Below are 505,336 nucleotides of genomic sequence, written 5' to 3'. Positions count from 1 at the left end.
CCTCCTGCAGTCACTGCCCACGAGCCACTTGAATGGCTGATCCCCCAGATGGATCATCTGCTGCTGCGGTCCAGCCCTCGCGGTCTAGTCGTTGCCCCTCGGAGCGGCCCTGATCTTTTCAGGGGACGCCCCATATCCAGACCCTGACCTTGGCTCGTCCTCTCACTTGGAGTCTGTAAGCTAGCTCTCTTCGGGCGCACCAGTCTGACTGACTGAAACCCCAGACATCTCTGTCGCTCACAGCTCTGCGGGGTCCTCAGAACCAGAGCCTCTGGCGCCTGCAGCCTTTGCCCCAGACCTGGGGGCTCGTGGGCCTGCCCTCACTCTGCGGCCCTCAGGCTCCCGAGCAGGGCTGCTCCCAGGGGCGGCCCTCTGCCCCGCTACCCTCCACAGGCTGACTCTCCACTTCCCTCGGTGCGGGGCCACCCCGCCCCAGGGCCTGCCGACAGCTTTGCACCCTGTGCTGATCTCGCAGCAAAGCCATGCGGCTCCAACACAGTCGCCTCCTCCACAGCAGGTGACAGGCGCTAGGAAGCGCAGGCCCCAGGGCCTGCCTGTCACTCAGGTCTTCAGGAGCCAGAGTGACCCTGGAGGTGTGGTGCGATGTCTGAAGCAACAGAAGGCCCCACCCGGGCCCTCCTCAACTTGGTGAAAATGTCACAAAGCCGTCACTGTGACATTCCTCTCTCGGTCGGCTGGGCCCTCTGACTCCCGTGTAAGTAAAGAAATCTGCAAACGCATGCAGCGCTATTGTCCCCGAGTTACTCTGTTGGCTCTGGAAGCAGCTGCACCTAAGTTAGCCATTGGCCTCAGGCAGGGAGGGACACGGGTTGGTCCCCAAGCGCAGAATCCCACAGAGCCCAGACGGAGCCTTAGGAATGGGTCAGACAGGCCTCCAGCTTCTCAGTGCTGAGGTGAGGGGCAGAACCAGACCAAAGTCCCAGGGCTTCCGGAACGACACTTTTGCCCTCTGGAATTTACACATGGGCACTGACAGTTGGGCAGCCCAGCAAGCTGCCCCGGGGTTGTCGTCAAATGGTCCAGCTTTCTACCCAAGGCCGCCTCCCATCATGGCTGGACCATCTGCCTGGTAAGGAGACTGGGTGGGAAATGCCAGAACTTGTTTGCTCTGCAGAGTGTCCTGTGAGGTGGGACAGAGTCTGCAAAGTGCTCGAGGCGTCAGTCCTGCTCCTTAGGCAGGAGTCCTCACCCTCACAGCAGAGTCCAGCGCTGTCTCTCAGACAGGTGACACAACGCCCTGACTCAGCCTGAGCCATGGAAGAATCCTGTTAAATGGTCTCCTTGTGAGCAACACTGACTTTAAAAGTTGAAGTCTTAGTATATGGAAATGTCTTTCAAATGTTCACATCAAAAGATGATTTCATCTTTATAATCAATAATTTAAGAAATTGCCAGTGAAATCTCTCTCTCTCTCTCTCTCTCTCTCTCTCACACACACACACACACACACACACACACACACACACACACACACACACATTGTCTTTTAGCTCATTGCCCTGGGGGCTGTTTGAAGACCCCATCTGAGGACCAGTGATGGGCCGTGCTGAGTCTGGCCTTGCAGGACAGAGGACTTCAGTTAAACTCAACCTGGCCACTGACCAGCTCTGAACACTCAGGTGGGCTGCTAAACCTCTCTGAGCCCCAGGCTGCTTTTCAGCAGAGAGGGGTCCCTCCTCCTTTGGGTGGAGGTGAGGTCACAGGAAGCATGGGTGGGTGCGGGGCCCACGACAGACACCCACTGAGAGCACTGCTGGCTGAGCGCTGGTGGAGCAGGATTCGGAGCCTCAGTTCTGAGAGGAGCTCGGTGATCTCTAGGACTGACTGTGGCTTGGGCAATAGCTGCTTCTGGGCTGTCAGCGTGGAGTCCTTGGGCTTAGGGAGAGCCCCCAGAGGCCGTGCCGCTCTCTCTGACCTGCAGGGGTGCCCCTCAAGCTCACCCAGGCTCTGCCATGCCCGAGGTCCTCCACCGAGGCTGGTCTGGCGATGCCCGTAACCCAGATGAGGCTCTGGTGGCATCCCCAGGTGCGTTTGTGCCCTAGCAGGCAGGAGCATCGACCGCCTTTCACTGCTGGTGAAAAGCTGAGTGTAGAAGAGGCAGGGCCATGTGGTCTTGCCCGTGAGTCGCCGATGGTGCCCAGAGCTTCCGGAGGCCGCTTTCCCTTCCTCCCAGCCTGTTCCTCCCCCGGCCCAGCCCAGGTCCACAGACATCTGGCAGCAGAGCTTCCCTGTGGTGTGGGTCAAAGGCAGCAGCTGACATCCAGCTCCCAGTGGCCCCTTTGCCCCATCCCTGCCCCCCCTGACCACTGAAGTCGAATAGTGCCTGGAGGAGCACGGGGGAGGATTTGCTCCTGCTGGACGGCCCTGGCCTCTGCACACTCCCTGTGAAAGCCGCTGAAGACAAGGGCCAGCAGCGGGAAGAGTTAGGGTGAGCTGCTCAGACTCGCAGGACATTCCAGAGAGCTCCCTGAGTCCCGCCCGGCAGCGTGGCTTCTGGTTCCACTGCTCTGGTGAGAACAGGAACGAGGTGCTGTCTTTTCTCCGGCAGTGGAACCTCAATACCAGCGTCCTGCCACACATACACCTGCCTTCTTAATTGTCACTCCTGGTGTCCCTGCTTCTGAGGACACACCCTGCCTGTGGTGAGGGCAGCCAGCTCTCCAGGGGCAGTGGTGAGCCCACCGTGGCTTCGAGCATAATTTTACCCTCCAGAGAATTCTTTTTAAAGCCTTAAGTCCATCAAACAAGGCACAAACTGGAAAAAGCTGTGGAAAATATGTTAATTGCTCTGTGGAGAAGCCCCTTCAGGTGAGAATCAAGGACAGGGACTGGTTCCGGCATGCCAGGTAACCTCCCGCTCTCGCTGCCTGAATGGCCACCACTGGAGGATAAGAAGTGCCGTACGGAGTAGGGCCTGCTGGCTACCACTCCCACGTGTCCTGCAGAGGGAATCCTAAGGATCTCAGGCTCTGGCTCATGCGGCTGGGCTGACTACCTACACTTGCACAAGTCGGGGTGGCTGAAGCCCTGCGGTTGGTGAGCCAGGATACTCCAGGTGCCACCAGGGAGTGGTGCCCTCCCGTGTGGCTGGGCTCAGGACACACACCAGCTTGGGGACCACGGCTCTGACTTCTTTGCATTAGTCCTCCTCTAAGGAGGACGCACTTGATGACGCCAGCGGGACTCCCGGGGACGGCCACCAAGTGCTGGCACCCACTGAGTCTCCTTGTCCCCTCACCCTGAGTGTCCTGGACAGCATCATGACAGGGCCTGTCTTCAGCCTGTCGGGAGCCTCCAGCACCCCACACTCTGAGGGGATGTGCTGCGCCTGAGCTCCCCTGAGCAAAGCAGGTGGATCATGAACCGATGTGCCCAAGGCTCAGGCACCCTGAGGGCTGGGAGCCGCTGGACGTGGTACAGCACCAAGGAGGGCGAGAGCAGGTTGCCATTGAAAACACCCCAGTCAGTCACCCAAAGAGGCCTCAGAAGAGGGGACAGAATCTTCTTTTCAGCAATTTGTGTGATTAATTTTAGCATCCTAAAATACCAGGGCCTGGTTTCTGTACCTGACTTGGGCTCCTACTTGTGCCTGAGCTTTTGGGGTTGGATTCCTAGTTGCATGAGCTGTAGACAGGGGCTATCTGGCTCACCTGGGCCAGGGACTCAGGTGAAGAGGGGGCTCTTCCAGGGTGGTCTCCAGCAGTGGCATGTCAGTGGCTCAGTCAGTAAGTGGACGCCAGATCGGGCAGGCCTGTTTTTTCCTGGCAGAGGGAGGGGTGGGTGGCCCTGTGCTGCTCCCTCTCCCCAGGCTCTGCTCTTGGCGGGAGTTTCAGTGACAGAGGCTCTTGCTGTGCCAGCTGGAAGCATGCTGCTCCGCTGGTTGTCTGCCATGCCTGCTGCAAGGCCACCAGCTTGGCAAACCTTGGTCAGAGGCAGATTGTGGATGCGAGGGGCCATGACTGGTGGTCCCTGTGAGGACTGAAGTGCGTTTGGAAAGCCCAGTTCATTAAGGTACCAGGACACTTTCCATCATTTCCCTTGTGTTCATGTGGGATGCGTCACCTCCAAGGTTATCTGATGGATTGCTTCCTGCCGCCCCTTCGAGGAGGGCTGGCCTTGATGGCATCTCAGTCCATGCACTGACCTCACCCTTGGTCTGCCGCCTCCCTGGGTGGGGAGCACATTTCTCCACCACCACGCCATTTTTGGAAGGAAAAACTTAAAGAATGGTTCTCATTATTTAAAGGTCTCAAATTGCACAATTGAAGAAGCTAAGAGTCACACTCTCAGGGCCTGGCCTGGTTGGAAGAGAGTCTGCATTTTATGTCCCTTGTTCATTGGAATGTTCTGGATGTGCCGTGGTCTGTTCCAGAAAGCAAAAACCTAAGTACTGGGGAATGTTTGGGGAAATTATTGGAGCTTAGCTCAGTATTATTTAGTGAGCTGGGGGTGTGATGGTGTGGTCAGATGTTTCCTTGAAACTCAGCTGAGGGCAGTCTGTACCTCCAGAGGGTTTAGGAAGGACTGGCATTTCCTGCCTCTGGTGTGTTGCTAGGCCCTTGGCTCTGGCCTTCCTGGCCCAGAGCGGGCAGGCCGTGGGGAGGGTCATGCTGCCCAGGCTCCCCTGGTAGGACACCTCGGGGTTCCACGTCCCTCCATTACCAGGCCAGTGCCTCCTGAGCCCAGAGCACTCCTCTGTGTCTCTCTCGAGACATTTACTTTCATCTGTCAAAAAGTTGCCAAGAGTGACGGTCAGGTTAGGGTGGGTGACTTTCAAACTGCCGCAAGGAAGTGGCGACGCTGAGGAGCAACATCTGACCTCTGACCTCTCACCTTAACTCTGACCCTGGGTTTGCCCCGTGGTCTGCGGCAGGCCCAGGCAGTCAGGTCTCAGCACCACTCTGTTTCACACCTGGGCTTGCAGAGGCCAACAGGACCACACGGAAGCACAGGCCTTGCCAGAGAGGGATGTCCCTGGCACAACCCCCTAGGAACACCTTCGTCATGTGCCTGTGTCAACAGGATGGTGTGAGGGGCCCAGAGGGACCAGCATGGACGTGGAAAGACCTGGTTGTTTTCCTACAGCCTTCATTAACGTTTAAAGTCATGGAAACTTCACACAGGCAAACCACCAGGTCTTTTCAGCAGGATTTTTCTGCAAGGAGGAGCCCTAGGGCAGGAGGGTTTGGTGAGCCCTGCCTGTGCTGTCAAGGGCGGGAGAGGACCCCACAAACCTCACAAGTGGGGACCGCCAGGCCATGCGGTCGTTCTCAAAGGAGGGTGTGAAGAGCGTAGCTGCCAGTGCTGTGATCAGCCCCCCAGGAGCAACTCGGACATGCTGCAGTGTCCGGAGCGTCCAGCGCCTGGCGCCCCCCCTGCCAGGCACCTGGCTCCTGGCTGTCTTTCAGCACCCACTATAATTCTGCCTTATTATGCAACCGTTGCTTCTTCATCTGGGACTTGGCTTGGAAGTGCAGCAATGTCAGCTTTCTGTTTTCTTTTCTCTGGTGGAGCCAGAGGCTGTCGGCAGAGGCTGGGCTGGGCGTGGCACGACTGAGGTCAGTCTCTTTCAGAAAGTCCCAGCGCGAATGCCTATCTGGGTCCCCAGAGCAGGAGCATTTGGTCTCACGAGGCATATTTGGGGCAAGAGGACTCATTCTGCCCAGACAGCCCCAGGCCTTGGGGTGCTGGGGTTCCTAATGGTGTGAGGGCCAGTGTCAAAGGGTGAGTGACCCCAGTGTCCTTCCAGGTGTGCAAGGACAGTTGTGCCTGCATACGGGAGCCGGGTGAGCAGTTAGGAGGAGACGCAGCCTGGTTCAGTTTAACGTTGAAAGTCCGTTCAGTCCCCACTCAGAGCTGCCCGCGTGTTTATTTCTGCCTCTCTGTGTTTACACAGGAATGTTGCCAACCCTCGGGTGGCACAGTGACCTGCTTGTGCACAGCTGGCCTGTGGGTGGGCACGAAATGCACCTGAGCAAGAGCAGACGAGCCCCACACGCCTGCTGCTTGAGGTTTGGAGGACCCCAGGATGAGAGGGACACTTTCTCAAGAGTCAGAGTGACCAGAGTGCCCTGGCGCTGGCAGGGAGTGGGGTGGGAAGAGGCCTCATGTGGAGTCTGGAGACGTGTGTAAGAAGTGGCAGGGCCTGGGGGCTGTCCCCTGCCGGCCTCTGCCTCTGCAGCACAGGGGTGAAGTACCGCGGCCTCTGCACGGAGCACCTGGGGGCCCAGCACTCAGTCATGGAGAAAAGCCGCCTCCAGGGTTTTCTTGGTTCCAATGTTCTTTCCTTCTTTCCTTCTTTCCTTATTGGGCTGGAAGGAGGTCAGCATGGTGTCCCCGGAGAGGCCTGGACCCAGTGATCTTGGGCTGTTTGAATGGGTCCTGGGTCTCCCTGGGAAGGTCACAATGGTGCAGAGGTTTTCACTGAGGGGACAGTCACAGAGACAGTACTGACACTAGAACTTCCTGAGCCAAGGGAGTGCCCCAGGACCTGCACCATCCCTGGTCTTCTTGGAAGAGAAGGCCTGGGCTCACTGAGCCTGGGGAAGTCCTTCAAGGGGTCATCCTTCTCAGAGGCCTGCTGAGTGGTGAGGGGGGATGGCCATCCTCAACCAGGCCCACCTGGGACTCCTGGACACATGGGGTGTCTATCAGAAGGGGAGGATGTCGGTAGCCCGTCCTCCCTGCTGGCACCACATGGCTGCAGGCCCACATCAGTCCTGCAGGTCCACACGGGCAGCTCAGGTGCTGGGCAGAGGAGGGAACCTGGGTGGGATGGCTGCTCACGTTTTCATGAAGATTGAACCAGACTTTGAAACCTGCATGGGTCACCTAAAGGTGACAGGAAGCACAAAGAATCTGCCAGGTGGTGTCCGGAGGCAGGAGGGGACAGTGCTTTGGGACAGCTGGGTGGAAGCAGGGCCGAGCCAGCCCTGCCAGGCCAAGGTGGAGCTGCAAGGCCCACAGTAAGTGTGTGTTTGTTCCCTGCTTGCCGCGGGGTGGGAAGGGAAGGGACCCAGGGCCAGCACCGGGGCACAGTGAGGTCAGTGGTGGAGATGGTAGGTTCAGGGTCTGCCACTGGTGGGTTCTGTGGCTGGGGACAGCCCTCAGCACTCCCAGCCCTCTTCTGGAAATGGCACCAACCCTCCTTGTGGGGACCCGAGGGTCAGCCCAGTCCATTGAGAAGATGCAGCGTGCTTCAGAGCCTGTGAGAGGGCCCACGAGCCGTTTAAAAAGCCAGACTATTGAGGTCCAACCACGTCCCCTCCAATCCACCATCCCCCTGCCCTTGGCAGCTCCGAGCCTCCTGCCCGTCTGCAGGTCTGCCTGTCGGGATCTCATGGAAACGAGTCATATAAAGTGTGGTCTTGGTAACTGCTGGTTTTGGAGCTCTTTTGGAGCCAGTTGAGTCTTGGAACGTCCGGCAGCCCACGTGCTCTCTCAGGTGTGGAGCTGAAACATGGGTCTGAGCAGAGATGGGGAAGGCGGCTGGGTTCCATCAGCGCAGGCTGTGGGCTTGTATGGAAGTTTCATGTCGAATCATAAAAACAAAAACAAACAAACAAAAACCCACAACACTTTAAAAAGAAATGTGAATCAATAAAAATTTTTGTTTTGAGTAAAAAATATATATGAAATCTTTTGAACTTATTTATACTATATTTCACCTATGAATACGACCTATATTAGATAAAGCTAGATCTGTGCGATTATCACTGTAGGCTAAGGAGAACTGAAGGGGATACCCAGCCACTCAGGCGCGGGGCTTTCCTGCCTTTGCAGGGATTTCTGTGCTGATCAGAATGGCTGCTGAGAAGAAGGAATGCATACACACTGGGCTGCCCCCTGCACCCCGGGAAGAGCAGGGATGGTGGGCCTGGGTCCCCATCAAGGACCGGCGCCTGAGTCAGTGTGGAAGTGCATTGCTTCTGTGCAGCAGGCCAGCTCTTGCTAAGGTCGGTCAGGCAGTCAGGGAGGAGGCCCTGGTGGACAAAATCAGGACTCACCCAGCAAGGGGTGCCCGTCCTGTCCTGGCTCCAGCAGGCTCAGCAGAAAGGGCCTCCCTGGCAAGTCTGAGCCACAAGCTCCAAGTCTGGAGAGCAGAGGCTGGCTCTTCAGGCACGTGGCCTGCGGGCATGCTCCTCATGGTGGCACCAGGTGGTGCTCACACCCTGATGACAGTGGGTTTGCCCGACACTTCACCCCTTTAAATTCTAGCTAAGAGGCCCAGATGCTATTATCAGACTGATTTCATAGGCAAGGGGCTGAGGTTCCTGGAGGTTGATGAGCTTGCCTTTGACACACAGATGGTGAGCACTGAGCCAGGGACATCCAGGCCTCACAGCCAGGTTTCCCTTGTCCCTTCACATCCTGAGGCTAGGGTCCCGCTGGGCCGTCAGCAGGTTTGTCAGTGAGATGCCCTCCCTCTTTGCCTCCTCCTTCATCACCAGGCCCCTGGCCCCAGGGCAGCTGCAGTCTCTGCCCTCTGAGCCTCTGGGCCTGTGCTAATGACCTGGCTGAGCTCATTCTCTGCTCACCTGTCTCCACCTTCCTCCTTGAACAGTGGACCAAGGGCACAGGCCGCTCCCTGCTGGCTTCACTGTGTGGCGTTTTCCTGTGGATTCCCTGACTGTGCCCCAGGCTTCCTCTCCTAATCATCCCCACAGCCCGAGAGCTGGCTGGCGGCTGTGAGCCAGGGGCCTCTGTGACAGCTTTGCTCGTGCAGAGGAGGGGTGAGCCCACCAAGAGCTGCCCCTCGCTTTGGGGCTGACTCCTTCAGGCAGGAGCACGTTTTTGTCACCAAAGAACACACAAGATGGCTTCGATGGTCTCGTCCACCTGCTCTGGGCAGAACAAGGGCCTGCCGCAGGGCTGGTGGGCCTCCTAGAAGGTGGGCCTCCAGTTTTCCTGGTAATGAATTATCAGTTAGTGATCTTTCCCAGCAGGACTGTTTCCTTTAAGATGTCTCAGTACTGGCCCAGATGTCCCAAGACATGGCCAGTGGGAGGACAGACGCCTCCCCTGCTCCAGCTTCTCTGGGTGTCCAGGTTCTCTCCTGGCCAGGGCGTGGACGGGGGCTGTGGAGGCTGGATCTGAACTCAAGTCTCCTATTGCCACTAGCACGCAGTTGTCCCTCTCAGGAGCAGGAGGCCTTGGTGACTTGCCCGCTCCACCTGCAGCTCATCTGCAGAGCTTCTTGGAGCTGCCGCCCACCTGCCTCCCACTCACGTTCATGAGGACAGGTGAAGCTGTCCCACCACGCAGCCAGGTGGCCTGCGTTAGCTCCAGCTCCTCAGGGCCCCAGTCTGTGGAGGAGAAAGTGTCACCACCCTTGGTGCCTGAAAACGTCCCTGTGGGGGCTGACAGAACCCACAAGCTGGCCGCCACCCAGTGCCCCAAGTCCAGTCTAGATCTCGTGCATTTTCCCCTCTTCTGTGAGAAAAGCCACATTGTCATGGGATCCAAGGGTCAGGATAGGACAGAGGAGCCCCTGATGCCACCGAGAAGAGCACCTGTGTCTTGAAGGGTGTCGTCATGGTCCTAGCGAGACCCCCTTCACTAGCTGCTGCCTGCTGAGAGCCAGCTGCCTCGGGCAGACCCCTGGATGAACTCCAAGGACCACGTGGTGCCGGCCTGGGACCAGCTGCTGCGTGGAGAGTTCCTCCAGATCAGCAGACCAGGCCTGAGCGTCCTCCCTGACGAGCACTCACGCCCGTGGGAGCTCACGCCCTGTGGTTCTCTGTCACCTCTGTCAAGATCTGTGACTCCATCCTGTTGAGGCAGCACAGGGTGGCTCTTGGGGTCATCTCCTAGCCTGCCTAGACAGTGGGGGCATGGGGACAGTGTCTGTGGATCCACACAGGCTCCCAGGGGCCCATGCTCGTCCTCTGCCTTTGCTGTGGAGAATTCTGGTCTGCAGCGAGGCCAGGTGGAGTCTAGTCTGCTGCCTGAGCCGCTCCTGAGGATGAGGTGGGAAGGAGTGAGGCTCCCCCTGGCAGGGGGCACTCCCTGTGGGATGGGTGCAGGCCCTCCTTTAGTGGCTCCCTGAGGAGTCAGAGGCTGAAGGCCTCGTGCTGAGGAGCAGCTACATCTTACCAGAGTGGACTCAGCTCTGCCGTGCTGACCATCTCCTCCCTCCCGTCCCAGTCTCTCTTGCCGTCCCTGTGATGGAAGGGAAGGTCAGGAGCTCGATCCTGTGGGCCTGCATGTAGCCCTGGGGCCTGGAGAGCGGGCCAGGGCCGTCGGCTGGTTGTCTTTGAGGGATTCCACCTGGCACCTGCCCTAGGCCCTCTCTAGGTGCACGCTGTGCCCAGCGGGTTCTTAGGACCCCCTTGGAGGCAGTTGAGGTGACAGCTGCATGCTCCGGCACGCTGCATTTGCTTGGCTCTCCAGTAGCGACAGAGAATCCACCTCAACCACCCGATCTCTTCTCCCTGGGCTAAAAGTGCCCAAATATTCAAAGCCCAAATATCCATACCAATGCTGAGCACGGCTTGGAGGCGCAAGGGGATCGGGTGACCTGAGTGAGACTCTGTGCTGAGAGCTGGGCCGTCCTGAGCAGGCAGGGAAATGCTCCCTGGGGCTCGGTGCAGGCCTGGGTGGCACCTGGCAGTGGTGGGAGCAGCCTGCCAGGCTCAGTCACCAGCAGGCTTCCTTGCAGGCCCTGTGTGCCACGTGCCTGTGGCCCATGGACACCCATAGCAAGTCCTGGGCATCCGTGGGGACCCTGGAGCCCTGCTCTGGTCATCCTTCATTCTCAGATCTCCCACCCACAGTAGCTCATGTAAAACACCTAAACCTTCAGCCCCCATGCAAACTTCCCTCCCTCCACAGAGGGATTTCAAATCCCTTGTTGATTATTCCCAAAGGGAAGGGGTGCTGACAGACGGGAGGTCACCTTCTTGCCAACATTCTGCACGGCTCCCTGCACCTACACTGAGGGTGTTGGCCTTGGACCTGTGACAACAGAAGAGGCAGGTCCCACCCTGTTTCAGGTGGTTCCTAGGCCCCAATTATATCCCTGGCTGCCTCTCCAGAACCTGCCCGTTTGCCCACCCTCCGTAGCTTCCTGACTACTGGAGTTCTAAAAAGGGAATTAAAAATAGAGATGAATGAGAAGAAGTAGTGGCGAATGGCAACCTACCAGGGGAGAGCTGGTGGCGACGGGCACACCCACCCAGGGGAGAGCTGGCATAGTAGCGCATCCCCAAGGCTGAGTGGCAGCAATAGCGTCCCATGCAGGAAGAGACAGAGGAACAAGCATCCCCTTTTGCCTCAAATGAGGGAGCATTTGCCTGTGTTTCCAAGGACAGAGCAGGCAGCATAACGGTGACTGTGCCCTTCCTGGACGCTGGAGGGGCTCACAGGCACTTAGGACACACAGCCAAGTGCAGCCCTCAGGGGTGGCAGCTCGCTCTACTGATTAAGCCTGAATTGGCACCAAGTGAGGTGCAGGTTTGAATGTTTTCCCCAAAGCAGCAGTAAAATTGCACTTTTTACACCCTGGGGCCTGAAAGCGCGTGTTAAAGATGCACACTGTCCATGGAGACGGGAGCTCAGACAGGCTGCAGGGAGGAAACCTGGGGAGTCGGGGGGAACCCAGGAAGTGGGGAGCCTTGCACAGGAGCCCTGAGGAAGGGGCTCCACGTGGTTCTGGGTCCCCTGTACCTCCCAGAGGTCTCACTGGGGACAGTGGCCAATGTTTGCTGAGTGTCTGCCCATGTGACTGGTGCTATGCTTTGTGATCACATGCAACCTTCCTGCTCAAAATGCAGAACTGTGGAAGGACAGGATCTTGTCGATTCCCAAGCTGTGTTGAGGTTCAGGTATGGAGAAGCCACAGATCTTACCTTATGTCCTCTAGCAAGATGTGGAGCTGGATTTGCATGTTCCAGGCCACAGGTGCTTCTCTTTGCTACCTCACTACCATGTCCTGAGGAGCAGGAGAGAAGGAAGAAGAACAGAAAAGCACTTCTGACTTTGGGTAGAATGCTTGGATCTTAACGTGGCAATAGGCCAGAGAAACATCTCCCACATCTGCTGAGATCCCATCTGGGTAACTGTCATCATCAGCTCATAAGAAGTGGGAGCTCAGGGGACACCTCCCATGTGCCCCAGGAGGCCCTCCAGAAAGTCCTGAAATGAATGGACTGACAGTCTTGGAGGGTCACTCTCCTGGTGGACGTAGCCTGGACTGAGCCAAGCTGCACGTTGACTTCAGGCGGCAGAATGGCTCCCGGACACCCGGCTGAGCACAGGGAAGAGTGAGGAAGAAGGCGTGCCCAGATGGGAGAGCAGGTCCTGCAGGGTCAGGGGTGCGTTGCCAGCTCCCTGTCGCACCCCTCACTCTGCAGGGTGTACACCTGTTGGGGCTGAATGCAAGGGCCAACCTGCTGCCCTTGTGGCGAGCTTCTCAGGCTAACTAAATGCAGACATGTGCCAAAGTTTGTTTTGAGAAGCTCATAAAATCACTGAAAACTGGTAGAAGAGTTTTGGTTTTGCTCTGAGGCTGACAGTGTCACACTGAGTATGAGAAGAGGACTTCCTGAGCAAGGTCAAGGTGGTCAGGCCACCGAGGGTCGACTCAAGCACATGCCAACGTTCTCTCCACACCCCCGTTGGCTCAGCCTCAGGGACTCTGGCTCTCACCGGCGCCTGTGCAAGCCGCGCAGCTTTCCACAGAGGCCTGGTTCTTGTTGACTGGCCTTCACGTGGCCCCCCATAGCCCTTCCGAGCTCTTTCACTCCTCCAGGTGGGAAGGAATCGTTTGGAATCCCTTTTCTACACCCGTCTTAAGTGGCAGCTAGGCCCATCTGAGAGGCTATCCATTCTGGGGCTTACTCACCAGGCTCTGGGCCAGAAGGAAGAAGGTGGACTCAGGATGCAGGGGGCTCACCAGCCAGGGGACCTCAGCCGCTGGGTGACACCTACAAAACGGTACAGGATTTTCTGGCCTCAGCCCTCTTCCTTGAAGTGGTCCACAGCATCCACCCTGGGAATATGGCTGCGGAAGTTTCCTAAGTCAGAGGTCTGAGGAGATCAGGCCCAGGATGGGATGGGGGGCTTCTCCATCCTGCTCTCACCGTGTCACGGAGGAATCCAATTCCCCGGGGAATGTTTGGTGTCTTGTATTAATACTGATGCCCCATGAAACTGGACATCTCCGCGGTCAGCTGTGCTGCAGTGCATCTGGCCCTAGGTGGCTGCTCATGCAGAACCAGCTCCGGCATGTCCCAGGGGCAGTGGGGCCAGGATGTGGCCGCTGGGCTGACTCCGGGAGCCTTTCAGACAGGTGAATTCTTGTTTCTGGACCAAGTTGCCTTGCCATTCCCACTGAGCACAAGTCAGGATTTCCAAGTGGGACTGTAAAAGGGACAAGAGGCTTTTATTTTCACTTTGCAAAACAATGGATTAGGTGGTAAATCATTTCTTGTAATATCTTTCCTTTTTTGACAAAAAATTAGCTATTTTGCTGTCTGTAAGAGCCTTACAATTTCATGCCTCATTTTTCTTTTTTGAATTGAAATCTTTGAAAGAACTGTCTTTTCAAATTTCTGTAAAAATCTATGCCTCGCTGTATTACATTTGTATGTACAAAGGACAGTTACTGTGTAAACCCCTCTGGACCTGCCTGCCCTCCACGTCCCTCGGAACTTCCCACTGCCTCCCACTTCCTGTGCTGCTGCAGATCCGCTCACATGCTCTGTCTTCCTGTTTGAACTTGGGACTGGGCTCCACCTGGTTTTATGTGGTCAGTGGCTGGTGTGGCAGGAGGCCTTTGGTGGGTGCTCAGGAGTAGGGCAAGTGCAGATGAGGTTCTGAGGCCCACTCATTGCAGCACAGGGCTGAGGGCAGGTGGGGAGACAGGGACACCTGGCAGTCCCCAAGTTCGGGACCTGCAGGGTGTCTAGAGGAGGCGATGTGCAGGTGCCCTTCAAGGCAGCTGGCATTTTCTTAGTAGTAGGCACTCCATAAGTGCTGACGATATTTGTGACGTTAGCAATGTGGTTGGCACTTGCCTGGCATGGCCTGACGTGTCTTGGATACATCCCCGCTGCCAGGCTCCTGTGGGCTGTGGGCCAGGGCCTCCCGAGTCCTTGCAGGAGGCGTGGATCTGAAGGGGGCTAGCACGAACCCTCAGGACAAGAGAAGGCTCAGTGACTGCAAGTTGCCTCTGTTTACGGAGCTGGAGAGACACGGTTGGCATCACGTTTTTCAGGTGAACATATTCAGATGGAGGGGGGCAGTGCCAGAGCAGCCGGGGGCCCTTCAGCCCTGGGGACCCGCTGTGCTGCAGGAAGACGGTGGCCGTCAGGGGTCTTCCTGTCTGGCCTGTGCTCTGCGGGCTCCTCGTTGGCAGGACACAGACCGTTCTGAGTGCTCCATGGGAGTGTCCTCAGATGCCACATTTGCATGGTGAGAATGTCCCCGGAGCAGCCCAGGGACAGCCCGTTAACTTCTCACGAGTGTTGCCCCTTCATTAAAAAAATCCTAGCTTTTCCTTTCCCATACTCCACCCCTCCCACCCCAAACCGAAGCCCAGATTTTGAGCAGCACGAGGTGGGAATTGAAGAACTCCACCAGGGTCAAGCTGTGGCCCTGGGGGGTGCCCTGGGTGGACAGGAGGGCCACATGTGTCTGCCTCTGAGGGGCAAGCCTGCATGCTGAGACCTAGGGGGGTCCCTGGCCACTCTCTTTAAACATCTGGACATGTGTTTGACCCCACACTGCCCACACTGAGCTGAGAGTGAGGACGTGCAGTCCCTGTGACTCGGCCACGGGAATGCTGCACAGAAAGGGTGGTTTGCTCTTCCTGCTGGACTCCATTAGCCATGGCCTCTGAGAGCTGTGCTCAGATGACCATCCGCCCGGAAATTTGTTTTTAAGCGCCTAAGTCTGTAAGCACGGCTTTCCCTCTAGCTGGGAGTTCTGCCTTATCCTGAGACATTTTTAATTATAGGTGGCATGAAAAGCCCGCAGCCTAACACCATTTTCTCCTCTTAACAAGATCCAGGTGAAATTCCCCAAGCTAAGCCACAGCCAGGGACACTGAGAGGTCTGCGGGCAGAGGAGCCTGCGTAGCCCGGGCCACACCAGGCGCACAGCCCAGCCCCTGTCCTGCGCCTCTGCTCTGTTCTTTATTTGTGGGGGATTAGGAGGACCTCAGACAGCCCAGGTAGGGCCGAATCATTATTTCTAAAAGTTAAGTACCTCACAGTATTGCTTATTTAAGTCCCAATGTCATGGGAAAATGTTCCTAAATAAAAACCCACAGAAGGTGTATCAGGTGGAAACTCTCCAAGCACTGACCACGGGACAGGTGGATGCTGGGAGATGAGGTGCAGCTGGGGAGACAGGGTGCCCGGGGGGCGAGTCGTAAACAGGAGCAGAAGCCTCTCCAGGACTGTGTGGGAGGGAGTAGGGAGGCAGCTGTGGACGCCATTGCAGGCATCTTTAAGTGCCCACTGAGGACGCAGGCTGCTGTCGGCTGGAAGGGAGCTGCTGACTGTTTTCAGGGGGAGGCCACTGCTGCTGCCGCAGGAGGTGCACTGGAAGGAGGGGGGGGGCGGTGAGAGGCACTGAGGAGCGCTCCAGGGAGGCCCTGTGGGCCTGAGGACGCTGCCAGGAGGCAGGCAGGAGGAGGTCCCTGCTTTCAGCAGAGTCAGAAGCCGAAGCCACCGCTAGGACAAGAGCCTCGGGGAGCCGGAGGAGCGTGGAGGGACTGGGGTCAAGGTGAGGCCAGGGAAGGAGGGAGGGACAACATGGTGTGGCAAGGGGTCAGACGTCAGCTGCATGCGAGGTGTGGTCCAGGAAGCGTGTTGGAGAGGAAGCGGGCCCAGTGTGGGCAGCGTGTCCCCTCTGGTCCTCGCATGGACACTGTTGGCTCACAGGTGGGAGAGTGAGGCCTTGGGGAGGAGGCGACTTACCCACAGTCCCAGGTGCAAGTGTGAGCCGAGTCCCAAGGACTGAAGCCCCAGACCGTCCCATCACGATGCTCCCGTCACGATGCTCCAGGGCAGCACAGGGTGGTGAGGGCCACACGGACATCCTCAATCACCTCTGTGAGTTGGACAGTGAGGCTGATGCTTAGGGGGAGGGGAAGCCCTAGGGACTTGGGACAGAGGTGACCTGGGAACAGCCACAGCAGGGAGGTGGCAGGCCGCTGTGGGGTGAGGGGAGACCCCAGAGGCCGCACATCTCCTCTGTAAGTACCATGGGTGCGGGTCACAGGGCCATCTGCACAGCTCTGGGCATCCTGGTGCAGGAGGCCTGAGTGGCTTGCTCTGGGGTTGGGGACACGTGAGACCAGGTCATTCACAAGTGCAGAATTTTAGTTCTCATGTTCGGGGGGCCAGGATGCTCAGGATCGAGGTGTCATTCTCCAGAGAGTGCTTCTGACTTCCTCCCCTGGCGGAGGCAGAAGATCCAGCCGGCACACCTGATGCTCCATCACACCTGATGCTGGCCCACCCCCTCCTCCCCTCAGGTCAGGGGCAGCCTCGAGCTCTGGAGGGACTCGTGAAGCCTCCGCGGCTGGGCACCTCTCGTGAGGACTGCAGAGCTCCCCGGGACTTCCTCACAGCTTCGCGTCCCCTCCTCCTCCCCACTGTGGGATGGGAGCAGCCCCAGACAGTCCCGAGCCACTCCCACACCGACAGGTCCTGAGGCTCCTCTCTCGTTTCCCTCCCAGAAGACTTTGGCAAAGCCATCGTCCCCCCAACCCCATTCCCTTTGTCCTCTCTTGGTGCCCCAGTGCCAGCCTCCCGCCTCCTGCTCCTGCTCACTGATGAGCCTGTCTGCGGCAGCCACTGCTGTGCATGGAGCCCTGGCCATGGTTCATGGGTCTCTGAGATTGGGTGATGGTCACTCCCCTTCCTAACCCTCCTCCCATTTCTGAGGCCCTGGTGGGGTCTCCCCTCAGGTCCCCAGGCATTGCCTTGGGGATCGGCAAGTTCTGGGCCACACTGCTGTCTTAAATCCCCCTGACACGGGACTCTCTGTGGACCCTCCATTCCACAGCCATCTGAGTCCCAGAGCCGTGACTTGATGAGCCTTGAGGGACCATCGCTAGGGACCACTGCTCTTCCCTGGTGCAGTGCCTTCCCCAGGGGGCAAAATACCTAAGGACAGTGGGAATCAGAGCCGTCCACCTGTGTCTGCCTGGCGCCCAGCGAGGGGCTCAGAAAGCGGGGGTGGAGTGGGGTGGGGTGGGGGATGGCCCCCCCGGCTCATTCACACTTTGCCTCAGCGGCTCAGGAGCCCTGGCCCCTGACTGAGGATCCACAGCAGAGAAGCAGGACTAGTGGGCGGCCACCAAGGTGGATGGACTCTGGCCCACAGGATTGGTGGGAGGTAGGGGGCAGAGGAGCAGCCTGTCCACGTGCTCAGGATGGTCTCACGTAGCGCCTGTCACCTGGAAGGCAAGGCCTGTGATGTCGGTGTTCTTTGCTCTCAGAGACGGGACAGGGGACAGCTGGGGTGGAAGAAGGCATCGCGAGGAGTCGGAGCCCTCCCCTGTTGGTCACTGGGCAGCACGCCTTCACCTGGATCCAACCCACGAGCCTCAGGCGAGCACACCATCCCCGGTGCGTGCAGCCCCCACACTCTGCAGCTGCGGGACCACCTCGTCCACGTCCACATTTTGGGTTCTGGGTTGCATGTTCTGCACCTTGGATTGCAGGGTCAGCCACCACCCTTTCCAACCCCACAAGCTCAAGGTGCACAGTGGGCTTCTGGCTGGCCCAAACCCCTGCTTCTCCTCCCCTGAGCTTCCAGAGCTGGTACGCCCCTCACAGACAACAGGGCTCTCCCCCTGACTCTGGGCACCAATGTCATTTGTGCTGACCTTGCCTCCCCAGGCTTGGCACCCCTGCAGGTGGATAGGCCCTCCGGGGACCCTTACTTCTTCCCCTTTGCTTTTCCTTCCTGACCATCCACATGACTGGCCATTTCTTCCCCTACCTAGACACGTTTAGACCAGCTGCCAGCCAGCTGAGGGTCCGTGTTTCAGACACTCCATCCTGGGGCCGATCGCTCCCCAGCATCGTCACCACAGGAGAGAGGTGCCGGGTGCTTGAAAGCCAGTCTGCCACGCAAGGGTGACACCAGTGGGCACGTGCTCCGGCTGCCTCCTCCTGACATAGGGATGCTTTGGTCAATGTCCAGCTGAGGGATTCTGTGGGACTGAAATGGCTGTTTTTTAATGTGTTGGTCTGCCTGAGGAGCTGTCCCAATGTAACTGTTATCCCAAAAAGTCCACCCTAAAAGTTCTTTCACAGAGAAACATATGGGGGCTGGGACATAGCTCAGTTGGTAGAGTGCCTGCCTCACATGCACAAGGCCCTGGGTTCCATCCTCAGCACCACCAAAAAAGTGAAATATACTTAGCCCATGACCACACATGGTGCCTGTAGCCAGGCAGGGCCTGAAAGTGCTCCAAGGACACTCCACCCTGCCCCTCTTAGCCTGTGAGCTTCCCATCTCTCAAAGTTCTCAGAAAGGTAACACACTGGGTAGAATATTCAAGAACAAAATCTTTAAAACTCAGCTTTATTTGTGCTACCTTATAAGCTTCGTAATACATTCTATCTGTATTTTTTAAATTAAATTTATTTTTAACTGATACATAAAAACAAAATCATGTACACATGCCTGAGAAAACCCAGACACAACGTGACACTTGTGAGATTGTGTGCCCCTGTGGCCTGAGCTACCTTCCTGGGTGCCAACATCAGTGTTCTCTCTCCTTGGTGGATGAGAAAACAGGCGCAGAGTTTACAGCTGCCCAGCTGCGCGTGCCCACCTGGTGGAGCTTCTACCCAAACAAGGTGGTTCACATTGGGTCTGGATTTTCTCAGACAGTGAAAGCCTGCAAGGCCACAGTCCTGCTGACCGGGCACCCAGGGAGTCCCAGACTGCACCTGCCCCATCCAGTGGTCAGCGCTGCAGCAGGACCTGGTCTCCACCCCCCGGAACTGGAAACTGTGAGGACAACAGGCTTTTGCCAAGGACAGTGCTCACGGAAGCCTTCTCGCTTCTGCGGCCTCCGTCTGCTCCTGCTCGCCTCAGCCCATGGCCGGAGCAGCTGGAGCAGGGCTCTTGTGGGTGACACGGCTCCAGGCCTTATTTTCACCATCTCCTTCTTCACCGATGACCATTAAAATAAAATCCTGTGCCAATCTGGAAAGTCCTCCTCCAGCTCCTCGTTCCTAAGTTAGGGCCTACTCCGTGTCTTCAGGGAATATTTCCCTGCTAGCCAAGCAGGGCATTGCCCACAAGAGGAGGTGGGGGGTCAGCTCCTAATCAAAGTCCATATATTGAAAAGGCACTCGTCTCTAACCCAGTACATGGTCACTGTCTGTGTCCAGTTCAGCAATTAAATATGGCAATTTATTGTGGTTTTTTTTTTTTTTTTTGGTGCTTAATCAGTTTATTCATCTTTATCAGTTCTTTTTAGTCATGTATAACATTTGGACTCACTGGGACATAATGATAAAATCATGGAATGGATTTTACTTTGATTCAGTCCACAGTACTTTCCCTCCCCATCTCTTCCTCCCACCTCTGTCCCCTTACTGGACTCTGCTCATCTTCTGCCGTGTGTTTACAGTTTTAAAGTCAGTGTCCAGTGCCGCAGTCTGCCTGGGCACGAATATCCGAGCCGCCACAAAGCCTTGTAGGTTCAAACAGCAACTACTTTATTTCAACTCTTACCAGCACTGCACGCGTGCTTTTCCACCAACGCCACCCACATGGCCTTCTCCGGGGACACACCACACACCAACCGGAAATCCCTCCTCCAGAAATCCCTCCCTCAAAAAGGCTCTGATTCTGGAAAACAGACACACCTAGGTGGTGCCCTTGGGGTGTAGAGAATATCTGAGAACAAAGGTGGAACAGGGTGTGTGGAAAGCAGCTCAGCACAAGGTGATGTCTCTGGCTCGATGTGGCTCTCTTCTCCCCAGGAACTTGCCGAGGTCTGGGCAGGATACTGCATCGGTCAGGAACAATGGTCTGATTCAACTGGCTTGGAGTGCCCAGTGGACAGCAAGGTCACTCAGCACAGGGCAGGCATGGCCTCCACCTCACCTGTCGCTCCACATCCCCGGCCGTCCCTCTCACGTGCACCACACCAACCTCCTGCCCAGCCTCACGGTCCTGGGTCCTAGCAAGGGACATTTGGAGTTACATTTCCAGCATCCTGTTCTTGTTTGAAAATAGATCCATCCCCTTCAGCTGGTTCACGAGAACACCTTCGTAGATGCTGTCTTCATCAAGAATATGATTTAAAGAGGGTGAAACGGTCATGTTTGAATTGGCCTAAGCTGGACAGTGAGCATGGCCGTCCAGCCCTGCAGCTCCTGAGTGTGGAAGACCAGGCTGGCTCCGGGGTGACCGTAGGACCACTTCCCCTGCACGGGGCCCCTGGGATTTTGAGCTGATCACTGAGAGGGACCAACACTCCTCTGGTCTGCCTTCCCAGGCCCACTTCCCGGGAGGGACAGGGTGTGCGGTGTGAACCCCGATGCTGCTGTGTGTGGCCACGCACCTGTGTGTGCCTTGGTGCTTGTGAGTGCTTGAACTCAGCGTCCAGGAGCAGCCGGAGGGCAACGTGAAGAAGAGGTACAGATCTACTCCTTATATACTTTATGAATAAAAAGACACATGCCCAAAATTTTATTTTATAAAACAATTCCTTACATCAGTGTTACTAATCATTAGTAAATCACTCAAAATCTACAGGTGCACAGCCTTTAAAAGGGAAGTTTATGGCTTGGGAAATATTTGCCTGTAAAGGAAAGAAAAAGACATAACGTTTGCATCAGCTCCTAAGCCTCGCAGTGACGGCTGTGACCCCCAGAGGGTGTGGATCATGACGGAAGAGTCACTGCTTCTCACAATTTGCAAAAGAGAAATCTTTCTGTGCCCTCCTTTTTGAAACGAGGGATGTGTTCATCATTACCATAGCAACGCACAACCCTGCAGTAAACATCCCACGGAGCTTCTCCTGCAGAGGGTGCCGGTCACTCACGCTGGCTGGAGAGCCAGGCCTGCCAGGCCTGCCCTCCCGCTGCCGCATTGTCTGCCGGCGGGTGGCTCTGCCCGAGACCCCTGGGCACCTCCTGCAAAGTGGCCAGGAACAGTGGCACGCTGTCCGTGCTGCTGCCCAGCCGCCCCCTTCAGCCCTCCCGGCAGCCCTGCACAACCTGTCCCCTCCACCTCCTCCCTCTGTTCTCACTCCGCCTCTCCTTTTTCTTCTTCTCCTCCTTCTTTTTCAAAATAGTTTTGGCCCAATGTGTTTTTTCCATCATGTTTTGACATATATTTGAATTACAAATTCAAAAGTTTTCAACTCCTTCAGATACAGCGATAAAACAAAGTGCTCTTCTGTTACTCTCAAGTCCATCACATAGGACCCCCCACACACCCACACACACTCAGACACACACACACTCACACTCACACACACTCACACTCTCACACACTCACACTCACACTCACACACACTCTCACAAACTCACACTCACACACTCAGTCACACTCTCACACACTCACACTCACACCCACACACTCAGACACACATTCACACTCACACACTCACACACACACACTCACACACTCACACACTCACACACTCACACACACTCTCACACACACAGGCAACAGGGCCTCAGGTCGCCTGAGCCCACGCTGACCTGGGCAGGAACTAGCCAATGCCCCAGGGTTCCCATCCCCTGGCTCTTGCTGTGGTGGGACAGGGATTTCAATCTCGCAGGACAATGACCTCAAAGCCTTTCTTCCTCCTCCACACCCCAGTGGTGAAAGCTAGTCACAGACAGCAACACAAGAAATGGGGGGCGTCTGGAGGAGAAGGGAGATGGAGGGGTGCAGGATGCACCTCGGGGAAGTCCCTCCCGCCTACACAGCTGGGTCCAGCCCTGGTGAGGTGCAGGCCACAGTCACGTCCTGCTTGGCTGTGCTGTGTCCCAGCCGGACCCTGGCCAGAGGAGAGTGACACGTGGCCCCATGCACTGTGGTGGGAGGGAAGAGCACCGGGGAGACCTGAGCCAAGACGGCTCCTCCAGGTTTAGACCAAACCCAGCTCAGGACGTCCTGACACCCTGCTTCCAGAAGATGAGTTCCTGGTTACCTGACCCACTTGCTGCGCGTCTGCCTGCCAAACCCTCTGCTATGCACGGGGTCCTATCTCCTGGGTTCAGACAGACAATTTAACAGATTTTAGTAGACAAGATACCAGACAGATAATTTAATAGGCTTTAGTAGACCAGATACCATAAGCAACTCAGGGTTCACCCAGCATCTTTGAAAGAAATGCAAGACAGAGCCTCAGGATTCCACACCTCAGTACACATCCTCTGGGAAGAGATTGAGAGAGTCAGCCTCCCTCCCAGCAGGACACTACCCCCTGCCCCCTGCAGTGTGTCTCCTGCTGGGCTTTTGTCCCAAAGACACTGACTGCAAACACTTAGTTTTTAAAGAGCTCCATATGACCCCCCAGTTCCCAAAGCCCTTCTGTTTTTCTGCATTTATTTCTATATTTGCATTTTTATTAATTTACTCTTGGGAAAACTTCAAGCCTACAGATGTTTAAACTGCAGCTGAAGCCTCGCAGGCTTGCACCGAAACACCAAGAGCCAGAGAGCACACTTCTGGGTACCATGCCAAGTCAGTTCAGCCAGGTGCCAGGAGTCACAGGGAGTCAGAAGTGACCAAGGGAAGTAGATCCAGGAGGGACACCAAGGCTGCTCACCAGGCTCCACTGCTTCCATGGTGCTCTTGACCTGTTGATCGATGCCTAGAAAAGTACGGAGAGCCATGTTCCCTGTGAGAGCTGCACTGTTCACTGTCTCTGCAGACCTCACTGTGCCTCCAGGGCAGCAGCCTTGCATCCCAGCTCAAGCCGGTGCCACAGCCCTGAGCTGGGCAGGCCCCTCAGGGCTCACCTGGTACCCCCCATGTGTGCAGAAGGCATCTGGCCCCCAGGGTGGGAAGCCCTGCCCCAGGTGAAACAAGATGACTGGCTAAGACAGAGCACAGAATTGCACTAGCAGCGACCTCAAAGTAGGTCTCAGTGCCCCTTGATAGGCCGAGACATTACTGCAGACACCAAAGAACATTTGCTCATGTGAATCATATCAGTAATAATTGCTCTATTAGAAACTGGAGCAGAGAGGATCTAAAAACATTTTTTAAATCCATTTAAAGATAGCAATAATAAATCCACCATTTGTTAAACCAAATGACATATTTTTATTGCAAGGAAGAGTATTTTCCAAAAACATAAGGAAATTGGTATAGAGTGTTATCAACATTTTCCTAAATTCCTTAACATTTGACTCAGTGGCAGACAGCCGATTCTCCTCTGGCTCCTGTCAGTGAGCAGCCACGCTCTTTCATGTGGAAGACAGGAGGAAAATCCAGTCATTCTCACACATGCATTCAGGCACACACATTAGAACACACTTTTATACACACCCACAACATGCATATGCATGCACATAAATGCACACACATATGCAGTCACATGCAGACATAACATTCACAAACATGTACACACGCACGCACATATTTATATGCAAGTGCATATGAATGCACATGCACTCACATAAACACACATGTACACATGTACATATTCACACAAGCATGTGTACACATGTGCATAAAAGCATGAACACACAAGCACACACACATGCTCCCATGCACACAAATATACATACACCTATAGTGACAAGCATACACATGTACACACATGTAAACACACTCAAATATTCACACATACATCAGACAGACCAGCACACACACGCACAAAGGCACATAATCACACACATACACAAGTGCTCCTTTGCGCTTATGTACATACATGCACAACAGTGCACACTCTGGCACACACATATGCACACAGATACCTACATGCACACACAAATACAAGCATACACACAAACTTATGCACACAAGGGCACACACACATATATCCAGACACATACTCAAGCACACATGGGCACATGCCTGCACTTGTGTGCACACACCACACATACACAGACATGTGCCCCCACCTACATACACTCACAATTACACACATGCTAACATATACAATGCACACACACATGCATACGCTAACATAATGCACACACATACACACATGCACACACATGCACACAGACACACGCTTGTGTTGTCGAAAGGTGAAATGCTTTAAGAACCTCCTGTCTTTATCATGGACATTCTTTCTTGATCTATTCAAAAGCTTGACGGGGCTCCTTTCATGAAAATCAATGTGCCCTGTGCCCTGAGACCCCGTCCCTGCTCGTCCTCTTACTGAAGTTCCTTGCCTGCCTTGTGAATCTGATTTGAACCTGTGTACTGGCCACTGGGGACCGCTCCAGGGTCCCCCGTCAGATGGAGGGGGCTGGACTCTGACCCTGCCAAGCCCCGGCAGCCAGCCTGCCACCCGCTAGTCAGCGTGGTAGGAGCTCCACTGCTGGACCGTCACCCCGGGACTACTGCAGGCAGTCAAGTGACAATGGCAATCCCTGGATCAACCAACTCCAAATGGCCCAGGCTAACTGATGCTTCTTCAGTGTTGTTCCTGTTTCCTCTTCAGGACCAACAAGAGAAAGCCGAACACGCCCCCACCCACCCCCAGGAGGCCCTGCACCTCTCTGCCTCCAGCCGCCCCACCGAAGCTCCCATCGGGCTCACCCAGAGCTTCCCTTCTTCTTGTCAGGCTCCTCTGTCTCCGAGCGTGTCAGCCAGGCAAAGTGGCAGCGTCTGAGCCCTTCACAGGAGCTCTGCTGGTCCTCATGGTGTTGGCCTCCATTTACTCCCACATCTCATCGGACCCCTAAACCCACGACTGTTAATACTGCATGCATCTCCCCAGAAAAGTCTGTAGATCATGTAAAACATGAAGCTGGAAGTGGGTGAAAGTGTCTCCAAGTCCATCAGTTCTTTCCATCCAGGTAGGAGGCTGCCTGCTACCCAAGTTTGAAGACCATAGTTTCTTACCAATTTTCCTTACAAGTTATCATTGTATCTGCCTGATGAAAGCCAAAAGAAAGGGCTAGCCAGGGCAGAGCCTGTGGACACGTGCTTCTCCGACAGGACCCTGCCCCAGACCAGCACTGCTCACAGACCACCCACCTCATCCCCTGGAAGATGGGCCGCCAGGCTCCCTGGAGTGGAGGTGGAGTAAGGACATATGGGCGGCTCGGCGCTGGGTGTCCTCAAGTGGACGGTTTCCACTTCCCTGCGAGTGGGAGCTGGGGGACCCGGTGCCGGTGTGGTGCACTTCCTGGGCTTGGGCCGAGGGGCCCAGAGGCCGAGTTTTCTCCCTGCATTGCACTCACTGTCCACACCACGGAAAGCGCTTCCGCGTCAGAACAAAGACATTGTGGCCCTTGTGGACCCCTTGAGGGCGTCTCGGGACCCTGGCAGCCTGCAGAACAGACTGGAGGGTTGGCAGGCACGTGTGTGTCTGGACCCTCCGTTGTCACGTGTGTTCCATGACCATGTCCCAAAGGCCCTAGTGCAGCCTCAGGCTTTAAAGACTTCAATTTTTAGTTTGCCTTCAATTTTCGGTTTCTGGTATGTAAGAAAAAATGACTGAAATGCATAAGAGACACCTGCGCACTGTGACAAGCGCAGAGAAGGGGAGAGAGGGGCGTCAGTTGAGGATAGCAGGTGACTATGGCCCCGGCACAAGCCTCCAGGAACAGCCCCTGGCCACACAGCAGGTCCTGGGGCTGCCCCGCCCTGCCCACCGTCACCGCCCCAGGCCCCTCCACCTGCTCAGGAGGAGTTCCTATGTCTGAGAAGCCACACCCGAGCTGACTCCTCACCTGGGGTCCTCACAGGTACCCCAGATTTCGCAGAGGGCAGGAGTTGTCTCTTAGCTGACTGAGTTAGAAGAGGGACTCTGAGCACTCTGGTGGACGAGACCTCGGGATAGTAGATCAGGCATTGCTACTGAATCAGGTTTTAGCCTGGAGCTCAAAACCCTGCCCCAAAAGCACCCAGGGAGCTCCCTGAGCAGGTGCAGTGAGGAGACCGTCTCCACCCCTGGGGACATCAGATCTGGCTCTGGCTCGCTCTTCTGTGGACAGCCCCCCCCCAGCCCAGAACCAGCCCATCAAAGGCAAGCCAGGGTCTCCTGCCCACCCGCCCTCCTTTAGTTGTTCAATTTTAAAAGGGGGTGGGCAGTGAAGGCTTGCCCAGGTGGCCTGCCAGCCAGAGACGGGGCAGGAACCCGCAGGTCGGACTGCTGCACCTGAGCCGGTCTCTCTCCATCCTGCCCACTCTCAGAACACCTCAGTGTGGTGGTCTTCAGCTGGACTTTGAGATGGCCACTGCACACTTCAGAAGGCGATCGCGGCCACCCACACACAAATGCGATCTCCACTACCCCTCTGAATTCCTCACAGCGTAATTGCCTGCAGCAAGCGTGACCTCTTCACTGGAAATGCACATTTTTAAAGGCGCTGTTCTGTGAGACACTGAGGTAAGCTGATAAGCAACTGCTCTTCCAGATGTGGAGTCCAGCCGGAAGCCCTTTGAAAAACACACCCTACTCCTGGTACCCATGGGTGTGAGCTCCCAGGCCCTCGACCAACAACACCTGCTACTCAGAGGAAAGCAACTGCCCATGGGCACAGGCGCAGCCCAAGCCAGGGGAGCGACCAACTCACTCGGTTCCCACTGGAGGACCTTTCTCAGCCAGCCGTCTCCCGCGGAGGCAGCCACCTCAGAGCAATTGCTTTCTGGATGGGGCCAGACCTAGGGCCCAGGGGGCTGCCTGGTGGGACAGAGAGCAGGACGTCTCAGGTCAGCTGGCTTCGGCCTCCTGGAAGGAAGGGAGCCCCTGCTGTGAACCACAGGGCTGGCCCCTGCAGGGCCTAGGCCCAGCACGACCTTCCAGGGTGGTGACCAGGGGGGAGAGGGCAACGACCCAGAAACCAGAGACTTTACAAACAGCATCTGGCGAATCCCTTGATCTTTCCAAATTCCCACTTCCTTGCTCTCAGATCCACATGGTTTTCTAGTATCAGGAGAGTCAAGAACTAAGTGAGTTTAAATAGCAAATTATCGGCCTAGGAGAAGCTAAATCTCATTTTCTGTTTTAGTTTTCCTCTTCTCTTGACCTGAGGGTCAGACCTATGTTGTCATCTCTGCAAGAACCATCAATTCTATAGGAACGTAATTTAACTAAAATCCATCAAAGTTGAATCTTTGAAATGCTGAGCATATTAACCAGAGCAAATCAAAACCCCACCTCCCGGGACTCAGATAGACACATCTGACCTGCTCAGATTGGCCACCTCCACGCAGCAGCTCCGCCTGCCGCTGGGTGGGCCTTTCCCGGGTGCAGGGAATTCTTCCAATGCAGAGCTAGGGTGTGCTTGAGAAGAGGAGTCACACGGACAGCACTGTCTTCATGAAGTCCTTAGGCTGAGTTAGACGTTAAAACCTCCACAGGGAAGACGGACTCTGCACTGCCAGTATGCGAATGGTGTTTAGAGAAAATTGCGTCTTATTTCAAAGCTAATAACGGATTTCAATTTGCTAGTTTGCCTTCCTGCCCGCACCATTTTTTTTTTTTTTGGTCAGCAAGTGAGAGCTGTCTGTACACAACTTCCCTCCCCCGCCCATTGGCCTATAAGTCACTAAATTTGCAACCTGGGTTTTAAACCTCATCTCTTCGTGTTTTAAAATTCGGCATAGGCCTTAAATGTACATACTATTAGTTGAATTTCTCATATGTGCAAAGCACAGGAGAATGTAACAATAGTAACAGAAAACCTTCTTGAAGTTTTGATACGGAGCCCTCAGATGTCAGATTCATGGAGATAAACAGCTTGATATGTCTGTCACCGTAAGAGATGACATCCTGCTGAAGCAGGTGTTCTTAATCTGCTCCAAGGTCCAGGTGCATCCAGATGTGTCGGGGCCAGGCCTCTCAAAGCCGTAGAGGCTGCTGCTCTATGCGTCCTATGGTGGAATTGTTCTTCAGGAAAACAGGGATCATAAACCACTCCCCAGTTTACTGACTTGGCACCTGGGGTCTGGAGAATTCCTAACCTACGCACCCCACTTAAAATGCACAGGAGGAAACTGGGAGCATTCTCATGGGATTTGGAGACTAGGGCTTAGAATTTTAACACCTTTTCCACGGAGACTCCTTTTCTTAGTTCAATGCTGAAAGGCCTTCTGAAGACACAGCGTACTCCTGGGCCACCTACCTGGAAAGGGTGCCAGGTCAGGAGAGAAGCCCTTGAGAAGTGACTTGTCACCACCCTGCACAGATTGCATGGAGGGAGTGTCCATCAGAGGGTGTGAGAAGACGGTCAAGGGAAGCAGCTGGCAATGGCCCCACGGCCATCCTGTGATTTCCCGCGGGCTCTTCTCTCTGCCCACCTTTTCCCCTCACATTCCAACTCTGTTCCCCTGCAGCCCAGTGCAGGACGCGTTGGGTGCCCCTCCCCACTCCCCTGACCTCCCAGCACACACTGAAAGTCTCACTGACCTCAGTAGCATAAGCAGAGGGAAGAAAGAACCCTCCAGTCTCAGGAGAGTGGGAAATAAGGAGCCAGGAAAGACCACCTGCAATACAACCTGAAGGAACCTTCTCCAAGTTCTGTTCCTGATTCTTTTGCAGGACATTTAATAAGATTTGGAGAAAATTAGAATCCCGGAGCATGATGTCCAGTGTGCTCTTGCATTGTTCCCAAGCTCTGCTACATAGACTGTTGTCCCCAAAGCTACGACCGGCAGCCCCTGCCGTCCCCACAGCCCAGTGGCCCCAGCAGATGCTTGTGACCCTCCGCAGGTTGTGCCTGCGGTCTCCGGTCCTGACTTCTCCGTTCCTTTCCTCTCCTGGTTCATCTCTCTGTGTACCCCTCTCTCTCTGCACTCTGGTTTCCCCCAAGGATGTTACCCACTTTCCAGAAACTCTGAAATGTCAGCGTAGTTCCTAGAGCAGAACAGCACTCTACAGCTTGCAGTTAACTCAAGCAGGCCTTTGGGTACATTTGGGTTGTGCTTTTCTCTGGGGCATTGATGTTGTGTCTAATTGTGATAAAACTCTCTTCCATATAAAGAAAGTTTGGCTGCTGTGTCAAAATAAGAGGGAGACAAGTCAGGGTGAGGGTCCCTTCTGAGGCTCAGTGACCACCTTCTCTGCCTATTTCAAGAGTGGGCTTCTGGGTCCCCAGTGGGTAATGCACAGATGCCTTCCTTTGTCCTGGTCACAGGGTCCTCTTTGTCTCCACCTTGTGTGAGGAGGCTAATAATTTTTGAGAAATATTAATAAGCATTTTGTATTCTGACCTTCTACTTCATAACAAGAGCCTGAGGGGATAAAGACCATCATCAATGAGCACAAAGGGAAAGAATGAGGCTGTGACATGGAGACGACCCTGAGCCAGGAGTCCCGAGCAGGAGGCTCAGAACTTCCTGACTCTGGTAGCCGTGCTGGGCTGGATTGGCAAGCTGGAGTCCATGTTACTTAGGGTGCTGCAGCAAGATGGGCCTGGCCAAGCAGCCACCTCCTGGGCTCAGGGGCAGAGACGGCAGAGGGAGCGGGTGACACCATGGGTGGGTTGGGGCAGCCCTTCTCAGCTTGGGGAGGAGCTGAGGTCAGGACCTCTGGTGCATACGGATGGGGAGAGCAAGATGTTCTACCCTGGCCTCGTGGCAGGTAGCAGAAGGCCCTGGCTGGGGTGCCTGAGGCAGGTGCTGACGAGCTGGGGGCAGGGCTTCAGAGGGTCGGTGGTTAACAGAGGGACCTGTGACCACAGGTGCCAAGAGAGCAGCCTAGAACCCAGACTACAGGTGACACCAGGGAAATGAAACTTGGCACAGGCCAAGCTGGCCATGTGGTGAGACAGGCCGCGCCATCTCGCGGGTGGGCCCAGCAGGATTTAGAGGGCAGGGCAGGGCCTGGCAGCTTCCAACTCCCTGAGGTCCCAGGAAGCCCTGTTCCTCTGCCCCGACCAAGTCAGGGGAACGATGCACAAGGAGGCCACACCAGGGAGGTGGATCCCCACAGACCCACACTTGGCTCCACTCAGAGCTCAGAAAGCCAGCTCTTCCGGAGCTGGTGAGTAAGAGTGTCACTTCTAAGTTTCCCAAGTCCAGAGGGAGCGCAGAGCTGGGTGCTGGTGTACTGGGTGTGCTGGTGTACTGGGGGTGCTGGTGTACTGGGTGTGCTGGTGTACTGGGTGTGCTGGTGTACTGGGGGTGCTGGTGTACTGGGGGTGCTGGTGTACTGGGGGTGCTGGTGTACTGGGTGCTGGTGTACTGGGGGTGCTGGTGTACTGGGCAGAGGGCGGCAGCTGTCTGGCTGTCCTCCTACCAGGAGGTGGTCTCTCCAGGAGCCTCACACCCCCCTGGGACCTTTTGAGCATGTCCCCCAATCCATTGCCACTAGTGGAAAAGAAAGAACACTGTTGACCCCTAACCAGGCCTGTGGGGTGCGTGTGTGGAAATACACAATGTGATTGCTTTAATTCAAAATGTGGATAACATGGCAGCCACCCGTGTGTCGGGCTGGTGACCCAGGGCAAGCTCAGCCTCAGGTGTGTATCGAGTGGCCGCCAGCTGGGGGCTGCCTCCACAGGCACCTGTGGACAAGGCCTTTCCTTCCATCCAGAGGACATGGGCATCTCCGCTCCACCTGTTTGGAAGCTTTCTAAGCTCTGTCAGCTGCTCAGCCAGAGGGTAACCCGGCAGTGGTCCTAAGGAAGCTCAGCAAGCCACAGAGGAATGGGACAGGAGCCACGGAGTCAGGAGGAGCGCGCTGTCTGGGGGACAGCAAGGACAGAGGTGCTTAAAGACACCGCGGCAGCAAAGCCCCAGAACCCGGGGCCTCGAGCTGCTGTAAGGAAAGGAGGCATGGACCACAGACCAGATCCAGGAGAAGCCCTTCCTCAGCCGGAAGATGGGTCTTTGGAGGTAACTCAGGGGGAAAGGGAAAAGACTGAAAAAGAGTGAAGAAATCCTCGGGATCTACGCAACACCCTTCGGCGAGCATTCGCCCAGGGGAAGTTCCAGGTGCAGATGGGGACGGGCAGAGCAAGGCCTCCCCTCCCGGCTCCTGGCCTCCCGGCCTGAGCAGCTTTCCTCTGCCACGCCCTTCTGCCACCATGTTGGCCCCGTGCAATGGAGTCGGCCAGCCGGGCACTGAGCCTCAGAAGCTGTGAGCCTCCAAGTTGTTCCTGTCAGGTATCTTGGTCACAGCTATGAAAAGCTGAGCTACGCAGACTGGGTCCCCACGGGGCGTGTCATATGAGCAGATCTGAGGATGAGACTTGTTCCAGCAGGGGACAGCGGGGGTGGGTGCGTCGTGGAGCTTCGTGCCCCCCACAGTGCTACACCCTTTCCAGCGCCCCCTGCCTAAGGAGGCTTCATGGTGCCTCAGTCCAGGATCTACACTGAGAGAAGCGGTTGGCTCTGAAGGCCCAACCAGGCTGCGGGTCAGTGGCTGTTGTCACGCTCCTCAGAGCAGAGGATCCTGTCACGAAAGAACTGATCTCAGAGCAGAGGCTTCCTCTCTCCTTCATAAACGAACTGAGGACGTGTCCACCAAAGGGTCATCTGCTGTGTGAAAGGTAGCCCCAGGCCCAGCGTGACATCCAGCAGGGCTTCCCTATGTCCCACAGGGACATATCCAAGCGTAGCTCAAGTGCAAACACAGGGATGCCTGCCACCACGTCATCGCCTGCCTGTCCGCAAGGCTCACCCGCGGGCACTTGGGGGTCCTGTGCCAAGCACTGAGCGGGACTGGGGATGAGCACGTCTGGGACCCCCAGGGCACAGGCAGAGGACCGACCTCTCCAGGGGCCTGCTTGTTGGGGAGGCACAGGCAGAGGACCCGCCTCTCCAGCTGGGCTGAGGGGGGGGGCGGAGTGCAGACCCCACAGGCGTGCCTCTGGCCAGTCGGGGGGCCTGGGGAGGAAATTGCATTTTGGCTGAAGGCCCAGGGGAGGAGCCGGCTGAGTAAAGAGGGCAACACAGGAGAACTGGGAGGTGTGAGTGGGTGAGGCCAGCCCAGGTCACAGTGGTCACCGGAGCTGATGGTGAACTTGGCCAGTCGGAGCACCAGATCAAGGACACCTGTGAGACCAGGATCTGGACCTTATCGCGGACCGTGAGAAGGGTAGATGAGTTTCAAGTAGGGGTGGCCGTCACTTCCACACAGGCTGGCTCAGAACCTGCAGGGCTGATGGTCTGCGGTAAGTGGGAAGAGGGAGGAGAGGGGGAGGGGGCAGGGAGCGGAAGGTGAGGTCAGCAGGCATGGAGGGGTCGGCCTCTGATTCAGAGAGTGCGGCAGGCATGCTTGTCTTAAGCTGGAAGTGGGGACAGAACTTGGGGCAACGCCAGTCAATGATCAAGTCCTCCTTGGGGCCCGTTGCCATGGGCCGCTGCTGTGGGTGGCCTAGGTGTCTGTTTCCAAATATGGTGTAGCCATGCCCATCTGTGTCTCCCTCTCAGGACGCGGTGTGGTGGTGGAGAGTCTTGAAGGCGTGCATGCTGACACCCCTGCTCTCACTTCTAAGAACTTCCAAGGACCCCCCGCCAAATGTCCACCCTCAGGCCCCTGCTAGGAGCGGGTGCACACCAGCAGGCCTGTGGGCCTGGACTGCCTCACCAGGGGGAGGCTGGCATGGAGCTGGCAGGAATGCCCAGACCTGGGAGCTGCAGCTTGGTCTGGAGGAGGGTAGGACCTGGGTGGTCAGTCCGCAGGCCTCAGATGCCCAGGCCCGGGAGGGAGAGTAGCGCAAGTGAGGACGCGGCCCATCCCCAGTCCTCCAGGTGATGGAGTGACCCCAGTAGTCATGGAGGTTCCTGGTCCCTAACTTGTCACCCACTCAGTCTGTAGCTCACCTGAGCACGGGTGGTGTCTTCACTCTGCCAGGGTCACCACGGAGCCTCCTTGAGCGTGGGCCTCCTGTTCAAAGCCTGACTCCCGTGACGATCGGTGCTTGCTTTTGAGGCAGCTCTGAAGGCCTCTCAGGCTGTGTGGAGACAGAGATCATCAAACACCTGCGGCTGTGGTCGTCTGTGGGGCAGTCCTCAATCTCTGATTGCATGCTATTAAATAAGCAGGTCCCCAAGTTGTCCCCCTGCCTGGCGGAGCTCCGCAGACCCCTCTGGGTTCTCAGGTGGGGTCGGGTTCTGCGTGGATCTCCGTCTCCACTCCCCCTTTCTCTCCCAGACCAGTCTTTCCCCTTTGGCTGTCATTTCATGTAGCTCATGCAAGGGCCTCTCTGTGCCCTGAGACCCCTGTGGACCCTGGAGCAACTGTGGGGCAGGACCCATGCCTGGGGCAGCTGCTGGCTGTGTGAGGAAGAGGGAGGACTCGAGCTTGTCCTACTCAGTGCTCACTCAGCCAGCAGGGCAGGACACCCAGGGAGCTGGGGACTCCGGTGACATCCCCTGATGAGACCTGTAAGAGCACATCCCCAGCTTCCCTGAGTGGCCTTCCTGGGCTGCCTCCACTGGGTGGAGAGATAGAGGCACAGCATTGAGCCCACTGACCTATGGCCTGCAGTGCAGAGGCAGGTGACCTGAAGCCCAGAGAGGCTGGGGTTCTGGACTGAGCAGAGGGAGAAGCTGGCCTTGGGGCCTGACCTGGGATCCCCAGCCCTGCACTTGGGGTCCGGCACACAGGTGCCTCGGAGTGCTTGCAGCAGGAATCTGTCTTCCCCTTCTCCTCTGCAGACTCTCTCCCTCTGCAACCCACCTTACCCTCCCTCCAAACTGAACAATGAAGCCAAACAGAAAACCCAGCTACACTAACACAAAGAGTGAAAGTTGACAATTTCCAGATAGAACGCAGACTCTCTCCCTGCCAGCCCGGCACAGGGTGGACTCCAGGTGAGACATGCTTCAGCTGCAGAGCTCAGCTGTCCATGGCTGAGCTGCAAGTCCAACTGCCTTGTCTCCAAGACAGAGCCACTTTCTGCAGCAGCCCCCGCTGACCAGGGACATCTCCTCTCTCACCCTGTGAGTGTGTCCCATGGCCAGGCTCATGCCTTCTCAAGCAGGTCCTCCATCCAGGCTGTTTCCGCCTACACTGACCTTCACTGGGCCAGAAACTCACCTCTTTGGCTCCTGAGGCCGAGGACTCTGTTGACCCCCAGGTTGGGAGACTCTGGTGGGAAAGGAGGTGGGTGGTGGTCTCCCAGGCTCCCTGAGCTTTGGCACTGTCGAAGGTGGCCTGGTGGTTTTCTGCTTTTGCAGAGAGGATCCATTCTCAAAGAAAGAGCCTGCGTCTGTGCCCTGGGCCAGGACCCGGATGCCGTTGCCACACACACCACCCTCAGTGAGGTGACAGGCTGTTCCGCGCCTCCAGTGCCGGCCTCCACGCTGGCTGCTCACAGGCCTGGGAAGCCTGCCTTGGAGGCCCAGCACAGGCCTGGAGACCTGCAGTGCCAGCCTTGCCCTCGTCCAGGAAGGAGGGTAGTGCTAAGCGCCAGGGCCAGGCGGCCCTCGAGGATGGTCATCATTTCCATAGTCCCAATTGGAAGAACCAAGGGTGCAGTTTCGTCCCCATTGTGCCGTTGTTCCTCGGGCCTCCTCCTGGACAGTTCACAGTTTGCTGAATTCTCGTGTGCTTGGGCCCAAGGACACAGGACCTTCCTCTGGGCCTCTGTGGTGTGCTTCAGAGGAACGGAAATGACAGCTCGCGGACTAAGCTGGTTACACTACTTAAAACATGCAGTCAAGCTTGAAAACAAGAGGCCCATTAGCCCAGGCACGCATGCTCCGGCGGAGGGGCCTCGTGTAGGCCAAACACTGCACCCTCAGAGCCACAGGCTTTGAGCAAAGTGCAGGGCTCAGAAGAGGAAAGAGAGATCTGGTTCACACAGAAGAGCTAAAACCAAAAAGCACCTGGCCTCAGCCCGGCCTGCATCAGAAATTTCTTGACAGAGCAGCTTTCTGTGGATGTTCAACTATACTTTCAGGAACTGTCAATCATCAGAAATAACCCCCAGAGCAGCAGGTGTATCACAATTCAAGAAAAACCCACAGCTGGGAGTAAACTGAGTTTTTACTAGGGCTGAATCTAATCGACACATTGTTCTTCTATTTAAAGCACAAGTGGTATATTTGAGAGGTGGGAGAAGCAGTCAGATGTCATCCAATCATTTGGGCAGCTCGGCATAATTTGCTGCCTTGACCGACTGCTGAGGACTTGCCTGCCACTAGGGCAGGGCAGGACCATTGGGCAGGAAGGTGGGTTTGTTTTGAATTCAAGAAGCTGTGAGCATTGAGGATGTGACCTACAGCCCCCAGATGCACAGGTCCATGGAAACACACCAGGGTATTCATCTTGCACCATGATTGCTTAAAAGCAAACCCACACCAGCCCCGCAGCAGGTCAATGGTTCAGTTATTACCCAAGAGCCCTGCACACCACAGGACCAGTGTGCTGTCTCCCCTGGGCCAGCTTCTACCTAACTCTCCCCCGAAAGCCTAGAGGGGCAGAGAAGGGGCCTACGTCACAGAGAAGACAGAGGCTCCCAGGGTGACAGGAAACCAATTCCACAACTGATGTCTCCAAGTTTTTAATAGACCAAGTCGTTTCTCTGATGCAATGACCTCGGGAGGTGCCAGTGCTCATGTGTGAACACCATCACTCTCCCTGCCACAGCCACCGTATTCATACACGTGTGGGATGCTGAGTGCTGCTCATGTGTGAGCAGGTGGGAGCCCGCGCGCACCAGGTAAGTGGAAAGGCAGTCAGCTCGGATGCCTGCAGTGGTCCCAGGAGCCTGAGCAGAACGCACCTGGTCTTATAAAGATATTTTTGAGTGTCGGTTTCTAGAGAAACATGCCATGCAAAAAGGCCTGTTGGTATATATTAAGCATGTGCTATTCATTGGCATGAAAGAAATGCCACCCGAGAGCCAAGCACTCCATTGATTTTGAAGATCTAGAAATATCACGAGGTTGTAGAACACGGTAGGGGTCGGAGGAGCAAAGCCTGCACTGTATCCCAAATCACATCTATGCTTTTGCTTGTTGAGCAGGTGAAGATAACTGAAACAAGAATGGTCTTTATCACAGTGGTCTGTGTTCTCACTGATTAGAAGCAAAGCCCCCAGGGCCAGAAGCTCTGGGCTGTGTTCTCCCTAGCACCAGGTCATGAGCTGCGGCTCGGTTTCCTCTGCTCAGGAGGACTCCCTGCACTGCCTATCGGGTGAGTCCTGGGCTCCAGGGCAGGTGTGGGGTGGGGGCAAGGGAGACTAAGTGGTCTGGCATGTCATTTCTTGGCAAGCTCAGGAAATTAATGCTGAGCCTGCAGATGTTCATAGTTAGGAGAATAAGTGTAACAAAGTTCTTGAGTATCTTTTGCATTAAAAATGTAAAGTTTGGAAAATGTTACTTGAGAAACAAATCAATAAATTAGCAAATAGAAGTAAAAATAACAATGTATAAACTAGGAATTTCTAATAGTTGTTTGCTAATTAGAACAAGCAAACTCACATACATTGTGGTTTTAGGATGGAAATGACCATTTTATTTTACAAAACAGTCACAAACACAATTAGAAGTACAGCCAGCCCAGTGCTCAAAATGTCCTGAGCCGGAAGTGGGCTGACTGGCTGGAGGACATGGGCGTGGGGCCAGGCCCTTGCTACACTGACACTGCCTGTGGGCACCTGTGTTCTTAACAATGTGTGATAATCGGAAGCCCAGGACCCACACTGCAGCACAATGGACTTGACCTGGAAACGGCATCTCTTGTAACGGGCAACTCTGCCTGTGGCAACTTTGACAAGGATAGTTATTGACTGTCCGGAGGGTTTCAAGATAATTTTTTTTTTCTTTAGACCAAAGTTTCATGCAGAAGAGAACACACAAATACTCGCTAAAGAAAATGAAGCTGATTCATTACCTGTAGGATCTGAACTGCTGGCCGAACTCGTTGCTGAGCTAGTATAAGTGTTTCCACGTTATTTCATCACTGTACCAGCTCTCCTGTCCTGGGGCAGTGGCCACACCTGCTCCACACTGTCCTTTCTAAGAAAGCCCCCGGTGCACAAGTCATAGCCCCCGCCCCACCCTGAGGGCTCCTGGGCGGAAGGTCTCCAGGTTGGAGGGACAGGCCCTGCAGTGAATTACTGAAGGACGGCGTGGGGCGTGGGTGAAGGAGTGTCTGCTGTCCAGGCATACTTGCTGTGGACGGAAGAAACACCCACAAGTAACGAGTCTTGTGCCCCCAGTTGGGGGTCAGGAAGTTGCTCCTGTGAAGGTCCAGGGGAGCTGCTGCTGGGTTGGTGATGGGGACAGTCAGCATGTCTGTGGTGTGGCTTCCTAAAGGTTCACCCCACCTGCCACGTCAGGCAGAGAGGGACAGCTACCGTCTGTCCTCATCTCTCTGTCTCCTGCCCAGGGAGGCCATGGGAAAGTGGGAGTGGACTGCAGGAGCAGGGCCAGTGGGAAGTAAGGGCTGGGGCCACGGCTCCCTGCGTTATCCGCAGGTCATCTGAACCTCCAGGTCATCTGAACCTCCCAGGTCCGTTTCCTCCAGAACCTGCTCCCCAGAAAAGGAGACTGACTGGGCTCCACAGCCCAGGGCTTCCCAGGCAAGCACAAGGCTCCTGGGAGACAGAAAGGGGTAGACAGCAGGGAGGACTGGGGGCTCGGGGTCTGTGGCTGAGGGAGGGAACTAAAAGCAGCACCAGAGCTGACCGCCCTCGAAGCCTTTCCTAGACTTCAGCTGCATCCTGCAGACCCTTGGTGGCCATGGGCTAGTGCCCAGCAGTGTGCAGGGCCAAGAAGCTGCCCACCAGGCCTGCCCCCAGACTCACCATGGAGGGACGGTCTGTGCAGGACTTGGGGTCTCTGTTGGCGAAGGAATGTAGGAAGGCACAGACCCCTAATCAGAGGGAGTCACACGAGGCTGGAGCCAAGCACCTGGAGCTTCAGGGCCAGAACAGAGGACAGGCCTCTGGGGTCTATGAAGTTACGACAGAAGACAGAGAACAGTCGGTGCTCTCACTGGGCAGCAGGGATGCCTGCAGCCTGGTCGCAGACAGAGCTGACACAGTGGACGACCCCACAGCCTGCTCCCCTGACCCCTGCTGCAGAGTCCAGTCAGTCCTCCCGCCTCTCCATCCTGGCGGCCAGCTCCGGCAGGGACACAGGGTCCAGCCTCACCTAGAGAGGAGGCTGCAGGGCTGCACGAGTCTTCTTAGAAAGGCGTTTTAGGTTTCTTTTAGATTCTCTGGACACCGATTGCTCTCAATCACCATGAAAAAGTTTAATGGCCACCAATGAATACTTTTGCACGTGGCTTCCCAGGACGCCGTCCGCTTTTCTGACCTGAAGCCTCCCTCCGCTCTCCCGGCCTCTCTAATTATTACAGCAACATTACTGGGGCATTGGCCATTCTGTGTAAGTCGTCAGATCAAAAGTGAATGCTCTTTGGGAAGAAGTTCTTAATTCCTTTATTAAGTGGAAAACGCACTTCCCAGCCCTTCCTGACGTCCTCTCCTGGGATGTGCAAGCTTCAGGCCCTGAGCCCCTGAGGCCGTACCCCCTGGTTACAGCTTTCTCTCTTGTCTTCCTCCTTTGCTGACCGGTCCCTTCTACACGTTCTTCAATGATCACACGTTATTTTGTAATGATAAAAAAGTGAAGCAGAGAATGCTCACTGCAGTCCAGGGGTAAAAGTGGGTCAAATACCCGGGCCTCTGGGCATGCATACTTGCTGTCATGGCCCCTGTTGACCATCTTGACGGGGGGTGGTCATAACTGCGTGTTCTTCCATCTCTCCCAGCTTACGAAGCTGGGTCTTACTCCTGGCCTGGAGCATGAGCTGGCCCTCGAGTCCTCTCCTGGTTTCAAGAACAGAACTGAGAGCGTGGGGCTGTGGAGTGTAGGTCAGTGGACGGCCACTCGCTGGCTCTGCCTTCCAATAAGCCCTCACCACCTGCAGTCTGCAGCGCTCCGCGTCACCTCCGCCTGTGCTCTGTGACCCCAGGGCACAGTACTTCCAGAGCAGTGAGGTGCGCCTGACTCACAGGGGCTGGTCAGACTGCAGGCTGACCGCAGGCCTGGGTGGGTGGGCACTCTGCCTTGGCTCATGATCCCAGGTCCACCACCCCAGGAGTAGGAGGTGTCCCTTTCTCACTGGGCAGGACCACTGCCCACCTGTGGGTGCCTTTGGCATGGGTGTGGGGGCCAGTTCTGGGACGGGCCATGCCTGGGTCACGGGCCCATTGCTTGCCCACTGCATTTCAGTGGGCTTCCGTGGGACCCAGGGCCTGACTTCACCACCCCCCACACACATGGCATTTGATGGCCAGGCCTCTATTTCTAACAAGTTGGAGAACTGCTCACAAAAGGGACGCCAGATCCTGCCTCAGCCCACCTCTTGGGGCCAGCGTGGCGCCTGTCCACTACCAGGTAGACTGCGGCGTCTCTGGACCACCAGCACTAACCTCCTCCATCTGGAGATGCCACCAGTGGAGTGGGGTGACGGTCCTGCCTGCCTCGTGGTGTGCAGGGCATGACGGCAGGCAGGGGCTCCGGCAGTGGCCAGAAGCTCTCCCGGTGCCCTCTCATGGTCCTCCCCGCCTCCTGCTGTCGTGAGGAGGGGTGTGGTGTGTGGATGGGCTGCTGGTCCCTCTCGCTGGGAGCACGGAAGTGGACTGCTTGCTGTGTGTCCATCTGCTCCCTTCTTCCTGGATTTAGCCACACTCAGCTTTTGTTCCAGTGCCCATGGCCAACGTCGGTGGCTTCTGCAGGCAGGGTGGCACTGCATCTCCCGGGACCCTTGTGTGCTGTGTGACGTGAGCCATGTCCTTCATCAGGAGCCATCTTGTTGCTTCTACCGAGTAGAACCACCCGCCCTCCCGCCCCAGATCACTCTGTCAGAAGACTGTTTTATTCCAGTGGGTTTTGAGCCGCACTGGAAAGGAAGGGCCCGTGGTTCTCACCACCAACTCCCCGAGGCTCTGGGGGACAGCAGTTACCAGGGGCTCCTTCTGTCCTGCAGGTCTGGTGTGCCCAGTGGGGAGCATGGACATCTTTTTCCACCCGGTTCTCCTGACGCTTCCCTTGTGGGGACAAGTTCCTGCATGTGGGGACGGCCACCGTTGCCAGTTCAGCAGCTGAGAGCTCACTGGCACAGGTGACAGACGTGGGGATCACGTCCTTATGGGAGGACACCAGGGCACTTGAAGGCCACTGGGGAGGCGGGGTGCCAGGAAGGCCACCATGCTCAAGTTGCTCTGGGTCTGCAGAGGGCATGGGAGCAGATTCACCTGGCACTGGGCATCAAGAATGAGAGGCAGGACAAGTTCATGGAGCCAAGAGCCAGAGTGTCCCTGGGAAGGAGGAGCAGACAGGACGGGTGAGGCAAGGCAGTGAGCTCTGAAAACCTCCCGAGACGCTGGTGGCTCTGAAACACAAAGTGCATCAGACAGAAGCTGATTTATTTAATTTAAAAAGGTCAGGCAGACGTTAAGTGAATTTCCCTACGACGAGGGACAGGTCTTGGTCTCAAAGACATGTCAACTTCAAAGAAATCCAGGCCTTCCTTTTAGAACTCTTTCCTGCATTCCTCTGGAAGTGGCTCTCGGGAACGCACTCCACTCGGCCCCTGGACTTCGAGCTTCGGATTGCGAGCCTGCACTCACCGCTGCTCTCCAACTGGGGACGTCTGAAAAGGCCCAGGCCCTGGTGAATAAACTGCAGATGAAAAGAACTAATTGGCCCCAAATGGAGGCATGTGGCTTCTTTCAGGATCTTGACTTTTAAAATATTTATTTAAAGCAAACATTAGCTGTGCCCCATGAAAAGCCTCCCGTCCCTTTTGACCTCCAGTGACCTCCTCCTGGGGACGGTTAAAGCTGGAAAGCCTTTTGTTTATCCTCCAGGAATCCCAGAGTTCACAGAAGTTTTAAAAATTAACCCGGACTCCAGCAGCCGTGGGGCCCTGCTGGGTCCCAGCGTCCCCACTCACCCCGTTAGAGCCCTGCTCCCGGCTCCCACCTCAGGAAGTGGCTGACCCCATGGCTGACCCCGCGTCTCCACGCCCTGAGCTCTGGAAGCACAAGCTCTCTTCCTGTGAGGAGCTCAGCAAACAGGGTGCCAGGCCTGAGTCTCCTGCCGGACTCGGACTGGTCCTGTTCCACTGAGTGGCGGTTGTCACGTGGGCCGGGGTGTGGGGTGTGCCTGGCCAGGTGTGCCACGGCATGTGCTGGCTTCCTCCCTCTGGAGGCTTCCAGTCAGCTCCTGCCTCACGGGAGGAGCATCCGGCACAGGCCCCAGCCCTACAGCCGCCACCAGGGTGGGACTTAGATCCACCCTGGGCTGAGCAGGTGGGGCCTGGCCTCTAGTCCCTGCCTGGTGCTCACTGCCTCGCTGTCTTCCGAAGCCTCCGTGGTGCAGGAGCTACCAGGGAAGTGAGGCCTCAGCAGGCCCACGTGGGGCAGCCTCCTGGATGAGCCGGGGGCGTCATCAGAGCAGAGACAGTGCTGGCGGGGCCATGGCGACTGCCAGAGCTGCCTGGGGTGCAGGTGCCCTGGGGTACAGCTGGTCCACAGGTAGAGTGAGCCCCGGGAACCTACAGATGAGGCTCCGAGTCAGTCAAGCTTTGCGCCATCCTGAGGGATTCGAGGCCCTGGACCCCAGTGAGCAGCGGCCACAGCACCAAGTAAGCCTAATAGAGACTCCTCTGTCTGCCTCTCTCCTTCCAAACCCGAGCTCCTGCTCCCCTGCTCCTCTCCTGGTAGGAGCAGCGTTTCCCAGGGACAGTCTCAGAGAGGAGATTCTCAGCCCTGAGGCAGCAGGCGGCTGCCGGCAGGAGGAGAGCAGTGGTGTGAATGCATGAGCACCTAGATGGCCTCAGGGACTGACCCGGGTTTCCCCTGCTGCTCCTCACTAAACACACGTGCAGGACCTGTCTCCTCTAGTGCACCTCTGCAGCAGGGACCCCAGCCAACACCCAGGCTCTGCCCCTCCTCCCTGGGCTCTGCCCCTCCTCCCTGAGCCCTGCCCCATCCTCCTCCTCCTCCTCCTCCTCCTCCCTGGGCCCTGCTCCTCCTCCCCAGGAGCTGCTTTGTGCGTGACTCTGCACTCTGATTCATTCTCATAGACTGTGAAGTGCTCCACTGTGTCATAAACTACACCTCTTGTCTGTTTATCTGATACTGCACATTGAGTATTAGAATAGAAAAGCTGATCTTTCTTGAGAGAAGGGGCAGGTTCCCTCACAAGGCCAACCACAGACAATGAGAAAATCTTAGTAAACATGTGTCCCCAGAAGATCTTAACTTTGATTGGTCACTGAACCCTGGAGGTGTTGTAGGGACAGAGGAGGCAAGGCCCCGAAGACAGCAGGAAACAGTTTTATTTGGCTGCAGCCAGGTTCAGAGGGCACAGCTTTTGCTGTAATCAGTCAATCCCCTGAACCCCGAGTTCAGGGAGTTTCAGAGTTTTATACCCAGCATGTAAGCGGAGGGGCTCAGAAGTTCAGTCTGCAGAAGTTCACATAAATGCAGCTTTTTCTCTCACTGTTCTGGGCAAGTTAACCCTCCAAGGACAACACCTGAGAAGGGGGAGCTTCTTCTCCCCTCTCTTTCCTCCCCTGCCAGCTGTTACCATGGAGCCCAGTTGTAACTTAAAAATGTAGACATCTCTTTGAAGCCCAGCTCAAGGCAGAGGCCTTGTTTGCACATTTCTTCAAACTACTATACTGGATATGTTTGTGATAACTAGTAAGGGGGTGTCCAGCCAACATTGGTTGGAGTGCTGGTATCTTCTTGGCCAAGGGCCAAGTAAACAGGGTGACATGAAAATAGGAAGTTTATCTACATTATTTGGACTCTTTTGCAGAGACTCTTTTGCTGACAGTCCTAAAATCAGTCTGGGTGAGGATTTCTGGAGAAGCCCAGTTAAGTCTTTCTGTGGAGAAAGGGGGTGCCACTTCAGAGGCTGCAGCTGTTTGGGATTCCCTAAAGCCCTGGCCACCGGTGGGTCCCCAGCTCCTCTTCCTCTCCAGCCTCCAATCTTCTAAGTGAAGATCTTCTATTGCAAGTGACTTGTGCACTCAGAGCTGGGAGAGAAGCAAAGGTCCTTGGGGACCACAGTGAAGGAGGGAGAGGGTCTGTGGACACTGGGTGGGCCTGGTAAGTCCGGAAGCCACACTGGCATCAGCACACACAGGGGCAGGGGCTGCATGAGGCCTGTCCAGCAGGTGCTATGAGTGGGGCACACCCAGGGAGGCCAGGAGAGGAGCCGACCTGCTGGGACTTCTAGGAAGTCCCACTCAAGCAAGTTGGAAGCCACCCTTGAAGAAGTAAGGAGTCAGGTCTGTCTCCGTCCTCCAGCGGCTAGTCCTGGATGCCGGGTCTGCTCGTCTGCTCTCAGACGACCCGGCTGGCGTCCAGTGCACTGGAGGCCTTGTCCCTCCGCAGAGCCGGGCATGAGAAGCAGGGTCTTGAGGAGAGTGAATACCAGGACTCACTCTTCCTCTGGACCCGTCTGTGGACACCCAAACCCTTCCTGCAGCTGTGCACCTGGGGTTGTCTGCAGCCTTCCATCTCCTCCTGGGGCGGAGCACCCTGTTCATGGAGACACTGAAGACCCTCCTTCCCCGGGTGCTGCACCCCACCCGCTGCAACAGACACGGGATGAAAACCTCAAGTGGGCCTCACAGGAGGTGACGCTTCTGTGGCTGTCACCCACGACCAGGGTGGGTGCTGACCACACGCACTGATCACAGGAGAGATGCCAGGCAATGGCCAGGCCCAGTGCTCTTGGCCTTCCTGGGGCCTTCCCACCTCGCATCGCCCCGGGACCCCTGCATGTGAGGATGGTGCCGAGTGCCTGCTAACCTGCCTGCTGTGTAGCATGGAAGGAGACAAACAGAAGAGCAAGTTGTCTCCAACCCCAAACCCCAAGGACAGAGCCCACAAGGCTGGTGTCCCTGGGTGAGAGTGCTGAGAGCCATTGCCAAGCAGGAATGACGCATGGCAATTTCTTTGTCAGCTGTCCCAATGTTGCTTAGAGGGAGGACTCTCCATTGTGGAAATGGGCTTGCCTTGGACCCAGGTCATTTGCAGTGACATTGCATGAATGTTTGAGAAAGGTGACCCTGCTCAAGGACCAGGGTGGATCCGGGTTTAGGGAGGATCCTGCTGGATTAGGGTGGGTCCAGGTTTAGGGTGTATCCTGCTGCTTCAGCTCCTTGAGTTCCCGTTGAGTTCTCGCGGGATTCAGAGAGATTTTTTGGGGGGATGCAGAGCCTGGTGGAGGTGTGGATTTTCCCCAGAACGTGCATGTAGAGTGCTGGTGAGAGGTCGGGAATTAAGACTTGCTGCTTGGATCTACAAGGCTGTGAGTGGCTCGTGATTTTGTGCCCAGCCAGACTGCGGCATGAGAGAGTCCACCACAGAGATGGCCTCCACGCTCTTCCCCTCCTCCATGCCACCTCACCTCCTGGAACAGACTGGTCCTGAGCCTGTCCCCACCCAGGGCTGCCTGTCCCCAGCTGTGGGGAGCAGAAGTCACGTGGTTTTCCTCCTCGGAGGTGGGACTTCTCCCTCCCAGGCCATCTTGCCTTCCAGGTCTCTGCAGACAGAGTAGCCGATTTCAGGAGGAAACAACGGGCTCAAGAGCCGATTCTTGGAGGAGGGTTTTGCTTGTCTGTTTATCAAGGGAATGATGAGCTCGGGGCAGGAACGTAGACGTCTGGGAGAGTAGGGAAGGACAGGGACCAGAGGGACTGGGACCCGACTATGGCCCAGAGGAAGGCCCCTGGAGAAGGGTGTGGGTCCACACCTGCTGTCCGCCTCACCCACAGAGGCAATGGGTGGCAGGTGGGGGTTCTGCAGCATGCCCCTCCCCGTGGGGGGCTAGGCAGCTTGGAGAATCTGGGGTGGTGAGGGATGGTCACCTTGCCCTTTAGTCCTTCCCTAGGAACAAGAGCAAGTGAAAACTGGCCCCAGTGGCCCTGCCAGGCTGACCAGGTCTCCTCGTTTTCTAAGAGCTCAGGGGTGCACTCCTCGCCATCTGTTCTGTGTTTTGGGGGTGAGGGTGGCATATTCGGGGCACAGCAGAGCCGTCCAGACCCTCCTTGGTGGACACTGGCCTGTGGGCCAACAGGAAGGCTGCAGGCGCCCCACGGGGCCAACGCTGGGGAGGCTGGGTGGAGGGGGCAACAGGACTTGGGGGCGGTGGTCACGCTGACTAGGACATGCAGGCTGGCAGGCTCCAAGGGGCCCTGGGGCCCCGGGGCCCCCGCACTCTGGCCAAGCGTCGTGGCCGGAAGGTTGCAGGACCCGCTCTGGATCCAGCTCCTCAGCACCTCTTCAGGAGCCCAACAATGCCACCGCTCCTCACCAACCTCTCCCGGGCCACACGGGCACTGGGAAGCCCTGCTCTGAAAGGCCCCCTCAGTCCCCGGGACGCGCCCATTTCCAGTGGGCAGTGCCCTGCCCCGGACTCCCACTTGAGTCCTTGGAATCAAAGATGCAGAACATGGCGGTTTTCATTTCTGAAAGAAGCATGTGGCCATGTGGAACACGGGACCTGGCTCGGGGTCACGCAGGTCACACAGGTCACACAGGTCACGCAGGTCACGCAGGTCACACAGGTGCAATTTTGGCAAAGGACACCACAGGTAGGACCCACGATCCCCACTGTGGCCCGTGTTCTGGGGTCTACTGCTGTGCCCGGCCAATCATAGGAACACGTCCACACTGTGGACACACACACCACATGCACACACACCTGCACACTTACCACTCACCCACACACACTCACGCCTGCACACTTACCACTCACACACCCACACACACTCACGCCTGCACACTTACCACTCACACACCCACACACACTCACGCCTGCACACTTACCACTCACACACCCACAAACACGCCTGCACACTTACCACTCCACACACCCACACTCACGCCTGCACACTTACCACTCCACACACCCACACACACTCACACCTGCACACTTAGCACTCACACACCCCCACACACTCACACCTGCACACTTACCACTCACACACCCCCACACACTCACACCTGCACACTTACCACTCACACACCCACACACACTCACACCTGCACACTAACCACTCACACACCCGCACACACTCACGCCTGCACACTTACCACTCCACACACCCACACTCACACCTGCACACTTACCACTCACACACACTCATGACACACAGGCAGTCCCACAGCCCTGCTGCCGGGGTGACAAGGGGCCTCCTGAGGGTGCTGGACGGGGAGGTGCCTCCCCGAGGCGCTGGCAGTGCCCTGTTGGCTGAATAGAGCCCAGGAGGCTGGTGTCCCTGGGTGAGAGAGTCCACCATGGAGACGGCGCTGCCTGCTCCTCGCTGCCCAGCAGGCCGCCCCCGAGACCAGGCCCTTTGTGGAGCATCACAGGGACACACAGCTCCTGCAGATGGTGGTGACAGTGACCACCCAGGGGTGGGTGCTAGCGGGGGCCTTCTCATCTCAGGGCCCTTGGAACAACTCATGTGTGCCGCTGGTCCAACTGCCAGGGTGCCGAGCCCTGGACCTGCCCGCCCGGGGACGGGGTCTCCTGTTCCCCTGTTCCCCACGCGGGGCATCCCTCACACAGAGAGGCCTCTCTTCTCCCCGGGAGGTGGGCCCGCCTGCTTCTTGGCACAGCCCACCTGGCCCTTGGGCTTCTCCCCAGCAGGCTGAGTGGACCTGGGTCTGGTCCTTTCTGCCAATCAGCTGGACAGGTGTGTGTGATTGTGTCAAGGAGGCAGGCTATGAAAACAGCACTGGGTACAGGCTGCTGGCCCTTGCTGCCCCAGCCACCCGGGCAGCAGCACCCTGTGCAGGCAACTGAGGGGCCAGAGGGGCCCTGGGGACGGGGTTTGCTTACCCAGGGTCTTGGCCCCAACACCAACCCCAGGACTCGAGAGTTCAAGGCAGTCACCCCAAGACGTGGTGGACCACAGTCCAGGTTCACAGTCACGCCACCCACCCACAGGGCCAGTGCAAACCAGAACCTCAGGCCCCACTGCATCTGGACAGGGACAGCACCTCAGCCCCTGTGGGCAGGCACCCTGGTCCACGGCTGGAGACGAAGCCTGGGGAAGACAGTCTTGCCTTTGGGTGGGCGGGGCACAGAGGCTGTGCAGGCCTGGACGGAGGCTCTGGAGGCAAGCAGGCCCCACCTCTCCCCAGGCCCAGGAGGGGAACACTGGCCCCCGCAGTGTGGATTTCCTGGTTTTTAACACACCCTTCTGGGCACTCCTCTCCCCAAGGACCTCAAAACATGCACAGGCAGGCCTGTTGCCAAGACGAAGCCTGGCCACAGGTAAAGCCCAGGGGAGCTCAGTGTGCGACAGAGCCGGGTGCCCGCCACCTGGCTCTTGCTCAGCGGGACCCAACACCTTGCTCTCGATGTTGATTGATATGATTGAGGGACTCTGTGGGGAGCATCTGGGATTTGTGCCCTGAGCAGCCTACAAAGGCACATTCTGAAAGCCGAGACCGATCCCCTGCCCTCTTTCAGAGGCGGCAAACCCTGTTTCCCCGAAGGCATGGCCAGCTGTCGCAGCAGAGGTTCCTCGGCACCCTGGGGAATGTTCAGGTCGTCTCAGTTTAAAAGCCACTGAAACCAGAGTGTCCATCTCCACCTCTCCATTCCCCCTGGCCAGAGCTGATAAGGCCCCACTACAAAGAGCCGCTGGGGGAGTACCAGTCTCTTTCTCATGGAGCAGGTTTCTGAGCGGAGCCACTCCGCGGTCTGGGAGTGGACGGAGCACGGTGAATCCCACTCCCACGTCTCACACTGAAGGTACATGCGTTTTCAAAACGGACAAGGATGTGTGCAGCCCTCCTTTTGCACAAAGCCTGAGGGAAGTTTATCTTAAAATAGGACCATGTGGGAGATTCCAGTGTGGTGAGGAGAAGTCACACGTTGAATCTCCGTCAAGGCTGGGATCCACCGAAGCTCCCGTCAGCCTCTGCGCCCTTCTGTGACCAGCAAGTCTGTGCAGAGCGGGAGAGGGAGGGTGTGTCTGCTGAATCCCTTATTTATATAGCAACAGCCCAGGCATTCCGGAGCCAGCCCTCTCCTCCTGGGACGGACTGCTGCAGGGCTGGCCGGGGCAGTCTGCCACTGTGCTCCCCAGCTCTGTTTCCACCCCACGTCCAGCCGGCACCCTCTCTTCTGGGTCAGCGGATTCCATTAGGAACAGCTCCTCCGAGGTCCCTGTGGCCTACCCAGGCCTGGTCTGGGCTGCTGTGGCTGCCTCCAGAGCTCTGGGGCGAACCTGGGCTTCTGGAAGTCCCCACTGGCCCCTCCTGGGCTGTGGTCACAGGCCTGCTCAGCCCTCAGGGTGGGATGGAGATGGCTTTGGCTCCTCCCATTCAAGGAGCTCAAAGGAGAGTTTTCTCCTCTGATGTGCCTGAGCTCGTGTGCCGGGTCCCGCTGGGGCTGGTGACCCTGACCGTGGCCTGGCCTCTGCAGGCCACAGCACTGGGGTCTGACCGGCACTGCTGGGAAGGCCCTGGAGGTCTGGCCTAGCTGCCCTGTCCTGGCCGGCCAAGGCCTCAAGGACAGGAGGCTGCCCTGGGAGCTGTGCCACACTGACGGCCTGGGCTCCACCCTGGGTTCTCTGGTCTCCGTCTGTGCTCTTGGGAGATGGTGGCTGCTGGGTTCCCCTTCGCCCCACAGAGAACTTCAACCCCACTCCTGAGCTGCCCTGTCTTCTACAGCTGGGGCCTGGATCTCCTCCAGGACACTCCTGACCGCAGCTTCCCACACCATCGACCGGTCCCACTGCGCGCCAGGAGCCTCCCCTCACCGCTGGTCCAGTGTCACCAGGCCAAGGGAACAATGAAAGCCTTGGGCCACGCTTGCTGGCCCTGGCTCTCCCCAGAGCACCTGGTCGCCCTCCCTAAGCCAGTGTGAGGCACAGCCATCCCTGTCCCTCCTGGAAGGGGCAGCCACCAGGGGCTGGCGTCTCACTGGAAACCCACACCTAGCGGAGCTGCTGGGACAGGTCGCAGCTGGGATCGCGCCTCCACTGCAGGCTGCCCCCCCCCTCCCCCGTGAGGTTTAACATTTAGCTTATGTGGAGGGCTAGGCCCTGTCTGGGTAACTGATGTGTAACTTGAGAAGTCTCAATCTCCAGGGGTCTAAACTGCACAGGGCTGCAGGCCGGCAGGCGGGGGCAGGAAGCTGCCTTGGGCTCTACCCTGATGTCCTTTGCCCATGTCACCTGTGTGGTAAGCAGGTTCTGCCTGTGCTCTGTGACGGTCTCTGAAAGACCACTCAAGCCTGGACCTGGGGTGGGCAGGAGAAACAGGTAAAATGCAAGCACATGCCACTTGTCAAAGCCCCAGCTTCCCAGGCCAGGCAGGGGCAAGGGGGTGGGAGCATTGGAGGGGCTGGGGTCCGGAGGACGGGCTCGTGTCCCCCCTGAGGCACACAGGTCAGGGTGCTGCAGGGGACTGGTTCCTCTGTGCATGCAGCCACTCAGACTAAGAGAGTGGCCAAGACCAGGCACAGAGCCAGGTGCTGGTGCTGGGTCCCCAGGCTGCGGCAGCACAAGCTCCTGGATGTCTTTTATTCTCACAGGACCCTGGAGGGGGCCAGAATCCTGAGGAGAGAGAGAGGCGCTGTCTGCCTGAGACCAGCGGGTGCTGGGCTTAAGCTTGACTCAGACTCCAGCTCAGAGCAGGAGCCTGACCCCATCTTCCTGTCCCTGGTCTGACCCCCTTGGGAGGCACCTCCCGGTCTCCCACAGGGGAGGACACGTGTTCACGAGGCTATCACCTTCTCCAGGGAACAGGGTGAGGGCAGGAGTGCTTCAGGCTGGCCGGCAGTCTCCATCCTGCACCCTGCAAGTCCTGACAGGGACCTGAAAACATGCCTCTGGCCCAATGCACCATCATCCCCACTGTCCTGGGGTCCCCTTCCCAGGTCTCCTAAGGTCCCAATGCACCATCATCCCCACTGTCCTGGGGTCCCCTTCCCAGGTCTCCTAAGGTCCCAATGCACCATCATCCCCACTGTCCTGGGGTCCCCTTCCCAGGTCTCCTAAGGTCCCAATGCACCATCATCCCCACTGTCCTGGGGTCCCCTTCCCAGGTCTCCTAAGGTCCCAATGCACCATCATCCCCACTGTCCTGGGGTCCCCTTCCCAGGTCTCCTAAGGTCCCAATGCACCATCATCCCCACTGTCCTGGGGTCCCCTTCCCAGGTCTCCTAAGGTCCCTGATCCCCCTCCAGCCTGGTCTTTAGAGCCTTGGGGTCCTGTGCACATCGGGGTCCCTCAGGTCCCCCTGTTCTTCCCATTCTGGGCTCTGTCTTGCTCACCGGGAGCTGGCCTGAGAGACACGCTGGGAGGGACACTTGACTGGAGAGGCTCCAGGCAGGGGCTAGGCGAGGCCTGAGCACTGGGCCCTGGACAAGGTAGGAGGGCCCAGGCCGCACTGGCTCCCGTGTCCCGCATGCCCGGAGGTGTTTCAAAGCCTTCTTTGCTCACGGAGAGAAGTCCGGACCAGGCTTGTCCACACCTGAGCGACAGCAGTCAGTGGGCAGGTCACTGAGCTGCGTGTGGGACCTGCAGCGGGCTTCCCGCCCGTCCTGCCGTTCCACACAAGAGGCGAACCTCTCCGCTTGTCTCCTTGCTCGGGAGACCCTTTGCCTTCCCCCGAGTTGGCTCCGTCATTTCTAACTGAGTCTGACACCCGAGGCTTGCAGGCTGGGCCTTCCTGGCCCCACTCCCTGTCCCAGTGCTGGAGGGCAAGAGGCTCTAAAGCAAGATCCCCTGTGGGTGCAACTGAAGGCCAGGGACCCCACGTTCCGCTCGGCAGGGTCCCTCAGGAGGCGGGGCCGGGCTGGCCTCTCACAGGCCTGTGGAGGGCAGCTGCTGGAGGGAGGCAGCCCTCCCTGTGCTGGATGATTGCCCAGGCGCCCGCCAGGGCGGAGCCATGGTGAAGATGGGTGTGCCACTGGGACCCTCCCCACTCAAAAAAAGATATCACTGATGCACAAATAACTAATAAAACTATTTAGAAAAATCCCTAAATTACTCAATGCATTATTTTCTGAATATGTATTTAATGGCTTTTATCATTCCCCCCATATTTCCCTACTAGAAGGGATAATTAGTGGTAAGATGATTTCATAGATGAAATTCCTCAGAATTGTCATTGGATGCAACTTTGAGTTGATTTCCAATAATAGATATTAGTTCCAACCTTCAATTTTGAATAAGTATGTAAGGAATAGCTAACCAGAGATTTGAAGGAAGCCTGTGCCAAGGAACAGTGTGTGCTTCTGTGTGACACTAACTGGCACCTACAGAGAACTAATCATGTTGACCTCATAGAAATCAATCTATCATCAACGAAAGTGTCTGGCTCAGATAATCTATGAGCTCCTGACACCCCTCCAAAACCCCACATGTTAGCTATATGTATTAGTTCCCAACGGTCATATATTCAGTTACCAAAAACCTCAGTTGACAAACATGAAAATGTTGAGAAAAATCTTCAAAATTCACTTTCAATTCAGAACCTCCTTCTGCTTTGTAAGAAAATGAAAATATTGTTTGCTCTTTTATAATACTGAAAAAGCAGACATTCACATAATATTCAATGATCAGAAACCTCTCAAAGTGAGAAACCACTCCTTTAAAACCTGAACTTTGCTTTACTTGAGAAAAGAGTGTTTGGCATTAAGTTCATCTTCCTCAAAGCCACATTACTGCTGAGTGAAATAACAAAACTAGATTATTTAGCATGACAACCTGCTGGGCACACTTTTCTGAGTGGTTATCACAAACCCTACCTCAGGTGACTATTGCAAGGCCCCCGGCCAAAAGCAAAGTGATTTCCAAGTACTGTATAAATCAACCAGAAATCATTTTGCTTGGCTCTCATATTGCTATTATGAAATAGAATGAATAAAAACTAAAAAAGAAAAATCTGCTGCAGGCTGAACACTCCCTTTGCCTTTTCTTCATGTTCATGATAGACTTTGGTTTGTAAAGTACCATGGGATTAAAGACATGTATAAAGTTCTCCAGCTTTATAAGGACATTCTGCAGCTTATATCTGGTTTCTGGTTACTGGCATATACCTGCTTTGGTAGCTCAAAGGACAGACTAATGGGTAGCATACAACTGTATCAAATGTGGAAGTAACTTTTGCTCAACTGGAGTATAGTATATTTCCAAAACATATTGAAAATTAGTTATGTACCAAAAATAATTTGTTGGTAACTTCATGAGCATATATTATGTTCTAGAAACTTGGCAATCATTACTTCATTTTCAGTAGGCCTATTTTAACACAGCTCCATTTTTGAGTTGAGGAAACAGGAGAGATCAATTAATATAATCTTTCACTTAAATATTATCAATATGAACATAGTTTAATTTATTTATGAGTTGCTAAAAAAATCAAGCATACAGTAGATGTTTAAAATATAATTGTTGTTGAATTTATCAATTCCAAAATTGAAGGTACTTTTCTTTGTACTATGCTAATTCTCTAAATAAGAAGGAAAAAAAATGAGAGAAAGCGGGAGGGAAGGAGAGAGAGAGAAAGTATCATCTCTTTAGTAAAAAAAAAAAAAAGAGAGAGAGAGAGGAAAAAAAGAAACTTCCATACTTTTAATTGTTCAGAACATTCAGGCAATTATTTTTCTATCCTTTCCCTGTCCAGCTAATGTAGTTGTAATTACAATGTAGTTACTGAGTACTGTCAAAATCCTTTTTATATATTTTTGGAACTTAAAAAAAAAGTGCTTCAAATTTGTTAATGAAGTACTAGTTGAGGCAAAGTTACATGACTTGCTCAAGATCATCATATAAATAGCAAAGCTGGTGTCATCTAATCGTTCATTTTTTATATGACTATGTACTACACAATGTTCTAAGTGTTGGAGATTTATATGTAAGTGCAGTACAATGCCTGCCTCAAGAAGTTTACAGGTCTGTGAGTAATACTCTAAAGTAACTAAGCAATGAATGTAAAATAATTAAAACTCCAAAGAATCAAAAACATAAAAGAATATCTTCATGACCTTGAGATGGGCAAGAAAACTTTAATCCAGACACAAAATCTACTAGTGATGAAGAAATAATCATAAATTAGACTATAACACAGTTAAGAATTTCTGTTCATTAAAGAATAATTAAAAGAGTGATGGTTATTTTTATGTGTCAACTTGACTGAGTTAGCAAAGCATTATTTATGGATGTGTCTGTGAAGGTTTTTCCAAAGGAGATTAGCATTTAGAATCAAAACACTGAATAAAAAAGGAGATTCTTACAAATGTGGGCAGTTATCATTCAATCCACTGAGGCTCTGTACAGGAAAAAAAGGCAGCCAAGGGAAAGAGAAGAGTAAATTCACTTTCTCTGTTTGAACTGAAGCATTTGTCTTCTCCTACCTCTGACATTGGTGCTCCTGTTCTCTGACCTTCAGGCTTGGACCAGAACCTAACACCATTAACTCTCCTGGTTCTTAGTCCTTCACACAGGCTTTGGAATTTTGATTGAATTATGGTATCACTTTCCTGGTTCTCCAGCTTACAGCCTACAGCTAGGATTTTGCAGCCTCTATAATGGAAATAACCAGAGTTACAGGAGATATTCACAAGACATTACAAAATGATAGTATTTGGAACATACAAAGAACATAGAAATTAATGTAAAAATTAAGATATTTCAATAGAAAACACTTCACAAAAGAGGATAGCCAAATGCCCAATACACATATGAAAGATGAGACATTACATTGTGTACGACCAGAGAAATGAAAAATTGTGCTACAACTGTGTACAATGAGTCAAAATGCTTCTACTGTCATATATACCTAATTAGAATAAATAAATAAATTAATTTTTGAAAAAATACAAATTGCTGAATCACTTCTTTAAAAACCCCCTGTTCCTGATAATGGGGAGAATCCTATCCTTTAGGACAGGAGTCCTCTGTGTTTCTCCTTTTCTAGCAAAACAATAAACCTCTTTTTTCCTTTTTCTCAAAAAGAAAGAAAGAAAATTGTCTGGGTGATGGTACATGCCATAATCCTAGCAACTTAGGAGCCTGAGACAAGAGGATCACTAGTACAAGGTCAGCCTCAGCAACTACGCAAGGCCCTAAGCAACTTAGTGAGACCCTGTCTCAAAATAAAAGGGCTGGGGATGTGACTCAGTGATAAAGTGCCCTTGGGCTTAATTCCTAGTACCAAAAAAAAAAAAAAAGGAAGAAAAAATGAAAACTACAATAAAATATGACTGCATATACACTAGCCTTGATAAAATTAAATAGATAAAATTTAATATGTATAAAATGTATGACAATGATGTAAAACAAAAAATTCATACATTGCTGGTAAGAGTCAAAATTGGTATAAAACCTTATGAAAACCAAACAGCACTGTTTATTAAAGATATATATATATATATATATATATATATATATATATATATATATAGCTTTATATACTCTGTTATCCAATAATCCAATTACTATTTATATTCCCAAGAGAAATACATTTAAGGAGTGCATGGTGGTATACACCTGTAATCCCAGTGGTTCAGGAGGCTGAGGAAGGGGGATCGCTCAAAACCAGCCTCAACAACTTAGAGAGGCCCTAAGCAACTCAGGGAGATCCCATCTCTTAATAACATCTATAGAAAAAGCTAGGGATGTGGTTCAGTGGTTAAGCATCCCATGTGTTCAAAATCCATGGTACCAAAAAGAGAGAGAGAGAGAGAGAAATGAAGAAAGAGAAAAGAAAAGAAAATGTTCACCAGTACACATGTACCTCCTCAGTATTTATCCAAAAAAGTTTAAAAAGTCAGTATACTATAGCAATACATAAATATCCATATTTATAGCGACACAAAAAAGTACTTGCCACATAATTGCAAAATTAAAAAGGAGAAGAACCATAGAAAGAAATGAATCTATGCTAAGACTTCCACATTCAACCAAGATATAGTAACAAGGAATTGATTTAAAGTTCTACCTGAAACAACTAAATCATCAGATAAAATATAGGATATAATGATGGATTTTGTAACACTAAGCATGAAGCAATGAAGGAAAGTGATCCTGAGAGATGAAAAACAAATGAGATCAGCTGTACCATTGCCCAACTCTAGCCTGGAGAGAGATTTCTGGCCATGGCCCATGGAAGAAAAATAGAGCCATATTGCAGAAAGACAGATGAATTTCCCAGGAGCCAATGGTGGCTGGAGTTTGCAAAGCAGAGTAGGAGAGAGAATGGAACTTCACACAGAGAGTTCTCCAGAGCTCTGCAGAGTTTTCCTCCACTCTCCAAACAAGTATTCATTATCATATGATATCTAAAGTGCTACCTATGGCTAGAGAAAGAACCATCAGAAAGAAACAGAGGGAATATTATTGGAGTTTACAAAGAAACTGAGACCCTTACCGTTCCCCTACCCAGAGTGCGAAACCTCATGGTTCATGGGTTACTGAGGAGACTACTCAGAAGAGTTCTGCCCAAGTAGTGGGGCAAAATAAGACCTAGGAAAGGCTGTTCTGGTTCTATCTAACAAATTTTACATAGAAGATATAAAGGTATTAATATGTTTCCAAGTAACTTAACAGTTGTCCAGAAGAAAAGTTCAAGAATATTTATAAGAAAAAAAAATGTTCAAAAACCTACAAGGGGGCTGGGGATGTGGCTCAAGCAGTAGTGCACTCGCCTGGCATGCATGCGGCCCGGGTTCGATCCTCAGCACCACATACAAACAAAGATGTTGTGTCCGCCGATAACTAAAAAATAAATATTAAAAAATTCTTTAAAAAAAAAACCTACAAGGTTAAATTCCTGATGTCTGACAATCAACAACAACAACAAAAAAAATCACAAAGCATGCAAAGGAACAATACAAATCAATAGTAAAGAAAATATCAATTTAAGCTGTTAGACAGTCATTAGACATGAGCAGTGGATCAGGAGTTTATGAAAATTATACAGAGCAAATCAATTGATCAACAGCTCTGCTTCAATGGCATTGCAAGGTCTAAAAAGTATAGCTATTTGGGACCTTTGCCTGACCTCAGCCATATAAACTATTCTTCTTACGTCAGGAGGAAAATAGATGAATTCAGGGGAAGACAAAGATGTTTGCTCAGGAGAACCTAATTATTAAGACATCTTAAGAAAAGCCCTACACAAACAACACAGACTAGAGATTCTCAGACGTATTAATAAGGGTTCTCTAGAGGAACAGAACCAACGGGGGGATATTTGTGTATATATATATACATATATACGTATATAAAAAAATATATATATATATATGTAACATAAGGGGGTTTATTTATTAGATTGGCTTACACAACCAGAAGCTACATAGTTCCATAATGGCCATCTGCAGGCTGGACAGCAGGAAGAACCAGTAGCTGCTCAGGATAAGAAACTGAGCCTCAGAACAAGAGGCATCAATGATGCAGCCCCAGTCCAGAACTGAAGGCCTGGAAACTCCCTGGAGAGTCACTGGTCAAGAGTCTACTTTGGAAGCAAGAAGGATCTGGAGATTGATGATCTCAGGTGATCACAACAGCAATCAAAGAACTCACTCAAGAATTGAATTTTTACTTGCTGCTGCTTCCTTGTTCTTCCAGCTTTTGTTCCATATATGCCCCCAACTTATTGGACTATGCAGCCCACACTCAGTGTGGTCTCTGTGTCAGTTTGCTGCCCCATACGACAATCTTTCTAGAAACACCCACATTAACACACCCAGAAGCCTCTAAATCTTAGACATCTCTTAATCCAATGAAGTTGACAAATCAGATTGACCATCATGCCTAAGAAAGCATGATGATTAAGACTGGAGATCACTGACCATAAATTCTGAAAAACCAGTTTCAATTAGGACCTGTCAGCAATGAGCCAGAATGCAGCACCATCCACTGCCTTCACTAGAGGCCAAACCAATGGAGGCTAGAAAATCTTGGATTCTAAACATCTAAAATTCTAAGATAACCTTTTTCTCTTTATAAATTAGCAGCTTCTAGCATTTCATTATAGTGATAAAACACTAAATAACACAGTAGATTGCTAAGCAAAGAATATTACCAACAATTCAAAGATTCATTTCACAATGATAAAGGGATAAATTCATTAAGATAATATAATTGTAAGTTTTTTATGTATCTCATACATGAGTATATGAATTACATAGAGCAAAAACTGAAAGAACTATAAAAGAAATAGAAAAATTCAAAATTATGTTTAGAGATTTCAGCATTGAAATATGTCTTGATAGAATGAGCATACAGAAAATCAGTAAAGAGTCAAGAATGTAATCACCTGTCAATCAGTAGAGTGCCTATAATCCCAGCTCCTCAGAAAACTGCTCCAAGAGAATCACAATTTCAAGGACAGCCTGATAACTTAGTAACACCCTCTATCAAAACAAAAACTTTAAAAAGGGATGAGGATGTAGCAAGGTAGTAGAGTGGCAGGGGGCTTGCCTAGCATTTGTGAGGCCCTGAGTTCAATCCTTAGCACCATATAAAATAAACAAAATAAAGTCATTCTGTCCATCTACAACTATAAAAAAAACTTTAAAAAAAGGAATCAACAAACAGGATGGAATAAAACTAAAAACCTTCTTCACAGCAAAAGAAACAAGCAAGAATGTGAAGAGAGAGTCTACAGAATTGGGAGAAAATCTTTGTCACCTGCACCTCAGATACAGCTTCAATATAAAGAATTCACAAAAACTTAACACCAAAAAAAAAAAAATCAATAAATGGGCTAAGATACTTCATAGAAGAAGAAATATGATTGGTCAACAAATATATGAAAAAATGTTCAACATCTCTAGTAATAAGAAAAATGCAAATTAAAACTACACTAAGATTTCATCTCACTCCAGTCAAAATAGCAATTATCAAGAATACAAGCAACAATAAATGTTAGCCAGGATGCTGGGGGAAAGAGGTGGCTTTTTAATGAAGAGTTTTTGCAAATATAGAACTTATTGCAAAACAATAAGTTGGGGAACAACTCCTTAGGGTTATTATAGATACATTAAGTTGCTAAAGAAAATAAAAATCTGCATAGCTTGAAGGGCATATAGTGTGCATCATCAAAAGGAATAATTCCAAGAATTATTAGGTGAGTTTCAGAGTGCCCTGGAAGCACACACCAAAGGTGGGACATATGAAAACAGAACCAGGAAAAAGCACAAATCTGTGTTAGATGTTGGTCTGATGGAGAATATCTCCTGGGTGGGATTATCAACGAGTTTAACTTGAACAATATTTATATAAGAAGTAGCTATTTTGATGAGTCTAGATGATATCATTATCAGCATCTACAAAAATCTGAAGGAAAAATCTGGATTATTCAACAAAAATAATCTTGAGGGAAAATGCGATTACATGAAACAGTGTCAGAGAATGAAATCAAACAATTTATGATGGAGTTTTAAATTCCACAGGGCCTCTCTGAAGGTGGAATACAAGAAAGGGAAATGAAATTAGAGACAAACACCCTACAGGTGCAGAACAAGATGTGGGAGAAAATATTGTTACTCAAGACCTGGAACATTTGAAAACTGAGCATAGAAATAATTAAAAAAAAAAAAAGTATAACGTTTCAATGTGCAGGCCCCTAAGGGGCAGAACTTTCAGAATAATCAAAAGTAATTTCAGTTTTGAAATCTATTAAGAGTCATTCTTAAATAGGTACCAGTAGAACACTTCCCTCTCAGCAGGTGTCTGGACTCATGCAATTTATATCACATAGAAATGAAAAGATACAAAATGAGAAAATGACTGTTCACAAGATATTGGAACTCTGTATCTGTAGGTACAGTCATCCTCACTAAGGCCTAGGATGCTGGACACACAAGACTCAAAGGGGAAAACAGAAATTTAAAAGGTTTAAATATGCAAAAGGAGAATAAAGCACCTGAAATGAGATCCATGGGCCAAAGTTACCACCATTATAATTTCTGAGCTTGGAAAAATGTACAAAGGACCTGGATCCCTAAATCTGATCTTGAGATAATGCCAAAATGAATTCCTTCTAGAAGATATTGCAGCCTTTCAAGTTCATTGTTTAAATTAGTCAGCTTTCTGTTACCATAACAAAATACCTAATATAATGAACTTAGGAAAGGTTTATTTTGGCTCACAGTTTTGGAGTTTTCAGTTCATACTTAGTTGGCCTTTGTTTTGGGGCCTGGGGTGAGGTAGCACATCATGGTAGAAGCATGTGGTAAAAGAAACTGCCTACCTCACAGCAGTCAGAAAGCAGAGAGAAGGGCAGAGGCTGGAATTTCAGTATGAGTACACATATCTAGTGATCTAAGTTCCTCCCACTAGGCCTATTTCTTAAAGATCCTACCATCTCCCACAGGCTGGAAACCAAATCTTTAATACATGGACCTTCAAGAGACATCTCAGATCCAAAGTATAACACTAGTCATGGATTTGAAAGAACTAAAATTATGTATGGGAATCATTTGAGGTGTGAACCTCCCCCCAAAAAAGCTACATCTAACTTTCTTCTCTAAAATTACTATTAAGACCTTAGGAAAGTTAAATTTAAGGATCTGGGAATGCACTTCTTAAGACAACTACTCTAGGAGATAGGAACCGACCCGTTTTTCAAATTGCATGAATGTAGGATTGACGCTCAGATAATATTTTGTTCTACTAACTCTTTCATAAGTGTTTTCATTTAAAGCAAGATTTAAGACTTAACTAAAACAACTGAAAGAATCATACATACTATAGTGAAAAACTCTGATCACAGATGCTAGCAGAAAAAAATCGACGATAGACTGGGGTTTTGGCTCCGTGGTACAGCACTTGCCTAGCACATGCGAGGCACTGGATTCAATCCTCAGCACTACATAAAAACAAATAAATAAAAGTATTGTGTCTCTTTACAATTAAGTAAATAATCTGACTCTACCTGAATACCAGAGAGACAATAAAAAATTGGGGAATAATTGAAAATTTTTATCTTCATTTTACTTAAGTGGTATAATTTGACTTGGGACTTAAAATCTGAGGCATCTCCCCCAAATTCAATAATTAGAAAGCACTTATATTCAAATTTGGGACATCTCTGTGTGATAGTTTTCTACCAAAAAGTCTTAATGTATCATTGAATCTCATTGCAAAACTTGGACAAGGAATTTTGGACTATCATCATCCTTAGATGCAAAATGTTAATTTAGACAGTAAACTGATCTGACTTATTTCAGGGCCTTCTGAATACATCTGCATTGTCAACTTATAGTTCCAAAATGTTTAAAAGTTGGTAAGAGGAGACTGGCCTCACAAAGAGAGAAACTGTCTCAAAAAGCTGATTTTTCTCCCAGAAGGAAAAGCCACACTTCCCAGTGAGCATAAGCCAAATGATTAAACCCAAAGGGTTAAAAACAATCAAACCACTCTATATACTAAGACTATGGTAGAGTGTTTTGGCCCCTTCAGTCTGCCATAGTACAATGTCATAAACTGGGGAACCAGTAAGCAACAGAAACGTGTTTCTTACATTTCTGGAGCCCAGGAAGTCCAAGATCGAGGCACCAGGAGGCTCAGAGTAAGATGGGGGCTTCTTCCTTAACCTTAACCTTAACCCTTAACCTCACATGGCAGAAAGGCAAGAGGCCCTCTGAGGCCTGTTTTAAAAGGACACTGAGCTCACTCATGAGTTTGCTGCTTGTGAGGCAGTCCGCTCCCAAGACCCTACCTCCTAACACCGTCACCTGGGAGCTGAGGATTTCACATGAATTTGGGGGGAATATAAATATTCAGGCCATGAGACAGAAGTAGAGGGAAACTCAGCACATTATTATATTGATAAATTTGGGAGCAAGCACTGGACAAGCTGAGTTGAGATTCCTCCTGTTCCCTTCTTCCTTTCTTGGGAACAATCCACCTAAGGAGCACACATTATTCTCTATTCTTAACACAACTAAAATTTTACAACTCTGCCTTTTGGGAAGTGGCCTGCTATAGTACAGGCATGTGGGTGGGAAAACTGGCCTGTTTATGGGTTCAAAATTTATAGGGTTTGATATCTTTACCACGCACCCATACAAGTGTCCCAATAGCTCCAGCAGTTAAAAAAAAAAAAAAAAAAAAAAAAAAACACCTAACATTCAGATCCTCCCCAGCTGGACTTCCTTGTCCATTTCAATTTAATCAGAATTAAGACAAGGAATTCTGAGAGATGTTATGTACTGCTCCTCTTTAAACCCCAGCTCTTAAAGGTTCTTAAAGGTCGACCACATGCTGTTGCCCCACAGCAGATAGCCCTGCTAACCTGCCTAATGGAAGATAACTTCTGAAAGTTGCCCTTGTACCGGAGTAATCACAGTGGGAGTGAAGAAAGGTTTACTAAATAAGCATGGATAAGATTTGGTGATAGATTATGACAGTATTACTGGGTAGTAGATGATGTCAAATGTTTCATTTGGGAGCACAGCAGAGGAATCAGAAAAATGATGGTGCTTCCAATAAGAGAACTAAAAAGAAGAGAAAACAGAGCTCTCAGCCTGGTATCACTCTTCTTTCAAAAAATTGAATATCTACTTGGTACATGCTGTGTGCTGGCACTGGGTTGTTAGTTAATCGTATACAGACAAAAGGGGATCCAGGGGTGCCTTGCCAATTACCCATTGCTCCTGCTGGGCTGCACCAGCAGCAAGAACAGTGGCAAACAACATACAGTAAAATATAAGCTCTATACAAATTCTTTACTTAACATTCATTCAGTATCATGAAATACCAGGCACAGTGGCACATGCCTGTAATCCCAGCATCTTGGGAGGCTGAGGCAAGAGGATTGCTGGTTCAAAGCCATCCTCTACAACTTAGCAAGGCCCTAAGCAACTCAGCAAGATTCTGTTTCCAAATAAAATATAAAAAAGAACTGTGGATGTTAAGTTCTTTTTTACATTTTATGGTTAAGCTCCCCCTGTGTTCAATTCCCAGTACAAAAAAAAAAAAAAAAAACATACAAAGGAGAACCAAATGCATAGCCCACAACATAGCAGAATTTCTTTATATATGATTCTCTTCCTCCCTTCATGTCTCTAAAAACTCTTATTCCCTAAGATCCAATTTCTCAACCCAGAGTTTGTTGTAATTTATTTTAAACACTTCCTCTTCCTCCTGGTTCTTCCTTACTCTTCATTTCTGTCTGTATATGATGCTTCGGAGCCTTCCCATAAATCATAGCTTCCCGAGAGATGCCCCCTTAGCATGCATAGATTTCCCCCTGAGAACCAGCCCACTGGCCTGGCTCTTTCCATATCTGCACTTGTTCTCCTGACTTAAAATGCTTAAAATGCTCTCTGGAAATGTCAGAACCCTTTGTAAGGTGGTAGAGGAATGAAGCCAAGTGAGCAGACCCAGAATCCTTTTCAGGGGAAACTAGAGGGGAGAACTGAAAATGTTTAATCAGTTTTTCCCAATCACAAGTCACTAATAAAAACAATAATTAAGCTGGACCGGTGGCGCATGCCTGTAATCCCAGCAGCTGGGGAGGCTGAGGTGGGACAGGATCGCAAGTTCAAAACCAGTCTCAGCAAAAGTGAGAGGCTAAGCAACTCAATGAGACCCTGTCTCTAAATAAAATGCAAAATAGGGCTGGGGATGTGCCTCAGTGGTCAAATGCCCCTGAATTAAATCCCCTGTACCAAATCATTATCATCATCATTATCATCATCATCATCATCATCATCATCTTGAATGCAAGGACTTATGCTGAACATTCTTCCATGGAATTTTCCATTTATTGCCACAATTCTTTGGGATAATTAGTGCTATTTTCACATTGTAGATAGAAAGGAACTGAGATTTATGGGTCAAACATTACCCAAGTCCACAAAACTAAGTGGAAATGAAATTAGAACTAGAACTTGGGTGTACCTGACATAAGAATCCTTAAAATCTTAATGTTGTACATGACAACATATTTACTAAGCACTGTGCTATTACAAATACTATCCAGTTCAGTTCTATGGCAAGAAGGATGACTATAAATAACAATAATGTACTGTGTATTTCTAAAAAGTTAAAAGAAATCATTTCAGTGTTTTCACTAGAAATGATAAATGAAGGAATCTATGTGTCTACTGCACATATATCAAAACATTTTATTTTAACCAATAAATATTAATGATTCCTATGTGTCAATTAAACAACTACTACCTAGGAAATAATAATATGCCAAGTAAAAAATAAGAAAGGTTGGGAATGTAGCTCAGTGGTAAAGTGCTTGCCTATCATGCACAACATAGCTCCAGATCCCAGATTCAATACTGGCTGCACCAGTGCAAGGGTGGCGAGGCCCTGAACTCTGCAGGTGGAGTGACTTGCTGGTCTCACTGGCTCTCACTGCTCTCTGTCACCTCCCCCCATCAAAGGCTGCTTCTGCTGCTGCTCTGGGGACAGCCCCTTCCCAAGGGGTCTTCTCCCCACAGGGCTGGGGCTCGGCGCCCTTACAGGCATCTGCACATGTGCATTTCTAAGGGCTCTCTTGCTTTCCAATTTCCATGATTCAAAGGGGCTGGGAGAAGACGATGCTGCCTTCGAGTCAGGTTGGGAATTCTTTGGGTACAAGACACCTGATTACCAACACTGGTGGCCTGACTGATAGTCCTCGCTTGCTGTCAGTGCCAGGATCAGAGCTGCCAAGCCAGCGAGAGCATCGCTGGGCTGCACCAACAGAAAACATGTGGGTCAGGGTGGTCCCCAGTCCTGCTCTGCTCTGCCAGTGACTCACCACACCTGACCCGTGCCTCTCGTTCTGGACACCTCACCCAGGGAAAGAGGAAACCCGACTGGGTAGATTTTAGCCATTCAGGATGGTGCTGGGGCTCAGCCATGAGCGGGGAGGACTGATGGAGGCGGGTGGAGAAGGCGGAGCCTGGAGGCTGCCGGAGCCGGGTGCCAGGCTGACAGGTGTGCAAGGGGCCCACAGCCACACAGGCAGTGGGGAGAGGCGTCAGGCAGAGGGGCAGACAGTCTCCCAGCTCCACCTGCACTCAGCTCTGCTCACTCGCTCCCCATGGGCGGCTGCGGGCTGCCCCTGCCCCTTGCCTGCACAGGGGCCCGCATTCCTCGTCCACCCTGACCAACCTCGCCATGACGTTATCCAGGCGAAGCCTCTGGAGGGCCAGGATGATGAGCAGAAGAGCCAAATGTCTCAGTTTCCCCTAAAATGCCCAATGCACTTCACCTGGGATGCACTGAAAGGCCTCTTGTGGGTTCTTCTGCCAAGGGGGGGTGGTCTGCCAAGGGAATGGACGTGTTAGGTTTGAGTCAGAAAAGCCTGGGCTAACCCTGACCACGCGCTGCCCTGCAGGCCTTCTCCAGAAGTCAGGACTAGTGCAGTGACTCCGTGGATCACCTGGGAAATGTCCCCAGTGAACGCCTCGAGGGGGTGGCTCTTGTCCCCCTGTGGCTCACAGCCGTGTCCACAGTGGACGTCATTGTTGCAGGAGCTGAAAGGAAGCATCCGCGTTCACTGTCAGATCCGTCCCTTGCTGCCCTTCGATAGTGAGTGGAACAGCTCGGCTTCACATAGCAGGTGACCCTACACTCGGGCATCGTCTTCGGCCGTGTGTGGCCGTGTGTGGCCACTTGGGGGTGTTGAGGGAAAAGGTGTAGAACTGGCAGGAGTCTCCACAGCCTGGCTCCCCAGCCCTGGCCCCACAGTGCTGCTGGTGTCCGCGTGGAGGTGTCCCTCAGAGTGGTGCTCCTCGCCAGGCAACTAGACCTGGGGACAGAGCTTCAGAGTGGCTGAAACCCCCGGACCCCCCTCCCCAGCCTCCCCTGCCTCTCCACCTCCTCTGCACTTGTCATCTGCTTCCTGCCCCCTAGTCTGGCTGGTGTGGCCTTCCTGGTCTCAGGTCCCCGCTCTTCTGTCCACATTCTACTCCCCTCTAAGGACCTGCCAGGTCTCCCGTGTTCACCTTGGATGACTTAGCGCTGAACTTCAGGAAGGCCTCAGGAAGCATGAGTGCACCTTGTGGACTGGGAGCATTTGTAGTTTGTCAAAGGACTGGAAATAGGGAAAACAGTGTAGTGGTAACCCTAACATGTGACAGCTTCTTGGACCTGGCTTCCAGATGGTTCTTACCTCAAGGTACCAAATGCAACTTTGTGCTGCTTTGTCATCTGCTCTGGGCGGCCCATCACCAGTCACCCGTGAGACTTCACAAATGCAGATTGAGCAGATCAGAAACTGAGTTCCTTGGTCGTACTTGCTACCCTGAAAGTGTAATGTGGCAGCTCAGACGCAGGGTGCCGCAGCAGAGCAGGCCCGTGGTGGCCCCTGTTCTGAATCATGTAGGAACAGAAGAAATGAAAAGCGAAGCGTACAGGGTAGAAGAAGAGGCCCAGAGAGGACAAGAGACGTGTGTGGGGGAAGAGGGACATGGACACAGGGGAGGTCAGGGCACACCCGAGAGAGCAAGAATGAAGCCAGAGTCCAGGGAGTCGGGGGTGGGGAAGAGCCGTGGAGAGAGCAGGGGACACTGCGAATTCAGAAAGAAATCAGGCTGCAGTGTGCCTTTTAAGTGTCATTTGTCCCTACAGCTCCATCTCGCGAGAAGTGGCCCATGCACTGGATGATGTGAGTATCCCCAGTGTGTCCCCACGTCCTCAGGGACTCTGGTGTCCTACTGGGAGGGCAGCTTCCTGCAGACTCTGCTGTTGGGAGTGAGCCAGTGGCTTCCCTGGTGAGGCTGGCTTTCTTGGTCAGCCAGGGTGGCTTTGCCTACTTTCTGGGGGAGCAGGTGCTCTTGCTCCTGTGCGGGTGGCTCCTGGCTTAGGTCCCCCAGTGCTTTGCGTTTGCAGCCTCAAAGCCCAGTCTCTTGCAAACTGAGCATGTGGCAGGTGGGTAGGTTCAAAAAAGTAGAGCATTCAGAAAAGAGACACATGTACAGAACTAAAAGCAGTGAAGTCAAACATGAACTTTGTAGTGTTAATTGGAAACAGTCCTGATTCTGTCTCTTCTTGAAACCCTCATGCTTCTCAGTTCTACCCCAGAAACTCCTGGTAGTAACTCTGAGAAGATGCACGCTCTGCTCTCCAAGCACTGTGCTCCTCAGACGACCTCATGGGGCTGGGAGGGGACAGGGTGAGCCGGGGCCACCTTTGCTGGCCACAGGGGAAGTACCCGAGGCTGTGGCCATGTCCCCAGAACACAGAACCATTTGGCACGGGGGGAAACGAGGAGCTCAAGAACTGGCTGAGCAGATGGAAATACATAATCATAGTTAAAAATTCTGAGTTCATAAATATTTTCTAAAAAAACTTCATTAATTACTTCTGTAGGGTGGTAGATGATCAATTCATTATTCTAAAAAGTGTGAAAAAAAAAAAGAGCCGGACATTTACCCGCCCTTGGTGTGAGAGAGGTGGTTCAGGGCAGTGAGTGGTGGTAAGAAACGTTCTTCACAGACGTTGGCTAACCAGTTCAGAGCCGATGCTGAGAGGTGGCTCCGAAGCCCCCTGGAGTGGTGCCTGGGTCACAGGCTTCAGTGGCTGCGGTGGCCCCGGGGGCAGCAGGGTCTGCACAGTTGGAGGGATGCCCTGCACCTCTGAGCTCTCAGAGCTCACTGCAGACATGGTGACCTCGTGATGGGGGTGAAGTCGACAGGGCTGCCACCCTGGGCTTTCGCTGTAGCCAAAGCTGCCTCTGGACAGGTCCCCCTCCGTCATGGTAAAGGAAACACTCCAGAACGTGGGCACTTCACTGGATGAGAGTCGGGCGTCCCCAACGAGTCAACAACAAGACACTGAAGCTGCACGGTGCACCCCCTGGGCCGAGTGGCGCCCTCTTGGCAGGCTCACTGGAGGACATGGGGACCTGGGAGATGCGCCTGTGCCAGTGCATCCCAGGCAGGACGCCTGTCCCTGCAGTCTGGGCTGCCTGAGTGTTCGCTCTGCAGGAGACAGCTGTGCGGAGAGAAGCATTCGGGGACACTGCAAGAGGTCCATGTGACATGGGGGCCTTGTCGGGAAGTGGAGACCAGGCATGGCGAAGCCTGGTGCTTTCGTACCGGGTGAGCAAAGAGGAAGGGCGGGAAGACACACGGGGCGCAGGGACCAGGCCCGTTCTCAGCCTGCTGGTGGTCTCTCCCGCCTGGGCGCCCTCTCTGGAGAGCGCTTCTCTCCTCCCAGCAGGGGCTGCTGGTGGGGATTTCATCTCCTGCCCTGGAGGAGAGTGGCTCAGATGCTCTCCTCTGCCTGCCTTCAAGTGCCTTCAAAGGAAAAGAGCCCTGGTGCCAGGGCCAGGGTGTGGCTCCGCGGTAGAGCGCCTGCCTACCTTGTGTGAGGCACTGGGTTCAATCCCCAGCACCACATAAAAATAAAACAAATAAGAGAAAGGTATTGTGTCCATCTACAACTAAAAAAATATTAAAAATAAAAAGAGCCCTGGTGCCAAAGTGAAGCATTTGGGGGCAGCCCGTCCGCCCTGCTGTGGTTTGCATACGGCTTAGGATGTTCCCAGAGTTCACATGCTGGACACTTGGTCCCACTGTGGCCTACTGGGAGGAGGAAGGGCTTGCTCAAAGTCATAGACCCCATTGGAGGGACCCTGGTTAGGGCCTGTGAAACAAGAGTGGGTTTTCACAAAGAGCCAGCCTGGGCCCTGGACCCCTCTCACTTCCCATCTTGCTGCTCCTCTCTTCCCCTGCCACCTGCACCCCCACTGTGATGCCATGTGCCATGTTGTGAGTAGCCAGAAGTCCTCACAGAGGTCAAACTGAGGGGCCAGCTGATCTCGGACTCCTAGCCCCCAAAACTGTGAGCCAAATTAAGCTCTTTTCTTTATACATTGCTCAACCTCAGTTATGTTTTCATAGCAACATAAAAGAGACTAATGCAGCCACCTCTCAGGTGACATTAGTCTTACAAGGTCTGACTACTAGCATGCTAGTTATGCTTTAAAAAGCTCTTATTGGTTAAGAGATAGACTGTGGTCTTTACAGATGAAACGATATGTTGTCTGGTTTTGAATTTAAAACATGTTGAGAAAAGGGAGGTAGATTGTGCCAGAATGTCCTCGTGCTAAGTGTTTTTGAGGCAGGACAATTGCATTTTCGTGTTGAGCTTATGCGTCGCTCCAGCTTATTATGACTACCAGAGAATGCATTCAGGAAACAAGTGAGATGCTGAACATGTAATTAATGTGGGTAACGCTGACTGTCACCTGAGAATCTCAGTCATGTGGGTTAGAATGGCCATGTTGGACAATTTCTAAAGCCTCATCACTTCTTGGAAAGGCTGCTTCGTCTGAGTGTCTCACGGTGTTAGCATCCTGAGCTTTAGCAGTCCTCTGTGGTAGTCAATGGTTGATGGAATTGTTTTTCACAAAGAGGCCAAGATCATTGTCACAGCTGCATCAAAAAGTTCACTTGTCTCTGGAGTGAACACTTCCAAAGCCCTTGAAGGTGGCTTCCCTTGTCCCTGGAGGTCCCTGGTTGCCTCCGAGCAGTCATGCCTTCACTCCTGGACTTGGGTGAGGGGGACCCTGGCCCTGGCCTTCCCTCCCCTGCCCCCCAGCCAACCCTGTCCCTGCGGCCCAGCCTGAGGGGCCTTCTGCCTGTGGACATTCTGGCCAGCCTTCAATTTCTGGTGAGAAGACCCTCCTGAGCCAGAGGCCCGGCAGGCAGTGGCCCACCTCTCCAGGCCCCGCCAAGTCCCACCGAACCTTCTCCCTGGGACGCCTGTCTTTTCACGTCTTACCCCATCAGACAAGATAGCGTTTCTTTTGTCGGGGGCGTGTGGGTCAAGTTTAAGAATCACTAGCAGGACCCTGGCCTGCCCGCTGAAGGACTGCATGTCACTGGGTTTGCTGCAAGAGCCAGGACTGTGTGACCTGCAGGCTCCCAGGTTGTGTGGCTCTCTGGGATCTGGAGGTCCGGGCTGGGTGGATGTGCAGCCAGCACTCAGCCTGCGGTAGGTCTGGATTCGCCCTAAAAACACCATCAGTGTCAGCTGGAAAATCTGGGCCCTGCCTCCTGCTTGGCGACCGCCTTGCTGGTTATTTACTTGCAGTTTTTATTTAATGTTCATCTCCTTGTTGATGATCAGACATGGGAGAGCAGAGTTCGGGCTTTGTGTCAAGCTCCTGCAGACTGCTGCCTGGGATCCCTGTTACTGCCTGACACCGACGCCAATTTCCAAATGTAGCTGGTGGGGCCTGTGGGTCACATGACCTGACCACATCTGCCATGGTGTGAATCGCATTCTGCAGAGGGGCTCGACTGGTCAGCGGAGCGACGCACCTGAGGACCGTCTCTCATGCCCGAGACCCTGGGTCCTCCATGGACCACTCCATCTTCTCTAACTCTGCTCCTGGCCTCAGACTCCCCTAGTCAGTCCCTGGGCTTGTGCAGAAGCAGGGGCACAGCCGCCTGCCTCCTCCGTCCTCCTTCTCCAGACCCCTCTGAGCTTCAGACCACGCATCCCGCAGCCACTGGCCTCCCGTCTTAGCATGTGCGCTTCCCAACCTGAAGACGTCCAAAGCGGAACTCCTCATCTTCTCTGTGGATGCACTGTCCTTGTTTTCCCAGCTCATCACATGGAGACTCCAGGCGCCCTGACGGCCACATCTGATCTCCAAGTCCTGTGAATTCTGCGGTGAGCGCTCCCACGGTTTCTTTCCTGCCAGGCCACCTCTCCCCTGCCCGAATGCTCCTGGCTTCCTGGCTGGCCTGCTCACCTGCCCAGCAGCAGTGTCCTTTCAAATGCAACCTGGTCACATCATGGTCACACCCACTCCTGGCCAGAGCCTCTTCAGTGTGTGCTTGTGGAATTCCGCGGTGCCGCGGGCAGGACCTGCAGGGCTCTCACTCCATCCTGAAGGCTCTGCTCTGCCTGCAAGCCTATGGCCACCTTCCAGGGCCCTCTCCCCTTCCACAGGGGCTTCTCTGAACCCCCTGCCATGGTGCCTTTCCTTGGCAACCTCGATGCCCGCACCCCCAGCGTCTGCACACCAGGTCACAGGACTGTCCACCACGCCGACTGGCAGGGTCTGTCTCCGGAGAGGGAGGCCACGTCCCCTCGCTCACGGCAGGTACTTCACATCACCCGTGCCAGGCAGGACCAGGGAGTCACAGCCCCGACTGTCACTGGATGTGGCTCCTGAGGGGGTCTTCTTTCCAACCACGAAGTGGGTCTAAAAGGGACTTCTTTAAGATCAAGATTTAGTTTTCAAATATGAATCACTTGTGAGGAACTGAAAATTGTTTTAAGAACAAACGTGACTTTTACAGACTGTGGTCAGAGAGAGGCTTGGGTTTCTGTTTCAGGAGACGCAGAACGGAAGGGCCAACTGCACCCAGCTGGTCCCTGTGCTCAGCCTCCTCTCCTGTCAGCCAGTCTCGGTGTGCTGGCCCCCGATGCACGGATGAGACCCTGCTCACCACCTCTGTCTCAGAAGTGCTCTTCCCACAAGGGCGTGCGGCTCCTCCCGAGGCTCCTCATCGGGGCCAGCATGTGGCTGCCTGTGCACAGGCCGTCTTAGGAAGCCACCCACTCCTGCAGAGTGCCTCTGGAGTGTGTTCCTTTTCCAGTGGTAGTTCTTCATGTTCTCTTGTTTCATGCTTACTTAAGTCATAGACCTATAGGCCTAATGGATCCTACGATTGCAAGGCTACCGGACCACCTCGAGACATGTGGGCAACGCGGTGTGGGTAGGCTCAGGTAACTGGGAGAGGGGCATCGTGTATCATATGCACCTCAAACCACATTGTGGGGGGTTGGTAGGCACCTTCCACATGACCCTAAACCATCTCTGTTCCTAAGTGCCCATGAAAAATGTAGGAAGTATTGGTGTCAGGTGCTAGGCAGGTGCTCCTTGCCCCACCGTCCAAGCCACATGACAGAGCAGATGGCAGATTTGGGAAGAGGTGTCGTGTTCCTGGCCTGGGGCAGGGAGGCTTGGGATTCAACCCGGGGTGCAGGGGGATGGTGGCCATGGGAAGGACTCAGATGAGGTTGAATAAATCAGACATGTGGAACTGGACAACCGGAAGTGTTCCCAGTCACCCAGCGTCCGTGCCGTAGAGAAGCTTGTCCCCTGCTGCAGACTCATGGAGGGCTGAGCTCACGGGAGCACAGAGCGGTCCAGTGCCTGGGGATCCCAGGAGGTTCTGCATCCATCACGGGATAGAAAACTCCCACAGATCATGTAGTGCGGCCTGGTACCCGTGTGGCCTTGGCTGTGCGGGGCTCTGAGGCCAGCTGGCCCTTCCTTACGGTCCATGTGTTTCCGTCTCCCTGCCTATAGCCCTCAGCTCTGCAGGACTGCGCCCCTGGCCACAGCCACCTCTGCAAGCCCCTCACACCCACAGAGGGGACCCCCACTCCTGCCCTGTCCCCAGCTCCAGAGCACGTGGAACACCAGCCCCGTGGCCGACCAGCCATCAAACCTGCTCGAGTCAGGGGCATGGAGCGGGAACAGGCCAGCTGTCCTCATCTGTCGCTGGGCGGGCAAGCTGGCCGGCAGACAGCTACTGACAGGCCTGAGCCCTGTCCCGCCTCCTCCCTGAAGGAAGGCGATCACTGCCAAGGGGCCGGGGCACAGAGGTGCCTGAGCTGTGCCTGGTGCTCCTGTCCACCGTGTTTCATGCTCTCTCCTCGATGGGCCTCGGGCACAAGGGATCTTAACCCTGGTTTGGGATGGCCATCTGTGTGTAACGAGGCAACCTGACAGCTGCCACCTTTGCCACCCGGGCGCGCTTCTGAGGCGTCGGGTGCGCATGGCTGTCACCTCATCTCCAGGGTGTCCTGCTCGCTGAATGGGGCTTTGCCACCCGTGCCCTCTGCCGTCCTCCCTCCGGGTCCCTGGTGCCACCATCCCGCCCTCTGCTGCACGTGTCTGAAGACCTGGAGCCTCAGCCAGGGACCTCAGATGCGCCACGTCCCTGGCGCCTGCCCAGGTGTCCCTCAGGCCACGCCATCGTGCCTGTGGGCTTGTCCATGAGCGCTGCGGCCTTTCTTCTCACTCTTTCTTCCTTAAGTTCTGTGACCTTGTCTTCAAACCTTCTGTGAAATAAAGACTCAACACAGAGACACGAGAACAGAGGCCTAAGGCAGAGGTGGTATGAGCCGTCAAGCAGAGGCCACGGCCCCACCAGCTGACCGCGACCTGGCCTCAGCTTCTTCCCCTCAGCTCCATTGCCCAGTGCGCCTCCCTGAGCCTGGTACGGTCCTGCCAACTGGTGCTCTGGTGTCCTCTGTGGCTTTCCTATCCCCAGTCCCCTCCAGCCCCCGTGAGCCCTGGGTGCAGCCCACAGTCTGAGTTTGCTGACACTTGAGGTGCGGCTCGTCTTGCTCCTGTCTTTGGCACAATCTGCCAGCTGGCACGTGCCCAGGCCACCCCAGCTGAGTGGTGGTGGTGCATCACGGGAGGCGTGTGGGGCCAGGTGCTCGATGCCAGCGGAGGCAGTGAGCTCTCCAACACCAGGTGGGGAGAATCTAGCTCCTTTGATTTTCTTCTTTCCTGGAAACTTGGAAGGGTGCTGGGGCATCCCTGTGCTATCCAGCGACAGCCCAAGAGGGAGGTGGGATATTGGGCACCCCATTCTTTCCTTTTACTTCCAGAAGTAGCAAGCGGTGGCTCTCACCCCCGTGCAGGGACGGGTGTCAGCTTTCCTGGGGACCTGAGCACCAGCATGCCTGGGGCTTCCTCTGCATGGAGGGCCTCTGCCTTCGGGGTGCAGCCGTCTCCTGGCCGTGTTGGCCAGGGCTCCCTGTGGCCCACATCTCCACCAGCTCGCAGGAATGCCCAGCCATGGGATCACATAGTCCACATGGTGGGTCGGGGCTGGGCTATCGATGGCTCTACTCCTCTCTTAACCTGGAGATGTGGGTGATTCAGAACCACGCATGCATCATTACTTTGCAGTATTAACAAACGCATCACCCAACGTGGAAACCAGACGTGGGCAATGCCTGGTCTCCCTGGGTGGTCCACCTGGTGCCTGATGTCCCCCTTGCAAGCTGAATCCTGTGTCACCTGGTAGTGCTGGCACCTTCGTTGAACATAGACACAGGAATTAATAATGCTTATAAACTGTAGGCGCTGCCCTATCCACAGAGGTCCTAGGAAGTCACACTCAGGGCTCTGCTCGGTCACACTCAGGGCTCTGCTCGGTCCCCAGGCGGCAGTCCTCACAGGTGTCCTCCCAAGAGAGGATCACAGCTGTGTCACCCTGTGGCTTGTCAGAGTTGGAAGGCCCCGACCACCCGTGGCATCAAGGTAACATCTCCGAAGGATGCAGAGGGTGCTTCACCTGGGTGTCCCGCCTGGGCCCCCAGGAGGGTGGGGCTCCCCTCTGCTACCGAAGAGGCCGGCAGCCTTGGCTGTGAGTGCGCCTCCCGGGGGGGGCGGGGGCACGGCGGAGCAGCTGGCTGTCCAGTCTGCATGGGGTCTGCCTTTTTCCTCCTGGCCTCAGACTTATTTCTATAAAATGTGAGATCTGGAATTTGGGAGCACTTTTAAGCCCTACAGGTTTGAAAGCTAGCTAGGAAGTTAGGTAGGAATAAGAAACAGACCATGCAGGGCTGGTGCGGTTTGGCCTGGAGCCCTGTCCTCGCTGCAGGATGCTAGATTCCATCCTCCGCCTCTAGAAGCCTCAGGAATGGCGAGAATCCGGAGGCAGAGCCCTCGAGTGACGGGGCTGCAGGAGAGCAGCTGCAGATCCACAGCCTCTGGGGACTGCGCCACCACAGGCAGCCCCCACCCGGGGCTGGAGGCTGTTTTTAAACCGAGTCCTATTCGTGAGACCAAGAGGCATGCAGTGTTGTGAACAGGGAGCTTCTGTGAGGACAGGCAGAAAAGAGCCCTGAGCTGGGCTGGGGCAGCCACTCCCTGCTCCTGGGGATGGTCTAGGTGTTCTCCTCCGCTGATGGCACTGCAGTCGGAGGTCCCGGAGCCCGAGGGCGCCTTGGTCTGCAGCTTGTGCTTGGGCCCTCTGTGTTCCTTAGAGAACCCGTCGAGCTTCAGGGTTTCCACTGATTTCTCCTTGCAGCGGAAGCTGGGACGTTGCTTCCTGTTGATGCCTGCATGGCATGGGGGTCACTCCCGGTGCAGGAGTCAAGTGAGAGGGGTGCCGGCCAGGGGAGCGGGGCCAAGGCTGGCCATGTTGGAGTGTGGCCGCCAGGCTATGGGTCCACGTGGGCTGTGGGTGCCCTGGTCCTCGTTGATATCTGAGCTTTGCTCCTGCCTTTTATTAGGGAGTTTAGGGGGTGAGAAGAGCAGAAAGCTCTGTCTTGGGGTCATGACAGGGGGGTGTAGGAACCTTTAGTTCTCGAAGCAATGGCGGCACACCGAGTGCTCCCTAGGGCCTCGCAGAGCTGCCCTCCCGTGGACAGGCTCCCCGACCTGTGCTCCTGATCTTCTCATCCTGGCCCAGACGACCTCCTGGTCTACCACAGCTTACAGGGACTTGAAGTAAGGGCTGGGGGACCCTCTGCCAGACCTGGCTCTGTCCCTCCCGTGACCTGCTTCTTGGGCTTCAGGGACCTCACTGCCCCCTCTTCAATTGGCATCTTGGAAACATTCCTATGCAGTGGTGTGAAGGACAGGCTGGGCATGGGCAGGGCCTTCGTGCTTGGACATGGCAGGCGCTGCAGGTGGGAGGGGTCAGGCCAGGCTGTTTGTCAGGCAAAGCCAAGCCTCGTCCCTGCAGGATGTGTGCAGAGGCCAACATTTAGTCATGTCTCCCTAGCCTGCAGTACCCAGATGCATGCAGGGACTCACATGGCATTCCCCTGTGACTGCAGACGGTGAAGGGTCGCCTGTGCGGCAGCCTCAGAGCTGCATCAGGAGCCCCACCTGGCCAGGTGTGCAGCGTTGTGCTCTAGCCGCTGCCATTAGGGGCTTTCAGCAGTGGACAGTGAAGAGGAGCAGTGCTCACACTGACAGCTGTCGGGCCCACAGCCTGTGGCTCTATCCCGGAACAGGGCACGCGCTGGCGTGTATTTATCATCTCACAGAAATTCCTATGTGCTTCCTGTGCATGCAACATGTGCTGTCCAGGGGGTGGGGAGCGCCCATCCTGCTTCCTCCAAATACAAGGACTTGTGGACAGCAAACGCCTGGCCGTTCAGAACTGTGCTGTTGCTGTTTCGCCTTCCCAAGCCGCTGTCTCTCCATGAAGTTTCAGTTTGTTTTGGAACTGGAGCCCATCCACGTTCTTCTGTTCAGCAGCAGCCGAAGCTGGTGCCCCACTTCTTGAAGGGCGGCCTCGGCTCCCCTCCCCCGGGAGGTACCTGAAGGAGAAGGCTCAGAAGGCCCAGGGGAAGTGGCTGGAAAGCGGCTCTCCAGCCTCGGGGGCTTCATCCCCCATGGGAAACTGCAAGTGCCCAGGATGCTCAGGCCACTGGCCCCAGGCCATCACGTACTCCCCACGGGGTGAAGGCCTTCTCTGGGTTGGGGCAGGCTGCCATCTTCGAGGCCATGCGTCCTCTGTCTTGACCACTGGAGCTATCCTGCACCTCGCAGCCTGCAGCATTTGTCAGCAAAGGGCTCCGGGTGGTCCAGGAAACTGTGTTGACCAAACAGGCCACAGCTGGCCCTGGCCCAGGGCCTGTCCTCCACCCTGGCTCCCGTTTGATTAGTGAAGCCCTGGCTGGGTCTGATGGCTCTATTTTGTTTCTATTAGGAAACGATTCTGGTGAAATGCCATCGTCCTGGCCACCCTAAGATCAATAAGACGTATAATTTTGAAAGGTAAGTGCTGTTTAGAAGGAAGCAGCTGGCCGAGTACACATAAACCACGCACATCATGCATGGGGTTGACTGACACGTGCCCCCTGTCCCGCCTCTGGGGGATGGCGGTGAGAGATAACCCCTGTGCCCACCCCCAGGTAAATCCAGGGCTTTCTCTCTTTCTCTCTTTCTTTCTCAAACAACAGGGCCTGAGTCAGAGGCCTTCCTGGTCAGCTGGGTGTGAGTGATCCTGGCTCCTGAGTGGCAGGGGTGACCCGGGAGGCACAGAAGGGCTGCAAGTAGGGTTGGGAAGTTCCTCCCCCCACCACCACCAAAGGATGGTGAGGGGCCCCGGGCACAGGCTTAGTCCTCTGCTCCTAACTGCAATGTCTGAGGACTCTCTTCCTGACCTTGCAGTGGCCTCTGGCTTTGTGGGGGCAGTTGGAGATTCACCGACTCCTCCAAGTCCCCAGCTAGGTGCTCACCAAAACACAGGTGAGTAGGGGCAGGGTGTCCTGAAAGAGCCTCCAGGGAGAAGCAGTGGACCTCAGAGCACACACAGTCCACCAGGCGCCGTCCAGCCGGGGTCTCGGGGACTGGGCTGCCCAGCAGCACTGAGGTGTCTGCCTACGCACACCCCCATGCTTCTGAGCTCCCAGGCAGGGCGCCACCTGTCCACCTCCCGTATCCTCTCAGCTTGTGGACAGGCAGGGGTCTCGAGTGTGTCGGGGTGCGCGTGTAGGCCTGCACGCAGGCCCCGCTCCTGCAGGATGCCGGAGCAGCCTTCCTCCCCGACGCACCCTCTGTTCGTCGCAGAGTCTACGGTCCAGCAGAGTCTCAGGAGGCTGTGTTTGCAGATGTGTGTCCCCTACTGACGTCCTTCCTGGACGGGTGAGTGAAAATGTTTTTAAGGCCAGTGATCACAGTTGCATTTAAACCTAAGCAAACCTCTTTCCCATACAGAAATCAGAGGCCTGGCCGGGGGCAGCCTGTGGCCAGTGCTGGCTCTGTGTCTTGCACTGCACCATGCCTCCACCCCTGGAGATGGAGGGCACTGCTGTGCAGAGCGGACGGGCCTGAGCAGGGCTTGGGTGGCTGTGGGTGGACCCGGGCCTCCTAGCGGCTGCCTTTACCCTCTGGGATTCTTTACATTTCACACATTTTAGAAGTCTGCTGTGAACGTTCCATCATGTCGGGGGCTCTGTCTATTCTTAGAAAGCACAACTACCGATTTTAAAGGCAGGGGTCTTAGGAGTAAAGAGCACTTCTTCAGCCATCAGTTAAACCAGGTTGGAATATTGAACTGAGGATCCTCAGGCCACAACTTACCCAGAGGTCCACCTCCAACTCCCTGGAGAAGACGCCCCTGTGTCTGCCCAGAGAGGAGGCTGCGTGACCGACCTCCACAAATAGAAGCTAATTGCAGTGTTGCTGTCTCGCCATTGGTGCCCTGGCTGCCCCGAGGCCTGTGATCTGTGGAGTGGGGCTGGCCCATGCCCACCTCACCACCCGGCACCCAGAGATCCCCGCTCATTGCTGGGCAGTTTCTGCCTCAGCTGGCTTGTGTCCATCTCCCTGGAGATGGCCAGGCTGCTGTGGTCAGCAGGCATCTTTTCAGAAGTGAAGAGTCCGTGGCTGCAGTCTCGGCTGCACTTGGCTTCCCCTGGTAACCAGAGCGCTGTGCTGTCCCAGCCTCTGTGCCGCCTGCCTGACTCCCCCTCCCGCGAGGGAGCTCTGCTGGGCCAAGGGCAAGGGAAGTGGGCCCGGCAGATGAGAGTGGGGAGTGGTGGCTCCCGTCACCGCGCCTCGAGCCTCAATCCCGAAGTGCAGGGCGACAGTTTACAGGTCCTGAGCTGGTCCCTGTGGCCCCAAGGTCTCTGGGGATGCGTCAGCTCCCTCAGTCTGGGCCTCTGGGCTCCTCACTGCTCTGGGCACTGAGTGTTCAGATGACCACCAACCAGTTGCCCAAACCTTTGTCCAGGGAAAGCACTCACTTGACTCAGAGATGAGGTGGACAGTGCCCATCCAAAAGGAGAAGCCAGATCAGGACCTCTGGGGTGAGGGGAGTATGGGCCTGGGAATGCTGGGTGACCCTGCCGGGCAGTCAGGGTGGAGGACCCTGCAGCGTGCATCTGGCCAGCACCTTTCAGGCAAGACCACCTATGGCTGAGGATATGATTTCACGTAATAAACTAATTTAAAACGTTATGTAGATGTCTCCAACCTTCTCGTGGATGTTTTGGCCTACAGGACTGGAGGGAAATTCAGGGTCCATCAGGAATCCTTGCCTTCTGTTGAACAAACTGTCGTCCAGTAACCCCAGGGCAGGTGGTGGGGAGGGCCTGGGCACTGGTGGGTTCACTGGCAAGAAGGAAAGCCCACGGTTCCTTGTGTTGTCCTTTTGTGTCCTAAAGCCATCGGTGTACAACGGTGGCCACTGTGCTGCTGACTAACTAAAACCAACAAAATGTTCTCAGAACCTGGTAAGAAAACACGCATCCTTCTATGGCATTTCATGGAACATGAAGATGCACTTGCCTCGAGCCACTCTAATACTGTGGTGAAAGCCAATGAGACATTGTGGGAATTCGGAAGGGACCCACTGTGGGTCGGCCCTGGTGATCTGCGAGCTGACGGAGGACGTGACCCATGAGAGACGTCGGATGTGAAGCAGGCAGGGCGAGATGCGGGCTGTGTGCAGAATAGCCACACGGTGGCCGTAGTGGCACTAGTCATGGCTGAATGACAACCTGACTTACAAGAAGTGGAGTCACGGGGGACATGAAATGAAGTGTGTTGAAATTTCACCTTCAGTGAGGGCGCCTCCATGCTGGACAATGGCCGGTCGCTGGGCAGTGGCCGGCCGGGCGTGTGCTGCTGCCTGAGCAGGCTTTGCCTTTCAGGTTCAACGTGTGCATCATGGCCTACGGGCAGACTGGGAGCGGGAAGAGCTACACCATGCTGGGGCCGCATGCTGAGGACCAGCCTAGGCTGCCGTCGGGGGCTCACGCTGACTTGGGAATTATTCCCAGAGTCGCGGAGGAGCTCTTCAGGTACTTGGATGGTGGTGACTCTGAGCACAGAGCCTCGGTGCTGTGTGGGATGAGACGGGGCGGGAGGGATGGAGAGCAGGCCCAGGGTCAGCTCACTCTGGACAGCCGTTCACTCAGCTCACGAAAGTCTCCTGAGGACAGAGCTCTTGACCAAGATCCCTGGGCTCCTTTCCCCCGCAGGGAGCAAATGCCTCCTGATGGAGGGTCTCCTGTTCCATTAACGGGTCCCCACAGGAGACCTGTGGCCATGGTCAGGATGTCCCCACCTAAATTAGTCCTAGGAGAAAACCATAAGGTCCTCAGCCGCCCAGGTCGGCAGGGCCCATGGCGACGGTGAGGCTCTCCAGCCCACGCTGGGCTTGGCCTCTGCACTCCCCTCTGGTTCTCACGCTGCTCTGCACGCACCATGGCTGCCCACCCAGCCAGCCCGGGCCCTGCCCCGTGGGGACAGACAGCACAGCCAGCGGCCTCTGTGCTCCCCACCCTGAGACTCGACTTTTGTCTCTATTTCCTTGTGTTGTCCTTTTGTGTCCTAAAACCAGGGATGAACCATGATGTAGCAACCCCACCAAGCCGGGTGCTTTAGTGTCTTCAAACTGGTATTCCTTAAATCTTTGTCAAACTCACGTGTCTACCAATTTACTTGGACTAAGTACTTCTGGGTACATGCTGCAAAGTCCTTCCGTATTTTCTGTCATTGGCCACCTGTCCTGGGACACATGCCCTTTGCATAATGTTGTGCTGCAGTGACAGGTCCTGGAGATCAGACTTCCCAGCCTGTGCCTGTGTGTGAGGGGAGGGAAGCTATGCACGTGCCCTCAGGGATCCCCCAGGGCACAGGCGTCCATCCTTCCCCATCTCCTCGGCTGAGCAGAACAGGGCCCTGGGAATAGCATCAGGCCCCACCACAGACACACACCAAGAGCTGCCTCACCAATGCTGAGCTCAGTTCTTGGGGTCCAGCTTTGGGGGAGTCTCGGTGTCCGTAGACACTGCTCAGCTGTAGGTTGCAGAAGAGCTCAGAGATGAGGTGGACAGTGCCCATCCAGGAGGAGAAGCAGATCAGAACCTCCAGGGTGAGGGGAGTGCGGGTCTGAGCCCCCAGGCACGGCCAGCTGCAGCTGGGAGCCACAGGACTGCTGGCTGGAGCGTGAGGCTCCTCACTTCCTTTGGAGGCTGAGGGCTGAGAAGGCCTGCAGGAGGGGATTTCCGGGGGAGCGTCTGCCCTCTGCCTGCTCAGTCCTCCTGCTCCTCCTTCACTGTGAAGGACCTGTGCAGGCAGCCTCTTGGCATCTGTACCCAGAGCACCAAGCCATCTGGACCACCGGAGCAGACGGTGTGGAGGGCTCAAATCCTTAGAGAATTGACTAGAGATGGGCAACAGGCCTGACCGGTCAGTTCATGCAAATGGCCAACAGGCATACGAATGCTTCACACCACCAGTCGGGGAAACGCGAGTCAGAACCACCGTGAGCCCTCACCAGGCTCCAGTGAGAATGGCCATTGCCAAAAAGACTGAAGGTGACCGCTGGCGAGGAGGTGGAGGAAAGGGGCCCTTGCACTGTTGTGGGAGTGTAAATCAGCACAGCCAGCGTGGAAAACCACACGGAGATTCCCTGAAACACCAGCAGTAGAACCAGCACGTGACCCAGCAATCCCACTGCCAGGCACACGTCCAGAGGAGAGGATCAGTGTGCTGAGGGACACCGGCTCTCCCTGGGTCACCGCAGCTCTAGTCACAGGAGCCAAGACAGGAGGTCTGAGTGTCCGTCAGCTGAGGGTGGACAGAGAAGGGGTGGGGCCTGTGCCCCATGGAGCACGAGTTGGCCACAGAAGGACGATCCTGTCGTGTACAAGAAGATGGACCTGGAGACACTGTGCCAGGAGAACTAAGCCCGGCTCAGAAGGACAGCCACCGCGAGATCTCAGTCCAAGTGTAAGCTGATGAGGTTGATCTCTCGGAGCTAAGACCCCAGCTGGTCACCTCAGACGAGCTCTAGACATTGTTCAGCCAGACGTGGGGGTGAGTCTGGGGGGGGCGGTCTTGCTGAATGACTGGCACTCCCCTTCCCGTGATCCGAGAGGCTCTGTGGGTCCCTTTTGTAGTTACCTGGATATTGCCCGGATCCTGGAAGTAGCAGAATGTGTCCTCAGACATAGGCGCGCCGTCCTGCAGCCCCAGGGTCGAATCACTGTCGCCTGTCCTTGTAACCCTGCCCCTCCTGGTCTTTTTTGATGGAACTTTCTAAGAACGAGGGTCCCCCCAATAAAAGCCCACTTCCAAAAGAGGTCATTCACTCTTGCCAGCCTCTCGTGACTTTCCTCGCTCCCATTTGGGGAGCTTGAGGTCGAGAGCGGAGGAGCCGTCCTGGAGCTTGATTTAAAGGTAAAGTGTGTGTCTGTGTTTTATTTGGGGTCCCAGGAAATTCACACGAGTGACCTTAAGTTCAGCTGCCCGCACTGGTCGGGGGCAGCATGGGTGTGCCGGAGTTAACATGTGCTCTGTCCTCCCGCCAAAAGACAAACTTACAACACGGGGCCGCGTATCAGGGAGTGTCTGAGGACCCTTCACCCTAAAACAGGGTCCTGCCAGACTGCACTTACCAGAGAAGCCATTGCTGCCGTTTGAAGTGAGATTCGGGGACTCTGTTCTGCATCTCCCCGCTCCTTCTAAGCTTCTGTTGACACCGCCTCCCGGGCCGGGTCTCTGCTCACCCTCATGCTTTCCCCAACACCGTCAGAGGCACGGAGAACGTGAGGTGAGTGTGATGACTTCAGCCCTCAAGAAGCCTAGAGTGGAAAGAGACCGTGGGTGGCAGCAGGAGGACGTGGGCAGGACCACTGGACAGGACACAGAGCAGCCGAGGGCACGCAGGAGGGAAAGGGGTCTCTGTGGGGCCTGCCCATGTAACCCAGGAGCCTGGGCTGGGGTCGCCTGGGCTGACCACAGGACACTGCTCTCCGTGACGACCGCATATCTTGCCCGAGAAACTTAGCTGCTTAAAGGCTGAAAGAGAAGATGCAGTTTCCGACCACTTCTGGAATCCAGAGGACGAGTCGATGAGCATTTTAAATGAACTCTGGGGAATTCTGTGGATGAGAAGCACCTGCTTCGGGGCCCATGACCCTGAAACACTTGGCCCCTGCCAGGAAAGGCCACGTCTGCATCGGCCATGTCCACCCAGCTGCCGGCTTAGTGAGCTCCTCTGGCATCTTGCAGACCCTGTTCCTGGCACGGTCCCCACAGACTCCAGTGTGCGCACGGTCGGTGTCTGGACCCTTGCCTCCTCTTCACCTTTGCTCTGTTGCCTAGGTCTGTTGTTTGCCATGAGAAGACATCGATTGCTTGTTTTACCCACAACTGTCTCTAGATCTGGACTAACGACTCCTTCTGGCAAAGCTCGGACGGGAAAATCTCACAGGACTTGCCTCAAGCCCACCGTCAATGCCCTCCCTGGGCCTGTCCTCCTGGGCGAGAGCAATGCAGGATGGGGATCAGCTGACCCAACTGTGCTGTGTCAGGGAGGCGGGAATCTGGACCATGAAGCAGCTTCATTTGTCCTTTGGCCTGGGACAGGTCAGGGGGCAGAGCAGGATCAGGAGGGATGTGGAAGGGCGGGCAGTGGTGGGGTGGGCTCCCCGCTAGGTGAGCAGCCCCCTTAGTTCCAGTTCTCCAGTGGTCAGCACACCACACTTTAAAAGCGGAAGCATTGTGAGACTCGTGGTGGTGTTTGAGAGCTGAGTGGGCGTGCAGGAGGCCAGGGGACATTGGCTGGACCTCATGAGTGGATTGGCCTCCATGCCGCTGACCAAGCCTCCCTGAAGCAGGGGGTTCAGACAAAGGAGCCCTGGGGTCTACAGCTTGCCCCAGGCTCGTGCCCCAGGGTGAGCTGGCTGCAGGTCTCTGCTCCTGGTTGTGAATCCTTCCTTCTTCTCCACCTGGGCCGCCTGGCCTGAGGGTAGGGCTGTGCAGCAGCTGATTTAAGCAAGACTCCCATGAAGCCACTTTGTCCCCAGGCACGGTTCTCCCTCCAGGTTAGATGGGACTCCCTTCGCAGTGACCTGGGTGCTGTGAGACCTGCCCTGCACCCTGCTGCAGGATTCCTGCTGAGTATCTGTGGCTGCGGCCATCTGCCATGGGGCCGGGCTGTCCTCTGTTGGTTAATCCCGTGTGTGCTTCCCCAGGCTCATTTCAGAAAGTCCACCGAGAAGCCCCACGGCTGAGGTGTCCATAGTGGAGATTTACAATAACGACATTTTTGATCTCCTGACCAAAGAGGGTTCTGGAGCAGTGGTTGGGGTCAAGCGTGACGTCGTGACAACCCAGGAAGGATGCACAGAGGTCCCGGGTCTGATCTGCACGTGAGTTCAGGACAGAGGTCCCCTGGCCCCCGAGGGACAGTTGCCGCCCAGGTGCTGACCGGCCATGGCCCAAGCAGAGCCAGCTGTGCAGAAGGATCAGGCTGGTGGTCAGCGGGACGGCCACATAGGGTTCAGGGTTCAGTGCATGTCGCCCAATTTTTAGTTTAAGAATGTTTCTTCCTTCCCTCCCTCCCTCCTCCTTTCCTCCCTCTCTCCCCCTTCCCTCCCTTCCCTCCTTCCTTTATCCCTCCCTCCCTCCCTCCCTCCTTCCTTCCTTCCTCCCTCCCTCTCTCCCTTCCTTCCTTCCCTCCTTCCTTCCTCCTTCCCTCCTTCCTCCCTCCCTCTCTTCCTTCCTCCCTCCCTCCCTCCTTCCTTCCTCCCTCCCTCCCTTCCCTCCTTCCTACCTCCCTCCCTCCCTCCCTCCTCCCTTCCTCCCTCCCTCCCTCCCTCCCTCCTTCCTTCCTTCCTTCTTTCTCTCTCATGGTGCTGGGGATCAAGCAGGCCCAGGGCCTTATGTGTGCCAGGCAAGCGCTCCACCACTGAGGTACACCCCCAGCCCAAAGTGGCCTTTTTTACTGGGAACTCTGCAGTGGTGACAGATACGTTAATCAGCTGGAATGCTGTGACTGTGTCACAGTGTGTGAGTCTGTCAAAACATCAAGGTGTTCAATAATTTTATATGTTGATAATATGTTAATAAAGCTGTTGAAAATAAAAAAGGGGTAGAGCCGGGTGGTGGAATGCCAGCCTGTGCATGTAGGGCCCTGGGTTCAGTCCTCAGCCCAAGAGAAAGAAATAGAAAAGGCTTTTTAAAAGGTATATAATAAATGTCTCTTTAAAAGTCTTCATCAGAGTCCATGGGAGGGTGTCATCCTGTCACCAAAGGGGTCAGGAGGGGACAGGGACCTAACTCAGCTTTTGTTGGCTCTTGACATTTGTTGCAGAAAAATAATTTGGGGACCTGTCGGGAAGAGGCATAGCAGAGATTCATTTAGGAAGGCAAGGGGCACTCAGCGGAGGGACAGAGCGCAGGCCATCTCAAGAATGAAACGGGCCTAGGGCTCTTCTCTTAAAGGAGACTGTAAACAGGGAGCCCAGGCTCCTTTAATCTCGGAGCTCAGGGCGGGGGCCTGGTTCTCTTCGGGATCTCCAGGCTGACATTGTTGGGCGTTTATGGATGACTTTTGCAACATTCCCCCCTCATAAGTCACTAGCAACATTTTTTCCCTTGGCTTTACTTAGTCTAAAGAAAATAGGTTGTGCAAGGTAGCAATGTGTGGGGGCGCCGGCTCACTGGGCCCGACACTCTGAGGCCCTGGGCTGCTTAAGACTCAGACCTGGGGGCACAGGCTGGGGAGTGCAGGGCTGCTCGTGGGGCATCTTGGGGTGAAGTCACAGCCCGATCCTGCTGTACTCCCCTGTCCACTGTGCTTGTGTCTTCCATCCTCCTCAACCCCACCTTGAAGGAGAGGAAAAGCAGATGAAGGGACCTCACTGCCCACGGTCAGTCGAGGACAGTGAACTTCCTCACACTTGAACATCAGCATGTTGTAGAGCGCAGGGACGCAGCGTCTTGTGAATGTGCACTCCTCACATGGCCTGGGTTCTCCAGTTATTGTGAAAGCCCTGTGTGGGTCAGCACCTGCCCCACCACCAGGGAGTGACAGGAGGAATTCCCACCTGAGGCCACGGCGGGGCTGCCCAGCCGGGGAGGACTCAGACTCAGCAAGAGAAGGCTGTGCCGGCGGCTGGTCCTGTTTCCAGAAGCCTGAGGTGCCAGGCATTTGGTGGTGACATGTTTGCAGAAGTAACCCAGACTCTCAGCTGTTGGCTGACGGACTGTGATCCAAATGCAGCCCTTCCCTGCGGAGCCTGAGCAACAGCCCCATCCATGGACATGGGCTCTTATCTCCTGAATTTAATTTGATAGAATATTCTAAAAACGTGGGTCCGTGAGGGTGAAATGGATGGAGGAAGATGGGAACTGGGGGTTACTGACCTTGGATTTGGTGAAACCCCTGGTTATTTATAATTGCTTATGTTCTGTTTTGCCTAAATCAGCTTCAGTCTCCTCTGGAATTGCCGTACCCATGTCTGGGAGCGGTGTCTGTTAGCGGTGGCCCGCTGTGTTGGCCTGGGGACAGCTGGTGGTGTTTGCTACCTGCCATTGGGTGCCCTCTAACACCTCTCCCCTGCCAGGGCCGTCGCCAGCGCCGCAGAGCTGGTGGCACTTGTCCACGGAGGTCTGCAGCTCAGAGCGAGGCACCCCACCTTGGTGCACATGGCTTCTTCCAGATCTCACCTGGTGGTGACGGTGACTCTGACCGTGGTGTCCCCCTCAGACAGCACTGGTGAGCTGCTATTGGCGCCGGGTCAGTTCAAGTAACAGAAATCCACCAAGAGGAAAAATCCCGGGGTCACCCGGGGTCTGGAGCAGGAATTGCAGCCACACCCTCCAAGGACCTGGGATCTGGGACCTGAACACAGGAGGCCCTAGGGCACAGGCTGGGGAGAGAGAGGGAGGTGGGCAGGAGGAAGCATCTGCTAGGGACATGGGCAACAGGGCATGCGGCACCTGGGGGCGCGGGACAGTGTCCTGAGGGGACTGCACAGTGGGAGAGAGATCAACTCCCGGCTTGTCAGAAAGACCATGTCATGCCACAGAGGCCCACGGCGTCCAGAGCAGCAGCTCCTGGACTCCAGTCACAGAGGCCCACACGTGCATGTGCACGGGTGCACGGCAGGGCGCCAGGGGGCAAGGAAAGGCTAGGCCCCGCATGGCGTGTGGAAGTCCATGGTGCAGAGGGTGTGTCCTGCAGAGCCCGCTCTGGCCCCGCCCCCCATGCAGCCCCAGGGAAGCCCTGCATCCTGCTCCAGCTCATTTCCTTCTTGCCTGGAAGGCCAGTGTAGACAGATGTGGTGCGTCTTGCCACAAGGACACTCCACACTGTGGTCCCCGGACAAGGGAGGGCGGGGGGCAGCATACTCACTCCTCGAGCCACTCCACCAGCCAGCACACTACTGCCCGGCACAGGACTGGGCACAGGTAGGGCCCAGGTAGCGCCAGGCACTCTGCTGATCCTGTGAGTGCTGCCACAAGACACAGACACAGAGGTGGCCTCTGTGCAGGGGTTCTGGGCTCTCCTACGAAAATCTCTGTGTTTTCTGTTTTGGGGGATGAGCATAAGCTCTCGAGGTCTCGTGGAGTCTGTTCAGGAACTTCGCAGGGCGAGACTTCAGACCCATGGACACAGCACTTCTTCGGGCTTCTGTGAAGCTGATGGATGGATTTCCAGGAGGGCATGGGTTTTCCCAGGGTTCCAGTCACCGTCGTCACCCGGACTACTAGGAAGCATTATTTAGTTTTCTTGGGATGAACTGGGCGTTCGTTAGACTTCCCAATGTGAAGCATGCTACCCGCCTCCTTTTCTTGTTATAGTCCCCTACAGAACCCACCGACTGTCCCTCTGCCCAGTTTGTTTCTAAGAGGAAGAGAGAGGCAGAACCAGCTTCTCGCTGGTGGGTGAGGCCTGGAGGGTGGAGCTGCAAGAGGCCTCCACACTGACTCCCTGCCCCTCTGACCTCTGTCCTCCCCTCCCACCAGGCCAGCAGCACCATCCTGCCCCCCTGCAGGGTCACGCTGGGGCAGGGAAGGGGTGGAGCACCTCTCCCCAGGCTCCGCCTCTCCAGCCCCTTCCTGTGGACCACACGGGTTCTGCGAGGCAAGCGCGGGCCAAGCTGCAGCTGGTGGACCTGGCCGGCAGTGAGTGTGCAGGTGAGCAGGAGCTGGCGGCTAGCTGGGTAGACAGGCAGCGGGAAGAAGCCCTCACCTGGGGGTGCCCACAGCCAGGCTTGACCGGCCACCAGGAAGCTCTGAGCCTGGCACCTCTGCTCAGGTGACTCGAAGCCCTGTCACATCGGGCCATCAGAGGTCTCCCCAGGGCCATCAGAGGTCACATTCTTCCTCCTCAGTTTCCAGGAGCAGCTCTGGCCCCTGGAGGAGCCATGCTGGCGCGATGGCGGAGTCCACTGTAAGGACTCCCAGGAGGTGCCTCCCCACCAGCTGCCGAGAGGCCCTCCGCCCAGAGCCTCCTTACTCCTGGGCGCTTGGAAGTGCAGGGTGGCTGAGGGGGCTTCTGTGCCTTGCAGGTGCATCTGGGGTGACTGGCCTGGCACTAAGGGAGACCTCGTTCATCAACCGGAGCCTCGCAGCCCTGGCAGATGTCCTGGGTGCCCTGTCGGAGCGCCGTGGCCACGTGCCTTATCGGAACAGCAAGCTTACCCACCTGCTCCAGGACACCATCGGTTCGTCCCCCTCAGATGAACCCAGAATAGAGAACACTGTGAGCTCCGCCTGGGGGAGCTGTCCCTGGTCCAGATTGTCCTTGGGGCCTACCCAAGTCTGCTGGGCTTCTGGGAGGTCCCCTCTCCAACGTCCCTGGCACTTGGTGGCAACTGCACTTGTGCCCTTCACAGTCTTGGGTAGGGCTGGCTGGTGTGTGCCTTCAGGGGTGCACCCCTGGCCATCCAGCTAGGCTCAGGGCTCCCTCCACCACGCTGGACTCAGCAGCAGCCAGGGCCACCTGCTCCATGGGTCCCCAAGCTGTGGGAGCTGCAGCTCTGCTGAGAGGGGTGAGGGCACTTGGTGCAGCCTCAGGGCCTGTATCAGCCACCTTTTTGGGGACCGCACTCTGCTCCAAGTGCCAGTGGACTTTGTGTAGGCAGCTGGACCCCGTCCAGTGCTTTGGGAATGTAGATGCCATTTGTCATGACTCCTACTCAGCTCACATCTTGTTCCTTTTATTTAAGGGGGTGATGCGAAGCTCCTGGTGATCCTCTGTGTGTCCCCGGGGCAGAAGCACGTGGCAGAGACACTGCAGGGCCTGGGGTTTGGGGCCCGAGCTCGGCAGGCTGAGCGGGGACAGGCTGGGAAGAGGCCTTCCTGCGCCCAGGTGAGGAAGTCGTGCGTGGGCTCAGCATCTCCATGAGTCCTCTTCCCCGGAAGTGTGCGCTCTGTCCCTGTTTTCTAGGGTGGGCGCCTGAGGAGTAAATGTGTTTGGATTTGATGAGCCTGTGGTGCCCCAGGGACCTGTGGCTGGCTGGCCGGGAGATCCCCGCAGAGCTCAGGCCAAATCACCCGGCACAGGAGGCCCAGAGAGAGGACGGCTCGTCCAAGGAGCCTCCTCCCGGAGCAGATGGGCAGCAGGTGCTCAGGTGGGTGAGGAGCTGTGCTGTCTGTGCGGCAGGCCCGTGGCCCCCCAGGAGGCCCAGCTCTGCGTGCTGTGCCTCCTTAGACACAAACGAGGCCACAGACCCAGGAGCTCTGCGCACAGGCTTTGGAACTAGACAGACTTGGGCTCTGCCTCCTGCCGGCTTTGTGTCCCGGAGAGGGAAGGCCCCATTTCCTTGTCTGTGAGCTGGTGAAGATCAGGGTGGACAGTAGAGGCAGTGAGGCTTGGTGGAGCAGAACAGGTGCATTACTCACAGCACACTGCCCCGAGGTATCTGTACGTTACTTCTCTGGCCAAGTGAGGGCCCAGGCTGGGCACAGTGGCAGGGGAGGTGACGAGACCTCCAGCTCTTGGCCAGGGGTCTATGAGTAGTCAGGGCTCTGGGCACCGAGGAGGAAACAGCCCATTTCATGTCCACCAGCCTCTGAACTCACGCAGCTCCATGTGTGGGAAACCAACAAGAGCATCTGGGGACTTGATGCCAGGGCAGTAGAAGGGCCTGGGGGGGCCGGGGATCTGCCCGCTGTGGTGTCCACGTGTGCTGGGAGCCACGTCGCAGGACCCAGTTGCAACCTGAGAGCTGCATTCCTTGTTTCTGACCTCTGGGCAGAGCCCCGCTGTACCAGGCCGACAGAGAAGCGCAGGAGACCCTGCCCGCAGGCCTGTGGGGAATGGCTAGACCCGAAGGCCCACAGAGCAGTGGTCGGAAGAGCAGTTTGAAGTCACCTTGTGTTTTCCCCAACCCCTGGTGCTGGGGCTTAGGGCTCTGTGGGACAGGAGGGGGCAAGGGGGGCCCACGTGGTTCCTGATTGAACTTTCCACCCAGGTATGTGGAGAGTAGAGGCTAGCTGGGGCAGGAGGGTGGGCCACCATCTGGCCATCCATCGGGGGAGGCCCCAGCCCAGGAGGGACTCCTGCCGGGGAAGGCTGTGAGAAGGAACTGTATGCTCCACGGGGAGGCTGCGGGGAGATTGGTAAAGGGGAGTGAGTCTCATAGTTCCCAGGACCCTCAAGTTCCCCCCACACATGAAAGAACCAGGTCTGGTGGTGTCGGGAGTAGGCTGGCCCTCACTCAGCCAGGGTGGGAGGAGGTGTGACCTGAGACAGTGACAGCCCCCTGTGCCTCCCTTGACCCTGGACAGGCCTGACCTCAGGTGAGAAGCTCTTGGGACTGGTGCAAGGCTGAACTGGATCTGGGTCAGTGCAGACCCTGCTTAACACTGAATATGGAGTGTGGACAGGATGTGGGTGTCAGTCCTCGGACAGGGAGGCTCAGGCCTCTCTGGATCTGCTGCCCATAGGTGACTCAGTGCCCAGCAGTGACTCGGGCAGCCCAGGAAAGCTGGGGTACAGTGTGTATCCCCAGCTTCAGCCCCTGACGCCCAGCAGCGGGCAGCTGCAGTGTGTCCCCAAACATCTCCGGGAGGGCAAGGAGCCCCTGTTCTGGGTGGCGACAGAGTGGCACACATCCCAAAGATAGCCTGCCCAGGGGAACGTAACATGGCCAGAGGCTGACCCTCAGCTCTGACCCCCTGTGGGCCCTCCGGGAGCTCCTTCATGCAAGGCCGGAGTTGCACCCCCCTCTCTTCAAACCTGTAGGAGGTCTGAGGTCCCTGGTTTTAAAGATGCTTTGTGCTGATTTGTTGGAAGAAAAGGATTCAGCAGCAGCTTAAGAAGCACGTAATGGCTGCGTTGAGGGATGGACCATGAGGGGAGGCAGAGACTTCCTGACCACTGAGTGACAGCGAGGACAGGACGTGGGTGTCAGGGCGTAGAGGGGTCCAGTGCCTCTGCTGGGGAGGTTCCCTGAGGACCTGGCTCCGAGCAGAGCGTGGAGGAGGTCAGCGACACTGGGGAGGACACGGGGGCTGAGTGGTGGGTGCTGTGCTGTCCCCTGGTGGTCACCCCATCCTACCTCATGCCCAAGCCTGTGAGGGATGATTTCCCATACACAGAGTGTGTGGGCCACAGGCCTCAGAGCCAGAGGGAAACTGCTAACCTGGAGGGTGGACAGGGCTTTGTCAGCACAGGGTTGAAGCCAGGGGCCAGTGACCCTCAAAGGGGCCGTGTGCCTGTGTGTTCTGCGACTGGCAGGGTAAGACAGAGCCAGGCTCCAGCCCTGGTTTGTCAGCAGAAAGGGACGCGCTGCCTTGGGGAGAAAGAGGAAATGGATTCTGGCCCCCCCATGTCACTGGGGGTGCCAGCAAGCTGTCTGCTCAGGACGAGGCCCAGCTGACCACTGCCTCATTATGTCCCCTTGCTCCAGGACACGTGGCGTCTGCTGCAGTATCCAGTGAGCTGGGTGAGACGGCCTTAGTGAGCGCGGCCCTGGGGGGAGCGAGAGTGGGCATGTGGTCTGGCGAGTTGGCGTTGGACTGCAGCTGTGCCTTGGCAGGGCTTTGTCCCACTGCCAGCCTCCAGCCTCGGCCCCAGCTCTGGTGTGTAAAGAGCCTCATGGTCAGCACACATCCATTCCCTGGATGCCTACTTCATGTCCAGCTGTGTTCTGGGCACTGGAGATGCCACAGAGGACACACGAAGCTCCTGCCCTGGGAGATTGCAGAGCTGGGGCGGGAGAGCCACGTTCCCCCAGGCGTGTCCTGCCCCCAAGTGCAAAAATAGTCGATTATTCCACAAGCTGCAGATAAAATGTGTCCCCAAAGCTCTTCTTGCCAAGGTGACGAGGGCTGGGAGGCTGGGGTTTGGCAGGTGACTTGGTTAGGAGGTGGAGGGTCAGACAGGATTAATGATGTTATTAGAGATCCCAGGGGTCCTACCCCTTCTACTGTGTGAGGACCTTGACCAGAGTCCAGTTGGCCTGGGCCTTGGGCCTGGGTGTCCAGTCCCCAGACGTGTCTCTGCCTGAACAATTTCTGTGCCCATGATTTGCTGCAGGAGCCAAGCGAAAACTGCATGACAGCTGCCTCCCCAGAGACCAGGTGCCTGCAGGCCACCTCTCATGAGAAGCCATGTGCAAGGCAAGGCTGCAGCCGGGTGGCCACCGACCTCCAGGGCCCTGTCTCTGGGCCAGGGGCATCGCTTCCTGGACCTGTCACCCCATCACACCTCCCAGAGTGGTGCCCATCCTGAGTCCCTTGTGGGTGGCCGAGGTCAGCCTGGGAGTCAGCTGGCCCTGCATGCTGGGTGATGCCCCCGCCCTGCTCCAGATGGCCTCTTCCTCCTGCTCCAGCACCACTCAGGCCTCGCGGCCTCTGGCACCCAGAAGACCAGGCCCCAGCACCAGGGAAATCATACCGTTCAGGACACTGCCCATGGTCCCAAATGCTCTGTGATGGTGACTCCAGTTTCTACGGAGCCTGAACCCTTGGCTGCCTACTTCAGGTGCACATGGTGACAGCAGCAAAGGGCAGATGGGAGAAGCCACATGCTGCCAGCAGCCCCAGCAGGTCCACAGGAGTCGGGCACGGGCAGTGTTAGGTGCAGGCCAGCACCCAGGCCAAGGGCTGCTGGGGACGCTGGGGACACTGGGGAAGTGGCAAGCCATGGGGGCCATGGAGGCTTAGGCAGGTGAGGAGCCCAAAGGAGCTCCAGTCTGAGGCCTGTCCTGCAGCCAGGGGCCTCCATTCTCCAGCAGGAGGGCTGTGAGCTGAGAGCTGGGCATGACACATGTCCCTGGGAGTCAGCCCTGTGACCAGAGGGCCTGACATCAGCATCCCCAGCTTGAGCCTGACTCTGAGGCCGGAAACCTCCAGGTGGTCATGGGCACCCTCTGCCAGGAGGGTGGGATTAAGGCTGGGAAATCTGAAGTAGGTCTGAAGGAAGTTCAGAGAAAAATTAAAAACCATCAAATCCCAACTTTCAAAAGCTAGAAAATAACACTAATAATCCCAAGATTTCGAGTCAGCACTTTTATGAACTGGTTGCCTGAGTAACGAGCCACACACAACCTGGGGCCTTTGCAGACGGTCCTGTGAACCACTCTCTGAACCCCGTGGCTCTCCTGGCTTGGCAGGCCAGCTCCCAGCAGTGAGCCTGAGGCATGTCCCCTGCGCCGGGTAACTGGTGACATGATGAGGACCCAGGGCTGAGAAAGGGGCTGCGGGATTGGGAGGTGTTTCTGCTGCCCACTGGTACTCTGCTTTGGGGAGGACATGCCCACCCTGTGACATGGCCTCTGCCCTGTGCTGTCCAGTCCCAGAAGTTTACCACCCCTGCAACCTGGCCTGAGCCCTGGATGCCTCCCGCCAGGCCAGAGTTAGATGGTCTGCAGCTGTGGCCCCAGGGCTGCACGAGTCCCCTGTATGCCTCAGGCCCCATGTGGTCAGCCATGATGAGGAGGGCGGTGGTGCCCAGTGGAAAAGGATGGGGTCCCAGACCCCCACAGCTGCAAAGTCGGTTGCACATTTATGAAGCTGTAACTGCATGCGCACATTGCTGAGCCCACGGCTTAACCTGCTTCTGGGGCCGCTGCACGTGCTGCTGCCTGAGCCCTGCTGCTTGGCGTGGAGGACCCTCTCTGGACCCTGGAAGGCACTGGAGGCCCGACTCCTCCTGTCTCCAGCCACAGAGCAGCCGTCCAGGCCGCATTGTCATGGAGCTGTGCAGGCTGTCCCAGAAGGCTGGACTCCAGCTGGCAGTCTCCATCCTCCAATGGGGGTGCTGACCAGGGCACAGAGGACGGGAACACAAGAGCAGGCTCTGCTCCCCAAGAAGCAGCATTTACAAAGTGAGTGTGCCAGCTAGGAGTCAGAGTGTGGAGCGTCCATGCTGCATCTGGGTGAGGCAGGAAGTGAGACCCTGGCCTGGGGCTGACCCGTCGACCTCTAAGTGTCCTCTCCACCCACCTCGCAGACCAGAGATTGCAGCCGCAGCAGGGCTGCCTGGTGGTTGAGGTCACTTGGCTCAACTCTCCATGGGCCCCAGGCCCAGAGGAAGGACAGAAATAGAAGGCCCACAGGTCCCAAGTGGGTTCTTGGGTCAGCCAGCAGCCCCCTCTGCCTCCCATCGGGAAGGACCTAGGGTGCAGGTCCCAGCCTCCCTGTGACCTTCTGCTGCTGCCCACAGCTGTGCTGAGAAGTCAGGACACACAGGGCAGGGCCAAGGGGACTGGCAGGGGACGTCTTGAAGAGAGGCTGTGACCGGCTCTGGGAGGGCTGGCAGAGACCAGCTGGGGCTCCCGGCCCATCCCAGACATGAGAAGTAGCCAGAACAAAAAGGTAACCCCACCGTGGGTGGGCGCTGGACAGGTCACCCTGGCTACTCAGGGAGGACTCACTGTGTGAGGCCCTGGTCCTGGCCACTGTCCTCACAGCAGGCACTGGGTCCCCACCCTCAGCCATGGCCTCATGGCCCATGGTGCCTGCTCACCCTCAGCAGAGGACTCAGGGACCCATGGGAGCCCTGGTGGTGACGATGACACTGATGATGCTGGGAGACCCCGGCCTGACAGGTCAACCCTCGACCCCCAGCAGCCAGGGAAGAAGAGGAGACGCAGTGGCCGTGCCGTCCCTGTCGGTGAACGGGAACCCAAGCCCCGGCTGCCTCCACCTCGGCTGTGGGTGCTGTGCCGGGAGGGACGGCCCTGGGCCCTTTCTCCAGGAACACTTGCAGTGCCGGGAAGTCGAGGCCTGTGGCTGGGAGCTCGCCTGACCCCATGAGAGCCTCGCTGGCCTCGTCCTCCGCATTCCTGCGCCTGCCGTGGGGTGTGACTGCATGTGGGGTGCGCAGGCACATGTGAGGACATCTCTGTGTGGGCAGGATCCTGTCCAGGCCCTCACCACGCCTGCTCCCTCAGTGGGCACGTTCCTGCCCTACGTGGGCTGGGCTTTTGCTCCTCGAGCTGAAGGGAGCTGGTCTGACCCTCCCCAGGCCAGGTGAACCCCTTCTCTACCCCTTCTTTCCCCGTCTTGGGGAAGGCAGCCTGTGCCAGCTGTGTGAGGCCTGGGGCGGGAGGGGCCTCAGCCTCAGGGCAGGGGTCTGTGCAGGGAGCCACCCTCTACCTGGTGGTGTGTCTGTGCAGGAGGTGACAGGGTCTCTGGTTGGGCCTTGGAGACAGCTGGGCCCAGAGTGCAGGAGAGGCCTGCATCTGCAGGACCCTGAACTTCTGAGCAGAATCATAAAAAGCAAGGTCCAGGAGAGGTCATGGCACAGTGGTGCAGCGGTGAGCTGCAGCCTTGGGTTTAGGGCCCATGCAGGAGTGAAGTGCAGGAGGCCAGGCTCCCCCAGGGCCTGAGGCTGGCCAGACACCCTTCACATAGGCTGCTGCGCTGCCCCAGGGTCAACACCACTGACTCCTGGCTCTCCTGGACGCTGGATGTCCAGGCCCTGACTTATCATTCGGGGAAGGAGCTTATGGGCCACAGACAGGCACGAGGAGGACCCCCGTCACCCTGGGCTGACGTCGGAGCTGGCTGCACACCTCCCACAGGGGGAGACCGTTGGAAGCTGGCCAGGAAGTGGGGGTTGGAAGATAGAAGAGGCAAGGGCCAAGACCGCCCTGCCCCGGGCTGGCCACGGGGCAGTGGTGTGGGGTGAGCCACCCTCAGGCTGGCAGGCGCAGACGGAGGCACCTGTGGACAGTGTCTACACCACAAACTCCTGCAAGGATGCGCCCTCCCTGAGCAGGTCCAGGGAGAGACAGTTCATGGACCTCTTGCCACAGAGGGCAGCCCTGGCCTCCTGGGGCACCAGCAGCCCTGCCAGGGAGCAGCTGAAGGCACAGGTGTGAGAGGCAGGTGCAGGGCGAGGGGCTGGCTGGAGCTGATGCGTGTGGTCCAGGCTGCGGCTGTGCAGGGCCTCCCTGCCGCTGGGCTCCGCCTCCCGGACCTGCAGGGAGAAGCCACCCATGGCTCTTTACTCAGCAGCGGGCACCAGGCCAGCTACTGTCACAAGCCTGTGCTCCCTGCTGGGTGTGCTCTGCCTCTGGCAGGAGGACTGGACCCCTGCAGGGCTCCCACTGCCTGGCTTGGCCTGAGGCCCACCTGCCCCCGCCCAGGGTGCTCTGCTCCAGGCGCTCCAGGCCCCTGACTCCAGCAGCAGCAGTTCTGCTTCAACCCTGCTGCGCCTCCCCACCCCACCACCCTCCGCCACCAGGTCCTCTGCTACCATCACACAGCCCCTGGCTGGCCTCTGCTGGGGCAATCAGGGGTGTGGGCCCAACCGAGGGCTGTCCCACAGAGATCCCACTCGTGGCAGAGGGGGATGGAGGGAAGAATGAGGACAGTCACATTGATGCCCACCTGTGGGCCACACGTGGGTCACATGCAGGCCACACTGCCCAACCTGGACCTAGGGGGCCCTACCTTGTGTAGGACCTCGGTGCTCTGGCCTCTGGTCCTGGCCAGCGGGACCTGCACCACTGTGAAGGGCCTCGAGCAGGAGGCTGAGGAAGAGGAAAGGGCCTGAGCGGGGGCTGCAGCTGCCCGCCCCAGTGCTGTGTCCTGGAGCCCCGACTCCTCGTGGCCCGCAGGCGAGGTGGTCTGTGACCTCACAGTGTCCACTGCGAGGTGGTCCTGTGTGCCCCAGAGAGCCCAGGGCATCGGGTTCCACCTGACACAGGACCCCTCTCCTTGCCCACCTGGCTCCATCAGGGGAGGAAGGTGAGCTGCCCCAGGAGGCCCAGGACCTCCCCACAGAGCTGGGGCCACAGCCTGCCCAGCACACGTCTGTGTTGAGGCTGGGAGAAGCCAGGCCTGGGCCGTGGTGGCCACTTTTCCCCAGCAGCCCTCCCTATCCTGTGGCCGAAACACCTTGTCTGCTCCAATGTCAGACAGAACAGACTTCTCCAGGCCAGCGGGGTGCTGTGGTCATTTCTACTGGGTCTAGACCAAAACTTGGTCCAGACATCAGAGGTGAAGGCCAGCAGTGGACACTGGTTAGTGACAGATCTGCCAACCCTGGGCAACCCCAGATGACTCTGGCTGGCCTTAGGTGACACCAGGTGGACCTGGGTGGTACATTCGGGCATGTTCCCAGAGAGGCACTGTGACACGCAGCCTGGCCTCTCCCAGCAGTCTGGCACTTGGGGCAGGCCAGGCTCTTTGCTACCTCATTCTTCTCCGCCCACCTTTGCTGCCCCCGCTGTCCCTGAAGCTGATGGACGGCATCTTCCTGCAGAGGCCCTCAGCCTCTACGGGCTCATCCACAGACACCTCCCCAGATTCTGCATGCTGAGAGTCGGCCTCTGTGCCCAGTGTGTGGGCACTGCCGTGGCTGTCAGCAGAGCTGAGCGAGAGGCGGTGGTGGTGGTGCGGGCCAGTGTCTCTCTTGTGCCTGCTGGCCAGCTCTGGGTCCAGCTCCAGCGGGTCGCTGATGTGGGCCTCCTGGTAGTGCTTCTTCTCTGCAGGGCGTGGGGGACAGATGCAGAGCTGGGTTTGGAGGAAGGCCTGGCCCCGGGGACATGGCCCCAGGGACATGGCCCATAAGTCTATTCCTGGGGCTTTCTCGCTGTCTCAGGCTACAGGCTCATCCTGAGCATCCCTGATGTCACGGCCACCCAGGACAGGGCTGGGTGGGAGTGAACAGACTGTCAGCCTGTTCTGAGGGCAGGTGTCCCCTAGGGCTGCCTCGTTACACAGGGACAAACACATCTGTGCAAGCTCACCCCCCTATGCAGACACACATGTGCTCACACACGTGCTCACACACACGCCCACCCGTGCTCTGTGACTGCAGTGTGCACACGTGGCTGTCTCCCGGTGCTCTCTAAGGACACAGTGAGAACAGCCCCCAGGTGAAGACTGGGAGAGTGAGACCAGGCCTGGCACAGCACTGCAGCCAGGTCTTCACGTGGCCTTGATTCTGCACAAGGGACGGTGTGAGGAGTCGGAAAGGGGGCTTCCGGAGCCCGGACAGAGCTGAGCAGCCCTCACCTTGACTGCACCCCGCCCCCATCTCTAGGCTTCTGCTCAGGTCACCACCACACTTCACCCGGAGCGCCTGGGGGACAGGAGCTGAAAGGCCACTGTCCATTACGGGAGAACCCTTTTGCTGAGCCCAGAGTGGGTGGCCCAGGTCCTGGGCAAGTTCTAGGGGCAATCTGCTTCATCTCCACCCCTCAGAGGGGGTGAGCAGCTATCTGCTAGGTGCCCAGACCCCGGCGGGGAGGTGCCTACCTTCAGCCTCATCCAGCAGCTGTAGCCGCTGCAGCAGGGGCTTCACACTGAGGTAGAACTGGTGGCTGGAGCGGAGCAGCCGGAGCAGGTGCCGGGAGCACCAGGGGAAAACCCGTGTAGAAAACCAGCTTCCGGGATGGGGGCAGCCCAGCGGGCTGGATCTCCAGCTTCTTTCCCTGAGTAGACAGAAGGGACAATAGATGTGGCTTCATACGTTGAAAAACCCTTCCAGCAATAGGAAAGACATCACATGGCCCTCTAACTGGGCGATGGCCAAGGTCCCCTTTAAAGATATGACTTCCGTGAGCAAACGGATCTCTTGGTCACTGTGATCAGGAGGCTGTCTGACCTTAGCCATGAGAAGGCAGCCCTCTATGCAGACCCCTGCCTTGGCTGGGTGAGGGTGTAAGTGTCCAGGGTGGGACCTAAAGGGCTGAGTCTCCCTGTCATTCTACCCAGTGGCCCTCACTCTCAGTCACAGGGGGCCCAGGGTGACAGCTCTGGAGCCCGATGAGAGGGGCACAGATGTGCCTCTAGGACCCACTCGGGAGCCAGGAGTCACATGGAATGAGAAGGGCATCAGGACCTCCCTTCACATCTCGGCTACTCACCCCGTCCCGGCAGGGCCATGCCAGCACAGCTGCGAGGGTGAGCATGTCCAGAGCCTCCGGGGCTGTCGGGAGCCAGGAGGAAGGGAGCCTGCACGTGCCCCGAAGGACGGAGATGCATCTGCCCCGGGGCTCTAGAGTGTTGAGGGCCCTTGCAGACACCCACCAGAAAGGCCAGCTTCCTGATGCAGGGCCAGGGCAAGTCATGCAGCAGCTGCGGAGCGTGGCTTACCTCCTGCAAGACAGAGGCACTTTGTCCAGGAGGGCGGCCAGGGCGAGTCTTGGGGAGGGGCGAGTCCCTCTCTCACCTGATAGATATGCATTCCCTTGAGGGTGAGTCCCAGGAGGAAAGTGGGGTGCTCACGCTTCTTATCCTGAAAGGTGCAAGAGGTGGAGGCCCTGGGCCTGGGGTGGCCAGAGACCACCATGCCCCACCCAGCTCTGTCCTGGACCCTCCCCTGGCCCTCTGTGTGCTGGAGTTGTTCCTGCCAATTGCCCAGGCACTCCCTCAGTCTCCATTCCCCAAACGTGTCTGAACCCCTTAACCTGCCCCAAGAAACCTCCACCCAGTCCTCTCCGCAAAGACTGAGCGCTGTGTCACCTGTGTGCCTGGCCGGGTGGACACAGAGTCCAGGCCCGAGGCCCCAGCACTAGACCCAAGTCAGAACAACCGTGGCTGAGCCAGCAGGCTCGGGTCCCCAGTCCCTCGGGGTTCGCTGGAGCCCTGCGGAAGCGCTGCACACCACCTCTGGACAGCCACCAGGGAACACATTCCCTCCCTCACCACACCAGCCTGTCCTGAGGACCTCCGTCCCCAGGATGGTTGGTCACACCATCACCTGTGGGGACTTGGTCCAGCTCTGCTCTGGGATCCAGGTTACAGTGTCCTCTGCAGGGGACTCTGCCTGCCCTGTCCTAGGGTCCCAGCACGCTGTCAGCACGGGGGCTCTGTCCCTCCCCTGTCCTGGGCCCCAGTGCTCTGGGCTCAACCTTGTACAGCCTGAAGAAGTGGACAGGCACGTCCTCGAGCTGACAGGCATCCCTGAGGAACCTCAGCACAGCTGCCTGGGGGCTCAGCTCCTGCTGCTCGCGGTGCATGGTGGGCACGTGCCGGAGGATATAGTCGACACCCCTCTTGGCAATGACCTGAGGACGGGCCCAGGTCAGCTCCACCCCTCCTTCCCTCCCCTCCCCTGAGTTGGCCTCCTTCTTGGGAAGCCTCCCAGCCTCCTGCCATTGCAGGGGACCTCCCCAGCTGCAGCTGTCCAGCGGGAGGACTGGGCCTGCTGTCCAAGCTGGGGACACAGAGATGAGTGTGTGGAGTTCCCCAAAGCACCCAAGGAAAGCCCCTCTCTTTCTGGGCCCCCCAGTGCCCACCACAGAGACCCAGAAACAAGCTGATTCCAGGTGGCAGTGTGCGCCCAACAAGCCACGACTCCCCGTACGGCTCCCAGCAGCCCAGGAGGAGGCTACGTCTGTGCACGGGGTGAAACCTGAGGGACGTGCATCTGAGGAGGGCCAGCCATGTCCAGAGGGACGGGGTACCTGGAGGACTGGACCCAGCCCTGGGCACAGTGACCAATGTGCAGAGCGGACAGTTTCCAGCTGCTTGGGGTGGACAAGGAACAAGGAGACGCCCACAGGGAGGGAAACTAGGACTCTGCCCAGGGCAGGGGCCACTGTCCCTGGAGGGACAACCCAGTGCTCAGTGCCCCCACGAAGCCAGGCACAGTGCCCGGGGCTGGGAACACAAGGTGGACTCCTCTGCTCCCTGACCCCCCCCCGCTCCAGGGCACTGAAGGGCTGAAGCACGGATGTGAGTGGCCCCTAAAGGGCCCTGGGATACCTGGAGAGAAGGGGCAGGTGGGTTGTTCTTCACAGCTGGGCAGGTCCAGAGGCTCAGAGGAGGAGAGCCCCTGGCTCCAGGTCGCACAGCTGGCCAAGTGTGCGCAGGAGCACCGGAGTCGGCCCTGGGCACTGGTCCACGCCGCCACATGCCTGCCTTGGGCTCCCCCAGGTTCCCCCCCTGCCCCTCCTAGCTCTGCAGCCTCCCCTCTGCATGGACCCCGTAGAGTCCTGTTGGGGACAGTGTCAGTGACCCCCCAGGAGGGTGCCAAGGGGTCCTTACCCACTGTGGGAAATAGGCCTGCGGCTCGAAGTACCGCCCGACGTGCGGCGGCTTGCGGTGGCTGCCCAGGTCGGCCTGCAGCGCAAGGGCGGCCAGCAGGAAGTAGGCCTCCTCCCTGTGTGCACATTGGGACCGCAGCACCCGCTCCTTCAGGCTGCAGTAGTACAGGTGCCGGGCCACCTGGTTGCTGGAAGGCAGCAGAGCTGGGTGGGGTCCAGTGGCTGGACCCAGGTGGGGTCTGCACAGCCACCCGCCCCAGCCTGGTCCAGGGCACCCAGCCTCCCTTGTTCACAGCCTGGTCTGACCCAGGGCAGTGCCGGGCACACCCTTCTCCGTGAGCAGAGAGCTGCTGCCCCCAGCGGGGCCCAGCCAGGCCTGGCTGCCACCTTCAGCAGCCTGGACTCCGGAGGGAAGGGCCTGCCCAAGGGCTCAGGCACAGCGACACTGAACCCGGTTCCCTGAGCCCACTGCCCAATGCCATCAGCCACACACAGCTCCAGGACAAGGCGGGCTGCCCAGGGGGCCTCCCCTAGGTCTTCTAATACAGTTGGGCACTGCCCTCAGCCCACCTCCCGGTTCCCCAGAACCTGCACCCTCCCCTCCCCCTCTGGGATCAGCGACCACCTGCCTTCTCAGGGTCCCCAGCCCTCTCTCTGTCTTGCTGAACATCAGGGTTCCTGGTTGTCCTGCCAGCTCCGAGGTGGCCATCTGAGGGAGGCCACCGCCCCTGTCCCGGGAACCCCTCCTGCCACGTCTGCACAGATGCTTCAGGTAAAGGCCCAGTCAGGCCCCACACTGCGCCAACATGGCTGTTCTGAGGCACAGGCAGATGGCTTGGCTCCTGGACTTGGGTGTCCTTCCAGGCAAGGTCCTGGACACCAGGAGCAGTTACCTCATGACCCTCCCGTGCTCCACATAGTACTGCACTCTGAGGGAGGTGACGAAGGGCGCCCAGGGCCTCCAGCCTCCCTGTTGGGAGAGGGTGAGGAAGAGCGGGCCTGGGGCACCTCCCGGCGCCCGGCCTTCGCCAGGATCTTAGGAGCCGCGACACTCAGTATTTCATCCTACTTTTACGGGGAGAAGGGCCGAGTGGGGTGTGGCACCGAGGACGTGGGGACAACAGTGTGCCTGCCAGACAAGCCCAGATGAGGCGGGGGCCCCAGCAGGGAGCCGCAGGCCCACACGGGCTCAGCCTGGCCTGCAGCCCACTTACTTGAGTTCCTCTCTTCCAGTCCTCTGAGAAGTACTTGCTGAGCCTGAGCTCCAAGTCCATGAACACGTGCTCATTGTCTAGAAAGGACGGGCTTCGTCAGCACCTTCACTCCCAAGGGCCTCGAGCCGGGCAGCTTCTTCTCTAGCTGACCTGGTGCGGGCTGCTCCCTTGGGCTGGCTGCGGGGACAGCCCTGTCAACCACTGCTGGTTACCTGCATGGCCTTCCCAGGGAGGGCTGGCGCACTCTCAGCCTTCCGGGAGGCATGAGGATGATCAGCGGGGCCCGCAGACCTTCCCTGCACCCCAGGCTCCCTGGCCCAGCCACAGAACAAGAGGGACCCTATAGCCTGCCCACGCCAACAGACGCCGACCACCAAGTGCACCGTGGGCCCAGTGGCTGGGAGGGTGCTGGGGACGCTTTTGCTGAGGGAAGCCTTGCTGTGACACTGGGGCAGGACATTGGTTTCCTGTGGAAGCTGGAGGGGAGAGGCTGGGGGCTCCCTCCACTGTCACAGGCTCCGTGCCAAGGCCTGAGGTGCATAGCTCCAAGTGAACTGGGGAGGAAACGTCCCTCAGGAGCCACCGAGGAGCTGCTGGGCCACGGTGAGGACAGTGTGCTGCAGGCCAGTGTCACCGGCTGTCCCTGGCAGTTTTAACCTGTTCTGCCCACTGAGCACATCCCAGTCCAGCTGCCACCTTCAGACACCCGGCTGGACATGGCACTGGGACCAGCAGTCCTGCCCAGGTAGAGAGAGGCCTGGAAATGCCCGGAGGCTCCACGGGCCTCCCGACTCTTCCTGGCCTGCCTCTGTCTCCCCCAGAGCCCCACGGACCTGACAGACAGCGGGCTGGGGTCCAGCTGAGTTCCCAGGCTCACCAGGGCCAGGAGTTAGGGGCTGAGCTGTGTCCCCAATGTCAGAGCCCTGACCCCCGAGCCTCAGGGACTGCTCAACTTAAGTGAGTCTCCAGGGTGTCCTGATCCACCAGGAACGGGACTGGACATGCAGCCCAGAGGGACAGCAATGCGAAGACACCGGGAAGGAGGCAGAGAGGACACAGGCGGGAGAGGACCCCAGAACCTCCAGGGTCACGTGTATCTCTCCCAATTCTGTCCCTAACACAACAGACTTTGAACCCTGTGGCCCGGCTGGCGGCCGAGAGCCCATCTGCTCTGAACGACCTCGGCCTTCCGCTCCTCCCCCACAGCCTAAGTCTGGCCAGCCCTGACCCTGGTCCCTGGCTCTCTGGGGAGATGGTCTCTGCCTTGGGGTCAGACAGCCCTGCCTCCCTGACCAGGTCATCTCCTGAGTCAGGCCATAATTTCTTGCTTGAAGGAATCAAACTGTCCTTTGTACGAGATGTCCTTTGGCAGGTGACTAGGAAAGCCTGTGGCACATCCAGAGAGTGGAGGGTCAGTCACTGATGACAAGGACTCAGCCCCAGCTGTGGAGGGCGTGGCGCCGACGTGACTGCTTGTCACCAAGGGAGAGCCGTCTGGAGGGGCAGCACTGTGGACAGGGCAGGGACTCAGCAGAGGACCCGCGGTGGTGGGGGTGGGTAGGGAGGGCTTCAGGGCCATGGCACTGCTGGGTGACACCGAGGGCACTGCACAGTGTCTGACACCAGGGGTGAGCCTCATGTCACCATGGACTCTGGTGACACGGATGTGTCCCTGTAGGTTCCTGCTGGGATGTGGACACTGTGGGTGGGACGTACATGAGAAATACTTTTTCCTTCTGCTCAGTTTTGCTGTCACCTCAACCTGCTCCAAAAAATGACATGTTAAAGTCTTGAAGCCCCTTCCAAGTGTGACTCCAGCCTCCTGAGGCAGGAGAGCCCTCAACAAGCCTGCAGCTCACTCGGGCCCAAAGGTCTCCTCTTGCCCCTGGTGACTGGACAGACACCCGCACCCGAGGTCTTGCAGATGACCCTAGGAGCAAGGGCCTGGTGACTTCCTGTTCACTCCCCACCATCTGGGCAGCAGGGAGGGCTGGAAAAGCCCCAGGATCCTCTGGGAGCTCCTGCTCCTGTGGCCCAGGGTCCCATGGAGCCCTGTGGAGGGGTACTGCACACGCACCCTCTGAAGCCCAGTCCCACTGATGATCCCGCACACTGGGACACTTAGGAAGTGCAGCCAAGAGCGTGGTGTGTCCCAGTGACTGGGAAGGGCAGTGAGGACCTGCCCACCTCGGAGGCCTCCCCACCTCTCTGCCCAGGGAGTTGTCCTCTCTGGCCACAGATGCACCAGGGCGCCCTGGAGCCCAACCAAGGCCTCTGAAGGAGTGGAAGACCTAGGCCTCCCCCGCGGAGCCCTTGCCTTCTACCTAGTGCAGTCGGCAGGACACCCAAAGCCACCAGGGCGGACTGAGGAGCTGACACTCGCGTTCCCGCTGGCCAGGGAGGGGGGGCCTGCCCTGTCTCTGTCTGTGTCCCACCTTCCCTACTGCCAAGCCCCGGCTGCCAGTGGAGGTCCCGTCCCTTGCTGTGTTACCAAAAGTGTGCACAAGTCACCACGCCTGAGGCGCTGAAGCAAGGAATCCAAGGTCCTGTTCAAAAGTCCAGGTCTCCAAAGTAAGGACTCTGGCCATGAAGGGTGCCAGTGGCCCTGGGCTGAGCTCCAAGATGGACAAGCTCAGCGGGCTGGAGCCTCAGCCTCGGCAGGTCCCATGTGCAGGAGGGAGACCTGTCTTCACCTGGGAGCAGGGAACCCCAATTTCTTCCTTAACCTGCCCTGCCCACTTGCTCCTGGGGCCGGCAAGATTGGCGGCAGGCCATCTCAGATGGCCAACAGAAGAGGAGATGGAAGACAGGTCTGGTGGAGGTGGCTGCCTTCCAGCTGGTTACCTGCCCTGCGACACTCCCAGCAATCCCTGTGTGTGCACCTGGACTCCTCGCAGTGGGCACTGTGCCCGCCCACAAGAGCCGAGCCTCGGCAGTTCTGCTGCAAGGCCTCGACTTGGGCTGAGCCTGGCTGAGGGCCTCCCGTGACTCATCCCCGCTCACCCCACTCGTCCACCTCACAGGTGTGTGCTCCATGGTACACACACATGGTGAAGACCTGTGAGCTGGTCCCTAAGGTGTGGGCAGCTCACGGTATGGACCTTGAGCCTCAATCAGAAGGACAAAGATCCTGAGCTGCTGGCTGTGTTCACACTGCGGGCTCTGGCCCCCTGCAGGGGCGGCCTCCGGGGCCTGGCGCGGTATCACCAGGGCTTTGATTCACTCTTCGCTTTGAGGCCTGGGGAGTCCCTAACCAGCAGGAAGCCGAGCACCTCTGGGCCACCAGGGAGAAGCACCCCGTCCTACAGCATGTGCGGGTTCCCCTGCCCACTGTGACTGGCCACCTCCTTCCTGGGGAGCCGCCCCGGCACTCCAGGCCCTACCCTCAGGTCCTTGAAATCAGGCTGCATCTGCACAGGCACCCGCCTTGGCCCCGTAACTGTCACACTCCCCACATGACAGAGCCCAGCAGGCTGAGCGGGCAGCTGTGTGTGTCATCTGAATGTGCGGGTGCACAGAAATGTACACCTCACACGCAAGTGAGCACCACCCACCTTAGACCACAGGCTCACACGTCACACATGCACATACCTCAGGCCACACACGACCACACCACACGAGCACACATCACAGGCCACGCATGGACACACCACACGTCCACATGCCACACGCCACAGGCATCGCACAGGCACACCTCACACGGCACACTCAGCACACTGCACACTACTGACCACCCACTTTGCAGCACACGTGCACACAGCACACACACTGACACACCCAACACCCTGTCTGTGGTTGTCTGCCCAGAGCCTGACCCCAGAAGCCCAGCAACAACGGGGTGGGGTGGAAGGAGCAGGGGGGCCTGAAGGTGGGACGGCAGCACTGCTCACCTCTGACCACGCTGAGGCCGAAGAAGCGGGCCTCCCAGAGGCCCAGCACGCTGCACACCTGCTGGAACAGCTCCCGCGCCGTGGCCCTCACCTGCAACAGGGGCGGTGCTCAGGGCGTCCAGGACTGCCCTGGACAGGCTCAGGGGACCCCGCTTCAGGACGTGAGCAGTGGCTTGTGCTCAGGGCCAGGGTCACTCACAACCCCACAGAGCTGCTTGGGAGAGGGAGGTGGAGGGGTGCGCCTGGATTGGACAGAGCACCCTCCACCCTCCCCATAATGTGTACCCCCTGGGGGCCCGCCTGCTAGATCCTCCTTACCCCACGAAAGCATGGCCCTGACCACCCGGGAATGGGCATCTGTGGGTGGGGAAGACACCTGATTTTCAAGGGAGGGGGCCGAGGAGGGGCTGACAACACTCAGGAACACACTGCCTGCCCAGCGCTCTGCAGATCTAACTAGCAGTCCCCATGCACAGTCTGAGCCGGGCCCTGGGCCCCTGAGGACATGTTTCACTGTGCAGTCTGTGCCTCGGCCAGCTTAGCCATTGGGCACACGACTCCTACAGCTGGCCCTGGGGGATCCTACACTGCACCCCCAGACACCACTGGGCAGGCCTCACGCCCAGGGCCAGTGTCCATGCTGCTGCCCAGGAGGGTGCTTTCCTCTGCGCGCAGGTGAGGCCTCTCTTTATGGCACGTCCTGCGGTCTGCTTCATGTGGTCCCAGCATGGCTCCCTGACGGACACTTCACAGCAATCTCCTCAAACCCCTGGTCCCGTGCCAACCCCTTATGCCTATTTATTGACTCCAAGCCTATAGAAGCTCCCGTGCTGGCCTGGGTGACGTCCGTGCTCCAATCCGACCTTGAGCTTCCTGCGTGGAATCCCCTCAGATGCCACCGTGTACGCGGGCAGACAACACCGTGGCACCTCAGCCACTGCTTCTGCTCAACTTCCTGACAGACTCGACTCCAGGCTGGCAGTGCTGTCCTCACCCCTGTGCCTCTCGGCCGGGGGACAGCCACACATCTCCTGCTGGTGACTCAGAGACACCGTGTGTGCCAGCTGGCTATGGTAGAGGTGTGTGGCGGTGGCCCCGGGCTCCTGTGAGGCCCCTGACCTGGTCTCCACTAGAAACCCAGAGCCCCGTGGCCTGGCCGTCTGCTACCTGTGCCTCTGTGTCACCGGAGCGGCACGGCCTGTTCCTGCTTTTCGATGACAAGTTACCGAAAGGTTGGCTCATTAGCATCAGTTAACGTGGTGAGGGCCACCGGGACTGGGACGTGCACTGGGAAGGTCTTCTCAGCCCACGCTCTTCTAATGACTGCAGTGGAGCCACACACAGGGGGACATGGACGCCCACGATGGCTCCCATGGTCCACAGTGCCTGGCTCGCACCTGAGGGCTGGCCAGCTGTGTCCTTACCAAGCAGAGGGCCCGACTGGGGAGGTAGGAGCAGGAGACACCCCTCCGGGGCCAGAGGGTGGTAGGGAGGGGAGGTAGGAGCAGGAGACACCTCTCCGGGGCCAGAGGGTGGTAGGGAGGGGAGGTAGGAGCAGGAGACACCTCTCCGGGGCTCCATGAAGCCCCGAGCGTGACCTCACACTGTGTTCTGGGTGCAGCCTCCGGCTGAATCTCACAGTACAGCTCAGGGAGGGAAACAGGTAGAAGACGCCCTGGTCACACAGGTGGAGGCCCCAGCACGTCCACTGCATGCCTCAGAGGGCCCCAGGACCCTGACATCCCCTCCTCAGGTGGGACCCCAGTGCTTGGGGCACTGCCACAAACCTAAGTGCCAGCACTTCCTATGGACACGCAGCCCCAGGCAGACACCAGGTTCCCAGGGGACCCGAACCGTGATGTCACAGCCCGTCACTGCCTCAGAGAGCACCAAGCTGTCCACAAGGAGCCTCAACAAATTCCCCCTGGAGGGACCTGTCACTCTGTCAGAAACCTGCATTTCAATCCCCATTTTCACCATTCACACTTACAAAGGTGGAAGGACTGCTCCTGGTCCAGCTAAAAGCTGGGAACTGACAGCTTCTTCCTGCTCAGACGGACTGAGGAAGAGCCTCCCCTAGGCCGCCGCGGCTCGCCCAGAGGGCCCCAGAAGGAAGCCAACCGCAGGGACTCTGGACCTGGACCAGTGAGTGTCTGGATTAGTTCAGGGCCCGAGCCCGGACACTTCCCTTCCTCCCCACGGCAGGGAATGGGGAAGGGCCGGGTCTGCAGCAAACTGCATGACCCTGCTGTCCCTCAGGTCACAGTGACCTGAGGACCATGACCTGGCCACACTGCCCCGTGATGGACGGCAGGGGGGAGCTGCAGGCGTCGAGACTGCATCCACCCAGGATGCCAAAGTCCTCACAGAAGGGTCACGCGCTGGCTGGAGGTCATCTGTGCCAAGGAGACGGCCTGCTCCTTAGTGTCCCTCTCAGACCCTAAATGCCGGGACGTGACCAGGTTGTGCAGAGCTACAGGGTCCCCAGTGACTTCTGGCAGCCTTCCGCTCCTCTGTGTGGTTTCACAACCTGAAGTTTGATCCAAAGCCGTCTGTGGAGGCTGTGGCCGGGGTCCCTGGACCACGCCAGCTCTGTCCTGCGGGCCAGGCCTCCTCTGGGGCCGGCAAGCGCTGCTCCTAGCTCTTAGTTCTCTCACCAGACGCTCTCTTGAGGGGAATCTGGTAACTCTGGTGACTTTGGGCACAGCCCTCGGCGCTGTCCTCAGATGGAAGGGGAGGGGCTTTCTATCAGCCAGTGAGGGCGTCCCCACTTCTGAGGGTGACAACGTGATCCATCATCCCCAGGGGGATGGTCCAGCCATGAGCATTTCACTAAAGCCCAGTGTTGAGGACAGGGCAGGACCGGAGGGCGGCAGGGCGAGGGGGCACGCAGAGCCACCCAGGGCCTCCAGAGGGAGGCCGCTGTCCCGGGTGAACTGTGCCACCAGTTTCCTGCTCCCGAGGCACCGTTTCTTCATCGGCCTTTCCAGTCCAGCTTCTCCCACAGGAGGGACACCCAGGGATCAGACAGGTACCCTGGGACAAAGTCAACCCAGGGAGGCATGGACGCTGTGGGAGGGCCAGGCAGCCCAGGACTCTGGACGCTAAAGGGGACTGGGCAGCTCTCAGCTCCAGCATGCTACAGTGGCCCGCATCATAGTGAAGTGGTCATTTGATGTCTCCTCTAGTCCAGGTGCCCCCAGTGCATAGCTCCTTCTGTCCCCATATCACTCTCTGGACATGTGGTCCCCACTGTCCCCCAGTCACCCTCTGGACACACAACCCAACTGTTCTCCTGGCCACCCCCTGGGCGTATGCCCTGCTCACCCCTACTGCCAGCCGCAGCTGCTTCTGGGCGGGCAGCAGCACGAGGACATCCCTGTGCTCTGAGGTCATCTTGCTGTCCCCAGGGTTGGCTCCACTGGGCTGCGTACAAGCCTCTCTCAGGACCAGCCTCTGCTGGCCAAGCTCCTGTAGGGGAGAGGAGTCAGGGTTGCCCAGGGGGAGTGAGCGGCTGGAGCCCCGCCTCCTCTGGGTGGCATCTCCGCACCACCGTCTCTGGTCTCCCCTGGTCATCAGCTCAGGTGGACACTGGCCCTCCCACTCCCAGCTGTGCCTTCTGTGCTGGTGTCTCTGGCACTCGCCATAAAGGGCCAGGAACTTGGTGGCTGTGCAGGACAAGGGTCAGGCTGTGAGCTGGGCGTGTGGAGGATGACTAGATGCACAGTCCTGTGGCCACCTCACTGTACCTGGGCAGGGGCAGCTCCACTCCAGGCCATAGACAGGGACCACTGTGTGGCCCCTATAGGAAGGGCCAGGACCCCTGCACCACAAGATGTCCCCTGCAGCTCTCAGAGGACAGAGGGGCCACACAGACCCCTGGACATAGACTCCAGAACCAGGGTGGCCCCTGGTCACTGGAGCAGCAGGAGGGCCAGGAGGACAAGAGGCAATGGGAGAGGAACGTGCCCCAGTCCCAGGACAACACCTCCTGCTTGTACTGGCCCCAGAGCCAGGAACGTGCTGGAGTCACAGCTCCTGGAGGGACCTTGCCGCGGGGCCCTTTCTGTTCCGCTAGCTGGGAGCTGAGGACTCCTCTGGCCAGAGCCAGCTCATCGGCCCCCTGCAGCAGGCCGGGACAGCTGGAAGTGGGCCATGGCAGGCACATTGAGGGTGTGGACTCTCAGAAGCCAGCAGTGGGACCTCTGCCATCTGTCTGAGGCACCGTGGACTCTCCAGGCACTAGCAGGGGCCCCCGGAGGCCACTGGCCGGGGCAGCCAACACTGGGGGCATTTCAGGTCCAGGAGATTTTGGACCCATGGGCCTGGCTTGTGGACCTCTGTCCTCAGCCAGGGTTGGGGAGCCTCTTTCCCGTCCCTGAGTCTCAGGACCTCCTTGGAGAAGTCCCTCTTACTGATCCCGAGAGGCTGCTGGTGGAGGAACCCAGGAGGGTCCTAAGGGGCAGCTGGCTGGTCTCAGGAGGTCCACACTCCAGCACCCTCAGGGCTATCCAGGGCTTTGGAAGATTAGCAGCCCCAGGGACAGGGGGCTCCACCTCATGTCTGCCCACCGCCCCCTGCACTCAGGCTGAGCCCTCCCGCCCGGGCCTGCTTTCTCTGCAGGGTAATGCGAGGCTCCTTGTCACAGGAGAGCATGCGTCCCTTCAGCCAAGGCCAACTGCTCCGGAAGGTGGACACTGGGTTCTGATCCTCACTTCAGGCTAACTGCTGGCTGGATGCTGGTCAGGAGGTGGACGGACGCCTGCCGCAGCATCACGGAGGACAGCAGCTACTGTCTTCCTGCAGTGTCTGAGCACAGGAGGCCCCCGAGGTTGTGGGAACACAGGAGGTAGTGATGGGGAGAGAGCCAGGACAGCTGGGCGGGCGTGGTCGACGGCCACGGAGCCTTGTGGTGGGTGTGGGTGCCCATGTGTCATAGGTGGTGTCTTCTCCGAGCCAAAAGGAAGAGAAACGTGTGTCGTCACTGATAAACTATCCATGGACCCCAGCACAGTGGCATGTCTCAGGCCCAGAACCCAGAGCTGCACGGGCTACCCAGAATGCCCTGCAGCCCAGCAACACCTCTGAGGGACAGTCAGGGGACACTTCATCAAGAAGACAACAGCTTTCTGTCCTTTGAGAAAACAGAAACATGGCAAGATACCCCAAATCCACAGCACTTGTAGGTACAGTTAGTTGGCCTTGCTATCTGCAGGAACGGGTTCCACACACTGCCCAGAGCCCCAAGTTGGTGACATTCAAGCTCCTTGCTTAAAATGGCACTCATTTTGTGAATAACTAATCACTTTGAGGTGACTTATAAAGCCTGATGCAGAGTGACTGTGCCGATAGCTGGGACCGCAGGGCTAGGAAGAGAGGCCAGGAAGCCTCCACCTCCCGGCCAAACACAGTGCTTCCCAAATATCCTTGATCCAAACTTGGCTGGTGCACAGATGTGGGGCCACAGGAGCCCCGTGCTGACGGGGTGCACTGTCCCCTGGACTCTTGTTCAGTTACTGGCCACGGCTGGGATTTCAGGTGTGAGGGGCTCCACATGGAGATGCCAAGGCAAATGCCAGGCCTCTTTCCAGACGGGCACTCAGTCCTCCTCCACCCAGTTCTCCCTTCTTCTGGACAGTGGTGTCATCTGGTAGATGGGCTTGCTGAGAATGTTCTAGAACTCAAGCTTCTCAGTTTTTTACGCCCATGAGGGATAGGCTTTGAAAAAGCAACACGGGAATACCTTTCAGAAAGACAAAGGAAGGGGGTGCTCTGAACTCCCTTGGTGAACTGAGACTGCCACGCCAAGAGGGCAGCAGCCAACAGGACAGGTCACATGTGGGGACTGCACTAACCAGGTGCCCTAACCTGAGCCGGACAACCTCGCAGGTCCACAAGGCTCCATGGGGGCATCTGCGGGTGGGCTCCGACTCCCACGCGCCTCCCTTGGACCCTCTGGGCTGGGCAGGACCTTCCAGAAGGGTGCAGGAGCCCTGGGCTGGGGAGTCCTCAATCTTCAGTCCTGAGTCGCAGCTCACGTTTGGGGCTGGGGACGAGGTTGCCGCAGGAAAGAGCCACCCAGGGACTGTGCCGGCGCCATGGGCAGGGCCCGGTGTTTGTCTCCTGCCTACACAGACCTGATCAGGCCCCTCGGCCCCAGTGACAACCCAAGGTCCCACGAGCAGGACGGGCCCCCCACAGCCCTGGCTGTCCTGCCCCTGGAGCTGCCTCTGCCTTTCTAACTGACCGCGGTGGCAGGGCTGGGAGAGGTCCCACAGGGGTCAGCCCTGCTGTGGACAGAGGTCAGCAGGTGTGACATTCACATCCCTGTTCACCTGGCTGGCCACCCTCCTTCCCTGCAGGTGGGAGTGCCGAGGGCAGGACCTGTCCCCACAGGACAGGGACTGCAGAGCCACTGAGGGGCCAGCTCCTCTCTTGGACCTACAGAAGACAGGGTCTGCCTCCAGGAATCATGCCAAGTGACAGAGAGCCCAGGTCACCTGCCCCTCGGGTGGCACTTAAGTGTCCAGGCATCTGGACCCATCACTAGGGGTGGAATGGGTACCTGGTCAGAGGGCAGCATTTTCTAAGGGGAGGAGGAAGGCAGCAGCTGCCTGCTACAGGCACCAGGGCAGCCATGTCTGAGAGAGGCGGGCGGCTGTGAGGCTGAGCACATCGGAGTGTCCGAGAGGCCAAGGGAGGAGGACGAGAACCCCCGCTTGCTGCCATGTCCTTGCTTACAGAGACAGGGCACGGGGACTCTGGGACTGACAGAGCTCCTCGGAATGTAGCCTTGCAAGGCAAATTAGGCAAAAAGGGTCATTAGGTGAAATAAGGTCACTTGAGTGGCCTTGAACCAGCGGCTGGTGTCCTCATGGAAGGGTGACTTACGGTCGTCCACGGCCCAGAGGCCCTCAGAAGGAACCAGCCCTGTTGGCACCTTGGTCTCCACTTCCAGCCTCCGGGACCTTGAGGAATGGTTTGTATGACTGGAAACACTGTCTGTTGGTGTTCTGTTAGGGACACCTAGTGGACCAGCACAGTCCTATTTGGGGACAAGCTGGCAATTGCAAAGAGCCACTAAAATGTCTACACTCTGACACACCAATCCACTTCTGGATATTTATCCTCAGCAAATAACATAACAAAACCTTTAAAAAATTACATACACAAAGATGCTCATGAAATTGAAGTTTCTAAGGCAGTAATAAACTTGCTAACAGTGGGAACATTATGTAGTTACAATATAAAATAGCAATGGAACATCATGCAGTGTTTAGAATTAAAATATGAGGACAATGGCTCACGATGAAGGTTGAAAGTCATGCATAACAATTGCAAAAGAAAGGGGGCACAGCTGAATTCTGCACACGCCTAGCTGTCGTTAAAGTTATGTGAAAATGTGTTCACAGAGAGTGAAGAGCTGACAGACCCAGGCCAAATAATGTTGGGAAAAAATGTGGTAGTTTTATTTCCCTAAAAACTTCTTATTTTATAGAAGTTTCTCATATACAAAACTGTTTTTATAAAGTGGAATAAAAACGGAGTCAAACCAGGTGCAGTGTCAACGCCTGTGATCCCAGCAGCCAAGGGGGCAGAGGCAGGAGGCTTGTGAGTTCAAAGCCATGTTGGCAAAAGCAAGTTGCTAAGCAACTCAGTGAGACCCTGTCTCTACATAAATACAAAAAAAAAAAAAATAGGTTTGGGGGTGTGGTTCAGTGGTTGAGTGCCCCTGAGTTCAATCCCCAGTACCAAAAAAATAAAAATAAAAAACCTGAGTCAAGAGGATTCCTCAGAACTGTCTATGGAGCTGTGTCCTGTTGGCTTGTGTGCACATGTGCTTGCAGATAAGCCCCTGTGCACAGAGCACACACGAGCACATGCACACCCATCATGAGTATATGTGCATGCATTCTTGCACATGGACACACACATGCACATGTAACACACTCACTCACATGCACATGACTGTATGTGCATGCACTCCCATGCATGCACCCACATGCACTTGATTCCTGCACAGGTGCATGCACATGCATGGACACATACACACATGTATGCCCTGTACACATGCCTGCTGTAGACTGTACATTTGTGTACAGTAATGTGCTTTTAAAACCCTTCAGTGTATTGAAAGAACAATCTACTATGACTCTGTCCAGATTATAAGTGCGGCTCATTGTGGGACAGTGCTTTAATCCAGTAACTTAGAGTAACAGGACAAGGCTTGACATTATGTGGTTATCTGTCACCTGTTCTACGGCTACTTGTGAAGGTTTCAAATGTTTTCTGATACAAGCATTTGGCAGAGTTGGAAGAGAAGGACACTCTCCTCAACAGAAGACTCTTTAGCCAGGTGACATCATCTGGAGAGTGAGGTACCTGCTATGGACACTTTGAAGTTCAGAAGGAACTGTGTTTATGACTGTGACCGACCAGCCGTCACCCGGTCCTGGAGCTTCTAGAAAGGCCATCAAATGTGAGAAAGAAGTCCTGGCACCACCACTGGGAGGAAGAACCCAGACTGTAGACGGTTGCAGGCAATATGATCACTCCGTCACTCAGCTGGGCAGGAAGCTCCAGGGTCTACCTCTTCACACAAACAGCCTGGAGGTGCACAGAGTTTCTGATTTTAAAAATCAATTTTAAAAAATGTTGCAAGAAACAAGCAGATGAAAACAACCCTGGGAAGGCTGGAGGAGACAGGGACAGGGACGGGCCACGGTCGCTGTGGGAGGACCCTGCAGCTGCAGCCCGTGGAAGGCTGAAGAGGTCTCTGGCACGTGCTCCTGCCCCCTGTGGAGAAGCAGGTCCCAGATGCAGACCAGACTGACCCGTGAGGACACAGAACCTTTGGAGCATATGAAAGGTAGGTTCTTCCTTCACACTCTCCACCAAAACAAATGCCACAAAGTACAGAATGCAAAGCTGCATAGCAGTGGCCCAGTGGTTGACAGTGCTACCCACATCTCAAGTCTCAACACCTGCTTACCCAGATGTTTACACAGAAGAATGCATGCTGCACTGTGATTTGAAGACTATGAGATTAAGAATTTGGAAAACCATTTATGGCTGACAATGTAGAATTGGTTTGAAAACGTTGCTTTGCATCAAGACAACAGACTATTTTTGAAGATCGTAAAAACTATTTTAGAATGTTTTTTTCCACATGTGAGTTTTTTTGTTATGTAAAGGTACAGGATACAAAACTATATAATATTGTCCAAACTTTATCTTTGGTAAGTGGAAAGAAATACATTAAGATGTTAACAATAAAAATTAGAACTAAAAATTTTGTTTTCTGCATTACATTTTTAATAAAAAGTTGTGAATGCCAAACAAGTTCTCTTTCCCGTGAATGGCTTGCTGTTTAGAAAATAATTAATTCCTTGGGGCTTAAACACGTGATGGCCTTCCATCCAAAATTCTCTGAGTTTGTTAGAGCAAGCAAGTTGCTCTCAAATGGAAATGTGGCGTGTTGACTCAAAGTCCTCCTGCTCGACCCCTGCAGACCCACAGCCACGGCCAGCGCATGGCAGCACACGCCTCATCACGCTTGAGGCTGGCAGCTCAGGTTGGAGAAATCCGCCGGGCACAGTCCCAGCCTGGCGCTCAAGGGGGCTGTCTCTGCAATGTGCCAGAATGTGCTCCTGCAAGTATTTGCTGGTGAGAAATGGATGGGGGATCATCAGGTCTTTCCTGCAATCCCAGGTTGGCAGAGGCGTGGTTGGTGTGATTTGTATTTACCAGGGCCGGATTTCCCACGTCTCAGAATTTTGTATTTATGCAGATACAAGCTTTGACACAAAATGCTGAATCTGCTTTGATTCTGTGACTGTTGGTGTTTCTTGGGTGTGATCTGAGGCCTGCAGACCTAAGAAGTGGGGTGGGGTGGGGGGCTGCAAGGGGCCCCTGCCCCAGCCCCAACCTCTGGGGGTTGGCTGGCCTCCTGGGTGACCTTGGTCTCTAGAAGTGTCCCTCGAGCTCGGCGTCCACCTGCACATGGTGTGTGTGTGTCCATTCTTCCTTCCTCTTTCCATAAGGACACAGGCCAGGTTGGTTGGGACCCACACTCTGGAAGTGTGACCCCAGCTTAACTAGTTACATTTGCACTGAAGCTGTTTCCAAATAAGGTCACGTTCTGAGGTACTGGAGGTCAGAACCTCAACGTTTGAATGTTGGGAGGACCCAATTTCATCCAGAATAGTGGTTTTTCAAAAGTTTTTGGTAAAATTAGATTAAATAAATGAGAAATGAGTAAAAATGTTTACTTTAAAAGACTATCCTTCAGTCTGAGATACTTTCTTTTCTTGCAATTTGTTCTAAGGAGATGGATGCTGTGGCACACACCTATAATCCCAGTGACTCAGGAGGCTGAGGCAGGAGGATCACAAGTTCAAAGCCAGCCTCAGCAATTTAGCAAGACCCTGTCTCAAAATTTAAAAGATAAAAAGTACTGGGGGTGTGGCTCAGTGGTAAAGTGTGCCTGGGTTCAATCCCCAGTACCAATAAATAAATAAATTTAATTTAACCTAATTTCAAAACTTTCTCTAAGGTGCTTACATTGGCAGTGATACCTTCTAAAGCTCTAATGTCCCTCTTTGGTAAAGTGAAAGCTGCCAGGTTTATGCCCCCTCCCGAGGGGGACAAAGGACAGTCAGTGTAGGTGGTGAATGGTTGGGTCAGGAAGATGGGGGTGGGGATGAGTCAAGAGGACATAAAATGCTGAGACCAGCAGAGCTGCCCCCCCCACCTTTGCAAGGTGACTGCTCCAGGGAGTGGCCCTCCCCAGGAGCTGTTCAGGAAGCACCTCCTGTGGCCCCTGCCAGCCTCTGGGCAGATGAGCAGCACCTGGGAGGCTTTTCCCTTCTGACCTCCCAGGCAAGGAAAGGGGAGGAGGGGCTCAAGAAGAGAGGCTAAAGGGGCAGGAGGCCCACTCCCCAGCACCAGCCTGGTCCCCTCCTCTGCAGGGGGTCTCCGTCCCTCCCTGCTCTGTCCTGCTATCCTAACCCTCTGCTCTCGCCTCCATGTTTCTCCAGTGTTCAATCTCCAACTGGGGGAAAGGTCCGGACCCTGATTTATCCTCAACACTGTACCATCCCTGGTTTCACTCCCCTCTTCTTATTTTGTGGCCCTTGGTTTTACGTAGTCTGGGAGCCTGAGTTAGGGACTGAGGGCCTTGGGCAGCACAGCCACCAGAGCCAGGCAGGACGGCAAAGGTTTTGGTTCAGGGCTGTGCTGTGTAGGCGACCTGTCCCCTCCCCCAGAGTTCAGACCTTAATAGTTTGCAAACCTCCATTCCATTACCGCGGAAGCACACTGCAGCCCTGTACGCGCAGGCTGTCTGGTTTTGCCATCACATCCCACCCCCTGATTTTGAGACCCTTTTATACCCTTTTAAGGACGTCACTTTTGTCCATGTCCTCCTGGTTACACCACTGGTGACTCTGGAGGACCACGTGCAATTTCATGGCCTCTAAGCAGGAGACAAGTCAGGTCAGTATGTTAGCAAACAGGAGTGCCTGGGGGTACCCCAGGAAATAGACCAATATGGGGAGTAGGAGAAGCCCATTCATCGGGCTAGCAGTCAGACTTCTGCCCTCCATAGTCAGTGTCCAGAGTGACTGGAGGGCTCTTGTCCTGGGGCCTCTTGGGGTGCAGCTCCTCTATCTTGGGTGGTCAGTTCGCTGGGTGCAGTTGTTTCAGGAGTGCACTCCCAACCATCAGAGGCTGGTTTTACCCTGCCGTGATGAGCCCAGGGGCCGCCTGTCCCTCTTCACTGCTGCAGGGTGGACAGAAAGACAGTGAACGGACCCCTCCACAGAAGCTTCAGGAGTTGGACATTCTATTTTATTTTTTTACCTAATTAGCATCTCCTGGTTTAAAGGGGTGACATGATGTTTATTTTTGGATCTTTTTACTTCTTGTAAGGAGAGGAGCCCTCCCACAGAGGATCTCCCGGGGAGGGTCCTGTCTGATTATGCACAGAGCAACTGGCAACACTGGTCCAGGGCAGGTGGGTTACAGTCTGTTTAGTTGTAACTTCCTGGTGATCTCTAATGTCTTTGCCACCAATTGTGCCACCGAAGCTATGAACGCTGTCCCATGTACAGCTGTGCTTTGTAAACCTTCCGCCAGGTGTTCTAGACCAACTTGGTGAAAATTGCTAAGAATCAGCTGAAATTCCTTAGGGGGTCAGTCCTGGGAACTTGTGAGAAGCCTCTTACTTCCCTAGGGCCATCTGCTAGGATAGGTCAAGGTCTTTCTGACCACATGTGGCTTCCTTTGGAAGCGCTAGGGACATTCATTTCCCTTTCCAGTGACCCTTCTCTTTGCAGAATGTGCCTTGGTTGGCTCCCTATTCTCTAGGGTCTGACTCATTGACCCTCCTGATGAAGAGGTCATGTGGCCCAGACTTGTAAAGCCCTTAGAGAAGTCCCCATCGTTCCCTGGGTTCAAGCTGACCTCAGAGGACAAGCGCCAAATATTGGCTATGCTCCTTGACCCTTTTGATCTTTAATCTCTAAGTTTTGGCTTTAATTATCTAGCAGACCAGTTTTGCCAGTCCTAAGTAGAAGTACTGGGTTTTAACTTTAACGTCTATGATTTTACAGTTATTTAGTCTTCATTTTATTGGGGTCAGAATCACACTGGAAGTCAGTCTTATGTTTTGTCTAGCCTAGAGGTGATGGTGCATTATCTCAAATCATCTCAAGATATTGCATCAGAGGTTATAATTCTGTAAGCACTCACAGACAACAGTATCAAGTTGACAAGGAAAATACCAAATGACCTGAATTCCAGAGAGAGAGCAGCTCCCCGCCCTCTCTGCTGGCCTCGTCAGCTTTTCCCCGTGGCACACTCTCCACCCGAAGCTGCCGTAGAGTGGTGCATAAGCTTCTGTGTCTGTCCCAGTAAATGTCCCCGAGGGGGCAGTTCCTGTGTCTACGGGTACAGAGCAGTGCTTGGCATGTTGAACGCTCTGGAGGAGATGGGTTGAGCGAGTGAGTGGGTGGGTGGGTGAGTAGGAGGATGAGTAGATGTGTGAGTGGGTAGGTGAGTAGCTGGATGTGTGGGTGGGTGAGTGGATAAGTGAGTGGATGGGTGGGTAGGTCGGTGGGTGAGTGGATGTGTGGATGTATGTGTAGATGAGTAGGTAGATGTGTGAGTGGGTGGGTGAGTGGGTGAATGGGTGAATGGATGGATGAGTAATGGGCGGGTGGGTGGGTGGAAGTGTGAGTGGGTAGGTGAATGGGTGGGTGAGTGGATGAGTGAGTGGGTGAGTGGGTGGGTGGGTGAGTGGGTGGATGGGTGAGTGGGGGGTGGGTGAGTGGGTGGGTGGGTGGTTGGAGGACTAGATGGGTGGTGGATGGTTGGATGTGTGGATGGATGTGTAGGCGGATGTGTGAGTGGGTGGGTGAGTGGGTGGGTGGGTGAGTGGGGGTGGGTGAGTGGGTGGGTAAGTGGACAGATGGATGTGTAGGTGGATGTGTGAGTGGGTGGGTGATTGGGTGGGTGGATAAGTGGTGGGTGGGTGAGTGGTGGGTGGGTAAGTGGATGGATGACTAGATGGGTGGGTGGATGGGTGGATGTGTGAGTGGGTAAGTGAGTGGGTGGGTGAGTGGATGTGTGAATGGGTAAGTGGATGAGTGAGTTGATGGGTGGGTGGGTGAGTGGATAGGTGAGTGAATGGGTGGATGGATGAGTGGATGGGTGGGTGGTTGGGTGGGTGTGTGAGTGGGTAGGTGAGTTGGTGAATGAGTGGATGGGTGAATGGGTGGGTGAGTAGATGTGGGGATGGATGAGTAGATGGGTGGGTGAGTGAGTGGATATGTGAGTGGGTAGGTGAATGGATGGGTGAGTAGATGGGTGAATGGGTGGGTGAGTGGGTGGATGAGTGGGTGGGTGAGTGGATATGGGGATGCATGACTAGATGGGTGGGTGGATGGGTGGAAGTGTGAGTGGGCGGGTGAATGGGTAAGTAGATGGATGACTAGATGGTTGGGTGGATGGTTGGATGTGTGGATGGATGTGTAGGTGGATGTGTGAGTGGGTGGGTGAGTGGGTGGGTGGATAAGTGGTGGGTGGGTGAGTGGTGGGTGAGTGGAAGAATGACTAGATGGGTGGGTGAATGGGTGGATATGTGAGTGGGGGTGGATGAGTGGGTGGATATGTGAGTGGGTGGATGGGTGAGTGGGGGGTGGGTGAGTGGATGAATGACTAGATGGGTGGGTGGATGGTTGGATGTGTGGATGGATGTGTAGGTGGATGTGTGAGTGGATGAGTGGGTGGATGTGTGAGTGGGGGGTGGGTGAGTGGTGGTTGGGTGAGTGGGTGGAGGACTAGATGGGGGGGGTGGGGGGTGGATGTGTGAGTGGGTGGGTGGGTGAGTCGGGGTGGGTGGTGAACAGGCAAGTGAATGACCGACAACAGACACTTTCACGAGGAGGGAGGGCTGGCCAAGCAGCCCCACCTTTGTCCTCTGGGCTTCACCTTCAGTGAGGGGCTTTCTCTTTGTCCTGCTGTGGCCCCCTCCAGGTCTCAAGCCTGCGGCTTCCCTTTGAGACCTTCGCCTAAGGGTTGGCAAAGCTGTCGTGGACATCAGAGTCTTTCAGAAGGAGTTGCCGAGGTCCAGGTGAGGGGGGGCCAGGCTCAGCTGCTGGAGACCGTCTCTTCTCCTGGGCTTCACAGCACCAGGTCCCTCAGCCAGGCCAGCAGCTGCCCCTTTTCACAGGCCCTGGTGAGGTGGCCCCTCTCCCGCCCACTGGCCACACAGGTAGGAGGTGCTGCTGACCTGGGCAGCTGTCCTGGGCCAGGCACACAGGGACAGGGACGACGCGCCTTCCCTGCGGCGGAAGCTGGAGCAGGGTCTCCTCTCCAAGGCCTCTGAGGGAGCTGAGCAGCGATTGTTCCTTTATTATGGAAAATGTTTCTAACTTTACTCCAATTTTTGGATCATCTAAACCTAATCAAGACTCGGACGGGCCTGAAAGCCCCCTGGAGAGGTGGGAGTCCTCAGGAGAGGAGTTTCAGCCCCCTGATGTTCATCGCCCCTCCCTTGGGGCTTTGGGTGCTCGCTCTCAAGGGTGCCGAGCCCGGACTCCACCCCAAGCATTCTGGTTTAACTCACCTGGGGTGGCTTAGGCCTATGGTGTTTTCCAAAACTCCCTGAAGGATTCTATTTTTCTTTCTTTCTTTCTTTTTTTTTTCTTTCTTTTTTTTTTTTTTTGTACTAGGGATTGAATCCAAGGGTGCTTAACCACTGAGCCGCGTCCTCAACGCCTTTTATTTTCTATGTAGAGACAGGGTCTCAGGAGGTTGCCTACAGGCTTGCTAAGTTGCTGAGGCTGGCTAGGATCCTGCCGTCCTCCTGCCTCAGCCCCCTGAGCCGCTGGGATTACAGGTGTGCACCACTGTGCCCAGCCTCCGTGAATGATTCTAATAGCTTCCAAGATTTCCAGGCACTGCTGCAGACCCAGGCTGGACGGTCACAGTGAAGACAGCACACAGCATGGCCAGGTGTGGGCTGATCTGAAGGTAGGTTGTTCAGAGAGGTGGTCGAGTTGGAGCTCACCACCTAGGCCGTAATCCCCATGACTAGTATCCTTATTAAAAGGAGAACCATGAACAGAGGTACAGAGGGAAGATGGTGTGAAGAGACCCAGGGAGAACTAGAGAGAGAAGCCCAGGAGGAACCAGCCTTCCCGACACTTGATGGTGGACTTCCAGGCTGAATGAATTTTGCTGCTTAACCTCCAGGTCCCTGGTGTTTGTTACAGCATCGCCAGCAGACCCATACACACTTCCACTAGCGCCAAATCACGCATTCCAGGTCTGAGGGTCCATCAGAGGAACCTGTGGCCAAGAGAACACCTGGTCTTCCCCTTGCAGTGGGATGTCATTATTGTCCTCATTTTTGGGTGTTGAGACCCAGTACCCAGGTCACCTGGGAGTTAGTGTCAGGGTTGGACGTGAGCCCAGGCCTTCCCACTCCAAGTTCCGGGTGTCTTAGATGTGGAGGACAGAGGGCTCCAGAGATGGGAAGAGACACAGCAGCAGGGGAGCAGAGGAGGGCTGGCTGCTGTGACCGTCCCCTCCCCTGCAGGTCTGCCAGCCCCCTGGTGGGCACTGCTAGATTTGGGGCCGTGCACTGAGAAGCAGAGCCCAGGACCTCTGGATCCCCCTTAAAACACAGCTGCTGGCGGTCTCCTTCCTTTCCTGTGTCCCCTCCCCGCAGCCTCTGCTTACACTGTCCCAAACTTGCAGGGCAGGGTTGAACCAGCTGGTTTCAGGGGCGCTGGGAACCGTCCTGAGCTGGCACCAGCTCCTGTGCTCACGTGAAGCCCGGGGTCCCCAGACGGAAGCTCCTGGCCCCTGCAGCAGGAGTCTGAGCCCACCACCCTGTTTCAAGCTCCTGCTCTCTGCACTCCCTTCCCCAGGGAGGGTCTGCTGCTCTGTGGCAGGGGCTTAGCCAGCTCCACTGCTCCTGCCAGTGGCCGCTCCACACCCGTCCTCCGTGAGGACACTGGCCTTGCTCACGGTGACCTTGCCACGTCTCCCTGCCTGTTTGGAAATGGATCTGATGAGAGCTTCTCCCTCACTCTGGCCACTTGTTCCAGTCCGGACCTGGAGTCGCCTGGGCAGAAGCAGCCCCATCTCTCAGGGACGAGCTACCCCTGTCTTCCAAGACCATGGCATTGGCTCCAGCCTTTCTTGGGGACCTAAGTGGCTTAGCCATTTTTACTCATGGGACCCTTCCCTCAAATGCAAGTCCCCCTATTCCACCCTGCCCACGACGGTCTTCCCTCCCTGCCAAGCCTTAAACATGAGCCATAGCGGGTACCCAAGTCCCCTCCCAGCCATCTCACAACAGGGAGAGAGTTGAAGGAGAGTGTCCAACTGGAGGTTCCATGTGGAGAGAACGTGCCCGGGTGACGAGGTGGAGCCGCCTCCGTGCCTTTCTGCCTGGCCAGCCTCTGCACTCCAGGCTTCCTCTACAGCCTCCGTCCAGAGTCAGCCTGGAGGGCCGGCCAGGGACTTGTGCTAGGGAAACACAGGGACGCTGATGTGCAGTTCCGCCATGAGGCAGAGGTGGGGCTCATCGCTCTGCACCCCAGTCCGCGGGCGGGGCTGCTCAGCAAGCATCTTGAGAGGCCAACCTCCCTGTGTAAGGAGCACCAGGACGGTGACACAGGAACTTGGACTGTCACCAAGGCTCCATAGATGCCACACGCCAAGGAGAGATGAGACACCATGGCGAAGGCGGTGGCCGCCAGGAATCAGGAGCCAGATTTGCCTCCTCTTTGAAGGCCAGGTGTGGGGGGCTCCCTCGTCCTTCAAGGGAGAAGGGCCTCACACAGAGGCCTTGCGGAGCTTGCAAGTAGAAGGTGGTTCACGGAGGACTCCCCACTGACCCCATTTCAAACTTAGGGGACTAGAGGGCTGACCCCGCATGGAGCACGCAGTTCCCTCTGACGGCCCCTTCCCAGGACTGGTGGGAATGAGGACCTGAGAGGCGGTGCAGTGGCAGCTCCTGACATTAAGGCGCTGTGTGTGTGTGAGTGTGTGAGAGGGTGTGCGTGAGTGTGTGTGTGAGTGTGTGTGTGAGTGTGTGAGAGTGTGTGTGTGAGGGTGTGCCAGTGCAGGCCACAGGGAGGCAGGTGAGAAGAACCAGGCACAGCAGGCTCCCTGTGATGGGATGTCCTGTCCTGGACACCACCAAGAGGGCTGCTCCCTCTAGAGGCGGAGGTGCCTCCCAGGGACCCTGGGCCCTAGCAGGGCAGCTGGACAGCAGGCCTTTCTTCTCTCACTGTCTGGAGGACACAGTGTTAGACCAAGGTGCCCACTGGCCACTGTCCTCCCAAAGTCCCCCGGGAATCTATGCCTGCCTCCTCCAGCCTCTGGTGGTGGCCAGTGAGGAGAGAATTCCAAGATGCCCTGAATTCAGCCACGGGCCCGCTGGGCCCTGGCCGCACACCAGGGCCCTCTCCTCCTTCTGCTTCCTGCTCCCAGAGTCTCATCATTAAGTCCTCTGGCTGTAAGACCTGGTGCCCATTGCTACCAAGCCCTGCCGCCCATGGCCTGGAGAGGGTCCAGGATGAGCTCATCTTGGGTCGTGAACTGAGAAGGTGGTAGCGCCAAGGGAAGTCGTGCTTGGGTCAGGAGTGGTAGTGTCTTGGGGGGCATGGGTCAACCCCTCCACGGCCTGGGGTGAGGGGGAAGGACGCAGGTCGGCTCCCAGGGTCAAGGGAAGGGGCGAAGGATCCAACACCCAGGACACCCGGAGAGAACGGGCGGCAAGTCCAGAGGCTGTTGATGCTGGTCACAGCCAGGGGGCCCTCGGATCTCCTTGGTACAGAGGCCACAGCTACAAGCAGGACGGTCAGGAGCTGAGTTACAGGGTGGAAGTGGCCGACTCCCCTTTCCTGCAGGGTCTTCCACCAGCAAGGCTTGGGCTGGGCGAGAGTCAGAGTCTGACTCTAAACCAGGGTGGAAGTCCCACTGGGTCTGCATATTAGCAACGAAACCAGGTTATCTTCTAGCTCTGAGAGGAACCAGGAATCTTGGGATTTGTCCCAAATTTCACCCATGGGTTGTCAATCATAAGCGCCTGTGTGCCCTGAGCCGGGAGGGGCCAGCATGTGACTTCCCCTGGAAATTGGCTTGAAGACCCAGGATAATTGTTGGGGTGACTGAGTTCCAAGGGCGGGGTCCTTCACCCATCTCTATGGGCTGCTTCCTGTCCTTCCTGGCTTAGTTCTTCACCTTTCCTTTGGTCCCATGGGCTCCTGTGTGGTGGGCAGGGTCTGCTGTCGTTGAGGTTGAAGAACCTCATGTGGTCCACGGCCTCAGTGCTTCCAACTGAGCTGGGGAAGGTGGTTCAGTTAAACAGCACCTTGCCCCCCAGTTTCCCATTTGCACGACGCAGAGTCAGGGTGGTCTCACGGGCACTTGCAGACACGTGACATAAACACTCAGCACACAGATCGACACAGGAAAGCGCTTTGTGAGCTGGAAGTCACTCTGCAGTGGCAGCCCCTGGTATTTGCATTTTTACAATCCCCTTGACTTGGCTTCTTCTGCCTACACAGCAGTAAAGGTGGCTCAGGCAGAGTGGGCCAACCTGGAGCCTGAATCAAGCATGACTGCCCTCCAGGGGCTTTGAGGAGATTGCTTCCTGGCCTCTCGAGATCACCTGCAGGAAGGGTCTGCAGGAGGAAGAGGGTTCATGGGAGTCTCTGAGCCCCTGGGGTGCCCGGTGCACCCTGTGGAACAGGACGTTTTTGTAACTTCAGTCTCAGAGGCAAAGCCCCGGAGCATGCAGAGCACCCAAGGCTGTGCAGGTGGCCCACGCCTGGGGCAGATCTGGGCAGGACTTCTGCACCAGGTTCTGGTGCAGAACTGGCAGCAGGTGCCACCCCCTGGTGGCTGCTGCAGGCATGCCCAGCAGTAGGAGCTCACAGCTGACCAGGGCTCCCAGGGAATCCTGGAGATTTCATCTGGACTCAGTGGCCGGTGGGCAAGGAGCCAGCACTGCCTGGAGATGTGGTGCCCTGTGGCCACAGTGCCAATGACCATGTCCCAGGGAAGCCTGGCTCACAGATGCCAAGCCAGCAGTCAAGTGGGGTCTCATGGAGCCCTCCCCCCAGCTCCTCCATCATCCTCATCTCCAGCCCTTTATTTCCAGAAGGTGCTCCCTGCCTCTGAAAGGGACCTTCACAGAAGGCTCTCCTCAAAGCAGCCCTGTGGGCCGGGGAGGGGCAGAAGTGCAGGGCCCTGCCTGGGTGGCTGAGCTCCGTCAGCAGGATTGCCGCCCTCCTCCTGTTCCTGCCACAGCCCTTCGCTTTCCATGGCTCAATTGACAGTGGGACTCCACGCGGCCAGTGCACAAAGTCCTGCCGTGGCACAGACTCAAGTCCCAGGGACTTCAAGGCCCTAGGCATCCCCCCAACACTGAGGGCCCTGGGGAGCCACCTTGGACCCCAGGAGTGAAGCCTCCCTCAGGGAAGGGCCGTGCAGCTTCAGGAAAGAGCCTGTGGTGCGTCTGCCAGGGGCTGCCACCACTGAGACTCCCACGAGGCATGATGCCCTGCTGAGTCGCTCCTGGACCAGGACTGAGCAGGCAGCAGGAGTCCTGGTGTGGACTCTCCCACACTCGGGCAGAGCCGCCCCATCCCCTCCCCGCTGGGTCTCCCATTAGAAGCTGGGTGGTGTGTTTCTGAAGAACCCAAGAATTCCTGGATGCCCACGGCCTCCCTGGGGGAGGTTTCCTTACTGTCCTCCTGAAGACCGAAGGCTGGCCTTGTGATACACTCCAGGTGGACATGGGCTCCATCTGGGCTGCAGACACCATGTGGTGTCCCTGAAGAGCCCCGAGTGCTGGTGGTGGAGCCGAGCAGCACACGTGACCCCCTCCATCCCAGGGCGGATGTGACCCTGCAGAGCCACGGGGGCGTGAGTCTGGCTGCACCACCTGCCCTGTGCCATGAGCAGCGCTGGGCCTTCTCTTACCTGCTCTTTTCTCCTGTGAATGTACACTGACATGCATGTGTGCATGTGTGTACATGTGTGTGCATATAGATGCTTTCACAGCTATGAGTGTGCATATTATGTGTACTGACATTGTGCAGATCCACCTCCTGGAGTATGTGTGTGCTTGTATACGTGCACAGCAACTTACGCCTGTATATACTTACATTAGGTCTGCCAGTCTGCTCTCACAGTCCCAACAAGAAGTGACAAGTTTGCATTCCTTGACTTCAGCGTGGAACCTGGCATCTGTAGACAATTGCCAAGTATCATTCACAGCAGGTCACGTTATATGGGTTTGTCTCGATCCTCGACAATCTGCATCAGGGTTTAGCTCTTCAATTTCATGGCGTGTCTATCTGTTGAGATCAGCAAGGACCAACCAGCTGTGAGCAAAGCAGGTGCCAGGTCTCCTTCAGCTCACAGCCTGTTGGGGGACACATCCCTCTGCCGCTTTCCCTTGGAGAGCTCCGCCCCTTTGCCTCACCCCACAGTGTCACCCTTTGGTCAGAAGCAGCAGAGACCAGGACACAGTGGAAAGAGGACATGGCGGACCTGCACCCACACAATTTCCCTTCAGCGCCAGGTGTGCTGGGGCCATGGCAGCTTCCTGGGCCAGTGGGGCCTGCTGGGAGGACCTGGCAGCCACGGGGAAATGGCGGCCATGGGCTGGGGCTCACAGGATGCTTCCCTCCCAAGGCCAACGTCTGCAGTGTCTCCCCAGAGTGCCTGTCCCTCCTGCACCCTGGCTCTTGTCACCAAGCACAGCGAGGAGGTAGGTTGCCCTGCCTCGTGGGGAGGCATTGAGAACACGGGAATGCCCGTGAGGTGCAGAGGCACTGCGTGACTGGACGCCTTACATGAGGAGGCACAGGACCGTCCTCAGTGAAGGAGCTCTGAGCCGCGTGTCCTCGCAGAGACTGCTCAGAGGGTGGTTCACAGGATGCAGGAAGCAGCACTCTGTGGTGGTTAGCCGGGGAAACTGGTGAGGTGGTTGAGACCAAAGCCAGGAGCACCCAGAAGGCACGCTGACACCTTCCATCTCAAGTGGTGAGAGGCACCGAGCCTCAAAAGCCGACAGAGGTCCAGCCATGCTGTGTGGCCTGGGGGAGGCACATGAGTACTGGGCAGGCCTGGCCCAGTCCTGAGGATGGGAAGCTCAGCACCCCCCCTTTACTAAGCCCGGCTGGTGCGGCTTCTGCCCAGGCTCCTGTGAGACGCTGGCCTTCACAGCCTTGCTCTGCCCTGAGCTCAGAGCCAGGAGAGGGTGGAAACTGGGTGCAGTGAGAGGCTCCTCTGTGCAGGGGGGAGACCAGGTGCTGGGCCAGGGCAGGGCGGCAAGGGCTGGGCAGAGCTCCGGAGGGGCCTGCAGGCTGGAGACACCTGGAGAAGAGCACCCTAGGAGAGGGTCTTCCCTGCAGGTGAATGCACACACTACCTTCCCCCAGGAAGGCGGGCGCTCCCAGAGCATGACTGACAGGCGGGGCCGGCTCTGCTCCCTGCTTAGCTGCACAAGGCCACTCCTACAAGAGGAATTGCAAGACCTTCTCTCAGTGTCTCTTGTCAAGAGACAGAGGACCATGGAGTTGAAGAGCTGAACCTTACACAGATTGACAGGGATTGAGATAAACCTGTTAGCGATAGACTTGCTACTGATGGAAGTTGGTGACTGTCTACAAATGCCAAGCTCCTCACAGTGATGTCAAGGAGCACAAGCTTGTCACTTCTGGTGGGACTTTGAGAGCAGATTGGCAGGCCTGAGAGGACCATCTGATCAGTGTGGCACTCAGGATGCCCTTGGTGTCCCCACCAGCTCGTCTCCATCTACCCCTTGCCTGTGCTTGAGCCTTGATCCAGACGGGAACGCTTATTCACTCGGCAAACACGGCCGTGAGTGGTGGGAGCACCAGGGGCTGGAGAAGCTGTGGTCTGTCCTGAGTAGCTGGAGTGGGACGTGGCTGGAGGGACCACCATCCAGAAGACCGAGGGCACAAAAATGTAACTTCTTCTGTAGGCTACCTACAGAATTATTTCCCTTGCACCTCCACGCCTTGCAAATCCGAGACAGGGCTTGTTTTCCAATCTGCTCTTTCCTGTCAAGGACAGCCTTGCATTCTGACCCAGAGACCATCTCCGGGAATGCAGCCACCAAGGTGGCATCCTGCCCCTGGGTACCAAGTGGTGGTGCCCAACACAGGGAGGACCCCGCCAGCTCACGGTGAGCCAGAGGCTGACAGACACGACAGCTCAATTATTTTTATTTAAATTTCAGCAAATTATCAACCTTTGAAAGGAACCCAGTGAATGCTGAATGTTTTACCTCTTTGACATTTGTCTCCAGTTTGTACATATTATTATTTAGGTGTGCCCAAGTGTCCGCGTCGACATTTTCCCATTTACCTTGCGTAGGACTTGGTTTCTGAGTGTGTCTGCTGGCCCGTCAGTGTGAATGTCTTTACTGCTGTGTCATGCAGAGCCGGCTGAGGCGCAGTGACTCGGGTTTTGAAATGAAGTCCATCATCATTCAGGAAGTGTTTGGAGGGGCCTGGGCGGCCCTGTGCTGGGGCCTTCCTTCATCTTTCTCTGCCATCAGCCACGCAGTCCTGTAGGACGGCCTCTGCACTGGGCTCTTTAACTTGTCTGTTTTCTTGCATCCAATCCATCTTTTGTGGTATCGTGTTTTCTCGTTGCCTAGGAAGCTAAAGGGGCATTGTTTCAGGGAACCGAGTAGACGTGGGCTGTTGTCCCCTCCGTGTCCCCTGCCAGGTGGAAGGGGGCTGCCTCTATCTGAGGAGACCCTCTGCAGCAGCGGGCGGGCTCATTAAGGGTTTTCCCAGGCCACACCACAAAAGATGGCTGGGGAGACAAAGGCGAGCTGCAGGCCTTTGTCCCAGGGAGCCTGGCTGGGCTGGGAGCCTCCTGGCTGCTTCAGCAGAGCCGCTGAAGTCTATTGTGCTGGGAGTCAGGGAAGGACAGCCCGGGAGGAGAGGGCTCCCAGGTTCAAGTTTGTCCAATTAGGAATGTCCAGTGGGCCCTCGTATTTACACAATGAGAGTTAAATTTTTCTTGGATTGGCGAGAAGGAGGGAAAGCAAAAGTTTAATCTCCAGGGAGAGGGCGTGAGAGCAAGTGGAGGGTGGCACCTTGGACAGTCCTTAGTCTGCCAAAGCAGGAGGGTGGCCAGGGGCTGGGCAGTGGCTCCTTGGAGCCCTTGTGGTGCAGGCTGGTTGGCCTCTCGACTCCCTGTGTCCAGGGCACTCTGGTCCTAATCCTGCGTTTGCCAGTCCAGGCTGGGGCTTGCTCATCAGGCAGCCCAGGGGCTGGCCCAGAGCCTCTTGGGCCTGCATGACTTGCAGACGCATAGACGGCGTCCCTGGGAGAGCATGGCCACCCAACAGTCCTGACGGATCCAACCCGCACACTTGGTACTTGTCACTTATTAGGTCCTCTGTGATCTCGTTCAGCGGTGCCCTGGGCCTGCTGTGTACTTTTCAGGTCTTGCTCTTATTTTATTAAAATCTTTCTTAAGCATGTTTTTATGCCATTGTGAGGGTTTTCTTAACATTTCATTTGCATTTCTGGCACTGCAGGGTACAGCGACACAACAGAGGTTTGCTATTTTGGCCTCATATCCTGCAGCTTTGCTCAGTGTTACTGACCTTGGGTTCTTGTGGAAAGAAGCCTTCAACCCAGCACCTTTACTGAGGGTCCAGCTCAGGGCAGAGGGGGTCAGCCTTGGGGGGCAGAGACCGCAGCCTGGCTCAGGCCGAGGGAGGTGTGCAGTTTGCGGCATCTAGGCAGACAGGAGCTCATCCCTGGAGGTCGTCACACTCCCGGGCTCCAGCTGCCCTGCCTCTTCCTGCTCCTGGGCCTCACCAGTCAGGGGTGCTCCTGTGTACTGCTGGGTGACGGTGCCACGCCCACGTTGGCCCCTTGCCACCTGGTGCTGCCCTCAGTCTGGGAATCCCTGACATTGCTGCCTTCAGAGCTGGCACTTCTGTGGACCACACGGTGGCAGAAGGATGAGTGACCTTCCCAGCCGCCCGTCTCCCAGGGCCTCACTCCAGGAGCCTCACTCCCAGAGGCCTGGGGGCCCGGAATCTTCCGACGCCCCATGCTCTGGTGTGGCTGGGAGCCGGCTTGCTCTTTCTCTGCCCTGAGGTGTTCACCCCTCGGTCCTCAGGGGCCGTTTGTCATGGGGGTCCCCGAATGTGCTGAAGTTACCTGATAGCTCCAGGAGCTTTGGCCCTTCCTTAGGATGTTCTAACCTTCCTTCAAGACATTTGCAAGGAGACAGCTGTCCTTCTGACCCGGTGCTTTCCTCGCTCCTCTTGTGGCTTGCGTGGCTGCCTGCAGGCGGTGAGGACAGCACCTGCTTGTCCAGGCTCCGGGAAAGCTGCTCCTGGAGACAGCTCTGTCTGCAAGCTGCTTACAGACGCCCCTTCCAGGCGCCTTTGATCCCTGGTGAGCTGAGAGGTGCCGTTGATGTACTCACCCACGGTGTCAGACGTGTTTTCCTGGATCTGCTGGGGGCGCACATTTTCTCTTACTCTCTTATTACGGAGAGGTGTATTATTTGCTCTTCATACATCAAACCAAATGTGGAATCAACACCACGGACCACTGCTCTGGTTTCCGGAGTCTTCTGTGATGAGGGTTAGGAATGGACCCAGCAGAAGCATGGTCTGGAGACAGGAATTTCAAGGTGCCGGGGTCCCCTCCCTGTGTCCTTGCTCCTGGCGGCTGCCAGCGGTCCTCGTCCTCGGCTTCCTTGTCTCCCAGACACAGGGCTGTGTCTCTACCTCTGCCCTGAGTGGCCCTCACAGGGTTCTCTGTCTTCCATGATGTCCTCTGCATCTCTCCGCCTCTTACAGGGACACCAGGTGTCCTGGATTTAGGTCCCACCTCCCTCCAGAGTGACCCAATCACATAGGTAAAAACCCACAGTCCCCAATCCTGGGGATTACAACGTATGTGTCTTGGGGACACAATACAGCCCACAACAGCCAAGACACAGTGCCTTTTTTGCATGGTTTGGGGTCCAGTTTTCAAACAGCTGGTTGACAATTTATGCATTTGTGTTCACAGGGATGTGGGTTTCTGATTTTGCTGTCTTGTAACGTGGATGGGGCTGGTCCAGACACATGGCCAGCTTCAATACTGCTCCGTTTATACCCAAAGGACTTCAGGGATGCAATCACATCAATGTTTACAGCAGCCCAATTCACAACAGCTAAACTATGGAACCAACCTAGGTGCCCTTCAGTGGATGAATGGATAAAGAAACTGTGGCATATATACACAATGGCATATTACTCAGTAATAAAAGAGAATAAAACCATGGCATTTGCAGGTAAATGGATGGAATTGGAGCATATAATGCTAAGTAAAGGAAGCCAGTCCCAAAAAACCAAATGCCAAATGTTTTCTCTGATATGTGGATGCTGATCCATAATGGGGACACGGTGGGGGGAGGGGGGAGCATGGGAGGAATGGAGGAACTCTAGATAGGGCCAAGGGGAGGGAGAGGAATGGAGGGGAAAGGGGGTAGGAAAGACGGTGGAGTGAGGTGGACATCATTGCCCTGGGTACATGTATGAAGACACGAACGGTGTGACTCTGTGTCCAACCAGAGACATGAACATTGTGCTCTGTGTGTGTACTATGAACTGAAATAACTTCTGCTGTCATGTATAACAAATTAGAATAAATAAAATTTTAAAAAAAGAAAGAAAGAAAAAAGGAACCACTGTGTGAGGCTCATGCCGCTCAGGGCATGTTTTGAAAACACTGAGAAGTGGAAAAAGAATGGAATTTGCAGCTGGATTCCAATTCTATCTACATCTCTGGGAGTTTTATTTTTCATGTGGGTGGTAGATTTCATTGAGTAATCATTTTTGTTTTTGGAAAAAGTGCCTGGGCGGTAAGCTGTTTTTCTTTGCTCTCAATGTCAAACAATAATTTGGCTGAGTGTAAAATTCTCGTATTGCCATTCTTTCCCTCGAAATCTCTCTAATCACAGTTTCCGAATTGAGTGCTGCCCTTGGGACTTCTGATTCTCTCTCCTCTCCTAGTCACCCCTCCCTCACAGGAGGACCACAGCCTTACCTTCTACCTGGACTGAAGACGATTTTCCAGTTGGATCTGTGTATGTGTCTCTCTGCAGTGCTCTGCCTCGGCCATCCACAGGAGGACCCAGCCTCTGCTGGCGTTAGGGACCCCCAGCCATCCACAGGAGGACCCAGCCTCTGCTGGCGTTAGGGACCCCCAGCCATCCACAGGAGGACCTGGCCTCTGCTGGCGTTAGGGACCCCCAGCCATCCACAGGAAGACCCGGCCTCTACTGGCATTAGGGACCCCCCAGCCATCCACAGGAGGACCCAGCATCTGCTGGCGTTAGGGACCCCCCAGCCATCCAGAGGAGGACCCGGCCTCTGCTGGCATTAGGGACCCCCACCACCAGCCACAGGAGGACCCAGCCTCTGCTGGCGTTAGGGACCCCCCCAGCCATCCACAGGAGGACCAGGCCTCTGCTGGCATTAGGGACCCCCACCCCCAACCACACCTGGCCTTTCCTCTCCAAGCTCTGTCTGCTCTGCGTTGCCAAGTATGGCCACACTCGTGCTTTGTGACAAGCCACCCCAGCCTCTGGCATGACCAAAAGCATGAGCTGCCAGGTCCCCTCGGGCCATGGGCTTGGGTTGGTGACTCCCTGCTCCTCAGTGTCTCCAGCTGCTGCCGGCAGGGACGGTGGCCAGGTCCTCCTCGAGGCATTCAAAGCGGAGGAGAGACCAAGACATCCTTTAAGCCCAGTCTGGAGCACACTGGCCCCCACCCTGTCCACCCTTCTCACAGGGCCAAGATCAGCAAGGATGGGAGCAGGAATTACACTCTGGCTCCAGTTAGGGAGCCAAAGTCACCCGGCCCAGGGTGTGGGGCAGCGAGGGCCTGGAGCCAGATGTGTCTACCCACGCGCAAGATGGACAGTGGGCTTCCTGGTTGATCCCCCACTCTCTCCCATCATTGTATCTGGCCGTTTTCTAATTCACCAATTTGATTTTCACAGACAAGAATAAAAATAACCTTTAAACCAGGAACAACTGTTGAGCTCACTAATAATTAAAAATACAAATCACAACATGCAAAATCTGACTGTCGACTCCATGCAGAGCATGGGGAGGGGACCCGTCCTGACTGCTGGGGATGCTGAGCAGGTGCATCTTGGCAGGGTGCCGCTGAGTCAGCCTGAGGGTCACGGTGTCCCCATCCCTCCCACCAATGGGTGCCCACTGGCCCATGCCATGGCTCAGCACTGGAATTTTTCAGAGCAGCAGGCTGGCCTGACCCTCGGCTGGCAGGCTAGAGCTGAGCTGCCCACAGGGAGACCCAGTCAGCCTCAGTGCCATGGGCACTCGACAGTGTCAAGCCCAGGTCAAGCATGAGGTACAACAGGTCCTGGCTCTGGAGGAATCCAGAAACGTAGGATGCAGCCTCTCGCTCATGTTTGCAACGAGTCGTATCAGGGTGGCAATAGTTGGATAAATTGGGCTACATAAAATGTGCCGTTGAGTTAACTTCTGCTGTTTCTTCTTGCTTTCCCCAAGGTGCCTTCTAGAAGAAGCCCGTGTGCAATCCCGTGTGCAAACGTGGCTGGCGTGAGCTCTGCTGGCCACGGCTGACCTGAGCCGCAGCCCCTGCAGTGCTCGGGTGCAGGCCAAGCCATTCCTGGGGTTTGGGTTCTAACCAACGAGGCCACCACATGGCACTTACTCGCCCGACCCCTTGTCGTGTTTCTTGTTCATGTTTACAATGACGCGTGGACTTCCGTCTGTTGTTGAGTGGAGAGAGAAGGTGACAGTGTGAGCACTCACTCCCTGGAGAGCTCCGAGCTCTCCTGCAAGGACTTCCTGCAGCACCTGCCGGGAAGGGACGCCCAAGGCCAGGAGGGCTCCCCTTCCTTCTCGGGTGCCAAGGGCTCCCAAAGCCAGTGCATCCCAGGAAGATCCAAGCCAGATCCCAGACCCTCTGAGACCCCTTTATGACTGCAGTGTGTCCTGACTCTCAGCCTCACTAACGTGAAGCCGTTTTCTGGTGCAGGGTCAGGTGGGGAAGACGCTGAGCCCCCTGGGCTTGGTGAGTCAGAGCAGGCTGCCCTGCTGCTCCCCAGGACAGAGCTGTGGCCAGCACTTGCCTCCTGCGCCTCCCCAGCTGGCTCGTCATCTCCAGAGTTCTCAGAGACTCACGTCCTGCTGAAACTGTCACATTCCCGCACTGATAGTGGGCATTCCAGTGACCAGCAATGGCAGCAGCCTCCAGACCACCCCATGTGGGCCAGCGTGGGGTGACCATTCTTGTTCATGGCATGGGCTGCCCCTGGACTCTACCCTCTGAGCACCTGCCCCTTGCATAGATGCCTGGGAGCGCCATGGCTGTGCTGCCCAGCCACTTGGTCTGGACATGGAGCGGGACAGGATGACATCAGCTTTGACTTCCAAAGACACAGGGCACCCATTCTGACCCTGCTGGTATTAGGGCACATTCTTCACGACCCAAATTCCCTCCTGGGACTTGACTGAAAGGAGGAAACAGGACCAGAAAAATCAGATGACTTATCCATAGAAAATGGATGCTCGGTCTTGCCTGTAATTAAAAAAAAAATGTGAAGTAAGCGAGCAGCTACCTCTTTTCATGTAGTGGAGTGGCTGTCTTGAAGATGCTGCTGATGGGCGTCACCCAGCCCAGCCCCATTGACCTGGAGGAAGTCAGCGTGACCTCCAGAGGACGACTGGTCACTGGTCCAAGTCGAGTGTTGACACGAGCCTGCTCAGCAACCCATGCACTCCTGCGATTTCTTCTGTGGCACCTGCACATGTTTTCAAAACTGCTGTGGGCTTGTATATGCTCACATTTTGTTTAGATTTGCTGGAAACAATTTACCTGCTGATAAGAGAGGGTGGGGACCCGGTAAATTGCTACTGCCTTACAATGAGGTGAATCTGCCTGTAATCGTGTTGACAAGTGGCCAAGACTCTTATTTAATTCACACCATGAATACCAGGGGAAAACGTGTTGGGTAATTCCACTGGTGTCCGAGACTCTGCTTCTGAGTTAAGGCAGACACAACCAGAGACAGAGGAAGGGCCAGGGATCGGGCCTTGGCACCCCCTCTGCTCAGGAACCAGCAGGGCTCAAGGTCTTCCCAGGCTTCCAGGGGCTTCTGTGACAAACCTGTCGTGAACCTGAAAGCACTGTCATTCACCTGGACGGAGCACCTCGGCGTCCCTCCAAGTGTCAGGTCTTACTACTAACACCTGTTTAGTAGCTGTTCCACACACCATGGAGTCACTAGGGCAGGCACAGCCTGAGGACTGCTGTCCTACACACCATGGAGTCACTAGGGCAGGCACAGCCTGAGAGCTGCTGTCCTACACACCATGGAGTCACTAGGGCAGGCACAGCCTGAGGACTGCTGTTCTACACACCATGGAGTCACCAGGGCAGGCATAGCCTGAGGACTGCTGTCCTACACACCATGGAGTCACCAGGGCAGGCACAGCCTGAGGACTGCTGTCCTACACACCATGGAGTCACTCAGGGCAGGCACAGCCTGAGGATTGCTGTTCTACACACCATGGAGTCACCAGGGCAGGCACAGCCTGAGGACTGCTGTTCTACACACCATGGAGTCACTAGGGCAGGCACAGCATGAGGACTGCTGTTCTACACACCATGGAGTCACCAGGGCAGGCACAGCCTGAGGACTGCTGTTCCACACACCATGGAGTCACCAGGGCAGGCACAGCCTGAGGACTGCTGTTCCATACACCGTGAAGTCCCTCAGGTTCGGGCACGGCCTGCTCTCCACACCCCTGCTTACCTCTCCAGTCCCCAATCTGTCTTCCTACCCCGACTCCCATCCCTGCCTTGCAACCTGCTGTGCTGACTGTGTCATGTGCTCTGGGAGCTGTGCCTCTCTGGCCCCTCTGCTGTCCCCTACCTTTCTCTGCTGGGGATACCCTCCTCATTCCAGCCAGCATTCCTCAGCTTTATGCAGGTTTTTCTCCCAGGTGCTGCCCCCACATCTCCTCTCACATCCTTCTGACCGACACAATCGCACCTGTACACGCTCTGTCAAGGTGTCTGTGCCATGACGCAAAACCCCGTTAACCATCCAAATCTCTCCGTCAACTGTGAGCCAAGAGGCCAGGACCATGCCTGTTCACAGCTTTGTCTCTGGTTCTGGTCACCTCCCAGCACCACGGGCACCTGATACCTAATTGCTCCAAGAACCAATAACAGCACTCAGGAAGCAGGTCCGAGGCCGCCAAGGTTCCCACAGAAAGGCCCAGGGGGTCCAGAGTCAGGGTCCACAGCAGTTCCTGTCCAGCGTCCCTGGGGGAAGCCCAGCAAGGACAGCACTGCCGTGTTCTGCCTCACCTCGAGCCCCGAGGAAGGGAGCCAGCCTTCTATGAACCGAGACCTCTGAAACGGTGAGCCCCCAAGTGAACTTTTCCTCCTGTGAGATTGTTTTTCTCAGGTCTTTCCGTCACAGCAGCAAAAGCTGGCTAAAGCACCCTCCGTGCTGACCCACACCCCACCTCCACGGGCCGGGCCTGGGCCGGGCTGCAGACCTCGGTCAGCCCTCTGCGGTCCTTGGGCTCCCACTGCGCCTTCCCCCCAGCAGATGTGGGGTGCTCCTGGTTTAGAGAAAGGCTGGAGCAGCCCCCAGAGGAGAAACGGCCTCACCCCAGCTGCACTGACGGGCGGAGGCTGCTGTCCTCCCCTGTGAAAGGAGACCTAGGCCTTGGTGGCCTCTCCCTGGGAGTCCTGCACAAGGGCAGAGGGGCCAGGAGACTTTGATGGGGACGGCCCTTGATGGGAGCATCCACTTTGCTTAAACCTCTCGGGTAGGGCTGGCGTGATTCAGAGGGTGATCTAGAGTCCAGGGGCGGGAAGGCCCAGGGCACCAGCTGTGAGGACGTGGTTTCCTCTGGTCCTGCCAGTTTCAGGAGGTCAAATGCTCTAGTCCCCACCAGCTGACCATGAGACAAGGGACGGGACCTGGAGGGCCTGGGTCTAGCCTCGACCCAAGGGGTCACCCGGGTGTCCACTGGGGGCAGGAGAGCCTCAGTGAGCAGCTTGGGGAGGAACAGCAGCTGAGGACTGCTGTTCCATACACCATAAATTCACTAGGGCAGGCACAGCCTGAGGACTACTGTTCTACACACCATGGAGTCACTAGGGCAGGCACAGCCTGAGGACTGCTGTTCTACACACCATGGAGTCACCAGAGCAGGCACAGCCTGAGGACTGCTGTTCCATTCACCATGGAGTCACTTGGGGTAAGTCTTTCCTGGAACACAGAAGCGGGTGTGAGACTGGGAAATGAGTGGTGGGGAGATCTCACGATGGCCACGTTTCTTAGAGCAAGACGTCAACATGGCCGGCGAGCAGCAACGTAGGTCACGGTACCCGTTCAGGGACGGGGGCTTGAGCGTTGGTTTTCTTGCTCCCCACATGTCAGCAGAAGTGGGCGCCACACATGAAAGTGGGGGGGTGAGGGGGCCAGGTGTGTTGGAGGTTGCCAGGAGGGTACTGTGCCACAATCCCAGCCCTGAACTTCCCCCTCACTCCCCAGCACTGCCGGGCAGCTAGAGAGGGCCGCGGAACACGCCAGAATGGAGACGGGCCTGCACACGTGTATGGCACACACACACATACGCACACACACATACACACACACACACGCACACACACGCACACACACACATACACACACACACATACACACACAGACATACACACACATGCACCCACATACACGCACACACACACATACACACGCACACACACACACACACACACACACACACACACCCCTTAGTGTTCGTTCGTTGCTGCTGAGTTTGCAGGATCACAGAGTCTAGGTAACAGACCCCTCGTGATGCTCAAAGAGAAATGATACCCTCCCAGCTATGGAAAGAGGTTAGTCATGAGAAAGAACTTTCCAAAGCAAAATCCATAAAAGGTGCTGGAAGGACAGTCATTTAGAAAATTTTCAAAGATGAATTGACTCCTTGTCTCAGCAAATGATTTCACAGAATCTCACAGAATGTCAACTGCCCGGGGAACCGGAAGCTCGCAGATGCAGGCGTCTGTGCTTCCACTACCAGCAACGAGCAATTGCCGCATCCCAGCGAGTGCAGGCTCAGGGCCGCACTGAAGTCCCAGGCGCCTGACTGCCCACCCTGGATCACACCCTCCCTGGCCTGCGGTCCTGCCGAGCAGCCCTCCAGGCTCCCCAGACCTGCAGACGGAGTGGGTTTCAAGAGAAGAGCAGGGACCGCCTCTGACTCTCACAGAGCTGCCCTGGAGGCACTCGGATGTGAACTGATGTTACGGAACAGGCCTTTCCATGGGCCTTGAAGAGTCTCGAGCTCCCCAGAGACTGTACAGCAGTCAGTGACACACAGCAGGCTCTCGGTGAAGACCTGATGCGTCAACAAGTCCAGATGTCAGACCCACAAAATGAAAGTCAGCCTGAATGCAGGGGAAGGTTATTTGGAAACGACTTTAAAATGCCTTGCAGGATGGGGAGGGGCGCCTAAGGGGAGGAGCACAGTGGGAAGGCTGGAGTGTCCACCTGCCGCTGGGCCCTTGCTGCCCTTCTGTTTCACACAGCAGAGCTCAGTCTGCCCGGTCGAGGGGTCAGAGGCTCTTGGGCCTCAACACCATCTCAGCAACTGAACACAGTGGGCAGGAGGAACACGGGTCTGGGGATTGCACCCCAGCCACGCCCCCAGGCTGAGTGCTCGGTGCAGGTGGGCCCATGAGGTGCTGCCCAGCTCAGTGGGCGAGAACACCTGGGCCTGGCTATGCGGCTCTGGCCCTGTCTTGGCGAGCACAGCCTGGGCTGGCGTAACCCAGGACGAAGGCAAACACCACCCCCCTCACCTCCCGAGCACAGGACTCCCTTCCTCCTGGGAGTCACACTCCTGCCGGTTCTCAGGCACCGGTCAGCCTGATCTTCTCCACAGCTGACGGCCCCTTCCCTGGCCAGTGTGTGGGACGGCCAGGTGTCGGGTTGCCTGTTCCTAAGAAGGGCAGCTGGTAGCAGCCTGGAAGCCCTGCAGGCTCAGGTTGAGGGCAGGGCCACAGCTTGCTCTTGTCACAGGCCACCAGTGTCTAGGGCACAGAGTTCCGGTCCTGTGCACCCCTGGTCTGCCCAGGTCTCTGCTGGGGCTTGTCCAGGGTCCCAGGACCTTCTTTCCAGCTTCTCAGAAACAGACCAGGTCAAACAGAGTTGCCCATCCAGAGGGGAAGCTGGCCTGAGCCCCAGTGAGTACTGACCAGTGTCGCGGCTGCAGAACCCCCTGCCCCAAAGGCACGGCTAACAAGGCCTGCGAGGGGGAGAGCGGGGTTGGGGGCCACCCACCCAGAGCACAGGCCAGTGCCCAAGCTGCAGGGCTGCTCTTCCCATTCCCATTTGCTGAGAAAGCCCAGGCAGAATCAGGGTAACCAGAAGTAAGTCGGTGTTTTTCTTTGAGTTTTAGAGTTCTACGTAAGAGAATTTCTTTATAAAAGTTTCTTCTCAATTTTTGTTTCTTCTTAAGATTAGATGTTCTTCTTAGAAGTGTAGAAATCACATACAGGTGTAACAAACACAAAGTACACATGCCCCTTTCCTGTCGTCCTTTGGAGGGCCTGCTGTGAGTCCACTGAGAGTCATGTGTGTAGGTGTCCACCCATTGTGTGCTCACTCACGTCCTCCCATGCACACTGTCTACAATTAGTGCGTTACATGTGTGCACGTATCGAATTACAGCACATCCCTTTACATTATGCATATGATTCTTCATGAAAGTGGGCAGGTCCTACATTTTATTTAATAGAAGCCTTTCTAAAACTTCTGCCTAGGTTAGTTACATGAAGCCCTTTCCCAGATTACCGCCTGCAACCTGCCCCAATCCCTCCCCAGGGAGAGTTCTGGGCTTCCAGTCCAAGGGCACCCCACAGAGCTTCACTCAACAAACAGGCCTGGCCGCTTGCTGACACAAGCAGATCTCCGGCACAGTGTGGGAAGAGCCGGTCATTCCAGTAGTGCATCAGGCTCAAGCCTAGAAGACACCTCGCTGTCCTTCTCCAAGACTCAAGAGCTGAGCACCCCAAGAGTGACCCTGAGGAAGGAAGGTGGCAACTCAGCCAGGTAAGTAACACAGGGCACACCACCCAGTGTGTGGACAGAGCGCAAGGCAATGGTATTTGGCTTTGCTCCCGCAAAGCACAAGATCATCTCTGGAGCTTTGACAACACCACTTAACCTCACTGCAGCTTGATGGGAAGCACCTGGAAGACTCCCTCCTGTGCCCTGTCCAGGCAGATCAGAAAGGTAGCAGCCCTTGGCTGAGCCTCAGCTCCAGCTTCTTGCTGGTGGACTGCACCTTATTCAAAACAGAGCCTCCCCTCCTGTTAGCAGTATGAGCTCTGCTGGTGCAGAACAGGCTTTCAGTTCCCGTTGGTGGAAAAGCAGTCCTCCTGCGTCCACCCTGGACAAGCTCTGCGTGGCAGAGTTGCTCTCCGTGGCTGGGTGGTGGTCTGCCCACTGTGTGGATGGAGAAGTGTCCATTGTGCCCACTGTGTGGATTGGGGAGTGTCCATTGTGCCCACTGTGTGGATGGGCGTGTGCACCCTGGTGGTGTTGCCTGTTTTGTTCTTGGTCTAGCACTTGCCGTCTTCTCAGTTTGTGTGGCTTCTGTTGCTCATTTGTTTACAGCCTGTTCTCTCCCCTAGAATTCAGCCACGTGAGACGGGGGCCCTGGCCCTGGCCATCCTGTGGGTGGGTCCACTACCATAGGTGGGGCAACAGTACCCGGCACAGGCAGGCCCTGTGAATACGGCGGGCACTGCAGGAGTCAGTTCCACATCTAAGGCAGTGGGGGGCTCATTGGAAAGGGGAAAGGAGCCATGCACTGGGAGAGCAGAGTGTGTGTGTGTATGAGTGTGTGCGTGTGTATGAGTCTGTGTGTATGAGTGTGTGTGTATGTGTATGAGTGTGTGCGTGTTTGTGTGTGCGTGTGCATGTGTTTGTGTGTGCGCGCGCGCACGCGTGTGTGTGTGTGTGTGTAAGTGTGTGTGTGGGTATGAGTGTGTGTGTGAATGAGTGTCCCAATCCAGGGCCCTCCGTCACGCCTGGAGTGAGAGTGAAGCAGTTACGGTTTCCTGAACTGTGGCTGCTGCGCTGGGGGAGAGGAGGCAGGGTTCAGACGCCCCCCACTCTGGAACCCAGAGGGTGCCTCAGCAGGTGGGATGCTGTGCCGGGGGCTGGGCAGCCTGGCTGGTGGTTAGTGCGGACTCAAATGTCCCCAGAGGAGGTGTGTGCTAAGGACCCGTCAGAGAAAGGAAGCCCCAGAATCCCAGGACAAGAGAGCTCTGAGGTTGTGGGCCGGGAGCTGCCCCTAAGAGTGGAGAGGGTCAGCAGCTTCTGCTCTTGTCCTGAGCGGTACCTGCCCTCTGCGGGATGTGGAATTAGGGGCTTCAGAGATCAACACAGCCTTCTTGTCCCAAACCCCTTCCCCAGTTGGAGGCTTTGCCTCACTGAGGACAAACGCTGGTCCCGTGAACCCTCCACCCACTCAGGAGGTATCTGAACAGTTGGGTGCCAGCTGTCACGGCCACACATGCCCATGGGGGTCCAGTCTGGCACCAACCTGTCCTGGGATCATGGGTGCTTTGGAATAACAGCTAAGAGAAAACCCTTCTGCTCACCATGGCTGTGCTAGTACCAGTGGCTCTTCCCCAAGGTTGCCCAGGCCCTGAGTGCAGCCCTCTCCCAGTGCGACAGCTGCTCAGGACACAGCCATCGCCCCTCCCTGTGCTTGCAAGTGCCATCCTCTGCAGGTCAGAGTCAGATGAGGGCTAGGGGACTTCAGAGGTACATGTCAGGAACACTGAGGCTGATCGGCTTCTGTGCGCGCTCTCCTGGGCAGAGCTGGCCACTCACAGCACTTCCCTGAAATTCAGAGCTCTCCCCAGCTTCTTGGCAGGAAGCCTGCTGAGTTAAGCAGAGATCTCTACCACTGGACTCCTGGGAGCAGCCGGCTACCAGTGGTGGCAAACAGTGGCACCTAGCCGTGAAGTTGGTACCAGTCTTGGAAACTGGGGTGGGTCCTCATTCCCCCCAGTGTTGAAGATAGACCCCCAAGAATCACAGGGGCGAGCATGGAAAGCCAGTTTTATTTAAGAAACAGACAAACCAGAGATAGAGAGCAGGAGAGAAGTGAGGGCCCAGCTGGCTGCCCCTGACAGGAGTCTGACTTGCCCCTTTGTGGGTCCCAGATTTCCTGTCCACCCTCCTCCTCTTTCTGTCTGCCTGTGTGCCCAAGACAGGGGAAGAAGAGCCAGGGGGAATCATCAGCCACTCCTTGTGCTGGGAGGTGCGGCTGGATCTCCAGGGGGTCAGCAGCTGTTGGGGTGGGGGAGTGGATCCCGAGGTTAGTGGTTAGCAACCCATTTCCTTTCTTTGGGATGAGCTACCTGTCCTTTGATCTGTTATCCAACATTCAAGGCCTCGGAAGTCCTTTCTGTTCCATCCCAGGTACTGGAACTCCCCTGGATGCCAGTTTCCAGGAGTGGGATGATTGTGGGTACCTTGGGTCATCTGTGTCAATCTCTTCGGTCTTGTGTAGGGTAGCCCTGGTGCAGGTTCCCAGCTCCTGGGCACACTCTGCCCATAATGCTGGAGTGGCATGGAAGCCAAGACAGCTTCTAGGTGCCCAGGTCTGCCATTCCCTTCCCTGTTCAAGCACATGTCTGTGGGGCTGCTGCTGCAGATGAGGGCCGTTGTCAGGGTCTGGGAAGACACAAGGAAGCCAGTGGGTGACCATGTCTAAACCTGCCTCGGGGATCTGGGGTGCTGGAGGCTTCTGTGGTAAGGAGCCTCCCAGAAGGTAAAGACGCTGCGCACTCTTAAAATCCCCCCAAACCGAAAACACAGCCTCTTCAACAAATGGTGCTGGGAACAGTGGAAATCCATCTGCAACAAAACGAAATTAAACCCCTATCTCTCACCATGCACAGAACTCAACTCAAAATGGATCAGGGACCTAGGAAAAAAACCAGAGACTCTTCGTCTATTAGAAGAAAAAGTAGTAATCATGTGGCATTAGGCCCCAACTTCCTTAATATGACTCCTTTGGCACAAGAATTAAAAATCAAGAGGCAATAAATGGGATGGACTCAAACTAAAAAGTTTCTTCTCAGCAAAAGAAACAATCTGTGAGGTGAATACAGAGCCTACATCTTGGGAGAAAAATCTTTACCCCTCACACATCAGATAGACCACTAAACTCTAGGGTATATAAAGAACTCAAAAAGCTGAACATCAAAAAACAAATAACCCAATCAATAAATGGGCCAAGGACCTGAACAGACACTTCTTAGAAGACGATGTATAATCAAGCAATAAACATATGAAAAAATGTTTAACATCTCTAGCAATTAGAGAAATGCAAATCAAAACCACTCTAAGATACCATCTCCAGTCAGAATGGCAGCTATTATGAAGACAAACAACAATAAGTGTTGGCAAGGATGTGGGGAAAAAGCACACTCATACACTGCTGGTGGAACTGCAAATTGGTGCAGCCAATATGGACAGCAGTATGGAGGAGATTCCTTGGAAAACTGGGATTGGAACCACCATTTGACCCAGCTATCCCTCTCCTCAGTCTATACCCAAAGGACTTAAAAACAGCATACTACAGGGACACAGCCACATCAATGTTTATAGCAGCACAATTCACAATAGCTAAACTGTGGAACCAACCTAGATGCCCTTCAGTAGATGAATGGATAAAAAGTGACGTATATACACAATGGAATGTTACTCAGCAATAAAAGAGAATAAAATCATGGCATTTGCAGGTAAATGGATGGAGTTAGAGAAGATAATGCTAAATGGAGTTAGCCAATCCCCAAAAAACCAAACGCCGAATGCTTTCTCTGATATAAGGAGGCTGATGAATAGTGAGGTAGGAGAGGGAGCATGAGAGGAATAGACAAACTACAGATAGGGCAGAGGGTGGGAGGGGAAGGGCCGGAGCATAGAGTTAGAAATGATGGTGGAATGAGATGGACATTATTATCCAAAGTACATGTATAAAGACATGAATTGGTGTGAATATACGTTGTATACAACCTGAGATATGAAAAATTGTGCTCTATATGTGCAGTAAGAATTGCAATGCACTCTGCTGTTACATATGAATAAAAAATAATCTTAAAAGTCTCTCCAAACCTCCATGAAGCAGGGCCTGGGGTGAGGTGGTGAAGAGGCTCATGTGACCAAAGTAGTGATGTCGGAAGTGAGTTCCCAGCTAGGGGACAGGACAGGGAGGGGGAAGCTTGCAAAGACCGAAACAGGAGGCCAAGGGGATTCTGCATGGCGTAAAACGCGTCAGGAGTCCCAGGTCCTCCGTGGGGAGCTGGGAAGCAGCTGCTGAAGATGCTCCCAGGGCTGGTGGCCCATCCAGAAGATGGTCGGGGTCAACCTGAGCAGCCAGGCCAGAGAGCAGCAGTAGCAGAAGACAAGGTCAGAAGTCGTCCAGTACCAAGGACAAGTGCCCTGTGCATAAGATACGCAGGCCAGAGTCGAAGCCACTGAGGTGGCTTGCAAAACTGAAAAGAAGGTCAAAGTTCATTAACTGATTACAAGGCTGAGGTGGAAAGTCCATGTGATGCTGAGTATTGTTACTTTTTCCAGAACTAGGGCCTGAACTAAAGGTGCCTTACCACTGAGCCACATCCCAGCTCTTTTTAATGTTTTTCTCTTTGAGACAAGTTCTCACTAATGGCTGAGGGCCTCGCTAAGTTGCTGAGTCTGGCTTGGACCTGGTGATCCTCCTGCCTCCGCTTCCCGAGCCGCTGGGATTGCAGGTGTGCCACGGCGCCCAGCTGCTGCGGGGACTTTCTGAATTTTTGCAGCCTCCCTTTCCAAGGGAGGTCGAGGTGCAGAGAGGACATGGCCACCTGAGAACGCCCACCAGGGGGAACGGTTGAGCCTTTCCAGGGTCAGGCCCTGTGCACCATGCTGCTCTCAGTTCTGCACGAGCAGCGTCACCCACATGTGCTCCACATACTTATTATCTCATCAAACTTTCATTGTCATCAGACTAAGCTTCCAGCACCTCATCCCCTTGACTGAGGGTCATAGTTTTCAGATGGTGGCTTCCCTCAACAGTTGCCACCACATGTCCCTGACCAACGCTGGAAGGCTCACTTCATAGATCCACACTAGGTAGAGGTGACCAGGGTCACAGAGCTTTGGGAACAGTCCGCAAGCATCTAGCTTTACTAACAAATGAGTAGCAAAGGGATTTTTCCAGCTTTGGCTCTGAGGTTTGGGGCAGACTTGCCCTCTCCAATTCAGTAACTGCTGTTTGAATTTTAATTAACTAAATAAAATGCAGCTCTGAGTTCCGTGTCACAGCTCCACCTGCTGCAGGTCAGGAGCTCAGCTGTTGCATGTGGCCAGTGACTGCTGACCCGACCAGCACTGCTCGAGAAGGGACATGTCCAACCCCTTGGCTGAAGCTGTGTCCTGTGTGTAACAGGTCTTAGATTTCTTAGATAGTTAGAAGAGTGCTGTGTGGATGAAATGGGCCCATTGGGGTGCTCTGCATGTTGTAAAGAGTCCTACTCATGGAATCTTCTTAAATGGCCTCAACAGTGTAAGATCATCGGGTCTTTGCAATGCCAAGGCTGGGCCTGGGGTGTCCTCATATTAGCACCTTTTCAGAAGTTGAACTCGGTGCCTTGGGGTTGACATTTATGCTTTGCTTTTTAGGACAGAAGAACCTTCCACATTCAGCACTGTTGACAACTTCTTTCCAGGTAGAAGGTAGGTAACATGCACATGTAGAATAGGAAGTGTATCACTTTGCCATGAGATCACACCTATCCAAAGTAATGTGAAAGTGCCATCGTGTACCGGCTGAGAAGAGCCACCCGCACTGCCTCAGAGGAAGGGGTCGAGGTGAGATGCAGGAAGGTAAATGAGTAACACACCCTGGTGCTCCGGGGCCCAGTGTGACCAAGTTCATTAACTAGTAGCAGCCTTGACGGCTAGCACACTGTGACTCAGAGGGAGGACGGCACCCTGGCTCAGGTGGCTTCCCTGTGCCTACTTGCTTCTTGCAGGGAGCTCCACCTCTATGTGCCCACTGCCAGTGGACCCTGAGCTGGCACCATGGAGAGAAGCCTGAGGAACGTCCTCGTGGTCTCCTTTGGATTCCTCCTCCTCTTCACAGCCTACGGAGGTCTGCAGAACCTGCAGGTAGGTGTGGGCCTTGGAACATGACCTTGACCTCTAAGCTTGTCCTGCCTCCAGAGCCACAGGCAACAGATAGTGCAAGGCCATTTCTTTTGTCAATGCACCCTAGACTCTCTTCGTCCCGTGCCTCTGCATTCTCAAGAACAGACTGTGTTTTAATACAAACCTGACAGCGTCAGTCCTACTTACATTTCCACGGGCTGTACACTGTGTGACCCTTGGACAAGCAGAGCCAGTGTCTCAAGAGAGTGCTTTAGAGGACGATTTGCCTTTGGTGGTCAGAAGGAGACACAAGAAAAATCCTGAATTCCATGGCTCCCTGCCCCTGGCTTTGTGCTCTGTGCAGAAATACCAATCTATCAAACCTTGCTAGACCTCATCGATCCCATGCTGCCTTTAAGCAAAAGTGTGAACCTGGGCAGAACAGTCTTCCTTCTGAACTACTGATGGACTGCTTCCTCCTGAGTCCGAGTCGTACGAAACCCCATGGTTTCCAGAAGGCTCTGGTGCTGGTGCCATGGACCTGGGTTGAGTCGACATGACTTCAAGTCTGATCTTTCACTGGCAGTTAGACCTTCAGAGAGTTCCATGGACTGGCAGGAGGCAGGCCATCGCTGTCCCTGAGAGCAGTTTGCTCAGTGTTGCACCTTGTGGCCAGGGCTGTCATACAATGACAGCGTTTTGGAACTTCTGGTGATGACCACAGTCTCCCATGGTTTGTCAACCAGGTCAAGAAGTAGCCTCCTACTGCATGCCCAGTATTGAACCAGAGTTCAGTACTGCTCCAGCACTGCAGGAGGATCGGGAGAAGGGCCCTCTGCTTCCAAGCAGAGGGAGGCCTTCCAGCAGCTTCTCTTGGTCCTCCTCCCAGGTGCTGAGGCCGGCGGGTGTCCCCACCTCCACACTTACAGGGAGCAGGGTGCCCGTCCCTGCTGTTGACAGGCTGCTGGCCTTACGCCACTTACCTGCAGTGTCCTTAGCACAAGAGGGCCTGTTACTAGGTTGGGGACCTGAGGTGGCCTTGAGCCCACAGGTCCTCGCACCCACACCACTCTCCTGCCTATTCCTCCCCCTCCTTGACAGGCCGGTCTTGTTTCCACAGAGCAGCCTCTACAGCGAGGATGGCATGGGGGTGGCGACGCTTGGCACGCTCTACGGCGCTGTCCTCCTGTCCTCCATGTTCCTTCCACCCATTCTCATCAAGAGATGTGGCTGCAAGTGGACCATTGTTGGCTCCATGTGCTGCTACGTGGCCTTCTCCCTGGGCAACTTCTACGCCAGCTGGTACCCGCCCTCCCGCCCCCCCACCTCCTGGTTTGCAGGACTCTGGTGGCACCTGACTGCGCTCCTCTGTGCTGGTCCCTTCAGGTTCTGCAGGAGGCTGACTGGCAGCCCCCTCCCCACTTTCCCACCAGGACTTCCCTGCCTTCCCGAAGGCTCCCTCTCTTCCTCCTGACCTCCAGTGCTGACCTCTTCCTGGGATCTGTCCATGGCCCTCAGCTTCCCTTGCACCCCACGGGCTCCATGGCCCCAGTAATGGCAGGAAGAACCTCAACCTTCAGTTGAGGAGGGTGAGTCTGGGAGGCGTGGCCAGGATCAAGGGCAGGGATGCAGGGGCCACCCATTGCCCTTTCTGCAGGTTCACCTTGATCCCCACCTCCATCTTGCTGGGGCTGGGAGCGGCCCCCCTGTGGTCTGCTCAGTGCACCTACCTCACGGTCCTGGGGAACACGCATGCACAGGAAGTGGGCGAGCTCCGCGAGGACGTGGTGAACCAGTACTTCGGCATCTTCTTCCTCATCTTCCAGTCCTCTGGGGTGTGGGGCAACTTGATCTCCTCTCTGGTGTTTGGGCAGACTCCCACTCAAGGTAAGGGAAGAACAGGGTGTCCCTGGTGACCTCCAAGAGGGCGGACAGCACGTAGGCACTTGCCCTTGTTCCCAGAGGAGGCCCTCAGCTGGCCCCAGCTGCAGAGTCACATGCGGACCCTGCTCCTCCAAGGACAGTCAGGGTCTGAAGATCCATCTCCACACGTTGCCCCCTCCCAGGGAGCAAGGGTCCATGGAGTCATGGCTTCCTTGGGGGCAAAGAACAGGTTTGCCTGACTATTTCCTATGGAATTAATCCATGGGCAGCTTTTTAAAGTTCTGTGGCCAGTCCTTCCTGTAACAAGAGGTGCACTCATGGCGGAGCCCTGCATCACCTGCCTTAAGTGTCCCTTGCCCAGCTGTGATGTGAAACGTGACTTGCACACCACCGTGTGGAGGATCTCAGTCTGGCCAGAGGAGCTGGGCAGGAGCCGGCCCTGGGGGAAAGGCTCTGGCCTCTTGCTGCTGTCGGGTTGACCCTGTCCTGCAGCCTGGCCCAGCTCCTGCTCTCCCAGGTAGAGCCCAGCTTTGGGAAGCTGTAGCCAAACCTCCTGCTCTTTCCAGAGCACCATCATCACTGGCTACTGGCATCCCCACAGGGAAACCACAGGGGCTTGGTTCTTGCTGTCCCCCAGCAGGGAGGGCTATGTCTGGGCCCTGGCGAGTGCAGCAGCAGGCTCACTGGACATTCAGGCCTGGGAGCTGAGGGCAGGAACCCAGGGCACACATCCTCAGGGCCAGCGGGGTTTCCGCACCCACCGCCTGGTGCCCTCAGCTCTCACGGCCTTCCGTCCCTGTGCTGCACGTCTCGCCAGACAGTGCTGCGAGGTCACTGTCACGAGGCTGTGCCATGCAGACCCTGGACACCGACTGCGGTGCGTTAGGAGAGGGCACGAAGTAGCCAGGCCCACGCTGCGTGTGCTCTTCCCTGTCTCGGCAGAAAGCGGATTTGACCCTCTCCCTCCCTGATGAGGGGTCTTGAGATCAGGGTGTGCCTAAGGGTGAACGTGCCCTGGTCCTTGTCAAACAGCTGGGTCCTTCCATGTTCTGCCTCAGAGGCTCCACCACCCTGCGCCCTGTTCCCATTCCGTCGCCCAGGACTCTCTATCACCAGGACTCTCATAGGCTGTTTGCTCCTTGCCGCAGTCCGGCTGCAGCAGAATAAGCGGGGGGTGACGAATGACTTGTGTACGTTGATGCAGCAGGAATAGGAGCCGTTTATTGTAGGACAACCGAGGTATTTATACATTCTACACAGCTTATCTTAATTAGCATAAACTAGATACAGCAGTCAACCAATAAGGAATCTCCACACTTAATGGCTTGCTTTTGTTACTTTACAAACCACTCCCTCTGGCATTTGGCCAGGCGCCATCCAGACTTGTTTACAGACTTTAACATTTCTCTGGCAAAATAACAGGTGCCAATCTGACTTGTTTACAGACCTTAACACTCCTGACCCCACAGAGGCCACCCCAGAGGAGCACCCCGAGTCTTGTGGGGCCAACGACTGCCTGATGGCCACAGCACCCACCAACAGCACCCACCGCCCCTCCCAGGAGCTGATCTACACACTGCTGGGCATCTACACCGGTACGTGTCCTGAGCCCAAGAGAGTCCCACGAAGGCCAAGCCCAGCCTCTTCCTGGGTTGAAGAGCACCTTCCCAGCTCCTAAGTGGTCCGTCTCCGTTCAGCACCCCTGCCCTGTGTGGTCTGGAGGTCTTCAGGGGCTTCTCTTTGGAAAGCAGGCCTGTGGGCCAGCGCTACCCTGCAGGGTGCCCGTGACATTTAAATCTCTTCTCATCCCCAGAGCCCCATGCACTGGCCATCAGCCACATTCCAACCAATTAAATCCCACAGTCTGTTTCTAAGGCTCCCTAGCCACACTTGGCCAGCTCACTGGCCACAGCCAGCTCACTAGGCAAGCAGCTACCACAGACCCCATCCAGGGGACCAAGGCATTGAGGACCAACTCCATCCAGGTGACCCTGAAAGGCCAGGAAGGGTTGATGGAGGTGCGACTGGGGGGACACTGTGGGCTGTCTGAGACAGGTGGTCAGACTGGTCAAGGCTACTGTGAAAGACCCAAGGATAAGGGCAGATCTGTTTCCTGGGCAGATTTTCATATCCACCTGATGTGGGGATGCAGGAAAGCTGGGTGGTGACCAGCCAGCAGGGAGCCACAACCCAGAGGAGCAGCGAGGGGCACAGGCAGCATCTGGACAGTGAGGACAAGACCAGTGGGTGTGTGTGCAGACACAGGGAGAAGTGGCTGAGGCCAACCAGCCTGCAGGGATTTGGCTTGATGGGGCAGATGACCCTTCAGAGTGTACAGGGGACCAGATACAGGAGAGGGTCTGGGGGCATCTAGGGGCCAAGTTTGAAATCTCAGGAGGAGATGAGTTTTTAGGGAGGAAGAAGCAGGAAGGACTTCAGGGAGGACGGTCCATAGCCTGGGCGACTCAGTGCTCACAGGCTGGCCAGGGCATGGGAGCCCTGCAGAAGACGGAAAAGCAAACGGGGAGTCAGAGCACACAAGAGAGCAGAAGCAGCAGGGAGTGGGTGTGAAAGGGTCAGAGGGACCAAGAGCCTGGAGGTTCAGGAGCATGGCTGGACAGCAGAGACTGGTGACCCTCCAAGGTGTCTGAGGCCGGATGAGTGGCTGGGAAGGAGAGTGGAGGGTGTGGAGGGAGTCGGTGAGGAGCAGGCTGTGGCCTGTGCTTTCCCGTGGGTTCCCAGGTTCTGTGGGTCTGGTGCTGGGGACAGGGGTAGAGGTCAGCCAGGCCTGCGCTTTCCGCTTTCCCTGCATTTCCTTCCCTGTCCCCCACGGGAGCAGGTAGGCCCAGCTCACGGCAGTGTCCAGGCTGAGCTGAGATCACGTCCCTCCTCTGCACTCTCTAGTTGGACAACCAAGAGCAGAGACCATGGCTCCAGGACTCCAGACCTGGGGTGACCACCCTGAGAGATGGATCTGGGAGTGGACATTAGGCTCCTGGCATCCCCTGGTCTCAAGAAACTGCTCGTTCTGTCTTCACCCGGGGAAGGCCAGAGACGTGGGTCAGTCAACGCTAACGCAGTATTCTCGGCAGCAGGTGGTAGCAGGATGTGGCCACAGGCCGAGTGCTGACCCAGATCTAGAGGAGTGGCACAGACCACAGGAGACCCCCTCGGCACGTCCGTGGCTCGCGGGCCCTCCTTCCCTCCTGCCCTGCACGGGTGGCACCCTCAGGCCACCTTCAAGTCCTCCTTTGCCTTAGCCCCAGGTGCTGCTCATTAGATAGATACTTGGCACCTGCAGAGCACGGTGACTTAGTGACCTCAGGCTCCCTGAGCATTGTACTCATGAAGTAGTTTCTGGCAGCCAGTTTCTTTAGGGCGAGAGCGTTACCTGCACAACATCCCCCACCGCCTTGAGGGAACTGGGTCACATGGTGTCTGCACACACCTGGCTCCTAGCAAAGGTGTGTGGCTTCTGCATGCTGACCTGCCTCTCCCAAGCTCCCCGTCTCCGCAGAGGAGAGGAAACCATGATTTCCCCCTGATTCACACGCAGCCAGACTCCAGGCTTCCTCTGGAGGGGCCTGTTCAGCTGGGGATGCCAGGGAGCTCCTGTGCCCCACACCCAGCTGTCAGTTGGGCGAGAGGTGAAGGCCCTGACGTGGCTGGTGAGGGCTGGTCAGCTGCAGAGCTCGGTGAGCCTCCCCAGTGCCCCTTGGTCATGAAAGGGGAGGGGTGGCGAGGTCAGAGAGATGGAGACGAATCCTTCACACCAACTTCAAGGAGGGCAGGTCTGAGATACTCGCCCTGGGAAGGAGTCCTTGCAAAGTGTTCTGAGGGCCAGCGGTGCCAGGAGGAGGGGAAAGACCAGACTCCCTCCGTCTAGCCTGTGCCACCCACACGGGGTCATCCCTGTTGCCAGAAAGCCGAGAACCGGCTGGGAGTGAAAGGGACTCTGTGGAGAGACACCACCTGCAGCAGCTTGGCCCCACCCAGAGCAGGGCTGAGGCACAGGAGGGCGGGCCAGGGGCAGGCGGGGAGGAGGGGACTCATTGGCTCCTGAGGCCTGGCACCTGGGGGTCCAGGATGCTCCCTCGGAGCGGATCCCAACACTGTTAGAAACAGCAGTTTACACAGCAGCCCGTTGACGTGGTTCAGATAAAAGGCTGTGCAGCCCCTCAGCACTGTCCCTCCGCCCCAGTCTGCTTCTCTCCAGTCCTTCAGGGCACATAGGGACTAAATCCCCATGTCCCCCTTGCTGAGCACGGGTGGCGCATGGTCAGCACCTGGCTCAGCACTTGCTTTGTCTCTTCTTTACTGATCTTGGTGGCCTCTTCCACCTGGGTAATAGAGTTCTGTCCTTATCCCCTGCAGCGAACGTGACCCACTGTGATGGCATCCACTCCATTTAACCAGTTCCCACCAAAGTATTTTAGGTAAAAGATTCAAAATAAACACGAGTGTAGCACATGGTACCCTGATGGGACTTGTTTTCCTAAAAAGTCTGCTGTCGGTAGACATTGCTGCAGGAATTCAGACAGACGGTGGCCTGTTGTGTCTCCTGTGCCCGTGAAGACAGTGCGGGTCCATGGCAGGTTCCCCGTGGAAGCCTGGAGGCCCCACGTTGACCACGAGCAACATGTGTGTCTGTGTGGCTAGGCACGTGGGGTCCCAGGCTTGGCTGAGGTCTGGTGTGTCTGACGGCACCTGCGTCTAGACTGGGAGAACCTGTGGGAAGGCAGGAAGCAGTTGGGTGAGTCCTGTCCACACTGAAGCTCCCTGCCCCTCTGCCCCTTTCAGCGATTGGCGTCCTGGCCATCCTGCTGACAGCCGTGTTTCTGGAAGCCACAGAGGACAGTGAATCCCAGAACGAGGCCGAGACGAAGCCACCACGCCTTGGGTCCACCTTACTGTCAACCTTCAAGCTCTTCAGGGACAAGCGCCTGTGCCTCCTGACCCTGCTGCCGATGTACAGTGGACTGCAGCAGGGGTTCCTCTCTGGAGAGTACACCAGGGTAGGCCCTGCAGCAGCTCATGCAGTCACCGCCCGACTGGTGCCCCTGCCCCGTCTGCACCTGAAGGGACACAGGGTCCCAGGGCCACCTACCCAGGTCCAGGGTGGGAACAGCCCACAGAGGTGCTGGCCCTGGCAGGGCTGAGTGTGTGACTCAGCCCCAAGTACCTTCAGACCCACAGGCCCTCTCAGGTCCTGGGTGGGAGTTGACATCCCTGTCCCCACCACACTCTGGGCATTATGTAACCTTGAGAGGGCTACAATCAAGGCTGGACTGGCTAGTCTGGGTCACCTAGGCCTGCCCTCCAGGGCTTGGTCCTCCTGCCTCATTCCCACCACCCCGCCTCCCTGGCCGAGCTGCCTACCAGCACCATTGGGGCAGCTGCCCATTCAGACTGAATTTCAGATCAAGGACAAGCATCCTTGAGGGACGAGTGTGCCCCAGGACTGTCTGGTGTGGTGAATTGCGTGTGTCAGTGCTATACGGAGGGCAGTCTCCGGTGTGGAGGGAGGGTCTCGAAGGTTCCAAAGAGGCAAACAGGACAACCCAAAGTCCACTTGGCCTTTGGACACCCCAAAGCCATCAGGGCTGTCCGTGCCCCAGCCCAGGTGAGCAGTCTCCATGTGGGCTGCCGTCAGCCCGGCCCTTCTCCTGGGTGTCTGCCTTGGTCCTGCCCAGGATGGCAGTGTGTGCTGAGGGTGCCCAGGGACTTCCTGTGACTGGCAGGGCAGCATCTCAGCTCCTGGCCTCTCCTGCTAGACCCCAATTTTCAAACCATCTTCTTCTGTCTTTAGGGCCAGTAGGAAGTGATGGGGTTGGTGGACGATTGTCCCTCCGAGTGCCGTGGGTCGATGCCTAGACGGTGACACCGGGCACAGAACGGGGAGGACTCCACGTAGAAGTCTGTCCACTCGCTCTCTTTTCAGCTGTGACCCTGGGGGGGATGTCCCTACGGTCACGAGTGTCGTCCCCTGTGCTGGGCCTGCAGACAGGAGTGTGCCTGCTGTCCCAGGGCCAGTGGTTCTCAGCAGCACAGGGAGTTGGGGCTGGAGCCACAGAGGAGCGTGGGCCCTGCTGACGGCCCCCTGTGCTTCCTGCAGTCCTTCGTCACCTGCGTCCTGGGCATCCAGTTTGTGGGCTACGTGATGATCTGCTTCTCTGCGTCCACTGCGCTCTGCTCTCTGTTGTTTGGGAGGCTCTCCCACTACACGGGCAGGAGAGCCATCTACGTGCTGGGTAGGTGGCCCCCTCCCAGTTCGGCAGTGGAAGGGGGGGACTGCTCAGACAGGGGGTGGGGACTGATGGCACAGGTGCCACCCAGTAGCTCGGAGGCCCAGGAACTCCGTAGAAACATTTGACCAGGGGCCCTAGGCTCACCCTCATGAGAAGCCCCTCTGCAGTCACTGAGTCTAAGTCCCCTCAGCTTAGGAGCCACCTGAGGTCCAGAGAAGACAGCCTATAACCCCCCAGGCTGAGGCAGCTGCAGTCCACGGGACAGGTTCTCTGAGGCAGGTTTGGAGGCCAGAGGTCCACCCGGATCAGGTGGCACAATGCCCCAGCTTGCTCAAGAGACCTGCGGTCCCCTCACACTGTGGTGACGGCTAAGCAGGGGGCAGAGGAGGAAATGTGGCTCCTCTGCTGGGGTCTAAGCACTGCGTGTCCTGGCCCCTCCCTCTGTCCCAGGTGCAGCCACCCACCTCTCCTGCATTGTGGCCCTCCTGCTGTGGCGTCCACGCTCCTCCCAGATGGCAGTGTTCTTCCTGCTCCCCGGCCTCTGGGGCATGGGGGACGCTGTCTGGCAGACGCAGAACAATGGTGAGTGAGCAGAGCCCAGCCCCTTGGCCCCCTTGCTCAGTCACTGGGCAGATGGCAGGGGAGTGGACAGCCGCTGGTGTGGCCGCCAGACCCCAGCCAGCCCAAGGCTCCGTCAGAGGCCAGGTGCTTGCGTGGGGGAAAGGAGAGGGAGCCCGGACTGTGAGGGCTTCTCACCGAGCTCTGGGTCTGCAGTATGTCTCTGAGTGTCTGTTCAGCTCCAGCTGTGCAGGGTGAGCCACCTGCATGGCCTGGTGGTCCCTGGGTGACCAGAAGCTGAGCAGAGGGGGAGGAGGAGAGAGGCCTGCAGGGTTCAGAGAGTGGGCCAGATACAGGCACCAGATCAAAGGATGGGTGACCTTGACGCCAGGCCATGGGAAATGGTGAGGCAGACACTGGTGGTCCCGCCCCCCACCCGGGCACAGATGTGGGACAGGACCAGAATGCCAAGGAGAGGTGACAGGGTCCAGGTGCAGCCCCACAGAACTGTCCCCAGGGACCCCTGATGTACTTGGGGGACTGGTGACTGGGAGGAAGTAAAACACCCATGATGATGGCAGGAGTCACAGGCCTAAGTCCTCATCCAGTTCGGTGGCAGGACTGGGGTCGGGGGAAGCAGCGTGGAGAGTGGAAATTTAACTCGGTCCCCACCCCCATGGTTATGGAGAGAGCCCTGACCCAGACAGTGGTGTCCTGACCCAGATAGTGGAGCCCTGACCCAGACAGTGGTGTCCTGACCCAGACAGTGGAGCCCTGACCCAGACAGTGGAGCCCTGACCCAGACAGTGGTGTCCTGACCCAGACAGTGGTGTCCTGACCCAGACAGTGGAGCCCTGACCCAGACAGTGGTGTCCTGACCCAGACAGTGGTGTGCTGACCCAGACAGTGGAGCCCTGACCCAGGCAGTGGTGTGCTGACCCAGACAGTGGAGCCCTGACCCAGACAGTGGTGTGCTGACCCAGACAGTGGAGCCCTGACCCAGACAGTGGAGCCCTGACCCAGACAGTGGAGCCCTGACCCAGACAGTGGAGCCCTGACGCAGACAGTGGTGTCCTGACCCAGACAGTGGTGTCCTGACCCAGACACTGGTGTGCTGACCCAGACAGTGGTGTGCTGACCCAGACAGTGGTGTCCTGACCCAGGCAGTAGTGCTGGCGAGGCTCCCGGGGAAGTGGCAGCTGAGGTCAGGGGTGTGGGCCTCTGTGCAGTTGGATGACTCTGCTTCCTGCAGAGAGAGTGAGCAGGTTTGCAGGGAGGGCACTCGGGAGAGCAGGAAGCAGATGTTCTTGGGCGATGGGGGTGGGAGCAGGGGTGTATGTCTGGCTGGTGGTTGAAAAGGGCAGGGAGCCCTCTGGCCTGCATTTCCACCTCAGGGAAGGAGGGTGCCCCAAGCAGACAGCACTGTGTCTGGCAGATCTTGCAGTGACGGGATCACAGGGCCCCTTGGAGGGACATGGCTCAGAAAAGCCCTGTCAAGGGAAGACCTTGAGACGGCACTGTTCCACCCTTACCCAGGAGACACTGGGGGATTAGAAATTCAATAAAGAAAATCTGCAAACCAGCTACACCCCAGTGTGCCAGGTAGGGGACGGCTTTCCCCTGACACTTGGTATAAAAGTACACAGTCCCCTCAGATCCTGGACTGGACCCCAGGACAGGTCCTTTCCCATGACCCGAATGTTCTTCCTGTTCACGGAGCAGCTTCAATGCCAGCCCTGGGCTTCGGAGCTGGTCTCCTGACCCTCCCTACGACCTCAGTGGAGGCAGTGACTTTGGTGAAACCTGCACCACAGAGACAAATGTGATTTACTGAGTGACATAATCATGTCACATCTAAATTTTTAAATTTTTACTTTGAGACAGGGTCTCAGTAGGTTGCTCACAGCCTCTCTAAGTGGCCGAGGCTGCTGTGAACCTACAATCCCCCTGTTTCAGCCTCCTGAGCCACTGGGATTACAGGCATGTGCCGCCACACCTGGCAGGAGCATCCTCTAAAATACTTCTGCACTCCAAGTCAAGAAGGAACTGGCTAAACAGCTCCACAGCTTCCATACTGTCACTCTCTAGATGTTTAACAGGATTGTAGTGAGAATGTTTGCATTTTTTCCTCCCTGAGGCACACAAACAATTGTGTTAATTCCTTTCTTTATATTGACATAGAACATACTCTCAGGCAAAAAAAAAAAAAAAAAAAAAAGTCAAAATTGGGCAAAGTTACTAAGAGCCCAGGCATAACAAATGCTGAAGTCCAGTGAATGACTAGAACAAGGGACCCTTGGATAAAGGGTAGTTTCAGGTGGAATGACTTCTGTATTTTGTAGTAGGGTACATTGTTTTCTTTTCCAAACACGTAACTCCTAGGGGAGAACAGTTATTCTCATGTACTTGGTGATGTCTCCCGGAGTGTGTTTGCAGGTAGCCGTCATGGCCAGGAGAGGCATTTTAACTCTGGGTCTCTGCTGCTGGCTCCCCTGAGCTCCCCTGAGCTCCCCAGACCTTGCCCTGCTCTAGAAGGCACAGCCCCCCATCCAAGGTGGTGCATAGCTATATTCCCAGCATCTCAGGAGGCTGAGGCAGGAGGATCACCAGCTCAAGGCAGCCTCAGCATCTCAGCAACACCCTGTCACAGGGCTTGGGAAGACCCAACTTCTCCATGCGGGTGGGGACTCCCCTCTGCGTGGGAATATCAGGAGAGGGGGAGGAGCAGGGGGAGGGGGAGGGCTGGCAGAGAGACTAGAATGTGTCTAGGCAGGAGGGGGAGGGAGGTGTCGAGGCTGTCAGGATGGCCTCCTGCATACTGGGAAGGCTCTGTGGCAGCTCAGGGGCTAAGGGTGGTCTTCGTGAAGAGGGTGGGAGAAGCAGCAGGCTGGGCGGAGCTGGACAGTGACCTGGAGACACTGGGGCAGGTCCTCATGTCATCTTATAAGCTGGCCTCCCAGAGGCACCTGCTCCTCTGTCCTGTCCAGAGATGGGATTCTAGCAGACCTCATGTAGGTGTGTCCAAAATCACACCCAGAGGGACAGGAAGCTGAGTGGCTGACTTTCATCTGCAAGCTTTTATCAGACTGCGTGAGTTTGCAGCAGCTGCCAGTCCCACCGTAGCCAGGGGACTTGACAGCACTCACGTTTGTGGGGGCCTGAGTTGGACAGCCAGTGTGGTCAGGGCTGCTGCCCGCTGAGGCCCGTCTCTGAGCTTGCAGATGGCCTCCCTCCCCATGTCCTCAAAGTGATACTTCTGGGAGTCTGTGGCCTGATTTCCTCTGCTGTAAGGACACTGCCCATATCTGATTAGGGCCACCTAGGTGGTCTCATTGAACTTAGTAATCTCTGCCAAGACCCTGTCTCCAAATAGGAGCACACTCTGAGCTACTTGGGTTAGGACTTCAAAATAAGGATCCTGGGAGAGGTTAAGTGGTCCCAGCCCTGGGAAGACAACGTAGTCTCCATCCACCTAGTCAGGCCCTTCTGATCTATACCAGCCCCGTGGGGCCCTTAATCAGCACCGGTCCTGTGAGGCCACTTTAATGAGGCTTTCCTGGATTCGTATTGATCAATCTACCCCCATCCTACCAGGACACCGTGACCTATCCCCATCCAGGGAGCCACGTTACCCCATCCCAATCCTCGGCAGCCTTTCTCATCAGCACCGTCCCTGTGAGGACCTCCTATCCACACGAGCTCCTTCACCAGGCCAGGGGCCTTCCACCCCGGATCTGTTGGTGGAATTCTTCTGCTTTAAGTCCTCAGGATAACCCCCAAACATGTCTACTTCTGTGTGACCATTAAGAATGAGATCATGCCAGGCGGGGTGGCGCACCTCTGTGATCCCAGTGGCTTGAGAGGCTGAGGCAGGAGGATCGCAAGTTCAAAGCCAGCCTCAGCAGAAGTGAGGTGTTTAGCAACTCAGTGAGACCCTGTCTCTAAATAAGATCAAAATAGGGCTGGGAAGTGGCTCAGGGGTTGAGTGTCCGAGAGTTCAATCCCTGGTTACCTCCCTCCAAAAAAATAAAATAAAACTTTCATAGAATAAATAAAAAAAACACTTAAGATGTTAAGAAAAAGAGTGACTTAAAGGGAAAAATCCTCCAAGGATTGGAATGAAAATCCCAGATGTAGGAGTAGCCTTACTGCTGCCCTCTGAAAACTCAGCGCTTCGGTCCTGGCTTGGCCAGCTCCTCAGCAGCTTCCCAGAAGGTCCCTGAGTGAAGCAGCCAGGCTGGGCCCGGCCTCGCTGGCTCCTGGCTGGGGAGGGTGCTGTCCCTGGCCAGGCCTGGCTGTGCAGCCCCCTCTGTCGGCTGGGGTTCCTGGTCTGTAGGGAGGGCTGGTCGGAAAGTCCAGTTCTGAGGGGACTGGGCAGCGGCAGAGCGCTCTGTCGCCGACGTCCTCCGGGCGCTGGGTCGGCGCAGGTTTTCACGCCGCCTCCCCTTGCAGCTCTCTTTGGCACCCTGTTCGAGAGGAACAAGGAAGCGGCTTTCGCCAGTTATCGCATGTGGGAGGCCCTGGGTTTCGTCGCCGCCTTCGGCTACAGCTCCTTTCTCTGTGTCAGTGTCAAGCTCTACATCCTGCTGGGCGTCCTGGCAGTGGCCATGGTCTCCTACGGGACTGTTGAGTACCTGGAATCCAGGAGCCCGGTCAAGACCCTCACGGCCACACAGACCAGCCAAGCAGTGGAGGAAGAGACGGGGACAGCGATGTGACAGCAGTGGGCCATGGTGAGGGACTTCCACCACCCGAGTTCCAAAGGGGTGCGGCGAGCCAGCTGAACGCAGGGAGGCAGCCTCCTGAGCCCACAGAGGGTCTCCACACTCACATGGCAGATTCAGCACTTGCTTCCTGTCCGATGCTTATCTCCCAGAGCCTCGCACACCATCAGGAACCGGGCCGCCCTGAACAGGGCCATGCACACACCTGGACCTCCTGGGTAAAGAGGTGCTGGACTGCATTGCACCTGCAGTGCAAGGGGTTTTGACCTCCACCTGGATAGAAAGGTGCAGCTCTGGGGGTGGGCGTCACCCGATGGGGTTGAATCACACCCCCTGTGGGTTGTCAGCCTATCCTTTGCCCTTTTGTGGATAGAATGTTCCATGGGTTAGCCCCCCCATTAATAAAACCCGGGTTTGAGGCAGGCTCCCCCTCTGTCTTGCCTGTCTTGCCTCCTTGGTGGGAGCTGGGTCAGAGAGGCCATCGCTGAACCCAAAGAAAGAGATTTCTCTGTCATTGCGTCGTGCCAGCCCAGTTCACCTGCAGGACCCTGAATGTTTAGTCGTGTGTTGTGACAATCGGGGAAGTGACTGGGCGTGCTGCAGACCAGCGGAATCATCCAGAATGCCTCCAACTGGGCAGGGACAGAGGACCTTGCCATGCCTGAGCTGGGCACACAGGTGTCTGTCACTCCTTCCTGGGTGCACTGTCCCTTACGTGTCTCCTCCTTGCCGCGGGCAATGCTGTCCACACTCTCTCCACACTGTCCTTCTTGGTCCCAGTGGTCCTGTGTCCTTTCACCTTTGCCCAGGCCCCGCCCCCTGCCCCCTTGAATTTGTGCCCGGGCTTCAGGTGCCCTCTGTGCAGACGGCTCACCACGCCATGATACACGGTTGGCAGGAGCGTCTCCAGTGGAACTCGGCGTCCCAGCGTGTAGTGTGCCCTCCAGCAGCTGCCACGCCATGGCAAGTGGAGAGAAGGCCATCCCAAGAGCCCTGATGCGTTCCAGCCACGGGCTCCCTGCATCCATGGTCCCCTCCCCAGTGCTCCCTGAGCCCCGTGACAGACGGTGGCCTCTGTCTGCAGATGAAACAAGGGCAGATGCTGGGGTGGACCTTCCTTCTCCAGCCAGCACTGGCCAAGAGGGCACAGGCAAATAAATACATCCTGCACTGCCACACGGGACGTTCATGGCCCCTGGAGTGTCACTTTGCCCCAAGCTGAGCTTGGCACCCCCCCCTGCAGAATTCCCCGTGTCCCTCGTGTCCGGGAGGCAGAGCTCTCCCTGCTGTCTCCAGGCTCAGCCTGGCTGTGCCACCTGCCATGAGCTGTGGTTCCCTATCCTCCGGCCCGTGGGGTGGCCTCGGGCTCCCTGCTCCCTGCAGGGCCCCTCTGCTCACTTCCTGCCCGCCTGCCCTCTCACTGGTCTTACACCTACCATTTTCCCTGCAACCTGGGCTACTAAACAAGAGGATCGTGCTACAGCCCAAGCCCACGGAGGGCTCTCCTGTCCACCGCTCACCGTCTGGACTCCTGCCCAGGAAGCACCAGGTCTGAGTGATCAGATGCCCCCTTAGGCCAAACCCGGCCAAACCTCATCCTCAGAATTTCTCTTAGACGTTTCTTCCTTCCCTCCCAGCACCTCTGCTCTCCCCTTTCAGCCATCCCTTGCAGGCCCCCCCACGCACCCTCATTTGTAAGGTCCCTGACTGACCGTGGCTCCTACACGTGGAGCTTGGTCGGGAGGAGCCGAATCTGGCAGCCTGACTTGTCAATCCTCGCCTAAGGGACGCTCGGGGAGCCCACAGACACGTCTGATGCTCTGGGCGGCCTGTTGTGAGCTGAGTGAGCCTCATGGGTGGACGGACATGGCCTGGAGGATGAAGCCGAGAGGGGTCAGTCCTGCTGCTGGAGGCCACCCCCTACTCTCCCTGAGCCTAGGATGGTGCTGGACAGTGCTCCCTCCCACACACTTCACTCAATGACCCAGAGTGGATATTGGAAAATCAGGAGGAGATATGCAGAGGAGCCCAGTCTCCAACAGCAACTTAAAATTATAAATAACATAGCTAACATATATAAAATTAACATCATAGCTCCTCTTGCCTTAGCCTCCCACATTGCTGGGATTACAGGCAAGCACCACCATGCCCAGAGAGGTAAGCAGCTTTTCTTTGCCATGTGTACCCCACCATGAAGTGCAGCCTCACCACAGGTACAAAAGCAATTGAGCCAATCTTTACTCTGTATAAAGTTATTACCTCAGGTATTTAAATAACGACTGAGAACTAACATTACTGGCAATCAAAGTATGCACTAACAGGATGAATGGCAGGAATAAAACAAAAATAAACAGACTTAGAGGTCATTTCTAGGTTTCTTTCCTGGAAAGTCCAAAGGTATAGAAACAAACTATGAAGGGAGAGAAGAAGAAAAACCAAAAAGTGAAAAATGATAATACTGTCATTTTGAACTATTTGAATGCTTCAATTTTGCATATATTGTAATCTACGGTAAGAGCATTTGTATCTTCTTTTTTAAAAATATTCTTTATATGCTTCAATAGTTTTCTTAGTGATAGGTAACTATGAGGCACACAATAAATATTTGGTGAATAAATGAGCAATGTCAATTTTTCACTGACTTATCATTTTATTAATATCTCTTTTATTTAAAAATGTCTATAAATCTTGACACTTATAATATAACCTAACTCAATTAGCAAAAGTTGAGAAGACTAACAATATCAAATATTGGAGAGGAGAAGGATCAACTGCAATGCATACATGACAGAAAGAGTAAATCAAAATGACCACTTTGGAAAAGAGTATGGTCAACTGCAATGATAAGTTTTTGATGTGCATTATGTGGTATATGTTTTATATCTTAAATATATGTTACACCTAGTCTTATGTAGCAATTATTATTTTTAGTGATTATAAAGCAAAAATGTTCAAAAAAATTTATAGGCTGATTCTTAAGTGTGTTACAGCATGGGATTCAGATTTTTGCTTTTTATCCTATTATACAGCCTACAAATAACTTTTTAAGGGGAAAAAACACTGAGTTATACATAGACAAAATTTGTAGGTCCTACCCTAGAGAAATGGCAATGTTAATAACAACTAATAGCATCATATGACAGTGGGACATTCAAGATTATAACGACTTTGCTGGATTCATTTCTTGTTTTTACTTCATTAACTTTTTTTCCTCATCAAAGTACTCTGAACAATGAACTTAGTTTGTCCAGCATATGGGAAGAATTAGACAAAAAATCTTTTATTTCACATTGTCATGCCCCAGACAATCTTTTTGTTTAGCCAGAATACTGGCTTTGTCCTCAAATTTACCAGGGACAAGCAGAGGGGGTGGTTTGTGACAAATATCAATTCAAGTGTTTTTGTTTAGTTTTTCTATGTAATTTTGCAGCATTTTTCTTTCTCTTTTTTTAGCAATTTCATTACAAAGAACTTTTCTAGAACTTTATGTGGTCTGCTTGTGACACAAAACATTTGCTCTTTGACTCAGTGTGATCAGCTGAAACTATTGACCTAGATATTGAGCCAATTATTTCTCATCTCCTTTTAAGAGGTTTTGTCACTAAGCTATAAGGTCCATCTAATTCACCTTCCTGGAGTGTCCTAGCCCATGAGCCATTATACCTGCCAAGCTTTCTTTGTATATCCATCTGTCTCCCTTAGGAAATCACTCAATGATAACATTTCACTATCATATCACATGAAAAGCAAAGCTGTTTTTAACAATGTAACACTTTTAGTGGCAATGATCGTCACATCCATGAACTTTAAATATCCATTTTTCTCTTATAAATGTAAGTTTTGTGTCCTCACATTCTTTGGGTGATATCTGAAGATTTTTATGTTCCTAAAATCAGTGAATAGCTGAGAAAAACATTTTCCAACAATACAAATCTGCCATAGTTACTTAGGAATTAAAAGAAATTCAGAGAAATTTCTACTTTATTAACATATCAAAAAAATTTTTATTCACTGTAGGAAAGAAATCAATACAAGAATTGCAAAGAAATCTAGCAAGTAGAAGTTTACCTAGAAATGTAAATATTCTAAATGTCTTAGAGAGTCCTGTTTCTTATAATTTCTATGCCCTGCTCCCACCATCATCTCTCGCTTTGTCTCATTCAAATGACAGAAGTAAAGTGAAGATATTAATTCTACAAGTTAACAAATGAAAAGTCAATAAATGTTTCCTGAATAATATAGTAGAATAAAAAAAAAAACAAAAATCTGAATCCCATGAAGGAACATGCTTAAGAATCATAATTTTCTTTAAGAAATCCTGCCATGAAGATTCCTATCTCTAGCATCTCTGTAACCAATGATCATTTAGCCTCCAAAAATAGAAAATGCATCACCACCAAGGGAGGCCTATTCCATCATTAGCCAGCTCTACTGGTTAGAAAATTATGTTAGAATTCAATTTACTACTTTGTAGCTTTCCTACATTTGCTCTGTGTCTATTAGAACAACAAGCCCATCCTTAGATTTACTTAAGGATTTTTAATGCCTGTTTAAAATATCCCCTTAGGGGATGGGGATACAGTTCAGTGGTAAAGCATTTGCTTAACATGTGCTAGGCCCTGAATACCATCTCCAGCACTGCAAAAAATTAAAATATCCCCTTTTACTTTTTTACTTCACTAAAACATTTCCCAGAAGATAATTTTCAGGTTTTTTTCTCCAAAGAGGTTTCCAAGTTTTCCTACAGCATAGCATTTTGTCAGTGTAACACTAAAAATATGATACTCAGAAGCAGATGTAATATTTTGGATGTTAGCCATTTTATATACCATAGACTTTAAATTTCTATTACTGCAACCAAACACAATTCTAACGCTTGTATAATTCAAGGATTGTTCATTTAGCAAATATTTATCACTGGGCATGGTGGTGCATGCCGGTAATCTCAGAAACTCAGGAGGCTGAGGTAGGAGGATCACAAGTTTGAGGGCAACCTCATCAACTTAGTGAAGCCCAAAGCAACTTAACAAGACTCCATCTCAAAATTAAAAGGGCTGTGGTATAGCTCCATAGTTATAAAACCCCTGGGTTCAATGCACAGTATAAAAAAATGATTCACCAAGTACCTACTAAATGCTAAGTTTTAGCTAGGCCTTGGGAATTTAAAATCAAAGAAGGCTTCCTTCCTTCCCTCCTACAGCTGCATTGCCCTATTAACTCATGAGGGTTTATGATTAGTACTTCTGCATATGTATTTCTGCAAGCTGATCACTACCTCTATCCATTGCTATGCAGAGAAATTTACTCCCAAACTGTGAAGTTGACTGACTTTAATCACAATGTTCCTTTTTTAATGGGAAATTTTTATTCTCCTTTTCCAAACTATATAGTCTGCTTGTTATCCCTTTCAACTTGTATGAGGATGAGAAAAAAAGTTCTATTTTTTTTTTCTTGAATGGCCTTTGCAAATAGGACATTTGGGACAGACACCTCTCTGCTCTCCTTAAGTCATGGTGGGCACAATGGTTATTACCAGATCAGAACACATCACTGCTGTCACTCACCCAACATAGTATCAGTTGCTTCACAAATCATATCAAGGGCTTCACCAAGCATACCAAGAGCTTTACTCAGGATACACTGTGAGCATATTTTTCTGATTTACCACGTTAAAGATTCCATTATGAATGAATATAAGGTTTCTTATGTCTTGTTCTCAGTAAACTCATATTGTGATGTCAAGTTCTCCAAAGTTCTTCTAAATACTCACAAATGTTTTATTACTTCACTCTATAATTTTTCTAGGTATTGAGATTATGTTTTCAGGTCTATTGTTTCCAAGATCCCTCTTTTTATCTTCTGGAAATTAAGCCATTGATTCACAGATTTCTGTCACTTTTCATCCCCCATCCCCTTTCTCCCAATTAGCAAGAAAATAATGATTCTTCCTATGGAACTAGGCACTTACTAATGCTAAAAATGAAGACAGGCTCACAGTGGGAACAGAAATGACTGAAAGGAGATGCTTCTGCATGGTCACACCTGAGGTTTTCAGATTCCTTTCAGTTCCCTTATGATTCTTCAAATGAAAGACTACTTACTAGTACTTAATGGTAGTTCAATGACTGAAGAAGACAAGATTGAAGTACCTCTGGTTGCATAAAAGAAATACATCACAGCATGGTGGTGAATGTCTGTAATCCCATACGTTTGGGAATCTGAGGCAGGGAGATCACAAGTTCAAAGTCAGCCTCTGCAACTTAATGAAGCCCTAAGCAACCTATCAAGACTTTGTCTCAAAATAAAAATAAAAAGGGCTGGGAATGTGACTCAGTGGGTAAATACACCTGGATTGAAAGAAAGAAAGAAAGAAGGAAGGAAGGAAGGAAAGAAGGAAGGAAGGAAGAGATTGATTTTCTACATGCTTTTAATATGTGCATGAATCTCACCTGAGGATCCTGTTTAAACTGCAGATCCTAGATCAGTGGGTATGTGATAAGCCCAAGAATCTGCCTTTCTGATGATCTTGTAAGTTGATGCCCAGATTTTTACCCACAGACTACACAATGGAGTAGTTATGGGATATGGACAGCCTCTCAAAGCTGGAAAACATGAGGACCGAGTATTTATTTATTTATTTATTTTGATACTGGGGATTAAACCCAAAGGTGCTTAACCACTGAACCACATCCACAGCCCTTATTTATATTTTATTTAGAGACAGGGTCTAGCTAAATTGCTTAGCTGGCTTGGAACCTGCAATCTTCCTTCTTCATCCTCCTGAGCTGCTGGGACTACAAGCAGAACCCAGTTTTCTTCCACAGCCTACACAATGAGACTCATTTCATACTTCTACTGAATTGTAAAATAACATATTTGAGTTGTTTTAATCCAATATATGTGGTAATTTGTTATAGAAGCAATAGAAAACTAATAGATTCTCCATACCACATGTTTTTACTGAATAAAGAGCTAACTCAAATTGTCTACATAATATCATGAGTTTCTCTTTTTAAAAATTAGATAAGATTTGAGTGAAACTTTTGTCCTCTGAATTGCTACTTTATTTTCAAGCTTCAAAACTATAAGGAAACTCATTTTATGTAAGAGTCAGTGGTGCATGTGTATGACAATATAATATACTTTATTGCACTAACTGAGCATCTGGAATTTGTTTAAAAAGTACTCAAAATTAGTGGTTTTCATTTTTATTTTAGAGTAAGATTTACTACTTAAACTAATTAAGTAGAGTCGATTTTTAAGTGTGAAATTTTGTTGGTTTTTTATGTGTTCAGAATGTGTCACCATTAGTGCTTTTAAAAAAAACTAATTGAAAACCTATAAAATGATTTTTTTTGTTAAAATTTTTCTCCTTGTGGTATTTAAAGAAAGTTCTGCCACATTTACCACCAAAATAAGTTTAAATGTCAGCCTAATAACTTTTTAATAAACTCTAAATTAGTTATAATCTTGGTTGGAAGGAATCAGTACAAATATTGCAATGAAAAACATCAGGAATTGGGCCCCATACATGCACAATCTTTAAACTCTCAGAGAAGGGGGAAGGGATGTCAATAAAAGTATTCTGAAATTTTATGTTTCTAAATAATGGAAGTTTCATTATGCAACAAAGTGAAAATTACCTAAAAATAAGTGCACATAATTTAATGACAAAATCTCTGCATCTCAAGTATGAAGTTGCTAAAGAATATAAAAATATGTTGATATAAAGATAAAGACTTATAAATGAGCTTAATCTATTCAGATATAGTGGCCTCTTCTTTCTACAACATTCAACAACCTCTGTTCTAGAAAGTTGACTCCAGGAAGCAACAGGACTAATTTCCAATGTAAAATGTTCAACAATAAAGAATATCACACTGTTTTCATCTTCCAGTGGGAGAGGAGATCAGAAAAAAAATGTGAGATCAGAATGAGAAGAGCCTCTGTAGATACCTAAATGGAAAGAAAATCAGGGAAGGGTTCCAGTATCACAATAAAACAATAGTTAAAGCAGCATGGAACTTTCATCATCAGAAGGTTTGAAGTTGCAAACAACAGAAACCAACACCGACTTTGCGAAAATGGGTATTATTTGAGAACTTACAATGTTGTTCACAATTCTTTGCATTGGAGAGCAGGAGGAAATGAGGGCAACAAAGCAAGGCCAACTTCCAGAACCAGTCCATAAAAGTCACCACTGCTTCTGTCACTAAAGGTTGGAGACAGGTCTGCCATAGCTTTTGGCACTGAACATCGAAAGCCATAGTAATACTGCTATAGTAATATTGTAGTAAAACCATAGTAACACTGCTAGAAACAGTATTACTGCCACTTCTGCTGACACTATTCATCTCCAAAATGGATTTTCTCCAAATCTTACTCCTTTGAATCAGTAACTTCTTATTCAAAGTCAAAAGAGGTTATCATTCCAACCAGACTGGCAGTCATCAAAAACACAAATAATAATTAATGTTGACAAGGATAAGGGAGGAAATGAACTCTTAAACATAGTTGGTAGGAATACAAATTAGAACAAGTATGGAGGTTCCTCAAAAAACTAAAAATAAAATTACCATGTGATCCAGTTATACCAATCCAGACATTTACACAAAAGAATCAAAGTTAGCATACTTTACAGATACATGCATACCTATGTTTATAGTGGTACAATTCAGAATAACCATGATATGAAATTAGTCTAGATATCTGTGAAGAAATGAATATATAAAGAAAATATGATGTATATATACATAATGGTGTTTAATTCAACTGTAAAGAAGAATTAAATCCTGTCATTTACAAGAAAATGGATGGATATGAAGACCATCGTGCTAAGCAAAATGTCAGATTCAAAAGTATTATATATTTTCTCCCATATGAGAAATTTAAAGGAAGAGGTGAAGGGGGACATCATGAATGTAAAAGGGAAACTAACTGTAGAGAAAGGGGAGGTATAAGAGAGAGTAAAAGGTGGTAGTAGGAAATTAATCTGAGCAAACTATGTTATAAGCATTATGAATATGCCACAATGAAATACAATATTCTGAATAATTAATATGAAACATGAAAAAAAGTTAGAAGAGGTTCTGTATTTGTCTAGGTTGTAGAATAAAGGTTATGTGCTCACATCATATATCTCTGGGGATACAAATATCAAGTATGAGAATATCTATTATACAAGACAGGTTCTATCTGTCACCAACACTATAGTTATCCCCTTGTTATCCACAGGGTTGGCTTCCAGGACACCTCTATACACACAATCCCACCTTCATGCCCCCTGTGGAGCCCAAAATTTGTAGATGCTCAAGGCCCTTATATAACATGGCATAATATTTGCATATAACCTATGCACATCCTCCTGGACATTTAAATCATCTTTAGATTATTCATAGTACTTAATGCAATGAAAATGCTATCAAAGTAGCTGTTATCCTGTGTTGTATGGGAAATAATAACAAGGAAAAATGTCATTATATATTTGGTATAGATACAATTTTCCTTTTTCCGAATATTTTCTATGTGTAGTTGATTGAATCCACAGATGTGAAAGGCCTACTGTAAGATATGGAGGGCCTACTGCAATTATGTGTGGAATCCCAGAAATATAAAGGGACTTAAAGTGTTGGTCAACCCTAGCCTCTCAAAAAAGGTATTATCCATTACAAGCAATCTGAATTAAATGAAAAGAAGCATGGGATTCAGTTAGTGTTGCTTTCCTTCAAATTAGCTACAAGTTTTTGGAGTAAGAGATGGTGAAAAGACTCCTTCTACTTTTCCACTGACTCATTCTTACACTCACTACCTGAAGTACAAGAACATCAGATTGTACCTATGTGTCAACCCCCGTGATGATTCTGAATACAAGATTAAGTATAATAACAATTACGGATTTACTGAATATTAGTAGATTTTTTTTTATTTTTAAGAGCACAACTAAAAATTTTACTATCTATCTTTATGGTAAAAAATAACAAAAAAAGGGCTGGGGTTGTGGCTCAGTGGTAGAGCACTTGCCTAGCATGTGTGAGGCACTGGGTTCAATCCTCAGCACCACATAAAAATAAACAAATAAAATAAAGGCATTGTGTCCATCTACAACTCAAAAAAATTTTTTTCAAATAACAAAAAATTATAAATTAATTATGACAGTATCTTTAGCATACAATTTTGGTGCATTGTCTTCTCCATTTAATGGTTTATGAAAATATTGAAAAACACTGTTAGTTGCTTATAAAATTCTTTTATTCCATCTTCATAAACAACTTTATGAGGAAAATGGAACAGACTTGTTGCAGTTAGAGACTTGCTGAGGATTACACAAACATAGCAGAACTAAGGCCTCACCCAATTATATCTTAATTTCAAGTTCCAACTCCTAATTCCAAAGTTCAGCACTGATTAAAACATGCTATAGGGAAGCCCAGCAAAGTTTATCTTTCCCATTTTGTTTGATTCATTATTCTCTCCTAAGTATTAAAATTAATTATATCAAAACTTTAGGGGGAAAAAAGTCTGAAATTGCAACTGGAAGTACTTACATAATTGTAAACCCCTGTGAGCTTTTTGAGACCTTGGAAAATATTTTTGTAGAATTCCTATCTAAATAATTTGACTTCAAATAAATTATAGAGGGCTGGGGATGTGGTTTAGTTGTCAAGCACTCCTGGGCTCAGTCTTCAGCATCAAATTAATTAATTAATTAATTGCAGATCTAATAGGTCACTGTAAAATTAGCAAGGTATTGATGAAGATTATAATAATGGGTAGAAAAGAAGTATTTGTGTGTTTATTATCTAGTCATGTGAAGTCTCACATTGTCCAGATGTCACCTCTTACTGTTCAGAGCTATGAACCATCCTCTTATGTTCTTTGTTCTCAACTGTGCTAATTTCACTATCTCCTACTGTGAGACTGTTATTATCCAATGTCATGGCTCATCAGAACCTGTTTCTGTTGAAACAATGCACATCTTACCTATGCAGCTCCCTAATACCATTTGCTGAATGCTGGTTACATCATTACTGATGATTCCGAAATATCCCTCATACTGCCCATGGATATTTTCATCCAGCTGCTGATTTTTCTTCTCAAAGAATAATGATGATTAACAAATATTGTCTTATACAGAGGAGGAAGGAAATCTGGACAATACTTCATTTATGGGCCACATTAAACTTATCTTTCAGAATCTTACAAAATATATGCAGAACAGCACATCGTCTAGTAACGTTGACTGCATGGTGCCCTCCTCATACCACCTCACCAAGAAAGACAAGGAAGGGACCCATGGGTGAAATGAGAAGAATGTTCATATTTAAACAGGAATATGAATCTATATCCCTCATGGCTTAAGACCAACCCAAGAGAGCATATTCTGGCAGCACTAACATTGCATAAAGATCTCAGAATCCCTGAAGATTGCACAATGCATAGTTATAAGCCTGAAAAGGAGTGGGGTTGGCCACCCTGGGTGCCATTGATGGGGATGGGGAAGTACGGGGAAGGAAGCCTGCAAACCCACCCTACTACTAGTTGTTTACTTTTGTACTTTTTTTGCCTTGTTGCTGCCTCATCTATGTCATTATACCTGACTTAAACTCTAAAGAGAATTTATATGTGTGAGGAGTCCTGAAAGTCACGAATTCTCTGTAAATCCATCTACTCTGGTCTTGGTAAATTTGAGGATATTATGTGACAATTTTTCCTAGTTCTTTTGACCCTCAGTTTAAATATCTGTTCCTCTGGTTGAATTACATCTAAAATTTAGCAACTGGTTAATATCTTGCAATGGTCAGTGTTTTGACAAATGCCTGTATGATGCTGCCTCAAAAGCAAATTACTAGTTAAACAAAGTATTGGATAAAATACAAAAATAAAGAAACACAATCTCCTAAGTATTTGCTGAGTAATCTTGCGGTCGCCGCGTCTGCAGCCTAGCTGAGAGCCCCGCGGGGCTGGCTGGGGGGCGGGCCGAGAGCTACTGCGCCTGCGTGGTGGGCGGTCTCGGGGAGCAACCGCCGCCGGCACCGCCTGCGCCGGCACCGCCTCCTGCCCGCACCGCCTCCGACCCGCACTGCCTGCGCCGGCACCGCCTCCCACCGGCACCGCCTGGGCCGGGCACCACCTGCGCCCGGCACCGCCTGCGCCCGGCACCGCCTGCGCCCGGCACCGCCTGCGCCCGGCACCGCCTCCGACCGGCACCGCCTCAGCCCGGCACCGCCTCCGACCCGCACCGCCTGCGCCTGGCACCGCCTGCGCCAGCACCGCCTCTGACCCGCACCGCCTGCGCCCGGCACCGCCTGCCCCGGCACCGCCTCCGACCGGCACCGCCTGCTCCCGGCACCGCCTCCGACCAGCACCGCCTCCGACCGGCACCGCCTGCCCCAGCACCGCGCTGCGTTCCGCCTCCGGTTAACATGGAGGCAGAGCTGGAACGTGCGGCTTTCCTCAGCCAGCTGTGGAGGAAGCCCACAGCCAGGACTTCATCACCTGGAGCCAGGTATGGTCGGGGCACCGCGGCCTCCGAACCACCTCCCCCGCTCCCTCCCCCGGGGTTGTCTCTCCTGGCCCGCGGCGCTCGGCGGCTGTGAGGCACCGCGCGGCCTTGGCGCCGCCTCTGGAGGAGCCTGGTGTCGCTCACGAGGGGCCTGGGCCCGGCCGCACCGTGCGCTTGCCGCGGGCCGCGGTGGGGGAGGGGCGGCCCGTAACGGTCCCGCCGGGTCGCGTTCCGAACCGGCCCCGCGCAGCCTAGGCCGAGGAGGTACCTAGGGCGCGGGGGCCACGTTATTGCCCACTCTTCCTCCATCGGCTCGGGGAGGGATGGGAACCGGAGATCCCGGCGGGCTCCTGGGCGCGGGGTTGGCTGGAGCAATCTGAACCCTAGGACCTGACCGCCCGCACACACCCCGCTTTGCATCTGGGGTCTTTTTGAGGAGAGCTGTCGGGGGAGTAGGTAGATGTTCAAACGCAGGCTGTGGCTCATCAGTGGCTTTTTCAAACATTAAATAGAAAATGGCAACCTGTTCTTTGGAATCGGGCCATTTGTGTAATGTATATGGGTATAGAAGGGTGTTTAAGGTTTTTTATTTATTTATTTATTTATTTATTTATTTGCCATGAATAGCAGATAATACATTTAAGAAGGAATGATTCTGGAGTTGTGTTGATAGTTGTCATTCCTGTATTATTGAACCAGCTTTCTGGTCTCATAAAAATACTTATCATACTGAAAACAAACACAGTTAAGTTCTCTAGGTTTGTGTTTTTTAATTCTCTAGTATTCTTAATTAAAGATACTGGGGTTTGGTTTTCTGACTAAATCTTTTTATTTATTTTATTTTTTTTTAATTATAATAGTGAGAATGAGTCCCTTTGGAAGGAGGTGTCTGAATTAAGAGCAAAGCATGCAAAGCAGCAACAAGTTATTTGAAAGGTAAGAAGCTCTTTTCCTTGTGACTATCATTTGCATTTGTTTAATGAGTAATGTGTGTAACACAAAAAACCTCTGTTGAGTAGTTAGTAATTGATCTTAGTTTTTTATGTATTAAGTACACAAAAGTAAAATTTTGAAGACTACCAAATTAAGCCAAGTGTTATATATCCTTTTTAACAACAGCAGAAACATTTCTCATAGATAATGATGGTTGTTCTATACTCTCATATAATATCTCATTAGCTTTTACCTGGCATAACAATTTTGAGATACTTTATTCTGGGGAGCTTAATTAATACACTAGCCAATTTCTTACCTCTTTTTATTATTATTATTATTATTATTATTATTATTATTATAAAACAGTCTGTGTTTTGTGGGAGATTTCCTCTTACTTTTTACTATAATATTCATAGTTAATTTTTAAATAATTTGACCCAATTAAGAATTCAAAAAGATTTTTCAGTGGATGCCATTATTAGTTTCTGCATAAAATCGTAATATAATGATTACCATAATAAAATAAAATCATTAACATAATGCTGTAAAATGACTCTTAGATTTTATATTGAACCTAAAATGTGTTCTTCTGATTTAATGTTTGCATATCAACTTTCATTTGTTAATAAGAGATGAAATATAAAAATAATTAAGGCAGCTATTTTTTACTTATGAGTAAATGGACTCTAAGCTGCAGGTTTTTTAATGGGAAGATGGGGGAGAGCTTCAGCTTGTTCCTATTTGGAAGGCCCTTGAACTAAAAATAGGTCTGTGACTGACAGGATCTGGGTCTAGTGGAGCAAACTTAGAGCAGAAATAAATAGTAATTGCAGCCTTTGGTCTGTAGTCAAAATAGATTCTTCTTCTTTTTTTTTTTTAATCAGTGTGCAAATGAAGGTTGAATATAGGAGAATTCAAATCTAAGTGTTTAGTTTAAATATGTGTTTTAAACATTTTTATTGGGGTCTCTAATGCATACCCCTTTTAAGAATATCTGATATAAAAGAAGACATGTATTTTAATATGTACTTTAATATTTTTCAGAAAACACAATTTTGATTAAATGTTAACTTAAAATACACCTTCATCTGTAGGGTTTTTTTTTTAAACAAGAATTATTAGTATAATAGTTACATTGAATTTCAGTTTTTCATGAACACTAATATTTTTTCATCAAATTTATATTTAAATATATGTGTATTGGTGAGTGGATTTGCCTAATGACCTCCAGGCGATGAATTTCCCTCTTAAAACTGCTTTCATTGTGTCCCATAGATTCCGATAAGTTGTGTCTGTATTTTCATTTATCTCTAAGATTTTTTTGATTTCCTCCTTTATGTCTTCTGTAACCCCTTGATCATTCAGTAACATATTGTTCATTTTCCATGTGATATAGGATTTTCCCTTCCTTCTTTTATCATTGATTTCCAGTTTCATTCCATTATGATCAGATAAAATGCATGGTATTATCTCCACCCCTTTATATTTACTGAGGGTTGCCCTATGGCATAATATATGGTCTCTTTTTGAGAAGGATCCATGTGCTGCTGAGAAAAAAGTATATCCACTTGATGATGGTTGATATATTCTATATATGTCAGTTAAGTTTAGGTTATTGATTGTGATATTGAGTTCTATAGTTTCTTTATTCAACTTTTGTTTGGAGGATCTGTCCAATGGTGAGAGAGGTGTGTTGAAGTCACCCATAATTATTGTGTTGTGGTCTATTTGATTCTTGAACTTGAGGAGAATTTGTTTTATGAACGTCGCAGCACCATTATTTGGTGCATAAATATTGATAATTGTTATATCTTGTTGGTGAATGGTTCCTTTTAACAGTATATAATGTCCTTCCTTATCCCTTTGGGTTAACTTAGTCTTGAAGTCGATTTTATTCTATATGAGGATGGCCACCCCTGCTTGCTTGCTAGGACCGTGTGCGTGGTATATTTTTTCCCAGCCTTTCACCTTCAGCCTGTGTATGTCTTTTCCAGTCAGATGTGTTTCCTGGAGGCAGCATATTGTTGGATTTGTTTTTTTAATCCATGTTACCAGCCTACGTCGCTTTATTGGAGAGTTTAAACCATTAATGTTTAGAGTTTCTTCTATTGATATATGGTTTGTACTTCCAGCCATGTTTGATTATTTATCTCTCTCTCTCTTTTTTTTTTAATTTAGTTTGTTTCTCCATGATTAGCTTTCCCCTCTCCGTCTGTCTTTACTGAGGTACTTCCCACTGTTGGCTTTGGTTATTGTTTTTCATTTCTTTCTCGTGTAGTGTTTTGCTCAAGATGCTTTGCAATGCTGGTTTTCTGGCTGCAAAGTCTTTTAGCTTTTGTTTATCATGAAAGATTTTTCTTTCGTTGTCATACCTGAAGCTTAATTTTGCTGGATACAGAATTCTTGGTTGGCAACCATTGTCTTTCAGTGTTTGAAATACGTTGTTCCCGGATCTTCTTGCTTTCAGCGTCTGTGATGAAAAATCCGTTCTTAACCTTATTGGTTTACCCCTGAATGTAATCTGCCTCCTTTCTCTTGTAGCTTTTAATATTTTCTCTTTGTTCTGTATATTGGATATCTTCATAACAATGTGTCTTGGCGTTGGTCTACTGTGATTTTGTATGGTCGGTGTCCTGTATGCATCTACAATTTGTATATCTGTTTCCTTTTTTATTTCTGGAAAGTTTTCTGTAATTATTTCATGTAGCAGGTTACTCATTCCCTTGGTTTGAATTTCTATTCCTTCCTCTATCCCAATGACTCTTAAATTTGGTTTTTTTATGTTATCCCATATCTCTTGGATGTTTCTCTCGTGATTTTTAACCAGCCTATCTGAGTTGGCTAGACTCTTTTCAAGATGATATATTTTGTCTTCATTATCTGATGTTCTGGCTTCTACTTGCTTCACTCTATTAGTGATACTCTCATTTGAGTTTTTAATTTGGTTTATAATTTCCTTCATTTCTAAGATTATTGTTTGATTCTTTTTTATAATCTCTGTCTTCTGATAAAGATGCTTAACTTCTTCTTTTATCTGTTTATGTAATTCATTCTCAATGTGTTCTTTCGCTGCTTGAATTTGCTGTCTCGTATCCTCGTTAAGGTTCCATTCCATCTGTCTAAGGTATTCCTTGAGTTCTTTATATGACCATTTTTTCTGATGACTCTATATCCTCCTGAATATTTAGGCTGTCCTGCATTGTTTGTACTCCTTTTCTTCCTTGCTTTTTCGTGCTGCTCATGTTGCTTCTTGTTCTGTTTGACTGCTGAGTTACTGTTTACTCCTAGTAATTTATTTGATCTAATTCCCGGCAGGTCTCCTTTCAGCGGAATGTTGCTAGAAGTTTCTCAGCAGGTCACACGTAGGTGTATGAATGGGTTTCTCTGATCCCGTTACTGCGGAGGCATTGAAAGTGCTGCCTCCTCGCCGGCCGCCATGTTGGGTCCTCACATACCAATACTTATTTGTTTCATGTGATATTATGGACATTTTTATATTACTTATTCAATTCTTCTATGTGGACCAATCTCATTTTAATTGTGGTATAGAATTTCAAAATACAGGCAAACACTAATCTATGCTCTTCCTATTAATAGCTTTAAGTTTTTTTGCTACTGAAAATAATGCTACAATGAATGTTTTTATAAACAGAACTTTCTGTATAAATAGTATGGCTTCCTAGAGATATTATTGTTAGATCAAAGAGTCTATGCTTTCATACTTTTTATTAATTATGTCAAATTTTCCTCCAAAGAACTTGTATCAGTTTGTCAACCCACCATCAATTAGTAAGTGCTACTTTCCACATTTGCACTTTCAGTGAATATTATTAGTTTTTTATAAAGTGATACATGAAAACATCACATTCTTTATATATTTTTATAAGTACATTATAGTTATACATACTATTGTGGTTCATTTTTATAATTATACATGCATGGAATACAATTTGCTTCATTTAAGTCCCCAGTGCTTACCCCTCTCTTTTCTTTGTCCCACTATCCCCTTCCTCTACTCCACTGATCTCCCTTCTATTTTTATTGTATTCTTCATATCCACTTTTTTCCCCTTATTTTAACTTCCCCATATGAGAGAAAACATTCAACCCTTGACTTTTTGAGTCTGGTTTATTTCACTTAGTGTGTTGTTCTCCAGTTTTATCTATTTACCAGAGAATGCTACAATTTCATTCTTTTTTATGGCTAAATAGGACTTCATTGTATATAGATGCCACATTTTCTTCATCCATTCATCTGTAGACAGGCACCTGGGCCGGTTTCATAACTTGACTAATGTGAACTGCACTGTTGCAAACATTGAAGTTTGGCTTGAAACACTAGAGTATACTGATTTCAGTTCTTTAGAAATATTAAGGAGTAAGATAGCTGGGTCTTGTGGTGGTTCCATTGCTAGTTCTTTGAAAATCTCCATACTTCTTTCCGGAGTAGTTGTAGTTATTTGAAGTCCCACCAACAGTGCATAAGTGTACCTTTTCCCCACATTTTCACCAGCATTTATTATTATTTGTATTTATGATGACATTCTGACTGGAGTGAGATGAAATCTCAATGAAGTTTTGATTTGTATTTTTCTGATTTCTAGAGATGTTGAACATCTTTTTCATATATTTGTTAGCCATTTGTATTTCTTATTTTGTAAAGTACCTGTTTAGTTCTTTTGCCCATTTGTTAATTGATTGTTTTTTGGTGGTTTTTTTTTTTTTTGAGTTCTTCATATATTCAGATTATTAATCCCCTATTAGAGGAGCAGCTGGCAGAGATTTCCCATTCAGCAGGCTCTCTCTTCATGCTCTTAATTGTTTCCTTTGATGTGCAGAAGCTTTAGTTTGTATCTATTTGATTAATAGTTAAGTTGAAGGAGCTATAAAGAATTAATTTAGGAACAGTAAGGGGAAGGGGGGATGGGGCAACAGCAACATTCAGTTTTCAAAGTATAGTAGTTAAGGTAATGTTTAGCTGGAAAAGGCGACCCCCAAATACAAAAGCTTAAATAGTTTGTAAGCTCTCTGTCTCAGCCCCTCCCCCCTCCCTCCTTCAACCCTTCTCCCTCCCCTCCCTTCTTCAACCCCTCTCCTTTTTTTTTCTCTCCTTCCCTCTGCCCCCCCTCCCCTACTCCCTGCCCCCCCCATCTCTATCTCTATTTCTATCTCTTCTTTCATGAAACCTTGACCAGTCTGCACTGATAGGCCAGCTGTATTCCAGTGGCTATGTAGGGACTCACATAGCATTTGTAACCTCTTGTGTATTACCCTTATCTGCAGGGTGGAAGATGGGTTTCTGCATAGCTATACAAGTTTGTCTGTAGGATAGACCTACCTAAAAGAGAAAATGATAAGTATGATTTCCAGCTAGATGTCTATAAATAGATTTTAGTGATGGAGTTTAGGACACACTACCCCAAAATACAGCTTTTGGCATTTGAGAAAACAGCAGAACCAGGCAAGCCAGTCTGACTTCCTTCCACCTTTCCTTCTGAAGCAGTTTATAAAAGAATTCTCTGCTCTTCCTCTAAAATAGATCATAAGAACCTCAATCTAGAGTGGTCTTTCCTATGCCTAAAAGAGAGGAAGGTCATAGAAAAAAATCTCAACAAAAGTGCAGGCCTTCGTAAGGTTTCCCCCAAGTTGTCTTACCATTAGATCATACCATTTTTGCTTTCAATCGTATTTCTGTACAATTGTCCATAAAAATCACTTTTCCTTTATCTTTGGGTCTTAATTTCTGAAGGGGCTCATGAAAAATAAAACTATATTAAATAAATATTTAAGTTTTTCTCTTGTTAATCTTTTTTTTTCAGGGGTCTTGGCAAAAAATTTTGCAATGAAAAAGGAAACAAATCTTTTCTCCGTGCATTAACAACTTTCCATAGTGAAAACAATGCTCCAGAAATCTGCTTCTCAAATGGAGATGGTTTCTTGTCCCCAAATTCAGTGGCTTCATATAGCATCTCCAGAGACTGAGAAAAAAACATTTTGTCATGTTAATAGTTTCTATGCTAGGAAACTGAGGCTATGATAATTTTCACCAGTCGATATATTCCAATATATTTGGAATAGTTGCTACAATTATTGAAAGTTTTGGGTAATTCATAATAATTCTGTAAGATCCATATAAACTTATTACTAGGGGCTGACTTGCATAGTCCTTCTTCAGGAAATTCCTAGGTCTGCAAACTTGAGTGGGAGGCTACAAATTGTGAACTCTCCCTTTGGTGATTCCAGTTATATTTCTGTTAACCTGACATATATTTTTTTCCAATTACACAGACCAAGTAATAGTTGTCAGCTGCCCATCTACTCTTATTCTGTAGAATTGTCATTAAACAACCAGATGTCTGCAGGTCAAAACATTGACTGCCATCCACCTCTATGGCTAATTATGGTAATTGCAACCACCTTTGCTTTGAAGGTTAAGCATTACCACATGGCCTTTCCCACTCCAAAATTATTCCCATTAAAGTGAGAGATCCTAATAAAAAGTTAGCATCCCACTTTTATTTTCAATTCACTGAAGAAAGCTAACATAGATAGAGCTTTTCTAGGATAGTGTCTCCTATATTACCCTGAGAGATTGTCTGTTTTCTGGCAATTCCTGATGGACATGTTGTCTATAATAAATCTACCTGGAGGTTCTCAATTCTCTAAGCTACTGGATACCTTCTTTCACATAAGAACAAGGAAGTTTTAGCATCTTCACATCATGAAATATTGGTTTTCTTTGAATCCAGGATTGAGTAACCAACAAAGGAAAACACTAGAGATGCTTAAAACTGTTTTGGATGGTACACTAAATTCAGAATACTGGGTAAGTATATCTCCATGGAAAATTTGGCTCAGTTCTTCAATATGTTTTATCTATTCCAGTTTAACTCTTTTAGAAAACATTCCTACACAATTCATCAGGTTCCTGATGATGCAATTTTGAAAGATTTTTTCAATCCTAATAGGCATACTTTGTTTCCTCTGGAAATAGGCTTAGTAATTTTCCAACTGATGGATGCTGGGATCTAGCTTTCTTGAGAGCTGATGGAGATGGGTCTTCAGAAGATCTGGTATTTCTTTGTGAGTCAGAATACCAAATGAGGTCATTGAAGCATCTTTATGTATATAAAGGTTATTTTTTTATTTTAATTTTTTTTAGTTGTAAATGGATCTTTTATTTTATTTTATTTTATTTATGTATTTATAATGAGGTGCTGAGGATGGAACCCAGGGCCTCACACCAGGCAAGAGTTGTGGCTCTACCACTGAACCACAACTCCAGCCTCTAAGATTATTTTTCTTATACAGGGAAGAGAGGCTACTTCTTCATGCAAAATGATCTTGGGTTGATGTGGGAAATTAAAGTTCACATTTTCAAACCAACCTAGATATCTTCATCACAAGTCTCACAGTGCAACCTCTCAACCAATGCTCTGACTTTATTAAAAGGGCCTTGTTAGTGTTGTGTGTTTACCAAATGTAGCAATTCTACCACTGGCACAATTATATTTTTGGCAAATTCTCAGTCATGTCTGTCCTGTAGTTATTAATATAAATGGATTCTTTTGAGGTCATTATAGGAGTTTTATAGTTTTCTACTAAAGCTTTGGTTTTTAAAGTAAGTTCTTCCACTTATCCTTTTTGTTTTTTACTTCCTCTTTTTTAGGTTAAGGTCTCCAGAATAGTCATAAACAGTCACGCCTACAGTCTTTTTATTTAAAGTCAAAATTTTTTTATATTGTTTAAAAGTCAATGGATATTTATTTTATTTATTTATATGTGGTGCTGAGAATTAAAACCAGTACCTCACACATGCTAGGCAAGCATTCTACCCCTGAGCCATAATCCCAACACTACTCCTACAGTCTTTTAAATTCTTATATTGCCATAGAAACCAAATGCAAAATGTATGATATCTGGCCTTCTGTGCCATGTGGACACTGGTAATATCTGAGTAATTCTTACATCATGGCATAGCATTTTCTTTGAAGAAGAGCATGCATTTATCAAATAATTTAACAAACACAGTCTCAGAATACCAAATTGAGGATCTACTTTGTGTGGTTATTTTTGGTATTAAGTCCTTTATCAGTCAGAATCCCTATGGGAAACAGAATTTTACTCAGATGGTTTAAATGAAGAAGCTTTAATAATGGATTACTTATGAATATGTGTATAGGGTGTCAGGATAGTAAGTCATCCATAGACAAAGGTCAGTAGGAATGCATACCACTTACCAAAGAGTGACCTTTTGATCCAGAAGAGCCCAATGAGAACTATAATTATAAAGAGGAGGCTGCCTTGTGGAAGGCTTGGTTTTGAAAGGTTGGAGCTATTACTAATACACCTGCCAAGGCATGTACTCATCAGGGAACAAATACCCTGACCTCTCTCCTCACATATCCCAATCTTTTGTGAGTGATTCCTCAACTAAGCTGAAGTGAATGTTAACCAATAAGGGAAAGCAGGAGATGTGCTCCCTGGGGGTCAGCCTTCTGTTGACAGAAAGAGGCAAGAGAAGGGAAAGATGGAGGGACATGGGGTGGGGAGAACTACAGTAAAATAGCTATCAACAAAGGTAGCTATCTCACATGTCATCTCATTTTATCCTTGTATGACTGGTATCAGTTTCCCCACATTTTATACAGAAAATTCATTAGTCAACTTCTTTTTACTATAACAAAATACCTGAAACAGCATACAGGATTTATTATGGCTCATGGTTCTGGAGGTTCATATCCAAAATTGATCAGTTCCTAATGTGAAAATTTTTAATTTCTGGAGAAAATGGCACATAATGATGTAAGCGTATGCTGAAGTAAGTGTTAATATCTCAAGGTGAGAAGCAGAAGGAAAGATGACAGGTTGAGGTCAGAACAGTGACTCAAATGGCTCCCATGAAACATTACTTCTTGAAGATCCATATCCCCTCCCAACACTATCGCTCTGGAAACCAAGCTTTGACCCCTTGGGGACCTTCATCATCCAAACTATAGCAAAAAGTGAGGGTTAAACTGGCTAAGTTATTTAAGATCACATACCTAGTAAATGGTCAAGTCAAGAAGGAAACCAGATTTGTCTAGTACATAGTTATATATCTTTCTCTGCTTTACCATATCATGACTTCAATATTTGGTTTTGACCATGGAAATTAAGGATAATGGAAATTGTTGAAGTTGGAGATAGAAAGGCAAAAACAAAACTTATACTTTTAACATTCTTGAAACAAATAATTTTAAATTTTTCTGTGTGTGTGGTGGTGCTGGGGATTGAACCCAGTACCTCAAGCATACTAGGTTAGCACTCTACTGCTGAGTTATATTCCCAGTCCAACACTTATTTTCTTAATAGAACTTATCACAACCTGAAATTGTTGACAAATTTATCATCTTTTTTCTTCACTAGAATGTAAGGTTCATGAAGGTTTTGTTTTTCTCCATTTTTGCTATAATAAAAAACGCTTGCTAAACTAAAAAGAAAATGAATAAGTAAATGAAAGGGTAAAAACATATGCATCTTTCTTTAGACACGTTAGAGCATAGAATTATATCCTAATATTTTAATTTGCAATTAAGCTTGAAAACCATCCAACTTTTCCTGAGTATTTCCTGGAAAAGAGATATCAAGTATATAGGTATCTATTCCCTTGTTAAACCATCAGTAATAATAGTTATACCTATACCAAAGACAGTTGATTCTGGTTTTGTTCCAACTTTTGGCCTCAATAATAGCAAAGATAATAACCGGACTGCAGTTATCTTTTAAAAACTTACTAAGAAACATCAAATAATCATTATCTCTATTATTTAAGATAGAAACCTTTTATTTTTTTTCAATATTCTTCATATAAACAAGTTTCCAATTAAGTCATCTTTTTGAATGTCTTTTTTCTGTGTATAGTTCAAATTTTTAATAGTTTTCTTAAATTGTTAAAAGTTGAGGACATAACCTTAATGTAGTACTTCACACTGACTTATCAAGAACAAATTAGGATAATTGTCTCCTTTATTTGAGGAAACAGCTTTCTATTAATAAATGTTTCAGTAAAAATAATTATCTATTCATAGTCATATTCTGTTGTTGATTCAAATTGAAAAGAGAACTAAACAGGCCTGTAGGTCTTAAGAGGAATCATAGATTTGTGCCTGCTTTCATGAATTCCTCTAAGCCACCTTGAGAATGTGCTTTGTGTAGCTTCTGGATTTAGGAGTATGTGTATTCATACAGAGTCCACTTGAAACGATATAAGGCTGGGACCAAGCACAGCCCAACTTCAGCTTGCAGCAGTCACCCCAGACAAACCACAGACACAAGGAAGGAAAAGCAAATACTTTGGGCTACAATGCATTAAACTTCCGTATAGTTTGTTCTAGTCACTATAGCTGATTATGGAGTTACCTTGGATTTGGGGAACAAAATACATGCCAAAAGAAGAGATAAGAAAAAACAAAGTTTAGAGTGATGTCAGGATAGATGCACAGGAAAAAACCTCTCTTTTTAAAAGTTGAGAGAGGATGAAAGTCATTAATAGAAACCAGTGTTCCCTTTGCCTTCAGTTCCTGGAAATCTCTCAAACACTGGATTAAATTCATAGTTATCTACCCATACTAAAATTTTAGTGTTTAGGGTGTCCATTAATGTGACTAGGAAATAAAAGCTATCTAGAGGCAGAGGAATAGTCTATTTTTCCTAAAGAACATTTGAGAAATGAAGGGTGGGCATGCATGGGCTGTGATTCAGTCCGCATGAATCACTCCTTCTGGTGAAAGTCTGTGTGCCCCTCAATCAGGTTTCCATGTTAGAGATCCATTTACAGATTATAGTGTATCTGGTTTTTATATTCCAATCACGTGCCATGGAAAAATAATATAAACTTGGAAAAGAAATAAAAGGAAAAGATCTTGTCTTGGGGAAAAAAAAAAGTTTTCTGCACTGTACTGTGAGAAACCTTCACTGTGAGTTATCTATTTGTTCCCATCCTGACAGGAGAAGCTGAATGGAAGATCTAATCCACTATTTTTAAAACTGGGAAATTAGAAAGTTACTGGTCAATGCTTTCATGGATGTATAGCTAAGGAGAAATAAATTCAGTTATATTCTTTAACTCCTGCCTCCCCCCAAGAGTGATGGCTCTAATTTAGTGTGACCTGCTGTCAGCTCAGGAAATTTCCACCTTGAGATTTTCCTAGCAGAGTCAAAATCAGTCACAGTCAGAAAAAGAAAAAGATTGTTTTTATGAGAGTGCCTGAAACTGCATTTAAATTCTGTCTTAAAAAGTTGCAAAGTGCTTGGCTAATGATTTTCCATAGTGTCATTTTTAAACTATTTTGGCATGCTCTATGAATAGTACATACATTTACTGTTCAAAAACTAATAAAAAAGCATTATAATTCTTGGAATAGAGTGTCTTTGAGAAAGCAAAAATCTATCCCAGGATGCAGACATTATCCAGCTTATTAGGGTGACAGATAGGCCTGTATAGACCCTGGCAGAGCAATAGATTAGGAATAAAACAGGAAACAGGCTGGTCTCTCAGGCAAAATAATGATATGGGTTCCAGGTGGAAGGAACACTGGGTGGGTTTTGGAAATGTCTCCACACCTTTCCCCAGCTGAGTTAATAATACATTCTCCAAAGATGTTCTTTCTATACAATTCTGGGGCTAATATAAGAAGAGTCTCAGGATCCATCTATTCTCTTTTTATTTATTCCCCCTGGTTCTGGAAGACTGTCCAAGGAAGCCCTGTAAAGTAGCAAAGACAACCATTTTGGTGAAGGAGTTGTAAAGGAGATATGAATTCATTATTAATTACATGGTGGTATGATTTGGATCTGGCATGTCCCCCAAGGCTCACGTGTTAAGGGCTTATTCCCCCACTGCAGCAATATTTGGGGTAGAGATTTGGGAAAGTGACTGGATCATAATGGTTTTGACCTCATCAGTGAATTAATCTAATGCAAGATTCACATTTGATGGCATTATTGGGAGGTGGTAGAAACTGTAGGAGGTAGGACCTAGTTGGAAGATGTAGGTCACTGAGGATATGCCCTGGAATGGTATATCTTGTTTCTGGCCCTTACTCTTTCTCTCTCTCTCAATTTTTTTTTAATATATAAAGACAAGAGCTAATGGTCTTTGGTGGTAATGTGTGTGTGTGTGTGTGTGTGTGTGTGTGTGTGTGTGTGCGCGCGCATGAGGATCAAGAGTAGTGGTGGTGGAGAGATGTGGAATGTGCATTCAGTAGGTTACTTACTTTTTGAGTCATTATACATAATTCAACTGGCAGTTTATGCAGTTTATGCAGCTATATGCAACCTGAAACTCTCTCAATGTTGGGCATGGGCATTAAGATACAGCTCCCAGCTACTTGTATCATCACAAGGGCAAACAACCAATACTCTGTAGTGTATTGTGTTGCTAAGCTTGACTGTTGGTAGATGCATTGTATTAAATACTTTGTCTTATGATGAGAAGATTTTAAACTTATGATGGATTTCTCAGGAAGCGATTTCATTGTAAATCAGGGGGCCTTTGTACATGGAAAATTATATGAGGAATTGGGAAGTGTAAGGGAAGGTACCAAAATGATATATCCTGATGGTACTCTACAGTGCAAAGATTTCAGGAAGGAGCAACTGAAGGAAGGAGATCAACAAGGAATCTGATAAAGATATTCAGTAAGAAAAAAAATGAGGATTTGAACCAAGTCAGTAGAAATGAACATTAAGATGTTGCCAATGAGATGAGATGACAATGAGATAGGAAGGACTCTTGGGCTTCTTGTTGGAATTCAAGGGAAACACAGAACACAGGAGGAAGAACAGACTGTGAGAATGAGGGTATTGGAGGAGCTCAAGAGATATCTTTGTACAGTGTAGTTTCATGTGTCTATGGCATAGCCAACTGGAATTATTTATAGGAAATGAAATGTATGACATTGGAATTTAGGGAAGTGATAGGATATGGCCAAAAAGAAATGCATGCCTCTTTGAATTGATCATCAGGTAATTAAGAAGGAAATGGCTTGTTAAGGATATTTACCTTCTTAGGAAATATAAAATAACTAATATTAGGGCCCAAGCATCATATATGGAATGAGCTAGTAAAGAGGAGACTGGGGAAAATGTCAGGGAAGGAGAATTTTAAGGTGAAGCCAATTTCAGAGAAGATGGGAAGACATCTGTTTTATATCAGGAAACAGGAGGTCATCCAAAAGATCTGCTAAGAACAATGCAATTTTGTTTTTCTTTGATGAGCAAGGAGATCAAGTGTCGGTGTAAGATCTATGTCATGCTTTTATTCACTGAACTTCCCAGACTAGTAGTTATAATTCCAAACTTCCCATTTCAAATCTGTTCATTCCAAGAACATAAAATAAGAAGTGTGTCAAAAAAGAATGTAAGAGACTAGGGAAGCTTGGTGGCGCACACCTGTAATCCCAGCAGCTCAGGAGGCTAAGGCAGGAGGATGGTGAGTTCAAAGCCAGACTCAGCAAAAGTAAAGTGCTAAGCAATTCAGTAAGACCCTCTCTCTAAATAAAATACAAAATAGGGCTGGGAATGTGACTCAGTGTTTGGGGGGGGGGTATTATTGCCTTAAGATTAAATAAACAGCATTAAAGAGATTCCGTGTGTGTGTGTGTGTGTGTGTGTGTGTGTGTGAAGACAAAGAAAGCATTTTATATTAGACAAAGATTATTCACAAATATCCTAAAGAAATTTACTAGCAGCTTGGAAAAAAAATTTTAACTCTTAACCTTATATATTATGTCCACATTAATTTAGATGATTAGAAACCTTAAATTTCTTTTAAAGTATAGAAATTAGAAAAAAGTATAAAGGTAAATAAATGATTGGCTAATTTTAGAATTTTTAAGTATATCCAAAGGTCAAAATCAGTGAAAGAAGCCAAATGAAAAAAAATACTTTTAAACAAATAACTTCATGAAATGTATATCAAAAGAGTTAGTTAACATCTTCAAACAAATTTTGAAAAAATAACATATTAGAAAAAAATCTAAGAAATAGTACAAATGGAGTTAAAACGTCATCAATAGAAGAGGATTTGTAGAAGATGGTGGAATAAGACATCTGAATTATATCACCTTCTAAATTCATACACCGAAGCCCTAAGCCTCAGTGGGATACATTGGAGATATATTTGGATATATAGTTTAGAAGAGATCATTATGAGATTAGTATTCTTATTTACAAAAAAAAAAAAAAAAATAGACACTAGAGAGCTTGCTCTTTTCCTTCATCACATGAGAGAATAATCTGTAAGCCAGAAGGAGTCCTCAAGAGTGCTTGACCGTACTGGCACCCTTATCTCAAACTTCCAGTCTCCAGATTACATGAAAATTTGTTTATTAAGCCACACAGTTTAGGCATTTTAGTATAGCAGACCAAGCAGCTAATACAGAAGAAATTTAAAACAGCCCTCTGTGCTGTATTAGTGAAATCATGAATTTGTTTGTTACTGTGCAACATACGAATACATTTTAAAACAATTTATTGAACACTTTATTTTATATTTTCTTCAAAAAGCAAAGCAGAGTATGTCACCAGGGTATTCTGGAGACCATCCACTCTAAGGAGATTATTTCCATGTTATATTTATAAAGGCTTTAAAAACCACAAATTGTTATTTTGAAAGATTTTCACTCCTCAACTTTCTAAATTGTACCTGATGTGAAGATAAACAATCACTCCCAGGATTGCTTCAAAAAGAAAAATATTGGAAAGTAGTGAAACCAGTCACTATATTGAGGTTTTCTATTTCTTGATCATTTTAGCATGGTATATGTTAAAATAAAAATATTTCATTTATCTATAGAGCATGTTCAGTAGAAGGCCAAACTATTGTAATCTGAGATTCTGTGGTGATAGTCTCACTTGTAGTGTGTCACAAAGAATTACTTTAAAAAATTCTAATAACTATATTACTTACTTATTTTTAGACATGACAAAATAGATACTTCAAACTAGACTTCATTTGTATGAAAAAGTAAAATACGTAAGATATTTACCATTAAATAAAGTCAAGCATATTGTGAGGAGGGAAATGAACATTCTTTTTTTTTTTTTTTAAGTTTGCAAAGTTGATTCAGAAGAAATTTTTGTCCTTCTAAGAGATGTTTTTGGTAAGAAAACTGGGTTATCACCAAACATTGAAATAATATTATGAAAAGGGTTGACAGCTCTGATAATTCAGAAAAAGATAAATTCCTTAAAAATATTCAGTACTCTGTTGAGATGCTGGTTCTTGTGGATGAGAATCCTAGGTTACTCAAGTGTGGCACCCTAGCCTATCAGTGCTAATTCATCTCTTCAATCAGTATGTATTTTTTGAATGATTAACAGGTGTTTTGGTACTACTAAGACAGAAGAAGTAGGCTGGGAAAAGTAAAAAAGCCCCAGATAGCTTAAAAGAAGGCGTTTAAATGAACAGAGGAGACTAGAATTTTATTCCCTACCCTGGTAGAAAACTATTATCTATTTGGGGACTGTGTGGTTTGAATGATCATTGTGTAATTGAATTCAAGTGTATTAACTGATTTCTTATTTCGAATACTGAAATCAAATAACTGTTTAAGAGATAAATATATTCAAAGTACACTGAAAATGCCATTTGCTGATTTTATTTTTTATTGACATTGTTACCTAAATATTCTGCACTTGGTCTGCTTTATAAAATTTCTCCTCAAAAATTAAGGTAATCTCAGATTTACCTCTGAGTCACCCTACCTTTTACATAAAATTTATCCTAAATTTTGGTAGAAGAGGTCTTGAATTATGCATCCTACCCATAGAAAAAGGATCTCAAAGTCCTCTTTTACTTTTGTATTCTCCCAGATTCTTTTAGTCCAAGCTGGTGTGGTTCTTTTAGAAAACTTCAAAAGTTTTGTATGTCAGTTTGTAATAGAATCCTTTATTTAATTCACCCAGAAAACTCTTTAAAATAAATCCTTGTTTCTTGCAATCTTTGTAAGCCTGCAGAAGGAACATCACCTCTAAGATTCTCAGATATCCTACTGTGTAGTCACAGAGGTAGGATAGACATGACCTTAAGATCCTTACAGGGGCTTTTGCCTCTGAAAGGATCTGTGAGATGTCCTTTTTAGTTATTTGGGAGTCTTCATATGAACTTCATCTTTTTTTTCTGTTTGATTATTTATTTATTCTAATTTGTTATACATGATAGCAGAATGCAATTCATTTCATATTACACATACAGAGCACAATTTTTCAAGTCATTGATTGTACACAAAGTATTTTCACACCATTCGTGTCTTCATACATGTGCTTCAGGTAATGATGTCTAACTCATTCCACCATCATTCCTACTACCTTCTCCCCTCCATTTCCCTTCCTCCCCTTTGCCTTATGTAAAGTTCCTCCATTTCTCCCATGCTCCCCCCACATCGTCATTATGAGTTTCATATCAAAGAAATCATTAGGTCTTTGGTTTGGGGGATTGGCTTGCTTCACTTTGCATTATATTTCCCAACTTCATCCATTTATTGGCAAATGCCATTATTTTATATTCAATGTTGAGTAATGTTTATTGTGTGTATATAAACCAATGTTTCCTTATCCATTAATCTCCTGAAGGGCATCTAGGTTGATTCCAGAGCTATTGTGACTTGTGCTGCTATAAATATTGATGTGGCTGTGTCCCTGTAGTATTTTGTTTTTAAGTCCTTTGGGTATAAAGCAAGGAGTGAGATAGCTGGGTTGAATGGTGCACATAAACTTAATCTTTAAACTATGTTTTCCTTCACTATCTGAATTTGATCTTTGTCCAAAGCCATTTCTTAATTTTAGAATCATTTGCTCTCAGAGAACAAAACCTGAAAAAATTAAAAGTTATTAATTTATTTTAAAACTTACAAGACTTGGCATCTTTAGATTAAATGGTTTATTCCTTATCTTCTTTTTTTCTACAACATAATTATTGTAGACAGCAAGAAGTCAGATGATATTTTCGATACTCCTCCTGTTACTATGATATTCTCATTTATAATGTTAAATTGCATAAGCATGATTCATTTTTTATATTGATCTTTTTGAAAGCACAAAATTTTGATGTTGTTGAACAAGCCTACTTTGTTTTGATTTAATAACATTAATAACCATTTTACTTTTAATTTATCTTGAACTATATCTTATTGTCTTTTTTTCTGAGTTATCTCCCTCAGAGCATTTAGTTAAAAAATTTCAGTGGGAAACCATTTTGTCACACTACTTATTTATTTTAATAGTTTATAAATATAATTCTCCAATTTTGAGATTACCAAAAGAAATTTGTAACTTTTAATTTTTATTGCACTGTTGAGAATGTGATATTTATCAAATGTTTCTTACAAAGAAAACTTCTAGGTACATAAAATACATTTAATAAATTGAAAAACTTGCAGATAAATTACACTGTATTATATTCTAGTCCATATCTTTTTTTAAAGCATTCAAATTTGACAGCTCAGCCAATAATGTTTAATTCTCATTTGAACTTTTTAAAATTGATTTTTAATTAATATATAACAGCAGAATGAATTAGAATTTATATTATACATATAGAGCATAAATTTATCATATCTATGGTTCTATGCAAAGTTTATTCACTCCAATTCATATTTTCATACATGTACTTTGAATAATAATTACCATCACCTTAATTTCCATAAAAAATTACTTGTAAAACTTGTAAAAATATTAATAGTATTTCTTAGGTCAACAAATGTTGCATACAATACAGGATAGTAGTGCAAAGAAAAGGGAGGTCTTAGAAACAAACCATTTAGTTTTGAATCTTAACTAAGTTATTATTCATAACTTGATCTTGGGTAGATTTCTTGACTTCCCTAATCTGGAGTTAATTCATCTGTAGAGCTCAGTGTCATTGTAAAAATTAACTATAGTAAATATAAAATGCCTGGCACTTTATAGCTTGTATCTCTTATGCTTTTTCTAAGTTCTCACAATAGGTACAGCACTTTAAAATCATGTGTTATATTTACCTGGAATTTAAGCCTCTGGTTCTTTTGCTCTCGTAATGTAGACATAGAATGTGCAACTATATAGGGCCAATATTATTACCTTACTCCAAAAGTATACTTTTAACACTGACAACGTTCTTGGTACTATCTTAGCAAAGGACATCGTGAGGAACAAACAGACAAAGTTCTGTCCAATTAGAAAACTAATTTAGAAGAAAGAAAAATAAGTGAATAACTAGATGAATAAGTACATATTATAAAATACACTCTACTCAAAATGTACAATTACTGCAAGAAAGCAGAACTGAAATGCCTGTGTTGCAATAGATTGTCCAAGAAGAGTCTGAGTCAATGAAATATAATCTGTTTCTTGAAGCATAAGTATGCTTAACACGTACATTAGAAATTATATTAGAATTAGAAATTATATTTTATGTCTGTCTTACTGTAAATCAAGTTCAAAGCAAGAAGTGTCACTTTGATATCCGTAAAACAAATTACTTGTAAAACTTGTAAAAATATTAATAGTATTTCTTAGATCAACAGATGTTGCATACAATACAGGATAGTAGTGCAAAGAAAAGGGAGGTCTTAGAAATAAAACGTCTAGTTTTGAATCTTGACTAAGTTATTATTCATCACTTGATCTTGGGTAGATTTCTTGACTTCCCTAATCTGGAGTTAATTCATCTGTAGAGCTCAGTGTCATTGTAAAAATTAACTATAGTAAATATAAAATGCCTGGCACTTTATAGCTTGTAGCTCTTATGCTTTTTCTAAGTTCTCACAATAGGTACAGTGCTTTAAAATCATGTGTTAATTTTTCTGGAAAATAAGCCTCGTAGTGTTCCTTTGCTCTTCTAAAGTATACATAGAATGTGCAACTATATAGGGCATCTGCTCTCTTATCTATTATGTAAATGCTTAGTATAGTGACATAAATGTTATCTGTTGTTGTTTAAACAGTATAAAGGATACATAAATTTTGGCTTCTATCTCAGAGGTGAGAGTGTTAATCTGTAATCCAAATAGAAAGATGGACAAAAGACAGGTGAAGTGTAACTTCCAGTTGGTGGCCCAGGTGGCTCCACAGAAAGATGAATTGGATCATGAGGTCTAACCTCATCAGTGGATCAATCCACTGATGGGTTTATAATTTGACAGGATTATTGGGAGTTGGTAAAAACTGTAGGCAGTAGGGCATACATTTGTTACCAACTCCCAATGGGAGGGTAGGTCATTGGATTTGATTCCCTAGAAGGGGACATCTCATTCCTCAGATCTTTCTTTCCCTCACTGTTTTTTTTTTTTTTTTTTTTTTTTTTTTTATCTCTATGAGGTAAGCAGCTCTGTTTTGAAGCCAGGCTCCCTGGCTTGTTGATGTTCATTTTCTCCTGGTGTCTTTAAATATTCTTTCTCTTATACACATTCAAATTTCACCTTATAAGATTTCCAATCCTAGCAAATTAGAAGTCATCCTAATAATCTCGTGTTAATTTAATCCTCTCTTTAAAATGTTCTCTCCAAATACAGATACCTTCAGAGGCACTGGGGATTAGAACCCCAACATATTAATTTGGGGCAGGGACACTCTTCAGCTTATCCCAGAAGAATTTTTCTGATTATCAAATCTCAAATGGGAAATGAAAAAAAAGTACTATAAAGGTAACTGATAAAACCATTATGTGCAATGTGTGGGGCTGGTTAGTTATTAAGTAACAAAGACATGCAAATACATACATACAGTACGCAATAGATACAACCATTTTCATTAGCCAAAAGCACATCGCCTTATTTAGAGAAAATGATAGAGCAAGTGAACAAAATGTCCTGAGTAACTTTTATGTATAGACCATTGCTTTCAACTACTATCTCTTCGTCTTTCTCTTGCTTTCTCTTTTCTAGTCACGAATTTGAATTATCAAGAAAATATTTAAAATAGTTCAGAGAGTTAACCCTTCTGAACCACAGAGATCATTTCTTTTTTTTTTAAATTTTTAAGGAAACATTAAGCATTTTAAAATTTTGTCTCTGTCTACTCTATTTTAAGTCTCTTAAGAGCATCAAATATATTTTATGTGTCATGAACTCCAAGAGTCTTACACAGTGCTAGCTTAGTAAAGACACATGAGTGGTAGTAAATAGTGGTTGGATAAAATGATGAATAATTTCAGATAAGTTAAGTGAGTCATTCAGGAGAATTATCAGGAGATTTCAAAACACAATTTTGATTGCTTTCAGGTGAGCATTTGATTCCCCTACACTGTTTACTTACATTGAATTTTTGAGTCAGTAATTTTCTTTGTGTTATGAACTAAAAGTGAAAAGGAGAATAAAGAGAAGTCACTTGAACAATTAATCCTATATAAAGACATGTGCTTAGTCATCTTTTCTTACTTTCAGACTCTAATTATTATGATATTATTATTATTATTATTACTATTATTATTATTATTACTGGTGCTGGGCATTGAACCCAGGGCCTTGTGCATGATAGGCAAGCACTGTACCAGCTGAGCTATATCCCTAGCCACTTTCTGATTATTATAACCATATTCATTACATGATATTATTCTCTACAGATTTACCCAGAAAAAAATTATAATCCTTTCCATTGAATTCTACTACAACTATAATCTTACTTATTATTTTAAAATTTGAAAAATGTTATGTAATTGTCTGTTTCACTTTGTTTGAGAAATTTATATGATTTGTATCTTTGGCAATTTGAAAGTGATTCTTAAATTTTACTCATAATCATTAACTATAGAATGGTATATATGCATTGTAATTTTATGCTATACACTTCCTAGGGTATCTTGCTAAAGGGTCCTCTGCAGGAAAACTAATATTTAATTTAAAAATGCTCTTACTAGTTGAAGAAATCACTTGGTGCTTGGCAATAGCACTCGGTACCTATGAATATAGTTAAAATAAGAAGACATATAGTTTTTTGAAGACGATATAAAGATGACTATAACGATCTGAAAAGATGTTGGAAATCATTAGCATTAGGGAGATGCAATCTGAGACCATCTTGAGGCATCATCACACTTCATAGGTTAAACAAAGATAACCAAAGTGGTAATACCAGATACAGATGATACAGGACGCAGAGAAACTGGATCTCTCATACCTTGCTGGTGAATACTGAGAATGGTACAGCCACTCTGAAAACAGGTCACTAGTTTCTTAAACAAGTAAACTTACCCTTATCACAGGGCCCAGCTCTGACTCTGGTGGATGTTTATTCCAATAAAAAGGAATGAAATGTTCACCCATGCAGCAAATCAGGTGAATCCCAAGGATATCATGCTGCATGGAAAAAGGCCAATCTCAAAAAGTCATATAGCGCATGATTCCATTCATGAAACATTCTTGAGATGACAAAATTATGGAGAGGGAGAAAAAATTAGTGGATAGTGATGGGGGTGGTGTTGGCAGTGATGTTGTAAAAGGGTAGCAAGAGGGAGGAGAACTGGAGGACATTATATTAAGCAAAACAAGTCAGGCACAGAAAGACAAATACTGCCTGTTCACACTTACATGTGGAAACTAAAGGTGATCTCAAAGAAGTACAAGAAAGAATAGTGGTAACAGAGCCTGGGAGAGGTCTGGAAATCACTTATTATCATCCCTGAGAAGGACATGAAATAAGGAAATAAATTGCTGGATGACAGTTCTTCAGTGCCAAGGATCATTCAAAGTATCACCTACAGTGCATTGCTCCAAAATTGGGGGCAGAGAAGAGGAAGCTACTCTGGTTAACTGTTGCAGGGTTTGATCAGTTCAATGGATTTTGGTCTTTGTTATGTTTTGCCTGTCCCGGATAAAAGTTTTTCAAATGGACAAGCTAACCAGAAAAGCTGCTCCAGTCCCTTCTGTCCAGTCTAGTCTTTCTTACTCTAGCAAATCATCCTAATGTTCCTCCCCAGCAACTGAGGAATCAAAGACTTATGATAGACATGAAAGAAAACTCTATTTTTTTATATCATTTGATACTCACTCCATGTCCATAAACTACTAAAGTGTTAGGGTCTGTAAACAAGTCAGGATGGCGCCTGGCATTTTGCCAGAGGGAGTGGTTTGTGAAGGAACGCCAGGGAGCCTTTAAGTGTGGAGATTCCTTATTGGTTGACTGCTGTATCTAGTTTATGTTAATTAAGATAAGCTGTGTGGAATGTATATATACCCCTCCTGTCCTACAATAAACAGCTCCCACTCCTGCTGTATCCATGTACACAAGTTGCTCCTCACACCCCGGTTATTTTGCTGCAGCCGGACTGTGGCACTAAAGGTTGCAATAAATCATCTCAAATACTATTTCATCTGTGCTCATAAAAATTAGACACATTTTAATTGTTGGAACCTTTTACCTCTCTTGGGACCAAGGCCATTATTGGTTGGTGGCTGAGGTGGCCTCATGGGTTCTTCCAGAGCATTTCCGTATACATGACCTGGCTGGATTGGTGTTCGCAGGCTTTTAGCCTCTGCATGGGCTTTTGACCTTAGTGCTGCCTAATGGTTGAATCTGAAATCTTCCTAGGCCCCTTAGTGATAGTGACGGTACCTGCCCCTTATTCGTTCTTCCTACTGTCTCTTCCTACTCCCTCCTTCTATCACTATAGAAACTTGTCCCTGACAAAATAAAGTTGAGACTGTTGCACCTTCTTGGTTGACTCCTCTCCCGACTCAGTGTGATTGTGGGCCAGGTTGGGTGGCAGGCCAGGTTGAGATACTTACCCTCTAGCTCAGCCCAGGAGAAGCTAGTGTGCTTCACTACCTCTGTCAGAGGGTGGTTCCCACAGCTGGTGCCTTGGAGAGGACAGGCTGATCCTGCCTGCCTCCCGTGTACCCTTTGTCACAGGGAACGACATTAATGTGAGACCAAATCAAATCCAGGGATAGACATTAATAGAATATCTCAAATAAGTATTTAATAAAAAGGCTAGCAAATTCAGGGTCTTTAATGAAACTTTAATAAAATTTATGAGACAAGGAAACTGAAAGCACAATATTTTCTTAGGAACTTTTCTGTTTGGTGTTATCTTCTTTACAACATAGAAGCTTTTCCTAAGAATGCAGGGAGTATGAAATTTCTAAGGCTCTCTTGCTGTTTTCTCCATTAAACCCCTGTCTTAAAAATCTTGAATCTATATTAATCTTTGTAATTTTCTGGCTACCTATATAACATATTTTTCTCAAGCATGCAGTGAGGTCGCTGTTTCCAAGAGCTCTTCAATTCTGAAATATAAGAAGTGTGTTTCCAGGCATTGAAACCCAAAGGTCACCTAGACACAATGGAGTGAGCAGAATACAGAAAAATCTCTCCTGACAAATCTGAACTCTGCTTTTCCCAACCATGTGAAGTCTATTGGAAGAAGATTCCAAGTAATTTGGCACGTCGAAGCAAAATATATACTTTGATATTCTTCTCAGGAGTTAGCCATGTTATGTTGCATGAAGGCAGATTTTAGTGCTGAATTTCTGATTGTATCCCCCCAAAAGTTGTTCCAGGCATATCATTCAAGAATGTAACCTCCAAAAAATAAATTATAAAGGGAGAAAATTAGACTTCAGAAGGCTGGATAATATTTGCATGTTCATGCATTTTACCACACATCAGACCTTCTTCCTTCTTCCTTGCTCTGATGTGAAGCATGTGCTTTCATTTTTCATTTTGGCTTAACATGTTATCATTTAATAATAATTCAGTAAATATACTTAGAACAAGAAAGTCACCTAATGACTCATGTCTTAGGGATGGTTTCAAAAAAAATTAATTGTGCATTTTGTACCATAGAGTATTCCCAGTGTTTCCTAGAATTGTTGCAACTGATGCTGGAAGCTTCGAAATAGAGCAGAAGGCATAAGGTCTGTGGCTTGTGACCCTTCCCAAAGTATGTAAGATCGGTAGACATTGAATGCAAACAAAAAACTATGCATCATTGAAGTTTTTCCTGTCACTAAAATGCTAGCAGAGCTCAAGGAATTGTGAGTCCCTTTTTCTATAGTACAGGAAAAATAAGAAATTTCAAGACTTGAGTTACCTACAATTTCTGAGAACGTACCTTGGTACTTAGAAGGTTCTCAACTTAAAAACACAAAAAAAGAAATGTCATCATTTTCCATAGCATTTGGAAACTTTCCATAGGTTGGAAACTTTACTCTCAGAGGTCATCAGTTCTCAGATATTTATATGTTTTGAATACTTAGCCAATCTGACTTTGGGATGCATCTTCCAGTTGTTGTCTCAGTGATTTTGTTCATGCCTAACAACTGATGGCATCTTAATTTTGGTAAAATAATGTAAATGTTAAGGTGAAATTTAGAAATAAGAAAGGAAAAGCTGATATGGGTAGCTACTGGGTGTTTTGTCTCCCTTTTTTTTTTATTTTTGTAAAGTGAAACAAAAGATAAACCCAAAGTTTCTATCTTAAGTTAGGTAAAATCAAAGAGGAGAAAAAAGAAGATAATATAGCTAATACTTCACTGCTACCTGTAATTTCTAAAACAACTAAGAGCATTTTTATTAAAATTAACTTTGTTGACATGTATATTAAATTATAGAGTAAATATTAAATAATTCAATCTATATTATATTATTTAAATTTACTTTGTTAAATTGTATTAATTTAAATGAAATTTAATGAATTTTTAAATATAAATCATACTATAATTCACGTTAATAAACAATATCAGTTAATAAAATAAATGTAAATCAAACAATAGTATTAATAAAAGAAATTTAAACAATACTACTAATAAAGTAAATTTAAATTCGATTAATTTATATTAAATGATAATATAATTTATATTTAAAAATATATTAAATTTAATTTAAATTAATTTTAATAAAAATGTTCTGAGTGGTTTTAGAGACGACAGGTGTCAGAGAAGTATGTGCTATGCAATCTGCTTTTTCTCTTCTCTGATTTCACCTACTTAAGATAGAAACTTTTGATTCATCTTTTACCTTAATTTATCAAAAGTTTGTAACTACTACTATTTTAAGCTTTTCATCTTTCAAAAACTGTTGTTAGCTTATTTCTCTCCCCAACTTGTTCTGATCTACTGTTGTATAAAATGTTTTTATAAGAATTATTGTAGAGCCCCCAATAGTATGTAGATAAACAGTCCAGATATTTAATGATGCATTCTTACTAATTAACTTTTGCATTGGCAATGGATCATGTGATCCCACTTTGGGGTTGACTCATAAAAATACTCTTCCTTCTGGACATATTTAACATCTGGAAAACTGGATTAATGTGAAGTGACTTTTCTGTAGAAGTGGAAATAAGCAAAATGGATAGGGGTCATAGAATTGGGATTCAAAGCATCTTAGAATTTATCCACTAAGCTTCATGTTTAGGTCCTCCCCGTTGGAATTTTCCCTTGGCAGTTGTACAATGTTATCTTGGATAAAATAAATATTCTCAACTTTTTGCAACATTATATTTGGTTTTCATGTACTCTAAATCTGAGACCTCCTTCTTATGGGTTGGATTGTTCTTGTTTCCTGTAATTACATGTATCATTTTTATCTTAATGCCATTAAATTTAAGAAATATTATTCTTTTTTTAAAAAAAGAGGTTGGAACTAATGGTTCAAGAATGCTGCTCTGTACAGTTGCTCACAAAATTACATCAGAATTGATGACTGGTGATGATTAACTGCTACATTGGAACAAAATTCTATAAACAAAAAGTGCTACAAAAAACAAAACAAATTTTTAAAAAAGTACTATGGCAAAAAATCACAACAACAAGAACTCAAAAAATAAAATAAAATGCCTAGTACCTATACACTTACATACACCCGCTTTTTTGCTTTCTCTTACTGACACCACCATGATCTTTATGCAACAACTGCTCCATTTTGTCCTTTGGAATGTCCAGAATGCTCCCCATCAACTGCAATACTTCAAGACGTTTGCCTTTTGGTGCCTTGAAATGACCGATCAAAAGGTTTCTCATGAGGACCTTGTCTAGTTTTCCTTCTGTGCTGTTGACCAAAGTGGACAATTTCTGTTGTGCATGGTCCAACATTTCTTTTCGGAGCTCGTTTTGTTTTTTCAGTTCTTCCATCTCTTCTTCCTTGAGATCTAAGTCTTCTCTCAGTTTGGAAGCAGAATCCAACATAGCATTTGCTTCATGCAAACGTTCCTGCAATGATGATACTTCTCCTTCTAGCTTTTCGGCCTTGTTCTTCCATTCAGCTACCAACTGTTTTTCTTTGGCTAGTTCAGCAGAATGCATAGCTTTCTCTTCTTCTTGGGAGTGCTCTAGGTTACTTGATGACAGGGCACACTGCCTTACTCGTTCCTGGCAGAGCGAAAGCTGCAGTGCATTCTCATCCCTCTGTTGAGAGACCAGACTCAACTGTTCCTGCAGGGACTCTATCTGCACACTGGCTTGATGACTTGCCTTAGAAGATGTAGCTAGCTTCTCCTCCAAGAGTGTGACTTTCTGTCTCAGTTGAATCTCTTTGTCTTCCGCAGCCAATATTTCCTGGGCGTAAGACTCTTCTGATTCCAAGAGCTGGCTGCGTAGCCTTTCTAGCTCCCGGTTTAGGCGTAATTCTTGGTCCTGTAAGTGTTGAACCTCTTTTGTTCTTAGGATTTTTACTTTGGTCTCTTGAAAAATATCAGAATTCAATGTTTGAGCATCTCCTCTTTCTCCAGGCAACTGGGCTTTTATTTTTTCAATAGTTGTCTGCAAGTTCTTAATCTCCTCCTCTTTGTCTAAAAGTAACTGGCTATGCGCAGCATTCATCTGCTCATATTGGTACTTCAATTCATCCATTTCCTCCTTCTGCTCCTGTAAAGACTGAAGTAGTTGCATTTTACGCTGGTTTTGATTTTCAATTATATTCAGATGGTCTTCAATTTCATCTTCCAGATGATTTTTGACTATATTCAGTTGAGATACCTCCAATTCTAGTTCTGTGATAGCATCAAGAGCTTTAGGCTCAGCCACTGGTACAGCTTGATTTTGCTGTTCCCTAAGTGTTTCCAGTTCGAATTGCAGATAGTTGTTTTCTGCTTTCATGTAGGTAAGATTTCTGTCCTTTCTTTCAATGACTTGCCTTAAAGTTTCATTTTCTCTTAAGGCCTGAGAACACTTATCTAAATCCTTTTGTAGTTCTGAATTTTTTTCTTCGAGTTTTTCAATAAAAACTTCTTTCTCATTTAGGACTTGTTTCAATTGCTCCTCGTCTTCTATATAAGATGCCAAAATTTCCTCCATTTCTTTTTCATCAGCAGTCATTTGCTCAATATTCTTTTTGAGTCCTGCTATTTCAAAGTCCTTCTCTTGATTGAGTTGCACTACACACTCGTGTTTCAGCTGTAAGGCAGAGGTATTCAAATGATGTGCATTGGAGAGTTCCTGAATAGTCTGCCTGTGATTATTTGCTTCTTCCAACAGTCTTTTTTCTGCCTGGTGAAGTTTGGCTTCTATCTCTTCTTTGTCTCTTTTTAGAGTCTCCATGATAGTGTCTTTTTCTTGAGAGATTTGATTGTTAGCAGCAATAGATTCTTCCAACTTACGCCTTACATCTTCACGTGCTAAAATCAACATTTCATTTTCTGTTTTGAGATCAATAGCAACTTTCTTTAAATTTTCATTGAGCTGTTCTACTTCAGAAAGATTTTGCCTTAAGTTGCCAATTTCTGCTTCCCGTTCTTTAAGCATGTCATCCTTACAATGACTGTTAGAGTCTTCATTCAGAGAACTTCGGTACTTACTCTTAAATCCAGACAGCTCATCTTCAATTTGTCTAATGGGATCCTTAAGCCCAAGGTTTTCCTGCTGGATGTTTAAACTATTTTTTTGTGACTGATTTAGCTGATCTACTAAATCTTCTACTTTACCTTCAAGCTTCTGCTTGGTTAAATGCAAATCACTGAGGCTCTGTGCATTCCCAGTCAACTTCTCCTTCTGCACATGCAACTCTTGGGATATGTTCATTTGATCATCCTCAAGTTGATGAACTCTCTTTTTTTCATCATCTAGTTCTTGTTCCAACTTCTTGATGACAAGGTCTCCTTCATTTTGTTGTTTGGATAGCTCATCTTTTATCAAAATCATGTGCTTTGTAGCTTCCTGATTCGGATGATCCAGTTCTTCTAACTCAGCTATCAGCATTTTCTCTTCATTGATAGTCTCATTCAGTTCTTCCTCCTTTGCCTTCAAGTGAACTTGTAAGTCTAGTAATCGTACATTCAAATTCATGTCTGTTGAAGCTCTGTTTTTCATGACTTGATGGTCACAGCTCAATTTTGACAGTGACATCTGAAGTTCCTCTTTTTCTTGACTCAATGATGACTTTTCTTTTTCTAAAGCTTCAACATGCATTTTAAGTTTCAGATTGTCTTCAGCAAGACGGTTATCCTGGTTTAAGCCATTTAGTCTCATGATTTCCTTCTCAGCATCAGCCAGGGCTTGTTTTAGCCTGAACACTTCTTCCACTGCTGAACTCTGAGGAAGGATTTTTCCCTTTTCTGCCACAGTAGAACTCTGCTCCAAAACTGACATTTCATGCTGATGATCATCTATGTCTGGACTTTGGTTTGGTTGAAGAGTCTTGATAGCATTTTGTACTTTGCAGATTTCACTTGTGTCAGAATGATATTTTCCCTGAGCCTCAGCAATCTGCCTCGAGTGACCAACTTCAGGTTCATATCTTGCAACTTTAATTGACAATCTGCTTGTTTCTTGTCGTGATAAAATTATGTCACTAAAATCCATGTCATCATCACGGAAGGCGGAAAAATGACTACTGATCCCGGAACCGAATGGAGCCAGAGCAGTTGTTGTTGGTACGCCACCAGCTCCTGAAGGTACCCATTGAGCAGCTGCCTGTAGTTGAAACACTTGATTTTGCAGTACAATCTGTCTTGCTTTAAGATGGCGGCTGATCTCTACCTCTTTCTGTTGCAGTTGATATTGGTAACTTACAGACTGATGGTTTATTTGCAGCTCTGATGCTTCATGCTTTTCTTCCAGATCAGTACAATCCTTTTTCAGTCTTTCATTCTCACATCTTAGTGTGGAATCAGTAGTTTCCATTTCCTCTTCCCAGCAATGATGTAATGCTGCTTCTGGGTCTCCTAAGTCATCCAGAAGTATTTCCCTTGTGAAGCTGGAGATATGGCCAGTGAGGGAAGCCAAGCTGCTCCCCACCTGACCCAAGAAGTGGCCCAAGCCTGAGACCAGGCCTCCAAACCAGGACGACATCGCCGCCACTTCAGTGATCCATCGGACCAGCTCCAAACACCGCGTCCATCACCGTCCACTTCTCTGCCCCGAACGTCCTCCAGCGTTGCTAGGGTCAATTATGACCCAAGCGCTCAGAATTCCTCACAGCGCGAGGTTCCTGGGGCTCCACCAATACCAACCATCCCTCCCTGCCTCTAAACTCAGAAGCCAGTCCTGGGCTTTGACCGGGGGCTGGCAGCCAGTAGCACACTCACCCCCTGCAGGGCCTCTGCTTCTTCCCTGCACTTGCCTGTGAGCTATTGGCTCACACATTGGGCAGGGTTGGCTGGGAGGAGCTAGAGATACAGGAAAGTGTCCTAGTTTGAGTCCAAAGGCACTCCCACGAAGAATCAATGTTGTAGTTGAAATCCAAAGGTAGTTCACTGGACAGTTCCCTCTTGTCTGGGAGAGGTGGATTTTTTGTTGCTTTCAGTTGCATTCAGTTGACAAGGTGAGGTCTCGCTCCATTACAGAACGCAATCTATTTAATTAAAAGTCCCCGATTCAAAAGTAAATCTCACCCCAAAACACCAGAGTAATTACCAGAGTAATATTTGGCCAAATATGTGAGCATCATAGCTCAGATGGTTAATTTTATTTAACATATAAAATTAACCATCACAAAGTCTTAATCATTCTCAGAATTCAGATTATAATATGGATTAAATGTCACTAAAGAACCATCTTTACCCTTTCCAAAAATAATTTTTTGCTCTTAATCTATAAATGTTTGAGTTCATTTTAACATTATATGGTCCTTGTAAGTTCTGATTGAAGTTCATTTAAGTGCTCAAAAATTCCACTTCAATTGCACTTAAGAAACTTTGTTTTTGAGCCAAAAGGTTGATGTTCACTTAACCTATTGTTGTTTATCAATGCCAAATATAATCCAGGTTTGAACAGTGCAGAGTGAAATAAAAAGTTGAGAAATTTTCTACTATGCAGGAACAATCCTAAATTTAAATCCCATACCTAAAATTAAGGATCAGAAGGAGTTAAGATAAGGCCCTGCTTTCCAAGGTGTTTAAATTCCAACAAGTTAATGAAGAGGCAGTTTTGTAGAGTTGGGGACAAAGCAAAGAGATGAAGCACATGGGATTTAACAGGCATACCAATTGGGACCAAAGCAATTTTGGAGCTAAACTGACAGAATGCATTTATAAAACCTCTCTCACTTGCAAGAGTTGAAGAGTAAATGAGAACATAGTGTGTAGTTCTCACCTGATGGCTGGTGCAGAGAAAGTGGCCAACAAATAGAGCCTGCTGCCATTTTGTTCATATTTGCTTTTTGTTTTGTTTAGGATCATTTTCCTTATTACCCTTTAGAAGGGGTTTGGGTTTGCTCCCATTACTCTCTTCCCAGAGCCCATATTCAGGAGACTCTTTTCCTTGAGCTCTTCTTTCTATATGTGTATTCAGGGAGCAAATACTCAAGGTGGCAGAAATAAAATTTTAAGAAGGAAGAATTTTAGGAAAATTAATGGTTAAATAGATTCTAAGGATTATATTAATCACCTCATAATGTCTCTTGCCTTCAAGATAGAGCAAGTAGACATAATTCCTCAGATTGCTATCAGAAACTAGTGACTGCATTTGTGTCTTGTGCTAGAAAAGGAAATCTTCTTTGTCTTTCTTATTCATCTCCAAATCTGAGAGAGAAATCAGGCCTGTATTAGTCAATCTTTCTTCATAAAAGACTAATATAAAAATTTAAGCCCCTTTCAACATCTGCTGAAGTTGAGAATCCATGCTATATCCAAGCTGTGTCTACTGTTGAAGAAGCCATCAACAATACCAAGTATCCTTTTCTCCCTTTTGACCATTCCTCCTGTGTGTGTGTGTGTGTGGTGGGGGGGGTTGTGTTTGGGTGTCGGTGTGTGTGTGTGCGTTTTAGAAGGCACTACATAAAAAAAAAATAAAGATGTTGTGTCCAATAAAGGCTAAATAATAAATATTTTTTTAAAAAAGAATTTAAAATGTCCATAAATGTTATACAAACTGTGAAATTAGATGCTTTCACATCTAGTGACTTTTATAACTAGGACAAAGAATTAAATGTAGTTCTGCTGTGTATAAAATGATCAAAATAAATCACCAATATCATACAGAAAGTTAAGTCTTGCCTATGTGGAAGCGATTGTTAAAGTCATGAGGATGGAGGATTTCACTGAGAAAAGAAGGCACATGGAGGAAAAGGAAGCTTCAGTTTGTCAATTGCTTATTATGTTTCAGCATTGGTTTGTTCTTTCCTAGACAGTATTTTATTTATTTAGTATAAAAATTTGGGGGGAATATCTAGTAGAAGAACTGGAAGAAAAAAAAAATGGAGAAGGATTTGAAGAAGAAAGAACATGAGAGGAGAAATGGATAAAGAAAAATCATGATATTGTTTGTGATTAAGGCAAAAGGAAAGAGGATGTGGGCAAAGGTTGGTGTACGTGGTCAGATGCTGCATGAGGGGCACATTGAGAATGAAACCTGAGGAAGTTGGTTATTGATGATCTTTGTGGTTCATGGGGAGTGAAAGTGGGATTTCAAGGTAGTCAGGATGAGCTGCTCAAAGGTTCAAGTCAGCATTCAACAAAGATAGTGCCTTTTCCTTCATATCCCCTTCATGCTACAGAACAAGACCTACTTCCCCTCATACTTTATCTCTTGTAACTTTCTCCTTGTGGTCTTCTGTCTCATTTCCTTCCATGTTTCTCTCTCTGAAAAAGAGGACCCTTGGATCCTGGATCCTCATTAAGCACATATTTATAAAATCCATTCATATACTGAATGCTGAAAAGGGAACAATGAAGTATTTTCCTTTCTAGTAGTTCTGAATATTTTCTTTATGTCAGAGACTCTTCCCTTTTATATATGTATAAATTGGTGATTTTGAAAAAATAATATGTCATTTAAATTTAATCTGTGAAAAATCACTAGTTCAAGACAAGTGTTAATTCTTACCTTGAGAGTTTTTGTTGATGTACATTAAGGTAGTCAGTAATTGATATATGGTTGGGTTATCTCCTGTTTTGCATTGATTTCATGGGTTTATCATGGAACTTTTTCTTAGGCAGATATACTTTATACTGATGCATTACATTTTCTTTGATTTTTCTTTCCTAATATTTATAATCTAGTGGGTGCTAGGTTTTTATATCATTTCTTTCTTGCTTCTATTGCCAAACTGCTTATTAAAATACAGGCTAAAAAAATAATGTTATAATAAGAGTGGAATGAGTCTATTGTTTTTCTGAAAATCTTTCTAAGTTGTTCTCTTGGTTTCTGTTTCAATTTACAGCCACAGAAACTAAACAAACAACACCTCTCTAGGGAAGACAGGGATGTAACACACACAATGCTTATTGCCCTGTGAGACACATTTAGATTATTAGGCAGGTGAAGAAAGGTCTTAAAGGGAAAGGTTGATTTTTTCCCATTTCTGTCTTGCACAGTAAGACAATGACAGCTCTTTGTGTGATTTTATAGTGTACAAATGTTCCAGTAGACTAGTCACTGATTTAATCAATCATCCAGATGTTTAATCAAACATTCAGATATTTTTGTCAACTCTATGTGAAATAATTTAATGCCCCAAAGTGACTTGTTATTATAATGTATAGAAGAATTGAGCTATGGAAAGTATTGAATAGAACCCTTCCATACAACCTTAACAAAGAAATAGAAACTAACACACACCCATCAATTCTTATGGTCATGCTTATTTACAGTGATAATTTGAACTCAACAAAATTTGTTTTGTTCACAGAATCTAAGGCTTTAGTATAAGGTGATATTTTGAATATTTCTTCAGTTGTATAAATTGGAAAAATAATGTGAATTAGTAATTATATTTTATGTCTGTCTTACTGTAAATCAAGTTCAAAGCATGAAATGTCACTTTAATTTTTATAAAACAAATTACCTGTAAAACTTGTAAAAATATTAATAGTATTTCTTAGGTCAACAAATGTTGCATACAATACAGGATAGTAGTGCAAAGAATATGGAGGTCTTAGAAACAAACCATCTAGTTTTGAATCTCAACTAAGTTATTATTCATAACTTGATCTTGGGTAGATTTCTTGACTTTCCTAATCTGAAGTTAATTCATCTGTAGAGCTCAGTGTCATTGTAAAAATTAACTATAGTGAATATAAAATGCCTGGCACTTTATAGCTTGTAGCTCTTACGCTTTTTCTAAGTTCTCACAATAGGTACAGTGCTTTAAAATCATGTGTTCTATTTATCTGGAAAATAAGCCTCATAGTGTTCCTTTGCTCTCCTAAAGTATACATAGAATGTGCAACTCTATAGGGCCAATATTATTACCTTACTCCAAAAGTATACTTTTAACACGGACAAGGTTCTTGGTACTATCTCAGCAAAGGAATTCATGAGGAACAAACAGACATAAGTTCTGTCCAATTAGAAAACTAATTTAGAAGAAAGAATAAATAAGTGAATAACTAGATGAATAAGTACATATTTTAAAATATACTCAAAATGTACAATTATTGCAAGAAAGCAGAACTGAAATGCTTGCTTTGCAATAGATTATCCAAAAAGAGTCTGAGTAAATGAAATATCATCTGTTTCTTGCAGCATTAAGTATGCTTACCTGGTAAATTATGAAGAAATTTACAGTTCTAGGCAAAGAAAACTGATGTGTGAACTGTATCAGGAAAGAGTTTTTTTCTGCATTGACAAACTGAAACAAGACGGGTGGATTGGAACGTCAGAATAAGGGGAGGCAGATCTGAGATCCCAGTGGAGGCTCGGGGAGTGGAAAAGACAAGGCATCAAAGGCATTTAGAGTAGCTTAGGTTTAATGTTTTTTTTTTTTTCCTGGTATATAGGATTGAACCTAGGGCCATTAAACACTGAGTCACATTCGCAACCCTTTTTTAACTTTTTCTTTTGAGACAGGGTCTTTCTAACTTGTATAAAGACTCACAAAATGGCTGAGGCTTTCTTTGAACTCCTGATGATCCTGTCTCTAAATAAAATACCAAACAGTGAGATCCTGTCTCTAAATAAAATACCAAACAGGGCTGGGGATGTGGGTCCAGAGTCCCTGATTCAATCCCTAATAGCCACTCACCCCCCCAAAAAAGACATCTGCTCTCTTATCTATATGTAAATGCTTAGTATAGTGACATAAATGTTATCTGTTGTTGTTTAAACAGTATAAAAGATACATAAATTTTGGCTTCTATCTCAGAGCTGAGAGTGTTAATCTGTAATCCAAATAGAAAGGTGGACAAAAGACAGGTGAAGGGTAACTTGTAGTTGGTGGCCCAGGTGGCTCCACAGAAAGGTGAATTGGATCATGAGGCCAAACCTCATCAGTGGATCAATCCACTGATGGGTTTATAATTTGACAGGATTATTGGGAGTTGGTAAAAACTGTAGGCAGTAGGGCATACATTTGTTACCAACTCCCAATGGGAGGGTAGGTCATTGGAGTTGATTCCCTAGAAGGGGACATCTCATTCCTCAGATCTTTCTTTCCCTCACTGGTGTGTTTTTTTATCTCTATGAGATAAGCAGCTCTGTTTTGAAGCCAGGCTCCCTGGCTTGTTGATGTTCATTTTCTCCTGGTGTCTTTAAATATTCTTTCCCTTATACACATCTATATTCAAATTTCACCTTATAAGATTTCCAATCCTAGCAAATTAGAAGTCATCCTAATAATCTCGTGTTAATTTAATCCTCTCTTTAAAATGTTCTCTCCAAATACAGATACCTTCAGAGGCACTGGGGATTAGAACCCCAACATATTAATTTGGGGCAGGGACACTCTTCAGCTTATCCCGGAAGAATTTTTCTGATTATCAAATCTCAAATGGGAAAGAAAAAAAAAAAGTACTCTAAAGGTAACTGATAAAACCGTTATGTGCAATGTCTGGGGCTGGTTAGTTATTAAGTAACAAAGACATGCAAATACATACATAGAGTACACAATAGATACAACCATTTTCATTAGTCAAAAGCACATCGCCTTATTTAGAGAAAATGATAGAGCAAATGAACAAAATGTCCTGAGTAACTTTTATGTATAGACCATTGCTTTCAACTACTATCTCTCCGTCTTTCTCTTGCTTTCTCTTTTCTAGTCATGAATTTGAATTATCAAGAAAATATTTAAAATAGTTCAGAGAGTTAACCCTTCTGAACCACAGAGATCATTTCTTTTTTTTTTTAAATTTTTAAGGAAACATTAAGCATTTTACAATTTTGTCTCTGTCTACTCTATTTTAAGTCTCTTAAGAGCATCAAATATATTTTATGTGTCATGGACTCCAAGAGTCTTACACAGTGCTAGCTTAGTAAAGACACATGAGTGCTAGTAAATATTGGTTGGATAAAATGATGAATAATTTCAGATAAGTTAAGTCAGTCATTCAGGAGAATTATCAGGAGATTTCAAAACACAATTTTGATTGCTTTCAGGTGAGCATTTGATTCCCCTACACTGTTTACTCACATTGAATTTTTGAGTCAGTAGTTTTCTTTGTGTTATGAACTAAAAGTGAAAAGGAGAATAAAGAGAAGTCACTTGAACAATTAATCCTATATAAAGACATGTGCTTAGTCATCTTTTGTTACTTTCCGACTCTAATTATTATGATATTATTATTATTATTATTATTATTATTATTATTATTATTATTACTGGTGCTGGGCATTGAACCCAGGGCCTTGTGCATGATAGGCAAGCACTGTACCAGCAGAGCTATATCCCCAGCCACTTTCTGATTATTATAACCATATTCATTACATGATATTATTCTATACAGATTTACCCAGAAAAAAAATTATAATCCTTTCCATTGTATTCTACTACAACTATAATCTTACCTATTATTTTAAAATTTGAAAAATGTTATGTAATTGTCTGTTTCACTTTGTTTGAGAAATTTATATGATTTGTATCTTTGGCAATTTGAAAGTGATTCTTAAATTTTACTCATAATCATTAACTGTAGAATGGTATATATGCATTGTAATTTTATTCTATACACTTCCTAGGGTATCTTGCTAAAGGGTCCTCTGTAGGAAAACTAACATTTAATTTAAAAATGCTCTTACTCCTTGAAGAAATCACTTGGTGCTTGGCAATAGCACTCGGTACCTATGAATATAGTTAAAATAAGAAGACATATAGTTTTTTTGAAGACGATATAAAGATGACTATAACGATCCGAAAAGATGTTGGAAATCATTAGCATTAGGGAGATGCAATCTGAGACCCTCTTGAGGCATCATCACACTTCATAGGTTAAACAAAGATAACCAAAGTGGTAATACCAGATACAGATGATACAGGACGCAGAGAAACTGGATCTCTCATACCTTGCTGGTGAATACTGAGAATGGTACAGCCACTCTGAAAACAGGTCACTAGTTTCTTAAACAAGTAAACCTACCCTTATCACAGGGCCCAGCTCTGACTCTGGTGGATGTTCATTCCAATAGAAAGGAATGAAATGTTCACCCATGCAGCAAATCAGGTGAATCCCAAGGATATCATGCTGCATGGAAAAAGGCCAATCTCAAAAAGTCATATAGTGCATGATTCCATTCATAAAACATTCTTGAGATGACAAATTTATGGAGAGAGAGAAAAAGTTAGTGGATAGTGATGGGGGTGGTGTTGGCAGTGATGTTGTAAAAGGGTAGCAAGAGGGAAGAGAACTGGAGGACATTATATTAAGCAAAACAAGTCAGGCACAGAAAGACAAATACTGCCTGTTCACACTTACATGTGGAAACTAAAGGTGATCTCAAAGAAGTACAAGAAAGATAGTGGTAACAGAGCCTGGGAGAGGTGTGTGTGGGTGTGTAGGCAGAGAATGATTAATAGGTGCAGGGGTGCAGATGGATGGAATGACTCCTTATTTTGTGTAACATGTAGGATAACTACGGCTCACAATAAGTAATATTTCAAAACAGCTAATAATGAGAATTTTGAATGTTCCCCACACAAAGAATTGGCATGTCCTCTGTGAGAGATATGCCCATGACATGATTATTATACATTGTATTTATATATTGAAATGCCACTGTATACATATATTACATGCTATGATTACCATATGTAAACTCTACACATACACACAGACATACACACAACAGAAAATAGAAAGTGGAAAGAGAAATTTTAGTGGTAATGGAATAGTTCTCTATCTGGTTTGTATTGGTCACTACACAGATGATACAATGTCATAGAACTACAACACATTGTTCTAACATTGGTTGGTCTTCCTAGTTTTGATATTGCACTACAGTTGTATAAGAAGAAACCATTGGGGAAACCGAGTGGAAGGTACATACTACTGTTCTATACTTCCTTGAACACTTTCTGTGACTCTATAATTTTTCAAAACAACAAAATCCCTTCACTTATTTCTTCCCATCTTGAATTGAGTTCTAAAAGAGGCAATACACTATTTTTCTCTTTCTTTCCTCAATGCAATTTTCCATTATTTTATGTTACCATTGTTACGTTCTGGTGGGTTTCAAAACTCACTAGATTGAGCTTTGTCAGCAATGTTTTCTGCTTTTGTAACAGTAAATACAATGTTATGAAGAAAAAGTTTGCAATCTCTGTACTCAAGCATAAGGCTAATTAATACACAGAACATAGTATGTTCATTCAGGAAACAGATATGCTTACATAGAAGGAAAATTTATTTTTAAGATAAACATTCAAAATATTGTATCAAATAGCTGAAGTAGTGATAGCTATCTATTTTTAGAAATATATAAATCCTCGCTTTTGACAAGTTGGTTATACTCAAGACATTACCAAATTGTAACTTGCTTTCATATTCTATATCACATATTTAATGTGAACAGAAAAATAAACAGGAATAAATTTTCAATTTATTCCCCAATCAAATGAAACACTATACAATGAAATGCTTTGCATTTTCATTTGTTGCACAGATGTGTCTGGAAGAAACTTGACTTGAAATCTGGGATATCTAGCCATCAATTATTCTCAGTGTGATACAGAGGATATACTTTTTAACTACTATTTTTACTGCTAAAGGATCCTTGAAAGCACTATTCAGGGATGATTGGGAAAATTTTTGAAATAAACAGTGAGATATTTATCCACTAGAGATACTTGGCTTAGGTCACAAGTTTAGAGAATAAACTATCAACTGTATACCAAGAAATCTAATTAATTTATGATTTTTCCTTATAAAGCCTAAGGGATCACCTTATTTGTCAAAATTCTTTCAGTCTCTCACAAAAACTAAAAAATCAACATCCCAAGGAGAATTCTGATAGAACACTTAAATTGTTAAACATTTCTGCATATGAACATTTGCTCTAAAAAGATTTTTATTCTTCTCTCTCTGTATATATTTGTTAAATGTCTTTATGAGATAAAATATAAAAAGTGTTCCTGTAAGAAACTTTTTAAAACTTATTAAGGCCCCTTTCTATATAATAAAGCAACGTTTATATTATTACTTTTATCATCTTCAATTCTTGGCTATTCTTATGTGCTGAAGTATATATTTTAGGAAAACTATTTCAACAAATACTTTTCCTTTTAGCTTCAAGTCTATTATATACTTTACATGGAGCTTAAAGTGCAGCATTGTTCTAGGAGCTGTTTTTCAGTCTTTCTTTTCATGATATGATATGCCCCTTAATAAATTCCATGAGAACAAAGCTCCAGAGTCCATAATCCTGAGGATGAAGTGGCCTGTATGGAGGATATTCAAGATGAAGTTGCTATTACTTCTGTACCCAAACCATCAAATTCCTTTAGAAGCATTAATCCTCAATATGAAAGGAGAAGAAATGTGTTGCCATATGACAATACTGTTCTTGTAGCCAAGGTGATCTAAGGTCCTAGGCCAAAGACTACTGTGGTTTAGCATTCCTTAGTGTGGCTCAGCCTTGCTCACTGTAAGTGCCACCTCCAGCTTCATATGCTCCCTGTGCTCAGCACTGGCCTACTCTTGTATAAAAAAATAAAAGCTGCATTTAGCCCTAAGCCTTACATAAAATAGAAAATGTATTTCTTAACTTAGTGACCCAGATTTCCTTTCAATGGGAAGGAGAATATCATCCCTTTCTTACTGGTTAATGGAAATTGCCAGGTAAAGTATGTATAATCACTCAAAACTCCTAAAGTAATTAAACTACTGAATGGACATTCCACATCTCTCCACCACCACTACTCTTAGTCCTCATGCACACACACACATTACCGCCAAAGACCATTAGCTCATGTCTTTATGTAACCAGCCCTAGCTAAGAGCTGAGATTGGCACTGTGAAATAGATAGAAATATTGGTTTGAAGTCCTGTTGCTTTGGCATTTTCCAGAACATCTTAAAATGTCAGTGGTGAATATATGTTCAAATATTGTTGTCTGGCAAGTTGCCCAGAGCTCCAAAAATAAGATAGAATAAGTCCACATTTCATTAGTTACTGTGAAAGTTCCATCAAGCTTATCAGCTGGTTCTTAAGTCCCATTAGTTAAAGTCACCTGACTAGTTTTTCAGTTGTCAACTCTATCATTGTCCTTGCCTGAAGACCACAAGGTGTGTGTCAACACAGATGGACCCAAGGATTCAATGAAGCACTCCCTCTGCTTGTCAATGAGAGGAACTCTCTGTGGCTCCCACACACATCCTCAGGTGGATGGGCACTCCAGGATTCCATACCCTCATTTGCTTATTCATCTTGATCTGATTTTGTTCTGTATACACATAAATGACTTGGAAAATCTCAGCGTGCCTGCTAGAGAAGTAAATCAAAGGGCTTCCTAAGCCTGAATCCTACTTAGGTCTTTAGAAGCAACAATTGAACCTCTTTCTCTTGCTCTACCAGGATAGGAAGGATACAGCACTATTTCCAACCAGTTCCCTAATTAAAATACCTTCAGAGTTGTCATTGTTTTTTAAAGTAGTTACTAAGCTGACTAAATAAGATTACATAGACTCAGCATCTCTAGGAAACCATAACAGGTAGAATATGGAGTTAGAAATGTTATTTTTAGCCCATATATTACAGCAAGAGATTAGCACTTGTGAAATTAGATTGTTGAAATACTGCCTCATGAGGTTACTGAATTTCTTTATAGACCTGAAGATACTTGAATCTCTGCACATACACAGATGAAAGTCCACACATTTTTTGTCAGGACAGTCATTTTGCATAAGATTCATTGGTATCTAAAACTCAAATTCAAATTCATTATGTGTTTGTGCCACTGGTGATTTGAATGACTTTGTGATCAATCTCAATTCAATAGGTTTAAAAAAGATTGTTTACGTGATTTTTGTTTGTTTGTTTAGGTATGGGATTAAACCCAGGGATGCTTAACCACTGAGCCACATTCCCAGTTGTATTTATTTTATTTTGTTACAGAGTGTCTGTAAATTGCTGAGGCTGGCTTGGAACCCCTGGAATTAAAGGAATCTGTCACCACACCCTGCTAAGTTTACAAGATTTTTTTTTTTTTTAATCCATGTCCTCATAAGACTAAGCCTTGATAAACAGGTAAAAAGTCCGATAGATAGGCACAAACTATTTTTAAAATAGTTTTCCTAAAGATAAGATTATTTTGAAGTTATAGAAATCATATTATTCTTTTTGTTTCTTTTAGTAACATCATTGTTTGTGCCTTTGTTATTACACATTGGTACATTCACATAACCTAATTTGGGTTATTAGATTTCCCAGTACCTTCTCTTACTCCTCCCTCTCTCTCCTCATGTCTGGAAATCACTTATTATCATCCCTGAGAAGGACATGAAAAAAGGAAATAAATTGCTGGATGACAGTTCTTCAGTGCCAAGGATCATTCAAAGTATCACCTACAGTGCATTGCTCCAAAATTGGGGCCAGAGAAGAGGAAGCTACTCTGGTTAACTGTTGCAGGGTTTGATCAGTTCAATGGATTTTGGTCTTTGTTATATTTTGCCTGTCCCAGATAAAAGTTTTTCAAATGGACAAGCTAACCAGAAAAGCTGCTCCAGTCCCTTCTGTCCAGTCTAGTCTTTCTTACTCTAAGCAAATCATCCTAATGTTCCTCCCCAGCAACTGAGGAAACAAAGACTTATGATAGACATGAAAGAAAACTCCATTTTTTTATATCATTTGATACTCACTCCATGTCCATAAACTACTAAAGTGTTAGGGTCTGTAAACAAGTCAGGATGGCGCCTGGCATTTTGCCAGAGGGAGTAGTTTGTGAAGGAACGCCAGGGAGCCTTTAAGTGTGGAGATTCCTTATTGGTTGACTGCTGTATCTAGTTTATGTTAATTAAGATAAGCTGTGTGGAATGTATATATACCCCTCCTGTCCTACAATAAACAGCTCCCACTCCTGCTGTATCAATGTACACAAGTTGCTCCTCACACCCCGGTTATTTTGCTGCAGCTGGACTGTGGCACTAAAGGTTTGCAATAAATCATCTCAAATACTATTTCATCTGTGCTCATAAAAAGTAGACACATTTTAATTGTTGGAACCTTTTACCTCTCTTGGGACCGAGGCCATTATTGGTTGGTGGCTGAGGTGGCCTCATGGGTTCTTCCAGAGCATTTCCGTATACATGACCTGGCTGGATTGGTGTTCGCAGGCTTTTAGCCTCTGCATGGGTTTTGACCTTCGTGCTGCCTAATGGTTGAATCTGAAATCTTCCTAGGCCCCTTAGTGATAGTGACGTACCTGCCCCTTCTTCGTTCTTCCTACTGTCTCTTCCTACTCCCTCCTTCTATCACTATAGAAACTTGTCCCTGACAAAATAAAGTTGAGACTGTTGCACCTTCTTGGTTGACTCCTCTCCCGACTCAGTGTGATTGTGGGCCAGGTTGGGTGGCAGGCCAGGTTAAGATACTTACCCTCTAGCTCAGCCCAGGAGAAGCTAGTGTGCTTCACTACCTCTGTCAGAGGGTGGTTCCCACAGCTGGTGCCTTGGAGAGGACAGGCTGATCCTGCCTGCCTCCCGTGTACCCTTTGTCACAGGGAGCGACATTAATGTGAGACCAAATCAAATCCAGGGATAGACATTAATAGAATATCTCAAATAAGTATTTAATAAAAAGGCTAGCAAATTCAGGGTCTTTAATGAAACTTTAATAAAATTTATGAGACAAGGAAACTGAAAGCACAATATTTTCTTAGGAACTTTTCTGTTTGGTGTTATCTTCTTTACAACATAGAAGCTTTTCCTAAGAATGCAGGGAGTATGAAATTTCTAAGGCTCTCTTGCTGTTTTCGCCATTAAACCCCTGTCTTAAAAATCTTGAATCTATATTAATCTTTGTAATTTTCTGGCTACCTATATAACATGTTTTTCTCAAGCATGCAGTGAGGTCGCTGTTTCCAAGAGCTCTTCAATTCTGAAATATAAGAAGTGTGTTTCCAGGCATTGAAACCCAAAGGCTCACCTAGACACAATGGAGTGAGCAGAATACATAAAAATCTCTCCTGACAAATCTGAACTCTGCTTTTCCCAACCATGTGAAGTCTATTGGAAGAAGATTCCAAGTAATTTGGCACGTCGAAGCAAAATATATACTTTGATATTCTTCTCAGGAGTTAGCCATGTTATGTTGCAGGAAGGCAGATTTTAGTGCTGAATTTCTGATTGTATCCCCCCAAAAGTTGTTCCAGGCATATCATGCAAGAATGTAACCTCCAAAAAATAAATTATAAAGGGAGAAAATTAGACTTCAGAAGGCTGGATAATATTTGCATGTTCATGCATTTTACCACACATCAGACCTTCTTCCTTCTTCCTTGCTCTGATGTGAAGCATGTGCTTTCATTTTTCATTTTGGCTTAACATGTTATCATTTAATAATAATTCAGTAAATATACTTAGAACAAGAAAGTCACCTAATGACTCATGTCTTAGGGATGGTTTCAAAAAAAATTAATTGTGCATTTTGTACCATAGAGTATTCCCAGTGTTTCCTAGAATTGTTGCAACTGATGCTGGAAGCTTCGAAATAGAGCAGAAGGCATAAGGTCTGTGGCTTGTGACCCTTCCCAAAGTATGTAAGATCGGTAGACATTGAATGCAAACAAAAAACTATGCATCATTGAAGTTTTTCCTGTCACTAAAATGCTAGCAGAGCTCAAGGAATTGTGAGTCCCTTTTTCTATAGTACAGGAAAAATAAGAAATTTCAAGACTTGAGTTACCTACAATTTCTGAGAACGTACCTTGGTACTTAGAAGGTTCTCAACTTAAAAACACAAAAAAAAGAAATGTCATCATTTTCCATAGCATTTGGAAACTTTCCATAGGTTGGAAACTTTACTCTCAGAGGTCATCAGTTCTCAGATATTTATATGTTTTGAATACTTAGCCAATCTGACTTTGGGATGCATCTTCCAGTTGTTGTCTCAGTGATTTTGTTCATGCCTAACAACTGATGGCATCTTAATTTTGGTAAAATAATGTAAATGTTAAGGTGAAATTTAGAAATAAGAAAGGAAAAGCTGATATGGGTAGCTACTGGGTGTTTTGTCTCCCTTTTTTTTATTTTTGTAAAGTGAAACAAAAGATAAACCAAAAGTTTCTATCTTAAGTTAGGTAAAATCAAAGAGGAGAAAAAAGAAGATAATATAGCTAATACTTCACTGCCACCTGTAATTTCTAAAACAACTAAGAGCATTTTTATTAAAATTAACTTTGTTGACATGTATATTAAATTATAGAGTAAATATTAAATAATTCAATCTATATTATATTATTTAAATTTACTTTGTTAAATTGTATTAATTTAAATGAAATTTAATGAATTTTTAAATATAAATCATACTATAATTCAAGTTAATAAACAATATCAGTTAATAAAATAAATGTAAATCCAACAATAGTATTAATAAAAGAAATTTAAACAATACTAATTAATAAAGTAAATTTAAATTCGATTAATTTATATTAAATGATAATATAATTTATATTTAAAAATATATTAAATTTAATTTAAATTAATTTTAATAAAAATGTTCTGAGTGGTTTTAGAGACGACAGGTGTCAGAGAAGTATGTGCTATGCAATCTGCTTTTTCTCTTCTCTGATTTCACCTACTTAAGATAGAAACTTTTGATTCATCTTTTACCTTAATTTATCAAAAGTTTGTAACTACTACTATTTTAAGCTTTTCATCTTTCAAAAACTGTTGTTAGCTTATTTCTCTCCCCAACTTGTTTTGATCTACTGTTGTATAAAATGTGTTTATAAGAATTATTGTAGAGCCCCCAATAGTATGTAGATAAACAGTCCAGATATTTAATGATGCATTCTTACTAATTAACTTTTGCATTGGCAATGGATCATGTGATCCCACTTTGGGGTTGACTCATAAAAATACTCTTCCTTCTGGACATTTTTAACATCTGGAAAACTGGATTAATGTGAAGTGACTTTTCTGTAGAAGTGGAAATAAGCAAAATGGATAGGGGTCATAGAATTGGGATTCAAAGCATCTTAGAATTTATCCACTAAGCTTCATGTTTAGGTCCTCCCCGTTGGAATTTTCCCTTGGTAGTTGTACAATGTTATCTTGGATAAAATAAATATTCTCAACTTTTTGCAACATTATATTTGGTTTTCATGTACTCTAAATCTGAGACCTCCTTCTTATGGGTTGGATTGTTCTTGTTTCCTGTAATTACATGTATCATTTTTATCTTAATGCCATTAAATTTAAGAAATATTATTCTTTTTTTAAAAAAAGAGGTTGGAACTAATGGTTCAAGAATGCTGCTCTGTACAGTTGCTCACAAAATTACATCAGAATTGATGACTGGTGATGATTAACTGCTACATTGGAACAAAATTCTATAAACAAAAAGTGCTACAAAAAACAAAACAAATTTTTAAAAAAGTACTATGGCAAAAAATCACAACAACAAGAACTCAAAAAATAAAATAAAATGCCTAGTACCTATACAATTACATACACCCGCTTTTTTGCTTTCTCTTACTGACGCCACCATGATCTTTATGCAACAACTGCTCCATTTTGTCCTTTGGAATGTCCAGAATGCTCCCCATCAACTGCAATACTTCAAGACGTTTGCCTTTTGGTGCCTTGAAATGACCGATCAAAAGGTTTCTCATGAGGACCTTGTCTAGTTTTCCTTCTGTGCTGTTGACCAAAGTGGACAATTTCTGTTGTGCATGGTCCAACATTTCTTTTCGGAGCTCGTTTTGTTTTTTCAGTTCTTCCATCTCTTCTTCCTTGAGATCTAAGTCTTCTCTCAGTTTGGAAGCAGAATCCAACATAGCATTTGCTTCATGCAAACGTTCCTGCAATGATGATACTTCTCCTTCTAGCTTTTCGGCCTTGTTCTTCCATTCAGCTACCAACTGTTTTTCTTTGGCTAGTTCAGCAGAATGCATAGCTTTCTCTTCTTCTTGGGAGTGCTCTAGGTTACTTGATGACAGGGCACACTGCCTTACTCGTTCCTGGCAGAGCGAAAGCTGCAGTGCATTCTCATCCCTCTGTTGAGAGACCAGACTCAACTGTTCCTGCAGGGACTCTATCTGCACACTGGCTTGATGACTTGCCTTAGAAGATGTAGCTAGCTTCTCCTCCAAGAGTGTGACTTTCTGTCTCAGTTGAATCTCTTTGTCTTCCGCAGCCAATATTTCCTGGGCGTAAGACTCTTCTGATTCCAAGAGCTGGCTGCGTAGCCTTTCTAGCTCCCGGTTTAGGCGTAATTCTTGGTCCTGTAAGTGTTGAACCTCTTTTGTTCTTAGGATTTTTACTTTGGTCTCTTGAAAAATATCAGAATTCAATGTTTGAGCATCTCCTCTTTCTCCAGGCAACTGGGCTTTTATTTTTTCAATAGTTGTCTGCAAGTTCTTAATCTCCTCCTCTTTGTCTAAAAGTAACTGGCTATGCGCAGCATTCATCTGCTCATATTGGTACTTCAATTCATCCATTTCCTCCTTCTGCTCCTGTAAAGACTGAAGTAGTTGCATTTTACGCTGGTTTTGATTTTCAATTATATTCAGATGGTCTTCAATTTCATCTTCCAGATGATTTTTGACTATATTCAGTTGAGATACCTCCAATTCTAGTTCTGTGATAGCATCAAGAGCTTTAGGCTCAGCCACTGGTACAGCTTGATTTTGCTGTTCCCTAAGTGTTTCCAGTTCGAATTGCAGATAGTTGTTTTCTGCTTTCATGTAGGTAAGATTTCTGTCCTTTCTTTCAATGACTTGCCTTAAAGTTTCATTTTCTCTTAAGGCCTGAGAACACTTATCTAAATCCTTTTGTAGTTCTGAATTTTTTTCTTCGAGTTTTTCAATAAAAACTTCTTTCTCATTTAGGACTTGTTTCAATTGCTCCTCGTCTTCTATATAAGATGCCAAAATTTCCTCCATTTCTTTTTCATCAGCAGTCATTTGCTCAATATTCTTTTTGAGTCCTGCTATTTCAAAGTCCTTCTCTTGATTGAGTTGCACTACACACTCGTGTTTCAGCTGTAAGGCAGAGGTATTCAAATGATGTGCATTGGAGAGTTCCTGAATAGTCTGCCTGTGATTATTTGCTTCTTCCAACAGTCTTTTTTCTGCCTGGTGAAGTTTGGCTTCTATCTCTTCTTTGTCTCTTTTTAGAGTCTCCATGATAGTGTCTTTTTCTTGAGAGATTTGATTGTTAGCAGCAATAGATTCTTCCAACTTACGCCTTACATCTTCACGTGCTAAAATCAACATTTCATTTTCTGTTTTGAGATCAATAGCAACTTTCTTTAAATTTTCATTGAGCTGTTCTACTTCAGAAAGATTTTGCCTTAAGTTGCCAATTTCTGCTTCCCGTTCTTTAAGCATGTCATCCTTACAATGACTGTTAGAGTCTTCATTCAGAGAACTTCGGTACTTACTCTTAAATCCAGACAGCTCATCTTCAATTTGTCTAATGGGATCCTTAAGCCCAAGGTTTTCCTGCTGGATGTTTAAACTATTTTTTTGTGACTGATTTAGCTGATCTACTAAATCTTCTACTTTACCTTCAAGCTTCTGCTTGGTTAAATGCAAATCACTGAGGCTCTGTGCATTCCCAGTCAACTTCTCCTTCTGCACATGCAACTCTTGGGATATGTTCATTTGATCATCCTCAAGTTGATGAACTCTCTTTTTTTCATCATCTAGTTCTTGTTCCAACTTCTTGATGACAAGGTCTCCTTCATTTTGTTGTTTGGATAGCTCATCTTTTATCAAAATCATGTGCTTTGTAGCTTCCTGATTCGGATGATCCAGTTCTTCTAACTCAGCTATCAGCATTTTCTCTTCATTGATAGTCTCATTCAGTTCTTCCTCCTTTGCCTTCAAGTGAACTTGTAAGTCTAGTAATCGTACATTCAAATTCATGTCTGTTGAAGCTCTGTTTTTCATGACTTGATGGTCACAGCTCAATTTTGACAGTGACATCTGAAGTTCCTCTTTTTCTTGACTCAATGATGACTTTTCTTTTTCTAAAGCTTCAACATGCATTTTAAGTTTCAGATTGTCTTCAGCAAGACGGTTATCCTGGTTTAAGCCATTTAGTCTCATGATTTCCTTCTCAGCATCAGCCAGGGCTTGTTTTAGCCTGAACACTTCTTCCACTGCTGAACTCTGAGGAAGGATTTTTCCCTTTTCTGCCACAGTAGAACTCTGCTCCAAAACTGACATTTCATGCTGATGATCATCTATGTCTGGACTTTGGTTTGGTTGAAGAGTCTTGATAGCATTTTGTACTTTGCAGATTTCACTTGTGTCAGAATGATATTTTCCCTGAGCCTCAGCAATCTGCCTCGAGTGACCAACTTCAGGTTCATATCTTGCAACTTTAATTGACAATCTGCTTGTTTCTTGTCGTGATAAAATTATGTCACTAAAATCCATGTCATCATCACGGAAGGCGGAAAAATGACTACTGATCCCGGAACCGAATGGAGCCAGAGCAGTTGTTGTTGGTACGCCACCAGCTCCTGAAGGTACCCATTGAGCAGCTGCCTGTAGTTGAAACACTTGATTTTGCAGTACAATCTGTCTTGCTTTAAGATGGCGGCTGATCTCTACCTCTTTCTGTTGCAGTTGATTTTGGTAACTTACAGACTGATGGTTTATTTGCAGCTCTGATGCTTCATGCTTTTCTTCCAGATCAGTACAATCCTTTTTCAGTCTTTCATTCTCACATCTTAGTGTGGAATCAGTAGTTTCCATTTCCTCTTCCCAGCAATGATGTAATGCTGCTTCTGGGTCTCCTAAGTCATCCAGAAGTATTTCCCTGGTGAAGCTGGAGATATGGCCAGTGAGGGAAGCCAAGCTGCTCCCCACCTGACCCAAGAAGTGGCCCAAGCCTGAGACCAGGCCTCCAAACCAGGACGACATCGCCGCCACTTCAGTGATCCATCGGACCAGCTCCAAACACCGCGTCCATCACTGTCCACTTCTCTGCCCCGAACGTCCTCCAGCGTTGCTAGGGTCAATTATGACCCAAGCGCTCAGAATTCCTCACAGCGCGAGGTTCCTGGGGCTCCACCAATACCAACCATCCCTCCCTGCCTCTAAACTCAGAAGCCGGTCCTGGGCTTTGACCGGGGGCTGGCAGCCAGTAGCACACTCACCCCCTGCAGGGCCTCTGCTTCTTCCCTGCACTTGCCTGTGAGCTATTGGCTCACACATTGGGCAGGGTTGGCTGGGAGGAGCTAGAGATACAGGAAAGTGTCCTAGTTTGAGTCCAAAGGCACTCCCACGAAGAATCAATGTTGTAGTTGAAATCCAAAGGTAGTTCACTGGACAGTTCCCTCTTGTCTGGGAGAGGTGGATTTTTTGTTGCTTTCAGTTGCATTCAGTTGACAAGGTGAGGTCTCGCTCCATTACAGAACGCAATCTATTTAATTAAAAGTCCCCGATTCAAAAGTAAATCTCACCCCAAAACACCAGAGTAATTACCAGAGTAATATTTGGCCAAATATGTGAGCATCATAGCTCAGATGGTTAATTTTATTTAACATATAAAATTAACCATCACAAAGTCTTAATCATTCTCAGAATTCAGATTATAATATGGATTAAATGTCACTAAAGAACCATCTTTACCCTTTCCAAAAATAATTTTTTGCTCTTAATCTATAAATGTTTGAGTTCATTTTAACATTATATGGTCCTTGTAAGTTCTGATTGAAGTTCATTTAAGTGCTCAAAAATTCCACTTCAATTGCACTTAAGAAACTTTGTTTTTGAGCCAAAAGGTTGATGTTCACTTAACCTATTGTTGTTTATCAATGCCAAATATAATCCAGGTTTGAACAGTGCAGAGTGAAATAAAAAGTTGAGAAATTTTCTACTATGCAGGAACAATCCTAAATTTAAATCCCATACCTAAAGTTAAGGATCAGAAGGAGTTAAGATAAGGCCCTGCTTTCCAAGGTGTTTAAATTCCAACAAGTTAATGAAGAGGCAGTTTTGTAGAGTTGGGGACAAAGCAAAGAGATGAAGCACATGGGATGTAACAGGCATACCAATTGGGACCAAAGCAATTTTGGAGCTAAACTGACAGAATGCATTTATAAAACCTCTCTCACTTGCAAGAGTTGAAGAGTAAATGAGAACATAGTGTGTAGTTCTCACCTGATGGCTGGTGCAGAGAAAGTGGCCAACAAATAGAGCCTGCTGCCATTTTGTTCATATTTGCTTTTTGTTTTGTTTAGGATCATTTTCCTTATTACCCTTTAGAAGGGGTTTGGGTTTGCTCCCATTACTCTCTTCCCAGAGCCCATATTCAGGAGACTCTTTTCCTTGAGCTCTTCTTTCTATATGTGTATTCAGGGAGCAAATACTCAAGGTGGCAGGAATAAAATTTTAAGAAGGAAGAATTTTAGGAAAATTAATGGTTAAATAGATTCTAAGGATTATATTAATCACCTCATAATGTCTCTTGCCTTCAAGATAGAGCAAGTAGACATAATTCCTCAGATTGCTATCAGAAACTAGTGACTGCATTTGTGTCTTGTGCTAGAAAAGGAAATCTTCTTTGTCTTTCTTATTCATCTCCAAATCTGAGAGAGAAATCAGGCCTGTATTAGTCAATCTTTCTTCATAAAAGACTAATATAAAAATTTAAGCCCCTTTCACCATCTGCTGAAGTTGAGAATCCACGCTATATCCCAGCTGTGTCTACTGTTGAAGAAGCCATCAACAATACCAAGTATCCTTTTCTCCCTTTTGACCATTCCTCCTGTGTGTGTGTGTGTGTGTGGTGGGGGGGGTTGTGTTTGGGTGTCGGTGTGTGTGTGTGCGTTTTAGAAGGCACTACATAAAAAAAAAATAAAGATGTTGTGTCCAATAAAGGCTAAATAATAAATATTTTTTTAAAAAAGAATTTAAAATGTCCATAAATGTTATACAAACTGTGAAATCAGATGCTTTCACATCTAGTGACTTTTATAACTAGGACAAAGAATTAAATGTAGTTCTGCTGTGTATAAAATGATCAAAATAAATCACCAATATCATAAAGAAAGTTAAGTCTTGCCTATGTGGAAGCGATTGTTAAAGTCATGAGGATGGAGGATTTCACTGAGAAAAGAAGGCACATGGAGGAAAAGGAAGCTTCAGTTTGTCAATTGCTTATTATGTTTCAGCATTGGTTTGTTCTTTCCTAGACAGTATTTTATTTATTTAGTATAAAAATTTGGGGGGAATATCTAGTAGAAGAACTGGAAGAAAAAAAAAAGAGGAGAAGGATTTGAAGAAGAAAGAACATGAGAGGAGAAATGGATAAAGGAAAAATCATGATATTGTTTGTGATTAAGGCAAAAGGAAAGAGGATGTGGGCAAAGGTTGGTGTACGTGGTCAGATGCTGCATGAGGGGCACATTGAGAATGAAACCTGAGGAAGTTGGTTATTGATGATCTTTGTGGTTCATGGGGAGTGAAAGTGGGATTTCAAGGTAGTCAGGATGAGCTGCTCAAAGGTTCAAGTCAGCATTCAACAAAGATAGTGCCTTTTCCTTCATATCCCCTTCATGCTACAGAACAAGACCTACTTCCCCTCATACTTTATCTCTTGTAACTTTCTCCTTGTGGTCTTCTGTCTCATTTCCTTCCATGTTTCTCTCTCTGAAAAAGAGGACCCTTGGATCCTGGATCCTCATTAAGCACATATTTATAAAATCCATTCATATACTGAATGCTGAAAAGGGAACAATGAAGTATTTTCCTTTCTAGTAGTTCTGAATATTTTCTTTATGTCAGAGACTCTTCCCTTTTATATATGTATAAATTGGTGATTTTGAAAAAATAATATGTCATTTAAATTTAATCTGTGAAAAATCACTAGTTCAAGACAAGTGTTAATTCTTACCTTGAGAGTTTTTGTTGATGTACATTAAGGTAGTCAGTAATTGATATATGGTTGGGTTATCTCCTGTTTTGCATTGATTTCATGGGTTTATCATGGAACTTTTTCTTAGGCAGATATACTTTATACTGATGCATTACATTTTCTTTGATTTTTCTTTCCTAATATTTATAATCTAGTGGGTGCTAGGTTTTTATATCATTTCTTTCTTGCTTCTATTGCCAAACTGCTTATTAAAATACAGGCTAAAAAAATAATGTTATAATAAGAGTGGAATGAGTCTATTGTTTTTCTGAAAATCTTTCTAAGTTGTTCTCTTGGTTTCTGTTTCAATTTACAGCCACAGAAACTAAACAAACAACACCTCTCTAGGGAAGACAGGGATGTAACACACACAATGCTTATTGCCCTGTGAGACACATTTAGATTATTAGGCAGGTGAAGAAAGGTCTTAAAGGGAAAGGTTGATTTTTTCCCATTTCTGTCTTGCACAGTAAGACAATGACAGCTCTTTGTGTGATTTTATAGTGTACAAATGTTCCAGTAGACTAGTCACTGATTTAATCAATCATCCAGATGTTTAATCAAACATTCAGATATTTTTGTCAACTCTATGTGAAATAATTTAATGCCCCAAAGTGACTTGTTATTATAATGTATAGAAGAATTGAGCTATGGAAAGTATTGAATAGAACCCTTCCATACAACCTTAACAAAGAAATAGAAACTAACACACACCCATCAATTCTTATGGTCATGCTTATTTACAGTGATAATTTGAACTCAACAAAATTTGTTTTGTTCACAGAATCTAAGGCTTTAGTATAAGGTGATATTTTGAATATTTCTTCAGTTGTATAAATTGGAAAAATAATGTGAATTAGTAATTATATTTTATGTCTGTCTTACTGTAAATCAAGTTCAAAGCATGAAATGTCACTTTAATTTTTATAAAACAAATTACTTGTAAAACTTGTAAAAATATTAATAGTATTTCTTAGGTCAACAAATGTTGCATACAATACAGGATAGTAGTGCAAAGAATATGGAGGTCTTAGAAACAAACCATCTAGTTTTGAATCTCAACTAAGTTATTATTCATAACTTGATCTTGGGTAGATTTCTTGACTTTCCTAATCTGAAGTTAATTCATCTGTAGAGCTCAGTGTCATTGTAAAAATTAACTATAGTGAATATAAAATGCCTGGCACTTTATAGCTTGTAGCTCTTACGCTTTTTCTAAGTTCTCACAATAGGTACAGTGCTTTAAAATCATGTGTTCTATTTATCTGGAAAATAAGCCTCATAGTGTTCCTTTGCTCTCCTAAAGTATACATAGAATGTGCAACTCTATAGGGCCAATATTATTACCTTACTCCAAAAGTATACTTTTAACACGGACAAGGTTCTTGGTACTATCTCAGCAAAGGAATTCGTGAGGAACAAACAGACGTAAGTTCTGTCCAATTAGAAAACTAATTTAGAAGAAAGAATAAATACGTGAATAACTAGATGAATAAGTACATATTATAAAATACACTCTACTCAAAATGTACAATTACTGCAAGGAAGCAGAACTGAAATGCCTGCTTTGCAATAGATAGTCCAAGAAGAGTCTGAGTCAATGAAATATCATCTGTTTCTTGAAGCATAAGTATGCTTAACACGTACATTAGAAATTATATTATAATTAGAAATTATATTTTATGTCTGTCTTACTGTAAATCAAGTTCAAAGCAAGAAATGTCACTTTAATATCCGTAAAACAAATTACTTGTAAAACTTGTAAAAATATTAATAGTATTTCTTAGATCAACAGATGTTGCATACAATACAGGATAGTAGTGCAAAGAAAAGGGAGGTCTTAGAAATAAAACGTCTAGTTTTGAATCTTGACTAAGTTATTATTCATAACTTGATCTTGGGTAGATTTCTTGACTTCCCTAATCTGGAGTTAATTCATCTGTAGAGCTCAGTGTCATTGTAAAAATTAACTATAGTGAATATAAAATGCCTGGCACTTTATAGCTTGTAGCTCTTATGCTTTTTCTAAGTTCTCACAATAGGAACAGTGCTTTAAAATCATGTGTTCTATTTATCTGGAAAATAAGCCTCATAGTGTTCCTTTGCTCTCCTAAAGTATACATAGAATGTGCAACTCTATAGGGCCAATATTATTACCTCACTCCAAAAGTATACTTTTAACACTGACAAGGTTCTTGGTACTATCTCAGCAAAGGAATTCATGAGGAACAAACAGACATAAGTTCTGTCCAATTAGAAAACTAATTTAGAAGAAAGAATAAATAAGTGAATAACTAGATGAATAAGTACATATTTTAAAATATACTCTACTCAAAATGTACAATTATTGCAAGAAAGCAGAACTGAAATGCTTGCTTTGCAATAGATTATCCAAAAAGAGTCTGAGTAAATGAAATATCATCTGTTTCTTGCAGCATTAAGTATGCTTAGCAGGTAAATTATGAAGAAATTTACAGTTCTAGGCAAAGAAAACTGATGTGTGAACTGTATCAGGAAAGAGTTTTTTTCTGCATTGACAAACTGAAACAAGACGGGTGGATTGGAACGTCAGAATAAGGGGAGGCAGATCTGAGATCCCAGTGGAGGCTCGGGGAGTGGAAAAGACAAGGCATCAAAGGCATTTAGAGTAGCTTAGGTTTAATGTTTTTTTTTTTTTCCTGGTATATAGGATTGAACCTAGGGCCATTAAACACTGAGTCACATTCGCAACCCTTTTTTAACTTTTTCTTTTGAGACAGGGTCTTTCTAACTTGTATAAAGACTCACAAAATCGCTGAGGCTTTCTTTGAACTCCTGATGATCCTGTCTCTAAATAAAATACCAAACAGTGAGATCCTGTCTCTAAATAAAATACCAAACAGGGCTGGGGATGTGGGTCCAGAGTCCCTGATTCAATCCCTAATAGCCACTCCCCCCCCAAAATAAGACATCTGCTCTCTTATCTATTATGTAAATGCTTAGTATAGTGACATAAATGTTATCTGTTGTTGTTTAAACAGTATAAAGGATACATAAATTTTGGCTTCTATCTCAGAGCTGAGAGTGTTAATCTGTAATCCAAATAGAAAGGTGGGCAAAAGACAGGTGAAGGGTAACTTGCAGTTGGTGGCCCAGGTGGCTCCACAGAAAGGTGAATTGGATCATGAGGTCAAACCTCATCAGTGGATCAATCCACTGATGGGTTTATAATTTGACAGGATAATTGGGAGTTGGTAAAAACTCTAGGCAGTAGGGCATACATTTGTTACCAACTCCCAATGGGAGGGTAGGTCATTGGAGTTGATTCCCTAGAAGGGGACATCTCATTCCTCAGATCTTTCTTTCCCTCACTGGTGTTTTTTATCTCTATGAGATAAGCAGCTCTGTTTTGAAGCCAGGCTCCCTGGCTTGTTGATGTTCATTTTCTCCTGGTGTCTTTAAATATTCTTTCCCTTATACACATCTATATTCAAATTTCACCTTATAAGATTTCCAATCCTAGCAAATTAGAAGTCATCCTAATAATCTCGTGTTAATTTAATCCTCTCTTTAAAATATTCTCTCCAAATACAGATACCTTCAGAGGCACTGGGGATTAGAACCCCAACATATTTATTTGAGGCAGGGACACTCTTCAGCATATCCCAGAAGAATTTTTCTGATTAACAAATCTCAAATGGGAAATGAAAAAAAAAAGTACTCTAAAGGTAACTGATAAAACCATTATGTGCAATGTGTGGGGCTGGTTAGTTATTAAGTAACAAAGACATGCAAATACATACATAGAGTACACAATAGATACAACCATTTTCATTAGCCAAAAGCACATCGCCTTATTTAGAGAAAATGATAGAGCAAATGAACAAAATGTCCTGAGTAACTTTTATGTATAGACCATTGCTTTCAACTACTATCTCTCCGTCTTTCTCTTGCTTTCTCTTTTCTAGTCATGAATTTGAATTATCAAGAAAATATTTAAAATAGTTCAGAGAGTTAACCCTTCTGAACCACAGAGATCATTTCTTTTTTTAAAAATTTTTAAGGAAACATTAAGCATTTTACAATTTTGTCTCTGTCTACTCTATTTTAAGTCTCTTAAGAGCATCAAATATATTTTATGTGTCATGGAATCCAAGAGTCTTACACAGTGCTAGCTTAGTAAAGACACATGAGTGCTAGTAAATATTGGTTGGATAAAATGATGAATAATTTCAGATAAGTTAAGTCAGTCATTCAGGAGAATTATCAGGAGATTTCAAAACACAATTTTGATTGCTTTCAGGTGAGCATTTGATTCCCTTACACTGTTTACTTACATTGAATTTTTGAGTCAGTAGTTTTCTTTGTGTTATGAACTAAAAGTGAAAAGGAGAATAAAGAGAAGTCACTTGAACAATTAATCCTATATAAAGACATGTGCTTAGTTATCTTTTCTTACTTTCCGACTCTAATTATTATGATATTATTATTATTATGATATTATTATTATTATTATTATTATTATTATTATTATTATTATTATTATTACTGGTGCTGGGCATTGAACCCAGGGCCTTGTGCATGATAGGCAAGCACTGTACCAGCTGAGCTATATCCCCAGCCACTTTCTGATTATTATAACCATATTCATTACATGATATTATTCTATACAGATTTACCCAGAAAAAAAAATTATAATCCTTTCCATTGTATTCTACTACAACTATAATCTTACCTATTATTTTAAAATTTGAAAAATGTTATGTAATTGTCTGTTTCACTTTGTTTGAGAAATTTATATTATTTGTATCTTTGGCAATTTGAAAGTGATTCTTAAATTTTACTCATAATCATTAACTATAGAATGGTATATATGCATTGTAATTTTATTCTATACACTTCCTAGGGTATCTTGCTAAAGGGTCCTCTGTAGGAAAACTAACATTTATTTTAAAAATGCTCTTACTACTTGAAGAAATCACTTGGTGCTTGGCAATAGCACTCGGTACCTATGAATATAGTTAAAATAAGAAGACATATAGTTTTTTTGAAGACGATATAAAGATGACTATAACGATCTGAAAAGATGTTGGAAATCATTAGCATTAGGGAGATGCAATCTGAGACCATCTTGAGGCATCATCACACTTCACAGGTTAAACAAAGAAAACCAAAGTGGTAATACCAGATACAGATGATAGAGGACGCAGAGAAACTGGATCTCTCATACCTTGCTGGTGAATACTGAGAATGGTACAGCCACTCTGAAAACAGGTCACTAGTTTCTTAAACAAGTAAACCTACCCTTATCACAGGGCCCAGCTCTGACTCTGGTGGATGTTTATTCCAATAAAAAGGAATGAAATGTTCACCCATGCAGCAAATCAGGTGAATCCCAAGGATATCATGCTGCATGGAAAAAGGCCAATCTCAAAAACTCATATAGTGCATGATTCCATTCATAAAACATTCTTGAGATGACAAAATTATGGAGAGGGAGAAAAAGTTAGTGGATAGTGATGGGGGTGGTGTTGGCAGTGATGTTGTAAAAGGGTAGCAAGAGGGAGGAGAACTGGAGGACATTATATTAAGCAAAACAAGTCAGGCACAGAAAGACAAATACTGCCTGTTCACACTTACATGTGGAAACTAAAGGTGATCTCAAAGAAGTACAAGAAAGAATAGTGGTAACAGAGCCTGGGAGAGGTGTGTGTGGGTGTGTAGGCAGAGGATGATTAACAGGTGCAGGGGTGCAGATGGATGGAATGACTCCTTATTTTGTGTAACATGTAGGATAACTACGGTTCGCAATAAGTAATATTTCAAAACAGCTAATAATGAGAATTTTGAATGTTCCCCACACAAAGAATTGGCATGTCCTCTGTGAGAGATATGCCCATGACATGATTATTATACATTGTATTTATATATTGAAATGCCACTGTATACATATATTACATGCTATGATTACCATATGTAAACTCTACACATACACACAGACATACACACAACAGAAAATAGAAAGTGGAAAGAGAAATTTTAGTGGTAATGGAATAGTTCTCTATCTGGTTTGTATTGGTCACTACACAGATGATACAATGTCATAGAACTACAACACATTGTTCTAACATTGGTTGGTCTTCCTAGTTTTGATATTGCACTACAGTTGTATAAGAAGAAACCATTGGGGAAACCGAGTGGAAGGTACATACTACTTTTCTATACTTCCTTGAACACTTTCTGTGACTCTATAATTTTTCAAAACAACAAAAATCCCTTCACTTATTTCTTCCCATCTTGAATTGAGTTCTAAAAGAGGCAATACACTATTTTCTCTTTCTTTCCTCAATGCAATTTTCCATTATTTTATGTTACCATTGTTACGTTCTGGTGGGTTTCAAAACTCACTAGATTGAGCTTTCTCAGCAATGTTTTCTGCTTTTGTAACAGTAAATACAATGTTATGAAGAAAAAGTTTTGCAATCTCTGTACTCAAGCATAAGGCTAATTAATACACAGAACATAGTATGTTCATTCAGGAAACAGATATGCTTACATAGAAGGAAAATTTATTTTTAAGATAAACATTCAAAATATTGTATCAAATAGCTGAAGTAGTGATAGCTATCTATTTTTAGAAATATATAAATCCTCGCTTTTGACAAGTTGGTTATACTCAAGACATTACCAAATTGTAACTTGCTTTCATATTCTATATCACATATTTAATGTGAACAGAAAAATAAACAGGAATAAATTTTCAATTTATTCCCCAATCAAATGAAACACTATACAATGAAATGCTTTGCATTTTCATTTGTTGCACAGATGTGTCTGGAAGAAACTTGACTTGAAATCTGGGATATCTAGCCATCAATTATTCTCAGTGTGATACAGAGGATATACTTTTTAACTACTATTTTTACTGCTAAAGGATCCTTGAAAGCACTATTCAGGGATGATTGGGAAAATTTTTGAAATAAACAGTGAGATATTTATCCACTAGAGATACTTGGCTTAGGTCACAAGTTTAGAGAATAAACTATCAACTGTATACCAAGAAATCTAATTAATTTATGATTTTTCCTTATAAAGCCTAAGGGATCACCTTATTTGTCAAAATTCTTTCAGTCTCTCACAAAAACTAAAAAATCAACATCCCAAGGAGAATTCTGATAGAACACTTAAATTGTTAAACATTTCTGCATATGAACATTTGCTCTAAAGAGATTTTTATATTTCTCTCTCTGTATAGATTTGTTAAATGTCTTTATGAGATAAAATATAAAAAGTGTTCCTGTAAGAAACTTTTTAAAACTTATTAAGGCCCCTTTCTATATAATAAAGCAACGTTTATATTATTACTTTTATCATCTTCAATTCTTGGTATTCTTATGTGCAGAAGTATATATTTTAGCAAAACTATTTCAACAAATACTTTTCCTTTTAGCTTCAAGGGTATGATATACTTTACATGGAGCTTAAAGTGCTGTATTGTTCTTGGAGCTGTTTTTCAGTCTTTCTTTTCATGATATTATATGCCCCTTAATAAATTCCATGAGAACAAAGCTCCAGAGTCCATAATCCTGAGGATGAAGTGGCCTGTATGGGGGATATTCAAGATGAAGTTGCTATTACTTCTGTACCCAAACCATCAAATTCCTTTAGAGGCATTAATCCTGAATATGAAAGGAGAAGAAATGTGTTGCCATGTGACAATACTATTCTTGTAGCCAAGGTGAGCTAAGGTCCTAGGCCAAAGACTACTGTGGTTTAGCCTTCCTTAGTGTGGCTCAGCCTTGCTCACTGTAAGTGCCACCTCCAGCTTCATATGCTCCCTGTGCTCAGCACTGGCCTACTCTTGTATAAAAAAATAAAAGCTGCATTTAGCCCTAAGCCTTACATAAAATAGAAAATGTATTTCTTAACTTAGTGACCCAGATTTCCTTTCAATGGGAAGGAGAATATCATCCCTTTCTTACTGGTTAATGGAAATTGCCAGGTAAAGCATGTATAATCACTCAAAAATCCTGAAGTAATTAAACTACTGAATGGACATTCCACATCTCTCCACCACCACTACTCTTAGTCCTCATGCACACACACACATTACCGCCAAAGACCATTAGCTCATGTCTTTATGTAACCAGCCCTAGCTAAGAGCTGAGATTGGCACTGCGAAATAGATAGAAATATTGGTTTGAAGTCCTGTTGCTTTGGCATTTTCCAGAACATCTTAAAATGTCAGTGGTGAATATATGTTCAAATATTGTTGTCTGGCAAGTTGCCCAGAGCTCCAAAAATAAGATAGAATAAGTCCACATTTCTTTAGTTACTGTGAAAGTTCCATCAAGCTTATCAGTTGGTTCTTAAGTCCCATTAGTTAAAGTCACCTGACTAGTTTTTCAGTTGTCAACTCTATCATTTTTCTTGCCTGAAGACCACAAGGTGTGTGTCAACACAGATGGACCCAAGGATTCAATGAAGCACTCCCTCTGCTTGTCAATGAGAGGAACTCTCTGTGGCTCCCACACACATCCTCAGGTGGATGGGCACTCCAGGATTCCATACCCTCATTTGCTTATTCATCTTGATCTGATTTTGTTCTGTATACAAATAAATGACTTGGAAACTCTCAGTGTGGCTGCTAGAGAAGTAAATCAAAGGGCTTCCTAAGCCTGAATCCAACTTAGGTCTTTAGAAGCAACAATTGAACCTCTTTCTCTTGCTCTACCAGGATAGGAAGGATACAGCACTATTTCCAACCAGTTCCCTAATTAAAATACCTTCAGAGTTGTCATTGTTTTTTAAAGTAGTTACTAAGCTGACTAAATAAGATTACATAGACTCAGCATCTCTAGGAAACCATAACAGGTAGAATATGGAGTTAGAAATGTTATTTTTAGCCCATATATTACAGCAAGAGATTAGCACTTGTGAAATTAGATTGTTGAAAAACTGCCTCATGAGGTTACTGAATTTCTTTATAGACCTGAAGATACATGAATCTCTGCACATACACAGATGAAAGTCCACACATTTTTTGTCAGGACAGTCATTTTGCATAAGATTCATTGGTATCTAAAACTCAAATTCAAATTCATTATGTGTTTGTGCCACTGGTGATTTGAATGACTTTGTGATCAATCTCAATTGCATAGGTTTAAAAAAGATTGTTTACGTGATTTTTGTTTGTTTGTTTAGGTATGGGATTAAACCCAGGGATGCTTAACCACTGAGCCACATTCCCAGTTGTATTTATTTTATTTTGTTACAAAGTGTCTGTAAATTGCTGAGGCTGGCTTGGAATCCCTGGAATTAAAGGAATCTGTCACCACACCCTGCTAAGTTTACAAGATTTTTTTTTTTTTAATCCATGTCCTCATAAGACTAAGCCTTGATAAACAGGTAAAAAGTCCGATAGATAGGCACAAACTATTTTTAAAATAATTTTCCTAAAGATCAGATTATTTTGAAGTTATAGAAATCATATTATTCTTTTTGTTTCTTTTAGTAACATCATTGTTTGGTGCATTACAATTGTTCAAAATAACGGCCTTTGTTATTACACATTGGTACGTTCACATGACCTAATTTGGGTTATTAGATTTCCCAGTACCTTCTCTTTCTCCTCCCTCTCCTCATGTCTGGAAATCACTTATTATCATCCCTGAGAGGGACATGAAAAAAGGAAATAAATTGCTGGATGACAGTTCTTCAGTGCCAAGGATCATTCAAAGTATCACCTACAGTGCATTGCTCCAAAATTGGGGGCAGAGACGAGGAAGCTACTCTGGTTAACTGTTGCAGAGTTTGATCAGTTCAATGGATTTTGGTCTTTGTTATATTTTGCCTGTCCCAGATAAAAGTTTTTCAAATGGACAAGCTAACCAGAAAAGCTGCTCCAGTCCCTTCTGTCCAGTCTAGTCTTTCTTACTCTAAGCAAATCATCCTAATGTTCCTCCCCAGCAACTGAGGAAACAAAGACTTATGATAGACATGAAAGAAAACTCCATTTTTTTATATCATTTGATACTCACTCCATGTCCATAAACTACTAAAGTGTTAGGGTCTGTAAACAAGTCAGGATGGCGCCTGGCATTTTGCCAGAGGGAGTGGTTTGTGAAGGAACGCCAGGGAGCCTTTAAGTGTGGAGATTCCTTATTGGTTGACTGCTGTATCTAGTTTATGTTGATTAAGATAAGCTGTGTGGAATGTATATATACCCCTCCTGTCCTACAATAAACAGCTCCCACTCCTGCTGTATCAATGTACACAAGTTGCTCCTCACACCCCGGTTATTTTGCTGCAGCCGGACTGTGGCACTAAAGGTTTGCAATAAATCATCTCAAATACTATTTCATCTGTGCTCATAAAAAGTAGACACATTTTAATTGTTGGAACCTTTTACCTCTCTTGGGACCGAGGCCATTATTGGTTGGTGGCTGAGGTGGCCTCATGGGTTCTTCCAGAGCATTTCCATATACATGACCTGGCTGGATTGGTGTTCGCAGGCTTTTAGCCTCTGCATGGGCTTTTGACCTTCGTGCTGCCTAATGGTTGAATCTGAAATCTTCCTAGGCCCCTTAGTGATAGTGACGTACCTGCCCCTTCTTCGTTCTTCCTACTGTCTCTTCCTACTCCCTCCTTCTATCACTATATAAACTTGTCCCTGACAAAATAAAGTTGAGACTGTTGCACCTTCTTGGTTGTCTCCTCTCCCGACTCAGTGTGATTGTGGGCCAGGTTGGGTGGCAGGCCAGGTTGAGATACTTACCCTCTAGCTCAGCCCAGGAGAAGCTAGTGTGCTTCACTACCTCTGTCAGAGGGTGGTTCCCACAGCTGGTGCCTTGGAGAGGACAGGCTGATCCTGCCTGCCTCCCGTGTACCCTTTGTCACAGGGAGCGACATTAATGTGAGACCAAATCAAATCCAGGGATAGACATTAATAGAATATCTCAAATAAGTATTTAATAAAAAGGCTAGCAAATTCAGGGTCTTTAATGAAACTTTAATAAAATTTATGAGACAAGGAAACTGAAAGCACAATATTTTCTTAGGAACTTTTCTGTTTGGTGTTATCTTCTTTACAACATAGAAGCTTTTCCTAAGAATGCAGGGAGTATGAAATTTCTAAGGCTCTCTTGCTGTTTTCTCCATTAAACCCCTGTCTTAAAAATCTTGAATCTATATTAATCTTTGTAATTTTCTGGCTACCTATATAACATGTTTTTCTCAAGCATGCAGTGAGGTCGCTGTTTCCAAGAGCTCTTCGATTCTGAAATATAAGAAGTGTGTTTCCAGGCATTGAAACCCAAAGGCTCACCTAGACACAATGGAGTGAGCAGAATACATAAAAATCTCTCCTGACAAATCTGAACTCTGCTTTTCCCAACCATGTGAAGTCTACTGGAAGAAGATTCCAAGTAATTTGGCACGTCGAAGCAAAATATGTACTTTGATATTCTTCTCAGGAGTTAGCCATGTTATGTTGCAGGAAGGCAGATTTTAGTGCTGAATTTCTGATTGTATTCCCCCAAAAGTTGTTCCAGGCATATCATGCAAGAATGTAACCTCCAAAAAATAAATTATAAAGGGAGAAAATTAGACTTCAGAAGGCTGGATAATATTTGCATGTTCATGCATTTTACCACACATCAGACCTTCTTCCTTCTTCCTTGCTCTGATGTGAAGCATGTGCTTTCATTTTTCATTTTGGCTTAACATGTTATCATTTAATAATAATTCAGTAAATATACTTAGAACAAGAAAGTCACCTAATGACTCATGTCTTAGGGATGGTTTCAAAAAAAATTAATTGTGCATTTTGTACCATAGAGTATTCCCAGTGTTTCCCAGAATTGTTGCAACTGATGAAGAAGCTTCGAAATAGAGCAGAAGGCATAAGGTCTGTGGCTTGTGACCCTTCCCAAAGTATGTAAGATCGGTAGACATTGAATACAAACAAAAAACTATGCATCATTGAAGTTTTTCCTGTCACTAAAATGCTAGCAGAGCTCAAGGAATTGTGAGTCCCTTTTTCTATAGTACAGGAAAAATAAGAAATTTCAAGACTTGAGTTACCTACAATTTCTGAGAATGTACCTTGGTACTTAGAAGGTTCTCAACTTAAAAACACACAAAAAAAGAAATGTCATCATTTTCCATAGCATTTGGAAACTTTCCATAGGTTGGAAACTTTACTCTCAGAGGTCATCAGTTCTCAGATATTTATATGTTTTGAATACTTAGCCAATCTGACTTTGGGATGCATCTTCCAGTTGTTGTCTCAGTGATTTTGTTCATGCCTAACAACTGATGGCATCTTAATTTTGGTAAAATAATGTAAATGTTAAGGTGAAATTTAGAAATAAGAAAGGAAAAGCTGATATGGGTAGCTACTGGGTGTTTTGTCTCCCTTTTTTTTAATTTTTGTAAAGTGAAACAAAAGATAAACCAAAAGTTTCTATCTTAAGTTAGGTAAAATCAAAGAGGAGAAAAAAGAAGATAATATAGCTAATACTTCACTGCCACCTGTAATTTCTAAAACAACTAAGAGCATTTTTATTAAAATTAACTTTGTTGACATGTATATTAAATTATAGAGTAAATATTAAATAATTCAATCTATATTATATTATTTAAATTTACTTTGTTAAATTGTATTAATTTAAATGAAATTTAATGAATTTTTAAATATAAATCATACTATAATTCAAGTTAATAAACAATATCAGTTAATAAAATAAATGTAAATCCAACAATAGTATTAATAAAAGAAATTTAAACAATACTAATTAATAAAGTAAATTTAAATTCGATTAATTTATATTAAATGATAATATAATTTATATTTAAAAATATATTAAATTTAATTTAAATTAATTTTAATAAAAATGTTCTGAGTGGTTTTAGAGACGACAGGTGTCAGAGAAGTATGTGCTATGCAATCTGCTTTTTCTCTTCTCTGATTTCACCTACTTAAGATAGAAACTTTTGATTCATCTTTTACCTTAATTTATCAAAAGTTTGTAACTACTACTATTTTAAGCTTTTCATCTTTCAAAAACTGTTGTTAGCTTATTTCTCTCCCCAACTTGTTTTGATCTACTGTTGTATAAAATGTGTTTATAAGAATTATTGTAGAGCCCCCAATAGTATGTAGATAAACAGTCCAGATATTTAATGATGCATTCTTACTAATTAACTTTTGCATTGGCAATGGATCATGTGATCCCACTTTGGGGTTGACTCATAAAAATACTCTTCCTTCTGGACATATTTAACATCTGGAAAACTGGATTAATGTGAAGTGACTTTTCTGTAGAAGTGGAAATAAGCAAAATGGATAGGGGTCATAGAATTGGGATTCAAAGCATCTTAGAATTTATCCACTAAGCTTCATGTTTAGGTCCTCCCCGTTGGAATTTTCCCTTGGCAGTTGTACAATGTTATCTTGGATAAAATAAATATTCTCAACTTTTTGCAACATTATATTTGGTTTTCATGTACTCTAAATCTGAGACCTCCTTCTTATGGGTTGGATTGTTCTTGTTTCCTGTAATTACATGTATCATTTTTATCTTAATGCCATTAAATTTAAGAAATATTATTCTTTTTTTAAAAAAAGAGGTTGGAACTAATGGTTCAAGAATGCTGCTCTGTACAGTTGCTCACAAAATTACATCAGAATTGATGACTGGTGATGATTAACTGCTACATTGGAACAAAATTCTATAAACAAAAAGTGCTACAAAAAACAAAACAAATTTTTAAAAAAGTACTATGGCAAAAAATCACAACAACAAGAACTCAAAAAATAAAATAAAATGCCTAGTACCTATACACTTACATACACCCGCTTTTTTGCTTTCTCTTACTGACGCCACCATGATCTTTATGCAACAACTGCTCCATTTTGTCCTTTGGAATGTCCAGAATGCTCCCCATCAACTGCAATACTTCAAGACGTTTGCCTTTTGGTGCCTTGAAATGACCGATCAAAAGGTTTCTCATGAGGACCTTGTCTAGTTTTCCTTCTGTGCTGTTGACCAAAGTGGACAATTTCTGTTGTGCATGGTCCAACATTTCTTTTCGGAGCTCGTTTTGTTTTTTCAGTTCTTCCATCTCTTCTTCCTTGAGATCTAAGTCTTCTCTCAGTTTGGAAGCAGAATCCAACATAGCATTTGCTTCATGCAAACGTTCCTGCAATGATGATACTTCTCCTTCTAGCTTTTCGGCCTTGTTCTTCCATTCAGCTACCAACTGTTTTTCTTTGGCTAGTTCAGCAGAATGCATAGCTTTCTCTTCTTCTTGGGAGTGCTCTAGGTTACTTGATGACAGGGCACACTGCCTTACTCGTTCCTGGCAGAGCGAAAGCTGCAGTGCATTCTCATCCCTCTGTTGAGAGACCAGACTCAACTGTTCCTGCAGGGACTCTATCTGCACACTGGCTTGATGACTTGCCTTAGAAGATGTAGCTAGCTTCTCCTCCAAGAGTGTGACTTTCTGTCTCAGTTGAATCTCTTTGTCTTCCGCAGCCAATATTTCCTGGGCGTAAGACTCTTCTGATTCCAAGAGCTGGCTGCGTAGCCTTTCTAGCTCCCGGTTTAGGCGTAATTCTTGGTCCTGTAAGTGTTGAACCTCTTTTGTTCTTAGGATTTTTACTTTGGTCTCTTGAAAAATATCAGAATTCAATGTTTGAGCATCTCCTCTTTCTCCAGGCAACTGGGCTTTTATTTTTTCAATAGTTGTCTGCAAGTTCTTAATCTCCTCCTCTTTGTCTAAAAGTAACTGGCTATGCGCAGCATTCATCTGCTCATATTGGTACTTCAATTCATCCATTTCCTCCTTCTGCTCCTGTAAAGACTGAAGTAGTTGCATTTTACGCTGGTTTTGATTTTCAATTATATTCAGATGGTCTTCAATTTCATCTTCCAGATGATTTTTGACTATATTCAGTTGAGATACCTCCAATTCTAGTTCTGTGATAGCATCAAGAGCTTTAGGCTCAGCCACTGGTACAGCTTGATTTTGCTGTTCCCTAAGTGTTTCCAGTTCGAATTGCAGATAGTTGTTTTCTGCTTTCATGTAGGTAAGATTTCTGTCCTTTCTTTCAATGACTTGCCTTAAAGTTTCATTTTCTCTTAAGGCCTGAGAACACTTATCTAAATCCTTTTGTAGTTCTGAATTTTTTTCTTCGAGTTTTTCAATAAAAACTTCTTTCTCATTTAGGACTTGTTTCAATTGCTCCTCGTCTTCTATATAAGATGCCAAAATTTCCTCCATTTCTTTTTCATCAGCAGTCATTTGCTCAATATTCTTTTTGAGTCCTGCTATTTCAAAGTCCTTCTCTTGATTGAGTTGCACTACACACTCGTGTTTCAGCTGTAAGGCAGAGGTATTCAAATGATGTGCATTGGAGAGTTCCTGAATAGTCTGCCTGTGATTATTTGCTTCTTCCAACAGTCTTTTTTCTGCCTGGTGAAGTTTGGCTTCTATCTCTTCTTTGTCTCTTTTTAGAGTCTCCATGATAGTGTCTTTTTCTTGAGAGATTTGATTGTTAGCAGCAATAGATTCTTCCAACTTACGCCTTACATCTTCACGTGCTAAAATCAACATTTCATTTTCTGTTTTGAGATCAATAGCAACTTTCTTTAAATTTTCATTGAGCTGTTCTACTTCAGAAAGATTTTGCCTTAAGTTGCCAATTTCTGCTTCCCGTTCTTTAAGCATGTCATCCTTACAATGACTGTTAGAGTCTTCATTCAGAGAACTTCGGTACTTACTCTTAAATCCAGACAGCTCATCTTCAATTTGTCTAATGGGATCCTTAAGCCCAAGGTTTTCCTGCTGGATGTTTAAACTATTTTTTTGTGACTGATTTAGCTGATCTACTAAATCTTCTACTTTACCTTCAAGCTTCTGCTTGGTTAAATGCAAATCACTGAGACTCTGTGCATTCCCAGTCAACTTCTCCTTCTGCACATGCAACTCTTGGGATATGTTCATTTGATCATCCTCAAGTTGATGAACTCTCTTTTTTTCATCATCTAGTTCTTGTTCCAACTTCTTGATGACAAGGTCTCCTTCATTTTGTTGTTTGGATAGCTCATCTTTTATCAAAATCATGTGCTTTGTAGCTTCCTGATTCGGATGATCCAGTTCTTCTAACTCAGCTATCAGCATTTTCTCTTCATTGATAGTCTCATTCAGTTCTTCCTCCTTTGCCTTCAAGTGAACTTGTAAGTCTAGTAATCGTACATTCAAATTCATGTCTGTTGAAGCTCTGTTTTTCATGACTTGATGGTCACAGCTCAATTTTGACAGTGACATCTGAAGTTCCTCTTTTTCTTGACTCAATGATGACTTTTCTTTTTCTAAAGCTTCAACATGCATTTTAAGTTTCAGATTGTCTTCAGCAAGACGGTTATCCTGGTTTAAGCCATTTAGTCTCATGATTTCCTTCTCAGCATCAGCCAGGGCTTGTTTTAGCCTGAACACTTCTTCCACTGCTGAACTCTGAGGAAGGATTTTTCCCTTTTCTGCCACAGTAGAACTCTGCTCCAAAACTGACATTTCATGCTGATGATCATCTATGTCTGGACTTTGGTTTGGTTGAAGAGTCTTGATAGCATTTTGTACTTTGCAGATTTCACTTGTGTCAGAATGACATTTTCCCTGAGCCTCAGCAATCTGCCTCGAGTGACCAACTTCAGGTTCATATCTTGCAACTTTAATTGACAATCTGCTTGTTTCTTGTCGTGATAAAATTATGTCACTAAAATCCATGTCATCATCACGGAAGGCGGAAAAATGACTACTGATCCCGGAACCGAATGGAGCCAGAGCAGTTGTTGTTGGTACGCCACCAGCTCCTGAAGGTACCCATTGAGCAGCTGCCTGTAGTTGAAACACTTGATTTTGCAGTACAATCTGTCTTGCTTTAAGATGGCGGCTGATCTCTACCTCTTTCTGTTGCAGTTGATATTGGTAACTTACAGACTGATGGTTTATTTGCAGCTCTGATGCTTCATGCTTTTCTTCCAGATCAGTACAATCCTTTTTCAGTCTTTCATTCTCACATCTTAGTGTGGAATCAGTAGTTTCCATTTCCTCTTCCCAGCAATGATGTAATGCTGCTTCTGGGTCTCCTAAGTCATCCAGAAGTATTTCCCTGGTGAAGCTGGAGATATGGCCAGTGAGGGAAGCCAAGCTGCTCCCCACCTGACCCAAGAAGTGGCCCAAGCCTGAGACCAGGCCTCCAAACCAGGACGACATCGCCGCCACTTCAGTGATCCATCGGACCAGCTCCAAACACCGCGTCCATCACCGTCCACTTCTCTGCCCCGAACGTCCTCCAGCGTTGCTAGGGTCAATTATGACCCAAGCGCTCAGAATTCCTCACAGCGCGAGGTTCCTGGGGCTCCACCAATACCAACCATCCCTCCCTGCCTCTAAACTCAGAAGCCAGTCCTGGGCTTTGACCGGGGGCTGGCAGCCAGTAGCACACTCACCCCCTGCAGGGCCTCTGCTTCTTCCCTGCACTTGCCTGTCAGCTATTGGCTCACAGGATTGGGCAGGGTTGGCTGGGAGGAGCTAGAGATACAGGAAAGTGTCCTAGTTTGAGTCCAAAGGCACTCCCACGAAGAATCAATGTTGTAGTTGAAATCCAAAGGTAGTTCACTGGACAGTTCCCTCTTGTCTGGGAGAGGTGGATTTTTTGTTGCTTTCAGTTGCATTCAGTTGACAAGGTGAGGTCTCGCTCCATTACAGAACGCAATCTATTTAATTAAAAGTCCCCGATTCAAAAGTAAATCTCACCCCAAAACACCAGAGTAATTACCAGAGTAATATTTGGCCAAATATGTGAGCATCATAGCTCAGATGGTTAATTTTATTTAACATATAAAATTAACCATCACAAAGTCTTAATCATTCTCAGAATTCAGATTATAATATGGATTAAATGTCACTAAAGAACCATCTTTACCCTTTCCAAAAATAATTTTTTGCTCTTAATCTATAAATGTTTGAGTTCATTTTAACATTATATGGTCCTTGTAAGTTCTGATTGAAGTTCATTTAAGTGCTCAAAAATTCCACTTCAATTGCACTTAAGAAACTTTGTTTTTGAGCCAAAAGGTTGATGTTCACTTAACCTATTGTTGTTTATCAATGCCAAATATAATCCAGGTTTGAACAGTGCAGAGTGAAATAAAAAGTTGAGAAATTTTCTACTATGCAGGAACAATCCTAAATTTAAATCCCATACCTAAAGTTAAGGATCAGAAGGAGTTAAGATAAGGCCCTGCTTTCCAAGGTGTTTAAATTCCAACAAGTTAATGAAGAGGCAGTTTTGTAGAGTTGGGGACAAAGCAAAGAGATGAAGCACATGGGATGTAACAGGCATACCAATTGGGACCAAAGCAATTTTGGAGCTAAACTGACAGAATGCATTTATAAAACCTCTCTCACTTGCAAGAGTTGAAGAGTAAATGAGAACATAGTGTGTAGTTCTCACCTGATGGCTGGTGCAGAGAAAGTGGCCAACAAATAGAGCCTGCTGCCATTTTGTTCATATTTGCTTTTTGTTTTGTTTAGGATCATTTTCCTTATTACCCTTTAGAAGGGGTTTGGGTTTGCTCCCATTACTCACTTCCCAGAGCCCATATTCAGGAGACTCTTTTCCTTGAGCTCTTCTTTCTATATGTGTATTCAGGGAGCAAATACTCAAGGTGGCAGAAATAAAATTTTAAGAAGGAAGAATTTTAGGAAAATTAATGGTTAAATAGATTCTATGGATTATATTAATCACCTCATAATGTCTCTTGCCTTCAAGATAGAGCAAGTAGACATAATTCCTCAGATTGCTATCAGAAACTAGTGACTGCATTTGTGTCTTGTGCTAGAAAAGGAAATCTTCTTTGTCTTTCTTATTCATCTCCAAATCTGAGAGAGAAATCAGGCCTGTATTAGTCAATCTTTCTTCATAAAAGACTAATATAAAAATTTAAGCCCCTTTCAGCATCTGCTGAAGTTGAGAATCCATGCTATATCCAAGCTGTGTCTACTGTTGAAGAAGCCATCAACAATACCAAGTATCCTTTTCTCCCTTTTGACCATTCCTCCTGTGTGTGTGTGTGTGTGTGTGTGGTGGGGGGGGTTGTGTTTGGGTGTCGGTGTGTGTGTGTGCGTTTTAGAAGGCACTACATAAAAAAAAAAAATAAAGATGTTGTGTCCAATAAAGGCTAAATAATAAATATTTTTTTAAAAAAGAATTTAAAATGTCCATAAATGTTATACAAACTGTGAAATTAGATGCTTTCACATCTAGTGACTTTTATAACTAGGACAAAGAATTAAATGTAGTTCTGCTGTGTATAAAATGGTCAAAATAAATCACCAATATCATAAAGAAAGTTAAGTCTTGCCTATGTGGAAGCGATTGTTAAAGTCATGAGGATGGAGGATTTCACTGAGAAAAGAAGGCACATGGAGGAAAAGGAAGCTTCAGTTTTTCAATTGCTTATTATGTTTCAGCATTGGTTTGTTCTTTCCTAGACAGTATTTTATTTATTTAGTATAAAAATTTGGGTTGGAATATCTAGTAGAAGAACTGGAAGAAAAAAAAAAAGAGGAGAAGGATTTGAAGAAGAAAGAACATGAGAGGAGAAATGGATAAAGAAAAATCATGATATTGTTTGTGATTAAGGCAAAAGGAAAGATGGTGGGGGCAAAGGTTGGTGTACATGGTCAGATGCTGCATGAGGGGCACATTGAGGATGAAACCTGAGGAAGTTGGTTATTGATGATCTTTGTGGTTCATGGGGAGTGAAAGTGGGATTTCAAGGTAGTCAGGATGAGCTGCTCAAAGGTTCAAGTCAGCATTCAACAAAGATAGTGCCTTTTCCTTCATATCCCCTTCACGCTACAGAACAAGTCCTACTTCCCCTCATACTTTATCTCTTGTAACTTTCTCCTGTGGTCTTCTGTCTCATTTCCTTCCATGTTTCTCTCTCTGAAAAAGAGGACCCTTGGACCCTGATCCTCATTAAGCACATATTTATAAAATCCATTCATATACTGAATGCTGAAAAGGGAACAATGAAGTATTTTCCTTTCTAGTAGTTCTGAATATTTTCTTTATGTCAGAGACTCTTCCCTTTTATATATGTATAAATTGGTGATTTTGAAAAAAAAATGTCATTTAAATTTAATCTGTGAAAAATCACTAGTTCAAGACAAGTGTTAATTCTTACCTTGAGAGTTTTTGTTGATGTACATTAAGGTAGTCAGTAATTGATATATGGTTGGGTTATCTCCTGTTTTGCATTGATTTCATGGGTTTATCATGGAACTTTTTCTTAGGCAGATATACTTTATACTGATGCATTACATTTTCTTTGATTTTTCTTTCCTAATATTTATAATCTAGTGGGTGCTAGGTTTTTATATCATTTCTTTCTTGCTTCTATTGCCAAACTGCTTAATACAGGCTAAATGAAAATAATGTTATAATAAGAGTGGAATGAGTCTATTGTTTTTCTGAAAATCTTTCTAAGTTATTCTCTTGGTTTCTGTTTCAATTTACAGTCACAGAAACTAAACAAACAACACCCCTCTAGGGAAGACAGGAATGTAACACACACAATGCTTATGGCCCTGTGAGACACATTTAGATTATTAGGCAGGTGAAGAAAGGTCTTAAAGGGAAAGGTTGATTTTTTTCCCATTTCTGTCTTGCACAGTAAGACAATGACAGCTCTTTGTGTGATTTTATAGTGTACAAATGTTCCAGTAGAGTAGTCACCGATTTAATCAATCATCCAGATGTTTAATCAAACATTTAGATATTTTTGTCAACTCTATGTGAAATAATTTAATGCCCCAAAGTGACTTGTTATTATAATGTATAGAAGAATTGAACTATGGAAAGTATTGAATAGAACCCTTCCATACAACCTTAACAAAGAAATAGAAACTAACACACACCCATCAATTCTTATGGTCATGCTTATTTACAGTGATAATTTGAACTCAACAAAATTTGTTTTGTTCACAGAATCTAAGGCTTTAGTATAAGGTGATATTTTGAATATTTCTTCAGTTGTATAAATTGGAAAGATAATGTGAATTAGTAATTATATTTTATGTCTGTCTTACTGTAAATCAAGTTCAAAGCATGAAATGTCACTTTAATTTTTATAAAACAAATTACTTGTAAAACTTGTAAAAATATTAATAGTATTTCTTAGGTCAACAGATGTTGCATACAATACAGGATAGTAGTGCAAAGAATATGGAGGTCTTAGAAACAAACCATCTAGTTTTGAATCTCAACTAAGTTATTATTCATAACTTGATCTTGGGTAGATTTCTTGACTTTCCTAATCTGAAGTTAATTCATCTGTAGAGCTCAGTGTCATTGTAAAAATTAACTATAGTGAATATAAAATGCCTGGCACTTTATAGCTTATAGCTCTTATGCTTTTTCTAAGTTCTCACAATAGGTACAGTGCTTTAAAATCATGAGTTCTATTTATCTGGAAAATAAGCCTCATAGTGTTCCTTTGCTCTCCTAAAGTATACATAGAATGTGCAACTCTGTAGGGCCAATATTATTACCTTACTCCAAAAGTATACTTTTAACACCGACAAGGTTCTTGGTACTATCTCAGCAAAGGAATTCGTGAGGAACAAACAGACATAAGTTCTGTCCAATTAGAAAACTAATTTAGAAGAAAGAATAAATAAGTGAATAACTAGATGAATAAGTACATATTATAAAATACACTCTACTCAAAATGTACAATTACTGCAAGGAAGCAGAACTGAAATGCCTGCTTTGCAATAGATAGTCCAAGAAGAGTCTGAGTCAATGAAATATCATCTGTTTCTTGAAGCATAAGTATGCTTAACACGTACATTAGAAATTATATTATAATTAGAAATTATATTTTATGTCTGTCTTACTGTAAATCAAGTTCAAAGCAAGAAATGTCACTTTAATATCCGTAAAACAAATTACTTGTAAAACTTGTAAAAATGTTAATAGTATTTCTTAGATCAACAGATGTTGCATACAATACAGGATAGTAGTGCAAAGAAAAGGGAGGTCTTAGAAATAAAACGTCTAGTTTTGAATCTTGACTAAGTTATTATTCATAACTTGATCTTGGGTAGATTTCTTGACTTCCCTAATCTGGAGTTAATTCATCTGTAGAGCTCAGTGTCATTGTAAAAATTAACTATAGTGAATATAAAATGCCTGGCACTTTATAGCTTGTAGCTCTTATGCTTTTTCTAAGTTCTCACAATAGGTACAGTGCTTTAAAATCATGTGTTCTATTTATCTGGAAAATAAGCCTCATAGTGTTCCTTTGCTCTCCTAAAGTATACATAGAATGTGCAACTCTATAGGGCCAATATTATTACCTAACTCCAAAAGTATACTTTTAACACTGACAAGGTTCTTGGTACTATCTCAGCAAAGGAATTCATGAGGAACAAACAGACATAAGTTCTGTCCAATTAGAAAACTAATTTAGAAGAAAGAATAAATAAGTGAATAACTAGATGAATAAGTACATATTTTAAAATATACTCTACTCAAAATGTACAATTATTACAAGAAAGCAGAACTGAAATGCTTGCTTTGCAATAGATTATCCAAAAAGAATCTGAGTAAATGAAATATCATCTGTTTCTTGCAGCATTAAGTATGCTTAGCAGGTAAATTATGAAGAAATTTACAGTTCTAGGCAAAGAAAACTGATGTGTGAACTGTATCAGGAAAGAGTTTTTTTCTGTATTGACAAACTGATACAAGACGGGTGGATTGGAACGTCAGAATAAGGGGAGGCAGATCTGAGATCCCAGTGGAGGCTGTTGGAGTGGAAAAGACAAGGCATCAAAGGCATTTAGAGTAGCTTAGGTTTAATGTTTTTTTTTTTTTTTTTTTCTGGTATATAGGATTGAACCTAGGGCCATTAAACACTGAGTCACATTCGCAATCCTTTTTTAACTTTTTCTTTTGAGACAGGGTCTTTCTAACTTGTATAAAGACTCACAAAATCGCTGGGGCTTTCTTTGAACTCCTGATGATCCTGTCTCTAAATAAAATACCAAACAGTGAGATCCTGTCTCTAAATAAAATACCAAACAGGGCTGGGGATGTGGGTCCAGAGTCCCTGATTCAATCCCTAATAGCCACTCCCCCCCCAAAAAAAAAGACATCTGCTCTCTTATCTATTATGTAAATGCTTAGTATAGTGACATAAATGTTATCTGTTGTTGTTTAAACAGTATAAAGGATACATAAATTTTGGCTTCTATCTCAGAGCTGAGAGTGTTAATCTGTAATCCAAATAGAAAGGTGGACAAAAGACAGGTGAAGGGTAACTTGCTGTTGGTGGCCCAGGAGGCTCCACAGAAAGGTGAATTGGATCATGAGGTCAAATGTCATCAGTGGATCAATCCACTGATGGGTTTATAATTTGACAGGATTATTGGGAGTTGGTAAAAACTGTAGGCAGTAGGGCATACATTTGTTACCAACTCCCAATGGGAGGGTAGGTCATTGGAGTTGATTCCCTAGAAGGGGACATCTCATTCCTCAGATCTTTCTTTCCCTCACTGGTTTTTTGTTGTTGTTGTTGTTGTTTTTTTTATCTCTATGAGATATGCAGCTCTGTTTTGAAGCCAGGCTCACTGCCTTGTTGATGTTCATTTTCTCCTGGTGTCTTTAAATATTCTTTCCCTTATACACATCTATATTCAAATTTCACCTTATAAGATTTCCAATCCTAGCAAATTAGAAGTCATCCTAATAATCTCGTGTTAATTTAATCCTCTCTTTAAAATGTTCTCTCCAAATACAGATACCTTCAGAGGCACTGGGGATTAGAACCCCAACATATTAATTTGGGGCAGGGACACTCTTCAGCTTATTCCAGAAGAATTTTTCTGATTATCAAATCTCAAATGGGAAAGAAAAAAAAAAAAGTACTCTAAAGGTAACTGATAAAACCATTATGTGCAATGTGTGGGGCTGGTTAGTTATTAAGTAACAAAGACATGCAAATACATACATAGAGTACACAATAGATACAACCATTTTCATTAGCCAAAAGCACATCGCCTTATTTAGAGAAAATGATAGAGCAAATGAACAAAATGTCCTGAGTAACTTTTATGTATAGACCATTGCTTTCAACTACTATCTCTCCGTCTTTCTCTTGCTTTCTCTTTTCTAGTCATGAATTTGAATTATCAAGAAAATATTTAAAATAGTTCAGAGAGTTAACCCTTCAGAACCACAGAGATCATTTCTTTTTTTTTTTTTAAATTTTTAAGGAAACATTAAGCATTTTACAATTTTGTCTCTGTCTACTCTATTTTAAGTCTCTTTAGAGCATCAAATATATTTTATGTGTCATGGACTCCAAGAGTCTTACACAGTGCTAGCTTAGTAAAGACACATGAGTGCTAGTAAATATTGGTTGGATAAAATGATGAATAATTTCAGATAAGTTAAGTGAGTCATTAAGGAGAATTATCAGGAGATTTCAAAACACAATTTTGATTGCTTTCAGGTGAGCATTTGATTCCCCTACACTGTTTACTTACATTGAATTTTTGAGTCATTAGTTTTCTTTGTGTTATGAACTAAAAGTGAAAAGGAGAATAAAGAGAAGTCACTTGAACAATTAATCCTATATAAAGACATGTGCTTAGTCATCTTTTCTTACTTTCCAACTATAATTATTATGATATTATTATTATTATTATTATTATTATTATTATTATTATTACTGGTGCTGGGCATTGAACCCAGGGCCTTGTGCATGATAGGCAAGCACTGTACCAGCTGAGCTATATCCCCAGCCACTTTCTGATTATTATAACCATATTCATTACATGATATTATTCTATACAGATTTACCCAGAAAAAAAATTATAATCCTTTCCATTGTATTCTACTACAACTATAATCTTACCTAATATTTTAAAATTTGAAAAATATTATGTAATTGTCTGTTTCACTTTGTTTGAGAAATTTATATTATTTGTATCTTTGGCAATTTGAAAGTGATTCTTAAATTTTACTCATAATCATTAACTATAGAATGGTATATATGCATTGTAATTTTATTCTATACACTTCCTAGGGTATCTTGCTAAAGGGTCCTCTGTAGGAAAACTAACATTTAATTTAAAAATGCTCTTACTACTTGAAGAAATCACTTGGTGCTTGGCAATAGCCTCGGTACCTATGAATATAGTTAAAATAAGAAGACATATAGTTTTTTTGAAGACGATATAAAGATGACTATAACGATCTGAAAAGATGTTGGAAATCATTAGCATTAGGGAGATGCAATCTGAGACCATCTTGAGGCATCATCACACTTCACAGGTTAAACAAAGAAAACCAAAGTGGTAATACCAGATACAGATGATACAGGACGCAGAGAAACTGGATCTCTCATACCTTGCTGGTGAATACTGAGAATGGTACAGCCACTCTGAAAACAGGTCACTAGATTCTTAAACAAGTAAACCTACCCTTATCACAGGGCCCAGCTCTGACTCTGGTGGATGTTTATTCCAATAAAAAGGAATGAAATGTTCACCCATGCAGCAACTCAGGTGAATCCCAAGGATATCATGCTGCATGGAAAAAGGCCAATCTCAAAAAGTCATATAGTGCATGATTCCATTCATAAAACATTCTTGAGATGACAAAATTATGGAGAGGGAGAAAAAGTTAGTGGATAGTGATGGGGGTGGTGTTGGCAGTGATGTTGTAAAAAGGTAGCAAGAGGGAGGAGAACTGGAGGACATTATATTAAGCAAAACAAGTCAGGCACAGAAAGACAAATACTGCCTGTTCACACTTACATGTGGAAACTAAAGGTGATCTCAAAGAAGTACAAGAAAGAATAGTGGTAACAGAGCCTGGGAGAGGTGTGTGTGGGTGTGTAGGCAGAGAATAATTAATAGGTGCAGGGGTGCAGATGGATGGAATGACTCCTTATTTTGTGTAACATGTAGGATAACTACGGCTCACAATAAGTAATATTTCAGAACAGCTAATAATGAGAATTTTGAATGTTCCCCACACAAAGAATTGGCATGTCCTCTGTGAGAGATATGCCCATGACATGATTATTATACATTGTATTTATATATTGAAATGCCACTGTATACATATATTACATGCTATGATTACCATATGTAAACTCTACACATACACACAGACATACACACAACAGAAAATAGAAAGTGGAAAGAGAAATTTTAGTGGTAATGGAATAGTTCTCTATCTGGTTTGTATTGGTCACTACACAGATGATACAGTGTCGTAGAACTACAACACATTGTTCTAACATTGGTTGGTCTTCCTAGTTTTGATATTGCACTACAGTTGTATAAGAAGAAACCATTGGGGAAACCGAGTGGAAGGTACATACTACTGTTCTATACTTCCTTGAACACTTTCTGTGACTCTATAATTTTTCAAAACAACAAAATCCCTTCACTTATTTCTTTCCATCTTGAATTGAGTTCTAAAAGAGGCAATACACTATTTTCTCTGTCTTTCCTCAATGCAATTTTCCATTATTTTATGTTACCATTGTTACGTTCTGGTGGGTTTCAAAACTCACTAGATTGAGCTTTCTCAGCAATGTTTTCTGCTTTTGTAACAGTAAATACGATTTTATGAAGAAAAAGTTTTGCAATCTCTGTACTCAAGCATAAAGCTAATTAATACACAGAACATAGTATGTTCATTCAGGAAACAGATATGCTTACATAGAAGGAAAATTTATTTTTAAGATAAACATTGAAAATATTGTATCAAATAGCTGAAGTAGTGATAGCTATCTATTTTTAGAAATATATAAATCTTCGCTTTTGACAAGTTGGTTATACTCAAGACATTACAAAATTGTAACTTGCTTTCATATTCTATATCACATATTTAATGTGAACAGAAAAGTAAACAGGAATAAATTTTCAATTTATTCCCCAATCAAATGAAACACTATACAATGAAATGCTTTGCATTTTCATTTGTTGCACAGATGTGTCTGGAAGAAACTTGACTTGAAATCTGAGATATCTAGCCATCAATTATTCTCAGTGTGATACAGAGGATATACTTTTTAACTACTATTTTTAGTGCTAAAGTATCCTAGAAAGCACTATTCAGGGATGATTGGGAAAATTTTTGAAATAAACAGTGAGATATTTATCCACTAGAGATACTTGGCTTAGGTCACAAGTTTAGAGAATAAACTGTCAACTGTATACCAAGAAATCTAATTAATTTATGATTTTTCCTTATAAAGCCTAAGGGATCACCTTATTTGTCAAAATTCTTTCAGTCTCTCACAAAAACTAAAAAATCAACATCCCAAGGAGAATTCTGATAGAACACTTAAATTGTTAAACATTTCTGCATATGAACATTTGCTCTAAAAAGATTTTTATACTTCTCTCTCTGTATATATTTGTTAAATGTCTTTATGAGATAAAATATAAAAAGTGTTCCTGTAAGAAACTTTTTAAAACTTATTAAGGCCCCTTTGTATATAATAAAGCAACGTTTATATTATTACTTTTATCATCTTCAATTCTTGGCTATTCTTATGTGCAGAAGTATATATTTTAGCAAAACTATTTCAACAAATACTTTTCCTTTTAGCTTCAAGTGTATTATGTACTTTACATGGAGCTTAAAGTGCTGTATTGTTCTTGGAGCTGTTTTTCAGTCTTTCTTTTCATGATATGATATGCCCCTTAATAAATTCCATGAGAACAAAGCTCCAGAGTCCATAATCCTGAGGATGAAGTGGCCTGTATGGGGGATATTCAAGATGAAGTTGCTATTAATTCTGTACCCAAACCATCAAATTCCTTTAGAAGCATTAATCCTGAATATGAAAGGAGAAGAAATGTGTTGCCATGTGACAATACTATTCTTGTAGCCAAGGTGAGCTAAGGTCCTAGGCCAAAGACTACTGTGGTTTAGCCTTCCTTAGTGTGGCTCAGCCTTGCTCACTGTAAGTGCCACCTCCAGCTTCATATGCTCCCTGTGCTCAGCACTGGCCTACTCTTGTATAAAAAAATAAAAGCTGCATTTAGCCCTAAGCCTTACATAAAATAGAAAATGTATTTCTTAACTTAGTGACCCAGATTTCCTTTCAATGGGAAGGAGAATATCATCCCTTTCTTACTGGTTAATGGAAATTGCCAGGTAAAGTATGTATAATCACTCAAAAATCCTGAAGTAATTAAACTACTGAATGGACATTCCACATCTCTCCACCACCACTACTCTTAGTCCTCATGCACACACACACATTACCGCCAAAGACCATTAGCTCATGTCTTTATGTAACCAGCCCTAGCTAAGAGCTGAGATTGGCACTGTGAAATAGATAGAAATATTGGTTTGAAGTCCTGTTGCTTTGGCATTTTCCAGAACATCTTAAAATGTCAGTGGTGAATATATGTTCAAATATTGTTGTCTGGCAAGTTGCCCAGAGCTCCAAAAATAAGATAGAATAAGTCCACATTTCATTAGTTACTGTGAAAGTTCCATCAAGCTTATCAGTTGGTTCTTAAGTCCCATTAGTTAAAGTCACCTGACTAGTTTTTCAGTTGTCAACTCTATCATTGTCCTTGCCTGAAGACCAGAAGGTGTGTGTCAACACAGATGGACCCAAGGATTCAATGAAGCACTCCCTCTGCTTGTCAATGAGAGGAACTCTCTGTGGCTCCCACACACATCCTCAGGTGGATGGGCACTCCAGGATTCCATACCCTCATTTGCTTATTCATCTTGATCTGATTTTGTTCTGTATACACATAAATGACTTGGAAACTCTCAGCGTGGCTGCTAGAGAAGTAAATCAAAGGGCTTCCTAAGCCTGAATCCAACTTAGGTCTTTAGAAGCAACAATTGAACCTCTTTCTCTTGCTCTACCAGGATAGGAAGGATACAGCACTATTTCCAACCAGTTCCCTAATTAAAATACCTTCAGAGTTGTCATTGTTTTTTAAAGTAGTTACTAAGCTGACTAAATAAGATTACATAGACTCAGCATCTCTAGGAAACCATAACAGGTAGAATATGGAGTTAGAAATGTTATTTTTAGCCCATATATTACAGCAAGAGATTAGCACTTGTGAAATTAGATTGTTGAAAAACTGCCTCATGAGGTTACTGAATTTCTTTATAGACCCGAAGATACATGAATCTCTGCACATACACAGATGAAAGTCCACACATTTTTTGTCAGGACAGTCATTTTGCATAAGATTCATTGGTATCTAAAACTCAAATTCAAATTCATTATGTGTTTGTGCCACTGGTGATTTGAATGACTTTGTGATCAATCTCAATTGCATAGGTTTAAAAAAAGATTGTTTATATAATTTTTGTTTGTTTGTTTAGGTATGGGATTAAACCCAGGGATGCTTAACCACTGAGCCACATTCCCAGTTGTATTTATTTTATTTTGTTACAGAGTGTCTGTAAATTGCTGAGGCTGGCTTGGAACCCCTGGAATTAAAGGAATCTGTCACCACACCCTGCTAAGTTTACAAGATTTTTTTTTTTTTTAATCCATGTCCTCATAAGACTAAGCCTTGATAAACAGGTAAAAAGTCCGATAGATAAGCACAAACTATTTTTAAAATAGTTTTCCTAAAGATCAGATTATTTTGAAGTTATAGAAATCATATTATTCTTTTTGTTTCTTTTAGTAACATCATTGTTTGGTGCATTACAATTGTTCAAAATAACGGCCTTTGTTATTACACATTGGTACCTTCACATAACCTAATTTGGGTTATTAGATTTCCCAGTACCTTCTCTTACTCCTCCCTCTCCTCATGTCTGGAAATCACTTATTATCATCCCTGAGAAGGACATGAAAAAAGGAAATAAATTGCTGGATGACAGTTCTTCAGTGCCAAGGATCATTCAAAGTATCACCTACAGTGCATTGCTCCAAAATAGGGGCCAGAGACGAGGAAGCTACTCTGGTTAACTGTTGCAGGGTTTGATCAGTTCAATGGATTTTGGTCTTTGTTATATTTTGCCTGTCCCAGATAAAAGTTTTTCAAATGGACAAGCTAACCAGAAAAGCTGCTCCAGTCCCTTCTGTCCAGTCTAGTCTTTCTTACTCTAAGCAAATCATCCTAATGTTCCTCCCCAGCAACTGAGGAAACAAAGACTTATGATAGACATGAAAGAAAACTCCATTTTTTTATATCATTTGATACTCACTCCATGTCCATAAACTACTAAAGTGTTAGGGTCTGAAAACAAGTCAGGATGGCGCCTGGCATTTTGCCAGAGGGAGTGGTTTGTGAAGGAACGCCAGGGAGCCTTTAAGTGTGGAGATTCCTTATTGGTTGACTGCTGTATCTAGTTTATGTTGATTAAGATAAGCTGTGTGGAATGTATATATACCCCTCCTGTCCTACAATAAACAGCTCCCACTCCTGCTGTATCAATGTACACAAGTTGCTCCTCACACCCCGGTTATTTTGCTGCAGCCGGACTGTGGCACTAAAGGTTTGCAATAAATCATCTCAAATACTATTTCATCTGTGCTCATAAAAAGTAGACACATTTTAATTGTTGGAACCTTTTACCTCTCTTGGGACCGAGGCCATTATTGGTTGGTGGCTGAGGTGGCCTCATGGGTTCTTCCAGAGCATTTCCGTATACATGACCTGGCTGGATTGGTGTTCGCAGGCTTTTAGCCTCTGCATGGGCTTTTGACCTTGGTGCTGCCTAATGGTTGAATCTGAAATCTTCCTAGGCCCCTTAGCGATAGTGACGGTACCTGCCCCTTATTCGTTCTTCCTACTGTCTCTTCCTACTCCCTCCTTCTATCACTATAGAAACTTGTCCCTGACAAAATAAAGTTGAGACTGTTGCACCTTCTTGGTTGTCTCCTCTCCCGACTCAGTGTGATTGTGGGCCAGGTTGGGTGGCAGGCCAGGTTGAGATACTTACCCTCTAGCTCAGCCCAGGAGAAGCTAGTGTGCTTCACTACCTCTGTCAGAGGGTGGTTCCCACAGCTGGTGCCTTGGAGAGGACAGGCTGATCCTGCCTGCCTCCCGTGTACCCTTTGTCACAGGGAGCGACATTAATGTGAGACCAAATCAAATCCAGGGATAGACATTAATAGAATATCTCAAATAAGTATTTAATAAAAAGGCTAGCAAATTCAGGGTCTTTAATGAAACTTTAATAAAATTTATGAGACAAGGAAACTGAAAGCACAATATTTTCTTAGGAACTTTTCTGTTTGGTGTTATCTTCTTTACAACATAGAAGCTTTTCCTAAGAATGCAGGGAGTATGAAATTTCTAAGGCTCTCTTGCTGTTTTCTCCATTAAACCCCTGTCTTAAAAATCTTGAATCTATATTAATCTTTGTAATTTTCTGGCTACCTATATAACATGTTTTTCTCAAGCATGCAGTGAGGTCGCTGTTTCCAAGAGCTCTTCAATTCTGAAATATAAGAAGTGTATTTCCAGGCATTGAAACCCAAAGGCTCACCTAGACACAATGGAGTGAGCAGAATACATAAAAATCTCTCCTGACAAATCTGAACTCTGCTTTTCCCAACCATGTGAAGTCTATTGGAAGAAGATTCCAAGTAATTTGGCACGTCGAAGCAAAATATATACTTTGATATTCTTCTCAGGAGTTAGCCATGTTATGTTGCATGAAGGCAGATTTTAGTGCTGAATTTCTGATTGTATCCCCCCAAAAGTTGTTCCAGGCATATCATTCAAGAATGTAACCTCCAAAAAATAAATTATAAAGGGAGAAAATTAGACTTCAGAAGGCTGGATAATATTTGCATGTTCATGCATTTTACCACACATCAGACCTTCTTCCTTCTTCCTTGCTCTGATGTGAAGCATGTGCTTTCATTTTTCATTTTGGCTTAACATGTTATCATTTAATAATAATTCAGTAAATATACTTAGAACAAGAAAGTCACCTAATGACTCATGTCTTAGGGATGGTTTCAAAAAAAATTAATTGTGCATTTTGTACCATAGAGTATTCCCAGTGTTTCCTAGAATTGTTGCAACTGATGCTGGAAGCTTCGAAATAGAGCAGAAGGCATAAGGTCTGTGGCTTGTGACCCTTCCCAAAGTATGTAAGATCGGTAGACATTGAATGCAAACAAAAAACTATGCATCATTGAAGTTTTTCCTGTCACTAAAATGCTAGCAGAGCTCAAGGAATTGTGAGTCCCTTTTTCTATAGTACAGGAAAAATAAGAAATTTCAAGACTTGAGTTACCTACAATTTCTGAGAACGTACCTTGGTACTTAGAAGGTTCTCAACTTAAAAAGAAATGTCATCATTTTCCATAGCATTTGGAAACTTTCCATAGGTTGGAAACTTTACTCTCAGAGGTCATCAGTTCTCAGATATTTATATGTTTTGAATACTTAGCCAATCTGACTTTGGGATGCATCTTCCAGTTGTTGTCTCAGTGATTTTGTTCATGCCTAACAACTGATGGCATCTTAATTTTGGTAAAATAATGTAAATGTTAAGGTGAAATTTAGAAATAAGAAAGGAAAAGCTGATATGGGTAGCTACTGGGTGTTTTGTCTTCCTTTTTTTTATTTTTGTAAAGTGAAACAAAAGATAAACCCAAAGTTTCTATCTTAAGTTAGGTAAAATCAAAGAGGAGAAAAAAGAAGATAATATAGCTAATACTTCACTGCCACCTGTAATTTCTAAAACAACTAAGAGCATTTTTATTAAAATTAACTTTGTTGACATGTATATTAAATTATAGAGTAAATATTAAATAATTCAATCTATATTATATTATTTAAATTTACTTTGTTAAATTGTATTAATTTAAATGAAATTTAATGAATTTTTAAATATAAATCATACTATAATTCAAGTTAATAAACAATATCAGTTAATAAAATAAATGTAAATCAAACAATAGTATTAATAAAAGAAATTTAAACAATACTAATTAATAAAGTAAATTTAAATTCGATTAACTTATATTAAATGATAATATAATTTATATTTAAAAATATATTAAATTTCATTTAAATTAATTTTAATAAAAATGTTCTGAGTGGTTTTAGAGACGACAGGTGTCAGAGAAGTATGTGCTATGCAATCTGCTTTTTCTCTTCTCTGATTTCACCTACTTAAGATAGAAACTTTTGATTCATCTTTTACCTTAATTTATCAAAAGTTTGTAACTACTACTATTTTAAGCTTTTCATCTTTCAAAAACTGTTGTTAGCTTATTTCTCTCCCCAACTTGTTTTGATCTACTGTTGTATAAAATGTGTTTATAAGAATTATTGTAGAGCCCCCAATAGTATGTAGATAAACAGTCCAGATATTTAATGATGCATTCTTACTAATTAACTTTTGCATTGGCAATGGATCATGTGATCCCACTTTGGGGTTGACTCATAAAAATACTCTTCCTTCTGGACATATTTAACATCTGGAAAACTGGATTAATGTGAAGTGACTTTTCTGTAGAAGTGGAAATAAGCAAAATGGATAGGGGTCATAGAATTGGGATTCAAAGCATCTTAGAATTTATCCACTAAGCTTCATGTTTAGGTCCTCCCCGTTGGAATTTTCCCTTGGTAGTTGTACAATGTTATCTTGGATAAAATAAATATTCTCAACTTTTTGCAACATTATATTTGGTTTTCATGTACTCTAAATCTGAGACCTCCTTCTTATGGGTTGGATTGTTCTTGTTTCCTGTAATTACATGTATCATTTTTATCTTAATGCCATTAAATTTAAGAAATATTATTCTTTTTTTAAAAAAAGAGGTTGGAACTAATGGTTCAAGAATGCTGCTCTGTACAGTTGCTCACAAAATTACATCAGAATTGATGACTGGTGATGATTAACTGCTACATTGGAACAAAATTCTATAAACAAAAAGTGCTACAAAAAACAAAACAAATTTTTAAAAAAGTACTATGGCAAAAAATCACAACAACAAGAACTCAAAAAATAAAATAAAATGCCTAGTACCTATACACTTACATACACCCGCTTTTTTGCTTTCTCTTACTGACACCACCATGATCTTTATGCAACAACTGCTCCATTTTGTCCTTTGGAATGTCCAGAATGCTCCCCATCAACTGCAATACTTCAAGACGTTTGCCTTTTGGTGCCTTGAAATGACCGATCAAAAGGTTTCTCATGAGGACCTTGTCTAGTTTTCCTTCTGTGCTGTTGACCAAAGTGGACAATTTCTGTTGTGCATGGTCCAACATTTCTTTTCGGAGCTCGTTTTGTTTTTTCAGTTCTTCCATCTCTTCTTCCTTGAGATCTAAGTCTTCTCTCAGTTTGGAAGCAGAATCCAACATAGCATTTGCTTCATGCAAACGTTCCTGCAATGATGATACTTCTCCTTCTAGCTTTTCGGCCTTGTTCTTCCATTCAGCTACCAACTGTTTTTCTTTGGCTAGTTCAGCAGAATGCATAGCTTTCTCTTCTTCTTGGGAGTGCTCTAGGTTACTTGATGACAGGGCACACTGCCTTACTCGTTCCTGGCAGAGCGAAAGCTGCAGTGCATTCTCATCCCTCTGTTGAGAGACCAGACTCAACTGTTCCTGCAGGGACTCTATCTGCACACTGGCTTGATGACTTGCCTTAGAAGATGTAGCTAGCTTCTCCTCCAAGAGTGTGACTTTCTGTCTCAGTTGAATCTCTTTGTCTTCCGCAGCCAATATTTCCTGGGCGTAAGACTCTTCTGATTCCAAGAGCTGGCTGCGTAGCCTTTCTAGCTCCCGGTTTAGGCGTAATTCTTGGTCCTGTAAGTGTTGAACCTCTTTTGTTCTTAGGATTTTTACTTTGGTCTCTTGAAAAATATCAGAATTCAATGTTTGAGCATCTCCTCTTTCTCCAGGCAACTGGGCTTTTATTTTTTCAATAGTTGTCTGCAAGTTCTTAATCTCCTCCTCTTTGTCTAAAAGTAACTGGCTATGCGCAGCATTCATCTGCTCATATTGGTACTTCAATTCATCCATTTCCTCCTTCTGCTCCTGTAAAGACTGAAGTAGTTGCATTTTACGCTGGTTTTGATTTTCAATTATATTCAGATGGTCTTCAATTTCATCTTCCAGATGATTTTTGACTATATTCAGTTGAGATACCTCCAATTCTAGTTCTGTGATAGCATCAAGAGCTTTAGGCTCAGCCACTGGTACAGCTTGATTTTGCTGTTCCCTAAGTGTTTCCAGTTCGAATTGCAGATAGTTGTTTTCTGCTTTCATGTAGGTAAGATTTCTGTCCTTTCTTTCAATGACTTGCCTTAAAGTTTCATTTTCTCTTAAGGCCTGAGAACACTTATCTAAATCCTTTTGTAGTTCTGAATTTTTTTCTTCGAGTTTTTCAATAAAAACTTCTTTCTCATTTAGGACTTGTTTCAATTGCTCCTCGTCTTCTATATAAGATGCCAAAATTTCCTCCATTTCTTTTTCATCAGCAGTCATTTGCTCAATATTCTTTTTGAGTCCTGCTATTTCAAAGTCCTTCTCTTGATTGAGTTGCACTACACACTCGTGTTTCAGCTGTAAGGCAGAGGTATTCAAATGATGTGCATTGGAGAGTTCCTGAATAGTCTGCCTGTGATTATTTGCTTCTTCCAACAGTCTTTTTTCTGCCTGGTGAAGTTTGGCTTCTATCTCTTCTTTGTCTCTTTTTAGAGTCTCCATGATAGTGTCTTTTTCTTGAGAGATTTGATTGTTAGCAGCAATAGATTCTTCCAACTTACGCCTTACATCTTCACGTGCTAAAATCAACATTTCATTTTCTGTTTTGAGATCAATAGCAACTTTCTTTAAATTTTCATTGAGCTGTTCTACTTCAGAAAGATTTTGCCTTAAGTTGCCAATTTCTGCTTCCCGTTCTTTAAGCATGTCATCCTTACAATGACTGTTAGAGTCTTCATTCAGAGAACTTCGGTACTTACTCTTAAATCCAGACAGCTCATCTTCAATTTGTCTAATGGGATCCTTAAGCCCAAGGTTTTCCTGCTGGATGTTTAAACTATTTTTTGGTGACTGATTTAGCTGATCTACTAAATCTTCTACTTTACCTTCAAGCTTCTGCTTGGTTAAATGCAAATCACTGAGACTCTGTGCATTCCCAGTCAACTTCTCCTTCTGCACATGCAACTCTTGGGATATGTTCATTTGATCATCCTCAAGTTGATGAACTCTCTTTTTTTCATCATCTAGTTCTTGTTCCAACTTCTTGATGACAAGGTCTCCTTCATTTTGTTGTTTGGATAGCTCATCTTTTATCAAAATCATGTGCTTTGTAGCTTCCTGATTCGGATGATCCAGTTCTTCTAACTCAGCTATCAGCATTTTCTCTTCATTGATAGTCTCATTCAGTTCTTCCTCCTTTGCCTTCAAGTGAACTTGTAAGTCTAGTAATCGTACATTCAAATTCATGTCTGTTGAAGCTCTGTTTTTCATGACTTGATGGTCACAGCTCAATTTTGACAGTGACATCTGAAGTTCCTCTTTTTCTTGACTCAATGATGACTTTTCTTTTTCTAAAGCTTCAACATGCATTTTAAGTTTCAGATTGTCTTCAGCAAGACGGTTATCCTGGTTTAAGCCATTTAGTCTCATGATTTCCTTCTCAGCATCAGCCAGGGCTTGTTTTAGCCTGAACACTTCTTCCACTGCTGAACTCTGAGGAAGGATTTTTCCCTTTTCTGCCACAGTAGAACTCTGCTCCAAAACTGACATTTCATGCTGATGATCATCTATGTCTGGACTTTGGTTTGGTTGAAGAGTCTTGATAGCATTTTGTACTTTGCAGATTTCACTTGTGTCAGAATGACATTTTCCCTGAGCCTCAGCAATCTGCCTCGAGTGACCAACTTCAGGTTCATATCTTGCAACTTTAATTGACAATCTGCTTGTTTCTTGTCGTGATAAAATTATGTCACTAAAATCCATGTCATCATCACGGAAGGCGGAAAAATGACTACTGATCCCGGAACCGAATGGAGCCAGAGCAGTTGTTGTTGGTACGCCACCAGCTCCTGAAGGTACCCATTGAGCAGCTGCCTGTAGTTGAAACACTTGATTTTGCAGTACAATCTGTCTTGCTTTAAGATGGCGGCTGATCTCTACCTCTTTCTGTTGCAGTTGATATTGGTAACTTACAGACTGATGGTTTATTTGCAGCTCTGATGCTTCATGCTTTTCTTCCAGATCAGTACAATCCTTTTTCAGTCTTTCATTCTCACATCTTAGTGTGGAATCAGTAGTTTCCATTTCCTCTTCCCAGCAATGATGTAATGCTGCTTCTGGGTCTCCTAAGTCATCCAGAAGTATTTCCCTGGTGAAGCTGGAGATATGGCCAGTGAGGGAAGCCAAGCTGCTCCCCACCTGACCCAAGAAGTGGCCCAAGCCTGAGACCAGGCCTCCAAACCAGGACGACATCGCCGCCACTTCAGTGATCCATCGGACCAGCTCCAAACACCGCGTCCATCACCGTCCACTTCTCTGCCCCGAACGTCCTCCAGCGTTGCTAGGGTCAATTATGACCCAAGCGCTCAGAATTCCTCACAGCGCGAGGTTCCTGGGGCTCCACCAATACCAACCATCCCTCCCTGCCTCTAAACTCAGAAGCCAGTCCTGGGCTTTGACCGGGGGCTGGCAGCCAGTAGCACACTCACCCCCTGCAGGGCCTCTGCTTCTTCCCTGCACTTGCCTGTCAGCTATTGGCTCACAGGATTGGGCAGGGTTGGCTGGGAGGAGCTAGAGATACAGGAAAGTGTCCTAGTTTGAGTCCAAAGGCACTCCCACGAAGAATCAATGTTGTAGTTGAAATCCAAAGGTAGTTCACTGGACAGTTCCCTCTTGTCTGGGAGAGGTGGATTTTTTGTTGCTTTCAGTTGCATTCAGTTGACAAGGTGAGGTCTCGCTCCATTACAGAACGCAATCTATTTAATTAAAAGTCCCCGATTCAAAAGTAAATCTCACCCCAAAACACCAGAGTAATTACCAGAGTAATATTTGGCCAAATATGTGAGCATCATAGCTCAGATGGTTAATTTTATTTAACATATAAAATTAACCATCACAAAGTCTTAATCATTCTCAGAATTCAGATTATAATATGGATTAAATGTCACTAAAGAACCATCTTTACCCTTTCCAAAAATAATTTTTTGCTCTTAATCTATAAATGTTTGAGTTCATTTTAACATTATATGGTCCTTGTAAGTTCTGATTGAAGTTCATTTAAGTGCTCAAAAATTCCACTTCAATTGCACTTAAGAAACTTTGTTTTTGAGCCAAAAGGTTGATGTTCACTTAACCTATTGTTGTTTATCAATGCCAAATATAATCCAGGTTTGAACAGTGCAGAGTGAAATAAAAAGTTGAGAAATTTTCTACTATGCAGGAACAATCCTAAATTTAAATCCCATACCTAAAGTTAAGGATCAGAAGGAGTTAAGATAAGGCCCTGCTTTCCAAGGTGTTTAAATTCCAACAAGTTAATGAAGAGGCAGTTTTGTAGAGTTGGGGACAAAGCAAAGAGATGAAGCACATGGGATGTAACAGGCATACCAATTGGGACCAAAGCAATTTTGGAGCTAAACTGACAGAATGCATTTATAAAACCTCTCTCACTTGCAAGAGTTGAAGAGTAAATGAGAACATAGTGTGTAGTTCTCACCTGATGGCTGGTGCAGAGAAAGTGGCCAACAAATAGAGCCTGCTGCCATTTTGTTCATATTTGCTTTTTGTTTTGTTTAGGATCATTTTCCTTATTACCCTTTAGAAGGGGTTTGGGTTTGCTCCCATTACTCACTTCCCAGAGCCCATATTCAGGAGACTCTTTTCCTTGAGCTCTTCTTTCTATATGTGTATTCAGGGAGCAAATACTCAAGGTGGCAGAAATAAAATTTTAAGAAGGAAGAATTTTAGGAAAATTAATGGTTAAATAGATTCTATGGATTATATTAATCACCTCATAATGTCTCTTGCCTTCAAGATAGAGCAAGTAGACATAATTCCTCAGATTGCTATCAGAAACTAGTGACTGCATTTGTGTCTTGTGCTAGAAAAGGAAATCTTCTTTGTCTTTCTTATTCATCTCCAAATCTGAGAGAGAAATCAGGCCTGTATTAGTCAATCTTTCTTCATAAAAGACTAATATAAAAATTTAAGCCCCTTTCAGCATCTGCTGAAGTTGAGAATCCATGCTATATCCAAGCTGTGTCTACTGTTGAAGAAGCCATCAACAATACCAAGTATCCTTTTCTCCCTTTTGACCATTCCTCCTGTGTGTGTGTGTGTGTGTGTGGTGGGGGGGGTTGTGTTTGGGTGTCGGTGTGTGTGTGTGCGTTTTAGAAGGCACTACATAAAAAAAAAAAATAAAGATGTTGTGTCCAATAAAGGCTAAATAATAAATATTTTTTTAAAAAAGAATTTAAAATGTCCATAAATGTTATACAAACTGTGAAATTAGATGCTTTCACATCTAGTGACTTTTATAACTAGGACAAAGAATTAAATGTAGTTCTGCTGTGTATAAAATGGTCAAAATAAATCACCAATATCATAAAGAAAGTTAAGTCTTGCCTATGTGGAAGCGATTGTTAAAGTCATGAGGATGGAGGATTTCACTGAGAAAAGAAGGCACATGGAGGAAAAGGAAGCTTCAGTTTTTCAATTGCTTATTATGTTTCAGCATTGGTTTGTTCTTTCCTAGACAGTATTTTATTTATTTAGTATAAAAATTTGGGTTGGAATATCTAGTAGAAGAACTGGAAGAAAAAAAAAAAGAGGAGAAGGATTTGAAGAAGAAAGAACATGAGAGGAGAAATGGATAAAGAAAAATCATGATATTGTTTGTGATTAAGGCAAAAGGAAAGAGGGTGGGGGCAAAGGTTGGTGTACATGGTCAGATGCTGCATGAGGGGCACATTGAGGATGAAACCTGAGGAAGTTGGTTATTGATGATCTTTGTGGTTCATGGGGAGTGAAAGTGGGATTTCAAGGTAGTCAGGATGAGCTGCTCAAAGGTTCAAGTCAGCATTCAACAAAGATAGTGCCTTTTCCTTCATATCCCCTTCACGCTACAGAACAAGTCCTACTTCCCCTCATACTTTATCTCTTGTAACTTTCTCCTGTGGTCTTCTGTCTCATTTCCTTCCATGTTTCTCTCTCTGAAAAAGAGGACCCTTGGACCCTGATCCTCATTAAGCACATATTTATAAAATCCATTCATATACTGAATGCTGAAAAGGGAACAATGAAGTATTTTCCTTTCTAGTAGTTCTGAATATTTTCTTTATGTCAGAGACTCTTCCCTTTTATATATGTATAAATTGGTGATTTTGAAAAAAAAATGTCATTTAAATTTAATCTGTGAAAAATCACTAGTTCAAGACAAGTGTTAATTCTTACCTTGAGAGTTTTTGTTGATGTACATTAAGGTAGTCAGTAATTGATATATGGTTGGGTTATCTCCTGTTTTGCATTGATTTCATGGGTTTATCATGGAACTTTTTCTTAGGCAGATATACTTTATACTGATGCATTACATTTTCTTTGATTTTTCTTTCCTAATATTTATAATCTAGTGGGTGCTAGGTTTTTATATCATTTCTTTCTTGCTTCTATTGCCAAACTGCTTAATACAGGCTAAATGAAAATAATGTTATAATAAGAGTGGAATGAGTCTATTGTTTTTCTGAAAATCTTTCTAAGTTATTCTCTTGGTTTCTGTTTCAATTTACAGTCACAGAAACTAAACAAACAACACCCCTCTAGGGAAGACAGGAATGTAACACACACAATGCTTATGGCCCTGTGAGACACATTTAGATTATTAGGCAGGTGAAGAAAGGTCTTAAAGGGAAAGGTTGATTTTTTTCCCATTTCTGTCTTGCACAGTAAGACAATGACAGCTCTTTGTGTGATTTTATAGTGTACAAATGTTCCAGTAGAGTAGTCACCGATTTAATCAATCATCCAGATGTTTAATCAAACATTTAGATATTTTTGTCAACTCTATGTGAAATAATTTAATGCCCCAAAGTGACTTGTTATTATAATGTATAGAAGAATTGAACTATGGAAAGTATTGAATAGAACCCTTCCATACAACCTTAACAAAGAAATAGAAACTAACACACACCCATCAATTCTTATGGTCATGCTTATTTACAGTGATAATTTGAACTCAACAAAATTTGTTTTGTTCACAGAATCTAAGGCTTTAGTATAAGGTGATATTTTGAATATTTCTTCAGTTGTATAAATTGGAAAGATAATGTGAATTAGTAATTATATTTTATGTCTGTCTTACTGTAAATCAAGTTCAAAGCATGAAATGTCACTTTAATTTTTATAAAACAAATTACTTGTAAAACTTGTAAAAATATTAATAGTATTTCTTAGGTCAACAGATGTTGCATACAATACAGGATAGTAGTGCAAAGAATATGGAGGTCTTAGAAACAAACCATCTAGTTTTGAATCTCAACTAAGTTATTATTCATAACTTGATCTTGGGTAGATTTCTTGACTTTCCTAATCTGAAGTTAATTCATCTGTAGAGCTCAGTGTCATTGTAAAAATTAACTATAGTGAATATAAAATGCCTGGCACTTTATAGCTTATAGCTCTTATGCTTTTTCTAAGTTCTCACAATAGGTACAGTGCTTTAAAATCATGAGTTCTATTTATCTGGAAAATAAGCCTCATAGTGTTCCTTTGCTCTCCTAAAGTATACATAGAATGTGCAACTCTGTAGGGCCAATATTATTACCTTACTCCAAAAGTATACTTTTAACACCGACAAGGTTCTTGGTACTATCTCAGCAAAGGAATTCGTGAGGAACAAACAGACATAAGTTCTGTCCAATTAGAAAACTAATTTAGAAGAAAGAATAAATAAGTGAATAACTAGATGAATAAGTACATATTATAAAATACACTCTACTCAAAATGTACAATTACTGCAAGGAAGCAGAACTGAAATGCCTGCTTTGCAATAGATAGTCCAAGAAGAGTCTGAGTCAATGAAATATCATCTGTTTCTTGAAGCATAAGTATGCTTAACACGTACATTAGAAATTATATTATAATTAGAAATTATATTTTATGTCTGTCTTACTGTAAATCAAGTTCAAAGCAAGAAATGTCACTTTAATATCCGTAAAACAAATTACTTGTAAAACTTGTAAAAATGTTAATAGTATTTCTTAGATCAACAGATGTTGCATACAATACAGGATAGTAGTGCAAAGAAAAGGGAGGTCTTAGAAATAAAACGTCTAGTTTTGAATCTTGACTAAGTTATTATTCATAACTTGATCTTGGGTAGATTTCTTGACTTCCCTAATCTGGAGTTAATTCATCTGTAGAGCTCAGTGTCATTGTAAAAATTAACTATAGTGAATATAAAATGCCTGGCACTTTATAGCTTGTAGCTCTTATGCTTTTTCTAAGTTCTCACAATAGGTACAGTGCTTTAAAATCATGTGTTCTATTTATCTGGAAAATAAGCCTCATAGTGTTCCTTTGCTCTCCTAAAGTATACATAGAATGTGCAACTCTATAGGGCCAATATTATTACCTCACTCCAAAAGTATACTTTTAACACTGACAAGGTTCTTGGTACTATCTCAGCAAAGGAATTCATGAGGAACAAACAGACATAAGTTCTGTCCAATTAGAAAACTAATTTAGAAGAAAGAATAAATAAGTGAATAACTAGATGAATAAGTACATATTTTAAAATATACTCTACTCAAAATGTACAATTATTACAAGAAAGCAGAACTGAAATGCTTGCTTTGCAATAGATTATCCAAAAAGAATCTGAGTAAATGAAATATCATCTGTTTCTTGCAGCATTAAGTATGCTTAGCAGGTAAATTATGAAGAAATTTACAGTTCTAGGCAAAGAAAACTGATGTGTGAACTGTATCAGGAAAGAGTTTTTTTCTGTATTGACAAACTGATACAAGACGGGTGGATTGGAACGTCAGAATAAGGGGAGGCAGATCTGAGATCCCAGTGGAGGCTGTTGGAGTGGAAAAGACAAGGCATCAAAGGCATTTAGAGTAGCTTAGGTTTAATGTTTTTTTTTTTTTTTTTTTTCTGGTATATAGGATTGAACCTAGGGCCATTAAACACTGAGTCACATTCGCAATCCTTTTTTAACTTTTTCTTTTGAGACAGGGTCTTTCTAACTTGTATAAAGACTCACAAAATCGCTGGGGCTTTCTTTGAACTCCTGATGATCCTGTCTCTAAATAAAATACCAAACAGTGAGATCCTGTCTCTAAATAAAATACCAAACAGGGCTGGGGATGTGGGTCCAGAGTCCCTGATTCAATCCCTAATAGCCACTCCCCCCCCCAAAAAAAGACATCTGCTCTCTTATCTATTATGTAAATGCTTAGTATAGTGACATAAATGTTATCTGTTGTTGTTTAAACAGTATAAAGGATACATAAATTTTGGCTTCTATCTCAGAGCTGAGAGTGTTAATCTGTAATCCAAATAGAAAGGTGGACAAAAGACAGGTGAAGGGTAACTTGCTGTTGGTGGCCCAGGAGGCTCCACAGAAAGGTGAATTGGATCATGAGGTCAAATGTCATCAGTGGATCAATCCACTGATGGGTTTATAATTTGACAGGATTATTGGGAGTTGGTAAAAACTGTAGGCAGTAGGGCATACATTTGTTACCAACTCCCAATGGGAGGGTAGGTCATTGGAGTTGATTCCCTAGAAGGGGACATCTCATTCCTCAGATCTTTCTTTCCCTCACTGGTTTTTTGTTGTTGTTGTTGTTGTTTTTTTTATCTCTATGAGATATGCAGCTCTGTTTTGAAGCCAGGCTCACTGCCTTGTTGATGTTCATTTTCTCCTGGTGTCTTTAAATATTCTTTCCCTTATACACATCTATATTCAAATTTCACCTTATAAGATTTCCAATCCTAGCAAATTAGAAGTCATCCTAATAATCTCGTGTTAATTTAATCCTCTCTTTAAAATGTTCTCTCCAAATACAGATACCTTCAGAGGCACTGGGGATTAGAACCCCAACATATTAATTTGGGGCAGGGACACTCTTCAGCTTATTCCAGAAGAATTTTTCTGATTATCAAATCTCAAATGGGAAAGAAAAAAAAAAAAGTACTCTAAAGGTAACTGATAAAACCATTATGTGCAATGTGTGGGGCTGGTTAGTTATTAAGTAACAAAGACATGCAAATACATACATAGAGTACACAATAGATACAACCATTTTCATTAGCCAAAAGCACATCGCCTTATTTAGAGAAAATGATAGAGCAAATGAACAAAATGTCCTGAGTAACTTTTATGTATAGACCATTGCTTTCAACTACTATCTCTCCGTCTTTCTCTTGCTTTCTCTTTTCTAGTCATGAATTTGAATTATCAAGAAAATATTTAAAATAGTTCAGAGAGTTAACCCTTCAGAACCACAGAGATCATTTCTTTTTTTTTTTTTAAATTTTTAAGGAAACATTAAGCATTTTACAATTTTGTCTCTGTCTACTCTATTTTAAGTCTCTTTAGAGCATCAAATATATTTTATGTGTCATGGACTCCAAGAGTCTTACACAGTGCTAGCTTAGTAAAGACACATGAGTGCTAGTAAATATTGGTTGGATAAAATGATGAATAATTTCAGATAAGTTAAGTGAGTCATTAAGGAGAATTATCAGGAGATTTCAAAACACAATTTTGATTGCTTTCAGGTGAGCATTTGATTCCCCTACACTGTTTACTTACATTGAATTTTTGAGTCATTAGTTTTCTTTGTGTTATGAACTAAAAGTGAAAAGGAGAATAAAGAGAAGTCACTTGAACAATTAATCCTATATAAAGACATGTGCTTAGTCATCTTTTCTTACTTTCCAACTATAATTATTATGATATTATTATTATTATTATTATTATTATTATTATTATTATTATTATTATTATTACTGGTGCTGGGCATTGAACCCAGGGCCTTGTGCATGATAGGCAAGCACTGTACCAGCTGAGCTATATCCCCAGCCACTTTCTGATTATTATAACCATATTCATTACATGATATTATTCTATACAGATTTACCCAGAAAAAAAATTATAATCCTTTCCATTGTATTCTACTACAACTATAATCTTACCTAATATTTTAAAATTTGAAAAATATTATGTAATTGTCTGTTTCACTTTGTTTGAGAAATTTATATTATTTGTATCTTTGGCAATTTGAAAGTGATTCTTAAATTTTACTCATAATCATTAACTATAGAATGGTATATATGCATTGTAATTTTATTCTATACACTTCCTAGGGTATCTTGCTAAAGGGTCCTCTGTAGGAAAACTAACATTTAATTTAAAAATGCTCTTACTACTTGAAGAAATCACTTGGTGCTTGGCAATAGCCTCGGTACCTATGAATATAGTTAAAATAAGAAGACATATAGTTTTTTTGAAGACGATATAAAGATGACTATAACGATCTGAAAAGATGTTGGAAATCATTAGCATTAGGGAGATGCAATCTGAGACCATCTTGAGGCATCATCACACTTCACAGGTTAAACAAAGAAAACCAAAGTGGTAATACCAGATACAGATGATACAGGACGCAGAGAAACTGGATCTCTCATACCTTGCTGGTGAATACTGAGAATGGTACAGCCACTCTGAAAACAGGTCACTAGATTCTTAAACAAGTAAACCTACCCTTATCACAGGGCCCAGCTCTGACTCTGGTGGATGTTTATTCCAATAAAAAGGAATGAAATGTTCACCCATGCAGCAACTCAGGTGAATCCCAAGGATATCATGCTGCATGGAAAAAGGCCAATCTCAAAAAGTCATATAGTGCATGATTCCATTCATAAAACATTCTTGAGATGACAAAATTATGGAGAGGGAGAAAAAGTTAGTGGATAGTGATGGGGGTGGTGTTGGCAGTGATGTTGTAAAAAGGTAGCAAGAGGGAGGAGAACTGGAGGACATTATATTAAGCAAAACAAGTCAGGCACAGAAAGACAAATACTGCCTGTTCACACTTACATGTGGAAACTAAAGGTGATCTCAAAGAAGTACAAGAAAGAATAGTGGTAACAGAGCCTGGGAGAGGTGTGTGTGGGTGTGTAGGCAGAGAATAATTAATAGGTGCAGGGGTGCAGATGGATGGAATGACTCCTTATTTTGTGTAACATGTAGGATAACTACGGCTCACAATAAGTAATATTTCAGAACAGCTAATAATGAGAATTTTGAATGTTCCCCACACAAAGAATTGGCATGTCCTCTGTGAGAGATATGCCCATGACATGATTATTATACATTGTATTTATATATTGAAATGCCACTGTATACATATATTACATGCTATGATTACCATATGTAAACTCTACACATACACACAGACATACACACAACAGAAAATAGAAAGTGGAAAGAGAAATTTTAGTGGTAATGGAATAGTTCTCTATCTGGTTTGTATTGGTCACTACACAGATGATACAGTGTCGTAGAACTACAACACATTGTTCTAACATTGGTTGGTCTTCCTAGTTTTGATATTGCACTACAGTTGTATAAGAAGAAACCATTGGGGAAACCGAGTGGAAGGTACATACTACTGTTCTATACTTCCTTGAACATTTTCTGTGACTCTATAATTTTTCAAAACAACAAAATCCCTTCACTTATTTCTTTCCATCTTGAATTGAGTTCTAAAAGAGGCAATACACTATTTTCTCTGTCTTTCCTCAATGCAATTTTCCATTATTTTATGTTACCATTGTTACGTTCTGGTGGGTTTCAAAACTCACTAGATTGAGCTTTCTCAGCAATGTTTTCTGCTTTTGTAACAGTAAATACGATTTTATGAAGAAAAAGTTTTGCAATCTCTGTACTCAAGCATAAAGCTAATTAATACACAGAACATAGTATGTTCATTCAGGAAACAGATATGCTTACATAGAAGGAAAATTTATTTTTAAGATAAACATTCAAAATATTGTATCAAATAGCTGAAGTAGTGATAGCTATCTATTTTTAGAAATATATAAATCTTCGCTTTTGACAAGTTGGTTATACTCAAGACATTACAAAATTGTAACTTGCTTTCATATTCTATATCACATATTTAATGTGAACAGAAAAGTAAACAGGAATAAATTTTCAATTTATTCCCCAATCAAATGAAACACTATACAATGAAATGCTTTGCATTTTCATTTGTTGCACAGATGTGTCTGGAAGAAACTTGACTTGAAATCTGAGATATCTAGCCATCAATTATTCTCAGTGTGATACAGAGGATATACTTTTTAACTACTATTTTTAGTGCTAAAGTATCCTAGAAAGCACTATTCAGGGATGATTGGGAAAATTTTTGAAATAAACAGTGAGATATTTATCCACTAGAGATACTTGGCTTAGGTCACAAGTTTAGAGAATAAACTGTCAACTGTATACCAAGAAATCTAATTAATTTATGATTTTTCCTTATAAAGCCTAAGGGATCACCTTATTTGTCAAAATTCTTTCAGTCTCTCACAAAAACTAAAAAATCAACATCCCAAGGAGAATTCTGATAGAACACTTAAATTGTTAAACATTTCTGCATATGAACATTTGCTCTAAAAAGATTTTTATACTTCTCTCTCTGTATATATTTGTTAAATGTCTTTATGAGATAAAATATAAAAAGTGTTCCTGTAAGAAACTTTTTAAAACTTATTAAGGCCCCTTTGTATATAATAAAGCAACGTTTATATTATTACTTTTATCATCTTCAATTCTTGGCTATTCTTATGTGCAGAAGTATATATTTTAGCAAAACTATTTCAACAAATACTTTTCCTTTTAGCTTCAAGTGTATTATGTACTTTACATGGAGCTTAAAGTGCTGTATTGTTCTTGGAGCTGTTTTTCAGTCTTTCTTTTCATGATATGATATGCCCCTTAATAAATTCCATGAGAACAAAGCTCCAGAGTCCATAATCCTGAGGATGAAGTGGCCTGTATGGGGGATATTCAAGATGAAGTTGCTATTAATTCTGTACCCAAACCATCAAATTCCTTTAGAAGCATTAATCCTGAATATGAAAGGAGAAGAAATGTGTTGCCATGTGACAATACTATTCTTGTAGCCAAGGTGAGCTAAGGTCCTAGGCCAAAGACTACTGTGGTTTAGCCTTCCTTAGTGTGGCTCAGCCTTGCTCACTGTAAGTGCCACCTCCAGCTTCATATGCTCCCTGTGCTCAGCACTGGCCTACTCTTGTATAAAAAAATAAAAGCTGCATTTAGCCCTAAGCCTTACATAAAATAGAAAATGTATTTCTTAACTTAGTGACCCAGATTTCCTTTCAATGGGAAGGAGAATATCATCCCTTTCTTACTGGTTAATGGAAATTGCCAGGTAAAGTATGTATAATCACTCAAAAATCCTGAAGTAATTAAACTACTGAATGGACATTCCACATCTCTCCACCACCACTACTCTTAGTCCTCATGCACACACACACATTACCGCCAAAGACCATTAGCTCATGTCTTTATGTAACCAGCCCTAGCTAAGAGCTGAGATTGGCACTGTGAAATAGATAGAAATATTGGTTTGAAGTCCTGTTGCTTTGGCATTTTCCAGAACATCTTAAAATGTCAGTGGTGAATATATGTTCAAATATTGTTGTCTGGCAAGTTGCCCAGAGCTCCAAAAATAAGATAGAATAAGTCCACATTTCATTAGTTACTGTGAAAGTTCCATCAAGCTTATCAGTTGGTTCTTAAGTCCCATTAGTTAAAGTCACCTGACTAGTTTTTCAGTTGTCAACTCTATCATTGTCCTTGCCTGAAGACCAGAAGGTGTGTGTCAACACAGATGGACCCAAGGATTCAATGAAGCACTCCCTCTGCTTGTCAATGAGAGGAACTCTCTGTGGCTCCCACACACATCCTCAGGTGGATGGGCACTCCAGGATTCCATACCCTCATTTGCTTATTCATCTTGATCTGATTTTGTTCTGTATACACATAAATGACTTGGAAACTCTCAGCGTGGCTGCTAGAGAAGTAAATCAAAGGGCTTCCTAAGCCTGAATCCAACTTAGGTCTTTAGAAGCAACAATTGAACCTCTTTCTCTTGCTCTACCAGGATAGGAAGGATACAGCACTATTTCCAACCAGTTCCCTAATTAAAATACCTTCAGAGTTGTCATTGTTTTTTAAAGTAGTTACTAAGCTGACTAAATAAGATTACATAGACTCAGCATCTCTAGGAAACCATAACAGGTAGAATATGGAGTTAGAAATGTTATTTTTAGCCCATATATTACAGCAAGAGATTAGCACTTGTGAAATTAGATTGTTGAAAAACTGCCTCATGAGGTTACTGAATTTCTTTATAGACCCGAAGATACATGAATCTCTGCACATACACAGATGAAAGTCCACACATTTTTTGTTAGGACAGTCATTTTGCATAAGATTCATTGGTATCTAAAACTCAAATTCAAATTCATTATGTGTTTGTGCCACTGGTGATTTGAATGACTTTGTGATCAATCTCAATTGCATAGGTTTAAAAAAAGATTGTTTATATAATTTTTGTTTGTTTGTTTAGGTATGGGATTAAACCCAGGGATGCTTAACCACTGAGCCACATTCCCAGTTGTATTTATTTTATTTTGTTACAGAGTGTCTGTAAATTGCTGAGGCTGGCTTGGAACCCCTGGAATTAAAGGAATCTGTCACCACACCCTGCTAAGTTTACAAGATTTTTTTTTTTTTTAATCCATGTCCTCATAAGACTAAGCCTTGATAAACAGGTAAAAAGTCCGATAGATAAGCACAAACTATTTTTAAAATAGTTTTCCTAAAGATCAGATTATTTTGAAGTTATAGAAATCATATTATTCTTTTTGTTTCTTTTAGTAACATCATTGTTTGGTGCATTACAATTGTTCAAAATAACGGCCTTTGTTATTACACATTGGTACCTTCACATAACCTAATTTGGGTTATTAGATTTCCCAGTACCTTCTCTTACTCCTCCCTCTCCTCATGTCTGGAAATCACTTATTATCATCCCTGAGAAGGACATGAAAAAAGGAAATAAATTGCTGGATGACAGTTCTTCAGTGCCAAGGATCATTCAAAGTATCACCTACAGTGCATTGCTCCAAAATAGGGGCCAGAGACGAGGAAGCTACTCTGGTTAACTGTTGCAGGGTTTGATCAGTTCAATGGATTTTGGTCTTTGTTATATTTTGCCTGTCCCAGATAAAAGTTTTTCAAATGGACAAGCTAACCAGAAAAGCTGCTCCAGTCCCTTCTGTCCAGTCTAGTCTTTCTTACTCTAAGCAAATCATCCTAATGTTCCTCCCCAGCAACTGAGGAAACAAAGACTTATGATAGACATGAAAGAAAACTCCATTTTTTTATATCATTTGATACTCACTCCATGTCCATAAACTACTAAAGTGTTAGGGTCTGAAAACAAGTCAGGATGGCGCCTGGCATTTTGCCAGAGGGAGTGGTTTGTGAAGGAACGCCAGGGAGCCTTTAAGTGTGGAGATTCCTTATTGGTTGACTGCTGTATCTAGTTTATGTTGATTAAGATAAGCTGTGTGGAATGTATATATACCCCTCCTGTCCTACAATAAACAGCTCCCACTCCTGCTGTATCAATGTACACAAGTTGCTCCTCACACCCCGGTTATTTTGCTGCAGCCGGACTGTGGCACTAAAGGTTTGCAATAAATCATCTCAAATACTATTTCATCTGTGCTCATAAAAAGTAGACACATTTTAATTGTTGGAACCTTTTACCTCTCTTGGGACCGAGGCCATTATTGGTTGGTGGCTGAGGTGGCCTCATGGGTTCTTCCAGAGCATTTCCGTATACATGACCTGGCTGGATTGGTGTTCGCAGGCTTTTAGCCTCTGCATGGGCTTTTGACCTTCGTGCTGCCTAATGGTTGAATCTGAAATCTTCCTAGGCCCCTTAGTGATAGTGACGTACCTGCCCCTTCTTCGTTCTTCCTACTGTCTCTTCCTACTCCCTCCTTCTATCACTATATAAACTTGTCCCTGACAAAATAAAGTTGAGACTGTTGCACCTTCTTGGTTGTCTCCTCTCCCGACTCAGTGTGATTGTGGGCCAGGTTGGGTGGCAGGCCAGGTTGAGATACTTACCCTCTAGCTCAGCCCAGGAGAAGCTAGTGTGCTTCACTACCTCTGTCAGAGGGTGGTTCCCACAGCTGGTGCCTTGGAGAGGACAGGCTGATCCTGCCTGCCTCCCGTGTACCCTTTGTCACAGGGAGCGACATTAATGTGAGACCAAATCAAATCCAGGGATAGACATTAATAGAATATCTCAAATAAGTATTTAATAAAAAGGCTAGCAAATTCAGGGTCTTTAATGAAACTTTAATAAAATTTATGAGACAAGGAAACTGAAAGCACAATATTTTCTTAGGAACTTTTCTGTTTGGTGTTATCTTCTTTACAACATAGAAGCTTTTCCTAAGAATGCAGGGAGTATGAAATTTCTAAGGCTCTCTTGCTGTTTTCGCCATTAAACCCCTGTCTTAAAAATCTTGAATCTATATTAATCTTTGTAATTTTCTGGCTACCTATATAACATGTTTTTCTCAAGCATGCAGTGAGGTCGCTGTTTCCAAGAGCTCTTCGATTCTGAAATATAAGAAGTGTGTTTCCAGGCATTGAAACCCAAAGGCTCACCTAGACACAATGGAGTGAGCAGAATACATAAAAATCTCTCCTGACAAATCTGAACTCTGCTTTTCCCAACCATGTGAAGTCTATTGGAAGAAGATTCCAAGTAATTTGGCACGTCGAAGCAAAATATATACTTTGATATTCTTCTCAGGAGTTAGCCATGTTATGTTGCATGAAGGCAGATTTTAGTGCTGAATTTCTGATTGTATCCCCCCAAAAGTTGTTCCAGGCATATCATTCAAGAATGTAACCTCCAAAAAATAAATTATAAAGGGAGAAAATTAGACTTCAGAAGGCTGGATAATATTTGCATGTTCATGCATTTTACCACACATCAGACCTTCTTCCTTCTTCCTTGCTCTGATGTGAAGCATGTGCTTTCATTTTTCATTTTGGCTTAACATGTTATCATTTAATAATAATTCAGTAAATATACTTAGAACAAGAAAGTCACCTAATGACTCATGTCTTAGGGATGGTTTCAAAAAAAATTAATTGTGCATTTTGTACCATAGAGTATTCCCAGTGTTTCCTAGAATTGTTGCAACTGATGCTGGAAGCTTCGAAATAGAGCAGAAGGCATAAGGTCTGTGGCTTGTGACCCTTCCCAAAGTATGTAAGATCGGTAGACATTGAATGCAAACAAAAAACTATGCATCATTGAAGTTTTTCCTGTCACTAAAATGCTAGCAGAGCTCAAGGAATTGTGAGTCCCTTTTTCTATAGTACAGGAAAAATAAGAAATTTCAAGACTTGAGTTACCTACAATTTCTGAGAACGTACCTTGGTACTTAGAAGGTTCTCAACTTAAAAAGAAATGTCATCATTTTCCATAGCATTTGGAAACTTTCCATAGGTTGGAAACTTTACTCTCAGAGGTCATCAGTTCTCAGATATTTATATGTTTTGAATACTTAGCCAATCTGACTTTGGGATGCATCTTCCAGTTGTTGTCTCAGTGATTTTGTTCATGCCTAACAACTGATGGCATCTTAATTTTGGTAAAATAATGTAAATGTTAAGGTGAAATTTAGAAATAAGAAAGGAAAAGCTGATATGGGTAGCTACTGGGTGTTTTGTCTTCCTTTTTTTTATTTTTGTAAAGTGAAACAAAAGATAAACCCAAAGTTTCTATCTTAAGTTAGGTAAAATCAAAGAGGAGAAAAAAGAAGATAATATAGCTAATACTTCACTGCCACCTGTAATTTCTAAAACAACTAAGAGCATTTTTATTAAAATTAACTTTGTTGACATGTATATTAAATTATAGAGTAAATATTAAATAATTCAATCTATATTATATTATTTAAATTTACTTTGTTAAATTGTATTAATTTAAATGAAATTTAATGAATTTTTAAATATAAATCATACTATAATTCAAATTAATAAACAATATCAGTTAATGAAATAAATGTAAATCAAACAATAGTATTAATAAAAGAAATTTAAACAATACTAATTAATAAAGTAAATTTAAATTCGATTAACTTATATTAAATGATAATATAATTTATATTTAAAAATATATTAAATTTAATTTAAATTAATTTTAATAAAAATGTTCTGAGTGGTTTTAGAGACGACAGGTGTCAGAGAAGTATGTGCTATGCAATCTGCTTTTTCTCTTCTCTGATTTCACCTACTTAAGATAGAAACTTTTGATTCATCTTTTACCTTAATTTATCAAAAGTTTGTAACTACTACTATTTTAAGCTTTTCATCTTTCAAAAACTGTTGTTAGCTTATTTCTCTCCCCAACTTGTTTTGATCTACTGTTGTATAAAATGTGTTTATAAGAATTATTGTAGAGCCCCCAATAGTATGTAGATAAACAGTCCAGATATTTAATGATGCATTCTTACTAATTAACTTTTGCATTGGCAATGGATCATGTGATCCCACTTTGGGGTTGACTCATAAAAATACTCTTCCTTCTGGACATATTTAACATCTGGAAAACTGGATTAATGTGAAGTGACTTTTCTGTAGAAGTGGAAATAAGCAAAATGGATAGGGGTCATAGAATTGGGATTCAAAGCATCTTAGAATTTATCCACTAAGCTTCATGTTTAGGTCCTCCCCGTTGGAATTTTCCCTTGGTAGTTGTACAATGTTATCTTGGATAAAATAAATATTCTCAACTTTTTGCAACATTATATTTGGTTTTCATGTACTCTAAATCTGAGACCTCCTTCTTATGGGTTGGATTGTTCTTGTTTCCTGTAATTACATGTATCATTTTTATCTTAATGCCATTAAATTTAAGAAATATTATTCTTTTTTTAAAAAAAGAGGTTGGAACTAATGGTTCAAGAATGCTGCTCTGTACAGTTGCTCACAAAATTACATCAGAATTGATGACTGGTGATGATTAACTGCTACATTGGAACAAAATTCTATAAACAAAAAGTGCTACAAAAAACAAAACAAATTTTTAAAAAAGTACTATGGCAAAAAATCACAACAACAAGAACTCAAAAAATAAAATAAAATGCCTAGTACCTATACACTTACATACACCCGCTTTTTTGCTTTCTCTTACTGACACCACCATGATCTTTATGCAACAACTGCTCCATTTTGTCCTTTGGAATGTCCAGAATGCTCCCCATCAACTGCAATACTTCAAGACGTTTGCCTTTTGGTGCCTTGAAATGACCGATCAAAAGGTTTCTCATGAGGACCTTGTCTAGTTTTCCTTCTGTGCTGTTGACCAAAGTGGACAATTTCTGTTGTGCATGGTCCAACATTTCTTTTCGGAGCTCGTTTTGTTTTTTCAGTTCTTCCATCTCTTCTTCCTTGAGATCTAAGTCTTCTCTCAGTTTGCAAGCAGAATCCAACATAGCATTTGCTTCATGCAAACGTTCCTGCAATGATGATACTTCTCCTTCTAGCTTTTCGGCCTTGTTCTTCCATTCAGCTACCAACTGTTTTTCTTTGGCTAGTTCAGCAGAATGCATAGCTTTCTCTTCTTCTTGGGAGTGCTCTAGGTTACTTGATGACAGGGCACACTGCCTTACTCGTTCCTGGCAGAGCGAAAGCTGCAGTGCATTCTCATCCCTCTGTTGAGAGACCAGACTCAACTGTTCCTGCAGGGACTCTATCTGCACACTGGCTTGATGACTTGCCTTAGAAGATGTAGCTAGCTTCTCCTCCAAGAGTGTGACTTTCTGTCTCAGTTGAATCTCTTTGTCTTCCGCAGCCAATATTTCCTGGGCGTAAGACTCTTCTGATTCCAAGAGCTGGCTGCGTAGCCTTTCTAGCTCCCGGTTTAGGCGTAATTCTTGGTCCTGTAAGTGTTGAACCTCTTTTGTTCTTAGGATTTTTACTTTGGTCTCTTGAAAAATATCAGAATTCAATGTTTGAGCATCTCCTCTTTCTCCAGGCAACTGGGCTTTTATTTTTTCAATAGTTGTCTGCAAGTTCTTAATCTCCTCCTCTTTGTCTAAAAGTAACTGGCTATGCGCAGCATTCATCTGCTCATATTGGTACTTCAATTCATCCATTTCCTCCTTCTGCTCCTGTAAAGACTGAAGTAGTTGCATTTTACGCTGGTTTTGATTTTCAATTATATTCAGATGGTCTTCAATTTCATCTTCCAGATGATTTTTGACTATATTCAGTTGAGATACCTCCAATTCTAGTTCTGTGATAGCATCAAGAGCTTTAGGCTCAGCCACTGGTACAGCTTGATTTTGCTGTTCCCTAAGTGTTTCCAGTTCGAATTGCAGATAGTTGTTTTCTGCTTTCATGTAGGTAAGATTTCTGTCCTTTCTTTCAATGACTTGCCTTAAAGTTTCATTTTCTCTTAAGGCCTGAGAACACTTATCTAAATCCTTTTGTAGTTCTGAATTTTTTTCTTCGAGTTTTTCAATAAAAACTTCTTTCTCATTTAGGACTTGTTTCAATTGCTCCTCGTCTTCTATATAAGATGCCAAAATTTCCTCCATTTCTTTTTCATCAGCAGTCATTTGCTCAATATTCTTTTTGAGTCCTGCTATTTCAAAGTCCTTCTCTTGATTGAGTTGCACTACACACTCGTGTTTCAGCTGTAAGGCAGAGGTATTCAAATGATGTGCATTGGAGAGTTCCTGAATAGTCTGCCTGTGATTATTTGCTTCTTCCAACAGTCTTTTTTCTGCCTGGTGAAGTTTGGCTTCTATCTCTTCTTTGTCTCTTTTTAGAGTCTCCATGATAGTGTCTTTTTCTTGAGAGATTTGATTGTTAGCAGCAATAGATTCTTCCAACTTACGCCTTACATCTTCACGTGCTAAAATCAACATTTCATTTTCTGTTTTGAGATCAATAGCAACTTTCTTTAAATTTTCATTGAGCTGTTCTACTTCAGAAAGATTTTGCCTTAAGTTGCCAATTTCTGCTTCCCGTTCTTTAAGCATGTCATCCTTACAATGACTGTTAGAGTCTTCATTCAGAGAACTTCGGTACTTACTCTTAAATCCAGACAGCTCATCTTCAATTTGTCTAATGGGATCCTTAAGCCCAAGGTTTTCCTGCTGGATGTTTAAACTATTTTTTGGTGACTGATTTAGCTGATCTACTAAATCTTCTACTTTACCTTCAAGCTTCTGCTTGGTTAAATGCAAATCACTGAGACTCTGTGCATTCCCAGTCAACTTCTCCTTCTGCACATGCAACTCTTGGGATATGTTCATTTGATCATCCTCAAGTTGATGAACTCTCTTTTTTTCATCATCTAGTTCTTGTTCCAACTTCTTGATGACAAGGTCTCCTTCATTTTGTTGTTTGGATAGCTCATCTTTTATCAAAATCATGTGCTTTGTAGCTTCCTGATTCGGATGATCCAGTTCTTCTAACTCAGCTATCAGCATTTTCTCTTCATTGATAGTCTCATTCAGTTCTTCCTCCTTTGCCTTCAAGTGAACTTGTAAGTCTAGTAATCGTACATTCAAATTCATGTCTGTTGAAGCTCTGTTTTTCATGACTTGATGGTCACAGCTCAATTTTGACAGTGACATCTGAAGTTCCTCTTTTTCTTGACTCAATGATGACTTTTCTTTTTCTAAAGCTTCAACATGCATTTTAAGTTTCAGATTGTCTTCAGCAAGACGGTTATCCTGGTTTAAGCCATTTAGTCTCATGATTTCCTTCTCAGCATCAGCCAGGGCTTGTTTTAGCCTGAACACTTCTTCCACTGCTGAACTCTGAGGAAGGATTTTTCCCTTTTCTGCCACAGTAGAACTCTGCTCCAAAACTGACATTTCATGCTGATGATCATCTATGTCTGGACTTTGGTTTGGTTGAAGAGTCTTGATAGCATTTTGTACTTTGCAGATTTCACTTGTGTCAGAATGATATTTTCCCTGAGCCTCAGCAATCTGCCTCGAGTGACCAACTTCAGGTTCATATCTTGCAACTTTAATTGACAATCTGCTTGTTTCTTGTCGTGATAAAATTATGTCACTAAAATCCATGTCATCATCACGGAAGGCGGAAAAATGACTACTGATCCCGGAACCGAATGGAGCCAGAGCAGTTGTTGTTGGTACGCCACCAGCTCCTGAAGGTACCCATTGAGCAGCTGCCTGTAGTTGAAACACTTGATTTTGCAGTACAATCTGTCTTGCTTTAAGATGGCGGCTGATCTCTACCTCTTTCTGTTGCAGTTGATATTGGTAACTTACAGACTGATGGTTTATTTGCAGCTCTGATGCTTCATGCTTTTCTTCCAGATCAGTACAATCCTTTTTCAGTCTTTCATTCTCACATCTTAGTGTGGAATCAGTAGTTTCCATTTCCTCTTCCCAGCAATGATGTAATGCTGCTTCTGGGTCTCCTAAGTCATCCAGAAGTATTTCCCTGGTGAAGCTGGAGATATGGCCAGTGAGGGAAGCCAAGCTGCTCCCCACCTGACCCAAGAAGTGGCCCAAGCCTGAGACCAGGCCTCCAAACCAGGACGACATCGCCGCCACTTCAGTGATCCATCGGACCAGCTCCAAACACCGCGTCCATCACCGTCCACTTCTCTGCCCCGAACGTCCTCCAGCGTTGCTAGGGTCAATTATGACCCAAGCGCTCAGAATTCCTCACAGCGCGAGGTTCCTGGGGCTCCACCAATACCAACCATCCCTCCCTGCCTCTAAACTCAGAAGCCAGTCCTGGGCTTTGACCGGGGGCTGGCAGCCAGTAGCACACTCACCCCCTGCAGGGCCTCTGCTTCTTCCCTGCACTTGCCTGTCAGCTATTGGCTCACAGGATTGGGCAGGGTTGGCTGGGAGGAGCTAGAGATACAGGAAAGTGTCCTAGTTTGAGTCCAAAGGCACTCCCACGAAGAATCAATGTTGTAGTTGAAATCCAAAGGTAGTTCACTGGACAGTTCCCTCTTGTCTGGGAGAGGTGGATTTTTTGTTGCTTTCAGTTGCATTCAGTTGACAAGGTGAGGTCTCGCTCCATTACAGAACGCAATCTATTTAATTAAAAGTCCCCGATTCAAAAGTAAATCTCACCCCAAAACACCAGAGTAATTACCAGAGTAATATTTGGCCAAATATGTGAGCATCATAGCTCAGATGGTTAATTTTATTTAACATATAAAATTAACCATCACAAAGTCTTAATCATTCTCAGAATTCAGATTATAATATGGATTAAATGTCACTAAAGAACCATCTTTACCCTTTCCAAAAATAATTTTTTGCTCTTAATCTATAAATGTTTGAGTTCATTTTAACATTATATGGTCCTTGTAAGTTCTGATTGAAGTTCATTTAAGTGCTCAAAAATTCCACTTCAATTGCACTTAAGAAACTTTGTTTTTGAGCCAAAAGGTTGATGTTCACTTAACCTATTGTTGTTTATCAATGCCAAATATAATCCAGGTTTGAACAGTGCAGAGTGAAATAAAAAGTTGAGAAATTTTCTACTATGCAGGAACAATCCTAAATTTAAATCCCATACCTAAAGTTAAGGATCAGAAGGAGTTAAGATAAGGCCCTGCTTTCCAAGGTGTTTAAATTCCAACAAGTTAATGAAGAGGCAGTTTTGTAGAGTTGGGGACAAAGCAAAGAGATGAAGCACATGGGATGTAACAGGCATACCAATTGGGACCAAAGCAATTTTGGAGCTAAACTGACAGAATGCATTTATAAAACCTCTCTCACTTGCAAGAGTTGAAGAGTAAATGAGAACATAGTGTGTAGTTCTCACCTGATGGCTGGTGCAGAGAAAGTGGCCAACAAATAGAGCCTGCTGCCATTTTGTTCATATTTGCTTTTTGTTTTGTTTAGGATCATTTTCCTTATTACCCTTTAGAAGGGGTTTGGGTTTGCTCCCATTACTCACTTCCCAGAGCCCATATTCAGGAGACTCTTTTCCTTGAGCTCTTCTTTCTATATGTGTATTCAGGGAGCAAATACTCAAGGTGGCAGAAAAAAAATTTTAAGAAGGAAGAATTTTAGGAAAATTAATGGTTAAATAGATTCTAAGGATTATATTAATCACCTCATAATGTCTCTTGCCTTCAAGATAGAGCAAGTAGACATAATTCCTCAGATTGCTATCAGAAACTAGTGACTGCATTTGTGTCTTGTGCTAGAAAAGGAAATCTTCTTTGTCTTTCTTATTCATCTCCAAATCTGAGAGAGAAATCAGGCCTGTATTAGTCAATCTTTCTTCATAAAAGACTAATATAAAAATTTAAGCCCCTTTCAGCATCTGCTGAAGTTGAGAATCCATGCTATATCCAAGCTGTGTCTACTGTTGAAGAAGCCATCAACAATACCAAGTATCCTTTTCTCCCTTTTGACCATTCCTCCTGTGTGTGTGTGTGTGTGTGGTGGGGGGGGGTTGTGTTTGGGTGTCGGTGTGTGTGTGTGCGTTTTAGAAGGCACTACATAAAAAAAAAAAATAAAGATGTTGTGTCCAATAAAGGCTAAATAATAAATATTTTTTTAAAAAAGAATTTAAAATGTCCATAAATGTTATACAAACTGTGAAATTAGATGCTTTCACATCTAGTGACTTTTATAACTAGGACAAAGAATTAAATGTAGTTCTGCTGTGTATAAAATGATCAAAATAAATCACCAATATCATAAAGAAAGTTAAGTCTTGCCTATGTGGAAGCGATTGTTAAAGTCATGAGGATGGAGGATTTCACTGAGAAAAGAAGGCACATGGAGGAAAAGGAAGCTTCAGTTTTTCAATTGCTTATTATGTTTCAGCATTGGTTTGTTCTTTCCTAGACAGTATTTTATTTATTTAGTATAAAAATTTGGGTTGGAATATCTAGTAGAAGAACTGGAAGAAAAAAAAAAAGAGGAGAAGGATTTGAAGAAGAAAGAACATGAGAGGAGAAATGGATAAAGAAAAATCATGATATTGTTTGTGATTAAGGCAAAAGGAAAGATGGTGGGGGCAAAGGTTGGTGTACATGGTCAGATGCTGCATGAGGGGCACATTGAGGATGAAACCTGAGGAAGTTGGTTATTGATGATCTTTGTGGTTCATGGGGAGTGAAAGTGGGATTTCAAGGTAGTCAGGATGAGCTGCTCAAAGGTTCAAGTCAGCATTCAACAAAGATAGTGCCTTTTCCTTCATATCCCCTTCACGCTACAGAACAAGTCCTACTTCCCCTCATACTTTATCTCTTGTAACTTTCTCCTGTGGTCTTCTGTCTCATTTCCTTCCATGTTTCTCTCTCTGAAAAAGAGGACCCTTGGACCCTGATCCTCATTAAGCACATATTTATAAAATCCATTCATATACTGAATGCTGAAAAGGGAACAATGAAGTATTTTCCTTTCTAGTAGTTCTGAATATTTTCTTTATGTCAGAGACTCTTCCCTTTTATATATGTATAAATTGGTGATTTTGAAAAAAAAATGTCATTTAAATTTAATCTGTGAAAAATCACTAGTTCAAGACAAGTGTTAATTCTTACCTTGAGAGTTTTTGTTGATGTACATTAAGGTAGTCAGTAATTGATATATGGTTGGGTTATCTCCTGTTTTGCATTGATTTCATGGGTTTATCATGGAACTTTTTCTTAGGCAGATATACTTTATACTGATGCATTACATTTTCTTTGATTTTTCTTTCCTAATATTTATAATCTAGTGGGTGCTAGGTTTTTATATCATTTCTTTCTTGCTTCTATTGCCAAACTGCTTAATACAGGCTAAATGAAAATAATGTTATAATAAGAGTGGAATGAGTCTATTGTTTTTCTGAAAATCTTTCTAAGTTATTCTCTTGGTTTCTGTTTCAATTTACAGTCACAGAAACTAAACAAACAACACCCCTCTAGGGAAGACAGGAATGTAACACACACAATGCTTATGGCCCTGTGAGACACATTTAGATTATTAGGCAGGTGAAGAAAGGTCTTAAAGGGAAAGGTTGATTTTTTTCCCATTTCTGTCTTGCACAGTAAGACAATGACAGCTCTTTGTGTGATTTTATAGTGTACAAATGTTCCAGTAGAGTAGTCACCGATTTAATCAATCATCCAGATGTTTAATCAAACATTTAGATATTTTTGTCAACTCTATGTGAAATAATTTAATGCCCCAAAGTGACTTGTTATTATAATGTATAGAAGAATTGAACTATGGAAAGTATTGAATAGAACCCTTCCATACAACCTTAACAAAGAAATAGAAACTAACACACACCCATCAATTCTTATGGTCATGCTTATTTACAGTGATAATTTGAACTCAACAAAATTTGTTTTGTTCACAGAATCTAAGGCTTTAGTATAAGGTGATATTTTGAATATTTCTTCAGTTGTATAAATTGGAAAAATAATGTGAATTAGTAATTATATTTTATGTCTGTCTTACTGTAAATCAAGTTCAAAGCATGAAATGTCACTTTAATTTTTATAAAACAAATTACTTGTAAAACTTGTAAAAATATTAATAGTATTTCTTAGGTCAACAGATGTTGCATACAATACAGGATAGTAGTGCAAAGAATATGGAGGTCTTAGAAACAAACCATCTAGTTTTGAATCTCAACTAAGTTATTATTCATAACTTGATCTTGGGTAGATTTCTTGACTTTCCTAATCTGAAGTTAATTCATCTGTAGAGCTCAGTGTCATTGTAAAAATTAACTATAGTGAATATAAAATGCCTGGCACTTTATAGCTTATAGCTCTTATGCTTTTTCTAAGTTCTCACAATAGGTACAGTGCTTTAAAATCATGAGTTCTATTTATCTGGAAAATAAGCCTCATAGTGTTCCTTTGCTCTCCTAAAGTATACATAGAATGTGCAACTCTGTAGGGCCAATATTATTACCTTACTCCAAAAGTATACTTTTAACACTGACAAGGTTCTTGGTACTATCTCAGCAAAGGAATTCGTGAGGAACAAACAGACATAAGTTCTGTCCAATTAGAAAACTAATTTAGAAGAAAGAATAAATAAGTGAATAACTAGATGAATAAGTACATATTATAAAATACACTCTACTCAAAATGTACAATTACTGCAAGGAAGCAGAACTGAAATGCCTGCTTTGCAATAGATAGTCCAAGAAGAGTCTGAGTCAATGAAACATCATCTGTTTCTTGAAGCATAAGTATGCTTAACACGTACATTAGAAATTATATTATAATTAGAAATTATATTTTATGTCTGTCTTACTGTAAATCAAGTTCAAAGCAAGAAATGTCACTTTAATATCCGTAAAACAAATTACTTGTAAAACTTGTAAAAATATTAATAGTATTTCTTAGATCAACAGATGTTGCATACAATACAGGATAGTAGTGCAAAGAAAAGGGAGGTCTTAGAAATAAAACGTCTAGTTTTGAATCTTGACTAAGTTATTATTCATAACTTGATCTTGGGTAGATTTCTTGACTTCCCTAATCTGGAGTTAATTCATCTGTAGAGCTCAGTGTCATTGTAAAAATTAACTATAGTGAATATAAAATGCCTGGCACTTTATAGCTTGTAGCTCTTATGCTTTTTCTAAGTTCTCACAATAGGTACAGTGCTTTAAAATCATGTGTTCTATTTATCTGGAAAATAAGCCTCATAGTGTTCCTTTGCTCTCCTAAAGTATACATAGAATGTGCAACTCTATAGGGCCAATATTATTACCTCACTCCAAAAGTATACTTTTAACACTGACAAGGTTCTTGGTACTATCTCAGCAAAGGAATTCATGAGGAACAAACAGACATAAGTTCTGTCCAATTAGAAAACTAATTTAGAAGAAAGAATAAATAAGTGAATAACTAGATGAATAAGTACATATTTTAAAATATACTCTACTCAAAATGTACAATTATTACAAGAAAGCAGAACTGAAATGCTTGCTTTGCAATAGATTATCCAAAAAGAATCTGAGTAAATGAAATATCATCTGTTTCTTGCAGCATTAAGTATGCTTAGCAGGTAAATTATGAAGAAATTTACAGTTCTAGGCAAAGAAAACTGATGTGTGAACTGTATCAGGAAAGAGTTTTTTTCTGTATTGACAAACTGATACAAGACGGGTGGATTGGAACTTCAGAATAAGGGGAGGCAGATCTGAGATCCCAGTGGAGGCTGTTGGAGTGGAAAAGACAAGGCATCAAAGGCATTTAGAGTAGCTTAGGTTTAATTTTTTTTTTTTTTTTTTTTTTTTTTTCTGGTATATAGGATTGAACCTAGGGCCATTAAACACTGAGTCACATTCGCAACCCTTTTTTAACTTTTTCTTTTGAGACAGGGTCTTTCTAACTTGTATAAAGACTCACAAAACCGCTGGGGCTTTCTTTGAACTCCTGATGATCCTGTCTCTAAATAAAATACCAAACAGTGAGATCCTGTCTCTAAATAAAATACCAAACAGGGCTGGGGATGTGGGTCCAGAGTCCCTGATTCAATCCCTAATAGCCACTCCCCCCCCCAAAAAAAAGACATCTGCTCTCTTATCTATTATGTAAATGCTTAGTATAGTGACATAAATGTTATCTGTTGTTGTTTAAACAGTATAAAGGATACATAAATTTTGGCTTCTATCTCAGAGCTGAGAGTGTTAATCTGTAATCCAAATAGAAAGGTGGACAAAAGACAGGTGAAGGGTAACTTGCAGTTGGTGGCCCAGGAGGCTCCACAGAAAGGTGAATTGGATCATGAGGTCAAATGTCATCAGTGGATCAATCCACTGATGGGTTTATAATTTGACAGGATTATTGGGAGTTGGTAAAAACTGTAGGCAGTAGGGCATACATTTGTTACCAACTCCCAATGGGAGGGTAGGTCATTGGAGTTGATTCCCTAGAAGGGGACATCTCATTCCTCAGATCTTTCTTTCCCTCACTGGTTTTTTGTTGTTGTTGTTGTTTTTTTTTTATCTCTATGAGATATGCAGCTCTGTTTTGAAGCCAGGCTCACTGCCTTGTTGATGTTCATTTTCTCCTGGTGTCTTTAAATATACTTTCCCTTATACACATCTATATTCAAATTTCACCTTATAAGATTTCCAATCCTAGCAAATTAGAAGTCATCCTAATAATCTCGTGTTAATTTAATCCTCTCTTTAAAATGTTCTCTCCAAATACAGATACCTTCAGAGGCACTGGGGATTAGAACCCCAACATATTAATTTGGGGCAGGGACACTCTTCAGCTTATTCCAGAAGAATTTTTCTGATTATCAAATCTCAAATGGGAAAGAAAAAAAAAAAAAGTACTCTAAAGGTAACTGATAAAACCATTATGTGCAATGTGTGGGGCTGGTTAGTTATTAAGTAACAAAGACATGCAAATACATACATAGAGTACACAATAGATACAACCATTTTCATTAGCCAAAAGCACATCGCCTTATTTAGAGAAAATGATAGAGCAAATGAACAAAATGTCCTGAGTAACTTTTATGTATAGACCATTGCTTTCAACTACTATCTCTCCGTCTTTCTCTTGCTTTCTCTTTTCTAGTCATGAATTTGAATTATCAAGAAAATATTTAAAATAGTTCAGAGAGTTAACCCTTCAGAACCACAGAGATCATTTCTTTTTTTTTTTAAATTTTTAAGGAAACATTAAGCATTTTACAATTTTGTCTCTGTCTACTCTATTTTAAGTCTCTTTAGAGCATCAAATATATTTTATGTGTCATGGACTCCAAGAGTCTTACACAGTGCTAGCTTAGTAAAGACACATGAGTGCTAGTAAATATTGGTTGGATAAAATGATGAATAATTTCAGATAAGTTAAGTGAGTCATTAAGGAGAATTATCAGGAGATTTCAAAACACAATTTTGATTGCTTTCAGGTGAGCATTTGATTCCCCTACACTGTTTACTTACATTGAATTTTTGAGTCATTAGTTTTCTTTGTGTTATGAACTAAAAGTGAAAAGGAGAATAAAGAGAAGTCACTTGAACAATTAATCCTATATAAAGACATGTGCTTAGTCATCTTTTCTTACTTTCCAACTATAATTATTATGATATTATTATTATTATTATTATTATTATTATTATTATTATTATTACTGGTGCTGGGCATTGAACCCAGGGCCTTGTGCATGATAGGCAAGCACTGTACCAGCTGAGCTATATCCCCAGCCACTTTCTGATTATTATAACCATATTCATTACATGATATTATTCTATACAGATTTACCCAGAAAAAAAATTATAATCCTTTCCATTGTATTCTACTACAACTATAATCTTACCTAATATTTTAAAATTTGAAAAATATTATGTAATTGTCTGTTTCACTTTGTTTGAGAAATTTATATTATTTGTATCTTTGGCAATTTGAAAGTGATTCTTAAATTTTACTCATAATCATTAACTATAGAATGGTATATATGCATTGTAATTTTATTCTATACACTTCCTAGGGTATCTTGCTAAAGGGTCCTCTGTAGGAAAACTAACATTTAATTTAAAAATGCTCTTACTACTTGAAGAAATCACTTGGTGCTTGGCAATAGCCTCGGTACCTATGAATATAGTTAAAATAAGAAGACATATAGTTTTTTTGAAGACGATATAAAGATGACTATAACGATCTGAAAAGATGTTGGAAATCATTAGCATTAGGGAGATGCAATCTGAGACCATCTTGAGGCATCATCACACTTCACAGGTTAAACAAAGAAAACCAAAGTGGTAATACCAGATACAGATGATACAGGACGCAGAGAAACTGGATCTCTCATACCTTGCTGGTGAATACTGAGAATGGTACAGCCACTCTGAAAACAGGTCACTAGATTCTTAAACAAGTAAACCTACCCTTATCACAGGGCCCAGCTCTGACTCTGGTGGATGTTTATTCCAATAAAAAGGAATGAAATGTTCACCCATGCAGCAACTCAGGTGAATCCCAAGGATATCATGCTGCATGGAAAAAGGCCAATCTCAAAAAGTCATATAGTGCATGATTCCATTCATAAAACATTCTTGAGATGACAAAATTATGGAGAGGGAGAAAAAGTTAGTGGATAGTGATGGGGGTGGTGTTGGCAGTGATGTTGTAAAAAGGTAGCAAGAGGGAGGAGAACTGGAGGACATTATATTAAGCAAAACAAGTCAGGCACAGAAAGACAAATACTGCCTGTTCACACTTACATGTGGAAACTAAAGGTGATCTCAAAGAAGTACAAGAAAGAATAGTGGTAACAGAGCCTGGGAGAGGTGTGTGTGGGTGTGTAGGCAGAGAATAATTAATAGGTGCAGGGGTGCAGATGGATGGAATGACTCCTTATTTTGTGTAACATGTAGGATAACTACGGCTCACAATAAGTAATATTTCAGAACAGCTAATAATGAGAATTTTGAATGTTCCCCACACAAAGAATTGGCATGTCCTCTGTGAGAGATATGCCCATGACATGATTATTATACATTGTATTTATATATTGAAATGCCACTGTATACATATATTACATGCTATGATTACCATATGTAAACTCTACACATACACACAGACATACACACAACAGAAAATAGAAAGTGGAAAGAGAAATTTTAGTGGTAATGGAATAGTTCTCTATCTGGTTTGTATTGGTCACTACACAGATGATACAGTGTCGTAGAACTACAACACATTGTTCTAACATTGGTTGGTCTTCCTAGTTTTGATATTGCACTACAGTTGTATAAGAAGAAACCATTGGGGAAACCGAGTGGAAGGTACATACTACTGTTCTATACTTCCTTGAACACTTTCTGTGACTCTATAATTTTTCAAAACAACAAAATCCCTTCACTTATTTCTTTCCATCTTGAATTGAGTTCTAAAAGAGGCAATACACTATTTTCTCTGTCTTTCCTCAATGCAATTTTCCATTATTTTATGTTACCATTGTTACGTTCTGGTGGGTTTCAAAACTCACTAGATTGAGCTTTCTCAGCAATGTTTTCTGCTTTTGTAACAGTAAATACGATTTTATGAAGAAAAAGTTTTGCAATCTCTGTACTCAAGCATAAAGCTAATTAATACACAGAACATAGTATGTTCATTCAGGAAACAGATATGCTTACATAGAAGGAAAATTTATTTTTAAGATAAACATTCAAAATATTGTATCAAATAGCTGAAGTAGTGATAGCTATCTATTTTTAGAAATATATAAATCTTCGCTTTTGACAAGTTGGTTATACTCAAGACATTACAAAATTGTAACTTGCTTTCATATTCTATATCACATATTTAATGTGAACAGAAAAGTAAACAGGAATAAATTTTCAATTTATTCCCCAATCAAATGAAACACTATACAATGAAATGCTTTGCATTTTCATTTGTTGCACAGATGTGTCTGGAAGAAACTTGACTTGAAATCTGAGATATCTAGCCATCAATTATTCTCAGTGTGATACAGAGGATATACTTTTTAACTACTATTTTTAGTGCTAAAGTATCCTAGAAAGCACTATTCAGGGATGATTGGGAAAATTTTTGAAATAAACAGTGAGATATTTATCCACTAGAGATACTTGGCTTAGGTCACAAGTTTAGAGAATAAACTGTCAACTGTATACCAAGAAATCTAATTAATTTATGATTTTTCCTTATAAAGCCTGAGGGATCACCTTATTTGTCAAAATTCTTTCAGTCTCTCACAAAAACTAAAAAATCAACATCCCAAGGAGAATTCTGATAGAACACTTAAATTGTTAAACATTTCTGCATATGAACATTTGCTCTAAAAAGATTTTTATACTTCTCTCTCTGTATATATTTGTTAAATGTCTTTATGAGATAAAATATAAAAAGTGTTCCTGTAAGAAACTTTTTAAAACTTATTAAGGCCCCTTTGTATATAATAAAGCAACGTTTATATTATTACTTTTATCATCTTCAATTCTTGGCTATTCTTATGTGCAGAAGTATATATTTTAGCAAAACTATTTCAACAAATACTTTTCCTTTTAGCTTCAAGTGTATTATGTACTTTACATGGAGCTTAAAGTGCTGTATTGTTCTTGGAGCTGTTTTTCAGTCTTTCTTTTCATGATATGATATGCCCCTTAATAAATTCCATGAGAACAAAGCTCCAGAGTCCATAATCCTGAGGATGAAGTGGCCTGTATGGGGGATATTCAAGATGAAGTTGCTATTAATTCTGTACCCAAACCATCAAATTCCTTTAGAAGCATTAATCCTGAATATGAAAGGAGAAGAAATGTGTTGCCATGTGACAATACTATTCTTGTAGCCAAGGTGAGCTAAGGTCCTAGGCCAAAGACTACTGTGGTTTAGCCTTCCTTAGTGTGGCTCAGCCTTGCTCACTGTAAGTGCCACCTCCAGCTTCATATGCTCCCTGTGCTCAGCACTGGCCTACTCTTGTATAAAAAAATAAAAGCTGCATTTAGCCCTAAGCCTTACATAAAATAGAAAATGTATTTCTTAACTTAGTGACCCAGATTTCCTTTCAATGGGAAGGAGAATATCATCCCTTTCTTACTGGTTAATGGAAATTGCCAGGTAAAGTATGTATAATCACTCAAAAATCCTGAAGTAATTAAACTACTGAATGGACATTCCACATCTCTCCACCACCACTACTCTTAGTCCTCATGCACACACACACATTACCGCCAAAGACCATTAGCTCATGTCTTTATGTAACCAGCCCTAGCTAAGAGCTGAGATTGGCACTGTGAAATAGATAGAAATATTGGTTTGAAGTCCTGTTGCTTTGGCATTTTCCAGAACATCTTAAAATGTCAGTGGTGAATATATGTTCAAATATTGTTGTCTGGCAAGTTGCCCAGAGCTCCAAAAATAAGATAGAATAAGTCCACATTTCATTAGTTACTGTGAAAGTTCCATCAAGCTTATCAGTTGGTTCTTAAGTCCCATTAGTTAAAGTCACCTGACTAGTTTTTCAGTTGTCAACTCTATCATTGTCCTTGCCTGAAGACCAGAAGGTGTGTGTCAACACAGATGGACCCAAGGATTCAATGAAGCACTCCCTCTGCTTGTCAATGAGAGGAACTCTCTGTGGCTCCCACACACATCCTCAGGTGGATGGGCACTCCAGGATTCCATACCCTCATTTGCTTATTCATCTTGATCTGATTTTGTTCTGTATACACATAAATGACTTGGAAACTCTCAGCGTGGCTGCTAGAGAAGTAAATCAAAGGGCTTCCTAAGCCTGAATCCAACTTAGGTCTTTAGAAGCAACAATTGAACCTCTTTCTCTTGCTCTACCAGGATAGGAAGGATACAGCACTATTTCCAACCAGTTCCCTAATTAAAATACCTTCAGAGTTGTCATTGTTTTTTAAAGTAGTTACTAAGCTGACTAAATAAGATTACATAGACTCAGCATCTCTAGGAAACCATAACAGGTAGAATATGGAGTTAGAAATGTTATTTTTAGCCCATATATTACAGCAAGAGATTAGCACTTGTGAAATTAGATTGTTGAAAAACTGCCTCATGAGGTTACTGAATTTCTTTATAGACCCGAAGATACATGAATCTCTGCACATACACAGATGAAAGTCCACACATTTTTTGTTAGGACAGTCATTTTGCATAAGATTCATTGGTATCTAAAACTCAAATTCAAATTCATTATGTGTTTGTGCCACTGGTGATTTGAATGACTTTGTGATCAATCTCAATTGCATAGGTTTAAAAAAAGATTGTTTATATAATTTTTGTTTGTTTGTTTAGGTATGGGATTAAACCCAGGGATGCTTAACCACTGAGCCACATTCCCAGTTGTATTTATTTTATTTTGTTACAGAGTGTCTGTAAATTGCTGAGGCTGGCTTGGAACCCCTGGAATTAAAGGAATCTGTCACCACACCCTGCTAAGTTTACAAGATTTTTTTTTTTTTTAATCCATGTCCTCATAAGACTAAGCCTTGATAAACAGGTAAAAAGTCCGATAGATAAGCACAAACTATTTTTAAAATAGTTTTCCTAAAGATCAGATTATTTTGAAGTTATAGAAATCATATTATTCTTTTTGTTTCTTTTAGTAACATCATTGTTTGGTGCATTACAATTGTTCAAAATAACGGCCTTTGTTATTACACATTGGTACCTTCACATAACCTAATTTGGGTTATTAGATTTCCCAGTACCTTCTCTTACTCCTCCCTCTCCTCATGTCTGGAAATCACTTATTATCATCCCTGAGAAGGACATGAAAAAAGGAAATAAATTGCTGGATGACAGTTCTTCAGTGCCAAGGATCATTCAAAGTATCACCTACAGTGCATTGCTCCAAAATAGGGGCCAGAGACGAGGAAGCTACTCTGGTTAACTGTTGCAGGGTTTGATCAGTTCAATGGATTTTGGTCTTTGTTATATTTTGCCTGTCCCAGATAAAAGTTTTTCAAATGGACAAGCTAACCAGAAAAGCTGCTCCAGTCCCTTCTGTCCAGTCTAGTCTTTCTTACTCTAAGCAAATCATCCTAATGTTCCTCCCCAGCAACTGAGGAAACAAAGACTTATGATAGACATGAAAGAAAACTCCATTTTTTTATATCATTTGATACTCACTCCATGTCCATAAACTACTAAAGTGTTAGGGTCTGAAAACAAGTCAGGATGGCGCCTGGCATTTTGCCAGAGGGAGTGGTTTGTGAAGGAACGCCAGGGAGCCTTTAAGTGTGGAGATTCCTTATTGGTTGACTGCTGTATCTAGTTTATGTTGATTAAGATAAGCTGTGTGGAATGTATATATACCCCTCCTGTCCTACAATAAACAGCTCCCACTCCTGCTGTATCAATGTACACAAGTTGCTCCTCACACCCCGGTTATTTTGCTGCAGCCGGACTGTGGCACTAAAGGTTTGCAATAAATCATCTCAAATACTATTTCATCTGTGCTCATAAAAAGTAGACACATTTTAATTGTTGGAACCTTTTACCTCTCTTGGGACCGAGGCCATTATTGGTTGGTGGCTGAGGTGGCCTCATGGGTTCTTCCAGAGCATTTCCGTATACATGACCTGGCTGGATTGGTGTTCGCAGGCTTTTAGCCTCTGCATGGGCTTTTGACCTTCGTGCTGCCTAATGGTTGAATCTGAAATCTTCCTAGGCCCCTTAGCGATAGTGACGGTACCTGCCCCTTATTCGTTCTTCCTACTGTCTCTTCCTACTCCCTCCTTCTATCACTATAGAAACTTGTCCCTGACAAAATAAAGTTGAGACTGTTGCACCTTCTTGGTTGTCTCCTCTCCCGACTCAGTGTGATTGTGGGCCAGGTTGGGTGGCAGGCCAGGTTGAGATACTTACCCTCTAGCTCAGCCCAGGAGAAGCTAGTGTGCTTCACTACCTCTGTCAGAGGGTGGTTCCCACAGCTGGTGCCTTGGAGAGGACAGGCTGATCCTGCCTGCCTCCCGTGTACCCTTTGTCACAGGGAGCGACATTAATGTGAGACCAAATCAAATCCAGGGATAGACATTAATAGAATATCTCAAATAAGTATTTAATAAAAAGGCTAGCAAATTCAGGGTCTTTAATGAAACTTTAATAAAATTTATGAGACAAGGAAACTGAAAGCACAATATTTTCTTAGGAACTTTTCTGTTTGGTGTTATCTTCTTTACAACATAGAAGCTTTTCCTAAGAATGCAGGGAGTATGAAATTTCTAAGGCTCTCTTGCTGTTTTCTCCATTAAACCCCTGTCTTAAAAATCTTGAATCTATATTAATCTTTGTAATTTTCTGGCTACCTATATAACATGTTTTTCTCAAGCATGCAGTGAGGTCGCTGTTTCCAAGAGCTCTTCAATTCTGAAATATAAGAAGTGTATTTCCAGGCATTGAAACCCAAAGGCTCACCTAGACACAATGGAGTGAGCAGAATACATAAAAATCTCTCCTGACAAATCTGAACTCTGCTTTTCCCAACCATGTGAAGTCTATTGGAAGAAGATTCCAAGTAATTTGGCACGTCGAAGCAAAATATATACTTTGATATTCTTCTCAGGAGTTAGCCATGTTATGTTGCATGAAGGCAGATTTTAGTGCTGAATTTCTGATTGTATCCCCCCAAAAGTTGTTCCAGGCATATCATTCAAGAATGTAACCTCCAAAAAATAAATTATAAAGGGAGAAAATTAGACTTCAGAAGGCTGGATAATATTTGCATGTTCATGCATTTTACCACACATCAGACCTTCTTCCTTCTTCCTTGCTCTGATGTGAAGCATGTGCTTTCATTTTTCATTTTGGCTTAACATGTTATCATTTAATAATAATTCAGTAAATATACTTAGAACAAGAAAGTCACCTAATGACTCATGTCTTAGGGATGGTTTCAAAAAAAATTAATTGTGCATTTTGTACCATAGAGTATTCCCAGTGTTTCCTAGAATTGTTGCAACTGATGCTGGAAGCTTCGAAATAGAGCAGAAGGCATAAGGTCTGTGGCTTGTGACCCTTCCCAAAGTATGTAAGATCGGTAGACATTGAATGCAAACAAAAAACTATGCATCATTGAAGTTTTTCCTGTCACTAAAATGCTAGCAGAGCTCAAGGAATTGTGAGTCCCTTTTTCTATAGTACAGGAAAAATAAGAAATTTCAAGACTTGAGTTACCTACAATTTCTGAGAACGTACCTTGGTACTTAGAAGGTTCTCAACTTAAAAAGAAATGTCATCATTTTCCATAGCATTTGGAAACTTTCCATAGGTTGGAAACTTTACTCTCAGAGGTCATCAGTTCTCAGATATTTATATGTTTTGAATACTTAGCCAATCTGACTTTGGGATGCATCTTCCAGTTGTTGTCTCAGTGATTTTGTTCATGCCTAACAACTGATGGCATCTTAATTTTGGTAAAATAATGTAAATGTTAAGGTGAAATTTAGAAATAAGAAAGGAAAAGCTGATATGGGTAGCTACTGGGTGTTTTGTCTTCCTTTTTTTTATTTTTGTAAAGTGAAACAAAAGATAAACCCAAAGTTTCTATCTTAAGTTAGGTAAAATCAAAGAGGAGAAAAAAGAAGATAATATAGCTAATACTTCACTGCCACCTGTAATTTCTAAAACAACTAAGAGCATTTTTATTAAAATTAACTTTGTTGACATGTATATTAAATTATAGAGTAAATATTAAATAATTCAATCTATATTATATTATTTAAATTTACTTTGTTAAATTGTATTAATTTAAATGAAATTTAATGAATTTTTAAATATAAATCATACTATAATTCAAATTAATAAACAATATCAGTTAATGAAATAAATGTAAATCAAACAATAGTATTAATAAAAGAAATTTAAACAATACTAATTAATAAAGTAAATTTAAATTCGATTAACTTATATTAAATGATAATATAATTTATATTTAAAAATATATTAAATTTAATTTAAATTAATTTTAATAAAAATGTTCTGAGTGGTTTTAGAGACGACAGGTGTCAGAGAAGTATGTGCTATGCAATCTGCTTTTTCTCTTCTCTGATTTCACCTACTTAAGATAGAAACTTTTGATTCATCTTTTACCTTAATTTATCAAAAGTTTGTAACTACTACTATTTTAAGCTTTTCATCTTTCAAAAACTGTTGTTAGCTTATTTCTCTCCCCAACTTGTTTTGATCTACTGTTGTATAAAATGTGTTTATAAGAATTATTGTAGAGCCCCCAATAGTATGTAGATAAACAGTCCAGATATTTAATGATGCATTCTTACTAATTAACTTTTGCATTGGCAATGGATCATGTGATCCCACTTTGGGGTTGACTCATAAAAATACTCTTCCTTCTGGACATATTTAACATCTGGAAAACTGGATTAATGTGAAGTGACTTTTCTGTAGAAGTGGAAATAAGCAAAATGGATAGGGGTCATAGAATTGGGATTCAAAGCATCTTAGAATTTATCCACTAAGCTTCATGTTTAGGTCCTCCCCGTTGGAATTTTCCCTTGGTAGTTGTACAATGTTATCTTGGATAAAATAAATATTCTCAACTTTTTGCAACATTATATTTGGTTTTCATGTACTCTAAATCTGAGACCTCCTTCTTATGGGTTGGATTGTTCTTGTTTCCTGTAATTACATGTATCATTTTTATCTTAATGCCATTAAATTTAAGAAATATTATTCTTTTTTTAAAAAAAGAGGTTGGAACTAATGGTTCAAGAATGCTGCTCTGTACAGTTGCTCACAAAATTACATCAGAATTGATGACTGGTGATGATTAACTGCTACATTGGAACAAAATTCTATAAACAAAAAGTGCTACAAAAAACAAAACAAATTTTTTAAAAAGTACTATGGCAAAAAATCACAACAACAAGAACTCAAAAAATAAAATAAAATGCCTAGTACCTATACACTTACATACACCCGCTTTTTTGCTTTCTCTTACTGACACCACCATGATCTTTATGCAACAACTGCTCCATTTTGTCCTTTGGAATGTCCAGAATGCTCCCCATCAACTGCAATACTTCAAGACGTTTGCCTTTTGGTGCCTTGAAATGACCGATCAAAAGGTTTCTCATGAGGACCTTGTCTAGTTTTCCTTCTGTGCTGTTGACCAAAGTGGACAATTTCTGTTGTGCATGGTCCAACATTTCTTTTCGGAGCTCGTTTTGTTTTTTCAGTTCTTCCATCTCTTCTTCCTTGAGATCTAAGTCTTCTCTCAGTTTGGAAGCAGAATCCAACATAGCATTTGCTTCATGCAAACGTTCCTGCAATGATGATACTTCTCCTTCTAGCTTTTCGGCCTTGTTCTTCCATTCAGCTACCAACTGTTTTTCTTTGGCTAGTTCAGCAGAATGCATAGCTTTCTCTTCTTCTTGGGAGTGCTCTAGGTTACTTGATGACAGGGCACACTGCCTTACTCGTTCCTGGCAGAGCGAAAGCTGCAGTGCATTCTCATCCCTCTGTTGAGAGACCAGACTCAACTGTTCCTGCAGGGACTCTATCTGCACACTGGCTTGATGACTTGCCTTAGAAGATGTAGCTAGCTTCTCCTCCAAGAGTGTGACTTTCTGTCTCAGTTGAATCTCTTTGTCTTCCGCAGCCAATATTTCCTGGGCGTAAGACTCTTCTGATTCCAAGAGCTGGCTGCGTAGCCTTTCTAGCTCCCGGTTTAGGCGTAATTCTTGGTCCTGTAAGTGTTGAACCTCTTTTGTTCTTAGGATTTTTACTTTGGTCTCTTGAAAAATATCAGAATTCAATGTTTGAGCATCTCCTCTTTCTCCAGGCAACTGGGCTTTTATTTTTTCAATAGTTGTCTGCAAGTTCTTAATCTCCTCCTCTTTGTCTAAAAGTAACTGGCTATGCGCAGCATTCATCTGCTCATATTGGTACTTCAATTCATCCATTTCCTCCTTCTGCTCCTGTAAAGACTGAAGTAGTTGCATTTTACGCTGGTTTTGATTTTCAATTATATTCAGATGGTCTTCAATTTCATCTTCCAGATGATTTTTGACTATATTCAGTTGAGATACCTCCAATTCTAGTTCTGTGATAGCATCAAGAGCTTTAGGCTCAGCCACTGGTACAGCTTGATTTTGCTGTTCCCTAAGTGTTTCCAGTTCGAATTGCAGATAGTTGTTTTCTGCTTTCATGTAGGTAAGATTTCTGTCCTTTCTTTCAATGACTTGCCTTAAAGTTTCATTTTCTCTTAAGGCCTGAGAACACTTATCTAAATCCTTTTGTAGTTCTGAATTTTTTTCTTCGAGTTTTTCAATAAAAACTTCTTTCTCATTTAGGACTTGTTTCAATTGCTCCTCGTCTTCTATATAAGATGCCAAAATTTCCTCCATTTCTTTTTCATCAGCAGTCATTTGCTCAATATTCTTTTTGAGTCCTGCTATTTCAAAGTCCTTCTCTTGATTGAGTTGCACTACACACTCGTGTTTCAGCTGTAAGGCAGAGGTATTCAAATGATGTGCATTGGAGAGTTCCTGAATAGTCTGCCTGTGATTATTTGCTTCTTCCAACAGTCTTTTTTCTGCCTGGTGAAGTTTGGCTTCTATCTCTTCTTTGTCTCTTTTTAGAGTCTCCATGATAGTGTCTTTTTCTTGAGAGATTTGATTGTTAGCAGCAATAGATTCTTCCAACTTACGCCTTACATCTTCACGTGCTAAAATCAACATTTCATTTTCTGTTTTGAGATCAATAGCAACTTTCTTTAAATTTTCATTGAGCTGTTCTACTTCAGAAAGATTTTGCCTTAAGTTGCCAATTTCTGCTTCCCGTTCTTTAAGCATGTCATCCTTACAATGACTGTTAGAGTCTTCATTCAGAGAACTTCGGTACTTACTCTTAAATCCAGACAGCTCATCTTCAATTTGTCTAATGGGATCCTTAAGCCCAAGGTTTTCCTGCTGGATGTTTAAACTATTTTTTTGTGACTGATTTAGCTGATCTACTAAATCTTCTACTTTACCTTCAAGCTTCTGCTTGGTTAAATGCAAATCACTGAGGCTCTGTGCATTCCCAGTCAACTTCTCCTTCTGCACATGCAACTCTTGGGATATGTTCATTTGATCATCCTCAAGTTGATGAACTCTCTTTTTTTCATCATCTAGTTCTTGTTCCAACTTCTTGATGACAAGGTCTCCTTCATTTTGTTGTTTGGATAGCTCATCTTTTATCAAAATCATGTGCTTTGTAGCTTCCTGATTCGGATGATCCAGTTCTTCTAACTCAGCTATCAGCATTTTCTCTTCATTGATAGTCTCATTCAGTTCTTCCTCCTTTGCCTTCAAGTGAACTTGTAAGTCTAGTAATCGTACATTCAAATTCATGTCTGTTGAAGCTCTGTTTTTCATGACTTGATGGTCACAGCTCAATTTTGACAGTGACATCTGAAGTTCCTCTTTTTCTTGACTCAATGATGACTTTTCTTTTTCTAAAGCTTCAACATGCATTTTAAGTTTCAGATTGTCTTCAGCAAGACGGTTATCCTGGTTTAAGCCATTTAGTCTCATGATTTCCTTCTCAGCATCAGCCAGGGCTTGTTTTAGCCTGAACACTTCTTCCACTGCTGAACTCTGAGGAAGGATTTTTCCCTTTTCTGCCACAGTAGAACTCTGCTCCAAAACTGACATTTCATGCTGATGATCATCTATGTCTGGACTTTGGTTTGGTTGAAGAGTCTTGATAGCATTTTGTACTTTGCAGATTTCACTTGTGTCAGAATGATATTTTCCCTGAGCCTCAGCAATCTGCCTCGAGTGACCAACTTCAGGTTCATATCTTGCAACTTTAATTGACAATCTGCTTGTTTCTTGTCGTGATAAAATTATGTCACTAAAATCCATGTCATCATCACGGAAGGCGGAAAAATGACTACTGATCCCGGAACCGAATGGAGCCAGAGCAGTTGTTGTTGGTACGCCACCAGCTCCTGAAGGTACCCATTGAGCAGCTGCCTGTAGTTGAAACACTTGATTTTGCAGTACAATCTGTCTTGCTTTAAGATGGCGGCTGATCTCTACCTCTTTCTGTTGCAGTTGATATTGGTAACTTACAGACTGATGGTTTATTTGCAGCTCTGATGCTTCATGCTTTTCTTCCAGATCAGTACAATCCTTTTTCAGTCTTTCATTCTCACATCTTAGTGTGGAATCAGTAGTTTCCATTTCCTCTTCCCAGCAATGATGTAATGCTGCTTCTGGGTCTCCTAAGTCATCCAGAAGTATTTCCCTGGTGAAGCTGGAGATATGGCCAGTGAGGGAAGCCAAGCTGCTCCCCACCTGACCCAAGAAGTGGCCCAAGCCTGAGACCAGGCCTCCAAACCAGGACGACATCGCCGCCACTTCAGTGATCCATCGGACCAGCTCCAAACACCGCGTCCATCACCGTCCACTTCTCTGCCCCGAACGTCCTCCAGCGTTGCTAGGGTCAATTATGACCCAAGCGCTCAGAATTCCTCACAGCGCGAGGTTCCTGGGGCTCCACCAATACCAACCATCCCTCCCTGCCTCTAAACTCAGAAGCCAGTCCTGGGCTTTGACCGGGGGCTGGCAGCCAGTAGCACACTCACCCCCTGCAGGGCCTCTGCTTCTTCCCTGCACTTGCCTGTCAGCTATTGGCTCACAGGATTGGGCAGGGTTGGCTGGGAGGAGCTAGAGATACAGGAAAGTGTCCTAGTTTGAGTCCAAAGGCACTCCCACGAAGAATCAATGTTGTAGTTGAAATCCAAAGGTAGTTCACTGGACAGTTCCCTCTTGTCTGGGAGAGGTGGATTTTTTGTTGCTTTCAGTTGCATTCAGTTGACAAGGTGAGGTCTCGCTCCATTACAGAACGCAATCTATTTAATTAAAAGTCCCCGATTCAAAAGTAAATCTCACCCCAAAACACCAGAGTAATTACCAGAGTAATATTTGGCCAAATATGTGAGCATCATAGCTCAGATGGTTAATTTTATTTAACATATAAAATTAACCATCACAAAGTCTTAATCATTCTCAGAATTCAGATTATAATATGGATTAAATGTCACTAAAGAACCATCTTTACCCTTTCCAAAAATAATTTTTTGCTCTTAATCTATAAATGTTTGAGTTCATTTTAACATTATATGGTCCTTGTAAGTTCTGATTGAAGTTCATTTAAGTGCTCAAAAATTCCACTTCAATTGCACTTAAGAAACTTTGTTTTTGAGCCAAAAGGTTGATGTTCACTTAACCTATTGTTGTTTATCAATGCCAAATATAATCCAGGTTTGAACAGTGCAGAGTGAAATAAAAAGTTGAGAAATTTTCTACTATGCAGGAACAATCCTAAATTTAAATCCCATACCTAAAGTTAAGGATCAGAAGGAGTTAAGATAAGGCCCTGCTTTCCAAGGTGTTTAAATTCCAACAAGTTAATGAAGAGGCAGTTTTGTAGAGTTGGGGACAAAGCAAAGAGATGAAGCACATGGGATGTAACAGGCATACCAATTGGGACCAAAGCAATTTTGGAGCTAAACTGACAGAATGCATTTATAAAACCTCTCTCACTTGCAAGAGTTGAAGAGTAAATGAGAACATAGTGTGTAGTTCTCACCTGATGGCTGGTGCAGAGAAAGTGGCCAACAAATAGAGCCTGCTGCCATTTTGTTCATATTTGCTTTTTGTTTTGTTTAGGATCATTTTCCTTATTACCCTTTAGAAGGGGTTTGGGTTTGCTCCCATTACTCACTTCCCAGAGCCCATATTCAGGAGACTCTTTTCCTTGAGCTCTTCTTTCTATATGTGTATTCAGGGAGCAAATACTCAAGGTGGCAGAAATAAAATTTTAAGAAGGAAGAATTTTAGGAAAATTAATGGTTAAATAGATTCTAAGGATTATATTAATCACCTCATAATGTCTCTTGCCTTCAAGATAGAGCAAGTAGACATAATTCCTCAGATTGCTATCAGAAACTAGTGACTGCATTTGTGTCTTGTGCTAGAAAAGGAAATCTTCTTTGTCTTTCTTATTCATCTCCAAATCTGAGAGAGAAATCAGGCCTGTATTAGTCAATCTTTCTTCATAAAAGACTAATATAAAAATTTAAGCCCCTTTCAGCATCTGCTGAAGTTGAGAATCCATGCTATATCCAAGCTGTGTCTACTGTTGAAGAAGCCATCAACAATACCAAGTATCCTTTTCTCCCTTTTGACCATTCCTCCTGTGTGTGTGTGTGTGTGTGGTGGGGGGGGTTGTGTTTGGGTGTCGGTGTGTGTGTGTGCGTTTTAGAAGGCACTACATAAAAAAAAAAAATAAAGATGTTGTGTCCAATAAAGGCTAAATAATAAATATTTTTTAAAAAAAGAATTTAAATTGTCCATAAATGTTATACAAACTGTGAAATTAGATGCTTTCGCATCTAGTGACTTTTATAACTAGGACAAAGAATTAAATGTAGTTCTGCTGTGTATAAAATGATCAAAATAAATCACCAATATCATAAAGAAAGTTAAGTCTTGCCTATGTGGAAGCGATTGTTAAAGTCATGAGGATGGAGGATTTCACTGAGAAAAGAAGGCACATGGAGGAAAAGGAAGCTTCAGTTTTTCAATTGCTTATTATGTTTCAGCATTGGTTTGTTCTTTCCTAGACAGTATTTTATTTATTTAGTATAAAAATTTGGGTTGGAATATCTAGTAGAAGAACTGGAAGAAAAAAAAAAAGAGGAGAAGGATTTGAAGAAGAAAGAACATGAGAGGAGAAATGGATAAAGAAAAATCATGATATTGTTTGTGATTAAGGCAAAAGGAAAGAGGGTGGGGGCAAAGGTTGGTGTACATGGTCAGATGCTGCATGAGGGGCACATTGAGGATGAAACCTGAGGAAGTTGGTTATTGATGATCTTTGTGGTTCATGGGGAGTGAAAGTGGGATTTCAAGGTAGTCAGGATGAGCTGCTCAAAGGTTCAAGTCAGCATTCAACAAAGATAGTGCCTTTTCCTTCATATCCCCTTCACGCTACAGAACAAGTCCTACTTCCCCTCATACTTTATCTCTTGTAACTTTCTCCTGTGGTCTTCTGTCTCATTTCCTTCCATGTTTCTCTCTCTGAAAAAGAGGACCCTTGGACCCTGATCCTCATTAAGCACATATTTATAAAATCCATTCATATACTGAATGCTGAAAAGGGAACAATGAAGTATTTTCCTTTCTAGTAGTTCTGAATATTTTCTTTATGTCAGAGACTCTTCCCTTTTATATATGTATAAATTGGTGATTTTGAAAAAAAAATGTCATTTAAATTTAATCTGTGAAAAATCACTAGTTCAAGACAAGTGTTAATTCTTACCTTGAGAGTTTTTGTTGATGTACATTAAGGTAGTCAGTAATTGATATATGGTTGGGTTATCTCCTGTTTTGCATTGATTTCATGGGTTTATCATGGAACTTTTTCTTAGGCAGATATACTTTATACTGATGCATTACATTTTCTTTGATTTTTCTTTCCTAATATTTATAATCTAGTGGGTGCTAGGTTTTTATATCATTTCTTTCTTGCTTCTATTGCCAAACTGCTTAATACAGGCTAAATGAAAATAATGTTATAATAAGAGTGGAATGAGTCTATTGTTTTTCTGAAAATCTTTCTAAGTTATTCTCTTGGTTTCTGTTTCAATTTACAGTCACAGAAACTAAACAAACAACACCCCTCTAGGGAAGACAGGAATGTAACACACACAATGCTTATGGCCCTGTGAGACACATTTAGATTATTAGGCAGGTGAAGAAAGGTCTTAAAGGGAAAGGTTGATTTTTTTCCCATTTCTGTCTTGCACAGTAAGACAATGACAGCTCTTTGTGTGATTTTATAGTGTACAAATGTTCCAGTAGAGTAGTCACCGATTTAATCAATCATCCAGATGTTTAATCAAACATTTAGATATTTTTGTCAACTCTATGTGAAATAATTTAATGCCCCAAAGTGACTTGTTATTATAATGTATAGAAGAATTGAACTATGGAAAGTATTGAATAGAACCCTTCCATACAACCTTAACAAAGAAATAGAAACTAACACACACCCATCAATTCTTATGGTCATGCTTATTTACAGTGATAATTTGAACTCAACAAAATTTGTTTTGTTCACAGAATCTAAGGCTTTAGTATAAGGTGATATTTTGAATATTTCTTCAGTTGTATAAATTGGAAAGATAATGTGAATTAGTAATTATATTTTATGTCTGTCTTACTGTAAATCAAGTTCAAAGCATGAAATGTCACTTTAATTTTTATAAAACAAATTACTTGTAAAACTTGTAAAAATATTAATAGTATTTCTTAGGTCAACAGATGTTGCATACAATACAGGATAGTAGTGCAAAGAATATGGAGGTCTTAGAAACAAACCATCTAGTTTTGAATCTCAACTAAGTTATTATTCATAACTTGATCTTGGGTAGATTTCTTGACTTTCCTAATCTGAAGTTAATTCATCTGTAGAGCTCAGTGTCATTGTAAAAATTAACTATAGTGAATATAAAATGCCTGGCACTTTATAGCTTATAGCTCTTATGCTTTTTCTAAGTTCTCACAATAGGTACAGTGCTTTAAAATCATGAGTTCTATTTATCTGGAAAATAAGCCTCATAGTGTTCCTTTGCTCTCCTAAAGTATACATAGAATGTGCAACTCTGTAGGGCCAATATTATTACCTTACTCCAAAAGTATACTTTTAACACCGACAAGGTTCTTGGTACTATCTCAGCAAAGGAATTCGTGAGGAACAAACAGACATAAGTTCTGTCCAATTAGAAAACTAATTTAGAAGAAAGAATAAATAAGTGAATAACTAGATGAATAAGTACATATTATAAAATACACTCTACTCAAAATGTACAATTACTGCAAGGAAGCAGAACTGAAATGCCTGCTTTGCAATAGATAGTCCAAGAAGAGTCTGAGTCAATGAAATATCATCTGTTTCTTGAAGCATAAGTATGCTTAACACGTACATTAGAAATTATATTATAATTAGAAATTATATTTTATGTCTGTCTTACTGTAAATCAAGTTCAAAGCAAGAAATGTCACTTTAATATCCGTAAAACAAATTACTTGTAAAACTTGTAAAAATGTTAATAGTATTTCTTAGATCAACAGATGTTGCATACAATACAGGATAGTAGTGCAAAGAAAAGGGAGGTCTTAGAAATAAAACGTCTAGTTTTGAATCTTGACTAAGTTATTATTCATAACTTGATCTTGGGTAGATTTCTTGACTTCCCTAATCTGGAGTTAATTCATCTGTAGAGCTCAGTGTCATTGTAAAAATTAACTATAGTGAATATAAAATGGCTAGCACTTTATAGCTTGTAGCTCTTATGCTTTTTCTAAGTTCTCACAATAGGTACAGTGCTTTAAAATCATGTGTTATATTTATCTGGAAAATAAGCCTCATAGTGTTCCTTTGCTCTCCTAAAGTATACATAGAATGTGCAACTATATACGGCCAATATTATTACCTCACTCTAAAAGTATACTTTTAACACTGACAACGTTCTTGGTACTATCTCAGCAAAGGAATTCGTGAGGAACAAACAGACATAAGTTCTGTCCAATTAGAAAACTAATTTAGAAGAAAGAATAAATAAGTGAATAACTAGATGAATAAGTACATATTTTAAAATATACTCTACTCAAAATGTACAATTATTGCAAGAAAGCAGAACTGAAATGCTTGCTTTGCAATAGACTGTCCAAAAAGAGTCTGAGTAAATGAAATATCATCTGTTTCTTGCAGCATTAAGTATGCTTAGCAGGTAAATTATGAAGAAATTTGCAGTTCTAGGCAAAGAAAATTGATGTGTGAACTGTATCAGGAAAGAGTTTTTTGTGCATTGACAAACTGAAACAAGACGGGTAGATTGGAACGTCAGAATAAAGGGAGGCAGATCTGAGATCCCACTGGAGGCTGGGGGAGTGGAAAGACAAGGCATCAAAGGCATTTAGAGTATCTCAGGTTGAATTTTTTTTTTTTCTGGTATATAGGATTGAACCTAGGGGCATTAAACACTGAGTCACATTCCCAACCCTTTTTTAACTTTTTCTTTTGAGACAGGGTCTTTCTAACTTGTATAAAGACTCACAAAATCGCTGAGGCTTTCTTTGAACTCCTGATGATCCTGTCTCTAAATAAAATACCAAACAGTGAGATCCTGTCTCTAAATAAAATACCAAACAGGGCTGGGGATGTGGGTCCAGAGTCCCTGATTCAATCCCTAATAGCCACTCCCCCCCAAAAAAAAGACATCTGCTCTCTTATCTATTATGTAAATGCTTAGTATATTATAGTGACATAAATATTATCTGTTGTTGTTTAAACAGTATAACGGATACATAAATTTTGGCTTCTATCTCAGAGGTGAGAGTGTTAATCTGTAATCCAAATAGAAAGGTGGACAAAAGACAGGTGAAGTGTAACTTGCAGTTGGTGGCCCAGGTGGCTCCACAGAAAGATGAATTGGATCATGAGGTCTAACCTCATCAGTGGATCAATCCACTGATGGGTTTATAATTTGACAGGATTATTGGGAGTTGGTTAAAAACTGTAGGCAGTAGGGCATACATTTGTTACCAACTCCCAATGGGAGGGTAGGTCATTGGAGTTGATTCCCTAGAAGGGGACATCTCATTCCTCAGATCTTTCTTTCCCTCACTGGTTTTTTGTTGTTGTTGTTGTTGTTGTTTTTATCTCTATGAGATATGCAGCTCTGTTTTGAATCCAGGCTCACTGCCTTGTTGATGTTCATTTTCTTCTGGTGTCTTTAAATATTCTTTCCCTTATACACATCTATATTCAAATTTCACCTTATAAGATTTCCAATCCTAGCAAATTAGAAGTCATCCTAATAATCTCGTGTTAATTTAATCCTCTCTTTAAAATGTTCTCTCCAAATACAGATACCTTCAGAGGCACTGGGGATTAGAACCCCAACATATTAATTTGGGGCAGGGACACTCTTCAGCTTATCCCAGAAGAATTTTTCTGATTATCATATCTCAAATGGGAAATGAAAAAAAGAAAAGTACTATAAAGGTAACTGATAAAACCATTATGTGCAATGTGTGGGGCTGGTTAGTTATTAAGTAACAAAGACATGCAAATACATACATACAGTACACAATAGATACAACCATTTTCATTAGCCAAAAGCACATCACCTTATTTAGAGAAAATGATAGAGCAAATGAACAAAATGTCCTGAGTAACTTTTATGTATAGACCATTGCTTTCAACTACTATCTCTCCGTCTTTCTCTTGCTTTCTCTTTTCTAGTCATGAATTTGAATTATCAAGAAAATATTTAAAATAGTTCAGAGAGTTAACCCTTCTGAACCACAGAGATCATTTCTTTTTTTTTTAAATTTTTAAGGAAACATTAAGCATTTTACAATTTTGTCTCTGTCTACTCTATTTTAAGTCTCTTAAGAGCATCAAATATATTTTATGTGTCATGGACTCCAAGAGTGTTACACAGTGCTAGCTTAGTAAAGACACATGAGTGCTAGTAAATATTGGTTGGATAAAATGATGAATAATTTCAGATAAGTTAAGTGAGTCATTCAGGAGAATTATCAGGAGATTTCAAAACACAATTTTGATTGCTTTCAGGTGAGCATTTGATTCCCCTACACTGTTTACTTACATTGAATTTTTGAGTCATTAGTTTTCTTTGTGTTATGAACTAAAAGTGAAAAGGAGAATAAAGAGAAGTCACTTGAACAATTAATCCTATATAAAGACATGTGCTTAGTCATCTTTTGTTACTTTCCGACTCTAATTATTATGATATTATTATTATTATTATTATTATTATTATTATTATTATTATTACTGGTGCTGGGCATTGAACCCAGGGCCTTGTGCATGATAGGCAAGCACTGTACCAGCTGAGCTATATCCCCAGCCACTTTCTGATTATTATAATTATAATTACCTCCACCCCACTGATCCCCGCACCCCCACAAAGACCCCCGCTTCACCATACTTGAGAGAGACGCTACATGCTTGTAAAGCAAGAGACTAGTGAGTGGCATCTTAACTTCTTTTATAGCATTCGGTGTCAGAAGTGACTTGCCCAGCGTAGACCGTCTGTGGAATACGTGCATTGGTAGAATCAACATTATCATGATGGCATTATTATTAAAAAGTAGTACGATTATTAAATAACATGAGCAATAAAATGTTAATGAGTCCCAGACAAAGCCACTAGGCTCTTAATTGTAATGCTCTTCTTTTGCCCTTGAAGCAACAGCGACACCTTCTGGAAACATCAGGGAACTACTACATAGCCAAGAGCTATAGGTTGTAGGAAGGGAGAGGTAAGGGCAGGCCCAGGAATCCTAGCATGGGCCTGAGGAAGTGTTGGAAGTATCTGTTCCTGACCTTAAAAGCTAGTGCCTAGAAGGGGAGAAGGGTCACATTCAAGCGACGATGCTGGTATCTTGGAGAGAGCAAGGGCATATTGAGGCTGGTAATGGGAAATAGGGAACTGAAGTGGCGGAGGGAACATGTCAAAATTAGTTTGGAACCCCAGGTCAAGGTGTAACATGTTCCCCTCCAGGTACTGGAAGTGCTACTGCCACTCAGCCCAGCTGCCACCCCTACTGGGTCTTGCCTAACTGAAGACCTGGGGGATTTGTCCACATCATGTCCCCTTCCTGGGGCAGCCTGAAGCCAGCTATAGGTCACCAAAGAGATGAAAAGGCCCAGACCTGAGCCCAGATCTGGACAGCTCCGCAGGGTCACCCAACTTCAGATCTCCCTGTAAGGGGGCTGGAGCATCTTCTGCCCAGTTCTGCTTTCCCTTCCCTTCACTTGCTGACCCCAGCAGCTCAACCTGGTCAAGGTCTGTGCCCTAGGACAGTCCTCCTCCCGTGGAGCTGACACCTTAGTGAAGAGCCAGAGGGAAACAAGGCAGTCAGCATGGTCATCCCTCGATTTCCATGGGTTTCGCATCCCGGGGCCAGCCAACAATGGACTGAAAACATTCAGGGAATAAACCTACCCGTACTGAATTGGTACAGACCTTATTATTTTCATTATCCACTAAACAATATTGCAGAACCATTAAGGCTTAGCCTTTGTATTGTATTAGGTATTGTAAATAATCTAGAGATGATTGAAGTATATGGGAGGATGCGCCCAGGCTCTGTGTAAATTCCACACCATTCTACACGGGGGGCTCGAGGGCCCTCAAATCCAAGCATCTGGGAGGGGGATCCTGGAACCAATCCTTCAGGGATGCTGAGGGACAACTTATACTAGGAGGAACATAAACTAAGGTAAATTATTGAGCTCTAACAAGAATTGGATCAAGTGGTCAGGAAGGCCTCTCTGAGAAGACCTTGGGACTAATCACTGAGTGACAGGAGGCTGCCCACTGCAGGAGAGAAAGCCAAGCTGAGTGTGGCATAAGGTGAAGTTAGACGGGGGCCTGTTAGGTTCTGGATGTGAGGTGTCCCCCAAAAGCTCATGTTAGGCAGTGCAGGGATGTTCAGAGGGTGAAATGATTAGATTTTGAGAGCTGTAACTTAATCAGTAGATTAATTCATCCTCTCTCTCTCTCTCTCTCTCTCTCTCTCTCTCTCTCTCTCTCTCCTTCTATGAGCTGAGCAGATACACCCTTCCACTAGGTTATTCTTACCTCGGGCCCCAGAGTGAAGTTGGCCAACCATGAACTGAGACCTCAGACACTGTGAGCCAAAATAAACTTCTCCTCTAAATTGTTATTTTCAAATATTTTGGTCACAGGAACAAAAACGGGACTAACAGTATCTTTCCATGAATGAGCTTTCAGGCCATGGTCAAGAGTTTGAGCTTTACTCTAAGTGGGCTGGAAGGCTTTAAGTGCTGAGAGACCTGATCTAATTTAGGTTGTGAAGATCGCCCTTGCCATTGAGCAGAAAGTGACTGGAGAGAAGTTAAGAGGAGATGTAAGATCTCTGCCTTAATCCCCAACACTGCTTCTCTGAGTGTAAGCTGCAGCCTCTTATAGGCAGTAAATCAAATTTTATTTTTTATCATTTGTAAGTTGTAAGTCCGGCTGCAGCAAAATAACCCGGGGGTGACGAGCAACTTGTGTACTTTGATACAGCAGGAGTGGGAGCCGTTTATTGTAGGACAGGAGGGGTATATATACTTTCCACACAGCTTATCTTAATTAACATAAACTAGATACAGCAGTCAACCAGTAAGCAATCTCCACACTTAATGGCTCACTGGCGTTACTTCACAAACCACTCCCTCTGGCAAAATGCCAGGCACCATCTTGACTTATTTACAGACCCTAACATTTCCCCCTTTTGTTTAATTTAAATAACGACCATAATGGTTTTTACACAAACAATCTGCTACAAGCAGAAGGGGAGGATATAAAATGCCACAATACCAAGCCAATTGATGGCTCCATGCAAGAAGCCCTTGGAAAAGTTATACCAGCAATGACACCGTTAGCAAAGATACCGAGTTACAATTTGTTGTGGATTACAGTTTGTTGTCTCAGTCCAGGTAAATCACAGTCCAGGTAAGTTCTGCAGGCAGCTAGCTTAAATCACAGTCCAGGTAAGTTCTGTAGGCAGCTAGCTTGATCCGAAGTCTCGTCCGGTTCTCAGCAACACTGGAAATTCTTCCACCCTCATCCTCATGGGCACTGGGACAAAGACAGGAACTCCGGCAATGCTGGCTAAAGAAAATCCTGTAGCATTCCACTAAGAAAACAACCTTCTGAACAATTTAGTACATTATCTCAAGGTTTTTTTACATTTGAAATAAGCCTTAATGGTGCTCATTATTCATCAGCCTCCAGGTGTGGGAGAACCATTGTAGCTTAGTTATTGGCATTGAAAATGACCAAACATCAGGGACACCGGTAGCGTCTTCTGCCAGCTGTAGTAAGTGAAATAGCCAGATGAGAATAGAATAAAATAGAAAAAAAAAATTTGGACCTGGCACTCTGTAAGAATAAATACTGTTTCATGCCACTTAATGTAGCTTAAACTATTTTTGTATATATTCCAGATTAAAAGCAGACTTCTTCCTATAATTTTTTCTCACCAAAGTTTGAAAGCCACTGGTCTTGTGGTGATTGGTTAGGTGTCAGGACCAGAAAAAGGTGTCTCAAGAAGGAGCTAAGAGCAGCACAGAACAGAGGGAGTGTAATGCCCCAGAGTGTTCAGTGGGTCAGAGACACCCCTAGTTGCAGGACAGAACAGGCTAGACTTTGAGAGACCAGTATGGAGGTTGGAGCATGCTCAGAAGGACAGAGAGCAACTAGAGTCAAGAGCTACCTCAGATAGTTTGGGCTTTGATGCAACATCAACCTCAGCAGAGGTAACATGCTCTGTTTTGCTTTAAAACAACAAACAAAAAGAAAAATCCAGACCCTACCACAAGATGGCAGACTCACATCTAGAGAGGATCCCAGGAGTTGGCAAGCTCAGCAGGAGCATTTCCATGCTTGGCAAGTGCCATGGTTCCCCAGGAAGTTGAAATGCACCATAATAATGTCAGAGCCTTGGAGACCTGGAGGCAGCGTTGGTGCTAACATTCTGGGGAAATCTGAGCCTGCATGGCAGCGGCCATGCAGTCCACGGGGCAGGAGTGCCGCCGCATTCTTTTAAAAAATCTTTTCTTAGTTGTAGATGGACACAACACCTTCATTTTAGTTGTTTATTTGTTTGTTTGTTTGTTTAATGTGATGCCATGGATGGAACCCAGTGCCTCTTGCATGCTAGGCAAGCCCTCTACCACTGAGCCACAACCCTGAGCCCTGCATTTTCTTTGAACTGAAAGTTCTCTGGACACCAGGTGGGGTGACACAGGCCTCTAATCCCAGATTGGGAGGCTGAGGCACAGGAATTACAAATTCAAAGCCAGACTCAGCATCTTAGCAAAGCTCTAAGCAACTCAGTGAGGCCCTGTCTCCAAATAAAATATAAAAAAGGGCTGGGGATATGGCTCAGTGGTTAAGCACCCCTGAATTCAAAAAAAAAAAAAAAAAGAAAAGAAAGAAAGAAAGAAGGAAAGAAAAAGAAAGTTCTCTGGACATACTGGACATATAAGTCCAGGAAACTTTGGATTCTGTAATCTCTTTTATTATGATTTAAACTCTGTTCCTTAAAAAGGTATGCTGAAGTCCGAGCCCCCAATACCTCAGAATATGCCTTTATGTTGAAACAGGGCCATTGAAGATGTAATTAGATTAAGATTACGCTGTAATCTTAACCAGCAGTGGTGGTTCCAACCCATCGGGCTCTCCCACCTGTCCCAATATGCCAATCAAAGTGAGGAGCCGTGGGAAAGTGCAGGAGAGGAGATGGAGTCAGCCTGGCCACGTTGGAAACAATGGACAAATGGGTCCAGTGACCTGCCTGAAAGGGGCTGAGAGAAACTTTGAAGTTTTATGAAAAGAGGGACATGCCCGGACAAGACCTGGGGGCTTGCATACCTGGGGATTTGCATGGTTGGAAGAGCAAGTCATTGTTATCTCAGGTGGCTCTGGACAAGTCCTTGTCATGTGAGGGACAATCTGGTTGCCAGGAGACCACTGCTCCTGCTTAGGGGGGCAGCTCAGTTCCTGCCGTGGGGTCGGTGCTTCCCTTTAGTGGAGTGAGCGCATCATGGGGTAATCTGTCTGCTCCTGAAATCCAAAATGAAGACAGATGCCAAGCTCTAGCCTGCTTTCAGTTACCCACTGGGCATGTGCACGCCTCAATGATGAGTCAGCGCCTTAGCAAAAGCAGTTTCTAGTTCTCTGTGAGGGCAGAGGCAGAGATTACGGTGGTACAGATAGAAGCCAAGGACCATCCAAAGATTGCCAGTTGTCACCAAAACTGGACAAGGCAAGGTTCTCCTTTACAAGTTTTAGAGGGAACATGGCCCTGTCGATGTCTCGATTTTAGACTTCCAGCTTCCAGAAATGTGAGACAATAATTTTTTTTTTTCATTTTAAGCCACCCAACTTGTGCTACTTTGTTATAGTAGCCCCAAGAAATAAATATACATCTCAAGAGTCACTCTGAAAGTCAGAGGTCAGAGTCAAATGTTTCCTCTTCTATGCAGAAGCTAGAGAGAAATGAGGAATTTAAAAAAAAAAAAGATATGTGTAATATGAATTGTAGTGCATTCTGCTGTCACATATAACAAATTAAAATTTTTAAAAAAAGAAAAAAAATGGGCCTGGAGGAATCTCATGACCACAGAAGGGAGATCAAATGGAGTAGAGGAAGAAGCAGGTGGCGGAGGGAGAGAGATGACAAAGGGAAGAGGAGCAGAGTAAGATTCACCAAGCTGTATCATGTGCATGTCTGAACATATCACAAGGGATTCCACTTTTATGTATAAATATAATACACCAATTAAAAATCATATCATAAAAAATTAATATCCTGTTTGCAAAATGTTATCAATTGTGGGAAGTGGGTAAAGGGTAGATGGGATTTCTCTCTATTATTTCAAATAACTGTATATGAATCTATAATTATCTCAAAATTAATACAACTTTTTTTTTAAAGGCTAAAATTAAGATTTCAAAGGCTAAAAGAAAAAAAAAATAAAAGAATAACAATTTCCCTAAAGTGTCCCAAAGGCCTAAGAAATCAATGGTTGGAGACTCACTGACCTAGAATATTACTTAGAAGAAGTGATCCTAACAAAAATATGTGCTGGTCCCTTTTCTACCCTATTCTTTTGTGTCTACTTATTCCAGTCTACATTCAGGTATCCCTGAAGAAAGGAAGAAGTTGAACACTCAGATCATATTTCAGAGAAAAACCTCTGTAGGGCTCAGACGAAATTAAAATTCCCAAATTGTTTGTTTGTTTGTTTGTTCGTTTGCTTCTCTTTTCCTAATTGCCTGTTTTTCTAGATCCCGATTCCTCCTGCTGAGAATAGAAACTAAGAAACTGCATGGGCAGGCACCAGCCGGGGTAGAAAACCAGAATTCGTGCGTGATTCTCTATCCCAGCCTGGCTGGATCTCCATAGGCATGTTTCCTGCCTTTTGTCCCTCTGTGCCCTCTTTCCTCTCACAAAAGTTGTTCACACCCCAAAGAGCCCCTGAAGTAGAGATTTGGGGCATAAGTCTCCTGTCTTCCTCGGCTGGCTTGAGTACACCTGTTTTCTTCCACCAACTTCCCTCTCCTGAGTGTTGGTTGGAGGGTGAGCAGTGGAACCTTTGATTCTGGCTGGGTACCATCTAAGGTTTAGTTGTCTGTGACGACTTCTTCCTCTCTCTCTCGTCACCTGCCAGTCAGTCAGGCTGACCACCCATTTGTCTGGCAACAGAGAACTCCTCAGACCCTCACCTCACCACCTAATCTGCGTGGAACAAAGGGCCCGAGGGCAGTCTTCTCTCTTTTCTGGAGAGTGTACCCTTGTGAATGGCAGCAGAGAATCCAGAGCTGTCATCCCTTGGATTCCAGCAGAATGAAATTAAGTGGGAGGGCAGCAGCGGGTTCCAACACACCTGACAGAACTGAACTGTCTTTCAACTAAAATGCCTCTGGCTCATCCTTCTGTCAGCTGAATAGGGCATTAACACCAATTGCCACCAGTAAAACTAGGAAGAACAGCGGATGCTAAAAGCATGGTAGTCCCAGGAGAAGAGGAGGGTGTTGCTGAGGACAGGTGGCACTCAGGACTCCAGGGAATGGAGGATGGTGGCTGCCTCACCCAAACAAATCCATTTCTTCACCCAGGTTTGATAAACAGCTTAGATGCTGAGGGTGTATTTCTTTCTTTCTTTGTCCCTTCTTGGTGGATGGGTGGGTTACCATGAAAATTCAGTAATTCAGGAAGCTGAATCTCATTACTGATGGGGAACAGGTCCATTTGTAGGATCAGAAATTTTGCCAGGAAGGTTACCAAAAGAAATGTGGAGGTGGCTTCAGGTGGTGACGTGAAGTCCAAAGTATCTACAACACCCAGTGTTCAGCCTTTGGAACACCAGCTCTTTGCCCACACTCTGAAATGAATCGCAGGTAAAGCTCGCAGTTCCGTAAGACATAAGGAGATCCCCATCGTCTTGTAATTAGGAACCTTGCCAACAGCCCAGAACAAAGCCAGAGCTTAATTTTGGATTTAAGCAGCACAAATTGCTTAAGGAGGTTTGGGAATACTGAGGGACTTTGATAATTCCCTTATATTGTACTTATGTCTGTAGTTACAGGAAAGAAATGAAAGCTCACTGGAAATTACTAACCTGTAGTCCTAATTCCCATACCTTGAGACATTGGGAGGTGGTGATGGACAGACACACATCCCACCACCAGAGAGCAGCACAGAACTTCAGGGACCTCTCAGGGAAGCCAACTTCCTACTTCCAGTTGACAAGTGGACTTCACCAGCTGCCCAGGCAGATCTAAAACACTGACCATGTCTCTGGACCCCAAGTCAGTGTTCTTCAACTAAATTTCTGTTAGCCACCTTCAGGCTGCATGACCTTGGGCAAATCACGGAACCTCTCCAATCTTTGTTTTCTTATTCAGAAATGAAGATGAGGACAGAAGCTCAGCGTGAGATCCCTCTCCGTAGACAGGACTTCCTTTCTGTGAGTGGGACCCCCTCTGCAGAGAATAAAGACATGATGTAGGCCCCAGCATTCCTGAGTTCCTGATAGAAAGACAGTAGCCAAAATACACAAACTTTGGGTCTTTTTTTAAAAGACCTCACCTTGCCGAGTGTGACATGGTTAGGAATGCCAGGCTGCTGGGCAGCAGATACATCAGAATTGATTCCATCAGTTTTGCTATCAAACTTCCTGAGAAGAAACTTGGCACCACTTCCCTTTCCCCACCTCCAGGAAGCTCCACCCGCCACTAGCACCTGCCTAAAGGCAAAAGAGAAAGCATGGCGGACACAAGGCACCCCCCCCCACCACTGTTCCCATTGCTCATCTTCTAGCCAGACTTGCACCTTAACCTAAAATGTAGGAGCAAGGAGAGTTACTTGCTCCTCCTCAGTTCATTTCCCTCTGTAAAATAATCCCAATAGTAGCTTCCATTTAAAACACTTAACAATAAAGAAGCATTATTGCTGGGTCATCTTTTATCCCAAAGCCAGACTGAGAGTGGATTCCCCTTAAACAGAGGAGCTGGGAGTCCCCTGGCGTAGTGCCTGCCACAATAGGCATCAGCAAGTGTTTATCGACAGAATAAATGAATGAATAGGCAGCATTCATGATTCAAATTATTTAGCAATGTAATCATTTATTTAAAAAAATCTTACTTGAAGCCCAAATGAATTACATAGCCAATCTGGTATCTCTCATTTTACTAGAGATTCTTGAGGTCCCTCTTTGGAGCCTAAGAACAGATAGAAAAACCACAGATATAGAACTATATAGAAGTATGAATTAAATCCAGGGGCACTTTACCGCTGAGTTACATCCCCAATCATTTTCTTTTCTTTTCTCTCTTTTTTTTTTTTTTTTTTTTTTGAGACAGGGTCTTACCAAATTGCCAAAGATGACCTCCAACTTGCAATCCTCCTGCCTCAGCCTCCAGAGTGCTGTGAGTACATGAATGTGCCACTGTACTGGCAGTATTTTTATTCTTATATTTTGCCTTCTATTCTATATGAAAACATCTATTTTTTTTTAGGCAGGGAAAACAGGTCAATTGAGTTTGCTCAAAGAATATTATCTTGTTTATACCTCATACATTTACATCAAATTGGAATGTCATTTCCAGAAATTACCATGCAATCACACACATTTGTATATTTTATCATTCCTTGAAGCTATTCCACCTACTTGCTTGTTAGTGGAAGTAGTTGCAAAAACAAGCCTGAAGGCAAAAGGATCCTATAATGGATCCTGACTGTACCAAGATGGTATAATACTGTATCGATCTAAACCGGGAACAACCTTATGGATCCCATAGATTCCAGGTGCAGCCAGGACTCTCAAGTAGTTTCTTAGTTGGATAAAAATAATTATGTATTTTTGTGTGTATGAGTAGGAAGGTAAAAATATATTCTTGTGCTACTTACTGCATTAGGAAAGGGGTTTCTACAACCAATGAATTTTAGTGTTGGAAGGTGTATGAGTCTGTCAGAGCTGCTATAACAAAATACCACTGCCTGGATATTGCAGAAATTTATTTCACAGTCCTAGAAGCTAGAAATCCAAGACTGAGGTACCAGCAGGGTTTGTTCTGAGGTTTCTCTCCTTGGCTCTTAGAAGGTCATCTTCTCATCATCTCCTCACAGGGTCCTCCCTCTGGGTATGCACATGTCTGCCCAAAATTCCCCTTCCTACAAGGACACGGGGTGTATTGGTCACCCTAATGGCCCTGCTTCAACTTAGTGACATCTTTAAAGGCCCTATCTCTAAATAGTCACATTTTGGAGTGCTGAGGGTTAGAGCTTGACTATATGAATTTGGAGGGACACAATTCAGAAATTAAAGATACTTAGTACTAAGAGAAGGGAACTTAGAGACCCTCAACTGTGTCTCATTCAATGGCACAACAGGAGATCCCTGATGTTTATGTATTTCTAAGTAACAAATTCAGTTTACAGACTATGATTTCCTTTGTAAAATGTGGTAAATTTTTATTTTATTTATTTATTTATTTTGCAGTGCTGGGGATCAAACCCAGGGCCCCATGCATGTGAGGCAAGTTGTCTACCACTGAGCTATACCCCCAGCCCTAGAATGGTAAGTTTAATAAAAAAAAGTGATCTTGTTGGATCCTTATGAATGGTTCTTTCAAGTGAGACAACGGAGGAGATCTGGGCTGGGGATATAGCTCAGTTGGGATAGTGAAGTCCAGTTGCTCCTGCACACCAGTGTCAAAGCAGACTCAGTGTGGCCACAGCCCAGTCTATATGTTGATCTGTAGCCTAATTTTTGATGTCACTTGCAAATAACTTAAATCTCTGGAGGTTATATCTGAGATGAAGGTCCATATATTTTAAATCACTTAGAATCCCACCCAAGGAGAGTCAGTCCAACCATCTCTTTATAAGACACCTTCCATCAGTCAGTGAGTAACTGAGCCACTGCAACCTCACTGTTGCTACCCCCAGAGCAAGTGACATGTTCCTCCCAGAATGATGTTCCAAGGTTCCATGCCTCTTTAAAGGGCAGTGGAGCAAAACTCTGTTCCTGATGCCATGAATGTTTCTCAGCATTTTCCATTACCACGGTGCCTGTCAGTATTCTATTTTAACTGGAGAATTTGAATATGGTATAATTAAATAATTATCAAAAATAAAACATATACCATATACCATCATTACAGTAGAACTGAGAAATGAGAAAGAGCGAGAATCCCCTACTTCTTTAGAAAGATATGGAGCAGACTTTGATTCGGATGAGAATACATTTATATTTCTGGTGATGATAGAGAATGTTTTAGAAAGTTTAAATAAGATTTTATTTATTTAGTTTTTTTTCCAGTCTCTACAAAAGAATTTAAAATAGCTTACCAACAATTTAGGTACAAAGAAATAGTAAAGTCTTAAATACAGGAGGTTGCCCTGTGGTCCCCCAAATAAGGCAGCTTGGTGGCCCTTGGTGAAAACACCAGGTTCTAAGTTATTTTCTGCCAAAACAAATAAAATACCTTACCCAAAGTGTATGAATCCATCTCTACTAGTGCTAGACTTTTTTACAGTTTGCACATTTTTGAAAACAAGTAAGAGATACATGTGACTAAAATTCAAAGGACCAAGAGCCAAGAAATGTATCTACCTTGTCACATGTCCCCTCCCCAAAGGCAAGAATAGCCAACCTCCTGCCTACCCTCTGGAGCTACTCCATGGTCTATGCTCAAATAGCACAGAGGAGGAAGCTGCCTCTCCACCTCCTTTCCTGCATATTATTTTGGTTGCATTTGTAGGAACCAAATTCCAGTTAGTTTGGAGATTTCAAGCATACACACCCTGTCTCCCCTGGGCCTGAGCCTAGAGTCCACAAACACAGAGACTGTCTGGCTTGGCCATCACTCTTGCCTTGCAGAGGACTTGGCATTCACATAAATGCTGAACAGAATGACTGAACGGATGAATGTGCTACGCTCTCTTTTCTCCTCAGTTCTCTGCTCTGCTCTGTCTGTGAGCCCATCTGATTTAGCTTTCACATCTGTCATCTATCAATGAGATAATATTTTCTGCTGCATAATAAAATAACCTTCTCCTTTACCCGTCTTTAAGTTTCCCATCTTAGTTCTTGTAGGTGGCTGCACTCGGGGGTGCTATTTGCTACATTTTGATAGACCCTACAGTCAACCCACCCCTTTCAGATGATTTCCTTCCTTCTTTCTACTAAGGCTTTGTTTTACGTATGAATTATGCATTCCCACCTAGAATCTTGGCTGCTTTTTGACCTCACTTTGGGCTGAAGTCTTAGGGTCATGGGAATTGGAAATCTGAACTGCATGGAATTTCCAGCTGAAGGAAACCAACCTTAGTGTGGAGTCTTGCAGACCACGTGGCTCGACTCCATGAATGGGCTGCTTTGTTTAGTGACTGGCAGGTCTGTGAAGCCCACTAGTGTAATTAACCAGCTCACTCACCCCGTTGATGAGCACCTTGTCAAAGTGGCCGCCACCTGCCAGAGGGTTCTTCAGTCCTCCTACTAGATACCATCAGCCCTCTTCAGGGACCAAACTCACATCACAGAGCTAGCACTGGGGAGACCTTGGGCTAGCTTCTGGAAGAGGTGTAAGGCCAAGCCTAAGTGTCCATAGCCTCAGAATGTCTATTGAAGAGAATTGGATGCAGCTATTTGGTTGGAAGACAGGACCTGAGGCTGAATTTGGGGAGAAAATATCAAATGTCGACATCCTAGAATGGAGACAGGCTGACACTCTGCAGGGCAAGCGAGGTCTCCCCGTGCCCCAGCTCCTGGCCTCCACTGCTGACGCCTCCATGTAACCACCTCAAACAAACCACTGAGTTTTTTGGTTTCACCCCCTCCTGGAATAGTGGTAACTCTTAATGATGACATTGTTATTTTAAGCTTTCAGAATCAACACAATCTTCATAATTCACTTTATTTTAAATAAAGTACATAATAAACATATTTTTATCAGGTGAATATATAGTATTCTAAAGTAGTTAAAAAGTGGGATCTCTATATACATTCCTTCCCTATATATTGGGATGATATATTTTACTTTTTGTGCTGTTTCAGATTTAGCACTTTCAGAAATATTTCTGAGGGTTTTTTTGGTGTTGTTTTTTACTGCTTGTGTTTTATTAGGTTTAATTCCCCCCATCTCTCCCCTTTCCTCCTCGACCCTCTCTGGTTAGTTTGGTCCACCAAAACATGGTTGGAAAACATGAAGGAAACCCTGCTCCTTAGACATCAGTTCACTGAAATCTAAGTCCGAATGTATTCATTTTCACAATTTCAACCAAGATCGGCAGAATGCCAGGGATAGGTTGTCTGTGTTCCAAAGTGAGGAAGATGTCCCATTCAACAGTGAGTAGATAGTCCTCTAGGGCATTTGCTAACCTATCAAAATACATTAAGATTTGCAGACTCTTTTAGGAGGGCCTCTGCTGGAGAACTGATTCTGCAGTTCAAACAAATGGCCACCAGGTGGGGCAAGTGGTACAATCAGGACCAAATCAGGCTGTAACAAAGTTTCTGTGCAACCCTGAAATGTACATTTTATTTTTCCACTGTAGGATTCCCTGTTAGACAATTGACCCTAAATGGTCTTAGTACAGGCTCTCTAAGTAACCTCATTTACCAAAGCTTTGAATAAGGGAAAATAAACGTGAACTTGGAAGTGTGATTATTTGTGCACCTATCTTCCCCATCACATAGGACACCCCTGGAACATCCTTGTGTTCTGAATGGATTGGTGGCACTTAGGAGAGTGCTCACCCTGAAAGGAGCTCAACAAGTACTTGTTGGATTGAGATTTTTGAAACCAAGAATAACCATCTTGCGGCAATCAGATCCTGACTTGATGACACCCTCCCTGATTGAACTCTTTTCTGGGTCCTTCCTTTTGGGGTGTGTCTTCCTGGTCTGGCAGGAGCTGGCATGCCTCCAGGCCTTGTGCTCTGAGAACCTGCCAGCCCAGAGGAGTGGAAAGAATGTGGAGCTGGCAGGGAGAAGTCCTGCTCTGTGGGCCTAGAGCTAGCCATGTGGGCACTAGTCAAAGACAGAGGTTACACTGTGCCCCTTTGGCTTTCAGCATGAAGCCCACCTGTCCAACCAGTGCACAGAAAAAAAAAAAAGAAAAGAAATCAATAATAAATAGCAGGCCCAACTGACTGACGTTGGAGGGGTTTGGATGAATTACAAGCAAGTTGAACTCCCAGCTGGGTGAAGGGGCCACAGTTTCAGTGAGGGCCTTGATTAAGAAGGAAGAGGACATTTCCAGTTGGGATGGGAATGTATGGGAAGACCCTGATGACGCTGGGGATCTCAAGCCCCTAAATTCTGATGAGTCTTTGCTGGTGGAATTATTTGCCCCACTTCCAGCAGAAGCAGCTTCCCCAACCCCTGGGACAGGACCTTCCCACCCCAAGTGGGTCAACCTTGCCAGTTCCTCTGAGAGAGCATGGTAATGACCTCTTCAGGTGCCCACCTGTAAGACCCTAGGGATTCTCCTCAGGACCACTGCCATCTCTCTTGGCTTCTAGGCTTGTAACTAGTTCTGGTTCCTCAAGTCCCCAGAGAAAGGTACCAAGCGTGATCCATGATGAGGTGTGCTATTCTGCAAAAGAATGACTTCCTTTTTTTTCAGAGATGGAAACCAGGGAATGAATGTGGGAATGGGCATACTTAGGGGAGGAACGTGAACTTGGATTGGCCAAGTTTACTCCTGTGGGCCCCCAAGAAGGGATTCTGGATTTAGCATCACGGCTTAGAGAGTGGGCAGAGTGCTGACAGTGTGCTTGGTTGGTTGGCTGGAACACGAATCAAAAAGGCCCACTGTGAACTGAAAACACTCATCTCCTTGGGTTTCCTGTAGATGAAGGGATTTCAATGCTTTGGAAGATGGGAAGGTGTGATACCACGGAATGTATATTTAGTCTTTCTCTTGTTTCCTGGCCTGAAACTCTGAACATACTTAGACTCTCCAAAGTGATAGACTCTTTCCAAGTTAAGGAGTCAATGAATGGCGGGAAGTCCCTTGGCAACTTCAGGATCATGAATGGCCAAGGATTCAATCAATCGCGCATACGAAATGAGTTCTCCATAGACGCGCAGAGAGCTTTGGATACCTGAAGTCCCTGGAGAGTGGTGAGCCAGAGTGGGTGTGGAAGCTCGGCCCCTCTTCTCCACACCTTGCCCTGTGCGGCTCTCCATCTACATCCTTTATAATAAACTGGTAAACGTGCTTTGCTGCGTTCTGTGAGTTATTCGGGCAAATTAACTGAAATTGAGGTGAGGTTGTGGGAACTTGATTGGCAGCTGTGGGTCAGAAACACATCAAAAGCAACCTGGAGCCTGGGAGCAGCAAATGAAGTGTGTATTGTGGGTGGGTGTGGGGGGGACACAGCCCTCAGCCTGTGGGATCTGATTCTATCACCAGGTAGAAGGTGTCAGAACGGGTGTCCACTGCTGCAGAACGGCTGGCTGGCTGGCGGGTGGGAGAAGGCGCCACACCAGTCAAGGTCACAGAAGTCTCCTGTGGTGATTGAGCTGGGAGAGCTGAGGAAACACGGCATGGGAGTGGATTTGTCATGTGAGACCTACTCGCCCACACTGGGAGGGTCCAGAAGGTGTACCTTTGAGAAATGAGTTGTGAGGGGAGCCCCGGCATGCTGGGAGAGCTCTGTAATAACTCTTTTCTGGAGACCAGACCTTCCAGGGGTAGCCACAACCACTCAACTGACAGTTCTAAATGTAATGGAAGTAGTAGATCCGGGTGGCAGGGACAGCACTCAGTAGCCAACAGTGAGGTGGACCTCGATGGACAGCACTCTGGAGAGTCTGACGCACCCACACTCGTGGCACTCGCTAGATGGTGGTGGTGCTGCCAGAGACGAGGTAGATCGGAAGCCTACTAAATCCTTCCTTGATCTCTACAAGCAGAAAGGTTTCAGGTCAAGGGAACCAAAACACAAATGGCACATGTGCAGTTACGACCCATTTAAATGTGTATTTATGTTTAGCAGACATCTGTGTTTTCCTTCCTTTCTTACTTCCTCATCATACAACATAGGATAAAATGACTTTATATCAAAATTTCAGTACTGTTACTTTCACATAAATGACTTGGAAACTCTCAGCGTGGCTGCTAGAGAAGTAAATCAAAGGGCTGCCTAAGCCTGAATCCAACTTAGGTCTTTAGAAGCAACAATTGAACCTCTTTCTCTTGCTCTACCAGGATAGGAAGGATACAGCACTATTTCCAACCAGTTCCCTAATTAAAATACCTTCAGAGTTGTCATTGTTTTTTAAAGTAGTTACTCAGCTGACTAAATAAGATTACATAGACTCAGCATCTCTAGGAAACCATAACAGGTAGAATATGGAGTTAGAAATGTTATTTTTAGCCCATATATTACAGCAAGAGATTAGCACTTGTGAAATTAGATTGTTGAAAAACTGCCTCATGAGGTTACTGAATTTCTTTATAGACCCGAAGATACATGAATCTCTGCACATACACAGATGAAAGTCCACACATTTTTTGTCAGGACAGTCATTTTGCATAAGATTCATTGGTATCTAAAACTCAAATTCAAATTCATTATGTGTTTGTGCCACTGGTGATTTGAATGACTTTGTGATCAATCTCAATTGCATAGGTTTAAAAAAAGATTGTTTATATGATTTTTGTTTGTTTGTTTAGGTATGGGATTAAACCCAGGGATGCTTAACCACTGAGCCACATTCCCAGTTGTATTTATTTTATTTTGTTACAGAGTGTCTGTAAATTGCTGAGGCTGGCTTGGAACCCCTGGAATTAAAGGAATCTGTCACCACACCCTGCTAAGTTTACAAGATTTTTTTTTTTTTAATCCATGTCCTCATAAGACTAAGCCTTGATAAACAGGTAAAAAGTCCGATAGATAGGCACAAACTATTTTTAAAATAGTTTTCCTAAAGATCAGATTATTTTGAAGTTATAGAAATCATATTATTCTTTTTGTTTCTTTTAGTAACATCATTGTTTGGTGCATTACAATTGTTCAAAATAACGGCCTTTGTTATTACACATTGGTACCTTCACATAACCTAATTTGGGTTATTAGATTTCCCAGTACCTTCTCTTACTCCTCCCTCTCCTCATGTCTGGAAATCACTTATTATCATCCCTGAGAAGGACATGAAAAAAGGAAATAAATTGCTGGATGACAGTTCTTCAGTGCCAAGGATCATTCAAAGTATCACCTACAGTGCATTGCTCCAAAATTGGGGCCAGAGACGAGGAAGCTACTCTGGTTAACTGTTGCAGGGTTTGATCAGTTCAATGGATTTTGGTCTTTGTTATATTTTGCCTGTCCCAGATAAAAGTTTTTCAAATGGACAAGCTAACCAGAAAAGCTGCTCCAGTCCCTTCTGTCCAGTCTAGTCTTTCTTACTCTAAGCAAATCATCCTAATGTTCCTCCCTAGCAACTGAGGAAACAAAGACTTATGATAGACATGAAAGAAAACTCCATTTTTTTATATCATTTGATACTCACTCCATGTCCATAAACTACTAAAGTGTTAGGGTCTGTAAACAAGTCAGGATGGCGCCTGGCATTTTGCCAGAGGGAGTGGTTTGTGAAGGAACGCCAGGGAGCCTTTAAGTGTGGAGATTCCTTATTGGTTGACTGCTGTATCTAGTTTATGTTGATTAAGATAAGCTGTGTGGAATGTATATATACCCCTCCTGTCCTACAATAAACAGCTCCCACTCCTGCTGTATCAATGTACACAAGTTGCTCCTCACACCCCGGTTATTTTGCTGCAGCCGGACTGTGGCACTAAAGGTTTGCAATAAATCATCTCAAATACTATTTCATCTGTGCTCATAAAAAGTAGACACATTTTAATTGTTGGAACCTTTTACCTCTCTTGGGACCGAGGCCATTATTGGTTGGTGGCTGAGGTGGCCTCATGGGTTCTTCCAGAGCATTTCCGTATACATGACCTGGCTGGATTGGTGTTCGCAGGCTTTTAGCCTCTGCATGGGCTTTTGACCTTCGTGCTGCCTAATGGTTGAATCTGAAATCTTCCTAGGCCCCTTAGTGATAGTGACGTACCTGCCCCTTCTTCGTTCTTCCTACTGTCTCTTCCTACTCCCTCCTTCTATCACTATATAAACTTGTCCCTGAAAAAATAAAGTTGAGACTGTTGCACCTTCTTGGTTGTCTCCTCTCCCGACTCAGTGTGATTGTGGGCCAGGTTGGGTGGCAGGCCAGGTTGAGATACTTACCCTCTAGCTCAGCCCAGGAGAAGCTAATGTGCTTCACTACCTCTGTCAGAGGGTGGTTCCCACAGCTGGTGCCTTGGAGAGGACAGGCTGATCCTGCCTGCCTCCCGTGTACCCTTTGTCACAGGGAGCGACATTAATGTGAGACCAAATCAAATCCAGGGATAGACATTAATAGAATATCTCAAATAAGTATTTAATAAAAAGGCTAGCAAATTCAGGGTCTTTAATGAAACTTTAATAAAATTTATGAGACAAGGAAACTGAAAGCACAATATTTTCTTAGAAACTTTTCTGTTTGGTGTTATCTTCTTTACAACATAGAAGCTTTTCCTAAGAATGCAGGGAGTATGAAATTTCTAAGGCTCTCTTGCTGTTTTCTCCATTAAACCCCTGTCTTAAAAATCTTGAATCTATATTAATCTTTGTAATTTTCTGGCTACCTATATAACATGTTTTTCTCAAGCATGCAGTGAGGTCGCTGTTTCCAAGAGCTCTTCAATTCTGAAATATAAGAAGTGTGTTTCCAGGCATTGAAACCCAAAGGCTCACCTAGACACAATGGAGTGAGCAGAATACATAAAAATCTCTCCTGACAAATCTGAACTCTGCTTTTCCCAACCATGTGAAGTCTATTGGAAGAAGATTCCAAGTAATTTGGCACGTCGAAGCAAAATATATACTTTGATATTCTTCTCAGGAGTTAGCCATGTTATGTTGCAGGAAGGCAGATTTTAGTGCTGAATTTCTGATTGTATCCCCCCAAAAGTTGTTCCAGGCATATCATGCAAGAATGTAACCTCCAAAAAATAAATTATAAAGGGAGAAAATTAGACTTCAGAAGGCTGGATAATATTTGCATGTTCATGCATTTTACCACACATCAGACCTTCTTCCTTCTTCCTTGCTCTGATGTGAAGCATGTGCTTTCATTTTTCATTTTGGCTTAACATGTTATCATTTAATAATAATTCAGTAAATATACTTAGAACAAGAAAGTCACCTAATGACTCATGTCTTAGGGATGGTTTCAAAAAAAATTAATTGTGCATTTTGTACCATAGAGTATTCCCAGTGTTTCCTAGAATTGTTGCAACTGATGCTGGAAGCTTCGAAATAGAGCAGAAGGCATAAGGTCTGTGGCTTGTGACCCTTCCCAAAGTATGTAAGATCGGTAGACATTGAATGCAAACAAAAAACTATGCATCATTGAAGTTTTTCCTGTCACTAAAATGCTAGCAGAGCTCAAGGAATTGTGAGTCCCTTTTTCTATAGTACAGGAAAAATAAGAAATTTCAAGACTTGAGTTACCTACAATTTCTGAGAACGTACCTTGGTACTTAGAAGGTTCTCAACTTAAAAAGAAATGTCATCATTTTCCATAGCATTTGGAAACTTTCCATAGGTTGGAAACTTTACTCTCAGAGGTCATCAGTTCTCAGATATTTATATGTTTTGAATACTTAGCCAATCTGACTTTGGGATGCATCTTCCAGTTGTTGTCTCAGTGATTTTGTTCATGCCTAACAACTGATGGCATCTTAATTTTGGTAAAATAATGTAAATGTTAAGGTGAAATTTAGAAATAAGAAAGGAAAAGCTGATATGGGTAGCTACTGGGTGTTTTGTCTTCCTTTTTTTTATTTTTGTAAAGTGAAACAAAAGATAAACCCAAAGTTTCTATCTTAAGTTAGGTAAAATCAAAGAGGAGAAAAAAGAAGATAATATAGCTAATACTTCACTGCCACCTGTAATTTCTAAAACAACTAAGAGCATTTTTATTAAAATTAACTTTGTTGACATGTATATTAAATTATAGAGTAAATATTAAATAATTCAATCTATATTATATTATTAAAATTTACTTTGTTAAATTGTATTAATTTAAATGAAATTTAATGAATTTTTAAATATAAATCATACTATAATTCAAGTTAATCACCAATATCAGTTAATAAAATAAATGTAAATCCAACAATAGTATTAATAAAAGAAATTTAAACAATACTAATTAATAAAGTAAATTTAAATTCGATTAATTTATATTAAATGATAATATAATTTATATTTAAAAATATATTAAATTTAATTTAAATTAATTTTATTAAAAATGTTCTGAGTGGTTTTAGAGACGACAGGTGTCAGAGAAGTATGTGCTATGCAATCTGCTTTTTCTCTTCTCTGATTTCACCTACTTAAGATAGAAACTTTTGATTCATCTTTTACCTTAATTTATCAAAAGTTTGTAACTACTACTATTTTAAGCTTTTCATCTTTCAAAAACTGTTGTTAGCTTATTTCTCTCCCCAACTTGTTTTGATCTACTGTTGTATAAAATGTGTTTATAAGAATTATTGTAGAGCCCCCAATAGTATGTAGATAAACAGTCCAGATATTTAATGATGCATTCTTACTAATTAACTTTTGCATTGGCAATGGATCATGTGATCCCACTTTGGGGTTGACTCATAAAAATACTCTTCCTTCTGGACATATTTAACATCTGGAAAACTGGATTAATGTGAAGTGACTTTTCTGTAGAAGTGGAAATAAGCAAAATGGATAGGGGTCATAGAATTGGGATTCAAAGCATCTTAGAATTTATCCACTAAGCTTCATGTTTAGGTCCTCCCCGTTGGAATTTTCCCTTGGTAGTTGTACAATGTTATCTTGGATAAAATAAATATTCTCAACTTTTTGCAACATTATATTTGGTTTTCATGTACTCTAAATCTGAGACCTCCTTCTTATGGGTTGGATTGTTCTTGTTTCCTGTAATTACATGTATCATTTTTATCTTAATGCCATTAAATTTAAGAAATATTATTCTTTTTTTAAAAAAAGAGGTTGGAACTAATGGTTCAAGAATGCTGCTCTGTACAGTTGCTCACAAAATTACATCAGAATTGATGACTGGTGATGATTAACTGCTACATTGGAACAAAATTCTATAAACAAAAAGTGCTACAAAAAACAAAACAAATTTTTAAAAAAGTACTATGGCAAAAAATCACAACAACAAGAACTCAAAAAATAAAATAAAATGCCTAGTACCTATACACTTACATACACCCGCTTTTTTGCTTTCTCTTACTGACACCACCATGATCTTTATGCAACAACTGCTCCATTTTGTCCTTTGGAATGTCCAGAATGCTCCCCATCAACTGCAATACTTCAAGACGTTTGCCTTTTGGTGCCTTGAAATGACCGATCAAAAGGTTTCTCATGAGGACCTTGTCTAGTTTTCCTTCTGTGCTGTTGACCAAAGTGGACAATTTCTGTTGTGCATGGTCCAACATTTCTTTTCGGAGCTCGTTTTGTTTTTTCAGTTCTTCCATCTCTTCTTCCTTGAGATCTAAGTCTTCTCTCAGTTTGGAAGCAGAATCCAACATAGCATTTGCTTCATGCAAACGTTCCTGCAATGATGATACTTCTCCTTCTAGCTTTTCGGCCTTGTTCTTCCATTCAGCTACCAACTGTTTTTCTTTGGCTAGTTCAGCAGAATGCATAGCTTTCTCTTCTTCTTGGGAGTGCTCTAGGTTACTTGATGACAGGGCACACTGCCTTACTCGTTCCTGGCAGAGCGAAAGCTGCAGTGCATTCTCATCCCTCTGTTGAGAGACCAGACTCAACTGTTCCTGCAGGGACTCTATCTGCACACTGGCTTGATGACTTGCCTTAGAAGATGTAGCTAGCTTCTCCTCCAAGAGTGTGACTTTCTGTCTCAGTTGAATCTCTTTGTCTTCCGCAGCCAATATTTCCTGGGCGTAAGACTCTTCTGATTCCAAGAGCTGGCTGCGTAGCCTTTCTAGCTCCCGGTTTAGGCGTAATTCTTGGTCCTGTAAGTGTTGAACCTCTTTTGTTCTTAGGATTTTTACTTTGGTCTCTTGAAAAATATCAGAATTCAATGTTTGAGCATCTCCTCTTTCTCCAGGCAACTGGGCTTTTATTTTTTCAATAGTTGTCTGCAAGTTCTTAATCTCCTCCTCTTTGTCTAAAAGTAACTGGCTATGCGCAGCATTCATCTGCTCATATTGGTACTTCAATTCATCCATTTCCTCCTTCTGCTCCTGTAAAGACTGAAGTAGTTGCATTTTACGCTGGTTTTGATTTTCAATTATATTCAGATGGTCTTCAATTTCATCTTCCAGATGATTTTTGACTATATTCAGTTGAGATACCTCCAATTCTAGTTCTGTGATAGCATCAAGAGCTTTAGGCTCAGCCACTGGTACAGCTTGATTTTGCTGTTCCCTAAGTGTTTCCAGTTCGAATTGCAGATAGTTGTTTTCTGCTTTCATGTAGGTAAGATTTCTGTCCTTTCTTTCAATGACTTGCCTTAAAGTTTCATTTTCTCTTAAGGCCTGAGAACACTTATCTAAATCCTTTTGTAGTTCTGAATTTTTTTCTTCGAGTTTTTCAATAAAAACTTCTTTCTCATTTAGGACTTGTTTCAATTGCTCCTCGTCTTCTATATAAGATGCCAAAATTTCCTCCATTTCTTTTTCATCAGCAGTCATTTGCTCAATATTCTTTTTGAGTCCTGCTATTTCAAAGTCCTTCTCTTGATTGAGTTGCACTACACACTCGTGTTTCAGCTGTAAGGCAGAGGTATTCAAATGATGTGCATTGGAGAGTTCCTGAATAGTCTGCCTGTGATTATTTGCTTCTTCCAACAGTCTTTTTTCTGCCTGGTGAAGTTTGGCTTCTATCTCTTCTTTGTCTCTTTTTAGAGTCTCCATGATAGTGTCTTTTTCTTGAGAGATTTGATTGTTAGCAGCAATAGATTCTTCCAACTTACGCCTTACATCTTCACGTGCTAAAATCAACATTTCATTTTCTGTTTTGAGATCAATAGCAACTTTCTTTAAATTTTCATTGAGCTGTTCTACTTCAGAAAGATTTTGCCTTAAGTTGCCAATTTCTGCTTCCCGTTCTTTAAGCATGTCATCCTTACAATGACTGTTAGAGTCTTCATTCAGAGAACTTCGGTACTTACTCTTAAATCCAGACAGCTCATCTTCAATTTGTCTAATGGGATCCTTAAGCCCAAGGTTTTCCTGCTGGATGTTTAAACTATTTTTTTGTGACTGATTTAGCTGATCTACTAAATCTTCTACTTTACCTTCAAGCTTCTGCTTGGTTAAATGCAAATCACTGAGGCTCTGTGCATTCCCAGTCAACTTCTCCTTCTGCACATGCAACTCTTGGGATATGTTCATTTGATCATCCTCAAGTTGATGAACTCTCTTTTTTTCATCATCTAGTTCTTGTTCCAACTTCTTGATGACAAGGTCTCCTTCATTTTGTTGTTTGGATAGCTCATCTTTTATCAAAATCATGTGCTTTGTAGCTTCCTGATTCGGATGATCCAGTTCTTCTAACTCAGCTATCAGCATTTTCTGTTCATTGATAGTCTCATTCAGTTCTTCCTCCTTTGCCTTCAAGTGAACTTGTAAGTCTAGTAATCGTACATTCAAATTCATGTCTGTTGAAGCTCTGTTTTTCATGACTTGATGGTCACAGCTCAATTTTGACAGTGACATCTGAAGTTCCTCTTTTTCTTGACTCAATGATGACTTTTCTTTTTCTAAAGCTTCAACATGCATTTTAAGTTTCAGATTGTCTTCAGCAAGACGGTTATCCTGGTTTAAGCCATTTAGTCTCATGATTTCCTTCTCAGCATCAGCCAGGGCTTGTTTTAGCCTGAACACTTCTTCCACTGCTGAACTCTGAGGAAGGATTTTTCCCTTTTCTGCCACAGTAGAACTCTGCTCCAAAACTGACATTTCATGCTGATGATCATCTATGTCTGGACTTTGGTTTGGTTGAAGAGTCTTGATAGCATTTTGTACTTTGCAGATTTCACTTGTGTCAGAATGATATTTTCCCTGAGCCTCAGCAATCTGCCTCGAGTGACCAACTTCAGGTTCATATCTTGCAACTTTAATTGACAATCTGCTTGTTTCTTGTCGTGATAAAATTATGTCACTAAAATCCATGTCATCATCACGGAAGGCGGAAAAATGACTACTGATCCCGGAACCGAATGGAGCCAGAGCAGTTGTTGTTGGTACGCCACCAGCTCCTGAAGGTACCCATTGAGCAGCTGCCTGTAGTTGAAACACTTGATTTTGCAGTACAATCTGTCTTGCTTTAAGATGGCGGCTGATCTCTACCTCTTTCTGTTGCAGTTGATATTGGTAACTTACAGACTGATGGTTTATTTGCAGCTCTGATGCTTCATGCTTTTCTTCCAGATCAGTACAATCCTTTTTCAGTCTTTCATTCTCACATCTTAGTGTGGAATCAGTAGTTTCCATTTCCTCTTCCCAGCAATGATGTAATGCTGCTTCTGGGTCTCCTAAGTCATCCAGAAGTATTTCCCTGGTGAAGCTGGAGATATGGCCAGTGAGGGAAGCCAAGCTGCTCCCCACCTGACCCAAGAAGTGGCCCAAGCCTGAGACCAGGCCTCCAAACCAGGACGACATCGCCACCACTTCAGTGATCCATGGGACCAGCTCCAAACACCGCGTCCATCACCGTCCACTTCTCTGCCCCGAACGTCCTCCAGCGTTGCTAGGGTCAATTATGACCCAAGCGCTCAGAATTCCTCACAGCGCGAGGTTCCTGGGGCTCCACCAATACCAACCATCCCTCCCTGCCTCTAAACTCAGAAGCCGGTCCTGGGCTTTGACCGGGGGCTGGCAGCCAGTAGCACACTCACCCCCTGCAGGGCCTCTGCTTCTTCCCTGCACTTGCCTGTCAGCTATTGGCTCACAGGATTGGGCAGGGTTGGCTGGGAGGAGCTAGAGATACAGGAAAGTGTCCTAGTTTGAGTCCAAAGGCACTCCCACGAAGAATCAATGTTGTAGTTGAAATCCAAAGGTAGTTCACTGGACAGTTCCCTCTTGTCTGGGAGAGGTGGATTTTTTGTTGCTTTCAGTTGCATTCAGTTGACAAGGTGAGGTCTCGCTCCATTACAGAACGCAATCTATTTAATTAAAAGTCCCCGATTCAAAAGTAAATCTCACCCCAAAACACCAGAGTAATTACCAGAGTAATATTTGGCCAATATGTGAGCATCATAGCTAACATATACAATTAATTTTAAAATCGGAGATGGCAGAGGCATCCCACACGTTCTATAGTCTCATGTCCAACTCAGGAACAAGAGATTCCTTTCTTCCACATCATTTTCCAGGCCTGAATCGAAATGACTCTCATCGTGGGGACTGACTCCAGCCACTCCAGAACATTCTCTCTTAGAGCCCTGAGCAGCTTTTCCCAGGCCTGGTGCAGACCACGCAGAACTCCTGAATCGGGGGCTGGGGGTGGCACTGAAAAACCAGCCTCTATCTCAGAGCCAAGCCTGTCCAAGGAAGGAACATGGCCTTTGTCCTTGGAAAAACCCACAGAGCACTCCTAAGCACATCCCCACCCTGCTAAGTTGTTTATCTACAAATAACAGGAGATATCTGCTGCCCCAGGTGTCCCTGACTCAGTCAGGCTAGGAGGGACCCATAGCAACCCCCTAGCAGCCACCAATCAGCGTGAGACAGGGAAATACCTGGGATGCCAGATGACCCTCCCAGTAGTTTATGGTGGTTGATAACATGTTGGGAATCCATGTAGTTCAGCACGTACACCCCTCATGGCTTAAACCAATCAGTTCAAATGAATACCCCTTTTGTACTGACCAATCACCCGACCTAACTTGTTCCCGCCAGTGAATGTGCTAATCATGTTTTAGAGTTGTTATTTGATTTTCCCGCGGTGTGTGATGATTTGCTATGATGTATGTGAAGTCCCTGTCCTCTCCAAAGAATGTATAAAACTACTGCAAACCTGGGCTCGGGGCCTCTCAGCGTCACCAGTTGCTGTGTGTGCGCGCAGAGGACCGAGCTAGCTCGCAATAAACACCTCTTTGCTGCTTACATCGATCTTGGGTCTCTGGTGGTCTTTGGGGGTCCCGAATTTGAGCATAACAGCACCTCTCCTGTTGGACTTCCTTCCCCTGGTTTAGACCCTGAGAGGGGCAGGGAATCCAGAAAGCTGCATGTCTGCTGGAAGGTGAGCCTGAAAGGAGGCCAGTCCTGAGGCCCGGGAGGACTCCACCCTGTCAGGTCCTGAGAGCCCAGACTCATTATGGTGCCCCCTGGTGGGCAGGGAGTGAACCACGGTTAACAGAAGTCTCTCAGAGAACCAGGACCTGCTGGCCCCACCCGGTGGGTTAGTTTAGTCTTGTGTGGGGGTGTTTGAGAACTGGGATAGAACCCCGGTGCACTGAACCACTGAGCTCCGTCCCAGCCCTTTTTACTTATTTATAGTTTAAATCATGAGACGGGGTCTCACCAAGTTGCCTTGGGCCTTGCTAAGTTGCCTATGCAGTCGCACAATGGCCTAGGACCAGAATGAGGGCTGAAATGCACTGTTTGCTCTGAGGTCCTGAGGTCACGTTGGCAGAGTTGGTGACCCACCTCTGAGTCCCATCCCATTTTTTATACTTTGACTAGAGCTTTAGAGAATCCCAAGGGCCTGCTTGGATCTGTTCTTCCCAAAGCATCCACCCAGTTGCCCACTGGCTGAGCCCTTGAAGTCTCCCTGCTCTCATGTGTGCGCCCTCCCCAGCAGCTGGATGGTGACATCTGAGGGACCCTGAGCAGTCTTCCACGTGCCAGCAGAGGTGGCTTGGCTGACGTCAGGTGCTCAGAGGGCCTGCCTCCCAGCGGTAGGCCAGGGCGGTAGGGAGCACATCTGAGACACCCTGGGCCTCTCCTCCAAGCCCACTGCCCCACGGAGTCACTGCAAAGCCCAGAGCCACCTGATCTGGGAACCTCTGTCTGTCCTCCAACATCCCTTTGTCACTGCTGTCCTCTCTGGGGTCGGGGGACCAGGTGGCACAGACAGTGCCTCATCTTCCCAGTGTTCCTGAAGCTCCTGCCCAGGCCAACCTACTTCAAAAGCCCTCTAATCTGACGCTTTTCAGACGGACCCTCCTCTCCACCTCCAGGCAGAGGGAGCGCGTCCTACCCCAGCCTTCCAGCCCCTCTGATCTGACATGGGTAGGGCGTCACGGAGTCCTTAGAGCGTCATCACAGCGAGCAGAAGCTGCTCGAGACTGGAGCCCCTTGGCGACGGGCCAGACGCAGGTCTTCCATGGCCACATGGATGTGGGAAAGTGCATGCAGTTGTGAGGGACTTCACGTGTGGTGGCAGGGCTGTGTGTGACTTCACGTGTGGTGGCAGGGCTGAGGGACTTTATGTGTGGGTCAGGGCTGAGGGACTTCACGTGTGGGGGCAGGGCTGAGGGACTTCACGTGTGGGGTGGCAGGGCTGAGGGACTTCACGTATGTGGCAGGGCTGAGGGACTTCACGTGTGGTGGCAGGGCTGTGTGTGACTTCACGTGTGGTGGCAGGGCTGAGGGACTTCACGTGTGGGGGCAGGGCTGAGGGACTTCACGTGTGGTGGCAGGGCTGCTTGTGACTTTACATGTGGTGGCAGGGCTGAGGGACTTCACGTGTGGGGGCAGGGCTGTGTGTGACTTTACATGTGGTGGCAGGGCTGAGGGACTTCACGTGTGGGGGCAGGGCTGAGGGACTTCACGTGTGGTGGCAGGGCTGTGTGTGACTTCACGTGTGGTGGCAGGGCTGAGGGACTTCATGTGTGGGGGCAGGGCTGTGTGTGACTTCACTGTGGTGGCAGGGCTGTGTGTGACTTCACGTGTGGTGGCAGGGCTGAGGGACTTCACGTGTGGGGTGGCAGGGCTGAAGGACTTCACGTGTGGTGGCAGGGCTGAGGGACTTCACATATGTGGCAGGGCTGAAGGACTTCACGTGTGGTGGCAGGGCTGTGTGTGACTTTACATGTGGTGGCAGGGCTGAGGGACTTCACATGTGGGGGCAGGGCTGAGGGACTTCACGTGTGGGGCAGGGCTGTGTGTGACTCTTGCACAGGGACATTTGCCATTTGGACCCTTTCCCCATGACAGCACTGGACACTGTACTTCATGACTGTGTAGAGGACAGTGAGTCCAGGCTGGACCACGTTCCTGTTTTCTCTTTGATCTTAGAAGTTATTAAAGCATTGTCCTGGGTCCCTGTGGCATATGGACCCCGAGTGCTGGGCTTCTTGTGCCTAATGGGAAAGTCTGTCCTGGGGTTCAACCCGGATCTTCAGGGAGTAGCTCTGGGGGTTTTTACAGTGATGGTCCCGTGTAGCCAAGACTGACGGAGTATGAGGGACGTGTCAGCATGCACACAGGGTCCCCCGATCCCCATCAGTCCTCCCCGCGCTCCTCAGTGTTGCCTGTCGGAGACTTTCTAAGTGTGTGCGGGTTCGTCTGGCTCCTGTGGCTCAGCACGACACCGAGAGACTTGCCCATAGCACACGTAGCACAAGCTCTTGTTGAAAACCCTTCTGGGCCACGTTCCATTGTGTGGACACAGAGAACTTTGTGCATCCCTCCTGCTGTCAGCAGACATTTGAGTTGAGTCGGAGGGTTCTGCCAAAAAGTCTGGTGAGCGCATCCTTGTACGTGTATCTTAGTGGGCAGACATGCTCATTGCTCTTGGGCTTATACATAGAAAACACATGAAGTAGGTATTTTCGATATGTATTTTCAGAATTGGAGTTAAGATTGTTTCCAAAGCGAGGTTGAAGATATTTACTCTCCCTTTTCCTGAGATTTGATTTTTTAGGATTGTTGTGACAGGGGTAGTAATGGTCACTGAACCAGGCTCTGCAGTCTCAGAGTGTGGTCCTAGGACTATTGGTGCCATGGAAATTCGAGAAATCATGGCACTGGAAAGAGACAAGCAGATTGGGAGGCGTGGAAATGCGAGATCTATCCAGCCAGGGCAGGCTCAGGGGCGTCTTTTCCAAAGACAGAGCACTGCTCTCTGTCCTCGGGACTCTCACAGTGCGAACTCCTGGGTTTCCAGACTTTCTCGGGGGAGTCTCCTTGCCGTCCCCCCTTTTCCAGCAGCTCTGCTTCCCGCCGTAGCGGCTGAGCTGCCTGATGACAGACCACAGCCCAGGAGCTCTCAGCTATCAACACAGGTAGAGCGGGCACCTTGGGAAGGAGTTGTGCTTCCTTTCCCACCTCTTGATGCTCAGGGAACACCTGCAGCCTGCAGCGGCACCGTCCTTACCACGTTGGTCTCCTCTCCTGAGTAACACGCGAGAGGCTGTCTTTTTGTTAACCACTGTTTTTAGGAAACTCCTTAGGAAGAGCAAGGAATAAGCAAGCACCTAGCAAACAGCCGCAGTCACGCCAAGTATCATCTTAATTCCTCTTACCCAGGAGAACCACCCTCCAAAAAGGGTTTCTGGATCCCATTTTTCCAAGTCTGCACAGGCACATGGGCAATGCTTACCACATGACCTCTGTGACCTTTTCTATAATCTTCCTGTATCCTCGGTTTGTAAACAATAGTTACTCAAGTTCCATGTCGTTTTCTGGTTTGATCCAGTTACTGGATACATGGGTCACACAGAGGGAGGTTTGGTCTCCTTCACCATGTGCCATCTGCCAGGAGGGGCCAGGTCTTGTTGGCCACCTGTGGCTTCCCTTGGAAGTGTTAGGGGCATCTTTCATTTTATTTACCAACTGATAAAAATGCAGATAATACTCAAATACTACCCCACAATCTCATCTATGTTTAATCCAATTTACTCGATTTTAATTGTTAATTTTAGGTTATCCATAAACCAAGACATTGGACAATTGTAGTTAACAGTTCAAGCCTCTGTTCTTCCAGAGAAAGACCTAGAAGCAGTGGATAGTACACGTCAAACATTTTATAGAAATCAACACTCTACTGACTGACCACTTAGAAAAATGTGTGGGTTAGTAATTCTAAAGACATTTTTATTCTTATCTGTTTAACCAATTTAAACTGAACCTTTTAAAAAAATGTTTAAGACATATGGACTAAAAACTATTTGGATTCATTTATCAAATTTAAGAGTGCTCATTTATCTATAAGCCAACTTTGATACTACACGTGATATATATATATAAACACAACATACACACAGATGTACACAAATATTTAAAAATGATCAGGAAACAGATTTTATAGCTTTTCTTGAATGATTGACCTCTGCACAAAGACAATAGGAAAAACAGGATTAAAAACTTCAGTTGGGCAAAACAAGACTAATTGGAACAAAATGTACTAATTTAGGCTCACAGGACCAAATGTGAGTTTACCGTAGAAACCTTGAGACTCAACAAGACAGAGGTTTTGAATAAAAAATGACATGGACATAATTATTCCCAAGTTGTTATTGCTGTCCTTCAAATCATTCCTTATTTCTCCCCCAAAATCAAATCTGAATACTCTTTGGCATTGCCCCAGTTCCTTCCGTCAGTGGCAGTGAAGGATCTGGGCGGGCGCAGGAGCGGGAGCCTTGGCACCGGCTCTGATTCCTCTCTCACCCTCCTTGTTGGCATCAGCTGGAGTCGGAAGTCCAGGAGTGTTGGCCTTCAGGCCGCCTGAAGTTTGAGTCAGAATACTTGGACCCAAATAAACAACGGTATTTTGTCATCTTTTGAGTTTTTATTTTTTTAATGCTTGTTTTAGAACAATACATGAAAGTAGAATTTTGACCCTTAATCATTTTGCTTTTAGTGAAGACCCAGAAACAAAGCAATCTTAATCTGTCTTTCCATTGACCAACAATTTAAAAAACACATTTATAAAGTATATCCCATTTATGTTAAATCTGATTTACCCATTTTTAACTTAAGTTTCCCATGAAAACCAAATTTAGTTAACATTGTAAGCCATTCTTTTCTGTTCAAGAAAAATCCTAGAAGCAATGGACATTGTACTTAAACATTTTTATAGAAAACAATACCCTTCTCTGGCTAATCCCCTGGGAAAAAATGTGTGGGTTAGTCACTTCAAAGACTTTTTATAAAATTTTTGTCTCTTTAACCACTTTAAGTCACATGAGCTAAAATGTATTTGGATCCATATTTTTAATTTTATGAGCACTCTTTAATGCCAATTTTTGGTACCAGGTGCATGATATGTAGACACAAGCACACATGTAGACACAACTTAGAATACACAAGTGTGCACACATGTACCTGAAATTAGCAGAAAACAAAGATTTTATAGTTTTGTGGGGTTTTTTGGCTAGGTATGACTTCCACAGGTAGGATACAAAAAAGCTATATGGGTTTATTATACAGACTGTCAGATTCAGTGCTTTCGAGATTAAAATAGAGCTGTGAAGTTGAACCCTGGGAATAAAGTCTTGACAGTCATGGTGGATGCCAAGGTTCAGCTGGCTTCCTGAGGCAGATTCACTGGCCCATTACCACTCTTTATTTTCCTGCTTGGGACCCTTCCTCTAGTGAAAGTTAGCCCTTGAACAACTGGCTTCTGAGTAGACACAGCGTAAAGAAAAACAGAGGGCAATAAACTTCAGTTACACAAAACAAGGCTAATTGGTTCAGGAGAAAAGGTGAATTTACCATAAAAAATAAACTTGGGCTCAGAAAAATATGACGACTACAGAAAGGGCACACACACAGAACAGCTGTATGAGACCAGAGGGCACCTTCAGGTCAGATCACGGTCAGCCCAGGTATTTAAAGAACGTGGGAGTCTGTGAAGTCCCAAGAAAAAGAAAACTTGCCCATTTGGGCATCTCTCCATTTTCCTTCCCTGGGCGGTATGGAGAGAGAGGAGGAGATCATTTAGGGAGGAACTTGCTGAGAGACAGAACCCTAGAGGACAAGAAAGGAGAAAACAGGCTTGAATGTCCCCTAGCAGCTTGGACTTCAGGTGATACCTTGTTTTTCTTCTTCTGTTCCCCCCACTTCATTGTCCCAAGGCACACAGAAGAGGAGGTCACACAAAACGCCCCCTGGCCGTGTCCCTGAGGGAAGCTTAGGAACTAAGAGGCCGAAGGCGCACCCATGTAAACCTCGGCCCAGTTAGAGGTGCCATCCCAGGGGTGAATTGCCATTTCGCTATACAAAGTCACCGGGAACTGCAGGTGAGGGCTCATTTGGACTCTAGCACACGCCGTGAAGCCGCAATAGTTTCACACTCACACACACACTCAGGACTTCTAAACACTGTCTTCCACTGGGTTCCCCATACTGATAGCTCCCTCGTGGGAGCCCCTGATACTGATGGCTCCCCAGCAGGTGGCACGGAGGTGACCAAGCTCCCCTTCCGTCCTACGGACAGGCCTGACTGAGGCCTCAGGTCCCAGGACTTATCTGTATCCTGACCACTGTGGGTGCTGGTCCAACTCTCCAGGGAGTCCCCCAGGCGAAGGAGACCCCAAAGCTATCGGGTGCCGTCATCTCATTTGATTTGAGGGGCACCGCACACTCCGGCATAAGCAGCCAGCGACACCAGTGGCGCAAGGGGCCAGGGTGATTGTCACTTCCGGTCAGGGAACCAAAACATTGCAGGAAACAGACGGCAGATACACCAGCAGCGCTGGGAGAGGAGAATCCAGACTCTGTTTCCCTCCAGCAGGCCCGGAGGAGAGCAGACTCCAGCTCTGAGCCCTGACCAGGCTCTCACAACATTTATAGGTCATTTGGCGTCATCTTGGACCCGTCCTGTCACTGGGGCTTTTGAAAGTTCCCAGTCTGTGTGGCTGAAGGCCTTGTGGGGCCCCCAACATAGAGCACTCCCAGAGACAGCAGAAGGGCCCTTCCACAGGCTCCTTAGACCTGGAGGCCTGGCCCAGGGATGTTTGCATATCAAGAGGGAGAAGGCAGACTCCAGGGGCAGTCATTTAGGCCCCTGGAGGAAGGCTGGGCGGAGGAGAGCTGACCCTTGCCGGCCCTGGTTTCTTAGGGTGTCTGCAGTTTCCTCTCACAGCCAGGTCTGGTTTCGCCGTCACTTCACCTTGACCTGTCTCAGAGCTGGGGTGGCACAGGGGGCACAGATTGTGTGAAAGGGGAGAGACCTTCACCCGGGAGGGTGCCTGAGCTCTCCTGGGATCAGTGAGGTGCAGGGACACTGGGTGCTGCACACAGACGTGTCTCTGCTCAGACTTCAGAGCCTGTAATGCAGCGGGAAGACTCCAGGCAGCTCTGGACCCCGACCTTCCAGGGGGTGAAGTAAAGATCTCCACTGAGCTGGGTGTGGTGCCGCAGGTCTGTCATCCCAGTGACTCTGAAGGCTGAGGCAGGAGGGTCACAAATTCGAGGCCATCCCCAGAACTTAGCAAGACTCAGTCCCATGGAAACGGGAAAGGGTCTGGGAGTCCGCCCGACAGCAGTCTCCGGTGCATGGCTCTTGGCTTAGAGGTGGTTGATCCCAGAGATGGTGACAGACCTCCGGGGTGGGAAGCAGGCCAGATGGGGGTCTGTGAAACTGGGCTTGGCAGGCAAGCAGAGGCATTTTCCACTTAAATTCCTTTGCTACCTTGTGTTTGTCAACAGATTTTCAAGATAAGTATTTCTCTTTTAAAACCTTTGCATTCATACAAATGTGCTCAAAATAGAAACATGACTCAAAAACCAAGAATATTCCAAAATATTCTAACACAATTATTCACAGACAACACGAGCCACCCCCCAAGCCCCTCAAATGTGCTCAGTACCAGTGGGAACGGATGTCCTGTGGATCCTTCCAGATCTGTGTTCCTTTGCACATATGCCAGTGTGCCACAGCCGTGTGTGTGTGTGTGTGTGTGTGTGTCTCATGACTCCACAGCTGCTTGTCACTGGGCAGCACGACGACACCCATACCATGAGCAAGCACAAGTTATCAACTCTGCCGCTAGACGTGTGGTGGTGGCTGGTACCTTGTCCCCTACCCCTGTCACCAGCACTTTGCATTCCACACTTCCTATGCTGTGCTGCTGGTTCTTGGGCTACAGTCTCAGAAACGGAAGCCCAGGTCAGAGTTCTGCCCGTCTTTGCATCATTCATGCATATTTCTGGACCACCCTCCCCAGACGTGACAACCTGTACCCCACCTTCTCAGCAGCACTGAGCAAGGTGATCCTAAACCCTGGGGCAAGATAGGAGGCCAGGCCGAGGGCAGACTCCTGTTTTGGCTTGTTCCCCTCTAAGGGGGAGACTCAGACACTTCCACTGTTACTCATCTTTCTTCTTTGGAAATCTGCTCCTCCACTGTCTCATTTTCTCTTGTAGTGTTGACAATCTCAGGCCTGGCAGCCCCAGCTAGGCCCCTGACTCCTGGGCATACACATGTCCATGCACAGCGGTGCTTGCTGGACCTGAGAATCATGGTGGGGGTCCTCAGGCTGCCCCCTCCCAGAGTCCCCTTGGCTGTCATGAGAGAACGCACCCCGATGTGAGCAACACTCATGCTTGAAGAGGACCTTTCTATGGCTCTGCCGAGGGTCCCAGCCCGTGAGCACGCCCTCTGTAGAAGTCAGATGCTTAACAAAAATTCAGTGTCTTTCCATCCTGCTTCCTCCCAGCAGGCCTGGGTGTGGTGTGGTGTGAGCTGTGGTGTGAGGTCTGGTCATGTGAGGTACAGGGGCCAAATCCTGGGAGCAAGGGATATTGCATGGTGAACCCCAGTAAAGCTCAGCAACCCCCAGGGGCACAGGGAGACCTGAATGTTCCTGGTGAAGGTTTGTAGTGTGAATTAGGAACAGTCTCCAGGGACATCTCTGACGTCTCAGGAAATGTTCTGGGTTACAAAATGGATCCTTCAACCCACCCCTTCAACTCCTGCAATGGAAACTGCCCAGTGGAGAATGCTCCTGCCCACTCTTCCTCTACGGGGGGGGGGGGGGTCGAGGGCACAAGGGTCGAGGTCAGTAAGTGGACTTGGTGGCCATCGTTCCTTGCCACATCTGTCCTGGGAGGGCTGAGGCTTCTTGCTCACTTGTCATCACAGGGTGGCCACAGGACATGCCTGAGATAGGGCCACAGCAGCACCTGGCGTCACAGTGCCTGCCCCAGAGTTGGGGCTCATCTTCACCCTAGACCAGTGGCCACTTCAATCCACAGGAGATGGAGGGAACCAGGAGGGTCCCTTGGGTCTGCCCCTCCACTGGCCTGGCAGCCCAGGACCAGATGGATCCTCAGCTGTGCCTACTAGAACTTTGAAGAAGAACTAACGCCAGTCCTCAAATTATTCCACGAAACAGAAAGGGAGGGAACACTCCCGATTTCATCCTATTGTGGGAACTATAAAGTGCAGGGTCCACCTTCAGAATACAGTATTTAGGCGTAAACACAAAGGGATGCAAGAAAAGGAGGAGAAGTAGAGTGGAAAGTCACAAGCAGTCACCCTGGAGGGCAGGAGAGCCCAGCCCTGGAGGGCAGGAGGGGAGGGGGAAGGACGGCCGCCAACAAAGATAGACCCAGCAGTCAGGAAGACGCACGTCCCATGGCACTGACCCATGGGGAACCAGGGAGGGACCGGGCACTCAGGGAATGAAATCGATTGTTCCTGCTGTGGGTGTGCCTGCTCCCCAGATGCCCAGTCTCGCAAGATTGGCAGTAAAAAGCCTTGATTTGTGACCCTTGTGTCTCTCAGTCCATCCTTTGGGTTTGGGCAGGTGAGTGTGTCTAACATTATGAGGCCGATATCCTTCTGATACCCAAACCAGGCGAGGCACCTCAAGGAAAGATATCCCCAGGAAGGCATTTCAGACCATGTTCAGAAACACACTAAGAAGATCATACTCTTTGATCAAGTTGGTTTCATCCCAGGGATGCAAGGTTGTTTCAACATGCATCAGTAAAGATCATTCACCACATAAATAGAATTGAGGAAAATCAAATGATCATTTCCATCGGTTCAGAAGAAGCCTTCAACAACATCCAGCACCCACTCATGTTAAAAATGCTGAGAAACTGGGGATAGAAGAAACTTAGGTCAACATTATAATGGTCTGTACGTCAAAGCCAAAGCCAACATATACTGAACAGAGAAAACTGAAAGCATTTCCTCTAGGATCAGGAGCAAGGCAAGGATGCCCACTCTCACCACTTCCATTCAACAAAGTTCTGTAAACTCTAACCACAGCAATCAGGCAAGAGAGGGCGATAAAAGTGAAATAATAGAAAAAGAAGTCAAATCATCTCTGATGACATGATCCTGTATCTAGAAGACCCAAAAATATCTCACTGGAAGTCTTTCAGAGCTGATAGATGAGTCCAGCAGTGTAGCAAGATACAAGGTCAACACCCCTGAATCAATACATTTTCTATACTCCCACAGTAATTCTGCTGAGAACGAAATCAGGAAAATTATCCCATTCATTATAACCCCCCAAAGCAACCACAATAGCAAAGTAATAAATCTAACCAAGGAGGTGAAGTAGTCTATCCTTAAAATAAGAGAACCCTGAAAAAGAAATTGAAAAAGTTGGAAAGACCTCCCCTCCCGTGCAGGATGAGTGTCAGTGTGCCATACTACCAAAACCAACACGCAGTTCCCATCAAAGCGCCCACGACCGTCTGCACAGAACTTGATAAACAGTCCTAAAGTTGACAAGGAAGACTGAAAAGACCCAGAACAGCGGAGCCATCCTGAGGTGGGTGGCGAGGCAGGAGGCGTCTCAACACCCGATCTCAGACTGTGACCGAGAGCACAGTGACAGAACCAGCATGGCCCGACACCAAAACAGACGTGAGTCAGTGGAATGGAGTGGAAGACAGAGCACACTCACACCGGTCCAGCCCTTGACATTCAACAAAGGGCCAAAAACATACGCTGAAGAAAAGACACCCTTTTAACAAACAGTGCTGGGAAAGCTGGGCATCCACATGCAGGAAAATGAGAGGATCCCAACTTCTCACCTGCAAAAAGCCAACTCAAAGTGGACCAAAGACTTAGGATCAGACCAGAAACACTGCGAGTGCTAAAAGAAAGTGATGGGCCCAGGAACCAACTTATTCATAAGACCCCTGAAGCTCAAGGAAAAAACCCCCAAGAATCAATAAGTAGGACAGCATCAAATAAAAACCTCCTGCACAGCCAAGGGACCAAGAGCACAAGAAAGCCCAGAATAGAGAAGCTCTTTGCCCACTGCCCTTCCAGACTACATGGGTGGCTCAAAAAGCAACACACAAAACCAACAATCCAACCAATAAATGGGCAAGAGGACTAAACAGAGCTTCTCACATACAAGAAGACGTACAAATGGGCAAGAGACATACAAATAAATAAATAAATAAATAAATAAATAAATGGAAAGTTCAGCATCCCTAGCAATTAGGAAAATGCAAATCAAAACTACACTGAGATTTTTATCTCACTCTAGCCAGAATGGCAGTCATAAAGAATACAAATGACAATAAATGATGATGGAGAAATGGGGAAGAAGGTACCCACCTACGTTGTTGGTGGCACCAAGCTATTCCACACCTCAGTACTTACCCAAAAGAACTAAAATTGGCATACTATAGAGATAACAGCCACTATAATGTCTGTATCAGAACAAACCACAATAACAGATTATGGAGCAAGCCCAGGTATCCATAGACAAACGTATAGAAACACAAATGGATAAAGAAATGGGATATATGTACACACAGTGGAGCTTTCCTCAGCCATCAAATAGAAATCACAGCATTTGCTGATAAATGGATGGAACTGGAGAAGAGCATGCTACCTGAAATGAGTCAGGCTGAGAAAGTCAAAGGTCAGACATTTTCTCTCATTGTATGGAAGCTAGAGAGAGAGGGAGAGAGAGAGAGACAGAGACAGAGAGAGAGAGAGAGAGAGAAATTGAAAAGGGGGATCTCATGAAAACAGAAGGGAGACTGATAAGAGTAGATCTCAAGGGGACTGGGGGAGGGAGGGGAGGACCTGGAGTGCCGGGGAACCAACGGTCCCACATTCAGCCTGGTTGACTGTGCCCCAGTGGACCCGTTGTGTGCACCGTTACAACGTACTGTTTTAAACATAATGATACAGAGGGAGATCAGTAGAGAAGGCTCAGGGGAGGGCAGGGGAGGAAAAGGGCGGATTGGGAGGGAGACTGACGGGACTAGGTTGTGTGCGTGCACACTGCTTTGCCTCCTGTGAGCAGCGTTCAAGGGCTGCAGTCTGCCTGGAAGAATCGGAACGGAAAGCTGCTAGCACTTCACGCTCATCCCCCGCGTTCACGTAGATGGAGGGGCAGCCCAGGTGTGCACCTGCAGGTGAAGGATAAGAAACACCTGGGAGCCCGGATGGACGTCATCAGCATCAAGACGCCCTGGATCTGACCCCAGTGCAGCACGGATGCCCGGCAGACGTCACCCAGTGAGGATGAGTGCTCAGGGAGTCTCAGGAGTCCTTCAGGCTGATCCAGGAGCTGAGGCTCCTGGCCTGGCGGGGACACTGTGACCTGTAGCCTGGGCTTCAGAGAGGCAGGGAGAGTGGGCTCTGGAGATCTAGCGGTGGGGCCTGCTCTTGCAGCACTGCAGCCCGTAAAACCATGCAGTGCGGGTACCAGGCACAGGAGGTGCTCTCACGCCAACAAGGAACCGGAGCAGAAGGAGACAAAACCCCAAAGGCTGTGGGGTCCCTGTTTGTGCCACAGGGACTGTCTCCTCAGGGCCCGCCTGGTTTTGTTCTGCTTCGGCTTGTTTTGTCCAGCGTCCAGCAGGGGGCAGCCCCGGCCTGCACATGTGCCCTGGCCTGAGCTGCAGGTCTGAGGAGGCTCCTCCTGGGGGCTGCTGTGGGCACAGGCTCTCTGCCAGGTCCCTGAGGGTCTCGGCCCGCGTCCTGCTCTAGTGAGCACCATTGCCCGGGATGCTACATGGAGCACTTTCTTGCACAGAGGACAACACGGCTCCCGGGCCGCCTCAGTGAGTTACAGGGGAAATCCACAGGAAGTCTGCTGAAGTTATGGTCGCCTCTCCTCTTTGGCCGACGAACGTAGAGTATTCACACGGAGATATTTCTTTTACTGTTATTCTGAAATAACAGTAAAAGTGTAGAAACCTCAAGGCAGGTGGGCTACTCCTTCTCTGGAGCCAGTGAAATGTCCAAGTGCTAATCTAATAAGCCTTCGTCCTACCCAGAAGTTAGGGCAGGGAAGCCACGCTCGCCCTGCCTGCCCGGCCATTGGGCAGGGTCCTGGCCTCCACCCAGGATGTGATGACCAACACAGAGGACTCTCAGAGACACGGAGGCTGCCAGCTGCCGGCCAGAGGTCCCCCCACTGTTGCCTTGGGAGCTGTTGGGTCTGGTCTCTTGGGACGGAGTCCCATCACTCGTAGGTCCGTGGAGCTTTCCAGTAGATCCCTGAAAAGCAGCACACCCTGCTATGAGAAAGGCCCCTCTGCAGCTCACAGCAGGCCCCAGAGGCTTCGCCCAGCACCCCCGCCCCCGCCTTCCCTCAGGGACTGAGCCACCCCCTGCACCTCCCTCCAGAGTGGGTGCTCCCTCTACTTGCCGCGTTCCCACCACGAGTGGTGAATTCTCCTACCTGTGGAAACTGGCTGTGTGGTTAGGGCCTGAGCCGTCTGGGAGAAGCTCCTGTTGATGCAGCAGGTAACGTGACTAGACGGTGAGAGCTGTGACCTGTCCTCCATCCCAGCTTGAGCCGAGTGGTGCTGAAGGCAGGTGGACTGGCTGGAGGTGGTGGCCCCGGGCTGTGCCCTGGAAGGGTGCGTCTCCCTTGTGCCCTTCCCCTGGGCCCCTCTGCTTCATGGCTTCCATGTCCTGAGCTGCTTTCCGCCATGATGTTCCACCTCACCTCCAGCCCAGAGCAGTGGAGTCGCCCATCCGTGGACTGAAACTCTGAAACCATGAGCCAAAATGAACTGTTCCTTTAATACTTGCTCTTGTCAGGTCCTTGGGTCGCAGTGACAAAGAGCTGACTAACACCTCTTGGGACAGTGATCACTGGGCTTTGAGCACGGCTTTCCCAGGACAGTGGCACAGTGAAGGTCCCTGGAGTGGACTCAGGTCAGCTCACGCTCCTAAGTACCCGGGGGATCTGGAGAGCCTGGTGTGAAGGAAGCGTGGCTTAGCTCAGATCGCGGCACTGTGTCCCGTGTAGGAGTGCCACCATCAGGACCCAGGTCCCTGCTGGGTGGAGGAGCCAGTCACTCTTCACGGTCTCTTTCCTCTTAGCCAAGGTAAGTGACAGGACTCTGGGGGACTTTGGTCACCCTACATGCAGCCCATGCCTCCTGAAGTCCCGGCAGTGGCTCTCAGTACCTACTGTTCCACAGCTCAGGGACGTGCATCACTGGAGCCCTGGGCTTGAGTGGCTGCCCAACCACGTGGAGGGGGACAGAGGAGGAGGCCAAAGGACACTCCGTGGAGGGTGTGCAAGCGGGTGGGAGACAGGACAGGGAGCACAGGGATCCTGTTGGGATGGGAAGGTTTGGGTACAGCTCAGGCTGGGGGGAGAACTAGGGGAGCCCACGCACAAGTGGTGACATGAGAACTGGAAATGAGTGGGGGCTTCTCAGGGTGAGAGGGGAGGGGTTGTGCCAGGCAGAGGAGGAGCAAAGCTGATGCACAGAGTGGGCCCAGGAGTCTCCTGCGGCCACTGGAGCTACCGTGGGGAAGGGCAGCTCAGATAAGGCGGTGGGCAGCTGTAGCCACATGGCGACCACTGGTGCTGTGTCCCCTGGACACCCCCCGTCTAGCTATTCCAGGTTGTCTCACAGAGAGCCTTTGAGTTACAAGGACACGCACCCCCCTGTTGGTGTTATGGAAATTCTTGGGGATTAACCGCTGCCCTCAGAGCCAGGGGACGGTGCATCAGCCTTACTGAATGCCAGAGGGAGTTTGCGTGAGATGAAGTCAAGAGTCTCCGTCTAGAGTCCTTAGATGTGAGGTGTCCCCCAAACTCACGTGTGAGACGATGGAAGGTTAGGCTTGGGTTCTGAGAGACTTAACCCAGTCGGTGAAAGGATCCCTGATGGGATTAGCTGAGTGGTGACTGCAGGCTGCAGGAGGTGGGTCACTGGGGGTGACCCTTGGGAATACATATTTGGGAGCTGAACCTAGTCTCTCTCTGCTTCCTGATCATGTCCTGAGCCACTTCCCTCCGCGACACTCTTCTGCCAGGATGTCCTGCCTCACCCTGAGCCCAGGAATGGAGCCAGCTGTCTGAACACCTGAACCATGAGCCCCAGGTCAACTTTTCCTTCTGGTAGCTCTTCTTGTCAGGACTTTGGGTCGTAGCAGTGAGGAGCTGACTAAGACCTCTCCAAATCTGCTACAAGCTTCAGGTAAGAACTTGCTGGAGTCATGACACGGCAACCTGCTTCTTCAGCTGTGCATGGAAATTCTCAGGGGAGAATATGGTGTACTCCTGGCTTAAGTCCCTAAAAACATCCTGCATTGGTGGCAAAAGTTCCAGGTTTCCGTGTGCCTGCTGAGGGGTGAATGGCTGAGACATCTTGCTCTTGGTTCTTACTGCAGATGGGTCTCAACCGTGTCCCACGAGTTAGATTTAGCCTGAATAAGGAGTAGCTTAGAAGGCCTCAGAAGCCATTGCTGCTCCAGGGCTAATGATCTACAAATAAACAGGTGCCTAAGGAGACGCACTTAGGCGCTTTTCAACTCTACCCACTTGGGCTTTGTGGCACGTAGGGAAGGCAGGGCCATGTGTCTCTCTTGTGCCTGATTTAAGTGCTTGCTGGATATGACAGAAGGATGCCCACCTGTTGGTCCTTCTGTGAGACGAGTTGGTGACCTTACGACTGTGTTAGTCAGCTTTAAGTTGCTGTGACAGAAATACCTGACAAGAACAGCCTAGAGGGAAAGTCATTTTGGGCTCATGGTCTCAGCGGTCTCAGTCCATGGACAGCCAGCTCCAGTCCCTGGGGCTCGAGGTGAACATCATGGTGGAAGAGGGTGGTGGAGGCAAGCAGCTTAGGTCATGGCAGAGAGGAAGCAGAGAGAGACTATGGAGCCAGAGCCAAGGTAGGGTCCCCAAGGATACCCCGCCCCTTGCTCGGTGATGGCTTCCCCCGGCCATGCCGCACCTCCTGCAGTCACTGCCCACGAGCCACTTGAATGACTGATCCACCAGATGGATCATCTGCTGCTGCGGTCCAGCCCTCACGGTCTAGTCGTTGCCCCTCGGAGCGGCCCTGATCTTTTCAGGGGGCGCCCCATATCCAGACCCTGACCCTGGCTCGTCCTCTCACTTGGAGTCTGTAAGCCAGCTCTCTTCGGGCGCACCAGTCTGACTGACTGAAACCCCAGACATCTCTGTCACTCACAGCTCTGCGGGGTCCTCAGAACCAGAGCCTCTGGCGCCTGCAGCCTTTGCCCCAGACCTGGGGGCTCGTGGGCCTGCCCTCACTCTGCGGCCCTCAGGCTCCCGAGCAGGGCTGCTTCCAGGGGCGGCCCTCTGCCCCGCTACCCTCCACAGGCTGACTCTCCACTTCCCTCGGTGCGGGGCCACCCCGCCCCAGGGCCTGCCGACAGCTTTGCACCCTGTGCTGATCTCGCAGGAAAGCCATGCGGCTCCAACACAGTCGCCTCCTCCACAGCAGGTGACAGGCGCTAGGAAGCGTAGGCCCCAGGGCCTGCCTGTCACTCAGGTCTTCAGGAGCCAGAGTGACCCTGGAGGTGTGGTGCGATGTCTGAAGCAACAGAAGGCCCCACCCGGGCCCTCCTCAACTTGGTGAAAATGTCACAAAGCCGTCACTGTGACATTCCTCTCTCGGTCGGCTGGGCCCTCTGACTCCCGTGTAAGTAAAGAAATCTGCAAACGCATGCAGCGCTATTGTCCCCGAGTTACTCTGTTGGCTCTGGAAGCAGCTGCACCTAAGTTAGCCATCGGCCTCAGGCAGGGAGGGACACGGGTTGGTCCCCAAGCGCAGAATCCCACAGAGCCCAGACGGAGCCTTAGGAATGGGTCAGACAGGCCTCCAGCTTCTCAGTGCTGAGGTGAGGGGCAGAACCATCCAAAGTCCCAGGGCTTCCGGAACGACACTTTTGCCCTCTGGAATTTACACATGGGCACTGACAGTTGGGCAGCCCAGAAAGCTGCCCCGGGGTTGTCGTCAAATGGTCTCCGTTTCTGATTGTCCAGCTTTCTACCCAAGGCCGCCTCCCATCATGGCTGGACCATCCGCCTGGTAAGGAGACTGGGTGGGAAATGCCAGAACTTGTTTGCTCTGCAGAGTGTCCTGTGAGGTGGGACAGAGTCTGCAAAGTGCTCGAGGCGTCAGTCCTGCTCCTTAGGCAGGAGTCCTCACCCTCACAGCAGAGTCCAGCGCTGTCTCTCAGACAGGTGACACAACGCCCTGACTCAGCCTGAGCCATGGAAGATTCCTGGTAATGGTCTCCTTGTGAGCAACACTGACTTTAAAAGTTGAAGTCTTAGTATATGGAAATGTCTTTCAAATGTTCACATCAAAAGATGATTTCATCTTTATAATCAATAATTTAAGAAATTGCCAGTGAAATCTCTCTCTCTCTCTCTCTCTCTCTCTCTCTCTCTCTCTCTCTCTCCCCCCCCCCTCTCTCTCTCTCTCTCACACACACACACACACACACACACAGACACACACACACATTGTCTTTTAGCTCATTGCCCTGGGGGCTGTTTGAAGACCCCATCTGAGGATCAGTGATGGGCCGTGCTGAGTCTGGCCTTGCAGGACAGAGGACTTCAGTTAAACTCAACCTGGCCACTGACCAGCTCTGAACACTCAGGTGGGCTGCTAAACCTCTCTGAGCCCCAGGCTGCTTTTCAGCAGAGAGGGGTCCCTCCTCCTTTGGGTGGTGGTGAGGGTCACAGGAAGCATGGGTGGGTGCGGGGCCCATGACAGACACCCACTGAGAGCACTGCTGGCTGAGCGCTGGTGGAGCAGGATTCGGAGCCTCAGTTCTGAGATGAGCTCCGTGATCTCTAGGACTGACTGTGGCTTGGGCAATAGCTGCTTCTGGGCTGTCAGCGTGGAGTCCTTGGGCTTAGGGAGAGCCCCCAGAGGCCGTGCCGCTCTCTCTGACCTGCAGGGGTGCCCCTCAAGCTCACCCAGGCTCTGCCATGCCCAAGGTCCTCCACCGAGGCTGGTCTGGCGATGCCTGTAACCCAGATGAGGCTCTGGTGGCATCCCCAGGTGCGTTTGTGCCCAAGCAGGCAGGAGCATCGACCGCCTTTCACTGCTGGTGAAAAGCTGAGTGTAGAAGAGGCAGGGCCATGTGGTCTTGCCCGTGAGTCGCCGATGGTGCCCAGAGCTTCCGGAGGCCGCTTTCCCTTCCTCCCAGCCTGCTCCTCCCCCGGCCCAGCCCAGGTCCACAGACATCTGGCAGCAGAGCTTCCCTGTGGTGTGGGTCAGAGGCAGCAGCTGACATCCAGCTCCCAGTGGCCCCTTTGCCCCATCCCTGCCCGCCCTGACCACTGAAGTCGCATCGTGCCTGGAGGAGCACGGGGGAGGATTTGCTCCTGCTGGACGGCCCTGGCCTCTGCACACTCCCTGTGAAAGCCGCTGAAGACAAGGGCCAGCAGCGGGAAGAGTTAGGGTGAGCTGCTCAGACTCGCAGGACATTCCAGAGAGCTCCCTGAGTCCTGCCCGGCAGCGTGGCTTCTGGTTCCACTGCTCTGGTGAGAACAGGAACGAGGTGCTGTCTTTTCTCCGGCAGTGGAACCTCAATACCAGCGTCCTGCCACACATACACCTGCCTTCTTAATTGTCACTCCTGGTGTCCCTGCTTCTGAGGACACACCCTGCCTGTGGTGAGGGCAGCCAGCTCTCCAGGGGCAGTGGTGAGCCCACCGTGGCTTTGAGCATAATTTTACCCTCCAGAGAATTCTTTTTAAAGCCTTAAGTCCATCAAACAATGCACAAACTGGAAAAAGCTGTGGAAAATATGTTAATTGCTCTGTGGAGAAGCCCCTTCGGGTGAGAATCAAGGACAGGGACTGGTTCCGGCATGCCAGGTAACCTCCCGCTCTCGCTGCCTGAATGGCCACCACTGGAGGATAAGAAGTGCCATTCCGAGTAGGGCCTGCTGGCTTCCACTCCCACGTGTCCTGCAGAGGGAATCCTAAGGATCTCAGGCTCTGGCTCATGCGGCTGGGCTGACTACCTACACTTGCACAAGTCGGGGTGGCTGAAGCCCTGCGGTTGGTGAGCCAGGATACTCCAGGTGCCACCAGGGAGTGGTGCCCTCCCGTGTGGCTGGGCTCAGGACACACACCAGCTTGGGGACCACGGCTCTGACTTCTTTGCATTAGTCCTCCTCTAAGGAGGACGCACTTGATGACGCCAGCGGGACTCCCGGGGACGGCCACCAAGTGCTGGCACCCACTGAGTCTCCTTGTCCCCTCACCCTGAGTGTCCTGGACAGCATCATGACAGGGCCTGTCTTCAGCCTGTCGGGAGCCTCCAGCACCCCACACTCTGAGGGGGTGTGCTGCGCCTGAGCTCCCCTGAGCAAAGCAGGTGGACCGTGAACCGATGTGCCCAAGGCTCAGGCACCCTGAGGGCTGGGATCCGCTGGGCGTGGTACAGCACCAAGGAGGGCGAGAGCAGGTTGCCATTGAAAACACCCCAGTCAGTCACCCAAAGAGGCCTCAGAAGAGGGGACAGAATCTTCTTTTCAGCAATTTGTGTGGTTAATTTTAGCATCCTAAAATACCAGGGCCTGGTTTCTGTACCTGACTTGGGCTCCTACTTGTGCCTGAGCTTTTGGGGTTGGATTCCTAGTTGCATGAGCTGTAGACAGGGGCTATCTGGCTCACCTGGGCCAGGGACTCAGGTGAAGAGGGGGCTCTTCCAGGGTGGTCTCCAGCGGTGGCATGTCAGTGGCTCAGTCGGTAAGTGGACGCCAGATCGGGCAGGCCTGTTTTTTCCTGGCAGAGGGAGGGGTGGGTGGCCCTGTGCTGCTCCCTCTCCCCAGGCTCTGCTCTTGGCGGGAGTTTCAGTGACAGAGGCTCTTGCTGTGCCAGCTGGAAGCATGCTGCTCCGCTGGTTGTCTGCCATGCCTGCTGCAAGGCCACCGGCTTGGCAAACCTTGGTCAGAGGCGGATTGTGGATGCGAGGGGCCATGACTGGTGGTCCCTGTGAGGACTGAAGTGCGTTTGGAAAGCCCAGTTCATTAAGGTACCAGGACACTTTCCATCATTTCCCTTGTGTTCATGTGGGATGCGTCACCTCCAAGGTTATCTGATGGATTGCTTCCTGCCGCCCCTTCGAGGAGGGCTGGCCTTGACGGCATCTCAGTCCATGCGCTGACCTCACCCTTGGTCTGCCACCTCCCTGGGTGGGGAGCACATTTCTCCACCACCACACCATTTTTAGAAGGAAAAACTTAAAGAATGGTTCTCATTATTTAAAGGTCTCAAATTGCACAATTGAAGAAGCTAAGAGTCACACTCTCAGGGCCTGGCCTGGTTGGAAGAGAGTCTGCATTTTATGTCCCTTGGTCATTGGAATGTTCTGGATGTGCCGTGGTCTGTTCCAGAAAGCAAAAACCTAAGTACTGGGGAATGTTTGGGGAAATTATTGGAGCTTAGCTCAGTATTATTTAGTGAGCTGGGGGTGTGATGGTGTGGTCAGATGTTTCCTTGAAACTCAGCTGAGGGCAGTCTGTACCTCCAGAGGGTTTAGGAAGGACTGGCATTTCCTGCCTCTGGTGTGTTGCTAGGCCCGTGGCTCTGGCCTTCCTGGCCCAGAGCGGGCAGGCCGTGGGGAGGGTCATGCTGCCCAGGCTCCCCTGGTAGGACACCTCGGGGTTCCAGGTCCCTCCATTACCAGGCCAGTGCCTCCTGAGCCCAGAGCACTCCTCTGTGTCTCTCTCGAGACATTTACTTTCATCTGTCAAAAAGTTGCCAAGAGTGCCGGTCAGGTTAGGGTGGGTGACTTTCAAACTGCCACAAGGAACTGGCGACGCTGAGGAGCAACCTCTGACCTCTCACCTCTCACCTTAACTCTGACCCTGGGTTTGCCCCGTGGTCTGCGGCAGGCCCAGGCAGTCAGGTCTCAGCACCACTCTGTTTCACACCTGGGCTTGCAGAGGCCAACAGGACCACACGGAAGCACAGGCCTTGCCAGAGAGGGATGTCCCTGGCACAACCCCCTAGGAACACCTTCGTCATGTGCCTGTGTCAACAGGACGGTGTGAGGGGCCCAGAGGGACCAGCATGGACGTGGAAAGACCTGGTTGTTTTCCTACAGCCTTCATTAACGTTTAAAGTCATGGAAACCTCACACAGGCAAACCACCAGGTCTTTTCAGCAGGATTTTTCTGCAAGGAGGAGCCCTAGGGCAGGAGGGTTTGGTGAGCCCTGCCTGTGCTGTCAAGGGCGGGAGAGGACCCCACAAACCTCACAAGTGGGGACCGCCAGGCCATGCGGTCGTTCTCAAAGGAGGGTGTGAAGGGCGTGGCTGCCAGTGCTGTGATCAGCCCCCCAGGAGCAACTCGGACATGCTGCAGTGTCCGGAGCGTCCAGCGCCTGGCGCCCCCCCTGCCAGACACCTGGCTCCTGGCTGTCTTTCAGCACCCACTATAATTCTGCCTTATTATGCAACCGTTGCTTCTTCATCTGGGACTTGGCTTGGAAGTGCAGCAATGTCAGCTTTCTGTTTTCTTTTCTCTGGTGGAGCCAGAGGCTGTCGGCAGAGGCTGGGCTGGGCGTGGCACGACTGAGGTCAGTCTCTTTCAGAAAGTCCCAGTGCGAATGCCTATCTGGGTCCCCAGAGCAGGAGCATTTGGTCTCACGAGGCATATTTGGGGCAAGAGGACTCATTCTGCCCAGACAGCCCCAGGCCTTGGGGTGCTGGGGTTCCTAATGGTGTGAGGGCCAGTGTCAAAGGGTGAGTGACCCCAGTGTCCTTCCAGGTGTGCAAGGACAGTTGTGCCTGCATACGGGAGCCGGGTGAGCAGTTAGGAGGAGACGCAGCCTGGTTCAGTTTAACGTTGAAAGTCCATTCAGTCCCCACTCAGAGCTGCCCGCGTGTTTATTTCTGTCTCTCTGTGTTTACACAGGAATGTTGCGAACCCTCGGGAGGCACAGTGACCTGCTTGTGCACAGCTGGCCTGTGGGTGGGCACAAAATGCACCTGAGCAAGAGCAGACGAGCCCCACATGCCTGCTGCTTGAAGTTTGGAGGACCCCAGGATGAGAGGGACACTTTCTCAAGAGTCAGAGTGACCAGAGTGCCCCTGGCGCTGGCAGGGAGTGGGGTGGGAAGAGTCCTCATGTGGAGTCTGAAGACGTGTGTAAGAAGTGGCAGGGCCTGGGGGCTGTCCCCTGCCGGCCTCTGCCTCTGCAGCACAGGGGTGAAGTACCGCGGCCTCTCCACGGAGCACCTCGGGGCCCAGCACTCAGTCATGGAGAAAAGCCGCCTCCAGGGTTTTCTTGGTTCCAATGTTCTTTCCTTCTTTCCTTCTTTCCTTATTGGACTGGAAGGAGGTCAGCATGGTATCCCCGGAGAGGCCTGGACCCAGTGATCTTGGGCTGTTTGAATGGGTCCTGGGTCTCCCTGGGAAGGTCACAATGGTGCAGAGGAGGTTTTCACTGAGGGGACAGTCACAGAGACAGTACTGACACTAGAACTTCCTGAGCCAAGGGAGTGCCCCAGGACCTGCACCATCCCTGGTCTTCTTGGAAGAGAAGGCCTGGGCTCACTGAGCCTGGGGAGGTCCTTCAAGGGGTCATCCTTCTCAGAGGCCTGATGAGTGGTGAGGGGGTATGGCCATCCTCAACCAGGCCCACCTGGGACTCCTGGACACATGGGGTGTCTATCAGAAAGGGAGGATGTCGGTAGCCCATCCTCCCTGCTGGCACCACATGGCTGCAGGCCCACATCAGTCCTGCAGGTCCACACGGGCAGCTCAGGTGCTGGGCAGAGGAGGGAACCTGGGTGGGATGGCTGCTCACGTTTTCATGAAGATTGAACCAGACTTTGAAACCTGCATGGGTCACCTAAAGGTGACAGGAAGCACAAAGAATCTGCCAGGTGGTGTCCGGAGACAGGAGGGGACAGTGCTTTGGGACAGCTGGGTGGAAGCAGGGCCGAGCCAGCCCTGCCAGGCCAAGGTGGAGCTGCAAGGCCCACAGTAAGTGCGTGTTTGTTCCCTGCTTGCCGCGGGGTGGGAAGGGAAGGGACCCAGGGCCAGCACCGGGGCACAGTAAGGTCAGTGGTGGAGATGGTAGGTTCAGGGTCTGCCACTGGTGGGTTCTGTGGCTGGGGACAGCCCTCAGCACTCCCAGCCCTCTTCTGGAAATGGCACCGACCCTCCTTGTGGGGACCCGAGGGTCAGCCCAGTCCATTGAGAAGATGCAGCGTGCTTCAGAGCCTGCGAGAGGGCCCACGAGCCGTTTAAAAAGCCAGACTATTGAGGTCCAACCACGTCCCCTCCAATCCACCATCCCCCTGCCCTTGGCAGCTCCGAGCCTCCTGCCCGTCTGCAGGTCTGCCTGTCGGGATCTCATGGAAACGAGTCATATAAAGTGTGGTCTTGGTAACTGCTGGTTTGGGAGCTCTTTCGGAGCCAGTTGAGTCTTGGAACGTCCGACAGCCCACGTGCTCTCTCAGGTGTGGAGCTGAAACATGGGTCTGAGCAGAGATTGGGAAGGCAGCTGGGTTCCATCAGCGCAGGCTGTGGGCTTGTATGGCAGTTTCATGTTGAATCATAAAAACAAAAACAAACAAACAAAAACCCACAACACTTTAAAAAGAAATGTGAATCAATAAAATTTTTTGTTTTGAGTAAAAAATATATATGAAATCTTTTGAACTTATTTATACTATATTTCACCTATGAATACGACCTATATTAGATAAAGCTACATCTGTGCGATTATCACTGTAGGCTAAGGAGAACTGAAGGGGATACCCAGCCACTCAGGCGCGGGGCTTTCCTGCCTTTGCAGGGATTTCTGTGCTGATCAGAATGGCTGCTGAGAAGACGGAATGCGTACACACTGGGCTGCCCCCTGCACCCCGGGAAGAGCAGGGATGGTGGGCCTGGGTCCCCATCAAAGACCGGTGCCTGAGTCAGTGTGGAAGTGCATTGCTTCTGTGCAGCAGGCCAGCTCTTGCTAAGGTCGGTCAGGCAGTCAGGGAGGAGGCCCTGGTGGACAAAATCAGGACTCACCCAGCAAGGGGTGCCCGTCCTGTCCTGGCTCCAGCAGGCTCAGCAGAAAGGGCCTCCCTGGCAAGTCTGAGCCACAAGCTCCAAGTCTGGAGAGCAGAGGCTGGCTCTTCAGGCACGTGGCCTGCGGGCATGCTCCTCATGGTGGCACCAGGTGGTGCTCACACCCTGATGACAGTGGGTTTGCCCGACACTTCACCCCTTTAAATTCTAGCTAAGAGGTCCAGATGCTATTATCAGACTGATTTCATAGGCAAGGGGCTGAGGTTCCTGGAGGTTGATGAGCTTGCCTTTGACACACAGATGGTGAGCACTGAGCCAGGGACATCCAGGCCTCACAGCCAGGTTTCCCTTGTCCCTTCACATCCTGAGGCTAGGGTCCCGCTGGGCCGTCAGCAGGTTTGTCAGTGAGATGCCCTCCCTCTTTGCCTCCTCCTTCATCACCAGGCCCCTGGCCCCAGGGCAGCTGCAGTCTCTGCCCTCTGACCTCTGGGCCTGTGCTCATGACCTGGCTGAGCTCATTCTCTGCTCACCTGTCTCCACCTTCCTCCTTGAACAGTGGACCAAGGGCACAGGCCGCTCCCTGCTGGCTTCACTGTGTGGCGTTTTCCTGTGGATTCCCTGACTGTGCCCCAGGTCTCCTCTCCTAATCATCCCCACAGCCCGAGAGCTGGCTGGCGGCTGTGAGCCAGGGGCCTCTGTGACAGCTTTGCTCGTGCAGAGGAGGGGTGAGCCCACCAAGAGCTGCCCCTCGCTTTGGGGCTGACTCCTTCAGGCAGGAGCACGTTTTTGTCACCAAAGAACACACAAGATGGCTTCGATGGTCTCGTCCACCTGCTCTGGGCAGAACAAGGGCCTGCCGCAGGGCTGGTGGGCCTCCTAGAAGGTGGGCCTCCAGTTTTCCTGGTAATGAATTATCAGTTAGTGATCTTTCCCAGCAGGACTGTTTCCTTTAAGATGTCTCAGTACTGGCCCAGATGTCCCAAGACATGGCCAGTGGGAGGACAGACGCCTCCCCTGCCCCAGCTTCTCTGGGTGTCCAGGTTCTCTCCTGGCCAGGGCGTGGACGGGGGCTGTGGAGGCTGGATCTGAACTCAAGTCTCCTATTGCCACTAGCACGCAGTTGTCCCTCTCAGGAGCAGGAGGCCTTGGTGACTTGCCCGCTCCACCTGCAGCTCATCTGCAGAGCTTCTTGGAGCTGCCGCCCACCTGCCTCCCACTCACGTTCATGAGGACAGGGGAAGCTGTCCCACCACGCAGCCAGGTGGCCTGCGTTAGCTCCAGCTCCTCAGGGCCCCAGTCTGTGGAGGAGAAAGTGTCACCACCCTTGGTGCCTGAAAACGTCCCTGTGGGGGCTGACAGAACCCACAAGCTGGCCGCCACCCAGTGCCCCAAGTCCAGTCTAGATCTCGTGCATTTTCCCCTCTTCTGTGAGAAAAGCCACATTGTCATGGGATCCAAGGGTCAGGATAGGACAGAGGAGCCCCTGATGCCACCGAGAAGAGCACCTGTGTCTTGAAGGGTGTCGTCATGGTCCTAGCGAGACCCCCTTCACTAGCTGCTGCCTGCCGAGAGCCAGCTGCCTCGGGCAGACCCCTGGATGAACTCCAAGGACCACGTGGTGCCGGCCTGGGACCAGCTGCTGCGTGGAGAGTTCCTCCAGATCAGCAGACCAGGCCTGAGCGTCCTCCCTGACGAGCACTCACGCCCGTGGGAGCTCACGCCCTGTGGTTCTCTGTCACCTCTGTCAAGATCTGTGACTCCATCCTGTTGAGGCAGCACAGGGTGGCTCTTGGGGTCATCTCCTAGCCTGCCTAGGACAGTGGGGGCATCGGGACAGTGTCTGTGGATCCACACAGGCTCCCAGGGGCCCATGCTCGTCCTCTGCCTTTGCTGTGGAGAATTCTGGTCTGCAGCGAGGCCAGGTGGAGTCTAGTCTGCTGCCTGAGCCGCTCCTGAGGATGAGGTGGGAAGGAGTGAGGCTCCCCCTGGCAGGGGGCACTCCCTGTGGGATGGGTGCAGGCCCTCCTTTAGTGGCTCCCTGAGGAGTCAGAGGCTGAAGGCCTCGTGCCGAGGAGCAGCTACATCTTACCAGAGTGGACTCAGCTCTGCCATGCTGACCATCTCCTCCCTCCCGTCCCAGTCTCTCTTGCTGTCCCTGTGATGGAAGGGAAGGTCAGGAGCTCGATCCTGTGGGCCTGCATGTAGCCCTGGGGCCTGGAGAGCGTGCCAGGGCCGTCGGCTGGTTGTCTTTGAGGGATTCCACCTGGCACCTGCCCTAGGCCCTCTCTAGGTGCACGCTGTGCCCAGCGGGTTCTTAGGACCCCCTTGGAGGCAGTTGAGGTGACAGCTGCATGCTCCGGCACGCTGCATTTGCTTGGCTCTCCAGTAGCGACAGAGAATCCACCTCAACCACCCGATCTCTTCTCCCTGGGCTAAAAGTGCCCAAATATTCAAAGCCCAAATATCCATACCAATGCTGAGCAGGGCTTGGAGGCACAAGGGGATCGGGTGACCTGAGTGAGACTCTGTGCTGAGAGCTGGGCCGTCCTGAGCAGGCAGGGAAATGCTCCCTGGGGCTCGGTGCAGACCTGGGTGGCACCTGGCAGTGGTGGGAGCAGCCTGCCAGGCTCAGTCACCAGCAGGCTTCCTTGCAGGCCCTGTGTGCCACGTGCCTGTGGCCCATGGACACCCATAGCAAGTCCTGGGCATCCGTGGGGACCCTGGAGCCCTGCTCTGGTCATCCTTCATTCTCAGATCTCCCCACCCACAGTAGCTCATGTAAAACACCTAAACCTTCAGCCCCCATGCAAACTTCCCTCCCTCCACAGAGGGATTTCAAATCCCTTGTTGATTATTCCCAAAGGGAAGGGGTGCTGACAGACGGGAGGTCACCTTCTTGCCAACATTCTGCACGGCTCCCTGCACCTACACTGAGGGTGTTGGCCTTGGACCTGTGACAACAGAAGAGGCAGGTCCCACCCTGTTTCAGGCGGTTCCTAGGCCCCAATTATATCCCTGGCTGCCTCTCCAGAACCTGCCCGTTTGCCCACCCTCCGTAGCTTCCTGACTACTGGAGTTCTAAAAAGGGAATTAAAAATAGAGATGAATGAGAAGAAGTAGTGGCGAATGGCAACCTACCAGGGGAGAGCTGGTGGCGACGGGCACACCCACCCAGGGGAGAGCTGGTGACGACGGGCACACCCACCCAGGGGAGAGCTGGCATAGTAGCGCATCCCCAAGGCTGAGTGGCAGCAATAGCATCCCATGCAGCAAAAGACAGAGGAACAAGCATCCCCTTTTGCCTCAAATGAGGGAGCATTTGCCTGTGTTTCCAAGGACAGAGCAGGCAGCATAACGGTGACTGTGCCCTTCCTGGACGCTGGAGGGGCTCACAGGCACTTAGGACACACAGCCAAGTGCAGCCCTCAGGGGTGGCAGCTCACTCTACTGATTAAGCCTGAATTGGCACCAAGTGAGGTGCAGGTTTGAATGTTTTCCCCAAAGCAGCAGTAAAATTGCACTTTTTACACCCTGGGGCCTGAAAGCGCGTGTTAAAGATGCACACTGTCCATGGAGACGGGAGCTCAGACAGGCTGCAGGGAGGAAACCTGGGGAGTCGGGGGGAACCCAGGAAGTGGGGAGCCTTGCACAGGAGCCCTGAGGAAGGGGCTCCACGTGGTTCTGGGTCCCCTGTACCTCCCAGAGGTCTCACTGGGGACAGTGGCCAATGTTTGCTGAGTGTCTGCCCATGTGACTGGTGCTGTGCTTTGTGATCACATGCAACCTTCCTGCTCAAAATGCAGAACTGTGGAAGGACAGGATCTTGTCGATTCCCAAGCTGTGTTGAGGTTCAGGTATGGAGAAGCCACAGATCTTACCTTATGTCCTCTAGCAAGATGTGGAGCTGGATTTGCATGTTCCAGGCCACAGGTGCTTCTCTTTGCTACCTCACTATCATGTCCTGAGGAGCAGGAGAGAAGGAAGAAGAACAGAAAAGCACTTCTGACTTTGGGTAGAATGCTTGGATCTTAACGTGGCAATAGGCCAGAGAAACATCTCCCACATCTGCTGAGATCCCATCTGGGTAACTGTCATCATCAGCTCATAAGAAGTGGGAGCTCAGGGGACACCTCCCATGTGCCCCAGGAGGCCCTCCAGAAAGTCCTGAAATGAATGGACTGACAGTCTTGGAGGGTCACTCTCCTGGTGGACGTAGCCTGGACTGAGCCAAGCTGCACGTTGACTTCAGGCGGCAGAATGGCTCCCGGACACCCGGCTGAGCACAGGGAAGAGTGAGGAAGAAGGCGTGCCCAGATGGGAGAGCAGGTCCTGCAGGGTCAGGGGTGCGTTGCCAGCTCCCTGTCGCACCCCTCACTCTGCAGGGTGTACACCTGTTGGGGCTGAATGCAAGGGCCAACCTGCTGCCCTTGTGGCGAGCTTCTCAGGCTAACTAAATGCAGACATGTGCCAAAGTTTGTTTTCAGAAGCTCATAAAATCACTGAAAACTGGTAGAAGAGTTTTGGTTTTGCTTTGAGGCTGACAGTGTCACACTGAGTATGAGAAGAGGACTTCCTGAGCAAGGTCAAGGTGGTCAGGCCACCGAGGGTCGACTCAAGCACATGCCAACGTTCTCTCCACACCCCCGTTGGCTCAGCCTCAGGGACTCTGGCTCTCACCGGCGCCTGTGCAAGCCGCGCAGCTTTCCACAGAGGCCTGGTTCTTGTTGACTGGCCTTCACGTGGCCCCCATAGCCCTTCCGAGCTCTTTCACTCCTCCAGGTGGGAAGGAATCGTTTGGAATCCCTTTTCTACACCCGTCTTAAGTGGCAGCTAGGCCCATCTGAGAGGCTATCCATTCTGGGGCTTACTCACCAGGCTCTGGGCCAGAAGGAAGAAGGTGGACCCAGGATGCAGGGGGCTCACCAGCCAGGGGACCTCAGCCGCTGGGTGACACCTACAAAACGGTACAGGATTTTCGGGCCTCTGCCCTCTTCCTTGAAGTGGTCCACAGCATCCACCCTGGGAATGTGGCTGCGGAAGTTTCCTAAGTCAGAGGTCTGAGGAGATCAGGCCCAGGATGGGATGGGGGGCTTCTCCACCCTGCTCTCACCGTGCCACGGAGGAATCCAATTCCCCGGGGAATGTTTGGTGTCTTGTATTAATACTGATGCTCCACGGTCAGCTGTGCTGCAGTGCATCTGGCCCTAGGTGGCTGCTCATGCAGAACCAGCTCCGGCATGTCCCAGGGGCAGTGGGGCCAGGATGTGGCCGCTGGGCTGACTCCGGGAGCCTTTCAGACAGGTGAATTCTTGTTTCTGGACCAAGTTGGTTGCCATTCCCACTGAGCACAAGTCAGGATTTCCAAGTGGGACTGTAAAAGGGACAAGAGGCTTTTATTTTCACTTTGCAAAACAATGGATTAGGTGGTAAATCATTTCTTGTAATATCTTTCCTTTTTTGACAAAAAATTAGCTATTTTGCTGTCTGTAAGAGCCTTACAATTTCATGCCTCATTTTTCTTTTTTGAATTGAAATCTTTGAAAGAACTGTCTTCAAATTTCTGTAAAAATCTATGCCTCGCTGTATTACATTTGTATGTACAAAGGACAGTTACTGTGTAAACCCCTCTGGACCTGCCTGCCCTCCACATCCCTCGGAACTTCCCACTGCCTCCCACTTCCTGTGCTGCTGCAGATCCGCTCACATGCTCTGTCTTCCTGTTTGAACTTGGGACTGGGCTGCACCTGGCTTTATGTGGTCAGTGGCTGGTGTGGCAGGAGGCCTTTGGTGGGTGCTCAGGAGTAGGGCAAGTGCAGATGAGGTTCTGAGGCCCACTCATTGCAGCACAGGGCTGAGGGCAGGTGGGGAGATAGGGACACCTGGCAGTCCCCAAGTTCGGGACCTGCAGGGTGTCTAGAGGAGGCGATGTCCAGGTGCCCTTCAAGGCAGCTGGCATTTTCTTAGTAGTAGGCACTCCATAAGTGCTGACGATATTTGTGACGTTAGCAATGTGGTTGGCACTTGCCTGGCATGGCCTGAGGTGTCTTGGATACATCCCCGCTGCCAGGCTCCTGTGGGCTGTGGGCCAGGGCCTCCCGAGTCCTTGCAGGAGGCGTGGATCTGAAGGGGGCTAGCACGAACCCTCAGGACAAGAGAAGGCTCAGTGACTGCAAGTTGCCTCTGTTTACGGAGCTGGAGAGACACGGTTGGCATCACGTTTTTCAGGTGAACATATTCAGATGGAGGGGGGCAGTGCCAGAGCAGCCGGGGGCCCTTCAGCCCTGGGGACCCGCTGTGCTGCAGGAAGACGGTGGCCGTCAGGGGTCTTCCTGTCTGGCCTGTGCTCTGCGGGGCTCCTCGTTGGCAGGACACAGACCGTTCTGAGTGCTCCATGGGAGTGTCCTCAGATGCCACATTTGCATGGTGAGAATGTCCCCGGAGCACCCCAGGGACAGCCTGTTAACTTCTCACGATTGTTGCCCCTTCATTAAAAAAATCCTAGCTTTTCCTTTCCCATACCCCACCCCTCCCACCCCAAACCGAAGCCCAGATTTTGAGCAGCACGAGGTGGGAATTGAAGAACTCCACCAGGGTCAAGCTGTGGCCCTGGGGGGTGCCCTGGGTGGACAGGAGGGCCACATGTGTCTGCCTCTGAGGGGCAAGCCTGCATGCTGAGACCTAGGGGGGTCCCTGGCCACTCTCTTTAAACATCTGGACATGTGTTTGACCCCACACTGCCCACACTGAGCTGAGAGTGAGGACGTGCAGTCCCTGTGACTCGGCCACGGGAATGCTGCACAGAAAGGGTGGTTTGCTCTTCCTGCTGGACTCCATTAGCCATGGCCTCTGAGAGCTGTGCTCAGATGACCATCTGCCCGGAAATTTGTTTTTAAGTGCCTAAGTCTGTAAGCACGGCTTTCCCTCTAGCTGGGAGTTCTGCCTTATCCTGAGACATTTTTAATTATAGGTGGCATGAAAAGCCCGCAGCCTAACACCATTTTCTCCTCTTAACAAGATCCAGGTGAAATTCCCCAAGCTAAGCCACAGCCAGGGACACTGAGAGGTCTGCGGGCAGAGGAGCCTGCGGAGCCCGGGCCACACCAGGCGCACAGCCCAGCCCCTGTCCTGCGCCTCTGCTCTGTTCTTTATTTGTGGGGGATTAGGAGGACCTCAGACAGCCCAGGCAGGGCCGAATCATTATTTCTAAAAGTTAAGTGCCTCACAGTATTGCTTATTTAAGTCCCAATGTCATGGGAAAATGTTCCTAAATAAAAACCCACAGAAGGTGTATCAGGTGGAAACTCTCCAAGCACTGACCACGGGACAGGTGGATGCTGGGAGATGAGGTGCAGCTGGGGAGACAGGGTGCCCGGGGGGCGAGTCGTAAACAGGAGCAGAAGCCTCTCCAGGACTGTGTGGGAGGGAGTAGGGAGGCAGCTGTGGACGCCATTGCAGGCATCTTTAAGTGCCCACTGAGGACGCAGGCTGCTGTCTGCTGGAAGGGAGCTGCTGAGTGTTTTCAGGGGGAGGCCACACAGCCACCTGAGCCTGGTGCGCTGCTGTGGCAGGAGGTGCACTGGAAGGGGGGGGGCGGTGAGAGGCACTGAGGAGCGCTCCAGGGAGGCCCTGTGGGCCTGAGGACGCTGCCAGGAGGCAGGCAGGAGGAGGACCCTGCTTTCAGCAGAGTCAGAAGTCGAAGCCACCGCTAGGTCAAGAGCCTCGGGGAGCCGGAGGAGCGTGGAGGGACTGGGGTCAAGGTGAGGTCAGGGAAGGAGGGAGGGACAACATGGTGTGGCAAGGGGTCAGACGTCAGCTGCATGCGAGGTGTGGTCCAGGAAGCGTGTTGGAGAGGAAGCGGGCCCAGTGTGGGCAGCGTGTCCCCTCTGGTCCTCGCGTGGACACTGTTGGCTCACAGGTGGGAGAGTGAGGCCTTGGGGAGGAGGCGACTTACCCACAGTCCCAGGTGCAAGTGTGAGCCGAGTCCCAAGGACTGAAGCCCCAGACCGTCCCATCACGATGCTCCCGTCACGATGCTCCAGGGCAGCACAGGGTGGTGAGGGCCACACGGACATCCTCAATCACCTCTGTGAGTTGGACAGTGAGGCTGATGCTTAGGGGGAGGGGAAGCCCTAGGGACTTGGGACAGAGGTGACCTGGGAACAGCCACAGCAGGGAGGTGGCAGGCCGGTGTGGGGTGCGGGGAGACCCCAGAGGCCGCACATCTCCTCTGTAAGTACCATGGGTGCGGGTCACAGGGCCATCTACACAGCTCTGGGCATCCTGGTGCAGGAGGCCTGAGTGGCTTGCTCTGGGGTTGGGGACACGTGAGACCAGGTCATTCACAAGTGCAGAATTTTAGTTCTCATGTTCGGGGGGCCAGGATGCTCAGGATCGAGGTGTCATTCTCCAGAGAGTGCTTCTGACTTCCTCCCCTGGCGGAGGCAGAAGATCCAGCCGGCACACCTGATGCTCCATCACACCTGATGCTGGCCCACCCCCTCCTCCCCTCAGGTCAGGGGCAGCCTCGAGCTCTGGAGGGACTCGTGAAGCCTCCGCGGCTGGGCACCTCTCGTGAGGACTGCAGAGCTCCCGGGGACTTCCTCACAGCTTCGCGTCCCCTCCTCCTCCCCGCTGTGGGATGGGAGCAGCCCCAGACAGTCCCGAGCCACTCCCACACCGACAGGTCCTGAGGCTCCTCTCTCGTTTCCCTCCCAGACGACTTTGGCAAAGCCATCGTCCCCCCAACCCCATTCCCTCTGTCCTCTCTTGGTGCCCCAGTGCCAGCCTCCCGCCACCTGCTCCTGCTCACTGATGAGCCTGTCTGCGGCAGCCACTGCTGTGCATGGAGCCCTGGCCATGGTTCATGGGTCTCTGAGATTGGGTGATGGTCACTCCCCTTCCTAACCCTCCTCCCATTTCTGAGGCCCTGGTGGGGTCTCCCCTCAGGTCCCCAGGCATTGCCTTGGGGATTGGCAAGTTCTGGGCCACACTGCTGTCTTAAATCCCCCTGACACGGGACTCTCTGTGGACCCTCCATTCCACAGCCATCTGAGTCCCAGAGCCGTGACTTGATGAGCCTTGAGGGACCATCGCTAGGGACCACTGCTCTTCCCTGGTGCAGTGCCTTCCCCAGGGGGCAAAATACCTAAGGACAGTGGGAATCAGAGCCATCCACCTGTGTCTGCCTGGCGCCCAGCGAGGGGCTCAGAAAGTGGGGGTGGGGTGGGGAGGGGTGGGGGATGGCCCCCCCGGCTCATTCACACTTTGCCTCAGCGGCTCAGGAGCCCTGGCCCCTGACTGAGGATCCACAGCAGAGAAGCAGGACTAGTGGGCGGCCACCAAGGTGGATGGACTCTGGCCCACAGGATTGGTGGGAGGTAGGGGGCAGAGGAGCAGCCTGTCCACGTGCTCAGGATGGTCTCATGTAGCGCCTGTCACCTGGAAGGCAAGGCCTGTGATGTCGGCGTTCTTTGCTCTCAGAGACGGGACAGGGGACAGCTGGGGTGGAAGAAGGCATCGCGAGGAGTCGGAGCCCTCCCCTGTTGGTCACTGGGCAGCACGCCTTCACCTGGATCCAACCCACGAGCCTCAGGCGAGCACACCATCCCCGGTGCGTGCAGCCCCCACACTCTGCAGCTGCGGGACCACCTCGTCCACGTCCACATTTTGGGTTCTGGGTTGCATGTTCTGCACCTTGGATTGCAGGGTCAGCCACCACCCTTTCCAACCCCACAAGCTCAAGGTGCACAGTGGGCTTCTGGCTGACCCAAACCCCTGCTTCTCCTCCCCTGAGCTTCCAGAGCTGGTACGCCCCTCACAGACAACAGGCTCTCCCCCTGACTCTGGGCTCCAATGTCATTTGTGCTGACCTTGCCTCCCCAGGCTTGGCACCCCTGCAGGTGGATGGGCCCTCCGGGGACCCTTACTTCTTCCCCTTTGCTTTTCCTTCCTGACCATCCACATGACTGGCCATTTCTTCCCCTACCTAGACACGTTTAGACCAGCTGCCGGCCAGCTGAGGGTCCGTGTTTCAGACACTCCATCCTGGGGCCAATCGCTCCCCAGCATCGTCACCACAGGAGAGAGGTGCCGGGTGCTTGAAAGCCAGTCTGCCACGCAAGGGTGACACCAGTGGGCACGTGCTCCGGCTGCCTCCTCCTGACATAGGGATGCTTTGGTCAATGTCCAGCTGAGGGATTCTGTGGGACTGAAATGGCTGTTTTTTAATGTGTTGGTCTGCCTGAGGAGCTGTCCCAATGTAACTGTTATCCCAAAAAGTCCACCCTAAAAGTTCTTTCACAGAGAAACATATGGGGGCTGGGACATAGCTCAGTTGGTAGAGTGCCTGCCTCACATGCACAAGGCCCTGGGTTCCATCCTCAGCACCACCAAAAAAGTGAAATATACTTAGCCCGTGACCACACATGGTGCCTGTAGCCAGGCAAGGCCTGAAAGTGCTCCAAGGACACTCCACCCTGTCCCTCCTAGCCTGTGAGCTTCCCATCTCTCAAAGTTCTCAGACAGGTAACACACTGGGTAGAATATTCAAGAACAAAATCTTTAAAACTCAGCTTTATTTGTGCTACCTTATAAGCTTCGTAATACATTCTATCTGTATTTTTAAAATTAAATTTATTTTTAACTGATACATAAAAACAAAATCATGTACACATGCCTGAGAAAACCCAGACACAACGTGACACTTGTGAGATTGTGTGCCCCTGTGGCCTGAGCCACCTTCCTGGGTGCCAACATCAGTGTTCTCTCCCCTTGGTGGATGAGAAAACAGGCGCAGAGTTTACAGCTGCCAGCTGCGCGTGCCCACCTAGTGGAGCTTCTACCCAAACAAGGCGGCTCACATTGGGTCTGGATTTTCTCAGACAGTGAAAGCCTGCAAGGCCACAGTCCTGCTGACCGGGCACCCAGGGAGTCCCAGACTGCACCTGCCCCATCCAGTGGTCAGCGCTGCAGCAGGACCTGGTCTCCACCCCCCGGAACTGGAAACTGTGAGGACAACAGGCTTTTGCCAAGGACAGTGCTCACGGAAGCCTTCTCACTTCTGCGGCCTCCGTCTGCTCCTGCTCGCCTCAGCCCATGGCCAGAGCAGCTGGAGCAGGGCTCTTGTGGGTGACACGGCTCCAGGCCTTATTTTCACCATCTCCTTCTTCACCGACGACCATTAAAATAAAATCCTGTGCCAATCTGGAAAGTCCTCCTCCAGCTCCTCGTTCCTAAGTTAGGGCCTACTCCGTGTCTTCAGGGAATATTTCCCTGCTAGCCAAGCAGGGCATTGCCCACAAGAGGAGGTCGGGGGTCAGCTCCTAATCAAAGTCCATATATTGAAAAGGCACTCGTCTCTAACCCAGTACATGGTCACTGTCTGTGTCCAGTTCAGCAATTAAATATGGCAATTTATTGTGTTTTTTTTTTTTTTTTGGTGCTTAATCAGTTTATTCATCTTTATCAGTTCTTTTTAGTCATGTATAACATTTGGACTCACTGGGACATAATGATAAAATCATGGAATGGATTTTACTTTGATTCAGTCCGCAGTACTTTCCCTCCCCGTCTCTTCCTCCCACCTCTGTCCCCTTCCTGGACTCTGCTCATCTTCTGCCATGTGTTTACAGTTTTAAAGTCAGTGTCCAGTGCTGCAGTCTGCCTGGGCACGAATATCCGAGCCGCCACAAAGCCTTGTAGGTTCAAACACCAACTACTTTATTTCAACTCTTACCAGCACTGCATGCGTGCTTTTCCACCAACACCACCCACATGGCCTTCTCCCGGGACACACCACACACCAACCGGAAATCCCTCCTCCAGAAATCCCTCCTCTGGCACTTCCCCAACCAATGGGAACTCTCCGGGAATCCCTGCAAGAACTCCAAAGTAGCAGGTGCCCGAGGCAGCAAGAGCCACCCCATTGCCTGACAGTAAAGGTCAAATATACAATACAATCAATCCAGCATCACAGCAATTATATATAGCTTAACTCAAATCATCATCTCAATGGTTTCCTGGTGTCACCTTTCAAACATTCCCTCTGGCAAATGCCAGGAGTCATTCTGACCGGCCATGGCTCTCAACATCTCCCCCCTTCTGTTTAATTAAACAACAAGAAATGTGGCTTAGGAACCATGCCTGTTAGGTTGTCCAATACTACATATGGTCCTTACCCATCATCGAATGAGCTGACCTCAAGGCGTCAGCCTCCTGTCTTAGGTTGGTACCACTGCAATTGGATCATACCCGTCACTGACTACTGGTCCAGCATACAGTCATACTTGTGGATAGGCCTTTGCACCAGTGGGGGGGGGGGGTGAGGTTCTTTGCCTCACCTCTGTTGGCCCCCAAATTTGGCCTTGGTGCAAGTGGGGGGGTGAGGTTCTTTGCCTCACCTCTGTTGGCCCCCAATTTTAGACCATCACTAGCAGAAGGGAGGAGGATACAGAAATGCCAGGACACCAAGCCAATTGACAGCTCCTTTGGAAAAATTGTACCACCGGTGACACCATCAGCAAAGATACTCCAGCACTACCACAATTCGCTGCACCAACAGATAGTTCACAATGCATACAAGTGATACATAGTCCAGGCAAGTTCTGCAAGCAGTTCAAAGCGGAGGAATCTATTAATATGTCCATTTCCTCCCAAAGTAAATCGACTCCTTGATTGAGCATTACTTGTTGAGTTATTATTCATTGATGCATCAGTTTATATAGTTTGTTGTGATAAATATCCAGAAGCTGTAGTTTGGTTTTATCTTTGTCTTCACCGGCACTGGGATGAAGATAGGAATTCTGGCAATGATGGCTAAAAAAAAATTATGTAACATTCCAACTGGCACTAAAAGAAAGCAATTTTCTAAACAATTTAGTATCCTGAATAGAATTAGATATAATGAAAAGGAAAGGTGAAAGTAAACAAACAGATCTGTTAACCTCCTTGTTTGTTCACATATTAAAACAATCCTCAACTGCTGTTTACCCAATTTAAATTAAACCATTTAAATCACGTGAATAATAAAAATATTTGGATCCATTTTTTCATGAGCACTCTTCATATATGATATATGGACATACGCACATACAGACATACAACACAAAACACAAGTGTGCACACATAGCATACAACACATAAGACAACACAAAACACAAGTGTGTACACATAACATGCAACACATAAGACAATAGTAAAGGCCTTGTAGCTTTACACAGGTGAAATCTCCATTGCAATGTTTAAAAACTCCACAGTCAAAAAATAGAACTGATCAGAAAATCATTCACCTAGGTCGGTATGAGCTCAAAAAATAAAATAGAACTTCATGGCATGGGAAAAGGCAATAATAAAATAGATATTGAAAAAGTCATCCTGGTTACCACCTGGGTTTGATTCTTCTCTGGATATCACATCCTTTTTCCTGTAACTTCCATAATGGGTCTGACATACCCACAAGCAATCCCCAGGTTTTTCACATTTGAAATAGGCTTTAATGGTGTTCATTATTCATTAGCCTCCAGGTGTGGGAGAACCACTGTTGCAGATGTAAGAATAGCCAAGCTGGAGCTCTGGATATCAGCAGTTATGGATTTGAGTCAAATCATCTTCTTTTTGGTCTGTAGAAGTCGCTTTGGTTAGTCTCTCTGGAATCCAAATCCACTGCTGTTCTCCCTGTGGAAACACACAAACAGAACTCCGACTCCAATCACTGGGTCAGGACCTTTCCATTGTCCTGTTAGAATATGCTTCCAAAGTACCTTGGGTTTAAGTACATTTTTTGGACACATATGCCTTTCCACAGCACTAAGCCCTGATGAATCCAAATTTAAAAAGGTTAGAGTAAAAAGGTGTGGGTGTATGCTGGACCGGTAGTCAGTGACGGGTAAGATCCAATTGCAATGGTACCAACCTAAGACAGGAGGCTGACGCCTTGAGGTCAGCTCATCCGATGACGGGTAAGGACCATATGTAGTATTGGACAACCTAAGTCAGGCACGGTCCCTAAGCCACATGCTTATTGTTTAAACAGAGAGGGGGAGATGTTGAGAGCCACAGCCGAAGGGGCCCCAGCAAACTTTCAGCTGCCAGCAAACTTCCAGCTGCCAGCTGATGATTGGCTCACAGAGGCCCCAGCAAACTTCTAGCTGCCAACTGATTGGCTCTTCTGCGGTGATGCTCATTGGGCTGTTTCCCCTCCCTTTCAGACCACGGAGCTGCTCATTGGGGGACTTTTTTTGCCTCCGCCCACATGACCCAGCCAATCAGCTCAAGGGCAGGAGGAGTGGGGGAGGTGGAGAGGCTTGTGGGAAGAGGGTGGTGGCAGTTGGGCTCTGAAGGTTTTTCCTGAAGAGCTGTGTGGTTTGGTGTGTGGTTCTAAAAATAAAGTTCCTTTCTTTTGACAAGTGGCTCCTGAATTGTGCCCCAGTTGGGGACAGTGAGAACCAAATTCCTGCTGCTTCTTGAGACTGGATGATGGTCTGGGGACAAAGGAGGGCAGGATGCCTGAGCAGAGAGAGAAGGGAGGGCCAAGTGGAGACCCAGGAGCCCAGGCTGACTGATGCGAGGGAGCTCTGGCCATCTCCACCCAGAGCTGCCTCCAGGTGAGGGCTGCGTCCCTGGACAGAAGCACACAGCACAGTGGACAATGCCCTGAGCCAGCCGGTTAGGACCAAGGGCAGGCGCCCATCTGTGCTCACCCATCCATGCTCGCATACACGTGCATCTGGGGGCCAGCATGAGCCCGTGGCATCAGGTGCTCTCGGGTTCCTGTGTCCCTGGGCTTGTTGAAGGGAAAGAACAGCAGGCAGTTAGTCTAGGCAGAGGACACTTACATAATCTGCAAGTACAAGGAAAATTGGGGTGGAAATTTTACCTTGGATGGAAAGTCCCCCTGCAGACTGCTGAATGTTCCCGGGCAACGTGTGTGGAGGCGGTACCAGCGCTGGCTTCAGTCCCTTCTTCCCTGAAACCCTGCAAGCCCACCCTAAACTCCAGGCCACCAGAGCCACACAGGAGAACATGAAAACAGATAAAGAGCCAGAGTGGAGGCCTGGGAAGGGGACCTGCGGTGGCGACCTCCAGTCGGAGGAGGGTGTAGGCTTTGGGTCACTCCAGCCTGCCCACGAAGTGGACGTGTGGCCAGAGCATCCCAGAGGAGGCTCCTGCTGAGCAGGCCTGGACCAGCCGCTCAAAGTGCCTGGGCCAGTAGGATCCAACCCCAGTAACCTGTGCAGCTGCAGCCTGTGCCCAGCCAGGACCCCTTGTTCCTCTGTCCTGGGGGCTCCTATTCACTGGGTGCTGGCTGCCAGGCTGCTGAGTGCTTCTTGTCCTGTAGATCCCAGGCCTCACTTGTTCCTGAGCTGGCATCACTGACCATGGGCAGCTGCCTGCAGAATAGTCACTTTATGCCCTGTTGTGTCCCCAAATGCTGAGTGGCTGCATTTGGAGATGGGCCTCTGGGAGTGTAATAAGAAGAAATGAGGCCAGGAGGATGGGATCCTTAGAAGAGGAGACACCAGATAGCTAGCCCATGGCATCCTCCTGCATGTGGGCAAAGGCCAGACTCTGAGGACCGATGAGGAGGACCACTGTGAGCCAGGGAGAAAGGCCCCCCAGGAGCCAGCCAGCCCCCTGATGGCAGACTTCCAGCCCCCAGAGCCTGGAGCCACGCAGCCTGGAGCTCCTGCAGCAGCCCTCGCTGACCGGCACACACCCTCCCTGTGACCGACAGGCAGAAAGGGACTTTGCATTACCGTCACCACCAGGTCCTGAGGTCCAGACAGATGGAGTGCTCTCCTAGTCCTGGCTCTGAGTGGGGATGGTCCCAGCTCATGGGAACCCTGGGCAAATTCCTCCTGGCCTCAGGAGCCATCGGGCACCAGGCCTCCTCTGGAAGTTCTCTTGACCAGGTGGCCCCCGTGACTGCTCCATGTGGGGTGTTCTGAAGCACATTTTGGGAGTGCTGGTCTCATCACCCAATTGCTCTATTAGTTTCTCAGTCCTTTCCTGTTGCTGTAACTGAATACCACAGACTGGGTGACTGAACAGAGGTTGAAGTTCCTTGGGGTTTAGGGACTGGAAGTCCAAGAGCTGAGGCTGGCTCCTACCCAGCCTCTGGCCAGACCCCATGCTGCTCCAGGCAAAGTGGGAAGGAGGAAAGAAGGTAGGTGTTGGAAGACAGGCAGGGCAGGCACTCAGGGGGACCGCTCTCAGGATACCTGCCCCTCCCTTGGGACCTGCGTTGATCTGTGACCTCTCACCTCTTCTGGGCTCTGTCACCCCTCAGCACTGCCCCTTGTAAATCCAATTCCAACTTAGTCTAGGGGACAGATGGCATCTGAGCCCAGCAGTTCTTCCTTGGTGGTGCTCATTCTGTCTTGGATGTGCTGCGTATCCTGCAAAAATAGCACGGAGCCCAGCCAGTGTGTGTTCAAGAGAAAGTTGCAGAATTCATAAGGAAGGGCAGAAAGAAGGATGCCCTGTGCATACCTGTGAGGCGACTGCAGTCGTCTTGGGAACTGCATCCAGGAACTGCATCCAGGGGAGTGTTGAGTGAAACCGAGGCAGGGCTGCAGGCCTCTCCAGGCAGGCAGAAGACGCGGCACGCTGGAGCCCTGTGGGCTTCCTGGCCCCCGTGGTGTGCCTCCACGGGTCCTCTGCCCTGCTGCTGAGAGAGGTTCCCCCTGCCTCTAGAATGTTCTAGGGCTGGAGAGACTCAGTGATACTGAGTGATGAAAATTCCTTAGAGAAACCACAAGGATTATTGACAAACAATTGTGACAGCAGAGAATGGAAAAAATGCATAGCTCCAAAGAGTGCCTGGTGTCCACCAATGACCACAAAACCCAAAACCTGATTCTTGCTCTTGAGTTGTGACTGGCCCACTGATGGCTTCTGGACCTCAGAAAGTGTCCTACCACCTAACAGAAACAGCATGGCCACAGTTCCCGCTGGACAGAACACTTGACCAGGCAGGACCCCTCGTGAGGGGGGGCAGTGCCCTTTACCACCAAGCGCTGACTAAGGAGGCTCGCACGCGGCCCCGTATGGAGCAGGGACTGTGGACAGAGAAGGGGACAGCTCCCGAGTGGCACTTCTTTCTGGAGGAAGGAGGCATTCAGGAAGCAGGTACAAAATTACAAGCACTTTAATGCACAGTCAAGACTGGAGGACTCTGGTGGGACAGGAGCCTGGGTGCCTGAGTGTCCTGTGAAGAGTGCCAGTGTCCCTAGGGGCTGCAGGAAGCCACGGGCAGGGCAAGTCTGGCTGGGGGCGGGTGCGCCACCCTACTCCATCCTGAAGTGGGTGAGACCCTGCCCCACTGGGCCTCTGCAAGACTCTTCCTGGCCTTGGAGGGCCTGGTGAACGGGTGTGTGTCCAGGCTGTGCTCCATCTGGAGACCACCCCACCATCAGGGGCGCCATGGCCATGGATCCCAGCAGTTACAGCTCGACGAGAAAAAAACAGTGGGTCTGAGAAGTTTTAGGGAGATGAAACTGACGGGCACCTGGTGAGCTGGAGCTGAGGCTGGGCGCTGCGGGAGGGAGGCCGTGTTGAGGAGCAGGCTCGGTGCCTAGGGTTAGGGTTAGGGTTAGGGTAGGGAGAGCAGGTTTGCAGTGAGTGAGCCGCGCAGCGCCCAGCAGCACCCCCACCTGGTGACCCTCACCTGTGGACGTGCTCTTTCCACTGCCATGTCTGTGTCCTTGCTCCACAGGAAACCGCTTTGCCAAGGCCACCGACACAGCCGTCTCTCTGCACAGTGGCCATGCGGTGACCTGGCAGTGCTCGGCTCCACTGGCCATCTTCCTGACCTGTGTCCCCAGGCTACCTGGGTTTTCTCGTGTGTCTACCTTTTCTCCTCTTGGCAGGCCCGTCCTGTCTGTGCATGGACACAACTGTTCCCGGGCTCCGCCCCTGCACTAGCCTCTCTCGCAGGCTCACTCAAATGGCCTCTGTCACCACGCGCACACCCGGTGCTCCCCACGGTCTCCACCAGATGGCCTTTCCTGGGGGACCCCTTACTGGGCACTGCCACCTGCAGACCCGTGCTGGACCTGCTGCCAGGCCCTTGCAAAGTCCGAAGGCAGCACGTGCAGCCTTCCTGAAGTCCTCTGGACCTGTGGGCACTCCCTGTGCGGCAGGCCTGGCCCCTGGGCTGTTTGAGGCACCATCTCCGATTCTCTGAACCTGCTCACTCTGCCTTTCTCCCATCCCTGCTGCGCCCGGGCACCCTCGTTGTCACCCAAGACAGAACTCTGCCTCCTCCTCAGGGAGTTCTCGTGGCTCTGCCTGGTTCCCCAGCACCGTAGCAGACTGGCTCGGCCCGTCCTGTCGCTTGAAGGGGCCTCGGCGGAGCCCATAGCTCTGCTGTGCTCCAGAGCTAGATGCCAATCAAACAAGACACGATTCAACGAGAACAGACGTGACGGGGCACATGAGCCTCAGACGCCTGACTGCCAGTTGAGGACCGAGGCTTTCTCTCGGGGGCTCACGGGGCTCACTTGTTTCTTGGGCAGACTTACCCCAGGTGTCCCCAAGGGTGTCTGGCTGCCTCTTCAGAGGGCAAGCCCTTCAGGACGGCTTCAGTGACAACCTACTGCCAAGTCCCTGGGTCTGTGTCATTCCTGTCCACTCTAAGTCCACAGCAGCTGTGGTCAGGAGGACGCCCATGTCTTTCCCGAAGGGTTTTGGAGGGTTCGGTGACTGTCCGCTGGCCCCCCCAGCCTTAGGCCTGTGGCAAGGCAGCCCACCATGGCAGGCGTGGGGGGGGCACAGCCAGGACCCCCCGCCAGGAAGCAGAGGGAGAGAGGGAGAGAGGGGTTTCCCCAGGGCCCTTGAGGGCACACCCTGGTACCTGAGGACCCCCTCAAGGCCACCTCCTCGAGGTTCCTCCCACTGGGGCCAGCCAGGAGCAAGCCTTCAATACACAGCCTCAGGAGACTCCCAGCCTCCAAACTAGCCCCCCTGAGTGTGCCTGAGACAGCACCTGTCAATCACCTGCAGAGTTCCTCCTACGGCACCTGTCAACAGCAGTGCGTGCGCTCCAAGCACACCCACAGGAGTGACCTCGCGTGGCAGAGCAACGGGAAGGAAGTCCTCAGGGACGTTGGCTCATGACTCCCTGAGCAGCCACGGTGATTTGGGAACCAAGACGGGGGACTCTGCTGTCTTCAGGAGGGTCCCTCGCCCCTTACCCGGCACTTCCTGTACCCCTCGTCTAGTCCTTCACCTCCCTTCCCTTACAGAACACTGTCTGACCATGAGGACAGACGGGCCAGCTTGGTCTGTGCCCTCATGTGACAGCCCTGCAGAGGGGTCTGTCCTACGTGTCCAACATTCAGCTGACAGGTAAACGTGGGCCTCTTCCCACACCTGTCACCCTCAGGGGAATCTGTGAGCTTGGACCTCAGGCTCAGTGGCCGCAGAGGCCGATGTGGCAGGGCTCATGCGGGGGAGTCTCTTAAGTGCTCAGAAGTAGAGACTCCAGGGGTCGGAGGCCAATCCACATGGGAGTGTCCCTTGGCCATGGCCCCGTCCTGTTGTTCATGATGCCGACTGACACACAGCTCAGAGCCTCCAGGCTGCTCTGTCCCCTCCAGGTCTTCATCCAGGAACTGTGCACACGGCCTCCCGTGCCACCCTGGGTTGGGAACAAGGACAGCAGGGAGGGGAAGGCTGGTGGCAGCCCGGCCTCTCTCTGGGCCTCCACCGCCCACCTCACCACATGCTGAGCTAGGTGGGTGCCCAGGAGGACTTTGGCACTTTCTGCAGGACTTCCAGCGTGACTCCAGGGGGCTCTCCCACCATGACCTGGACCTGGACCAGAAGGGCCGGAGCTGGGCGTGGATCTCCCCCCATTCCCAGGAGGGAACCACAGTTGGCATGGACCCGTAGTTGGAGGAGGTCAGGCCCTGGCCAGCTGCTCTCCACTTCTGGAATCTGGCACCGGACATACATCATGCCCGTCCTGTCCAGGCTGGACACAGAATTCGTGGGGGAGCCCCAGTGTTAGAGAGTGATGGGTGTGGATACGTGAGAGGGAGGGGGCGGGTAAAGGGCTGTCCTGCCAGGGCCACAGCCGCTTCCCAGGGCACAGGTGCTCAGAGGGCAGGCGAGGGCTCCTGCCCAGGCCTGGGAAGTGGGGGAAGGGTCGTGACAAGAAGCCAGCTCAGGGAGGGGCTGGGTGGTGCCCACAGGTGGCTGGCATTCTGGTGGGTACAGGCCTCGTCCCCTGTCAGCAGGAGCTTCAGAGTGGCCTGCTTCCCTGACCCTCACAAGCCTCAGCTGCAGGGCAGCCATCAGGGCACCACAGCCCCGCGGTGGGGAGGAGGCCGGGGGTGCGGTGCCCAGAGGGCCTGCCAGGTGCTAGGGGCTGTGGCCGACCTTCCTCCTGACCCGGAGCTCTTTCATGGTGTCTCTGTTAAGTGTCTCCTCGTTACTGTGATGAGTCTGTTTAAAGTGCATCTTACGTCTACAAGTTTTGTGCGCTCAGGGAAGACAGTCCGTGTCCTTCCTCCCGCGTCCACTCCTGACTCTGGCGGGGCATGGATCCACCTTCAGAGTGCCCTTGTCCACCCTTGCTTTCAACAGGCTGCTTCGCAATCCTTGTTTCCATGGATGGGCAGCTGATCACCGTTGCCATCCCGTCGGTGGCCAGCGCAGCTCTGTTCTGACGGTGAAAGCTCCCGGGAAAGTCAGGAAGCACCAGGACACCGTGGAAATGCAGCGGAGATGCCCTTTCTCGCCGGATTCTGAGCACAGGGATGCTCTTCGGGAGGTTGCTCCACACCACCAGGAGCCACGGCTCATTTCAGGGCATGTTCTCTGGCTGGTGGGTTGGGTTGGGGTGCTGTCGACCCTTCCCTTCCAGGTAGGACCACAGCAAAGAACACCCAGAAATGCTCTGAGAGGGAAGGGATCCTGTCAGCCGGCTTCACGTCACCAAGTAATGAGCACACCCGGGGGTCGCGTCCGGTTGGCCTGACACTGCAGACACCCCTCTCCGCGTCTGTGCGAGTCCAACCCAGGCTCACGCGTTGCTCATCACTGGTGAAAAGAAGAAGAGAGAAAACATGAGTCTGGGAGTGGACGAAGGCTGCTGCTACTGGAGAAACCGGGAACTCTGGCGCTTACCTTCCGGGTGTTCTCTGGGCACCATGAGAGTTGGTGGAAGGTCCGCTCCCAGAAGCCACCTCCAGGTGCACAGCCGAGTGGCAGCACCCCACCAGGCAGGTGGGGCTCTCGGGGGCTCTGGAGTTTTTAATCTATTGTCCACAGAGACCAGCAGCACACCCCTGGGAAAGGGCTGGGGTGGGGCGTCCCTGAATGTCCCAAATGGGGGCGACTTACCCAGACCCCGGCTACACTTGAACCACCACTGAGCTGTGTGGGGTTAGGACCTGGAGGGCCCAGGCCCGGGAGCCACGGTTTGTGGTTTGTGTACCTGGTCTTCCCACAAAGAAAAAAATGCCCCCTTTCTCTGGCGATGAGGCGTGGTCAGCAGGGAGAAACCAAACTCGGGAAAGCAATTTCCACGTCTTCATCTTGTAAAACGTCTTCTGAGACAGCTTAAAAAAGAAGTGAGCTTCAGAGTTGCTGCACACAACCCCCCTGAGGGTTGAGGAATTTCACCAAATGCAACCGAGGGACCTGGACTCTGTGCTGGAGGACGTCTCCGCTGGGCGGCCCTGGACTGTGCTGCCCCAGTGAGGCACAATCTGGCAAAGAGCACTGAGCTCCTGGGACCCCAGACAGCCACGCCGTCCCCACCCAACCCCACACCCTGCCCCAGGCCCCCGAACGCTTTTCCGTTTCCTGAGGCTGCTGGCCTCAGAGACCCGAAGGCTTTATTTGGATGGGGTTTTGGTTGGCGACCTCAGGAATCCTCATCTCACCTGTAGCTTGAAGGACCATGTACGCAGGGATGTGTGCAGGAGCTGATGCCTGGTGCCCAGGGAGCCACACGCACAGAGCCACACGCACAGGCACCCTGTGACTCACTGTGTGTCCCGAGGGCAGGTAAAGGCCCCTGCACTGAGGCTGCAGACCCTTCTGCTTGCTGGTCAGCTCGCTCACCTGCACAGGATGAGTGGTCAGCATCTGCAGCAGGCCAGTCCCTGCTCAGGGCACCCTGCACACTTACTGCTTCAGTGTGAGCTACGGTGCCCAGCCCCTGCACGGGGACAGAGAACCCCCAGGACAGAAAACATGGAGTGTTCCAGGTGGGGCCTTTGGAAACCACCAAGTGTCCTGCTTCCCGTACCCGGGCACCATCGTGTGAGTGCAAAGGAGGGTGCTCAGGGGCAGGTGGATGGCTCCAGTTCTTCTTCTACAGGGAAGGAAGGGCCTCAGGATGGGCCCTGCCCTCATGACCTCACCTGCCCCACGTTACCTCCCAAAGGCCCAGGGCCATGGTGCTGGGAGTCAGGGCTTTAACAGAAATTGGAACCAGCTTTTTCACTTCACCCCAAGGGCAGCAAGCCCCCAGCTGCCCGCCAGAGCAGCCCATTCAGGGTGGAAGGGCTTCGTGGGGCATGCCGCTTATACCATTTTTATGAAAGAGAACACAAAACCATAAATGCAGACTTAGGTACATAGATGGATATTTATTTAGAATAAGAAAAAATTATAATAAACATGTAAGCATCATGTAATTATAATAAACACTAATAGCATCTTCTCATCAGTTCATGTGCCTCTGAGATGCCTTTCCCTTTAATTCTCGTCTGCACGTCCCTTGGTCGGCTGGCCCCGTGGAAGACCTGTAGAAAGGCTGGGAAGGGAATCTTGTTTCGCCCGAGGTATGCGATCAAAGTTGATTTTTGTTATACAGATTAGAAAAATCTTACATGCACAACCTACTTATAATGATGCACGTTTTTATGGCTGTTCTTTTTTTTAATATTTATTTTTAGTTGTAGGTGGACACAACACCTTTATTTTATTCTTTTATTTTTATGTGGTGCTGAGGATCAACCTACTTCCTCACACCGGCTAGGCGAGCGCTCCACCGCTGAGCCCCAGCCCCAGCCCTGCGGCTGCTCTTTAATCAGGGAAAAGCCCTGTGAAGTCGCTCTCATATACAGCGGTATTTCAGGGTGTTGGGAGCTCCCCTGGCTCTGACCACACAGACCCTTTGAGTAGACCGCTCTCGTCAGCCGGGGCCCTCCTCGTCCTCATCTTGACGAGGTGTTGAATTCGATGTCAACGTGCTGATTGAATCAGTAAGAAATGTACTGTCCGGCCTGTCCTGTGAGCAGATGACCCGAGAGCCCACGTGTCCATGTGCTGCTTCTGCAGGACGCTTCTCGTCCCCCTGCAAGTCTGTGGCGCAGGATCTGTGTGTGGTCACAGGCCTTCCCGGTGTGGACCAGCTGCTGCTGCGCTCCTGAGACGCCATCTGATTTACCTGGGCCTAAAACACAGGTGTCACTCGCACATGTTCTGTGTGTGACAGTTGTGACTCTGCTCTGTTCAACTCCCCGTGGCATGGCTCACGTCACGGGGGGAGAGTGTGCTGGCTTGTTGATGAGTGCTCCTGGTAGGCCGTCCTGCCGTGGGAGGCTCAGCCTCAGGGACCCCGGGAGCACGAGGCAGGCAGTTACATTGCAATGACAGAACTTGGTGAGGGGGCGGTGGCAGATTCTGGGGGTACTGAAAAAGGGGAGAGAAGGGACTTAGCCACAGGAGCCATGGAAATTCGTAGGTTGGGGTCTAGGTTCCGATGCTAATAACCAGAATCCATATACAGAGGGGAGTGTTTTTCCAAGGCATGCAACAGCTGGCAGGTGCAGTGGAGGTGGGAGAAACAGCTCCCCAAGCCACAGTCCAGAATTACGCCTCCTGGGCTGCCACCTCCTCTCCCCTTGGGACCCTAGTGGGCAGGAGGCTGTCAGCGCTTCCAAATCCATGTCACTCAGCTCCCTCCACTGGCACCAACACAGGGCTCTTGGCCCCTCCCACCCCGGGTTCTGTATCCCCCAGAGATTTCCACAGCCTGGCCCACCCCACCTCAGCTCCTGTGGAGGTGCGTCTGGCAGGAAGGACCCAGGGGACAGTGGGGCCTTAGCCTGGCCCACCTTACCTCACAGCTCCTGTGGAGGTGCGTCCTGTGGGAAGAAGCCGAGTCCTACTTGTACTCTCAGCTGCAGAGATAGATGGGAAAGGCAGTTTTTAACTCTCAGTCTCTGCTGAAGAGGAAGTAACTCTAAAAATGGGAATGTCTAAGTACGACCATTGTGGGGGACGATCGGGGATGGGGGGCTGGTGAGAGGAGCAGAAATAGCCGGGAGGCTGGCAGAACAGTCCTCTGGAGAGAGAATTTTGTACCTTTGTTCTGACTCGGTGTGATGAGTCCTGCAACCTGAATCAAAGTTCTCCCATCAATAGCACCTTCTGCAAGTGACGACTGAGAACATTGGGGAACTTTCCCCGTGCACACCGCGGAGACTCAATTTAGATTAGTTCAAGTGAAGCACGAATCCCCTGGATCACAGAACTCAATTCCGGGAGAGTCTGACTTCAGGCATGGTTCGACCAAGGTGCTCCACCAGGACTTAGGCCACCTTTGCCTCTCGGTTTGGCTCTGCAGACTGGCTTAGTTCTCTGCAGGCTTTTGCTGTGTCCCACTCCAGCTCCAGGGTCATGGCTGTGTGACTGATCAGCTCAGAATCAGAGGGACACTATTTGTTCTAGCGTTTGTGTCAGCTGCAGCAGCGAAAAGAAATCCTGCTGCTCGAGATGTGCACTCAGGCGCATGGGCACTCTGAATGGCCAGTCTGGTGAGGTGCCCCGAGTCAGTGGGTTTGAGTGGCAGTGCCCTAGAATCACATGGAGTGGAGTGGTCCTTTTCAAAAAGGCTCTGATTCTGGAAAACAGACACACCTAGGTGGTGCCCTTGGGGTGTAGAGAATATCTGAGAACAAAGGTGGAACAGGGTGTGTGGACAGCAGCTCAGCACAAGGCGATGTCTCTGGCTCGATGTGGCTCTCTTCTCCCCAGGAACTTGCCGAGGTCTGGGCAGGATACTGCATCGGTCAGGAACAATGGTCTGATTCAACTGGCTTGGAGTGCCCAGTGGACAGCAAGGTCACTCAGCACAGGGCAGGCATGGCCTCCACCTCACCTGTCGCTCCACATCCCCGGCCGTCCCTCTCACGTGCACCACACCAACCTCCTGCCCAGCCTCACGGTCCTGGGTCCTAGCAAGGGACATTTGGAGTTACATTTCCAGCATCCTGTTCTTGTTTGAAAATAGATCCATCCCCTTCAGCTGGTTCACGAGAACACCTTCGTAGATGCTGTCTTCATCAAGAATATGATTTAAAGAGGGTGAAACGGTCATGTTTGAATTGGTCTAAGCTGGACAGTGAGCATGGCCGTCCAGCCCTGCAGCTCCTGAGTGTGGAAGACCAGGCTGGCTCCGGGGTGACCGCAGGACCACTTCCCCTGCACGGGGCCCCTGGGATTTTGAGCTGATAACTGAGAGGGACCAACACTCCTCTGGTCTGCCTTCCCAGGCCCACTGCCCGGGAGGGACAGGGTGTGCGGTGTGAACCCCGATGCTGCTGTGTGTGGCCACGCACCTGTGTGTGCCTTGGTGCTTGTGAGTGCTTGAACTCAGCGTCCAGGAGCAGCCGGAGGGCAACGTGAAGAAGAGGTACAGATCTACTCCTTATATACTTTACGAATAAAAAGACACATGCCCAAAATTTTATTTTATAAAACAATTCCTTACATCAGTGTTATTAATCATTAGTAAATCACTCAAAAGCTACAGGTGCACAGCCTTTAAAAGGGAAGTTTATGGCTTGGGAAATATTTGCCTGTAAAGGAAAGAAAAAGACATAACGTTTGCATCAGCTCCTAAGCCTCGCAGTGACGGCTGTGACCCCCAGAGGGTGTGGATCATGACGGAAGAATCACTGCTTCTCACAATTTGCAAAAGAGAAATCTTTCTGTGCCCTCCTTTTTGAAACGAGGGATGTGTTCATCATTACCATAGCAACGCACAACCCTGCAGTAAACATCCCACGGAGCTTCTCCTGCAGAGGGTGCCGGTCACTCACGCTGGCTGGAGAGCCAGGCCTGCCCTCCCGCTGCCGCATTGTCTGCTGGCGGGTGGCTCTGCCCCAGACCCCTGGGCACCTCCTGCAAAGTGGCCAGGAACAGTGGCACGCTGTCCGTGCTGCTGCCCAGCCGCCCCCTTTGGCCCTCCCGGCAGCCCTGCGCAATCTGTCCCCTCCACCTCCTCCCTCTCTTCTCACTCCGCCTCTCCTTTTTCTTCTTCTCCTCCTTCTTTTTCAAAATAGTTTTGGCCCAATGTGTTTTTTCCATCATGTTTTGACATATTTGAATTACAAATTCAAAAGTTTTCAACTCCTTCAGATACAGCGATAAAACAAAGTGCTCTTCTGTTACTCTCAAGTCCATCACATAGAACCCCACACACACCCACACACACTCAGACACACACACACTCACACTCACACACACTCACACTCTCACACACTCACACTCACACTCACACACACTCTCACAAACTCACACTCACACACACTCAGACACACACTCACACTCTCACACACTCACACTCACACCCACACACTCAGACACACATTCACACTCACACACTCACACACACACTCACACACACTCACACTCTCACACACACTCACACTCACACACACTCAGACACACACACTCACACTCACACACACTCACACTCTCACACACTCTCACACACTCACACCCCCACACACTCAGACACACATTCACACTCACTCACACACTCACACACTCACACACACTCTCACACACACAGGCAGCAGGGCCTCAGGTCGCCTGAGCCCACTCTGACCTGGGCAGGAACTAGCCAATGCCCCAGGGTTCCCATCCCCTGGCTCTTGCTGTGGTGGGACAGGGATTTCAATCTCGCAGGACAATGACCTCAAAGCCTTTCTTCCTCCTCCACACCCCAGTGGTGAAAGCTATTCACAGACAGCAACACAAGAAATGGGGGGCATCTGGAGGAGAAGGGAGATGGAGGGGTGCAGGATGCGCCTCGGGGAAGTCCCTCCCACCTACACAGCTGGGTCCAGCCCTGGTGAGGTGCAGGCCACAGTCACGTCCTGCTTGACTGTGCTGTGTCCCAGCGGGACCCTGGCCAGAGGAGAGTGACATGTGGCCCCATGCACTGTGGTGGGAGGGAAGAGCACCGGGGAGACCTGAGCCAAGACGGCTCCTCCAGGTTTAGACCAAACCCAGCTCAGGACGTCCTGACACCCTGCTTCCAGAAGATGAGTTCCTGGTTACCTGACCCACTTGCTGCGCGTCTGCCTGCCAAACCCTCTGCTATGCACGGGGTCCTATCTCCTGGGTTCAGACAGACAATTTAACAGATTTTAGTAGACAAGATACCAGACAGATAAGTTAATAGGCTTTAGTAGACCAGATACCATAAGCAACTCAGGGTTCACCCAGCATCTTTGAAAGAAATGCAAGACAGAGCCTCAGGATTCCACACCTCAGTACACATCCTCTGGGAAGAGATTGAGAGAGTCAGCCTCCCTCCCAGCAGGACACTGCCCCCTGCCCCCTGCAGTGTGTCTCCTGCTGGGCTTTTGTTCCAAAGACACTGACTGCAAACACTTAGTTTTTAAAGAGCTCCATATGACCCCCCAGTTCCCAAAGCCCTTCTGTTTTTCTGCATTTATTTCTATATTTGCATTTTTATTAATTTACTCATGGGAAAACTTCAAGCCTACAGATGTTTAAACTGCAGCTGAAGCCTCGCAGGCTTGCACCGAAACACCAAGAGCCAGAGAGCACACTTCTGGGTACCATGCCAAGTCAGTTCAGCCAGGTGCCAGGAGTCACAGGGAGTCAGAAGTGACCAAGGGACGTAGATCCAGGAGGGACACCAAGGCTGCTCACCAGGCTCCACTGCTTCCATGGTGCTCTTGACCTGTTGATCGATGCCTAGAAAAGTACGGAGAGCCATGTTCCCTGTGAGAGCTGCACTGTTCACTGTCCCTGCAGACCTCACTGTGCCTCCAGGGCAGCAGCCTTGCATCCCAGCTCAAGCCGGTGCCACAGCCCTGAGCTGGGCAGGCCCCTCAGGGCTCACCTGGTACCCCCCATGTGTGCAGAAGGCATCTGGCCCCCAGGGTGGGAAGCCCTGCCCCAGGTGAAACAAGATGACTGGCTAAGACAGAGCACAGAATTGCACTAGCAGCCACCTCAAAGTAGGTCTCAGTGCCCCTTGATAGGCCGAGACATTACTGCAGACACCAAAGAACATTTGCTCATGTGAATCATATCAGTAATAATTGCTCTACTAGAAACTGGAGCAGAGAGGATCTAAAAACATTTTTTTAATCCATTTAAAGATAGCAATAATAAATCCACCATTTGTTAAACCAAATGACATATTTTTATTGCAAGGAAGAGTATTTTCCAAAAACATAAGGAAATTGGTGTAGAGTGTTATCAACATTTTCCTAAATTCCTTAACATTTGACTCAGTGGCAGACAGCCGATTCTCCTCTGGCTCCTGTCAGTGAGCAGCCACGCTCTTTCATGTGGAAGACAGGAGGAAAATACAGTCATTCTCACACATGCATTCAGGCACACACATTAGAACACACTTTTATACACACCCACAACATGCATATGCATGCACATAAATGCACACACATATGCAGACACATGCAGACATAACATTCACAAACATGTACACACGCACGCACATATTTATAAGCAAGTGCATATGAATGCACATGCACTCACGTAAACACACACGTACACATGTATATATTCACACAAGCATGTGTACACATGTGCATAAAAGCTTGAACACACAAACACACACACATGTTCCCATGCACACAAATATACATACACCTATAGTGACAAGCATACACATTTACACACATGTAAACACACTCAAATATTCACACATACATCAGACAGACCTGCACACACATGCACAAAGGCACATAATCACACACATACACAAGTGCTCCTTTGCACTTATGTACATACATGCACACCAGTGCACACTCTGGCACACACATATGCACACAGACACCTATATGCGCACACACAAATACAAGCATACACACAAACTTATGCACACAAGGGCACACACACATATATCCAGACACATACTCAAGCACACATGGGCACATATTCACACACAAATGCACATGCCTGCACTTGTGTGCACACACCACACATACACAGACATGTGCCCCCACCTACATACACTCACAATTACACACATGCTAACATATACAATGCACACACACATGCATACGCTAACATAATGCACACACATACACACATGCACACACATGCACACAGACACACGCTTGTGTTGTAGAAAGGTGAAATGCTTTAAGAACCTCCTGTCTTTATCATGGACATTCTTTCTTGATCTATTCAAAAGCTTGACGGGGCTCCTTTCATGAAAATCAATGTGCCCTGTGCCCTGAGACCCCGTCCCTGACCTGCTCGTCCTCTTACTGAAGTTCCTTGTGAATCTGATTTGAACCTGTGTACTGGCCACTGGGGACCGCTCCAGGGTCCCCCGTCAGATGGAGGGGGCTGGACTCTGACCCTGCCAAGCCCTGGCAGCTGTAAAGGTAAAATTTCTAAGCTGATTCTAAGCCGCAGAGTCAGAGTTAAAGTGTAAAGGACCGGACACTGTGGAGTTTCTAAAACTGCAAGGCTTGGGTTGTAAAGTAAGAGACCATTGATATGCAAGGCTTGGGTTGTAAAGTAAGAGACCATTGATATGTAAGAGACCATTGATATGTTAAATACCTTGGCTACCCCGAAGCCTTTGATCTCTGTAGCTGTTAGGACAATAGCGGAGCTGCCCCAGTAAACATTCTCACTGACTCCTCTGGTGGTCTGATAACTTGGGACTTTGAGTCGCCTGGCACTAGGCACCACGGGCCCAGAATCAATCAATTTAAATATCCCCCCCCCTTCCCCAAAAAGTGTACTTAAGCTCTGCCTGACCTCTGCTCTGGGCTCTGGGCTGCTCTATCTTCCTGAGTGAGCCTGGAGCCTCAGCATGCTGAATCAATAAAACCCCTTCTGCCAATTGCATGGAGCCGGTCTCTTGTGGTCTCTCCCTCCGACATTTCGCTGGACCCTTACAGCAGCCAGCCTGCCACCCGCTAGTCAGCGTGGTAGGAGCTCCACTGCTGGACCATCACCCCGGGACTACTGCAGGCAGTCAAGTGACAATGGCAATCCCTGGATCAACCAACTCCAAATGGCCCAGGCTAACTGATGCTTCTTCAGTGTTGTTCCTGTTTCCTCTTCAGGACCAACAAGAGAAAGCCGAACACCCCCCCACCCACCCCCAGGAGGCCCTGCACCTCTCTGCCTCCAGCCGCCCCACCGAAGCTCCCATCGGGCTCACCCAGAGCTTCCCTTCTTCTTGTCAGGCTCCTCTGTCTCCGAGCGTGTCAGCCAGGCACAGTGGCAGCGTCTGAGCCCTTCACAGGAGCTCTGCTGGTCCTCATGGTGTTGGCCTCCATTTACTCCCACATCTCATCGGACCCCTAAACCCACGACTGTTAATACTGCATGCATCTCCCCAGAAAAGTCTGTAGATCATGTAAAACATGAAACTGGAAGTGGGTGAAGGTGTCTCCAAGTCCATCAGTTCTTTCCATCCAGGTAGGAGGCTGCCTGCTACCCAAGTTTGAAGACCGCAGTTTCTTACCAGTTTTCCTTACAAGCTATCATTGCATCTGCCTGATGAAAGCCAAAAGAAAGGGCTAGCCAGGGCAGAGCCTGTGGCAGGTGCTTCTCCAACAGGACCCTGCCCCAGACCAGCACTGCTCACAGACCACCCACCTCATCCCCTGGAAGATGGGCCGCCAGGCTCCCTGGAGTGGAGGTGGAGTAAGGACATATGGGCGGCTCGGCGCTGGGTGTCCTCAAGTGGACGGTTTCCACTTCCCTGCGAGTGGGAGCTGGGGGACCCGGTGCCGGTGTGGTGCACTTCCTGGGCTTGGGCCGAGGGGCCGAGGGGCCGAGTTTTCTCCCTGCATTGCACTCACTGTCCACACCACGGAAAGCGCTTCCGCATCAGAACAAAGACATTGTGGCCCTTGTGGACCCCTTGAGGGGGTCTCGGGACCCTGGCAGCCTGCAGAACAGAATGGAGGGTTGGCAGGCACGTGTGTGTCTGGACCCTCCGTTGTCGCGTGTGTTCCATGACCATGTCCCAAAGGCCCTAGTGCAGCCTCAGGCTTTAAAGACTTCAATTTTTAGTTTGCCTTCAATTTTCGGTTTCTGGTATGTAAGAAAAAATGACTGAAATGCATAAGAGACACCTGAGCACTGTGACGAGCGCCGAGAAGGGGAGAGAGGGGCGTCAGTTGAGGACAGCAGGTGACTATGGCCCGGCACAAGCCCCCAGGAACAGCCCCTGGCCACACAGCAGGTCCTGGGGCTGCCCCGCCCTGCCCACCGTCACCGCCCCAGGCCCCTCCACCTGCTCAGGAGGAGTTCCTATGTCTGAGAAGCCACACCCGAGCTGACTCCTTACCTGGGGTCCTCACAGGTACCCCAGATTTCGCAGAGGGCAGGAGTTATCTCTTAGCTGACTGAGTTAGAAGAGGGACTCTGAGCACTCTGGTGGACGAGACCTCGGGATAGTAGATCAGGCATTGCTACCGAAGTAGGTTTTAGCCTGGAGCTCAAAACCCTGCCCCAAAAGCACCCAGGGAGCGCCCTGAGCGGGTGCAGTGAGGAGACCGTCTCCACCCCTGGGGACACCAGATCTGGCTCTGGCTCGCTCTTCTGTGGACAGCCCCCCCCCAGCCCAGAACCAGCCCATCAAAGGCAAGCCAGGGTCTCCTGCCCACCCGCCCTCCTTTAGTTGTTCAATTTTAAAAGGGGGTGGGCAGTGAAGGCTTGCCCAGGTGGCCTGCCAGCCAGAGACGGGGCAGGAACCCGCAGGTCGGACTGCTGCACCTGAGCCGGTCTCTCTCCATCCTGCCCACTCTCAGAACACCTCAGTGTGGTGGTCTTCAGCTGGACTTTGAGATGGCCACTGCACACTTCAGAAGGCGATCGCGGCCACCCCCACACAAATGCGATCTCCACTACCCCTCTGAATTCCTCACAGCGTAATTGCCTGCAGCAAGCGTGACCTCTTCACTGGAAATGCACATTTTTAAAGGCTCTGTTCTGTGAGACACTGAGGTAAGCTGATAAGCAACTGCTCTTCCAGATGTGGAGTCCAGCCGGAAGCCCTTTGAAAAACACACCCTACTCCTGGTACCCATGGGTGTGAGCTCCCAGGCCCTCGACCAACAACACCTGCTACTCAGAGGAAAGCAACTGCCCATGGGCACAGGCGCAGCCCAAGCCAGGGGAGCGACCAACTCACTTGGTTCCCACTGGAGGACCTTTCTCAGCCAGCCTCGGTGGGACAGAGAGCAGGACGTCTCAGGTCAGCTGGCTTCGGCCTCCTGGAAGGAAGGGAGCCCCTGCTGTGAACCACAGGGCTGGCCCCTGCAGGTCCTAGGCCCAGCACGACCTTCCAGGGTGGTGACGGGGGGGGGGGGGGGGGGGGGGGGGGGAGGGGCAACGACCCAGAAACCAGAGACTTTACAAACAGCATCTGGCGAATCCCTTGATCTTTCCAAATTCCCACTTCCTTGCTCTCAGATCCACATGGTTTTCTAGTATCAGGAGAGTCAAGAACTAAGTGAGTTTAAATAGCAAATTATCGGCCTAGGAGAAGCTAAATCTCATTTTCTGTTTTAGTTTTCCTCTTCTCTTGACCTGAGGGTCGGACCTATGTTGTCATCTCTGCAAGAACCATCAATTCTATAGGAACGTAATTTGACTAAAATCCATCAAAGTTGAATCTTTGAAATGCTGAGCATATTAACCAGAGCAAATCAAAACCCCACCTCCCGGGGCTCAGATAGACACATCTGACCTGCTCAGATTGGCCACCTCCACGCAGCAGCTCCGCCTGCCGCTGGGTGGGCCTTTCCAGGGTGCAGGGAATTCTTCCAATGCAGAGCTAGGGTGTGCTTGAGAAGAGGAGTCACACGGACAGCACTGTCTTCATGAAGTCCTTAGGCTGAGTTAGACGTTAAAACCTTCACAGGGAAGACGGACTCTGCACTGCCAGTATGCGAATGGTGTTTAGAGGAAATTGCGTCTTATTTCAAAGCTAATAACGGATTTCAATTTGCTAGTTTGCCTTCCTGCCCGCACCATTTTTTTTTTTTTTTTTTTGGTCAGCAAGTGAGAGCTGTCTGTACACAACTTCCCTCCCCCGCCCATTGGCCTATAAGTCACTAAATTTGCAACCTGGGTTTTAAACCTCATCTCTTCGTGTTTTAAAATTCGGCATAGGCCTTAAATGTACATACTATTAGTTGAATTTCTCATATGTGCAAAGCACAGGAGAATGTAACAATAGTAACAGAAAACCTTCTTGAAGTTTTGATACGGAGCCCTCAGATGTCAGATTCATGGAGATAAACAGCTTGATATGTCTGTCACCGTAAGAGATGACATCATGCTGAAGCAGGTGTTCTTAATCTGCTCCAAGGTCCAGGTGCATCCAGATGTGTCGGGGCCAGGCCTCTCAAAGCCGTAGAGGCTGCTGCTCTATGCGTCCTATGGTGGAATTGTTCTTCAGGAAAACGGGGATCATAAACCACTCCCCAGTTTACTGACTTGGCACCTGGGGTCTGGAGAATTCCTAACCTACTCACCCCACTTAAAATGCACAGGAGGAAACTGGGAGCATTCTCATGGGATTTGGAGACTAGGGCTTAGAATTTTAACACCTTTTCCACGGAGACTCCTTTTCTTAGTTCAATGCTGAAAGGCCTTCTGAAGACACAGCGTACTCCTGGGCCACCTACCTGGAAAGGGTGCCAGGTCAGGAGAGAAGCCCTTGAGAAGTGACTTGTCACCACCCTGCACAGATTGCATGGAGGGAGTGTCCATCAGAGGGTGTGAGAAGACGGTCAAGGGAAGCAGCTGGCAATGGCCCCACGGCCATCCTGTGATTTCCCGCGGGCTCTTCTCTCTGCCCACCTTTTCCCCTCACATTCCAATTCTGTTCCCCTACAGCCCAGTGCAGGACGCGTTGGGTGCCCCTCCCCACTCCCCTGACCTCCCAGCACACACTGAAAGTCTCACTGACCTCAGTAGCAAAAGCAGAGGGAAGAAAGAACCCTCCAGTCTCAGGAGAGTGGGAAATAAGGAGCCAGGAAAGACCACCTGCAATACAACCTGAAGGAACCTTCTCCAAGTTCTGTTCCTGATTCTTTTGCAGGACATTTAATAAGATTTGGAGAAAATTAGAATCCTGGAGCATGATGTCCAGTGTGCTCTTGCATTGTTCCCAAGCTCTGCTACATAGACTGTTGTCCCCAAAGCTACGACCGGCAGCCCCTGCCGTCCCCACAGCCCAGTGGCCCCAGCAGATGCTTGTGACCCTCCGCAGGTTGTGCCTGCTGTCTCCGGGCCTGACTTCTCCGTTCCTTTCCTCTCCTGGTTCATCTCTCTGTGTACCCCTCTCTCTCTGCACTCTGGTTTCCCCCAAGGATGTTACCCACTTTCCAGAAACTCTGAAATGTCAGCGTAGTTCCTAGAGCAGAACAGCACTCTACAGCTTGCAGTTAACTCAAGCAGGCCTTTGGGTACATTTGGGTTGTGCTTTTCTCTGGGGCATTGATGTTGTGTCTAATTGTGATAAAACTCTCTTCCATATAAAGAAAGTTTGGCTGCTGTGTCAAAATAAGAGGGAGACAAGTCAGGGTGAGGGTCCCTTCTGAGGCTCAGTGACCACCTTCTCTGCCTATTTCAAGAGTGGGCTTCTGGGTCCCCAGTGGGTAATGCACAGATGCCTTCCTTTGTCCTGGTCACAGGGTCCTCTTTGTCTCCACCTTGTGTGAGGAGGCTAATAATTTTTGAGAAATATTAATAAGCATTTTGTATTCTGACCTTCTACTTCATAACAAGAGCCTGAGGGGATAAAGACCATCATCAATGAGCACAAAGGGAAAGAATGAGGCTGTGACATGCAGACGACCCTGAGCCAGGAGTCCCGAGCAGCAGGCTCAGAACTTCCTGACTCTGGTAGCCGTGCTGGGCTGGATTGGCAAGCTGGAGTCCATGTTACTTGGGGTGCTGCAGCAAGATGGGCCTGGCCAAGCAGCCACCTCCTGGGCTCAGGGGCAGAGACGGCAGAGGGAGCGGGTGGCACCATGGGTGGGTTGGGGCAGCCCTTCTCAGCTTGGGGAGGAGCTGAGGTCAGGACCTCTGGTGCATACGGATGGGGAGAGCAAGATGTTCTACCCTGGCCTCGTGGCAGGTAGCAGAAGGCCCTGGCTGGGGTGCCTGAGGCAGGTGCTGACGAGCTGGGGGCAGGGCTTCAGAGGGTCAGTGGTTAACAGAGGGACCTGTGACCACAGGTGCCAAGAGAGCAGCCAAGAACCCAGACTACAGGTGACACCAGGGAGAAACTGAAACTTGACACAGGCCAAGCCGGCCATGTGGTGAGACAGGCCGCGCCATCGCGCGGGTGGGCCCAGCAGGATTTAGAGGGCAGGGCAGGGCCTGGCAGCTTCCAACTCCCTGAGGTCCCAGGAAGCCCTGTTCCTCTGCCCCGACCAAGTCAGGGGAACGATGCACAAGGAGGCCACACCAGGGAGGTGGATCCCCACAGACCCACACTTGGCTCCACTCAGAGCTCAGAAAGCCAGCTCTTCCGGAGCTGGTGAGTAAGAGTGTCACTTCTAAGTTTCCCAAGTCCAGAGGGAGCGCAGAGCTGGGTGCTGGTGTACTGGGTGTGCTGATGAACTGGGTGTGCTGGTGTACTGGGTGCTGGGGTACTGGGGGTGCTGGTGTACTGGGGGTGCTGGTGTACTGGGGGTGCTGGTGAACTGGGTGTGCTGGTGTACTGGGGGTGCTGGTGTACTGGGGGTGCTGGTGTACTGGGTGTGCTGGTGTACTGGGGGTGCTGGTGTACTGGGGGTGCTGGTGTACTGGGGGTGCTGGCGTACTTGGGATGCTGGTGAACTGGGTGTGCTGGTGTACTGGGTGTGCTGGTGTACTGGGGGTGCTGGTGTACTGGGTGTGCTGGGGTACTGGGGGTGCTGGTGTACTGGGTGTGCTGGTGTACTGGGTGTGCTGGTGTACTGGGGGTGCTGGTGAACTGGGTGTGCTGGTGACTGGGTGTGCTGGCGTACTTGGGGTGCTGGAGTACTGGGTGTGCTGGTGTACTGGGTGTGCTGGCGTACTTGGGGTGCTGGAGTACTGGGTGTGCTGGTGACTGGGTGTGCTGGTGTACTGGGTGCTGGTGTACTGGGTGTGCTGGTGTACTGGGTGTGCTGGTGTACTGGGTGTGCTGGTGAACTGGGTGTGCTGGAGTACTGGGTGTCCTGGTGAACTGGGTGTGCTGGTGTACTGGGTGTGCTGGCGTACTTGGGGTGCTGGCGTACTTGGGGTGCTGGCGTACTGGGGGTGCTGGTGTACTGGGTGTGCTGGTGTACTGGGTGTGCTGGTGACTGGGTGTGCTGGCGTACTTGGGGTGCTGGCGTACTGGGTGTGCTGGTGAACTGGGCAGAGGGCGGCAGCTGTCTGGCTGTCCTCCTACCAGGAGGTGGTCTCTCCAGGAGCCTCACACCCCCCTGGGACCTTTTGAGCATGTCCCCCAATCCGTTGCCACTAGTGGAAAAGAAAGAACACTGTTGACCCCTAACCAGGCCTGTGGGGTGCGTGTGTGGAAATACACAATGTGATTGCTTTAATTCAAAATGTGGATAACATGGCAGCCACCCGTGTGTCGGGCTGGTGACCCAGGGCAAGCTCAGCCTCAGGTGTGTATCGAGTGGCCGCCAGCTGGGGGCTGCCTCCACAGGCACCTGTGGACAAGGCCTTTCCTTCCATCCAGAGGACATGGGCATCTCCGCTCCACCTGTTTGGAAGCTTTCTAAGCTCTGTCAGCTGCTCGGCCAAAGGGCAACCCGGCAGTGGTCCTAAGGAAGCTCAGCAAGCCACAGAGGAATGGGACAGGAGCCACGGAGTCAGGAGGAGCGCGCTGTCTGGGGGGACATCAAGTACAGAGGTCCTTAAAGACACAGCGGCAGCAAAGCCCCAGAACCCGGGGCCTCGAGCTGCCGTAAGGAAAGGAGGCATGGACCACAGACCAGATCCAGGAGAAGCCCTTCCTCAGCCGGGAGATGGGTCTTTGGAGGTAACTCAGGGGGAAAGGGAAAAGACTGAAAAAGAGTGAAGAAATCCTCGGGATCTACGCAACACCCTTGGGTGAGCATTCGCCCAGGGGAAGTTCCAGGTGCAGATGGGGACGGGCAGAGCAAGGCCTCCCCTCCCGGCTCCTGGCCTCCCGGCCTGAGCAGCTTTCCTCTGCCACGCCCTTCTGCCACCATGTTGGCCCCTTGCAATGGAGTCGGCCAGCCGGGCACTGAGCCTCAGAAGCTGTGAGCCTCCAAGTTGTTCCTGTCAGGTATCTTGGTCACAGCTATGAAAAGCTGAGCTAGGCAGACTGGGTCCCCACGGGGCGTGTCATATGAGCAGATCTGACGATGAGACTTGTTCCAGCAGGGGGCAGCGGGGGTGGGTGCGTCCTGGAGCTTCGTGCCCCCCACAGTGCTGCACCCTTTCCAGCGCCCCCTGCCTAAGGAGGCTTCCTGGTGCCTCAGTCCAGGGTCTACACTGAGAGAAGCGGTTGGCTCTGAAGGCCCAACCAGGCTGCGGGTCAGTGGCTGTTGTCACACTCCTCAGAGCAGAGGATCCTGTCACGAAAGAACTGATCTCAGAGCAGAGGCTTCCTCTCTCCTTCATAAAAGAACTGAGGACGTGTCCACCAAAGGGTCATCTGCTGTGTGAAAGGTAGCCCCAGGCCCAGCGTGACATCCAGCAGGGCTTCCCTATGTCCCACAGGGACATATCCAAGCGTAGCTCAAGTGCAAACACAGGGATGCCTGCCACCACGTCATCGCCTGCCTGTCCGCAAGGCTCACCCGCGGGCACTTGGGGGTCCTGTGCCAAGCATTGAGCGGGACTGGGGATGAGCACGTCTGGGACCCCCAGGGCACAGGCAGAGGACCAGCCTCTCCAGGGACCTGCTTGTTGGGCAGGCACAGGCAGAGGACCCGCCTCTCCAGCTGGGCTGGGGGTGGGGAGTGCAGACCCCACAGGCATGCCTCTGGCCAGTCGGGGGGCCTGGGGAGGAAATGGCATTTCGGCTGACAGCCCAGGGGAGGAGCCGGCTGAGTAAAGAGGGCAACACAGGAGAACTGGGAGGTGTGAGTGGGTGAGGCCAGCCCAGGTCACAGTGGTCACCGGAGCTGATGGTGAACTTGGCCAGTCGGAGCACCAGATCAAGGACACCTGTGAGACCAGGATCTGGACCTTATCACGGACCGTGAGAAGGGTAGATGAGTTTCAAGTAGGGGTGGCCGTCACTTCCACACAGGCTGGCTCAGAACCTGCAGGGCTGATGGTCTGCGGTAAGTGGGAAGAGGGAGGAGAGGGGGAGGGGGCAGGGAGCGGAAGATGAGGTCACCAGGCATGGAGGGGTCGGCCTCTGATTCAGAGAGTGCGGCAGGCAGGCTTGTCTTAAGCTGGAAGTGGGGACAGAACTTGGGGCAACGCCAGTCAATGATCAAGTCCTCCTTGGGGCCCATGGGCCGCTGCTGTGGGTGGCCTAGGTGTCTGTTTCCAAATATGGTGTAGCCATGCCCATCTGTGTCTCCCTCTCAGGACACGGTGTGGTGGTGGAGATTCTTGAAGGCGTGCATGCTGACACCCCTGCTCTCACTTCTAAGAACTTCCAAGGACCCCCCGCCAAATGTCCACCCTCAGGCCCCTGCTAGGAGCGGGTGCACACCAGCAGGCGTGTGGGCCTGGACTGCCTCACCAGGGAGAGGCTGGCATGGAGCTGGCAGGAATGCCCAGACCTGGGAGCTGCAGCTTGGTCTGGAGGAGGGTAGGACCTGGGTGGTCAGTCCCCAGGCCTCAGATGCCCAGGCCCGGGAGGGAGAGTAGCGCAAGTGAGGACGCGGCCCATCCCCAGTCCTCCAGGTGATGGAGTGACCCCAGTAGTCACGGAGGTTCCTGGTCCCTAACTTGTCACCCACTCAGTCTGTAGCTCACCTGAGCACGGGTGGTGTCTTCACTCGGCCAGGGCCACCACGGAGCCTCCTTGAGCGTGGGCCTCGTGTTCAAAGCCTGACTCCGTGACGATCGGTGCTTGCTTTTGAGGCAGCTCTGAAGGCCTCTCAGGCTTTGTGGAGACAGAGATCATCAAACACCTGCGGCTGTGGTCGTCTGTGGGGCAGTCCTCCATCTCTGATTCCATGCTATTAAATAAGCAGGTCCCCAAGTTGTCCCCCTGCCTGGCGGAGCTCCGCAGACCGCTCTGGGTTCTCAGGCGGGGTCGGGTTCTGCGTGGATCTCCGTCTCCACTCCCCCTTTCTCTCCCAGACCAGTCTTTCCCCTTTGGCTGTCATTTCATGTAGCTCATGCAAGGGCCTCTCTGTGCCCTGAGACCCCTGTGGACCCTGGAGCAACCGTGGGGCAGGACCCAGGCCTGGGGCAGCTGCTGGCTGTGTGAGGAAGAGGGAGGACTCGAGGTTGTCCTACTCAGTGCTCACTCAGCCAGCAGGGCAGGACACCCAGGGAGCTGGGGACTCCGGTGACATCCCCTGATGAGACCTGTAAGAGCACATCCCCGGCTTCCCTGAGTGGCCTTCCTGGGCTGCCTCCACTGGGTGGAGAGAGAGAGGCACAGCATTGAGCCCACTGACCTATGGCCTGCAGTGCAGAGGCAGGTGACCTGAAGCCCAGAGAGGCTGGGGTTCTGGACTGAGCAGAGGGGCCAGCTGGCCTTGGGGCCTGACCTGGGACCCCCAGCCCTGCACTTGGGGTCCGGCACACAGGTGCCTCGGAGTGCTTGCAGCAGGAATCTGTCTTCCCCTTCTCCTCTGCAGACTCTCTCCCTCTGCAACCCACCTTACCCTCCCTCCAAACTGAACAATGAAGCCAAACAGAAAACGCAGCTACACTAACACAAAGAGTGAAAGTTGACAATTTCCAGATAGAACGCAGACTCTCTCCCTGCCAGCCCGGCACAGGGTGGACTTCAGGTGAGACATGCTCCAGCTGCAGAGCTCAGCCGTCCATGGCTGAGCTGCAAGTCCAACTGCCTTGTCTCCAAGACAGAGCCACTTTCTGCAGCAGCCCCCACTGACCAGGGACATCTCCTCTCTCACCCTGTGAGTGTGGCCCATAGCCAGGCTCATGCCTTCTCAAGCAGGTCTTCCATCCGGGCTGTTTCTGCCTACACTGACCTTCACTGGGCCAGAAACTCACCTCTTTGGCTCCTGAGGCCGAGGACTCTGTTGACCCCCAGGTTGGGAGAGTCTGGTGGGAAAGGAGGTGGGTGGTGGTCTCCCAGGCTCCCTGAGCTTTGGCACTGTCGAAGGTGGCCTGGTGGTTTTCTGCTTTTGCAGAGAGGATCCATTCTCAAAGAAAGAGCCTGCGTCTGTGCCCTGGGCCAGGACCCGGATGCCGTTGCCACACACACCACCCTCAGCGAGGTGACAGGCTGCTCCGCGCCTCCAGTGCCGGCCTCCACGCTGGCTGCTCACAGGCCTGGGAAGCCTGCCTTGGAGGCCCAGCACAGGCCTGGAGACCTGCAGTGCCAGCCTTGCCCTCGTCCAGGAAGGAGGGTAGTGCTAAGCGCCAGGGCCAGGCGGCCCTCGAGGATGGTCATCATTCCCATAGTCCCAGTTGGAAGAACCAAGGGTGCAGTTTCGTCCCCATTGTGCCGTTGTTCCTCGGGCCTCCTCCTGGACAGTTCACAGTTTGCTGAATTCTCGTGTGCTTGGGCCCAAGGACACAGGACCTTCCTCTGGGCCTCTGTGGTGTGCTGCAGAGGAACGGAAATGACAGCTCGCGGACTAAGCTGGTTACACTACTTAAAACATGCAGTCAAGCTTGAAAACAAGAGGCCCATTAGCCCAGGCACGCATGCTCCGGCGGAGGGGCCTCGTGTAGGCCAAACACTGCACCCTCAGAGCCACAGGCTTTGAGCAAAGTGCAGGGCTCAGAAGAGGAAAGAGAGATCTGGTTCACACAGAAGAGCTAAAACCAAAAAGCACCTGGCCTCAGCCCGGCCTGCATCAGAAATTTCTTGACAGAGCAGCTTTCTGTGGATGTTCAACTATACTTTCAGGAACTGTCAATCATCAGAAATAACCCCCAGAGCAGCAGGTGTATCACAATTCAAGAAAAACCCACAGCTGGGAGTAAACTGAGTTTTTACTAGGGCTGAATCTAATCGACACATTGTTCTTCTATTTAAAGCACAAGTGGTGTATTTGAGAGGTGGGAGAAGCAGTCAGATGTCATCCAATCATTTGGGCAGCTCGGCATAATTTGCTGCCTTGACCGACTGCTGAGGACTTGCCTGCCACTAGGGCAGGGCAGGACCATTGGGCAGGAAGGTGGGTTTGTTTTGAATTCAAGAAGCTGTGAGCATTGAGGATGTGACCTACAGCCCCCAGATGCACAGGTCCATGGAAACACACCAGGGTATTCATCTTGCACCATGATTGCTTAAAAGCAAACCCACACCAGCCCCGCAGCAGGTCAATGGTTCAGTTATTACCCAAGAGCCCTGCACACCACAGGACCAGTGTGCTGTCTCCCCTGGGCCAGCTTCTACCTAACTCTCCCCCGAAAGCCTAGAGGGGCAGAGAAGGGGCCTATGTCACAGAGAAGACAGAGGCTCCCAGGGTGACAGGAAACCAATTCCACAACTGATGTCTCCAAGTTTTTAATAGACCAAGTCGTTTCTCTGATCCAATGACCTCGGGAGGTGCCAGTGCTCATGTGTGAACACCATCACTCTCCCTGCCACAGCCACCGTATTCATACACGTGTGGGATGCTGAGTGCTGCTCATGTGTGAGCAGGTGGGAGCCCGCGCACACCAGGTAAGTGGAAAGGCAGTCAGCTCGGATGCCTGCAGTGGTCCCAGGAGCCTGAGCAGAACGCACCTGGTCTTATAAAGATATTTTTGAGTGTCGGTTTCTAGAGAAACATGCCATGCAAAAAGGCCTGTTGGTATATATTAAGCACGTGCTATTCATTGGCATGAAAGAAATGCCACCCGAGAGCCAAGCACTCCATTGATTTTGAAGATCTAGAAATATCACCAGGTTGTAGAACACGGTAGGGGTCGGAGGAGCAAAGCCTGCACTGTATCCCAAATCACATCTATGCTTTTGCTTGTTGATCAGGTGAAGATAACTGAAACAAGAATGGTCTTTATCATAGTGGTCTGTGTTCTCACTGATTAGAAGCAAAGCCCCCAGGGCCAGAAGCTCTGGGCTGTGTTCTCCCTAGCACCAGGACATGAGCTGCGGCTCCGGTTTCCTCTGCTCAGGAGTACTCCCTGCACTGCTTACCCGGTGAGTCCTGGGCTCCAGGGCAGGTGTGGGGTGGGGGCAAGGGAGACTAAGTGGTCTGGCAGGTCATTTCTTGGCAAGCTCAGGAAATTAATGCTGAGCCTGCAGATGTTCATAGTTAGGAGCATAAGCGTAACAAAGTTCTTGAGTATCTTTTGCATTAAAAATATAAATTTTGGAAAATGTTACTTGAGAAACAAATCAATAAATTAGCAAATAGAAGTAAAAATAACAATGTATAAACTAGGAATTTCTAATAGTTGTTTGCTAATTAGAACAAGCAAACTCACATACATTGTGGTTTTAGGATGGAAATGACCATTTTATTTTACAAAACAGTCACAAACACAATTAGAAGTACAGCCAGCCCAGTGCTCAAAATATCCTGAGCCGGACGTGGGCTGACTGGCTGGGGGACATGGGCGTGGGGCCAGGCCCTTGCTACACTGACACTACCTGTGGGCACCTGTGTTCTTAACAATGTGTGATAATCGGAAGCCCAGGACCCACACCGCAGCACCCTCCAATGGACTTGACCTGGAAACGGCATCTCTTGTAACGGGCAACTCTGCCTGTGGCAACTTTGACAAGGATAGTTATTGACTGTCCGGAGGGTTTCAAGATAATTTTTTTTTTCTTTAGACCAAAGTTTCATGCAGAAGAGAACACACAAATAATCGCTAAAGAAAATGAAGCTGATTCGTTACCTGTAGGATCTGAACTGCTGGCCGAACTCGTTGCTGAGCTAGTATAAGTGTTTCCACGTTATTTCATCACTGTACCAGCTCTCCTGTCCTGGGGCAGTGGCCACACCTGCTCCACACTGTCCTTTCTAAGAAAGCCCCGGTGCACAAGTCATAGCCCCCGCCCCACCCTGAGGGCTCCTGGGCGGAAGGTCTCCAGGTTGGAGGGTCAGGCCCTGCAGTGAATTACTGAAGGACGGCGTGGGGCGTGGGTGAAGGAGTGTCTGCTGTCCAGGCATACTTGCTGTGGACGGAAGAAACACCCACAAGTAACGAGTCTTGTGCCCCCAGTTGGGGGTCAGGAAGTTGCTCCTGTGAAGGTCCAGGGGAGCTGCTGCTGGGTTGGTGATGGGGACGGTCAGCATGTCTGTGGTGTGGCTTCCTAAAGGTTCACCCCACCTGCCACGTCAGGCAGAGAGGGACAGCTACCGTCTGTCCTCATCTCTCTGTCTCCTGCCCAGGGAGGCCATGGGAAAGTGGGAGTGGACTGCAGGAGCAGGGCCAGTGGGAAGTAAGGGCTGGGGCCACGGCTCCCTGCGTTATCCGCAGGTCATCTGAACCTCCCAGGTCATCTGAACCTCCCAGGTCCGTTTCCTCCAGAACCTGCTCCCCAGAAAAGGAGACTGACTGGGCTCCACAGCCCAGGGCTTCCCAGGCAAGCACAAGGCTCCTGGGAGACAGAAAGGGGTAGACAGCAGGGAGGACTGGGGGCTCGGGGTCTGTGGCCGAGGGAGGGAACTAAAAGCAGCACCAGAGCTGACCGCCCTCGAGGCCTTTCCTAGACTTCAGCTGCATCCTGCAGACCCTTGGTGGCCATGGGCTAGTGCCCAGCAGTGTGCAGGGCCAAGAAGCTGCCCACCAGGCCTGCCCCCAGACTCACCATGGAGGGACGGTCTGTGCAGGACTTGGGGTCTCTGTTGGCGAAGGAATGTAGGAAGGCACAGACCCCTAATCAGAGGGAGTCACACGAGGCTGGAGCCAAGCACCTGGAGCTTCAGGGCCAGAACAGAGGACAGGCCTCTGGGGTCTATGAAGTTACGACAGAAGACAGAGAACAGTCGGTGCTCTCACTGGGCAGCAGGGATGCCTGCAGCCTGGTCGCAGACAGAGCTGACACAGTGGACGACCCCACCGCCTGCTCTCCTGACCCCTGCTGCAGAGTCCAGTCAGTCCTCCCGCCTCTCCATCCTGACGGCCAGCTCCGGCAGGGACACAGGGTCCAGCCTCACCCAGAGAGGAGGCTGCAGGGCTGCACGAGTCTTCTTAGAAAGGCGTTTTAGGTTTCTTTTAGGTTCCCTGGACACCGATTGCTCTCAATCACCATGAAAAAGTTTAATGGCCACCAATGAATACTTTTGCACGTGGCTTCCCAGGACGCCGTCCGCTTTTCTGACCTGAAGCCTCCCTCCGCTCTCCCGGCCTCTCTAATTATTACAGCAACATTACTTGGGCATCGGCCATTCTGTGTAAGTCGTCAGATCAAAAGTGAATGCTCTTTGGGAAGAAGTTCTTAATTGCTTTATTAAGTGGAAAACGCACTTCCCAGCCCTTCCTGACGTCCTCTCCTGGGATGTGCAAGCTCCAGGCCCTGAGCCCCTGAGGCCGTACCCCCTGGTTACAGCTTTCTCTCTTGTCTTCCTCCTTTGCTGACCGGTCCCTTCTACACGTTCTTCAATGATCACACATTATTTTGTAATGATAAAAAAGTGAAGCAGAGAATGCTCACTCTGCAGTCCAGGGGTAAAAGTGGGTCAAATACCCGGGCCTCTGGGCATGCGTACTTGCTGTCATGGCCCCTGTTGACCATCTTGACCGGGGGTGGTCATAACTGCGGGTTCTTCCATCTCTCCCAGCTTACGAAGCTGGGTTGCACTCCTGGCCTGGAGCATGAGCTGGCCCTCGAGTCCTCTCCTGGTTTCAAGGACAGAACTGAGAGCGTGGGGCTGTGGAGTGTAGGTCAGTGGACGGCCACTCGCTGGCTCTGCCTTCCAATAAGCCCTCACCACCTGCAGTCTGCAGCGCTCCGCGTCACCTCCGCCTGTGCTCTGTGACCCCAGGGCATAGTACTTCCAGAGCAGTGAGGTGCGCCTGACTCACAGGGGCTGGTCAGACTGCAGGCTGACCGCAGGCCTGGGTGGGTGGGCACTCTGCCTTGGCTCATGATCCCAGGTCCACCACCCCAGGAGTAGGAGGTGTCCCTTTCTCACTGGGCAGGGCCACTGCCCACCTGTGGGTGCCTTTGGCATGGGTGTGGGGGCCAGTTAGAGAATTGACTAGAGATGGGCAACAGGCCTGACCAGTCAGTTCATGTAAATGGCCAACAGGCATACGAATGCTTCACACCACCAGTCAGGGAAACGCAAGTCAGAACCACCGTGAGCCCTCACCAGGCTCCAGTGAGAATGGCCATTGCCAAAAAGACTGAAGGTGACCGCTGGCGAGGAGGTGGAGGAAAGGGGCCCTTGCACTGTTGTGGGAGTGTAATCAGCACAGCCAGCGTGGAAAACCACACGGAGATTCCCTGAAACACCAGCAGCAGAACCAGCACGTGACCCAGCAATCCCACTGCCAGGCACACGTCCAGAGGAGAGGATCAGTGTGCTGAGGGACACCGGCTCTCCCTGGGTCATCGCAGCTCTAGTCACAGAAGGTCTGAGTGTCCGTCAGCTGAGGGTGGACAGAGAAGGGGCGGGCCATGTGCACTATGGAGCACGCGAGTCGGCCACAGAAGGATGATCCTGTCGTGTACAAGAAGATGGACCTGGAGACACTGTGCCAGGAGAACTAAGCCCAGCTCAGAAGGACAGGTACCGCGAGATCGTAGTCCAAGTGTAAGCTGATGAGGTTGATCTCTCGGAGCTGAGACCCCAGCTGGTCACCTCAGACGAGCTCTAGACATTGTTCAGCCAGACGTGGGGGTGAGTCTGGGGGGGGCGGTCCTGCTGAATGACTGGCACTCTCCTTCCCGTGATCCGAGAGGCTCTGTGGGTCCCTTTTGTAGTTACCTGGATATTGCCCGGATCCTGGAAGTAGCAGAATATGTCCTCAGACATAGGCGCACCGTCCTGCAGCCCCAGGGTCGAATCACTGTCACCTGTCCTTGTAACCCTGCCCCTCCTGGTCTTTTTTGATGGAACTTTCTAAGGACGAGGGTCCCCCCAATAAAAGCCCACTTCCAAACGTGCTCACTCACTCTTGCCAGCCTCTCGTAACTTTCCTCGCTCCCATTTGGGGAGCTTGAGGTCGAGAGCGGAGGAGCCGTCCTGGAGCTCGATTTAAAGGTAAAGTGTGTGTCTGTGTTTTATTTGGGGTCCCAGGAAATTCACACGAGTGACCTTAAGTTCAGCTGCCCGCACTGGTCGGGGGCAGCATGGGTGTGCCGGAGTTAACATGTGCTCTGTCCTCCCGCCAAAAGACAAACTTACAACACGGGGCCGCGTATCAGGGAGTGTCTGAGGACCCTTCACCCTAAAACAGGGTCCTGCCAGACTGCACTTACCAGAGAAGCCATTTCTGCCGTTTGAAGTGAGATTCGGGGACTCTGTTCTGCATCTCCCCGCTCCTTCTAAGCTTCTGTTGACACCGCCTCCCGGGCCGGGTCTCTGCTCACCCTCATGCTTTCCCCAACACCGTCAGAGGCACGGAGAACGTGAGGTGAGTGTGATGACTTCAGCCCTCAAGAAGCCTAGAGTGGAAAGAGACCGTGGGTGGCAGCAGGAGGACGTGGGCAGGACCACTGGGCAGGACACAGAGCAGCCGAGGGCACGCAGGAGGGAAAGGGGTCTCTGCGGGGCCTGCCCATGTAACCCAGGAGCCTGGGCTGGGGTCGCCTGGGCTGACCACAGGACACTGCTCTCCGTGACGACCGCATATCTTGCCCGAGAAACTTAGCTGCTTAAAGGCTGAAAGAGAAGATGCAGTTTCCGACCACTTCTGGAATCCAGAGGACGAGTCGATGAGCATTTTAAATGAACTCTGGGGAATTCTGTGGATGAGAAGCACCTGCTTCGGGGCCCATGACCCTGAAACACTTGGCCCCTGCCAGGAAAGGCCACGTCTGCATCGGCCAGGTCCACCCAGCTGCCGGCTTAGTGAGCTCCTCTGGCATCTTCCAGACCCTGTTCCTGGCACGGTCCCCACAGACTCCAGTGTGCGCACGGCCGGCGTCTGGACCCTTGCCTCCTCTTCACCTTTGCTCTGTTGCCTAGGTCTGTTGTTTGCCATGAGAAGACATCGATTGCTTGTTTTACCCACAACTGTCTCTAGATCTGGACTAACGACTCCTTCTGGCAAAGCTCGGACGGGAAAAATCTCACAGGACTTGCCTCAAGCACACCGTCAATGCCCTCCCCTGGGCCTGTCCTCCTGGGCGAGAGCAATGCAGGATGGGGATCAGCTGACCCAACTGTGCTGTGTCAGGGAGGCGGGAATCTGGACCATGAAGCAGCTTCATTTGTCCTTTGGCCTGGGACAGGTCAGGGGGCAGAGCAGGATCAGGAGGGATGTGGGAGGGCGGGCAGTGGTGGGGTGGGCTCCCCGCTAGGTGAGCAGCCCCCTTAGTTCCAGTTCTCCAGTGGTCAGCACACCACACTTTAAAAGCGGAAGCATTGTGAGACTCGTGGTGGTGTTTGAGAGCTGAGTGGGCGTGCAGGAGGCCAGGGGACATTGGCTGGACCTCATGAGTGGATTGACCTCCATGCCGCTGACCAAGCCTCCCTGAAGCAGGGGGTTCAGACAAAGGAGCCCTGGGGTCTGCAGCTTGCCCCAGGCTCGTGCCCCAGGGTGAGCTGGCTGCGGGTCTCTGCTCCTGGTTGTGAATCCTTCCTTCTTCTCCACCTGGGCCGCCGGGCCTGAGGGTAGGGCTGTGCAGCAGCTGATTTAAGCAAGACTCCCATGAAGCCACTTTGTCCCCAGGCACGGTTCTCCCTCCAGGTTAGATGGGACTCCCTTCGCAGTGACCTGGGTGCTGTGAGACCTGCCCTGCACCCTGCTGCAGGATTCCTGCTGAGTGTCTGTGCCTGCGGCCATCTGCCATGGGGCCGGGCTGTCCTCTGTTGGTTAATCCCGTGTGTGCTTCCCCAGGCTCATTTCAGAAAGTCCACCGAGAAGCCCCACGGCTGAGGTGTCCATAGTGGAGATTTACAATAACGACATTTTTGATCTCCTGGCCAAAGAGGGTCCTGGAGCAGTGGTTGGGATCAAGCGGGACGGCCACATAGGGTTCAGTGTTCAGTGCATGTCACCCAATTTTTAGTTTAAGAATTTTTCTTCCTTCCCTCCCTCCCTCCTCCTTTCCTCCCTCTCTCCCCCTTCCCTCCCTTCCCTCTTTCCTTTATCCCTCCCTCCCTCCCTCCCTCCTTCCTTCCCTCCTCCCTTTATCCCTCCCTTCATTCCTTCCTTCCTCCCTCCTCCCTTTCTCCCTCCCTTCCTCCCTCCCTCCCTCCCTCCCTCCCTTCCTCCCTTCCTCCCTCCCTCCCTTCCTCCCTTCCTTCCTCCCTCCCTCCCTCCCTCCCTCCTTCCTTCCCTCCTTCCTTCCTTCCTTCTTTCTCTCTCATGGTGCTGGGGATCAAGCAGGCCCAGGGCCTTATGTGTGCCAGGCAAGCACTCCACCACTGGGGTACACCCCCAGCCCAAAGTGGCCTTTTTTACTGGGAACTGTGCAGCGGTGACAGATATTAATTAGCTGGAATGCTGTGACTGTGTCACAGTGTGTGAGTCTGTCAAAACATCAAGGTGTTCAATAATTTTATATGTTGATAATATGTTAATAAAGCTGTTGAAAATAAAAAACGGGTAGAGCCGGGTGGTGGAATGCCAGCCTGTGCATGCAGGGCCCTGGGTTCAGTCCTCAGCCCAAGAGAAAGAAATAGAAAAGGCTTTTTAAAAGGTATATAATAAATGTCTCTTTAAAAGTCTTCATCAGAGTCCATGGGAGGGTGTCATCCTGTCACCAAAGGGGCCAGGAGGGGACAGGGACCTAACTCAGCTTTTGTTGGCTCTTGACATTTGTTGCAGAAAAATAATTTGGGGACCTGTCGGGAAGAGGCATAGCAGAGATTCATTTAGGAAGGCAAGGGGCACTCACCGGAGGGACAGAGCGCAGGCCATCTCAAGAATGAAACGGGCCTCGGGGTCTTCTCTTAAAGGAGACTGTAAACAGGGAGCCCAGGCTCCTTTAATCTCGGAGCTCAGGGCGGGGGCCTGGTTCTCTTCGGGATCTCCAGGCTGACATTGTTGGGCGTTTATGGATGACTTTTGCAACATTCCCACCTCATAAGTCACTAGCAACATTTTTTCCCTTGGCTTTATTTAGTCTAAAGAAAATAGGTTGTGCAAGCTAGCAATGTGTGGGGGCGCCGGCTCACTGGGCCCGACACTCTGAGGCCTGGGCTGCTTAAGACTCAGACCTGGGGGCACAGGCTGGGGAGTGCAGGGCTGCTCGTGGGGCATCTTGGGGTGAAGTCACAGCCCGATCCTGCTGTACTCCCCTGTCCACTGTGCTTGTGTCTTCCATCCTCCTCAGCCCCACCTTGAAGGAGAGGAAAAGCAGATGAAGGGACCTCACTGCCCACGGTCAGTCGAGGACAGTGAACTTCCTCACACTTGAACATCAGCATGTTGTAGAGCGCAGGGACGCAGCGTCTTGTGAAGGTGCCCTCCTCACATGGCCTGGCTTCTCCAGTTATTGTGAAAGCCCTGTGTGGCTCAGCACTTGCCCCACCACCAGGGAGTGACAGGAGGAATTCCCACCTGAGGCCACGGCGGGGCTGCCCAGCCGGGGAGGACTCAGACTCAGCAAGAGAAGGCTGTGCCGGCGGCTGGACCTGTTTCCAGAAGCCTGAGGTGCCAGGCATTTGGTGGTGACATGTTTGCAGAAGTAACCCAGACTCTCAGCTGTTGGCTGACGGACTGTGATCCAAATGCAGCCCTTCCCTGCGGAGCCTGAGCAACAGCCCCATCCACGGACATGGGCTCTTATCTCCTGAGTTTAATTTGATAGAATATTCTAAAAACGTGGGTCCGTGAGGGTGAAATGGTTGGAGGAAGATGGGAACTGGGGGTTACTGACCTTGGATTTGGTGAAACCCCTGGTTATTTGTAATTGCTTATGTTCTGTTTTGCCTAAATCAGCTTCAGTCTCCTCTGGAATTGCCGTACCCATGTCTGGGAGCGGTGTCTGTTAGCGGTGGCCCGCTGTGTTGGCCTGGGGACAGCTGGTGGTACTTGCTACCTGCCATTGGGTGCCCTCTAACACCTCTCCTCTGCCAGGGCCGTCGCCAGCGCCGCAGAGCTGGTGGCACTTGTCCACGGAGGTCTGCAGCTCAGAGCGAGGCACCCCACCTTGGTGCACATGGCTTCTTCCAGATCTCACCTGGTGGTGACGGTGACTCTGACCGTGGTGTCCCCTCAGACAGCACTGGTGAGCTGCTATTGGCGCCGGGTCAGTTCAAGTAACAGAAATCCACCAAGAGGAAAAATCCCGGGGTCACCCGGGGTCTGGAGCAGGAATTGCAGCCACACCCTCCAAGGACCTGGGATCTGGGACCTGAACACAGGAGGCCCTAGGGCACAGGCTGGGGAGAGAGAGGGAGGTGGGCGGGAGGAAGCATCTGCTAGGGACATGGGCAACAGGGCATGCAGCACCTGGGGGCGCGGGACAGTGTCCTGAGGGGACTGCACAGTGGGAGAGAGATCAACTCCTGGCATGTCAGAAAGGCCATGTCATGCCACAGAGGCCCACGGCGTCCAGAGCAGCAGCTCCTGGACTCCAGCCACAGAGGCCCACACATGCCTGCGCACAGGTGCACGGCAGGGCGCCAGGGGGCAAGGCAAGGCTAGGCCCCGCGTGGCATGTGGAAGTCCATGGTGCAGAGGGTGTGTCCTGCAGAGCCCGCTCTGGCCCCGCCCCCCATGCAGCCCCAGGGAAGCCCTGCAACCTGCTCCAGCTCATTTCCTTCTTGCCTGGAAGGCCAGTGTAGACAGATGTGGTGCATCTTGTCACAAGGACACTCCACACTGTGGTCCCCGGACAAGGGAGGGCGGGGGGCAGCATACTCACTCCTCGAGCCACTCCACCAGCCAGCACACTACTGCCCGGCACAGGACTGGGCTCAGGTAGGGCCCAGGTAGCGCCAGGCACTCTGCTGATCCTGTGAGTGCTGCCACAAGACACAGACACAGAGGTGGCCTCTGTGCAGGGGTTCTGGGCTCTCCTACGAAAATCTCTGTGTTTTCTGTTTTGGGGGATGAGCATAAGCTCTTGAGGTCTCGTGGGTCTGTTCAGGAACTTCGCAGGGCGAGACTTCAGACCCATGGACACAGCACTTCTTCGGGCTTCTGTGAAGCTGATGGATGGATTTCCAGGAGGGCATGGGTTTTCCCAGGGTTCCAGTCACCGTCGTCACCCGGACTACTAGGAAGCATTATTTAGTTTTCTTGGGATGGACTGGGCGTTCGTTAGACTTCCCAATGTGAAGCATGCTACCCGCCTCCTTTTCTTGTTATAGTTTCCTACAGAACCCACCGACTGTCCCTCTGCCCAGTTTGTTTCTAAGAGGAAGAGAGAGGCAGAACCAGCTTCTCGCTGGTGGGTGAGGCCTGGAGGGTGGAGCTGCAAGAGGCCTCCGCACTGACTCCCTGCCCTCTGTCCTCTGTCCTCCCCTCCCACCAGGCCAGCAGCACCATCCAGCCCCCCTGCAGGGTCACGCTGGGGCAGGGAAGGGGTGGAGCACCTCTCCCCAGGCTCCGCCTCTCCAGCCCCTTCCTGTGGACCACACGGGTTCTGCGAGGCAAGCGCGGGCCAAGCTGCAGCTGGTGGACCTGGCCGGCAGTGAGTGTGCAGGTGAGCAGGAGCTGGCGGCTAGCTGGGTAGACAGGCAGCGGGAAGAAGCCCTCACCTGGGGGTGCCCACAGCCAGGCTTGACCGGCCACCAGGAAGCTCTGAGCCTGGCACCTCTGCTCAGGTGACTCGAAGCCCTGTCACATCGGGCCATCAGAGGTCTCCCCAGGGCAATCAGAGGTCACGTTCTTCCTCCTCGGTTTCCAGGAGCAGCTCTGGCCCCTGGAGGAGCCATGCTGGCGCGATGGCGGAGTCCACTGTAAGGACTCCCAGGAGGTGCCTCCCCACCAGCTGCCGAGAGGCCCTCCGCCCAGAGCCTCCTTACTCCTGGGCGCTTGGAAGTGCAGGGTGGCTGAGGGGGCTTCTGTGCCTTGCAGGTGCATCTGGGGTGACTGGCCTGGCACTAAGGGAGACCTCGTTCATCAACCGGAGCCTCGCAGCCCTGGCAGATGTCCTGGGTGCCCTGTCGGAGCGCCGTGGCCACGTGCCTTATCGGAACAGCAAGCTTACCCACCTGCTCCAGGACACCATCGGTTCGTCCCCCTCAGATGAACCCAGAATAGAGAACACTGTGAGCTCCGCCTGGGGGAGCTGTCCCTGGTCCAGATTGTCCTTGGGGCCTACCCAAGTCTGCTGGGCTTCTGGGAGGTCCCCTCTCCAACGTCCCTGGCACTTGGTGGCAACTGCACTTGTGCCCTCCACAGTCTTGGGTAGGGCTGGCTGGTGTGTGCCTTCAGGGGTGCACCCCTGGCCATCCAGCTAGGCTCAGGGCTCCCTTCACCACGCTGGACTCAGCAGCTGCCAGGGCCACCTACTCCATGGGTCCCCAAGCTGTGGGAGCTGCAGCTCTGCTGAGTGGGGTGAGGGCACTTGGTGCAGCCTCAGGGCCTGTATCAGCCACCTTTTGGGGACCGCACTCTGCTCCAAGTGCCAGTGGACTTTGTGTAGGCAGCTGGACCCCGTCCAGTGCTTTGGGACATGTAGATGCCATTTGTCATGGCTCCTACTCAGCTCACATCTTGTTCCTTTTATTTAAGGGGGCGATGTGAAGCTCCTGGTGATCCTCTGTGTGTCCCTTGGGCAGAAGCACGTGGCAGAGACACTCCAGGGCCTGGGGTTTGGGGCCCGAGCTCGGCAGGCTGAGCGGGGACAGGCTGGGAAGAGGCCTTCCTGCGCCCAGGTGAGGAAGTCGTGCGTGGGCTCAGCATCTCGATGAGTCCCCTTCCCCGGAAGTGTGCTCTCTGTCCCTGTTTTCTAGGGTGGGCGCCTGAGGAGTAAATGTGTTTGGATTTGATGAGCCTGTGGTGCCCCAGGGACCTGTGGCTGGCTGGCCGGGAGATCCCCGCAGCGCTCAGGCCAAATCACCCGGCACAGGAGGCCCAGAGAGAGGACGGCTCGTCCAAGGAGCCTCCTCCCGGAGCAGATGGGCAGCAGGTGCTCAGGTGGGTGAGGAGCTGTGCTGTCTGTGCGGCAGGCCCGTGGCGCCCCCAGGAGGCCCAGCTCTGCGTGCTGTGCCTCCTTAGACACAAACGAGGCCACAGACCCAGGAGCTCTGCGCACAGGCTTCGGAACTAGACAGACTTGGGCTCTGCCTCCTGCCGGCTTTGTGTCCCGGAGAGGGAAGGCCCCATTTCCTTGTCTGTGAGCTGGTGAAGATCAGGGTGGACAGTAGGGGCAGTGAGGCTTGGTGGAGCAGAACAGGTGCATTACTCACAGCACACTGCCCTGAGGTATCTGTACGTTGCTTCTCTGGCCAAGTGAGGGCCCAGGCTGGGCACAGTGGCAGGGGAGGTGACGAGACCTCCAGCTCTTGGCCAGGGGTCTATGAGTAGTCAGGGCTCTGGGCACCGAGGAAGAAACAGCCCATTTCATGTCCACCAGCCTCTGAACTCACGCAGCTCCATGTGTGGGAAACCAACCAGAGCATCTGGGGACTTGATGCCAGGGCAGTAGAAGGGCCTGGGGGGGCCGGGGATCTGCCCGCTGTGGTGTCCACGTGTGCTGGGAGCCATGTCGCAGGACCCAGTTGCAACCTGAGAGCTGCATTCCTTGTTTCTGACCTTCTGGGCAGAGCCCCGCTGTACCAGGCCGACAGAGAAGCGCAGGAGACCCTGCCTGCAGGCCTGTGGGGAACGGCTAGACCCGAAGGCCCACAGAGCAGTGGTCAGAAGAGCAGTTTGAAGTCACCTTGTGTTTTCCCCAACCCCTGGTGCTGGGGCTTAGGGCTCTGTGGGACAGGAGGGGTCAAGGGGGGCCCACCTGGTTCCTGATTGAACTTTCCACCCAAGTATGTGGAGAGTAGAGGCTAGCTGGGGCAGGAGGGTGGGCCACCATCTGGCCATACATCGGGGGAGGCCCCTGCCCAGGAGGGACTCCTGCTGGGGAAGGCTGTGAGCAGGAACTGTATGCTCCACAGGGGAGGCTGCGGGGAGATTGGTAAAGGGGAGTGAGTCTCATAGTTCCCAGGACCCTCAAGTACCCCCCACACATGAAAGAACCAGGTCTGGTGGTGTCGGGAGTAGGCTGGCCCTCACTCAGCCAGGGTGGGAGGAGGTGTGACCTGAGACAGTGACAGCCCCCTGTGCCTCCCTTGACCCTGGACAGGCCTGACCTCAGGTGAGAAGCTCTCGGGACTGGTGCAAGGCTCAACTGGATCTGGGTCAGTGCAGACCCTGCTTAACACTGAATATGGAGTGTGGACAGGATGTGGGTGTCAGTCCTCGGACAGGGAGGCTCAGGCCTCTCTGGATCTGCTGCCCATAGGTGACTCAGTGCCCAGCAGTGACTCGGGCAGCCCAGGAAAGCGGGGGTACAGTGTGTATCCCCAGCTTCAGCCCCTGACGCCCAGCAGCGGGCAGCTGCAGTGTGTCCCCAAACATCTCCGGGAGGGCAAGGAGCCCCCGTTCTGGGTGGCGACAGAGTGGCACACATCCCAAAGATAGCCTGCCCAGGGGAACGTAACATGGCCAGAGGCTGACCCCCAGCTCTGACCCCCTGTGGGCCCTCCGGGAGCTCCTTCATGCAAGGCCGGAGTTGCACCCCCCTCTCTTCAAACCTGTAGGAGTTCTAAGGTCCCTGGTTTTAAAGATGCTTTGTGCTGATTTGTTGGAAGAAAAGGATTCAGCAGCAGCTTAAGAAGCACGTAATGGCTGCGTTGAGGGATGGACCATGAGGGGAGGCAGAGACTTCCTGACCACTGAGTGACAGCGAGGACAGGACGTGGGTGTCATGGCGTAGAGGGGTCCAGTGCCTCTGCTGGGGAGGTTCCCTGAGGACCTGGCTCCGAGCAGAGCGTGGAGGAGGTCAGCGACACTGGGGAGGACACGGGGGCTGAGTGGTGGGTGCTGTGCTGTCCCCTGGTGGTCACCCCATTCTATCTCATGCCCAAGCCTGTGAGGGATGATTTCCCATACACAGAGTGTGTGGGCCACAGGCCTCAGAGCCAGAGGGAAACTGCTAACCTGGAGGGTGGACAGGGCTTTGTCAGCACAGGGTTGAAGCCAGGGGCCAGTGACCCTCAAAGGGGCCGTGTGCCTGTGTGTTCTGCGACTGGCAGGGTAAGACAGAGCCAGGCTCCAGCCCTGGTTTGTCAGCAGAAAGGGACGTGCTGCCTTGGGGAGAAAGAGGAAATGGATTCTGCCCCCCCCATGTCACTGGGGGTGCCAGCAAGCTGTCTGCTCAGGACGAGGCCCAGCTGACCACTGCCTCATTGTGTCCCCTTGCTCCAGGACACGTGGTGTCTGCTGCAGTATCCAGTGAGCTGGGTGAGACGGCCTTAGTGAGCGCGGCCCTGGGGGGAGCGAGAGTGGGCATGTGGTGGGGCGAGTTGGCGTTGGACTGCAGCTGTGCCTTGGCAGGGCTTTGTCCCACTGCCAGCCTCCAGCCTCGGCCCCAGCTCTGGTGTGTAAAGAGCCTCACGGTCAGCACACATCCATTCCCTGGATGCCTACTTCATGTCCAGCTGTGTTCTGGGCACTGGAGATGCCACAGAGGACACACGAAGCTCCTGCCCTGGGAGATTGCAGTGCTGGGGCGGGAGAGCCACGTTCCCCCAGGCGTGTCCTGCCCCCAAGTGCAAAAATAGTCGATTATTCCACAAGCTGCAGATAAAATGTGTCCCCAAAGCTCTTCTTGCCAAGGTGACGAGGGCTGGGAGGCTGGGGTTTGGCAGGTGACTTGGTTAGGAGGTGGAGGGTCAGACAGGATTAATGATGTTATTAGAGATCCCAGGGGTCCTACCCCTTCTACTGTGTGAGGCCCTTGACCAGAGTCCAGTTGGCCTGGGCCTTGGGCCTGGGTGTCCAGTCCCCAGACGTGTCTCTGCCTGAACAATTTCTGTGCCCGTGATTTGCTGCAGGAGCCAAGCGAAGACTGCAAGACAGCTGCCTCCCCAGAGACCAGGTGCCTGCAGGCCACCTCTCATGAGAAGCCATGTGCAAGGCAAGGCTGCAGCCGGGAGGCCACCGACCTCCAGGGCCCTGTCTCTGGGCCAGGGGCATCACTTCATGGACCTGTCACCACAATGGGGATTGGTCTGGTCACAACCCCATCACACCTCCCAGAGTGGTGCCCATCCTGAGTCCCTTGTGGGTGGCCGAGGTCCGCCTGGGAGTCAGCTGGCCCTGCATGCTGGGTGATGCCCCGCCCTGCTCCAGATGGCCTCTTGCTCCTGCTCCAGCACCACTCAGGCCTCGCGGCTTCTGGCACCCAGAAGACAGGGCCCCAGCACCAGGGAAATCATACCGTTCAGGACACTGCCCGTGGTCCCAGATGCTCTGTGATGGTGACTCCAGTTTCTACGGAGCCTGAACCCTTGGCTGCCTACTTCAGGTGCACATGGTGACAGTAGCAAAGGGCAGATGGGAGAAGCCACATGCTGCCAGCAGCCCCAGCAGGTCCACAGGAGTCGGGCACGGGCAGTGTTAGGTGCAGGCCAACACCCAGGCCAAGGGCTGCTGGGGGCGCTGGGGACACTGGGGAAGTGGCAAGCCATGGGGGCCATGGAGGCTTAGGCAGGTGAGGAGCCCAAAGGAGCTCCAGTCTGAGGCCTGTCCTGCAGCCAGGGGCCTCCATTCTCCAGCAGGAGGGCTGTGAGCTGAGAGATGGGCATGACACATGTCCCTGGGAGTCAGCCCTGTGACCAGAGGGCCTGACATCAGCATCCCCAGCTTGAGCCTGACTCTGAGGCCGGAAACCTCCAGGTGGTCATGGGCACCCTCTGCCAGGAGGGTGGGATTGAGGCTGGGAAATCTGAAGTAGGTCTGAAGGAAGTTCAGAGAAAAATTAAAAACCATCAAATCCCAACTTTCAAAAGCTGGAAAATAACACTAATAATCCCAAGATTTCGAGGCAGCACTTTTATGAACTGGTTGCCTGAGTAACGAGCCACACACAACCTGGGGCCTTTGCAGACGGTCCTGTGAACCACTCTCTGAACCACGTGGCTCTCCTGGCTTGGCAGGCCAGCTCCCAGCAGTGAGCCTGAGGCATGTCCCCTGCGCCGGGTAACTGGTGACATGATGAGGACCCAGGGCTGAGAAAGGGGCTGCGGGATTGGGAGGTGTTTCTGCTGCCCCCTGGTACTCTGCTTTGGGGAGGACATGCCCACCCTGTGACATGGCCTCTGCCCTGTGCTGTCCAGTCCCAGAAGTTTACCACCCCTGCAACCTGGCCTGAGCCCTGGATGCCTCCGGCCAGGCCTGAGTTAGATGGTCTACAGCTGTGGCCCCAGGGCTGCACGAGTCCCCTGCATGCCTCAGGCCCCATGTGGTCAGCCATGATGAGGAGGGCGGTGGTGCCCAGTGGAAAAGGATGGGGTCCCAGACCCCCACAGCTGCAAAGTCGCCTGCACATTTATGAAGCTGTAACTGCATGCGCACATTGCTGAGCCCACGGCTTAACCTGCTTCTGGGCTGCTGCCTGAGCCCTGCTGCTTGGCGTGGAGGACCCTCTCTGGACCCTGAAAGGCACTGGGGGCCCGGCTCCTCCTGTCTCCAGCCACAGAGCAGCCGTCCAGGCCGCATTGTCATGGAGCTGTGCAGGCTGTCCCAGAAGGCTGGACTCCAGCTGGCAGTCTCCATCCTCCAATGGGGGTGCTGACCAGGGCACAGAGGACGGGAACACAAGAGCAGGCTCTGCTCCCCAAGAAGCAGCATTTACAAAGTGAGTGTGCCAGCTAGGAGTCAGAGTGTGGAGCGTCCATGCTGCATCTGGGTGAGGCAGGAAGTGAGACCCTGGCCTGGGGCTGACCCGTCGACCTCTAAGTGTCCTCTCCACCCACCTCGCAGACCAGAGATTGCAGCCGCAGCAGGGCTGCCTGGTGGTTGAGGTCACTTGGCTCAACTCTCCATGGGCCCCAGGCCCAGAGGAAGGACAGAAATAGAAGGCAGCCCCCTCTGCCTCCCATCGGGAAGGACCTAGGGTGCAGGTCCCAGCCTCCCTGTGACCTTCTGCTGCTGCCCACAGCTGTGCTGAGAAGCAGGACACACAGGGCAGGGCCAAGGGGACTGGCAGGGGACGTCTTGAAGAGAGGTTGTGACCGGCTCTGGGAGGGCTGGCAGAGATCAGCTAGGGCTCCCGGCCCATCCCAGACATGAGAAGTAGCCAGAACAAAAAGGTAACCCCACCGTGGGTGGGCGCTGGACAGGTCACCCTGGCTACTCAGGGAGGACTCACTGTGTGAGGCCCTGGTCCTGGCCACTGTCCTCACAGCAGGCACTGGGTCCCCACCCTCAGCCATGGCCTCATGGCCCATGGTGCCTGCTCACCCTCAGCAGAGGACTCAGGGACCCATGGGAGCCCTGGTGGTGACGATGACACTGATGATGCTGAGAGACCCCGGCCTGACAGGTCAACCCTCGACCCCCAGCAGCCAGGGAAGAAGAGGAGACGCAGTGGCCGTGCCGTCCCTGTGGGTGAACGGGAACCCAAGCCCCGGCTGCCTCCACCTTGGCTGTGGGTGCTGTGCCGGGAGGGCCGGCCCCGGGCCCTTTCTCCAGGAACACTTGCAGTGCCGGGAAGTCGAGGCCGGTGGCTGGGAGCTCGCCTGACCCCATGAGAGCCTCGCTGGCCTCGTCCTTCGCATTCCTGCGCCTGCCGTGGGGTGTGACTGCATGTGGGGTGCGCAGGCACATGTGAGGACATCTCTGTGTGGGCAGGATCCTGTCCAGGCCCTCACCACGCCTGCTCCCTCAGTGGGCACGTTCCTGCCCTACGTGGGCTGGGCTTTTGCTCCTCGAGCTGAAGGGAGCTGGTCTGACCCTCCCCAGGCCAGGTGAACCCCTTCTCTACCCCTTCTCGTCCCCGTCTTGGGGAAGGCAGCCTGTGCCAGCTGTGTGAGACCTGGGGCAGGAGGGGCCTCAGCCTCAGGGCAGGGGTCTGTGCAGGGAGCCACCCTCTACCTGGTGGTGTGTCTGTGCAGGAGGTGACAGGGTCTCTGGGTGGGCCTGGGAGACAGCTGGGCCCAGAGTGCAGGAGAGGCCTGCATTTGCAGGACCCTGAACTTCTGAGCAGAATCACAAAAAGCAAGGTCCAGGAGAGGCCATGGCGCTGTGGTGCAGCGGTGAGCTGCAGCCTTGGGTTTAGGGCCCATGCGGGAGTGTAAGTGCAGGAGGCCAGGCTCCCCCAGGGCCTGAGGCTGGCCAGACACCCTTCACATAGGCTGCTGCGCTGCCCCAGGGTCAACACCACTGACTCCTGGCTCTCCTGGACGCTGGATGTCCAGGCCCTGACTTATCATTCGGGGAAGGAGCTTATGGGCCACAGACAGGCACAAGGAGGACCCCCGTCACCCTGGGCTGACGTCCGAGCTGGCTGCACACCTCCCACAGGGGGAGACCGTTGGAAGCTGGCCAGGAAGTGGGGGTTGGAAGATAGAAGAGGCAAGGGCCAAGACCGCCCTGCCCCGGGCTGGCCACAGGGCAGTGGTGTGGGGTGAGCCACCCTCAGGCTGGCAGGCGCAGACGGAGGCACCTGTGGACAGTGTCTACACCACAAACTCCTGCAAGGACGCGCCCTCCCTGAGCAGGTCCAGGGAGAGACAGTTCATGGACCTCTTGCCACAGAGGGTAGCCCTGGCCTCCTGGGGCACCAGCAGCCCTGCCAGGGAGCAGCTGAAGGCACAGGTGTGAGAGGCAGGTGCAGGGCGAGGGACTGGCTGGAGCTGATGCGTGTGGTCCAGGCTGCGGCTGTGCAGGGCCTCCCTGCCGCTGGGCTCCGCCTCCCGGACCTGCAGGGAGAAGCCACCCATGGCTCTTTACTCAGCAGCAGGCACCAGGCCAGCTGCTGTCACAAGCCTGTGCTCCCTGCTGGGTGTGCTCTGCCTCTGGCAGGAGGACTGGACCCCTGCAGGGCTCCCACTGCCTGGCATGGCCTGAGGCCCACCTGCCCCCGCCCAGGGTGCTCTGCTCCAGGCGCTCGAGGCCCCTGACTCCAGCAGCAGCAGTTCTGCTTCAACCCTGCTGCGCCTCCCCACCCCACCACCCTCCGCCACCAGGTCCTCTGCTACCATCACACAGCCCCTGGCTGGCCTCTGCTGCGGCAATCAGGGGTGTGGGCCCAACCGAGGGCTGTCCCACAGAGATCCCACTCATGGCAGAGGGGGATGGAGGGAAGAATGCGGACAGTCACATTGATGCCCACCTGTGGGCCACACGTGGGTCACATGCAGGCCCCACTGCCCAACCTGGACCTAGGGGGCCCTACCTTGCGTAGGACCTCGGTGCTCTGGCCTCTGGTCCTGGCCAGCAGGACCTGCACCACTGTGAAGGGCCCCGAGCAGGAGGCTGAGGAGGAGGAAGGGGCCTGAGCGGGGGTTGGCAGGGCCCGTCCTGCACCTGCAGCTGGGCTGCAGCTGCCCGCCCCACTGCTGTGTCCTGGAGCCCCGACTCCTCGTGGCCCGCAGGCGAGGTGGTCTGTGACCTCACACAGTGTCCACTGCGAGGTGGTCCTGTGTGCCCCAGAGAGCCCAGGGCATCGGGTTCCACCTGACACAGGACCCCTCTCCTTGCCCACCTGGCTCCATCAGGGGAGGAAGGTGAGCTGCCCCAGGAGGCCCAGGACCTCCCCACAGAGCTGGGGCCACAGCCTGCCCAGCGCACGTCTGTGTTGAGGCTGGGAGAAGCCAGGCCTGGGCCGTGGTGGCCACTTTTCCCCAGCAGCCCTCCCTGTCCTGTGGCCGAGACACCCTGTCTGCTCCAATGTCAGAACAGACTTCTCCAGGCCAGCGGGGTGCTGTGGTCATTTCCACTGGGTCTAGACCAAAACTTGGTCCAGACATCAGAGGTGAAGGCCAGCAGTGGACACTGGTTAGTGACAGATCTGCCAACCCTGGGCAACCCCAGATGACTCTGGCTGGCCTTAGGTGACACCAGGTGGACTGGGTGGTACATTCGGGCATGTTCCCAGAGAGGCACTGTGACACGCAGCCTGGCCTCTCCCAGCAGTCTGGCACTTGGGGCAGGCCAGGCTCTTTGCTACCTCATTCTTCTCCGCCCACCTTTGCTGCCCCCGCTGTCCCTGAAGCTGATGGACGGCATCTTCCTGCAGAGGCCCTCAGCCTCTACGGGCTCATCCACAGACACCTCCCCAGATTCTGCATGCTGAGAGTCGGCCTCTGTGCCCAGTGTGTGGGCACTGCCGTGGCTGTCAGCAGAGCTGAGCGGGAGTCGGTGGTGGTGGTGCCGGCCAGTGTCTCTCTTGTGCCTGCTGGCCAGCTCTGGGTCCAGCTCCAGCGGGTCGCTGATGTAGGCCTCCTGGTAGTGCTTCTTCTCTGCAGGGCGTGGGGGACAGATGCAGAGCTGGGTTTGGAGGCAGGCGGAGCCCAGGCGTGGAGGAAGGCCTGGCCCCAGGGACATGGCCCATAAGGCTATTCCTGGGGCTTTCTCACTGTCTCAGGCTACAGGCTCATCCTGAGCATCCCTGATGTCACGGCCACCCAGGACAGGGCTGGGTGGGAGAGAACAGACTGTCAGCCTGTTCTGAGGGCACGTGTTCCCTAGGGCTGCCTCGTTACACAGGGACAAACACATCTGTGCAAGCTCACCCCCCTATGCAGACACACATGTGCTCACACACGTGCTCACACACACGCCCACCCGTGCTCTGTGACTGCAGTGTGCACACGTGGCTGTCTCCCGGTGCTCTCTAAGGACACAGTGAGAACAGCCCCCAGGTGAAGACTGGGAGAGTGAGACCAGGCCTGGCACAGCACTGCAGCCAGGTCTTCACGTGGCCTTGATTCTGCACAAGGGACGATGTGAGGAGTCGGAAAGGGGGCTTCCGGAGCCCGGACAGAGCTGAGCAGCCCTCACCTTGACTGCACCCCGCCCCCATCTCTAGTCTCCTGCTCAGGTCACCACCACACTTCACCCGGAGCGCCTGGGGGACAGGAGCTGAGAGGCCACTGTCCATTACGGGAGAACCCTTTTGCTGAGCCCAGAGTGGGTGGCCCAGGTCCTGGGCAAGTTCTAGGGGCAATCTGCTTCATCGCCACCCCTCAGAGGGGGTGAGCAGCTATCTGCTAGGTGCCCAGACCCCGGCGGGGAGGTGCCTACCTTCAGCCTCATCCAGCAGCTGCAGATGCTGCAGCAGGGGCTTCACACTGAGGTAGAACTGGTGGCTGGAGCGGAGCAGCCGGAGCAGGTGCCGGGAGCGCCAGGGAAAACCCGTGTAGAAAACCAGCTTCCGGGATGGGGGCAGCCCAGCGGGCTGGATCTCCAGCTTCTTTCCCTGAGTAGACAGAAGGGACAATAGATGTGGCTTCATCCGTTGAAAAACCCTTCCAGCAATAGGAAACACATCACATGGCCCTCTAACTAACTGGGCGATGGCCAAGGTCCCCTTTAAAGATTTGACTTCTGTGAGCAAACGGATCTCTTGGTCACTGTGATCAGGAGGCTGTCTGACCTTAGCCATGAGAAGGCAGCCCTCTATGCAGACCCCTGCCTTGGCTGGGTGAGGGTGCAAGTGTCCAGGGTGGGACCTAAAGGGCTGAGTCTCCCTGTCCATTCTACCCAGTGGCCCTCACTCTCTGTCACAGGGGGCCCAGGGTGACAGCTCTGGAGCCGGATGAGAGGGGCACAGATGTGCCTCTAGGACCCACTCGGGAGCCAGGAGTCACATGGAATGAGAAGGGCATCAGGACCTCCCTTCACATCTCGGCTACTCGCCCCGTCCCGGCAGGGCCATGCCAGCACAGCTGCGAGGGTGAGCATGTCCAGAGCCTCCGGGGCTGTCGGGAGCCAGGAGGAAGGGAGCCTGCACGTGCCCCGAAGGACGGAGCTGCATCTGCCCCGGGGCTCTAGAGTGTTGAGGGCCCTTGCAGACACCCACCAGAAAGGCCAGCTTCCTGATGCAGGGCCAGGGCAAGTCATGCAGCAGCTGCAGAGCGTGGCTCACCTCCTGCAAGACAGAGGCACTGTGTCCAGGAGGGCAGCCAGGGCGAGTCTCGGGGAGGGGCGAGTCCCTCTCTCACCTGATAGATATGCATTCCCTTGAGGGTGAGTCCCAGGAGGAAAGTGGGGTGCTCACGCTTCTTATCCTGAAAGGTGCAAGAGGTGGAGGCCCTGGGCCTGGGGTGGCCAGAGACCACCATGCCCCACCCAGCTCTGTCCTGGACCCTCCCCTGGCCCTCTGTGTGCTGGAGCTGTCCCTGCCAATTGCCTCAGTCTCCATTCCCCAAATGTGCCTGAACCCCTTAACCTGCCCCAAGAAACCTCCACCCAGTCCTCTCCGCAAAGACTGAGCGCTGTGTCACCTGTGTGCCTTGCCGGGTAGACACAGAGTCCAGGCCCAAGGCCCCAGCACTAGACCCAAGTCAGAGCAACCGTGGCTGAGCCAGCAGGCTCGGGTCCCCAGTCCCTCGGGGTTCGCTGGAGCCCTGTGGAAGCGCTGCACACCACCTCTGGACAGCCACCAGGGAACACATTCCCTCCCTCACCACACCAGCCTGTCCTGAGGACCTCCGTCCCCAGGATGGTTGGTCACACCGTCACCTGTGGGGACTTGGTCCAGCTCTGCTCTGGGATCCAGGTTACAGTGTCCTCTGCAGGGGACTCTGCCTGCCCTGTCCTAGGGTCCCAGCACGCTGTCAGCACGGGGGCTCTGTCCCTCCCCTGTCCTGGGCCCCAGTGCTCAACCTTGTACAGCCTGAAGAAGTGGACAGGCACGTCCTCGAGCTGACAGGCGTCCCTGAGGAACCTCAGCACAGCTGCCTGGGGGCTCAGCTCCTGCTGCTCGCGGTGCACGGTGGGCACGTGCCGGAGGATATAGTGGACACCCCTCTTGGCAATGACCTGAGGACGGGCCCAGGTCAGCTCCACCCCTCCTTCCCTCCCCTCCCCTGAGTTGGCCTCCTTCTTGGGAAGCCTCCCAGCCTCCTGCCATTGCAGGGGACCTCCCCAGCTGCAGCTGTCCAGCGGGAGGACTGGGCCTGCTGTCCAAGCTGGGGACACAGAGATGAGTGTGTGGAGTTCCCCAAAGCACCCAAGGAAAGCCCCTCTCTTTCTGGGCCCCCAGTGCCCACCACAGACACCCAGAAACAAGCTGATTCCAGGTGGCAGTGTGCGCCCAACAAGCCACGACTCCCCGTACGGCTCCCAGCAGCCCAGGAGGAGGCTACGTCTGTGCATGGGGTGAAACCTGAGGGACGTGCATCTGAGGAGGGCTAGCCATGTCCAGAGGGACGGGGTACCTGGAGGACTGGACCCAGCCCTGGGCACAGTGACCAATGTGCAGAGCGGACAGTTTCCAGCTGCTTGGGGCAGACAAGGAACAAGGAGACGCCCACAGGGAGGGAAACTAGGACTCTGCCCAGGGCAGGGGCCACTGTCCCTGGAGGGACAACCCAGTGCTCAGTGCCCCCACGAAGCCAGGCACAGTGCCCGGGGCTGGGAACACAAGGTGGACCCCTCTGCTCCCTGACCCCCCCCCCCCAGGGCACTGAAGGGCTGAAGCACGGACGTGAGTGGCCCCTAAAGGGCCCTGGGATACCTGGAGAGAAGGGGCAGGTGGGCTGTTCTTCACAGCTGGGCAGGTCCAGAGGCTCAGAGGAGGAGAGCCCCTGGCTCCAGGTCGCACAGCTGGCCAAGTGTGCACAGGAGCACCGGAGTCGGCCCTGGGCACTGGTCCATGCGGCCACACGCCTGCCTTGGGCTCCCCCAGGTTCCCCCCCTGCCCCTCCCAGCTCTGCAGCCTCCCCTCTGCATGGACCCCGTAGAGTCCTGTTGGGGACAGTATCAGTGACCCCCCAGGAGGGTGCCAAGGGGTCCTTACCCACTGTGGGAAATAGGCCTGCGGCTCGAAGTACCGCCCGACGTGCGGCGGCTTGCGGTGGCTGCCCAGGTCTGCCTGCAGCGCGAGGGCGGCCAGCAGGAAGTAGGCCTCCTCCCTGTGTGCGCACTGGGACCGCAGCACCCGCTCCTTCAGGCTGCAGTAGTACAGGTGCCGGGCCACCTGGTCGCTGGAAGGCAGCAGAGCTGGGTGGGGTCCAGTGGCTGGACCTGGGTGGGGTCTGCACAGCCGCCCGCCCCAGCCTGGTCCAGGGCACCCAGCCTCCCCTGTTCACAGCCTGATCTGACCCAGTGCAGTGCCGGGCGCACCCTTCTCCGTGAGCAGAGAGCTGCTGCCCCCAGCGGGGCCCAGCCAGGCCTGGCTGCAGCCTTCAGCAGCCTGGACCCCGGAGGGAAGGGCCTGCCCAAGGGCTCAGGCACAGCGGCACTGAACCCGGTTCCCTGAGCCCACTGCCCAATGCCGTCAGCCACACGCAGCTCCAGGACAAGGCGGGCTGCCCAGGGGGCCTCCCCTAGATCTTCTAATACAGTCGGGCACTGCCCTCAGCCCACCTCCCGGTTCCCCAGAACCTGCACCCTCCCCTCCCCCTCTGGGATCAGCGACCACCTGCCTTCTCAGGGTCCCCAGCCCTCTCTCTGTCTTGCTGAACATCAGGGTTCCTGGTTGTCCTGCCAGCTCCGAGGTGGCCATCTGGGGGAGGCCACCGCCCCTGACCCGGGAACCCCTCCTGCCACGTCTGCACAGATGCTTCAGGTAAAGGCCCAGTCAGGCCCCACACTGCACCAACATGGCTGTTCTGAGGCACAGGCAGATGGCTTGGCTCCTGGACTTGGGTGTCCTTCCAGGCAAGGTCCTGGACACCAGGAGCAGTTACCTCATGACCCTCCCGTGCTCCACGTAGTACTGCACTCTGAGGGAGGTGACAAAGGGCGCGCGGGGCCTCCAGCCTCCCTGTTGGGAGAGGGTGAGGAAGAGCGGGCCTGGGGCACCTCCCGGCGCCCGGCCTTCGCCAGGATCTTAGGAGCCGCGACACTCAGTATTTCATCCTACTTTTACGGGGAGAAGGGCCGAGTGGGGTGTGGCACCGAGGACGTGGGGACAGCAGTGTGCCTGCCAGACAAGCCCAGATGAGGCGGGGGCCCCAGCAGGGAGCCGCAGGCCCACAGGGCTCAGCCTGGCCTGCAGCCCACTTACTTGAGTTCCTCTCTTCCAGTCCTCTGAGAAGTACTTGCTGAGCCTGAGCTCCAAGTCCATGAACACGTGCTCATTGTCTAGAAAGGACGGGCTTCGTCAGCAACTCACCTTCACTCCCGAGGGCCTCGAGCCGGGCAGCTTCTTCTCTAGCTGACCTGGTGCGGGCTGCTCCCTTGGGCTGGCTGCGGGGACAGCCCTGTCAACCGCTGCTGGTTACCTGCATGGCCTTCCCAGGGAGGGCTGGCGCACTCTCAGCCTTCTGGGAGGCATGAGGATGAGCAGCGGGGCCCGCAGACCTTCCCTGCACCCCAGGCTCCCTGACCCAGCCACAGAACAAGAGGGACCCTATAGCCTGCCCACGCCAACAGACGCCGACCACCAAGTGCACCGTGGGCCCAGTGGCTGGGAGGGTGCTGGGGACGCTTTTGCTGAGGGAAGCCTTGCTGTGACACTGGGGCAGGACAGTGGTTTCCTGTGGAAGCTGGAGGGGAGAGGCTGGGGGCTCCCTCCACTGTCACAGGCTCCGTGCCAAGGCCTGAGGTGCATAGCTCCAAGTGAACTGGGGAGGAAACGTCCCTCAGGAGCCACCGAGGAGCTGCTGGGCCACGGTGAGGACAGTGTGCTGCAGGACAGTGTCACCGGCTGTCCCTGGCAGTTTTAACCTGTTCTGCCCACTGAGCACATCCCAGTCCAGCTGCCACCTTTAGACACCCGGCTGGACATGGCACTGGGACCAGCAGTCCTGCCCAGGTAGAGAGAGGCCTGGAAACGCCCTGAGGCTCCACGGGGGCCAGGGCTGGGGGCCCAGGCCTCCCGACTCTGCCTGGCCTGCCTCTGTCTCCCCCAGAGCCCCACGGACCTGACAGACAGCGGGCTGGGGTCCAGCTGAGTTCCCAGGCTCACCAGGGCCAGGAGTTAGGGGCTGAGCTGTGTCCCCAATGTCAGAGCCCTGACCCCCGGGCCTCAGGGACTGCTCAACTTAAGTGAGTCTCCAGGGTGTCCTGATCCACCAGGAACGGGACTGGACATGCAGCCCAGAGGGACAGCAATGCGAAGACACCGGGAAGGAGGCAGAGAGGACACAGGCGGGAGAGGACCCCAGAACGACCAGGGTCACGTGTATCTCTCCCAATTCTGTCCCTAACACATCAGACTTTGAACCCTGTGGCCCGGCTGGCGGCCGAGAGCCCATCTGCTCTGAACGACCTCGGCCTTCCGCTCCTCCCCCACAGCCTAAGTCTGGCCAGCCCTGACCCTGGTCCCTGGCTCTCTGGGAAGATGGTCTCTGCCGTGGGGTCAGACAGCCCTGCCTCCCTGACCAGGTCATCTCCTGAGTCAGGCCATAATTTCTTGCTTGAAGGAAGCAAACTGTCCTTTGTACGAGATGTCCTTTAGCAGGTGACTAGGAAAGCCTGTGGCACATCCAGAGAGTGGAGGGTCAGTCACTGATGACAAGGACTCAGCCCCAGCTGTGGAGGGCGTGGCGCCGACGTGACTGCTTGTCACCAAGGGAGAGCCGTCTGGAGGGGCAGCACTGTGGACAGGGCAGGGACTCAGCAGAGGACCCGCGGTGGTGGGGGTGGGTAGGGAGGGCTTCAGGGCCATGGCACTGCTGGGTGACACCGAGGGCACTGCACAGTGTCTGACACCAGGGGTGAGCCTCATGTCACCATGGACTCTGGTGACACGGATGTGTCCCTGTAGGTTCCTGCTGGGATGTGGACACTGTGGGTGGGACGTACATGAGAAATACTTTTTCCTTCTGCTCAGTTTTGCTGTCACCTCAACCTGCTCCAAAAAATGACATGTTAAAGTCCTGAAGCCCCTTCCAAGTGTGACTCCAGCCTCCTGAGGCAGGAGAGCCCTCAACAAGCCTGCAGCTCACTCGGGCCCAAAGGTCTCCTCTTGCCCCTGGTGACTGGACAGACACCCGCACCCGAGGTCTTGCAGATGACCCTAGGAGCAAGGGCCTGGTGACTTCCTGTTCACTCCCCACCATCTGGGCAGCAGGGAGGGCTGGAAAAGTCCCAGGATCCTCTGGGAGCTCCTGCACCTGTGGCCCAGGGTCCCTTGGAGCCCTGTGGAGGGGTACTGCACACGCACCCTCTGAAGCCCAGTCCCACTGATGATCCCGCACCCTGGGACACCTAGGAAGTGCAGCCAAGAGCGTGGTGTGTCCCAGTGACTGGGAAGGGCAGTGAGGACCTGCCCACCTCGGAGGCCTCCCCACCTCTCTGCCCAGGGAGTTGTCCTCTCTGGCCACAGATGCACCAGGGCGCCCTGGAGCCCAACCAAGGCCTCTGAAGGAGTGGAAGACCTCGGCCTCCCCCGCGGAGCCCTTGCCTTCTACCTAGTGCAGACGGCAGGACACCCAAAGCCACCAGGCGGACTGAGGAGCTGACCCTCGCGTTCCTGCTGGCCAAGGAGGGGGGGCCTGCCCTGTCTCTGTCTGTGTCCCACCTTCCCTACTGCCAAGCCCCGGCTGCCAGTGGAGGTCCCGTCCCTTGCTGTGTTACCAAAAGTGTGCACAAGTCACCACGCCTGAGGCGCTGAAGCAAGGAATCCAAGGTCCTGTTCAAAAGTCCAGGTCTCCAAAGTAAGGACTCTGGCCATGAAGGGTGCCAGTGGCCCTGGGCTGAGCTCCAAGATGGACAAGCTCAGCGGGCTGGAGCCTCAGCCTCGGCAGGTCCCATGTGCAGGAGGGAGACCTGTCTTCACCTGGGAGCAGGGAACCCCAATTGCTTCCTTAACCTGCCCTGCCCACTTGCTCCTGGGGCCGGCAAGATTGGCGGCAGGCCATCTCAGATGGCCAACAGAAGAGGAGATGGAAGACAGGTCTGGTGGTGGTGGTTGCCTTCCAGCTGGTTACCTGCCCTGCGACACTCCCAGCAATCCCTGTGTGTGCACCTGGACTCCTCGCAGTGGGCACTGTGCCCGCCCACAGGAGCCGAGCCTCGGCAGTTCTGCTGAAAGGCCTCGACTTGGGCTGAGCCTGGCTGAGGGCCTCCCGTGACTCATCCCCGCTCACCCCACTCGTCCACCTCACAGGAGTGTGCTCCATGGTACACACACATGCTGAAGACCTGTGAGCTGGTCCCTAAGGTGTGGGCAGCTCACGGTATGGACCTTGAGCCTCAATCAGAAGGACAAAGGTCCTGAGCTGCTGGCTGTGTTCACACTGCGGGCTCTGGCCCCCTGCAGGGGCGGCCTCCGGGGCCTGGCGTGGTATCACCAGGGCTTTGATTCACTCTTCGCTTTGAGGCCTGGGGAGTCCCTAACCAGCAGGAAGCCGAGCACCTCTGGCCACGAGGGAGAAGCACCCCGTCCTACAGCATGTGCGGGTTCCCCTGCCCACTGTGACTGGCCACCTCCTTCCTGGGGAGCCGCCCCGGCACTCCAGGCCCTACCCTCAGGTCCTTGAAATCAGGCTGCATCTGCACAGGCACCCGCCTTGGCCCCGTAACTGTCACACTCCCCACATGACAGAGCCCAGCAGGCTGAGCGGGCAGCTGTGTTTGTCATCTGAATGTGCTGGTGCACAGAAATGTACACCTCACACACGCATGTGAGCACCACCCACCTTAGACCACAGGCTTACACGTCACACATGCACATACCTCAGGCCACACACGACCACACCACACGAGCACACACCACAGGCCACGCATGGACACACCACACGTACACATGCCACACGCCACAGGCATCGCACAGACACACCTCACACCGCACACTCAGCACACTGCACACTACTGACCACCCACTTTGCAGCACACGTGCACACACCACACACACTGACACACCCAACACCCTGTCTGTGGTTGTCCGCCCAGAGCCTGACCCCAGAAGCCCAGCAACAACGGGGGGGGGGTGGTGGAAGGAGCAGGGGGGCCTGAAGGTGGGACGGCAGCACTGCTCACCTCTGACCACACTGAGGCCGAAGAAGCGGGCCTCCCGGAGGCCCAGCACACTGCACACCTGCTGGAACAGCTCCCGCGCCGTGGCCCTCACCTGAAACAGGGGCAGTGCTCAGGGCGTCCAGGACTGCCCTGGACAGGCTCAGGGGACCCCGCTTCAGGACGTGAGCAGTGGCTTGTGCTCAGGGCCAGGGTCACTCACAACCCCACAGAGCTGCTTGGGAGAGGGAGGTAGAGGGGTGCGCCTGGATTGGACAGAGCACCCTCCACCCTCCCCATAATGTGCACCACCTGGGGTCCCGCCTGCTAGATCCTCCTTACCCCAGAAAGCATGGCCCTGACCACCCGGGAATGGGCATCTGTGGGTGGGGAAGACACCTGATGTTCAGGGGAGGGGGCCGAGGAGGGGCTGACAACACTCAGGAACACACTGCCTGCCCAGCGCTCTGCAGATCTAACTAGCAGTCCCCGTGCACAGTCTGAGCCGGGCCCTGGGCCCCTGAGGACATGTTTCACTGTGCAGTCTGTGCCTCGGCCAGCTTAGCCATTGGGCACACGACTCCTACAGCTGGCCCTGGGGGATCCTACACTGCACCCCCAGACACCACTGGGCAGGCCTCACGCCCAGGGCCAGTGTCCATGCTGCTGCCCAGGAGGGTGCTTTCCTCTGCGCGCAGGTGAGGCCTCTCTTTATGGCACGTCCTGCGGTCTGCTTCATGTGGTCCCAGCATGGCTCCCTGACGGACACTTCACAGCGATCTCCTCAAACCCCTGGTCCCGTGCCAACCCCTTATGCCTATTTATTGACTCCAAGCCTACAGAAGCTCCCGTGCTGGCCTGGGTGACGTCCCTGCTCCAATCCGACCTTGAGCTTCCTGCGTGGAATCCCCTCAGATGCCACCGTGTACGCGGGCGGACAACACCGTGGCACCTCAGCCACTGCTTCTGCTCAACTTCCTGACAGACTCGGCTCCAGGCTGGCAGTGCTGTCCTCACCCCTGTGCCCCTCGGCCGGGGGACAGCCACACATCTCCTGCTGGTGACTCAGAGACACCGTGTGTGCCAGCTGGCTATGGTAGAGGTGTTTGGCGGTGGCCCCGGGCCCCTGTGAGGCCCCTGACCTGGCCTCCACTAGAAACCCAGAGCCCCGTGACCTGGCCGTCTGCTACCTGTGCCTCTGTGTCACCGGAGCGGCACGGCCTGTTCCTGCTTTTCAATGACAAGTTACTGAAAGGTTGGCTCATTAGCATCAGTTAACGTGGTGAGGGCCACCGGGACTGGGACGTGCACTGGGAAGGTCTTCTCAGCCCACGCTCTTCTAATGACTGCAGTGGAGCCACACACAGGGGGACATGGACGCCCACGATGGCTCCCATGGTCTACAGTGCCTGGCTCGCACCTGAGGGCTGGCCAGCTGTGTCCCTACCAAGCAGAGGGCCCGACTGGGCGGGTAGGAGCAGGAGACACCCCTCCGGAGCCAGAGGGTGGTAGGGAGGGGAGGTAGGAGCAGGAGACACCCCTCCGGGGCCAGAGGGTGGTAGGGAGGGGAGGTAGGAGCAGGAGACACCCCTCCGGGGCCAGAGGGTGGTAGGGAGGGGAGGTAGGAGCAGGAGACACCCCTCCGGGGCTCCATGAAGCCCGAGCGTGACCTCACACTGTGTTCTGGGTGCAGCCTCCGGCTGAATCTCACAGTGCAGCTCAGGGAGGGAAACAGGTAGAAGACGCCCTGGTCACACAGGAGGAGGCCCCAGCACGTCCACTGCAGGCCTCAGAGGGCCCCAGGACCCTGACATCCCCTCCTCAGGTGGGAACTCCAGTGCTTGGGGCACTGCCACAAACCTAAGTGCCAGCACTTCCTACGGAAACGCAGCCCCAGGCCGACACCAGGTTCCCAGGGGACCCGAACCGTGATGTCACAGCCCGTCACTGCCTCAGAGAGCACCAAGCTGTCCACAAGGAGACTCAACAAATTCCCCCTGGAGGGACCTGTCACTCTGTCAGACACCTGCATTTCAATCCCCATTTTCACCATTCACACTTACAAAGGTGGAAGGACTGCTCCTGGTCCAGCTAAAAGCTGGGAACTGACAGCTTCTTCCTGCTCAGATGGCCTGAGGAAGAGCCTCCCCTAGGCCGCCGCGGCTCGCCCAGAGGGCCCCAGAAGGAAGCCAACCGCAGGGACCCTGGACCTGGACCAGTGAGTGCCTGGATTAGTTCAGGGCCCGAGCCCGGACACTTCCCTTCCTCCCCAGGGCAGGGAGTGGGGAAGGGCCGGGTCTGCAGCAAACTGCATGACCTTGCTGTCCCTCAGGTCACAGTGACCTGAGGACATGACCTGGCCACACTGCCCCGTGATGGACGGCAGGGGGGAGCTGCAGGCGTCGAGACTGCATCCACCCAGGATGCCAAAGTCCTCACAGAAGGGTCCCGCGCTGGCTGGAGGTCATCTGTGCCAAGGAGACGGCCTGCTCCTTAGTGTCCCTCTCAGACCCTAAGTGCCGGGACGTGACCAGGTTGTGCAGAGCTACAGGGTCCCCAGTGACTTCTGGCAGCCTTCCGCTCCTCCGTGTGGTTTCACAACCTGAAGTTTGATCCAAAAGCCATCTGTGGAGGCTGTGGCCGGGGTCCCTGGACCACGCCAGCTCTGTCCTGCGGGCCAGGCCTCCTCTGGGGCCGGCAAGCGCTGCTCCTAGCTCTTAGTTCTCTCACCAGACGCATTCTTGAGGGGAATCTGGTAACTCTGGTGACTTTGGGCACAGCCCTCGGCGCTGTCCTCAGATGGAAGGGGAGGGGCTTTCTATCAGCCAGTGAGGGCGGCCCCACTTCTGAGGGTGACAACGTGATCCATCATCCCCAGGGGGATGGTCCAGCCATGAGGGTCCAAGTGGAGGGGGAGGCTGAAGGGTGGGGCGGAGGTTGCAGAATGGGAAGAGAGGCAGGGGTCCCGGGGGAAGAGGCCCTGCCCGTGACAGTCACAGCCCGATGACGATGCAGGGATTTCAAAGGGGCCCTGGAGTGAAAACTCGGAGAAGCCAACATTTCACTAAAGCCCAGTGTGGAGGACAGGGCAGGACCGGAGGGCGGCAGGGCGGGGGGGCACGTAGAGCCACCCAGAGCCTCCAGAGGGAGGCCGCTGTCCCGGGTGAACTGTGCCACCAGTTTCCTGCTCCCGAGGCACCGTTTCTTCATCGGCCTTTCCAGTCCAGCTTCTCCCACAGGAGGGACACCCAGGGATCAGACAGGTACCCTGGGACAAAGTCAACCCAGGGAGGCATGGACGCTGTGGGAGGGCCAGGCAGCCCAGGACTCTGGACGCTAAAGGGGACTGGGCAGCTCTCAGCCCCAGCATGCTACAGTGGCCCGCATCATAGTGAAGTGGTCATTTGATGTCTCCCCTAGTCCAGGTGCCCCCAGTGCATAGCTCCTTCTGTCCCCATATCACTCTCTGGACATGTGGTCCCCACTGTCCCCCAGTCACCCTCTGGACACACAACCCAACTGTTCTCCTGGCCACCCCCTGGGCACATGCCCTGCTCACCCCTACTGCCAGCCGCAGCTGCTTCTGGGCGGGCAGCAGCACGAGGACATCCCTGTGCTCTGAGGTCATCTTGCTGTCCCCAGGGTTGGCTCCACTGGGCTGCGTACAAGCCTCTCTCAGGACCAGCCTCTGCCGGCCAAGCTCCTGTAGGGGAGAGGAGTCAGGGTTGTCCAGGGGGAGTGAGCGGCTGGAGCCCCGCCTCCTCTGGGTGGCATCTCCGCACCACCGTCTCTGGTCTCCCCTGGTCATCAGCTCAGGTGGACACTGGCCCTCCCATTCCCAGCTGTGCCTTCTGTGCTGGTGTCTCTGGCACTCGCCATAAAGGGCCAGGAACTTGGTGGCTGTGCAGGACAAGGGTCAGGCTGTGAGCTGGGCGTGTGGAGGATGACTGGATGCATGGTCCTGTGGCCACCTCACTGTACCTGGGCAGGGGCAGCTCCACTCCAGGCCATAGACAGGGACCACTGTGTGGCCCCTATAGCAAGGGCCAGGACCCCTGCACCACAAGATGTCCCCTGCAGCTCTCAGAGGACAGAGGGGCCACACAGACCCCTGGACATAGACTCCAGAACCAGGGTGGCCCCTGGTCACTGGAGCAGCAGGAGGGCCAGGAGGACAAGAAGCAATGGGAGAGGAACGTGCCCCAGTCCCAGGACAACACCTCCTGCTTGTACTGGCCACAGAGCCAGGAACGTGCTCGAGTCACAGCTCCTGGAGGGACCTTGCCGCAGGGCCCTTTCTGTTCCGCTAGCTGGGAGCTGAGGACTCCTCCGGCCAGAGCCAGCTCATCGGCCCCCTGCAGCAGGCCGGGACAGCTAGAAGTGGGCCATGGCAGGCACATTGAGGGTGTGGACTCTCAGAAGCCAGCAGTGGGACCTCTGCCATCAGTCTGAGGCACCGTGGACTCTCCAGGCACTAGCAGGGGCCCCCGGAGGCCACTGGCCGGGGCAGCCAACACTGGGGGCATTTCAGGTCCAGGAGATTTTGGACCCATGGGCCTGGCTTGTGGACCTCTGTCCTCAGCCAGGGTTGGGGAGCCTCTTTCCCGTCCCTGAGTCTCAGGACCTCCTTGGAGAAGTCCCTCTTACTGATCCCGAGAGGCTGCTGGTGGAGGAACCCAGGAGGGTCCTAAGGGGCAGCTGGCTGGTCTCAGGAGGTCCACACTCCAGCACCCTCAGGGCTATCCAGGGCTTTGGAAGATTAGCAGGCCCAGGGACAGGGGCCCCACCTCATGTCTGCCCACCGCCCCCTGCACTCAGGCTGAGCCCTCCCCCCGGGCCTGCTTTCTCTGCAGGGTAATGCGAGGCTCCTTGTCACAGGAGAGCATGCGTCCCTTCAGCCAAGGCCAACTGCTCCGGAAGGTGGACACTGGGTTCTGATCCTCACTTCAGGCTAACTGCTGGCTGGATGCTGGTCAGGAGGTGGACGGACGCCTGCCGCAGCATCACAGAGGAAGCAGCTACTGTCTTCCTGCAGTGTCTGAGCACAGGAGGCCCCCGAGGCTGTGGGAACACAGGAGGTAGTGATGGGGAGAGAGCCAGGACGGCTGGGCGGGCGTGGTCGACGGCCACAGAGCCCTGTGGTGGGTGTGGGTGCCCATGTGTCATAGGTGGTGTCTTCTCCGAGCCAAAAGGAAGAGAAACGTGTGTCGTCACTGATAAACGATCCATGGACCCCAGCACAGTGGCATGTCTCAGGCCCAGAACCCAGAGCTGCACGGGCTACCCAGAATGCCCTACAGCCCAGCAACACCTCTGAGGGACAGTCAGGGGACACTTCATCTAGAAGACAACAGCTTTCTGTCCTTTGAGAAAACAGAAACATGGCAAGATACCCCAAATCCACAGCACTTGTAGGTACAGTTAGTTGGCCTTGCTATCTGCAGGAACGGGTTCCACACACTGCCCAGAGCCCCAAGTTGGTGACATTCAAGCTCCTTGCTTAAAATGGCACTCATTTTGTGAATAACTAATCACTTTGAGGTGACTTATGATGCCTGATGCAGAGTGACTGTGCCGATAGCTGGGACCGCAGGGCTAGGAAGAGAGGCCAGGAAGCCTCCACCTCCCGGCCAAACGCAGTGCTTCCCAAATATCCTTGATCCAAACTTGGCTGGTGCACAGATGTGGGGACACAGGAGCCCCGTGCGGACGGGTTGCACTGTCCCCTGGACTCTTGTTCAGTTACTGGCCACGGCTGGTATTTCAGGTGTGAGGGGCTCCACATGGAGATGCCAAGGCAGATGCCAGGCCTCTTTCCAGACGGGCACTCAGTCCTCCTCCACCCAGTTCCCCCTTCTTCTGGACAGTGGTGTCATCTGGTAGATGGGCTTGCTGAGAATGTTCTAGAACTCAAGCTTCTCAGTTCTTTACGCCCATGAGGGATAGGCTTTGAAAAAGCAACACGGGAATACCTTTCAGAAAGACAAAGGAAGGGGGTGCTCTGAACTCCCGTGGCGGACTGAGACTGCCATGCCAAGAGGGCAGCAGCCAACAGGACAGGTCACATGTGGGGACTGCACTAACCAGGTGCCCTAACCTGAGCCGGACAACCTCGCAGGTCCACAAGGCTCCATGGGGGCATCTGCGGGTGGGCTCCGACTCCCACGCGCCTCCCTTGGACCCTCTGGGCTGGGCAGGACCTTCCAGAAGGGTGCAGGAGCCCCGGGCTGGGGAGTCCTCAATCTTCAGTCCTGAGTCGCGGCTCACGTTTGGGGCTGGGGACGAGGTTGCCGCAGGAAAGAGCCACCCAGGGACTGTGCCAGCGCCATGGGCAGGGCCCGGTGTTTGTCTCCTGCCTACACAGACCTGATCAGGCCCCTCGGCCCCAGTGAAAACCCAAGGTCCCACGAGCAGGACGGGCCCCCCACAGCCCTGGCTGTCCTGCCCCTGGAGCTGCCTCTGCCTTTCTAACTGACCGCGGTGGCAGGGCTGGGAGAGGTCCCACAGGGGTCAGCCCTGCTGTGGACAGAGGTCAGCAGGTGTGACATTCACATCCCTGCTCACCTGGCTGGCCACCCTCCTTCCCTGCAGGTGGGAGTGCCGTGGGCAGGACCTGTCCCCACAGGACAGGGACTGCAGAGCCACTGAGGGGCCAGCTCCTCTCCTGGACCTACGGAAGACAGGGTCTGCCTCCAGGAACCATGCCAAGTGACAGAGAGCCCAGGTCACCTGCCCCTCGGGTGGCACTTAAGTGTCCAGGCATCTGGACCCATCACTAGGGGTGGAATGGGTGCCTGGTCAGAGGGCAGCATTTTCTAAGGGGTGGAGGAAGGCAGCAGCTGTCTGCTATAGGCACCAGGGCAGCCATGTCTGAGAGAGGCGGGCGGCTGTGAGGCTGAGCACATCTGAGCGTCCGAGAGGCCAAGGGAGGAGGACGAGAACCCCCGCTTGCTGCCATGTCCTTGCTTACAGAGACAGGGCACGGGGACTCTGGGACTGGCATTCAAGACCTGAGGACAGGGTGTGGGGTCCCTGGGCAGCATGGGGACCTAAGGACTGGGGTGGACCCTGGCCTGGACTGGCCCTCCTGACCCTCTCCCCTGGAGTCATGCTCTGGGCTGTGTCATCTACGCGGGTGGAGCAGGACCTGTCCCAGCCCCACCCCTCCCGTCTCGGCCTCGGGATCCTGTGCCCAGGCCCCTCCTCCCCCACAGGCTTTCGGGGGGCACCCGGAGTGCAGGCTTTGGCCTCCTGGAAAGAAGCCGAGGGGTGGCAGGGCGGGAGCAGTGGAGAGCAGGGCCAGCTGGCTCCAGGGAGGATCAGCCCCTGCCCTCCCAAGTCCTTTATTGCTGGTCTCAGCTCAGGGACTTTCCCCTGTCAGCCCAGAGGGCAGATTCTTGGAATTCTCTGCCTGCTGGGTCCTGGCACCCCAGGTGTGACCCAGGCTGCAGCAGCTGTTAACTGGGGGCGTTAACCCAGAAAGAAGATACACGCGGTGTGGACAGGCGGCCCACAATGGGTGCCCACTCTGAGAGACCAGAGGGCCAGAGCACACGAGGCTTGCAGACAGACAGCCGGACAGACAGGGCCCTCTGGGCGCCGGGCTGCCCACACCTGCACACACACACCTGTCATGCCAGCCTTCAACGCCTTGTACAAGTCCCACACTTTCACACGCACAGGTTACCTGAACAGACACCCGTCCACCCACCATTCGCTGGTGTCCATCCTGGGAAGCTGCCGGCCACTCCCGTCCTCCCATTCACAGGACCCAGAGCTGTGGCTCAGGAGAAAGACACAGTTTGGAAAGTAAGATACATTTGGCCAAAGCTGCCTGATGCCAGGGAATAGGGGTGGAGGGGCGTCCAGCCTGCGAGCTGGTGCCGGGCTCAGCGGGGGACCTGTGGCCAGCACACTGCATGTACACTACTGTGGTCACTGTGGTCATGCTCAGCAGGGATGGCGGGGCCCTGAGCCGCTGCACCTGGGTCCCTCAGCTGTGTGCAGATCCCACACTGCCTGTGCGCCCTGTGTCACAGTCCTTGGGACACGGTCATGGGAAAACCCATTGTAGTTTTCCGAGAGACCCTGTTTGTATGGCACTGGGCAGCTCCTGTAGCCCTCGCACCTGGAGGGGCCAGCCTCAGGAATGTGGCCAAGAGGAGCCCTAGGGCCTTTCCTGAAAGGGAGGATGGGGTGGGGCATTGCCGTCAGCACTGTTTAGGGCCATGCACCGGGACAATAAAAGTAGACTGGCTCTTGATGCCTTTCACTGTCGTCTCTGCAAAGTGGGCCCCTGATGGCACAGGGTGACCCTCCTGAAACCCGAGGCATGTTTGCAGGGAGGGGAGGGAGGCAGGCCGCTCCCCACTCAGGTTCATTAGGAGTAGGCTCTGCCCCCGTGCTGAACCCAAAGCTCCTGGTCATGACGCCAGAGCCTGTGAGCAAGACACCTGCTCCCACAGGGGCTGCAGTCACACCATCCTCAGCAGCCTGCATGCCTCCATTTATCCAAGAGCTATTTCCTGGGCTGCCGATGAACTCTAGGCACTGCCCTTGCCCCTGGGAGTCCACCACAGGCCTGCACGGGGGACCCTGATGGTGCCACTTTCCAAGCACATCAGCACCTCCAGCCATGCTACCACCTGCATGTCCACCAGGGCCCACCCGGCCGTCTCCAGCCTGCACTGTGGCTTCAGGGACGCCTCTCCTCCGTCCTCAGCATGCAGTCGGGGGCTACAGCTGCACCAGCCCCCAGGCCTCTGCCTGCTCCTGGCAGCAGTAGTGTCAAGGCCAAAGCACCACTTGGTCCAGAGCTTCTGACCAGGTTCCTAGATCTCTGTGTAAGCAAATCTTGGGGCCAAGAGGCCGAAGAGTCTCTTGGACAGTTCAGAGACTGCTCACCAAGCCTGCATTGGGAGCAGAGTGAGTGTGCTCTGGACCTCACAACTGGATTCTCTGAACAGCCACCCCTGTCCGGTCCTTGCTAAGTCTACCTTGTGCACATCCTGCTTCACTTACAGAGGAAGGAGAGTTCCACAGCAGGAGGAAACCTGCACTTGGTGGAGGGAGAGGAGTCTAGGGTCCCTGTTCCACGTGCTGTGCGTGGTTTTAAAGAGTGGCAGTCAGAGCTTGCTGTTGGGTGGGGGCTGCTCTCAGGAGATGCCTTTGCTGCACAGATGACCAGTGTCCCTGCCAGCCACTCACTCACTGGTCATCATGGGTCAGCTGGCTCTTAAAACCCTCCCTTGCTCACTGAAAACTCACCTATTTAGTCCCCCTTCCCCTCTTATAATAAAGTTGTGTTTTATCAACGAGTTGTGTTTTATTTTATTTTTGGTAAATAGGGTTTATTTCTGCAGAGCAATCTGAGATGCACAGAGGATTGGGAGGAAGAGTCAGAGATTTCCCACCCAGACCCCCCCCACCGAGGCCCCACACAGCCACGTCACTCTACCCAGAGCCTGTGGCCCACGTCAGGGCTTGCTCCCAGTGCTGGCACCTGGGGGGGGGGGCTGGACAAATCTTGGCCATGTGTCCATCACATTAGGGTCACGCAGTGATCCCACTGCTGAACTTCCTGGCCAGGTTTCAGCTCTGCAGAGCACGACCAAGCCCTGTGTTTGGAGGCTGCTGTGTTTCCACATGTTCCCATGGCACAGTCCCACGAGAAAAGGGTTCACATTACTTCCATTTTACAGCTGAAAGAAACGGACGCCCAAAACCAATGTTTAAAATGCCCCCAAAGCAGATTCAAGCCATGAGACTAGAACCAAAATACCGGCATTGGCTTCTCTGGCCCCTCCAAGGCCTCGGCCCTGTCTGTGATATGCAGCCCCAGCACCAGCCCGATTTTCAGGGCCTCGACAAGTTCTGACCAGAGGATGCCTGGCGGCTGGAGGGCGCAGGGAGCAGAGACTCAGAATCCACCGAGCACACAAGGTCGCTCCTGCAACTTCAGAGAGGGCCACCAGGAGACAGGACTAATGGCACGGAACGTCACTTTTTCTATACCTAAGATCACGAATTTACAAGTCAGGGATCAAAATCTTAGGGGGAACTGAACAGTCAGAAGAACACAGCACTTCAGCCACCAAGGGACCGAGTACACCTCGCCAGCAGAGTGCTGGGCCCAGCACGGCCTGCGCGGGTCCCTTCCTGCTGGCTGATACCCCGGAGGGACGTCGTCCGCTGACAGCACAGCAGATGGGCTCCGTCCTGGGCCGTCCATCTGCTCACTGCTCAGGGGTCAGTGGACAAAAGCCTAAGTGGTTTCTGGAAGGCCAGAGCACCCACAGCTTGGCCACAGCACAGGGGCAGCTTGGCCCTGGAGGTCAGGTGGACCCAGGCTGGAGCTGCTGTGCCTGCTTCCTGTGAGATCTTGGCAGCACAAGTCACACAGCCTGCATCACCACTCAGGGGAAGGCCACCAACCAGCCATGTGGCCCTGAGGGCTGCAGACCCTGGGCAGGGACTCTGTCCTTCCCTCGGAGAGCAGACTCCCAGAGGAGTTCTTGGGTACAGCCCGGGTCCTTCCCACGTGGCCTTAGAAAACCTGCCCCACAACCTGGGAAGCACAGGCCTGGCAGCGTTCGATTATGTAACTCAGTGCTCGGGACCCTCGGACCCCCGCCTCCTCCAGCCAGCCCTTTCCACTCCCAGCTCCAAAGGGGCCATTCCTCCAAATGTCAACAGCAAACCCTCAGACCAACGGAAACTCTCACCTAGCACTGTCGTGGAATGCAGAGGGTGGGGCCTGGGGGCAGTGTCTTCCCGTCATCTGGTCCCCTCTCGTGGGGCACAGACCTGGTTTCTGGGAGCACAGGACCTACACAGGACCACCACATGCTGGCAGCATGAGAACCACCTCAGGCACTACCAAGCAGCCTGAGCAGGTGTGCGCTGCACTCCTGGTGGCTCCAGCCCACTGCAGACCACAGGGAGTTCCTGTTTATGAGGTCTGACTGAGCACCTTCCCACCTCCTGGGGCCAAGGCCATCGCCACCTGGTGCTCCTGCAGGCTCCCCAGTATCCCACCAGAGGTGTATAAGAGCCACCTGCAGATACCTGGGCCACCTACTGTCTCCGTCACATGGAAGGAGAGGCCTAGCACACTGGGACCACGATGCTTTTCTGATGAAGACCCCACTGGGACAACAGGTGACACCTGGTAAAGTTCAGGCAGCTGGGTGTGGCCCAGAGCCATCATTCAGAGTTGAGTCCTTTAAAGATTGCCTGTGTTAAATCCTCGTCAGTCCAAGTGCAAGGCTGAGTCTGGACGAGGACACTTCAAATGAGACCCAGGAAGGATCTGGGGGTGGTGTTATGGTTTGGTAAGCCATGATCCTTTCTGGAACACTGAGATCTCTGAACAAAGGGACCTCTGTAATAGGAAAGAAAATAACTCTACCCCAAGACAAAGGAAATATTTGTGAAATGTGGGACAAAATCTGCATTGTAAGGTGAACCCCCGACCCCCGGGTTCCACAGTGCTATTTGCCATGGTGTGTCCACCCCTGGTGCCCAGGTGGGTTCTGGGTAGGTAGCGGAGGAAGGCAGCACAGGAGTGCCAGAGCTCTGGGTGCCGCCTGCCCCCGGGGAAGGCTGTTGGGCATGCTGCTCACAGGAGATCAGCTGAGCCCTCTGCAAGGGCAGAGGTTCCCTTAGCAAAGGCTGGCTGGTGGCAGGAGCCACTCTGTGCCACTGAGTTTGGGATCCCTCCCTTCTGGAAGACATGAATGCAGCCCTCCCTGGTCCATGTTTGGAGGACTGGCAGGGAGCCTACCTGAATGGGGACCAAGAGAGACAAGCAGGCTCAGGCCAGCGCTGGCTTAACTGGGCCTGGGCAGGGCGACAGCTGAGCAAGCCCTGCCCCTGACCTGGCTGCAACCTGCTGAAAAATACGCTAGAGCCCGAGACTACTGTCCCCCTCGGTGTCTGCAGGACTAGGGTTCCCTGCCTTGGAGTTCAAGCCTCCTGCTCACTGAAGGGGCTTGGCAGGGCCAGGGCAGAATCCTGGAGAATCAGCCCCTGCTGGCAACTTTGCTGTTTCTGGAAAGTTCTCCATAGGGGCTTGGACCCTCTCTTCATCTGTAGGGTATGTGTCCAGACCTGGACCTCACAAAAGCCTACTGGAGCATCCCAGGCCTGCCCAGCGACCAGGAAGGGGCCCTGGAGAAAAGCCTGCCCAGCCTCAAGAGGCCTACTCGATGTGCCGGTGGCCATGCAGGGCTGGGGACCTCCTGTGGCCTCACGTCCAGGAATAAAGCTGCCAGGATACTGGGCACCAGGAATCCCACATGGGGTCAGCCAGGAAGAGACCAAGTCTAGTGCAAAGCAGCCTGTGGGGTCCTGTGTGTCACTGGATCTGCTTCAAGGTGAGCCTGGAGGCTCCAGTGGTGCCCAGCTCCTCCACAGCTTCCTGTGGTGAGTCAGGGCAGGGGGGCTGCAGGTCCACAGCAGAAGGTTGAGGTTTTGAAGCTTGGGGCCACCGGCTGGCAGCCCCTACCCAATACCCACTTGCTCCAAGCCAACCTTTCCAGACCCTCCCTGAGCAGCAGATATACTCACCTGTGTTCCAACCACCCTGTTTGAGGAAGGGGAGGAGCTGGAGGCTCAGAACAGAGGAGACCCTGTTCTGGCTTCCTAATTAACCCTCAGGTGTCATTTTCTCACCTCCAGTAAGTCCCCCTCCCCCCAGCCACCTGCACCCCTGTACTCAAGCTGCCCCTCAGGCAGCACAGGGGCTCTAGGGCTGAAGCTGCACCTGCCCTCTCCGCAGAGCCCTCCCCCTCTGGGTGCGCCTCTCCCCAATTCCCAGGGCACTTGGATGGGCTGCGGGGCGGGGCCGCCCTGCTGCACCTGCCTGGGGAAGAAAGCTACCCTGGAAAGGGGTGGTGGGAAGAGGAGTGTGGGAGGCCAGGGTCCGGCGGAGGGCGAGGGTCAGGCCGAGAGCGGGGACCCCTAGGACCGCCGACCCTCCCCTACCCGAGGAGGCCTCTGGGTCAGCGGGACTGGGAAGGATCCCGCACAAACCATGAAACAGGGCGACGGCGAGGGGGACAACCGTCCGCGCCCTGTCCCCTTGCCCGGGACCCCGCCTGGGGGTCTACGCGCTCACCTGCGGGCTGGGCTCGGTCCGGTCCAGCGCACTGGCGTGGACCCGCTGGAGCTTGCGACTCTGGGCTGGAACCACTGGAGGCGGCGACCTCCGGGATGACGCGGCCCGGGCTCCCGATTGGCCAGCGCGGCCCGCCCCTCCCCTAGGATCCCGTGGGGCTGCAGAGTCCTGGGGTCTCGCTCTCCCGAGGTTGCACAGCACCATTTCAGGGGCCGCCGGTCTGGTCCTCAAGCTCACTGCTTCCCTGGGTGGCCGCGGCTGCGCCCCGTACTCAGAGGGGAGCGCGCGGGGTCCGGGGAAGCGCAACGCAGAACCCGCTTGCCTGGCCTGGCAGCTCTCCCCTGACCTCAGGGCTGGCCAGCCATCTAGTGACGCCCGCCGCCCTGGGCCAGACGCACACATACAGTGGGTACTATCCTTCGCTTGCCTTGTGGGGCAACACAGCAGACACCCGCAGCCAAGGTGAAGGGCTGCGTCCTGGGTCAAGGGGCTCGCCTGCTGGGACATGCGCCGGGCAGTGGGCAGAGCCGGCTGTTTGCTGGGCGCTGGGGCAGGTTCAGAAGCCGGGTTCTAAGAAGCAGGAGATGTTCTCTGCAGACCACCGGCCAGGACCTCACAAGGGAAGAAGACCTGGAGGTACTCTTCCTGGGTCCTGGTGGTTTGCTCCCCAGGGTGACCAGGGAGATTTGGGGCTTGAGCAGAAACCTTGAGGAGAGAGGGGGAGAAGAGAGGTCCAGACCCAGGACCTCCAAGTGCAAGGACAGAAGGCCTCCTTCCAGACCCGAGGACTGGGGAGAGCCCTGCTCTCCTGTTCTGACCGCAGTCCGGCATGGGCACCAGCATTCTGCCCCAGGCTTTGTGAATTTCTGCTCCTCTTTTCCTGCCTGCTCTCTGCTCCATGGGTTTCCTTCAGAGCACTTGGGATTATTTACTCTTTCAGTTTGACTGGCTCCTTCAGGCAGAATCTGAGCACCCACAGGGCAGACATTTAAGTCTGTTTTGTTTATAGCTGGACTCTCCGTGGGTTGCTGGTGCTGGAGAGTTACCTTTCACATGAACATCGGGCCAAGCTCACACGGACTGCCCCATTAGTCATGTTTTCCTCTACACCTTCCCAACGTGGACTTCCAACTCCAGTTTTATCACAGGTTCACTTGCAGTGAGTCTCTCTCCTTGAACTACAAGACTTAACTATGTCTTTCTTGTTGTTGGGTATGAGCTATTTTTTAGTGCTACCAGCTGTCTACTGAATACAGTGTTCAGTTTCACAGTGAATTCTGCCAGGGAGAAACCTACTTTTCCATTTTACAGAGAAGGACACTGGTGGCCAGAGGGAATCAATGGCCTGGTAAGGCTGCAGGGCTGACCCACTGGGAGGCAGGCCTTGCCTGCCCAGGGCCTGGAACCACACTGCGCTCTTTTTCATTCATTGCCCACCCTGTGTGCTCATCCCCAGGGGCCTCCATCTCTGTAGGCAGACAGAAAAACTCTGGAACAGATGAATTTATTCACAAGCCATTATGAGTTATCCATTAGTTTTAAATTACATTCATCTGCCAAAACAGCCCAATCATTCTCTCATGTGATCAGAGCAAAGGGCAAACTGACAGGAGCCGTCACACAGGTTAAGAACTGGACTCTGAAGCCTGGCTTTGGGGCCCACATCTTGACGTCCCTTTCTTGCTATGTGATCCTTGTCAGGTTACTGAAGCACTTTCTATCTCAATTTCTCTTCCTATAAAATAGGGACACTAGTGGAATGTACTTTTGGGGTGTCTGAGGATTCATTGCCATAGTATTTGTAAGACATTCAGAAATTTCCTGGCAGGAAGGAAGGGCCTTGTAGGATCTAACTTTGCAGTTTTTCTACGGAGAAATAAAAACACCATGCCCAAATTCAGTGGCTCCTCTTTGGATTTTAATTCGTCTTCCTTTCTCTTCCTTTGAGCTACTGCCGTAGCAGAGCAATGAGCCATTTCAATGAGGATGGTCCTTGTCAACCAGGTGGGCTGTGTCATCCAGGAGCTTGCTCAGTGAGGGAGGAGGGGGTGGAAGCCGCAGACCAGTGTGATCCAGGAACTCACGACCCCAGGCGGTTCCATGGTCAATGGTGCCTTTACGTTGTATTGGTGCCAGGTGTTTTATTTTGTCTTTGTTTATGAGTGTGCTAGCTTTCCATTATTGTGATGAAATACCTGAGAAGAACACTTTATCAGGTAGAAAAGTTTGTTTGGCTCTTGTTTTCTGAGGTTTCAGCCTGTGGCTGGCCCTGTTCCTCTGGGCCTGTGGGGGCACAGCAAACCATGGCAGCCGGAGTCTGTGGCAGAGGAGGCTGCTCACCCCATGCCAACCAGGAAGCAGGAAAAAGAGACGGGAAGAGGCAGGACCCAAGGGCCCTCAAGGACACACCCAGGGCCTCACCTCCTCTCAGCAGGGCCCACCTCCCAAGGTGCACCAGCTCCCAGTAGCGCTCCAGGTGGGATGAAGCCTCCCACACATGGCCCTTAGGGCACTCCAGATCCCAAGGACAGCTCAGAGCTGGTCCTGATGCCTGGAGGGGTCCCCCTGCACATCCTGCCTGGTCCTCCCTGTTGTTAGGGTGCTCTTGGTCTCTCTGCACTGGAGCAACTGTCAAGAAAAACGTTTTTGTTCTCGTCTTTGTTTTTCAGAAGGGAAGCCAGGGGACCCCTCGCGCACGGCTGTGGGAGCACACAGCGGCACAGCCACTTGGGAAGATAGCTTGGCTTTTCCTCACAGAACTAAAGACGCACCTCCCTTCGCTCCAGCTGTCTCTCCCTTGGAATTTAGCAGAGGCTGAAAACTTACGTTACCACAAAGAACCATGCATGGGTGTTTACAGCAGCTCCACACACAAGAGTCCAAACTTAGAGGCTGGCAGGCAGCGGGGGGACCCTGAGTTACCAGCATGGCACACTCCTGTGACATGCCCGGGCCCTGGTAGGCAGCTGACAGTCCTCAGAGATGGTGACCCATCTGATCCACGAGAGGGAGCGGAGAGCAAGTCACACACTGCCATCTTCCCATGATTCTAGTGTTAGAGCAAGCTGAGTCCAGCCCTTACCCAGCTGCCAGGGAGGGATAGCGAAGGACTTACAGATGGGCCTCTAAACCCCGCTGTCATTCAGCTGTATTCCATTATCTCTAAGTTGGCACTGTCCCCAGCAATGGCTGCTGGCCGCATGTTGCTCTTGAACATTTGCAATTGGTCCAAGTTGAGATGCATGTAAATGGAACAGATTTTGAAGATTCAGTATGAAAACAGATCGTAGAATGTTGTTGTTTATGTTAAGATATTGCTACGTGTTGAATGGTAGTATACTGTATTTCTATTGAACTGTGTCCTAAAAGCAGAGAGACACTCAAACCAACCTGAACACTGGGGGCCAGGGCCATGTGGTGGCAGCAGAGACTGCAGTGACCTGTTTACAAGCCAAGGGTTTTCAGGAAGAGCCGGTGGCCATCAGAAGCCATGAAACGAGGAAGGGAGTCCACCTAGGGACAGACGGGTCCATCTCCCTCAGTATTTTAAAGGTTTATTGACCAGGCTTCTGGGTTTTAATAAAATGGGATTTCACAAACTCTTAATTTAGAATAGTAAGTGGAAAATAGTAAAAATAGATTTCTACTAGAGAAAACTTCTGAGTCTGCAAATAATGTTTTGAAAAGAGGGAGACATTGATGGGGGTTGTGGTGGGGGGGGAGAGAGAAAGAGAGGGAGAGGGAGGGAGAGAGAGAGAGAGAGAGAGAGAGAGAGAGGGAGAGAACGAGAACACTCTGCAAGGTCAGGTGGCCTCGATGGCCAAGACTAGTTCTCATGGACTGGGCGCCTGGGGTGGAGCAGTGGAGACTGGCCATTCTGACAGGTCTGAGGATGCAGGCCCAAGGTCCAGGTCCTCTGTGCGCAGTGCGGAAGTGGGCAGCTTGGCCAAGCTGCAGGGATGGTGAGGGCACTGCTCAAATTGGGAAGGGAGGTGGTCACCCTTCAGATTCTGGGAAACCAGCCACAGTTTCCGGTTCTTTAAGTTACTGTCCTGGGAGAGGCCTTGCTTTGACCTCACAGATGCAAACTATAATTGGTGGCACATGGCATTAGTCTCCTGTGGCTGCTGTGACAAAGGACCCCAAATCAGGTGGCTTAAAGCAGCGGGAGTACACACCCCTGTGTGCTGCAGGCAGGAGTGGGGTCAGGCTGTGGTGAGGCGCGCTCCCTGCCAGGTCCTCAGGAGGATGCTCCTCACCGCCTCGGGTGTCTTGATCGTAGTCTCCTCCCTCATCCCAGGACCAAGGCCTTCTGTGTCTCTTTCCCCCCGACAGGGATGCTGTCGCACTGGACAAAAGGCCACCCTGGGTCAGTGCCCTCACCCTAAGTGATCGCGTCCCGGAAGGGCCTGTTCTGAAGTCCTGGGATGGCTTGCTGGTACAGGGTCAAGAGTCGGCGGGGGGCAGGCTAGAGGGGAAAGGCCCATTTTTGATTCCCCTCATTTTCAGGCTCACAGCAGAAATTTGTCAGCAGTACCACAGTCAGGTGCCCCCATATCTCCCAGGCCACGTGGACGTTTGACAGGATTTTCTAGGAATGGACCTGGCTTCTGGCCAACTGAGCTGAACGGTCAGCTGTCAGAGGATTCCATGGCTAGTGGATGGCTCCGGAGCTGGCGGCTCCTTGGTTGTGATAGGGGTACCGCCTTCACCTCTTCAGTTGGCCCATAGGATAGGTGGTATAGGGTGACACTGCCAGCTGAGAATGACGTCATCAACACCATCAGATCCCAGCAAGTGCCCAGGTGCAAAGGCAAGGTTCCAAGTGAAACTCCAGTTCTGCGCTCAGGGGCCGAGGTGGGCTCCAGAGTGGCCGTGTGGGGAAGGCAGCCTCATTGTCCTGCCACAGAGAGGAGCGTCAGGCTGAGGCCGGGTCTGAGCTTCCTTGGGACTCAGAAACAAGCCAGATGGAGCTCACCTCCAGCCTCGTGTCCAGAGCAGAAAGCTTGTCTCAGGCGTCCCCAGGAGACTGACCGACTCCTCCACCAGGACACGGAGTCTCACAGGCTCAGGACTTAACCGCCACTGTCCGTGAGAGCCGGCAGGAGTGGGCCCACAATCCCCCTGGCTGCAACCAGGGTCCAGGTTCCTTCCCGCAGGCCTCTGGCAGACACACACAGGTACTTGGTATCAACCCTTTTATTAATTGGGCTAATTTTCACAAGTTTGCTCCGAGGCCTTCAGAGGTTAGCAGGGTGTCTTGCACAGAACGTGCTCGCCCAAATGGCCCCAGGAGGCTCTTGCTTCTTAAAAATATTCTTTTTGCCCTAGCTGTCTTTCCCCCACTGTTAGCCTGTGGGTAATCAGCACCTCTCCTCTCCCCTCTTCACCTCCCCTTCTACTCTGCTGCCGCCTGGCAAATCAACCCAGGAAGGCCATCGAGCTGGATCTGAGGTGGGGTTTGGCTCTGAGCAAACGACCAGCTGCGTTTGGCTGTGTGAAATGAACACCCTTCATGTTAAAAAGGCTTCTGGACTATGTCTTATTCTCGGCTGAGTGCTGGGGGCTGCGCTTGCCCAAGGGCAGAGGGCATGATGTTGGCCGGCATCGGACTCCCCCAGCCCATGCCAGCCCGTGCTCTTTCCAGGCCAGCAGCAATGTTTTCAGTGCGACCATTTGCTCTGCTGCACCCAGCAAAGGGGCACCGTCCCAATCCCAGGGGCTCGATCGTTTCAACACAAGAATCTTGGCAAGAAATAACGCAGTGCTGGGCTCTTGGTTCATTGTACCATCAGGGAGAAATCTGGAGGAAGCGAGATGGAAAGTAGCAGGGGAACCTACCTAGATTTGTCACAGAAAATGAAACTTGGACCCTGGTCTGTAAATGAGTCCCCAGTCTTGTTCATCAATGTAGAAATCACACAGACAGCTGTTAGGGGCTGCAACAGGGTCCAGTTCCTTCCCGCAGGCCTCTGGCAGACACAAACAACCTGGGCGTTGGTCAGCTTCACGTGGCCACACAGGCACCTGAGACAATCACTTATTTTGGCTCAGCTCTGGAAGTTGCGGTCATGACCAGTGGGCCCTACGGCTCTGTCCCTGTGGCCAGGCAACCCTTCCCCCATAAGCTCAGGGCAGAGCAAAACTGCTGGCCTCACACAAAACAGCAGAGCAGGGGCAGGGCCCCAGATGCCCCAGGGACCTAAAGTCCTGCCAACTGGGCCCCTAAATGTCCCCCACATCCAGACTCCATGCTGGGGACCAAGCCTTTAACACTAGATTTCTTGGGGGACACAGGATCCAGACAATGGCACCCAGAGAGGGCTCCTCACAGGACTCAGTCAGGGATAGTCACCAGGGCGCCTGGGCGGGGTGGAGGGGGCGCATCGCCAGCTGGGTGGCTGCAGACCCTGGACAGCCATCAGGATTCAAGCTGACCTCCCCAGGCCTTGCTTTCGGGCTCTGGCAAGACAGCTATGGACTTGTGTGGCGGTGCACCCATGCTCCTCTGGAGACTGAGGACAGGAGGCTGCAGGCTCCACATGGCCCAGATTACACCTCCACCCACCTTCAGCGTTTTCTGTTCAGTCTAATCTGGCACGCTGCTTCCAATAGAACGAACATTATACAAAGTTCAGCAGGAAGCAGACTTCAACATCCACAGTGCCCTGAGAATCAAGGAAAGATCATGAAATTATTTTAAGAAAAGGAAAGGACTATGTTAAAAAATATTATTAATATTAATAACATTATTGCTATTATTATTATTTTGAGCAACTTGTAAAATGTCATATTGAAGCCAGTAAACCAAGAAGTGAATTTAAAGAACGCTAATGAAAGCAAGACATTTTTATAACATATTATAAAATATGACTTTGAGTTTCTTACCGTGACTAAAATTAAAATTTTCTATTTTCCTGAGTTTAGTGATCTAGCCTGTATACTTCATGCAGAAAGACTTTGTATGTTGTAATAATGGGGCCAGCGGTCACCACCCTGAAATAGACAGCCTTCTAATCTGAAGCAGAATCATCAAAATAAATCGGCCAATAATCTAAGATAATCATAAAATATCAAATCAGCTAAAAAGACATTACGACTGCGAAATAAAAACAGGAAACCACAGGAGAGAGCCAGTTGTGGGGCATGAACTCTCAGGAGCGGAGGCAGAGGAGCTGGGAGGCACGTGGTTGGAGGAGGAGTGAAAGCCCCCTCTGAGGCAGCAGGAAGGAGCAGAGACAGAAAGTCACCTGAGAAAACCAAGACCAAGGGCGGATGGAGAGCTCATGGCGAGGGCCCAGCAGGGCCAGGTTCCAGGAGTCCCCAGAAGAATGACTTTAAAAGAGTGACATAGGTGAACTATTTTGGAATCAAACATCTTGAGGCCTCTGGTTGACAGTAGGGGTGGGCCAGAGAGAGCAGTGAGGTCACACCGGCTGTCACCGTGGAACAAGAGCATGTCACAGGCCTGGGGAGGCCACAGCTTCCTGGAGGAGGTTTTCCTTCAGGGATAGCCCCGGCAGCTGTGGGGGCTCCCCCGTGGGTGTCCACCGCCTGTGGCAGCCTCCCAGGAGCCCAAGGAGGACGGGAGTCTGCGCTGGGGAGGTGCCTCATGGCCCGCGTCTGTCCAGCCTGCTGGCCTCCTTGTCCTGGCACCCCACCCCCTGTGATGTGGCCTCAGAGTGACCTTGGCATGCAGGGTCTGGCTCAGGCTCAAGCCCCCAGTGCTACCTGGAGCGTGGCTGCCACGTGGCCAGGGGCAGGTGGAGAGTGGCCCGCGGGTTACAGCCTCTGCTCCCGTTATTCCACCAACATCAGCCTCACAGTCCCGGCTGGTTGCCGGGGCAGGATATTGTGGTCCCCCATGTGCTCTGGGTGACAGCTGGGTGCCAGGGGCAGCATGAGGGACACCCACAAGAGGCCCCGTGTGTGCTGCCCTTGTCTGCACCACAGAGAGGGGCCCCACCTCAGTGGCCCTGACTCAGGGGTGCTCTTTGGAAAGCTGGACAATTCAGAGGGGTGGGGTGGCTCCAAAGGACCAAGATCCCCCTCACCAGCTTCCCCAGCTGACATGGCCCCACGTGTGGACGTGCCTGCTGACCCTGGGCCCGGCAGGAGAGGCTCCTGGACCAGTTGGACCTGCGGGGAGAGCGGTGGAAGACCTGGCCAGTGAGTCCGATGCTTTCCACGATGACACGGTCATCAGGCTTCGCGAGCTCCGGAAGCACTGGGTCCCCCCTTGCATAGCCCACGTGGGCCCCTCTCCCCCCAGCGCTTGAGTGCAGCTCAGTGACCCAGAGAAATCCCTGCAGTTGGCTGAAGTCAAGTCAGAGCAATGTGATGAGGTCAAGGGCAGGGCAGGGCAGAACAGAGGCTCCACCACTCTGGAGGAGACCATCCCTGACTGAGGACAGTGACATCCGCGCCCTCCCCCTCAGTGGCTGATTCCTGACTCCACAGGCTCTGCAGGGGGCTTTGGCCAAACAAACAAAAACCTCTCAGCCTTTGCTGGGAGTCCACCTGGGCCTGGGCGTGATGGGCCGGGAAGCTGTGGGTCTGGGAAGGACACCTGTGCTCGGCGCTTTGGTGTCCTGAGGTTCCTTTCAGGTGACCTCGCCTGGCTGGGCTCCTGCTTGCGCCTCCTTGGCCCTTCTTACGTCTATCCTGCAGCCTGGTGGCTCGGGGATCATGGCCCTGCAGCCCCAGTTCCCAGGTGGAAGCTGGGGTCACTCTACCCCAGAGTGGGCTGCAAGGCCAGCAGAGGCTCGTCCTCCTCCAGTCTCCCCTCGTGAAGTGAGAGGGGCAAGCAGAGCCTGAGGAGGCTGGACGGTGCTGCCGGGCCTCCACTCCCTGCCTCCACTCCCTGCCTCCACTCCCAGCCCAAGTGGTCTGCCCTCTGCCATGTGGGGACACACCACACCTCCTAGGAGTATCTGCCGCAGGATTCATATGGATGTTTCTGGGGAGAAAGAATGGCACCTTTGTTACCCCAGGACTGTCCCCTGCCCAGGGAACCCCAACACCACCTGTATGACGCACAGACTCAGCACAGGGATGCTCCCAAGGGAATCGACGAGGGTGAGGGTAGGAACAGGGAAGCTTCTGGAAAGTGAGCTTCATGCTCTCGGGCTGGGCCCCAAGGAGGTGAGGAGAAGGCAGGTGTCTCATTCCCAGACACAGGGGCCTGGGGCAGGTGCCTCGGGAGCTGCAGTTGCTGGGGCCCCACTGCCGAGGGCCCTTGCTCTGCGTGGGGTTGGTGGCCTTTCCCCAAATCTGGACTAAAAGGAAGGGGGCTGATGGGAAGGAACATTCTACTGTTCATTCCACTGCTGCATTGAACCCCCTAGCTCTGACCAGGCCCTGCAGAAGAGGTGCATTGGTGGAAGTCAGAGGCGAGATGACCAGTGCGCAGTACTGGTCACATGCTGAATCTGTCCCCGGATTCATGTGCTGAAGTCCCAGTCCAGAGCTCCTTGGAATGTAGCCTTGCAAGGCAAATTAGGCAAAAAGGGTCATTAGGTAAACTGAGGTCACTTGAGTGGCCTTGAACCAGCGGCTGGTGTCCTCATGGAAGGGTGACTTACGGTCGTCCACGGCCCAGAGGCCCTCAGAAGGAACCAGCCCTGTTGGCACCTTGGTCTCCACTTCCAGCCTCCGGGACCTTGAGGAATGGTTTGTATGACTGGAAACACTGTCTGTTGGTGTTCTGTTAGGGACACCTAGTGGACCAGCACAGTCCTATTTGGGGACAAGCTGGCAATTGCAAAGAGCCATTAAAATGTCCACACTCTGACACACCAATCCACTTCTGGATATTTATCCTCAGCAAATAACATAACGAAACCTTTAAAAAATTACATACACAAAGATGCTCATGAAATTGAAGTTTCTAAGGCAGTAATAAACTTGCTAACAGTGGGAACATTATGTAGTTACAGTATAAAATAGCAATGGAACATCATGCAGTGTTTAGAATTAAAATATGAGGACAATGGCTCACGATGAAGGTTGAAAGTCATGCATAACAATTGCAAGGGAAAGGGGCACAGCTGGATTCTGCACACGCCTAGCTGTCGTTAAAGTTATGTGAAAATGTGTTCACAGAGAGTGAAGAGCTGACAGACCCAGGCCAAATAATGTTGGGAAAAAATGTGGTAGTTTTATTTCCTTAAAAACTTCTTATTTTATAGAAGTTTCTCATATACAAAACTGTTTTTATAAAGTGGAATAAAAATGGAGTCAAACCAGGTGCAGTGTCGACGCCTGTGATCCCAGCAGCCCGGGGGCAGAGGCAGGAGGCTTGTGAATTCAAAGCCATGTTGGCAAAAGCAAGTTGCTAAGCAACTCAGTGAGACCCTGTCTCTACATAAATACAAAAAAAAAAAAAAAAAAAAATAGGTTTGGCTGTGTGGCTCAGTGGTTGAGTGCCCCTGAGTTCAATCCCCAGTACCAAAAAAATAAAAATAAAAAACCTGAGTCAAGAGGATTCCTCAGAACTGTCTATGGAGCTGTGTCCTGTTGGCTTGTGTGCACATGTGCTTGCAGATAAGCCCCTGTGAACAGAGCACACACGAGCACATGCACACCTGTCATGAGTATATGTGCATGCATTCTTGCACATGGACACACACATGCACATGTAACACACTCACTCACATGCACATGACTGTATGTGCATGCACTCCCATGCATGCACCCACATGCACTTGATTCCTGCACAGGTGCATGCACATGCATGGACACATACACACATGTATGCCCTGTACACATGCCTGCTGTAGACTGTACATTTGTGTACAGTAATGTGCTTTTAAAACCCTTCAGTGTATTCAAAGAACAATCTACTATGACTCTGTCCAGATTATGAGTGCGGCTCATTGTGGGACAGTGCTTTAATCCAGTAACTTAGAGTAACAGGACAAGGCTTGACATTGTGTGGTTATTTGTCACCTGTTCTACGGCTACTTGTGAAGGTTTCAAATGTTTTCTGATACAAGCCTCTGGCAGAGTTGGAAGAGAAGGACACTCTCCTCAACAGAAGACTCTTTTAGCCAGGTGACATCATCTGGAGAGTGAGGTACCTGCTATGGACACTTTGAAGTTCAGGAGGAACTGTGTTTATGACCGTGACCGACCAGCCGTCACCCGGTCCTGGAGCTTCTAGACAGGCCATCAAATGTGAGAAAGAAGTCCTGGCACCACCACTGGGAGGAAGAACCCAGACTGTAGACGGTTGCAGGCAATATGATCACTCCGTCACTCAGCTGGGCAGGAAGCTCCAGGGTCTACCTCTTCACACAAACAGCCTGGAGGTGCACAGAGTTTCTGATTTTAAAAATCAATTTTAAAAAATGTTGCAAGAAACAAGCAGATGAAAACAACCCTGGGAATGCTGGAGGAGACAGGGACAGGGACGGGCCACGGTCACTGTGGGAGGACCCTGCAGCTGCAGCCCGTGGAAGGCTGAAGAGGTCTCTGGCACGTGTTCCTGCCCCCTGTGGAGAAGCAGGTCCCAGATGCAGACCAGACTGACCTGTGAGGACACAGAACCTTTGGAGCATATGAAAGGTAGGTTCTTCCTTCACACTCTCCACCAAAACAAATGCCACGAAGTACAGAATGCAAAGCTGCACAGCAGTGGCCCAGTGGTTGACAGTGCTACCCACATCTCAAGTCTCAACACCTGCTTACCCAGATGTTTACACAGAAGAATGCACGCTGCACTGTGATTTGAAGATTATGAGATTAAGAATTTGGAAAACCATTTATGGCTGACAATGTAGAATTGGTTTGAAAACATTGCTTTGCATCAAGACAACAGACTATTTTTGAAGATCGTAAAAACTATTTTAGAATGTTTTTTTCCACATGTGAGTTTTTTTTTGTTATGTAAAGGTACAGGATACAAAACTATATAATATTGTCCAAACTTTATCTTTGGTAAATGGAAAGAAATACATTAAGATGTTAACAATAAAAATTAGAACTAAAAATTCTGTTTTCTGCATTACATTTTTAATAAAAAGTTGTGACTGCCAAACAAGTTCTCTTTCCGGTGAATGGCTTGCTGTTTAGAAAATAATTAATTCCTTTGGGCTTAAACACGTGATGGCCTTCCATCTAAAATTCTCTGAGTTTGTTAGAGCAAGCAAGTTGCTCTCAAATGGAAATGTGGCGTGTTGACTCGAAGTCCTCCTGCTTGACTCCTGCAGACCCACAGCCACGGCCAGCGCATGGCAGCACACGCCTCATCACACTTGAGGCTGGCAGCTCAGGTTGGAGAAATCCGCCGGGCACAGTCCCAGCCTGGCGCTCAAGGGGGCTGTCTCTGCAATGTGCCAGAATGTGCTCCTGCAAGTATTTGCTGGTGAGAAATGGATGGGGGATCATCAGGTCTTTCCTGCAATCCCAGGTTGGCAGAGGCGTGGTTGGTGTGATTTGTATTTACCAGGGCCGGATTTCCCACGTCTCAGAATTTTGTATTTATGCAGATACAAGCTTTGACACAAAATGCTGAATCTGCTTTGATTCTGTGACTGTTGGTGTTTCTTGGGTGTGATCTGAGGCCTGCAGACCTAAGAAGTGGGGTGGGGTGGGGGGCTGCAAGGGGCCCCTGCCCCAGCCGCAGCCTCTGGGGGTTGGCTGGCCTCCTGGGTGACCTTGGTCTCTAGAAGTGTCCCTCGAGCTCGGCGTCCACCTGCACATGGTGTGTGTGTGTCCATACTTCCTTCCTCTTTCCATAAGGACACAGGCCAGGTTGGTTGGGACCCACACTCCGGAAGTGTGACCCCAGCTTAACTAGTTACATTTGCACTGAAGCTGTTTCCAAATAAGGTCACGTTCTGAGGTACTGGAGGTCAGAACCTCCAGTTGGGAGGACCCAATTTCATCCAGAATAGTGGTTTTTCAAAAGTTTTTGGTAAAATTAGATTAAATAAATGAGAAATGAGTAAAAATGTTTACTTTAAAAGACTATCCTTCAGTCTGAGATGGTGTCTTTTCTTGCAATTTGTTCCAAGGAGATGGATGCTGTGGCACACACCTATAATCCCAGTGACTCAGGAGGCTGAGGCAGGAGGATCACAAGTTCAAAGCCAGCCTCAGCAATTTAGCAAGACCCTGTCTCAAAATTTAAAAGATAAAAAGTACTGGGGGTGTGGCTCAGTGGTAAAGTGTGCCTGGGTTCAATCCCCAGTACCAATAAATAAATAAATTTAATTTAACTTAATTTCAAAACTTTCGCTAAGGTGCTTACGTTGGCAGTAATACCTTCTAAAGCTCTAATGTCCCTCTTTGGTAAAGTGAAAGCTGCCAGGTTTATGCCCCCTCCCGAGGGGGACAAAGGACAGTCAGTGTAGGTGGTGAATGGTTGGGTCAGGAAGATGGGGGTGGGGATGAGTCAAGAGGACATAAAATGCTGAAACCAGCAGAGCTGCCCCCCCCCACCTTTGCAAGGTTACTGCTCCAGGGAGTGGCCCTCCCCAGGAGCTGTTCAGGAAGCACCTCCTGTGGCCCCTGCCAGCCTCTGGGCAGATGAGCAGCACCTGGGAGGCTTTTCCCTTCTGACCTCCCAGGCAAGGAAAGGGGAGGAGGGGCTCAAGAAGAGAGGCTAAAGGGGCAGGAGGCCCACTCCCCAGCACCAGCCTGGTCCCCTCCTCTGCAGGGGGTCTCCGTCCCTCCCTGCTCTGTCCTGCTATCCTAACCCTCTGCTCTCGCCTCGGTGTTTCTCCGGTGTTCAATCTCCAACTGGGGGAACAGTCCGGACTCTGATTTATCCTCAACACTGTACCATCCCTGGTTTCACTCCCCTCTTCTTATTTTGTGGCCCTTGGCTTTACATAGTCTGGGAGCCTGAGTTAGGGACTGAGGGCCTTGGGCAGCACAGCCAGCAGAGCCAGGCAGGATGGCAAAGGTTTTGATTCAGGGCTGTGCTGTGTAGGCGACCTGTCCCCTCCCCCAGAGTTCAGACCTTAATAGTTTGCAAACCTCCATTCCATTACCACGGAAGCACACTGCAGCCCTGCACGCGCAGGCTGTCTGGTTTTGCCATCACATCCCACCCCCTGATTTTGAGATCCTTTTATACCCTTTTAAGGGTTTTTGTAACTTCAGTCTCAGAGGCAAAGCCCTGGAGCATGCAGAGCACCCAAGGCTGTGCAGGTGGCCCACGCCTGGGGCAGATCTGGGCAGGACTTCTGCATCAGGTTCTGGTGCAGAACTGGCGGCAGGTGCCGCCCCCTGGTGGCTGCTGCAGGCATGCCCAGCAGTAGGAGCTCACAGCTGACCAGGGCTCCCAGGGAATCCTGGAGATTTGATCTGGACTCAGTGGCCGGTGGGCAAGGAGCCAGCACTGCCTGGAGATGTGGTGCCCTGTGGCCACAGTGCCAATGACCATGTCCCAGGGAAGCCTGGCTCACAGATGCCAAGCCAGCAGTCAAGTGGGGTCTCATGGAGCACTCCCCCCAGCTCCTCCATCATCCTCATCTCCAGCCCTTTATTTCCAGAAGGTGCTCCCTGCCTCTGAAAGGGACCTTCACAGAAGGCTCTCCTCAAAGCAGCCCTGTGGGCCGGGGAGGGGCAGAAGTGCAGGGCCCTGCCTGGGTGGCTGAGCTCCGTCAGCAGGATTGCCGCCCTCCGCCTGTTCCTGCCACAGCCCTTCGCTTTCCATGGCTCAATTGACAGTGGGACTCCACGCAACCAGTGCACAAAGTCCTGCCGTGGCACAGACTCAAGTCCCAGGGACTTCAAGGCCCTAGGCATCCCCCCAACACTGAGGGCCCTGGGGAGCCACCTTGGACCCCAGGAGTGAAGTCTCCCGCAGGGAAGGGCCGAGCAGCTTCAGGAAAGAGCCTGTGGTGCGTCTGCCAGGGGCTGCCACCACTGAGACTCCCACGAGGCATGATGCCCTGCTGAGTCGCTCCTGGACCAGGACTGAGCAGGCAGCAGGAGTCCTGGTGTGGACTCTCCCACACTCGGGCAGAGCCGCCCCATCCCCTCCCCGCTGGGTCTCCCATTAGAAGCTGGGTGGTGTGTTTCTGAAGAACCCAAGAATTCCTGGATGCCCACGGCCTCCCTGGGGGACGTTTCCTTACTGTCCTCCTGAAGACCGAAGGCTGGCCTTGTGATACACTCCAGGTGGACATGGGCTCCATCTGGGCTGCAGACACCATGTGGTGTCCCTGAAGAGTGCTGGTGGTGGAGCCGAGCAGCACACGTGACCCCCTTCATCCCAGGGCGGATGTGATCCTGCAGAGCCACGGGGGCGTGAGTCTGGCTGCACCACCTGCCCTGTGCCATGAGCAGCGCTGGGCCTTCTCTTACCTGCTCTTTTCTCCTGTGAATGTATGCTGACATCCATGTGTGCATGTGTGTACATGTGTGTGCATATAGATGCTTTCACAGCTATGAGTGTGCATATTATGTGTACTGACATGAATGTGCATTGTGCAGATCCACCTCCTGGAGTATGTGTGTGCTTGTATACGTGCACAGCAACATGTGTGTGCCTGTATATACTTACATTAGGTCTGCCAGTCTGCTCTCACAATCCCAACAAGAAGTGACAAGTTTGTATTCCTTGACATCAGCATGGAACCTAGCATCTGTAGACAACTGCCAAGTATCATTCACAGCAGATCACATTATATGGGTTTGTCTCGATCCTCGACAACCTGCATCAGGGTTCAGCTCTTCAATTTCATGGCGTGTCTATCTGTTGAGATCAGCAAGGACCAACCAGCTGTGAGCAAAGCAGGTGCCAGGTCTCCTTCAGCTCACAGCCTGTTGGGGGACACATCCCTCTGCTGCTTTCCCTTGGAGAGCTCGCCCCTTTGCCTCACCACACAGTGTCACCCTTTGGTCGGAAGCAGCAGAGACCAGGACACAGTGGAAAGAGGACATGGAGGACCTGCACCCACACAACTTCCCTTCAGCGCCAGGTGTGCTGGGGCCGTGGCAGCTTCCTGGGCCAGTGGGGCCTGCTGGGAGGACCTGGCAGCCACGGGGAACTGGCGGCCATGGGCTGGGGCTCACAGGATGCTTCCCTCCCAAGGCCAACGTCAGCAGTGTCTCCCCAGAGTGCCTGTCCCTCCTGCGCCCTGGCTCTTGTCACCAACCACAGCGAGGAGGTAGGTTGCCCTGCCTCGTGGGGAGGCATTGAGAACACGGGAATGCCCGTGAGGTGCAGAGGCACTGCGTGACTGGACGCCTTACATGAGGAGGCACAGGACCATCCTCAGTGAAGGAGCTCTGAGCCGTGTGTCCTCGCAGAGACTGCTCAGAGGGCGGTCCACAGGATGCAGGAAGCAGCACTCCATGGTGGTTAGCCGGGGAAACTGGTGAGGTGGTTGAGACCAAAGCCAGGAGCACCCAGAAGGCACGCTGACACTTCCATCTCAAGTGGTGAGAGGCACCGAGCCTCAAAAGCCGACAGAGGTCCAGCCATGCTGTGTGGCCTGGGGGAGGCACATGAGTACCGGGCAGGCCTGGCCCAGTCCTGAGGATGGGAAGCTCAGCACCCCACTTTACTAAGCCCGGCTGGTGCGGCTTCTGCCCAGGCTCCTGTGAGACGCTGGCCTTCACAGCCTTGCTCTGCCCTGAGCTCAGAGCCAGGAGAGGGTGGAAACTGGGTGCAGTGAGAGGCTGCTCTGTGCAGGGGGGAGACCAGGTGCTGAGCCAGGGCAGGGCGGCAAGGGCTGGGCAGAGCTCCGGAGGGGCCTGCAGGCTGGAGACACCTGGAGAAGAGCACCCTAGGAGAGGGCCTTCCCTGCAGGTGAATGCACACACTACCTTCCCCCAGGAAGGCGGGCGCTCCCAGAGCATGACTGACAGGCGGGGCGGGCTCTGCTCCCTGCTTAGCTGCACAAGGCCACTCCTACAAGAGGAATTGCAAGACCTTCTCTCAGTGTCTCTCGTCAAGAGACAGAGGGCCATGGAGTTGAAGAGCTGAACCTTACACAGATTGACAGGGATTGAGATAAACCTGTTAGCGATAGACTTGCTACTGATGGAAGTTGGTGACTGTCTACAAATGCCAAGCTCCTCACAGTGATGTCAAGGAGCACAAGCTTGTCACTTCTGGTGGGACTTTGAGAGCAGATTGGCAGGCCTGAGAGGACCATCTGATCAGTGTGGCACTCAGGATGCCCTTGGTGTCCCCACCAGCTCATCTCCATCTACCCCTTGCCTGTGCTTGAGCCTTGATCCAGACGGGAACGCTTATTCACTCGGCATACACGGCCGTGAGTGGTGGGAGCACCAGGGGCTGGAGAAGCTGTGGTCTGTCCTAAGTAGCTGGAGTGGGACGTGGCTGGAGGGGCCACCATCCAGAAGACCGAGGGCACAAAAATGTAACTTCTTCTGTAGGCTACCTACAGAATTACTTCCCTTGCACCTCCACGCCTTGCAAATCCGGGACAGGGCTTGTTTTCCAATCTGCTCTTTCCTGTCAAGGACAGCCATGCATTCTGACCCAGAGACCGTCTCCGGGAATGCAGCCACCAGGGTGGCATCCTGCCCCTGGGTACCAAGTGGTGGTGCCCAACACAGGGAGGACCCCGCCAGCCCACGGGGAGCCAGAGGCTGACAGACACGACAGCTCAATTTTTTTTATTTGAATTTCAGCAAATTATCAACCTTTGAAAGGAATCCAGTGAATGCTGAATGTTTTATCTCTTTGACATTTGTCTCCAGTTTGTGCATATTATTATTTAGGTGTGTGCAAGTGTCCGCGTCGACATTTTCCCATTTACCTTGCGTAGGACTTGGTTTCTGAGTGTGTCTGCGGCCCGTCAGTGTGAATGACTTTACTGCTGTGTCATGCAGAGCCGGCTGAGGCGCAGTGACTCGGGTTTTGAAATGAAGTCCATCATCATTCAGGAAGTGTTTGGAGGGGGCTGGTGGCCCTGTGCTGGGGCCTTCCTGCATCTTTCTCTGCCATCAGCCACGCAGTCCTGTAGGACGGCCTCTGCACTGGGCTCTTTAACTGTCTGTTTTCTTGCATCCAATCCATCTTTTGTGGTATCATGTTTTCTCGTTGCCTAGGAAGCTAAAGGGGCATTGTTTCAGGGAACCGAGTAGATGTGGGCTGTTGTCCCCTCCGTGTCCCCTGCCAGGTGGAAGGGGGCTGCCTCTATCTGAGGAGACCCTCTGCTGTAGCTGGCGGGCTCATTAAGGGTTTTCCCAGGCCACACCACAAAAGATGGCTGGGGAGACAAAGGCAAGCTGCAGGCCTTTGTCCCAGGGAGCCCGGCTGGGCTGGGAGCCTCCCGGCTGCCTCAGCAGAGCCCCTGAAGTCTATTGTGCTGGGAGTCAGGGAAGGACAGCCCGGGAGGAGAGGGCTCCCAGGTTCAAGTTTGTCCAATTAGGAATGTCCAGTGGGCCCTCGTATTTACACAATGAGAGTTAAATTTTTCTTGGATTCGCAAGAAGGAGGGAAAGCAAAAGTTTAATCTCTGGGGAGAGGGCGTGAGAGGAAGTGGAGGGTGGCACCTTGGACAGTCCTTTGTCTGCAAAAGCAGGAGGGTGGCCAGGGGCTGGGCAGTGGCTCCTTGGAGCCCTTGTGGTGCAGGCTGGTTGGCCTCTCGACTCCCTGTGTCCAGGGCAATCTGGTCCTAATCCTGCGTTTGCCAGTCCAGGCTGGGGCTTGCTCATCAGGCAGCCCAGGGGCTGGCCCAGAGCCTCTTGGGCCTGCATGACTTGCAGACGCATAGACGGCGTCCCTGGGAGAGCATGGCCACCCAACAGTCCTGACGGATCCAACCCGCACACTTGGTACTTGTCACTTATTAGGTCCTCTGTGGTCTCCTTCAGCGGTGCCCTGGGCCTGCTGTGTACTTTTCAGGTCTTACTCTTATTTTATTAAAATCTTTCTTAAGCATGTTTTTATGCCATTGTGAGGGTTTTCTTAACATTTCTTTTGCATTTCTGGCACTGCAGGGTTCAGCGACACAACAGAGGTTTGCTATTTTGGCCTCATATCCTGCAGCTTTGCTCAGTGTTACTGACCTTGGGTTCTTGTGGAAAGAAGGCTTCAACCCAGCACCTTTACTGAGGGTCCAGCTCAGGGCAGAAGGGGTCAGCCTTGGGGGGCAGAGACCGCAGCCTGGCTCAGGCCGAGGGAGGTGTGCAGTTTGCGGCATCTAGGCAGACAGGAGCTCATCCCTGGAGGTCGTCACACTCCCGGGCTCCAGCTGCCCTGCCTCTTCCTGCCCCTGGGCCTCACCACTCAGGGGTGCTGCTGTGTACTGCTGGGTGACGGTGCCACGCCCACGTTGGCCCCTTGCCACCTGGTGCTGCCCTCAGTCTGGGAATCCCTGACATTGCTGCCTTTAGAGCTGGCACTTCTGTGGACCACACGGTGGCAGAAGGATGAGTGACCTTCCCAGCTGCCCGTCTCCCAGGGCCTCACTCCAGGAGCCTCACTCCCAGAGGCCTGGGGGCCCAGAACCTTCCGACGCCCCATGCTCTGGTGTGGCTGGGAGCCGGCTTGCTCTTTCTCTGCCCTGAGGTGTTCACCCCTCGGTCCCCAGGGGCCGTTTGTCATGGGGGTCCCCGAATGTGCTGAAGTTACCTGATAGCTCCAGGAGCTTTGGCCCTTCCTTAGGATGTTCTAACCTTCCTTCAAGACATTTGCAAGGAGACAGCTGTCCTTCTGACCCGGTGCTTTCCTCGCTCCTCTTGTGGCTTGCGTGGCTGCCTGCAGGCGGTGAGGACAGCACCTGCTTGTCCAGGCTCCGGGAAAGCTGCTCCTGGAGACAGCTCTGTCTGCAAGCTGTTTACAGACGCCCCTTCCAGGCGCCTTTGATCCCTGATGAGCTGAGAGGTGCCTTTGATGTACTCACCCACGGTGTCAGACGTGTTTTCCTGGATCTGCTGGGGGCACACATGTTCTCTTACTCTCTTATTACGGAGAGGTGTATTATTTGCTCTTCATACATCAAACCAAATGTGGAATCAACACCACGGACCACTGCTCTGGTTTCCGGAGTCTTCTGTGATGAGGGTTAGGAATGGACCCAGCAGAAGCATGGTCTGGAGACAGGAATTTCAAGGTGCCGGGGTCCCCTCCCTGTGTCCTTGCTCCTGGCGGCTGCCAGCGGTCCTCGTCCTCGGCTTCCTTGTCTCCCAGACACAGGGCTTTGTCTCTTCCTCTGCCCTGAGTGGCCCTCACAGGGTTCTCTGTCTTCCATGATGTCCTCTGCATCTCTCCGCCTCTTACAGGGACACCAGGTGTCCTAGATTTAGGTCCCACCTCCCTCCAGAGTGACCCAATCACATAGGTAAAAACCCACAGTCCCCAATCCTGGGGATTACAACGTATCTGTCTTGGGGACACAATACAGCCCACAACAGCCAAGACACAGTGCCTTTTTTGCATGGTATGGGGTCCAGTTTTCAAACAGCTGGTTGACAATTTATGCATCTGTGCTCACAGGGATGTGGGTTTCTGACTTTGCTGTCTTGTAACGTGGATGGGGCTGGTCCAGACACATGGCCAGCTTCAATACTGCTCCGTTTATACCCAAAGGACTTCAGGGATGCAATCACATCAATGTTTATAGCAGCCCAATTCACAACAGCTAAACTATGGAACCAACCTAGGTGCCCTTCAGTGGATGAATGGATAAAGAAATGTGGCATATATACACGATGGCATATTACTCAGTAATAAAAGAGAATAAAACCATGGCATTTGCAGGTAAACGGATGGAATTGGAGCATATGATGCTAAGTAAAGGAAGCCAGTCCCAAAAAACCAAATGCCAAATGTTTTCTCTGATATGTGGATGCTGATCCATAGTGGGGACCCGGTGGGGGGAGGGGGAGCATGGGAGGAATGGAGGAACTCTAGATAGGGCCAAGGGGAGGGAGAGGAATGGAGGGGAAAGGGGGTAGGAAAGACGGTGGAGTGAGGTGGACATCATTGCCCTGGGTACATGTATGAAGACACGAACGGTGTGACTCTGTGTCCAACCAGAGACATGGACATTGTGCTCTGTGTGTGTACTATGAACTGAAATGCCTTCTGCTGTCATGTATAACAAATTAGAATAAATAAAATTTTTAAAAAAAGAAAGAAAGAAAAAAGGAACCACTGTGTGAGGCTCATGCCGCTCAGGGCATGTTTTGAAAACACTGAGAAGTGGAAAAAGAATGGAATTTGCAGCTGGATTCCAATTCTATCTACATCTCTGGGAGTCTTATTTTTCATGTAGGTGGTAGATTTCATTGAGTAATCATTTTTGTTTTTGGAAAAAGTGCCTGTGCGGCAGTAAGCTGTTTTTCTTTGCTCTCAATGTCAAACAATAATTTGGCTGAGTGTAAAATTCTCGTATTGCCATTCTTTCCCTCGAAATCTCTCTAATCACAGTTTCCGAATTGAGTGCTGCCCTTGGGACTTCTGATTCTCTCTCCTCTCCTGGTCACCCCTCCCTCACAGGAGGACCACAGCCTTACCTTCTACCTGGACTGAAGATGATTTTCCAGTTGGATCTGTGTGTGTGTCTCTCTGCAGTGCTCTGCCTCAGCCATCCACAGGAGGACCCAGCCTCTGCTGGCGTTAGGGACCCCCCAGCCATCCACAGGAGGACCTGGCCTCTGCTGGCGTTAGGGACCCCTCAGCCATCCACAGGAGGACCCGGCCTCTGCTGGCATTAGGGACCCCCACCCCCAACCATACCTGGCCTGCCCTCTCCAAGCTCTGTCTGCTCTGCGTTGCCAAGTATGGCCACACTCGTGCTTTCTGACAAGCCACCCCAGCCTCTGGCATGACCAAAAGCATGAGCTGCCTGGTCCCCTCGGGCCGTGGGCTTGGGTTGGTGACTCCCTGCTCCTCGGTGTCTCCAGCTGCTGCCCGCAGGGACAGTGGCCAGGTCCTCCTCGAGGCATTCAAAGCGGAGGAGAGACGGAGACATCCTTTAAGCCCAGTGTGGAGCACACTGGCCCCCACCCTGTCCACCCTTCTCACAGGGCCAAGATCAGCAAGGATGGGAGCAGGAATTACACTCTGGCTCCAGTTAGGGAGCCAAAGTCACCCGGCCCAGGGTGTGGGGCAGGGAGGGCCTGGAGCCAGGTGTGTCTACCCATGCGCAAGATGGACAGTGGGCTTCCTGGTTGATCCCCCACTCTCTCCCATCATTGCATCTGGCCGTTTTCTAATTCACCAATTTGATTTTCACAGACAAGAATAAAAATAACCTTTAAACCAGGAACAACTGTTGAGCTCACTAATAATTAAAAATACAAATCACAACATGCAAAATCTGACTGTCGACCCCATGCGGAGCATGGGGAGGGGACCCGTCCTGACTGCTGGGGACGCTGAGCAGGTGCATCTTGGCAGGGTGCCGCTGAGTCAGCCTGAGGGGCACGGTGTCCCCATCCCTCCCACCAATGGGTGCCCACTGGCCCATGCCGTGGCTCAGCACTGGAATTTTTCAGAGCAGCAGGCTGGCCTGACCCTCGGCTGGCAGGCTAGAGCTGAGCTGCCCGCAGGGAGACCCAGTCAGCCTCAGTGCCATGGGCACTCGACAGTGTCAAGCCCTGGTCAAGCATGAGGTACAACAGGTCCTGGCTCTGGAGGAATCCAGAAACGTAGGATGCAGCCTCTCGCTCATGTTTGCAACGAGTCGTATCAGGGTGGCAATAGTTGGATACATTGGGCTACATAAAATGTGCCCTTGAGTTAACTTCTGCTGTTTCTTCTTGCTTTTCCCAAGGTGCCTTCTAGAAGAAGCCCGTGTGCAAACCTGTGTGCAAACGTGGCTGGCGTGAGCTCTGCTGGCCACGGCTGACCTGAGCCGCAGCCCCTGCAGTGCTCGGGCGCAGGCCAAGCCATTCCTGGGGTTTGGGTTCTAACCAACGAGGCCACCACATGGCACTTACTCGCCCGACCCCTTATCGTGTTTCTTGTTCATGTTTACAATGACGCGTGGACTTCCATCTGTTGTTGAGTAGAGAGAGAAGGTGACAGTGTGAGCGCTTACTCTCCTGCAAGGACTTCCTGCAGCACCTGCCGGGCAGGGACGCCCAAGGCCAGGAGGGCTCCCCTTCCTTCTCGGGTGCCAAGGGCTCCCAAAGCCAGTGCATCCCAGGAAGATCCAAGCCAGATCCCAGACCCTCTGAGACCCCTTTATGACTGCAGTGTGTCCTGACTCTCAGCCTCACTAACGTGAAGCCGTTTTCTGGGGCAGGGTCAGGTGGGGAAGACGCTGAGCCCCCTGGGCTTGGTGAGTCAGAGCAGGCTGCCCTGCTGCTCCCCAGGACAGAGCTGTGGCCAGCACTTGCCTCCTGCGCCTCCCCAGCTGGCTCGTCATCTCCAGAGTTCTCAGAGACTCACGTCCTGCTGAAACTGTCACATTCCCGCACTGATGGTGGGCATTCCAGTGACCAGCAATGGCAGCAGCCTCCAGACCACCCCATGTGGGCCAGCGTGGGGTGACCATTCTTGTTCATGGCATGGGCTGCCCCTGGACTCTACCCTCTGAGCACCTGCCCCTTGCATAGATGCCTGGGAGCGCCATGGCTGTGCTGCCCAGCCACTTGGTCTGGACATGGAGCGGGACAGGATGACATCAGCTTTGACTTCCAAAGACACAGGGCACCCATTCTGACCCTGCTGGTATTAGGGCACATTCTTCACGACCCAAATTCCCTCCTGGGATGTGACTGAAAGGAGGAAACAGGACCAAAAAAATCAAATGACTTATCCATAGAAAATGGATGCTCGGTCTTGCCTGTAATTAAAAAAAAAAATGTGAAGTAAGCAAGCGGCTACCTCTTTTCATGTAGTGGAGTGGCTGTCTTGAAGATGCTGCTGATGGGCGTCACCCAGCCCAGCCCCATTGACCTGGAGGAAGTCAGCATGACCTCCAGAGGACGACTGGTCACTGGTCCAAGTCGAGTGTTGACACGAGCCTGCTCAGCAGCCCATGCACTCCTGTGATTTCTTCTGTGGCACCTGCACACGTTTTCAAAACTGCTGTGGGGTGGTATATGCCCACATTTTGTTTAGATTTGCTGGAAACAATTCACCTGCTGATAAGAGAGGGCGGGGACCAGGGAAATTGCTACTGCCTTACATGAGGTGAATCTGCCTGTAATCGTGTTGACAAGTGGCCAAGACTCTTATTTAATTCACACCATGAATACCAGGGGAAAACGTGTTGGGTAATTCCACTGGTGTCCGAGACTCTGCTTCTGAGTTAAGGCAGACACAACCAGAGACAGAGGAAGGGCCAGGGATCGGGTCTTGGCATCTCCTCTGCTCAGGAACCAGCAGGGCTCAAGGTCTTCCCAGGCTTCCAGGGGCTTCTGTGACAAACCTGTCGTGAACCTGAAAGCGCTGTCATTCACCCGGACGGAGCACCTCGGTGTCCCTCCAAGTGTCAGGTCTTACTACTAACACCTGTTTAGTAGCTGTTCCACACGCCATGGAGTCACTAGGGCAGGCACAGCCTGAGGACTGCTGTTCTACACACCATGGAGTCACTAGGGCAGGCACAGCCTGAGGACTGCTGTTCTGCACACCATGGAGTCACTAGGGCAGGCACAGCCTGAGAGCTGCTGTTCTACACACCATGGAGTTACTAGGGCAGGCACAGCCTGAGGACTGGTGTTCCACACACCGTGGAGTCACTAGGGCAGGCACAGCCTGAGGACTGCTGTCCTACACACCATGGAGTCACCAGGGCAGGCACAGCCTGAGGACTGCTGTTCTACACACCATGGAGTCACTAGGGCAGGCACAGCCTGAGGACTGCTGTTCTACACACCATGGAGTCACGAGGGCAGGCACAGCCTGAGGACTGGTGTTCCACACACCATGGAGTCACCAGGGCAGGCACAGCCTGAGGACTGCTGTTCCACACAGCATGGAGTCACCAGGGCAGGCACAGCCTGAGGACTGCTGTCCTACACACCATGGAGTCACTAGGGCAGGCACAGCCTGAGGACTGCTGTTCCACACACCATGGAGTCACCAGGGCAGGCACAGCCTGAGGACTGCTGTTCCACACACCATGGAGTCACTAGGGCAGGCACAGCCTGAGGACTGGTGTTCCACACACCATGGAGTCACTAGGGCAGGCACAGCCTGAGTACTGCTGTTCTACACACCATGGAGTCACTAGGGCAGGCACAGCCTGAGGACTGCTGTTCCACACACCATGGAGTCACCAGGGGAGGCGCAGCCTGAGGACTGCTGTTCTGCACACCATGGAGTCACTAGGGCAGGCACAGCCTGAGGACTGCTGTTCTGCACACCATGGAGTCACTAGGGCAGGCACAGCCTGAGGACTGGTGTTCCACACACCGTGGAGTCACTAGGGCAGGCACAGCCTGAGGACTGCTGTCCTACACACCATGGAGTCACTAGGGCAGGCACAGCCTGAGGACTGCTGTTCTACACACCATGGAGTTACTAGGGCAGGCACAGCCTGAGGACTGGTGTTCCACACACCGTGGAGTCACTAGGGCAGGCACAGCCTGAGGACTGCTGTCCTACACACCATGGAGTCACTAGGGCAGGCACAGCCTGAGGACTGCTGTTCTAAACACTGTGGAGACATTCATGGCAGGCACAGCCTGAGGACTGCTGTCCTACACACCATGGAGTCACTCAGGGCAGGCACAGCCTGAGGACTGCTGTTCTACACACCATGGAGTCACTAGGGCAGGCACAGCCTGAGGACTGCTGTTCTGCACACCATGGAGTCACTAGGGCAGGCACAGCCTGAGAGCTGCTGTTCTACACACCATGGAGTTACTAGGGCAGGCACAGCCTGAGGACTGGTGTTCCACACACCGTGGAGTCACTAGGGCAGGCACAGCCTGAGGACTGCTGTCCTACACACCATGGAGTCACCAGGGCAGGCACAGCCTGAGGACTGCTGTTCTACACACCATGGAGTCACTAGGGCAGGCACAGCCTGAGGACTGCTGTTCTACACACCATGGAGTCACGAGGGCAGGCACAGCCTGAGGACTGGTGTTCCACACACCATGGAGTCACCAGGGCAGGCACAGCCTGAGGACTGCTGTTCCACACAGCATGGAGTCACCAGGGCAGGCACAGCCTGAGGACTGCTGTCCTACACACCATGGAGTCACTAGGGCAGGCACAGCCTGAGGACTGCTGTTCCACACACCATGGAGTCACCAGGGCAGGCACAGCCTGAGGACTGCTGTTCCACACACCATGGAGTCACTAGGGCAGGCACAGCCTGAGGACTGCTGTTCCACACACCATGGAGTCACCAGGGCAGGCACAGCCTGAGGACTGCTGTTCCACACACCATGGAGTCACTAGGGCAGGCACAGCCTGAGGACTGCTGTTCCACACAGCATGGAGTCACCAGGGCAGGCACAGCCTGAGGACTGCTGTCCTACACACCATGGAGTCACTAGGGCAGGCACAGCCTGAGGACTGCTGTTCCACACACCATGGAGTCACTAGGGCAGGCACAGCCTGAGGACTGCTGTTCTACACACCATGGAGTCACTAGGGCAGGCACAGCCTGAGGACTGCTGTTCCACACACCATGGAGTCACCAGGGGAGGCGCAGCCTGAGGACTGCTGTTCTGCACACCATGGAGTCACTAGGGCAGGCACAGCCTGAGGACTGCTGTTCTGCACACCATGGAGTCACTAGGGCAGGCACAGCCTGAGAACTGGTGTTCCACACACCGTGGAGTCACTAGGGCAGGCACAGCCTGAGGACTGCTGTCCTACACACCATGGAGTCACTAGGGCAGGCACAGCCTGAGGACTGGTGTTCCACACACCGTGGAGTCACTAGGGCAGGCACAGCCTGAGGACTGCTGTCCTACACACCATGGAGTCACTAGGGCAGGCACAGCCTGAGGACTGCTGTTCTACACACCATGGAGTTACTAGGGCAGGCACAGCCTGAGGACTGGTGTTCCACACACCGTGGAGTCACTAGGGCAGGCACAGCCTGAGGACTGCTGTCCTACACACCATGGAGTCACTAGGGCAGGCACAGCCTGAGGACTGCTGTTCTACACACCATGGAGTCACTAGGGCAGGCACAGCCTGAGGACTGCTGTTCTACACACCATGGAGTCACCAGGGCAGGCACAGCCCGAGGACTGCTGTCCTACACCATGGAGTCACCAGGGCAGGCACAGCCTGAGGACTGCTGTTCCACACACCATGGAGTCACTAGGGCAGGCACAGCCTGAGGACTGCTGTCCTACACACCATGGAGTCACTAGGGCAGGCACAGCCTGAGGACTGCTGTTCTACACACCATGGAGTCACTAGGGCAGGCACAGCCTGAGAGCTGCTGTTCTACACACCATGGAGTCACGAGGGCAGGCACAGCCTGAGGACTGGTGTTCCACACACCATGGAGTCACCAGGGCAGGCACAGCCTGAGGACTGCTGTTCCACACACCATGGAGTCACCAGGGCAGGCACAGCCTGAGGACTGCTGTCCTACACACCATGGAGTCACCAGGGGAGGCGCAGCCTGAGGACTGCTGTTCTGCACACCATGGAGTCACCAGGGCAGGCACAGCCTGAGGACTGCTGTTCTACACACCATGGAGTCACTAGGGCAGGCACAGCCTGAGGACTGCTGTTCCAACACCATGGAGTCACTAGGGCAGGCACAGCCTGAGGACTGCTGTTCTGCACACCATGGAGTCACTAGGGCAGGCACAGCCTGAGGACTGCTGTTCAACACAGCATGGAGTCACCAGGGCAGGCACAGCCTGAGGACTGCTGTCCTACACACCATGGAGTCACTAGGGCAGGCACAGCCTGAGGACTGCTGTTCTACACACCATGGAGTCACCAGGGCAGGCACAGCCTGAGGACTGCTGTTCCACACACCATGGAGTCACTAGGGCAGGCACAGCCTGAGGACTGGTGTTCCACACACCATGGAGTCACTAGGGCAGGCACAGCCTGAGTACTGCTGTTCTACACACCATGGAGTCACTAGGGCAGGCACAGCCTGAGGACTGCTGTTCCACACACCATGGAGTCACTAGGGCAGGCACAGCCTGAGAGCTGCTGTTCTACACACCATGGAGTCACCAGGGCAGGCACAGCCTGAGGACTGCTGTTCCACACACCATGGAGTCACCAGGGCAGGCACAGCCTGAGGACTGCTGTTCCACACACCGTGAAGTCCCTCAGGTTCGGGCACGGCCCGCTCTCCACATCCCTGCTTACCTCTCCAGTCCCCAATCTGTCTTCCTACCCCGACTCCCATCTCTGCCTTGCAACCTGCTGTGCTGACTGTGTCATGTGCTGTGGGAGCTGTGCCTCTCTGGCCCCTCTGCTGTCCCCTACCTTTCTCTGCTGGGGATACCCTCCTCATTCCAGCCAGCATTCCTCAGCTTTATGCAGGTTTTTCTCCCAGGTGCTGCCCCCACATCTCCTCTCACATCCTTCTGACCGACACAGTTGCACCTGTACACGCTCTGTCAAGGTGTCTGTGCCATGACACAAAACCCCGTTAACCATCCAAATCTCTCCGTCAACTGTGAGCCACGAGGCCAGGACCATGCCTGTTCACAGCTTTGTCTCTGGTTCTGGTCCAGCTCCCACTACCACGGGCACCTGATACCTAATTGCTCCAAGAACCAATAACAGCACTCAGGAAGCAGGTCCGAGGCCACCAAGGTTCCCACAGAAAGGCCCAGGGGGTCCAGAGTCAGGGTCCACAGCAGTTCCTGTCCAGCGTCCCTGGGGGAAGCCCAGCAAGGACAGCACTGCCGTGTTCTGCCTCACCTCGAGCCCCGAGGAAGGGAGCCAGCCTTCTATGAACCGAGACCTCTGAAACGGTGAGTCCCCAAGTGAACTTTTCCTCCTGTGAGATTGTTTTTCTCAGGTCTTTCCGTCACAGCAGCAAAAACTGGCTAAAGCACCCTCCGTGCTGACCCACACCCCGCCTCCGCGGGCTAGTCCTGGGCTGGGCTGCAGACCTCGGTCAGCCCTCTGCGGTCCTTGGGCTCACACTGCGCCTTCCCCCCAGCAGATGTGGGGTGCTCCTGGTTTAGAGAAAGGCTGGAGCAGCCCCCAGAGGAGAAACGGCTTCACCCCAGCTGCACTGACGGGCGGAGGCTGCTGTCCTCCCCTGTGAAAGGAGACCGAGGCCTTGGTGGCCTCTCCCTGGGAGTCCTGCACAAGGGCAGAGGGGCCAGGAGACTTTGATGGGGACGGCCCCTTGATGGGAGCATCCACTTTGCTTAAACCTCTCGGGTAGGGCTGGCGTGATTCAGAGGGTGATCTAGAGTCCAGGGGCGGGAAGGCCCAGGGCACCAGCTGTGAGGACGTGGTTTCCTCTGGTCCTGCCAGTTTCAGGAGGTCAAATGCTCTAGTCCCCACCAGCTGACCATGAGACAAGGGACGGGACCTGGAGGGCCTGGGTCTAGCCTCGACCCAAGGGGTCACCCGGGTGTCCACTGGGGGCAGGAGAGCCTCAGTGAGCAGCTTGGGGAGGCCGTTCCTTGGGGTGAGTCTTTCCTGGAACACAGAAGCGGGTGTGAGACTGGGAAATGAGTGGTGGGGAGATCTCACGATGGCCACGTTTCTTAGAGCAAGACGTCAACATGGCCGGCGAGCAGCAACGCAGGTCACGGTACACGTTCAGGGGCGGGGGCTTGAGCGTTGGTTTTCTTGCTCCCCACATGTCAGCAGAAGTGGGCGCCACACATGAAAGTGGGGGGGTGAGGGGGCCAGGTGTGTTGGAGGCTTGCCAGGAGGGTACTGTGCCACAATCCCAGCCCTGAACTTCCCCCTCACTCCCCAGCACTGCCGGGCAGCTAGAGAGGGCAGCGGAACACGCCAGAATGGACAGGGGCCTGCACACGTGTATGGCACACACACACACACACGCACACACACATACACACACACACATACACATACACACACACACACATACACACACACATACACATACACACACATACACATACACACACACACATACACACACACATACACATACACACACATACACATACACACACACACATACACATACACACATACACACACACATACACACATACACACACATACACACACACATACACATACACACATACACATACACACACACATACACACACGTGCGCACGCACACACATACACACACACATATACACACACACGCACACACACAAACATACGCACACACGCACACACACGCACATGCACACACATGCACACGCACACATACACACACACGCACGCACACACATACACACACACACATACACACACACATACACACGCACACACATACACACACGGACACGCACACACATACACACACGGACACACACACACATACACACATACACACACACATACACACGCACACACACATACACACATACACACATGGACACACACACATACACACACGGACACACACACATACACACATACACACACGGACACACACACATACACACATACACACACGGACACACACATACACACACGCACACACGCACATACACACACGCACGCACACACATGCACACACACATACACACATGCACACACACACACATACACACACAGACATACACACACACATACACGCACACACACACATAGACACGCACACACACACACATACACACACACATACACACACACACACACACACACACACCCCTTGGTGTTCATTCGTTGCTGCTGGGTTTGCAGGATCACAGAGTCTAGGTAACAGACCCCTCGTGATGCTCAAAGAGAAATGATACCCTCCCAGCTATCAAAAGAGGTTAGTCATGAGAAAGAACTTTCCAAAGCAAAATCCATAAAAGGTGCTGGAAGGACAGTCATTTAGAAAATTTTCAAAGATGAATTGACTCCTTGTCTCAGCAAATGATTTCACAGAATCTCACAGAATGTCAACTGCCCGGGGAACCGGAAGCTCACAGATGCAGGCGTCTGTGCTTCCACTACCAGCAACGAGCAATTGCCGCATCCCAGCGAGTGCAGGCTCAGGGCCGCGCTGAGGTCCCAGGCGCCTGGCTGCCCACCCTGGATCACACCCTCCCTGGCCTGTGGTCCTGCCGAGCAGCCCTCCAGGCTCCCCAGACCTGCAGACGGAGTGGGTTTCAAGAGAAGAGCAGGGACCGCCTCTGACTCTCACAGAGCTGCCCTGGAGGCACTCGGATGTGAACTGATGTTACGGAACAGGCCTTTCCATGGGCCTTGAAGAGTCTCGAGCTCCCCAGAGACTGTACAGCAGTCAGTGACACACAGCAGGCTCTCGGTGAAGACCTGATGCGTCAACAAGTCCAGATGTCAGACCCACAAAATGAAAGTCAGCCTGAATGCAGGGGAAGGTTATTTGGAAACGACTTTAAAATGCCTTGCAGGATGGGGAGGGGCGCCTAAGGGGAGGAGCGCAGTGGGAAGGCTGGAGTGTCCACCTGCCGCTGGGCCCTTGCTACCCTTCTGTTTCACACAGCAGAGCTCAGTCTGCCCGGTCGAGGGGTCAGAGGCTCTTGGGCCTCAACACCATCTCAGCAACTGAACACAGTGGGCAGGAGGAACACGGGTCTGGGGATTGCACCCCAGCCACGCCCCCAGGCTGAGTGCTCGGTGCAGGTGGGCCCATGAGGTGCTGCCCAGCTCAGTGGGCGAGAACACCTGGGCCTGGCTATGCGGCTCTGGCCCTGTCTTGGCGAGCACAGCCTGGGCTGGCGTAACCCAGGACGAAGGCAAACACCACCCCCCTCACCTCCCGAGCACAGGACTCCCTTCCTCCTGGGATTCACACTCCTGCCGGTTCTCAGGCACAGGTCAGCCTGATCTTCTCCACAGCTGACGGCCCCTTCCCTGGCCAGTGTGTGGGAAGGCCAGGTGTCGGGTTGCCTGTTCCTAAGAAGGGCAGCTGGTAGCAGCCTGGAAGCCCTGCAGGCTCAGGTTGAGGGCAGGGCCACAGCTTGCTCTTGTCACAGGCCACCAGTGTCTAGGGCACAGAGTTCCGGTCCTGTGCACCCCTGGTCTGCCCAGGTCTCTGCTGGGGCTTGTCCAGGGTCCCAGGACCTTCTTTCCAGCTTCTCAGAAACAGACCAGGTCAAACAGAGTTGCCCATCCAGAGGGGAAGCTGGCCTGAGCCCCAGTGAGTACTGACCAGTGTCGCGGCTGCAGAACCCCCTGCCCCAAAGGCACGGCTAACAAGGCCTGCGAGGGGGAGAGCGGGGTTGGGGGCCACCCACCCAGAGCACAGGCCAGTGCCCAAGCTGCAGGGCTGCTCTTCCCATTCCCATTTGCTGAGAAAGCCCAGGCAGAATCAGGGTAACCAGAAGTAAGTCGGTGTTTTTCTTTGAGTTTTAGAGTTCTACGTAAGAGAATTTCTTTATAAAAGTTTCTTCTCAATTTTTGTTTCTTCTTAAGATTAGATGTTCTTCTTAGAAGTGTAGAAATCACATACAGGTGTAACAAATACAAAGTACACATGCCCCTTTCCTGTCGTCCCGAGGAGGGCCTGCTGTGAGTCCACTGAGAGTCATGTGTGTAGGTGTCCACCCATTGTGTGCTCACTCACGTCCTCCCATGCACACTGTCTACAATTAGTGCATTACATGTGTGCACGTATCGAATTACAGCATATCCCTTTACATTATGCATATGATTCTTCATGAAAGTGGGCAGGTCCTACATTTTATTTAATAGAAGCCTTTCTAAAACTTCTGCCTAGGTTAGTTACATGAAGCCCTTTCCCAGACTACCTCTCTGCAACCTGCCCCAATCCCTCCCCAGGGAGAGTTCTGGGCTTCCAGTCCAAGGGCACCCCACAGAGCTGCACTCAACAAACAGGCCTGGCCGCTTGCTGACACAAGCAGGTCTCTGGCACAGTGTGGGAAGAGCCGGTCATTCCAGTAGTGCATCAGGCTCAAGCCTAGAAGACACCTCGCTGTCCTTCTCCAAGACTCAAGAGCTGAGCACCCCAAGAGTGACCCTGAGGAAGGAAGGTGGCAACTCAGCCAGGTAAGTAACACAGGGCACACCACCCAGTGTGTGGACAGAGCGCAAGGCCAATGGTATTTGGCTTTCCTCCTGCAAAGCACAAGATCATCTCTGGAGCTTTGACAACACCACTTAACCTCACTGCAGCTTGATGGGAAGCACCTGGAAGACTCCCTCCTGTGCCCTGTCCAGGCAGATCAGAAAGGTAGCAGCCCTTGGCTGAGCCTCAGCTCCAGCTTCTTGCTGGTGGACTGCACCTTATTCAAAACAGAGCCTCCCCTCCTGTTAGCAGCATGAGCTCTGCTGGTGCAGAACAGGCTTTCAGTTCCCGTTGGTGGAAAAGCAGTCCTCCTGCGTCCACCCTGGACAAGCTCTGCGTGGCAGAGTTGCTCTCCGTGGCTGGGTGGTGGTCTGCCCACTGTGTGGATGGAGAAGTGTCCATTGTGCCCACTGTGTGGATTGGGGAGTGTCCGTTGTGCCCACTGTGTGGATGGGCGTGTGCACCCTGGTGGTGTTGCCTGTTTTGTTCTTGGTCTAGCACTTGCCGTCTTCTCAGTTTGTGTGGCTTCTGTTGCTCATTTGTTTACAGCCTGTTCTCTCCCCTAGAATTCAGCCACGTGAGACGGGGGCCCTGGCCATCCTGTGGGTGGGTCCACTACCATAGGTGGGCAGCAGTACCCGGCCCAGGCAGGCCCCGTGAATACGGCGGGCACTGCAGGAGTCAGTTCCACATCTAAGGCAGTGGGGGGCTCATTGGAAAGGGGAAAGGAGCCATGCACTGGGAGAGCAGAGTGTGTGTGTGTGTATGAGTGTGTGCGTGTGTATGAGTCTGTGTATGAGTGTGTGTGTATGAGTATGTGTATGAGTGTGTGCGTGTTTGTGTGTGCGTGTGCATGTGTTTGTGTGTGCGCGCGCGCGCGTGTGTGTGTGTGTGTGTGTGTGAGTGTGTGTGTGGGTATGAGTGTGTGTGTGAATGAGTGTCCCAATCCAGGGCCCTCCGTCACCCCTGGAGTGAGAGTGAAGCAGTTACGGTTTCCTGAACTGTGGCTGCTGCGCTGGGGGAGAGGAGGCAGGGTTCAGACGCCCCCCACTCTGGAACCCAGAGGGTGCTTCAGCAGGTGGGATGCTGTGCCGGGGGCTGGGCAGCCTGGCTGGTGGTTAGTGGGGACTCAAATGTCCCCAGAGGAGGTGTGTGCTAAGGACCCGTCAGAGAAAGGAAGCTCCAGAATCCCAGGACAAGAGAGCTCTGAGGTTGTGGGCCGGGAGCTGCCCCTAAGAGTGGAGAGGGTCAGCAGCTTCTGCTCTGTCCTGAGCGGTACCTGCCCTCTGCGGGATGTGGAATTAGGGGCTTCAGAGATCAACACAGCCTTCCTGTCCCAAACCCCTTCCCCAGTTGGAGGCTTTGCCTCACTGAGGACAAACGCTGGTCCCGTGAACCCTCCACCCACTCAGGAGGTATCTGAACAGTTGGGTGCCAGCTGTCACGGCCACACATGCCCATGGGGGTCCAGTCTGGCACCGACCTGTCCTGGGATCATGGGTGCTTTGGAATAACAGCTAAGAGAAAACCCTTCTGCTCACCATGGCTGTGCTAGTACCCGTGGCTCTTCCCCAAGGTTGCCCAGGCCCTGAGTGCAGCCCTCTCCCAGTGCGACAGCTGCTCAGGACACAGCCATCGCCCCTCCCTGTGCTTGCAAGTGCCATCCTCTGCAGGTCAGAGTCAGACGAGGGCTAGGGGACTTCAGGGGTACATGTCAGGAACACTGAGGCTGATCGGCTTCTGTGCGCGTTCTCCTGGGCAGAGCTGGTCACTCACGGCACTTCCCTGAAATTCAGAGCTCTCCCCAGCTTCTTGGCAGGAAGCCTGCTGAGTTAAGCAGAGATCTCTACCACTGGCCTCCTGGGAGCAGCCGGCTACCAGTGGTGGCAAACAGTGGCACCTAGCCGTGAAGTTGGTACCAGTCTTGGAAACTGGGGTGGGTCCTCATTCCCCCCAGTGTTGAAGATAGACCCCGAGAGTCACAGGGGCGAGCATGGAAAGCCAGTTTTATTTAAGAAACAGACAAACCAGAGATAGAGAGCAGGAGAGAAGTGAGGGCCCAGCTGGCTGCCCCTGAGAGGAGTCTGACTTGCCCCTTTGTGGGTCCCAGATTTCCTGTCCACCCTCCTCCTCTTTCTGTCTGCCTGTGTGCCCAAGACAGGGGAAGAAGAGCCAGGGGGAATCATCAGCCACTCCTTGTGCTGGGAGGTGCGGCTGGATCTCCAGGGGGTCAGCAGCTGTTGGGGTGGGGGAGTGGATCCCCAGGTTAGTGGTTAGCAACCCATTTCCTTTCTTTGGGATGAGCTACCTGTCCTTTGATCTGTTATCCAACATTCAAGGCCTCGGAAGTCCTTTCTGTTCCATCCCAGGTACTGGAACTCCCCTGGATGCCAGTTTCCAGGAGTGGGATGATTGTGGGTACCTTGGGTCATCTGTGTCAACCTCTTCGGTCTTGTGTAGGGTAGCCCTGGTGCAGGTTCCCAGCTCCTGGGCACACTCTGCCCATAATGCTGGAGTGGCATGGAAGCCAAGACAGCTTCTAGGTGCCCAGGTCTGCCATTCCCTTCCCTGTTCAAGCACATGTCTGTGGGGCTGCTGCTGCAGATGAGGGCCGTTGTCAGGGTCTGGGAAGACACGAGGAAGCCAGTGGGTGACCATGTCTAAACCTGCCTCGGGGATCTGGGGTGCTGGAGGCTTCTGTGGTAAGGAGCCTCCCAGAAGGTAAAGACGCTGCGCACTCTTAAAATCCCCCCAAACCGAAAACACAGCCTCTTCAACAAATGGTGCTGGGAACAGTGGAAATCCATCTGCAACAAAACGAAATTAAATTAAACCCCTATCTCTCAGCATGCACAGAACTCAACTCAAAATGGATCAGGGACCTAGGAAAAAAACCAGAGACTCTTCGTCTATTAAAAGAAAAAGTAGTACTCATGTGGCATTAGGCCCCAACTTCCTTAATACGACTCCTTTGGCACAAGAATTAAAAATCAAGAGGCAATAAATGGGATGGACTCAAACTAAAAAGTTTCTTCTCAGCAAAAGAAACAATCTGTGAGGTGAATACAGAGCCTACATCTTGGGAGAAAAATCTTTACCCCTCACACATCAGATAGACCACTAAACTCTAGGGTATATGAAGAACTCAAAAAGCTAAACATCAAAAAAACAAATAACCCAATCAATAAATGGGCCAAGGACCTGAACAGACACTTCTTAGAAGATGATGTATAATCAAGCAATAAACATATGAAAAAATGTTTAACATCTCTAGCAATTAGAGAAATGCAAATCAAAACCACTCTAAGATACCATCTCCAGTCAGAATGGCAGCTATTATGAAGACAAACAACAATAAGTGTTGGCAAGGATGTGGGGAAAAGGCACACTCATACACTGCTGGTGGAACTGCAAATTGGTGCAGCCAATATGGACAGCAGTATGGAGGAGATTCCTTGGAAAACTGGGATTGGAACCACCATTTGACCCAGTTATCCCTCTCCTCAGTCTATACCCAAAGGACTTAAAAACAGCATACTACAGGGACACAGCCACATCAATGTTTATAGCAGCACAATTCACAATAGCTAAACTGTGGAACCAACCTAGATGCCCTTCAGTAGATGAATGGATAAAAAGTGACGTATATACACAATGGAATGTTACTCAGCAATAAAAGAGAATAAAATCATGGCATTTGCAGGTAAATGGATGGAGTTAGAGAAGATAATGCTAAATGGAGTTAGCCAATCCCCAAAAAACCAAACGCCGAATGCTTTCTCTGATATAAGGAGGCTGATGAATAGTGAGGTAGGAGAGGGAGCATGAGAGGAATAGACAAACTATAGATAGGGCAGAGGGTGGGAGGGGAAGGGCCGGAGCATAGAGTTAGAAATGATGGTGGAATGAGATGGACATTATTATCCAAAGTACATGTATAAAGACATGAATTGGTGTGAATATACGTTGTATACAACCTGAGATATGAAAAATTGCACTCTATATGTGCAGTAAGAATTGCAATGCACTCTGCTGTTACATATGAATAAAAAATAATCTTAAAAGTCTCTCCAAACCTCCATGAAGCAGGGCCTGGGGTGAGGTGGTGAAGAGGCTCATGTGACCAAAGTAGTGATGTCGGAAGTGAGTTCCCAGCTAGGGGACAGGACAGGGAGGGGGAAGCTTGCAAAGACCGAAACAGGAGGCCAAGGGGATTCTGCATGGCGTAAAACGCGTCAGGAGTCCCAGGTCCTCCGTGGGGAGCTGGGAAGCAGCTGCTGAAGATGCTCCCAGGGCTGGTGGCCCATCCAGAAGATGGTCGGGGTCAACCTGAGCAGCCAGGCCAGAGAGCAGCAGTAGCAGAAGACAAAGTCAGAAGTCGTCCAGTACCAAGGACAAGTGCCCTGTGCATAAGATATACAGGCCAGAGTCGAAGCCACTGAGGTGGCTTACAAAACTGAAAAGAAGGTCAAAGTTCATTAACTGATTACAAGGCTGAGGTGGAAAGTCCATGTGATGCTGAGTATTGTTACTTTTTCCAGAACTAGGGCCTGAACCAAAGGTGCCTTACCACTGAGCCACATCCCAGCTCTTTTTAATGTTTTTCTCTTTGAGACAAGTTCTCACTAATGGCTGAGGGCCTCGCTGAGTTGCTGAGTCTGGCTTGGACCTGGTGATCCTCCTGCCTCCGCTTCCCGAGCCGCTGGGATCGCAGGTGTGCCACGGCGCCCAGCTGCTGCGGGGACTTTCTGAATTTTTGCAGCCTCCCTTTCCAAGGGAGGTCGAGGTGCAGAGAGGACATGGCCACCTGAGAACGCCCACCAGGGGGAACGGTTGAGCCTTTCCAGGGTCAGGCCCTGTGCACCATGCTGCTCTCAGTTCTGCACGAGCAGCGTCACCCACATGTGCTCCACATACATATTATCTCATCAAACTTTCATTGTCATCAGACTAAGCTTCCAGCACCTCATCCCCTTGACTGAGGGTCATGGTTTTCAGATGGTGGCTTCCCTCAACAGTTGCCACCACATGTCCCTGACCAACGCTGGAAGGCTCACTTCATAGATCCACACTAGGTAGAGGTGACCAGGGTCACAGAGCTTTGGGAACAGTCCGCAAGCATCTAGCTTTACTAACAAATGAGTAGCAAAGGGATTTTTCCAGCTTCAGCTCTGAGGTTTGGGGCAGACTTGCCCTATCCAATTCAGTAACTGCTGTTTGAATTTTAATTAACTAAATAAAATGCAGCTCTGAGTTCCGTGTCACAGCTCCACCTGCTGCAGGTCAGGAGCTCAGCTGTTGCATGTGGCCAGTGACTGCTGACCCGACCAGCACTGCTCGAGAAGGGACATGTCCAACCCCTCAGCTGAAGCTGTGTCCTGTGTGTAACAGGTCTTAGATTTCTTAGATAGTTAGAAGAGTGCTGTGTGGATGAAATGGGCCCATTGGGGTGCTCTGCATGTTGTAAAGAGTCCTACTCATGGAATCTTCTTAAATGGCCTCAACAGTGTAAGATCATCGGGTCTTTGCAATGCCAAGGCTGGGCCTGGGGTGTCCTCATATTAGCACCTTTTCAGAAGTTGAACTCGGTGCCTTGGGGTTGACATTTATGCTTTGCTTTTTAGGACAGAAGAACCTTCCACATTCAGCACTGTTGACAACTTCTTTCCAGGTAGAAGGTAGGTAACATGCACGTGTAGAATAGGAAGTGTATCACTTTGCCATGAGATCACACCTATCCAAAGTAATGTGAAAGTGCCATCGTGTCCCGGCTGAGAAGAGCCACCCGCACTGCCTCAGAGGAAGGGGTCGAGGTGAGATGCAGGAAGGTAAATGAGTAACACACCCTGGTGCTCCGGGGCCCAGTGTGACCAAGTTCATTAACTAGTAGCAGCCTTGACGCTAGCACACTGTGACTCAGAGGGAGGACGGCACCCTGGCTCAGGTGGCTTCCCTGTGCCGACTTGCTTCTTGCAGGGAGCTCCACCTCTATGTGCCCACTGCCAGTGGACCCTGAGCTGGCACCATGGAGAGAAGCCTGAGGAACGTCCTCGTGGTCTCCTTTGGATTCCTCCTCCTCTTCACAGCCTATGGAGGTCTGCAGAACCTGCAGGTAGGTGTGGGCCTTGGAACATGACCTTGACCTGCCTCCAGAGCCACAGGCAACAGATAGTGCAAGGCCATTTCTTTTGTCAATGCACCCTAGACTCTCTTCGCCCCGTGCCTCTGAATTCTCCAGAACAGACTGTGTTTTAATACAAACCTGACAGCGTCAGTCCTACTTACATTTCCACGGGCTGTACACTGTGTGACCCTTGGACAAGCAGAGCCAGTGTCTCGAGAGAGTGCTTTAGAGGACGATTTGCCTTTGGTGGTCAGAAGGAGACACAAGAAAAATCCTGAATTCCATGGCTCCCTGCCCCTGGCTTTGTGCTCTGTGCAGAAATAACAATCTATCAAACCTTGCTAGACCTCATCGATCCCATGCTGCCTTTAAGCAAAAGTGTGAACCTGGGCAGAACAGTCTTCCTTCTGAACTACTGATGGACTGCTTCCTCCTGAGTCCGAGTCATACAAAACCCCATGGTTTCCAGAAGGCTCTGGTGCTGGTGCCATGGACCTGGGTTGAGTCGACATGACTTCAAGTCTGATCTTTCACTGGCAGTTAGACCTTCAGAGAGTTCCATGGACTGGCAGGAGGCAGGCCATCGCTGTCCCTGAGAGCAGTTTGCTCAGTGTTGCACCTTGTGGCCAGGGCTGTCATACAATGACACCGTTTTGGAACTTCTGGTGATGACCACAGTCTCCCATGGTTTGTCAACCAGGTCAAGAAGTGGCCTCCTACTGCATGCCCAGTATTGAACCAGAGTTCAGTACTGCTCCAGCACTGCAGGAGGATCGGGAGAAGGGCCCTCTGCTTCCACGCAGAGGGAGGCCTTCCAGCAGCTTCTCTTGGTCCTCCTCCCAGGTGCTGAGGCTGGCGGGTGTCCCCACCTCCACACTTACAGGGAGCAGGGTGCCCATCCCTGCTGTTGACAGGCTGCTGGCCTTACGCCACTTACCTGCAGTGTCCTTAGCACAAGAGGGCCTGTTGCTAGGTTGGGGACCTGAGGTGGCCTTGAGCCCACAGGTCCTCGCACCCACACCCCTCCCCTGCCTATTCCTCCCCCTCCTTGACAGGCCGGTCTTGTTTCCACAGAGCAGCCTCTACAGCGAGGACAGCATGGGGGTGGCGACGCTTGGCACGCTCTACGGCGCTGTCCTCCTGTCCTCCATGTTCCTTCCACCCATTCTCATCAAGAGATGTGGCTGCAAGTGGACCATTGTTGGCTCCATGTGCTGCTACGTGGCCTTCTCCCTGGGCAACTTCTACGCCAGCTGGTACCCGCCCTCCCACCCCCCCACCTCCTGGTTTGCAGGACTCTGGTGGCACCTGACTGCGCTCCTCTGTGCTGGTCCCTTCAGGTTCTGCGGGAGGCTGACTGGCAGCCCCCTCCCCACTTTCCCACCAGGACTTCCCTGCCTTCCCAATGGCTCCCTCTCTTCCTCCTGACCTCCAGTGCTGACCTCTTCCTGGGATCTGTCCACGGCCCTCAGCTTCCCTTGCACCCCACGGGCTCCATGGCCCCAGTAATGGCAGGAAGAACCTCAACCTTCAGTTGAGGAGGGTGAGTCTGGGAGGCGTGGCCAGGATCAAGGGCAGGGATGCAGGGGCCACCCATTGCTCTCTGCAGGTTCACCTTGATCCTCACCTCCATCTTGCTGGGGCTGGGAGCGGCCCCCCTGTGGTCTGCTCAGTGCACCTACCTCACGGTCCTGGGGAACACGCATGCACAGGAAGTGGGCGAGCTCGGCGAGGACGTGGTGAACCAGTAGTTCGGCATCTTCTTCCTCATCTTCCAGTCCTCTGGGGTGTGGGGCAACTTGATCTCCTCTCTGGTGTTTGGGCAGACTCCCACTCAAGGTAAGGGAAGAACAGGGTGTCCCTGGTGACCTCCAAGAGGGCGGACAGCACGTAGGCACTTGCCCTTGTTCCCAGAGGAGGCCCTCAGCTGGCCCCAGCTGCAGAGTCACATGCGGACCCTGCTCCTCCAAGGACAGTCAGGGTCTGAAGATCCATCTCCACACGTTGCCCCCTCCCAGGGAGCAAGGGTCCATGGAGTCATGGCTTCCTTGGGGGCAAAAACAGGTTTGCCTGACTGTTTCCTATGGAATTAATCCATGGGCAGCTTTTTAAAGTTCTGTGGCCAGTCCTTCCTGTATCAAGAGGTGCACTCATGGCGGAGCCCTGCGTCACCTGCCTTAAGTGTCCCTTGCCCAGCCGTGATGTGGAACGTGACTTGCACACCACCGTGTGGAGGATCTCAGTCTGGCCAGAGGAGTTGGGCAGGAGCCGGCCCTGGGGGAAAGGCTCTGGCCTCTTGCTGCTGTCGGGTTGACCCTGTCCTGCAGCCTGGCCCAGCTCCTGCTCTCCCAGGTAGAGCCCAGCTTTGGGAAGCTGTAGCCAAACCTCCTGCTCTTTCCAGAGCACCATCATCACTGGCTACTGGCATCCCCACAGGGAAACCACAGGGGCTTGGTTCTTGCTGTCCCCCAGCAGGGAGGGCTACGTCTGGGCCCTGGCGAGTGCAGCAGCAGGCTCACTGGACATTCAGGCCTGGGAGCTGAGGGCAGGAACCCAGGGCACACATCCTCAGGGCCAGCGGGGTTTCCGCACCCACCGCCTGGTGCCCTCAGCTCTCACGGCCTTCCGTCCCTGTGCTGCACGTCTTGCCAGACAGTGCTGCGAGGTCACTGTCACGAGGCTGTGCCATGCAGACCCTGGACACCGACTGCGGTGCGTTAGGAGAGGGCACGAAGTAGCCAGGCCCACGCTGCGTGTGCTCTTCCCTGTCTCGGCAGAAAGTGGATTTGACCCTCTCCCTCCCTGATGAGGGGTCTTGAGATCAGGGTGTGCCTAAGGGTGAACGTGCCCTGGTCCTTGTCAAACAGCTGGGTCCTTCCACGTCCTGCCTCAGAGGCTCCACCACCCTGCGCCCTGTTCCCATTCCGTCGCCCAGGACTCTCTATCACCAGGACTCTCATAGGCTGTTTGCTCCTTGCCGCAGTCCGGCTGCAGCAGAATAAGCGGGGGGTGACGAATGACTTGTGTACGTTGATGCAGCAGGAATAGGAGCCGTTTATTGTAGGACAACCGAGGTATTTATACATTTTACACAGCTTATCTTAATTAGCATAAACTAGATACAGCAGTCAACCAATAAGGAATCTCCACACTTAATGGCTCGCTTTTGTTACTTTACAAACCACTCCCTCTGGCATTTGGCCAGGCGCCATCCAGACTTGTTTACAGACTTTAACATTTCTCTGGCAAAATAACAGGTGCCAATCTGACTTGTTTACAGACCTTAACACTCCTGACCCCACAGAGGCCACCCCAGAGGAGCACCCCGAGTCTTGTGGGGCTAACGACTGCCTGATGGCCACAGCACCCACCAACAGCACCCACCGCCCCTCCCAGGAGCTGATCTACACACTGCTGGGCATCTACACCGGTACGTGTCCTGAGCCCAAGAGAGTCCCACGAAGGCCAAGCCCAGCCGCTTCCTGGGTTGAAGAGCACCTTCCCAGCTCCTAAGTGGTCCGTCTCCGTTCAGCACCCCTGCCCTGTGTGGTCTGGAGGTCTTCAGGGGCTTCTCTTTGGAAAGCAGGCCTGTGGGCCAGCGCTACCCTGCAGGGTGCCCGTGACATTTAAATCTCTTCTCATCCCCAGAGCCCCATGCACTGGCCATCAGCCACATTCCAACCAATTAAATCCCACAGTCTGTTTCTAAGGCTCCCTAGCCACACTTGGCCAGCTCACTGGCCACAGCCAGCTCACTAGGCAAGCAGCTACCACAGACCCCATCCAGGGGACCAAGGCATTGAGGACCAACTCCATCCAGGTGACCCTGAAAGGCCAGGAAGGGTTGATGGAGGTGCGACTGGGGGGACACTGTGGGCTGTCTGAGACAGGTGGTCAGACTGGTCAAGGCTACTGTGAAAGACCCAAGGATAAGGGCAGATCTGTTTCCTGGGCAGATTTTCATATCCACCTGATGTGGGGATGCAGGAAAGCTGGGTGGTGACCAGCCAGCAGGGAGCCACAACCCAGAGGAGCAGCGAGGGGCACAGGCAGCATCTGGACAGTGAGGACAAGACCAGTGGGTGTGTGTGCAGACACAGGGAGAAGTGGCTGAGGCCAACCAGCCTGCAGGGATTTGGCTTGATGGGGCAGATGACCCTTCAGAGTGTACAGGGGACCAGATACAGGAGAGGGTCTGGGGGCATCTAGGGGCCAAGTTTGAGATCTCAGGAGGAGATGAGTTTTTAGGGAGGAAGAAGCAGGAAGGACTTCAGGGAGGACGGTCCATAGCCTGGGCGACTCAGTGCTCACAGGCTGGCCAGGGCATGGGAGCCCTGCAGAAGACGGAAGAGCAAACGGGGAGTCAGAGCACACAAGAGAGCAGAAGCAGCAGGGAGTGGGTGTGAGAGGGTCAGAGGGACCGAGAGCCTGGAGGTTCAGGAGCATGGCTGGACAGCAGAGACTGGTGACCCTCCAAGGTGTCTGAGGCCCGATGAGTGGCTGGGAAGGAGAGTGGAGGGTGTGGAGGGAGTCGGTGAGGAGCGGGCTGTGGCCTGTGCTTTCCCGTGGGTTCCCAGGTTCTGTGGGTCTGGTGCTGGGGACAGGGGTAGAGGTCAGCCAGGCCTGCGCTTTCCGCTTTCCCTGCATTTCCTTCCCTGTCCCCCACGGGAGCAGGTAGGCCCAGCTCACGGCAGTGTCCAGGCTGAGCTGAGATCACGTCCCTGCTCTGCACTCTCTAGTTGGACAACCAAGAGCAGAGACCATGGCTCCAGGACTCCAGACCTGGGGTGAACACCCTGAGAGATGGATCTGGGAGTGGACATTAGGCTCCTGGCATCCCCTGGTCTCAAGAAACTGCTCGTTCTGTCTTCACCCGGGGAAGGACAGAGATGTGGGTCAGTCAACGGTAACGCAGTATTCACGGCAGCAGGTGGTAGCAGGATGTGGCCACAGGCCGAGTGCTGACCCAGATCTAGAGGAGTGGCACAGACCACAGGAGACCACCTCAGCGCGTCCGTGGCTCGCGGCCCTCCTTCCCTCCTGCCCTGCACGGGTGGCACCCTCAGGCTATCCTTCAAGTCCTCCTTTGCCTTAGCCCCAGGTGCTGCTCATTAGATACTTGGCACCTGCAGAGCACGGTGACTTAGTGACCTCAGGCTCCCTGACCTTGTACTCATGAAGAAGTTTCTTGCAGCCAGTTTCTTTAGGGCGAGAGCGTTACCTGCACAACATCCCCCACCGCCTTGAGGGAACTGGGTCACATGGTGTCTGCACACACCTGGCTCCTAGCAAAGGTGTGTGGCTTCTGCATGCTGACCTGCCTCTCCCAAGCTCCCCGTCTCCGCAGAGGAGAGGAAACCATGATTTCCCCCTGATTCACACGCAGCCAGACTCCAGGCTTCCTCTGGAGGGGCCTGTTCAGCTGGGGATGCCAGGGAGCTCCTGTGCCCCACACCCAGCTGTCGGTTGGGCGAGTGGTGAAGGCCCTGATGTGGCTGGTGAGGGCTGGTCAGCTGCAGAGCTCGGTGAGCCTCCCCAGTGCCCCTTGGTCATGAAAGGGGAGGGGTGGCGAGGTCAGAGAGACAGAGACGAATCCTTCACACCAACTTCAAGGAGGGCAGGTCTGAGATACTCGCCCTGGGAAGGAGTCCTTGCAAAGTGTTCTGAGGGCCAGCGGTGCCAGGAGGAAGGGAAAGACCAGACTCCCTCCGTCTAGCCTGTGCCACCCACACGGGGTCATCCCTGTTGCCAGAAAGCCGAGAACCGGCTGGGAGTGAAAGGGACTCTGTGGAGAGACACCACCTGCAGCAGCTTGGCCCCACCCAGAGCAGGGCTGAGGCACAGGAGGGCGGGCCAGGGGCAGGCGGGGAGGAGGGGACTCATTGGCTCCTGAGGCCTGGCACCTGGGGGTCCAGGATGCTCCCTCGGAGCGGATCCCATCACTGTTAGAAACAGCAGTTTACACAGCAGCCCGTTGACGTGGTTCAGATAAAAGGCTGTGCAGCCCCTCAGCACTGTCCCTCCGCCCCAGTCTGCTTCTCTCCAGTCCTTCAGGGCACATAGGGACTAAATCCCCATGTCCCCCTTGCTGAGCACGGGTGGCGCATGGTCAGCACCTGGCTCAGCACTTGCTTTGTCTCTTCTTTACTGATCTTGGTGGCCTCTTCCACCTGGGTAATAGAGTTCTGTCCTTATCCCCTGCAGCGAACGTGACCCACTGTGATGGCATCCACTCCATTTAACCAGTTCCCACCAAAGTATTTTAGGTAAAAGATTCAAAATAAACACGAGTGTAGCACATGGTACCCTGATGGGACTTGTTTTCCTAAAAAGTCTGCTGTCGGTAGACATTGCTGCAGGAATTCAGACAGACGGTGGCCTGTTGTGTCTCCTGTGCCCGTGAAGACAGTGCGGGTCCATGGCAGGCTCCCCGTGGAAGCCTGGAGGCCCCACGTTGACCACGAGCAACATGTGTGTCTGTGTGGCTAGGCACGTGGGGTCCCAGGCTTGGCTGAGGTCTGGTGTGTCTGACGGCACCTGCGTCTAGACTGGGAGAACCTGTGGGAAGGCAGGAAGCGGCTGGGTGTGTCCTGTCCACACTGAAGCTCCCTGCCCCTCTGCCCCTTTCAGCGATTGGCGTCCTGGCCATCCTGCTGACAGCCGTGTTTCTGGAAGCCACAGAGGACAGTGAATCCCAGAACGAGGCCGAGACGAAGCCACCACGCCTTGGGTCCACCTTACTGTCAACCTTCAAGCTCTTCAGGGACAAGCGCCTGTGCCTCCTGACCCTGCTGCCGATGTACAGTGGACTGCAGCAGGGGTTCCTCTCTGGAGAGTACACCAGGGTAGGCCCCGCAGCAGTCATGCAGTCACCGCCCGACTGGTGCCCCTGCCCCGTCTGCACCTGAAGGGACACAGGGTCCCAGGGCCACCTACCCAGGTCCAGGGTGGGAACAGCCCATAGAGGTCCTGGCCCTGGCAGGGCTGAGCGTGTGACTCAGCCCCAAGTACCTTCAGACCCACAGGCCCTCTCAGGTCCTGGGTGGGAGTTGACATCCCTGTCCCCACCACACTCTGGGCATTATGTAACCTTGAGAGGACAACAATCAAGGCTGGACTGGCTAGTCTGGGTCACCTAGGCCTGCCCTCCAGGGCTTGGTCCTCCTGCCTCATTCCCACCACCCCGCCTCCCTGGCCGAGCTGCCTACCAGCACCATTGGGGCAGCTGCCCATTCAGACTGAATTTCAGATCAAGGACAAGCATCCTTGAGGGACGAGTGTGCCCCAGAACTGTCTGGTGTGGTGAATTGCGTGTGTCAGTGCTATACGGAGGGCAGTCTCCGGTGTGGAGGGAGGGTCTCGAAGGTTCCAAAGAGGCAAACAGGACAACCCAAAGTCCACTTGGCCTTTGGACACCCCAAAGCCATCAGGGCTGTCTGTGCCCCAGCCCAGGTGAGCAGTCTCCAGCCCTTCTCCTGGGTGTCTGCCTTGGTCCTGCCCAGGATGGCAGTGTGTGCTGAGGGTGCCCAGGGACTTCCTGTGACTGGCAGGGCAGCATCTCAGCTCCTGGCCTCTCCTGCTAGACCCCAATTTTCAAACCATCTTCTTCTGTCTTTAGGGCCAGTAGGAAGTGATGGGGTTGGTGGACGATTGTCCCTCCCAGTGCCGTGGGTCCATGCCTAGACGGTGACACTGGGCACAGAACGGGGAGGACTCCACGTAGAAGTCTGTCCACTAGCTCTCTTTTCAGCTGTGACCCTGGGGGGATGTCCCTACGGTCACGAGTGTCGTCCCCTGTGCTGGGCCTGCAGACAGGAGTGTGCCTGCTGTCCCAGGGCCAGTGGTTCTCAGCAGCACAGGGAGTTGGGGCTGGAGCCACAGAGGAGCGTGGGCCCTGCTGACGGCCCCCTGTGCTTCCTGCAGTCCTTCGTCACCTGTGTCCTGGGCATCCAGTTTGTGGGCTACGTAATGATCTGCTTCTCTGCGTCCACTGCGCTCTGCTCTCTGTTGTTTGGGAGGCTCTCCCACTACACGGGCAGGAGAGCCATCTACGTGCTGGGTAGGTGGCCCCCTCCCAGTTCGGCAGTGGAAGGGGGGGACTGCTCAGACAGGGGGTGGGGACTGATGGCACAGGTGCCACCCAGTAGCTCGGAGGCCCAGGAGCTCCGTAGAAACATTTCACCAGGGGCCCTAGGCTCACCCTCATGAGAAGCCCCTCTGCAGTCACTGAGTCTAAGTCCCCTCAGCTTAGGAGCCACCTGAGGTCCAGAGAAGACAGCCTATAACCCCCCAGGCTGAGGCAGCTGCAGTCCACGGGACAGGTTCTCTGAGGCAGGTTTGGAGCCCAGAGGTCCACCCGGATCAGGTGGCACAATGCCCCAGCTTGCTCAAGAGACCTGCGGTCCCCTCACACTGTGGTGACGGCTAAGCAGGGGGCAGAGGAGGAAATGTGGCTCCTCTGCTGGGGTCTAAGCACTGCGTGTCCTGGCCCCTCCCTCTGTCCCAGGTGCAGCCACCCACCTCTCCTGCATCTTGGCCCTCCTGCTGTGGCGTCCACGCTCCTCCCAGATGGCAGTGTTCTTCCTGCTCCCCGGCCTCTGGGGCATGGGGGACGCTGTCTGGCAGACGCAGAACAACGGTGAGTGAGCAGAGCCCAGCCCCTTGGCCCCCTTGCTCAGTCACTGGGCAGATGGCAGGGGAGTGGACAGCCGCTGGTGTGGCCGCCAGACCCCAGCCAGCCCAAGGCTCCGTCAGAGGCCAGGTGCTTGCGTGGGGGAAGGGAGAGGGAGCCCGGACTGTGAGGGCTTCTCACCGAGCTCTGGGTCTGCAGTATGTCTCTGAGTGTCTGTTCAGCTCCTGCTGTGCAGGGTGAGCCACCTGCATGGCCTGGTGGTCCCTGGGTGACCAGAAGCTGAGCAGAGGGGGAGGAGGAGAGAGGCCTGCGGGGTTTAGAGAGTGGGCCAGATACTGGCACCAGATCACAGGATGGGTGACCTTGATGCCAGGCCATGGGAAATGGTGAGGCAGACACTGGTGGTCCCACCCCCCACCCGGGCACAGATGTGGGACAGGACCAGAATGCCAAGGAGAGGTGACAGGGTCCAGGTGCAGCCCCACAGAGCTGTCCCCAGGGACCCCTGATGTACTTGGGGGACTGGTGACTGGGAGGAAGTAGAACACCCATGATGATGGCAGGAGTCACAGGCCTCAGTCCTCATCCAGTTCGGTGGCAGGACTGGAGTCGGGGGAAGCAGCGTGGAGAGTGGAAATTTAACTCGGCCCCCACCCCCATGGTTATGGAGAGAGCCCTGACCCAGACAGTGGAGCCCTGACCCAGACAGTGGTGTCCTGACCCAGACAGTGGTGTGCTGACCCAGACAGTGGTGTCCTGACCCAGACAGTGGTGTCCTGACCCAGACAGTGGAGCCCTGACCCAGACAGTGGTGTGCTGACCCAGACAGTGGTGTGCTGACCCAGACAGTGGTGTCCTGACCCAGACAGTGGTGTCCTGACCCAGACAGTGGAGCCCTGACCCAGACAGTGGAGCCCTGACCCAGACAGTGGTGTCCTGACCCAGACAGTGGTGTCCTGACCCAGACAGTGGTGTCCTGACTCAGACAGTGGAGCCCTGACCCAGACAGTGGTGTCCTGACCCAGACAGTGGTGTCCTGACCCAGACAGTGGAGCCCTGACCCAGACAGTGGTGTCCTGACCCAGACAGTGGTGTCCTGACCCAGACAGTGGAGCCCTGACCCAGACAGTGGAGCCCTGACCCAGACAGTGGTGTCCTGACCCAGACAGTGGTGTCCTGACCCAGGCAGTGGTGTCCTGACTCAGACAGTGGAGCCCTGACCCAGACAGTGGTGTCCTGACCCAGACAGTGGAGCCCTAACCCAGACAGTGGTGTCCTGACCCAGACAGTGGAGCCCTGACCCAGACAGTGGAGCCCTGACCCAGACAGTGGTGTCCTGACCCAGACAGTGGTGTCCTGACCCAGACAGTGGTGTCCTGACTCAGACAGTGGAGCCCTGACCCAGACAGTGGTGTCCTGACCCAGACAGTGGAGCCCTGACCCAGACAGTGGAGCCCTGACCCAGACAGTGGTGTGCTGACCCAGACAGTGGTGTCCTGATCCAGACAGTGGTGTGCTGACCCAGACAGTGGTGTGCTGACCCAGGCAGTAGAGCCCTGACCCAGGCAGTAGTGCTGGCGAGGCTCCCGGGGAAGTGGCAGCTGAGGTCAGGGATGTGGGCCTCTGTGCAGTTGGATGACTCTGCTTCCTGCAGAGAGAGTGAACAGGTTTGCAGGGAGGGCACTCGGGAGAGCAGGAAGCAGATGTTCTTGGGCGATGGGGGTGGGAGCAGGGGTGTATGTCTGGCTGGTGGTTGAAAAGGGCAGGGAGCCCTCTGGCCTGCATTTCCACCTCAGGGAAGGAGGGTGCCCCAAGCAGACAGCACTGTGTCTGGCAGATCTTGCAGTGACGGGATCACAGGGCCCCTTGGAGGGACATGGCTCAGAAAAGCCCTGTCAAGGGAAGACCTTGAGACGGCACTGTTCCACCCTTACCCAGGAGACACTGGGGGATTAGAAATTCAATAAAGAAAATCTGCAAACCAGCTACACCCCAGTGTGCCAGGTAGGGGACGGCTTTCCCCTGACACTTGGTATAAAAGTACACAGTCCCCTCAGATCCTGGACTGGACCCCAGGACAGGTCCTTTCCCATGACCCGAATGTTCTTCCTGTTCACGGAGCAGCTTCAATGCCAGCCCTGGGCTTCGGAGCTGGTCTCCTGACCCTCCCTACGACCTCAGTGGAGGCAGTGACTTTGGTGAAACCTGCACCACAGAGACAAATGTGATTTACTGAGTGACATAATCATGTCACATCTAAATTTTTAAATTTTTACTTTGAGACAGGGTCTCAGTAGGTTGCTCACAGCCTCTCTAAGTGGCCGAGGCTGCTGTGAACCTACAATCCCCCTGTTTCAGCCTCCTGAGCCACTGGGATTACAGGCATGTGCCGCCACACCTGGCAGGAGCATCCTCTAAAATACTTCTGCACTCCAAGTCAAGGAAGGAACTGGCTAAACAGCTCCACAGCTTCCATACTGTCACTCCCCAGATGTTTAACAGGATTGTAGTGAGAATGTTTGCATTTTTTCCTCCCTGAGGCACACAAACAATTGTGTTAATTCCTTTCTTTATATTGACATAGAACATACTCTCAGGCAAAAAAAAAAAAAAAAAAAAAGTCAAAATTGGGCAAAGTTACTAAGAGCCCAGGCATAACAAATGCTGAAGTCCAGTGAATGACTAGAACAAGGGACCCTTGGATAAGGGGTAGTTTCAGGTGGAATGACTTCTGTATTTTGTAGTAGGGTACATTGTTTTCTTTTCCAAACACGTAACTCCTAGGGGAGAACAGTTATTCTCATGTACTTGGTGATGTCTCCCGGAGTGTGTTTGCAGGTAGCCGTCGTGGCCAGGAGAGGCATTTTAACTCTGGGTCTCTGCTGCTGGCTCCCCTGAGCTCCCCAGACCTTGCCCTGCTCTAGAAGGCACAGCCCCCCATCCAAGGTGGTACATAGCTATATTCCCAGCATCTCAGGAGGCTGAGGCAGGAGGATCACCAGCTCAAGGCAGCCTCAGCATCTCAGCAACACCCTGTCACAGGGCTTGGGAAGACCCAACTTCTCCATGCGGGTGGGGACTCCCCTCTGCGTGGGAATATCAGGAGAGGGGGAGGAGCAGGGGGAGGGGGAAGGCTGGCAGAGAGACTAGAATGTGTCTAGGCAGGAGGGGGAGGGGGGTGTCGAGGCTGTCAGGATGGCCTCGTGCATACTGGGAAGGCTCTGCAGTGGCAGCTCAGGGGCTAAGGGTGGTCTTTGTGAAGAGGGTGGGAGAAGCAGCAGGCTGGGCGGAGCTGGACAGTGACCTGGAGACACTGGGGCAGGTCCTCATGTCATCTTATAAGCTGGCCTCCCAGAGGCACCTGCTCCTCTGTCCTGTCCAGAGATGGGATTCTAGCAGACCTCATGTAGGTGTGTCCAAAATCACACCCAGAGGGACAGGAAGCTGAGTGGCTGACTTTCATCTGCAAGCTTTTATCAGACTGCGTGAGTTTGCAGCAGCTGCCAGTCCCACCGTAGCCAGGGGACTTGACAGCACTCACGTTTGTGGGGGCCTGAGTTGGACAGCCAGTGTGGTCAGGGCTGCTGCCCGCTGAGGCCCGTCTCTGAGCTTGCAGATGGCCTCCCTCCCCATGTCCTCAAAGTGATACTTCTGGGAGTCTGTGGCCTGATTTCCTCTGCTGTAAGGACACTGCCCACATCTGATTAGGGCCACCTAGGTGGTCTCATTGAAGTTAGTAATCTCTGCCAAGACCCTGTCTCCAAATAGGAGCACACTCTGAGCTACTTGGGTTAGGACTTCAAAATAAGGATCCTGGGAGAGGTTAAGTGGTCCCAGCCCTGGGAAGACAACGTAGTCTCCATCCACCTAGTCAGGCCCTTCTGATCTATACCAGCCCCGTGGGGCCCTTAATCAGCACCGGTCCTGTGAGGCCACTTTAATGAGGCTTTCCTGGATTCGTATTGATCAATCTACCCCCATCCTACCAGGACACCGTGACCTATCCCCATCCAGGGAGCCACGTTACCCCATCCCAATCCTCGGCAGCCTTTCTCATCAGCACCGTCCCTGTGAGGACCTCCTATCCACACGAGCTCCTTCACCAGGCCAGGGGCCTTCCACCCCGGATCTGTTGGTGGAATTCTTCTGCTCTAAGTCCTCAGGATAACCCCCAAACATGTCTACTTCTGTGTGACCATTAAGAATGAGATCATGCCAGGCGGGGTGGCGCACCTCTGTGATCCCAGTGGCTTGAGAGGCTGAGGCAGGAGGATCGCAAGTTCAAAGCCAGCCTCAGCAGAAGTGAGGTGTTTAGCAACTCAGTGAGACCCTGTCTCTAAATAAGATCAAAATAGGGCTGGGAAGTGGCTCAGGGGTTGAGTGTCCGAGAGTTCAATCCCTGGTTACCTCCCTCCAAAAAAATAAAATAAAACTTTCATAGAATAAATTAAAAAAAAAAACACTTAAGATGTTAAGAAAAAGAGTGACTTAAAGGGAAAAATCCTCCAAGGATTGGAATGAAAATCCCAGATGTAGGAGTAGCCTTACTGCTGCCCTCTGAAAACTCAGCGCTTCGGTCCTGGCTTGGCCAGCTCCTCAGCAGCTTCCCAGAAGGTCCCTGAGTGAAGCAGCCAGGCTGGGCCCGGCCTCGCTGGCTCCTGGCTGGGGAGGGTGCTGTCCCTGGCCAGGCCTGGCTGTGCAGCCCCCTCTGTCGGCTGGGGTTCCTGGTCTGTAGGGAGGGCTGGTCGGAAAGTCCAGTTCTGAGGGGACTGGGCAGCGGCAGAGCGCTCTGTCGCCGACGTCCTCCGGGCGCTGGGTCGGCGCAGGTTTTCACGCCGCCTCCCCTTGCAGCTCTCTTTGGCACCCTGTTCGAGAGGAACAAGGAAGCGGCTTTCGCCAGTTATCGCATGTGGGAGGCCCTGGGTTTCGTCGCCGCCTTCGGCTACAGCTCCTTTCTCTGTGTCAGTGTCAAGCTCTACATCCTGCTGGGCGTCCTGGCAGTGGCCATGGTCTCCTACGGGACTGTTGAGTACCTGGAATCCAGGAGCCCGGTCAAGACCCTCACGGCCACACAGACCAGCCAAGCAGTGGAGGAAGAGACGGGGACAGCGATGTGACAGCAGTGGGCCATGGTGAGGGACTTCCACCACCCGAGTTCCAAAGGGGTGCGGCGAGCCAGCTGAACGCAGGGAGGCAGCCTCCTGAGCCCACAGAGGGTCTCCACACTCACATGGCAGATTCAGCACTTGCTTCCTGTCCGATGCTTATCTCCCAGAGCCTCGCACACCATCAGGAACCGGGCCGCCCTGAACAGGGCCATGCACACACCTGGACCTCCTGGGTAAAGAGGTGCTGGACTGCATTGCACCTGCAGTGCAAGGGGTTTTGACCTCCGCCTGGATAGAAAGGTGCAGCTCTGGGGGTGGGCGTCACCCGATGGGGTTGAATCACACCCCCTGTGGGTTGTCAGCCTATCCTTTGCCCTTTTGTGGATAGAATGTTCCATGGGTTAGCCCCCCCATTAATAAAACCCGGGTTTGAGGCAGGCTCCCCCTCTGTCTTGCCTGTCTTGCCTCCTTGGTGGGAGCTGGGTCAGAGAGGCCATCGCTGAACCCAAAGAAAGAGATTTCTCTGTCATTGCGTCGTGCCAGCCCAGTTCACCTGCAGGACCCTGAATGTTTAGTCGTGTGTTGTGACAATCGGGGAAGTGACTGGGCGTGCTGCAGACCAGCGGAATCATCCAGAATGCCTCCAACTGGGCAGGGACAGAGGACCTTGCCATGCCTGAGCTGGGCACACAGGTGTCTGTCACTCCTTCCTGGGTGCACTGTCCCTTACGTGTCTCCTCCTTGCCGCGGGCAATGCTGTCCACACTCTCTCCACACTGTCCTTCTTGGTCCCAGTGGTCCTGTGTCCTTTCACCTTTGCCCAGGCCCCGCCCCCTGCCCCCTTGAATTTGTGCCCGGGCTCCAGGTGCCCTCTGTGCAGACGGCTCACCACGCCATCACACACGGTTGGCAGGAGCGTCTCCAGTGGAACTCGGCGTCCCAGCGTGTAGTGTGCCCTCCAGCAGCTGCCACGCCATGGCAAGTGGAGAGAAGGCCATCCCAAGAGCCCTGATGCGTTCCAGCCACGGGCTCCCTGCATCCATGGTCCCCTCCCCAGTGCTCCCTGAGCCCCGTGACAGACGGTGGCCTCTGTCTGCAGATGAAACAAGGGCAGATGCTGGGGTGGACCTTCCTTCTCCAGCCAGCACTGGCCAAGAGGGCACAGGCAAATAAATACATCCTGCACTGCCACACGGGACGTTCATGGCCCCTGGAGTGTCACTTTGCCCCAAGCTGAGCTTGGCACCCCCCCTGCAGAATTCCCCGTGTCCCTCGTGTCCGGGAGGCAGAGCTCTTCCTGCTGTCTCCAGGCTCAGCCTGGCTCTGCCACCTGCCGTGAGCTGTGGTTCCCTCTCCTCCGGCCCGTGGGGTGGCCTCGGACTCCCTGCTCCCTGCAGGGCCCCTCTGCTCACTTCCTGCCCGCCTGCCCTCTCACTGGTCTTACACCTACCATTTTCCCTGCAACCTGGGCTACTAAACAAGAGGATCGTGCTACAGCCCAAGCCCACGGAGGGCTCTCCTGTCCACCGCTCACCGTCTGGACTCCTGCCCAGGAAGCACCAGGTCTGAGTGATCAGATGCCCCCTTAGGCCAAACCCGGCCAAACCTCATCCTCAGAATTTCTCTTAGACGTTTCTTCCTTCCCTCCCAGCACCTCTGCTCTCCCCTTTCAGCCATCCCTTGCAGGCCCCCCCACGCACCCTCATTTGTAAGGTCCCTGACTGACCGTGGCTCCTACACGTGAAGCTTGGTCGGGAGGAGCCGAATCTGGCAGCCTGACTTGTCAATCCTCGCCTAAGGGACGCTCGGGGAGCCCACAGACACGTCTGATGCTCTGGGCGGCCTGTCGTGAGCTGAGTGAGCCTCATGGGTGGACGGACATTGCCTGGAGGATGAAGCTGAGAGGGGCCAGTCCTGCTGCTGGAGGCCACCCCTACTCTCCCTGAGCCTAGGATGGTGCTGGACAGTGCTCCCTCCCACACACTTCACTCAATGACCCAGAGTGGACATTGGAAAATCAGGAGGAGATATGCAGAGAAGCCCAGTCTCCAACAGCAACTTAAAATTATAAATAACATAGCTAACATATATAAATTATATATTAATTATAATTAATATATAATTATATAATATATAATTAATATATAATATATAATTATATAATATATATAATTATATAATATATAATTAATATATAATTATATAATTATATAATTATATATTAATTATTTATTTACAATTATAAATAACATAGCTAACATATATAAAATTAACATCATAGCTCCTCTTGCCTTAGCCTCCCACATTGCTGGGATTACAGGCAAGCACCACCATGCCCAGAGAGGTAAGCAGCTTTTCTTTGCCATGTGTACCCCACCATGAAGTACAGCCTCACCACAGGTACAAAAGCAATTGAGCCAATCTTTACTCTGTATAAAGTTATTACCTCAGGTATTTAAATAACGACTGAGAACTAACATTACTGGCAATCAAAGTATGCGCTAACAGGATGAATGGCAGGAATAAAACAAAAATAAACAGACTTAGAGGTCATTTCTAGGTTTCTTTCCTGGAAAGTCCAAAGGTATAGAAACAAACTATGAAGGGAGAGAAGAAGAAAAACCAAAAAGTGAAAAATGATAATACTGTCATTTTGAACTATTTGAATGCTTCAATTTTGCATATATTGTAATCTACGGTAAGAGCATTTGTATCTTCTTTTTTAAAAATATTCTTTATATGCTTCAATGGTTTTCTTAGTGATAGGTAACTATGAGGCACACAATAAATATTTGGTGAATAAATGAGCAATGTCAATTTTTCACTGACTTATCATTTTATTAATATCTCTTTTATTTAAAAATGTCTATAAATCTTGACACTTATAATATAACCTAACTCAATTAGCAAAAGTTGAGAAGACTAACAATATCAAATATTGGAGAGGAGAAGGATCAACTGCAATGCATACATGACAGAAAGAGTAAATCAAAATGACCACTTTGGAAAAGAGTATGGTCAACTGCAATGATAAGTTTTTGATGTGCATTATGTGGTATATGTTTTATATCTTAAATATATGTTACACCTAGTCTTATGTAGCAATTATTATTTTTAGTGATTATAAAGCAAAAATGTTCAAAAAATTTGTAGGCTGATTCTTAAGTGTGTTACAGCATGGGATTCAGATTTTTGCTTTTTATCCTATTATACAGCCTACAAATAACTTTTTAAGGGGAAAAAACACTGAGTTATACATAGACAAAATTTGTAGGTCCTACCCTAGAGAAATGGCAATGTTAATAAGAACTAATAGCATCATATGACAGTGGGACATTCAAGATTATAACGACTTTGCTGGATTCATTTCTTGTTTTTACTTCATTAACTTTTTTTCCTCATCAAAGTACTCTGAACAATGACTTAGTTTGTCCAGCATATGGGAAGAATTAGACAAAAAATCTTTTATTTCACATTGCCATGCCCCAAACAATCTTTTTGTTTAGCCAGAATACTGGCTTTGTCCTCAAATTTACCAGGGACAAGCAGAGGGGGTGGTTTGTGACAAATATCAATTCAAGTGTTTTTGTTTAGTTTTTCTATGTAATTTTGCAGCATTTTTCTTTCTCTTTTTTTAGCAATTTCATTACAAAGAACTTTTCTAGAACTTTATGTGGTCTGCTTGTGACACAAAACATTTGCTCTTTGACTCAGTGTGATCAGCCGAAACTATTGACCTAGATATTGAGCCAATTATTTCTCATCTCCTTTTAAGAGGTTTTGTCACTAAGCTATAAGGTCCATCTAATTCACCTTCCTGGAGTGTCCTAGCCCATGAGCCATTATACCTGCCAAGCTTTCTTTGTATATCCATCTGTCTCCCTTAGGAAATCACTCAATGATAACATTTCACTATCATATCACATGAAAAGCAAAGCTGTTTTTAACAATGTAACACTTTTAGTGGCAATGATCGTCACATCCATGAACTTTAAATATCCATTTTTCTCTTATAAATGTAAGTTTTGTGTCCTCACATTCTTTGGGTGATATCTGAAGATTTTTATGTTCCTAAAATCAGTGAATAGCTGAGAAAAACATTTTCCAACAATACAAATCTGCCATAGTTACTTAGGAATTAAAAGAAATTCAGAGAAATTTCTACTTTATTAACATATCAAAAAAAATGTTTATTCACTGTAGGAAAGAAATCAATACAAGAATTGCAAAGAAATCTAGCAAGTAGAAGTTTACCTAGAAATGTAAATATTCTAAATGTCTTAGAGAGTCCTGTTTCTTATAATTTCTATGCCCTGCTCCCACCATCATCTCTCGCTTTGTCTCATTCAAATGACAGAAGTAAAGTGAAGATATTAATTCTACAAGTTAACAAATGAAAAGTCAATAAATGTTTCCTGAATAATATAGTAGGATAAAAAAAAACAAAAATCTAAATCCCATGAAGGAACATGCTTAAGAATCATAATTTTCTTTAAGAAATCCTGCCATGAAGATTCCTATCTCTAGCATCTCTGAAACCAATGATCATTTAGCCTCCAAAAATAGAAAATGCATCACCACCAAGGGAGGCCTATTCCATCATTAGCCAGCTCTACTGGTTAGAAAATTATGTTAGAATTCAATTTACTACTTTGTAGCTTTCCTACATTTGCTCTGTGTCTATTAGAACAACAAGCCCATCCTTAGATTTACTTAAGGATTTTTAATGCCTGTTTAAAATATCCCCTTAGGGGATGGGGATACAGTTCAGTGGTAAAGCATTTGCTTAACATGTGCTAGGCCCTGAATACCATCTCCAGCACTGCAAAAAATTAAAATATCCCCTTTTACTTTTTTACTTCACTAAAACATTTCCCAGAAGATAATTTTCAGGTTTTTTTCTCCAAAGAGGTTTCCAAGTTTTCCTACAGCATAGCATTTTGTCAGTGTAACACTAAAAATATGGTACTCAGAAGCAGATGTAATATTTTGGATGTTAGCCATTTTATATACCATAGACTTTAAATTTCTATTACTGCAACCAAACACAATTCTAACGCTTGTATAATTCAAGGATTGTTCATTTAGCAAATATTTATCACTGGGCATGGTGGTGCATGCCGGTAATCTCAGAAACTCAGGAGGCTGAGGTAGGAGGATCACAAGTTTGAGGGCAACCTCATCAACTTAGTGAAGCCCAAAGCAACTTAACAAGACTCCATCTCAAAATTAAAAGGGCTGTGGTATAGCTCCATAGTTATAAAACCCCTGGGTTCAATGCACAGTATAAAAAAATGATTCACCAAGTACCTACTAAATGCTAAGTTTTAGCTAGGCCTTGGGAATTTAAAATCAAAAAAGGCTTCCTTCCTTCCCTCCTACAGCTGCATTGCCCTATTAACTCATGAGGGTTTATGATTAGTACTTCTGCATATGTATTTCTGCAAGCTGATCACTACCTCTATCCATTGCTATGCAGAGAAATTTACTCCCAAACTGTGAAGTTCACTGACTTTAATCACAATGTTCCTTTTTTAATGGGAAATTTTTATTCTCCTTTTCCAAACTATATAGTCTGCTTGTTATCCCTTTCAACTTGTATGAGGATGAGAAAAAAAGTTCTATTTTTTTTTTCTTGAATGGCCTTTGCAAATAGGACATTTGGGACAGACACCTCTCTGCTCTCCTTAAGTCATGGTGGGCACAATGGTTATTACCAGATCAGAACACATCACTGCTGTCACTCACCCAACATAGTATCAGTTGCTTCACAAATCATATCAAGGGCTTCACCAAGCATACCAAGAGCTTTACTCAGGATACACTGTGAGCATATTTTTCTGATTTACCACGTTAAAGATTCCATTATGAATGAATATAAGGTTTCTTATGTCTTGTTCTCAGTAAACTCATATTGTGATGTCAAGTTCTCCAAAGTTCTTCTAAATACTCACAAATGTTTTATTACTTCACTCTATAATTTTTCTAGGTATTGAGATTATGTTTTCAGGTCTATTGTTTCCAAGTTCCCTCTTTTTATCTTCTGGAAATTAAGCCATTGATTCACAGATTTCTGTCACTTTTCATCCCCCATCCTTCCCCTTTCTCCCAATTAGCAAGAAAATAATGATTCTTCCTATGGAACTAGGCACTTACTAATGCTAAAAATGAAGACAGGCTCACAGTGAGAACAGAAATGGCTGAAAGGAGATGCTTCTGCATGGTCACACCTGAGGTTTTCAGATTCCTTTCAGTTCCCTTATGATTCTTCAAATGAAAGACTACTTACTAGTACTTAATGGTAGTCCAATGACTGAAGAAGACAAGATTGAAGTGCCTCTGGTTGCATAAATGGAATACATCACAGCATGGTGGTGAATGTCTGTAATCCCATATGTTTGGGAATCTGAGGCAGGGAGATCACAAGTTCAAAGTCAGCCTCTGCAACTTAATGAAGCCCTAAGCAACCTATCAAGACTTTGTCTCAAAATAAAAATAAAAAGGGCTGGGAATGTGACTCAGTGGGTAAATACACCTGGATTGAAAGAAAGAAAGAAAGAAAGAAAGAAGGAAGGAAAGAAGGAAGGAAGGAAGAGATTGATTTTCTACATACTTTTAATATGTGCATGAATCTCACCTGAGGATCCTGTTTAAACTACAGATCCTAGATCAGTGGGTATGTGATAAGCCCAAGAATCTGCCTTTCTGATGATCTTGTAAGTTGATGCCCAGATTTTTACCCACAGACTACACAATGGAGTAGTTATGGGATATGGACAGCCTCTCAAAGCTGGAAAACATGAGGACCGAGTATTTATTTATTTATTTATTTATTTTGATACTGGGGATTAAACCCAAAGGTGCTTAACCACTGAACCACATCCACAGCCCTTATTTATATTTTATTTAGAGACAGGGTCTAGCTAAATTGCTAAGCTGGCTTGGAACCTGCAATCTTCCTTCTTCATCCTCCTGAGCTGCTGGGACTACAAGCAGAACCCAGTTTTCTTCCACAGCCTACACAAAGGAATGCAGTCCTACTTATATCTTGATTTTAGCTCAATGAGACTCATTTCATACTTCTACTGAATTGTAAAATAACATATTTGAGTTGTTTTAATCCAATATATGTGGTAATTTGTTATAGAAGCAATAGAAAACTAATAGATTCTCCATACCACATGTTTTTACTGAATAAAGAGCTAACTCAAATTGTCTACATAATATCATGAGTTTCTCTTTTTAAAAATTAGATAAGATTTGAGTGAAACTTTTGTCCTCTGAATTGCTACTTTATTTTCAAGCTTCAAAACTATAAGGAAACTCATTTTATGTAAGAGTCAGTGGTGCATGTGTATGACAATATAATATACTTTATTGCACTAACTGAGCATCTGGAATTTGTTTAAAGAGTACTCAAAATTAGTAGTTTTCATTTTTTATTTTAGAGTAAGATTTACTACTTAAACTAATTAAGTAGAGTCGACTTTTAAGTATGAAATTTTGTTGGTTTTTTATGTGTTCAGAATGTGTTATCATTAGTGCTTTAAAAAAAAACTAATTGAAAACCTATAAAATGATTTTTTTTGTTAAAATTTTTCTCCTTGTGGTATTTAAAGAAAGTTCTGCCACATTTACCACCAAAATAAGTTTAAATGTCAGCATAATAACTTTTTAATAAACTCTAAATTAGTTATAATCTTGGTTGGAAGGAATCAGTACAAATATTGCAATGAAAAACATCAGGAATTGGGCCCCATACATGCACAATCTTTAAACTCTCAGAGAAAGGGGAAGGGATGTCAATAAAAGTATTCTGAAATTTTATGTTTCTAAATAATGGAAGTTTCATTATGCAACAAAGTGAAAATTACCTAAAAATAAGTGCACATAATTTAATGACAAAATCTCTGCATCTCAAGTATGAAGTTGCTAAAGAATATAAAAATATGTTGATATAAAGATAAAGACTTATAAATGAGCTTAATCTATTCAGATATAGTGGCCTCTTCTTTCTACAACATTCAACAACCTCTGTTCTAGAAAGTTGACTCCAGGAAGCAACAGGACTAATTTCCAATGTAAAATGTTCAACAATAAAGAATATCACACTGTTTTCATCTTCCAGTGGGAGAGGAGATCAGAAAAAAAAATGTGAGATCAGAATGAGAAGAGCCTCTGTAGATACCTAAATGGAAAGAAAATCAGGGAAGGGTTCCAGTATCACAATAAAACAATAGTTAAAGCAGCATGGAACTTTCATCATCAGAAGGTTTGAAGTTGCAAACAACAGAAACCAACACCAACTTTGCGAAAATGGGTATTATTTGAGAACTTACAATGTTGTTCACAATTCTTTGCATTGGAGAGCAGGAGGAAATGAGGGCAACAAAGCAAGGCCAACTTCCAGAACCAGTCCATAAAAGTCACCACTGCTTCTGTCACTAAAGGTTGGAGACAGGTCTGCCATAGCTTTTGGCACTGAACATCGAAAGCCATAGTAATACTGCTATAGTAATATTGTAGTAAAACCATAGTAACACTGCTAGAAACAGTATTACTGCCACTTCTGCTGACACTATTCATCTCCAAAATGGATTTTCTCCAAATCTTACTCCTTTGAATCAGTAACTTCTTATGCAAAGTCAAAAGAGGTTATCATTCCAACCAGACTGGCAGTCATCAAAAACACAAATAATAATTAATGTTGACAAGGATAAGGGAGGAAATGAACTCTTAAACATAGTTGGTAGGAATACAAATTAGAACAAGTATGGAGGTTCCTCAAAAAACTAAAAATAAAATTACCATGTGATCCAGTTATACCAATCCAGACATTTACACAAAAGAATCAAAGTTAGCATACTTTACAGATACATGCATACCTATGTTTATAGTGGTACAATTCAGAATAACCATGATATGAAATTAGTCTAGATATCTGTGAAGAAATGAATATATAAAGAAAATATGATGTATATATACATAATGGTGTTTAATTCAACTGTAAAGAAGAATTAAATCCTGTCATTTACAAGAAAATGGATGGATATGAAGACCATCGTGCTAAGCAAAATTTCAGATTCAAAAGTATTATATATTTTCTCCCATATGAGAAATTTAAAGGAA

General features: G+C 49.1%; 5 protein-coding genes, 1 long non-coding RNA gene and 1 pseudogene across 16 annotated transcripts; 5 read left to right on the top strand and 2 right to left on the bottom strand.

The window, feature by feature from the left end:
* The first annotated feature begins 69,950 nt into the window (after nt 1-69,950).
* Nucleotides 69,951-94,046, top strand: LOC143401805 (kinesin-like protein KIF25). Its single transcript, XM_077109719.1, has 11 exons — nt 69,951-70,139; nt 71,355-71,528; nt 76,552-76,673; nt 78,686-78,835; nt 83,021-83,197; nt 85,397-85,569; nt 86,802-86,972; nt 87,347-87,502; nt 88,007-88,149; nt 91,324-91,399; nt 93,763-94,046. The coding sequence occupies exons 1-11, from the start codon at nt 69,951-69,953 to the stop codon at nt 94,044-94,046; spliced, it is 1,815 nt and encodes a 604-aa protein (XP_076965834.1).
* Nucleotides 94,047-94,930: 884 nt separating this feature from the next.
* On the bottom strand, nt 94,931-110,115 carry LOC143401804 (FERM domain-containing protein 1-like). Its single transcript, XM_077109718.1, is given in 13 exon segments — nt 94,931-95,214; nt 96,455-96,727; nt 97,503-97,611; nt 97,613-97,678; nt 98,419-98,484; nt 99,101-99,256; nt 100,239-100,425; nt 101,131-101,207; nt 101,452-101,528; nt 105,342-105,432; nt 108,669-108,812; nt 109,330-109,483; nt 110,057-110,115. Coding segments are annotated over 13 exon segments (1,743 nt in total).
* Nucleotides 110,116-146,114: 35,999 nt separating this feature from the next.
* Nucleotides 146,115-159,588, top strand: LOC143402258 (protein unc-93 homolog A-like). The gene is made up of 8 exons (XM_076859651.1): nt 146,115-146,201; nt 147,301-147,482; nt 147,838-148,067; nt 149,534-149,659; nt 152,865-153,079; nt 154,180-154,315; nt 154,763-154,894; nt 159,323-159,588. Exons 1-8 carry the CDS (start codon nt 146,115-146,117, stop codon nt 159,586-159,588), a joined length of 1,374 nt encoding a protein of 457 aa, XP_076715766.1.
* Nucleotides 159,589-171,976: 12,388 nt separating this feature from the next.
* Nucleotides 171,977-359,323, top strand: LOC143401108 (uncharacterized). 11 transcript variants are annotated; one of them, XR_013155511.1, is made up of 8 exons: nt 171,977-172,099; nt 172,957-173,032; nt 317,890-317,951; nt 318,847-318,912; nt 319,986-320,063; nt 349,514-349,630; nt 349,725-349,803; nt 350,747-353,151. It is a non-coding gene; the product is annotated as an uncharacterized LOC143401108 (long non-coding RNA). The 11 variants fall into 11 exon arrangements; XR_013155514.1 differs by lacking the exon at nt 171,977-172,099 and adding an exon at nt 172,296-172,360; XR_013155510.1 differs by lacking the exons at nt 317,890-317,951; nt 318,847-318,912; nt 319,986-320,063 and adding exons at nt 353,201-353,353; nt 357,632-359,323 and having other exon boundaries at nt 350,747-352,773.
* Nucleotides 359,324-405,685: 46,362 nt separating this feature from the next.
* On the top strand, nt 405,686-413,045 carry LOC143401803 (kinesin-like protein KIF25). The gene is made up of 5 exons (XM_077109717.1): nt 405,686-405,762; nt 410,260-410,441; nt 411,662-411,832; nt 412,207-412,362; nt 412,867-413,045. Exons 1-5 carry the CDS (start codon nt 405,686-405,688, stop codon nt 413,043-413,045), a joined length of 765 nt encoding a protein of 254 aa, XP_076965832.1.
* Nucleotides 413,046-419,813: 6,768 nt separating this feature from the next.
* Nucleotides 419,814-435,187, bottom strand: LOC143401802 (FERM domain-containing protein 1-like). Its single transcript, XM_076859427.1, has 12 exons — nt 435,155-435,187; nt 433,769-433,912; nt 430,234-430,324; nt 426,314-426,390; nt 425,994-426,070; nt 425,102-425,288; nt 423,967-424,122; nt 423,303-423,368; nt 422,383-422,557; nt 421,326-421,598; nt 420,533-420,612; nt 419,814-420,056 (listed from the first exon to the last, which is right to left on the bottom strand). The coding sequence occupies exons 2-12, from the start codon at nt 433,835-433,837 to the stop codon at nt 419,814-419,816; spliced, it is 1,494 nt and encodes a 497-aa protein (XP_076715542.1). The 5' UTR covers nt 433,838-433,912; nt 435,155-435,187.
* Nucleotides 435,188-482,368: 47,181 nt separating this feature from the next.
* Nucleotides 482,369-496,216, top strand: LOC143402257 (protein unc-93 homolog A-like; annotated as a pseudogene).
* The last annotated feature ends 9,120 nt before the right edge of the window (nt 496,217-505,336 follow it).

The sequence above is a fragment of the Callospermophilus lateralis genome, chromosome 6 (assembly GCF_048772815.1).
Source record: "Callospermophilus lateralis isolate mCalLat2 chromosome 6, mCalLat2.hap1, whole genome shotgun sequence".
Taxonomy (NCBI): domain Eukaryota; kingdom Metazoa; phylum Chordata; class Mammalia; order Rodentia; family Sciuridae; genus Callospermophilus; species Callospermophilus lateralis.
Note: the sequence above shows the minus strand (reverse complement) of the source record. Positions and strands in the feature narration are given on the sequence as shown.

Coding starts and splice junctions, on each gene's coding strand:
- LOC143401805 (XM_077109719.1), top strand. CDS start 69,951: ATGGCCACCTTCCAGGGCCCTCTCCCCTTCCACAGGGGCTTCTCTGAA. Junction 70,140..71,354: donor CGTCCCCTCGCTCACGGCAG/GTACTTCACATC, acceptor CCCTGCCTATAG/CCCTCAGCTCTGCAGGACTG. Junction 87,503..88,006: donor CCTGCTCCAGGACACCATCG/GTTCGTCCCCCT, acceptor CTTTTATTTAAG/GGGGTGATGCGAAGCTCCTG.
- LOC143402258 (XM_076859651.1), top strand. CDS start 146,115: ATGGAGAGAAGCCTGAGGAACGTCCTCGTGGTCTCCTTTGGATTCCTC. Junction 146,202..147,300: donor GAGGTCTGCAGAACCTGCAG/GTAGGTGTGGGC, acceptor TTGTTTCCACAG/AGCAGCCTCTACAGCGAGGA. Junction 154,316..154,762: donor GAGAGCCATCTACGTGCTGG/GTAGGTGGCCCC, acceptor CCTCTGTCCCAG/GTGCAGCCACCCACCTCTCC.
- LOC143401803 (XM_077109717.1), top strand. CDS start 405,686: ATGTGCACTATGGAGCACGCGAGTCGGCCACAGAAGGATGATCCTGTC. Junction 405,763..410,259: donor AAGATGGACCTGGAGACACT/GTGCCAGGAGAA, acceptor CTCCTCTGCCAG/GGCCGTCGCCAGCGCCGCAG. Junction 411,833..412,206: donor GGCCGGCAGTGAGTGTGCAG/GTGAGCAGGAGC, acceptor TGTGCCTTGCAG/GTGCATCTGGGGTGACTGGC.
- LOC143401802 (XM_076859427.1), bottom strand. CDS start 433,837: ATGACCTCAGAGCACAGGGATGTCCTCGTGCTGCTGCCCGCCCAGAAG. Junction 426,071..426,313: donor ACTGGAAGAGAGGAACTCAA/GTAAGTGGGCTG, acceptor CTCTCCCAACAG/GGAGGCTGGAGGCCCCGCGC. Junction 424,123..425,101: donor AGGCCTATTTCCCACAGTGG/GTAAGGACCCCT, acceptor GCCCGTCCTCAG/GTCATTGCCAAGAGGGGTGT.